This window comes from Moschus berezovskii, chromosome 10, assembly GCF_049115385.1.
Source record: "Moschus berezovskii isolate FMDL1 chromosome 10, NW_MosBer_1.0, whole genome shotgun sequence".
NCBI classification, from domain to species: Eukaryota; Metazoa; Chordata; class Mammalia; order Artiodactyla; family Moschidae; genus Moschus; species Moschus berezovskii.
In genome coordinates, this window is record NC_142469.1 from 93,107,007 (window position 1) to 93,683,722 (window position 576,716).

At 42.5% G+C, this 576,716-nt stretch overlaps 1 protein-coding gene and 1 long non-coding RNA gene across 2 annotated transcripts; one reads left to right on the top strand and one right to left on the bottom strand.

Annotated features, from left to right (window-relative positions):
- The first annotated feature begins 72,541 nt into the window (after window positions 1-72,541).
- UST (uronyl 2-sulfotransferase) lies at window positions 72,542-388,617 on the top strand. Its single transcript, XM_055433861.2, has 8 exons — window positions 72,542-73,007; window positions 209,288-209,331; window positions 268,948-269,103; window positions 282,138-282,217; window positions 292,115-292,268; window positions 334,006-334,103; window positions 336,151-336,308; window positions 385,636-388,617. Exons 1-8 carry the CDS (start codon window positions 72,755-72,757, stop codon window positions 385,917-385,919), a joined length of 1,227 nt encoding a protein of 408 aa, XP_055289836.2. The 5' UTR covers window positions 72,542-72,754; the 3' UTR covers window positions 385,920-388,617.
- Window positions 388,618-458,306: 69,689 nt separating this feature from the next.
- On the bottom strand, window positions 458,307-536,454 carry LOC148776357 (uncharacterized). Its single transcript, XR_016038502.1, has 4 exons — window positions 536,363-536,454; window positions 535,918-536,034; window positions 458,856-459,118; window positions 458,307-458,627 (listed from the first exon to the last, which is right to left on the bottom strand). It is a non-coding gene; the product is annotated as an uncharacterized LOC148776357 (long non-coding RNA).
- Between the last annotated feature and the right edge of the window lie 40,262 nt (window positions 536,455-576,716).

The window sequence follows — 576,716 nt, forward strand, 5'->3', positions numbered from 1 at the left end:
GGCAACCCACTCCAGTGTTCTTGCCTGGAGAATCCCAGGGACGGGGGAGCCTGATGGGCTGCCGTCTATGGGGTCGCACAGAGTCGGACACGACTGAAGTGACTTAGCAGCAACAACAGCAGAGTAGGTTTATGTTTTTAAGAAGCTGACAGTCTTCTGATGATATTTCATTTTACACTCCCACATGCAGTGTATGATAATTCCAATTGTACCTCCTCTTTGACACTTGGTATGATCAGTCTTTTAAATCTGACCCATTTTAATAGGTGTATAGTGATATCTCATTGTGGTTTTGATTTGAATTTCCTTAATGACTAAGGAGGTAGAGCAATTTTTCATGTGCTTATTGGCCATCTATATATCTTATTTTGTAAAATATCTGTTCAAATCTTTTGCCCATTTTCTTTTGGGCTTTATGTCTTATTATTGTATTGTGTGAGTTATTTATACATTATGAATACAAATTGTTGATTAGAAAATAATTGAAAATATTTTTTACGAGGCTGTGGCTTGCCTTTTAACTTCCTTAAGTATCTTTTGAAGACTGAGAGTTTTTAACTCTTATGAAATCCAATTTATCTGTTTTTTTATAGTTGTGATTTTGGTGTCCGATTAAGAAAACATTTCCTAAGCCAAGGTTACTGTGATTTTCTCCTGTTTTCTTCTAAAAGTTTTATAGCTGTAGCTCTTCCTTTTAGGTTTATAATCATTTTGAATTAATTTTTGTAGAAGATTTGAGGTGAGTAACAGGGTAAATTTTTTTGCATGTGGACAGCCAGTTGTTTTAGCATGATTTGTTAAAAAGATTATCCTCCCCACCCCCGCATCAAATTTCCTTGATACCTTTGCCAAAAACCAAATCAGTTGACTGGGTGGGGAGTCAACATTTTCAGAATGCAGAATTGAGAAGTGGGGTTGTCCTTTCTCTCTGCATAGCAGTCACTTTACTGGAGAAAACTATACTTAAAAACAATCATTTGAGGTTTCTGAGAATTGTCCTAAGGGTATACTGCAAACGGAAAAAGGATTCTTTCAAGAGAATCCACTGAATCTTGATAAGAGCCTGTGGCATCTGAGCCATGACCTGCTCCTCCCCCAGCCAAACCCCCCTTGCCCTCTCCCACCATACCCCTCCCCCTTCCCCTCCCCCCACCATACCCCTCCCCCCCACCCCACACCCCACCCCCGCCAAGCTACATCTTATGGAAACTCTGCTTTGGATTCTCTACTTCAGGCAGCTGAGGCAGAGAACCACACAGGGATCCACTCTCCCTCCTGTGTCCCAGAACAGGGCTACAGCTTCACCCTGGGAGGGGCAGGCTGCTGGCATTTCTTATCTCCCCCAGCCCTCTGCTGCAGAAGCTCCGTTCCTATCATGTGTGTCTTAGAGGGCTGACTGGAGAAAGGCACGGCAACCCACTCCAGTATTCTTGCCCAGAGAATCCCGTAGACTGAGGTTCCCTTCCTAGACTCTACTCATAGGATGGAAACACTCATTTCAGGACCAGCATCTGAGAACCCTGGAGCCCCTTTCACCTCCTCTCCTCTCCAGCTCGCTCATCAGGCAAATTCCACAAGGAAGAAGCCAGAGGAAAAAGCCAGAGGTTACCACCTACCCCTTCCAGCATCCATTAGTAGGGCAAGGGTGTCACTCCAGGATAAGGAGGCCATTAACTGCACCCCAGCTCCTGTGCAGTGGTGCAGAGCTTCTGCCCAAAGGGAGAGGCAGGTCTCAGGAACAACTGTATGGCAACAAATTAGGTAACTTAGATGAAACCAATAAGCTAGAAACACAAACTACGGAATTCTGATTCTAGAAAAAAACTCAAAATTAGAACAGACTTCTAAGTAGAGTTTGATGTAATAATTTAAAACTTTCCCATAAAGTAAAGCCCAGTCTCAGATAGCTTCACTGTGAATTCTTCCAAACCTTTAAAGAACGAATACCACTCCTTCATAAACCCTTCTAAAAAATAAAAGAGGTGCAAATTTTTTTAAAATTTATTTTATTGGAGGCAAATTACCTTACATTAATATATTAGTTGGTTTTGCGATACATTGACACGAATCCGCCCCGGGTGTACATGTGTTCCCTTTCTTGAACCCCCCTCCCACCTCCCTCTTCCCCATATCCTCCCTCCAGGTCATCCCTGTGCACCAGCCCCAAGCATCCTGTATCATGCATCGAACCTGGACTGGTCACATATGATAATATACATGCTACAATGCCGTTCTCCCCAATCATCCCACCTTTACCCTCTCCCACAGAGTCCCAAAGACTGTTCTATATACCTATGTCTCTTTTGCAGTCTCGTATACAGGGTTAAGGTTACCATCTTTCTAAATTCCATATATATGCGTTAGTATACTGTATTGATGTTTTTCTTTCTGGCTTACTTCACTCTGTATAATTGGCTCCAATTTCATCCATCTCATTAAAACTGATTCAAATGCATTCTTTTTGATGGCTGAAAAATACTCCATTGTGTATATGTACCAAAGCTTTCTTATCCATTCATCTGCAGATGGACATCTAGGTTGTTTCCATGTCCTGGCTATTATAAACAGTGCTGCAATGAACACTGGAGTACATGTGTCTCTTTCAATTCTGGTTTCCTTGGTGTGTATGCCCAGGAGTGCGATTGCTGGATCATATGGCAGTTCTATTTCCAGTTTTTTGAGGAATCTCCACACTGTTCTCCATAGTGACTGTACTAGTTTGCATTCCCACCAACAGTGTAAGAGGGCTCCCTTCTCTCCACACCCTCTCCAGCATTTATTGCATGTAGACTTTTGGATAGCAGCCATTCTGACTGGTGTGAAATGGTATCTCATTGTGGTTTTGATTTGCATTTCTCTGATTATGAGGGATGTTGAGCATTTTTTCATGTGTTTGTTAGCCATCTTTATGTCTTCTTTGGAGAAAAGTCTGTTTAGTTCTTTGGCCCATAAACACTTCTAAAAAATAAAAGAGGTGCAAATATTTTCCAAATTATTCTATGAGGTCAGTATTACCCTGATATCGAAATCAGATAGAGACATGACAAGAAAACAACGCTACAGATTATTATTCCCTATTAATACAGAGGCAAAAATTCTCAGCAGAATGTCATTAAATAATCTAGCAGCATAGGAAAAGAATTGTGCCCCATTACCAAGTGGGATTTCTTATAGGAATATTAAATTGATCTAATATATGAAAATCAAACATAATATATTGTAATCCTACAATAAAAGGCAAAAACTTCAATTGGCACAGAAATATAGGTATTTTTCAAATGGCCAATAAGCAAATAAAAAAATGCTCATTGCCATTCAGTTCAGTTCAGTTCAGTTCAGTCGCTCAGTCGTGTCCGACTCTGTGACGCCATGAATCGCAGCACTCCAGGCCTTCCTGTCCATCACCAACTCCCGGAGTTCACTCAATCTCATGTCCATCGGGTCGGTGATGCCATCCAGCCATCTCATCCTCTGTCGTCCCCTTCTCCTCCCGCCCCCAATCCCTCCAAGCATCAGAGTCTTTTCCAGTGAGTCAACTCGTCACAGGAGGTGGCCAATGTATTTCAGCTTTAGCATCAGTCCTTCCAATGAACACCCAGGACTGATCTCCTTCAGAATGGACTGGTTGGATCTCCTTGCAGTCCAAGGGACTCTCAAGAGTCTTCTCCAGCACCACAGTTCAAAAGTATCAATTCTTTAGAGATCAGTTTTCTTCGCAGTCCAACTCTCACATCCATACATGACCATGGGAAAAACCATAGCCTTGACTAGATGGACCTTGGTTGGCAAAGTAATGTCTCTGCTTTTTAATATGCTATCTAGGTTGGTCATAACTTTCCTTCCAAGGAGTAAGTGTCTTTTAATTTCATGGCTGAAATCAGCATCCACAGTGATTTTGGAGCCCCCAAAAATAAAGCAAAGCAAATCAAAAACATAATTAAATGTCACTTTGAACCTGCTAGGATGGCCATAATTAGAAAATATATGTTCAGATGTGTTGGTAAAGGTGTGGAGAAATCGGGGCCTTCAGTCATTGTGAGTGTAAAATTGTGCAGCAAACTTTGGAAAATACTTGGAACTTCCTCAGAAATTTAGCACAGTTAGCATACAATGTATCAAATCCATTTGCTTAACCATTTCTCTTTTTTTTTCATTTTCTTTATTTTTTAATTGAAGGATAATTGCTTTACAGAATTTTGTTGTTTCCTGTCAAACATCACATGAACCAACCATAGGTATACATGTGCCCCTCCCTCTTGAACCTCCTTCCCATCTCCTTCCCCATCCCACCTCTCTATGTCTATAGTTCAGTCCAGTTCAGTCGCTCAGTCGTGTCCGACTCTTTGGGACCCCATGGACTGCAGCACTCCAGGCCTCCCTTTCCATCACCAACTCCTGGAGTTTACTCAAACTCATGTCCATCGACTCAGTGATGCCATCCAACCATCTCATCTTCTGTCGTCCCCTTCTCCTCCCACCTTCAATCTTTTCCAGCATCAGGGTCTTTTCAAATGAGTCAACTCTTCACATCAGGTGGCCAAAGTATTGGAGTTTCAGCTTCAGCATCAGTCCTTCCAATGAACACCCAGGACTGATCTCCTTTAGAATGAACTGGTTGGATCTCCTTGCAATCCAAGGGACTCTTAAGAATCTTCTCCAACACCACAGTTCAGAAGCATCAATTCTTCAGCACTCAGCTTGCTTTGTGGTTCAACTCTCGCATCCATACATGATTACTGGAAAAAGCTTAGCCTTGACTAGATGGACCTTTGTTGGCAAAGTAATGTCTCTGCCTTTTAATATGCTGTCTAGGTTAGTCATAGCTTTCCTTACAAGGAACAAGTGTATTTTTTTTAATTTCATGGCTGCAGTCACCATCTGCAGTGGTTTTGGAGCCCCCAAAAATAAAGTCTCTCACTAGGTTGATAAAGAGCCCATGTTTGAGTTCCCTGAGTCATACAACAAATTCCCATTGGCTGTCTATTTTACATATGGTAATGGAAGTTTCCATGTTACTCTCTCCGTACATCTCACCCTCTCCTCCTGCTCTCTCCATGCCCATAAGTCTGTTTCTCTTCTCTAGGTCTGTTTCTCCATTGCTGCCCTGCAGATAAATTCACTGGTACCATCTTTCTACATTCCATATATATGCGTTAGTATATGATATTTATCTTTCTCTTTCTGACATTTCACTCTGTATAATAGGCTCTAGGTTCATCCACCTCATTAGAACTTAGTCAAATGTGTTTCTTTTTGTGGCTGAGTAATATTCCCTTGTGTATATGTACCACAGCTTCTTTATCCATTCATCTGTCAATGGACATCTAGGTTGCTTCCATGTTATTGTAAATAGTGCTACAATGAACACTGGGTATTCATGTATCTTTTTCAGTTTTGGTTTCCTCGGGGTATATGCCTAGGAATGAGATTTCTGGATCATATGGTGGTTTTATTCCTAGCTTTTTAAGGGATCTCCATACCATCTTCCATAGTGGCTGTATCAATTTACATTCTCATCAACAGAGCAAGAAGGTTCCCTTTTATCCATACCCTCTCCAGCATTTACTGTTTGCAGACTTTTTGATGACGGCCATTCTGACCGGTGTGAGGTGATATCTCATTCTTAACCATTGCTTAATACCACACTTATAATGTACAGTCGCTCATTGTATCTGACTTTTTGTGGCCCCATGGACAGTAGCCCTCCAGGTTCCTCTGTCCATGAAATTTTCCAGGCAAGAATACTGGAGTGGGTTGTCATCTCCAACTCCAGGGAATCTTCCTGACCCAGGGATCGAACCTGGTCTCCTGCATCTCCTGCAGTGGCAGGGGGATTCTTTATCACAAGCCACCTGGGAAGCCCTATCAATTCCATTCCTAGGTATAAATCAACTTGAAAATAAAACCTATCTTTACACAAAAATTTGTATGTTGTTGCTGCTGCTGCTAAGTCTCTTCAGTCATGTCCGACTCTGTGTGACCCCACAGACAACAGCCCACCAGGCTCCTCTGTTCCTGGGATTCTCCAGGCAAGAATACTAGAGTGGGTTGCCATTTCCTCCCCCAATGCATGCATGCATGCTAAGTCGCTTCAGTCGTATCTGACTCTGTACGACCCTATGGACAGTAGCCTACCAGGCTCCTCTCTCCACAGGATTCTCTAGGCAAGAATGCTGGAGTGGATCGCCATTTCCTTCTCCAAAATTTGTATGAGAAGGTTCATAGTATTATGAACAATAGCTAAAAGGTGCAAATAACCCAAATTCTCATCAACTGATGAATGAATAAAGAGAATGTGGCATATCCATATAAAGGAATATTATTTAGTAAGAGCGAATAAAGTACTGATACCTATTACAACACGGATGAACTTTGGAAACATTCCTGGGAAGCCCTTGAAAACATTATGCAAATTCAAAGTCAGACACAAATGACCACATAGTGTTTGATTCTACTTATATGAAATGTCAAATCTTTAGAGACAAAAGTAATTTATTAGTTGCCAGGGGCTAAGGGAAGAGAGGAAATGGGAATGAAAACCAACAACGGCATCCACTATAAACTCCAGTTGCTCTACAGCAACGGAGTCGGAACGGAGCAGGATCTGTATGTTCGCCTCATAGACTCAATGACCAAACAGGCCATCGTCTACGAGGGCCAGGACAAGAACCCGGAGATGTGCCGCGTGCTGCTGACCCACGAGATCATGTGCAGCCGGTGCTGCAACAAGAAGAGTTGTGGCAATAGAAATGAGACACCCTCAGACCCTGTGATCATTGACAGGCCTGAGAGGAGCCATCCAGAACGAGACAGACCATGGGCCCTGCCCTCAGACAGCTTGCGGCCAGCCTAGACATTCCAGCCAACAGTTGGAGCTATTTGGTGTCTACCATTTGGGGGCCCAGTTCTTGGGGGTGACAGACTCTTTCTAAAGTTTTTCCTCAAGTGCAATCAGAACTGTTTGAAGAATGCAGGCAACCCCCGGGACATGCGAAGATTCCAGGTTGTCGTGTCCACCACGGTCAACGTGGACGGCCACGTGCTGGCCGTGTCCGACAACATGTTTGTACACAACAACTCCAAGCACGGGCGGCGGGCCCGCCGCCTGGACCCGTCAGAAGCCACTCCGTGCATCAAGGCCATCAGTCCCAGCGAAGGCTGGACCACGGGGGGTGCGACCGTGATCATCATCAGAGACAACTTCTTCGACGGGCTCCAAGTTGTGTTCGGGACGATGTTGGTGTGGAGCGAGCTGATCACGCCCCACGCCATCCGTGTCCAGACCCCACCGAGGCACATTCCTGGCGTCGTTGAAGTCACCTTGTCCTACAAGTCTAAGCAGTTCTGCAAAGGTGCTCCAGGGCGGTTTGTCTACACTGTCCCGGAATGTCCTACCTGAGGAACTCCACTGGCAGAGTGAACAGCCTCACGTTTATAATTTCAACCAGTAGAAAGACATCGAGTTGTTCAGAGCAATAAAAGAAATTATTTTTTAATTAGGAAAAAAAAAACGTATATAAGTTTCTTTTAGGGGTAAAAGAAAAAACTTATTCTAAACATAGGTTCGTAACTTCTAGGTGGTACAGTGGTAAAGAATCTGCCTGCCAATGCATGAAACACAAGAGACACAGGTTTGATCCTTGGATTGGGAAGACCCCGTGGAGAAGGAAATGACAACCTACACCAGTATTTTTACCTGGAAAATTCCATGGGCAGAGTAGCCTGGGGGCTAATTCCATGGGGTCACAAAGAGTTGGATGTGACTGAATGCACACACACACACACACACACGCTTAGAATCACTGAACAATTACTCTATGAATGTATTAAAATCTAGTCAGCCATTATGAAATTTGTTTTTATTCCCCTGATATGATTGATCTCTATGTCTATATTTATAGCAATACCACACTGTATTAATTACTAATTCTTAACAAAGATTTAAATCAGGCAGTGTCAACAGTCCATTTTCATTCTACTTTTGCAAAAAAATATGGCTATTCTAGATCCTGTGTCTTTCCATGCACATTTTAGGATTAGCTTACTAAAATCTCAAAAGTTTGCTGCAATTTTGATTAAGATGCGTTGAAACGATGGATCAGTTTATGGAGAACTGACATCTGAACAGTGTTAAGTCTTCCAGTGTGCATGTGCATGACATCTGTCCCCATATTTTTGTCTTCATTTATTTTTCTCAGTGATGTTTTTCCGTGTACAACTATTGCACGTCTTTTGTCAGCTTTATCCCTAAATATTTTATAAATGATATTTAAAAAATTTTTGATTTCTAATTATTCATTGCTACTATATGAATATATGATTGGCTTTTGCACTTGTTTCTTGCAAACTTGTTAATCTCATAAGTTCTAGTAGGTTTTTAGTTGCTTTTATAGGATTTTCTACATAAGTGACCGTATCTATGGATAAGGACAGCTTACTTCTTTTTCTAGTCTGAGTGCCTTTCTTTTTCTTACCTTATTGCACTATATAGGACCTAAAATACAGTGTTTTCCAGAAACAGCACAGACATCCTCACTTTGCTCCTGATCTTAAGGGTAAAGCTATTTAGTCTTTCACCACCACTAAATCCGAGGAGGTTTTTTGCAGATGCTTTTTATCAGGGTGAGGAAATTCCCTTTTATTCCTAGTTTTTTCTGAGAGTTTGTATCATGAATAGGTGTTGAACCCTGTTAAGTGAACTTTGTGCATCTATTGAGATGATCATATAATTTTTCCTTTTTAGTATGTAATATGGTGAATAACATTGATTGACTTTTAAATATCAAAAACTGACCTTGCATTCCTGAGAAAACCTCACTTGATCATGACACATTTCAGTTTGGCTTAGGGTTGGCCATGTTTATTTTTAGCATTTTGAGCATAAAACAATTTTTTAAAGTCAAGACCAGATATTCTTGTTATGCCCCACAGTAAGAACATCACCTTGAGCACCAAGTTGTGGTAATAAGCCCACTGTGTTAACTCATGATTTTTATTTTTAAACAGAATTTGCTTTAGCAGGTACTTTCCTTTTAGTAGATCTGTTCATCAAGGTCAGTCTATGTGATCTATAGTTGCTGTACTGGCCACCTTGTAAATGGCATGTTCTGTGGTTATTTGTTCTAGACTGATTAAAAATGTGGATGCACTGGGTGGAGCATTCAAGGAGAGACCCAAGGGGGGAAAAAATCTACTGACAAATAGTGACAAGCATGGGTAGAGTATACTATATGATTTTATCTTTAATTCTGCCATTTTTCAAAGTTTATTATCTGTCCTTATTCGATGTGTTCAGAGAAAGTCTGGTTGCAAAGATAAAATAGATACAGTGTCTATTCTAAGCATTTTGCAATTTAGTGGAGAGGGTCTGTTCTTTTGGGTGGGCCCTCAGCTGTTGGGCTGTTCATTCCTCCATCTTTTGGCTTTGATTAGACTCTTGAGAGTCCCTTGGACTACAAGGAGATCCAACCAGTCCATTCTGGAGGAGATCAATCCTGGGTTTTCATTGGAAGGACTGATGCTAAAGCTGAAACTCCAATACTTTGGCCACCTCATGGGACGAGTTGACTCACTGGAAAAGAGTCTGATGCTGGGAAGGATTGGGGGTGGGAGGAGACGGGGATGACAGAGAATGAGATGGCTGGATGGCATCACCGACTTGATGGACATGAGATTGAGTGAACTCCGGGAGTTGGTGATGGACAGGGAGGCCTGGCGTGCTGTGATTCATGGGGTCGCAAAGAGTCGGACACGACTGAGCAACTGAACTGAACTGATGGATGTGATACCCAGTGCTTCAACAGCCGTGTTGTGATAATGAAACAGCAGTCATGAGGACAAGGAGCTAACATACTCAGAATGAGAATGGAAAAGAGTCTTGTTCCCTAATGACAGCACTGGGCAACATCAAGACCTCTGTCCTCTTAAGTAAACAGCAGATTTCATCATGGTTAAGGACAGGTCTTCAGTTACTTACAGCTGAAAGTGTTCCTCATTTTTACAAATGAAACACCAGAGGACAAGAAGTTTTGAGTCTTCTGAAACTACAGTATAAAACTTTACATTAGGTTTAACTTTTTCCAGTGGTAACCTGCAAAGTTTTAAAACATTCCTGCCCAGCTCCTTTGGCACCACTTTTGCTATAGAATGTTTCTTTTTCATTTGGGCACATTATCTCCATAAAGCTACTGAGCCTGGTGCTTTCCCTGTGATGAGTAAGTTAGACATTTCAGTAAGGGTAAAACAATTCTAGGCAGAAGGCAAGGTTGGAGACTTTTCCTTCTGCCACGAGGTAGGTTGATGTATTTTCAGCACTATCCTTAAAATTATTTAATTAAAAGAATATGCTAAATGTTCTCAAGGCTTGTTCTGAAATGACTCCTTCAATTAGAGGTTCTTTACTTTTGGCTTCTTTATGTCTTTTTTTCTGCACTTAAATCAAGGAGATTTTACATTTTTCTGGACCTTCGGGTTATTCTTCTTCTGTAACTGCCACTTGAAGGGCAGAAGAGAGACAGATCAAGGTTTAAAATTTTAATTTCTCTCTTTTTAGTTTTCAAATTAATGAGAAGTATACAAATATGTGGGCTTCCCAGGTGGCTCAATGGTAAGCAATCTGCCTGCAGTGCAGGAGATGCAGGTTTTATCCCTGGGTCAGGAAGATACTCTTGAGTAGGAAATGGTAACCCACTCCAATATTTTTGCCTGGAAAATCCCTGGACAGAGGAGCCTAGTGAGCTACGGATCATGGGATTGCAAGAGTCAGACACGACTTAGAGACTAAACAACAATAACAAATACAAATATGTGGGTGGGAAAGTGGGCCCAGTGACCAGTATTTTGGCCACCTGATGCAAAAAGCTGACTTATTGGAAAAGTCCCTGCTGCTGGGAAAGATTGAGGGCAGGAGGAGAAGAGGGCATCAGAGGATGAGATGGCATCAGAGGATGGATGAGATGGGTGGAATCACCGATGCAATGGACATGAACTTGGGCAAACTTTGGGAGATGGTGAGGGACAGGGAGGCCTGGAGTGCTGCAGTTCATGGGATCGCGAAGAGTCGGACACTCTTGTGTGACTGAACAACAAGTGGGCCCAGGTTAGTGTCTCCCTTCACTGTGCAGTCCCTCATTCTTACCCGTGTCATCCAGCAGGCTGAGACCTGCATCGTTTTATTTTCCATTAATGATTCAGCCTGGCCCATGTGAACTTCACCTCCTATCCACATCTATATTGGCTTCTGCCTGGCAAGGCTTTGCGTTTTCTTCATGACTGGAGACCATAGTGGGCACTATGAATAAAATATCTGTAGGAAAATGAAGTAATGGGCCTGCTAATATGCTTAATGGCCTTAATAGCTTTGAAAACAAATGTGCTTAATGCTCCTTTCATTCATAGCTGCCCTTGGCATTATGGATGGCACGACCATGCATTATGCTGAGACAAAACGGCCCAAATGTCACTGTAAGTGTAAAGAAGAATGAAAGAGAAATATTATAGCAGCGTTATAAAATTTCAACTCAAATCTATCTTCATTGGAAAGAATTACATTATATGAGGCAGCCAGCCGCTACCTTTCAATCCTGGAAAGGCTGTGCTGAGTGATCCTGTGAGCAAGACCAATAATATGGGAAGAAGAGACATTTCTGAGAAATGTTGTTGTTGTTGTTTAGTTGCTAAGTCATGTCTGACTCTTTTGCAACTCCATGGACTGTAGCTCGCCAGGATCCTCGGTCTATGGGAATTTCCAGGCAAGAATACTGGAGTGGGCTGCCATTTCCTTCTCCAGGGGATCTTTGAGAAATAGGAGATTTTTAATTGGGGAGGTCACCCTTTCCTTTCATGATTACAGGATTTTCTTCTCATAGGATGGGCTGTGTTCTACATCTTCCCAGACCTCCCCTTCTTGGTTCTGCATCACATTGGGCACTATTTATTAGAAGGAGCTGGATGAATGAATCCAGATCATTACCTCATATAGCCCTCCAGGAGAAGATATCTCGTATGAGATTCTCTGCAGAAAGGCCTTAAGGATTATGGATGTTTAGGACACTTGGCAGTGCCCTCAGACCATGTAGGCAAGCTTTTGCCAATTCCATAGGGGCATAGGGATGGCCCTAGGGAGACAATTAGCAATAATGTTCCAAACTCTAAAGATAAAATTCATAACAACTCTGGGGTTTCGAAATTGGTCTTCCAGGTGGTGCAGTGGTAAAGAATCTGCTGCCAAGCAGGAGATACAGGTTCAGTCCTTGGGTTGGGAAGATCCCCTGGAGAAGCAAATGTTTACCCACTTCAGTATTCTTGCCTGGAGAATTCCATGGACAGAAGAGTCTGGCAGGCTACAGTCTATGGGGTTGCAGAGAGTCAGACATGACTGAACATGCCCGTATGCACTGGGCACCCTTTTGTGGATTCTGCTCCCTCAGCTCTCAAAGAATTCTGGAGAAGGATAATGTTGCCATCTTCCTCAGGGATGCAAACAGTGCTAGAGGCCTAGACATGATAGAGGCTAATGAAGAGAAACAAGAAATCCTCAGAAGATGAAACCACCATGTCAAAGAGACATTTGCACTTCCCTATTCACTGCAGCATTGCACACAATAGTTAAGACATAGAAATAACATGCGTCCATCAGTGCACAGATGGACAAAGAAAATGCCACACACATACACACACTGGAATATTGTTCAGATATTAAAAAAGAAAGAAATTCTGCCATTTGCAACAACATAGATGGATTTTGAGGGCATTATGCTAAGAGATAATTCAGAGAAAGACAAATATGGCATGTTCTCACTTATGTGTGGAACCTAAAAAGTTAAACTCTTAGAAACAGAGTAGAATGGTGTTTGCAGGGAATGGGGGACGGGGAAGCTAGGGAGATGTTGGTCAAAGGGTACAAACTCCTGTATAAGGTGAGTAAGTTCTGAGAATCTAATCTATACCGTGGTAACTATAATAAACAATACTGTATTATATTCTTGAAGGTTGTTAAGAGAGTAGGTCTTGAATGTTATCATCACACACACAAAAATGAAAATTATATGAGATACAGAGATGTTAACTAGCCTTATTGTGGTAGTCACTTCGCAAAATATACATGTATAAGTTAGCACCTCATACACCTTAAAGGTGGGGATTCCTCGGTAGCTCAGCCGGTAAAAAATCCACCTGCAATGAAGGAAATCCCAGTTTGATTCCTGGGTCAGGAAGATCCCCCAGAGAAGGGTAGGCAGACCCACTCCAGGAGTTGTGGGCTTCCCTGGTGACTCAGTCAGTAAAGAATTCACCTGTAATGCGGGAGACCTAGGTTTGATCCCTGGGTTGGGAAGATCCCCTGGAGGAAGGCATGGCAACCCACTTCAGTATTCCTGCCTGGAGAATCCCATGGATAGAGGAGCCTGGTGGGCTACAGTCCATGGGGTCACAAAGAGTTGGACACAACTGAGCGACAAAGCACAGTATACCTTAAACTTACATGTCATATATGTTACTACTATCTCAGTGAAGCTGAAAAAATGTTTGATTTGATCTAATATGGTAGGAAGGATTATCTAAAGGTGAATAATTTTCATATAATATTGGATAGTTCTTTTCTACTTTGATAAAGTTAAACTATAACTATCAATTTGAAAAATCCTCAGAGTTACAGAAACAAACTGTGGACATGAAGAAACTTTTTAGTTACTGAGAACAGGTATCATGTAGAGACACTGCCAGAGGTTGGATCTAGAGATAAACAGGGCTGGCCAAGCACTAGCATCGAACATGGCTGCTACACTGCTCCTGACCCAGATCTGCAGGGCTCCTGTCTCTTTTTGGTAAGATTGCTGAATGACTTTTCCCATCAACTCAAGCACGAGGTTGTAACAATTTCTGGAAAGGAGAACTTTAAAATTTTTCTCTCTTTAGAATAAATACTAGCAGTGTAACTCTTGGGATTTGTGTGAAGTTTGGGTTTCAGTTGAGGCATGTATATGACAAAGTCATGATGGTTCATTTCTCTCAGTTTTCTTCACAGTTTTAATTTAGCCAAAGCATCTTTGACTGCACTAAGCATTTGTGTTCACTTGCAGCTGCTTACTCCCAGGTCTTAAGAAAAACATTCTCTATTGGTTAGTTTTTGAGGACCCCTAGGACTTTGGTGTTCATTGGAAGGACTGATGCTAAAGCTGAAACTCCAATACTTTGGCCACCTCATGCAAAGAGTTGACTCACTGGAAAAGACTCAGTGATGCTGGGAGGGATTGGGGGCAGGAGGAGAAGGGGAAGACAGAGAATGAGATGGCCAGATGGCATCACCGACTCGATGGAGGTGAGTTTGAGTGAACTCTGGGAGTTGGTGATGGACAGGAAGACCTGGCGTGCTGTGATTCATGGTGTCGCAAAGAGTCAGACACAACTGAGCAACTGAACTGAACTGAACTGAACTGAAGGACTTTACTTGGGCTTCCCTGGTGACTCAGATGTTGAAGAATCTGCCTGCAATGCAACAGATCCCTGTGTTGGGAAGATCCCCTGGAGAAGGGAATGGTTACCCACTCCAGTATTCTTGCCTGGAGAATTCCAAGGACAGAGGAGCCTGGTGGGCTGCAGTCCATGGGGTCGCAAAGAGCTGGACACGACTGAGCAACTAACATTTTCACTTTTGGGACTTTGTTTGCATGTGTGTATTCAGTGTCTCAGTCGTGTCCAACTCTTTGTGACCCCATGGGCTTAGCCTGCCAGGCTCTTCTGTCCATGGGATTTAGCAGGCAAGAATACTGAAATGAGTTGCCATTTCCTACTCCAGGGAATATTCCTGACCCAGGGATCGAACCCATGTCTCCTGTGTTGCAGGCAGATTCTTCACCACTGAACCACCAGGGAAGCCCAAGACTCTATTTGGAACTTTACTTGGTGACAGGCAATTCAAATATCATATATTAATGCATAAATGTGAAGTCTTAAAAAAGAGAACAGATTAACCTGTTTGCAGAGCAGGAATAGAGATGCAGACATAAAGAATGGACCTGCAAACACCTGGTGGGGAGGGGACAGTGCGATGAATTGGGAGAGTTATATTGACAAGTAGGCAGTGCCTAGTGGGAAGCTGCTGTATAGCACGGGGGCTCAGCTCGGTGCTCTGTGGTGAAGGGCAGGACGAGGGGAGTGTGGGAGGGAGGTCTGAGAAAGTGAGGATGTATGTGTGCATATAGATGACCACTTTGTTGTACAGCAGGAAGTAACACAGCATTGGAAAGCAGTTATACTCCAATTAAAAAAAAAAAACCCAGAGAAATGATAAAAATTAAGGAATAAAGCAGATGAGAAACAGTGTGTCTTCTTAATCTGAAGAGAGTCCAGTTACCGAAGCTCCTTAAAGCTCAGAGATAGTTCATTTATTGCCCCACCCCACCTAAATAATTGATTTCACAACTGACACTTGATTTCATCATATTTGAGTTTTTCCCTTGGAATGAGTTTATAAAGTGAACTTTCCCAGATGAGGATAAAATTTTGTTTCTTGACTTTATATTCTAAATGGCTGATTGATGTTCTTTATTCGTCAGTCAATTTTGAGAACACATTTAAAGGGGTGAGATAAATATAAATTAAAATGCCAGTATTATTCTTTTTTTGCCATCAACTACCAAGAGAAATTTCATTTTTTTATATGTTGGAAAAGTCATCCTCAAATTCAGTAATGCTTTTTTTTTTTCTCTTGAAATAAAGGAGCAGCTGAAACTTGGCTTTAATATTCTCTGCTTTCTGACACCTATAGTTACTAATCCAGATGTTTGGAGTTGTATTTGCATAGATCAAAATTTTGGAGAGGGTTTTTTTTTCATGACCAAAAATATGTATTTAATGAAAGGCAGCTAAGCCATGTTAAGAACAGCAATTCTTTATTTAGGTATCAGATACAAGTATAGTGTTTTAAAATGCCATAATTAAGCATGGAAAGTTAAAGTAGAAAGATGAATACTAGGTTTCTTTTATATTTTGAAAAATATGTGGAAGCACTATGTGTCCAGTATTTTAGTGTGTTATCATATTTAGCTCTCTCAGTATGAAATAGGCAGTATGAATTTGTTCTTACAGACACGAAAAGCAAGGCTCAGAGAGTTTGAGGAACCTTCTAAAAGTCATAGAGTCAGGAACGGTAGGGCTGGGACCCCAAATTAAACTCACTATCTTCCTGCTACACTATATTCCCATCCTTTGAAACAGCCATATAAAAATCAACCAAGTCAACTATCTCTTTGTCATGAATGTGGTATTTAATAGAGGGCAGAAAAATATTGGTAGTGTCTACCGAGAAGAAAATCTGCTTTGCCTGATCTGTTCTTCATCTTTAAACTTCTATGCTCTCTCCTACCTGCCCATCACCACATAAGGCATGTGACTGTGGGCTCATGCTGGTGTCAGAAGGCAGTGTCCTCAACTGAAGAAATTAACCCTAAATATTAACAATGATTGTGTTTGGACTAGGAAAAATTTATTCCTTTTTCTACATTTCTATATTTTACAATGAAAATAACACTTAAAAATAAGATTTAAATGCATATTTCTATTTTTTTAATTAAAAATATGTCTTTAGCAGGGAAAATCAGAGGAGTAGATAATTTATTGAATTTGGGTGGAAAGTCCACTGGCTATAAAAACCCAACTTGTAAACCTACCAAAATGTCAGAAATAATTTAGCTGTTATCACTTACTTGATTTAATTTCCCCCACGGTCTTTGGATATACTTCCATGTGTCTTATGGGGACATGTGATGATGCTCGGCTGTCATTCTCTGGGTTTCAAGGGTTCTTCTTGCTTAATCTTGTTGGCTTTAATCTTCCTGCCCTGCCCAGTCCTTCATCTGCCTCCAAGGTTTTCCCAGGACAGTGGTGGATTCACTTTGCTTTTTCCTCTTTTCAGTATTAGATCAGATTATGCTCTGATGCTCCAGAGCACACTCTTTCTTTAAACACACATTTTTTAATCTGTTGCAAAAGTAATGTTTTAGAAACCTTAGGAAAAAAAGCCACATATAATTTAATTACCCAGAGATGCTTTTATATATTTCCTTTGTCTATTCATGTGTGTGTAAAATCCCAATTTAAAATAGAATGATTCAGTCTTGATGTAAAATGAAAATAAGATTTTGTTTTATTATGCCATGATTGCTTTAAAGATACCTCTCTATAGCTTTTGCCAGCTCTCCAGTAGTTTATATAAAATACCAAAAGCTAAGTTTGCCTCTTAGCTTTAATTATCTGTCTAGCAGGAAGGCACTTTTCTCCACTTGAACTCACTTTCATGTATAAAATAAGAGCCTCCTCCCTTTCCACCAATATGTCCACCATCTCCAGGACGAACTGAACAGGAAGCTTCAGAATTCTTTCCACCTGTTCACCAGCCCCCACCCACCCCCCCAGTTTGGAAGAAGCAGTGACTTCCTTGCCTGGAGAGATGGGAGAGCCCAACAGGCTGTGAATTGAGCCAATGCAGAAATAGAAGTCGGCATCAGCAAACAGGCCAGAGCCTCTTTCCTCTCCATTCCATCTTCCCCTGTGGTGAGCACATCAGGAAGGGCACCTCCTGTCTGAGGTTCTCCAGCTGCACTGCCTGCTGGCTGCCAGGGCAATCCAGGTTCAGTTCACCCTCCTGACTCTGCTGCACCCTGGGTCCTCTCAACTATTGCCTCTGTGTGTGTGTGTCAAATTGGTTAGAACCCAGAAGAAAGAAAGAGCACGATTAGTCAGCATCCCAGTCCCGGTAACAGTCTCTGTAGAATACACTCTATAGTTTACAATGTGTAAAGTATATGTGTAAGTATATGTTATTTCTCAGAATTTGAATCGTAAGTAGATGTTTGTCAGTTGCAGAGAGACGTTTAGATTTCCTTTAGGGCTCCATAATTACACTTCCTAGAATAGCTCAGAAAACAATTTTGCAATTATGTCAAAGCTAACCTATAACTTAAGTATAAAATTAAGGAAAATATACGTTAAGTAAAGTGCCATTCACGTATACTCTGAAACCACCAACCCATGCTCACTTAGTTGAGAACCACAGAGCAAATTTAATACACTTATAGTTGAGTCAAATTTAATACACTTATAATTGAGTTGTTCTTTTAGCTTAGGGGCTGGCTAAGGTACCTTTATTCCATCCCTTCCTCATGTCTCAGGGTCTCTGAACACCATGAGGTACCTCCTGTGCGAAACTGACCAGAAGCACGTCATTGCATTTTGTGAAGGTGATTTTATGTGTCAGCTTGACTGGATTGTGGCATGTGCAGACATATGGCTAAACGTTATTTCTGGGTGTGACTGTGTGTCACCAGATGAAATTGGCATTTATATCAACGGACTTAGTAAGGCATTTGCCTTCCCCAGTGTGGGTGGGTATCACCCAATCCATGAGAGCCTGAGTAGAACAAAGAGGTGGGGGAAGGAGGAATTTGGCCCTTCCTGCCTGGCTGACAGAGCTGTAGCCAAACTGCCAGAGATTCAGACAGGAAAGAGGGATAAGAAGAGAAAGGGGAAATACTCAGAATTAAAGAAACAAAATAGGGATACCAGGCTTCTCCTATGCCCCAAGCATCAATGTGTATAGATGGGAGATGCTCTGAAAGCTGACCAAATATTATTCTAAGCACATGTGGAACACACGTGGGGATTCTCCAAGTAAAGCTTTGCATAGCTGGGGACCCACAGTAGCAGGTAGACATTTGTTCTGTAAAACAAAATTATACCTGAAGCTGTACAACCTGAAAATGGCAACATAAGCCCCAGTAGAAAAGGTAGAGATCAGAGAGATATGGGGTGGGGGTTGGGGGTGGGGAGAGTGAGAAATTATCAAGGGTTAACTGATACTTGCAACCTCAAATCACATTTTATTGCAGAGCCTGGTGGGATATTTGCCGATTCATTTAATTTAGAGTGTTCTGTTCAACTAGGATTTTCTAGGTTGGGCAGAGGTAAGGTAGGACATTGATATTCATTGCTGCACGGGATCTTCTGAAATAGTGGGAATTAATCTGTGTTCATCCCCTCTGAAGAAATCCTATTTTCCTAGAAGAGCCCTCAATTCATCCCAGGGTGCATCTTAGATAAGATTGAGGTGTATGTGCTCGGAATAGACTAAGAATGACAGCTACAGCATTAAAAGGAATTGTTTGGTCTTACTTTGTTTTTCTGCCAGAAATAAAGTGACGTATAAAAACTCCAGGTACCCTTAGCACTAGTTGCATTAATCTTAAGCATTACTCAGTTGTGTATCGGAGAAGGCAATAGCACCCTACTCCAGTACTCTTGCCTGGAAAATCCCATGGATGGAGGAGCCTGGTGGGCTACAGTCCATGGGGTCGCTAAGAGTCAGACACGACTGAGCGATTTCACTTTCACTTTTCACCTTCATGCACTGGAGAAAGAATTGGCAGCCCACTCCAGTGTTCTTGCCTAAAGAATCCCAGGGACGGGGGAGCCTGGTGGGCTGCCGTCTATGTGGTCGCACAAAGTCGGACACGACTGAAGTGACTTAGCAGCAGCAGCAGCAGCAGCAGTTGTGTATAAATAAATCACATTACTTTTACAGAAAGTGATTTAAGGCCCTTAACTATCAGTATGATATGTGCGTGTTCAGTCGTGTCTGACTCTTTGTGACCCCATGGACTATAGCCTGCCAGACTCCTCTGTCCATGGAATTTTCCAGGCAAGAACACTTGAGTGAATTGCCATTTCCTTTTCCAGGGGATCTTCCTGACCCAGGAATCAAACCTGTGTCTTCTGCATTGGCAGGTGAATTTCTTACCAGCTGAGCCACTGGAAACAGATTTGGTCACATTAACCTATAATTCTTGCTATAGTGAAGACCCCTTCCCGTGCTGAGTCACTTCAGTGGTGTCTGACTCTTTCCGACCCCATGGACCGTAGCCCACCAGACTCCTCTGTCCATGGGATTCTCCAGGCAAGAATACTAGAGTGAGTTGCCATTTCATTCTCCAGGGGATCTTCCCCACCCAGAGATTGAACCTGCATCTCTTAACTTCTCCTGCATTAGCAGGCAGGTTCTTTACCACTAGCACCACCTGGGAAGCCCACTGTGAAGACCCCACCTGTAGTGCTTGCATTAGAGGGAATCTGGAGATCTTTTGATTAAAAAGGATAAATTCATTGTCTTAAAAATGAATAATATATTCTATAACTAGCATATATTATGAAAAATACATTTTCTTAATTTTTTTCTGAAATTTTACTTAGAGATTAAGGGCACAGAATTTAACTTCATGCTATCAGCTTAATGTTTTTATCTTGGGGTTACTTAGAGTAAATGTCTTTCCTTCTTAATTATTAGAGAAAGCTAGATCCCAGGTGGATATTGTGGAATCTGGTTGTTGAAGGCTAGTCAAAATGCTGAGGATAATTTCTCATTTTCATTTTTTCTTTAAACTCTCTCTTCTTCCTATATCCTCCTTTTTCCCGTTCAACTTTGGCTCTTATTTTCTTTTCTTTACTTCTTTTTCCATTCTTCCACCTTATTTTTGGCTGATCTAAATAGGCCAGTTTAAAATGTAGTGAAATCACAAACTTTAAAAAAGGTCTGACCAAACTTTCAGGAAAGCTATTTCATAATACCATCAAAAGCGTCATGAAAATTCAGTCTTTAAACTAGCAGTTCTGCCTCTAAGAGATTTACCTTAAGGAAATAATCAGAATAATAGTATCCGTTCATTCATTCATTTACTGTTTACAACAGCCTATGATATTTCATCTCTATTTTGCACAGGAGGAAACAGAAGAGCAGAGAGATTGTGGTTGCCAGGATCTAGGGGATTGGGGGAAATAGGGAGATGTTGAGGAAAGGGTGCAAACTCCCAGGTGCAAGATGAATACGTTTTGGGAGTCTCATGTAAGGCATGGTGACTAGACTAAAAAAGGTTTATTATATACTTGAAAGTTGCTAAGAGAATTGATCTTAAATGTTCTCTATACACACACGGTAATTATATGAGGTATTAAATGACCATCTGTGGTAATCACTTTGCAATGCATATCTGTATCAAATCATCACAGTGTACATCTTAAACTTTCTTACAATGTTATATGTCGATTATTGTTGTTTAGTCACTAAGGCATGTCCGCCTCTTGCGACCCCATGGACTGTAGCCTACTAGGCTCCTCTATCCATGGAATTTCCCAGACAAGAATACTGGAGTGGGTTGCCATTTCCTTCTCCAGGATATGTCAATTATACCTCAGTAAGGCTGGGAGATTTTTTTTTTTAAGTTGAAAAGGCCCTGAAAATGGATTTACATCATCATGAAATTTCAAAACACTGAGGACAAAGAGAGGATCTTAAAGTTTCCAGAGGGATCATGTCATACATAAATCATCTGAAATCAGAATGAGTTTGTAATCTTTAAAATAGCAACACTGGAGACTAGAAAATAGTGGATCAATGCCTTCGAAATTCTGAAAAAAAAAAAAAAAAAAGAGATAATTTCAGAACGAGACCTCCACACTCAGTTGTTATTAGCAGAATTGTGCCCCCTCAAGTCCAATATGACTTGTCTTTGTAAGACTTACCTTTATAAGACTTGTCTTTATAAGAACGGGAGCTCAGGAAACTCAGAGATGGAAAGCCGTGTGAACATGGAGGGAGATGACTATCTACAGCCAAGGAGAGAGGTCTTAAAGGAAACCAGCCCACCCGAAACCTTGATCTAGGCCTGCCAGCTTCACCACGAGAAGCTTCTGTTGTTTGAGAAACGGAAGTGGGGCACAGCGAAGTCTAGTAACTTGTCCAAGATCACACAACTGGTAAAAGGCAGATCTGAGACTCAGACTCAGACAGTGACTCTAGCATCCATTCCGTTAACCTCTGCACTCAGTATGTCAACGAGTCCTTCTAAATGAACAATGAACTCCCAAAGATGTTACCAAGCCAGAAGCCATCTTTTCTCTCTAAAAGCACATGTCAAAGAGAACAGTTGACCTCCAATAATCCTTTGCAGTTTCACATTTATACATTTTTAATTATGTATACTAATTATTATATATAATTATGTATAACTATGTATTTTAACTATTTCTTTCAGTGTTCTTAAAATTTATGAGGTAATGCTACTTCAAGTAAAATAGCTGCAACCGGGAATGTCAGCAGAGTATGCTATAAGAAAATAAAACTGTCAGTGTCATTCAAAGAATATTCAAATGTGTTTTGTCGTTGCACAGATGGTCTCTTTCCATGGCAACACAGAAAAGAGGTTCCTTTCCATCCTATTGATAATAATGTGAGAATAGAAAGAAAAGATCAAGGTTTTTCCATTGCTTTTTAAGAGAGGGGTTAAACATTATGTTTTGTTGATTTTTTTTTTTTTTGAAACTGTTAACCATTGGCTCTGGGTCCTTTCCCTTGCAGCCACACTGCTCTCAGCTTCTGGTTGTATAGGGTATCTAAACGTTCATTACTGAATCCCTCATGTTTTGAGGTTCAAAACATGACACAACCTGGACTTTTTAACAAAAAATTGACCACATTTATAAAAGAATTCCTACTCAAACAGTTTCAAAGCATGTTTCACAGCCTTTGGTTAATCTGAATATTGATGATGATTCGATTTTATGAGCATGTGCTGTGCTCAGTTGCTTTAGCCGTAGCCGACTCTTTGCAACCCCATGGACTGTAGCCCGCCATGCTCCTCTGTCCACGGAATTTTCCAAGTAAGAACACTGGAGTGGGTTGCCATTTCCTCCTCCTGGGGATCTTCCCAACCCAGGGATTGAACCTGAGTCTCCTGCCCTTCTGCATTGCCAGAAGAATCTTTACTGCTAAGTTATCTGGGAAGTCCACAAGGCAAATTCACTCAAAAGAAAAATGGTGATTCTTGCCATTTGGAGAATTTCATAAAGTCATGGAAATGAATGCTAAAGAATGGCTCTTCTCGCTCACAAAGTCACTTCTGCATAGTTAGAAGACCTGACAACTGAAGAGGAGACATTTCACAAGGGATGATGATTCTTTGAAAAGGAATGACTTGCATATCAAAGGAGTAAGAAAAGACCTTGTAAAATACGAGGGAATTATTGAATGTATTTGCTTCAAAAATAATGACTGCCTTTCTAGTTTGCAGTGAAAGTCAAATGTGAAGAACGTCAAACTGTGCTATCAGATAATTTTTCAGGGAAAAAAAAATACCCCCAACAAAGCAAACCATACTTAATTCTTCCTTTGTCCTAAGAATTATCACATCCATGCAATGACAGCCTAACATTTGGGCTTCCCTGGTGGCTCAGATGGTAAAGAATCTGCCTGCAATGCAGGAAACCCAAGTTCGATACCTGAGTTGGGAAGATGCCCTGGAGGAAGGCATGGCAACCCACTCCAGTATTCTTGCCTGGAGAAACCCCATGAACAGAGGAGCCTGGCAGGCTACAGTCCATGGGGTGGCAAAGAATCGGATATAAATGAGCAACTAAGCACAAAAATTTTTAAGGTAATATAAAACTAATTTCAATAATTTTAGCTTCATTTTCAGGATAAGAGCCTAATTAAGCTTTCTTTTCTGTTTTCTGTTTACAGTTAAGTGTTGGTTCCCATTTTGTGCAGATTTACTGTTAAGTGGCTCTTTTCTGGTACCAATTATTCTCAGATAATGAGGACTTTCTGTACTTTATGCTGACAGAGCAGAGGCTAAATGGGGTTAGCGAGACTAGATGGACTGCTCATCTTCAACTTCACTTCATAAAAAAAATTCTTCTAAAGACCCACAGTGTCTGGAACACAATGAATGGAATCACTTTTTTTTTCTTTCATCTTTCTTCACAAACAAAGTTTATCTCCTCATGGCTAGGTTGGATGAAGTCTTTGTAGCCCTGCAGAAGCAGGTCCATGCTGACAGTCCCAGGTTTAGCAGAGACTCAGTTAAGACCCAGGTTTCCTTGGCTGCTCAGATGGTAAAGAATCTGCCTGCAATGCCAGAGACCTGGGTTGGATCCCTGGGTCAGGAAGATCCCCTGAAGAAGGGACTGGCTACCTACTCCAGTATTCTTGCCTGGAGAATTTCATGGACAGAGGAGCCTGGCAGGCTACAGTCCATGGGAGTTGCAAAGAGTTACACAGCTGAGCGACTAACACTTCAGTGAAGACCTAGCTGTCCAGAGTAACCCTGGCTGCCCAAAGTCGGGGGTCCTCAGTTAGAAAGGCCTTTACCTCAGAAAATGCTGACTGAAGAGTTCACTTTGCCATGCACAGAGAGGTATTCATTAAGCTAGTGCTTGGAAAAACCTGTTTTTATTTGACCCAGCAATTCACCTTTTAAGTTCTTACACATTGTGGATATTGCTGAAAGGGTAGATGAAATGATTTTTTGGCATGAATCAGTTTGTTCACTATGGATTCATCATGGTGTTAGTTTTGCAAATAATTTAATAACAAACAATTATTTAAAAAAAAATCTGTCTCAGAAGTTATTACAAACACATTCAGCCACTAAGAACTCTCTCTCTCAAAAACTAAATCTTCCTCTAAATTCTGTAACCATTTTTCTCCTGTACAGTAATCTCAAGGTGATGAGTAAGTATAAGGAAAGTGACCATTGGCTAAAGATTAATCTTCAATTGGATACTGTTTTACTTGGGGAGATTCCATTGAAACTGAGCAAATATCTCTAATAAAGAATAAAAAGTATATTTAGATATTTAGCATACTAATATGAAAGTGGCAGTCTTTCATAAGGGCATGGCAGCTTGCTTCTTTTTTAAATTATTTATTTATTTAATTTTGACTGTGCTGGGTCTTTGCTGTGCCCGGGATTTCTCTAGTTGCAGCGAGTAGGGTTACTGTTTAGTTGCAGTATGCTGGCCTCTCAGTGTGGTGGCTTTTCTTGTTGCAGAGCACCAACTCTAGGACCCAGGCTAGTAGTTGTGGCACATGAGTTTAGTTGCCCTGCAGGCATGTGGGCTCTTCCTGGACCAGGGATTGAACCTGTGTCCCTTGCACTGCAGGCAGATTCTTTACCACTGGACCACCAGGGAAGTCCTGTGGCTTGCTTCTTAGTCAGTTTGTTTCCCCTCTTGGCTGCCAAAGTGAAATGTGACTAGTATATCCATAACACCTTTCCTAAAAGGTTATAACAAAAATATAGTCTTTGTTTTTGTGAAACATGAACTGTTTGAGTTTATTGATGACAAGCCATGCTATGTTTCAGTTCATTCCAGTCGCTCAGTCGTGTCCGACTCTCCGTGACCCCATGAATCACAGCACGCCAGGCCTCCCTGTCCATCACCAACTCCCGGAGCTCACTCAAACTCATGTCCACAGAATCGGTGATGCCATCCAGCCATCTCATTCTCTGTCGTCCCCTTCTCCTCCCGCCCCCAATCCCTCCCAGCATCAGACTCTTTTCCAGTGAGTCAGCTCATCGCATGAGGTGGCCAAAGTATTGGAGTTTCAGCTTTAGCATCAGTCCTTCCAATGAACACCCAGTATTGATCTCCTTTAGGATGGACTGGTTGGATCTCCTTGCAGTCCAAGGGACTCTCAAGAGTCTTCTCCAGCACCACAGTTCAAAAGCATCAATTCTTCGGCACTCAGCTTTCTTCACTGTCCAACTCTCACATCCATACATGACCATGGGAAAAACCATAGCCTTGACTAGACGGACCTTTGTTGGCAGTGGTTAAGAGGCTGAGCTTCCACTGCAGGGGATATGGGTTCAATTCCTGGTCAGGGAACTAAGACCCTGCATGCTAGGTTTACCTCTATTCAAAAGAGCCAAATTGCCATTCTTCTTTATTCCATGTTAAAGAAAAGTTATACTAGAGGGCTTTGTGCCACTAGTACTTAAAATAACAATTTTAACAGATCTTTAATTCAGAAAAAAATTTTTTAAAAATATTTGGAGATTGACCTATGGCTAAATTCTCATTAGTCCCTATTGGAATACAAATAGTTCTAGCAGTAATACATCTTAATGTTAACCTTCTGTTAATATTTTAGACGTTGGTTTGCTAATGGGTCAATTGTCTTGTTCTGTTGCTAGTCTGTTTCACTCTTGACTTCCCTCCTTTCTAAACACATAGTTCTAGAAGGAGGATAGAATAAGACCTAAAATTTGAGTTCATTAATTTCAAGCGTTGTTTGGACCCCTAAATCAAAGAGCTGATTTTAAAAAGTTAATAGATTCGGGACTGTGTTTTATGCTCTTCAATTATTTGTTCCATTCCTGATGAATCTTCTTCTTGCATGACAGATGTCTACCTTCCTGTACCAAGTGTTAAGACTTGAAATATATCATTCATTTTATTTTTTCAAAAACCAAATGAAATCTAAGTATGAGGGGAAAGTTAATAGCAATCATTATTCAGGCTTGATTCTCAATTTCCCACCGTACACCCTGCCAGCCAGGACTTTGTGAGTTCTTCTGAGATCTTACAGCAAAGTTGAACATTCGAGAAACTCCACTGCTCTGTGGCCTGTAAGTAGTTGATATTACAGATGTCTGTGACTTCATAGACCTTGGAAATCGTTTTAGTGCCACCCTTGGAAATGGGACTCGGTGCCTAGGAACCAGCTGCCAGAGGTAATTCCTCACTCAAGGTCCTCTGAGGTTCTTTACCCTCCCTCAGTCCTAAAAGTTAAAGTCTAATTGCTGTTCCCTTCTTATATTAATCTTTCTCTTGTCCCTTATCGTCTCCCTCACTCCCAAAGTGGATCCCTGTCTCTTTTTCCCCTATCAAAATCTCTTAATTTTTTAATTTTCAAAAACAAAAGCCGAAAGAGAGATTGTCTTCCGGCAACTTTCACCTGACTTTGAAACATGAACTTCTCTGGGAAGGAAAATCCCAAAGTTCATCTCATTTCTTGGGAAAAGATTTAGAAAAATAATAAACAGGAAGAGCCAAATAGATCTCAATAATTATCATTTATGATGTGGTTTGTAATTAGATTAGAAAATAAGAAACATAAAAATGCAAAGTAAATGCCGTAAGATGATGAATGAAGGGTATAAAATAGATGTGGAGAAGAGTTGTTGGCAGTCATTAAAAACTAAATTGTTTTGGTTTAACTTGACCTTGCTAACAAAGGTTGCCTGTGTTAACATGACTGCTGGATTTACCCGTCCCCCCCCCCCATTCAAAGAACAGTCTCCAGCTTTGATATGTAACTTTTGACTTCAAAACACAATTCCAGCAACATGCAGTGTTCCTCCACAGGTGGGCACACAGAGCAAACGTCTTGTCAGAATCACCAAGTGGGACTCTTGGACCCTCTCCAAGACCACTGTTTCTGCAATTGTTGTTGTTAAGACACTAAGTTGTGTCCAACCCTTTGTGACCCCATGGACTGCAACCCGCCAGGCTCCTGCAAAACTGATTACTTTTAGTGATTGGAACGGTCCACATGTTCTGGAGCAACACATGAAAGAGTCAAAGATGAATACTCTTTCAGTCACTGGCCAGTTGAAAATTTCCATCCCAGGACTTTCATCTACTGCTCAAGGCTATGACATGTCCCTCTTTCTGCCTCTCCTAATTTCAAAGCACTTGCTTGGGTCCATCCCTAGGCAGAAGTGGCAAGGGCCATACAAGTCTCTTCCCTGGTTAGTCCCGGCTCACTGAGGGTTGCCTTATATCAACTCTGGTTATTGCCACAAGCATTTCTCTGTCATATTCATCTCATGGTAAGTTTTTGTACCCTGGAACACAGTCAAAACAAAAGAGTTATAGACTTCTTATCTTTAAATACATAGTCTATTTTTAAAATTGGAGTATAGCTTTCTTACAATTTGTATTAGTTTCTCCTGTACAACAAAGTGAATCAGCTATATGTATACATATATGTGCTCCCTCTTGGATACCCTCCCCATCCTACCCATCTTGGTCACCACAGAGCATGAGGTGAACTTCCTGTGCTACACTGACTGTTTGCTTTTTGAACTCACCTTGGGCTTGGTGCTAGGTGACCCTCTTCTCCAGCACCTCATCAGGAGATACCACAGCTCTTCATTTTCAACACTTCTCTTGCTCCTGAGAGTTCACCTCTAATCTGCACCCCATTTCTCAATGGCTCAGCTCCATGTTGATATTTAGGGTTATTTGTTATTTTGTGGTGTAAACCTGTGTAACAACTCTTGAGTGGGTTATGACTAGGGTACCCTTGCAAGTCCAAATTGGAACCCTGTTGAGAGTGAAAAGGATGCTATCATAACTCTGGGACCAGAGTCCAGACCAACCACACAATGATCATCTAAGTGACAGCGGACACTCTGAGAAGTGCCACAGTGCCAGTTTTTCTTTCTTCTTCCTTTTCTTAATGATTAATTTCAATTTTCTCTTAAGCCTCTAATTCTGCTAACAGTTGCAAACACTTGACTTTGGCATTTAAGAAGAACTTAAGTCCAATTTAAAAGTTAACCCAGTCTCTCCAGAGGCAAGTGTTCAGGCTCTCAGGGACTTGCCCATCTCTCCTCCTTTCCTTCTCCTGGTAACATCTGGGTGTTGGGGAAGTTTCCTGAAGGCTGTGCATTTAAGCGAGGGGCTATTCTGCAGTCCTTCAGTCCTGGTGGGCTTTGGGTTGATGAGCAGCTCAACCTTCTAGGTCATTAGGCGTGAGATCTCTCCTCATTGTATCTGCTACCCAAATGGCTGCATGGAGTGCCTCCCAGTTTGTTTTCAGCATTCTCAAGGCCTGGAGTCACCTTCCCTGCTATCTTGGTCCCATCATCCTGGCTCCCACACTGCTACAGTCTCTCTGAATTCTGCCTCTATTTAGAATCAGGCCAGCTCGAGTGGGTTCACCTCCCAACCTTGTTTTCAGGGTCTCTTGATTTCTTCTGGAGCACTTCCAGGCAGACCTACCCCCCCAGTTAAGTCTGCATACTCTGCCAGGGCATGGATGGTGTCTGGACCCCTGAGACACCACTCATAGACTCAGGCTAGAAGGGGGTAGGTAGAGGGGGAGTTGCTTCTTCAGTTATTAAATCCATGATACACTACCTAGTGCACTATTTTAAGCCATTTACCTATTTTTAACTCTTTAATCTCCACAGCAAATGCTAGTGTAGGTAGCATTAATTGGAGAAGGCATTGGCACCCCACTCCAGTACTCTTGCCTGGAATATCCCATGGACAGAGGAGCCTGGTAGACTGCAGTCCTTGGGGTCGCTAACAGTCGGACATGACTGAACAACTTCCCTTTCACTTTTCATTTTCATGCATTGGAGAAGGAAATGGCAACCCACTCCAGTGTTCTTGCCTGGAGACTCCCAGGGACGGGGGAGCCTGGTGGGCTGCCATCTATGGGGTCACACAGAGTCGGACACGACTGAAGCGACTTAGCAGCAGCAGGGTTACAGATGAAGAAGCAGGAACAAAGAATAAGTAATTTGCCTGAGGTCACCCAGCAAATAAGGGACAGAGCCAGGATTTGGGTCCAGGCAGCCTGGTACCAGGATCTGTAATCTGAACCACTATGCTGGGAGAAGTTTAGGGATTAGGCTGCTAAAATGTTATTATTTAACAAGAAGTTTCCCCTAAATAAATTAGTTGTGTGTGTGTTAGTCGCTCAGTTGTGTCTGACTCTTTGTGACCCCATGGACTGTAGCCAACCAAGCATCTCCATCCATGGGGTTCTCCAGGCAAGAGTACTGGAGTGGGCCACCATTCCCCTCTCCAAAATAAATTATTTAGGTGTTAAAAATTCTTCTGACATGAACAGGTACTCTGACTCCATATTTTGGAGAACTATTTTGGAAGTCAACTCTTTTTCTCCATTAATTTAGCTCTTTGTTAAAAAGCAGCGTCTCCTACCATTGGAACTCATAATTAAAATAACTTGATTGATTTGCTACTTATAAACCCCAAAGATATGATAGTTTTATAAATCAACGTTATTTCTTCAGAACTAGGAGTGCTGATCTCACAAGTCTCCTCTTGTATGTGAGTGTGTCTTAGTCACTTAGTCATGTCTGACTCTTTGTGACCCCATGAACTGTAGCCCGACAGGCTCCTCTGTCTATGGAATTCTCCAGGCAAGAATTCTGGAGTGGATAGCCATTTCCTTCTCCAGGGGGTCTTCCCAACTGAGGGACTGAATCCAGGTCTCCTGTATTTGCAGGCAGATTCTTTACCATCTGAGCCATCAGGGAAGACCCTCTTAGGACTTTAATTAATTGGATGCCAGTAAATATTGGAATAGTTTTTAGTGCTTTAAGTATTTTTAAAAATGAAACATCTTTTTGAATATTGAGGTTTTTTGTTTTCTTTCCTTAACAAAGCAAATAGTTATTTCAGACACAGAGAAATTACTCTGTCCGAGATGTTTCTTTATCATTACATCTCTAATTTAGTCTTGTACCAATTCCAAAGAACAATTGTGTAATTTCTGGATCTTCTAAAATATGTCCCATTCATTTCCTGAAGCCTTGGAAACTTTCTGCATAACGTTCTCCTCCCCAAGGCTTTATTCATTTTTAAATTCTTTTTGACCAAAAGTTTGCACTTCTCCCAAACCTCTCTATTTTTTAAAAATCTTCGTCTTGTTTTTCAGCTACTGAGTAAATTTCTACCATTTTTCTCTGGCTTATTTTCCCTGGATTGTTTTGGTGATTCAATTTCTGGGCTTCAGCTGTATAATTGCTACATTTTTACTGCTATTGACCATAAAATTCTGCTCAGTCACTAGGCTGTGAAAAAGTAGAGGCAAAATTGCTCCTATTGCCTGATGTTTGGCTATGTGGTACTGGCTCCAGAGTCCAAGAAAGCATCCTTTTATTCCCTGTATCTTTTAGAGTCTTGGCTTACCTGGTGGCTCAGATGGTAAAGAATCTACCTACAGTACAGGAGACCTGGGCTCAATCTCTGGGTCAGAAAGATCCCATGGAGAAGGGAATGACAACCCACTCCAGTGTTCTTGTCTGGAGAATCCCATGGATAGAGGAGCCTGGCAGGCTTCAGTCCCTGGTGTTGCAAAGAGTCAGACATGACTGAACAACTAACACTTAACTATCTCTTAGAATCAGGAGCCCGTTCAATATATCATCAATGGGACCAGCCAAGTAACTGCATATTGATAACCACCTAGAACCTCTTAGTTGTTTAAAATAAAGTTAGTTTCACTTTCATTTTACTTCAGCTTCCATGTAAAGAATATTATTTATCTTTTGCCATTGGTATTTAAATAATTATTATCCTAACCCTACAGGTTCAGTGAAGCGATATTGGTATTGATATTTCAGGTCCATGGAAGTGCCCTCCCTTTGAAAATAAGCAGTGTTGGCTTGCCGAAACTTGGCTGCAATTCGAAGAGTCAGAACTTGGGCTGAGGACAGACGCAGCAGTCCATGAAAAACGGAGAGATAAGAGGCAGCATCCTATAGAGGAAAACAAAACAAAAGTCATCCATCTTGTCCAATCGGGTTAATGATCCAAATGAGCTGAGCAGAGAATCGATTTGGTTGACATTGGAGTAAAAAGCAGAAAACATTAACAGCTAATATATTAATTCATGTTTCCATTTGATTCTCAAAGTCTCGAAGCCAGAAGGGTCAGAGCTGGAATCTGACCCACGTGGTGGACCAGAGAGCTTGCACACATCATGTATCAGACGTATGCTTGTCCACCTTCTGGTTTCCAGTCTTTGAGAGGTCATTGCCTGCCCTATGTCAACCACAGATACTGGGGATCCAGCCTTGCCCCATTCTCTGGCTGACTCCAGAGCCCTTGAATACTCTACTGTGATCAGGACAGGGACCCAGAGAACATCCCCTGACCTGGAAAGGAGCTGCTGCAGTTGACTCTTATAGGACATCTGTAGACTGGTTGGAGCAACTTGTGCACATAGTGAGCAACTCAGTGAGGATGATTTGGGGGCGTTACTGGTGCTTTTGCTTATATTACCACCCTTTGGTTGCTTGGTTTAGTTGCAAAGTCGTGTCCAACTCTTGCAATCCCCCTGCTAGGCTCCTCTGCCCATGGGATTCTCCAGGCAAGAATACTGGATTGGGTTGCCATTTCCTTCTCCAATTACCACCCTTTAGAATGCTCCTTTTATTGCCTTGTGGTTATGTTTCTTTCTATTTTGAGTAGATACATTATGTTCTTTATGGCTGCTTATTTTCCTACCATTTTTGTTTTTGATCTCAGTTCAGTTCAGTTCAGTTCAGTCGCTCATTCAGTCCGACTCTTTGCGACCCCATGAATCACAGCACGCCAGGCCTCCCTGTCCATCACCAACTCCTGGAGTTCACTCAGACTCATGTCCATCGAGTCGGTGATGCCATCCAGCCATCTCATCCTCTGTTGTCCCCTTCTCCTCCTGCCCCCAATCCCTCCCAGCATCAGTCTTTTCCAGTGAGTCAACTCTTCGCATGAGGTGGCCAAAGTATTGGAGCTTCAGCTTCAGCATCAGTCCTTCCAATGAACACCCAGGACTGATCTCCTTTAGAATGGACTGGTTGGATCTCCTTGCAGTCCAAGGGACTTTCAAGAGTCTTCTCCAGCACCACAGTTCAAAAGCATCAATTCTTCGGTGATCAGCTTTCTTCACAGTCCAACTCTCACATCCATACATGATCTAGTTTACCACAAAATATAGATGTTCCCAGTAACTTTTTTGGTGTATCTTTTTGTGGCTTGATAGTTTATTTCTTTTTATTGCTAAGTAATTTTGCATTGTATGGATGCACTACACTTTATTCACCTATTGAAGGCTATCTTGGTTACTTGAAAGGTTTGGCTATTAAGAATAAAGCTGCTGTAAACATTCACATACTGATTTTTTTTGTGTGGACATAAGTTTTCATTTCATTCGGGTGAATATCAAGGAGCATGATTGTGAGATCATATGGTAAGAGTATGTTTAGTTTTGTAAGAAACTATAAACTATCTTCCAAAGCGGATATACCAGTTTGCACGTATTAACAATGTGCCAACATTGATGTACCAACAATGAGTGAGAGTTCAATTCCTGATGTTGCACATTCTCACCAGCATTTGGTAGTGTCCGTTTTGTGGATTTCAACCATTCTAATAGGTGTGTAGAGACAGCCCACTGCTGTTCTCATTTGCAGTTCTCTAAGGAAAAGAGTCTGATGCTAGGAAGGATTGGGGGTGTGAGGAGACGGGGACGACAGAGAATGAGATGGCTGGATGGCATCACCGACTTGATGGACATGGTGAACTCCGGGAGTTGGTGATGGACAGGGAGGCCTGGCGTGCTGTGATTCATGGAGTCGCAAAGGGTTGGACATGACTGAGCAACTGAACTGAACTGAACTGAAGGACATATGATGGAGAAGAAAATGGCACCCCACTCCAGTACTCTTGCCTGGAAAATCCCATGGATGGAGTAGCCTGGTATGCTGCAGTCCATGGGGTTGCTGAGTCAGACACGACTGAGCGAATTCACTTTCACTTTTCACTTTCATGCATTGGAGAAGGAAATGGCAATCCACTCCAGTGTTCTTGCCTGGAGAATCCCAGGGACGGGGGAGCCTGGTGGGCTGCCGTCTATGGGGTCGCACAGAGTCGGACACGACTGAAGTGACTTAGCAGCAGCAGCAGCAATGACATATGATGTTGTGCATCTTTTCATACGCTTATTTGCCATCTATTTTTCTTCTTTGGTAAGGTGTCTGCTTGGATCTTTTACCCATTTTTTAAATTGAATTTTTTTTTGTTTTTTCTACTGTTAAATTTTAAGAGTTCTTTGTTTTGAATACCAGTGCCTTTTCGGATACGTGTTTTATAAATGTTTTCTCCCAGTGTGTGTCTTGTCTTTTTCATTCTCTTAACAATGCTTTTCACAGAGTAGAAGTTTTAAACTTTAATGAAATCTCACATCAGTTTTTTTCTTTCATGGATCATGCTTTTGTTGTTGTATCTAAAAAGACTTTGTTAAGCGCAAGATCATCTATGTGTTTTCTCCTATGTTACTTTCTAGATGTCTTACCATTTTGCATTTTACTGTGATCTGTTTTGAGTTTATTTTTGTGAAAGGAGTAAGGTCTGTGTCTAGAGTAATTTTTTGCATGTGGATGTCCAGTTGTTCCAGCACCAACTGTTGAAAAGACTATTTTGTCTCCATTGAACTGCCTTTGCTCCTTTGTTAAAGTTCAGTTTACTTCACTTGTGTGGGTCTATTTCTGGGCACTCTGTTCTGTTTCATTGTTCTATTCATTTATTCTTTTGCCAACCCCAACTGTCTTGATTACTATAGCTTTAGAGTAAGTCTTGAATTTGGGTAGTGTCAGTCCTGTGACTGTGTTCTTTTCCTTCAATATTGTGTTGGCTATTCTGGGTCTTTTGTCTTTCCATAAAAGGTTTAGAACCAGTTTGTCCATATTAAAAAATTAATAATAACTTGCTGAGATTTTAACTGGGAGTGCACTGATATACATAAAGTTGGAAGAGCTGACATCTTGACAGTATTGAGCTTTGTATATTCAGTAAATGGAATATCTCTCCATTTATCTTTTTTGATTTCATCAGAGGATTTTCATTGGCTCTTGTAGATCTTATACCTATTTCATGATTTATACCTTAGGATTTCATTTTGGGGTGCTGATGTACATGACATTATGTTTTTAATTTCATATTCAAATTGTTTGTTGCTGGTAGATGAGAAAGCAATTAACTTTTGTATATTAACCTTGTATCCTGCGATCTTGCTGTAATTTCTTATTAGTTCCAGGAGGGTTTTGCTGTCATTACTGATTTTTTGGGATTTTCTACATAGACAACCGTGTTATTTGTGAATAAAGACAGCTTTATTTCTTCCTTCCCAATCTGGATACCTTTTATTTCTTTTCCTTGTCTTATTGTGTTCATTTAGGACTTTTGGTATGACATTGATTACAAGTGGTGAGAGTGGTTATGCTTGCTTTGTTCCTGATATTGGAAAGAAAGCATCTACTTTCTCACCATTAAGTGATGTTAGTTGTAGGGTTTTTGTACATGTTCTTTATCAATTTAAGGAAATTCCCCCTCTGTTCCTAATTTGATGAGTTTTTAAAATCATAAAGGGATATTGGATTTTGTCAATAGTGCTTGTTCTACATATATTGATATGATCATATGATTTTTCTCCTTGTTGTTATGATTGCATTAATTGATTTTTCAAATGTTGAGTCAGCCTTCCATACTGGAAAAAATTCCAGTTGGTCATGGTTCATAAGTCATTTTATGTGTGTGCATGTGTTCAGTTTGTCAGTCGCGTCCGACTCTTTGTGACCCTATGGACTGTAGCCCACTTGGCTCCTCTGTCCATGGGATTTTTATACATTGTTGGATTTAATTTGCTAACATTTTGTACAGGATTTGTGCACCTGTGTTCATAAGAAATAGTGGTCTGGTTTTCTTTCTTATAATGTAGTTTTCTTTCTTACAATGTCTTGGTCTGGTTTTGGTGTTAGGATTATGTTGACCTCATAGAATTACTTAGGAGGTATCTCCTGTTTCTGTTTCCTCTTTATCCATGTTTACTTCTAGACTTATTCATAAGCCCCAAGAGTCAATAATCCTAAGCTCTCATCATCAGCACAGGCCTGTCTCATTTCATATATTGCATCATATGTAAGAGAACAGGGACAGCTATTAGCTTCTAATCATCATGTGGCCTTAGGCTTCAACACTTAGTAAAACTCCCATTCAAGCCAGAAATATCTTATTATCAACATTAGCATAAAGACAAAAGTTTCTGCAAGTCATCCTTGCCCTGGCAATAGTACCAAGATTAACTGTCAATAAATGCCTGTCTATTTGTTTGGCATCATTGTAAATTAAGCAGAATAGCTTTCAGAAAATTTCCCTCCATAGGGACAATGCTAGACTGAGCGATATATACTCAGAAAATAAGCAGCCTTTTGTAAGGAAAATTCCTCTGAATAAAACTGCCTTCAAAATACTTTGCAGCAACAATGAAAAAACAGCTTCTGCAGGAAAAATAAAAAACAAAACCCTGAGTCTAATTCCAAGGCCAATGACACCACACTGTATATAATACAGTTTCTTTTGTGCAAAAGTAAGAGCATGAGTACAAAGGGAACATTTATGAGAGCCAGCATGATCAATTGGAAGAAAATAGTGGCCAGAAACTGCAATCCAATTTTTTTTTTCCTGTCTAGAAAATCAATGAACCACAAGCATCTAATAAATCGGTCAATTATACTCAGATGCTAGGCTCTACAAAAGATGTGATATTAGGTTTTGCAAATCATTACTGTCTTACAGAGATTTTATGACAGTAAGTTCCACTGATTAAAATGCCAGTATGAAACATAGCCTTTCATTGCAATAGCTAGGACAGACTCATCCTCTGTAATGATGCAATGTAATAATTAGATGGTGGGCAAAACCCACATGCTAGCAAACAACAACAACAACAAAATCACACTGCACACAGAAAATGAAAGAGCTGCTGAGACACAACTGAGGTGGCTTCAGGCTTAGAGCCCCAGTGAATGTGCACAGAGCAACACCCCCATCTCTCAGACAGCAGTTGCCGGGCATGTTTCCATAACAACTCCAAGGGCTTGGCTGAGGACTTATCACTGGGAGTGCAGAGTTAGATTTCTCTGAAAGGGAAATTTTAAATTATTTTAATTAAAAAAATTAAAAATATTATTCTTAATTTCTAAAATGGAGATCATTTCTAAAGCCTTTGAGTTCTTTCTCAGCCCCTCTGCCTTGGGTACCATTGCCTGGCATGACAAATTCCCCCTTTGTATTCTGTAGTCAGATCTTTTAGGATAAACAAGGCCAGAGGCTTCCTGACTTTACAGCAGGGCTGGTTTAGTTTCCATCACCAGCCACATGGCCCTAAGAAGGACTCTGGGCCTGAATGAAAATTCTCTTTTGGGTGGAAGGATGCTCCTAGCAATGATGGAACAGATAAAAATCATTACTTAGGTCTTGCCCTGGCTCTTCCTTTTGTGCTCGCTGCTCCTATTTTCCTCAGCCTTGACTACCCAGGAAATGGAACTCTGTCTCCGATCTCTTTCTTCTAAGATAAAGCTCTACTGAAAATATACAATATTATTCAATCATGAGAGATGCTGTGTTAAATGCTTGACTCCAGATTGTGAGTGACCCTCTGTCTCAGGCTTGTCTGGACAATGGCTGTTAGGGACTGAATGTTTGCATCCCCCTCAAAATTCATGTATTGAAGCCCTAATCTGCAGTGTGTCTGTTCTTGGAGATGTGGTCTCTAAGGGAGTAATCACAACCAAATGAGCTCATAAGGCTGGGGCCCTGATTTGATAGGATTACTTTCCTTTGTGGCTCAGCAATAAAGATATTAAGAAGAGGTGGCAAGAATACACAGAACAACTGTACAAAAATGATCTTCACGACTGAAATAATCACGATGGTGTGATCACTCACCTAGAGCCAGACATCCTGGAATGTGAAGTCAAGTGGGCCTTAGGAAGCATCATTACGAACAAAGCTAGTGGAGGTGATGGAATTCCAGTTGAGCTATTTCAAATCCTGAAAGACGATGCTGTGAAAGTGCTGCACTCAATATGCCAGCAAATTTGGAAAACTCAGCAGTGGCCACAGGGCTAGAAAAGGTCAGTTTTCATTCCAGTCCCAAAGAAAGACAATGCCAAAAAATGCTCAAACTACGGACTGCAAGGAGATCCAAACAGTCCATTCTAAAGGAGATCAATCCTGGGTGTTCATTGGAAGGACTGATGCTAACGCTGACACTCCAATACTTTGGCCACCTCATGTGACGAGTTGACTCACTGGAAAAGACTCTGATGCTGGGAAGGATTAGGGGTGGGAGGAGAAGGGGACGACAGAGAATGAGATGGCTGGATGGCATCACCGACTTGATGGACATGGGTTTGTGTGGCCTCCGGAAGTTGGTGATGGACAGGGAGGCCTGGCGTGCTGTGATTCATGGGGTCGCAAAGAGTTGGACACGACTGAGCGACTGAACTGAACTGAATAAAGAATCCACTTGCAACATAGGAGACAAGTTCTATCCCTTGGTAGGGAAGATCCCTGGGAGAAGGAAATGGCAACCTGCTCCAGTATTCTTGCTGGATAATCCCGTGGACAGAGGAGCCTGGCGGACTACAGTCCATGGGGTCACAAAGAGTCGGACATGACTGAGCAACTGAATACACCGGAAGACAGGGACTTTCCTGGTGGCCCAGTGGTTAGGACTTCACCTTCCAATGCAGAAGTGTAGGTTCAATCCGTGGTCAGAAACTAAGATCCCATGTGCCTCTTGGCCAGAAAACCAAAACAGAAGACAGAAACAGTATTGTAACAAATACAGTAAAGACTTTAAAAACTGTTCACATCAAAAAAAATAAAGAAGAAGAAGAGGAGACACAGGAAAACTCTTTCTCTCTCTTCCTCTCCCCCTCCCCCATCTCTTCACACACATGAGAACAAAACAAGAAGGCAGCTGTCTGAGTGCCAGGAAGAAAGCTGTCTCACCAGAAACCAAAGCGGTCAGAAAAATTATCTCTATGGTTTAAGCCACCCAGTCTATGGGGTTTTGTTATGGCAGCCCCAGCAGACTAATATTCCTTGAGAGATGGAGACAGTCATTACCTAAGATTCTGTCCATCAGACGCAGATGGTGTCAGCCTTGGCAGTCCTGGAAGCCTGTAATAAAAAACATCACATCACTGACCTTCACGTTTGGCGTCTTCTCCCATACATGCAAATGTGTCTGGCAATCTTAAGGTGAGACAGCATTTTTAGTGTGACTTCTAGGTAATGACTGCCCTGGTGTCTGCTTAGTTTATGGTATGGGGGCTGCTGAAACTCACGACACAACTATCGAACACATTGAGCATTGTCATAATTTCTTACAGATGGACACAGACGGTCCAGAACTTTCACTAAGACTGAGCAACCTGTGAGTGATCAGGAAAGAAACCACGAGGGACTGGAAATTGGACTCAGCCGCTCTGCTTGATCCTTGGGTACCTCTCTTGGTGGCACAGTGGAGAATTTGTTTGGACATCTGTATCCCATCAAAGTCTGTTTCTCCCTGACACTCTTGCCACCTCATCTGTTCACTTGCTCCCTTGCTAAGGTTGTGACTGAATGGCACCTTCTCATTAGGAACAACGCAGGGGGAGAGTGTACGCAGGCTATGTGTGGGGAGAGAGGCTTGCATGCATGGAACTGATTGTGATTTGTTCCTTTCTTACAGTAATCAGTGACATCTTGGTTGATTCCTTCTTGTTTTCATCGTTACTGCCTACTGCAAATATTCTTTTCTTCCAGTTTCGTCTCTTAACTACTTTTTTATCCTCCAAATGAACATGCTCAAAGAAATCTTTGACCCTGAATTGATTAATATCTTAGCTTATCGTTTATGAACTACCACACGTTGAAATACAATTACTTCTACTGTTTCTAGTTTCTCATTTTAAGATAAATTCCCAAGGAGTTTTAGACTCCTCCTCCTCTATGACTTTTCAAATATTAAGTGAATAAACGCAATAGGGATTCTGGTTCGGAATCCAGTTCTGCTTGATGGAAACACTATGTGTGAAGCCCCTCCGCCAGTTCTGTGGGTGGTACCTCTACCTAATGGGTCAATGTTTAACAGTGGGTGCTCTGGAGGTCTTTGTGAATACCTGGGGGTATAAACCACTCCCCCATCACATATTCAGGCCACCAACATCGTGTCACTAATGTGGCATTTGGAAGAGATCCATACAGTAGTCTTTCAGGCTCCTGCTTGGTATGGGTAGCAGGTCTAATTATGTCACAGAAAGAGATATTTAAACCTCTGTACCAGCTCTTTGATTAGGGCCCTGCTCTTAGAGGTTCCTTGTGCCTTGAAACCAGACTTTGTTAACTTACTCTGCATCTCTGCTGCGTTCACTAGTTTCTCAAACACGATGGAGAAAATATAACAAGGCTTTAAAAATGTAGCAGAACTGACTATCTTCCTGTACCCTTCCTCCCCAAGGCCACATCCCTCACCTCTCTAGTTCAAAAGCAATATTTCACCATAAAGAACCACTTCCACTCCATCTATGTGCTGTGCTGTGCTCAGTCGCATCCAACTCTTTGTGATCCCATGGATTATATCCCACTAGCCTCCTCTGTCCATGTGGATTCTCCAGGCAAGAATACTGGAGTGGATTGCCATGGCTTCCTCCAGGGGATCTTCCCAACCAAGGGATAGAACCTTAAACCTTCAGTGCAGGCAGATTCTTTATTGTCTGAGCCACCAGGGAAGCCCGTGAATACTAGAGTGCATAGTCTATCCCTTCTCCAGATGATCTTCCTGACTCAGGAATCGAACCGGGGTCTCCTGCATTGCAGGCACATTCTTTACCAGCTGAGCTACCAGGGAAGCCCCCACTACGTCTATATGATCCTGTTTATTCAAGAACCATTGATAAGTACAATTTTCTGCTTCAGTGAAAGTTGGAATGACATGGTGAGATCATGATACATAGTTAATTTGATTTATACAAAATAAAAACAAGAGCAAGTGAGACTTCTAATTATCTGCTCATGTCAAAGATAATGAAAATACTTATTGCACCTGTCCTATGGCACATCCAGTGGTCAGTTGTAGTGGTAGGAACAATGGTTTACTCACCAGGGCATCTCTGTCTTGCAGTTTCAAGAGTTATTCCTGGCTCTCCAGCCTCAAACCTACTTCTCCAGCATTCCCCAAAGTTTTGTGGGCTGCCCTCTATCCTTTGGATAAACTGCTTTTCTGCTAAGTTGAACCGAGTTGGCTTTTGCTTACAACTAAGAGTTGACGCTCTGAAGCTAGACAGCTTTGGGTCAACTCCCAGATGCCAGACCTACTAGCTTGTGTCCTTAAGCATAGTTCTCTATGACTCAGGTCCCTCAACTGTAAAAGTGGGGTAATACTTCTAGTTATCGTGAGGCTTAAATGAGTTAATACATATAAAGTTCACTCTTACAGCAGTGCTTGGCACATTGTAAGCCCTCAATAAGTGTTAGCTATTATCATCATGCTGAGTACAGTTTAGCAAAAATTGGTTGACGTCAACCAACTCCAGATACAAAGGAGAAACAAACAGCCATTAAACCATTGCTTTTTATGGCACATACTTTACATTTTCTCAAACATAAAAAACCGCTTCATAGTATAATAGCTTCGAATTTGATACAGAACAGAGAATATGTATTTAGTTTTTCCGTGGAAATCAGCAGTTTAGAAGTTGATCACTCTTTAAATCCAGCATCTGTTAATGTTTAAAGCAATTCATAGTTTTCCTCAGAGCACATGAGTTTAGACAAAGACAACAACAAACAAAAGTGCCAAAATGGACTCACTAGCTGGTTTGCATAAAATGAAATGATTTGAATAAAATCTCTATATGAACTGTGTATGTGCTTATTCAGTTCCGTATGAACAAAGCCTCTTATTATCCTCAAAAATTCCTCTGATACTTGCCTTTTCAAATTCTGGAATGGATATGCAAATTTTAATGTCACATTCTTGTTTCCTTCTTGGCAAAATTCATTTTGCTTTAGTGTTCTTTTTTTAATGTTTCCAATATTTCTAACACATGGGCATCTTTTAAAACTCAGACCTTTTACTTTTTTTTCTTGATTCAGAAAAATAGGAAGAAGGGGAACCCCTTGGTTTTCCAAAGTATATTTTACAATGATCAAGTTGGCTACTGCCTTTACTAGAGATGATTCATTTATTCATTCAACAAATAGACACAGAGTTCCTATCTGGAGCAGGACTGGGATAGAAGCCAGGGATGTCCTGGTGAACAAGGCATAAATAACCCCATCCTTAAAAAGTTTACAGTTTACTAGGGAGAGAGACGGTGAAACTGGCAGTTCTAATGATCTTCCCAACTCGAATCCAGGTCTCCTGCACTGCAGGCAGATTCTTTACCATCTGAGCCACCAGGGAAGCCTAACATCTCTTCACCGCAGGTAAATTCATTGTGTGATGGGAACACAACAGAGGGGCTAACCAGCCCAAACTCAGGGGGTCATTTCCCATAGGAAATGACATTTAGCTGAGACTGGTACAATAAATAAGAATTAGTCTAGTGAAGAACAATGTTTTTCTTTAATATGCTCATGTAAGGATATATAATTAAATTGTATAATGCTACAAATATCTTCTATGAATCTTTTCTTTTAAAAAAGATGATCACAATTTTTAATGTCCTGTAAACATTTCATTTCTTTTGAGAAGCAAGATGGAAATATAGTAGTTTCCCAAACTGAGAATTTTACCCCTGTTTGCAGCTCAAGTTAGACTCCTGATTTTTAAAATACTTTAGAAACTTGTCTTAGTCAACTTGGGTTGCTATGGCAAATACCATAGACCAAGTGGCTTAAACAATAAATGTATATTTCTTGCATTTGTTCCGGAGGCTGAAAGTTTGAGATCAGGGAGTGAACAGCATTGTTAGTCCTTGGTGAGGACCCTCTTCCTGGCTTGGAGATGGTTCCTTCTAGCTGTATCCTCACATAACAGAGAGAGTGAGCTCTGGCCTCTTCATCCCCTTTTAAAGGCATCAATCTCATCTTTGATTTGATTGCTCATGACCTTGCCTAACCCTAATTCCCTGGTGACTCAGTGGTAAAGAATCTGCCTGCAAAGCAGGAGACCCAGGTTCAATCCCTGAATCAGGAAGATCCCTGGGAGAAGGAAATGGCAACCCTCTCTAGTATTCCTGGCTGGAGAATTCCATGGACAGAGGAGCCTGGCGGGTTACAGTCCATGGGGTTGCAAAGAGTCAGACACAACCTAGCAACTAAACAACAACAACAAACCTAATTACCTCCCAAAGGCCCTATCTCCAGATACCATTACATCAGGGACTAGGGCTTCAGCCTATCAATTTTGGGAGGACACAAACATTCAATCAATCACAATACTCTGTAGTTATTCTTAAATTTTATTTTCCTTCTGCAAGAAAGTTCATTTTCATCACGTTTCCCTAGAAATAAATCACATTCATTAAGGATGAAACAGTGAATGATTAAGCCCAATAAACATAATAAATTGCAAATTGGTTTCTTTAATTCACATTGAAAATTCATACAAAATTGAAGTAGATTGTTTTATAATGACAAATTAGAAGGAACAAAATTATTTTGGTCAAGACATCAATACTTCTACAATGTCTTGTATTTGTTTTGAAATGTTACATTGCCTTTTTCAATTCTAACATGGTGAAACGTGACCTATCAAATTGTCAGCTCTCATCAGCCTTGCCTCTCTCTCCTTGCTCTTGTTTACAGGACTTCACTGGCTAAGCCCCAACCTTGGTCAATCCACTTACCTGCATATGGTTGAAAATATCCTTTCTACAAGGTTGATGATCAACACTTTATTCATAACCACAAACCTCCAGAAGCACTCAGTACTGCTCAGTAACCCCAAGTTTCGCCAGTAGGTTTATTATTCCCCTCATGTGAGTTAAGATGCTAACACATGAATTGTCCAAAGAATATAGGAAAAGGAGGCAAGCTGGTTCAAACAACTTTGTATTAATAGAATATTGTTAAATTATAATGTGACTGTACCTTCATAAAGAAGTGCTGCATAAGATTTCTTCAAAATCTTTTTTACTCTGTCTATTCTTTAATCTTTGCTCCTGTTGCAAACAGGCGTCATGGCTTAAAGGGAATGATGAGGACAGCTTCTTAGGATATCAGTCTTTGTCTCTCTGTCTCGCTGAGTCTCACTCTTTAATTTCTTGAAAACAATTGCGAAGAGAAATTGAAATATTGAGAAAACCAGATTTGGTAATAATTCATCAAAATACAGCCGGGCTTCCCAGGTGGCTCAGTGGTAAAGAATCCACCTCCCAGTGCAGGAGACACAGAGGCAAGGTTCAACCCCAGAGTCAGGAAGATCCCTTGGAGGACGGCATGGCAACCCATTCCAGTATTCTTGCTGGGAAAATCCCGTGGACAGAGGAGCCTGGTGAGCTACAGTCCATGGGGTTACAAAGAGTTGAGCACAACTGAGAGACTAAGCGCGCACACACACACACACATATTAAAATACAACTTATAAGCCCTTTAAATAGGTTTGTGCTTAGAAAAAAATGAGAAAAGACATAGGGAAACTTGAAACTATTTTGTACCAACCAAAGTACTCAACACCCTAGCAATCACTTTTAATTTTCAACCCCCTGCTTATGTCAGTGGGAATTAAATTAGTCTGCTTTTCAATAATTGAAACATCTTTCATCAGAATGCCAATTTGTAAGATTTAGTTCACACCCAAAGAGAAATCCATTTTATAAGCAATTTGCTTTAAATGCTGGATGTGTAATCTGCATTTTGGGGAGCCTAAACTTGGAAGACTTTTTTTGGATTAAGTTTCAAATTTGAAATCACAAAATTAAATTATGTCAAAAACTTCAGAAAATGTCTTCTGTTTCTTTTAATAGCATTCTAAATATTTATTTGAAAACAGACTCTCCCAATATATTCAAACCAGTTACATAATACTATTTAGAGTCATGAGTCTTGGACACATATGCAACTAGAATCCAAACTATGTGCCCAGAAGGTGTAGATTCACACGTTTTCACAAATTCCCAGGCATGTGTAAAGGGCTGTGAGGAGTAGTGCTTTTAGAAAGGTATTGGAATGAAGAACCAAGGCACACAGTGTGTGAAGGGAAAAGAGATCAGTGCTCAGTGGACCAAGACTTCTGAGACTCCTGGGACTCCTGGGAAGCCAAGGACATCCTTTTATCTTGTATGTAAAATCCTGGGAGGCAGGACTGGGGCGGGAAAGGCCTCATCCAGAAGAAAGAAATAGTATGGGGGTAATGTTCAGGGTTGCTGAGGAGGAGGGCATGTTGAGTATGTTTTGATGTGATACCACTGACAGTTCTATTCCTTTTCAGACCAAGCCAGAGTCCTAGATAGACTGTGGTGCAGTGACCTTAACAAAGGCACCCCAGTTTCTCAGTGAAATGGAAGGACAGGGGACGTAAGTGCTTACAGCTTAACAGAACCATACAACCACTAAGGAAAAAGGGAGCAGGAACATCTGTCTGTTCAAAGCTATGGTGAAGACAACACTCAAAGGTAGAAGCAGGCTCCTGACACGTTTGGAGCACTGGGCACTGCCAGCCATAACCACCTTGGGAAGTCACGAAGGCAGATGGGAATCTGGTGGAAGACAGCAATTTATGAGATACTGATGAGAAGGAATTTGAAAGAACTGGGTCCCAGTAAGGCCACCAACGTTCTGGGAAAGATGTAGAAAAATGGAGACAGGTCAGAATCCTTCAGTTCAGTTCAGTCGCTCAGTCATGTCCGACTCTTTGCGACCCCATGAATCACAGCACACCAGGCCTCCCTGTCCATCACCAACTCCCGGAGTTCACTCAAACTCACATCATCGAGTCAGTGATGCCATCCAGCCATCTCATTCTCTGTCGTCCCCAACTCCTCCTACCCCCAATCCCTCCGAGCATCAGACTCTTCCAGTGAGTCAACTCGTCACATGAGGCGGCCAAAGTATTGCAGTTTCAGCTTTAGCATCAGTCCTTCCAATGAACACCCAGGATTGATCTCCTTTAGAATGGACTGGTTGGATTTCCTTGCAGTCCAAGGGACTCTCAAGAGTCTTCTCCAACACCACAGTTCAAAAGCATCAATTATTCGGTGATCAGCTTTCTTCACAGTCCAACTCTCACATCCATACATGACCACGGGAAAAACCATTGCCTTGACTAGACGGACCTTGGTTGGCAAAGTAATGTCTCTGCTTTTTAATATGCTATCTAGGCTGGTCATAACTTTCCTTCCAAGGAGTAAGCGTCTTTTCATTTCATGGCTGCAATCAGCATCCGCAGTGATTTTGGAGCCCCCAAAAATAAAGTCTGACACTGTTTCCACTGTTTCCCCATCTATTTCCCATGAAGTGATGGGACCAGATGCCGTGATCTTTGTTTTCTGAATGTTGAGCTTCAAGCCAACCTTTTCACTCTCCTCTTTCACTTTCATCAAGAGGCCTTTGAGTTCCTCTTCACTTTCTGCCATAAGGGTGGTGTCATCTGCATATCTGAGGTTATTGATATTTCTCCCGGCAATCTTGATTCCAGCTTGTGCTTCTTCCAGCCCAGCGTTCCTCATGATGTGCTCTGCATATAAGTTAAATAAGCAGGGTGACAATATACAGCCTTGAGTACTCCTTTTCCTATTTGGAACCAGTCTGTTGTTCCATGTCCAGTTCTGACGGTTGCTTCCTGACCTGCATACAGGTTTCTCAAGAGGCAGGTCAGGTGGTCTGGTATTCCCATCTCTTTCAGAATTTTCCACAGTTTATTGTGATCCACACAGTCAAAGGCTTTGGCATAGTCAATGAAGCAGAAATAGATGTTTTTCTGGAACTCTCTTGCTTTTTCGATGATCCAGCGGATGTTGGCAATTTGATCTCTGGTTCCTCTGCCTTTTCTAAAACCAGCTTGAACATCTGGAAGTTCACGGTTCACATATTGCTGAAGCCTGGCTTGGAGAATTTTGAGCATGACTTTACTAGCGTGTGAGATGAGTGCAATTGTGCAGTAGTTTGAGCATTCTTTGGATTCCCTTTCTTTGGGATTGGAATGAAGACTGACCTTTTCTAGTCCTGTGGCCATTGATGAGTTTTCCAAATTTGCTGGCATATTGAGTGCAGCAGCATCATCACAGCATCATCTTTCAGGATTTGAAATAGCTCAATTGGAATTCCATCACCTCCACTAGCTTTGTTCGTAGTGATGCTCTCTAAGGCCCATTTGACTTCACATTCCAAGATGTCTGACTCCAGGTGAGTGATCACGCCATCGTGATTATCTTCGTCGTGAAGATCTTTTTTGTACAGTTCTTCTGTGTATTCTTGCCACCTCTTCTTAATATCTTCTGCTTCTATTAGGTCCATACCATTTCTGTCCTTTATCGAGCCCATCTTTGCATGAAATGTTCCCTTGATATCTCTAATTTTCTTGAAAAGATCTCTTGTTTTTCCTATTCTGTTGTTTTCTTCTATTTCTTTGCATTGATCACTGAGGAAGGCTTTCTTATCTCTCCTTGCTATTCTTTAGAACTCTGCATTCAGATGCTTATATCTTTCCTTTCCTCCTTTGCTTTTTGCTTCTCTTCTTTTCACAGCTATTTGTAAGACCTCCTCAGACAGCCATTTTGCTTTTTTGCATTTCTTTTCCATGGGGAATCAGAATCCTTGATCATGTACAATTCTCCACTGATCTTGTCATTTTTTAAACATTTTTAGAGTATAGTTGATTTATGATGTTGTGTTAGTTTCAGGTGGACAGCAAAGTGAACCAGTTATATATATATATATATGCATTTCTATTCTTTTCTTTAGATTCTTTCCCCATATAGACCATTACAGAGTATTGAGTAGACTTTCCTATGCTATACAGTAGGTCTTTATTAGTTATCTATTTTATGTATAGTAGTGTGTATATGTCAATCACAATTTCCCAATTTATCCCTCCCTGCTTATACCTGGGAACCATAAATATGTTTTCTACATCCATGACTCTACTGTTTTGTAAATAAGTTCATTGGTGCCCTTTTTTTTGATTCCACATGGAAACAATATCATATGATATTTGTCTCTCTGAGTCTGACTTACTTCATTCAGCATGACAGTCTCTAGGTGCATCCATGTTGCTGCAAATGGCATTATTTTGTTCCTTTTTATGGCAGAGTAATAGTCCACTATATATATAGGTACATGTAGGTTGCTTCCATGTCCTGGCTATTGTAAATAACTCATTGGTCTTGTCTTGATGTCTAATCTATAAGGTTTCTTAGCATGGCCTCTGGACCACCTGTGTTAGAATAACCAGGGACATCTGTTTAAGTTGCAAATTCCCAAGTTCTACTCTTCTTTTTTTTAATTTCTCTTTTACTGTGGTAATATATATATATAACATTTTTATTGGTTGGATGGCATCACTGACTCAATGGACATGAGTTTGAGCAAGCTCCGGGAGTTGGTGATGGACAGGGAAGCCTGGCATGCTGCAGTCCATGGGGTTGCAGAGTCAGACGTGACTGAGCGACTGAACTGAAGTGAACCGATATATAACATAAAAGTTATCATTGTAATCATTTTTAAATGTTCAATTCAGTGGTATTAAGTACAGTCACAGTGTCGTAAAACCATCACCCTTATTCAATCCAGAACTTTCTCATCATCCCAAAGTGAAATTCTATACCCGTTAAACAACTCCTCAGTCCCTTTTCCCTCACACCCTGGTAACTTCTAATCTACTTTCTGTCTCGGGATTTGCTTAGGCCCACTCTTGAGTGGGGAGTGGCGTAATTGATGAGGGAATCTGCATTTTAAAAATACATTTCCCAGGATATTCAGGTATATTAGACACTTAAAAAACGCCCTGTAAACGGTCACCTTACAAATTCATTACTCTAGATTCTGATGATTTTTTAAGTTTGCACTTAAATATTTTTGAGATGAAAATACCATTATTATCAAATAGTGAAATGAGACCCAAAGAGAAAGCCAGGTATGGAGAGGGAAGCTTGACTGTATGAACACTGACTGCTCATCCAACCAGTGGGTTGTCACGCTACTAGAAAATGCCCACGCAGCCAATTCTTCATGATAAAGAATAATAAAGAGAAGAGCTTAGGACCAGAGGGAAGCTGAACAGCACAGACCAACAGAACTTGGATGAATCATTAAAGCAGATTCAAGTTTGCTCCAGTGTTTTCTGAGATCAAAGCTCCCACATCTGTGGCCTCAGAGACTTTCATTCTGAGCAATCCAGGAAGTCTTCTGACTTCACTCTTTCTCCAGTGCTTTTCTTTTTTTTTTTTTTAGGTAATTAATTTATTTTTTATTGGAGGCAAATTATTTTACAATATTATATTGGTTGGTTTTGCCATACATTGGTATGAATTTGCCCCGGGTTTACATAAGTTCCCCCTCCTGAACCCCCCTCCCACCTCCCTCCTCCCTTTATCCTCCCTCTGGGTCATCCCCACATGCCAGCCCCGAGCATCCTATAACATGCATTGACCCTGAACTAGTGATTCGTTTCACATATGACAACATACGTGTTTCAATGCCATTCTCCCAAATCATCCCACCCTCACCCTCTCCCATAGAGTCCCAAAGACTGTTCTATACATCTGTGTCTCTTTTGCTGTCTCGTATACAGGGTTATCATTTGTCTCCAGTGCTTTTCTTCCCCAGCTCCAACTTTCCTGGAAAGCTAGACTACTTTTTCCTTACAGAACACATGTGATATGTATATATGTGTGTGTGTATACACATATATACATATGTGTATGTACATATATATATTAATATATAGGGAAGCAGGCCAAAAAAGTTAACCCCAAAATAACTCATGTAGTGAAGAAATAAGATAACTCTATTTGATAGTCTTACACAGCTCCCAATCACTGGCCAGCAGTAAGAAATGAATAGAATGCCCAATACAGTTTGAAGCTTATTCCTATCCAATATTTTGTATTTGTGCCCTATTAAATCTTATAGTTCTGTCTGTCAGATAGATCTCCCTCCCCTAAGATAACATCAGTGTACAAGCCGAGAAGGGGGATTCCATGTCCCTGAGTAAGCTGTCCTCTGGTCCCTTGAGCAGTGTCCTGTCCCCTCGATTGCTGGGCACCCTGCTCGTCTGCAAGGCTGAGGTCTGCAGTTGTTGAACTCATGATCCATCCTTTTGGCGCAGTCTCTGCTCCCAGCAGCATCGCCCACGCTGACTCAGCTTCACCTTGGCTCCTGCTGACTGCATACCCCGAAGCCTTTGCCAGGGTCTCCAGCCAGCCAGCTCTATTGGCTGTTCACTCCCAATCTTTATTGAGGGGTCACCTTGCTCGTGACTGGCCCATCAGCTCTCAGTATCTGCCTTTCTCAATCATGCCACAATGTTCCATAATTATTCAAAAGTATGCATTCTATAATATGCCGTTACCCACAAAATTAGCAATTATTTAAATGTATACTTTTATATCAATATCTAGGGCTAGTAATATAGTCCTTCCTTATCCTCAGACTCTTAGAGTGCTTTCCCCTTTGCCCCTCTTTTGACTGACCATCCCCAACAACATATCTGGAGAAGACTCTTGAGAGTCCCTTGGACAGCAAGGAGATCAAACCAGTCAATCCTAAAGGAAATCAACCCTGAATATTCACTGTAAGGACTGATGCTGAAGCTCCAATGCTTTGGCCACCTGATGCAAAGAGCCAACTCCTTGGAAAAGACCCTGATGCTGGGAAAGATTGAAGGTAGGAGGAGAGGGGGCGACAGAGATTATATGGCATCATCAACTCAATGGACATGAATTGGAGCAAACTCCAGGAGATAGTGAAGGACAGGGAAGCCTGGCGTGCTGCAGGCAGTGGGGTCACAAAGAGTCGGACATGACGTAGTGACTGAACAAGAACAACAAGATATCAGGTCCACTAGCCTGTTCTGATTTGGGTTATACCAGATCCAAGAGCACCACACTCTAGCATCCTCAAGTGTTCACCAACCCGGAAGCTCTCAGAACCCTGCTGTTTGGGGTTTTCACAGAGGTTTCACTACACATGACTGAGTCGTTGGCCACTGGCAGTCTGTACATCCTCTAGCCCCTCTCTGCTCAGGGGAGGGGAGAAAGGGAAGGGTAGAGGAGGGACTGAAAGTTCCAGCCTATCAATCACAAAATTGGGTCACCCGACAGCCAGCCCCCCAGCTTTAAACAACCTAGGTGCTTTCCCCTCCTCAAGTCACCTCATTACCATAACAAAAGACACTTGCTTCTTTTCCTCACTTGGGAAATTCCAAAGACTTTAGAACTCTGCTCCAACTGGGAGGAATGAAATTTGTGTTTCTTATTAAAAATGGCAATATTACAACCACAATAAAGCTGTTAAAATAGCAAATTTTATGTTATACGTGTAATTTACCACAATAAAAAAATTAAGTACAAAACCAAGATGAACAAAATACTACTACGTGCAACAACATAGGTGAATCTCAACTTCTGACTGAAAGGAACAAGAGAAAAGAGTGCACTCTGTGGTTTCATTTGTTTGTTTACAGAAGCACAGCAGTGCTGGGGTAGGGCAGCCGTAGTCCCATCTCAGGGCTGATGGGATTGGTCTAAGGCATGATTGTAATGATGGGTTGCAGGACTATATAAGTTTATTAAATCTGATCAAAACGTCCAACTAAAATGGTGAATTTTATGCTGTGTGAATTATACCTCAATTATACTGAGAAAAATTCCTCGGCTTCCCACCTATTTTATTAGCACTGCAAACAGGCATTAAGTCAGTTTTTAAACTCTATGACTTCCTCAAAATAGTTTTTGATTCTAAGCAACATCATTCCAAGAGGATCCCACATTATGAGGAATTTTGTGAGGATGGAATATATCCATTTTCTGGTGGATAATTTCTAGTTACAAGGATGCTTTCTCTTGTATTTGGGCATAAGCTTCAGTTTCTATTATCTAGGGTTTCTACAGGTGCTAATTTGTCTTTTATTCCAAATAATAGAAAAAATACATTACTTAAATAATGCTTCATCTTATGAGACTGATTCACATTTTCAGACTGAAAAATTTTCCCTGAAATTCCCAATTAAGAAGTAGTTTCACTTCCCAATTAGCTAATAGGAGAATATTATAAGGTAAAGGTTTACATTTAGACTTAGCTTGAATTTAAGCGTGATTTGTTTTCTGCTTTCTTTGATACCCTCTTTCTACCTCATTGCTCTTGGCTTCCGAGACTGTGCATCAGCATGGAGTCCTACCAACTTGTTTCCTCTCATATCTGTTCACACCCAAAGTAGCTTGATATAAACTGACTTAAGAAACTAAACCAGGTTAATGTAACTGTTCCAGATAAAATAGCTATATTTTCCAGATACATGCCTAGGAGTTGGATTGCTGGTGTTTTTAAGGAACCTGTTCTCCATAGTGACCGCACAAATTTGTATTCCCAACAACAGTGTAGGAAGGTTCCCTTTTCTCCACACCCTCTCCAGCATTTATTTTTTGTAGACTTCTTAATGATTCCAGGAAAGACAAAAACTCTTAATTTGAAAAGTGCATCTTGGTGTTCATAACAGCACTATTTACAACAGCCAGGACATGGAAACAACCTAAATGTCCTTCAATGTATGAATGGATAAAGAGGATGTGGTATATATATCCAATGGAAAATTACTCAGCCATAAAAAGGAATGAAATAGTACCATCTGCATCAACGTGGGTGGACCTAGAGATTATCACATTAAGTGAAGTCAGTCAGAGAAAGACGAACATCATGTAGTATCATTTATATGTGGAGTCTTAAAAAATGATACAAATGAACTTATTTACAAAACAGAAACAGACTCGTAGACTTAGAAAACACATTTATGGTTACCAAAGGAGAAAGGTGGGGTGGGGGGGATAAATTAGGAATTTGGGATCAAGAAATAAATGCTATTATATATAACATAGATAAACAGCAAGGACTTACTGTGTAGCACATGGAACTATATTCAGTATCTTCTAATAACTTTCAATGGAAAAGAATCTGAAAAGGAATATATGTGTGTGTGTGTATATATATATATGTATCAGTTCAGTTCAGTTCAGTTCAGTCGCTCAGTCATGTCCGACTCTCTGCGACCCCATGAATCACAGCACGCCAGGCCTCCCTGTCCATCACCAACTCCCGGAGTACACTCAAACTCATGTCCACAGAGTCGGTGATGCCATCCAGCCATCTCATTCTCCGTCGTCCCCTTCTCCTCCCACCCCCAACCTTTCCCAGCATCAGAGTCTTTTCCAGTGAGTCAACTCGTCGCATGAGGTGGCCAAAGTATTGCAGTTTCAGCTTTAGCATCAGTCCCTTCAATGAACATCCAGGATTGATCTCCTTTAGAATGGACTGGTTGGATCTCCTTGCAGTATAAGGGACTCTCAAGAGTCTTCTCCAACACCACAGTTCAAAAGCATCGATTCTTCGGCGATCAGCCTTCTTCACAGTCCAACTCTTACATCCATACATGACCACGGGAAAAACCATTGCCTTGACTAGACGGACCTTGGTTGGCAAAGTAATGTCTCTGCTTTTTAATATACTATCAAGGTTGGTCATAACTTTCCTTCCAAGGAGCAAGCGTCTTTTAATTTCATGGCTGCAATCAGCATCTGCAGTGATTTTGGAGCCCAAAAAAACAAAGTCTGACACTGTTTCCACTGTTTTTCCATCTATTTCCCATGAAGTGATGGGACCAGATGCCATGATCTTTGTTTTCTGAATGTTGATATATATGTATACACGTACATAAACATGGGTGCCAAGTCACTACAGTCATGTCTGACTCTTTGCAACCCCATGGACTGTAGCCCCCAGGCTCCTCTGTCCATAGGATTTTCCAGGCAAGAATACTGGAGTGGGTTGCCATTTCCTCCTCCAGGGGGTCTTCCCAACCCAGGGACTGAACCCATGTCTCTTAAGTCTCCTTCATTGGCAGGCAGATTCTTTACATTAACACTCCTTGGGAAGCCCACATAAACATATACACAAATATATACATACATGTATATTTCTGTATGCATATTTGTACAGCTGAATCGCTTTGCTGTATACCTGAACCTACACAACATTGTAAATCAACTATACTTCACTAAAACAAAACAAACAGCCTCCTGGAAGAACTTAAGGGAATATTCTAGTGAAGAGAGTTTCAAGTAGATCTGTGATGCAGACATTTCTGAAGAGGCTGGTTTTCAATGGCAGAAAGCAAGATGGAGTGGATGTTGGGGTCCTTCCAGTAAGGCAGGCCCTGCAAAGGGATTGAGTTATAGCTTTGACATCACCAGCAATAACCACTATATGGGGCTGTTCATCTTTTGAGAAATTGGATTCATCCATGTATTGGATTCTGGCAGGTTGCAGAGTGTTAGTACAGTTTTCTTTTCCCAGGCATTTCTCTTCTCATTTGTATCCTCACACGGACCCTGAAGAGGGAACTCCAAGCCCACAGTGAAGCAGAAGCCATGTCTCAAAGGAACTGTTGGCCCAAATGTGAGCCCCAGACATTCGGATTTAAGCTTTTCCAGTCCATCCTGACCACCCTACCCCCCTCCACTCTTCACTACAACCCCAGGGCAGTTCCAGGGCAGAAGGGACAGAAGGGTAAGGGACAACTCAGAAAGCAGAAGAAGCTGTGGTAGACTGGATTTCTCAGGAAGGAAACTAATCTTTTAAATGTCATCATTACCTCTGAGCTCTCAATCCAAGCCAGAGGCAGATTTATGAAGACTGTTTTAAGCCTTTCCCTAGAACTGTGCATTGCAAGGCCTGGAAGGGACTCAGCAGGGTTTTCATGTCAGATTATTTTTGTGGCGAACATAGTCTTGGAGTGACTTTTGTACCATTCTACATGTCTTAAACTATAACAAGCAAGAGTTCTTTTTTAAAAATTCATTTATTTTTAATTAGAGGATAATTGCTTTACCATATTTGTTTGTTTCTGCCATACATCAACATGAGTCAGTCATAGGTAGACATCTGTCCCCTCCTTCTTGAACCTCCCACCTCCCACCCAAAGCAAAAGTTTTCATATTAATAATGCTTAAAAATCAAATGGGAAAATGACAGTCACTTTAAGAGGAAAATAGGCAAAGGACAGAAGCTGAGACCCTTGAATAGAAACTGTTAGATATTTAACACAACCAATTAAGAATGCTCAATTTCTTTCACAATTTCTTCCATTCTGTCACACTTCCCTGAAGTAAGACAGTGTCAAAGTGGTGGTGGGCAGTTTTAGGACAATTAAGAGAAAGTTTTGTTAGGACAATCTAAATGGTTTAGTTGGGATAGAAGGTTCATAGTCACCTGTGAGGATAGGCTTGTAGTCATGTGCTGTTAGTGTAGCAACAGCTTTAAGATTCCCCCTACTGCCTGCTACATTGTCTCCCCTTATGTCAAGACATGAAATTGCAGGACAAGGGATCAGATTGCTACCTGACCTTTTGCTGTGAAAGTGAAGTCGCTCAGTCATGTCCGACTCTTTGCAACCCCATGGACTGTACAGTCCATGGAATTCTCCAGGCCAAGAATTCTGGAGTGGGTAGCCTTTCCCTTCTCCAGGGGATCTTCCCAACCCAGGGCTTGAACCCATGTCTCCCACATTGCAGACAGATTCTTTACCAGCTGAGCCACAAGGGAAGCCCAAGAATACTGGAGTGGGTAGTCTATCCCTTCTCCAACAGATCTTCCAGACCCAGGAATCGAACCGGGGTCTTCTGCATTGCAGGCGGATTCTTTACCAACTGACCTTTTGCTGTAGGTAATGGAAAAGAGTTAAAAACGGTAGGGTGTGGACTTCCCCGGTGGTCCAGTGGCTAAGACTCCACAGTCCCAATGCAGGGGGCCTGGGTTCGACCCTGGTCAGAGAACTAGCTCCCACAGACAGCAATTGAGAGTTTGCCTGCTGCAACTAAAGATCCTGCATGCTGCAACTAAGACCCAGCACAGCCAAATAAATAAAAATAAAAATTTAAAAAATGTAGGCAAGAATATGTCAACCCCGGTCTCCCAGTTTATCCCTTTCCCCTTTAGCCCCCTGGTAATCATTAAGTTTATTTGCTATATCTGTGACTGTATTTCTGTTTTGTAAAGAGTTCATTCATATCATTTTTTCAAATTCCACATATTAGTGCTATCATATGATATTTATCTTACTTTAAGGACAGGGAACGGTAATGTCTATAAGGTCTGTAATGATCTATATGGGGAAAGAATCTAAAAAGACAGTGGATATATGTGTATGTAGTCTTCCCAGGTGGCTCCAATGGTAAAGAATCTGCCTGTCAATGCAGGAGGTGTGGAAGATAGAGATTCGATCCCTGGGTCAGGAAGATTCCCTGGAGGAGGAAATGGCAACTCACTCCAATATTCTTGCCTGGGAACTGGCAAATCCCATGGACAGAGGAGCCTGGAGGGCTACCGTCCATGAAGTTGCAAAGAGTTGGACTTGACTGAGCACACATATGTTATGAACATTTGATTCACTTTGCTCTACACTTGAAACCAATACAACTTTGTAAATTAACTATACTCCAGTAAAAATTAAACAAGCAAATGAAAGGTGTAGTCTTGTAAAACTGTGTAAGTGATGCTTTTAGTTCTCACCAATGCCCAGTGAAAATAGAAGCTCTCTTGTTATGAATATCTGAAACTGCAATACTTTGGCCACCTCATGCGACGAGTTGACTCACTGGAAAAGACTCTGATGCTGGGAAAGGTTGGGGGCGGGAGGAGAAGGGGACGACCAAGAATGAGATGGCTGGATGGCATCATCGACTCTGTGGACATGAGTTTGAGTGAACTCCGGGAGTTGGTGATGGACAGGGAGGCCTGGCGTGCTGTGATTCATGGGGTCGCGGAGAGTCGGACACGACTGAGCAACTGAACTGAACTGAACTGAACATTTAAAAAGTGCCTTTGCAAATTGTTTACTCTTATGACAGGAACTATGTAAGATAGAATTTATCAAAATTCCTATAGCAGTAGGGCAGAAACCTGTAGTTACATTACATAGAGCAAGTGTATCTGTGTGTGATGTTACATGTTTATAGCCTGCTGCTGTTGCTGCTAAGTCACTTCAGTCGTGTCTGACCCTGTGCGACCCCATAGACGGCAGCCCACCAGGCTCCCCTGTCCCTGGGATTCTCCAGGCAAGAACACTGGAGTGGGTTGACATTTCCTTCTCCAATGTGTGAGAGTGAAAAGTGAAAGTGAATTCGCTCAGTCATGTCTGACTCTTCGCGACCCCACGGACTGCAGCCCACCAGGCTTCTCCGTCCATGGGATTTTCCAGGCAAGAGTACTGGAGTGGGGTGCCATTGCCTTCTCCGTTGATAGCCTAGATATCAATAAATAGTTTTCAGTCAACCATGCTAGAGAGAGAACTAAATTATCTTTCTGTTTTCTGTATTAAAAAATTATGGCAAAATGGTTCTCACATGAAGAGGTGATCAAAGGTTATATAACTCAAATAGATAAGGAAAATGATATAATAGTTACATAATAATTTTCATGCAGTTAATAAATAAAAACATCCTATAATTCCTCTGGACTTTGTTATGTTAATGACATATATCACTGTATTAGTCAAAATTCTCCAGAGAAACAGCACCAGTGGAATATATGTAGGTATATGTATGTGAGAAGAGATTTATTGTAGAAACTGACTCTTACAGTTATGGAAGCTAATTAAGTCTCATGATCTGTGAACGCAGGCTATGGATCCAGGAAATCTGGTGGTATAATTCAGCCTGAGTTCAAAAGTCTAAGAACTGGGAGAGAGTGATGCGTATATCCATACAGCATCCAGAAGCATGAAAACCAGGAATGCCTGCCTCCAGGGCAGGAGACCAATGTCTCAGCTCAAGCAGAGAGAGCATGCATTCACCCTTTCTCCATGCTTTTGTTCTGCTCCGGCTCTCAGTGGGTGGAATGATGCCCACCCACATCGGGAGGGCTGTCTGCTTTACACAGTTCAACAATTCAAATGCTAATCTCTTCTGGAAATAACCTCCAAGTCACACCCAGAAATAATATTTTACCAGCTATCTGAGATTACCTTAGCCAGTCAAGTTGGCGAATAAAATTAACCATTACCATCAACTTTATAATATCTTCATAACTTCTTATAATTATTCTTGTCATCCTAAACAAATAACTCCTATGCCTAATTCTGTACTTATAATTTTGTATTCTTCTCTTCAAGCAGGCCTTCCAAGCTGTATTAATTTGGGCCCCCCCAAAATCTGCATTGTTGGTCTCTTCAATTATTTTTCTTCTCAGTTTAGATCCAACGTTCAGCCTCCTACTTCTCCTTTGCAAATACTTAAAACCACTGCCTCCTCTCCATTTGCCTAGTAAAACTCCAGCCTAGGTAAAGCACGGCTGAACACCTACTCAGTGCCTGTACACAAGTAACTGAACTGGGCAACAGGAAAATCCAGCACTGGTGCTGACTAGGCTCACTGTAGATTCAGGACCACACATTTAAGATGCGCTCAGTACCACTCATCAGTCCTGGACTTCAGGTGTGTTTCTCACTCTCTGACACACTTTCTCTTTCCTCAAACCTGCTACATTCTCTGACTCAAGCACATTCTCTTGCCCACGTCTTCACACTCACTTACCTCATACTCTACTGATAAAACAGATGCCGCCACCCAAGAATTTCTCTATTCCCATGCCAGTAAATTTCTAACACACGCCTTTTTCTTTTCAATGGATAAAGTGTCTGCTCCTGTTAAAGACCAAACCTTTCACTTAATTCTGGATCCAGCCTTCTCCTGCAAATATCACCTGTCTTTCCGAGGTTATCAGTTGACTCCTTTCCGCCAGATCATTCCTATCACCACACTAACTCGGACATTTCCTGCCTTTGAAAAAGAGAGAGGGGAAAAGAGACAGTGACAGAAAGAATCAGAGACAGAATCAGACACCGGAGAGACAGAGGGACTTCTAAACCCCTGTAAACTTTTCAGCTGCTGTCCCAGTTCCTGCTCGCCCTCACAGCAAGCAGATCATCTCAAAGATGCGTCTATACACACTTGATAGTCAATCCCAGCGCACACACACGCTCCAAATCAGACCATGTCTCACTACCTCCACCACGGTTATTCAAGTCCAAGGCACCATCATCTCTTAACTCCTACATCCAGCTCTTCAAAGAGCAACAAGATCAATATATAAAAATGCCAGACCTGGTTAAAACCTCTGTGATTACTCCAGTAACTTCCTATCCTATCTACAATGAAATACAAAACTGCTTCCCTGGTAGCTCAGCTGGTAAAGAATCTGTCTGCAATGTGGGAGACCTGGGTTCCATCACTGGGTAGGGAAGATGCCCTGCAGAAGGGCATGGCAACCCATTCCAGTATTCTTGCCTGGAGAATCCTTGTGGACAGAGGAGCCTGGCAGGCCACAGTCCATGGGATTGCAAAGAGTTGGACATGACTGAGCGACTAAGCACATACACACATACCTGAAACTAACACAACGTTGTAAATCAACTATAGTGCAATAAGATTTTTTAAAAAATGGAAACCCTTTGTCCTGGTTTACAAGCACATCCGCAATCTGACACTTTTCTTTTTCTCTAATTTCATCTGTTGCTGCTTTCTGTCTCATTTACTATGCTCTATAGCACATCAGATTGCTTGTAACAAGTGAATTCCTGATTGGGGGCCTGGGTAGTTTCTGTTCCCTCTGCTTGGGGTACTATTTTTTAAGATTTTCATATAGCTCGTCCCTTAATTCCCATTTGCTTGTTGTTCAGTCGCTAAGTCGTGTCCGACTCTCTGAAGCCCCGTGATGGACTGCAGCGTGCCAGGCTTCCCTGTCCTTCACTGTCTCCCAGAATTTGCTCAAACTCATGTCCATTGAATCAGTGATACTCACTACCTGGTCTTCATTATTTGTTACCTGTTTTTATGTTTACTCTTTGTCTCCTCCTCTAGAATACAAATTCCACGAAGGCAGAGCATTATATCTTTCGTTCTTTGCTACATCCCAGGACCTAGGACAGTGCATCACACATAGTAAAAACTCAATAAATGTTCTGAGTGAATGTAGGAGTGAATGCATAGATTAGTTCTTTAATTTATCCTGTCAGGTTTTAGTCCCAACGATACCTCTGAAATCTTCAAAGTCACTATGCTGTTCCATGTTGCACTCTGCCATTTTCTTGACATGTGGGTAGGTTATGGTACAGGCGACAAGTAAGTACAAATGTTAGTCGCTTAGCTGTGTCTCACTCTTTGTGACCCCATGGACTGTAGCCTGCCAGGCTCCTCTGTCCATGGAATTCTCCAGGCAAGAAGACTGGAGTGGGTAGCCATTCCCTTCTACAGGGAATCTTCCTGACCCAGGGATCAAACCTGGGTCTCCTGCATTGCAGGGGGGATTCTATACCATCTGAGCCACTAGGGAAGCCACATGGTATATGCTAAGTTGCTAAAATAGAGACCTCAAAGTAGAGTGGTTCTAGAGAGAAGTTAATTTCTTTTAAATGGAGTCCAGAGGAAAGTGGGCAATCAGCAGCAGATTGGCAGCTCTGCTCCACAAGAGCACTCAGGAATCCAGGTTCCCTTCCTCAGTTTCCCTGATATTCCAGATATTGTCCTCATGCGCATGATTGAAGCTGAGTCACTTCCATGTCTGCATTTCAGCTTATAGGAACCAGGAAATGAGGGCCTCTGCTATCACCTCTAAGGAGCATTTGCACAGTTCTTCATTCTCTTTTTCTGGAAATACTTTTGTTTTTTGGCTTCGGTGACACAGCACTCTTCATTTCTTTCTACCTCTCTGTTGACTTTCTAGTTTCTTTTGCTGGCTCTAGTTCTTCTGGTCGACCATGAAGTATTGGACTTCTCCAAAGCCATGTCCCGTGCCATCGTCTAGTCTTTCTATTCGCCAAAAAGTTCATTTGGGTATGGTATTACAGAAAATCCCAAAAGGACTTTTTGGCCAACCCAATATTTGCATGCTTCTCTAGTTCATCTTTGGAGAAGGAAATGGCAACCCACTCCAGTATTCTTGCCTAGAGAATCCCATGGACAAAGGAGCCTGGTGGGCTACCGTCCATGGGATTGCAAAGAGTCAGACGTTACTTAGCAACTAAACAACTAGTTAATCTTAAGCAATTGTTTGATTTTATATACCATCAAGATAGGACTAACTCTGAGTTTATGTCTTTAACCTGGACCTCTCACTGGAGCTCTAATATCACATATCTACCTGCAGACTTAACAGAGCAGATCTTAACTCCAGTTTGCTTGTCTCACTTTCACTGCCCCCTCAAGCCTGCTCCTTCTCCAGCTCCGGTCTGCGGCCCCCCAAGAAATACCGTCACCATGAATCCAGGTGCTCTGGCCAAACCCTAGGTGTGGGCCTTAGGTTTACTTTTTTTCACCTCCTCACATCCAGTCTGTTGGCCAGGCCTATACTCTCAACCTCCAGAAATCATTCCAAATTTGTTACCTTTTCTCTGTCTTCGTCATTACCATCCCTTTCCTGGACTACTCATGTTCTTTTTTTTAAACTCCTGCCCCTCCAAACTCGTTCCCACACAGCAGCCCGAGTGATCTTTTATAATGTGAATCAGATGTCACTGACCTCGCCTCTCCAGCGTTTCCCATCTCCTGTAGAATAAAAGCCACACTCTTTAGGCTGGTCTACAAGGCCCTAAGGGACTGGCACCACCCACCTCTCCAGGCTCGTCTCCTGCCACTTGCCCTCTGCATGAGCCCACTGCCGGCACAGCAGCACATACCCAGTCCATTCCCATTTGGAGGTTTTGTATGAGGTGTTTCCTGTGCATGAAATATCTGGGTCTGAGATCTTCCCCAGTTACTTTTCCTCCTCTCAGTTACATCTCAAATGCCAACTCCCCAGAGAAGTCTTCCTTGTCCATGCAGTGTTCAGTAGACCCTCCTTCCCAACCCATCGTTCTTTGTCACATCACCCTGTCTTATACCCAGTGTGACATGATTTTGTTTATTGTCCATCTCCGCTAATGGGGAATATAAATTCCATGAGAGCAAGCTCTGTCTTGGGCCCCATTGTTGCTCCGGGGTCCTTGGGAAGGATTTGCTGAATAAATGTCTGAATATGGCTCAGATTTTGGAATATCCTCAGCATCTAAGGAGTGCTTTAAAATCATGAGAGTCTGAAGAAAGCTTTTTTTATTTCTTGCATCAGTTAAAGACCTTCTATACCACTTTAGTACCATAAAATCTATCCTTTTCTTCTGACATAAGGACAAAAATGATCTTCTCATTTGGCAAATACACCCAGAAGTATTTAGGGAAGCCCACAGTCTGGAGTACAGGGATTCTTAATCTGGGTCTAAGGCCCCCTGGGAGGTCCGTGGATATCTGAAATTATATGCAAAAATTATATGCCTTTCTCTGAGAGGTGGGTTTAATAGATTTGGCAGATTCTCAGAGGAGTTTGTGGCCCAAATGAAGTTCACTTTATTGTAGAAAAAGTGTTCAAGATGGAGTCACAAGATCTGTACTTGTGTTCTGGTTCTGTTGTTACAAATAATGTAACTTTATGCAGATTATGCAATCTATTTGGATTCTAGTTTCCTCATCTCTAAAAATAACCTTTTGTATTTTTTTTTTAAATTGTTTTTGACAGCTCGCACCCATGGCTTTTGCTTGCGTCATTTTTATTAACACAGTAGAAGACCCAGTCCATCTGTACGTCCAAATCCAGCAGGAGGAAGGGGCTGGGTAAGGGAGAAAGCTGAGGCAGAACTCTCCCCTATCTCTCGACTTGGAAGACTTGTGGGAGGAAAAGGGTCTGTGCAAGTCTGTTGCTAAAGGTGAAAAGGAAAGGGAGAACCTTTTGTATTCTCACCTACATGTAGCTGGTACTGTAAAAATGTATTTAATTCCATCACTGAATGCTAGATGTTTTACTGCATCTCATGGATAATGACATTGAGGCTCAGAGCACACTTGGATTACTTGCTCAAGACCATTTTCACCCCCAGGGAGGGTCTAGACCAAGACTCATGCTTTTTTATCCTCTGATTGCCTGCTTTTTAGAAAGAATGTGTGGGACTTCCCTGGTAGTACAGTGGATAAGACTGCACACTTCCGATGTAGGGGGCCCGGCTTTGATTTCTGCTCAGGGAACTAGATCTCACATGCTGCAACTAAGACAAATTTATTACAGCCAAATAGATAAAATAAGCAAATGTTTTTTAAAAATAAATAAAAAGTTTGCACTATCATACATTCTGCTGGCCAATTTTCCTGAGTAGGATAATTTCTTGGATACTTCACTGCAGGTACCCTAGGAAAACAGCTCACTAGTGATGTGCTTCTTCTACAGGTAAGTCTCATCCTGAACTAGACAAGAGCTATGAGCTCAGGAGTGTAGACCTTATTATCCATTTCCTTATAGAAGTGAAAACTGAGATACAAAGAGGTTAAATAATTGATCTTAGGTCAGAAAACTAGTAATTTTCAAAGCTGGGAGACTATACTTCAATCTCTAATATTTTCCTAAGTTTTCTATTAAGATGACCTTGGGCATCTTTATTCAACTAATATTTTTGACTTAGAGAGCTGACTCCTCATCTTCATAGTTCATTTTTTTGGCTGTTCTTCAAAAAAAATTGTTTGCAGGTACTTTGCAAACTTGAGCAATATTTTTCTCTAAGAGAACAGAAAGGTATGTGACATGCCCACTGAGCAGGGACTAATGACACTGTTAAGAAGGGAGCGAAAATAATACCACTTCTATATCGAGCTCAGCTCTTACACATCAACATCAGACAATGACCTCTAAGATGAGGAAAGCACCAGCTTAACATTGCGAAGATCTTGCAAATGAGGAATTAAGGGGGCTAGAGATTCAATTCTACAGGTACATGACTGGGTAAGAGGCAGCTTCAAATAGCACAAAAGCAACTAATGAACACTTGACTTAAACTTGTCCCCTTTCTCGCTGTCTGTACCAGTGTCAATGACACTTTGTAAGAAGTAGAGAACAGACTAAGACAATTGGTCAGTCCCAAGAAACATCTGTGCAGTATGATGTGTGATCTTAAATACATTTGTCCTAAACTGTAAGTTCAAAGCTTAGTCTTTAAAAGTTTGTGTCATTGTATAGGAGCTTAAATGTAAGCAACAGTCTGTTAGTAACTGTTTGGCTTTTACTGTCCTCTCATCCAAATGTGCCTCTAAACCAGTAGACTTCCTAGAGAATGTTCAGGAACAGGGCAGGAGCTACAAGCCCCTGACTGTTTTCAGTGCATTTCTGCCCCATATACCTGGGCATCTCTATCATTTTTTTTCCTTTTGCTTCCCTTTCCTCTTTTTTTTTTTTTTAAATTAATGCCTTAGCCTATTGACCAAATAGCTCATCCATTTTAATCAACAGATTTGCCTTGGAATAGTTTTGACCATTTTTAAAAATCAAATAAGTCTTCAAAGGATGAAAATAAACTTCCCTTCAAGGAACTGCTGATACCAAAGGAAATTTAAAAATAAAAGACCCAAAGGTGCATAATGAAGATGGTATGGTTTAAATTATCTCTCTGAATCATTTTTTTTTTTTTGTCTTCTAGTTTCTTTCCCTGAAGCTCTTTCATTAATATTGACGAGGAGAGCACTTCAGATCTGTGGGGGCTGAGAAGGAGGATAGAGAACAGGAAAAGAGAGAGAGTAAAGCAAGTGATGAGAAACCGGTCTAGCTGTCCCAGTCCAGGGCCAGATCTTGCTCAGGGAAGGTGGAAAACCAGATAGTTTGGGGTTGATACACACTGAATGTTTGTGTTCTGGAAGCCCTAATCCCCAGTTGATGGCATTTGGTGGTGGAGCTTTTGGAAGATCATTAGGTCAACCCCATGAAGGAGATCAGTGCCCTTATAAGGAGACTAAGGCACTCCCCACTTGCTGCCATGTGAAGGCACAAGTCAGGACGTAGAATCTGTTGGCACCTAGACTTTGGACTTTGCAGCCTCCAGAATGGAGAAATAATTCAATATTTGTGGTGTAAGTCATCGAGTGTAAGGTATTTTGTTAGAGAACCTGCACCGACTAAGACAGGTGCATTTGCTGAAGGGGGGTTTCTTCGTACTTCCTTGGAACAGCTGTGGGATATATAAAGCCTCTTGGAGGATCACTAGGTTAACATAACGCCAACTAGGGGCCTTCCTGGTAGCTCAGCTGGTAAAGAGTCCACGTGCAATGCAGGAGACCCCAGTTCAATCCCTGGGTTGGGAAGATTCCCCTGGAGAAAGGATAAGCTACCCTCTCCCGTATTCTTGGGCTTCCCTTGTGGCTCAGGCGGTAAAGAATCCGCCTGCAGTGTGGGAGACCTGGGTCTGATCCCTGGGTTGGGAAGATCCCCTGGAGGAGAGCATGGCAACCCACTCCAGTATTCTTGCCTGGAGAACCCCCATGGACAGAGGAGCCTAGTGGGCTATAGTCCACGGGGTCTCAAAGGGTCAAACATGACTGAGTAACTAAACACAGCACAGCACAGGGCCAACAGAGGTCAGAAGTGGTTGAGGAAGGATTCTAAGCAGAGATGACTTGATGGCCCCTCAAGTCTGCCTTGGATGCCCTGGGATCCAAAAAAGTTCCTGGAGTGCCTCAAGGTGGGGAAGCGGGTAGAGAAGGGTCAGAGCTGGTGGTCACTTCATGTGGGGTGAGACTCTGCGGCACAGGCTGTTGAGCAGATGACCCTAAACTAGGAGCCACGCCAGTGAGGAGCACTAAGAGTCAGGAGACCTGGGAGCGAGGAGCACTAGGGGTGAGGAGCACTGAGAGTGAGGAGCACCGTAGATGAGGAGCACCGGGAGTGAGGAGCACTGAAGGTGAGGAGCACTAGGGGTGTGGAGCACTAGGGGTGTGGAGCACTGGGGGTGAGGAGCACCGGGAGCGAGGAGCACTAAGAGTGTGGAGCACTAGGAGCGAGGAGTCCTGGGGGTGAGGAGCACTAGGGGTGAGGATCACCGGGGGTGAGGAGCACCGAGGGTGAGGAGCACTGGGAGCGAGGAGCACTGGGGCTAAGGAGCACCAAGGGTGAGGAGCACTGGGAGCAAGGAGCACTCGGAGAGAGGAGCACTAGGGGTGAGGAGCACTGAGGGTGAGGAGACCTGGGGGTGAGGAGCAGTGGGAGTGAGGAGCACTAAGAGTGAGGAGCACTAGGAGCGAGGAGTAGAGGCATAAACAGCGCCCTGCTGTGGCCATGAGCCCAGCGCCACGCTGCTGTCTGTGAAGCACTACTGAAGGAAGCCATCTTGGCCAGGAAGAGTGGGTCACAATAGGTCGGACATTAGGTCACAATAAAGTCAGACATGACTGAGAGACTAAACAACAACAAGATGTGATCAATTACAGGAAATTTGTTGTTGCTGTTTAGTCATCAAGTCAAGTCCAACTCTCTGCGACCCCTTGGACTGCAGCACACCAGGCTTCCCTGTCCTTCACTATCTCCCAGAGTTTGCTCAGAGCCATGTTCATTGAGTGGGTGATGCCATCCAGCTCTCTCGTCCTCTGTCGTCCCCTTCTCCTCCTGCCCTCAGTCTTTTCCAGCATCAGGGTATTTTCCAGTGAGTCAGCTCTTCACACCAGGTGGCCAAAGTATTGGAGCTTCAGCTTCAGCATCAGTCCTTCCAATGAATATTCAGGGTTGATTTCCTTTGGGATTGACTGGTTTGATCTCCTCGCATTCCAAGGGACTCTAAAGAGTTTTCTTCAGCACTGCAATTCAAAGGCATCTATTCTTCAGCACTCAGCCTTCTTTATGGTCTAGCTCTAAAGTGTCATATTTTTATATTTAAGCAATGGTATTGAGACTTAAACACATTTCCACACTATTTGTGACAACACTCATTTGGATTAATAAATTAAAAAAATCCCATTACATTATTTTCATGCCTTTTAAACAAGACAGATGAGTAAATGAAATCACTGATCTAACTAATTAAAGGCAAAAATATGTTGTGATAAATATTTTGGAATTCATATTGGTACTCACCTAGCAGCATGGAAAGCACCAGGCATATTTCATAATAAACCAATAACCTTACTTTACATAAAGTTCATCTGAAAAAGTCATTCAACTAGTTATTGGAAAGAATGTCTTTAGAGGCTATATGTAATTTCCCACTTTCCCAGGCTTTTCTTGCCCCCTGCAGACTCCTTGATCTTTCTGGCCTGACATCTGACTTCCTCCCCACTGATAATCTGCATCAGATACATTCAATGTAGAAGCTGCACAAAGAAATCAAAACCCTGAGTTCAGAGTCACAGCACTCTTGGACCAAATATAATCACCAGTTCGATCATCTACTTTATATTTCTTATTTGCTTATAAATAACTCTCAAACCTAAAAATCACTTCTTTGCTGAAAGGATCAAGGTTTATAAGACAATTTTAAAAATCAAAGAAAAATTATTCCTTTTGGAAATAAATTGAATATTGGGCTTCTCTAAAGATTTGAATGACTTTGCTATTTACAATGTGTAACATGCAATTTATCACTTAATTACAGGCTGCCTTGCATTATTGTCAAATTTCTTCACAACATAATCCTATCTTCCTGAAAAGATTGCAAATTCTTTCAAGGCTGAACAACTGGTCTTACACTTTTCTGTTTTGCTGTCTGACAATCAGAAGAGTGGTAGGCACAAGATAGTGCTAAATGTATATTTATTGGATGATTGAAACTAATATATTGATTTTATACTGTATTAATATAGATTACACCTGGTCAAGAACTTCTATTAAAATAATAAGCAAAAAGAGATGAATGTAGTTTAGAACCTCTTTTGAACACTGTGAAAGATAAACAGCCAGACCATCCATTCTAAAGTTAGTGTAATAATTTGTACTGCCAAAATCTAAAAATATGGTCCAAACAGCAATCTGCGCTGATACAGTGATAGAAGTCTTACTTTAAGGTGAGACAGTCAATACTTGGACCTACTAAGGAGGTTCTGCTTTTTCCAGTAATTGTAAACAAATTTAATTTTTTAAGCTTTTTATGTAAACAAAGATGCAAAGAAAATTCACCATAGAAGAAAATAGCCATTGTGGGCCCACCCTTTTCTCAGATTGGGAGCTCTCACCAAATGACAACAATTAGGCTTGCACTGTGCTGTGTTAGGACTAGGAAACAGTGTCTGGACTTAACAGTACATTTTTGGATAAGTGGTTTCTTTCTGCAAACATCTAACCCATGTCTGTTTTTATGTACTTGATATACTAACACTGTTTTCTCTGCAGGATCCATTTAATTAAAATAGAATCAAACATTTCTGCTGAACACTTGCCTGAGAGGTAAGAGCTTCTTTTAAAGTAGTGTTTAAAAAATGCTATGGGACAGCAAGTTTTGTTGGTCTGATGAACAACAATGAGGAAAACGAATAGGGAAAAGTGACAGGAGGTGAGGTCAGAGAGACAATGGGACCAAAGTGAATAGGGCCTTGAAGGGCACTAGAAGAACTTTGGCTGTGACTCTTGAGTGTGTTGAGAGCCACTGGCAAGTTTTGTGCAGTGGAGTTACCTTCTGGCTGCTGTGAAGGAGGTTAAAATAGAGTGAAAGCCTGGGATCAAGAAGGAAGAATGGCAGGGACCGCTGATTGCCACTTAATATTCACCTGTCCTTTCATACTTTAGTAATAGGACCTGATATTGTGGGGGCAGTAGTGTGCTCAGCTGAAATCTCTATTTTCTTGCCCCTCCTTACAGCTGGACATAGTCCTGGGATTATATTCTGGCCAAAAAACTAAGAGGATGATTCATTGCATTTTTGAGCATTTCTGTAAAAGAACCTACTCCATTTGGAGGAAGAGTTTTTTCTTTTTCTTTTTTTTTTGCTTCTTCCTGTTGCCAGCCTGGAAGATAAACATAAGGGCTGGTGCTCCAGTGGCCATCTTGAATCATAAGTTTACCTTTAAAATGAAGCCACATGCTGAGGATGGTGAAAGCTCTGATGGGTCCCTGATGAGCGCATGGAGATGCCTCACCAACTCTACACTGCCTGTTTCTGGATTTGTTTCACATGAGAGGGAAATACATTTTTTTTTTTTTAAGCCATTCAGTTCAGTTCAGGTGCTCAGCCATGTCTGACTCTTTATGACCTCGTGGACTGCAGCATGTCGGGCTTCTTTGTCCATCACCAACTCCCGAAGCTTGCTCAAACTCATGTTCAACGAGTCGGTGACGCCGTCTAACCATCTCATCCTCTGTCATCTCCTTCTCCTCCTGCCTTAAATCTTTCCCAGCATCAGGGTCTTTTCCAATGAGTCAGCTCTTCGAATCAAGTGGCCAAAGTACTAGAGCTTCAGCTTCAGCATCAGTCCTTCCAATGAATATTCAGGACTGATTTCCTTGAGGATTGACTGGTTTGATCTCCTTGCAGTCCAAGGGACTCTCAAGAGTCTTCTCCAACACCAGTTCAAAAGCCATCAGTTCTTTGGTGCTCAGCTTTCTTTATGGTCCAACTCTTACATCCATACAGGACTACTGGAAAAACCATAGCTTTGACTATATGGACCTTTGTCGATAAAGTAACATCTCTGCTATTAAGCCATTACTATTTGGGGTTTTTGGTTACACAAAACTCAACTGAAATATAAGTCTTTCCAGGTGGCTCAATGGTAAAGAACCAGCCTGCCAATGAAGGAGACATGGGTTCAATCCCTGGCTCAAGAAGATCCCCCAAAGAAGGAAATGGCAACCCACTCTAGTATTCTTGCCTGCGAAATCCCATGAACAGAGGAGCCTGATGGGTTATAGTCCATGAGGTCACAAAACAGTTGGACATGACTTAGCGGCTACACCAACAACAAACTTAAACATAACTAATACAGGAGGCACTGCGTTAAACCAGGTGAGAGAAGGTGATGACTTGGACCAGAGTGGTGGCAAGGAAGTCGGATGCTGGATATTTTTTTGAAAGTAGGGCTTATAGGAATTTCTGATAGGTTACATTCAGGGGTGAGAGAAGGAGAAAGACTAAGGAAGACCTCTGGGTTTTGTCCCTGAGTGATTTGATAGTGCCATCATTTACAGACAAAATTAAAAGATACTTGCTCCCTAGAAGAATAGCTATGACAAACCTAGACAGTGGATTAAAAAGCAGAGACAACACTTTGCTGACAAAGGTCCATATAGTCAAAGCTATGGTTTTTTCCAGTAATCATGTATGAATGTGAGAATTGGACCATAAAGAAGGCTGAGCGCCAAAGAACTGATACTTTCAAACTGTGTGCTACAAAGACTCTTGAGAATCCTTTGGACAGCAAGGGGATCAAACCAGTCAATCCTAAGGGAAATCAATCTTGAATATTCATTGGTGAGACTGGTGTTGAAGCTGAAGCTCCAATACTTTGGCCACCTGATGCGAAAAGCCGACTCACTGGAAAAGATCCTGATTCTGGGAAGGACTGATGGCAAGAGGAGAAGGTAGAGACAGAGGAGGAGATGGTTGGAGGGCATCACAGACACAATGGATAAGAGTTTGAGCAAGCTCCGGGAGACAGTGAAGGACAGGGAACCTGGTGTGCTGCAGTCCACGGGGTCGCAAAGAGGCGGACATAACTGAGCGACTGAATGACAACAATTTGCAGAGATGCAGAAGCCTGGGGGAGATGCAGAAGCTTGGGTGTGGGGCTGGGATTGGGTGGATTCAAGAGTCTGGGGCAGTGACAGGCTGGCCTTGCTAGAAGCAGAGAGGGGCACGGTAAAACAGAAGGGAGGGTATGGACTTAGATTGGTGGGTCAAGGATCAAACTCAGGTCTTCCCCACTGCAGGCAGATTCTTTACCTTCTGAGCCACCAGGGAAGCCCCATCATTAACTGAACAATTATTAACTGGGAACCTATTCTGGGCTATTCAGTGTGCTGATTAAAGTAATTCACACTAATGGGCAGTGAGTGATTGGCTTAATTCGCTCAGGGGCATTCACATTTCTAGAATGTGCATATTAATCCCAATAAATCTCTGATTCGTGGAATAAATGTGAAACAAACCATTAACACTCTTTTATGATTTTCTGTGACAAAACACAGAGATGTCCCTTTTCTTCCTATCCTTGAGAAACTGGGCTAGGAAGACAAAAAACTGGGAAGTAGACTGTGTGTGTGAAACCACTCCCCTCACCCACCGTTGTCTCCTATTTATGATCTACTTGTCTTCTTCACCATTCAAACCGGGAACCAAGATACTCATGTCTGGAGGATGGTTATACCATATTATTCTTAAATTGTAAACTCTTGATCTCAGGATCCTATTCCCTGATTTTCCATGGAAACTTCCTCAGATATCCAACTTATAAAATTTTTCAAGAAAACATCCTTAGAATCATAGAGGTCCCTGGCCCCCCAATTCTTTCTTTAATCGGGTGTCAGTCACCAAAATGTACAGAGTGGGTAGGGGACCAGAGAGGAGAAGCAGAAGAAACCGGAAGTTCTCCTTTCCTCTTCCCAAGATGGTCTGGGCTAAATGTGTTATATCCTATCTTCCAGTCACCAGGCAAATTATTAGGAAAAGCACGCTGACTTGGAGATAGTACCTCGCAGTGGTTATTACCCTGGGCTTGAGTGTCAGACAGATTTGAGTGCCACTCCCAGTCTGACTCCTGGTAGATCCTTGACCTAGGGCCAGTCACTGAAGCCCCAGGTGGCACGGCTTCTCCATCTAGCAGTCAGTCCTTCTTACCTAGTGTGTGGCTGATGACAGCAGTCCTTTCCGAGCCTCTCAGCCCCGCGCACCCCACCCCCACCCCCCATCCGCAGCGGATGTGTATTTGATGCAGCTTTTCTGCCGGGAAGGTGCTCTTTCAGGTCCCGAAACCTCCCTTGGAAGACATGGGAAACTGAGTCGCTCAGTCGTGTCCGATTCTTTGTGACCCCCATGGACTGTTGCCCGCCAGGCTCCTCTGTCCTTGGGATTCTCCAGGCAAGAATACTGGAGTGGGTTGCCATGACCTGCTCCAGGGGATCTTCCTGACCCAGGGATCGAACTTGGGCTTCCTGCATTGCAGGCAGATTTTTTTCTTACCGTCTGAGCCACCAGGGAAGCCCATGGGAAGACCTGGGAGGCAGCGATGAAATAGGTCAGGGCTCTTTCCCTGAACATCTGCCAGAGGAACCACTCGGGTCCGCTCTGGAACACTCCCCACCCGCCTTGCCCCTCTGGTCCCTCCGTCGTAGAGGAGCAGCTGCAGCGTGAAGGCGAGACTGCTTCTTCTGTTTCCCCTCCTGGACCTGGGGCGACGAACCTGGCCCTATGGGCATGTTTAATTATAACATCCACCACTTGTTCTTTTACCATCTCAGCAGAGGCTTGAACCCATCTCCAAGTACCTTTTATCCGCCTTTAGTAAGCAGCTTGGGATACAGAGGGAGAGTCAAGTTTCTTAAATAAGAAAAAAGACGAGAACCAAAAAAACCACACACACACAAACACATCGTACTAAAAGAAGTCGTGCCTCTTCCTGCCAGGGACTGTGTAGGAGAGGGAAGTCAGCGGGGGCCCCCAAGAGGTCGCTGGTGGCGCAAGAACCGAGGCCAGATTGGAGAGAAGGGAGGAAGGGGGAAACACACACACACACCCAGAAACTTTCTTCCATGTTGCGAATTATCGCCGCCCCCCCGCCCCCCTCCAGGGAGAGGCAGTAACGTGACACCCGAGAGAAACCCGGAGACCCGAGCAGAGGGAGGGAGGGAAGGAGGGAGGAGAGCGCCGCGGAGAGCCGGAGGGAGAAAGGGGAGGAGAAGGAGGAAAACCCCTGTCAAGGAGGTGGAGCGAGGGGGTGGTGTCCGCCTCCCGTTCCTCCCTGCAGTTTTTGTGGAGGAGCCTGAGCCGGGACAAAACACGCCGAGACCGACAGCCACAAAGCCGGGGGCGGGGGGGTCCACGCTGGCGCTGGAGGCGAGCCCCGGCGGCCGCGAGCGAGCCCGAGGCGCTGCGGGGCGCGGGGCGCGGGGGCGCTAGCGGGCCGGGCGCGGGCCGCGCCGCCGAGCCGGGGACGGGCGCCTCGGCCGCTCGGGCCGCGGCGGCGGGGACCATGCCGAGGAAAGTCTCCTGAGCCCGGCAACTTCGGCCCCCTCCCCGCCCCCCACCCGGGCTGCCCTCGGCGCGGCCCTGCCCATGTGCAGCCGGCCGGCAGGGCTCTCCTCCTCGGATGGGCAGGCGGATGGGTGACCTCTTCCTGGCACGGGCAGGCTGTGCGCGGCGGCGGAGCCGGCGATGAAGAAGAAGCAGCAGCAGCAGCATCCCGGCGGCGGCGCGGATCCCTGGCCCCATGGGGCCCCTCTGGGGGGCGCCCCTCCGGGCCTGGGCAGCTGGAAGCGCCGGGTCTCCCTGCTGCCCTTCCTGCGCTTCTCCCTCCGGGACTACGGTTTCTGCATGGCCACCCTGCTGGTCTTCTGCCTGGGCTCCCTCTTCTATCAGCTCGGCGGGGGACCCCCGCGCTTCCTGCTCGACCTGCGGCAGTATTTGGGTAAGGAAGGAAGGCGGGAGCGAGGGCGGCGCGAAGTTGTGCCGGGGCGGGGGTGGAGTGGGGAGCCGAGCGCGCGGGATACTTTGGCGCTGCCCCCGCCGCCGCCTCATCGAGGATCCCCAGGTGGGACTCCCGCGAGCATCCGTGCGGCGGCCCTGAGCGCCTGCTGCCTCCCGGGCGTCCGTCTGTCTGTCTGCGCAGAGGCGGGGTGGCGGTGGGGAGGCGCCGCGGGGTTGACTTGCCCGGCAGGTACCCCGGGGCGGGGCGCTGCTTACCTTCCCCCCTTCCTCGGCCACCCCGTCTGGGGTGGAGTGCTGGCGTGTGAGTTAGAGAGTGTGTACGAGAGAGAGTGTGTGTGTGTGTGTGTGTACTCGGGCCTGGCAGAGCGGGGAGAGGCGAGGGGCAGCGACGGCCCGTCCATGGCATTGTTAGCGACCACAGTCCCGTCCCGTCCAGCGCTCCGCGTCGCGGGGGTGGGATTAGTTCCTCCCCGGGGCCCGTTCTGCGAATTCTGTCCCGCAAGATCTCCTCCTGTCCCCTGGCCTAGGTGGCCCAGGGGCAGTCTGCGGGCTCCCGCGCTGTCTGTGAGCTGGTTTGTGCTTGGGACACCCCCTGCCCGCCTAGCTGTCCGTAGCGGGGATTGACCTGCTTCGACTGAACGATCCATAGCGCTGCGTGTCCCAAGTCTGAACTTTTGGGGGAGGTTGTGCCTGGTTTAATAGGAGCAAGGCTGCCTATGTTTTTGGAGAGGTGAGGGGAAGGAGCTTGAGAAAAGAGCGGCTCCAGAGAGAGGATGTGACCTGCGGCTCGGTGGTCAGTGCACGGGCAGAGGGGGTGCCAGGGCCCAGCGAGCGTACCCCAGGTCCCCGGTGCGCGCCTGGCTAAGGGAGGATGCTCCTCTCTCACAAGTCCGTGGCCAAGCAGGTCTCGACGGTGCGGGGTGGAGGTGGAAGAGGAGGTCATCGCACAAGTCCAAGAGGATGAACTAAAGCCCCCGGGGAACTTCCGGCATCTGTAGGACCCGAGCCAGCGGGCAAAGAGAAGCCCCCGGAGCGCTGGAACCACGAGCCACTCCGGCGGCTGGAGGCTGCCAACCTCACCCACAAAAATCCCTTCGTCGCCGAAGCCACAGGTCTAGATAGCAGATCGTTTCCGAAGGAAGAAAACCACTTCGGCAAAGTGACAGATGTGTTAGAGCGTTTTGAAATGTACATGCAGATAAAACAATGTTTTGTTTTCCCGCGTAGAGAAGCTCAGATTTTAAAAGTTACACTTCTCTTTCAGTAGAAACTTTGGGGGAACTACGGTTTTTGTAAGATGCTTTAGAGAAAATTAGAGGAAAATATTGCCCAAGTGGATTTTCAAAGAATAATCCTCAGCATCTGGTTTCCTAGGGGATTTGGGGTAATATGTACTTTTGCTAAATAATCAGCTCTTTTCTCTGGAGTTCTGTGTTTGGAAGTCTCACAGCCCCATTGGCTCTCAGATTCCTGCTCCTACCACACAGGTTGCTATTATTACCAACAGTTGCTGCTATAATAACTGGCGCAGGGAGGGGAGTGATTGAGAAGCTTAGGGGTCTTTCTCCATTAACTCTGATAAGGAATTCTTTGTTGGGGTTCTTTTCAAGCAAAATACAGAGGCCAGTGAGGTAGGGAAAGTACAGTGGGGAGGGAAGGAAGACACCTGTGATGTCCTTTGGAGCACTTGGCTTTGGGCAGGGCATTTTCCATAGGTAAGATTCCAGCCTGGACCAGACTGCCTGTAACACATCCACCCAGCTCTTAAAATGTCATGCTGATACCCTCCATGGGCTGGGAAACTTTGGGAGGAGGAAGGATCAAAGGCATGTAGTGAGGCTAAAATCAAGAAATTGCAGTATCTGGCCTGTTAACTGCTTGAAAATTCAGTCAGATATGCGTGGTATCCACAATTTTATACGCTTTCATTATGTACTCCAGGAAATGAAGCCTGATAAATTTGGGTGCTCGGTTGGCGAAAGGGTGAATTCACAAGCATTCATTCAGGGAACCAGAAAGAACTGAAGGATGGAATATCGCTCCTATTACTAACTCATCATTGAATTTCTGACTGATGCAATGGGTTGAAAATGACATCATTGCGAACTGAAAATAAGATAACCCTTGGCCAAATTTGTTCCCTGTTGTTTTGTTATGTAAACATAATGATTTTCAGGAAAAGTGGGCTTGTGGTCTTTAAGAGGGTCTAAAATATACCCTTAATAATATGAGGCCAAGGTATCTGCAGAATTATGCTCCTCTTGTTTCCTCCATTCTACTATTTTAGTGTCTGTGAAAACAAAATTGTGGTTAGTAAACACATCCTCTCAATTTTCCTAGGTAGCCAATTTTGGAGGCAAGTATTTTTCTTAAATATAAGTTCATATAAAGTCAAAATTTTCCAAATAAAAATATTATTTTTAGCAATATTTTTCTTGACAGAGTATTATGTTTTAATAAACTTCTATAATATTACATCTGACACATAGTAGCTACTAAATAAACATCTGTGGAAGTGACACTTGTACCTATTGTATCAAATAGGTAGTGTGATATGTAACATACTGAACACTGAATATTCTCACAGGGAAGAAATAGGACCATTTATGACAAAAGCTAACATTTACTGTGTATGTGGCAGTCAATGCACATGCAGAATGAAATTGTATTAGCACAGAAATATCATAGATTAGGTACAGCTGTTATCCCTATTTTTGATATGGGAGAAAGGAGGGCAAAGAAGTTCACTGACTTGTTGAAGGACACAGAGTAAGTAAGGCAAGACTTGAACCCACATCTGGTTGAATCAAGTGCCCACTGCATTAACACTACAAGCAGTTTAAGAGAAAAAGAAAATAGAGCCAAGATGGGAGTAGGGTGCTAAAGAACCGGCTGGTCAAAAAATGATCATTTTTATTTCTATAATTTCCTTTTCTTGATACTTTGAGTATCTTGAGGGGCCAGCAGGGAAGGAAAACCATGCAAGCAGCAGGTCTGCTCTTAACTCCACCTTCCTGTTATTCATCCCCAAGATGCCACCTCCATGAACTAGGTGACTGAACTCTCCCAGAGTCCCACAGTTGGAGGTGAGGTGAATTGGAATCGTAAATTTTTAATTTCTCTCTTTCTTTAGCATTCATTCTCTATTTAAGCTGTGTGTGCATGCTCAGTTGCTCAGCTGTGTCCAGCTCTTTGAGATGCCATGGACTGTTGCCTGCCAGGCTCCTCTGTCCATGGAATTTTCCACGCAAGACTACTGGAGTGGGCTGCCATTTCCAACTTTAGCAGATCTTCCCGACCAAGGGATTGAACCACATCTCCTGCATCTCCTGTATTGGCAAGCAGATTCTTTACCACTGTGCCACCTGAGAAGCCCCTGTCTAGGCCAGTAGTTCTCAGCGTGTGGTTCCTGGACCTACAGCATCGGCATCACCTGGTCACTTGTTACAAGTACAGGTTCTCAGGTCTCATCTCAGACCTACTGAATGAAACAGTGGGACCCCAGACTCTGTTTTAGTAAGTCTTCCAGGCAATTCTGATGCCGGTCTCAGTTCGTGAACATTGTTCTAGAGTCAGACTTGCTTTTGGGAAGTTCCCTATGTATTTGAGAGAAAGAGAAGTGATGAGAGTGAGAGAAGCGATTTATAAAATATTTCAAAAGCGACGGACATGGTTTCATTTTTAAACTTCAACTTTTAAAAATGCCTCTACTCTGCTGCACGTGCCCCATTGTTTCAAGAGGAAGAGCAGCCGACAGCTGCAGCCCCAGCTGGCTTTTGACTGTCTCAGGTTAGGAGATGCATGGAATGAGGTGAAGGGGAAAGCCTGGTGTGGAGGAAAAAGGGGGAGTCGGTAAAGATGCTTCCTCTTCGCAAAGGAACTGGGGTCAAGCAGCTTCTTTTTTCCTAGGCAGTTTGGGGAAGGGCAAAGTCTGTTCTTTTTTAAAAATGCTTTTTGCTGCAGCGGATTTATAAATAAAAAGGAAAGTGTGTGAGGGGGAGGAAAGTTATGCAGAGAGAACTCTTGTCTTGCTTCTTTACCTCCTTGAAATGGGTGGAGGAAGGAGAGCATAAGCACACAGTGGGGTCAGTAGACATGAACAGAGCAAATTGCTGTACTTAAACTTGGAGACCGTGGTGTGTGCAGTTCATTGAAATTATTTCATTTTGAAGTGGCATTCAGACGTTGACTTGCTGTAGAAAACTAACCAAAATCAAATGAAATCTCCCATAGAAATTAGATTATGATGCAGCCTCTGCCAGTAGACTCATTACTTATGAGCTGTGGAAATATCAAAAACTTGGAATAACACTCGTTACATAGATGTAAACTGAATAAGCCAGATGGCTTACTACTGATCCTGTACAACCGGCAAACTCTGATGATTTATCGTCAAGACTTGGATATGTGATTTAGCCTTTATGGGAACTAAATCTATGGGAACTAAATCTGTTGGATTGATCTCAAGTTGATAGGCTTTCCTTTCCATTTTTAACTTACACTATTTTAAACGGAGATATACTACTTTAGTTTTCAGAATTGCCAGTCTTGATATGTAGATTACATATGAGTGTGGCAATCTTGAGTCAAAAATGAAAGAAAAAGATGTAACTTTATTGACTTGAAAGTATCTAAGTTTAAATGAATTTAAAGGAAAATGTGAAAATTGAGGTCCAGACTTGTTGCAAAATAGTTTCTCTAAACCTTAAAAGTCAAATTAAGTTTCCTCTGCACATCATATATAGTTTAAATATAATACCCCAGCTCCCAGACAGTAATCTAGGAAGTGAATGCATAAAATATGATGTTATCAATAGAAACTGTTGACATAAAAAGAAAATAACATTCTTGTTCATAGCTGCAAGTTTATCTTCTAGGGTTGGTTGGGGACACAGTAGCACTGCTTTAGAGGAAGATAGAAAATGGAATTCAGCTATGGCAGACTGTTCTGTAAACACACAGCATGAATAGTGAAAAGCATTCTGTCTTGTAAACTATTTTTAATGTGGACTCATCTCAGTATGAGTTGTTTTAAACTACAGATAAATATGTATTATCTGGATACTGTCTTTCTTCAAATTCCCTGTCATTGATCCAACTTTAAAACACTAGTTGGTTTTGTGTTTGAGAAACTAGAATGAAAGTGCTCAAGATGTTTGAGTCCCCAAAGAAATAGTATCTTTTGCTTCCCTAGAGGGAAACAGCAGGAGCAGAAACTGTAGCTTTCCCTGCAGCTGCAGTGAACAGGACAGTGAAAAGGCATCTTATCTGACAAACTGTGGCTACTAGAATGATTAGAAATGGTCACTTGTTGTTTTTTTATTTTTTAGAAAGAAGTTAAGTCTTGACCACAAATAAGTTTTGTCCTACCTATGTTTATTTTTATTATAGAAACAACTTTAAGGGAACAGTGATATATATAAACCCTTTTATTTATCAGTAATGGAGAGAGAACACTGGAATTTCACCAAATTCTTGTTGCAGAAGTCAAAACGATGTAATAATATTGTGCAAGAAATTTCCAAATGAAGCACACTTCAGTATATGCTATTGATTTTTAATTCACTCACTTAAAATGTAATAGCTTTTAATTGTTTTTAGAATATTCCTAGATAAGTGAAACCATTGCTAGAGTCACTTCTAGAACATTTGCATCACCAAAAAGAAAATCCTCATTCGCTTTAATTATCACCTCACTATTCCTCCATTTCCCCAAGCCCTTGGGAACTATTTTCAGTCTTTATAGATTTGCCTCTTCTGGACATTTCATAGAAATGAAATCATATAATGTGTGATCTTTTGTGATTGGCTTCTTTTACTTAGAACATTGCTGTCAAGGTTCATTCATATTGTAGCCTGTATCAGTACTGATTCATTTTTATGACTGAATAATATTCCATTGTATGGATATACCACATTTTGTTTATCCACTCATCAATTTCTCAACATTTCAGTTGTTTCTTTTGGCTATTGTCCATATGGCTGCTGTGAACTTTTGTGTATAAGTTTTTGTATGAACCTCTATTTTCCAGTTCAGTTCAGTTGCTTAGTTGTGTCTGACTCTTTGTGACCCCATGGACTGCAGCTCACCAGGCTTCCCTGTCCATCACCAACTCCCAGAGCTTACTCAAACTCATGTCCATTGAGTTCATGATGCCATCCAACCATCTCATCCTGTCATCCCCTTCTCCCACCTTCAGTCTTTCCCAGCATCAGGGTCTTTTCCAGTTCTTTGCATCAGATGGCCAAAGTATTGGAGTTTCAGCTTCAGCATCAGCGCTTCCAATGAATACTCAGGACAGATTTCCTTTACAATTGACTGGTTTGATCTCTTTGCAGTCCAAGGGACTCTCAAGAGTCTTCTCCAACACCACACTTCAAAAGTATCAATTCTCCGGCGCTCAGCTTTCTTTACAGTCCAACTCTCACATCCATATATGGCTACTAGAAAAACCATAGCTTTGACTAGATGGACCTTTGTTGGCAAAGTCATGTCTCTGCTTTTTAATATGCTGTGTAGGTTGGTCATAGCTTTTCTTCCAAGGAGCAAGCATCTTTTAATTTCGTGGCTGCAGTCACCATCTGCAGTGATTCTGGAGCCCCCCAAAATAAAGTCTCTAACTATTTCCATTGTTTCCCCATCTATTTGCCATGAAGTGATGGGATCGGATGCCATGATCTTAGTTTTCTGAATGTTGCACTTTAAGCCAACTTTTTCACTCTCCTCTTTGACTTTCATCAAGAGGCTGTTTAGTTCTTCACTTTCTGCCCTAAGTATACACATCGGAGTGAATTGCTAGGTCATATGATAATTCTATGTTTAATTTATTGAGGAACTGCCAAGTTATTTTCCACAGTGGCTGCACCATTGTATATCCCCACCCACAGTTTATGAGTTCCAGTTTCTCTACAGCTTTACCAACACTTGTTATTTTCCATTATTTTGATTGTAGACATCCTAATGGGTATGAAGTGGTATCTTATTGTGACTTTTTTTTTTTGGTGTCTTCTTAATGATTAGTGATGTAGGACATCTTTTCCTGTGCTTTTTGGCCATATGTATATCTTTCTTGGAAAAATGTCTATACACACTCTTTGCCCATTTTTTACCTGAGTTGGTTTTTTTGTTTTGAGTTTTAAGTACAGTGTCTGGGTATAGAGTAAAACCTAAATAAATTTCTAGCGACTGAACACAAAGCCCTCTTTGAAAGAATCTTGGGGGTCTTGTTTTACAGTTATGGATGACTGAATAGTAAACACTTTACATTTAGTTCTACTGTATGAAAATTCTTAAATAGGTAACACAACTATTTTACAGGTGTCACAAAGATTATTGTGACTTATATTTGGAGTATGAGTGTTGCCAATCTTGAAGAGCAGATTATAGTACAATGGCGTGAGAATTCTTTCTTTGTGCTTATTCAGTAGAATGGAGTCAATGAGTTCAGCAGGGGAAAACATTTGTGTACATTATGTTCCTTATCCTATGTACTATGAGGCTACCAAGGAAATCTAGAGCATTCTTACAAAATTAGGATTCATGTGCAATTCCTTTTTATTCACATTGTGGTATAATACACAGAACAAATATATAGTCCTTTAGTAAAGTAGTAAAATAAATTAGAAATTTAACTTTTGTAAAATAAATTAAGATTTTAGGAAGAAATATTTCCTTCAAAGTGTTAGAAATTTTTAGTGGGTTTTAAAATTATATATTATCAAAATAAGAAGCTTTAAAATAAGTACAGTCAATTCCATGCTGCCTGATAAGAGATTCAATTTGAATAGTTTGTAACACTCTTATACTGAAAATTATCAGGGAGCAAGATAGCAGTTTAGTTTCCAGGGTATGCTTCACTTCTCAGTCTATCTCAGATTTTGTAGCAATTGCCTGTAATTTCCCAAAGACAGCCACTGGCTCATCTTTCTTGTCTCCCCACCCACCTGCCTTGGCTTCTGCTATTGCCCCTTTGCTGATGGCTAGTGATTCATGGGGTCGCAAAGAGTCAGACACGACTGAGTGACTGAACTGAGCTGAACTGAACTGAAGGAAGCTCAAAACCCAAGGATGATCTCTGCACTCCTTAGTACTTATTTCATAATCACTTTTGAAGTTTTGACACTCCACTGTGTATTGCCATAATCTGTAGGCAGGCTCCTTGGCAGGAGGAAGCTTGCTCAATACTTTGCATCTCTCCTGTGACACCTCTCCTGGGTGCTCCACATGAACCTGTAGGAAGTATCTGTTGATTCAAAATATTTGCTAAGCAGACTGTTCTCTACTAGGGCTTCAGTTCTGCTTTGCTTTGTCCCTATTTTAAGTAGAGAATGTGGGGAGGGGTTCCAGGAAAGACTCTAGCCAACGGTTGATTCTTCAACCCATCTCTTTCTGGCTGTTTGAAGCATATGCTCCAAAGATGTTAAAACCACTATGACATACAGTTCCATAAACGTTTCCTTCTGTGATGTTGTCTACCTCTTACCTGTTGGGATTTAGAATTGCATCGACAGAGCTTTCATTGTAATTAAGACTGCCTGAGGTCAATCTAGAGATCCGAGTGCATACTAGAATGCAAAAACTTCTTGTTTCTTGTCATTTTCCTGAACCCTAAACCAGTTGTTTTGGGAATTTGCAGAATAGCAGTTTGTCTCTTGTTCTAGGTCAATGTCTTAAGTAGCAATTTGTATTAAATTAGCTGGTACATTTCAAGCGTGACTGTAAGGAGATGAGACCATAAGATGATGAGGTTTTTGAAATAGAGACTGAATGGATTTTAACCTAGAATGGCAGAATAATAGATTATAAAATTAAGGCTCAGTGCATAAACCCATTGACCTTGTTTACTGAAAGACATGGAAATAACCTTAAGTTATGGCCTTGATTAAGTAATTCTGATTTCATTCATTGATAGATGATTTAAATAACCACTTGCATTAAACTGTAATACATTTCTGGAAACATCATTGATTTCTTTTTTCTAGTTCAGTGAGTATGACTTTCAGAGTCTTATGAAAAAAAAATGAAAGTATTTTGAAACATATAAATTTCTTTGTTCAGTCATTCAGCAGATATTCACTGAAAGCTTTCTGTGGGTCGGAAGCATCAGATACTAGAAAAAGTACAAGCTTTCGAGCAGGGATCTGGGTATGAATGACTGTTTCCACTTCTCAGCTGGAACGCGGGCAATGCTCTTATCTTCTCAAAACTGTTGTTTGTTGTTTAGTCACTAAGTCCTATCCAACTCTTTTGTGGCTCCATGGACTATGTAGCCTGCCTAGCTTCTCTGTCCATGGGATCTTCCAGGCAAGAATATTGGAGTGGGTTGCCATTTCTTTCTCCAGGGGATCTTCCCAACCCAGGGATCGAACCTGCATCTCCTGCATTGGAAGGCAGATCCTTTACCACTGTACCACCAGGGAAGCCCCATATGATGGGATTACTCTGGTGACTCAGATGGTAAAGAATCCGCCTGCAGTGAGGAAGACCTGGGTTGGGAAGATCCCCTGGAGGAGGGCATGGCAACCCACTCCAGTCTTCTTGTCTGGAGAATCGCCATGGGCAGAGGAGCCTGGCGGGCTACAGTCCATGGGATTGCAAAGAGTCGGATGTGACTGAGTGACTAAGCACAACATTTTATAAAGTACTTGTCTAACTCAAGGCCTGGCATTTGATTTCAGCAAATGCCAATTTTCTCGCCTTATTCTTTGCTTCTCTCAGATCCCCTTTTCTTTTGGCACACACATACCGGTAGAATATGCAGATTCATTCATGGCTTGCTTCTATTTGAATGAACCATTCTACCCAAGAAGTGTGAAATTACTGATGCGGTATTTTTGTGGCTTATCTTGTCACCCTCACCTTCAAACTGATGAGGGCTCGTCAGCAGCTCACATTCTCCAGTCATTTGTCCTGCTAACTATACACACACACATCTTTCTGCTTCTTAACCTCTCTTCTGCTTCCTGGAAACCATCTGAAAAAGACATTCTTTGCCCAGCCTGCTTTTCTCTGTTTTGAATTTATCCACGTTCCTCCCCACCCCAGACGCACACACCTTGCATTCACAAAACGAACATAGTTGTAAGAGAAGGAGTATGGCACAGCTCCCTGTCTGGGATCGCCAGCTGGTCTAGGACTGGACTGTGATCCACATCAGTCTACCCTTTCAAATGATCACAGAGCCAGGCATACACTGGGTCTGCTGCCAGAGCCTCTCACCCTTGTGATGGGACTACCGTGCCCAGTAGTCTAGCCACGGATTTGTCTCTGGGTCTCACTTCCCTTCCATTGGAGGTCAGGGCAGGGACAGTGAACCAAAGTAGCGGGTCATGTCTTTGTCAAAAGGCTGGTGAACTTGCTTCTGTTTTCCATTCTCTACTTCTTCATGTTGCCTCGACCGGTCCAGCCTCTGATGGGTGTTGGGGCAAGCCAGAGCCACCAGGGCCATTACTCTCCAGGGTGGCTGGTCACCCAGTCCCTTGAGAAGCTGAAAGCAAGTGGGATTTTACATTACTTAATGGAAAGTTAAATTTTGTCAAGGTAAACCATGACCTTGCAACTCTGGCACAGAGCTTCCTTTGACACGTAGACTATTTGACACAAATGCCTTCTCACTGCGTAAGTGCAACAGTCAGGCAAGGCCGTGTGGGTTGCTGGAAGGGACAGGGGACCTGGGTCTGGAGGGAGTCTCCAAAAGTTCAGTGGTCAGTACTGTTGAGTCACGTGAACTTCCTAGGCTTACATTTCTTCACCTCCCAAATGACGATATTTAGTTAGGTCGGTGATCCTCAGTTGTTTTCCTTTCCTAGGACCCTCATTAGCAGCAGTGTTTCCATGTGGTCTTGATGGTCTGTCTGGGAATATGTCCCAGTGGCCAGGAAAGGGAAAATGGAGATAGTTCTGGAGCTTTCCAGATGACGGTGCCTCATTTTTTTTAGAATGGCTGAATGAGGTACTCTCTAAGGTCCCACCTGGAGCTTCCCAGTGGCTCAGTGGTCAAGGGTTGGCGTGCAGTGCAGGAGCCGCAGGTAGATGCAGGTTCGATCCCTGGGTCGGGAAGATCCCCTGGAGCAGGGAATGGCAACTCACTCCAGTATTCTTGCCTGGGAAATCCCATGGACAGAGGAGCCTGGCAGGCTATAGTCTATGAGGTCACAAAGAGTCGGACATAACTGAGTGGCTAACAGTTTCACTTTGTGGAGAGGAGTTACTATCAGAAGGGACTCTCTTCTCAACTGTTTTCTTTTGTTGACTGTGCTACAACAACTATCAGAAGGGACTATCAGTTACTATCAGAAGGGACTCTCTTCTCAACAGTTTTCTTTTCTTGACTGTGCTACAACAACCCTTGCCTGTAGTTACAGGCAGGTGAGTGGAGCTGGGGTGAGGGGAGGGGAGGCACACCTCTCTGGAGCTCTGTCTCAGGTCCTAAATACAAGTCTTGCTGAGTTCTCGGTGCCACATTTGTGTTGGACGGTCTGCCCGCTGAGATACCCTTCTCCACACTAAGAAGCACAGCCAGCAAACCACTCCCAGTTCACAGCAAATAGCACGTGCCTCCTGCCCTGCTTCCCTCCACCCCTGAGACTTTGCTGAGTCTGTAAGAAGCGGAGGACAGAAGGAACTAATGTGGTGCTTAGAATGCATCATCTTCCCTGAAAGTATTTTCGTAATATTCCTGAAAGCAAGGGAACTCACTCATCTGGTTGGAGTTTTCGCAGAAACGTAATTGCAGATTTTTTTGCAACTTCATTCTGCTTTAGTGTCAAAATGCAACCAGCGATGTGCCAAAAAATGTGTGTTAAATCACACGCAGATTTAGACACTTCAAGAGGAAGTTATTTTTACCATAGTGGGGAAGAAAACAGAAAGTGACGATTAGCAGGGAAGCCAAGGCGGGGCTGAGTCAGGAGGGGAAGGCACGCCTGCCTCTCCTGTTTTGCCAGGCTGGCCTGGGGATTGTGGTGTGGTCGCCTCTTAGCAGGTAGAGCAAGGAGTTCCGGTGTGGAAGACCTGTCCCGAGGAGGATGTTGACATAACCTCCATGTGTGTTGCCCGTTTGAACCGTGTGGAGTTCGCGTTGGTCCCTGCTGAAAACATAGCCCCTCCTAGAAACTGCTCTCTAACTAGCAGCTGAGTAGGATCTGGAGGTGAAAATGGAGGACAGCATTCTGGAAAGCTCCATAAATATGAAAACCAAATGGCGCGGTGTCTTTAGTTTTCTTTAGCAGATGACAGGATTGAGGTTGTATTATTTTCTTTGCTCATGCTTTTCTCAGCTCAGAAGGCTGCTCTTGTTTGCTTGCCCAGCGGAGATCCAGGGCCTTACGGAGTCTGAAATGTTTGTTGTTATGTTCTTCTAGCCCTGCTGTGAGATGAAGAGGTTCCTAGAAATGAAAGGGAGGGAGGAAGAAATGTTTGTTAGCATCCACAACCTCTGTCTTTTTATGGCTCTTTACACCCAGCCGAAGGATATCTGCTCTACCATGTAGTGATAAGATTTCAAGTCTCTTGAGTTTGAAGCTTGATGGTGAACTTTTCAAATGCGTTTGGATGAGGCTTTATTCAGGCCTTCTTGTGTCTGGCCCTCCTGTTCCTTACTTGGAGAGGTGTGCAGGTCCCGTGCCAGTGTGTGTTGAAACAGTTACAATGGTGCCACTCTGCTTGTGACCTGAGCTCTGGCATCAAAAGTGTGGATGTGGGCACACTGTTAGGCGTGTTCCCTAGCTTGGATGGGGAGGACCTATTGGAAAATACGTTGGCTATTCTGTGGGCTCCTACTTTTGTGTTTTGTTTCTTTCATGACATAATGAATTTGCTGTTTCAAAACCTAGTTGCTTTTCACCAGATTTTTCCTGGCCACCTTGTTGGAATGATAGGTGAGTTTTGTCAGTTTCAGAGTAAGTCTTCCCCACAGGCTTACGTTCCATGGAAGCTTCATCTGCATGAGACAAAGGATCAGAAAACATGTGTTTTCCTATTGCTTTCAGATGCCCGCCCTCCTTCCCATGTGGCTTGGCAGCCATCCTCTGTCATCTCTTCCATCTATTCAAGTTCATTCCTTCAACAAGTGTTCATCAAGCTCCAGTTATGCACTGGGTGCTGGAGGTAGTGTGACTAATGACACTGTCCCTGCCCTGGGTGCGGGGAGGGGACTGGATTCTACTGGGAGGGGCAGAGAATGACTTAGAATAAATGTAAAGTGATAAATAGGGGGTTTCTGGGAAGCTAAAGGAGGAGAATAGAAGCAGGGATTAGATCTGCCTGGCTGTGATTAGGTTAATGATCTCCTTGGTTAAGATCCTGTTTATGCCAGGAGCTCGGGGCTTCTCAAATCTGGCTGCATAATAGAATAACCTGGAGAACTTTGGAAAATACTGATTTTCATTAATTTGGTCAGAGGTAGGGCCTGGGCATCTGTATTTGTTTAAAACTCCCCATACAATTCTGATGTGCAACCAAACTGGAGAACCTCTGTAGTTCATAGATGGCCAGGTAGCTTTGGGTGTGCACTTCATCCTTTTGTGGTATTATTTAGAGATGTTTCGCTTAGCCTGGAGTCTTTTATTTGGCTGTGACTTTTAACACTTTAGCTTTCAGCTTCTCTGTACAAGCTCTTCTCAAACTTAAATGTGCATTCAAATCACCGAGGAATTTGTTAAATTCAGGGCTAATAGTTGGGGGTTGGAGTCTGAGATTCAGCATTCCCCCAAAGCTCCCAGTGTCACCAGTGCCCTAGTCAGAGGACCACATTTTGAGTAATAAGTGTCTATACTGTAGTATTTTGGGAATGTGATTTATTCTTGTAAACAGACAAATGAGTGAGGGTTCATCCTAGCCACCATCTGTACTATTAAATGTTTCATTAATTTCTTTTAATTGGATTCTCATTCGCCAGTTTGATTGTTCTCATTTAAGAACATTCTATGGTCTCTAGGGGTCACACAGAGTCGGACACGACTGAAGTGACTTAGCAGCAGCATGGTCTCTAGGTGCATGCCTGCGTGCTCAGTCATGTCTCTTCACCACCTCATGGACTGTAGCCCACCTGGCTCCTCTGTTCATGGAATTTGCCAGGCAAGAATACTAGAGTGGATTACTGTTTCCTACTTCAAGGGATCTTCCTGACCCAGGGATCAAACTCTTGAGTCTCCTGCATTGGCCGGAGGATTCTTTACGTGTGCCACCTGGAAAGCCCCTTAATAACATTAGCTTTTTCTTAAGAATCACACACTTGCCTGATTAAAGTTTGAAAATGTCTGCTTTTATTAATTTCTGTAATCCATAGTATTGAAATACAGGCTGTTTGGAGATTTGTGAACATACAGATGCGACCTGTTGTCAAGTTTATTACTAAGCACAGGAGGTTAAACAATTGGTCTTGGATATAAAGTTTTTTCAAATAGTTACTACAGATTCTTGCACTGTTTTTAATCTTAATAATGTTGGAATTCATTGCCAAGAGTCCTATTTTCCAAATATTCCAGGTAACTTTTTTTTTTTCATGGTCAGAGCAAATAATGGGGTGTAAATAAAGCAAATAATTGGAATGACTCAGTGTAATACTTTGAAAACACAATTTTAATAAATAATTAAAACTCTTACATGCTCCTTGTAGAAAACTGGGAAATAGAAAAGCACAAAGAAGAAAGTAAAATGTGTGTTAATTCTTGTATTGAGAAGTACTTTGGTTTGGTTGTATGCTTCCAAGCAGTATAACAAATGTCATTTTGTGTCTTTACATGGTGTTCAACAACATTGGTTTTCATGGCGGCAGAGTTTTTTTTGAATGTATAATAATTCCTCTAGCAAGGACTTTTGATATTTAGCCTATTTCCAGCTTTTCATGATTCTACATAAAGTTGTGATGAATAGTATTAAATTTTTGCACACTTCTCTACTACCCTGGAAGAAATTCCTAGACTTGAAATTGCTGGGTTAAAGTGTGCACCCATTAAAAAAAATCACTTTTAGTACGAATTGCCATATGCTTTGGTTTCTTTCACCAGCAGCCTGTTTTGGTCATATTTTGCAAGCACTGGATATAATCTTATAAAACTCCTCACCCATTCAGTTGGTGAAAAATGATATTTTAAACTCTAATTCACATTTGTTTGAATATTGATGAAACGGAACAATTTGACTATCTTTTGGGAATTATGTTTTTTTTCCTGCTTTTCCTCTATAGATATGTTCTTTTTTTTGCTAATTTTAAGAATTCTTAAGAGATGAGGGGTATTAGCCCTTCACCATACATTTAAATATGTTTTTAAATTGTCCTTTAATTTTAAAAATCAGTTTCTTTTTTCTTTATTCTAATTAACTTTTTTCCATTTATTATTTTTGCTTTACTTTAATGCTTAGGAAGGTCTCATATCCTGTATTTTCCCTATATTTTCTTCTAGTTCATCTGTTGTTTCACATTTTCATTTACTTTTTACATTCTTTCAGCATTTATTTTGGTGTGAATTGATCCAATGGCTTTGCAAGTCTAGTTGTAGACAGAGTCATACTTGAGTGATGTCATTCTTTAACGTTAAATTCAATTTTCAAACCTTGAAATTGATTTCAAGCCTAACTCTCCTTAGAAGATTTGAACCCCGCATTTGCCATTTAATTTCTGAACTTTTGGGGACAAGGTCCCCCAGCTTCCAGCCCATGGCGCTTGTTTCTGGAGAGAACTTTTGTGTGTCAGTAGATTGTAGAGTCTCTGGCAAGTCTAGGCAGACACGACTACTCTCCTTGCCCACTCGGCCTGGGTTGCCTGAGTAAGTGCAGGACTAGGCAAGTTTTTAAGTCTTAGCCTCTTGGATCCCTTTTGAGTCTCTGGAGCAAAAAATAAGCACCCCATCCCCAGACACATGCTTCCTTTTCAGCTGAGCTAGAACCCTTAGGGGGCAGTGATAGATGAGCTCCTCATGGACAGCCTGTCTCAGCCAGCCCTCAGCCCTTTGTAGTTTCTTGTAATGAGGACAGCCCTCTTTTAAACACTGTTTTCTAAGCAGCTAGATGACAATAAGTTGTTTAGCTCCTGTGTGCTGTTATTCTTTTGAATGTTTATAAAATTCAAGGGACCACAATTTGATGACAGAGACATCTGAAGGCCAACCATATGGTCTAATAGAACTACAACTCCTTTTTTTTTGGAAATCACATTTCTTCTGTGAATTTGCCCCGAACAGGATGCTTACTATCACAGGAGGCAGTGTTGTATAAAAGAGCAGTGGCTTCAAATCAGAAGTCCTCTGTGTGAGTCCTGGCATTGCCAGCGTGCAGCTGTGCAACCTTGGGCATTTCATGTACACTTTCTGAGTTTCCACTGGAAACTTTAGAGGGACTCTTTCTGCTCCGGAACAACAACTACTAGATTATGAAGAGAATGCTGTCTGCTACTCTGCTGACTGGAATACTGTGAAAATTTGCATTTTTAATATCTGCTAATGCACACCTTCATTTTAATTATCCAGGCAGAAGCCTAGCCAGAGCAGGTGGCACTCCAGAGTTTAGGAGCCAGAGAGATGTTACTTACTGTGCGATGTGTGTGTCTTGTGTCAACAAGCAAACAAACACATCCATCAAAATTCTGTCTCTAGGCATTCACAAACAGTGCTTATTGTTGTGTGTATTCCTACCCTTTCTGAACTCTGTGGTTTTCGTGCAGGAAGAAGACCTCCAGAGACTGTGTAAATTACATTTTTGTCCAGTAAATGTTTTTATTTGTTGAAAGAATATTCTTGCAAAGAATAGTTTGATGATTGAAAGTTCTAAAACGTTTATCCTTGATATTACAAAAATTACTTGATTTTAATTTTTCAAATTTTTTTTTCAAAATCGAATGTGCCAAAGACGCAAAGATTTTTCTAAAGAGCTGCTAGCCTAGTTGTCTCTGATACAGATGTATGTATTGATAACTTTCATATGTGTATTTATGGTAGAAGAGATTCATTCACATGCCTTGGGGAGCATGGGGGATGGGAAATAGGGAGAAGGAGAGGGCTTCATGGAAGAAGTTACGTGAGCTGGGTATTGAAGCATAAATAGGAGTTTGCCCGACAGAGATGTGGCAAAAGGACATTCCAGAAAGAAAGAGCAGCCCTGGAGAAGGCTAAGGGAAAGAAAGTGAAAGTGTCAGTTGCTCAGTTATGTCTGACTCTTTGCAACCCCATGGACTGTAGCTCTCTAGGCTCCTCTGTCCATGGAATTTTCCACGCAAGAATACTGGAGTGGGTTGCCATTCCCTTTTCCAGGGGATCTTTCCGACCCAGGGATCGAACATGGGTCTCCTGCATTGCATCCAGATTCTTTATGGTCTGAGCCACCAGGGAAGAGAATTGTCGCCCCTTTGAGCCCTTTGAGCAATATGCATGGTTGCTTGGAGACTGTAACAGGACAGAGGAACGGGGGTTGCTACAAGGAAGGCTCTAGGGAAAGGGGTAGATTTTAGAGGATCTTGTACATTACACTAATTGGCACACCATAGGAAGCCACTGAGCATTTTCAGACCACAGTGTGTTAGCAGACTTGTTATTCATGAATTTAGCTCTGGAAACAGAAAGTCACAGCAGAGCTGAAGTAGGTATCTGAAACGGTTCTCAGATTGAAAGTGAGTCACTCAGTAGTGTTCAATCTTTGTGACCCCATGGACTGTAACCCGTCAGGCTTCTCTGTCTATGGGATTCTCCAGGCAAGAATACTGGAGTGGGTTGCCAATTTCCTTCTCCAGGGGATCTTCCCGACCCAGGGATCGAACTCAGATCTCCCACATTGCAGGCAGATTCTTTACTGTCTGAGCCATCAGGGAATCGCTCAAACTGAATGGTGCTTTAAAGATCAAAAAGTTCTTGCACGCAGGTTATCAAACGTGTTTCTTTACTTTTTCTAATAGTGGGTGTTAAGCTTGCTGTGCATATGAGGAACCTGAGCCCAGAGATGTTTGAAGGGCCCTGAGCGTTCTGTGGGTGAGGTGGGGAGGAATTTTGCATCCAGTTTGAGTCTGCTTGGGCTCCAGGGATCTCTTCCATTTCACCCCGTGCCATGTAGAGGCATATTTCAGCAAAAGTACTCAAGTACTTTCTGACTCTTTTAGTTTGAACTTTCAAAATAGTTTTAATATTGATAAAGAAAACTTGACAGGAAAACCAACTTAACTCTTCTCCTGCAGGTGTTTATTTAGTGTAATATAGTCATGTAGAGTTACCTCTTTGCTGACGTTTTCCTGTTATGACAGCGTGCTACAAGCTGATGGTTTGTTTTCTCTGATTAGCTGAAATGGGAAGAAAAATCCTCACTGTATTTTTATTAGGAGAGGTTATAACATATCTTGATTTCACATTTCATTTATTTAGGTAACTGAGATCATGCCATTTTGTCATATATTAAGTTGACATTTAGGCTATAATTTCTTGCTGTTTTAGAAATGACTTTTTGCTGTGTATAGGAGGTTTATTTTCTCTGCTGCTTTATTGAAGACTCTTTAGAAGTGACTCCATTTGTGTCTTAACTGAAGTTCCGTATTCTGGGGCTGTCTATCCTGCATTCTGACTAAAGCTTTTTGTAAAGCATTTCAGCTCCTCAAACTGCTGTTGGAAGACATCCTGCCCTACCTGTGCTGCCACCTGCTCTATGACATTTAAAGCAAAATAGTCTAATTGTTTTGTCTTTAAAAAAAAAACAAAAAACAGAAACAGGTTTCTAAATCTCTGATTTTGCTAAAGCACAATTGGAGGAGAGGTGTTCAGATCACAAAAACATTGAATTATGCTAAGATTGTGATGGGTGGGTAGATAGTCCTTGAAATGACTTTTTGATCTCTTGAATTTCAGGACATCTTTTTAGAGAAGAGGTGAAGGGAAATTGCCCAAAGGGATGCTCCATGCCCTGAGTGAGCCTACGTGAACTTGCCCTGGGTCTGGCGTTTATTGAGTGATAATGTTTATTATGGTAATGTTAATGTTTATTATGGTATGATGTCCCTTGGACTGCAAGGAGATCCAACCAGTCCATTCTAAAGGAGATCAATCCTGGGTGTTCATTGGAAGGACTGATACTAAAGCTGAAACTCCAATACTTTGGTCACCTCATGCGACGAGTTGACTTGCTGGAAAAGACTCTGATGCTGGGAAGGATTGGGGGCGGGAGGAGAAGGGGACGACAGAGAATGAGATGGCTGGATGGCATCACTGACTCGATGGACATGAGTTTGAGTGAACTCCGGGAGTTGGTGATGGACAGGGAGGCCTGGCGTGCTGCGATTCATGGGGTCGCAAAGAGTCGGACACGACTGAGCGACTGAACTGAACTGAACTGAACTGAACTGAATGTTTATATGGTAACTAGAACATGAACCTGGAATGAGAGTTTTTGTAGCTGAATGTTAAATTTTGTTATTGTTGTTTAGTCACTCAGTTGTGTCCAATTCTTTTGCGACCCCATTGACTGTAGGTCGCCAGGATCTTCTGTCCATGAGATTTCCCAGGCAACAATACTGGAGTGGGTTGCCAATTCCTTCCCCAGGGGCTCTTTCAAACCCAGGGATCAAATCTACATCTCCTGCATTGCAGGGGAATTCTTTACCACTGACTCACCTAAGAAGCTCAGCATTGACTGGATAAACATGAAAAAAAAATCTAATCTAAATTGTTATCTATAGGGGAAAAATGATATGGACGATTGAATAACCCATATAGGGAGATACTGCACCGTCAGTTCAGTCGCTCAGTCATGTCCGCCTCTGCGAACCCATGGACTGCAGCATGCCGGGCTTCCCTGTCTATCACCAACTCCTGGAGCTTGCTCAAACTCATATCCATCGAGTTGGTGATATCATCCAACCATCTCATCTTCTGCTGTTCCCCTCTCCTGCCTTCAGTCTTTCCCAGCATCAGGGTCATTTCCAATGAGTCAGTTCTTTGCATCAGGTGGCCAGAGTATTGGAGTTTCACCTTCAGCATCAGTCCTTCCAATGAATATTCAGGACTGATTTCATTTAGGATGGACTGGTTGGATCTTCTTGCAGTCCAAGGGACTCTCAAGAGTCTTCTCCAACACCACAGTTCAAAGGCATCACTTCTTCAGCACTCAGCTTTCTTTATAGTCCAACTCTCATATCCATACATGACTACTGGAAAAAACATAGCTTTGACAAGACAGACCTTTGCTGGCCAAGTAATGTCTGCTTTTTAGTATGCTGTCTAGGTTGGTCATAGCTTTTCTTCCAAAGAGCAAGCATCTTTTAATTTCATGGCTGCAGTCACCATTTGCAGTGATTTTGGAGCCCCCCAAAATAAAGTCTCTCATTGTTTCCTCATCTATTTGCCATGAAGTAACGGGACCAGATGCCATGATCTTAGTTTTCTGAATGTTGAATTTTAAGGCAACTTTTTCACTCTTCTCTTTCACTTTCATCAAGAGGCTCTTTAGTTCTTCTTTACTTTCTGCCATAAGGGTGGTATCATCTGTGTATCTGAGGTTATTGATATTTCTCCTGGCAATCTTGATTCCAGCTTGAGCTTCATCCAGCCTGGCATTTCACATGATGTATTCTGCATATAAGTTAAACAGAGTGACAACATACAGCCTTGACATACTCTTTTCCTGATTTGGAACCAGTCTGTTCTTCCATGTCCAGTTCTAACTGTTGCTTCTTGATCTGCATACAGATTTCTCAGGAGGCAGGTCAGGTGATCTGGTATTCCCATCTCTTGAAGGATTTTCCACAGTTTGTTGTGATCCACACAGTCAAAGGAGCTTTGGCATAGTCTAAAGCAGAAATAGAAGTTTTTCTGGAATGCTCTTGCTTTTTTGATAATCCAGTGGATGTTGGCAATTTTATCTCTGACTCCTCTGCCCTTTCTAAATCCAGCTTGAAAATCTGAAAGTTCATGGTTCACGTATTGTTGAAGCCTGGCTTGAAGAATTTTGAGCATTCCTTTGCTAGCGTGTGAGATGAGTACAACTGTGTGGTAGTTTGAACATTCTTTGGCATTGCCTTTCTTTGGGATTGGAATGAAGACTGACCTTTTCCAGTCCTGTGGCCACTGCTGAGTTTTCCAAATTTGCTGACATATTGAGTGCAGCACTTTCACAGTATCATCTTTTAGGATTTGAAATAGCTCAATTGGAATTCCATCACCTCCACTAGCTTTGTTCATAGTGATGCTTCCTAAGGCCCAGTTGACTTCACATTCCAAGATGTCTGGCTCTAGGTGAGTGATCACACTATCGTGATTATCTGAGTCGTGAAGATCTTTTTGTATAGTTCTGTGTATTCTTGCCACCTCTTCTGCTTCTGTTAGGTCCATATCATTTCTGTCCTTTATTGAGCCCATCTTTGCATGAAATGTTTCCTTGGTATCTCTAATTTTCTTGGAGAAATCTCCAGTCTTTCCCATTCTGTTGTTTTCTTCTATTTCTTTATATTGATCACTGAGGAAAGCTTTCTTATCTCTCTTTGCTATTCTTTGGAACTCCACACTCAAATGGTTATATCTTTCCTTTACTCCTTTGCCTTTAGCTTTAGTACAGCAGTATAGTAAAGTGAAAATGTTAGTCGCTCAATCCCGTCCAGCTCTTTGTGACCCCACGGACAGTAGCCTGCCAGGCTCCTTTCTCCATGGCATTTCCCAGGCAAGAATACTGGAGTGGGTTGCCATTTTCTTTTCCAGAGGATCTTCCCAACCCGGGGATCAAACCTGCATCTCCTGCATTGGCAGCCAGGTTCTTTATTGCTGAAAACATTAAATACATGTATCTGAATTTTCTGGACTCCAGCACAAAGAGGAATGAAGTGTGTCACGCCGTCATGATCTAATGTAAGAAGCATAGGCTGTTCATTGGGAAATGGTGGTCTCTCTTTTCCTACCTTGAACTTACATGAGAAACTGATTTGATCTCAGAGTATTAGAATAGACAATATCTTCTACAATGTTTTTTTTTTTCCCCAGAAAGTGACATGTTCTCCTTGTGACTGTGCCAGACACTAGCCCTTTATAAACAGTGAAAAGTGAGCTATAAAATCTCTCATCAGCAATGGCTTTGCCCTGGGGAATGAGCTGTCACAGTTTAGGTGTCTTTCTTTTCAATGGGTTTAGGTGTTTAGAAAATGGGTATTGAACCTGGCCCTGATTGTTTCTCTCAAGTATCAGTTTCTTTGGGCTTCAGTTTGGCAGGAAGAGGAGAGCAGTCTGTCGAGTGATGTGCTGGAGTACAGGACTTCAGTGTGGCTGTGTGAGTCTGCCTCTCTAGTTGGTGGGGATTAGATTGCAGGGGCAGCTTTCTGGTTCACTCATGCTCTCTTGGACTGAGCAGGCAACTGGGGATCCCCTGGGCCCAGTGGAGGCCTGTTGCCTGCCGGGGGCCCAGTATCGATTGTGGAACCCCCCCCCTCCCGGATTCCCAGCATTATTCCTGATCCATAGGAATCAAGCCCTGGCACTGAGATCTGGGCCAGGATCTTTCTCAGTGGGAGAAGTTCTGAATAAGCATATTTTGAATGCCTTAATGCCTGATCTCTTGAAGGCCTTTGAAAAAAAAAACAGTACTAGCATACTTCCAATTGTCAATGAGAGAATGAATTCATTTTACTGGTGTTTCTTATATAATTTTAATAATGATACTAACTTTTATTGTTATTGAGGATCCCCCTTTTTCCAACTGAGCAAACGTTTATTAGTCTTGCTGTGGTTTAGACCCTCCTGGGTACATAATCTCACAAAGAGGTCTGTGGGATTTTGAAAAAAAATCACAGAAAATAAAGGATATTGGGAAATCAACTACACGGTAGGTTAGAATTTGGGACCTAAGTTTCTTTCAGTATCTTTTAATTTCATCTAAATTTATATGAATTAGCAAATGGTCATTTTTTCATGTTGAGGATAAGATGGCATGCATATTAGAAGTCTAATTTATTTTTCAAGTGTACATGAAGTAAATGCAAACACCAGAAGACTGGCTTAATGCATACACAGGCACACATATTTTTTTGTATACTGGAGAAGCTGAATATTCAAGTCTTTTCGATCAGGTGACATTTTGTTTAAACAGTTTTGCAGGACATTCCTACGTTCTATTTTTACCTTTTGAAAGGGACAGTGTAAAGGACAGCTGTAAGAGGCGATTTGTGAATTTGCAGCAAAGGCCAGGTGTAAGCATGTATGACATCTCAAAATAGGGTTTCATATGCCTTTGGGCACCCTGCACACAAGGACTTTGCCGGAGGTACTGAGCAGGGATTGTCTGAGAGAATCAAATTCTCAGTTGTCAGCTGCCCAGTTGTTCTTCTCTGAAACTGGTCTCCCTGAGAACCTGACGCGCAAGGTCTCCCTGTACTTTCCCACAAGCTTCCCCTTGATGCCCTCCCCCGCTTTGCGTGAGTCTTGCTGTGCTGGGTGCCAAACTCCACCCAGTGCTAATGGAAGAAGTCTAAGGCTGGTGTTAAGGAAATGAATGACTAGTGAAATTAAACCATTTTCCAAGTCAGAGGGTTTCAGTTCTTTGTTTTCAACCAAAGTGAACGAGTTCAAGTCATCCAGGAATCAAGTTATTCGAGGAATCAGGTTATCTTTTCAAGTAGATGGTCCACAGATCACGAGGTGCTTTTGCTGTTTAGCTGCTAAGTCACGACCGACTCTCTTGGGTTTTAGAAAGACATTAAAGAAGTGAGTGACATGGCAATAATATTACTCCTCCCTTTCCTATTTACTAATCTATGTGAGCAAGGTTTCTCAGTGTTCATTTTTATGGCAGTGAAAAATAGAAATAAAAATTAAATAAGTAAATTCAGTGATGGATATATTAACTAGTTAAATACCATAGCTCTGTTCGTCTCAATAGATGCATTTTCAATCAAACTTTATTTCTGCTTTTTAGTCATTATTTGTGAAGTTTGTAAGATCTTTATGTAGTTTTGATCAATTGTGAAACAATGGTAATTTTAACAATAACTCAATTCAATTCGTCCCTCCTCCCCGTCCTTCCTTCATAATGGATTTACCTCTAACGAGATTTCCCAATACTGAGGATAACTTAACTATACCTGCATTATCCTCTCCTACTCTCTCCTGGTCTCCCAGAAGTCTTGAGCTAACTAGTATTCTCAACCATCTATTTACTGTTCTTTGCTAGGTTTTGTGGTACTTGAATTACCAAATTTAAGAGTTTAAAATGCCCAACCAGCACGATGCCACCCAATCCAAGCTGTATGAGGAAATGGAATTTGGAGAAGAGAGTGGTCTTAACCCATTGCAGTTACGTAGCTTACTACTGCAGAGTTTACAAATTCACGTGACCTAGTGAGTTTATTGCTAGTAAGTTTACTTATGCAAGTAAGGTAAAGAATCTGCCTGCAGTACAGGAGACCTGGGTTCGATCCCTGGATTGGGAAGATCCTCTGGAGAAGGGAAAGGCTACCCACTCCAGCCGGAGAAGGCAATGGCAAGCCACTCCAGTACTATTGCCTAGAAAATCCCATGGATGGAGGAGCCTGGTGGGCTGTAGTCCATGGGGTCGCTAAGGGTCGGACACGACTGAGCGACTTCACTTTCACTTTTCACTTTCGCACATTGGAGAAGGAAATGGCAACCCACTCCAGTGTTGTTGCCTGGAGAATCCCAGGGACGGGGGAGCCTGGTGGGCTTCCGTCTATGGGGTCACACAGAGTCGGACACGACTGAAGTGACTTAGCAGCAGCAGCAGCAACCCACTCCAGCATTCTGGCCTAGAGACTTCTGTGGACTGTGTAGTCCATGGGATTGCAAAGAGTTGGACACAACTGAGCAACTTTCACTCACTCACGCAAGGGCTTCTGAGGCTTAAGCTTCAGAAATCTCACTGTGAATCTACCTCTGTATATGAGTGTGCATTCTGTTGGATATATGTACAAAATGATGTAATTGTTGTATTTTAAAATGTTGATATATATCATGCTGGCAGTCCACATCTCTTGCAGCTTTTTCAACATACGATGAAAAATTCTTAATGTTAACTTAAAATGTGCAAGGGCATGTGAGTTTTTCAAAATTCTTTTGGGGTTATGTGAGCACAAAAGTTTGAAGACCATCAGGGTAGAGGGTAATTGATGCTGTTCTAATGCTTAGAATTCTGCTGTTGAGACAGTGCATACCTCCCCACCATGGGTGGAAATGAATCCCATAGTGTGTTAGAAGGTTTCTGAATGGAGGAAACATGGCTGGACACCAGAAGCTGTTGCGAAGTCTTGGTACTTGAGAGCACGGCTGCACATTGTGCTATGTCCTGTCCTCACATCTGCTTGCCAGGGAGGCACAAAAAACCCCATTCCTTCATCCATCTTCCTCTTCCTCCCCTCCCTGCTTCTCTACTCATCTCTACCTCCCCAAGCCTGTCATTGATCTGAGTTACACCCTGGATTAACAGCAAAGAAACATTTCTATTTGCAAGGTTGTTAGATCTCATTTGGAGCATTTACCCCCAAGTCTTCCACACTTCATATTTAAAGTTGTTATAAAGTATTAGTCAAATTCCCTGTGCTGTGCAATATATTCTTGTTTATTTTGTACCTGATAGTTTGTACATCTTTTAATCCCCTCCCCCTATCTTGCCCCTCCCCCTCCCCCCCTCCACTAATTTGTGGTCTGTATCTGTGAGTCTGTTTCTGTTTTGCTATATTCATTCATTCATTTTGTTGTTTTTTTTTTAGAGTCCACGTATAGGTGATAACATACAGTGTTTGTCTTTCTCTGGACAGATCTTATGTTTAAATCCCAGCACGATGCTCTTCTGGGCCAGGGCAATTGTGACACTGACTTCAGATCTCTGGTCCTGCTTTCCAGCAGAGATGTGCTCTCTGGTCGTTCAGGCATTTAGTGAATCTTCTTACAAATTAAAAAAAAAAAAAATGACCATTAGCTTTTCCAATGTGTTCAACCCTTTTCTCAGCAAAAGTGTTTGTGGTGGATTTTTGAGGGTGGGAGTGTGGTCAGTGACGTAATTTCTGGAACTTGGAACTAGAGCTGCTTTGTTGTGATGACCAGTTTTAGCAGAGTCATCTCATTCTTCTCTGCACGTGGTTAGTTGTAAAGTGAAACAAAGTTTAATGAGCCTCAGGAGTTGGAATTGAGCATTTTGTAAAGACATACTTGAAATCAAAAGTAGGGTAAAACCTTCATTATCTGAAATGCCAGGATAGAAGAGGTGACAGTGTTTTCTGAAATGTGATGGTTTGCATCTTGAACCATCACACTGCTTCTATTCTTTAACTGTATTAATGGAAATCTCTCTAAGATATATTACACATTCTTTTCTTCTCACATGGAACTGTTATTCACTGTTTGATTTTTTTTTTTTTTAATGTCTCACAGTCATTGCTAAGGTCTCGAGTATGAAAAGCAGCTGGGACTCAGCTGTGCTGTCTGGATCTGTCAAGGCTGGTGGGATTGGCTGTCCTCGCCACAACTACCCTTGGTCTGCTTAGCTTTGTGAACTCTTGTAGTTTTGTTGTCTCCTGCATTGTCAGGCCTTGGTGTTTGGCCTTGCTTGCAGGTGGCTGCCAGTAGCAGCTCTTTGCCCACTGTTAACTTGCTGTGTCTAATAGGCAGCGGCTTTGGACAACAACAGAACTAAGTGGAGTTGTTTGTAAAACAAGGGGGGCTAGCTCTCAATAGAACTCTAAATGCACCTTGATGTCTTCTTCCCTGCAGGCAGGAACCATGTCTGGTTTTGTTGTCATTTCATCCGCACACAGTGCCCTGGCTCAATTACCAGCACTTAATGAAGACTGTATTTAATGAACAAATGAGGATTATTCATGATTTTTAATTCCCTAGGCTTTAGGCCATTAGCTCATCAGAAGCCCTTTTTGTTTATTTATTTAGCTCCTGTTTTCAGCTGTGTTTTAGATGCCAGAGCCTGATGGATAACCCTGATTAAATAGATAAAATTTGATTGAATTATGTGATTATGATAGGTTTGGGCTTCCCAGGTGGCTCAGATGTTAAAGAAGCTGCCTGCAATGCAGGAGACCCAGGGTTCAGTCCCTGGGTCAGGAAGATCCCCTGGAGAAGAGAATGGCTTCTGTAGCACCCTACTTTTCTTTTTAAATGAAAGTGTTAGTCGCTCAGTCTTGTCCGACTCTGCAACTCCTTGGACTGCAGTTCTCTGGTCTCCTCTGTCCATGGAATTGACAGAGGAATTGTCCAGGAAAGAATACTGGAGTGCATAACCGTTCCTTTCTCCAGGGGATCTTCCTGACCTAGCGATGGAACCCATGTCTCCTGAATTGTAGGCGGATGGATAGACTGTGCTTTCATGAAGAAGGATCCACTTGGGACTAATTCTAAAAGGGTGCCACTCCTCAAGGAGGAGGCAGGTACCACTGCTTGATGAATGGAACCTGGGCTTTCTTTCAGCCCTAGCCCCTCCTCCCAGACCACCTTGTCCAGAGTGTGGACCATGGTCCTGCAAGAATCCCAATTCCATGGTGGGAGCCTAGGAGGAGGATCGTCCTGGGGTCACAGGTCACAGGTCTGAGTCCTAACCAGTCCTTTCCAGGTCCATCCAGCATACCCATGGTCCGCAGGCACAGGAGATATCATCACTGATACTGACTTGACTTAAGGATCAAAGCTCAGATGCTTGGGGCAACTTAGGAGGATTAGAAAGCTGATCATGCTGGGGTGTGGCCTGGAGCCAGAGATCTGGTCCTCTCTGGCATTGCCCATGGCTAGTCTGCTCCGTCCTATCCAGAATGCCCTGGCTGCAGCTTGTCTTCCACTTCCTTCTCTCTGTTCTCCATGTGGTGGGCACAGAAACCCAGCCCCTCTCCCCTGTTCTGTAAGTCCTGGCCCCAGCCCCCAGGCCCACAGGGTGGCCGTCCTCACCAGTGCCCATGTGGACTTCTTTCTTTTTCTGCTGAGTGACTAAGCTTTGACTTCACCAAAGAATGTTTTTTGTGGAACTTTTTTTTTTTTCCCCTTCAACCAAAAGTACTACCTAAAACCTCTTGGAAAATTCCTTATTATTTCAGAAATATCATGCTGAAACTTGGACTTCCATTGACTCAGCATTTCTGTCCTCATTTTCAAGTGTGGATTTCACACACTCACCATTTCATCAAGGGAGTGAAATAGACATAAGGAGAAATATTATGTAATATTCAATTATCATTCCAACTCTTTCAGACTATACTTTTAGACTTTTCAAGTGTTTTCAAGAAAATCTCCTTAACATTAGTTTCCCCTGTAAGTTCCTCACTGGATGTTTTGAAGGAAGTCTCCAACACTGTAGAGGAGAGTAGGTGTAATCCTCACTGGAAATATAAATATGTCTTTGAGATAAAAGAGGATCTTTGGTTAAATAAGTTTAGGAAACAGTGAATTATTCTCTTTGCTGATTCACAGTGAATTTTAATACATTAAAGGCCTCCCTAAGCCCTCCGGGAAAGAGGCCCTATTTCATTCTATTTACCTTTAGTCTTTCTCCAATATTTTTTCCTCCTGCTCTGTCCTTTTAGATTCTGTCACTAGGGCCAGTGGATTAACCTGGCAACAGATTAACAGGCGTACAAATTTTAATGTTTTTATGTGCCTGGGGGCTTCGTCGAAGAGAAGTCAAAACCCCAAAGAGGTGATTAGACTTGGGACTTCTGTGCTGCTTTAACAAAGGGTGAGAAATTGAAAAGAAGTGAGCAGACAGAGGAAATGGGGATTTGGGCTTCCAAGGGAGAGGTGATTCGAAAATGCAGGTATGATAATAGTTGTTCAGTAAGGTTCGTTATGGAGACTCAGTCATCTCTGGTAGTAAGAGCTGTCTTCAGAGACATTCTCCTCTTCCTGGTACAAGAGACGGGGACACCTTTTAAAGTGAAACTTTGTGTCACCTTGACAAAGGGAAATTTGTGCCCTTCTTTTAGACCGAGAGCTGGAGGGCAGAGCGCGCCTCTGACATCTGCTGCTTTTCAGCTGCCTTCAGCTCAGAAAGAATTCTTCGTGCAAAGTGGCATATTTTGCTATATTCTGATCCCCTTCACTCCTATCTTGTTAGCTGCCTCTTTGAGCCACTGTTGCGTGGAGTTCTTGGAGGGGATATGAACTCTGGGAGGAAGACTTTATGATATTTATTTTGGCAACTTTATTACTGATTCTCTGGTTTATTTCAGATATGAGAAGTCTCCAGACACGGAGTTATGCATCAGTGAGTTACTGTTATGTTTATGGTACATGGTACATATGCAAATACATGTGTATATGTATATATATGTACATATGTATATACTTACACATACATATATGCATATACACACATGTCTCTTAAGTAGGAGTGTTTTGTTGGTATTTTAGCAGTAACATATGTACAATTAGAGCTTCTTAGAGTTCTAGAGCTGACTGTCAGTTCAGTTCACTCACTCAGTCATGTCCAACTCTTTGTGACCCCATGGACTGCAGCATGCCAGGCTTCCCTGTCCATCACCAACTTCCGGAGTTTACTCAAACTCATGTCCATTGAGTTGGTGATGCCATCCAACCATCTCATGCTGTGTTGTCCCCTTCTCCTCCTGCCTCCAATCTTGCCCAGCGTCAGTATCTTTTCCAGTGAGTCAGTTCTTCACATCAGGTGGCCAAAGGATTGGAGTTTCAACTTCAGCATCAGTCCTTCCAATGAATTTTCAGCACTGATTTCCTTTAGGATGGACTGGTTGGGTTTCCTTGCTGTCCAAGGGACTCTCAAGAGTCTTTTCCAACACCACAGTTGAAAACCATCAATTCTTCGATGCTCAGCTTTCTTTATAGTCCAACTCTCACATCCATACATGACTAGTGGAAAAACCATAGCTTTGACTAGATGGACCTTTGTTGGCAAAGTCATGTCTTTGCATTTTAATATGCTGTTTAGGTTGGTCATGGGCTTCCCTTGTGGCTCAGCTGGCTTTTTTTTTTTTAAAGCTATAGCTTTGACTAGATGGAAAAACCATGGCTTTGACTAGACAGACCTTTATTGGCAAAGTAATGTCTCTGCTTTTTAATATGCTGTCTAGTTTGGTCATGGGCTTCCCTTGTGGCTCAGTTGATTTTTTGTTTTTTTTAAAAAGCTATGGTTTTTCCCCTTGTCATGTATGTATGTGAGAGGTGGACTATAAAGAAAGCTGAGTGCCAAAAACTTTGGCCACCTGATGCAAAGAACTGACTCATTTGAAAAGACACTGATGCTGGGAAAGATTGAGGGCAGGAGGAGAAGGGGACAACAGAGGATGAGATGGTTGGATGGCATCACCGACTCAATGGATGTGATTTTGAGGAAACTCCAGAAGTTTGGTGATGGACAGGGAGGCCTGGAGTGCTGCAGTCCATGGGGTCACAAAGAGTCAGACATGACTGAGCAACTGAACAGAATTGAACTGAGGTTGGTCATAGCTTTTCTTCCAAGGAGCAAGCATCTTTTACTTTCGTGGCTGTAGTCACCATCTGCAGTGATTTTGGACCCAAAAAAATAAAGTCTGTCACTGTTTCCACTGAGTCCTTAGTGATTGTCTTGTCCTGTGACTCTCAACTCCCAAGCATGTTCTTAGCATGACAAAGAGCATGTACTTGGGAGTGGAAGCTTGGAGAACTTTGAAAAAGCCCACATTTCTTTTTAATCTTCCAGTAACTACTCTGCCATCATTGTAGCAATGCAGACTTACCCTGCCCAACAGGAGCCTATTATACGTGTAGGGGATTGGGGACAGAAACATTGCATTATAGATCCATTTCAACTTCACATTTACCGATGAAGGTGATGAGGCTGCCAGGTTCAATAACTAGTTCAGAGGCACACAACTTGGCCTAGAGCTTGACTACTGTTGATCAACCCACTGCTCTCCCCACCTACCCCACCTCCCACCATGAGTTTTTCCCAAATGTCAGCAAATTTTGAGCCACTTTTATAATTCATGTGACATCAAGTACCCCCACCCACCATTAAGACTGACTTCTATATGTAAATAATTTGTAAAAGAAACTTTATCTCACATTCTGTGTGGAAAATATAACAATCAGTTAGTTCCACTTGCTGTGAAAAAAAAAAAGTAACACTAAAAATAATGCAGTGAAAAGATTCTAATTTTAATTGGATACCCTTAGTTACCTGTTCAAGGTTCTGAGCCTGAACCTGTCTTTCTGCTAAAAAGGAGACTATCCGGTAGAGATGTTACTTATTCTAGCCCCAAACTATGCCTTTCTTGTGCAATCAGAAAAGTTGAAAGAGAATTGTGAAAATAATAACATCCTTCCTATTTAAAGTCTAGGTAATGTTTGCCCACCCATATATCGTCTAAAATCCACTCAGATTCCACTAATGAATGATCTGTGTTGTATATGAGGTGCTGACTCCCAAAATGCAGAGCCATGTCTAGCAAATCCTAGCTTAGTTTGTATCCAGACCAGTCAGAAGATCATAGACTTAGCTGCAGTCAGAATATGCCTTTGGAAAGAAGAGCAAGTGAGAGATTGGATAGATATTGGCTGTTTATGTTGTGTGTATAGCCACTGAACCACTGGAAAAACTCAAAACACAGTGCTTGCTATATAGTAGACACCCAGTAAATATATGTTGAATGAATGAATGGAACATGATAGTGCATCAAGTCAGGTAGAATCAACAAACTGTGGTACTAGCAAGTTGTATTTTATCCAAAGTTACCTTAAAATATCTTGGCAGTGGACATGAAATAAGGAAGACACAGCAGAACATGGCCTTGGACTATTTATCTGTGAAGAGCACGCAGGCATTCACGCATTAAGAAGACTTGGGCTTCCCAGGTGGCTCAGTGGTAAAGAATCTGCCTACATATGCAGGACATACAGGTTTGATCCCTGGGTTGGTAAGATCCCCTGGAGGAGGAAATGGCCACCCATTCCAGTATTCTTGCCTGGAAAATCCCATGGACAGAGGAACCTGGCAGGCTACAGTCTGACGGACCATGGGGTTATTCTGAGTCAGACGTGACTTACCAACAACAGTTAGAAAACTTAGACCTTTATCTTTTACAGTCTGTGTCACACTTCCCTTTATGTTAGTTCAGAGGAAGTACATCTTGAGAAGAGCAGTGAAGATCTAGCTTTGAATCTTGATTTTACTACCCACTAGATGTTCAGGCTGATTTTAGAAAAGGCAGACGAACCAGAGATCAAATTGCCAACATCCGCTGGATCATGGAAAAAGCAAGAGAGTTCCAGAAAAACATCTGTTTCTGCTTTATTGACTATGCCAAAGCCTTTGACTGTGTGGATCACAATAAACTGGAAAAATTCTGAAAGAGATGGGAATACCAGACCACCTGACCTGCCTCTTGAGAAACCTGTATGCAGGTCAGGAAGCAACAGTTAGAACTGGCCATGGAACAAACAGACTGGTTCTAAATAGGAAAAGGAGTACATCAAGGCTGTATATTGTCACCCTGCTTATTTAACTTCTATGCAGAGCACATCATGAGGAACACTGGGCTGGAAGAAGCACAAGCTGGAATCAAGATTGCCGGGAGAAATATCAATAACTTCAGGTATGCAGATGATACCACCCTTATGGCAGAAAGTGAAGAGGAACTCAAAGGCCTCTTGATGAAAGTGAAAGAGGAGAGTGAAAAAGTTGGCTTAAAGCTCAACATTCAAAAACTAAGATCATGGCCCCTGGTCCCATCACTTCATGGGAAATAGATGGGGAAACAGTGGAAACAGTGTCAGACTTTATTTTTGGGGGCTCCAAAACCACTGTAGATGCTAATTGCAGCCATGAAATTAAAAGACACTTACTCCTTGGAAGGAAAGTTATGACCAACCTAGAGAGCATATTGAAAAGCAGAAACATTACTTTGCCAACCAAGGTCCGTCTAGTCAAGGCTATGGTTTTTCCCGTGGTCATGTATGGATGTGAGAGTTGGACTGTGAAGAAAGCTGATCGCCGAAGAATTGATGCTTTTGAACTGTGGTGCTGGAGAAGACTCTTGAGAGTCCCTTGGACTGCAAGGAGATCCAACCAGTCCATTCTAAAGGAGATCAGTCCTGGGTATTCATTGGAAGGACTGATGCTAAAGCTGAAGCTCCAGTACTTTGGCCACCTCTTGCGAAGAGTTGACTCACTGGAAAAGACTCTGATGCTGGGAAGGATTGGGGGCGGGAGGAGAAGGGGACGACAGAGAATGAGATGGCTGGATGGCATCACCGACTCTGTGGACATGAGTTTGAGTGAAGTCCGGGAGTTGGTGATGGACAGGGAGGCCTGGCGTGCTGTGATTCATGAGGTCGGAAAGAGTTGGACACGATTGAGCGACTGAACTGAACTCAACTGAGCTAGGTGATTTGAGAACTACATGTTCTCTTTATGGGACCCTTAGGATCTAAAAGTGAGGTTATTATACTGCTCACTTGAAAGGTTATTTTGGGGATTTAGTAAAGCAGTGTATATGAAAATAATTTTTCAGATTTAAGTATACTCATTTGTCTTTATTGAAATTATATACCATTAAAATGACCAATAAACTTCAATTTATTCAGAAAGGTCAAAGAACATGGAATTCTTATAATTTGAATATTCTGGATAATAGAGGTATTGTAAATATATTTATGGTTAAAAGAATTACAATAAAAAATCCTCAATATCAAAGCAGTATTGAACATAATTAATCCTTTGGATGAGAATTCCAGATATTGCTGTATATCTCATGACCAGCAGCACATAAACACTGGAAAGGGTTGCAGAAAAATTCAGGAAGATGACCGACTCTAACTGGATGTCCCAAAGCATACACTTTTTTAGCAGTAGTTTATAAAACACACGTTACTTATTCTCTATACTGAGTATTAAAAAAAAAAGTATACGAATTGAGGAACTGATGTGGGATGTAGGAAAGTAGAATTATAGAATTCCCTTTTCATGAGAATTTTTGGGAAATAGAATTCAATAAGAATTATTTTATTTTGCACTATTCAGACCAAAAAAATATGCCATAATATGTCTAGAACATAATAATTTTTTCCATAATATGTCTAGAACCCAATCTTAAGATTTTTTTTGCTTAGATAAGTTCTGCCATCACAAATCTTGGTAATTTACGTAGTGATAATGCTATTAAAAATTATAATCAAAATCGCTAACATTACATGGTAAATCTTTTTGAGTAATTTCTTCTCATCAGGTCATATTTTAATAGTTTAACCTTCTTGAGTTTTAGTTAAGTTTTAATAATAGATGTTTAAACTAAAATATACATTTGTATATGTATTTACTTTTATTAATTAATCAAGACAAATGTCAGTGACTATGTAAATAATAGAGATATGAGTCACTTTGAAAAATAGTTATTATATGAAAAGATAACTAAAATATATTGGCGATAGTGGTTTAGTTGCTAAGTCATATCCGACTCTTGCAACCAGGCTCCTCTGTTCTTGGGATTCTCCAGGCAAGAATACTAGAGTTGGTTGCCATTTCCTTCTCCAGGGGATCTTCCCGACCCAGTAATTGAACCTAGATCTCCTGCATTGCAGGCAGATTCTTTACTAACTGAGCTACAAGGGAAGCCCAACTAAAATACATTAGGATTTTCTTTTTAAAATGCTGTTATTATGCTATTTTTCTTTTCATGTCCATAAAATTGGACCATTCCCAAAGATCACTCCTCATCCTCATATAATAATTTTCTGATGCATCCAATCTGGAGGACTGTGATAAAAAATATGATCCAAGATGTTGATTTATAACATGTCTTACGATCTCTTTAAAAAATGATAAGATTCTTGAATGATGCCAGGCCTTAGAATAAAACTGTCAAGAGAAGCTCAACTCCTTTTGGCCTTAACATCCTTTGTTTAATTTTAGGACCAACTCTCACTCCTTTTTAAAAAATGTTTCATAACTATCTCATCGACATGATGTCTGTAAGAAAATGATTTTCACTTAAGGGCTAAGCTGTGACATCTGAAGGCAAGAGTTGTGAATGCCAGTTCAGTTCAGGGAAGTGCTGTGGTTCAGGGCTAGCCCATTTTCACATGGAGTAATATTATTCAAGTCTTGTTTTGTGGTATTTATATTGTAAATAATATATTCAAAGTCAGTGTAACTACCTGAACCCACCAGCAAATGGTGTCAGTCTACACTGTCTTAGATCCAGTGTTTAAATTGAGAGGAAATATCTCTGGTTTGCTGAAAGTTTTAATTACAGTTCACTTTGCTGCTAACACAGCAGAATTTAAGCTACTAGATTCTTGGCACAGTATTGTTTCCACATTCCTTTTTCTTTCTAGGATGCTCAGTTATTTCTTCACCTGAACTTTAATAGTCATTTGAGCTGAATGATCTAGAAACTTGCTCCTCAATATGTAGTCTGCAAATCAGCAGCATGAGCTCACCTATGAGCTTATTAGAAATTCAGACTTTCAAGCCCACGCCAAATGCATTGAATTAGAATCTGCATTTAAAAGAATGTACTATTGGACCATACTTTTTTTTTTTTTGACAGCACAATATTAACTTTATTGTATTGCATGGTTTCACAGTTTCCCCCTTCTAATGATAATATGTATAAAAATATTTTTGGGGGGCTCAGTTTGAATAGACATTTTTTTCCCCTTTAGAGTTAGCAGCTTGAAAATTTTGACAAATAATATCCAGGGTGACTATCAATGAAGTGTTATTGAATCTAACAGCTGTGTGTGTATGTTTTTCTAAAAGTAATGTTTCCTAGGAGCATAAACACTTCAGTTTTACACTCTTCGGTTATTCCTTTATCAACATCACCACCCAAAATAGCTAATCAGTTTCCGAATAAGAAAGAGATTATATGTTTCCTTTATTGATGGGAGGCACTTAGCCTGAGAGACTAGTACATGGAAATTTTCAGTTGCGTTGGAGTTTGGGCTAAAGCCTCACAGCAAAATTGGGTGATGCACACGTACATATTAGAAAAAATGTCAGCATATTTATGCAGAACTTCAGAGCCCCACCCTGCACCCTGGTAGTTCAGATGGTAAAGAATCTGCCTGCAATGCAAGAGATCCAAGTTCGATCCCTGCGTCAGGAATATCCCCTGGAGAAGGAAATGGCAACCCACTCCAGTATCTTGCCTGGGAAATCCGATGGACAGAGGAATCCAGTGACTACAGTCTGTGGTGTCAGACTCTAAGGAGTCAGACACAACTGAGCAACTCACACTTTTCAGAGCCTAGTGCCTTCCCTTCCCTTTTGGACCATACATTTGAGTAGCAAGGATCTAGATCTCTTTTACAGATCACGCACACATGTGCACTGTTTTAAAAAAAAAAGAGATGAATTTTTTGATCATTGAATTAATAGAAGATAATGTAACACTGAAAATATTTTGATATGAAAATTCATAAAATAAAGATCACACAAGAGAGCTAAACGCCAAACGTTATTTTTTCTTACTTATCACGATTTCAGGGTATTTTTCAATTTTCAGCTCCCATTGTTTTTCTCTGGAGAAGCTGATTCTTTTAGCACTTTTCTTTCTCTGGAAACAATAAATGCATATTATTGTCACATTTTTCCTTAAAGTGATTTCAGACGTTAGCTGCTTATAGTGATTTGTTCACTGTTCCTTTGGCTGCAGCCTCTCCGGGCAGATTTGGCAATTGTTTTAGGTCACTTTATTGGTGCTAATCTCACTCGTTGTCCTTCTGTACCTTTCTGCTAGAATGACGGCTCCTGGTGAGTGGAGATTATTTTGTTTCCTACTCTGTGTCTACAGGGTTCCCACGTGGCACAGTGGTAAAGAAACCACCTACCAATGCAGGAGGTGCAAAAGATGCAGGTGGGATCCCTGGGCTGGGAAGACCCCCTGGAATAGGAGATGGCAGCCTGCTCCAGTACTTTTGCCTGGAAAATTCCTTGGACAGTGGAGCCTGGCAGGCTACTGTCCATGGGGTCACAAAGACTCGAGCATGAACACGATTGAACGACTAAGCATGCATATGTGCTGTGTATCTCTAGTACCTAACAATGAATGGTATAGAGTTATCCGTCACTATCTGACCGACGGCAGTGGTGGAGACCATAGGATTTGAAAAAGAGACCAGTGATTTATATGGACATAGGTCAGCATGCCCATGGGGAACTGGGGTCTCTGGCTCTCTAATCTGCTTCTGAGGCCCCTACTCTTACTCCCCTCCATGTATGTGTTCATACCTGGTGAATCTCTCCCGTGTTTTGGACACTGTAGTGAAGCTGGGGTGTGCCTCCCAGAGCTGCCACCCCTCAGTGCTGTGGGCTGCTGATGGCTCACAGCCAGGTCCCTGTTTCAGCCTGGCCTTGTGCTGAAGGCAACCTCCTCGCCCAAGGTTCTGTCTGTCTTCCTGGGGGGCAGCACACATCCAATGCCTTGTTGGCATGGGGATGTAAAGGCCTGATCCCCTGGCCTCAATTTGGCGCAGCTCTGAAGAGCCATCCCAGTTCTGGAGCCCCCCATGGGGCTGCCTCGCTGAGGTCTCTGTTGCAGCTGTGTTGTAGCTGACCTTCTTCCTGCACCCTTATGTCTCATAGGTTGTGCCTGAAAGCACGTAGATCTCTGCCTCAGAGTCAGCAAAAACAGATGTTTTAACTGAACCTCTGTAACCAGGTTCTACAGTCAACTAGCTGCTCAGTCTAGACTGAAGCCTGGCTCAATTGAATACTCTTTCAGTTCCAGCGTTCTGACTTACTCCAAGGCAGTGGTTCTCAACAGCAGTGATTTTATTCCCTAGGAGACATTTGGCAATGGCTGGACATTGCGACCCCATGGACTGCAGCACTCCAGGCCTCCCTATTCATTGTCAACTCCTAGAGCTTACTCAAACTCATGTCCATTGAATCAGTGATGCCATCCAATCATCTCATCCTCTGTCATCCCCTTCTCCTCCCGCCTTCAATCTTTCCCAGCATCAGGGTCTTTTCCAGTGAGTCAGTTCTTTGCATCAGGTGGCCACAGGATTGGAGTTTCAGCTTCAGCATCAGTCCTTCCAATGAATATTCAGTACTGGTTTCCTTTAGCATTGACTGGTTAGATCTCCTCGCAGTCCAAGAGACTCTCTAGAGTCTTCTCCAGCACCACGGTTCAAAAGCATCAATTCTGTGTAGGGTTATAGAAATGCCACTTGAAGTCAATGTTTCCACTCCTCTGCTCCCTGTGTTTGTGTGTTGGGAGGGGACCGGGCCTACTCTGTACTCCCAAGGATGGCAGCAGTTCTGATCTTAAAGCCTGAGGAGAAACACATTTAAATACAACGCTCCTGTTGTCCTGGGTCTTATGACTACTTGTCCTAGATTTTCTATTTTTCTTGGGATGGAAATAGTATATCTTTCCTCTTGCTTCTGTCTTAAGTGATACTAAAGGGAAATGTGAACCCAGGAATTCCATATCAAGATCCTGGAGTCTGGGTTTCCTTTTTCTTTTTCTTGACAGTCTCATGTGTTAGATGACACTTGTATTCATTAGCACAAAGCTTGAGAAAAGATTATTAAGCAAATGAATAAGTCAACACTGAAGATTCATATGATAGGATGTATGATGCAGTGGCTAAGCTTATAGGGTACTTCGGACATTCAAATGGGAACACCTTTGGATTTCCCTGGTGATCCAGTGGTTAAGACTCCGCACTCACAATTCAGGAGTTGTGAGTTTGATTGATCCCTGGTCAGAGAACTGAGATGCTACATGTGGAGTGGACAAAAAACAAAACAAATGAGAACACCATCCTCTAATAGTTAATCTAATGAACTCCGATACTGGAAAGCAGCATGCAAGAGGAACTAGTTTGCACTGTCCTTCAAGTAAGTGGGTAGATGATGTCTGGGAAGAAGGGCAGCGGGCAGAAGGGTCACCAGATGGCTCAAAAGAGAAGATGCAGGCTCTCCTCCGCGCCATTCAAATACTGTAAAATTTCAGGACATTGGGATTAATTGCAGAAGATGAACTGGAGAATAATCTGTTTCCTCTTAGTGGGATTTAAAAAATATTTTCTCTGCTTCAGTTACTGCACCTGGGCACTCTGCAGACCAAAATAGATTCAAGTTGTATTGAGTTTCTTAAACTGAAAAAAGCCAGAGACTGTCACTCAGTCCAGAGCTGATCCCGTGCTGGAGGTGACGGCTCACAGGCCTTCCTGCTAACTACAGGACCTGAGCTTCTGTGTCCAACAAGACTCAGGAGTCCCCTGGGCCTAGGGTGTGGAAACTGCTTGGTCTCCCAACCGGTTCTGATTGAAGGATCAAGACAGCTTTGGAAAATCCTCCAAAAGGGACCGTGTGAGGCCATCTGGATGTCAACTGCCTCATGTCTCTCCCCTTTCTGCTGTCAGCCTGTGTCTCAGTTACTGTCCAAAACTGCCTGAGCTCATACTTGAGACGAAGACCCATTTAAGTCTTGTGTAGCTGGTGTTTTCAGTTTTGTGGGAAATTTTATGGCTTAATTTCTTTCTACATTTTTTAAGATCTATTGTTAAAATAGGTGAGGGGGAAAAAAGTCTAGTATTTGACGCAGCATTGCTTTAACTATCTTTTGCTTTAATTAGCTCTTAATTCAAAAATTAATGTCATCTAAGTAGGAACACTTAAACATAGCTGTTTGGAAAGTAAATTCACAAAACTCCTTCCTGGGGGTAAATTTTTATATACCCTTTGATCCAGATATCCTTTAGGGAATTTGTCTTAAGGAAACAATTGTAGATGTGGTTAAAGATCTAGCTACAGATATGTTTATTATAGTATCAACTGTAATAATGATTAATTACAAACAACCATCAAATGGGTTGTTTGATGCTGTCTTAATGGAAATAATTTCACATCTATTATGATTGCAACTATACTTTGAATATCAAATAAATGCTGTTCTAAAATACTCTGAAGCATTGTCTACATTTTTAAGAATCTTCTCTTGACTCTGAATAGCTTTAAGTTTCTTATATATCTTGTGCTTGAAGAACAGGTGACAAAGTTTTTCTTCTAATAGCTGTATTATTTGAATTGCAAGAGTATCATACTCTTCCATCCCCTTTGACAAAATTTTACTTATAAGGAAGTTGCGTTTTTTTCTTTTTTAAAATGTATTTGTTTTTAATAGAAGGATAATTGCTTTACAGGATTGTGTTGATTTCCACACCAACTCGAATCAGCCATAGGTTTCCCCATGTTCCCTCCCAGCTCCCTCCCCATTCCACCCCTCTAGGTTGTTACTGAGCCCCAGGTTGAGTTCCCTGAGTCATACAGCAAAGGAAGTTGCTTTTTTTTTTTTTTTGAGTTAAAAAATTCTGGAGTGGTATGGCCAGAGGTACAGAATCCTCTTATAAGTTATTGTCAGTCTTGTATTAGGAGCCAAAGATTTGATGATCGTACAGACAACACTTTTTCAAAGTCAGTGTTCCCCCACTTCTAAGCAGAAATACTGATAAACTGCTGGGAGGCCAGCAAGACCCAGTGGCTGAAGGTTCAATTCACATAATGATTGCTCTGGATGCAGAGCCAAAGCATTACCCCGCTCTGGCTGGACCCGGAAAGAACTGGCTGCTGGTGCCGTGTTCAGAGCATCTGATGAATCCACAGAAACTTTGTGTGGAAAGGGGTTCCTTTGAGGCCCATGAATACCTGGAAGAATTAATAAAGCGTGGAGATCAGGGGCCCTTATTTCATCTGTTTTTACCATTTTCTCTACATTGCCATGGGCATCCTTGGTCCTTTATAAACTTCCTTCTGGGCTTGTCCCTGAGTGCTCAGACCCACAGTTCTCTTTGCAGGCTGCTTGGTCTTTGCCACATCTTTAGGAAAAGCTGTCAGCCTTCCTAAATACTGACTCCTGTTGCTTTTAAGTATTATAGGGCACTTGTTGTTGATGCAGAGCACAGTGAATCTGGAATTTTTTGATTTCTGTTTCTGGTCAAATTGCAATGAATCATTTCTCTAATTTTTTGTAATGCAGATTATAATACTTTTTTTTAATGGAATAAAGAAATCTCAAAGCATTACAAAGGTGTCATAGGAAATATTTGAGAGTGTCAGAGCTGGGTTGGAGGTGTGAGCCAAGTGGGGGAGTGCTATGATAAAAGGATGTCACTGGCTCCTGGCATAAATGGTGTACCTTCATTGTGAGCTCACGGACGAGGCAGTGAGGCTTCCTTGCTGGTTACCTTTGAAGGGTGCCTTGCTCAGAAGAGCACACATGGCATGGATGTCCTGATCTGTGACACAAAATGCCTCTTCATTGGACTTCTTGATCTCAGTGTGAACATGTTTTCTTAAAGGTTAGGTTTTAGGCAGGGCTCAAAACTCTGTGGAGAAGGAAATGGTAACCTTGCCTAGAAAATCCCATGGACAGAGGAGCCTGGTGGGCTACAATCCACAATCTACAATCGAAAAAGAGCAGAACATGACTTAGCAACTAAATATTAACAACAAAATTCTGTAGTTTGGCTTAAGAAGTTCTTTTCTTTACCATATATGAAAAAGATTCATCACAATACCTGCTATATTTTACCCAGATATTAAAAAAATGATTTAAGTGGAATAGTTTCTTCAGGTGGGGTTGGGGAATAGTGGGAGGGATCTCGGTAGGTCTGTAGTCTGTGTTTGGCTTTGCTCTAAAATATTCCTTCTTTGCTCAGGTTATGTATTTTTGCATTCTAATAGAGCTATAAAACCATGCCATGGGCTTGATCTGTATAACTGTTATGTCAGGTGGGATAAATGTTTATATAATAATATTGATTCACTCATTCATTGTGGGCTGGTTAACGTGATCTGCAGCCATTGACTTTGTTTTACTTTCAGAGGTAGTTTATTATAAGCAAAACAAAAGGCTGGCTCATAAGTACACCTGCATATAGTATCACCAGGAAAATATTTATGGTTCAGCTAATCTTGTTTAGGCCTAAAGGAACTGTGGTTTAATCGGCAAACAAGATAGAGCAGCATAGGAAATGATCTCATTAACCCTGCTGCTGCTGCTAAGTCGCTTCAGTCGTGTCTGACTCTGTGCGACCCCATAGACGGCAGCCCACCAGGCTCCGCCGTCCCTGGGATTCTCCAGGCAAGAACACTGGAGTGGGTTGCCATTTCCTTCTCCAATGCATGAAAGTGAAAAGTGAAAGTGAAGTCTCTCAGTCGTGTCCGACTAGCAGCGACCCCAAGGACTGTAGCCTACCAGGCTCCTCTGTCCATGGGATTTTCCAGGCAAGAGTACTGGAGTGGCTTGCCATTGCCTTCTCCGTCATTAACCCTAACCCAACCCTAAAGCTAACCCACAGAGATGCGTGGGTCGAGTGCCCCCCTTGTAACTTTCAGGGCCCAGGAAAGGGAAGGGTGATTTTGAATCCTTATTCAGGATGAGGTTTGAGGTAAGGATCCACAAGGACTTTGCTCTTTTCCTCAGCACATGCATACACACGTGGAGAAGGGATGTAGGGTTTTTGCTTTAAAAACACACATTTCTTTCTTTTTATCCCCCCTAAATTTTATTGCTTTGGCTCCTTGCCATTTTTATTTATCCTTGTGGTTTGACCTGTTATTTTTGTTGTTGTTGAAGTACAGTTGATTTACAATATTTTATTAGTTTTAGGTGTACAACATAGTGATTCAGTATTTTTATAGATTATACTCCATTTAAAGTTGTTATAAAATATTGGCTGTATATTCTTGTAGTTCGTTTCTTTTATCCATGGTAGTTTGTATCTCTTAATCCCTTACCGTTATCCTGCCTCTCTGCCCTCCCCTCTTCCCACTTGTAACCACTCATCTGTTCTCTGTGTATGAAAGTGTATTTTTGTTTTGTTATATTAATTCATTTTTTTTGAAGACACAAACATTTCTTGATACTTGTCTATAAGTTGAAGCTTTGTAAATCAAATCAAAATAGTTTAAGAGCAGAAAAGAGAGAGTGAGGCATACTAAGGTTAAATCATGTGCTCCTAGGCCTCAAAGTGAAACCCAGGGACACTTGCCTCCAAAGTAAGGGTTCCTTGAACCACACAGTATTGCTCCTATTATCTGTGATAATTTAAGAGAGGTTAAAACCTGTGAACTTCCAGATGTTCAAGCTGGATTTAGAAAAGGCAGAGGAACCGGAGATCAAATTGCCAACATCCGTTGGATCATCGAAAAAGCAAGAGAGTTCCAGGGAAACATCTACTTCTGTTTTATTGACTATGCCAAAGTCTTTGACTATGTAGATCACAACAAACTGTGGAAAATACCAGATCACCTGGCCTGCCTCCTGAGAAATCTGTATGCAGGTCAAGAAGCAACAGTTAGAATAGACTGGTTTCAAATTGGGAAAGGAGTACATGAAGGCTGTATATTGTTACCCTACTTATTTAACTTATATGCAGAGTACATCACATAAAATGCCAGGTTGGATGAAGCCTGAGTTGAAATCAAGATTGCCGGGAGAAATATCAATAACCTCAGATATGCAGATGATATCACCCTTATGGCAGAAAGCGAAGAACTAAAGAGCCTTTTGATGAAAGTGTAAGAGGTGGGTAAAGAAGCTGGCTTAAAACTCAATATTCAGAAAACTAAGATCATGGCATCCGGTCCCATCACTTCATGGCAAATAGATGGAGAAACAATGGAAACAGTGAGAGATTATTTTTTGGGGCTTCAAAGTCATTGCAAATGGTGACTGCAGCCATGAAATTAAAAGATGCTTGCTCCTTGAAAGAAAAGCTATGACCAACCTAGACAGCATATTAAAAAGAGACATTACTTTGCTGACAAAGGTCCGTCTAGTCAAAGCTATGGTTTTTCCAGTGGTCATGTATGGATGTGAGAGTTGGACTATAAAGAAAGCGGAGCACCAAAGAACTGATGCTTTTGAACAGTGGTATTGGAGAATACTCTTGAGAGTCCCTTGGACTGCAAGGAGACCCAACCAGTCAGTCCTAAAAGTAGTCAGTCCTGAATATTCATTGGAAGGACTGACGCTGAAGCTGAAACTCCAATCCTTTGGCCACCTCATGTGAAGAACTGACTCACTGGAAAATAACCTGATGCTGGGAAAGACTGGAGGAGAAGGGAACGACAGGATGAGATGGTTGGATGGCATCACCGACTCGATGGACATGAGTTTGAGCAAGCTCCGGGAATTGCTGATGGACAGGGAAGCCTGGCGTGCTGCAGTACATGGGTTCGCAAAGGGTTGGACACAACTGAGTTACTGAACTGAACTGAAAAAGCACTATCTTATAAATTGCTTTATTTTAGTCCTCACAAATTAACCCCAAAGTTCCGTTCCGTCGCTCAGTCGTGTCCGACTCTTTGCGACCCTGTGGACTGTAGCCTACTAGGCTTCTCCATCCATGGGATTCTCCAGGCAAGAATACTGGAGTGGGTTACCGTTTCCTTCTCCAGGGGATCTTCCTGACCCCTGGATCGAACCCACGTCTCCCGCATTGGAGGCAGATGCTTTAACCTCTGAGCCACCAGGGAAGCCCAAAGTTAGTATATTGAAAACATAAAGAATTATGTTAAGAAACCTTCCTAATATTTTATTTCATTTATTCAAGAAACTTATTGAACACCTAGTATGTGCTAGGCCTTTTGACATGTATTGGGAATACAATATCTAAAAAGAATCAACCCCTGCCTCAAAGGGAAGGCAGGGGGATAAATGAATGCTCAGAGTACAGGGTGATAAAATATATGTTGGAAATTGTACTCATAGGATGCCGTGGGAGCACTGAAGAGCAGTGGGGATTTGTGGAAGGAGTAAGCAGAGAGGTCTTCCCAGGAGAGTTGGTACTTATATTGAGTTTTGAAGGATGAGGAGGGGTTGCTCAGATGAAGGAGGGAAGGAAGCCTAGCAGACAGAAGGAACATGCACATGAAGGCCAGTGTGATGATCTTTGAGGATTGTCCATCACTCAGTGTTTCCAGAGCTTAGTGGATAAGGAGATGGGTTAGGGAGGGTAGGAATGGTGGCAAGTGATGAAACTAGGTAGATGAGAAGTACACAGTTCATAATGGAGCACACCAGTGTACTCCTTTGAGAAGTTAGGAGTTTGCCATCATCCTGAAAGGTGGCAAATTATATTACATAGGTAGGCAACAAGGTCAGATTTGAGTTTTGGAGTGTTCACTATGAGCCCAAGGTGGGGAAGGTGTGAAAGAGGCTGATCCAGAGACTAGGAACAGGTGTAGGAGTGATCCAGATGAGAGAAGGAAACAGCCTGAACCCAGGCAGGCTGGTGAAGAACGGAACGGGATATTAGAGAAGTAGAATCTGTGGGTGTGGTAGATTGAATGTGGACTGGGGGTATGTCTCTGCTACACAACTTAGCTTTGAGCTTGTCTCAGAGCCAAGGTGAGAGAGCAGTGGCTATTTTTAGAATGAATGGATTTTGTTTGTTTCTCTATCTTAGCAAGTCAGAAAAACAAATAAAATCCATCCTTTCTAAAAACTCAAAACCCCAAGAGGAATACCAGAACTTTCTGAACCCAAAAGAGGAAGATCCTTCATAAACTTTTGATTTGAAGATGGACTTTATGAGTAGAGGTTAGAAAATTCTGGACTTTGGAGGCAGGAAGTCCCAGCAGAGCTCTGACACTTAGTGGCCCTGTGGCCCTGGGCAATTACTGACCCTAACTGAGCCCAGGATCTTTAACCTGTAAGTCAGTTCAGAAGCCGGTCTCATAAGGATTTTGTGAGTACTCAGTGACATAATAACTGTAAGTTACCGAACACAGTTCCCTGTCTTCCCTGAATCTACATTTTTACTTCAACTTTCATCCTCTTCCATCCTTTGCCCTTAATTAGAACAAAATGCTGAACATCAATCAAATAATAATTTTATGCAGAGAAAGAACTCCTTTTCCTCGATTTATTTAAGGATCTGGCTTTGAATGTGATTTGGAGAGTCCTTGCCTCATGGTATGAGGCTTGGGTAATTGTCTGTGTCTTGCATTAACAGTAATGAGGAAAGATTATGTATTTGTTTACAACAGATTACTCTGGATTTCTTCAAGGGATATTTGTATCATCTCTGATTCACAATGAGTGATGTTGCCAAATACAAAAGAACTGGGTTTTTTCTAGTGTAGTTGCTGTTTTGGTTGGTAAACAGTGCAACCTGCTTACCCACCCTCTTTTTTGCTCATAGCCAATGATTGCATAATATTTTTAGATTAAATCTTCCTTTGGGCAACTGATTAAGATACGTGGCTCTAGAGGAGTCTCCCAGAAGCCTAAGACTCTAAGGGAATTCAAGAAGACTGTTCTACCTGCTTTGCTCCAGCTAGGCCTATATTTAAATTAAAGAGATCCGTAAGTCCTTCTGTTTTTAAGAAATAGAAGGCTATGTCCACTTTTTCCTTGGCACTCAATTCAAAGAGAAATTGTTTTGAATAACTGAACAGATCTTTTGAATTAATAAAAATAGTAGTGCATGGCTTGCATTTCCATGAATAGTGTGTTTCTAGAGTGAAGCTGGAACAACAGACTGGTTCCAAATAGGAAAAGGAGTACGTCAAGGTTGTATATTGTCACCCTGCTTATTTAACTTATATGCAGAGTATATCATGAGGAACGCTGGGCTGGAAGAAGCACAAGCTGGAATCAAGATTGCCGGGAGAAATATCAATAACCTCAGATATGCAGATGACACCACCGTTATGGCAGAAAGTGAAGAGGAACTCAAAAGCCTCTTGATGAAAGTGAAAGAGGAGAGTGAAAAGTTTGGCTTGAAGCTCAACATTCAGAAAACAAAGATCATGGCATCTGGTCCCATCACTTCATGGGAAATAGATGGGGAAACAGTGGAAACAGTGTCAGACTTTATTTTTGGGGGCTCCAAAATCACTGCAGATGCTGATTGCAGCCATGAAATGAAAAGACACTTACTCCTTGGAAGGAAAGTTATGACCAACCTTGATAACATATTAAAAAGCAGAGACATTACTTTGCCAACAAAGGTCCGTCTGGTCAAGGCTATGGTTTTTCCTGTGGTCTTGTATGGATGTGAGAGGTGGACTGTGAAGAAAACTGATCGCCAAAGAATTGATGCTTTTGAACTGTGGTGCTGGAGAAGACTCTTGAGAGTCCCTTGGACTGCAAGGAGATCCAACCAGTCCATTCTAAAGGAGATTGGTCTTGGGTGTTCATTGGAAGGACTGATGCTAAAGCTGAAACTGCAATACTTTGGCCACCTCATGCGTCAAGTTGACTCACTGGAAAAGACTCTGATGCTAGGAAGGATTGGGGGTGGGAGGAGTCGGGGACAACAGAGAATGAGATGGCTGGATGGCATAACCGACTCGATGGACATGAGTTTGAGTGAACTCCAGGAGTTGGTGATGGACAGGGAGTCCTGGCATGCTGTGATTCATGGGGTTGCAAGGAGTCGGACACGACTGAGCGACTGAACTGAACTGAACTGAACTGAGAGTGAAGCTGTCTTAACAACTCGGTCTTTGGGAAGTCAAATGATAGGAAGAATATTTGCATTTGAAAGTATGAGGATCTAGTTTTGCTGTTTATTGTGTCTACTGATGTGAGTAGTTATGTGTGTCTAGTCATGGGAGATTGCTCCCTGCTTGGATATTTTGTAGTTTTGATTTGTGGGATCATTTTCAGAGCACTGTATCTGTGGGATTGTGTGGGGTCTGGCTAAGGCTATTTCTATATAGAGAAGTGTTATGTTTACTAAGGGCATCTGAGGTGGTGCAGTGGTAAAGAATCCACCTGCCAATGTAGGAGATGTGGGTTCGATCCCTGGGTCAAGAAGAGCCCTTGGAGGAGGAAATGGGCAACTCACTCCAGTATTCTTGCCTGGGAAATCCCATGGACAGAGGAGCCTGGAGGGCTACAGTCCATGGGGTCACAAAGAGTTGGACACAACTGTATGACTGAGCACGCAAGCATGTTACATTTACTGTTGACTGGTGCTCCAGGCTGTTTCTGACCTGAGACCAATCTCTTATTCCAGGGATTCCTAAATCACCTCCCAATAATTCTCAGGGAGACGTTTCCTTTTTTCATTCCCCTCACTGAAACAACCATCCTTGCATTCTCATTGTGGGTGGACTTTGTTTCTGGTTCATCCTTTCATTGTAGACCTGTGAAGTTCTCAGCTTCACGTGGCGTTCTGTTCTTATTCTACCTCACTTTGGGGTCCAAGATCAAACTCTGACCCTCTGTGGTCGTTAAAATCCACACTTCTGGGTCCCTCCTCACCCCTGGGCTGCCTCAGCAGCAGCACATCCTTCCTACTCAGTATCCTCTTTCCTTCTGGCCTCTGGACAGATCCTGTTCTCTCCCTGAGCTCAACCAAGCTTGTAAAATGTTTATTATGTTTTATCCAACATTTGTAGGTTTTTTATGCTGGGAAAGTTTTCAGGTTGTCAGCTTGAATAAATGGAGGTTGAAGTTTGAAGATTTGGCTTAAATTTCCAGTCCTGCTAATTGATTCTCTAGCTTTGTAGGACTAATTCCACTTCTCTGAATTTCAGTTTCCTCCTCGTAAAGGGAGAGGGGCACAGTAACCTCATGGGCACTCCACATACAGAGAAATTTTAGAAGAAAGCAAGCTCACATTGGGAGAATGGCCTGTAGTGCATGCCGTGGGTTCCCTGCCCAGGTCCCTCTCTGGGCTGATGTCCCTGGTCCCCAGCTTCTGTGAATGTAGACTACTAAGGCTTGCAGCTGCTTCTTCTCTGGAGAATTGCATTTGAAATCCTATCTCAGATTCTGCTTCTAGGGAACTTAAACTGTCATTGTGTTTGTTCTTTTTTAAGAAAGCAATTAAACTTTTTTAGTGTTGAAATAGAGTTTAATCAACTTGTGAATCAAGAATGAGCCACTGTCATATTTTTGAAATTATCTATTTATTTTACCATCTTATCACTTATGAGCATACAGTGTACATGTAACTTTATTTGAGGTTTTGGTGGGTCTGGGCATAAAAATATGGGTGCCTGTGTGCATGCTCCATCGTATCTGACTCTCTGTGACCCCATGGACTGTAGCCCGCCAGGTTCTTCTGTCCATGAGATTCTCCAGACAAGAATACTGGAGTGGCTTGCCATGCCCTCCTCCAGGGCATCTTCCTGACACAAGGATTGAACCCTTGTCTCCTGCATCTCCTGCATTGCAGGCAGATTCTTTACCACTGAGCCACCTGGGAAACCCAAAAGTATGGGTATGAAAGATCATCTGGACCAACCCAATTCTGAATTAAAGACTAAGGGCTTTAGAGATCATGTTAATTTCACCGTTTAAGAAACATATTAATTTCTTTTTATCTCTAACTCTATCTCTGTTATTTACATATTAATGAGAATTTTATAGACACTCTTTTGACTCTAAACTATGATCAAATTTGAAAGTGTATTGAGGGCCATGGTGGGAGAAAGTGCTGACGTGTTGTCCCAGATTCAGTGCTTGGAAAGCACCCAGAAATTCCAAGAGATCAAAATCTATTCAGGAGTGAATGGATTTCTCTACTCAAATAAACAAGAAGATTAGAGCTGAAATTGTGAAAGGAATCATCAAGTTCTGAGCAACTTAGTGGACGTGGAAGGAGGTTGTTTCAGACCTTTACCAGGACAGATTGTGATTCAATATCTCTGAGCTTCATTTGTCTCATCCGTTTATTTCTAATCTTTTTGTAAGGATTAAAGACTCCTGTTCCACTGCCGGCTACAAGGCTCTCAGTAAATGGTAATTCCTTTTTATTATTGATGATCTTGATAGAATGAAAAGCTTCATTATCATTGTCATTTCCATCATTAGAGCCTGTCTTCACGATAATTTGTACTGTATCATCTGGAGCTCTGATTTTTGAAATCTGCAGAATAAGGGGATGTTGTTGCAATTGCTGGCTTTTCTGATAATAGGATTTTAAGCAAAGGAAGCCTGGTACTTTATAGATTCATGGGCAAGAATAATTCTCCCACCCATCCCATCCTCTCCCTTCTTAATCCATTTCCCTCCTAGAAAGGGAAGAATGATGTCAAACTGAATGCAGGATCCTGGCTCCTAATTCTTATCATTACACTGATGTTGAGGTACTGCAGTTATTCTTCTTCTCCATATATTGGCCAGAGTTCAGTTCATGTTTGAAAATCATCTCTAACAAAATTTATACACATTCTTGTGGATTTTACATCCTAAATACTTCTGGGAGTGTTATGACTTCTGCCCAACTCTATTACTGACATCATAATATAAACCACAATATTCTTTCCCCCAGTCTGCTGTCTAGTCTTCTAACTATTTTACTATATCCATTCAGATTCCACGCCAAATGTTCTCCACTCTGCTGCCAGGGTGAATTTTTCACAATGTAAATCAGTTAAAGCCTCCCATCCCCCATGGTTTTCCCAGCCTGCCAATACACCTCTGTGGCTTCCTGTGACTCTCAGAGGTCCTTCAACACAGAGAAAGGGGCCCTGGCAGGACCAGCTCTGCCTGCCTCTCCTGCTTCTACACATTACTCCTTACTTTGATGTCCTGACTCTGGCCAACTGGTCGTCTTGATTTTGCCCTGCTCCATCCTCCCACAGAGCTCTTGCAGTTGTGGTACCCAGGGCAGGAAGTTCCCATTACACTACTTAACCCTGCCTTATCCTTCAGATCCCAGGAGAGCCTTCCCTAAATCCTTGTCTGGATCAAGTTACTCTATAAACTGCTTTCCTTGCTCCTCATCATCTCCCCTACTTTATTAGATGTGCCATAAGGCCAGAGAAGATGTCTGGCTTTGGTCTTCAGTGTATCTTTGGGACCTACAATGGCCTGGCACATAAGATTTAATAAATATTTGTTGAATGAATAAACTAAAGGAAATGAGGGAAACTCAGAGAATAAGTAACAGGGGAAATGGCCTGCTCATGGGCACTCCTCCTGCAGCTCTAGAGATGACTTCTGTGAATCTCTGAATCATCCTCACATCAGGAGGGTCAGATGGAGTTTTGTAAGCAATCATGCAGAGATGGAGGGACTGGAAATGCTCCTTCTTATCATGTGGAGGAAACACTATTTGATTGTGCTTATAAATCCTTCCCTGAAAGATCATCCCTTCTAAATATTCCCTCTTCACCACTTAGTTCTGTGTTCAGTACAGTTGAAATGTATGTGAGTTCATATTATTTTGAAGCCTGCGCTCAGGCTCATAAAACAGATATTTAGTAGGAAATATGTGAAATTGAATTCTGATGCGTTTTTCAGTGTTTTTCAGTGCTACATATCTGTGATTCATAAAATGAAACATTTTTTTGAATATCTGTAAAATGAGAATATACTTGAAATATATGAAATTATAATTTTTAAATATAGAATTTTTCTAGTGCTGTATGTGTGTGTATATATTCGTTTTGGGGAATTCCACATGACTAAAATTCTCCATTAGAGACTAGGTGTAAACATGTGCACAAAATGGCCATCTTATGTAGCTAAGGGCTTCAAATTGTTCTCCTAAATATTTATTTCCTATTTCACTTTTGAAGGACTTTCTTCAGTACCCCAAAGTAGTCATATAATTCGATTGTTTATGTAAATGTCTTCAAAGGATTCTGCAGAAGAGTTATTGCACTGTTTGTTATGTTGTTGAGAAATGTTCATAAATCACGTAAATTGGAAAAGAATAGGAAATGAATAATCTGCCTGCAGATCTGATTCCATGATTAGCCATCCAAGGTCAACTGGAAAAAGCCCAAGATACTGGAAAATTAGTGGAGGTTTTTTGTTTTGTTTTTCTTCTAACAGGTATGTAGAAAAGACATGAGAAAAGTGGGAGAAATGAGTTTCTTAAAAACACAGTGTCCTCAAAGTCATTTGTAAGTGAAAGTAATAATAAAACAGTAGGGATTTCTAGAATAAGTTTTCCAGAAAAGGGAGTACATCTCTTTTTAGGGCTAGTCACATTTGGAGAGGAAATTGAAAGTTGATGTAATTTTCCAAAACCATTCCAGAATTCAGGCTTTAAAGTTTCATTTTGTTAAATGTTTCATTTCCTTAAAATCAGTTGACACTTCAGAAATTTTAATTTTACCCCGGTTATATCCTGAGAAGTAGTGACTATCCAGAGGACTCCGATTATGAAGGCTGTTAGTGCACGTGTTTTATATCTTCAAATCATTTTTACATTCTTATCTCTACAAGAAAACTGTGTGGAACCAATAAATGGAGATGTAACTGAATGATTCTGTGTTAGGTCCTCTGAGCACCTATTGTTTTGTTTCTTCTCTTTACAGATGTACTAGAGTTTGTTCAAGTCTATAGGAACCAGGAACTGTTTCCTAGCTGGCCTAAATACACATTTTAAGAAATCAAAGGGCCAGGGTTTTTCTCTCATCGCTGTTTACAGTGCAATTGCTGCTTTGTTTGAAAGCAGCGATACTTCACTGCTTATAATCTGAACCAAGTTTATCCAGATTGAATTTTGAGAAGAATCTTGAATTTGGTTAAGCTTTTTGCTACTGTAGACTCATCCTTAATCAGGCTAATTTTTAAAAATTTAGATATGATTAGCGTGTAACATTATATTAGTTGTAGAGGTACAACATAATGATTCAATGTTTGTATATATTATGAAAGTCTAGTTAACACCCCCATCATGCATTGTTACAGATATTTTTTTCTTCTGACTTTTTAATTTTTTTAAGGTCTGCTCTCTTAACAAGGAGACTTCCCAGGTGGCTCAGCAGAAAAGAATCCACCTGCAATGCAGGAGATGGGAGTTTGATCCCTGGGTTGGGAAGAGCCCCCAGAGAAGGAAATGTCAACCCACTCCAGTATTCTTGCTGGAGAGTCCCATGGACAGAGGAGCCTGGCAGGCTGCAGTCCATAGGGGTCACAAAGAGTGAGACACGACTTAGTGACTAAACAACAACAACAACTCTTAACTAGGCTAATCTTTAGGCATTTACCCAGTGATTATATGATTTTAAAAGTTATTTCTGTCCAAGCTTGTTCTTAAAATTAAAAAGGAAAACAATTTAATTTCTCAATACCTCTAATTCATTTCCTTTCTCCTTTGTTAATCTCCGCATATTGAAAGTTGGGCAGTATTAGAGTTTTGAGGGTGGGAAGGAGAGGAGCAATTGGAAGTCTTCCAAAATGAGGAAGAGATACTTTGGCTAAGCCTGGAAACCTCCTCTCTTGTGGGTCTGGTCTGGACCTTCACAAGCTGCCCAGAGCGGGTGATGGCTAATGTGTGGATGTAGGTGACTCTGGCAGGTGTTTGGAAGAAATGTCAGATGGACATTTACCTGCACAGGAAATACTAGCTTCCTTCTCTTTTCTAGAGGTAATCAGGTCAGGAGTGGGAAGACAGGGCTGGACCAGGAAGATGGATCTGTGCCCAGGGAAACTCAGGGTAAGATATTATGTGAGATATTTACAGAAGTAGCTGTAGGTTTCTTTAGTTTGAGTGTCTGAGTGGGTTGGGCACAAAGAAGCCATATTTTCAAATTGAGAAATAGTGATAGGGTGGCCTGAAACCACAATGTGACCTGTGTTGTATGTCTGTAAGAGACCACGGGGCACTCTGGATGCTTGTTGTATCAGGAGAGATGCCAGGTGTGAATGTCAATGTCACACTTAAAGATGGGGCAGGAATGTAAATAGGCCCTCTGAACCCACTTTTCTGACTGAAAAGAAACCAGCCAGCAAAGAGGAGCAAGATGCTGCTTGAATTCAGAGCACCATGCTACGGGGCCTGGTAGATGAATACTTCCTCATGAGCAGTAAGCAGCAGGAGTTGGTGGGGAAGGCTGGATGGCAGGCAGAGCTGGGCTGGCATGGGGTCCAAGACATCAGGGCCAGGACGGGGAATTCCAAAGATCAGGCACCTTGTTATTGAGGGGACTGGAATTCCCTTGAGTGTTCTAGGGAGATTGGTGTAAGTAGCGTTCGTGCTTAAATCCTGAGTGTCAGCTCACAGGGGTTGCAGGCAGGCCTTGAGGGAACCAAGGGTCTGCGAGCGGGCGGGGTCTCCTTGAGGACACTAAGTCTTCTTATCCTTTGGGGAAATGTGAGCAACAGGGACTCTACTCTTCCACCCTGGTGGGTCAATGTTGTGCTGCCTTTTCTTTCTTGTCTGTTCTGTTCCCATGCAGGATCCCCAAGTTCAGTTCAGTTCAGTTCAGTCGCTCAGTCGTGTCCGACTCTTCGCGACCCCATGAATCACAGCACGCCAGGCCTCCCTGTCCATCACCAACTCCCTGAGTTCACTCAAACTCATGTCCACAGAGTCGATGATACCATCCAGCCATCTCATTCTCGGTCGCCCCCTTCTCCTCACGCCCCCAACCTTTCACAGCATCAGAGTCTTTGCCAGTGAGTCAACTCGTCGCATGAGGTGGCCAAAGTATTGCAGTTTCAGCTTTAGCATCAGTCCTTCCAATGAACACCCAGGATCGATCTCCCTTAGAATGGACTGGTTGGATCTCCTTGCGGTCCAAGGGACTCTCAAGAATCTTCTCCAGCACCACAGTTCAAAAGCATCAATTCTTCGGCGATCAGCTTTCTTCACAGTCCAACTCTCACATCCATACATGACCACGGGAAAAACCATAGCCTTGACTAGACGGACCTTGGTTGGCAAAGTAATGTCTCTGCTTTTTAATATACTATCAAGGTTGCTCATAACTTTCCTTCCAAGGAGTAAGCGTCTTTTAATTTCATGGCTGCAATCAGCATCTGCAGTGATTTTGGAGCCCAAAAAAAATAAAGTCTGACACTGTTTCCCCATCTATTTCCCATGAAGTGATGGGACCAGATGCCGTGATCTTTATTTTCTGAATGTTGAGCTTCAAGCCAACCTTTCACTCTTCTCTTTCACTTTCATCAAGAGGCTTTTGAGTTCCTCTTCACTTTCTGCCATAAGGGTAGTGTCATCTGCATATCTGAGATTTTTGATATTTCTCCCAGCAATCTTGATTCCAGCTTGTGCTTCTTCCAGCCCAGTGTTCCTCATGATGTACTCTGCATATAAGTTAAATAAGCAAGGTGACAATATACAGCCTTGACGTACTCCTTTCCCTATTTGGAACCAGTCGGTTGTTCCATGTCCAGTTCTGACGGTTGCTTCCTGACCTGCATACAGGTTTCTCAAGAGGCAGGTCAGGTGGTCTGGTGTTCCCATCTCTTTCAGAATTTTCCACAGTTTATTGTGATCCACACAGTCAAAGGCTTTGGCATAGTCAATGAAGCAGAAATAGATGTTTTTCTGGAACTCTCTTGCTTTCTCCATGATCCAGCGGATGTTGGCAATTTGATCTCTGGTGCCTCTGCCTTTTCTAAAACCTGCTTGAACATCTGGAAGTTCACGGTTTACATACTGCTGAAGCCTGGCTTGGAGAATTTTGAGCATGACTTTACTAGTGTGTGAGATGAGTGCAATTGTGCGGTAGTTTGAGCATTCTTTGGCATTGCCTTTCTTTGGGATTGGAATGAAGACTGACCTCTTCCAGTCCTGTGGCCACTGCTGAGTTTTCCAAATCTGCTGGCATATTGAGTGTAGCACTTTCACAGCATCATCTTTCAAGACTTGAAATAGCTCAACTTGAATTCCATCACCACCACTAGCTTTGTTCGTAGTGATGCTTTCTAAGGCCCACTTGACCTCACATTGCAAGATGTCTGGCTCTAGGTCAGTGATCACGTTATCGTGACTATCTTGCTCGTGAAGATCTTTTTTGTACAGTTCTTCTGTGTATTCTTGCCACCTCTTCTTAATATCTTCTGCTTCTGTTAGGTCCCTACCATTTCTGTCCTTTATCGAGCCCATCTTTGCATGAAATGTTCCCTTGGAATCTCTAATTTTCTTGAAGAGATCTCTTGTTTTTCCTATTCTGTTGTTTTCCTCTATATCTTTGCATTGATCACTGAGTAAGGCTTTCTTATCTCTCCTTGCTATTCTTTGGAACTCTGCATTCAGATGCTTATATCTTTCTTTTTCTCCTTTGCTTTTCGCTTCTCTTCTTTTCACAGCTATTTGTAAGGCCTCCTCACACAGCCATTTTGCTCCTTTGCATTTCTTTTCCATGGGGATGGTCTTGGTCCCTGTCTCCTGTATAATGTCACGAACCTCCGTCCAGAGTTCATCAGACACTCTATCTATCAGATCTAGTCCCTTAAATCCATTTCTCACTTCCACTGTATAATCATAAGGGATTTGATTTAGGTCATATCTGAATGGTCTAGTGGTTTTCCCTACTTTCTTCAATTTAAGTCTGAATTTGGCAATAAGGAGTTCATGATCTGAGCCACAGTCAGCTCCTGGTCTTGTTTTTGCTAACTGTATAGAGCTTCTCCATCTTTGGCTGCAAAGAATATAATCAATCTGATTTCGGTGTTGACCATCTGGTGATGTCCATGTGTAGAGTCTTCTCTTGTGTTGTTGGAAGAGGGTGTTTGCTATGACCAGTGCGTTCTCTTGACAAAACTCTATTAGCCTTTGCCCTGCTTCATTCCGTGCTCCGAGGCCAAATTTGCCAGTTACTCCAGGTGTTTCTTGACTTCCTACTTTTGCATTCCAGTCCCCTATAATGAAAAGGACATCTTTTTTGGGTGTTAGTTCTAAAACGTCTTGTAGGTCTTCATAGAACCGTTCAACTTTGGCTTCTTCAGTGTTACTGGTTGGGGCATAGGCTTGGATTACTGTAATATTGAATGGTTTGCCTTGGAAACGAACAGAAATCATTCTGTCGTTTTTAAGATTGCATCCAAGTACTGCATTTCGGACTCTTTTGTTGACCATGATGGCTACTCCATTTCTTCTAAGGGATTCCTGCCCACAGTAGTAGATACAATGGTCATCTGAGTTAAATTCACCCATTCCAGTCCATTTTAATTCATTGATTCCTAGAATGTCTACGTTCACTCTTGCCATCTCCTGGTTGACCATTTCCAATTTGCCTTGATTCATGGACCTAACATTCCAGGTTCCTATGCAATATTGCTCTTTACAGCACCGGACCTTGCTTCTATCACTGGTCACATCCACAACTGGGTATTGGTTTTGCTTTTGCTCCATCCCTTTATTCCTTCTAGAGTTACTTCTCCACTGGTCTCCAGTAGCATCTTGGGCACCTACCGACCTGGGGAATTCCTCATTCAGTATCCTATCATTTTGCCCTTTGATACTGTTCATGGGGTTCTCAAGGCAAGTATACTGAAGTGGTTTGCCATCCCCTTCTCCAGTGGACCACGTTCAGCTGTGGTCCATGTGATCAGATCAACTAGTTTCTGTGATTATGATTTCAGTGTGTCTGCCCTTTGATGCCCCCTCGCAATACCTACTGTCTTATTTGGATTTCTCTTACCTTGGTTGTGGAAAATCTCTTCACAGCCGCTCCAGCAAAGTGCAGCCGCTGTACCTTACCTTGGATGAGGGGTATCTCCTCAAGGCCGCCCCTTCTGACCTTGAACGTGGAGTGGATCCTCTCGGCCCTCCTGCGCCCGCGCAGCCACCCCCGTTGGACGTGGGGCAGCTCCTCTCGGCCGCTGGGCCTGGCCTCAGGCGTGGGGTAGATCCAATTGGCTGCGCCTCTTTGCCTGGTCGGTTGCGCCAGGGGAGATGGTTTTTGCTCAGTTCCAGTGATAGGAGAGACTTTCCACCCCTCCCCTTCCCCCAGGCAGGAGAGAATTTCCACCCCTCTCCTTTCCTGGGTTGGTGATGGCAGGGGCAGGAGGGTTTCCTTCCCCTTTCCTGGTGGCAGGCTGCTTTCGCCTCCTCTCACAGGAGGGTTGGGTCTGCAGTGTGGGCAGGTTCTTGCCCCTCCAGATGACTTTTGCTTGCTACTAGACAAGGGAAGAACTGACTCATTTGAAAAGACCCTGATACTGGAAAGATTGAGGGCGGGAGGAGAAGGGGACAACAGAGGGTGAGATGGTTGGATGGCATCACCGACTCGATGGACATGAGTTTGAGTAAACTCTGCAGTTGGTGATGGACAGGGAAGCCTGGTGTGCTGCAGTCCATGGCGTCGCAAAGAGTCGGATACGACTGAGTGACTGAACTGAGACAAGGGTTGGGACGCCAGCAGGTTTTGTGCTTGTGTTATGGATGGAATATTTGTATCCCAGCCCCCCTTCACCCCAGACAGATTCACATGTTGAAGCCCCAACCCCACTAGGATGGCACTGAGGTGGGCCCTTTAGGAATTAATCAAGTTTAGATGAGATCATGAGGGTAGAGCCCCCATGATGGGACTAGTGTCCTTATAAGAAAAAGGGGGGCTTCCCTGGTGGCTCAGTGGTAAAGAAACTACCTGCCATTACAGGAGATGTGGGCTCAATCCCTGGGTCTCGAAGAACCCTTGGAAAAGGAAATGACAACCCACTCCAGTATTCTTGCCTGGAGAATTCCATGGACAGAGGAGCCTGGCAGGCTGTATAGTCCATGGGGCTGCAAAGAGTCAGACACGACTTAGTGACCAAACAACAACAAGAGACATCAGAGTGCTTCCTCTCCAGCCTGTGAGAACACAGCAAGGTGGAGACCAGGAAGCAGACCCTCGCCAAGAACTGGATCTGCTGGCTCCTTGCTTTTGGACTTTCCAGACTCTGGAAGTGTGAGAAGAAAATGCCAGTTGTCTGTGCCGCCCCATCTCTGGTATTCTTGAAGGCAGCGCAGGCTGACTGAGACGCAGCCCCTCATGGACAACTGCTCACCACCTTGTATTCACGTCAGGCCCAAGGCATTCATGGGCTCCTCGACCTCCCCGACTCCCCTTCTCAAAACTCAGCAACTCTAAGCACTAAGGGGGGCTTCTCAGATCATGGCTCTCTCCCCAGAGTTGCTCATGGGCATTCAGTAGAGGCCTGTGGAACAAGAGTTAGCAACTGGGGGCCAAACTCCACTTATAGGGGTCCAAGGGCCCTAAATTCTCACCTCATTTACACAGAATTTGCTCGATCTGAGTTGTTTGCTTCTCACCTGCTTTTCTGGCTGCTGCCTCTCTCTCAGGTTTTCATCAAACATGAGGCAGTTGATGTATCCTTTCTCCCCCAGAGGCACTGGCTACCCTTTGGGGCTCAGCTCACCTAGTTGCCTTTGACCTCAACATTCTAATGGGCTCCAAAAATGTTGCTTCATGGGTTGTCTTTCTTTTTTCTTATTGTGAGGATGGGAACGATAGACTCTTTCTTGCCGTTGTCTATATCTCAGGTGGACATAGAACCGGGAAACAGTGTTTAGAAATCAAAAGCTAAGACCTAGGCATGCTGAGATCTACTGCGGCAGCATTGTTTCTAGAAAGCCTTCCTTTCCTTGACTATCTCAGTCCAATACAAGTTTCCTTTGCTTCAAAACTGTTTTCCCGTTCATGTGAATATTCATTAGTGACTCTCAGGATTGGAAGAGCCTATAAATATCACATTGTCCATCCTGCATTTTTTTGCTCAAACTCACATTCTGCCTGGAGAAGGCAATGGCAACCCACTCCAGTACTCTTGCCTGGAGAATCCCATGGATGGAGGAGCCTGGTGGGCTGCCTCCTGTGGGATCGCTAAGAGTCGGACATAACTGAGTGACTTCACTTTCACTTTTTATTTTCATGCATTGGAGAAGGAAATGGCAACCCACTCCAGTGTTCCTTCCTGGAGAATCCCAGGGACAGGGGAGCCTGGTGGGCTGCCATCAATGGGGTCGCACAGAGTTGGACATGACTGAAGCGACTTAGCAGCAACAGCAGCACATTCTGCCCTGTGGCATCTTTTCAGTGGTTGTCTTGACCTTTTTTTTTTAAATCTTATATTGTTCAGCCCAGTATGTATATATGTCTTCCCAGGTGGCTCAGTGGTAAAGAATCCGCCTGCCAATGCAGGACACGTGGCTTTGATCCCTGAGTTGGGAAGATCCCCTGGAGGAGAAAATAGCTACCTACTCCAGTATTCTTGCCTGGGAAATATCATGGACAGAAGAACTTGGCGAGCTACAGTCTATGGGGCCACTGAGAGACTGAGCAACTGAGCACACACACACCACGCCCTGTTCGGCCCATGTGTATACATGTCTAGCTTGAGCCCAGCTCTGTCATTGTACGTCAGTTAATGTCCACAACAATATCATGAACAGAAAACGTGCTATCACTTTGATCGGGAAGGAATGTTCTCTGCTGGAGGACAAGGGAGCAGACAGCAGAATGTGTGTTTTTACCACACTTTTTAATGCATTGCCAGAGTCAATTTTAGGATGCAATTGAGATAAATTAGTAGCTTGAAGAGAAAAGTCAGTAGCCAGAAGTAAACTGAACATTAAAACTTTTGAACTTTGACCATAATACTGAACTGACCACAGTATTGAACTGACCATTTTGGGGTTAAAAGGTTAGAAAGAGAGCACACGGAATAGCAATGTATTTTTAGTCTGCTTAGAACTATAGCTGCTTTTGGAAATTTTTGGTAAGGTGTCATGTATCAGGATTAGAACAGAGGCCATGAATACGGTTCAAAAAATATCCTCGACATGTCGTTATATGGTTTGCTATTGGCTTTCATGGCAGTGCATTATCTGAATTGATGTAAATAGTGTTTGTTTGTCTTTTCATATGAGTAATAAGTATCATATGTAGAAATTTCCGTTTCTATTGCTTAAATACATTGCCACAGTAGTTTGGTACAAAGCTGCCATGCACATAATTACTGCATGGCTATTATTAGGAAAATTGTGTGGGTAAAATCAACCCTGCTATTTGGTTATGTCTGGACCTTACTGCCTATCTGCTAAGTAAAATGGGGTCAAAATAAGTACCAGGCTAGTTCTGATGTTAGCCTTTCTGGAGATGGGTTCAACTCTTCTCTCTGCAGTCTTAAAATACTACAAAACTACCATATGAGGTGTCACCAGAGAAGAAAAGCAATTAAAAAATGCCCAAATCCACTAAATTATTACTCCCAGTACTGTATTCTGCCAGTGAAACTTACTCTGGGGTTAGTCTACTTCTTTTAAACCAATGCTCCTTCATTTACATTATTATGACTCACAGATCATCAGTTAAGCTACAAAATATTTCTTTTTTAATTAAATTTATTTATTTTTAATTGAAGGCTAATTGCTTTACAGTATTGTGTTGGTTTCTGCCAAAGATCAACATACAAAATATTTCTTAAAAAAAAGTTGGGAATGTTGTTTACCAGTTAGTATACATTAAGTAGGAGGGACAAAATCATGTTTAGAATCAAACCCCATGCCGGCCAGAGATGCTCAGAGGGCTCAAACAAACCTTGTGTGCACACGGACCCAAAGATCCCACAGAGACTGAGACAGAACTGTGTTTGAGTATCTTCTGAAGAGGTGCGGGTCAGCAGTGGCCTGCTGCAGGGGCAGGGGCTCTGGGTGCAGTAGACCTGGGTATGGCATAAGGCCTCTTGGAGGAGGTCGCCATTAACCCCACCATAGAGCCACCAGAACTTACACAGGACTGGGGAAACAGACTCTTGGAGGACGCAAAGAAAACCTTGTGTGCACCAGGATACAGGAGAAAGCAGCAGTGGCCCCACAGGAGACTGACCCAGACTTGCCTGTGAGTGTCCAGGAGTCTCTGGCAGAGGCGTGGGTCGGCAGAGGCTCGCTGCAGGGTTGGGGCACTGAGTGCAGCAGTGGGTGAATGGGACCTTCTGAAGGAGGTCGCCATTGTCTCATCACCTCCACCGTAGTTTGGCCTCAGGTACATAACAGGGAGGGAACACAGCCCATCAACAGAAAACTGGATTAAAGATTTACTGAGCATGGCCCCGCCCATCAGAACAAGACCCAGTTTCCCCCTCAGTCAGTCTCTCCCATCTGGAAGCTTCCATAGCCTCTTATCCTTCTCCATCACGGGGCAGACAGGAGGAAAAACACAATCACAGGAAACTAACCAATCTGATCACATGGACCACAGCCTTGTCTAACTCAATAGAACTATGAGCCATGCTATGTAGGGCCACCCAAGACGGATGGGTCATGGTGGAGAGTTCTGACAAAATGTGGCCCACTGGAGAAGGGAATGGCAAACCACTTCAGTATTCTTGCCTTGAGAACCCCATGAACAGTATGAAAAGGCCAAAAGATAGGGCACTGAAAGATGAACTCCCCAGGTCGGTAGGTGCCCAATATGCTACTGGATATCAGTGGAGAAATAACTCCAGAAAGAATGAAGGGATGGAGCCAAAGCAAAAACAACACCCAGCTGTGGATGTGACTGGTGATGGAAGTAAAATCTGATGCTGTAAAGAGCAATATTGCATAGGAACCTGGAATGTTAAGTCCATGAATCAAGGCAAATTGGAAGTGGTCAACCAGGAGATGGCAAGAGTGAATGTCGACATTTTAGGAATCAGCGAACTAAAATGGGCTGGAATGGGTGAATTTAACTCAGATAACCATTATATCTACTATTGTGGGCAAGAAGCCCTTAGAAGAAGTGGAGTAGCCATCATGGTCAACAAAATAGTCCAAAATGCAGTACTTGGATGCAATCTCAAAAACAACAGAATGATCTGTGTTCGTTTCCAAGGCAAATCATTCAGTATCATGGTAATCCAAGTCTTTGCCCTGACCAGTTATCCTGAAGAAGCTGAAGTTGAACATACAAGACCTTCTAGAACTAACACCCAAAAAAGATGTCCTTTTCATTATAGGGGACTGGAATGCAAAAGTAGGAAGTCTAGAAACACCTGGAGTGACAGGCAAATTTGGCCTTGGAGTACATAATGAAGGAGGGCAAAGGCTAATAGAGTTTTGCTAAGAGAACACACTGGTCATATCAATCACCCTCTTTCAACAACACAAGAGAAGACTCTACACATGGACATCACCAGATGGTCAACACTGAAATCAGATTGATTATATTTTTTGCAGCCAAAGATGGAGAAGCTCTATACAGTCAGCAAAAACAAGACTGAGATCTGACTGTGGCTCAGATCATGAACTCCTTATTTATTGCCAAATTCAGAATTAAATTGAAGAAGGTAGGGAGAACCATTAGACCATTCAGATACGACCTAAATCAAATCCCTTATGATTATACAGTGGAAGTGAGAAATAGATTTAAGGGACTAGATCGGATAGGTAGAGTGCCTGATGAACTACAGACAGAGGTTCGTGACATTGTACAGGAGACAGGGATCAAGACCATCCCCAAGAAAAAGAAATGCAAAAAAGCAAAATGGCTATCTGAGGAGACCTTACAAATAGCTGTGAAAAGAAGAGAAACCAAAAGGAGAAAAGGAAAGATATACCCATTTGAATGCAGAGTTCCCAAGAATAGCAAGGAGAGATAAGAAAGCCTTCCTCGGTGATCTGTATAAAGAAATAGAGGAAATGGGAATGACTAGAGATCCCTTCAAGAAAATTAGAGATACCAAGGGAATATTTCATGCAAAGATGGGCTCGATAAAGGACAGAAATGGTGTGGACCTAACAGAAGCAGAAGATGTTAAGAAGAGGCTGCAAGAATACACAGAAGAACTGTACAAAAAAGATCTTCATGACCCAGATAATCATGATGATGTGCTCACTCCTCTAGAGCCAGACATTCTGGAATTTGAAGTCAAGTGGGGCTTAGGAAGCATCACTACGAACAAAGCTAGTGGAGGTGATGGAATTCCAGTTGAGTTACTTCAAATCCTAAAAGAGGATGCTGTGAAAGTGCTGCACTCAATATGCCAGCAAATTTGGAAAACTCAGCAGTGGCCACAGGACTGGAAAAGGTCAGTTTTCATTCCAATCCCAAAGAAAGGCAGTGCCAAAGAATGCTCAAACTACCACACAATTGTACTCATCTCACATGCTAGCAAAGTAATACTCAAAATTCTCCAAGTCAGGCTTTGACAGTACATGAACTGTGAACTTCCAGATGTTCAAGCAGGATTTGGAAAAGGCAGAGGAACCAGAGATCAAATTGCCAATATCCACTGGATTATCGAAAAAGCAAGAGAGTTCCAGAAAAACATCTACTTCTGCTTTATTGACTATGCTAAAGCCTTTGACTGTGTGGATCACAACAAACTGGAAAATTCTTAAAGAGATGGGAATACCAGGCCACCTTACCCGCCTGCTGAGAAATCTGTATGCAGGTCAAGAAGCAGCAGTTAGAACTGGACATAGAACAACAGATTGGTTCCAAATCGGTAAAGGAGTACGTCAAGGCTGTATATTGTCATCTGCTTATTTAACTTATATGCAGAGTACATCATGAGAAATGTTGGACTGGATGAAGCACAAGCTGGAATCAAGATTTTCTGGAGAAATATCAATAACTTCGGATATGCAGATGACATCACCGTTATGGCAGAAATTGAAGAAGAACTAAAGAGCCTCTTGATGAAAGAGGAGAGTGAAAAAGTTGGCTTAAAACTCAACATTCAGAAAACTAAGATCATGGCATCTGGTCCCATCACTTCATGGGAAATAGATGGGGAAACAATGGAAATGGTGACAGACTTTATTTTTTGGGGCTCCAAAATCACTGCAGATAGTGATTGCAGCCATGAAATAATAAGACGCTTGCTCCCTGGAAGAAAAGTTATGACCAACCTAGACAGCATATTAAAATACAGAGGCATTACTTTGCCAGCAAAGGTCCATCTAGTGTATTGTTTTTCCAGTGGTCATGTATGTATGTGAGAGTTGTACTATAAAGAAAGCTGATCGCCGAAGAATTGATGCTTTTGAACTGTGGTGTTGGAGAAGACTCTTGAGAGTCCCTTGGTCTGCAAGAAGATCCAACCAGTCCATCCTAAAGGAAGTCAGTCCTGAATATTCATTGGAAGGAATGATGCTGAAGCTAAAACTCCGATAATTTGGCTACCCGATGCAAAGAACTGACTCATTTGAAAAGACAGTGATGGTAGGAATGATTGAAGGCAGGAGGAGACGGGGACAACAGAGGATGAGATGTTTGGATGGCATCACTGACTCAATGGACATGAGTTTGAGTAAGCTCTGGGAGTTGGTAATGGACAGAGAAGCCTGGTGTGCTGCAGTCCATGGGGTCGCAAAGATCTGGACACAACTGAGTGAACTGAACTGAACCGAAGTCATGAAACAAATTTTGACATATATAATACAGCATCAGACTTCCCAGGTGGCTCAGTGGTAAAGAAGTTGCCTGCCAATACAGGAGGCGCAGGTTCAATCCCTGGGTCAGGAAGATCCCCTGGTAGAGAAAATGGCAACCCCCTCCAGTATTCTTGCCAGGAAAATCCCATGAACAGGAGCCTTGCAGTCCATGGGGTTGCAAAAGCATTGGTTACAACCCAGCAACTGAAAAAACAACAGTATAAGCATTACTGAGCTTTTTCAAGTTGTATAAATGTACATTAGTTTATCAAAGACATTGCATTGATACGATTGTTGTATCAGTTATCTATTGCCACAATAATGCTGTGAAACAGACAATCAGAAAAAGCTCACTGACATATAAAAAGATACATTCTGAGTGCTGTTGATCAGCTGGGCAGTTTTTCTGGTCTAGTGTTAAAAGACGCACTTGTGTTTGTGGTCAGGTGGTGGGTCAGCTGGAAGCTGGTTGGTCTGGGAGCACCTGGGACCACTGGGTTCACTTCTATAAGGACTTTCATCTTCCAGTTGTTCTTCTAGCAGTAGCAGGGTTGAGAATGTAGAAGGGCAGAAGGCCATTTGAGGCTGAAGCTTGGAACCAGAACACTGTTATTTCTGCTGTATTCTGTTGGCCAAAGCAAGCCACAAGTCAAGCCCAGGTTCAAAGCTGGGGAAAGAGATTCCACCTCTTTGTGTCTTGTAGAAAATAGTATGCAGGAGGGGACTGGTGAGAATTGGCACCAAAGTGACAACTTGTCCTGGTCACTACTGCTGCTGCACATTTTCTAAAACTTTATGATATAAAACATTATCTGATTCTGCTCACAATTTTGTGGTTCAGGCATTCAGGAAGGGCTTAGCTTGGGAGCTGTTATTTGGGAGTCACTATGGCTGGCTCTGAAGTCATCCAAAGAGATGCATCCTGGATGGCTCTCTCACATGGCGAGCGGTTGATGCTTATATATGGCATTTCCAACACGAGCTGGAGTTCTCAGGTGACAGTGACTTCCCTTAGAGTGGTGTTCCAAGTGAACAAGTTGGAAGCTGAATGGCCTTGTCGGATATAGCCTGGAGAGCCACATGTTTTCACTTTCAGCACCTTCTATCAATAACAACAAGCCACTGATATCAGCCCATTTTCAAGGGGAGATGAAACAGACCCTACCTCTCGATGGAAAAAGTATTGGGGAATTTACAGACATGTTTAAAAATCTCCGTAAATCTATCGCAGTTATTCATGGAGAGAAATCATTTCCCTCATTCTGTGATGTTAAATCATGGTACTATGACCTTTACACCTTTAGCACTCACCATTCCCATTAAATAGTGCACTCACTATTTCTATATTCTGATTTCTTATTTCCTGTAGTTCTGTGTATCATAAAATAACCCAAGAAATGATTAAGGGTAGTCATTTATTATCCAGGATCACTGCGGATGGTGACTGCAGCCATGAAGTTAGGAGACACTTGCTCCTTGGAAGAAAAGTCATCACCAACCTAGTTCAGTTCAGTTCAGTCGTTCAGTCGCGTCCGACTCTCCGCAACCCCATGAATCACAGCACGCCAGGCCTCCCTGTCCATCACCAACTCCCGGAGTACACTCAAACTCATGTCCACAGAGTCGGTGATGCCATCCAGCCATCTCATTCTCTGTCGTCCCCTTATCCTCCCGTCCCCAACCTTTCCTAGTATCAGACTCTTTTCCAGTGAGTCAACTCGTCGCATGAGGTGGCCAAAGTATTGGAGTTTCAGCTTTAGCATCAGTCCTTCCAATGAACACCCAGGATTGATCTCCTTTAGAATGGACTGGTTGGATCTCCTTACAGTCCAGGGGACTCTCAAGAGTCTTCTCCAGCACCACAGTTCAAAAGCATCAATTCTTCGGCGATCAGCTTTCTTCACAGTCCAACTCTCACATCCATACATGACCACTGGAAAAACCATAGCCTTGACTAGACGAACCTTTCTTGGCAAAGTAATATTTCTGCTTTTTAATATACTATCAAGGTTGCTCATAACTTTCCTTCCAAGGAGTAAGCGTCTTTTAATTTCATGGCTGCAATCAGCATCTGCAGTGATTTTGGAGCCCAAAAAAATAAAGTCTGACACTGTTTCCACTGTTTTTCCATCTATTTCCCATGAAGTGATGGGACCAGATGCCATGATCTTAGTTTTCTGAATGTTGAGCTTCAAGCCAACCTTTTCACTCTCCTCTTTCACTTTCATCAATAGGCTTTTGAGTTCCTCTTCACTTTCTGCCATAAGGGTGGTGTCATCTGCATATCTGAGGTTATTGATATTTCTCCCAGCAATCTTGATTCCAGCTTATGCTTCTTCCAGCCCAGCGTTCCTCATGATGTACTCTGCATATAAGTTAAATAAGCAGGAGCATATTAAAAAGCAGAGACATTACTTTGCCAACAGAGGTCCGCCTAGTCAAGGCTATGGTTTTTCCAGTAGTCATGTATGGATGTGAGAGTTGGACTATGAAGAAGGCTGAGCACTGAAGAATTGACGCTTTTGAACTGTGGTGCTGGAGAAGACTCTTGAGAGTCCTTTGGATTGCAAGGAGATCCAACCAGTCCATCCTAAAGGAAATCAGTCCTGAATATTCATTGGAAGGACTGATGTTGAAGCTGAAACTCCAATACTTTGGCCACCTGATGCGAAGAGCTGACTCATTGGAAAAGACCTTGATGCTGGGAAAGATTGAGGGCGGGCGGAGAAGGGGATGACAGAGGATGAGATGGTTGGATGGCATCACTGACTCAATGGGCATGAGTTTGAGTAAGCTCTGGGAGTTGGTGATGGACAGGGAGGCCTGGCATGCTGCAGTCCATGGGGTCGCAAAGAGTTGGACACAAGTGAGCAACTGAACTGAACTGAACTGAGTCATTTATTTCATTCCGAATCCTCAATGATCTTTGAGAAAATGCATACATATGTACTTTCTACGTAGTTTTATTTCATAGACCGAAAAATGTTTGTAATTTTTATTTTAATTGTCTAGGAATTCATTAAGCTAATACTATCATAATTAGCTTAGCAGTTTCCCAGTTTAGGTTGCTCAGTTATTTACAATTACACTAAATTGATGGCACTCCACATTTGGACATCTGTTGCAATGTAACGAATTACCCACCCCCGCTCCCCGCTGCAAACTCAGCTACTTGAAACAATAACCATTATTACCTCCTGCAGTTTCTGTGGGTCAGGAACCCAGGTATGGCTTGGCCCCTCATGAAATCTCTGATGAGGTTGCCATCAAGCTGTTGTCTGGGGTTGCAGTCTCATCTGAGGACTTCGCCGGGGCTGAGATTCTGCTTCCCCCTTCACTCATGTGGCGGCTGTCAGGAGGCTTCCATTTCTGGACACTTGGCTCTCTTCATAGGTTTCCCCAAGTGAGTGATGAGAGGGAAAAGGAGAGAGAAAGGGAGCGAGAGATTCTGCCCAAATGGAAGCTGAGGTTTTTTTCCTTTATAACCTGGTCTTGAACATTATATACCTTCACTTCCATCATACTCTGTTGATCACAAGACCAGTCTTGGTTATGTGTGGAGGGAAGTGCACATAGGTGTGAATGTCAGGTGATGGGGACCGTTGATGGGGTCATTTTGGTATAAACATTGCTATAAACATCTTTGCTCAAGTTGCTGTTTATTGATGGTTGGAAAAAGGACATTTACTTGTCTGGTGTTGAATTATGAGCTCATGTTATTGTTCAGTCTCTATGTTGTGTCCAGCTCTCTGTGACCCCACGGACTGCAGCAAGCCAGACCCCTCTGTCCACTCTCTCCCGGAGTTTGCCCAAACTCATGTCCATTGAGTCAGTGATGCTATCTAGCTGTCTCATCCTCTGCTGACCCCTTCTCCTTTTGCCTTCAATCTTTCCCAGGACCAGAGTCTTTTCCAATGAGTCAGCTCTTCACATCAGGTGGCCAAAGTATTGGAGCTTCAGCTTCAGCAACAGACCATCCAATGAATATTCAGGGTTTATTTCCTTTAGGGTTGACTGGTGTGAGCTCTTTGCAGTCCAATACCAGATCATAAGGATCAACAATTCAATGGCATCATTTTAAAAAGTTGTTAATTATTCTTACAAATATTTTTGTGCCATAAGATAGTCTTATATTTAATTGCATTGCAATGATTCTTATATTTTAAATGTCTACCCAAAATGCTTCAGAGCATTTTGCAAAGCATGTAGCTGCTGGAGCCCTCAGTCAGTTTTGGTTTGAGAAAAAGAGAAACAGAGAACTGCTGGATCCCCAGAACCTTTAAAAAAAATTAATTCCTGGTTTCCATAAACTAGTCTGTAGTCCTATGGCTCAGATGGTAAAGATCTGCCTGCAATGCAGGAGCCCTGGGTTCAATCCTTGGGTTGGGAAGATCCCCTGGAGAAGGGGCTGGCAACCCACTTCAGTATTCTTGCCTGCAGAATCCCATGGACAGAGGAGCCTGGTGGGCTACAGTTCAGGGGGTTGTAAAGAGTTGGACACAACTGAGCGACTAACTTTCTTTCACTTTTCATAAACTAGGCTATACCGCCCCCAACCTAATATAAGCCATTGCCATTAATAGTTCCTTTAATGGAAGAAATCTTAATTGGCAAGAAATGTGACCATTACAAAACAGAACATGTTCTTCACCATTTATGCTACGTAACCCTCCTGCTCTCTTGACCAGTTTTGAGGCAGCATGAAGGAAATGTGCTCCAGACCAGGGTACTGAAAGGGCTGTTCTATGTCAGGTGAGTTTTAAAGCTTTTATTACAATCTGTGAACTAATTTAATATGTTATAAATGAATACTCCTACGTTTTGTGAGTTCACACCCCTCCCTTTACCATTTATAGGAGATAAAATATAACTGATTCATTTTCATGTCTGTAAAAATCTTTCCAGCTTTTGCAGAAATACATCTGGATTCATTTACATGATGCACTTTCAATCATTTCAAAATTTAATAAATTTTACAGCACCTTCCATGTTGTGGGCTCTCAATAAATTGCCACGACCATGTTAAATGATGGGGTAATAAGGACAGGACTCTGGTCGTTTGTACTAATGACAAGGTTTGCATTTATAATGAAGTCCGGGCCACCGAGGGGCCAGGCAGAGCACCTGTAAGAGGCGTAGGTGAGGAAGGGCTGCCTTTTAAAGTGTGCCGTGAGGATTATGCTGTGCGAATGAACCGAGCTGTGTGTGGGTGGTCCTCGCTCTGCCCCCTTCTGCTTTTAAAGACTTAGAAGAGCTGCCAAAGTACCTATAGAAGGTGTTTGATTTAAAAGGTTTCAAAGGAAACACTCCAGTTTGCCTTCTTGTAGGGGCTTGCGAGCCAGCAGAGTTTGCAGCTGCGTGGAGGGATAAAGAGAAACTCTGAGCATTTAACAGAAGTCTAAAAAATCATGCCAAGAGGGCCTTTGAGCAAGAAACTCTGATAGATTTATGACACCTGGTGCCTGAACTTCATCTGTGACAGCAGGGTTATAGGTCTGCAAGCCCTTAGCACTGCAGCTGATCTGGTCAGCTTCTGGCTGCACTGGGCCCTGATGCAGTTAGCTGCAGTTGTTTGTAGACGTCGGGAAAATGAGATGATCATTTGCAGATTTCCAGGATCTCTACTAGATTTCTTTACTCTTCCTTTCTCACAAGGAAACCTTCCAGGATACATAGCACACCAGTGTCTGAATGGCCGGGCGTTCTGGCATATCTGTTCAGGGGTGTTAGGGGCTTCCCCGGAGTGGAGAGGTCAAGGTCAGCCCATGCTGTTGCTGCTTTTATGGGAGACTTTTATGCTGCTTTTATTGGAGACTGCCTGTATATGCAAAGACTAAACCAAACCAAGTCACCCAAATAAGGATGGCTTTATGTATCGGAATGTTCATGTGTGTGTGAATTATAAGATACATGTTAATCAGTCAGTTCAGTTCAGTCGCTCAGTCTTGTCTGACTCTAGTTTATAGTAAAAAAAAGATTGAAAACAACATAACCATCCATGAGAAGCACTTATTCTATAAGTTATGGTAGATTGGCAGAGTGGAATACTATACAACTACAGACAAGCACACCCATATTGGGTAAACAGACTCATCAAGTATGAATGAAAAGTGAAAGTTAGTTGCACAGTCATGTCCGACTCTTTGAGATTCCGTGGATTGCAGCCTGTCCTGCTCCTCTGTCTATGGAATTCTCCAGGCAAGAGTACTGGAGTGGGTTGCCAGTCCCTTCTCCAGGGTATCTTCCTGACCCGGGGATCAAACCCAGGTCTCCTGCATTGCAGGCAGATTCTTTACCAACTGAGCCACTGGGGAAGCCCTAGCAAGGTGCAATACAGAGCATATAAATGATGTATTTATGGTACTTAAAGAAAAGGAAAGTGAAAGTGAAGTCACTCAGTCATGTCCAACTCTTTGCGACCCCAGGGACTGCAGCCTACTTCTCCGCCCATGGGATTTTCCAGACAAGAGTACTGGAGTGGGTTGCCATTTCCTTCTCCAGGGGATCTTCCCGACCCAGGGATCAAACCCAGGTCTCCCACATTGCAGGCAGATGCTTTATTCTCTGAGCCACCAGGGAAGTAGAAAGAAAACGAAAGGATGAGTGTATACTTGTTTGCTTGAGAAGTATAACGTTTATTAGGAGGCTATATATGAAATATTGGTTGCTTCTAGGCAATATTGGTTGAAATATTGGTTGTCTCTCGGGAGGAAACTGAGTAGCTAGAAAACAGAAGTATGAGGGGTACATTCATTGTATAGCCTTTTGTGCCTTTTGAATCTTACCTGGTAAATAAGATGAAAACAAATATTGAAAGAAAACAGTGTTGGAACTTCCCTCCTTTCTCCTTCTCTCCTTGTCTGGCACTTCACTGCTCATGAGTGGTGGCCCTGATGGGCTTCCCACCAGGAAGCAGACTCTTTAAGGGGACCTGACTATAACCTCTGGAGAGGGCTTGACTGTGACCTACTAGGTGCCATGATGCTGTCGTGCAGGGCACTGCTGGGTGCCTTGAGATAGGCTAACCTGGCTGTAAATGGAGGGATCGAAATTGCATGTTGTGTTGTGTTCACCCAGAGTCACACATTTGAGTTAAAATTATTAGAAGATGCAAAGAAAAGTAAGCCAATGACTTGTCATGTTTCACAGTCCCCGATTGGTACCAAACAGTGAATCCCACCTATGTGATCACTGTATGGGAAGAATGAATAACACCCGATACCAGCATAACATTTCAGGTGCAAAGTGAGTGACATCAGAGACAGACAATCAGATGGTGGATAAAGGGGACCCTTGTGCTCCCGTGAGAGAAGTTCTCAGTCTGGAAGAAGAAGATAATTAAATTCCAAACTGAGCATGTGTTACTGAAGGAAGAGATAGGGTAGAAAGGAAATATCCTTTGTGACCCCCGCTAGGGGCTTTTGTACAAACTCAAATGTGTAAAGGGAGTTGATCGAGTTCTATGTAACTGTCTGTGCATATTATATAGCCAATTCCAGTTGAAGTAAAAGTTTTCTTGAGATATCAAAACCAAACCAAAACAAAAGAGCAATGCTATCAAGAATATAAACAGGGATGTATGAAAAACGGGTGGTAAAATATTAAGCAGTTAAGATTTACATCAAGTTATTTACATATAAGAAAACAAATTAAATGGCTTTGATATAGGAGAAACAGAGCATGGGATAATGGAATATTTAGTTTTTGTTGTATTTTATTTTTTTCGTAAACAAACCACAAAATATTACCCATCTGTGGGGTAATAAATGGTCCTTGAGATGAGAGTGAATCTCTTTTGGGTTTAAGATTTGGGTAATAGAGTTTTCTCTGTTATTCTCAAACCATCACCCCCTAGTAGAAGCAGAATTTTTTAGGCTATCTTACTTTGAGGTAAGAACTTTAAGATCTTACATCTGGTGCTCTAAGAGTTAACCGGGAAGCTGATAAACATGTAGGTTCCTGGGCCGACTCCTGGGGATTCTGATTCAGTAAATTGGGATTGGAGCCCAAGAATATGAATGTTCTTCAAATATGCTAGGAAATTTGGATGCAAGTGGTGTATGGGGCTATTCTTTTAGAAACCCTGTTCCTGTGTTTCTGTTGTTTTCTTGTTGTTATTTTTCTTTATAAAGGCTGAGTTTTGCTAGAATAAAGCCGTGAAATAGTAAAGCTGGGGTTGGCAACCTACATCGCATGGACCAAATCTAACCTTCTTCCTATTTGTGTAAATATAGTCTTATTGGCACACTGCCATGCCTATTTGTTTACGTATTGTCTGTGACTGCTTTTGAACTACAGGGTCAGAGATGAGTGGTTGTGACAGGGACCAAATGGGTTGCAAAACCTAAGATATTGCTCTCCGGCCCCTTACAGAAAATTTTGCCAACCACAATGTTAAAGGAACAGTCCGTACCTTATCTATTACATACGTTTCCCTAGAAACAAATAAGACCTCCACCAGCAGACCATGATACTTAGTGAGTACGTCAGGAGTCTGTTTCCATCAGTCAGGAAAATCAAAAAGACTCAGAATGGAGTAAATTCAAAATAGAAGATGAAAGTGATGAAGAACCTGAAGGAGAGGATATGCCTCGAGCCTCTGAAATAAATGACTTATTTCATCTATCAAAGCGTGGCTTGGGGTGAGGGACATTCCTGGCCCTCTGCTGGGTGTGTATTTACATGAAACTGTGTTCTAAACTCACTTTTCACTGGAAGTAGACAGGTGCCTCACCTAACCTAGAGAAGGAGGTAGCACAGAGGTCTTCATTTTTCCATTGACAGAGAACGCTGTCATTAATTCAGTTAGTGGGAAATGGATTTCTTGGCTTTGATAATTAAGCTGGCAAAGCAGATTTGGTTCCAACATTTTAATGAGCGCATGTGGGTGGCCAACAAATTGCAGGTTCAGACATAAATGTTTCAAACGTGGGTGGCTAGCTTTTAACCCCAGGGCAAATTCTGTGATTGTAAGGACGTTTTAGGCTGGTAGCCAAGTTCAAAGAGTATTTGCTAAATATTAAGAAAAATGTGAACTACTCTAAGGAATATTATATTGAGGACAGGGTTATGTTGTTCGTTGAGTGTGGTTAGGATGCTAAGTTAACATCATTTGCGTCCACTCAAGTTATATATTTGTGAACATTCATATGTGTGTATTTTGCTTGTATTTCATACACAGGAGATAATCTCAAAGGACAGAGAAAAATGAGAAGGGAAAGAAGTGGGTTCATTACTCCTTTCTTGTCTTCTGGTGCCTTAGTTCAGTTCTGTTCAGTCGCTCAGTCGTGTCCGACTCTTTGTGACCCCATGGACTGCAGCACGCCAGGCTTCCCTGTCCATCACCAACTCCCGGAGCTTGCTCAAACTCATGTCCATCGAGTCGGTGATGCCATCCAACCATCTCATCCTCTGTCATCCCCTTCTCCTCCTGCCTTCAATCTTTCCCAGCAGCAGGGTCTTTTCCAATGAGTCAGCTCTTCACATCAGGTGGCCAAAGTACTGCAGCTTCAGCTACAGTATTAGTGTCTAACTGTTAGGTATCCAGACCTGTATAGTACTTTATATCCAATCTTTGTTTTCTATTTGGGGGGTGATCAAAATCTGGGCTCTTATGTAATATAAGATCACTTGGATCATTAAGCTCATTACAAAATGAGTTTGGACCCAAGAAAAGAAGGGTTAATACTTTCATTGAATTTTCACTTCCTTAGGGAGGCTACAGTTGAGGCAAAATCCAGCTGGGTTCTGTGAAGAAAGAGAGGGCAGATTTGCAAATATAAGTAATAGATTTCAATTTAGGTTGCTTTTCAGCCTGAAAAAGAGTCTGCATTCAATCACTGATCCTGTTAGTCAAGATAGTAACAAAATGCAAAGCAAATACAGCTTAAATTTAAAGGATATTGGAGAATATAACTTTGGCTTCTTGATTTACTCTCTCCCATTACTTAGTAAAACAAAATATGATTTGACATATTGTTCATTGTGTAGTTATGTTGGGCTCAGAAAACTAAGCCCTGTTACTTCATACTTCTTACATTTGCAAAAGTAATCAAGACTGTGACTCGAATTGGACTGGAAAACCTGTTGACTTAGAGATAGAAAGATACTGGAATCTTTTACATTCCTTTCTCATATTTACCTACTGACAGCTTATACAGGCTTTGTACATTTTCTGATCAAAGGATATCCAGATGGATAGTAATGTATTTTATGCTCTTAAAGACATCAAGATTGGACTTGTGGATTTTGCCTGTTGTTTTTAAATGTCAGTGTGGTTGTTAAAAAGCATTATTTTGTATTTCTGTTGTAATCAAGCTATTGCCGCAGAATCATATCCCTGCCCCGTTACTCTTATCTAAGTTTCAGGTGGAAGCTGCAAAGAAAAAAAAAAGAAAGAACTGGTTAGAACCATCTGTGTCCAAGATGGCGCAAGATTTGACTTCCAGCAGAGCTTGCGCCTCATTATACACCCATGGCAATTCACCAGCATGCTAAATGACACACCCACCTGTGCCTTAACCTTGACAGTTGCTATGACAACAACTGGAAAAGCCCAAACAAGTGCTGAAAAGGAGTGTTACATCACCTCTGAGTCCGAGAAGCATACTCCTGTTCTCAGATGGTAGTGGTGGTTTAGAGAACTCATGAATATTCCTCCCACACTTTCCAGTTTCCGCACATTTCCCTCGACTCTCCTAAGTATTTGATGTCTCTGCCCAAAGTGGGTTGAGAAATTGATTTGCAAACTAGATTCCAGTTCTTCATTCTCTGGTCATTGAATCAAGCTTGTCCTGTTTCAATCTAAGCATTGGTTTTGTTATTGACTGTGTGAATACGATTGGGAAAAAATTCTCTGGCTGATAAAAGGAGTCTCAGCCCAGGCTCGGACCCCAATGTGGGTCCAGTCAACCAATTCAATAATAGTATTAGTAGCAACTTGGGTTTTCCCTGGTGGCTCAGTGGTAAAGAAGCTGCCTGCCAATGCAGGAGATGAGGATTCGATCCCCAGATCAGGAAGATTCCCTGGGGAAAGTAATGGCAACCCACTCCAGTATTCTTGCCTAGGAAGTCCCATGGACAGAGGAGCCTGGAAGGCTATAGTCTATTAGGTTGCAAAGAGTCAGACACGACTTAGTGAATAAACAACAAAAATGGCATCTGCCAGATTTTTATATATAAATTTAAGAGACAAGTCATATATTTGTTAACTAATAAGTACTTAATGAATATTTTATGAGGAGACATTGAAAACTATGTAAATATTCTGTTTTTCATCAGTTTCTTACGTGTTTATTTTAACATCCATTGATGATTCTCAACAGAATCAGTTATTACTTAATGTATTGAGTTATTACCAGGTTGTTGCCAATGGTAATTTTCTACATTCTCATTTTTTCTACCTTTATTGCTTAACCCTCCACTATAAGATAGAATTTTCTCTTCTTATCTATTTATTTAAACATAGATTCATGAAGTCTTACTTGATGCAATGGATTATAACCCTTTTGGGCTTTTTTTTTTGAAGTTCAAAATTTCCCAAATTTGGCCAACAAGGGCTCCACCAAGTTGTCTCCTATATCCTTTGACATATTCCAGTCATTCATTAAGCACTTCCTTTTTTATGGTCCAATAAGATTTTACAGACTTACCTTGTACTTTCCCTGCTCTGGAGTCAGCGATTTCTCCAATATCTGGTTCTTTTTAGTGGAGAATAGTATTTAGAAACCCCGATCTGGGTGCTCGGTATGTACTTTGCTACTGGAAGGTCATTGCTTTTAGGTAGGCCCTGTCAGTGAGCAAGCTAGAAAATGTGTGACTGCATGCACACACATTCACATTCCATACCTGTTTCTTTACCTGCCTATTTATTAAAGCCTTGTGCGTACACTGATACTTCAATTCCAGTGTAACACCCTGGGTTTATTCTAGTAGAAAGGATAATGCCTTTTCCATATTTATAACCTCCCTGTGACTGAGAAGAAACTGACCCCAATTATTGTCAGTATATGCCTTATTTGCTCAAGTCCTGTGAACAACCACACCTGACTCCTGGGGGATGCCTCTTTGTTTCTAGCTTCAATGGCCTTGACCCCACATTAGAAAAGAATTCCCTTAAGCAGCAAGATCCGTGGAACAAGTGATAGAGAGAGACTGAGAGAATATAGTAATGCACACAGTCCATAAAATCAAGCCTGACAGATAGTCTAAAGTCAGGCTTTTGATACACAGAGGCTAAGTAACCATGACCCATGGAACACCTCTGGGGGGAATGTAAGTAATTTGCTATTAAATGATATGAGCAAAACTGATTTTTCCTTCCTTGGGGAGGGGATCTGTAATCTCAGAGGTGAGAAAAAGTATATAAGCCTAAAAACATTGTTTGTGTCGAAAGTCAAAATCTTACTGGAAGAACTTTTAAAGTTTGAAAGCAAACTTATATATTGTGGTTAGTGGAAAGCAGTTTTTTTTTTGAAAGCGCAAATAAGATTTTGTTTTCATTAATTAGCTAATTAAATAAGCTCACCATTAAAAAGAGCTGATGTAATGTATTCGTGGCTCTTATAAGACTCATGGGTATTTGTATTTGTGCGTGTGGGGGTGGGGGAGTGACCCTGCACGTGCGTGTACACATGGAGAAAATGTGTTTCCTCTTATCTTCTCACATCACAAGAGGTATAGCTAATTTCCTTCAGTTTTAGAAGAGATGGTTGCCAGAAACCATCCTTTTAGTTGAAAAATGTGAAATATGACATGAAATGCTGATTTTTGAGACTTTTTCTTATATAATTGAATGCTTTTCTGGACTGTATAAAATTTTACGATAAAAACCATAGCATGATTTAGAAAGTTAAAAAAAAAAAACCTAGATATAGCAAACTGAAAAAAAAGGAGTTTATCACTGACAGAAACTTACCCTTGGGAAAAAAGGTAACCTATAAATCAATCTGCAGTCCTTTGCTCTAAGAATGCCTGTAATATCTCCAGCTAACATCAGGTATTTTTGAAATCAATAGCAATCTAATTGCCCACAGAGAACAGTTGCCCTCCTGTGCTTTAAGCCAAAGAGGAATTGTGTACTTTTGTGATAAACATAATTTAGAGGAGGATTATATATTCTTCCTTAATTTATTAGCTACTGGTGCTGCCTTATCCTGTTACCCATGTTTCCTTTTCATTATTTAATGGATAGTGCAGAAAAAGAAATGTGATATTAAAACTGGTAGCAGTACAACTTAATTTTGAAGGGTGGGAAATAAAGACTTTCTTAAAAATTGCCTCCTTAAGTAGCAAGATTAACTGGTGTGTTTAGAGTTTAAGTTAACACTGCTCTCTGATAGGCTGTATACTGTGTACTGTCAACTAGGGTGAGGTGTATTTTTACAGAATTTTAGATCAGAATGGAGTCTTGTAACCAAAATGGCAGAGTAGGAGACCCCAGCTCTGTCCCCTGACAAAGATCAACAATGAGATGATTATCTACAAATAAAACCAACTCTGGAAGAGCTCTGTAGCTCACTTAAGAAACTTGAGCAACACAGTGGGACGAAACACTTGAGAATAGCCACAGAAATGGGAAGGAAGAATGGGTTCATTTTGCCAGCATCATTTCATCCCCTAAGCTGGCATTGCTCAGTCTGAAGAGTGAACTCCCTAGCTAGAAGGAGTTCGCTTTGCTGGGAAAGGGTGAGCAACCAGCTCCCTTCATTTTGGGGGGCACCATATGGAGGCCCTGCTTTGGTTACACCTCCAATAACCTTTGCAATCTCTGTGGATCACTCATAACGCACACCAGTGACCACACAGTTATAGACGCTGTGACCACTAGTGGCCTGACGTGATGAGCACCATGTACCCCTGGGCTTGGAGCCACCACACTCCCCCACACTCAATGCCCTGCACCACCATATTCAGGGTGACAGCGTACTCTAGCATATCCCCACCCACAGGTGAAGGTCTTTCCTTACCAAAATCAGTCCATAAAGTCTGGAAGAGGTGACCGCTTCTTCAGTTGTTCAAACATCTGTATAAGGCTACAGGGATCATGAAGAGTGAGGGGAACAAGACTCCACCCAAGAAGCACAGCAAACCTCCAGTAGCTGACCTAAAGAAATGGACATATAGAAATTACACGACAAAAAATTCAAAATAATTATCCAAAAGATGTTCAGAGAACAGGAGTTCTCTGGTGGTCCAGTGGTTAGGACTCTGCACTGCCATTGCTGTGGCCTGGGGTTCAGTCCCTGTTTGGAGAACTAAGATCCCCACAAGCCACATGGCATAGCCAAAAATAAAGAAATAAATGTAAAACAAATAAAGATGCTCAGAGAACTACAATATAACACAGATAATAAATAGTGCAATGAAATTAAGAAAGCAATACGAGAACACAATAAAAAGTTCAACAAAAAGATTAAAAAAATTAATAAAAGAACCAAACAAATTTTGGAGCTGAAAAATATAGTGACTGAGCAGAAGAATTCAGTAGAAAGATTCAGCATTAGACTGGACCAAGCATAAGAATGAATCAGTGAGCTTGAAGACAAATCATTTGAAACTATTCTGTCCGAGGAGCAAAAAGAAAAAAGATTGAAAAGGAAGAAGGGAGCCTACAAGAGAAAAGAAACAATCTATGCATAATTGGAGTCATAGAGGAGAGGAGGGCAGAAAGGATTAAAAACTTATTTAAAGAAATAATGACTGAGAACTTCCCAAACCTGGGGAGAGATTTGGATATCCAAGTTCAGGAAGCTAATAAGTCACACCAAAATTTTCAGTCCAAAACTATCTTCTCCAAGACACATTGCAATAAAACTGTCTAAACTCAAAGAAAGAAATTTAAAAGCAGTGAGAGAAAGCAAGATTTTCCCATACAAAGGCTATAATTAGATTTCTTAGAAGAAACCTTGCAGGCCAGAGCAGGATGATGCATTCAAAATGCTGAAAGGAAAGAACTGCTAATAAGAATATAGTTGACACTGGAAACAGCACAGGTTTGAACTGCATGGGTCCAGTTATCCACAGTTTTTATTTCTTCATTTACAGCTGTGCTGGGTTTTTGTTGCTACGTGGGCTTTTCTCTAGTTGTGGCAAGCGGCGGGGCAACTCTTGAGTTGTGGTGCACGGACCTTTCATTGCAGTTCTTCTCTTGTTGCAAAGCACGAGCTCTAGGGCATTCAGGCTTCAGCAGTTGTGGCTCCTAGGCCCTAGAAAACAGGCTCAATAGTTGTGGCACACAGGCATTGTTGCCCTGAGGCATGTGGGATCTTCCCAGATCAGGGCCCAGTTCCTTGTCTCCTGCGTTGGCAGGCAGATTCTTCACCACTGAGCCACCAGGAAAGTCCCCACAGTGTGTTTCTTTGTTTTCAATAGTAAATACTACAGTGCTCCATAATCGCAGTTGGTTGTATCTGAGGATGTGAAACCATGAATACGGAGGGCCAGTGGATACAGAGGGTCCATGTATACAGAGGGCCAGCTGTAAGTTGTACGTGGCTTATTGATGGTGAGTATTAATACCCCCTAGCCCCCGAGTTGTTCAAGGGTGACCTTCATTTTATCCAGAAATGATGGTTTTCCCTAAGAAGTAAGAGCTGAGGGAGTTCATTATCACTAAACCCACCTTACAGGAAATGCTGAAAGGAATTCTCCAAACTGAAACACGAAAGAATGATAACTAGCAACATGAAAACATATAACATGCCGGTAAAGATAAGTATATAGTCAGATTCAGAATACTCGGAAGATGATGCTTTGAAAGTGCTGCACTCAATATGCCAGCAAATTTGGAAAACTCAGCAGTAGCCACAGGACTGGAAAAGGTCAGTTTTCATTCCAATCCCGAAGAAAGACAACGCCAAAGAATGCTCAAACTACCGCACAGTTGCACTCATCTCACATGCTAGTAAAGTAATGCTCAAAATTCTCCAAGCCAGGCTTCAGCAATGCGTGAACCATGAACTTCCAGATGTTCAAGGTGGTTTTAGAAAAGGCAGAGGAACCAGAGATCAAATTGCCAACATCCGCTGGATCATCGAAAAAGCAAGAGAGTTCCAGAAAAACATCTATTTCTGCTTTATTGACTATGCCAAAGTCTTTGACTGTGTGGATCACAATAAACTGTGGAAAATTCTGAAAGACATGGGCATACCAGACCACCTGACCTGCCTCTTGAGAAACCTATATGCAGGTCAGGAAGCAACAGTTAGAACTGGATATGGAACAACAGACTGGTTCCAAATAGGCAAAGGAGTCCATTAAGCCTGTATATTGTCACCCTGCTTATTTAACTTATATGCAGAGTACATCATGAGAAACACTGGGCTGGAAGAAGCACAAGCTAGAATCAAGATTGCGGGGAGAAATATCAATAACCTCAGATATGCAAATGACACCACCCTTATGGCAGAAAGTGAAGAAGAACTAAAGAGCCTGTTAATGAACGTGAAAGAGGAGAGTGAAAAAGTTGGCTTAAAGCTCAACATTCAGAAAATTAAGATCATGGCGTCTGGTCCCATCACTTCATGCAAATAGATGGGGAAACAGTGGAAACAATGGCTGACTTTATTTTTCTGGGCTCCAAAATCACTGCAGATGGTGACTGCAGCCATGAAATTAAAAGATGCTTACTCCTTGGAAGGAAAGTTATGACCAACCTAGACAGCATATTAAAAAACAGAGACATTACTTTGCCAACAAAGGTCCGTCTAGTCAAGGCTCTGGTTTTTCCAGTGGTCATGTATGGATGTGAGAGTTGAACTGTGAAGAAAGCTGATCGCCGAAGAATTGATGCTTTTGAACTGTGGTGCTGGAGAAGACTCTTGAGAATCCCTTGGACTGCAAGGAGATCCAACCAGTCCAACATAAAGGAGATCAGTCCTGGGTGTTCACTGGAAGGACTGATGTTGAAGCTGAAATTCCAGTACTTTGGCCACCTGATGCTAAGAGCTGACTCATTGGAAAAGACCCTGATGCTGGGAAAGATTGAGGGGAGGAGAAGGGGACGACAGAGGATGAGATGGTTGGATGGCATCACCGACTCAATGGACATGGGTTTGGGTGAACTCTGGGAGTTGGTGATGGACAGGGAGGCCTGGTGTGCTGCGGTTCATGGGGTCGCAAAGAGTCGGACACGACTGAGCGACTGAACTGAACTGAATGCTGTAATTAGGTGGTGTGTTAACCACTTAAACTCTAGAGTAAACATTAAAGGACAAAAGTATGAAAATACCTATAGTTAAAATAATTTGTTAGTCGATGCACAATATAAAAAGATAGAAATTGTGGCATCAGAAACAAAATGTGGGGAGGGGAGTAAAAGAGTAGAATTTTTGTATGAAATGGGAGTTTTGTTATTAGCTTAAAACAGACTGTTATATCTGTAAGCTATTTCAAGTAAGCCTCAGTGACCACAAAACAAAAGTACACACGAGATAAACAGAAGGGACTCAAAAATAGAACCTTTTAGGGTCACAATCGTCAATTTACAAAGGAAAAGGAAGCTAGCAAAGAGGAGCACAGGAGCTACAAGGCAGCCAGAGAACAATCAACAAGACGACAATGGTAAGAACTACCTAACAATAAGCACTTTAAATGTCAATAGATTAAATTATCCAATCAAACGGCTCAGAGTGGCTGAATGGATAAAAAAATGAGACCCAGCCATATGCTGCCTATGAGAGATTCCTTCAACTTCAAAGGCACATGTAGGTTCAAAGTGAAGGTACAGAAAAAGGTATTCCACGCAATTGGAAAGCAAAAGGAAGCAGGGGGAACTGCACTCACATCGGACAAAATATACGGATGAAAGTAGGTGATGATTAGCTCACGTCTGATGTTTTTACTCCTCAAGATAGATTTCTAGTCTTTCACTACCTGTCTGTAGCGGTTTTCCTATCACTTATAAATGATCCCCAAAAAGAACTCATATTAGGTTTAAAGAAAGGATTTAGAAGTCTGAGAAATGGTTTTATGGATACAAAGAGATAACAAAAAGAAGTTAAAATTCAAGGAGGAAATGAGAATGAAGGACCAGTAACACCAGGAAAATCTAAAGATATACTTATTGTTCTGAGTAGTTTTCCCCTACAGCTTTAATCTTTGGCCTGTTGGGAGCATCTGAACTCATTTAGCTTCATGAACTTCAGATCATATTTCTGGAGCTCTAAGTTCAAGTCATGTTGATGAAGTGTGCTCAGATGGTCCAAAGAAGTTAGGTTTTGGGGGCTGAATCACAAGAATGTGTTGGATACATCTGGCTGTTTTCTAGCTCTGGAAGGAAGATGAATTGGGCCGAGGTCTCTGCTTACAGCTACTGGGTGATTGTGCAAGCACAGATATAGTACAAGGCTATTCTTGGCCTCCTGCTTGACAACTCAGGGCCAACATACTCTACTTGACACAAAACACAAGCCTTCTTTGAAGGCTTATATTGTGCAATATAATACCAACAGAGAACTTTCAAGATAAACGGCTGCTGGATGGGTGTGGCGGGTACTGTTTGAAAACATAGTCACCATCACAATATAGAACATTGGTACTATGAAGGGCTCATGGACCATGGAGAGATGGTTTTTTGCGAGAAGGTACTTTTCTCATTTATTTTCACTATCTCTGGGTCAAACCTGATGGGGATTGATAATATTTTCTTAGCACCAGAATCTGGTCAGTACATTGCCTGGGTTACTTGAACCATTGCAAAATGCCATGGGGGAGGGGGTGTCGTGCGATGTCCCCCTTTCTAGACTTAACAGGCAACTGGCAGACTGAAAGTGGGAGAGATGGGGGCTGGCAGGTTGGTCTGACTAATATGTCTCCCCTAATGGTCGGCCAGCATATCCTGCTATCCTAGTTGGAGGCTGAAGTCATCTTATAGGCCGGGTGGTCTTGAAATCACTTGTTTGGCTACAATCATGGTACATGACATGAGGCCACATATCTAATGTGCATCCCTTTTGGATGAACACATTGTTAATTAAGCAGCAGGTGCTTACTTATCCCAAATAGAGCTGAAATTAAATCCAAAACATTTTTCTCTAACCTAGGACTTGAGCCATTCAGGCACTTAAGGCAGAAGATTATAGCCTTGTCATGACTGGTAAAATCTTTATCATTTATTCTCTTCACTTTCCTGAGTCTCATGAGTCTCTTGGAGCTCAGAAGCCATCTTAAATTATCCCAAAATGGGTTTCAGTCATGTATTGTGGGACCATCCATCTTTCCATTGACCTGCTAGTATCCAAATTCACTGATATGCAAGAGGACAAGGCTTTGGCATAACACTGCCCTGAGCTTAGCAGAAGCTGATTCAGTCAACCTTTGTGCCCCAGGGAGGAGTCCTCCACCTAAGAGATGCTGAGGAGACTTTTTTCTGTTTCTCCTTGAAAAGAGGAGGGTTCTATAGAGTAAACCAACATCTGGGAAGAAAGAAAAACCAGGGAAGCACAGGCTCAGGATTACCATAAGGGGAAAATATCTCCTTAATTTGAGTTATGAGAAGCAGAGTTATAGGTAGGATATTTGACATTGGGACAAGGGCAAATGAAGCTCTTAAGAGGTGTCACCAAGAGACACTGGGAATTGCTAGGATGGCCTGAGAGACCTCATACATGGACCAAATCAAGACTAAACCTGGGAATGAGAGACAAGAGTACTGACTGTAAGGAAATAAGTTGAGCTCTGCCCTAGAGCACTTATCTTGAATTAATCCAGTTTTTAAATGAATTACCTACAGAGACTGTAGCAGTGTTTGCTTCACTGCAGATAGCAAAAAGGATTTTTAAAAAAAGGCTTTTTCATTGGATTTGCTACGATTTCACTCTTTTTTGAACGGTATGAAATTCTTGGCCACAAACTTAATCTTCAACTTTATGTACCTGTATTCATTTTCTATGTCAGTGTAACAAATTATATCATAAGTTTACTAACACAAGTTTCTGGTCTTAGCAATTCTGGACCTCAGACATTCAAGGAAGGTCTTGTGCTCATGCTCAGTCACTAAGTCATGACCCCATGGACTGCAGCCAAACAGGCTCCTCTGTCCATGCAATTTCCCAGGCAAGAATACTGGAGTGGGTTGCCATTTCCTTCTCCAGAGGATCTTCCCGACCCAGGGAGCAAACCCACATCTCCTGCATTGGCAGGCAGGTTCTTTACCACTGAGCTACCAGGGAAGCCCCAGTGAAGGTCTCACTGGGGTAAAATTACAGAGTCTGCCATCTTGGATGCCTCTCTGAAAGCTCCGGGGAGAATCTTATTTCCTTGCTTTACCCAGCTTCCCGGGACCACCTGTACTCGTGGGCTTTTGCTTGCATCCCCATTCCTCCAGCTTCCAACCAGCAATGTCAGGTTGTGTTCTTCTCATATTGTATCCCTCTGACCTTGCTGTGGAAGCCACAACTCCTTCTTTGACTTTCTCTTCTACTTCTGTGATTACATCAGGACCGCCTAGATAATCCTGTGTAATCTCTCCACCTTGAGGTCTTCAACTTAATCACACCTGCAAGGCCCCTTTTGCCATGTGAGGTAACATGTTCATGGGTTCTGGGCATTGGGACGTGGATAGCATTGACAGTGTTAGTCCACCTACCAGAAAATACCAGAAAATAAGGGTATTGCTGATAATGGCTAAATGCAGATAAGCATGGTTTTTCTACAGTGTGAGCAATTTATAGGACATATGAACAGGCCAGAATCAAGATTGCGGAGAGAAATATAAATAACCTCAGATATGCGGATGACACCAGCTTTATGGAAGAAAGTGAAGAGCCTTGATCAAAAGAGCCTCTTGATGAAGGTGAAAGAGGAGAGTGGAAAAAGCTGGCTTAAAACTCAACATTCAAAAAACTAAGATCATGGTATCTGGTACCATTACTTCATGGCAAAAATGGGGAAACAATGGAAACAGTGACAGATTTTATTTTCTTGGGCTCAAAAATCACTGTAGATGGTGATTGCAGCCATGAAATTAAAAGATGCTTGTTCCTTGTAAGAAAAGCTATGACAAGCCTACACAGCATATTAAAAAGCAGAGACACTACTTTGGCAGCAAAGGTCCGTCTAGTCAAAGCTACGGTTTTTCCAGTAGTCATGTATGGATGTGACAGTTGAACCATAAAGAAGGCTGAGCGCCAAAGAATTGATGCTTTTGAACTGTAGTGTTGGAGAGGACTCTTGAGAGTCCCTTGGACTGCAAGGAGATCAAACGAGTCACTTGTAAAGGAAATCAATCCTGACTATTCACTGGAAATACTGATGCTGAAACTGAAGCTCCAGTAATTTGGCCACCCAATGCCAAGAACTGACTCATTAGAGAAGACCCTGATGCTGGAAAAGATTGAAGCCAGGAGGAGAAGGGGACAACAGAAGAGTTGTTTGGGTGGCATCACCGACTCGATGGCCATGAGTTTGAGTAAGCTCTGGGAGTTGATGAAGGACAGGGAAGCCTGGTGTGCTGCAGTCCAAGGGGTCGCAAAAAATCGGACACGACTAAGCAACTGTACAACAACAACAGAGCTGGCAAATGGTTTACTGGCAAATGGACTTTTGGACATTCCAATTATCATCAAAATAGACCCAACTTATATTCTACATATAGAGTAGAACAGATTCTGAATAAGAGTCTGTACTTCAAGTGAGATAATCTCGAGATTATTCATCATGATTCTGGTCATCGTGCCATGCTCTCAGTTTTTAAATTATTCTAGTTTGTCAAAACAAATGTCATTGTTAATTAAAGAGCTTGCTCTCTACTCATTGAAATAGTAATATTTTAGTGATATTTAAAAGAACATATTGTGGCTTTCTAAAACATACAATAGGAAAATTTTACCCTCAAGCATATTTTTTTTTAAGTGTTTTAAAATATTTTTGAAAAGATTGGATTAAGGAGAGTGGGAGAGTCTATAACAGTCCATTTTCATTTGTTATTCTGAAAGATAAAATTTTTTTTCATAGAGGTTGTCAGTTATTTCCATGCATTTACAAATGAGTTTGAGCTATTCAATTTCTGGATTTGGGGTAACCCTACAGGGTTTTGACTTCTGTCAAATTATCTGCTTAACAGGTGTGACAGGTTGATGTTCTCAAATACTTTGTTGCTGCTGCTGCTGCTAAGTCACTTCAGTCGTGTCCAACTCTGTGTGACCCCATAGACGGAAGCCCACCAGGCTCCCCCGTCCCTGGGATTCTTCAGGCAAGAACACTGGAGTGGGTTGCCATTTCCTTCTCCAATGTGTGAAAGTGAAAAGTGAAAGTGAAGTTGCTCAGTCGTGTCCGACCCTTAGCGACCCCACGGACTGCAGCCTACCAGGCTCCTCCATCCATGGGATTTTCCAGGCAAGAGTACTGGAGTGGCTTGCCATTGCCTTCTCCACAAATACTTTGTTAGTCTATATATATTTTTTTAAACAAGTACTTTAACTGTGTTTGTTTAGAAGTCTGATTCATATTTTGCTACTAGATTTGAGTCAAGAATTATATTGAAAAAGAGCTCAGAAAGAGCAATATCATATGGTACTAATGCCATTATATTATTGTTGGAAAAATTAATTTTGCAGAGTTATTGGAATATAATATTTGATAGTACATCTTAATGATCATATACTCCTTAAAATAAAAAAAAATCATTTCCTTACGAGGGGCAGGATAATGTGATATTAAAAGCACAGACTATACAGCCAGTCCATCTGGGTTGGAATCCTTGACTCTGCCACTTGCTAGATATGTATCCTTGGGCAGGTCACTTTACCATCACTTGGCTTCATTTTGCTCATCTGTAAAATGGAGGAGAAAACTAAACAAATTTATGTACATAAAGCACTTGGAGAAATGCCTGATGCATAGTTGGTAAATCTAAGTATTTGCTATGAGATGATTATGGTAGTGATAATGATGATTATTATACATAAACTTTACAGCCAAAATATGCATTAAGTAATCATTATTATGCACTTTTCAAGGCTTAAAAAACTCCTTAAACTAATCAGATCGACAGTAGAAACAATGTAATGTTACAATGACTTTTCATAACCAGTAGTACATTGCGGTTACTTTTTTATTAGTACTCCATTTGAATAGGCCAACTAAAACCAGATTTTCCTCTTTCTTAAAAGTTAGAAAGCAGATGCTATTTGCAAGGGAATAAGCAGAAATTACTGAAAATATACATTATCTACTGTAAACATGATGCCACCAATTCCTTGAAATAAGAAGTGGAAAATTCATTTAAGACGTATGTCCCTGATCTATTGGAGGGTGCCCAGGGACAAAGTGAATATTTCAAGTTATACTATGGGATTTTTTTTTTTTTTAGTTATTAAATTTAAGACCACACATATTTAAGAGTGGTAGGGAAAATAGATGCCTACTTAGGCTTTTGTATAGGCTTCCCAGGTGGTATTAGTGGTAAAGAACCCGCCTGCAGGAGACATAAGAGACATGGGTTTGATCCCTGAGTTAGGAAGATCTCCTAGAGGAGTGAATGGCAATTCACTTCATTATTATTGCCTTGAGAATTCCATGGGCAGAGGAGCTTGGTGGCCTCAGTCCATAGTTGATAGGCCTTTATACGTATTTGTAGCCTCTGCTCCCAAATTCCTTTTTAACCGTGAATGCAGGTTGCCTGGTTCTGCCCCTTCCACCCAACCATTGGAACAGGGCACTGTGCGCTAATGATCATCTCCATTTCCAGTTCCCAACCTGGGAAATGTGGAAATTGTCAGCCACGTCCTGGCATCGTAGTGAAGCTGGTGACACATGGAATAACAGTGCACTGTGTGAAAGGCCAGGGCTTCCCAGGTGGCACTAGTGGTAAAGAATCCGCCTGCCAATGCAAGAGATGCTGCAGACGTGGGCTCAATCCCTGTGTTGGGAAGATTCTCAGGAGGAGGAAATGCAACCTACTCCTGTATGCTTGCCTGGAGGATTCCATGGATAGAGGAGCCTGGCGGGCTATAGTCCATGGGGCCGCATAGAGTCAAACACAACTGAATGTGCCTGCACTGAAAATGTGAAAGAAAAATGCAAATATTATTAAATACACTCTGTTCAGTTCACTTCTAGGATCCATCTTGAATCTTTCCTTTTCTCTCCGTCTCCATCTGCTCTGTTCTGTCCATCATTTCTTTTCTGGGCTCTGCCCCAGCCTTTCCCTCACGGTCTCCTGTGTTCCCTCTGTCTTCACTAGTTATTTTCACCCATCCCCCAGTTATTTTAAATTTGAGGGCACTGATTTTTTATAAATTCAAAAATATATATTTTAAGACATTTTCTTCTTCTTCTCTGTATTCCTCTTCTAATAGTTACTAGTAACTTCAGTTCCAAAAATGAAATGATTTTACCACACCCATCGTTAGGTATGTCTCTACTTACTTTAGTATGACCTAAAGGAATATTATTTTGGAAGCTGTTGTTTTTATTTTTAGTCATTTTTCAGCTTGGTGACTTCAAGTGCAAGGACGTCCTAGAATTAGTAGCATGGGCCAAGACTTGCCTATCATCTCCAAAACTTTAAAAAACCACTGGGTAGTACACTTAGAATATGTGTGATTAGCCACTGTATACAGGCCTGCACATTTCCAAAGCACCCTGTCTGTGAATCTGGGTGGTGACTCAAGAAGTGTGAATGCAAAACAAGAAGCCTTGAGATCTATAATTATAAATCTAGAACTTGATAATTTATAAAATCTATAATTTTAATAATTATTAAAATACCTATAATATTTTAGGCAGGAACCAATGCCTCCTTAAAATACTTCCCTTAATAAAGTGACTTGCTGAATTGTTGAGGGTCAGACATGGGGAGGTGCCTTGTAGAATTAGTTGGAAGCTGGACCAAACCATCAATCTCCTCCCAGCTTGTGGCAAATAGGCCAGGTTTTGTTGGCAACATGAGGTATATGTTTAAAAATAGTATTTTCCATCATCCCTTCATTTTTATATTTATAACTAGTTTGGAGCATGAAAGAAAGACGGCAATTAATAAGGGAAGTGATATACTCAGCGTAAGTTCAGTCCAATTCTGCCCCCTGCAGAGGCCACTGAGCAGCAGCCGCAGGGTCCTGGCACATTATTTCAGGCTTATTGAGCATTCATTGTAATGTGCAATGCAATGAAAATGTGACCACTGCCATTGATCGTAGTACTGTGGAGTATTTGTGCAAGATGAGAAGTTGAAGATTTTCTAGTTCAGTGGTCCCCAGGCTTTTGGATGAGGACCTGGTAAGAATGTTACTTGGAGACTGCCAAGTAAGAACATTAAAAAAAAGTCTGACCTTGAAGATATATGTTAGTGAAATAACCCAAACAAAACAGGACAAATACTATAGGATATCACTTAGTGGAGGTACCTAGAGCAGTCAAATTCATCGAGACAGAAAGTTTGGGATGGTGAAGAAGTTCTAGATACAGATGGTAGATGGTTACACAACACCATGAATATACTTAATGCCACTGAACCGCACAAGTAAAATGGATAAGTTTTATGTTATAGATACACAAAGCTAAATGTTATCACAGTTAAAATAATCTACTACCTAGTTTCATCATTCTTGAATAAGAGAGAAGATTGTTGCTGTTTAGTCAGTAAGTCGTGGCTGACTCTTTGCACCCGGGTGGACTGTAGCCTGCAAGGCTCCTCTGTCCGTGGGACTTCCTAGGCAAGAATACTGGAGTGGGTTGCCATGTCTTACTCCAGGGGATCTTCCTGACCCAGGAATGGAAACCGTATCTCCTGCAGTGGTGGGCGGATTCTTTACCACTGAGCCACCTGGGAAGTCCAAAAGAAAGGATGTTTTCACATATAAAAGAAAGGAAGAAAGAAAAAGAAAGAGAAGAATTAAAGAATGAAAAGAAGGGAGGAAGGGAAGGAGAGGAATGATCTTAGATTAAAGAATATTCTTTTAAAATTATTAAATGTAACTTTATGGAAGAAATTGATTCATTGTCCTTTGGTTTCTCCTTTTGTCACAGATGGTCAGCACTGACTGATTCACAGCACACACAGACAACATTTAGAAATTAACATAGTGTAGTTCTCTCATTTGCAGATTAAAACTTCAGATTCAGAGGGAGGAAGTATCTTATCCAAACATGACAGGGACAGTCATTTCAGTCCCTTAGTTTTCATTTTCAGTCTCTTAATTTTAATGTGTTTTAAAGAGATCATTTAAATGTAGGCATTTAAATTATTTTAAAAAATGACTCATGAACAGTGTTCTTTCTATTATGTAATGCCTGTTACTATAGGAAATTGGCTTTATAGTTTTAGTGTTGTTTTATTAAGGTTGTCCTGCTATTAGTTTCAGATTTAGTTCATTTATTGAATCCCTTCTAGTGCTAGGCATTGTAAATGAATATTTCTATTTTCATTTAGCAGACATTTATATAGTATTTATTAAGAGCAAGGCATTGTTCTAACTGCCTGACAAATAATAACTCTTATAACTCTTACAATAATGCTGAGATAGGTATAATTATTGCCCTCATTTAAAAAATAAGGACACTAAGGCCCAGACTGCTTAAGTACTTGCTGGAAGTCATCGAGCTAGTAAGTGGCGGACTGCAGTTCCACTTTGAATCATTACAATTAAATTCAATTCGGGCTTCCCTGGTGGCTCAGATGGTAGAGAATCTGCCTGCAGTGTGGGAGACCTGGGTTCGATCTTTGGGTCAGGAAGATCCCCTGGAGGAGGCCATGGCAACCCACTCCAGTATTCCTGCCTGGAGAATCCGATGGACAGAGGAGCCTGGCGGGCAAAGAATCAGATGCAACTGAGCATGCACATGCACGCAGACATCATAAAATGCATGGTTTTTTAAAAACTCAAGAATGTGTCTGTGTAAGGATGCTGCTAGATCTCTATTGAACTCAGCTATAATTAGATGCCATTATTTGGTGTGTCTTTTACTCAGCTTCACGGCTGCTCCAGCAAAGCGCAGCCACTGCTCCTTACCTTGGACGAGGGGTATCTGCTCCAGGCCGCCCCTCCTGACCTTGAATGTGGAGTAGCTCCTCTAGGCCCTCCTGTGCCTGTGCAGCCACCGCCACTTGGACGTAGGGTAGCTCCTCTCGGCCGCTGGCCCTGACCTCGGGCAAGGGGTACCTCCTCTTGGCCGCTGTCCCTGGCCTCCTTAAGATTTTAATATATGCTGTTAAGAGCTGGACTTACAAAGACGGTGAGGCCTGACTCTCTCCAGGCACAAGGGGACCAGTGAGGGAGATCAGCACGAAGAGAAACCCAAGTAAGACAGCAGGTATTGTGAGAGGGCATCAGAGGGCAAGCACACTGAAATCATAATCACAGAAAACTAGTCGGTCTGATCACATGGACCATAGCCTTGTCTAACTAAATGAAACTAAGCCATGCTGTGTGGTGCCACCCAAGACGGGCGGGTCATGGTGGAGAGGTCTGCAGAATGTGGTCCACTGGAGAAAGGAATGGCAAACCACTTCAGTATACTTGCCTTGAGAACCCCATGAACAGTATGAAAAGGCAAAAAGATAGGATACTGAATGAGGAATTCCCCAGGTCGGTAGGTACCCAAGATGCTACTGGGGATCAGTGGAGAAATAACTCCAGAAATAATGAAGGGATGGAGCCAAAGCAAAACCAATACCCAGTTGTGGATGTGACTGGTGATGGAAGTAAAATCCGATGCTGTAAAGGGCAATATTGCATAGGAACCTGGAATGTTAGGTCCATGAATCAAGGCAAATTTGAAGTGGTCAACCAGGAGATGGCAAGAGTAAATGTCGACATTCTAGGAATCAGTGAACTAAAATGGACTGGAATGGGTGAATTTAACTCAGATGACCATTATATCTACTACTGTGGGCAGGATTCCCTTAGAAGAAATGGAGTAGCTATCATGGTCAACAAGAGTCCGAAATGCAGTACTTGGATGCAATCTCAAAAATAACAGAATGATCTCTGTTCGTTTCCAATGCAAACCATTCAATATGACAGTAATCCAAGCCTATGCTCCAACCAGTAACGCTGAAGAAGCTGAAGTTGAATGGTTCTATGAAGACCTACAAGACCTTTTACAACTAACACCCCAGAAAGATGTCCTTTTCATTATAGGGGACTGGAATGCAAAAGTAGGAAGTCAAGAAACACCTGGAGTGACAGGCAAATTTGGCCTTGGAGCATGGAACGAAGCAGGACAAAAGCTAATAGAGTTTTGCCAAGAGAACGCACTGGTAATAGCAAACACCCTCTTCCAACAACACAAGAGAAGACTCTACACATGGACATCACCAGATGGTCAACACCGAAATCAGATTGATTATATTCTTTGCAGGCAAAGATGGAGAAGCTCTATACAGTCAGCAAAAACAAGACCAGGAGCTGACTGAGGCTCAGATCATGAACTCCTTATTGCCAAATTCAGACTTAAATTGAAGAAAGTAGGGAAACCCACTAGACCATTCAGATATGACCTAAATCAAATCCCTTATGATTACTCCTTGGAAGGAAAGTTATGACCAACCTAGATAGCATATTAAAAAGCAGAGACATTACTTTGCCAACAAAGGTCCATCTGTCAAGGCTATGGTTTTTCCCGTGGTCATGTATGGATGTGAGAGTTGGACTGTGAAGAAAGCTGATCGCCAAAGAATTGATGCTTTTGAACTGTGGTGCTGGAGAAGACTCTTGAGAGTCCCTTGGACTGCAAGGAGATCCAACCAGTCCTTTCTAAAGGAGATCAGTCCTGGGTGTTCATTGGAAGGACTAATGCTGAAACTGAAGCTCCAATATTTTGGCCACCTCATGCGACGAGTTGACTCACTGGATGCTGTGATGCTGGGAGGGATTGGGGCCGGGAGGAGACGGGGACGACAGAGAATGAGATGGCTGGATGGCATCACCGACTCGATGGACATGAGTTTGAGTGAACTCCGGAGTTGGTGATGGACAGGGAGGCCTGGCGTGCTGTGATTCATGGGGTCACAAAGAGTCGGACATGACTGAGCGACTGAACTGAACTGAACTGAACTATGATTATACAGTGGAAGTGAGAAATAGATTTAAGGGACTAGATCTGATAGATAGAGAGCCCTGATGAACTATGGACAGAGGTTTATGCCATTGTACAGGAGACAGGGATCAAGACCATCCCCATGGAAAAGAAATGCAAAAAAGCAAAATGGCTGTCTGAGGAGGCCTTACAAATAGCTATGAAAAGAAGAGAAGCGAAAAGCAAAGGAGGAAAGGAAAGATATAAGCATCTGAATGCAGAGTTCCCAAGAATAGCAAGGAGAGATAAGAAAGCCTTCCTCAGCAATCAATGCAAAGAAATAGAGGAAAACAACAGAATAAGAAAGACTAGAGATCTCTTCAAGAAAATGAGAGATACCAAGGGAACATTTCATGCAAAGATGGGCTCGATAAAGGACAGACATGGTATGGACCTAACAGAAGCAGAAGATATTAAGAAGAGGTGGCAAGAATACACAGAAGAACTGTACAAAAAAGATCTTCATGACCAAAATAATCACAATGGTGTGATCACTGACCTAGAGCCAGACATCTTGGAATGTGAAGTCAAGTGGTCCTTAGAAATCATCACTACGAACAAAGCTAGTGGAGGTGATGGAATTCCAGTAGAGCTATTTCAAATCCTGAAAGATGATGCTGTGAAAGTGCTACACTCAATATGCCAGCAAATATGGAAAACTCAGCAGTGGCCACAGGACTGGAAAAGGTCAGTCTTCATTCCAATCCCAAAGAAAGGCAATGCCAAAGAATGCTCAAACTACTGCACAATTGCACTCATCTCACATGCTAGTCGGAGAAGGCAATGGCAAGCCACTCCAGTATTCTTGCCTAGAAAATCCCATGGATGGAGGAGCCTGGTGGGTTGCAGTCCATGGGGTCGCTAAGGGCAGGATACAACTGAGCAACTTCACTTTCACTTTTCACTTTCACACATTGGAGAAGGAGGTGGCAACCCACTCCAGTGTTCTTGCCTGGAGAATCCCAGGGATGGGGGAGCCTGGTGGGCTTCCGTCTATGGGGTCACACAGAGTCGGACACGACTGAAGTGACTTAGCAGCAGCAGCAGCACACGCTAGTACAGTCAGGCTCAAAATTCTCCAAGCCAGGCTTCAGCAATGCATGAACCGTGAACTTCCAGATGTTCAAGCTGGTTTTAGAAAAGGCAGAGAAACAAGAGATCAAATTGCCAACATGTGCTGGATCATGGAAAAAGCAAAAGAGTTCCAGAAAAACATCTATTTCTGCTTTATTGACTATGCCAAAGCCTTTGACTGTTTGTATCACAATAAACTGTGGAAAATTCTGAAAGAGATGGGACTCCCAGACCACCTGACCTGCCTCTTGAGAAACCTGTATGCAGGTCAGGAAGCAACAGTTAGACCTGGACATGGAACAACAGACTGTTTCCAAATAGGAAAAGGAGTGCGTCAAGGCTGTATATTGTCACCTTGCTTATTTAACTTATTTGCAGAGTACATAATGAAGAACGCTGGGCTGGAAGAAGCACAAGCTGGAATCAAGATTGTGGGGAGAAATAATAACCTCAGATATGCAGATGACACCACCCTTATGGTAGAAAGTGAAGAGGAACTCAAAAGCTTCCTGATGAAAGTGAAAGAGGAGAGCGAAAAAGTTGGCTTGAAGCTCAACATTCAGAAAACTAAGATCATGGCATCTGGTCCCATCACTTCATGGGAAGTAGATGGGGAAACAGTGGAAACAGTGTCAGACTTTTATTTTTTTGGCTCCAAAATCACTGCAGATGCTGATTGCAGCCATGAAATGAAAAGACGCTTACTCCTTGGAAGGAAAGTTATGACCAATCTAGATAGCATATTAAAAAGTAGAGACATTACTTTGCCAACATAGGTCCATCTAGTCAAGGCTCTTGTTTTTCCATTGGTCATGTATGGATGTGAGAGTTGGACTATGAAGAAAGCTGATTGTCGAAGAATTGATGCTTTTGAACTGTGGTGTTGGAGAAGACTCTTGAGAGTCCCTTCGACTCTCCAAGCAGTCCATTCTAAAGGATATCAGTCCTGGGTGTTCATTGGTAGGACTGATGCTAAAGCTGAAACTCCAATACTTTGGCCACCTCATGCGAAGAGCTGACTCACTGGAAAAGACTCTGATGCTGGGAGGGATTGGGGGCAGGAGGAGACGGGGATGGCAGAGAATGAGATGGCTGGATTGCATCACTGACTCGATGGACATAAGTTTGAGTGAACTCTGGGAGTTGGTGATGGACAGGGAGGCCTGACGTGCTGTGATTTATGGGGTCGCAGAGAGTCGGACACGACTGAGTGAGTGAACTGAACTGATCTGCTAAAGGCCCCACTTCCATATACCCTTACATTGGAGGTTAGGGCTTCAACTTATTTTGAGGAATATAAGCATTCAGCCCACAACATCAGTGTGCTTATTAATTTTCTTTAGTCCGTAAGAAATGTATAAACTGAGCACATTGCTATGGATGTAATTTGCATATCTTAGGATAAGGCCCTTAGGATTTGCAGTTCAGTTCAGTTGCTCAGTCATGTCCAACTCTTTGTGTTCCATGGATTGTAGCATGCCAGGCTTCCCCATCCATCATCAACTCAAACTCATGTCCATCAAGTCGGTGATGTCATCCAACCATCTCATCTTCTGTCGTCCCCTTCTCTTCCTGCCCTCAATCTTTCCCAGCATCAGGGTCTTTTCTAATGAATCAACTCTGCATCAGGTGGCCAACGTTCAGCATCAGTGCTTCCAATGAATATTAAGGATTGATTTCCTTTTGGATTGACTGGTTTGATCTCCTTGCAGGCCAAGAGTCTTTTCCAACATCACAGTTCAAAATCATCAGTTCTTTGGTGCTCAGCCTTCTTTATGGTCCAACTCTCACAACCATACATGACTACTAGAAAAACCATAGCTTTGTCTATACAGAACTTTGTTGGCAAAGTAATGTTTCTGCTTATACTCTGCTGTCTAGGTTTGTCATAGCTTTCCTTCCAAAGAGCAAGCATCTTTTAATTTCATGGCTGCAGTCACCATCTGCAAAGATTTTGGAGCCCAAGAAAATAGTACAGTGCAAATTAATTTAAAGGTATATATTGATTTAAAAGTATGTATTAGGGTCCTGCTGCTGCTGCTGCTAAGTCGCTTCAGTCGTGTCTGACTCTGTGCGACCCCATAGACGGCAGCCCACCAGGCTCCCCCGTCCCTGGGATTCTCCAGGCAAGAACACTGGAGTGGGTTGCCATTTCCTTCTCCAGTGCATGAAAGTGAAAAGTGAAAGTGAAGTCGCTCAGTCATGTCCAACTGTTAGTGACCCTGTGGACTGCAGCCTACAAGGCTCCTCCATCCATGGGATTTTCCAGGCAAGAGTACTGGAGTGGGTTGCCATTGCCTAGTACAGTGCAAATTAATTTAAAGGTGTAGCTGAGGGAGGCCTAAAAACTAACCAGCATCTCACAGAGGGAAGAACAACGCATAGCACCTCCCCAGGTCTGCACTGCCCTGTTACAGTAATGTGATAGGGAGAGGAAGGTAAGACCATTGCATGTTGCATTAGTGATAATCTTTATGGTGATGTAGTAGTTTTGAGAAACATTTTCAGGAGGAAAGTCAAGGTAATCTTGTACAGGAAAGAGAATCAGAAAACCCAAATCCAATTACATCAGCAGAACTCTATATAAGTACCTTCTTAGAGTTGAGATACCTAGTGGAGAAATATAGTCAATTTATATTGGGACCCTTGGCAGATCAATTTTATTTGATGTGTAAGCAAGAATTCAAAACTTCTGAACTATTTATATTCCTTGATTTTTAAAAACTTGCTTCTTATAACTAGCAAGCCGTGTCAAGTCAATATTGTATTTCTGCCTTTTCATTGTCATAACTGTCAGAACAAATAGTCGGTAGAAAAGGATGAGAAAAAACTTTCATCTTGACATGTTAGTAAGAAAAAAAGGTTTCGGACCTCCCTTCTCCAACATCATTTAATGGAGTCATTCTTGACCCTTTTGTCCTCCAAAAGCACCAACCTATTGGAGACCTTCTCACACTGCTACATTTAGTTCTGGGAAGACATTATTGGTAGGGCAATACACAACAATGATTTACAATGATAGGAAAACACCAATATGTTTTTTAAAATTGTGGAGCCTAGGGGCTTCTCTGATGACTCAGTGGTAAAGATTCCGCCTGTCAATGCAGGGGACATGGGTTTGATCCCTGGTCTAGGAATATCCCATGTTCTGCTGAGCAACTAAGCCCGTGAGCCACAACTATTGAGCCTGTGCTCTGGAGCGCTGGAGCCGGGACTACTAAAGCCTGTGCTCCACAGCAAGGGAAACCACCGCGATGAGAGGCACGCGAAGCTAGAGAGCAGCCCCCGCTTGCAACCCGAGAAAGAAACCCTCACAGCAGTGAAGACCCAGCACAGCCAAAAATAAATAAACAAATAAGATTTCAAAATTATCTTTTAAAATGAGAACCAGAAAGTTCCCAGTGGAAACAGCGTGTCCAAGATGAAAAGGATACCTTGTGGTCCAGGAAATTTAAGAGAAAGACAAATAGGTTATAGATGCTCTAACCTTGCTGGAAATATTGTCACCTTTCCAGCGAGCCACCCACCTATAAACTCACAGAGTCTACTGTATAGATCTCCAGCTGTTAAGAAATGGAGTGATTGAAATTCAACATGCACACACCTGAATATTAATTTTTAAAAACATACCTTTGAAACCAGCAATTTCATCCAAAAGGTTAAAGGAAAAAACATTTTTCCAGATTTAAGTACAGTCTTAAGGGTCTGCATAAATCATGATGGTTAAAAAGCAAAGTCTTTTTCTTATCAATGTAAGTGTTCTGTGAAATGACTGATTTTGAGAGAAGCACTAGCCACCCTAGGCTTTTCCTCATCTTATTTTTTTGTTCAGAAATTGGTGCTGTTATTGAAACAATATGGGTGAACATCTCTCTCAAACATGTAATTTTTTCCACCTATTGTCTCCATGTTTTTACGTTGTTTAACAGGTTTTAAAGGGACTTCAACAGAATAGCACTGATATGCACAAGAGAAAAAATATCACATAGACTTATAAGATTCATTTCATTTTAATCTTGCATACATTTAAGCAAAAGAAGAAATACCCAATGTCAAAATAAAACACTTCTTTGATTAACTTAAAAAAAATTATTATCATTTAGTCACTTCTTGCAGGAAAACCTTTTTAGTAGGGAGCCTTAGATTTTTCTAGGTGAAAATAAACCATTTTTAGAAAGCATTATTTTTGCTGAAGCAGCATTATTTCCAATAAATAAGCCATTCATTCATTTGGTTCTTATTTATTAAAGAGTTACTGAGGGAGTACTATGAGCTAGGGGCTGTGCTCTGTATGGGGATAAATAAAACACAGATCCTGCTATCAAATAATTCACACTGTTTAAAGGTAAATTTCATCTGAAGATTGCCAGTAGAAAATTGCCATTTAACAAGACCTTGTTGTTTAATCACTCAGTCGTGTCCAACTCTTTTGTAACTCCGTAAACTGTACCCCGACAGGCACCTCTGTCTATGCGATTTCCCAGGCAAGAATATCGGAGTGGGTTGCCATTTCCTTCTCCAGGGGATCTTCCCAACCCAGGGAGTGAACTGTTGTCTCCTGCATTGGCAAGTGGATTCTTTACCACTGAGCCACCAGGGAAGCCCAAGACCTATCAATAAATGTCATAAATAATGTAAGTAAATAAATAAATGTAATAAATACCCAAGGTAAACAGAATAATAGTCAATCTTTAAGATAGTATATTGCTATAATTCTGAATTCCATTCCAGGAAACAAATGTTTTTATTGAATTAAAAATGAATACAAAACACTTTAAGATCCCTGTACAATATAAAGGAAAGTGGTTAGTGGCCTGTTTTTCAGCTGGGAGAATGGTAATAAGGTTTCTCAAAGAGATTCTGTTTTAATCAAGCCTATCCCTGGCTAGCTATCGTCAGGACTTGATCGATGTATTGATGAAGGGTCCTTTCATGAAGGGCTCAAGGACCATCATTTTCTGAGTCTCTAGTCTATCTTTTGACTTGTTGTGAAACAGGCATCCCGTATGCACCGAGTGTGACAGCTCACTGGCGCCCAGAGTGCTGGTTTAGTCGGGAGCCTCTAGGGTTTTCCAAGATGACGCCTTGTTGATTCATTTCTGAATCTCGACCATTGACATTTGTGTAAAAATATGGGAGTGTGTAGGGCAGGAAGTTCAGTGCAATCAGCTTTTCTTGGAAAATATTTTTCCTTTTCAATTTCATGGCTATTTTTAAAAAGGGATGTTAGGAACTTGAGTTAGTTTAAAGATGAGTATGTGTTTTCCTTTCATAATGACACATAATTATTTTCAGTAAAGACTAAAAGAAACCATCCTTTTCTGTTGTCTGGCCAATAACTGACTAAAATGAGCAGTGCTGATTTACAGGTCTGGGTTGTGGTGGCTGAGAGCAGAACTTTGGGGAGTTTCATTTTTTTTCTTTGATTTGAGCTATCTGAGTTCATGTTCGGTGGAGAAGCAGCAGCAGTCCCAGGCACACTCAGGCACTCATCAGCTTGATAGCCTTCTACATCCCCTAGCTCCGTGTGCTCAAATACGTTCTTGCCAAAAGCCAATGCTAATTTAATGTGTATGGAAATTATGTATTCTGAGTCATTAGTTACTTTTCTTAACTATAGTTGTTATTAATTTGGCAACATTTCATCATTTTTTTTTCTTTATGTTTGGCTCATGTTAGCTTGTATTAACTTCATCTCACAAAAACCCAAACAAACATAAATTTCATAGGACCTACTTGGCATCTGGCAGTGTTTCACGTAACTGCCTAGTTTATTTATTGATATTCGTAGTAAAGATGGCTCATCATGAATTGACACAGTGTTCAGGCCTTACCACCCTCTGGCTGAGTCACCTTGGGTGAATCACTTAACCTCTCTGAGCAGTCTTGATACTGGGATTGGATTAGAAAATCTCCAAATTCTATCTAGTTCTGAAGGAATTTAGAAATTTGGGATTTGTGTGTAAAATTGCTCCTAGGATGGACTTGCAGTCCTCTGAGACGTGTCACTGTTTTTGGATTTCATTGTAAACACTGAGAGGCCCTGTGAGAAGATGGACACTGGATCTCCCAACTTTCCAGGATGAGAGGTTAGGCAGTCTGGAGGGTGAACAACAGACGCCCCTGGGGAGCAAGAAGCTCCCCCCAAGGTGGATGAGAAAGCAGAACACTTCCCAGGAGAAACAGCTTAGCTCTACAGACCTAAACTTTCCCTAGACACTGGGATCTTGGAGACTGGATTACTACACTGTGAAGAAGAGATTAACAGTTTTCTTCAGAAGTAATAGGAAACCACTTGAGTCAGAATCATTTTTTCAGCTGATGACTCATGAAGACATAAGTTGGAGGAGAAAACAGAATTGTAGCTGGTTTCATGGGTATTTGAGTAAAATATTTAGCTCTCGAAAATTACTCATTTATATTGATAGGAATTATCAGTGTACCTGGCATGAGTTGTAATATGTGTTAGTATTTCAGGTGGCTGAATAAATAATACTGCTTTAGTCCTCTTCTGAATTTTGGACCAATTCTCAACCACTGGAAACTGGCAATTCAAGATCAAAATGGCTTTAGATTTGCATCCCATGGGCTTGCTAGAGCTCCTCTAAATTGAAGATATCCTCCTGTCCATGTACTACGTTCATTCCCTCACTGGGACAAAGCCCACGCCATTAAGAGAATGGAGTGGCAGAGGCGATCATAATTAGGGAGACAGACTGGTTTCAAAAGCCAGAAATATTCAGTTTCTTTCTCCAAAACTCATCCATCAAACAAGTCACAAAATAAGGTGGGAGAGGTCAGACCAGGAATGTTCTCTGGCTGAAACTCCTTCACTTGGATCCCAAAACATGTAAAAGGACACTCCTAAGAGTTAGCATCAAGCTCATTATTGTACTGGGAACTGAGTTTGAAAGATATGAGAGAAGTATATATTCAACCAGTATTTACTAACAAGTAGCAAATGGCAACCCACTCCAGTGTTCTTGCCTGGAAAATCCCAGGGATGGGGGAGCCTGGTGGGCTGCCGTCTATGGGGTCGCACAGAGTCGGACACGACTGAAGCGACTTAGCAGCAGCAGCGAGCACTTTTCTAGGCTCTGAGATATATAGGAGAACAAGACATCCAAGGTGCCTCTTCTTTAGGGAACTTATATTCCTGAGGGAGGAGGCAATAATAAACATATAAGTAATTTCAAATACTCATAAGAAATTAAAACAGGATAATATGACACAGCACTATTAAGAATAGGGTGAGGGAAAGGGGACTTATGACAGGGTGGACAAGCAAGGCCACTCTCAGGAGGTGACAGATAACCTGAGGGCCTGGGGATGAGGGTTCAAGGGAACAGCCTGTTCTAAACCCTGAGGCAGGACTGGGCTTGATAAGTTCAAGGAGCAGAAGGAAGGCCGAGGAGAAGAAGGAAGTGTATATGAGCACAGTGAACACGGCTGGCAGCACTGGGATGCCAAGCTGGAAAGGAAGACGGGCCAGATCGTTTGGGAGTCTGAGATTCCGCCTGTGTAACAGAAAGCCACTGGAGTATTCTAGAAGATGCATTTGAATCACCTGGGGAGCTTGTTAAACTGAAGACTTTGGATCATTAGGCCTGAGATGGCTGCATGTCTACCAGCTTGCTGGTGGTCCATGACCCAAGTTTGAGTACTAAGATTCTCATTCATATTTTAAATGATCACTTGGCCCTGTGGAGGGCAGAGAATGAACTGCAAGGACTAAGAGTAGAAGTGGGGAGATCAGTGTGAAGCTATTGCAGTCCATACAAGGGCACGGACTCTCAGGATTGTGTGACTGAGGTCTGATATTTAAGAATAGAGGTTCCAATAGGTTCCACTCAAGAGTGCTGCACAGGTATGTGACACAATATACAGCAGGCCAATATTCAATTTCAATAAATATTCATTCCGTTTCAATAATGTTCAATAATATTCACCTCCTGTTGTTTTTCAGTCGCTAAGTTATGTCCGACTCTTTGCGACCCCATGGACTGCAGGACGCCAGGCCTGTCCTCCACTATCTCCCAGGGTTTGCTCAAGTTCACATCCATTGAGTCAGTGACGCCATCTAACCATCTCGTCCTCTGCCACCCACTTCTCCTTTAGCCTTCAATCTTCCCCAGCATAAAGGTCTTTTCCAGTGAGTCAGCTCTTCACTTCAGGTGGCCAAAGTAGTGGAGCTTCAGCTTCAGCATTGATTTCCTTTAGAATTGACTGGTTTGATCTCCTTGCAGTCCAGGGGACTCTCAAGAGTCTTCTCCAGCACCACAGTTCAAAAGCATCAATTCTTCAGCGCTACCACTGTTCACTGAGTAGCTACTATATTACAGATCAGTGTTCCTCAAGCTGTAACATACGTAGGAATCACTTGGGGATCTTGTAAATTATGGATTCTGGTTTATTAGGTCTGAGGTGAGGCTTAATCATCTGCTTTTTTCTTAATTTACTTATTTTTAATTGAAGGATAATTGCTTTACAATATTATGTTGGTTTCTGGCATACATCAACAAGAATCAGCCATAGGTAATATGGCACATAGCACATAACACATAGCAGTCTGCTTTTTTAACATATAGCTTGATAATGCTAGTCTGCAGAGCATACTCAGCTCTATCCCAGTGCTATGAGAATCAGTCACCCGGGAAATTTTAAAACTACCAATGTTATACCACACTTGAAATGAATTTTCTAACTCTCTGGGGAAGGAGCCCAGATGTATATATTTTTTAAAGATGTCCCTCAGGGGAGGCTATTGTATTGTTAGGGCTGAGACCCTCAGAGCTAGAAGTGTTCACGCAGTTTCCCTGGGGAGGTGGCTAATACTCTAGTTCCCATGATACAGAGGAGGTAAATAGGGTCTAATGAACTTGCCCAAGGTCACATTAATTGCCCAAGTTCTGGTTAAATGCTAGAACAGAGATTTTGATTTAGTTCTTCTGACTCCAAATGTCATGCTTTTTCCATAATACCATACTAATTCTCTACTTCCTATTTTAGGCAAAACTCCCTGTGCTAGGAATTGAGGGGAACATGGTAGAAGGCAGGGTCCAATGAGGAAACAGAAATTCAGGTATCTCAAAGAGAGTGAATCTAATACAGGACATTGGCTCCAACGGCTCTGAGAGGGCTAGAGCGGGAAAAGGAAGGGACAGTTGCAGAAGGAACAGATAGGAAGAAACGGTTGTTGCAGAAGGCAAAAAGGAAGAAACAGTTGTAGAAGAGACAAAAGGAAGTGCATGTGTGCTGTCGCTTCGATCACGTCTGACTCTTTGCAACCCTATGGACCATAGCCTGCCTGCCCATGGGATTCTCCAATCAAGAATACTGGAGTGGATTGCCGTGTCCTCCTCCAGAGGATCTTCCCAACCCAGGGATTGCACCCACATCTCCCACATTGTCAGGCATGTTCTTTACCACCAGTGCCACCTCGGAAGCCCCTGACATAAGGAAGGGATATTCACAAAGATCAGGAAACTGCTGTGGTCCTGGGCTGGAAACTATGAACTGGCACCTGGCACTCCACTGTCAGAGATACTGCGGTCGGCGGTCATGGGACCCATGCTTCCCCCAAACCCTAACCCCGCTTGAATCTAAGCCCTGTTTACTGTCTGTGGGAAAATGGGGCTTGACTTATGCATTCTGCTTGCAGGCTGTATTTGCTAGAATCCTCCTCTTCTGTATGCAAAAGAATATGATAGAAGCGCTGAACACTGAAACTTTTAGCTGCTGGTCATGTCTTAGTGGTCCCCATCAAGAGGAAGCAGATGCCATTCTTTAGTAATTTGGAGCTTGACCCTCTTCTGTTTTGAGCCCTCCCCCTGTGAAGCATTCCTACTTGCTGAGTCCTGGTGAGTCCAGAGTCCCCTGCTCCCCTCTGCTCACCATCTCGTCCCCTTGGTTAGTGTTACCCTCTCTATGCAGTGCGTGTACTTACCACGCTGTTCTTGCTGGTGTTCATTACTGAAAACTCGTCCTTGTGCTTGACTTCTGAAGCTTGACTGAGCTTCTTCAGTGACCAAGAAACTTTCGCAAAGAAAAAAAAAAAACTAGAATTATAGTGGGCTTTCTGGATATTTTGATAGATTTTTAAAAATAAAAACAAGTTAAGGTTTAAAAATAGAATAAAGTATCTTTCTCATAACTTACAAAAAATGTTTTGAAAAAGCAGAGAAAGATCACCTCTTATTAAGTGGTACATTAAAAAGTGAAGTTAGAATATTTCTTATGGTATCAGCAGTTAATTTGTATCCATAAAACAAATGCCCGTATCTGCATTTATTTACATAATTTCCTCTCTTATGATTAATTGAATACTTACAAAGAGAAAAAATTATTGAAAAAAAATTTTTCAGCCAGAATTGCACCCTGTCCCAATTTCCATATGTAAGAAAGATTTTTGTGTCTTTGGAACTAGGAAGAGAGAAAATTGCGATAAATTAATAGATTTTTTTGTTGTTGTTATTTTATGTTCCACTTTGACTGAGTTTGTTGTTGTTATTTAGTTGCTAAGTTGTGTCCAACTCTTCTGTGACCCCCTGGAGTGTAGCCCCCCATTCTCCTCTGTCCATGGGATTTCCCAGGCCAGAAAACTGGAGTGGGTTGCCATTCCCTTCTCCAGGGGACCTTCCAAACCCAGGGATCAAACCTGAGTCTCCTGCATTGGCAGGTGGATTCTTTACCACCAAGTCACCTGGGAAGCCTCTTGACTGAATTACTATTTGGTAATTGAAAGTGAAAGTCGCTCAGTTGTGTCCAACTCTTTGCTACCCCACAGACCAAACAGTCCATGGAATTCTCCAGGTCAGAATACTGGAGTGGGTTGCCTTTTCCTTCTCCAGGGGAATCTTCCCAACCCAGGGATTGAACACAGTCTCCCGCATTGTAGGCGGATTCCTTACCAGCTGAGCCACCAGGGAAGCCACTAGGGAAGTAATTTGGTAATTACTGTGTGGTAATTTCAAATGAGAAGACCAAGAAAGAGATATATATTCTGATCACTAGGGCTTGTGGAGGCCATTGGCTTTATTTGTTAAGGAGAGTGTTGTGCAGACTTTCAGAAGGGGAGTAAGAAGTGTCTTGTTCCTTGAAAGGTCTCAGTGGCCTGAAAAAAGTTATGGGGATTTGCTTCGCACATGCACGTCCATCCCTTCTTCTGTGGTTATCCTAACAAAGTGAGAATATTATTTAAACCAGGTACTTTATTTTGCTGGCTTATTTGATATGTTTAAAAAGTGTAAGACCATTTCCTCAGTAAGCATATGCTTGCACTTAGCCTTAATTCATACCCTCAGAGGCAGCAAATACAGCGGGGCCCTATTCCGTGTATTTTAAGAGGTTTTTTAGAACAGGCCTGGTCTGTTGGCGATACTGCTGAGTGGCACTTAGAGGGTTTACAGACCACTCAGTGGTGATGACATACCCAGTGTGGTTCTGGAAGCTAAATAAAACACAGGAAAGATGCTCAATAAAATAAAGAACACGGCTATGTAATTATCGCCAGAAATGAAATGTTGAAACCCTAAATTTGAATGTGGTTTAGGCACCTGAAGATTCTGTAGATAAACATAATTTCCCAGGTTAAAATTTCAGGAAAGAATATCTCTCTCAAGTGTCTTATTTAGATCAAATATTTTGAAAACGTTTTGACTGATCCTAGGAGAAACAGGGAGCAGATTGTTGAGTGTGACAGGTGCCCGCAAAAGAAACATTCCCTCCTTAGTCACTGCATTTACTGTTAAGTAAGCCAGCAGAGCACCCCATCCAGGCCAAGATCACTTATTTTCCACTAGGAGATTTTTGGCTAGCTCAAAAGCTGTAGGCCATTACTGTGGAATTGTTTTGTGATTAAAAATGCAGAGTTAAAACTAAGTTTTTCTTTTAGTAGGAATTCTTTGAAAAAGTTTTTAATGACAGTGGTCCAATTAATACTGTCACCATTTGAGGTTAAGAGACTCCCTTCTCCTGTGAATAAATTCTAATGCAAGTCTTTGAATTTCTTGGTAGCCATTCTCATGGGAAGTCGGCTAATGTCTTTCAAACCTTGGCTATACTAATTATTCCATTGTCCCAGACGTTTTCACTCAGGCTTTTTCATTTAATCTCCAAGATACTTCCTTAGGTATTTTTGCAAGTTAAAAAAAAAGCAAAAAACAAAACTGAGACTCTAAGAGGTGAGGTCATTTTCCAAAGGCCACAGGGTAAGTAGATGTCCAATTCCATATTCCAACCCCAGCTCATCTGCCTAAAACCATATTCATGATTTTCATGAATATTTCATGTCATATTCATGACAGTCATGATTCAAAGCAACATGGACAGGTTCAAATACATTGGTAATGTGTCTGAGTTTTCCATTTACCTGAAGTTAATCATACTTCCAGTATAATCCAGGTATTTATGGTTTATTTCTGTTTTATTATTTCTCCCATTTATAGGACCTAGCATGATGTGCTCTATATAGCACATAATTAATGAATACTTGCTGAACCAAGTATTTCTTGCTCAATCCATTTTCTTGGATCTTGAGCCATATGAAAAAGCTGCTTCACTTACAGAGGTCAGAGCAATCTTGGTTAGAAAATGTACAGACATGGATTATCTCCATCCTTTTATCCACCCGATAAAATCCTATATCAAAGGCTAGTTCATATTATCATCTCATTTATATAGCTTTCTCTGACCCATTTTGTTGCTGAGGCAGAATTACTTCTCCTTCTGTGTATAACTTAGTACTTTATGTATAATTTCATGTAGATTTTTTTTTAAAGAATGATCATGATAATTTCTATTTATTGTGCACTATGGGCTTCCCAGGTGGCTCTAGTGGTAAAGAACTTTCCTGACAATGCAGGAGACATAGGAGGTATAAGTAGGGAGGATCCCCTGGGGGAGGGCATGGCAACCTACTCCACTATTCTTGTCTGGGAAATCTCATGGACAGAGGAGCCTGGTGGGCTACAGTCCATGGGGTCACAAAGAGCTGGACACGACTGAAGGGACTTAACATGCGCATTGTGTGCTATGCCAGGCATTAAACTAAATACTCTACAAATGATATCTCTTTTTAATCTTCAGAGCAATCCTGGAGGATGACAAACCTTAGGCATCATTATTCTATATTTGTTGTTGTTATGTAATCACTAAGTCATGTCCAACTCTGCCATCCCATGGACTGCAGCCTTCCAGGCTTCTCTGTCCATGGGATTTCCCAAGAATACTGGAGTGGGTTACCATTTCCTTCTCCAAGGTATCTTCCCAACCCAAGGATTAAATCTAGGTCTCCTGCATTGGCAGGTGGATTCTTTACCACTGAGCCACCCGAGAAGCCCACATCCTATATTACAGATGAGGAAACTGAACCTCAGAGGAATTGAATCACGTACCCCCCAGGCACAGTGAGTGCATTTCAGAGATGCAGTAGGAATCCAGATCCAACCAATTCCAAAAGCCTGTGCTTTCAATTTATTCTTTTATTTTTAATTGAGGCAAAATTTACACATAGTGAAGTGCACATAACTGAAGTGTACAGTGTGGTGATTTTGATAAGTATACACATCTGTGTAACTGTCTACCCATCAAAATACAAAACATTTTCACTGCCAGGAGAATTCTTTCATTCCCCTTCTCTGTCAGTTTCTGCCACTCAAGATTAAGGCTGCTTGAATGTCACAGAAATTAAGAGAGTGAGTATGTATTATTTTGACCTGTCACTGTTTTCACCCAATATAATATTTTTGAGAGTCATCCATGTTGTAGCGGGTAATGATATCCACCATATCAATGATTCCCTCCTTTTAATTGCTGAATGGTAGTCCATATTATGGATATACCACAATCTGTTGATCCATTCTCCTGTTGTTGGCATTTGGATCTTTCCAGGTTTTGGCTATTGTGAAGAAAAACTACTATAAACACTTCATAAATAAAAGCTATTGTAAATAACTCTTGTAAATGAAGACATATGTTTTCACCCCTCTGGGGTTAACACCTAAGTGTGGAATTGCTGAGTCATAAAGTGGAAGCATGGTTAACTTTATAAGGAATTAGCAGTTTTCCATAGTGGCTGTACTATTTTACACTGTCATCAGCAATGTCTAAGAGTTCTAGTTCTCCATTTCTTCTCCAATATTTGGTGCTGTTGATCTTTTTACATTTTTCACTCCCTTTAAAAATGCCCTCTTTCCCCCTTAACTGTAGGCCTTTCAAGGTCAGAAAATAGGTGCCATTTATTTCTGCATCCAAGTTTAACTCAGTGTCTGGCACAAATCTGATGCATGTGAAACTAATTTTGAGGATCACAAAAATGGTTGTCAAGGTCCTTTCTACCAATGAAAATCTGTAATTCTAACCTGATGCCATGTGGTTGGCAGATAGTCTTAAACTGAAAGGGCTTTGGACAGTTCTCTTCAGGGTAGCACCGTTTTCAAAGGGACGTGATCCCTACTGAGAAAGTGAGCAACCAGCCAGACATCCGTTGTCCTGAGTGAGGTGGCCTCTAAGTCTGTGCTTCTGCACTAGGCCCGTGTGACATGGGAGGTCCTTTGGACATCACTGAAAGCATGAGTGATGACTTCTGATCTGTAGTCTTTTAGGACTACAGCTGCATAATAATATGAAAACCAACTTAAAATAGCTTAAAACAGGATTCTGTGGATCAGGAGTCTAGTCATGGCTTACCTGCATCTTCTGCATCGAGGCTGCAGTCAAGGTATGGGCTGGGGCTTTGCTTTCAGGCTCACTTGACCTCTGACAGGATTCAGGTCCTTATGGGTTGGTGGACTGAGGGCTTCAGCTTCTTGATAGTTTTTGACCCATCAGTTCAGTTCAGTTCAGTCGCTCAGTCATTTCCAACTCTTTGCGACCCCATGAGTCTAGCCGCCCATAATTCCTTGCTATATGGGCTTTGCCAACATGGCCACTGGCTTCACCAAAGCCAGCAAGGGAGCAACTCCTAGGAAGATGGATGTTTGCATTTTATGCAATAAAATTGTGAAAATGGCATCCTGTCCCCCTGGCAACATTTTATCGGTAAAAAGCAAGTCACAGATCCTGCCCACTTACAAGGAAAGAGGGTCACACAAGGACATGAATATTGAGAGGTGAGGCTCATGGGAGGCCATCTTAATATCTGTCTACCACAGAAGGTCAATTAAATTCTTTATAAAAAGTGAAAAATAGAGATCTTGTGAAGAATATAGCTGTTTTGACCCAAAGAGGGTATTAATTTTTTTTTTTTTTTACTGTTCTGATGAATAGTTTCAGAGGCTCCAACATTACCCCAACACAGAGACCCTGTTCTGGATAAATTATCTGCACTTAATATCCACTGATACATTGATTGATAGGAAAGCATGAAGTGCTTTATGGATAAATATTTCTGAGTGGGTTCATTCAGGGTAGATGAATTGAGTCTTTTCTATGACCTGCTACTGGACAGAGCTTCTGCTCTGAAATTCGTCATGGATTAAAGAAATAGAGAGATTGGCAGACAGACGCCTGTAACCCACGTGTGGGAAGCCAAACATTTTGCCAGTGAATTTGCAATGACTGTCCGAGACCAAACACAGAAAACAACTAAATTGTCCATACTCTGAGATAGAGTACTTTAATTAAAAATGTAAGTCACACATATAAAGAGCAGTGAAAACAAAATACTTTACTTGTTAGAAGGTACCTGGCAGATGTTCAAGCTTTCACCCTTAGCTTTGGAGAGTTTAGACAGTCAAGGAAGACAGGAGAGCCTTGTCCAGCCTTGACCGTGTGGTATTTATTCTGCCTATCCTTGATCACTAAGGATTTTGAATGCCCTAAATGTTTTTCTAAATTTAAATCAAGCACAAAGGTTCATTTCCAGACTTTCGGGAAACATTATTGTAGCCCATTCTTCAAAAGGCTTTGGAAACCGAAGGGCCAAATAGCTGGACTTGAAAAAAAGTTTGTTTCAAAGTTCATCTCCTCCATAAACTGCATAAGTTCATCTTCTCCATAAACTTCCTCAAGTATAGGGATTAATCATTTCAACAAAATGTAAAGCAGTGTATTTATCTGTGTTAGTTTGAAAAGAGAGACAGTATTAGTAGACATTTAGAAACTCCTTTTTGGCACATTCTAGACATTTTACATTGAAAGCCAAAAAAAAAAAAAAATCTCTTTTGATGGATACATATTGAAAGAGCAATTTTATTTTAGTTACAAAATAATAATAATGGTGACAGATATATAGAGCTTATTAAGGAAATGGCAACCCACTCCAGTATTCTTGCCTGGAAGATCCCATAAATGGAGGAGCCTGGTAGGCTACAGTCCATGGGGTCTAAAAGATTCGGACACGACTGAGCAACTTTACTTACTTACTTACTTATATGCTAGATACAGTTCTACTCAGCATAGATTATATAGTATATACACACATACACATATATATCTATGTAAAAAATACATATGTATATTTACTGATTTAATTCTTCATAGCCACCTGTTTAAAAAAGTCTAAAATATATGTGTACTGCCCCTACCTATTCTCTTTTACATCTGTGCTCTTATCCTGCTGGTTCCCTTGGTAATGAGTGAAATAAAAATTTGATTCATGCCCACTTTATATTTACTTGAGAATGGTATTTTAACTTTTTCAAAATTGTTGTTGTTTAGGAGCTAGGCCATGTCTGACTATGCTTTAGTAAATCCTATAATGTGAATACTATTGTTCACATTGGAGAAAGCACAGGCTGGAATCAAGATTGCTGGGAGAAATATCAATAACCTCAGATATGCAGATGATAACACCCTTATGGCAGAAAGTGAAGAAAAACTAAAGAGCCTCTTGGTGAAGGTAAAAGAGGAAAGTGAAAAAAGTTGGCTTAAAGCTTAACATTCAGAAAACTAAGATCATGGCATCCGGTCCCATCACTTCATGCAAATAGATGGGGAAACAGTGGAAACAGTGGCTGACTTTATTTTGGGGGCTCCAAAATCACTGCAGATGGTGATTGCATCCATGAAATTAAAAGACGCTTACTTCTTGGAAGGAAAGTTATGACTAACCTAGACAGCATATTGAAAAGCAGAGACATTACTTTGCCAACAAAGGTCCGTCTAGTCAAGGCTATGGTTTTTCCAGTGGTCATGTATGAATGTGAGAGTTGGACTATAAAGCAAGTTGAGCGCCGAAGAATTGATGCTTTTGAACTGTGGTGTTGGAGAAGACTCTTGAGAGTCCCTTGGACTGCAAGGAGATCCAACCAGTCCATCCTAAAGGAGATCAGTCCTGAATATTCATTAGAAGGGCTGATGCTGAAGCTGAAACTCCAAATCTTTGGCCACCTGATGTGAAAAGCTGACTCATTGGAAAAGACCCTGATGCTGGGAAAGATTGAGGGCAGGAGGAGAAGGGGACGACAGAGGATGAGATGGTTGGATGGCATCACTGACTCAAAGGACATGGGTTTGGGTGAACTCCGGGAGTTGGTGATGGACAGGGAGGCCTGGGGTGCTGTGGTTCATGGGTTGGCAAAGAATCAGACACGACTGAGAGACTGAACTGAACCGTATAAGTAAGGCAAAAGAGGCACAAAGAGGTTGGGCAGCTGGCCTGGGGCTTCACAGCCCGTCCACAGTGGAACCAGCACTCAGACCCCAGCAGCCTGAACTAGACAGAGTCTCTGCTCTTAACTGTCTCACTGTCCCCCGAGTTCAGGAATTTGTTTTCACACCTCGGCCACCCTTACCAACAGTGAAGAAGGAGAATCAAAGAAAGAGTTCAAGACAAACTTGTGCATTCCAGCTTAAGAAAAATAAACTAAAAAAGCACACTGCCTCCAAGCTTCTGGTTTAGGACAAGCAGTCCGAGAAAAAAACGCACACTTCACTATTTAAAAAAATAAACACCTGACGATAATGGTCTAATTGTGATTTTGAAGGGCAACATAAAATGCTTCCCAAAAGGATTAAAAAAACAACTCCCAAAGTTGCAGGAATAGTTGGAACTCTCTGAAAAGTTTCAATGGGCATCTGGAAGTGTGGTCTCCAGGTTAACATAAGGATTACAGAGCAGCCAAACTGAGCAAACTCCAGGAGATAGTGAAGGACAGGGAAACCTGGTGTGCTGCAGTTCATGAGGTTGCAAAGAGTCAGACATGACTGAGCAACTGAACAACAATGGTAAATAAATGTGTTATTATACATATAAATAAATATATAAACATAGATATACATATGTACATATTTATGGTTGTATAAATATATAATATATGTGCAAAACCATATAGTTTTTATATACACATATTTATAGTTTTTACTGACAGTAAACTGCATAAACAATTCAAACATCACAGAAATCTGGAAAGAAAATAGGCAAAAATCTCCTTAAACCTAGTAATTCACAGAAATTGCTTTATTTACTAAAAAATGAATACCAACATTTTAAATACCCTTTCATGCAACCTCTATTCATATCTAGCTATGTAATACTCATACAGTTGTATGAAGATTTATCCATCCTAAGAAGGCAGTGGTTAACCTTTTCTACTCAGAAGGTCTGTGGAGGTCTTTCATGGTCAATATACGGTGGAGTTTTTTGTTTGCTTGTTGGTTTTTTTTTTTCCTGTGGCCACATCATGCTCCTGATCTTAGTTCCCTGACCAGGAATCAAACCCGGGCCCACAGCAGTGAAAGTACCAAGTCCTAACCACTGCAGGAAATTCCCATGGTCAATATATGGTTTGCTGATCCAAACCATCAATATAGTCAATAGAAATTAGAGGAATGTTGAAACTAGGTTTTCTTAAGGTGAAGAGACAACTGGGAATAGAATCATCAGAACTGGTCAAGTGCAGATTTTCTTAAATCTTTGAAAACTTCATGGAGACAAGGGATGAGAAAGCACGAGGAAGGGCATGAGTGAACAAGGAGACCTCCAACTCTCTGGCTGTTCGCTTGGGGTCCATCAGGGAAGAGACAGAGGGGTTGATGTTCATGAGCATTCCGTTCCCTGTGCTGTTGACCCTGGAGCTGACTCTGACAGGGTCACAGCACTAGCTGTGTGGGGCTGGGAAACATTTCAAATGACGACTTTTTAACTCTTGTTGCTACAAGATGCAAGGAATCCTAGAACGTTGGCTGGTGCTGCTTTAAATAGCAGCAAAAACAATCAAGTGCAACAACTAGTAGATTCTTTCATCTCTCTCCAGAAAGGGCATTTCTACCTGTATTCATGTTTTGAATCTGTGATAAATGCCAGGGCTGTAATTAAGAAAAGACCTAAGGCTAAGCAGAGGAAGGGCCATTGTGTTCAAAATGTTTAGAAGCCAACGTGGACAAAGACCGCTGATTTTTCCTTTGGGAAAAAGTGACAGTCCGCGTACATAGATAAATTATACTCAATCTATTAAAAACACATGTTGTGTTTGGTTAAATGCTAATCTCTTGTTTACCCTCCTGCTGTCAAGGCCTGTGTTGCTCGTCCTGGATCTGAATGTATGTTTGAATTATTGCAGCACAGGAAAAGAATCACTGTGTTTATGTTCCGCTGGGGCTCCTAGACTCAAATTTATTGATTTTCAACCCGGGGAGTCTACTGCAATAGACATTACTGTGTGTCCCTATGTAAACCAAATCCATTTTTTTCTTCAGCCATTTGTATGAAGAAATATCATATTCAAGGACTTTGGAAGCATGAGAAATTGCTTCCAGGGCAAGTAAGGTGGGGGTTGCCCACAGAATCCTGTTCTCTCTGTTGGAGGGCTCCTTCATATTCACTCATGCCCTTCCTGTACTTCCTCATCCCATGTCTCCATGAAGTTTTCAAAGATTTAAGAAAATCTGCACGTGAACAGTTCTGATCATTTTATTCCCAGTTGTCTCTTCACCTTAAGAAAACCTAGTTACAACATACCTCTAATTTCTATTGACTATATTGATGGTTTGGATCAGCATATATTGACCATGGGGATTTCCTGCAGTGGTTAGGACTTGGTACTTTCACTGCTGTGGACTCTTGCTTCTCTCTCACCCACCAGTCCTGATATCTTAACTTTTATTTACCTTTCTCATTGGATTGCAGATAGCATTTTCCCAGATGGCTTTCACTGAGCCTTCCAAACCTGAGTTGGTTATTTCTCCTCTGTATTCCTCCATTCTTCCACCTCTCACACCTGATTCTGGTTGCCTGCAACCCCTGTTCCACTCCTCACCTCTGGATGGTTGGGTTGGAAGCACATCACCTGAGATGGTATCTGCCCGAAGATTTTAGGAAACATCTGCTGAGTGAATGAGGATGCCGGTCTTCTCCAAAGGTTTTGTCCTTTAGTGAGGGGACTGCTGTACACCACTAATCCTTCCTACTCCCAGGGCCACCTCCTTCTCTCCTGCAATCCTGAAACCTTGGTGTGCAACTTTTATATCAAATAACAGACTCTTTTCTTTATTCCCTAACAATATCATACATGATTGAATCTGATACATCCTGGCAGGTAACTGATCAAAAAAAGAATGAAAAAATTCTTAGACAAAAGTGAACCTCAGGATCCTGTGGTCCTTGGGATCAGATCACTTTGACTGAATTACAGAACTAGGACTTGGAAACATTGCAGTGAGTATTCCAAGCACAGTCCCTCTACCACCTTCCGGCCTGGAGCCTGGTCCCAGCTCCATGTGATTGTAAATGTGTGATTGGGGAGGAACACACCCAGTCTATTTTGAGACCATTCTGTTTCCTCCAAAAGCTCTTGCCCACGCTTTCTCATCTCTTCTTGCAGAACTGAGAATTAAAATTTGTCTAAATGTGCTTTTCTTCATAGTCACACTCTCAGCACCGTGCTATATCATCTAACATGTTAGTAAGGAGACTGGTTTTGTCCTGGCATTTCATTTCAGGAAAAGATTATTCACTGAGGACCCAATCTTTGTATATTACCATGCTTGAGGAGCCTTTTCCTACTGTTCATGGGATTCAACCCTGAATATTCATTGGAAGGACATGCTGAAGCTGAAACTCCAGTACTTTGGCCACCTGATGCGAAGAGCCAGTTCATTGGAGAGGACTCTGATGCTATGAAAGATTGAGGGCAGGAGGAAAAGGGAGTGACAGAGGATGAGGACGAGATGGTTGGATGGCACCACCGAATTAATGGACATGTGTTTGAGCAAACTCCAGGAGCTAGTGAAGAACAGGGAAGCCTGGCGTGCTGCAGTTCATGGGGTCGAAAAGAGTCAGACAGAACTTAGCAACTGAACAACAACAAATGCTTGGGGAGCAGTCAGTGTGATAAAGTTGTAGGAAGATACTGCATAGAATAGAAATATTAGGAAGGACAAGGAGCAAGGGTGGGATAGAAAGGTTCTGTCTCCTGATTAATGAGGTTGGTATTATGGATGGTATGGATCACAGTGTAATGGCAACACTTGGGTGGAGAGGGTAGACATGAAAAGTAGAAAAATACTTCAGTAGCCTCTGTTGTTGAAACATTTTGATGTTGTGATTGACATCAGTCATTCAGTGATGAACTTCCAGTTTTTTTCAGTGTGCTCAGAGGAGTCTGTCTCTTACAGCCTACAATGAAGTTGATTCCCATATTCTCTCACTGCTCCAACAATTCCCTTGGAGTCCCAGACTCAAAAATTCATGCCCAGAAAGCAGCAAAACACCATCCTAACCAGAAAGATACCATTTCTTGTGAAGGTTCCCTGGGGAAAGCTACTGGGGACAGGCAGGAGAGAAGGAACATGTCACCTTCTGAGAGTATCTCTGCTCACATGCAGGGACTCTCTTTGGAGTCTGAGAGCCAGGTAACTAAGGAAACTGACAGTGCCATCCAGAGTGAAGAGGAATCTGAGGCAGGTGGGCACGTGTGTCTGGAAACAGTTTTGGGGGAGGACAATTTCCTCTTTTAGTGCACGTGCACGTAGGTAGAAATCGGTTTGTTGTTGTTGTTGTTGTCTTTTCCACCTCAGTTTTGCTCACTAATGATCATATTACTACAGGAGAAAAGATGAGTTGTAGGGACAGTGAGATTAGCTGGAAAACTGAGCCGGGTGTGTGCTCCTGGGGAGTATCCATAGGCTGCACAGCAGATGCTGGGCAATCCAAGTTGTGTTGTGTGAATTGTGTGAGCTTGAACTGGTAGCAACCAGGGCAGCACTTGGACTTGACCAAAGTCAAATGACAAATGAGACACTTCTTCTTTTGTATTTAGGGAAGAAACTCCAAAATTCCTTTGTATTTAGGGAAAAAAATTTCCTTTGTATGTAGGGAAAAAATATCCCCCCAAAATATTGTTTGATTCATATCCTTTAAGGTAGTATGGTAAACATTCACAGAAGTGATTCATGCTAAGAAAATAAACAAAACCAAAATCAGACCCATAGCATAACATTGTGCAATCAAGTTATGTATAAACTAAGTGCTATTCATAGGAAGCAGATAGACCTGAGACGTACATGCAGGCATGCCATCTATAGAAAGGTCCTTAACAGTTGTTTTTTTTTTTCCTTTAATCATATAAACACCAAAGACTAAGGCACAGAGAGCTACCTCCTTAAGAGGTGGGATGAGAGTCGGGGTGTGGGCTTCCCCGTGTAATCTCTTGTATAATGTCAGAGATGATCTGGTCAAGTATACTACGTAAATCAAGTGTTTATGCACAAGCTGTTTGACTTGGTCAGGAGGGCTGCCCTGGAGCTTGTGAAGGAATGAAGTGTATGAACTTGCCCTAAGTTGCATTTCAGGTTGGTCTTCATACCAGCCTGACTGAGGATTGGGATCTATACTGTGTTACTGCGGTCAGACCCCTGACTTTCTCCTTTTCCTCCTTTTTTGACCCCCAGAAATAACATTTTATAACGAATAATTTTTTTACAATTGGATTATTAGAGAAACACTGGCAATGAGAACTTTGTGCTACATATATATGTGTGTATATAAGCTTTTTTATATTTGAAGGTGGGGATGGAGGTGCAGAGGTGTGTCATGTTAGGTTTAGGGGGTTCTTGGATCATTTTGGGATCTTCCCCAGTGGATCAGAGGGTGAAGAATCCACCTGCAATGCAGGAGACCCGGGTTCAGTCCCTGGGTAGGAAAGATCCCCTGGAGAAGGGAATGGCAACCCACTCCAGTATTCTTGTCTGGAAGATTCCATGGACAGAGGAGCCTGGTGTCTACAGTTCATGGGGTTGCAAAGAGTCAGACATGACTGAACGACTGACAAAGGTCCTTTAAAGATCCTGGATCATTTTTATGAGGAGCTCAGTTAAGAACATCTTGAAATTGGCAAACACATTCAGTGAACAAAACTTGGCTTCAAGTGTAAATTTTCACCTACAAGGTCCGTGACAAATTGTAAAAATGGTCAAAGACGAGCTGCAAGTACTTTCTTGTTCATCTTTCCTTTCAGTTTTATCTCCCTCTGTGTGCTGACTGTCCCCCCAGCACATACGGGCCAAGGTGAGCTGCCCACCATTATGATCCCTTATGCTGCTCCCCTGGGGTGCATACCCTTGCTTTCATCCCACCTGAGTTGAATCACGTCCACAGTTTCAGGCGCAGCTCAACTGTTACTTCCACTCTGAGATGGAACACAGAGGCCAGCATAGACCTCTAGTCCTTCCTCTCAGTTTGCAGCCAGTCACTCCATAATCACAGCTTGATAAGTATAATTAGAGGGCTGTGGGCAGGTGAAGTCCAAAGCTCATAGCACAGAGTATTCACATCATGATTTTAGATGCTCCTATGTATTCACCTTAACCCCAGTTTTACCTGAGGCAAGTCAGACTCAGTGAAGCCAAGCAACTTGACTGATATTATTAAAATGAAATGAACGTTGCTCAGTCATGTCCGACTCTTTGCAAACCCCGTGGAATGTCACCCGCCAGGCTCCTCTGTCCATGGAATTCTCCAGGCAAGAGTAACAGAGTGGGTTGCCATTCCCTTCTCCAGGGAATCTTCCTGACCCAGGGATTGAACATGAGTCTCCTACATTGCAGGCAGATTCTTTACTGTTTGAGTTACCAAAGAAGCCGACTGATATTTTACACCCTGTTAACAGTGAAGCCAGGATCCAGATTCCAGGTGTCCTTGAAGAGGCCCTTACCTCTTATAAAAGCTCCCAGATGTTTTAAGAGGAAGAAGCATCGCAAACCTTCTCCACATTTGTTTGTTTTTTCTGTCTGATCCAGGCCTGGGTGGCTAGTGGTTGAGAAACCACAGCTAGTTTCTTCTGTCAGTGGACAAGGATGCTCAGCAGACAAGAATCCTGAGCCCAGATAAAGATGGGAAAATCTGAGTGTATGTTGATTGCAAGAGCAGTGTTTATTTACTTGTGGCAGCATTATGGAATGATACTTGTGTAAAACAGACTCACTCACTGATTTTTGAGACCATAAAAACACTATAAGAATTGGATGGGAGTGTTACGTATTGATATAAGAATTAGGCCTTATCCTTATCTGTTTCTAAAAATGTTCTGATCAATAGTCATAGTGAAGGAAAGAACTCTCACTTGACAAAACAGGATACTCTAGAGCCCAGTTTACTGGACAGTGAAATAGATCAGGAGTCTTCCTTCAAGTTCCTCCTGTTTTTCCTTCAGCACACAGTGCTTCTCCATGCAAAGCCAAGAGGTTCCGAAAGGCTGATGGTATTTTGTCTCTAAGTGCTAATAAAATTGGTTTGTGTTATGTGTGTTATGTGTATATAATAAAAAATTGGTTTGCGTTATGTGTGTAGTTTTATTCATAAAAGATTTAAAATCTAGGTAAGCTAAATCAAAAATGCTGCTTTGCATTCTGCAGTATTTAGGCCTAGATGTTGTCATGACAGTGAATATTATATTGGCTTTCAAACCTTTAAAAATTAATGTGACCTCCACTGCAAATATCATTTGGATGTCTTGACAAAGTATAGGTGATACACATATAAAGTACTTCAATGATTCTGTGTGGGGTGACTCATATAAGCATGATTGCCATTAAAGGAATTTGGCTCCAAATACAGGGCTCTCTGCTGGTACTTCGGTGATTTTTCTAACACAAGTGATTGATCCCTTGAGTGGAACAAAAGGGACCCACTTGTGAAATTGCCTTTTAAGTGCCCTTAAGGGCATGGGGTCATGGTATTTAAAGCTTTGGAATGATTCCTCGTCAATATGAATCAAGCATTGAATTTTCAGTGTGGTGTTTAATTCTCTGATCAGAGGTACAGCAGGGAAAAGTTGGTTATGTTTTAAAATTCCTTGGCTTTTTAGGGAAAGTCACTTACTTTTTATTTATTTTTAGTATGGAAATGTAAAAAGAAAAAAAACACTTGGTTTTGGGACCAGCTGAATCCATGCCAAAGTGAAGTGAAACATGCAGCAGTCAAATTTGATTACTCTCCAGGACTTGTGTAGACCCTTCTCTCCTTGCTGGAGGGAGGAGGAACATGTGTGTGTGTGTGTGTGTATCCCTACACCCACCCCAATAATGGAAATTCAGATAAGAGACAAATGAGTGTAGCTGAAGTCCGTTTTAAAAAATAGGTAATGAAAAATGTTACGTGGGGCTTGTGTGGCTAAAATTTGGATGCATAAAAAGTGGTGCTAAAACAATTTCCATTATTGGGGTGGGAGTAGGAGGACAAAGGATGAGATGGGTGGATGGCACCACCAACTCCACGGACGTGAGTGTGAGCAAGCGCTTTGAGTCGGTGATGGACAGGGACTGCTGGAGCGGCAGTCCACGGGTTCGCAAAGAGTTGGACACGACTGAGCGACTGAACTCTACTGATCCTATGCAGCCCTCTCCGTTTTAATTTTATTTTTGGCTGTGCTGGGTCTTAGTTGCTGCCAGAAGGCTTCCTCTGACTGTGGTGAGCGGGGGCTACTCTCTGGTTGTGGTGGACAGGCTTCTCACTGTGGTGGCGTCTCTTGCTGCAGAGCACGAACTCTCGGCACGCATGCTTCCATAGGTGTGGCCCATGAGCTTAGTTGCCCCTGCAGCACGTGGGATCTTCCCAGACCAAGGATCGAACCAGTGCCCCCTGCATTGACAAGGCAGATTCCTATCCACTGTGCCACCAGGGAAGTCCTGTATGTAAACTTGACTTAAAGGTTTTGTAAACTTGACTTGAATGTTTTAGGAAACATGCATGGAACTTACTTAAAAATAGAATATGTCTTTTCAATTGAGCCAGATATCTTCCTGAGACAAATATCTCTTACATATATGTGTAGCTTTGTGCGACATCATTTATAGAACTTTAGCATATATAAGTGGTATATATAAAAACAAAGAGTTTTAAAATTTTTTCCTACTTTGTTCCATGACAACTTTAGTTATTTTATGTAAGTAACTATAAAATAACATTTTTGAAAAGCTATGATGGGCCCCCAAACCTTACTTCTCTCACCAATTTGAAAGATTTTATAAAATCCCTCATTTTATTAAATTACGGGTGTTATGCAGGCAGACTCCAGTATTCTTGCTTGGAAAATCCCATGGGCAGAGGAGCCTGGCAGGCTACAGTCCATGGGGTCGCAAAGAGCCGGGCAGGATTTAGCAACTAAGCCACTGCCAACACCACCATGCAGGCAGAAGAGCCAACAGTGTGTGGTGGGTCTGAGTGTAAAGAGAAGTCTTCCGAAGGCTCTGGAAGTGGACGGGTCCAGCTCCACGCTGGCCCCACGCTGTTTAACTGCCCCCTCTCCGGAAGGTTTCATGACCTCTCTGAGGGTTTGTTTCCTCACCTACAAGATGAGAAAACAGTGTCTACCTGCAGATGAAAGGGCAGAGCTATATGTAATGATTTGCCTAATGCACAATCCTTGATTGGCACATAATAAATATTCATACCTTTCTCTACCTCAGGAAAGGATCAAGTCTCTGCTACCTAAAAATCCATTTTCCACTGTTTTATATTTCTATTAAGCTAGTATCATCTAACTCTCTATTTCTAACCTTTATCATCAGGATTTCATTAGCATATTCAATTTTTCCTGTTATTTATAACCATACCTTATTATTCTTATAATCCTTACAAAGTTATTTTTGCTCCACTGCCTCTTCATACTGTCAAGAAATATATTTTCTCCATTGCTGAGTGATTTCTTCAATTATTCTCACTTATGTGTAAAGCATTCACATACCTTCTTATGATTTATCTTTTTATGGTCCCCACAGAGCATTAATTGTTTTTTAGGTTTGTAATGGCTTTGCTCACTGAGTCTGAAGTGTTCAAGGCCTCTAGACCAACCACAGTCTGGTTCTTATTGTTGCCTGGACTAGGACTTCTCTTGTAAAACCTTAGCTACAAAATCCTTAACAGGAACCCTTCAGTTCTCCTGTGTGCTCTGCTTGTGCTTAGTCACTCAGTCATGTCTGACTCTTTGCAAACACATGGACTGTAGCCCACCAGGCTCCTCTGTCCGTGGAGATTCTCCAGGCAAGAATATTGGAGTGGGTTGCCATGCCCTTCTCTAGGGGATCTTCCTACCGAGGGATTGAAACCAGGTCTCCTACATTGCAGGTGGATTCTTTACCATCTGAACCACCAGGGAAGCCCAAGAATATTGGAGTGCATAACCTTTCCCTTCCCCCGGGGACCTTCCCAACTCAGGGATCGAACTGGGGTCTCCTGAACTTCAGGTGGATTCTTTACCAGCTGAGCTACCAGGGAAGCCCTTAGTTCTATACAGAACTCCAATTTCAATCCTTTGCCTTGAAAGTAGACTATCGCATCCTTATATACAGCCCCAGTTCCTACCACTTCAGTGGGCTTGAATCAGGACATGTGTGCTTGGCATTCACAACAGAGAAAAATCTATGGTGCTTATGTCATTCGCTTGGCATAAAGTGGTTCTGAAAAGAAAAACACATTATGCATTAATCAGTTTTCCCCATTCCTACCTTTCTTTCAGGCAGGGTTGAAGCTATACATGTATTTTTTTTTAAAGTAATTTTATGAATTAATTCTGTGCTTTCTAGAAAGAGTTGTGTCCATGTTAAAATGACTTCTTGATATCATCAGTATATCTGTTCTTAATATTATTCCCACTTCCTCAAATGATTGAAATCTACATGATAAAGAAAATGAATTTTGAAAGATGAGCCGTTTCATTTGCTCATTGTGTGAGGGGTCTTCAAGGGCTTACTAGGGGGTTCAGTGGTAAAGAATCCGCCAGCCAATGCTAGAGATGCCAGATATGCATATTTGATGCCTGGGTCCAGAAGATCCCCTGGAGGAGGGGATGGCAACCCACTCAAGTATTCTTGCCTAGAAAATCCCATGAACAGTGGAGCCTGGCGGGCTGCAGTCCATGGGGTCACAAAGAGTTGGACCCGACTGAGTGACTGAGCAGGCATGCACATAAGGGGTCTTCAGGGAATCTGAGAGTTGGAAGGAAGATTGAGAGGTCACCATGCATCTCCCTCACCCAGCGAAGGCATCTTGCCCATCATGGCTTCAGCCCTGCCTCTGGGAGGATGCTGCCCTGAGGCCCCATTCTGCTTTCAACAACTCCTTAGCCTGGAAGTTCTGTCTTGATCAGCTGAGTCTCCCTTTGTACCATGACAATTAAGTTACTTTGGGTGGGCTTGGATTCATTTGACTCATGTTTTGTGCTGTTGGGGAAAACTTTTTTATTAAGAAGTATTCTCCAATAAGCAAATTGATATTAAGCAGGCTTGTGTATATTTCAAATTCATGAGCATGAAAACCAGGAAACAGGTGTTTGTTTTGCTATAAAGATGAGCTCCAGTTTTCTTCCAGGAGAACTCATGCTGGTCTTTGCTCCCAAGTTCTACATCAGCCTCAACCCTCAGACTCAATCCTTCAATGGTTCAGAAAAGCAAGTGACTCACTGTAATTTTGAAAGATTATTCATATTTCTAGATCTACGATGAATTCAAGGCAAACAGGCTTTTTAAGAAAGACTCCTTTTTCCGGGTGTAAGAAAGCACTCTTCCCCAACTCATTTTATTGAAAGACAGGATTAACTTTATTAGGAAAGAAACCGATCTACTATGTGCTAGAGAGTATTTATGACCTCCAGAACACTATCTTTCAGAATAATAATACAAGCATACGAATAGCCAAATTCTGCCAGGTTTTTTAAAATTACATTTTGTTCATGTCCAGGTATAACCTCCCATCATAAATCCTGGGAATTGTGGAGGAAGACAGCGACAGGCCATCCCAGCGCATAATGAGAGATGCGTATTTCAGTGCTGGACTGATGTTTATGGATGTGATTACCTACATACATAACGGTTCTATTTAACACATCACATCTTGAAATTGACTCTGTTTTAAATGTAATCCTGGTGCTACTCTTTATTGTATGCATGCCAGGCAGTTTATAAATGTAACTCTGATCTCCTTAGTCATATGAGATGAGGTTTATTCTTCCTGCTTTTCCTGTGGAGAAAGTAAAACCCAGAAACTTAAAAACTTAGCTCAAGGTCACATTCAGGAAGTAGATTGCCACCTCGGATTGATGCGCTTCAAAAACCCACATTCTTTCTCCTGTATTCTGTTCTTTGGCTCATCTTTGGCAAACAATATCTTATTTTTAGGCAATTATATGTTTTTGTGGGGAGGGGTGTTTATATGGGCCTACAGAGTAATATATAGAGGTATGCGAATCCCTTTTTATCTTCCAATATTATAGTTTCATGAACCACAAAATCTCGCCTAAATCCTATTAAATCTGATACAAAATAGAACTAGAGAGATGATAGAAAAGGGAGCGATGCTGAATTTATTGAAACTCACCCTTTTAAAATAGAGACTGCTAGGCTCCATGTGTTTGATTGCTAGTTAATTTTGTGAGGATTACTCTGAATGACTTCAGTGGTTCCTGCTGCTCTATTCAAAATCCTGTTTTACATTTGAAGACCTAATAAACAGGAAACTATGATCTCTTCCTTGTGTTACTTGAAAGTTGATATGAAAGTATAATCCCAGATGGGATAGTTCAGTCTGCACTACAGCATCTGTGTAAGACCGATGTCCCCATGAAAGCCATTCCATCCACATGCTTTCTAAATCAGCATCAGCATTTACGAGCACCCTTCGACTCTCTCGTTTGTGTGCATTTCATTGTAGTGTGGTTTATTTGAAACACCCTGTAGAGTGCTCTTTCGTACTCATTTCCCTACAGCATGAAAAGAATTGGCAAGTGACAAGTAATTCTCTGTCAAACATATGACTGTTCCATTTGGAATATAGAGGACACAGATGCTCATTTACCAGTGGCCTCAGGCCATGGCCCAGGAGCCCATCAAGCGGAAGACAAACTAGCAATGAATTTTTTTAATCCATTAAAAATATGTATGTGTTGACACCAACCTCTAACAAAGGAGTGGTTCGTCACTCAGCAAGTTATTCGTAGGACGTCACCAAGGCCCACTGATGGCTTTCCATGGTGTTTCCCTGCCTAGTCTTCACAGAGTTCTTCCCTCTCGATTCTGGGTTCCACCTTTCTACAGGCTCACACTGCTGCCATTTTTGCACACACAGCAGTCGCAGAAAACTCTCCCACCTGCCCACTGTCCCACTACATAGAGCCCTAAGGTAGTATGGACTGGAATTCCTTTGAGCGTGAACCTAACTTCAAGTCCAGCTCTGACACCTCTATACATGTGACCTTGGGCTCAGGTCTTCTCTGTGGAAAGGGACCCTCACCCTGTCCTGCTGACCTTGTAGGGTTGATGGGGGTGGGAGCTGCTGAAAAAGAAGGTCTCTTCTGGTGTGCCCCAAAGCCCTTGGAATCTTTGCACAAAGTTCCTTCTGCTTCTTAAATGAGACTTTGTCTTCTGATCTTTATTTCAAGGTCGCAGAACATCCTTAACTTAGACTCATCACCCTCTTTGACTGCACGCCTTCTCTTCCTTGAGTTAAGGAAACTCTGTTGTTCCTTCTCATTTTGCCCTGTACTTCACCCCTTACAAGAGTCATCACAAACAACTGAAGACTTATTTTGTAATCATTTGTTTAATGTTTGTCATTCATTTTTATTGTAGACTTCAGAGGGCCAGTGCTATGGACTGTTTATATACTCCTATACATATTGAAGCCCTATACATTTATATACTCCTATACATATTATATACAAATTGAAGCCCTGCCCCTAATTTGATGGCTTTTGGAGGTGGGGATTTCATGTGGTAATCAGGTTTAGATGAGGTCATGAAGATGGGGCCCCCATGATGGGAGTAGTACCCTAATTTGAAGAGGGAGAGACCAGGGCCCTATCTCTCCACCACATGAGGCCACAGCAGGAAACACAGCCATCTGCAAGTCAGGAGCAACCCTGGACCACGATGGACCCTGATCTTGAACTTCTAGCCTCCAGAACTGTCAGAGATAAATGTTTGTTGTTTAAGCCACCTGGTCTGTAGTAATTTACTATAGCAGGCCTGAACTAAGACATGCAGGGTTCATATCTTTTTACTCAGGCCTGTATCACTATGCATAGTGCCTGGCATAAAGTAAGCACTTGATAAGTGTTCGATGGATGAATTTGTGAGTGTCCTGCCTGCATGTTGCTCGGAAACATGAGCAACTCCATCCTCTCCAGTCCACTCCAAACCTGAGAAGCCCAAGACTCATCAGCCTGAGATGCCCTGAGAGCTAACAGGCCAGTATTTCAAAGTACCTGTGTCTCCCAGACTGGAATCTCTGGGTCAGGTAGGGAGTGTGTGGTGAGCAAAAGAGCTTCAGAATCAGGCGGCTGGACTCAGACCCAGGACCGCCTGCTTGCTGATGAGTTGTTCCAGGTGGTGCAGGTCACTTCACCTCCCCCGTCTCAGTGTTCTCTGCTGTAAAATGGGCATGACGGTAGTTCTTGCCTCAGAGGTTGTCATAGGAACAGAGTGGTATGAGGTCTTTCGAGTGCTGAGCACAGACCCCAGGTCAGCATTGATGTGAACCATCCATGATGATATGAAAGGCACAGATTTTTTTGGCCTTGTTCTGTTTCTCCCAGGATAGTTTCTTAGTTATCTTTGTCCTGCTCATCTTCCACTACTTTCTTTAGGGGTTCTTCATGCAGTAAGCGTATGATGGAAAGTGTCCATCCTCATGGTGGCTAGGTCCTGGAAGATTATCTGACTCTGATTAGAGCCTTGGAGTATGCAGGGCTGGGCTGCTCTCCCACTGGGCGTGTTAATAGTCACAGAGGTGGAATCAGCTGACTGTAATAATTACTTTGGGAGGAAAATCTGATGGAATGAAACAGAAACCTAAATGATTCCATCTCTCTTTTATACCTTATTCCTGCCTGCATAAGATCATATAATACAATTATGATGAACCCCTGAGCTAATTCAGCAATAATTCTTATTTATATTTAGGTAGTTATTATCACAATATTACACTGATCATTTGATTGCAAAAGTAATTTCCTTCTACAGAGGTACCCTTGACATCCTGTAATGTGTATTAAGATTTAATGGGGGGATAAACAAGGCAGTAGATTTGATGTGTAAAAAACAAGGCAGTGATTTTGAGCCTGAAATACACAGAGGAAAGCATTCATTTGCTTTTAAAATTAATTAGAAATGAAAGCCACTTTCTAAATCATAACTGATAACAATTTGTATTTTTTTTCAGGGTCTGGAATGCTCATTTTTATCATTTAAGCTTAAGAAGGCATTTGTAGGATTTTTTTTTTTTTGCTTTGTTAACTGGTTGGGGTGAACATTCAGGATTTTTTTAAAAGGTATTTAATATTTTTGTAAATGTATTTAAGTATTCTTAGTTAATAAAGCCATTTGTTTTAATTTAGTGGAAAATAATTTTATTAGAGCTTAAATAAAGTTGTGCAAGCAATGCTCCTCCGTTACAGGGTCTTTGGGACTGTGTTAATTATAAGAAATGGAGCTATTGGAGACTAATCCTGAGCACACAAACTCCTCATTGTTAACCATGGCTGGTGCGTGCTGACAGCTGCCTCTTAGGGAAATGTAACCCATGGTTAATGGTGGAAAGTGTGGCATTAGCATAATTTTTTGGCAAGGACTGAGCTGGGGCTGCAGCACCGCCTTCCACCTCGACTCTTTCATTACTGTATCTTATCAGAGCCCAGACTCTAGGGGGGAGATGAAGCCATGTGATTGTGCTACAGGTAACCAAAACCCTGTGTGAAATGCCCATGTCTAAATAAAAGAAGAAAGGATTTCGATTGCTTATGATAATGATTTTAAAAGGGTCCCTAGAAGAAAGACTCTGAAAAGAATCGCTGGTGTTTGAACAAAATTGACACCATGTAGAGGTGGCTGTTTTTGACATTGACACTAATGCATGTTATGGTTTCTATAAGAGGAATTAGACTTTAAACAGTTTTATTCTTCAGGGACCAATTCAGACAAAAATAGATCTGCTAATGCAAGACTTAGAGTCAAGAATAAATTATATCCCCTGAAGGTTCTCTAAGTTCATTTGCACATTACTAAAGGTACTTCAAACAGTTGGGAATGCATTTTTGTATATTTCAGAGAACATATCAAGCCAGTGTTGGAAAGTAATAGAAAATATCAAATAATAACTAGTGGTAAAAAAAAAAGCTACCTGCCAATTCAGGAGATGCAAGAGACACAGGTTCGATCCCTGGGTTGGGAAAATCAGCTGGAGGAGGAAAATGGCAACCCACTCCAGTATTCTTGCCTGAAAAATTCTATGGACAAGAGGAGCCTGGTGGGCTATAGTTGAAGACAAAAGAGTCGGACACAACTGAGCACACATTTTATAATAATGTTCGTTCTTGATAGGATAAATGATTCTCTTGGCCAAGGATTCTCTTTGCTTTTGTCAATAATGAATAAATTATAAGCTTGAATATGAATGATCCAATTGGTTAATAGAAGATAAGGAAGTGGCTACTGTTCACTGAACACTTACTGTGTGCCAGGCAGGCACTATACTCAATGCTTTATACACATCTTGTTTCTCTATTGTAAAACCCTATTCAGTTCAGTTCAGTTCAGTCGCTCAGTCCTGTCCGACTCTTTGCGACCCCATGAATCACAGCACGCCAGGCCTCCCTCCTCCCTGTCCATCACCAACTCCTGGAGTTCACTCAAACTCATGTCCATCGAGTTGGTGATGCCATCCATCCATCTCATTCTCTGTCGTCCCCTTCCCCTCCCACCCCCAATCCCTCCCAGCATCAGAGTCTTTTCCAGTGAGTTAACTCATCGCATGAGGTGGCCAAAGTATTGGAGTTTCAGTTTTAGCATCAGTCCTTCCAATGAACACCCAGGATTGATCTCCCCTAGAATGTACTGGTTGGATCTCCTTGCAGTCCAAGGGACTCTCAAGAGTCTTCTCCAGCACCACAGTTCAAAAGCTGCTATTCTGTCCTCAGTTGCAAATGGGGACATTAATCCTCAGGGAAATTGAGTGTTATTTCCAAGGTCACTCTGTCAGTAAGGGGTAGGACTTGACATTTGAACCCAGGTCTATGAGTTCTGGCGCCTGCAGGACTTCCTTGGCCACCTGTGGGCTTCCGTTCCTGATACCAGTGACAGTCGCTTCTATTAGCAGTGTCTTCCTGAATCTATTAAGCAATTCCCCTGAGGCTCCTTTCCATTCTACCTCTTACATAGGAGCGACTGTTGCTATTTAAAGCAGAGGGCACGTTGACAATTCTGTTCAATAGTCCTTCAGTGTAGGTGCTTCTGGCAGTTTCTCTGTCTGGCTGTGTTGGTCTCTGTTGGGTTCACGTGGATGTGGCAGGGACCTGTCAGCCAGGTCCACCCTCACCTCCGCTCCACTCCAGGACCCCAGCCTGGAAAGACAGGTAGCCTCGATGGGACCAGTGTCTTTGCTTCAGATTTTCCAGAGGCATTTTCCTTCCAGATCTTTGTGGGCCCTTAAAGCGTGTGTAGGGATCAAGCATCAGTGTCTCTAGGACTGATGAAACAGCCCTGTTGGTTTAAGTCGAGTGCAGTCTGGGGATGCTCTGTGCAGAAAGAGGATTATGCATTTATCTCCTTTTCTACTGTGAAACAGGAGGGTCAGCAAAATGATACAGATGAATAGGAACATATCTGTTCAGGAACGAATATATTCTGAAAGTATAAGCTCAGAAGATTATTCTTTGGAAGATTTGTGGAGTCCCAGAAAGGTCTGGGGGCAACCCATGTGGTTTAAAGGGTAATCTCTATGTAGCCCGTAATCTCACCTGGGCCCCTGGAGCTGAAGCTAACTGGAACTCCCTGGTTGGCCCTCCTGTGATCATCTGCCCTCCCTCTGGGTTCTTCTTTGGTGTGAAATTCCTGTTTTATGGTGCTTCCCAGGTGGCTCTGGTAAAGAATCCACCTGCCAATGCAGGAGACTCAGGTTCAATCCCTGGGTCAGGAAGATCCCCTGAAGAAGGAAATGCCAACCCACTCCACTATTCTTATTGGGAGAATTCCATGCATAGTGAAGCCTGGTGGGCTACAATCCATGGGGTCGCAAAGAGTCAGACATGACTGAGCGACTGAGCATGCGTGCATGTTGTAGAATCTCTCCCCAGAAATGATAGAGGGGACCCATGATTAAGATCTCCCTGAATAAGATCTTTGATCTCTTATTTCTGAAAATGAGATTCAGCCTGAATTAAGAACTCTAATCTCTGTTTTGTAGCTCAGTGATTCTCAATCCTAGCCCAGATATTAGAATTATGTGACGAACTTGAAAATACCCATTGCCAAATGACTTGTCCCCAAATAATTAAATTGGACTAGTTAAGGATGGTGCCTGGCATCAATATTCCTTAAAAATTAGTGCAGCAGAATGTGCACTGGGGGTTGAAGGCTTCTGAGTGGGAGGATGGGGAGGCAGTGAGGGGTCTGCTGCTGCTGCCACTCAGGACAGCTTGTACTGCTGCCGCTTACTAGGCGCTTAGTATGTACAAGTTTTGTTCTAGGCATTTTCACAGAATGAGATTACCCTCATGTACTCCTTACAGTGAACTGTAAGCTTATTTTGTTTTCTATAGATGTGTATATGGAAAACTTTGAGGCGGTAAAGCAGTTTATTCAGAGTGGAATGACACTTTTTGAAGATATTCTTGATTATGAAAGTGAAACTTAACCTGCTCATCTAGGTGCACTGTATCTGGTTTTTCATAACATTGTTCTAGCAAGTGCATGAACAGTAACTCCCAGGTATTTGGACTTAACACCTTTGCACATAATACACGTGGTCTTTCATTTATATTAACAATATCAGCACTCTTGCTGGGAGGTCTCCACCAGGAAAAGCTCGGTAGCAGGATAGATGTAGAATGTGTTCTCACTTAGCTGGTCCGAAAGTCTGAGATCACTTGTTCTAGTGAGGGCATTTCTAAAACCATGAAACCACCAGTAGTTGTTGTCAGTGGTTTAGGTATATAGCTAGATCAGTTTTAACCCACACATAGAGCCGCAAAACCACTACCAACATCAGGACTGATGTTGTTGTTCAGTTGCTAAGTCACGCCCCACTTTTTGCGACCCCATGGACTGCAGCGTGCCAGGCCTCCCTGTCCTTCACTATCTCCTGAATTTGCTCAAATTCATGTCTGTTGAATTACCGATGCTATCTATCCATTTCATCCTCTGCTACCTCCTTCTCCTTTTACCTTGAGTCTTTCCCAGCATCAGGGTCTTTTCCAGTGAGTTGGCTCTTCACATCAAGTGGCCAGAGTATTGGAGTTTCAGCTTCAACATCAGTCCTTCCAATGAATATTCAAGGTTGACTTCCTTTAGGATTGACTGGTTTGATCTCCTTACTGTCCAAGGAATGCTCAAGAGTCTTCTCCAACACCACAGTTCAAAAGCATCAATTCCTCAGCACTCAGCCATCTTTATGGACATAGACCAGCAAATAGAGTTCAGAGGACTGAAGTGCTGCTTCCTATCAGTATCCACCCTGCTTGTTCCACCCACCTGAGCAGACTCCACAAGCTTGACTTTCTGTAACAGATGTATCTCCACGCCAGCCTGAGTATGCGATTTCTTGGCAGTTTGGAGATAGATCCTTCTGAAAGTTTGACTGATGATAGGAGTGGAACCATGTGGGGTGTATACCTTTCTTTCTTTCCCTAACTTGACCACATACTGTAATCCTTGATCCCCAAAGGAAGGACTTGAGACCCAAAAAGGAGGCTGAAATCAGAGCTCTGAAAGTGTGGGTTAGTTTCTGGGAAGAAATGAAATGAGACACCCCACAGGACCCCAAAGATTACACGGACTGGAGACTGGGATATCAACAGTGGGCATTCACAGGGCCGTGGAGGTGGGTGACACGTAACCTTTTGTCCTCTGTCCTGGCCCCAGACCCTCGTCTGCCTTGCTCACCTTTTCTTTTGATTTGTATTCTGAGCTCTGAGGCCCCGGAGCTGGGCTCTGCCCTCCCTTCTCCACCACTTGACACCCTCCATAGAATCCTCTCTAAGACAGAACAGCAAGAAGCCTCTTTGATGCCTGGGAGCCTTTCAGGGAAGCTCGTTTTAGTAACAGCCCTCATCCTTTGATCTCCACAGCCCACAAGTTACCAACTTCAGGTTTGAAAATCCTGACAATCTCGTTTATTTTGCACTCTGAAAGCGTAAGATCCTAGGATGAAAAGCTCTACCTTAAACACAAAAAAATAATAACGCTTATACACTAGGAGGATAAAAACTTGGTGTCTCCAGCTAAAGAGATGTTTTTTTATTCGTGTAGCTTTTCATTTCCTTTTCCATACCTGTTACAAGTACATGGCCCTTGGAACCTCTGTGTTCTAATAAAGCACAGGAACGTAGGTGTAGATGGAAGCTCGGGAGGCTCTGGTGACAGGAACAATGAGGTCCATGGTTCAGTGCTAGCCCTGGTCAGCCCTGGCCATTTCTTTATGTAGAAAGAAGTGATGACTTACGATGAGGGAGGGAGGGAAAGAAGAAGGAGCTGACAAAGCAGGGACATTTGACCTGAGCCTGAGCAAAGTGGGTGGACAAGAGCTTTTTCTGGTAGAAGAAAGAGCCAGTTCAAAAGGTCCCTAGCTGACAACAGATTCCTGCATCCTGGAGCAGAGAAAAGGCTGTTGTGCTGGTGGCAAGTGTGGCAGGAGACGGCCTGAGTCATGTAGGGTTAGAAACCATGGTACGGAATTGATTATTTTGTTCTTAGAGAAATAGATTTTAAGCAGAGGGCTAACATGGCCAGATTAATAAGGTTAAAAGATCCCTCTGGTTGCTGTGTGGTAGGGGAGAAAATTGACAATCAATGAAGAGAAGACTCGTCCCTCTCTGGTGGCCCAGAGGGGTTGGTGAGAAATGGTCTGACTTAAGTAACAGGGCTTGCAAATGGGTTGGTATGGATGGGAGAAGGGAAAGAGATGGATCAGAGCTGACAAAGGCTTTGAAGCCTGTCTTGGAAGGAATGTGTTGTGTAGCCCGATATAGAAGACAGGAGAAATAGCAATTTGGGGGACATAATAGAAGCAAATAAAGAGCTCTATTGGGACTTCCCTGGTGATTCAGTGGTTAAGAATCCACCTTGCAATGCAGGGACTTGGGTTTGAACCCTGATCAGAGAACTAAGATCTCACATGCAGGTATCTAAGCCCAAGCGCTACAACCACTGAGCCCCGTAACAAAAGATCCCACATGAGGCAAGGGAGTCTGCGAACCACAACTGAGACCTGACCCAGCCAAATAAACAAATGATTAATTAACTTAATTAATTAATAAAAAGAGTTTTGTTGGAAAGGTGAGATGTGAGATGCCCATAGAGATCCAGGCTGAGGTGCTAAAGAATCAGTGGATATACATGTCTGGAATCCAAGGTAGTAGTCAGGCATTGAAATCATTTCATTTCAGGAGTTCCTGGGCACTTTGGTTTTTACAGAGACTTTCCATATTTTAGAAGTGTTTAGCGGTTGGGCTCCCTTTGATTCCTGGGATGAACACCTGGAGAAGATGCTGGAACGTGTTGGGATTCCTCACATTCCTCCTGGGGAAAACACGTTTACATGATGAGCAGACAGGACCCTGTGTGGCCGTCCTGACCACTTATGGTGGAGTCCCTCTGAGTATGTTGCTAGACTTAGGCAACCATTTTTCTGTACTCTTTTCTGCACATCTTCTTTTCCTAAGTCATAAATATATATATATATAGATCAAATTCCTATTCAAGTATGTTCCCCGTGGAGTGCTGCACAGTAATTAAGATCCAGCAAATTAAGAATCCTGTTCACATTTCAAAGTTTCCTGAAAGTAACCCAGTCACAAGCATTCCTGGTGTTTGTGTGTGTGAGTGTCATATACATGAAAATTTGACCCGACTGTCCTTATACAAACAGCCAGTTAGATTACATTATACAAACAGCCAGTTAGATTACATTCATTGTACACATCACGTAGATAGTAAATCAGAAGACTAGGAAGAAACAGGGGTTGGATAATGCCTCAGAAAGGGAAAAAAAATGTTCTATAAGCCAAACAGCACTTATTTATTATGTTCAGTTAAGTTTCCCCACTTGAACTGTCCCTAGCTTAAACTCTGCTTCCCCTTTTTATTCTTACTTTTTAAGTTCCTTTTGCTGTCTCCTGAAAAAAGCACCTTTTATTGACCTTCTTCCCTAATCTACTGTCTTCTGTAAGTCTCCTGGCATTTTGAATATTTCCTACATTTTGCTCTGTTAGAAAGTCTGGTCATCTTCACTTTGCCGCTAAACTCACCACATCACCAGCTCCCCTACACAATTAAACATGGTGCCAGCTGGTAACACTGGTGGTGCCCAGGCTGTGCAAAAGCAGGAGACAGCAACACTCCAGGTGGGCTTTTCAGATGAGTAGATGCCAAGCACATTCTGGAAAAACCAGTCTCCCTTCCTATCTGCAGCTTAACAGCTGTGGGTCTGTGAGCAAGTTACTGGGTTTCTCCAGGCCTCTGTTCTCTTCTCGGTAAATGGGGATCATTCTAACTCACCTCTGATATTTGAATTAAGTGAATGAATACCTTTAAAACACTTAGGAGAGTACTTGCTACCCAGAAGGAATTCAGTAAGCTTTAGTTCCTATCAGAAACCCCGTGAGTCTTTATCCCTCAGGAAACAATAACCACACACTCTGAAAACACACACATACCACTAAGTGGCTATTCAGTTCAGTTCAGTTCAGTTCAGTCGCTCAGTCGTGTCCGACTCTCCGCGACCCCATGAATCGCAGCACGCCAGGCCTCCCTGTCCATCACCAACTCCCGGAGTACACTCAAACTCATGTCCACAGAGTCGGTGATGGCATCCAGCCATCTCATTCTCTGTCGTCCCCTTCTCCTCCCACCCCCAACCTTTCCCAGCATCAGAGTCTTTTCCAGTGAGTCAACTCGTCGCATGAGGTGGCCAAAGTATTGCAGTTTCAGCTTTAGCATCAGTCCCTCCAATGAACACCCAGGATTGATCTCCTTTAGAATGGACTGGTTGGATCTCCTTGCAGTATAAGGGACTCTCAAGAGTCTTCTCCAACACCACTATTAGCGAAGAACAAATCAAGCTTCCGAAGCAAGCTAGACTGAAAAGATGAAAGTAAATTGATAATCAAGACAAAGTAGAGAAACAATGCAGCGGTTCTCCAAGTGTGGTTTCTGGACCCGCAGCATCACTTGGGAGCTTGGTAGAAATGCAGATTCTCAGACCTACTGTGGTGCTAGTGGTAAAGAACCTGCCTGCTAATGCAGGAGACATAAGAGACATGGGTTTGATCCCTCGGTTGGGAAGATCGCCTGGAGGCTACCCACTCCAGTATTCTTGGCTGGAGAATCCCATGGACAGAGGAGCCTGGCAGGCTAGAGTCCATAGGGTCACAAAGAGTTGGACATGACTAAAGCGACTTAGATTCGCTCAGGCACTGAATCAGAACTCTGAGAGTGGGGTCAGGCAATCTGAGTGTTAGCAACCTCTGCAGGTAATTCTGATGCGTGTTGAAGCTGGAGAACCACTGGCCTAAAGTAAACCTACCAGATATTGGGTGGGGAATAATAGTCCATGTCTGTGTCTGTGGTTGGTAGAATGTTTGTAGCTGCTGAAGCTATTAACCAAGCCTGGTAGTATCAGCAAAATCTCACCAAATTGGAGATTAATTACCCATTTTCCTTTGGTACTGTTGTCTGAATAGAAATATAACTAAAATACTTATTTTCCACGACTTTGCACTCAATTCATTTGGGGTTGAAAACTATTAAGTCATCAACTTTTTCTTTTTTTTCTAGGAAATTCCACTTACTTGGATGACCATGGACCACCTCCTAGTAAGGTAAGATCTTTGCTTATGCTATAAATCCCCTTTTCCTTTTCTCAATACCTACAACCTCCAACAACCCCAACCACATCCCTCCTGGCCCAGAATTGTTCATAAGAAGATAGTAGGTATGGGCGTCAAGTTCATCTTTGATTAATAGTGAGGAGAAAAAGGAAGCATGCAAAGAATATAAAAATGGGTAAAAATAATGTTGGTATGCTAACATCTTTTCACCCATGTTTCTTACACTAGCAGGATAGAAATGAATCCCAGAATTGATGAGGCCAGGGTTCCAGATAAAGGTCCCTTGAGTGTCCCCTGAGGGAGCAGGAGGCAATGTTTATTTCATCAATAGCTGTAGCTGTCCCAGGCAGGTGAACTTCAGGGCTGAGTTCAGACTTCTGGCTGCTTCTCCTGTTTGCTGCCTCCTTTGCCTCTGTATCCTTACTGGCCAATGATGTGGTGTCCACAACCCAGCTCCCTCATGCCTTCAGGCCTTGGGCCAGACTCATGTCTGCCCCTTCTTCCTTGGCCTGCCTTACCTGGGCTACTCCACTCAGGGTTCAGTCCCCTGGAACCAGCCTTCTCTGCCAGTGTCCTTTCAAGGCTGGCCTGGCCTGGCTGGCACAACCACTTCTGCTCTTAGAAGCAATATTGGCATGATTTGTAAGGGTCAGAACTATCCAGTGAAGTGTAGTTCCCCAAAACTATCTACTTAACCTCAGTGAAAACCAAATATTAATCTACTGAACAAGGAGAAAAATATAGATGCTCTTTGACCACTTAAGGTGATGTCACCAAAGTGCAGTTGTAAATACATAGTGAGAAAATAATCAAGGACTCACCTTAGAGGCTGGAAATGTACCATAAAACTGTTTTTTTAAATTTATGGGTTCTGAAGAAGAACTCTACCATGTGTAAGACCACAAGCTTTGGAATAAGGTATTTCTGGGTTCATTTTTAGTTCTACTGCTATCAGCATATGACATTGAACAGATGACTTGACATGTCAAGCCTCAATTTTTTTGATGTGCAAAATGGGTTAAAAATATGACCCACAGTAAGGGCATCTAAAAGGATTGAACGAGTTGATATATGACAAGCCCTCAGCACCTAGCATGTGATAAGTGTTAAATAAACGGTAGCCAGTGTTAACTAGACTGGAATAGCATTAAGATTATTGATGAATGGTTCAGTGATATTTATCATAGTGGTGAATGGTTTATCACTTGGTCCACTGCATGTATACTGAATACCTGTGATGCTGCAGGCTCTAGGAATACAGATATGAAACAAAATAAGAACAATGACAAGGCAGTTCCTACCCTGGAGAAACAAAGGAATATAGAGGATTAAACACCATCTGAGGATAAGGAGTGCATCTAGCTCATCTCAGTACCCTCACATCCTTGTGTTTAGCTTCGATGCACAGAGAGGCACATCCTGACTATTCATTTTCACTGAACTGGACCATGGGATCCAGAGCTGGAATCTGAATTAGGTCTCCTGGCTCTCATCCCAGGTTCTTTCCACTCAGCCAGTATTCGCAAACTTTAGCTTGCATCAGGATTTCCTGGAGGCTTGTTAAAACACGGATTTCCAGACCCAGACCTCTAAGTGTCTGATACAGTAGGTCCAGGGTGGGATGTGAGAATTTGCATCTTTAACCAGCTCCTGAGCGCTGGTGAATACTGCACGTATGGGGACCACATTTGAGATCCACTGCTCTAAAACCATGAATATGAAGAAAATCGGTTCCCTGGACACTTTCTGTGTTGTTTTTACTGCCAATAGCCTAGAGAGAGTGGCATGGCTTCTGGCATAAAGGTTATTAATTAATAATGATGACTCACCATTGTAACCTTTCTTGTGGTGAAAACATTTTCTTTGGTCAATGACCTATCCCGGAGTGAAAATAAGTGGGAGTGGGGAAGGATGGTGTGGACAGCCTGCTAGGTTCCTTTACCCCTTAACTGTGTTTCTTTCCTAAGTTGGGCCAAGTGAACCATCCCCACCCCCAACTCCCTCTGCTCTACAGGGAAAGGGGCTAGGTGAATCAGCATGTGGGGTCTATTAGCTGTTAGTGGTATGTCAAGCCATTACTCTGGGTTCCAGGTCTGATAAACAGGATTTTACTTGGTCAGAAGACCCAGGCCCACTTCCCATAAACTTACCTTCTGGAGCTCAATCCTTGGTGACTCACCTGGAACTATTCCTTTAGCCTGTCTAGGGGCCTTGCTCTTGCCAAGTTGGCCATCTTGCCTACTTCTTTGCTAGTCTGGTGGTGCCTGGATTCTGTATTTGCTGGGCTCTCACCCCTTGATCCCATAGGGCTTTCCCTGGCTCTGCATTCTCCACTTCTACTAATCTTCACCCCTCTCTCTTCTGCCACTCCCAACTAAGACTTAACCATAATGCACAGGTCATATCAGACCATTTTAGGTCATTTTCAGAATAAATCCAGTTTTATAAATTCCATTCAAGTTTTAAAGTTGTGAGTATGATCTCTTTCAGCCAGCAGAGATTATAGGTAATACAGCAGAGATTATATAATACAGATTCTTTCACTATAACTGTATTTTCATTATCTAGGAGTGGAGTAGCCAAAACCCTCTTCACTTTCTAAGCAGTAGCCGAAATAATAAAAATGAGTAAAAATAATATTGATACATTAACATCTTTTCATCCATGCTTATTACCTCTGGCAGTGTGGAAATGAACCCCAGAAGTGATGAGGTCAGAGTTTCAGATAAGGGTCCCTTGAGTGTCCCCCGAGGTAGGCCTTGGTTATTTAAGTCTGCAGGCCACTGCTGTATTCAGGGACATGGTGGTATAAGGGAATAAGGACTCAAATACGTGTGGCCTCTGCAGTGAACCCCCAGTCTGGCAGTAGGAAGCGCAACTGAGTCCAGATCCACAGTTCTCATATTTGTTCAGCACTCAGAAATAACTTTTTGATGCCAAGACTAAAAGAGCTGTGATCTAGATAAAATAGGATTTTGAAACCCTGAAAATGGACTGAGGTTTACAGGCAAGTTCTCATTTTATTGCAAGTTCAGTTCCACAAGTTTCGCATTCCACAAGTAATTACCATTGAGGAATTGGGGTGTGTGCCACATGGCTCATCCAGGGCCCAGGGCTTCATTCTCTCCAGTTTTTTCATAAAAAAGAACCAAATGCCTCTGACTTTTACTTGTTTTTCAAATCCACTTTAACCTCCCAGTTTTTGATCTAAGTCATTATTCAATGGCAGACGTTAATGTTTTCTTTTGTCGACTGCTTTTTACGACTGCTTTGTGTGCACACAGAGTTCAGTGGTTGAAGGTTAGAGCCCTACTGAGACTGAACATGGAGGTTTCTGTTGAATGAACTAGAAAGATACTTTTGAGTACAAAAACAGGTGTGACACAACAGCGTAGTGTGATCCCACATCTTCAAACTTGTATGCACACGTCTGTGTGTACACAGAGAGAAGAATAAAGATGTTTAGTCTGGATGGTGAGATTTTTAGGAGGTTTTTTTAAACTCATTTCCTTATTTTTTGTATAAATTTGAGTTCACTGAAGTGATGCTTGCTCAGTCTAAATATTGGGTGGGGCTGGGGAAATGCCACCACCTCCAGCCCACCAACCCCACCAAAGGTGTTGTGAGCTGCTGACATTGGCAATGATAAATTCTGGGGGTAGCAAATAGGACACAGATATTATTTCACATATGTTGGGTTCCCAAATCGGATAGATAAGGAGAGCTGTCCTAAGCAACTCAAGAAAAATAAAATCTCTATCCATCACTGATGTCTATCATTTCTTATGTGCCAAGCACTCTGCTAAGCACTTTGCATGGAAGTTTAGTCTCTATAAAACTTACAGGCTTCCCTGGTGGCTCCATGGTAAAGAATTCACCTGCCAATGCAGGAGATACAGGTTTGATCCCTGGGTTGGGAAGATCCCATATGCTGTGGAGCAGCTAAGCCTATGTGCCACAACTACTGAGCCTGTGCTCTAGAGCCCGGAACCACAACTCCCGAGCCCACGTGCCACAACTACCACAGCCTGTGTGTCCTAGAGCCCATGCTCTGCAACAAGAGAAGCCATGGCAATGGGAAGCCCTCATACTGTACCTAGAGAGTAGTGCCTACTGGCCACAACTAGAATAAACCTTACAGCAAAGAGACTCAGCACAACCAAGAATAAATAAATAAATAAAATATTACAAATTAGAAAGAAATCTATAGAGGGGACTCCCCTGGTGGTTCGCTGGTTAAGACTTCACCTTCCAATGCGGGGGTTGCGGGTTCGTTCCCTGACTGGGAGCTAAGATTCCACTTGCCTTGTTGCCACAAAACTAAAGCATAAAACAGAACCAATATTGTAACAAATTCAAGAAAAGACTTAAATAGTCCACATTAGAAAAAAAATCTTTAAAAAGCTCTGAGGAAGAAGTAGTTATTTAATCCTTATTTTGCACATGAGGGAACTGGATCTTAGGGAGGCTGAAAAACTTGCCAGAGGGACGCACTAAGTATTGGACTTGTGACTTCAGCCCAGGACTGTATCTGTAGCTCCAGGGTTCACTTTTAACCATTCCAAGATGACTAATTTAATATAAAGACAGTAATTTTTTTTACTTTATTTCTGAATGTTTACCCTTTTATTATATATAAGTTCTCTGGCATTTTAACTAAAACAATAAACAAGCTTTAACTCTCAGTATACCAGAAAAATAAATAGTCATTACCATTTACTATTGGGTCCAATAGAACTTTAAAAAATATCAATCCAGTGAATATTTTTCTTCTTTTTCCTTCCAATCAGCTTTGTATACATAGCCACCATCAGCATTTGTTCATTTACATACTGTATATAGAGTAAATTTTGATACACAGACATTATAAAAGGTGAAAAAAGACTGTCCCATGTTCATTTAGTGAAATGGGATGGTCTAGGGTTTTTTTTAAGTCTTTTATTTTGTATTGGGGTATAGTTGATTAACAATGTTGTGGTAATTTCAGGTGAATAGCAAAGGGACTCAGCCATACATATACTTGTATCCATTCTCCCCCAAACTCCTCTCAGGATGGCCCAGGTTCTTATTGCAAAATATCGTTTGTGTATGTTAGTTGCTTAGTCATGTCTGACTCTTTGCAACCCCATGGGCTGTAGCCCACCAGGCTCTTCTGTCCATGGAATTCTCCAGGCAAGAATAGTAGAGTGGGTTGCCATTCCCTTCTCTGGGGGATCTTCCCGACCCAGGGGTTAAACCTGGGCCTCCTGCATTGCAGGCAGATTTGTTACCATCTGACCAGGAAAGCCCAAGTATTGTTTGATGAAGTCCTTACTCTTGATGACCAAGTGCATAGGAATGCCATATTTTCTTTCTGTCCTTAGAAATATGTTGTTCCCTCATAGACATTTTAGCTTGAAAGAATTAATGTAGGATATCATCATCTGAAGACTCATGGTCTGAGGTTTCACTTTCATGATCAATTGAATTTCATCAGCATCTTCAGGGTCTTGAGTGCTGAGCTCTGACTCTGAGCATCCTTTTCTGATTTTTCTAATACCTGGGATACCTCTCCAACCATCGATTTTCTTCTCTTTGTCATCAGAGGGGAGAGTGAAACGTTCCGAATTCTCCACTCGATTCAATGAATATTAAAAACAAACCACAAAGATGGTGTTTCCAGTCTTCTGCTAAACCTTTTGTAAAGATGATGCAACACTTTAGGCGGCACAATAAAATATGAAAAGTGATGCAGTAGTGACAAGTTATTTTCTTTAATGAATCATTCTAAGCCTGCACTCTTCAGTCCAGGAGCTCTTAGGTTCATATAGCTATTTAAATTAATTAAAATTCAAAAAAATAAACATTCATTTCTTCAGTTGCCTTAGCACATATCACATTCTTTGTAGCCACGTGCAGCTAGTGCTACTGTAGTGAACAACACAGAATAAAACATTTCAATCATCACTGAACAGCAGTGTAGTTCTAAGCTATTCCATCATCTTCCATTTCTTTCTATTACTTTAGTCTTTTTAAAGCATACTTGGGAATAATTAACACATAATTGGTCGGTAATTGTTTTAGGATGATGAACTAGCAAAATGTTTCAAGATAAAGGGAGAGAAATCATTTGAGACCCCATAATGGGTCTTAAATTTTTAAAAGAGGCTAGCAGATCCTATTATATGGTAATTACATTATATTCCATACTATATATTATTATTATCTAATTATAATTACATTATATGGAACTATTATATAATAATTGCAAGGTAGAGTGAGTTTTATTCTCTTTATTTTTTTAAGAAAAAGTATATTTTCTTTGGAACATCTCTAAGAAAGAATTAAAATCAAGAAATATTAATCCATACAAGTAGTTAGAACTGCTCAAAAAAAAAAAAAATCCCCAAACCTAAAACACTAAAACTGATTCCAGGGAATCCTGATGGTTTATTGAGACTTAAGATATATTACTGACACCTGCATTTGTATACAAAAGTATTCTGATATATAATGCATATATGGTATTTTGTATGTAAAGTAATATGCTAGCTAATTTAGTATTTGAGATTCTGTTTTTAAATGGCTTCATTAAAAAGGGTTTACAATTTGTTATGCTGTAAAATCTCCAAATGAATGAGAAGGGGTAGTATTAATCGAGGTGACATTTATATGCACTTAGCAGCATCTGGCAATGAACTATTGCTGAGTGAAGGTTAGTTCTTCTTACCTTCCCCACCAGAAGCTAATTTCCCTTTATGTGCTCAGTCACCTAGTCATGTCCAACTCTTTGTGACCCTATGGACTGTACCTCCAGGCTCCTCTGTCCATAGAATCTTCCAGGCAAGAGTACTGGAGTGGGTTGCCACTTCCTACTCTGGGGGAGCTTCCCGACCCAGGGATCAAACTCACATCTCTTGCGTCTCCTGCACTGGCAGGCAGATTCTTTACCACCTGGGAAGCCCTGATTTCCCCTTTGTTGTGGTTGTGCAGTTGTGCAGCCATGTCTGAGTCTGTGACCTCATGGGTTGCAGCACGCCAGGCTTCCCTGTCCTTCACTATCTTCTGAAGTTTGTGCAAACGCATGTCCATTGAGTCAGCGATGCCATCCAACCATCTCGTCCTCTGTCACCCCCTTTACCTCCTGCCTTTAATCTCTCCCAGCATCAGGGTTTCCCTTTAGTATCAATTTATTAATGAGTGACTACTTTGTGCTGGGAATCAGGAAGACATGATAAAAACTGAAGATAATCCCCTGCCATATTATATGTTGTTAATATAATCTAGTTGTGTCTTAATATTTCAAGGAACTGAAGACTATGAGAGCACATGGTTCTGTGGTGGATGTATTTGTTAGTCTAAACGATCCTGTGCAGACAACCATTCATTCATTCAGGCATGTACTGTGCACTAGATTTGTGTTGGACTCTGTGCTAGGTACTGAGGCCGTAAGGCACAGTCCCTGCCCTCAAGGAGTTTAGACTCTAGTGGGAAAGACAGGCTAGCCCACAGACCCAATCTAATACATTAAGTAGGTGGCTACCCACTCCAGTGTTCATGCCTGGAGAATCCCAGGGAAGGGGGAGCCTGGTGGGCTTCTGTCTATGGGGTCACACAGAGTCGGACACAACTGAAGTGACTTAGCAGCAGCAGCAGCAGCAGGTGGCTAGGTGCTATGATAAGGATGAATCCAGAAGGTTTTGCCTGACCTTCCCTCCAAGTGGGAGCCCTGAAAATGGAGTAGGGAGAACAAACCAAGTCAAAGAGTCTGGTACGGACAGGGTGAGGGGGAGTGGGCCTCGCTACTGGGATTTGAGGAGTGGTGTGTGGAAAACTGAGTTATGAACTGCTTTGAGGAGCTTGGCTTTAACAGGAAGGAGTGAAAAAATGACAACCAAGGAGATGGAGACCACATTGGCATAATTGTGTTGTAAAAAATGTTATCTAGGAGGAAAAGAGTGAAGAATGACAAATTCAGTTCTGAATGGTATTAGGAATTGACCTGTGTCCCTCAAAAGACATGGTGTAGTCCAAATCACAGGAATCTGGGAATTCAGTCTTCTTTGGAAATAGTCTCTTTGCAGATGTCATAACATTAAGATGAGGTCATACTGGGCCCTAAAAGCTGTGACAAACCTAGACAGTGTATTAAAAAGCTGAGACATCACTTTGCTGACAAAGGTCCATATAGTCAAAGCTATGGTTTTTCAAGTAGTCATGTATGGGTATGAGAGTTGGACTGTAAAGAAAGCTGAGAGTCAAAGAACTGATGTTTTTAAACTGTGGTGCTGGAGAGGACAGCAAGGGGATCAAACCAGTCAATCCTAAAGGAAATCAACCCTGAATATTAACTGATGCTGAAGCTGAAACTCCAGTTCTTTGGCCACCTGATGCGAAGAGCTGACTCATTGGAAAAGACCCTGATTTTGGGAATGATTGAGGGCAGGAGGAGAAGGGGGTGACAGAAGATGATATAGTTGGGGATGACATCATTGACTCAATGGCCATGAGTCTGAGCAAACTCCAGGAGATAGTGAAGGACAGGAAGCCTGGTGGGCTGCGGTCCATGGGGTTGCAAACAGTTGGACACGACTGAGCAAATGAACAACAAATCCATATGCCTGATGTCCTTATGATAAGAAGGAAATTTGGACACAGAGACAGAGACCAACAGGAAGAAGGCCATGTGATTTTGGAGGCAAAGATTGGAGTCAAGTAACACCAAGGGTTGCTGGCAACCACCAGAATCCAGAACAGAGACATGGAACACGTTCCCCTCTGAGCCCTCAAAAAGAAGTTAGCCCTACTGACACCTTGATTTCCAACTTCTGGCTTCCTGAACTGTGAGAGAATAAACTTCTTTTGCATTAAGCTACCCAATTTGTGATACTCTGTTATGGCAGTCCTAGAAGGTAATTCAAATGGACTGAGTTTTATACCTTCAATTACCAGGATAGCATTGTATTATATACCCTGTTAGGCATTATTTGATTTGAGTTAATAAGCATTGAAACTATCCTTAGAAATCTATCATTGGGATAATTTAAGTGCACTTTCCAATTTTTTTCAGCATTCACTTTCCCCCTAACTATCTGGCTTCATTTTTCTTGGTAATTTCTTTTTCTTTATAATTCTTCTGTCTTTTGCTATTTTATTATCCCCAATATTCTTCACAATTTCTTTCATTTGAAATTTGTATCTCTTGTTCAAATTGTGTTTTTTAATACTCAAAAATCATTTTATACTTTTTATACATTTTATATTTTTCTCTGAAAAGGACATCAGCAACAATCCAATTAGGAAGATAGACTGCATATTTGTTTTGGTTTGGTTTTTCCCTTTCAATATCTCCTTTAAAATTAGAGATATATTTGCTGAAAAAAGGTGTTTTCATGTTCCCTAGTTATGTTTTCCATTCCTTGCTTGGAGCCTATGAAGGAAAGCCCACATATTTAGTAATCATAGTAGGTGAGCAACTTCCGGAAGATACTTAGAATACAGTTACTTGCAGGTGTCTTGGCCAAGCATCCATCAACTTAGAGAGGGTTTCTGCATCCAAAACTCCCCTTTTCCCTGAGGGCAGGATTACTAACCTTGATGTTCATGTATGTTTGGTCACAGTCAATTTTTACTTGAAAGAGTAGAGCTAAGATACAAGAGGAAAAGTAATTTCTTGTTTCTTTCCTCTAAAACCTCAAACCTGTTATTTTAGGATGTAGGCATGGCCATCCACCTTGTTTTCCTCTGTCTGTGATGTCTGCAAGAAGCACACACCTCTCTGGCACAAAACTGGGCTGTGTGCTGGGCCTGCCTTGTATGCCTGCTTCTGTGTCCACAGTTCCTGAAGCTATAGCTCTTGAGAAGAGGCCCCCATTTCATCCTGCTGTAGTGTCAGATGTGATCAAAGACCCATATTATCTGGATTTCAATCAGGAAAAAAAAAATGGCATTCTCCCAGAAGCTTATATCTTTTTATTATTATCTAAGGCAGTTGGACTGTGAAGAAAATTGATCGCCGAAGAATTGATACTTTTGAACTGTGGTGCTGGAGAAGACTCTTGAGAATCCCTTGGACTGCAAGGAGATCCAACCAGTCCATTCTAAAGGAGATCAATCCTGGGTGTTCATTGGAAGGACTGATGCTAAAGCTGAAACTCCAATACTTTGGCCACCTCATGCGACGAGTTGACTCACTGGAAAAGACTCTGATGCTGGGAAAGGTTGGGGGCGGGAGGAGAAGGGGACAACAGAGAATGAGATGGCTGGATGGCATCACCGACTCTGTGGACATGAGTTTGAGTGAACTCCGGGAGTTGGTGATGGACAGGGAGGCCTGGCATGCTGTGATTCATGGGGTCGCGGAGAGTCAGACACGACTGAGCGACTGAACTGAACTGAAGGCAAGAACAATGAAGTATCTAGAGAGTCATTCTTATGAAATATTCCAAACAAACACAAAAAATTAGAAAGACAAATACATCCATGCCCAATATACCCAAGGTACCCACCCTGTGTATTCAAAACACATTACTATTTCAACTTGCCAGTCCTCATTCTGACTTTCATATTCACTCTTGGTGGGTAGGAGGAGGAACATGGATTTTGCCACTGGACCTCGGTTCAAATTCTGGCTGTGTAACTAGTTACCCTACAGGAAGTACTGCACTTCTTTAAACTTCAGTTTTCTATTTCTAAAAGAAAATAGTTGTACTATGTCCACCTCTTTGAACTGTGAGGCTTAAATGTGGCAAATGGAAAGCACTCAGCATGATGCCAGACACAGGAAAGCTGCCAGTACTGCGTCCTCAGTACTATCGGTCTTTCCTTTATACAGCCTTTCACAAATTCTGGTTGCTCACTTTGCTGTAAGGTAGAGTAAGCCTCGCTCCCAACCCCCAACTCTGTTTTCTTTGGATTTTTGAAAGCAGTTAATTAAATGTCAGGTGACATACCAGATGCCATCTCCTAACTTGAAAAAATTTCCGGTCCTGTTGTTATCCCTTCTTTTATTCCCTGGGCTAGTTCAGCACTCCAAGCAAAGCCTTCCACCATCCCCTGGCCATTTAACTTTTCCTAAAGCCCTTATCGTTCTCTGTGTTCACACCTGACTTTACCCAATGTCCTTTTAATAAACGACAAAAGCGAAGCTGCTTTTCATTTTATGGAAGAACCAATTGCACTGGGTAATGGATTTGTGTTTAATGATTCATGATAAATATATTAGGTTTAGAGAAAGAGAGAACTAGCAGGACAGGATGAGGCAGGGAGTTAGAAATCAGTTTCACTCTGATGAGCATGACCTTGAAGGTGTCCCTTCCACCCTCTCTTTTCGTTGATCACTGCAAACGATAGGAAAATTAATGACTTGAATATTTTTGAATAAGTCTGGGTGTCTGAGCTCAGTGTGTGCTATAAAGAACTTTATGCTTTGGTATTTGGTTTGAGATGAGTAATCAATAGCTTAGAAGGTTAAAAAAAAATCAGCCTTACATAATCTTATCCTGAAGTCACCTGTATTCTGGCTTCACTCTTCCTTTGGGCTCATCCCAGCTCTCAACCATCAGCATAGAAGTTTTGGCACAGCTAGTGGCCTCTTGGGATTTCAGCCTTCCACAGAGATCTGTATACAAGTTCAGAGACAGTACTTCTAAGTTTATCAATTTTATGAGCATGTAGTTTATTCTGTCTTTCCCAAGAAGAACATAATGAATCCATTTCTTCTTCAACAAATATTTAGCACTAATAAATACATCTTCCACTTTTTTTTTAGTTCAAATTTTTTTTGTAAAGCCATGGCTTAAAAAATATGTGATTTATGTAATTGTTCTTTTAGCATCTGCCCCATCCCACTCTCCAAGGTCCAAGGGCTAGTTATCACTGATAAGATGTTCTCCAAACTTTATCCAAAGCAGCACCAGTTATGATCATAGACTTCACATGCTGTTGGGTTTGGGCTGCCTTTAACAAAAATGAAGGGCGTTACATGAAGCATGAAATTTTAAAACTGCATTGTTGTTGGAAAGCATATTTAATCTAGAAATTGCTTTAGTAAATTAGGAAAACCCATGCCACCTTTCTTTGACTGGGTTAACAACTGGCCTCGGGGTTTTCAAAGTTGTAGTAACTTAATCATTTTAACAGTTCCCAATATAGTTACCTAATTCTTTCTGCTTGTTTTATTTCCTCCTTGACCATCTGATCAGTTTTTTTTGTTGTTGTTGTTGTTTTAAAAATTATACATGCTCCTATTCTGTTGTGATTTGGGAAGTACAGAAAATTATAGGGTAGCAGGAAAACTTAATCACCCATAGGGCCACCACTCAGAGGCAAACTGTAATGAAGGTTTTTCACAGTTTTTTCCAGGCTTTAGATTATATTAAGAATATTAAAGTCTTACGTACCTCTCTTTGCCAGTCCTTGTGACTTTATGTACATACCTAATGAAGAGTTTGAAGCACCAAATACCTCGTTAGCTTATTGTGAAAAAGTAAACCCTGACTACACCCTTCCCCATCATTTTCTGCTCTTGAGAATAAGTACTTTAAACTCCTTTGAGTCTTTAGTGCTAGTGTTCTTATTTCTGAATAATCTGCTTATGTTACTTCTTGCTTTTCCCTGGCTTCAGGCATTGTCCACTGACATCCTTCTGTGAACAGAAGGATTTATCTCTTTCACCAGAGCCCACCTGCCACCACCACACAACACGCTTCTCATCCCCCATCCTCTGAACTGGGTATATTTTATTTGGGCTAAATCAGTACCCATTGCTTTTATTACTGACACTAGGAAACAATAAAACGGCCACTAAGACATTACGATAAGGTTTCCATTACTGTTCATCTTTGTGTTTTCTCTGTAACAAGTAATTGTCCTGCTTTGTACATTCATTTTCATGCTTTCCTATGATCCCCAATTTATCCTCAAACTCTTCTCCAGTTGTATAAATATCCTCTCAGTGTCTGGAGACATGTTAGACTTTTTCCGTGTCGAGTTGTGGAAGTCTCTGCTGGGCCTACTCACCTGTTCCCACTGGGCTGGTTACACTCAGCCCCCTACTTGGATATGCCTTGGGAGTTCCTTCACTCTCTTCTGTTTACTCCCATTTCCTGCACCTATGTTGTGTTAGTTTCCCCTTGCTGCTATGACAACTTAACTACAATCTTAGTGACTTAAATGTATTACCTTATAGTTCTGGAAGTCGGAAGTCTGAGATGAGTCTCACTGAGCTAAAACCAAGGAGTTGGCACGGCTCTTCTGGAAGAGAATCCATTTCCTTGCCTTTTCTAGCATCTAGAGACTACCTGCATTCTTTGGCTCATGGCTCCTTTCTCCATCTTCAAAGCCAGCATTATAGCATCTTCAGACCTCCGAGATCTTTCTCTTCCACTCAGGGGGACCCTCGTGATTAAACTGGGTCCACTTGATTAACCCAGGATAATCTTCCCATCAAAAGTTCTCTCTCATTTTTTTTGGTGAGGTAACAAACCATATTCACAGATTCTGGATGTTGGGACTTGGACATCCTTAGTGGAGGCGGGGGACGTTATTCTGCTTTCCATGGGTATCTTTCTCTTCCCTCAGCCTACTGAGAAAAGCTGCATGGGATGGAAATTTTCTGAAATATTGTATTTCTGAAAATGGTCTTTATTCTATCCTTGATTAATTGTTTGATGGAATGAAATTCTTGACTGGGAATCTGTATTACCGAGGATAGGCTAGGGTGATGCAGAATCTCAGTTGGTACTCATGTAAGTTTATATCTTGCTTATATAAGACCCTTAGTGAGTCCAGTGGGTCCACTGGTTCTCAGGGGAGCTCATTTCAGGAGCTCATTCCATCTTATGGCCATCCAACCAGCTCATACCATCTCAGCTTGGACCTTCATGTCACTCTGGCAGAGGAGAGAGGAGCTGGGAATGTGTGAAGACTTCTCATGCCTTCATCCTGGAAATGACTCATGTTACTTCTGTGAGTAGTCAGTTGGCCAGAACTGCTCAGCTGCAATGGGACTGGGAACATCAAAATCATTTCTCCTCTAAATGCTAATGGGCCTTTCCCACCTTATTCTAGCTTCTGGTATTTCTGTTGAGAAGACTAACTCTTCACCCTTCATATGAAAATCTCATCTGTCCATATGGAAGCTTCTTATTCCTAGTATTCTAAAATTTTATGATTTTGTGCCTAGTATGGGTCAGTTTTCAGGTACTATTGTCAATACTCGGTGGACATTTTGATCGGGAAACTGATTCCGTTCTGGGATCTTTGCTTGACTTTTTTTCACTGATGATTTTTCCTCTGTATTCTCTCTTTTTGTCTTTCTGAATCTCCTCTCATTTGGATGTTGAACCTCCAGGACTAATTGGTTATATTTCTTATCTGTGTTATTTTTATTTTTATTTTCTTTGTATTTTTGCTCTATGATCTGGAAGAGTTTCTCACCTGGGATTTCCAACTTTTCTATTGTTTCCTCCTCATTGTTCTCATATTTTTAATGGGCAAGAACTTTGTTGGTGCTGTTATTCTTCTCTGAATGTTCTTAATTATAACATTCCTCAGTTTCATAAAAAGCTTTTGCATTTCTTACAAAAGATTATTCCAAGATATTTTACCTATTTTTTGGTTGTTATTTTGAATGGAATTTTTTTTTCACTGTATTTTACATTAACTTTGTAATACTTAAAAATTTTTGATTTTGTGCATTATATATACTCACATATCTGAACTTTTTAATACTTTTTCCATTCTTTTTCTTAATAGAGATTCACCAAACAGAGGAACACTATTCATTTTATCTCTTCCTTTCTAATTCTGCTTCAGATTTTATAACATTATCCAGAATAATACTAAATAACATAAAGTTCATGATGGGGCACTGGATATTAATCATCATCATGTCATCCACATTTATAACATGTACCTGGCATATTGTGTTGTTGTTCAGTCGCTCAGTAATGTCTGAACAATGTCTTTATGACCCATAGACTGCAGCACATCAGGCTTCCCTGTCCTTCACTATCTCCTCAAACTCGTGTCCATTGAGTCACTGATGCCATCCAACCATCTCATCTTCTGTCTTCCTCTCCTCCTCCTGCCCTCAAACTTTCCCAACATCAGAGTCTTTTCCGGTGAGTTGACTCTTTGCATCAGGTGGCCAAATTACTAGGGCTTCAGCTTCAGCAACAGTCCTTCCAATGAATACTCAGGATTGATTTCCTTTAGGATTGACTGGTTTGATCTCCTTGCAGTCCAGTGACTCTTAAGAGTCTTCTCCAGCTCTGCAGTTTGAAAGATTCGGTTCTTCCATGCTCAGCCTTCTTTATGGTCCAATTCTCACATCTGTACATGACTACTGGAAAAACCATAGCTTTGACTAGATGGACCTTTGTCAGCAAATTCCTGGCACATAGTAGCACTCAATATTTGTCAAATCAATGAATAGTGGTTATAAAAACATCTTTTGTATTGTTTGAAATTTTAATGATAATGTTACAAATGTTTTATTAGTAAGTATAATTTTAGTTGACATTTCGTTGAAGATAGATATTCTTTATCAAGTTAATGAAATATCTTTAGTTTCCTGGTTACTTATGAGAATCATGTTCCCTGAGTGACTTGGTATTTTGCACGTAGAAACGTGTTGAACTGAATTAATTCACTTTTACTTTAATGGAGGAGAGAGAGAGACATTTGCATGTATAAACAGGCACTTTTTATCGATATTTGATTTGTCTTATCTTTACTGGTAACCTGGAAGAAGAAATGCTAAGAAAAATCTCTGAGTTTGCAGGTACCCCTGGTCTTTTGGCAGGATGAGGGTTGAGGGCTAGCACTAAACCACAGGAGTATCTACTAGGCCCAGTGTCCTTGTCAGCTGCCACCTAGTATAGTACTGCATCCCGAAGAGGCTATCAAAATGTTGGCAATCCTCCAACAGAGATCATATCTGTGCCATGTGCAAGCTATGATTTATCTATACCTGGAAGATTATATGCAGTTTTAGTCAACAAAGAGTGAAAGGCATAATTGAGCTGGAGAACATCCAGAGAGTAACAACTAGAATGATCTTGGAAGATGGAAGAAAAGACTAAACGGATTACGATTCTTTTCTGCAAAGACATCAGCTCAGAAAAATGATCAAAATCTATAAAGCCAGAAGGAATATATGTTTGAGGTGAACACAAAACTGTTCATCAAGGCCTCAAACACATCTCTGATCTGAAATAAATAGATACAATGTCCTTCAAATCTTAAATAAAAGTATAAAAACTGAAGGAAAATTCTGCTTCTTATGGAGGATAATGAACCCCTGGATTTCATTTGCCCAATTGACAGTGCAGGCCAAAACTATAAATCAGTCCTCATAGAAGTTTCAGCTGGATTTGTGAGAATAAACTTCAACAGAGTAGATTAGTTACCGTGTGTTTATTGTGCCAATGTGGATTGTAATTTACCAAAGAGAAGTACATAATTTGCCTGGTCTTACAGAAAAGTTCCCTTGAAAGGAAAACCCTCTTTCAAATAAATAAAACTTACCAAAAAAAAAAAAGAAGTTTATATAATTCATGGATGACAAATACATAATGGATTAGGAGAAGAACAAGGTTGCTTAAAGGCACAGCCTAATGTTTCAGAGTTTGTGTTCTCGAATCCACGAAGAGCAGTCTTATTTTATATATAATAGAAAAGGAACATTCTTCTGTCCCCAGTCAGAGCATCATTTAGTAATTATTGACTCTCATTGATATTTGAGTCATTATTGATGCTTATTTTTAAATCATTCACTGGATTGCTGCTGTTTAGACTACCCATATCGCGGGGCTCTAATTAAATCCTTCACCTTCAGTAGCTGCCGATTCTGTTGTGTAACCACTTTAGAACAAGGAGTTTGAAGGTCCCAGTAGAAGCCCTTACTAGTTCTTAGAACTGACAAAAGTCAACTATTCACTCTGAGTTTTGTTTTTCTCATTTATAAGATGGAAGTAGTGATTTTGCATTCACGTTTTTGTGAAAGGAAATATTGCTTGTGAAAGTGCTTTGGAAGCTGTATGGTGCTGGCTGTGTCACTGATCGGTGGAGATGGGGATGGCCTGTTTCTCGAAGCTGTAGGTCCTCAGGGAACTGCCACTCTCTTCCCAGGTTCCTGAGAGGACCCCCCTCAACAAGTGAACCCCACTGGGGCCTGCTGCTCTGGTGAGTTGGCCTGACCCTGTGGAGGTACAGGGTTTTGCTTTTGCTCCTGAAACCTAAAGCCTAGTGAAGGGCAGAATGAGCGACAGCCTGACAGCTCTCTTCCGGGTTCACAGTCTCATCTTGACCTTGAGCTTTTAGCACCTGGGGGTGACCTCTTAGCATGTCCCTTATGTGACGGTGAGAAGACATAGAAAGGGAATGATAGCCATTTTCTCGAGACCGGGAGCAGAGCAGAACCAGCTGGACTCTTCCCCATAGCCTTTCCCTGAAGCCATAGACAGGCTCCCTCTTGGCCTTTTTTTCCCTCAATAAGGGAAATTGGGAACCATTTACTTATTGCATTAGCTATATGGAACGTTGGAGAAAAAGAGCAACGTGAAGCAGGCCAACAACAGGAAGAGGCCAAGATAGATAGCCAAGTGGAAAATGGCTTTAAAAGCATTTATACAGTACCTTGAGAGCTTTATTCCTTACCACCATGGCCTAATTTTCTCCTTGAGAAGTGCATGACCTTAAGGATTCCTCCTCCTCCATGAAGGTAGCCTTGAGCTCCTGTTAGAGATCAGAGTGTACCCAACTATAAACCACCACAATGTTAATTATGGTTTTATAATACTCTCCTATTCCAGTGGATAGCATATACCATGATAACCATAATTATACACTGTAACTGTCACCTGTGTGTATATGTTTTTATCTCCCCAACTATATACTAATTCCTTAAGGGCATGGAACATGTTTTATACATCCTTTTTGGCTTAAAGGATATGTACTGATTATGCATACCTAGAGGAATCCTTTCATCTGGCCGTTTCAGAGGTATGCAGCAGGCCTGCCAGTGATGTAAGCTGAATCCAGCATGATTCCACGATGCAGTGCTGGCTTAGTGTGGTGCTATAGAGCATTCATAATCAGAGGTAGGCTGGAAAGGGGGACCCTTCTTGTGTGGACTCATTTCTTTCTCCAACTTTTATTCTCATGCCTTTCCCATTTTTTTCTCTCTTCTTCAAAACCAGATGTTCCCCTTGCCTTGGGCAAGAAAAATATCCCGTTGGAGATATATGTCTAGGCATTAAGGGAAATAGGCAGACTGTAGTTGTATGAGGATTTCAGGTTCCTGTATTTAGAATTATTTAGAATTTGATTCTGTGCTAAAGTTTAACTGCATCCTGGGTAAAAATATCAGAAGAGGAAAAAAACAATAAACTGATCTGGGCCTGCCATTTGTCTACTTAACAGACAAGTTATAGGGATTATCCAGTACATGTGTGCTAAGTTGCTTCAGTCATATCCGACTCTTTGTGTCCATATGGACTATAGCTTTCCAGGCTTCTCTGTCCGTGTGATTCCCCAGGCAAGAATACTGGAATGGGGTTCCGTACCCTCCTCAGAGGATCTCCCTGACCTTGGGATCAAACCCGTATCTCTTACATCTCCTGCATTGGCAGGCCGGGTTTTACCACTAGCACCACCTGGGGAGCCCTGGATTATCCAGTAGATGTTTCTAAACTTTCAAAATTTGTTGAGATAACAGATAATCACTGAGGGATGATGTTGCTAGCGTGATTGCCATTGTAACACAGTGAATGAGAGATCAGCTTCTAGAGCTTGGTAAGCCTGCCTGCAAATTTAGACTTTGCCTCTTACTGTGTCATTTGGGTCAGATTTCTGAATGTCTATTATTCTCAGTTTCCTCATCTATATAATAGAGACAAAAGTCTCTATTTGATAGAGTTGTTAAAAGGATTGATTGAAAGAAACCATATAAAATTCTTAGCACGGTCCTAGTGCAAATTGCATTATCTAAGTTATATTCCCTAATGCCACTAATTGATGAATTGTGTTTTACCGGGTCCTGATCTGAATTGCTAAATATTTATAAATATTATTTTAACAACTGTCCATTTGTCATATCTGTTGAAACCTTTCAGGATAAATGTTTTAAATGAACTTGATTATATATGTTTTGTGGCATTTGGTTCAAGACAGATCAATTTGTTTTAGCCAGGTTTTTTTCCCCCCTATCAAAAGTGCTTTTTGTTACTGAGCGTTTTTAATAGGTTTACCTAATGTATTTTTAATCAGTGACATAGTGGGATACTTTTATAGATTATGATTTTATCCAATCAGAAAGGTAAAGAGCTATTTAATTATTGGTATGTACTGATATCCAATTAGTACTCTAGTGAAATGTCCCAGAGAAGAATAATTTCATTTCAATATCCTGGACTTTCGAGGGTGTATTTTTTATCTTGGTATGTGTGAAAGTCAACTAGTGTTATCCAAAATAATAAAAGCTACTATTTTGCTTATTGAATTTGATTGTTTTACTTATCTTTTAATATTTTGAGTGTGTATTCACAGATTTATAATTTTATATTTTAATTATAAATGTCAAATTTCTATTGACTTTGAACAGTAATTTGAATGAGTTATACAGACAATAGATTTTCAGCCACATTTAATTAAAACTACAAATGAAAGATTAATTTTCTCTTATTTTAATTACCAAATTATTTTGTAATAATTCATAATATAATATTTGAAAAGAAAAATTTTTTACAGCATTACAAAAAGGCTACTGATGGAAACGCTGAATCATCCTTTTATACAGTGTCTAAGAACTTAGATTATTTCATTGGTTCACGTGAATTTCATTCATTAACCTTAGCAAAACTATTTTCAATAGCTTACTCTTAATCTAATTATTTACAATTGATGTTATGGTAGTATGATCACTGAATACTTGAGTTAAGGCTCAAAGCCATGATTCCTTTAAAGTTGAGGATGTTTATTCATGCATTTTTGGACATATTCTGCATTTCACTATTTTAAAAGTAGAATTATCTTTTTATCATACGTTCTTCAAATGTTATGTAAATATAGTGTTTCTAATATTATTTTATGGAAATTATATTTATCTTATAATGTTCTTTTTGAGAGTAAATATATTTTAGTGAAACTTGTTCTCTGTTTTGTCAGAAACTCAAATGCCATGGAGAGAAATTCAACTTTTCCATATTTAAGAAGCTCTGATTATAGTGAATGCTAATATATGTAAACGAATAGTGTTCTGTCCTTTTGGCCTTCAGTAGTCTCAGCGACAGTGTTCCAAACAATCCTCCAACAGCATAGATTAAATTGCTCTTCCTACTTCTCAGAAATCACCCTGTAAAACTTAGAGAACGAAATGGTTTCCTGATAATTGTGCTAATGGCACTAAAAATAGATGGTTGGATTTTAAATATATGATTTAATATTCTTCCATATATATGTATATATAAAAAGATTGAAAAATTCCATCTCACTCTAAAAAGATCCTACTAGTATTTCATTCCAGGTGTCTAAAGGAACTTTGGGCAAGCAGTTTTCGTTGTTTTGTTTTTTCTTTTTCTTCTTTTGTGGAGCCTGTCGGTAGGTACCTAGGTACTGAGACTCTCTCAGAACATGTATTATTCATGCAGTGTTGTTTAGCATTGCCGCCCTTGGGACACACATTAGAAGAGGGGACAGGGGACGTGTGCTGGCAGTCCACCTCCATTCTCACTTAGGAAATTGCCAGCCTCTGCTCTTGCTTTCTAAAGTGATTACTTTGCTATGGTCGAAGTACCTGGCAAGAAGATAAATCTCTCGCTAGACAGAAATTCCTCAAGTACTTTTCCCCCATCAAACATGATGGCAGACGTGTTGGGTTCGGATGTTCAAATAGGCAAGTTCCATTTTCACAGAATCAATAGTGCATCCCATTTTAAGAATTATTGTCTTACTTATGCAAATGTAGAAAGAACTAACCAACCTTAGTGGGGAAAAGCAACAGACTGCTGTTCTGCTTTATTTAGGGGGAGGGATGTTATCTTCTACTTATTTAATGATTTAGAAGTTTGTTTTCTGTAAATGGAGCCTAGAGGTAATTTGATTTTGTTGAAAAATGCAGATGAGTTTCATAATCAAAATATTGGTTGGCCAAGAATGTTTATTCGGGTTTTTCTCTAAGATGTGATGGAAAAACGTGAACGAACTTTTTGGCCAATCCAAAACATTCTTTAAATATCTTAGGCAGTCGAGGACAAGTGTGCGTGCACGCTCAGTCCCTCAGCCCTCTCTCACTTTTTGCAACCCTCATGGACTGAGCCTGCCAGGCTCCTCTGTCCATGGGATTGCATCTTCTAAGGTAACCCTGAATGCGTTTTGGACTCTCCTTCATCCCTAGTCCCCTTCTCCTTCTTCCAGAACTCTGTTCCAGGTGTGAAGGAAAATCCATTTCCCTCCTCAGTCCTACTTTGTTGTTTAGTCGCTAAGTCATGTCTGACTTTTTTGTGACCCCATGGGCTGTAGCCTGCCAGACTCCTCTGTCCATGGGATTTTCCAGGCAAGAATACTGGAGTGGGTTGCCATCCATTCTCCAGGGGATCTTCCCAGCCCAGGGACTGAACCCACATCTCCTGCTTTGGCAGGCAAGTTCTTTATCATTGAGCCATTAGGAAAGCCTCTTCAGTCTTACTACAGCCCATCTATTCTTTAAGCCACAACCACAGGCTCATAACCTTAAAGAAAGTTAATGAAATTAACTCAGAACTCTTAGATGGGCCCCTTTCTCCCACTCCCTCCATCATCAGAGTTAGTTCAGCTCTCTAGTAAATGTAGGTACGTATATCTGTATACTATACATACTTGTAAAAGGCATAAGGCTGGGTGTGCACAAGCGTAACATTTCCTCTTCCCTTTCCTTTCCTCCCTTCTCCTTGTGGCCAGTCAGGTTCCCTGAGGTTTTGTGTGGCCTCAGGGCAGTAGCACCTTGCCCTGATGCTGTCTTCTCTTTGGGATCGTCCCAAGTCATCTTTGTTGCTTCCATCTGAGTCAGATGACCCTGGCTCACCAGTGCCTCTGATCAACAAGCCCATGCATGCTACATCCTCCTTGTCCTGACCCCAGGTCCCTCTGGCCCTGTTTCATAGCTTCAGAAAAACTCCAGAAGACTTCTCATAGTGACCTACCCTCAGGACTATGTATCTGAGTAGCTTCCTCAGTCATTACCCCCTTAAATCTCAAGCTTTAGTCAGGAGCAAGGCCTCCTGATACAGCCTAGAGCCTCTAAAGACACATCTGTGAGGCCAGCCCCTTGTCCTCTGGGATTCCCGCAAATGATCCGCGGTTTCTATCAACCTGACTCTCCCCAAACCACTTGGTCAGGGCCCAGACCTTTTCCCAGGGACCCAGACAGCTTCTAAGAACTAGTCCTGACCCTCTTCATCCTTATCACAGTGGCCAACTAAACCTTTATTGCCTTTGGGGAAGTAACTAGCTCTTGCTGTGTTCTTTCACCAGTCTTTGATTTTGTTGATAAACTTGATGTCTTCTACCTTCAGTCCTTGCCTTTTAGAACTCTTCTCTCAATCACTTAAGGTTGAAAAAATTTGGCTTTCAAAGCAAATAGCTTTCTTAGTAAGTCACAACTGAAACCTTAGAAGTTCAAAAGAGAAACATAAAATAAAAAGAAATTCTCAGGAAAAATAATCAGGTCTGACACTGAAATTGACTTCTTTTTCTATATTGTCTCCTTTCCTTTTTAAGAAAAAAATGTGTTGTTTTTTGTTCTTGTGTTAGTTGCTTTATTGATTCTGTGTTTTGGGTGGGGGGGCAGTTAAGAAGATAGAGGTCAACAGCCTCAAAAAAATTTTAGCAGCAAAGAGATGATAATTTAAAACTAGATTCAAATGCCCTATCTATGGGTCTTTTTTGTAGCAACTTGTGTGCATTTCTTGATTTCATTTAATTCACTGGAAAATATGTCAGTGAAAATTTCAGTTCATGAGTTGTTTCTTTTTGTCTCAAGATTGCTTATCAGATGACATAAAACAACATGTAATCATAACTGAAGAAAAGGACAGAGAGTGAGCAGGCTGATATCACTGCATCGGTTCTGGGCTGTTTTATTAAATTCTGTACTTCGGCGAATTTCAGGCCTTGCTGTCGTTCATCAGTAACTCTAACCCTGTGGTGTATAATTTAAGAGAAAGCAGGATCAAGGAGAAGCAACTCTTATCTCCCTTGCCTGTGCTTGTAATGGCTGCCATCATTTATCCACAGGGAGAAACGAGCAATTGGAAACATTCCTCTTTGGCCGGCCAGAACCTGTTCGTAGTTTGTTTGGCAAGAAATGAAGATAAAGAGTTATCAGGTGTGGTAGATTATCCCTGAGAGTCTGTGTCTTATTTTTATCTTTCCATGAATCACCCTCTGATAAGCACAGGGGATGACACTTAGAAAAGAAAATCTCTTTGGAGAATAGGAATTTAATTCTGCTGTAGAATGCCAACGAGATGATCATTTCACAATGAACTGTTCACTGCACATTATGACAGAGCAGATGGGAGCATCTAGGTAGTTTTCTGAAAGATCAGTTATCAAATGATAATATGCATTTGAATCTAGGGGAATCCTGTTAAAGCGCAGAAGATCTGGAGTGGGACCCAAGACTGCATTTTCTGACAAGTTCCCAGGTTACGTTACTGTTACTGGTGCCTGGTTCTCACTTTACACAGCAAAGTTTTAACTTAGGTGTTTCAAATAGCTTTGTGCAGAAATTTCATATTGAATTGGTAGAGCTAGTAGGGATTTGCAATGCCAGGGTTTTTTACGGGTCCCTCAGCTTGCCATCATTAAAATAATTGTCTGACTGGAAACCAAGAGTTTAAGCAAGGGTCATCTGTCAATGCTCCACTCTGGCCACATCAGCACCTCTGCAAATGTCCATCTTGAATTTGCTCTGAGGTTCTGACCCACCTGTTGGAAGGGTTACTTGAAGAATGCCTTTATTCTAGACTCCCTCCACCTGCAGGACTCCCTACCAGAACTATAATACATAAAACCCGGTGTTTACATGAGCAAGCATTTCTGCAGCTGTGCAATCTTATAGGGATCAAAAATCTTCTATGAGGACTGAGGTGACCCAAGAAGCCAACTAGAAAAGATTTGATGTAATTATGCTAATTCATCAAAAGATAATTTCATTTTCAGTGATGAATGGCCCTAAAGTTTTGGACCTTGATAAGAAGGATTTTCAGAGGAAAACCATGAGCAGTGAGTAGTTGATTCTTCTCCTGGGATTTTGATTTCTTAACTTGAAATCCTTGTTCCAATGCTTTGACTTTCTTATGCCAGTTCAAATAAGCTTCTGATTCTAACTCTTGTTTCTACGGAGAAGAATCTGCCATATTGAAAGTTGTTTCAGCCCTCATATCCCAGCCACACCAATTACTAGCACACAAGAGCCTGTGGACTGAATGTTTGTGTCCCCTCAAAATTCATACATGAAACTCTAGTCCCCAGTGTGGTGGTATTTGGAGGTGGGGCCTTTAGGAGATAATTAGGTAATAAGGGTGAAATGCTCAGGAATGAGATCAGTGTGCCCTTATAAAGAAGAGATATGACAGAAAGGACATCTCTCTCTGCTGTGTGAGGATATAGCAAGGAGGCAGCCATCTGCAAAGCAGAAAGCGAGTTCTCACAAGGAACCCAGTCAGAGTGTGCCTTGGTCTTGGACTTCTCAGCCTCCATAACTATGAGAAATAAATTTCTGTTCTTTAAGCCACCCCATCTATGGTATTTTTGTTATGCAGCCCCAACTGATTGAGACACATGGTCTAGTCATGTCCAACTCTTTGCAACCTAATGGACTGTAGCCCGCCAGGCTCCTCTGTCCATGGGATTCTCCAGGCAAGAATACTGGAATGGATAGCCATTCCCTTCTCCAGGGGATCTTTCTGACCCAGGGATCAAATCTGCACCTCTTACATCTCATGCATTGACAGGTGGGTTCTTTACCACCAGCACCACCTGGGAAGCCCCATTTTATTTCATATATATGCTCAAATCCTGTACCTCATCCTTGGACTGTTTCGTATCAGATCTCACATATCTTGTCCTTTCATCTATAAATATATCAGTATGTATTCCTACAAATATGTATATAAGAACCTTAAAAATATAATTGCAATACTATTATTTCAGTTTTTAAAATTAACAGTAATACTTTAAGATCATCAGAAATCCATATGGAATTTGTGTTTCCCTGATAGCATCAAAATGTTTTCAGTTGGGTTTGTTCAAGTCAGTTTCCAAGGATATTTCTACATATATTATATTTGTTGATATGTCTCAAATCTCTTTTAATGTGTCCATTCTTTTTCTTCTCCCCAAGCACACTTTGAAATTTATTTTGAAGAAACAGAGCCATTTGTCTGGCCAGAGTTTCCTACATTACAGATTTTGATGATTGCATTCCTGTGGTATTGTAGAACATATTACTCTGCTTTCTGTAGTTCCTGTAAATTGGTGATTAAATGCAGAGGCTTACTCAGATTCCACAGTGTTTTAGTAAGAATACATCATAGGTGATGCTGAATGCTTCTTGTTGCATCTCATTAGGAGATACACTGGTTTTCTCTCTCTTTTTGCAATATTGTTAAACATGGTCTTATCTATCGTATAAGAGTTCAGAAATCTGGATCAAAGCTGATGGCATCTTTGATAAGTAAAATATAGTATATAGGACTAAATATATAATTATATGTATAATATGGATAATATAAAATATATGAGATTAAGTTTGGCTACATATAATAAAGCAGACAAAATAAAAGTAGTTTATTCAAAATAGAAGTTGATTTTTCTTATTTATAAAATAAGTCCAGAGATAGAGAATACTAGACTGGCATCAGATCAGAGTCATCATAGTCATATTTTTGTTCATTGTTTATATACTTAAGATGGCCTCATGGTCCAAAATGACTGCTGACACTCTGACATCGTATGTGTCTCTAAGGCTGGTAGCAGGGATGGAGGTGAGGGGGTTGGAAAAAAGTCTAATCTCCCAGCTAAGTCAATCTATTTTAAGAAGCTGTCCCAGAATCCTAACCAAGGTATTCTGGATATTTCTAAATAGTCACCCATAACTTCAAAGGAAGCAAAAAAAATTGTTTATACTGTGGAAATCTGTCGTAATATTGATTAAGTGTTCAAAAGATTTCAGGTGGCCATACATAAAAAATGTCCATTGTATGAAAGCCTGGCTGAAGTGGGAACTGAAGTAAAATTTGTCTGAGGAAAGGAAAGATACTTCCAATTTGAAGAGTGAAGTGAAGGATGGTTTCCTGGAATGAGTACAAGAGGGCTGGTGTGGAGGGAATGGGCACTTAAGCCAGTAAGTGGAGAGGCCCACTGACGCAGTGCAACACAGCTAGCTTCTCCAGGAACCGTATCTGACAGACTGTCATTCTCTAAACAGGATGTGCCTTTAAACTGTGTCTCTTATAGAAATAAAAGTAAAAGTAAACAAATGGAATCTAATCAAACTTATAAGCTTTTGCACAGCAAAGGAAATCATTAACAAAACAAAAAGATAATCTATGGACTGGGAGGAAATATTTGTAAACTATATGGCTGACAAGGGCTTAATTTCCAAAATATACAGACAGCACATACAACTCAATATTAAAAAAGCTAGTAACCCAGTTGAAAATAGTCAGAATACCTAAATAGACATTTCTCCAAAGAACACATACAGATGGCCAATAGTCACATGAAAAGATGTTCAACATTGCTAATTATTAAAGAGATGCAAAACGAAACTACAGTATGGTATCACCTCACACCAGTCAGATGGCCATCATGAAAAAGTCTATAAACAATAAATGGTGGAGAAAGTGTGGAGAAAAGGGAACGAACCATCTTATACTGTTTGTGGGAATGTAAATTGGTGCAGCCACTAAGGAGAATGGTAGGGAGGTTCCTTAAAAAACTAAAAATGGAGTTACCATGCAATAACAATCCCACTCCTGGGCTTGTTCTCTTTTCTCCCACTCTTGGAGAAAACTCTAATTTGAAATGATATGCACATCTTGATGTTCATAGCAGCACTATTTACAGTAGCTAAGATATGGGAGCAACCTCATGTCCATTGACTTATGACAGATGAGTGGACCAAGAAGATGCGGTATATACATACAATGGAGTGAAAGTGAAAGTGTTAGTCGCTCAATCCTGTCTTTGCGATTTCATGGACTATAGCCCACCAGGCTCCTCTGTCCATGGAATTCTCCAGGCACGAATACTGGAGTGGGAGGCCATGCCCTCCTCCAGGTGATCTTCCCAACGAGGGATCGAACTTGGGTCTACACTGTGGGCAGTTTCTTTACCATCTGAGCCACCAGGGAAGGCTATACGATGGAATACTACTCAGCTATTTTTAAAAAAAGGAAAGAAATAATGCCATTTGCAGCAACATGGATGGACCTAAAGATTATCATACTAAGTAAAGTAAGTCAGACAGAGATATGATTTCACTTATATATGGAATCTAAAATATGATACAGAGGGAATTTCCTGGCAGTCCAAAGGTTAGGACTTGAAGCTTTCACTACTAGGGCCTGGGTTTGATCCCTGGTAAAAGCACTGGAAAAGACTCTGATGCTGGGAAAGTTTGGGGGTGGGAAGAGAAGGGGACGACAGAGAATGAAATGGCTGGATGGCATCACCAACTCTGTGGACTTGAGTTTGAGTGAACTCCGGGAGTTGGTGATGGACAGGGAGGCCCGGTGTGCTGTGATTCATGGGGTCGCAGAGAGTCGAACACGACTGAGCGACTGAACTGAACTGAACTGAAAAGATATGATACAAATGAATTTTTTCACAAAACCGACTCAAAGACATAGAAAACAAACTTATGGTTGCCAAAAATGAAGGCAGGGGAAGGATAAATTAGGAGTTGAGATTAACAAATACAAATTACTATATAAAAAGTAAACAATAAGGTCCACTTTATAGCACAAGGAACTATATTCAATATCTTATAATCAACTATGATGAAAAGATAAAATAATAAACAAGGATGTGCCCAGAATGCTCCATGACATCCTGTGATTTTGTGTTCAGTCCTATCCAACTCTTTGTGACCCTTTGGGCTGTAGCCCCATAGGTTCCTCTGTTCATGGGATTTCTCAGGCAAGAATACTGGAGTAGGTTGCCATTTCCTCCTCCAGGGGATCTTCTCAACCCAGGGATCGAACCCATGTCTCCTCCATCACAGGCAGATGCTTTACTGCTGAGCCATCAGGGAAACCTCACCCGGAAAGTTCATGCACTTATATTTTCCAAGTAAATGGCCTATTCAGCTGTTCTGTTTTGTTAGGAACTTTTGCAATGGAAAGATTAATAGCTAAGGTGTTTGGGGTGCTTACCGTGTGCTCACTGTTTGGGGTCGTTTATGTTTAAACCTCATAGCCAATGAAATTGGTTCTATCATCAACCCATTTTACAAATGGAGGAAGTGAGACCCAAAAAGGTTAAGTAATTTGCCTACTGTCACATTGCTGGTAAGAGGTAGGCTGGGATTTGAACCCTGGCACCATGGAAATCAGTTCTGAATATTCATTGGAAGGACTGATGCTGAAGCTGAAGCTCCAACACTTTGGCTACCTGATGCAAAGAACTGACTCATTGAAAAAGACCCTGATGCTGGGTAAGATTGAAGGCAAGAGGAGAAGGTGATGACAGAGGATGAGATGGTTGGATGGCATCACCGACTCTATGGAGATGACTTTGAGCAAGCTCCAGGAATTGGTGGTGGACAGGGAAGGCTGGCATGCGGCAGTCCTTGGGGTCTCAGAGTTGGACAGGACTGAGCGACTGAACTGAACTGACCACACTATAGAGGCTTCCCTGGTGGCTCAGATGGTAAAGAATCTGCCTGCGATGCAGGAGACGTACGTTTGATCCCTGGGTCAGGAAGATCCCCTGGAGAAGGGAATGGCTGCCCATGCCAATATTCTTGCCTGGAGAATCCCATGGAGAGAGGAGCTTGGTGGGCCACAGTCCATGGGGTCACAAAGAGTCAGACATGACTGAGCGATGAACACTTTCACCATGTTGTCTTGTAATAGATCAATGAGGGACAGGGAAGCCTGGCATGCTGCCATGGGGTTGCAAAGAGTCGGACATGACTGGGCAACCAAACAACAACAGTACATAGTTGCCTTGAGTATTTTTTTGTGAATTGTTAGAGGAAGCAAAAGGATGGAGATGGGGTATTGGTATTAACTCTGTTTCATCATAAGTAGTGAAACGGATGAGAGATGGTCTGGGTTTTACAGTTGAGTACCAACATGGTTCTGGGCCCAGGATGTCCCATCACCCACGCTGGGAGGAGGGCATGCACTGGCAGCTCTCAGGTCAGGACATTAATAGGAGCTCTTGGACCCCAGAACTTGGGTCATCCTTCTGAGCCACCTCCCTCCCTTCTTCTTTTCCTCCACCTCTGGGGGGTTTTGAAAGGGGTGCTGTGGCCCTTCCCTGAGGCTGACCTCACACATACCCCAAGCACCTTGCACCGGCGTGCAGCACTTCTTAGATTTGCAGGCCTCAGATGTTCAGTACAATGTTATTATTTGTATTTGGCCTCTGGTTTGCCATAGGCCATTTGCCATAAAACTCCCTGATAAATAATCCTAATTTAGCTATTTAGCAGCACACGATCTTGGCAGAAAATACAGACTGGAGCAGAGGAAATGGTTTCCTGCCTTGCTCATCATGTTGTACAGTTGGGGTTAGTCCCTCAAGTCCTCCCTCCTCTCCTCCCTCCCCAACTCCCCCAACATCCTGGTTCCTTTGCTCCTCTGATCTGTCCCAGGAACATGGCCCAGCCTCACGTACAGCGTGTGGAGAACAGAGGGGAGTTGGGGGGGGGCGCTGCTGGCGAGGAGGAGAGGGATCCTGTAGGGGCTCTCAGCCAGCATCTGTCACCCTGTGGGCTCCAAATTGGAGAACTGGCTTTTGGAGGAAGGCTGGCTTATGACTCGAAGCCAGCAGCTCCTCACAGGTTCTTCTGCCCCAGCTTTTGGCTCAGTTTTCTGGAAAATCTGCTTTTCTCTCCTCTGCCGTCCTGTGTGCCCTCCTGTGAGAGTTGGGACTGTCTTATTCACCTTAATACCTGCATTTACCCCAGTGCTAGGCCACAGAGGAGGCTTCACTGGTGGCTCCATGGTAAAAAAATCTGCCTGCAATGCAGGAGACACAGGTTCGATCCCTGGGTCAGAAGACTCCCTGGAGGAGGAAACAACAACCCACTCCAGTATTCTTGCCTGGGAAATCCCATGGACAGAGGAGCCTAGTGGGCTACAGTCCGTGGGGCAGCAAAAGAGTCTAACGTAACTTAGCAACTGAACAATAGCAACAAGTCCACAGAGGCTTACACAAGGCAGGCACTCAGTAAATATTTAATGAGTAAAATCCACTATTTATTATCATAGCCCTTGAACTCATAAAGCTGAAGTCATGTAGTGTCTGGATATAAACACACTGAATTATGTAAAAACCCACGCTTTGCTTAGGATGCTCCACAGCAGCAGTGCTGGGATATCGGTGGGTTTAGCAGGTATCTGGGAGTTTGTAAAAAATACAGGTTCTCAGCTTCCATCTGAGAGAGCCTGGCTCAGGGACAAGCAGAGTGGAGCATGGGGATCTGAATTTGTAACGTGATTCTAAAGCAGGGAAACCATGGAGCTCGCCTTGAGATGCAGCCTGAACGGTCTTTCTCCATCTTTCTGATAACTGGTGCTCACTCTGTAACTGACAACTGTGACTTCCTGGTGGCCACAAGCCACATGTGCATATACCAGAGGGGACCCCTTTGTGTCTGAGGCCCCCCATCCTTAAGAATGGAGTCTGAGTCCTTATGCGGCAGAAAGCGAAGAAGAACTGAAGAGCCTCTTGTTGAAAGTGAAAGAGGAGAGTAAAAGAGCTGGCTTAAAACTCAACATTCAGAAAACTAAGATCATGGCGTCCGGTCCCGTCACCTCATGGCAAATAGATGGGGAAACAATGAAAACAGTGACCGACTTCATTTTCTTGGGCTCTGAAATCACTGCAGACGGTGACTGCAGCCATGAAATTAAAAGATGCTTGCTCCTTGGAAGAAAAGCTATAATCAACCTAGACAGCATATTAAAAAGCAAGACACTACTTTGTCAACAAAGGTCCATCTAGTCAAGGCTATGGTTTTTCCAGTAGTCATGTATGGATGTGAGAGTTGGACTATAAAGAAAGCTGAGCACCGGTGAATTGATGCTTTTGAAGTGTGGTGTTGGAGAAGACTCTTGAGAGTCTCTTGGACTGCAAAGAGATCCAACCAATCCATCCTAAGGGAAATCAGTCTTGAATATTCATTGGAAAGACTGATGCTGAAGCTGAAACTCCAATATTTTGGCCACCTGATGTGAAGAACTGACTCTTGGGAAAGACCCTGATGCTAGGAAAGATTGAAGGTGGGAGGAGAAGGGGACGACAGAGGATGAGATGGTTGGATGGCATCACCGACTCGATGGACATGAGTTTGCCTAAGCTCTGGGAGTTGGTGATGGATGGGGAAGGCTGGTGCACTGCATGGGGTCACAGGGTAGGACATGATTGAGTGACTTAACTGAACTGATGTGGTTAAAATTCCCAAAGAGCTTATTGCATGCTTTCTAAGTTGCTTCAGTTGTGTCCAAGTCTTGTGACCCCATGGACTATAGCCCACCAGACTCCGCTGTCCGTGGGATTCTCCAGGCAAGAATACTGGAGTGGGTTGCTGTGCCCTCCTCCAGGGGATCTTCCCAACCCAGGGATGGAACCCTCATCCTGCATTGGCAGTTGGGTTCTTTACCACTAGCACCACCTAGGAAGCCCTAGAAAAGCTTAGAGTTTGCTCGGGCAACCCACTGAAGTACTCTTGCCTGGGAAATCCCATGGACCGAGGAGCCTGGTAGGCAACAGTCCATGGGGTTGCGAAGAGTCGGACACGACTGAGCGACTTCACTTTCACTTTTCACTTTCATGCACTGGAGAATAAAATGGCAACCCACTCCAGTGTTCTTGCCTGGAGAATCCCAGGGACGGGAGCCTGGTGGGCTGTCTATGGGGTTGCACAGAGTTGGACACGACTGATATGACTTAGCAGCAGCAGCAGCAGCAGCAGCAGAATAACCTGAAGGAGGAAAAAAAAAAAAAAGGTCTATTATTGAATAATATCCTGGAACTACTCCCAAATCAATGTAACTTTGATTTCCTATTCAGAATCTTCACTGAATGCCATTAAGTGAGTTTTAAGATACCATTTCCATGTAAGAAGTATATAAAGACTTGTTTTTTTAAGAGTGTGCTTGGAAAAGAAACATTTTTATATGTATTACATATGTTATCAGAACTAATAGGTTTTTTCCTACCTTTCTCTGCTATTTTCAGCTATTGAATAGCCATTTGATTTAATATAGCGTCTCATGACACCCCCATTCTTCAGTGGTTCTTAATCAACCAGCACCTGAATTTGTCTGCTGAGTGCTTTTTAAAAATTGGCCTACGCGGTGCTTTTGATATAAATTTTATAGGGCCATCTTCTTCAGATTTTTCTTTGTCAAACAAATTACTCTCTTTTTTTTATTATTCTTACTTGCTCTCATATGATGATTAAAGTATCACAGGAAATGTGTGACTGAGTTCATATTTCCTAACTGTATTTTATGATTAGGCTCAGACAGATGGTTCCTGTCACATCTAATAGAATACTAGAAATCAATCAATGGCCTCTTTATGGTATACATTTTAGGTGTAACTCCCAGTACCACATTAGATCCTAAGCCTTGTACTCTTTTTCTTTAATTTGTTTTCCCTGCTGCTGCTGCTGCTTAGTCACTTCAATCGTGTCCAACTCTGTGTGACCCCATAGATGGCAGCCCACCAGGCTCCTCCATCCCTGGGATTCTCCAGGCAAGAATACTGGAGTGGGCTGCCATTTCCTTCTCCATTGTTTTCCCTATTAATTTAAAAATATTTAGTCCTATTTTTAACTTGTGCTTCATTGCTATGTGGAAGATATCTTTATGAGCTACTTACTCTCTATCCTTTCTGGAACAAACTAGGATGTGTGAAGTGAATATCCTTAATAAGCAAGAATGGAGAAAACTAAGATACTCATCTCTAGTCACCCAACTTTTGGTTCATTTTGATTCACAGCATTATTTTTGCATGGACATTGCTATGGAACTGTGGGCCCTCCAAAGCACTCTAATATCGCCCAGAAAAATTAACTCGAGCCCCCTTACAAACATCACAGATATCCCCTGCATACAAATAAATGCGTCCCTCCACCCAGTCAGCATGTGTCTTTCTTCTCCCAGCACCACGGGGCACCCCGTTTCTCTGTCTGGGATCCACTGCCTCCTCACAGCAGCTGGGTATCTTCTAATATGGCTGCCACTGCCTGTGATCTTGCCAGCTTATCACTGCACTAGTTCTTGCTGCCCTAGACCTGTTCCAGCCCAGCAAAGGGAACTGTTAGGTCACCTTGGAGTAGGGTGAGCCTATCTTTCTCTCCAGTGTTCTCTGTGTAGGAGTGGAGTGTGTGTGTGTGTGTGTAAGGGCACTTCTGGTGGTAGGTGCTGCAGACAGATGACAACGAATACCTGCTTCTATTACCATGGTGAGCTCACAATCTAATAGGGAAGAAGGTTTATATAAGGTCTTTCTGTATATGAAAGACTATTATCCCGCAAGTGTTATGGGGTTATGGCAACATACAGGACCCATACATTTTCAGAATAGTTTGTTTTCTGAAGACAGTTTCTCAGTGCCAGTTTTTTCCTGGGATTTTCTTTTAAACATTCCATCATCATTGATAGAAGCAAGTAATCGTCATAATGGCCATTATTTTTTACACGTATCTCAGTTTTTATGACTTTGATGTAAGTTAAGCGTTTCAGAATTTCTACAGTGTCCCTAGGTGGTTTCTGACCAGTGCTGTCTATGGAAATAGTTTAGATTGAGTTTGAGGTCTAGAGTCAGGCAGACAGAAGTTTACAGACCACCAATGTGAATCTGGTAACTTACTGACCTCTCCAGAGCTTCCTCACCCATAAATTGAGGGTGACAGTAGCCCCGTCTCATAGGGCTGGTGCGAGGAGTGAATGAGGTCAGGCCCATGGGCACAGAGCGCAGTCTGGCCATGTGCCCGGTGAAAGGCCACTGAGGCCTTGCACCCACCCTGAGAGATCCTGCAGAGACTCCCCGAAAAGCTTCTGACCATCTCACACATCATCTTGGGGGAAGATTTTTTTTAATTGGAACATAATTGCTTTGGGCTTCCCTGGTGGCTCAGTGGTAAAAAAATCTGCCTTCCAATGCAGGAGACACTGGTTTGATACCTGGGTGGGGAAGATCCCCTCAAGAAGGAAACGGCAACCCCCTCCAGTATTCTTGCCTGGGAAAATCCCATGGACAGAGAAGCCTGATGGGCTATAGTCCAAGGGGTCGCAAAGGGTTGGACTTGACTGAGCGGCTAAATAACAACAACAGCATTGTTGCTTTACAACGTGTTAGTTTCTGCTGTACAGCAAATTGAATCAGCTATATGTATACATATATCCCCTCTCTCTTTAGCCTCCCTCCCCCCACACCTATCCCATTCATCTAGGTCATCACAGAGCAGGAAGTTTTATCTCACATGCTGAAGGGAAAGCAACGCCAGGTGCTTAAATAGAAGTGCTTAAATATAGGTAGACTTTGTTTCATTTTTAGGGGTTTCATGCTCTCCCTTGATCTTAGAGGACATGTTAGTACTATTTTGAGAGAGAGCTCACACACATTGGCTGAAGCTGTCCTCCCCCCCAGTCTTTTCTCCATCCTCTGGGCAGTGTGGTTTCTATAGGCCCAGCTGTGCTCCGGCATCTCTGCCTCAGCCTCTTCTGACCCCGCCTTGGACACACCTGAAGACGGGAGTGGGGATGTGTAGGGCCTGGGCCTCCTCTCCCTTTCCTCTCTCTCCACTCTGGGTAGGTTTGGGGTCTGTTTGCTTTTATTTTTAATAGCACACTCTGATTTCCTGCCTGCTCTTTTTTAAAAAAGTGAGACTGTGATATTTAAGAGACGGTGATTGGAGACTTGTCTGGGTTATTTTTATCAAGTCTCTGTTTGCACTTTGGCCGTGTTCCTATCAGGTGTGTCAAATGGACAAATGGCAGCCACGTGATCCCATGCCAGGGAGGGATGAGGGGCTACATGCCAGTTGGGAAGCTTTCCTCATTAGGCCTGCTGGCACTTAAAATAGATGACTTGAGAGTTAATAAATAGAGTTAATTAGATGCAGTTCCTTGCAGAAATCTCCGATGCATTTTCTTGATCGTACACAAGACAAGTCTATTAATTATTTCTAACGAGGAAGGTTTAAATAACATCAGGTAATGGCCAATTGCTGGTGGCAATCAGCAGGCAGAGTGAGGCGCCCCAGGGTGAGCATCACTCTCTTCCCTGAGAGGGAAAAAGATCTATGAAGGCAGAGCTACTGTTTCTGGGAGCCTGGAACCTGCTGGGGAGGACTAAATACAAGTAGATGAGAGATGGAATAACTCAGTGCTTGTGATCGTCAGGACAGTGGGTGAACAGGAAGTCCCCAAGAGCTGGAGATGTGAGTGTTGGGTCCAGCACAATCACAGGTTGCTTTTCCTAGTGATTGCATGGTGTGTAGTACAGACAGTGTTTCGTACTTACAGTGTTTTGTACAGACAGTGTTTTATGGGTCTCTTGTGAAAAAGCACTCACCTTGATGGTGTATCTAGGCTGGCATCCCACTAGAAAAGTTTCTCCCTCTCCAGGGGCCTTTGGTACCTGGTGCTTGGCCATGAACAAGGTATTATGTTAGAGTGAAACACTGTTCTCTTTCGGGTCCTCTTTAGGAACTGCACACCTCTGGGAGGAGGGACCTTGCCAAGCCTTCAGCACTGCGGGGTGGACTCTTAGATCAGAAGCTTCTTGGGCAGGAGGGACTGAAGCAGCTTGTAGCTGATGAAAACTCAGAAGGGAAAGAAGACCTCCAGCATCGAGGCCAGTCAGGGAGCCCCTTCCTCCCACACCGTGGTCTAGAGCCCCGATTCCCTCTAGCTTTCTGTCCCCACCATCCCCACCCAAGGCCCACTCTCTACTCTTCAGACATGTGGGGTTAATTATGCTTCTTAGGGCTGCTGCAACCCCTTCCCAGAGCATGGCCCCAGTGCCATCCCCTCTCCTCCTACACCTAGGTGATCAGAGCCCAGGCCAGTGACTTGAAACCTGACAACCTCAGATTACTGACGGCATGAAGGGGAGAGGGAAGAGTGGGCTGGAAGGCCTCGTGGTATAGGGGTAATAGAGAGAAAATAGACTATTTTTTAAATTGAGATATTATTATTTACCATAAAATTCTCTATTTTAGAGTGTACAATTTGACTTGGTGGTAAAGAATTTTCCTGCCAATGCAGGAGCCACAGGAGATGTGGGTACGATCCCATGAAAAGATGCTTGACATCACTAATTATCAGAGAAATGCAAATCAAAACTACACTGAGGTATCATCTCACATCAGTCAGAATGACCATCATCCAAAAAGACAAACAATAGATGCTGGGGAGGATGTGGAGCAGAGGGGTCTCTCCTGCACTGTTGATGGGAATGTAAATTGGTGCAACCACCATGGAAAACAGCATGTGTGCTGTGGGCTCAGTCGCTTCAGTCGTGTCCAACTCTTTACAACCTATGGACTGTTGCCTGCCAGGCTCCTCTGTCCATGGGATTCTCCAGGCAAGAATGCTGGAGTGGGTTGCCATGCCCTCCTCCAGGGGATCTTCCCAACCCAGGAATCAAACCCATATCTCCAGCATCTCCTGCATTGCAGGCAAGTTCTTTATCCACTGAGCCCCTTGGGAAGCCCTGGAAAACAGTATGGAATTTCCTTAAAAAAGGAAGAACTACCATACAATCCATCAATTCCATTCCTGGGCTTATATCCAGAGAAAATCATACTTTGACATCATACTTTGACAATATACATGCACCCCAATGTTCATAGCAGCACTAGTTACAATAGCCAGGACATGGAAGCAACCTAAATGTCCAACAGCAGATGAATGCATAAGAAAGATGTGGTATGATCTTACTCGGCTATAAAAAGATTGAAATAATGCCATTTGCAGCAACATGGATGGACCTAGTGATTATCATACTAAGTGAAGTCTGAGAAAGACATATATCATATGTTATCATTCATATGTGGAATCTAATTTTTAAAAAATGATATATATATATAAATGAACTTATTTACAACACAGAAACAGGCTCACAGACTTTGAAAACAAACATGTTTACCAAAGGGGAAATGTGGGGAGGAGGGATAAATTAGGAGCTTAGGATTAACATATACACACTTCTATGTATAAAATAGATAACCAACAAAGGTCTATTGTCAAGCTCAGGGAATTCAACTCAATATTCTCTAATAACCTTTATGGGAAAAGAATCTGAAGAAGAATAGATTTATGTATGTATAACTAAATCACTTTGCTCTACACCTGAAGCTAACACAACATTGTAAATCAACTATACGCCAATAAAATTTTTAGAAAAAAAAAAGCTCTTTTCCCAGCATCAGTTACTTCCCGTTTTCCCCCATCTCCAGCCTCTGACAGCCACTAGTCTGCTTTTTTGCTTCTATGGCTTTTCCTATTCTGGACGTTTCATATTAACAGAATTGTACTACGTGCAGGCTCTTATATCTGACTTCGCCTACTTTGTATATATTTTCCAGGTATCTTTATCCATGTATCAGGACTTCAGTCCTTTACAGAGCAGAGTACTATTGACTATATTGTATACCACGTTGGGTTTATGTGGTCATCATTTCATGGGCATTTGCGTTGCTTCTACTTTTTTGGTGTTTTGAACAGTGCGGCTATACACACTCATGTACCACATTTTATGGGACATACCTTGGGTATATACCTAGGAGTGGATTTTTGGGACGACTGAGCAACTCTGTGCTTAACTTTTTTTTGAGCAAAGGCCAAACTGTTCTCCAAAGTGACCATACCATTTAACAATCCACCACCAATGTAGGAGCGTTCCAGTTTCTTCATACCCTTGCCAATTATTTGTTATTGTCCATCTTATTGATTGTAGCTATCTTCAGTTCTGTTCAGTTCAGCTGCTCAGCTGTTTCCAGCTCTTTGTGACCCCATGGACTGCAATACACCAGGCTTCCCTGTCCATCCCCAACTTCCTGAGCTGGTTCAAACTCACGTCCATTGAGTCAGTGATGCCATCCAACTATCTCATCCTCTCGTCCCCTTCTCCTCCTGCCTTCAATCTTTCCCAGCATCAGGGTCTTTTCCAGTGAGTCAGTTCTTCACGGAGAAGACAATGGCACCCCACTCCAGTACTCTTGCCTGGGAAATCCCATGGATGAAGGAGCATGGTAGGCTGCAGCCCATGGGGTTGCTGAGTCAGACACGACTGAGCGACTTCACTTTCACTTTTCACTTTCATGCATTGGAGAAGGAAATGGCAACCCACTCCAGTGTTCTTGCCTGGAGAATCCCAGGGACGGAGGAGCCTGGTGGGCTGCCGTCTATGGGGTCGCACTGAGTCGGACATGACTGCAGCAACTTAGCAGCAGCAGCAGCAGTTCTTTGCATCAAATGGCCAAAGTACTGGAGCTTCAGCTTTAGCATCAGTCCTTCCAATGAATATTCAGGACTGATTTCCTTTAAGATTGACTGGTTTGATCTCCTTGCCATCCAAGGGACTCTCAAGAGTCTTCTCCAACACCATCAATTCTTTGGCACTCAGCTTTCCTTATAGTCCAACTCTCACATCTGTACATGACTACTGGAAAAACCTTAGCTTTGACTAGATGGACCTTTGTTGGCAAAGGTACCATCCTAGTGGATGTACAGTGGTATCTCATGTTTACACAAAGTTTTTAAATCATTATTTAAAGTATTAGTGTGTTCTATAGTGCAGGGATCTAGGAAAAGTCCTAGGCTTCCTCTCAATTTTTCCTAGTTATGGTTCTAAAAATGATAGTCTTTCGACCATTTAGAAACAGACACACCCCTGCCGCCCAGTGCCTGTAGCACAGCCTTATATATGCACAGTTTGGTGAGTAAGTGACACCTCTGTGCAAAGACATGGTCTTCTTCCCCTTTCTCAGGCTGGACACAGCTCCTCATCCAGACTAATGGTTTGGCTAGTGGGGAGTGGGCTGCATTTCAGTCCCCCATCATTATCACGTGTGTGCCTTTGTCCAAGGCATGACCTACTAAGTATACATGGCCTACACTTGGCTGCTTTGAAGCCAAGTAGACCTAGGTTCCACTCTCAGATGAACCCCAGGGGTGTGACTTTGGGCAAATGATTTAAGGTCCCAGGGGCCTGTTTCCTCATTGGTGAACAATTACAATAGTATTACCCTCTTATAGTATCGTGATACTTAAATGAAATGAACTTCATAAAGCAACCGGTCCAGAACCTGACAAATCAAAGTGCTTTGTCAACAGTTAATTTTATGTCTCGTTGCTGCCATTTGCAGCATTTTAGGTCTTGTCCTTAGGGATTCAGTGCAGCACTGCTTCTTCTGGAAAACTAGAAAACACCACGGCCCAGGGGCCAAGTCAGCCTTACATTATACTTCCCGCTGGCCAAGAGCGGTTATTATATTTTTAAGACAAAGAAGAAAATGCAGCATAGGAAATATATCCTCTATGGCCTAAAATATTTCCTCCAATCATTGCTATCTGGCCCCTTACAGTAGAAGTTTGCCAGCCGTTGCTCTGGACCTTTTCCGGACAGCCCCTTCCCCCGAGCCCATCCACCCCGACTCCAGGGCCAGATGTTCAGGCTCACGGCCCCAGTCACCTTGGACCTGACTCCATCATGGCCTCTCACACAGAATGCCCGGTGAGACCGCCAGCGCCTTCTTCATCCCTGCATCTCTGGGCACGCAGTAGGAAGTTAATAGACATTAGTTCAGGGAAAGAAAGGGGAGCTGCAGGGCGGACACCAAAGAGCAGGTTTGCCAGCTTCATAATTTTGCTAAGTCCTGATGTGAAGAGACTGGCCCTTTAAGCTGGCTGTCCTCCTAGGCATTGCATTTTAGCTGAGCAACACCTTTGGCCCAAGTATAGGGAAACCATCCAGTAGTTTAGTTGGAAAGACATTCTGAATTCCCCCTCGGCTAATGTGCATGGGGTGGACTTCCCAGGAACACATTTCTCTGTGATTCACAGCTCCCCTCCGGAAAAGAAGGTTGGCCTATAGGGAGTGGGCCTTGGTCCAACAGCCCTGTGGCCACTCCCAGGGAGAAGGGACCGTGGCTTTCTTTCAGCGAGGCTGCATGAATACAGGATTTGCATCCTCTTGGACAAGCCTGGACTGAAAGAAGGTGTAAGAGTGTTTTTGAGAGTCTAAACGAGAGAAGCAGGCATGACTCTGCCTGCTCGACTGTATTACTTTGGGGCATTTTAAAAGAATTCTTTAAGCCTCTACTTATTTTTCTAATATTCATGCTTATGTTGAATTCCTCTTGCAGAAAAAGATGCTTCATGTTTACCCTAGAACTTTCACTGCAGTTTTATGGAATCAGCCATTCTAACTATGTTGACATGACATGCCTACATTGTTTGGTATCTTATGTTCTAAGCATGATTTTTGGGAGATTTATTTTTAAGAACTTGAGCTTTGTGTATACGAGAGAGAGAGAGTAAGGGAAAGAGATTGATTTGTGCCCTGACCACTTGTCCCCTGAAGAAAGTCCAGAGGGTCTGAGATGAAAAGACATCAGATATGAGCAGGATAGCACATGTTCAAGGAGCAGATATTCAAGGTGCTTTCAGGAATCTGAGCTGAGCAGTTTATAACTTCTGGCAAAAATGAGCATTGACATTTACAATGGATATGGAAAAAAATTTTTAAAGGAAACTGACAAACTCATGTGAAGGATTTACAAGTTATAATGATTTATTAATTTTCTACCTAAAAAGAAAAGATAATAACAGCAAAGAAAAGAAATCATTATAGTTGATAGCATATTTTTTCCTAATATTTCCAACATATATGTTGTTTGCAAACATACTGACCAGTGGAAGGTGTAGGAAAAGATTTTCAAGCCACAATTCTAAACAGTTTATATCTAAGCTTACCAAATATTGATATTATTCCCCTGAAACTTCAAAGGAAGTGTTTATAAATTCTTGAAAAATAAAGCTGCATTTTCGTCCTTGGAGGCAAGTGATCCTCTGGGTGAGAACACTCCCTGTGACGGATTTGAGAACATGGTTTGGCCTTGAGAACAACTCACAGAAGTAGGTCAAAAGTTGTTTATTGACCACATAAGTTTCCAGGTGCAGAGTGTATCCTGAATGCTCTTACACTGCAGTTGCAGAGAGGAGACGTTAGTTAGGGCTGAAGGACTCTAGCTATGTTTCTGAGCAGAGAGAGACAGTGTGTGTGTGTGGTAAGTAACCCTTATACATCTTCAGGAGGGAGTCTTTACCATAACAGATTAAAAACACACCAGTGAGTTACATTTGACAGGCTCCTGGTGCAGATGCATGCTGGGAACAAACAGGCCTCCTCATTCAGCTACCTTTGACTCCTAACCATAAATATTTTACAAACTACCAAGGAAAGAGAGAGCACCCTGTTATGTGAAGGGCTTATAAAGTTAAAACACTTGAAGAAAGAAAGCAGCCATACTTTGTGAGAACCTCTCAGGGGACATATTTTGATCATAGATGTAAAATCTTTAAGCTGATCATTCTGCTACTGCAGTATCAGTGAACTGCAGTCTCAGAAGCTGTGATTACACCTGGAGATCTTTTCAACATGATTACTCTTGATCGTCTCAGAGGATAGCAAAACCTGGGGCTTTTTATTATAAAATTCATAAAATCATCCAAAAATTAAAAAGGGGAAGGTCTGCATCAGTTAGAAACACATTTGGCAAAAAAACCCCTAACTACAGTGGCCTAAACAAGCAAAGAAGCTTATTTATTTTATGCAATAAGCCATCCAGGGCTGGTACAATAGCACAGTGATGTCATTGGGGACCTATCTTCTCTTCTTCCACTGTCCTTATTAGTCTATGGATCTTAGCTTTGGGGTTATCCTTATGCTTGTTTCCTCATTATCACAAGATGGCTGCTGCCCCTCAGTTGGCTTTGTGTCTATGTTTCGGGAAGGAAGAAGGAATTGAAAGTCAAGCAAAGGACTGAAGAAGGATGCTAGATCAGTCTGCCCATTATTAAAAGATTTCTCAAAAGGCCAACTATTGATAAACATTTATATCTCATTCATTTGTTGAATGAATGACCAGAATTCAATAACTCAGTCATTCTCCAGGTTCAAATGAATCTAAGAAGGTGAATATTTTTAGCTGGCTATATTGTTACCTATAATGAAACCACAATTCTATTAAAATGAGAGGAAGAATAGATATTAGGCAGGCAACAGGGAGAATCTTCCATAGGGCGAGCAGTCATTTCAAAGTATTTTATGTGGTTGATAATAGGTAAAGCTAATTATCCATATTAAAGGTGAGCAGACTGTGAGGATAAGAGAAATCACCTAACAATACAAAAATAGTATAACATTTTTACAGAAAATAGTCACTGACAACATTAATGCTGTTTGGTAATTGACCAATCAGTAGTTATTGTATTCCTGTTTTGTGCTGGGCTAAGTGTTTGGGAAAAGAGGGAGAGAGAGAGAAGAAAAGAGAAGGGAAGGAAAGGGAGTGAGGGAAGGGGAAGAAAAATTATAGCAATATCTTGAGGTCTCAGCCTTCCCAAAACCTTACAGCCTACTGAGTAGATGAGGCTGGCACAAGACTGATTAGAGAGTTATATAAATCATCATGTGCTTAACTAAAGGATGAGTAACTCTGTCTAGACTCAGTGTAAATCTTAGTTCAGAGTTGAGGAGGAGATCAGTGTGGCCCAGAAGAGTTAGAGAGGGCTTCATGGAAGAAGTTGGCTTTCTTACAGACTTGTTCACCAGTATCTCAGAATACTACTTAGATCTCCAGGTTATAACTTATGAAAACCCAACTGAGACTGTATAAACAAACACAATACTGTCAATGTGTGTATGTATATGTGTATATGCCCATTTCTGGGGCTATCTTTCAGAAGAGAAGTGATATATTTAGTCATATAACTAAAGTATCTCAATCAGGTACGACTTGATCCAGGGACTCAATCTGTACCATTAGCCCTGGTCTATTCTTAACCTCCCCAGAGAAGGCAATGGCACCCCACTCCCATACTCTTGCCTGGAAAATCCCATGGATGGAGGAGCCTGGTAGGCTACAGTCCATGGGGTCGCGAAGAGTCAGACACAACTGAGCGACTTCACTTTCACTTTTCACTTTCATGCATTGGAGAAGGACATGGCAACCCACTCCAGTGTTCTTGCCTGGAGAATCCCAGGGACAGGGGAGCCCGGTGGGCTTCTGTCTATGGGGTCGCACAGAGTCGGACACGACTGAAGCGACTTAGCAGCAGCAGCAGCATTCTTACCTCCCAGGCTTCCCTGGTGGCTCAGACGATAAAGCATCTGCCTGCAATGTGGGAGACCCAGGTTCAATCCCTGGGTCAGGAAGATCCCCTGGAGAAGGAAATGGCAACCCATTCTAGTACTCTTTCCTGTAAAATCCCATGGATGGAGGAGCCTGGTAGGCTACAGTCCATGGAGTCCCAAAGAGTCGGACACGACTGAGCGACTTCACTTCCATTCTTACCTCCCAGTTGAGCAGCCTAACAACTCTTGGATATATTCTCTCTTTTGGTAGTTAAGTGGATGCCAGCAGGCCCAGGCCTGCACCCAACTCACAAATTACAGAAGAAAAAAGAGCTTAACTTTCAACAGACCTCCAAAATCCTGAGCTCGAGTCTCACTGAACACATTTGGATCAGGTGTCCATCTCTTAACTGGTTTCTTTGTTCAGTGGATGGATGTGCTGGTTGAGCATGCTTGATTCAAACACCCTCCCCTGAAGCAGGAGTTGGCAGCCCTCCAAAATCCCATGGACTGCAAGGGAGGGAGTGATGCTCCCGACAAAAATGGAGGTATTGTTGCTAAAGGACGGAGGAGCAACTAAAATGGCTAATTTTAATAAACTACGGTGAACCTACTCAAGTTTGCATTTAGTCCACCATGAGATTATGGATGTGACTGTAGGCAAAGAAAGATAAATCATAAGCTGATGTTTCAACAAAATAATGGAAATGCATTTTGTTTGCTGGTAGATTTATTTAATTCTTTGCTTATCCTTCAAATAATTTGAGATATATAGAAAATGTAAAACAATGATAAAATATAAGCAAAAACATATCAGGGACATGGTAAATATAATTTGAAATTAAAACTGTATGGAGACTGTAAATTCAAAAAATTTCTGTAATTGAACAGTTGTGACTCTGAATTTCCTAGTAGCTACAGGAAAAATGAGGCTGTGAATAGTAACACGGTTCTTATTATCTGTGCAGCAGAAATATACTAGTTTTTCAGATAGTGTAATGGAGTAGAGACCATGAATTGGGGGTTGAATACCAAAGCTCTGTGGTTGACCTTGGGCAAATACTAATCCTTCTAATTCTCATTTTTCTCATCTTTTATATGGGAGTACTTGTACTCACTGGAAAAAACTCTGATGCTGGGAAAGGTTGGGGGCGGGAGGAGAAGGGGACGACGGAGAATGAGATGGCTGGATGGCATCACCGACTCTGTGGACATGAGTTTGAGTGAACTCCGGGAGTTGGTGATGGACAGGGAGGCCTGGCGTGCTGTGATTCATGGGGTCGCGGAGAGTCGGACACGACTGAGCAACTGAAGTGAACTGAACTGAACTGAACTGAACTTGTACTCATAGTTTTGGGTCGTTTCACAAGAAGCTGATTACGTACACAATCAGTTCACTCTGTCCAACACTTTGCAACCCCATGGACGCAGCACGCCAGGCCTCCCTCTCCATCACCAACTCCCAGAGCTTGCTCAAACTCACGTCCATATAAGGTACCAACAAACAAGAGCCTTGAGATGAGAAAAAAAATGTGAAAATTAGGAGACACAGTGGTTGATTCCATCCCAGTCACTAACATAGAAGTGAATTGTGTGATGCTGTATCTTGTGGCGTTGCTCGATGACCACAAAGAACATGATGACAAAATAATATTTGATCAAAGAAGCTCATAACGGGGCCAAGAAATTATGTTCCGAAAGACAGCCTTGTGATGTCCTAACTTGGTCCAAGGCTAAAAATCCACAGTGTACAGAGAAATTAGGATTCTGTCCTTCAAACAGTCTTCCTAATGTATTATGTCCATCAGCCAACCTTTTGATAAACAGAGAGCCAATCAAAGACATAGTCCCTGATGGGGGCCTGGAGTGGAGGTATTAGTGAATGATGGACTCCTGTGTGTCAGTGATGTAGGTTGGACATCAGGCCTCGCTAAGACTCTGGTCCAGGATAAAGCTCCTCCTGTTGGCAAGAACTGGATTTTACCCCAGTGCTCCAGGGAAGCACCAGTCAGAGACCCAGCAATGGACCCTTAAAACCCATGTCTTTTCCCCTCTGTTCATTCTTCAGCTTCCTTTATTTTACCACATTTGTCTGTCTTCACATAAACTCCCCTAACAAGGATTTTCTTATTGCTTATTCAGATCAACTCCTTGACAGCTACAGGGGAAACCAGGAATTTTATATCTGATGGGGACTCTCTAGCTGTTAAGACAGTTGTTGGTCTGTAAATTGTCTTCCTTTTCTTTCTATTAGATAGTAAAGTCTTGAAGGATGGCAAATAAAAAATATTTTGGAGAATAATGATTTTTTTACTTAATAATGTTTGATAGCCTAAATGTAATAATAGCTCTCTTCCCCTGTGACTCAAGAGTAAAGAATCTACCTGTAATGCAGGAGATGCAGGTTTGATCCCTGGGTTGGAAAGATCCCCTGGAGGAGGACATGGCAACCACTCCGGTATTCTTGCCTGGAGAATCGCATGGACGAGAGGAGCCTGGGGGACTATAGTCCATAGGGTCGCAAACAGTCAGAGACGACTGAAGGGACTGAGCACACATGCATGCATAGTTAATGGGATGCCTCATCTATCTTGGTGGGAATTTCTGAAAAAATCTGTTTACCCAGCACCAAGTAAGAAATGAAAACAAGAACCAGCCTACAGATACTATGGAAGTGGACTCTCCATGGTCAGATCCATGCTGGTGGATTGGGTCTATATTCCATGCCACACTTGTTCAAAATTAATTCATTTATGAAAAAGTCATACTTGTAAAAAGCCTGCAATATGTAGGCAGTATGACATTTGTTCATCTGAGAGCAATTTTTTTAATCTTATTATCATCTCTCGCTAAAAATACCTTATGAATCCTAGATTCTTGTGTGGAGTTAATCTTCCAGCTCAAGTTCACCTTGTTGCTAATTCTCCATCTCATTTCAGTGTGTGGGGGTTGATGTCATTTCATGTGGAAGGGGAATGTAGTTCATCTGTCCGCTTCTCCAGCTGTCAGCAAACGTGTGCCTGGGAGAAAGCTGCAGGGGTGTATTTGGGCCACAACCAGCAAGTAGAGCCTTGTCATTGTTTGGAAATGGCCTCTGTGTCTGCCACTCTAACTCCCTCTTCTGCAGCTGAGGAATGGGGTTTCATGAATGGGTGTCTGAAGAATCAAGAACAATGGGGCCTTTGAGTACTTGGGTATAGCAGGCCCTATTTGTTGCTTACCCTACGTCCATCTCCCCACAGTCTCGTCTTCTTTAGCAGAAATCTGATTTTACTCAAATTTTACTCTGTGGGGAAGGTAAGCCGATCCCCACATCAAAGGTGAATCATGAGTAATTTAAGCCTATAGTGGTTGTCTCATTTAGTTTGCTAATTGTTAGTTGAGATGTGGGCTAGTGGCTTAGATCTGACTAAGGAAACATGAGGCAAAATTTTCTTAGGACTGTCTAGTAACACTTTCATATCTCATAGGAAGCACTTGAGAAAGATTATTTCTTCTTCTTCCTCTGGAGTTTGACGTTCTTCATGTGATGGCTGGAATTCCAGCAGCCATCATGCAATATGAGGAGAGCTAATCTCAGGACTCACTGGAAAAGACTCTGATGCTGGGAAGGGGCGGGAGGAGAAGGGGACGACAGAGAATGAGATGGCTGGATGGCATCACCGACTCGATGGACATGAGTTTGAGTGAACTCCGGGAGTTGGTGATGGACAGGGAGGCCTGGCGTGCTGTGATTCATGGGTTCACATAGAGTCGGACACGACTGAGCGACTGAACTGAATCTCAGGACAATACTGACATACTAGGAGAGCAGAGCAAAATGGAACAAAAATAAGGAATGAATTCTACAGTCTCCATGCCCAAGGACTTCTGTTTTGAAAGAGAATATGTTTTCATTTTATTTATTTATTTCTAAGAGAATACAGGGATATTGCAGGCTTCGTTTCAGACCACTGCAGTAAAGTGAGTGAAGCAATAAAGTGAATCACATTAATGTTTTGGTTTCCGAATGAGTATCAAAGTTATGTTTACCACACGGAGTGTAGTACATGTACAATAGCTGTGTCTTTAAAAACAAAGTCCAATTCAGCAGTCACTCAGTTGTGTCCAACTCTGTGACCCAATGGACTGCAGCACACCAGGCCTCCCTGTCCATCACCAACTCCCAGAGCTTACTCAAATTCATGTCCATTGAGTCAGTGATGCCATCCAATCATCTCATCCTCTGTCATCCCCCTCTCCTCCCACCTTCAATCTTTCCCAGCATCAGGGTCTTTTCCAATGAGTCAGTTCTTCGAATCACGTGGCCAAAGTATTGGAGTTTCAGCTTCAGCATCAGTCCTTCCAATGAATATTCAGGACTGATTTCCTTTAGGATGGACTGGTTGGATCTCCTTGCTGTCCAAGGGACTCTCAAGAATCTTCTTCAACACCAGAGTTCAAAAGCATCAATTCTTCAGCACACAGCTTTCTTTATAGTCCAACTCTCACATCCATATATGACTACCGGAAAAACCATAGCTTTGACTAGACAGACGTTTGTTGGCAAAATAATGTCTCTGCTTTTTTATACGCTGTTTAGGTTGGTCATAACTTTTCTTCCAAGGAGCAAGCGTCTTTTAATTTCATGGTTGCAGTCACCATCTGAGGTGATTTTGGAGCCCAAAAAAATAAAGAATATTTTCTTGGCATTTGTCAATTTGAAATTTGAAAATGTTCATAGGTTCGTAGTATTGATAGCATTCACCCAAGGTCACCTGAAATTTGAGTTTTCAGTTGAACTGGAAGTCATTTTTTTCTGAAGCATACTTTAAAGTTCAGCTATGATGGTTCAATCATCACTTTCAAAAATTAATTCTGGATCCTTGGGGGAAATTGCTTCTTTGTATGGGATGTCATTACAGTGTGCAGAGTATTACATTCCTAGAAATAGTGTAATGATGTTGTCCATGATGGAGATGAGGACACTAGGTAGACGAGTAGAGTATTTGGGGCACAGGATGCCATTTAAATAACCTTTGGAGCATCAGTAGGTATTGTATATCCCTGCCTTAACATCATGGGAAGTGAACAGAAGGAACCTTGAGATCACTGGGTTCAGTACCTCCAGTTTCTCCGTGAGGAAAGTTTGGCCTAGAGATGTTGGTCAAGGTCCCATGTTCAGAGTCACTCAACTAGTTTGGCCAAGGGGAAAATCAGTTTTCTGACTTTCAGTCCAGGGGACTTTCTTCACTTTGCCATACTTTTTCTTACGTAATACAGCAAATAAAAGTGCTTCAGGGAATTCCCTGGTAGTCCAGTGGTTAGGACTCTGCATTTCCAATGCTAGGGGACTGGGTTTGATCCTTGGTTGAGGAACTAAGATCTTGCAAGCCACAGAGTGTGGCCTAAAAAACAAAAGAATGTTTCAAAATATGAGTGTAAAGAAAAAAATTAATAAATTTCCCTTACAGTTTTAGGGAGCAACCAAAATAGCATCCTCTAAATGATAAAAATGATTAAATGGGCTTCCTTAGAGGCTCAGATGGTAAAGAATCCACTTGCATTGTGGGAGACCCAAGTTCAGTCTTTGGTTTGGGAAGATCCCCTAGAGGAGGGCATGGCAATCCACTCCAGTATTCTTGCCTGGAGAATCCCCATGGACAGAGGAACCTGGTGGGCTACAGTCCATGGGGTTGCAAAGAGTCAGACATGACTGAGCGACTAAGCACAAATGATAAAAATGACAATATTGGTTCTAAAACAACATTTTACAGTATTTTCATCGCAACAGTTTGTGTATTTGATAGACAGATATTTATTAATTATCCACATGCACAAACCAGGTAGACCCAGTCTAGAGGAATAAAACAGATGGATTTGTAAAAATGGATTTGTACAGCTATATTTGTCTTTCTGTAGATAGCACTAGACATGGAACAATCTCAAGTAGGAGCAGGGGGAAAGGAGAAAGCATGAAGGTCAGATTTGGCAAGGTTTCTGGAAGAAGATGGGTTATGAATAATTAGATGATACAAAGATGTGATTTGAGAGTTGGGGGTAGAAAGAGTTTTCCATGCAAAAGGCAGCAATGAGGGAAAAGAGAGTTCTTTTATGGGTCCTGTATGTAATTGGAGAGTCAATGGTGATTAGAAAACAGATGCATCTGTTAGAAGACCTAGAATGACTTGATGGGCAAAAGCCAGTGAGAATCACTGCTGAGTTCTGGACAACACTAATGGAAGGCTGAGCCATGAACCGACTTTGGTGTTTGGTGATGGTCTTAAAAAACAAAAAACAACAACAGAGCACTTGAAATGGTTAAAACTGTAGAAGGGAGAAGAAAACATAAGAAGAGCATAAAGGAAGATTTATTACATGACAAGCCCAAATAAGAATGGGACATACACAGAAATGCCAGAGGTTCCAAAAGAGAACTGTGAGTGCCCATAGAGCTGGAATCCATGGGCAGCACAAATTACTGGAACTTTTTTCCCTATTTCTTTGATGAATATATATGATAAACTGCTGCTGTGCTGTGCTCAGTCACTCACTCATGTCCAACTCTTTGCAACCCAGGGACTGTAGCCCTCTAGGCTCCTCTGTCCAAGGGATTCTCCAGGCAAGAATGCTGGAGTGAGTTGCTATGTCCTCCTCCAGGAGATCTTCCTAATCCAAGGATCGAACCCATGTCGTTTTCATCCCCTGCATTGGCAGGCAGGTTCTTTGTTACCACTAGCGCCATCTGGGAAACCCCATATTTGACAAGGAAAAATGTTAAGAGCTTGTGTTAATTTCTAAGTCATTTTCAAGTGCTATCTTGATTACAATATGGATTGAAATTGATCATTTAGTAACTTCAGACGAGAGTATCATTTACTGGATTATAACCCAGCCCTAACCCTGGATATTCATTGGAAGGACTGATGCTGAAGCTGAAGGTCCAATACTTTGGCCACCTGATGCAAAGAAAAGACCCTGATGCTGGGCAAGATTGAAGGCAGGAGGAGAAGGGGACAGCAGAGGATGAGATTGTTGGATGGCATCACTGGCTCAACGGACATGAGTTTGAGCAAGCTCCAGGAAATAGTGAAGGACAGGGAAGCCTGCCTCACTGCCGTCCATGGGGTTGCAAAGAGTGGCATCACTGGCTCAACGGACATGAGTTTGAGCAAGCTCCAGGAAATAGTGAAGGACAGGGAAGCCTGCCTCACTGCCGTCCATGGGGTTGCAAAGAGTCAGACACAACTGAGTGACTGAACAACAAGGGCAAAACCCCTCTTACAGATGAAGACACCGAGGCTTCAAGATGCAAGGGGACTGGTTCCTGGCACCGCAGTGTCCCAGGAAATTTGCAGGTGGGGATTCACAGAATGGACTTGAACTGCTCAAACCCTATGGACAGTGAACACCACACCTGTTGCTGAGATCTAGCCTCAAAAAACCATGGCTGTGGCTCTTTCCCTCACTGGAACCATGGAATGGAGATGCTGAAAAATCACAAAGTGACTTTTATTCCTCAAAGAAAATCACTTCATCTTTAGCATAATATGGATACTAAGGGTCTAATGCTTTGATGGTGTATAGTGTGAATTTCAGTCAACCTACACATTCAGTTGGGCTTCCCTGGTAGCTCAGTGGTAAAGAATCTACCTGCAATGCAGGAGACCCAGGTTCGATCCCGTAGGTCAGCATGATCCCCTGGAGGAAGAATGGCAATGCACTCCAGTATTTGTGCCTGGGAAATCCTGTGGACAGAGGAGCCTGACGGGCTACTGTCCACAGGGTCACAAGGAGTCAGACGTGACTTAACGACTAAGCACCTATGCACGCACATTCAGTTAACCAGCACGTGCGTGCTTGCTTGCATGCTCAGTTGCTAAAATCGTATCTGACTCTGCAACGCTATGGACTGTAGCCTGCCAGGCTCATGGGATTCTCTAGTCAGCAATACTGGAGTGTGTTGCCATGCCCTCCTCCAGGGGATCTTCCCATTCCAGGGATCGAACTCACATCTCTTAAGTCTCCTGCATTGGCAGGCAAACTCTTTATCTTCAGCACCACTTGGGAAGCCCATTAACCAGCACATTTGTCCTCGAATCATTCTAGGGGGTGGGCCCGTACTGTAGTGTAAGCATATCTGTCTGACTTTGAACTATGGATGAATGCAGCACTCCAGGGGTTCCATGACACTGCCTTTCACCCAGACTCTTCTCCAGGATCGTGCAGACAACCTTCTCCCCCACCATAACCCCTCATAATGCTGTTTGGAACCAGCCAACAGCGTAACATGGAAGGCTAGGAGTCTACTACAATAGTGGTTCTTCTAAATGGACCTAGAGGTAGCAGGGCCCCAGAGAACCTGTCTAGAGCCAGCCGCCCAACCTTCATCATCCTAGACTTTCTGTTTCAGTTAGTCTCAGAGTGGGGTCCAGAAATCCGGAGTTTTAGAAGTTTCATAGGTAATTCAAATATATAGCCATTCAGGAACTACAGCTTGTAACATACTATATTAAATATCGTTTTGCAAAGACTTGAAAGCAGGATTGATGTTCATTCTTCCGACAAGACCAGTCCCCAGAGAGACCTATAATCATGGACTATGAAAAATCTAGGTCCAGACGAAGTTTGCTTTTTACCTAGAAAGGCTTCTTTCTCCACCCTGTTTCAAACCTGGGGGAAGCTTGAATTGTGGCTGTCATCTGGTGGTAGTTACTGTTGTGTTCAGGATTTTTGGAAAGACTTCTGTTTATTTGGCACGCTCCACACAAGCCTGTCAGGCCCTGGGGATTTGTGGCATTTGCAGAACTTACAAGGCAGGCAACATAAAAATATATAAGCCACCGAGTGAAATATTTGGGAGCTCCCTTCACTTTTACAAATTGGCCATAAAATAGAAACCACAGACATAACATTCGTATAACCATGGTTGCCAAGAATGAAGAATCACTTGGGGTGCGGGTGGGAGAGGGAGGGTTTTCGTTGTGTGCTTCTTTGTAGGAGACACAGAGAGAGAATAAGTATTGAAAATTTGTGTGCAAATGATAACAGGGACATTAAAGTTGAAAGGCCTAACGATTGGCAAATATCTGTTGAGGAAAAATGGGGATTTTGATCTAAAGAGGGCTTTAGACATCTTTTCACAGTCGTTAAGTTTACCATTTGAGGGTATTTGCTTGTCTTGATAGACATTTTAAGTGCATTTAGGATTTTATATACATTTTACTGTGATGTATTGCTTCCTGTTTTTTTTCCTTTCCTAGTGAAGTGGGTCACAATATCTGAGGCAGCTGTGACTGCTTACAATAGATTAGGGGAAGGAATACAGGGAAAACTACATCCTTCTCTTCCCCTCCCATTAGCTGTTCTGACACTCCAGACTTACATTAGCTTATAAAATGCATCCTGAGGAAGGAGCAAGAGAGGCCAGTCGACTCCTGTCAGTTCCAGCTGAGCATCTGGGGACATAGGTAATGGATGAGTAATGCCCAATGATTCTGGTTGTGAGAGTACACTGTTGAACAATAGCATTTAATGAGATTGGACACATTCAAGACATGACAAAAAGTAATAGCATCTCTGTTGCAGAAGCCAAACTAAAGGTCATTTTCACCTTTTGATGTTTTATTATATTAAATAGAGTGTCATTTTGGGGTCAGGTTAGCTGTGAGCTGGGCTTTACTCGTTATGTGGTACTTTTTTAGCTTTGTGACCTTGAACATACCAAATGATCTCTCCAGCCTTGGTTACTCACCTAAAAATAGTCCTAATATCCATCTCACAGGGTACTTTAGGGGATGAAAAGACAAGATAAAGCTCTAGTCAAGTCAAACACAGATTGGGCTGTGGGTGGGGATGAAAGAGACCTGTGGAACAGGGTGGGGAGGGAGTTGGAATGGGATGGATTAATCCACATTGTCTCTCGACCTCAAACTCTGTCATTCTGTGAATCTGTGATCTATGGGAAAGAGGAGGGCACACAGGAGAATCACTTAGGTACTATTAATGGTGCTTGAATTATTTGAGAATTTAAATTCCTAGAGAAATATACACTAGAGTGAAGATAGTTATGCTATTTGATTCATGATTGTTAACAAAGATTAAAAAAATTTACATGGCACAGAGCCTGCACAGGGGGTCAGGGTCAGCCCTCCATAAAAGTCTGTCCTATTTTTTACCACCATTTCAGAAAGTACACATTACAGAAAAGATGACAAAGTTGGTAAAACAGATTTCAGAAGCAAATTTATAGTTCTACTAAAAACAAGGATGAGCAGCAACTCATTGCCATTCTTAATTTTAACGCCTATCCCAAACCCCCAAATCAGCTCATTGATCTGCCCTGACTAAATTTGCCAGTTTCCAGTGAATTCCACAGGATTTTAGAAAGGATTTAAAAGCCTCACCCTAAATTTGAGAAAGGTCATTATTTGTGATGGTGTATTGTATGATGTGGCTCAGATGGTAAAGAATCTGCCTGTAATGCAGGATACCCAGGTTTGTTCAATCCCTGGGAGGGGAAGATCCTCTGGAGGAGGGCATGCCAATCCACTCCAATATTCTTGCCTGGAGAATTCCATGGACAGAGGAGTCTGGCAGGCTATGGTCCATAGGGTCAAAAAGAATTGGATACAACTGAAGTGACTTAGCACACACTCACTGTGTTGATTAACCAAGAAATTCAGGAGAAATTATTTCTACCTCAGGTTTCTAAGTGCCTCTGTTCTTCATCTAAATCTTCTAAGATACATTTTGCACTCTTAGAATAAAGTACTTATTAATACGTGTAACTCACACCTTCTAGGTCACCAATTTAGTCATAACAAATTTTGACTAAATTGCTGTTCTATGCTGTGCTAGGAGACAAGGAAAAATGTATTCATCCAATTCTTGAAGAGTTTCATTCCCCAAAGAAATTGAAAGTTGTGTTTATTTTGGCAGCTTTGTCACAAGCACAGTCTATCTCCCAGCCTGGTTATTACAGAAAATCCAACTTACAAACACTAGTAGTGCAATTCCACTAAATGTGAAGCCCAGTTCAAACTCCCTGGGTCATAACCTCATGAATAAGAAATAAATGATTCGTCCAAATATCTGAACTTCTACAATTATTTCCAGAGAACAGACTTTTGAGGCACTCACTGATTGAACCATAAATGAAAGGACCTATTATATTGATGGTCTTTTTTACCCTGATGACTTTATTAGCATTTGGTCAAAAAGATCAGCTGTATTGGAAGATTATCCTGGTCTCACAGTTTAGTGGAATCATTGTGTTAGTGTTAAACAGTACATTAAGTCCTTTAGAACTGCAAAGAACCAATCGACGTCTATTGAGACCCTATGTATCCAAGGCATTTTCTAGGCACCATGCTGCTGCTGCTGCTGCTGCTAAGTCACTTCAGTCGTGTCCGACTCTGTGTGACCCCATAGACAGAAGCCCACCAGGCTCCCCCGTCCCTGGGATTCTCCAGGCAAGAACACTGGAGTGGGTTGCCATTTCCTTCTCCAATGTGTGAAAGTGGAAAGTGAAAAGTGAAAGTGAAGTCACTCAGTCGTGTCCGACCCCTAGCGACCCCACGGACTGCAGCCTACCAGGCTCCTCCATCCATGGGATTTTCTAGGCAATAGTACTGGAGTGGCTTGCCATTGCCTTCTCCGTCTAGGCACCATGAGGACACATAATAGAAGATATATGACTGACCCTAAGGAAACAAAGTATTGCTCATTTTAAAAATACATACGTGAAGAATTATATCAAAATGGTATATGACTGGTTGCTAAGTAGGTGATATTAGTATTATATTTTACTCCAATGACAATTAGCCTTGAAGTTCCAAATTTACAAAATGCTGCTCTGCCTATAAAACATTTTAAGAAAATTAAACCTATAATTACAAACACAAAAATTCAAATTGCATACCATAGCCAAGTTTGGGGTATATTTAGATATGTCGTACTATACTCTTTAACTTTGGGCCTTTTATGGCCTTCTGTTATGGATATGTGCTGAATGATGGAATCTTTTGGTTATTTTGTTTGTCAATTACTGTTGAATGCCCAATATTCAATATGGAAATAATGTCTTTATTGGGGATTTAACTATTTAATCATATACTTTTTATAATTGCTTCTTAGTCTATCAGAATTTTTATAACTTGGCAATTAGAAAACAAAAAGAAATAAACGGCATCCAAACTGCAAGGGAAGAAGTAAAACTATCTCTGTTTGCAGATGACATGATCAAATATATTGAAAATCCTAAAGAATCCACACAAAGAAATTATTAAAGCTAATAAAATGAGTTCAGCAGGGTTGGAGGATACAAGACCAATATACAAAAATCAGTTGTATTTTTACCAGTGACAGCCAATCCAAAAATTAAATTAAAAAGCAATTCCATTTATAATGGTGGTTTAGTCACTAAGTCGTGTCCAACTCTTGTGCTCCCATGGATTATGGCCCGCCAGGCTCCTCTGTCCATGGGATTTTTCAGGCAAGAATACTGGAGTGGCCTTGCTAAAAACTAGCAACAGGGCATTCTTTCAGTCCCTTCTGATGTCTATGTCAGAAGCTTTCTCTATCTCTTTTACAAAACTTTATTACACACACACAAACACACACACACACACACACACACACACACATACAAAGAATACTGCAGTGGGTTGTCATTTCCTTCTCCAGGGAATCTTTCTGACCCAGGGATCAAACCCAGATCTCCTGCACTTCAGGCAGATTATTTACCACTAATGCAGCCATGAAATTAAAAGATGCTTACTCCTTGGAAGGAAAGTTATGACCAACCTAGATAGAATATTAAAAAGCAGAGACATTACTTTGCCAATAAAGGTCCATCTAGTCAAGGCTATGGTTTTTCAGTGGTCATGTATGGATGTGAGAGTTGGACTGTGAAGAAAGCTGATCGCCGAAGAATTGATGCTTTTGAACTGTGGTGTTGGAGAAGACTCTTAAGAGTCCCTTGGACTGCAAAGAGATCCAACCAGTCCATTCTAAAGGAGATCAGTCCTGGGTGCTTGTTGGAAGGACTGATGCTAAAGCTGAAACTGCAATATTTTGGCCACCTCATGCGACGAGTTGACTCACTGGAAAAGACTCTGATGCTGGGAAAGGTTGGGGGCAGGAGGAGAAGGCGACGACAGAGAATGAGATGGCTGGATGGCATCACCGACTCGATGGACATGAGTTTGAGTGAACTCTGGGAGTTGGTGATGGACAGGGAGGCCTCGCATGCTGTGATTCATGGGGTCGCGGAGAGTTGGACACGACTGAGCAACTGAACAGAACTGAACTGAAGCTACCAGGAAAGACCATTTAAAATAGCATCAAAAAATAAGTAAAAGAATTATAGGACTTGTACACTGAAAATTGAAAAACATCAATGAAACAAATTAAAGGAAAATCCAGTAAGTGGGAAGACTTCTATGTTCATGGATTGGAAGACTTAATATTATTAAAATGGCAGTAGTCTCTATATTGATCTATTGATTCAACACAGTCCCTGTCAAAATCTCGATTGCCTTTTTTGCAGAAATTGACAAGCTGATCCTAAAGTTCATAAGGAAATGCAAGGGATCCAGAATAGCCAAAACAATCTTGGTAAAGAACACAGTTGCAGGGATTCACCCTTCCTGATTTTAAAACTTAGAACAAAGAAATAGTAACCTAGATTCTGAGGTACTGGCATAGGATAAACATACAGATCAGTTGAATAGGACTGGCAGTCAGAAATAAAAGTGTAGTTTTATGGTTAGTGGGTTTTCAGTAAGGGTGCCAAACAATTAAATAGAGGGGAAAAAAGTCTTTTCAAAAAAATGCTGCTGAGGCAGATGGATATTCACAAGCAAAGGAATGAAGTTAGATCACTAGCTCACACCATACACAGAATTAAATGAATCAAAGACCTAAATATTAGCACTAAAACTATGAAACTTCTAAGAGAAAACACAGGTGTATATCTTTGTGACTTTGGATTAGACAATGGTTTCTTAGATATGGTACCGAAAGTGCAAGCAACCAAAGAAAAACTAGATAAATTGGATTCCATTAAGATTGCAATATTATGCTTTGACATTTCAAGAAAGTGAAAAGATAATCCATAGAATGGGAGAATATATTTGCAGATCATATATTTGCAAATCCAGAAAAAATATAGAACTTTTAAAACTCAGTGGATAGTGAACAGGATCCTACTGTGCTGCACAGGGAACTCTGCTCAGTGTTATGTGGCAGCCTGGATGAGAAAGGGAGTTTGGGGGAGAATGGATACCTGTATATGTTTGGCTGAGTCCCTTTGATGTCCACCTGAAACTACCACAACATTGTTAACAGGTTATACTCCAATATAAAATAAAACATTAAAAAGAAATCTGAAAAAAACAACAGTGAAAAGACAAATAACCAGTTTTAAAATGGGCAGTGTTTGAATAGAAATTTGTCCAAAGAAAATATACAAATGGCCAATAAATACATGAAATATGCTCAACATCATTAGTCAACAGGGAAATGCAAATCAAAACCACAGTGAGATACCACTTCACACCCATTAGGATGGCTATAATAATAAGAAAAATAAAAACAGGCAATAACAAGTGTTGCAAGGATGTGGAGAAATTGAAACTCTCATGCTTTGCTGGTGGGAATATAAAATGGTGCAGCTGTATTAAAAACAGTTTGGCAGTTCTTCAAAAAATTAAGCATAGAGTTACCATATGATCCAGCGTTTCTACTCTGAGGATTTACCCAAAATGAATCAAAAACAGATGTATACATAAAGACACATAGACAGATGTTCACAGCATCATTACTCATAGTAGGCAAAAAGTGGAAACAATCCAGTGTCCATCAAGTGATAAATATATAAACAAAATATGGCATATCCATACAAGGTAATACTATTTGGCCATATAAAGAGATGAAATACCAATTCATACTAGAACACTGATGAACCTTGAAAACATTATGCTCAGTGAAAGAAGCCAGACACAAAAGGCCACGTGTCCTGTGATTCCGTTTATGTGAGATTTTTGGAAAGCTATAGGCAAAACCACAGAGACAGGGAGTAGATAGTTTCAGTGAATCCAGATAATGAGGTAAATGGAACTGATTGCTAATGGGCATGGAGTTTCTTTGGGGAGTTTCTTTTCCAGTGCTCTGGAATTAAGCAGTGGTGATGGTTGGAGAAGACTCTTGAGAGTCCCTTGTACCGCAAGGAGATCCAACCAGTCCATTCTAAAGGAGATCAGTCCTGGGTGTTCATTGGAAGGACTGATGCTGAAGCTGAAACTGCAATACTTTGGCCACCTCATGCGACGAGTTGACTCACTGGAAAAGACTCTGATGCTGGGAGGGATTGGGGGCAGGAGAAGGGGATGACAGAGGATAAGATGGCTGGATGGCATCACCAACTCTGTGGACATGAGTTTGAGTGAACTCTGGGAGTTGGTGATGGACAGGGAGGCCTGGCGTGCTGTGATTCATGGGGTCGCGGAGAGTCGGACACGACTGAGCGACTGAACTGAACTGATGGTTCACAACTCTATGAATATACTGAAACTCACTGAATTGTACACGTTAAAGGGTGAATTTTATTGCTTTTAAATTACATCTCAGTTTTTGAAATGACTATTATTTCTCCCAAGCACGCTACAGATTTTTCTAATAAAATATAACTTGCAAAAGAATATTTTCATTAAAGCACATATTTATATATTTTGTTCTGAAGAAAAAGACAACGGTGACTTCACAATCACTATTCTAGACGGCATGAAATTCTTACCAGTTTTAAGTATCAGCGCAGATGGAGGAGTCCAGCGTTTCTCTCCTGTTATGCTGTGGAGAAGAATCCTGGTTCATCGTTTCCATTTGCGTTAGCTTTGCGTGGGCCCGACTCAGTTGTTGCCCTTCAGGTGCTGAGCCATGTCTGCATCTTGGCCAGTTTGATCAGCTGTTTCTTATTCTGAAGTTGAGGGAGGGGCCCTGAGTATTTCAATCCCAGTCGCTCATGTGCTGCCTGTTCGTCCCCAGGTGCTCCCCTTCCCGAGCCAGGTGGTGTACAACAGAGTGGGCAAGTGCGGGAGTCGGACCGTCGTCCTGCTTCTGAGAATCTTGTCAGAGAAGCACGGATTCAATCTGGTCACATCAGACATTCACAACAAAACCAGGCTTACGAAGAACGAACAAGTAAGTTGTCTTTGCTTCATTCACACAATGAGTGGGTGCCTTCCGGAGCACCCTTTCACCCCTGACAAATGAATACCAGAGTTACAATATCATACTGTATTTTTGCCAGTGTGTGGAAGGAAATTTAAGTTGAGGGTTCTGACAGAAGTCTGTAAACCAGGAAGTTTCCCTGAAGGGATACTTGTATTAAGACCAATGAAGGACAGAGTACATGGTCATTGTCTGTTTGGCTAAAATTAGCAACGCTTAAATCTCACAGAGTTACACCACTGAGCTATAGGTAACGCTGACATCTTGGGAACAAAAACAAGAAAACTTGCTTTTAATATTTCTTCCTTTGCCTTTTCTCACAAATGTCCTAAGTTTTTATGGTTATGATAAAGAGAAAACCCTCGTTGGGCCAGGAATCTGGTTGGTTGATGGGGGCACGAGCTTCCTATTATGGTAAGTTCAGGGGGTCTTGAGGCACCAAAACAGTTCTTGGCCTATTCAGTGGTAGCAAAAGAATTACTCCACCTCCTGGGAACAAATCTGCCCTAAGACGCTGACCCATATGAGGGACATGCAGGTGGTAGAGCATGAGTGCTGGGTTCTGCCAGGAAGCTGGGAAGACAGATTCTACTTTGTAAGCTGACACCAAAATAAGGTTGATAGTCTCCATTGAGATGCTTTGTTAGTGTAGACAAGTTAGGCCTAGTGCTCTCATAATCATTTTACAGGGTTAAGTTTGTTAGCTTGGTCTCAAAAAGTTGCTTTGGTCCTCGTAGGTATTTAGAATGGGTGAATAGCCACCAGTATAAGTCAGGGCAGGCTTTCCTGGTGGCTCAGTGGTAAAAAAAAGTCTGCCTACAATGGCGGAGACCTGGGTTCAATCCCTGGATTGGGAAGATCCCCTGGAGGAGGGCATGGCAACCCATTCCAATATTCTTGCCTGGAGAATCCCCCTGGACAGAGGTGCCCAGTGGGCTGCAGTCCATTGGGTCCCACAGAGTTGGACACGACTGAAGCAATTAAACAGCAGCAGCATAAATCAGGGCTTTTCAGAGAACAGTACCAGTAGGATGGACATATATCTATTAAAAGATAAATAGATATCGATGGATAGATGAACAGACAAGAATGGAGATGTACTATGAGGAATTGGCATATGCAATGATGGAGGCTGAGAAGTCCCACGCTCTGCCATCTGCAAGTTGAAGGCCCAGCAAAGCCATTGGTGAAACTGAGCTCGAGCCTGAGTGTGAGAGCCTGAGAAGCAGGCGAGCCCATGATGTAAGTCCCATGATGTAAGGGCAGGAGAATATCATATGAGATGTCTCAGCTTAGTCAATGAAGCAGGAAAAAAATCACTTCCTCCTTCTTCCACGTTTTGCTCTACTCAGGCCTTCAAGGGATTGGATGAGGCCCACCCACACTGGGGAGGGAAATCTACTGAGTCCACTGATTCAAATGCTCATCTCATCCAGAAGCACTCTTACATACAGGCCGGGAAATATTGCTTAATCTGGGCATCCCTTGGCCAGTCAAATTGACACATGAAATTTAACCACCGCACCACTCAGTGACTAGGTAAATTTAGGGAATAAACAAGGTGCATGGTTTACTAGAGTGAGACCCTAACAGTATGTCTACTTCTTTCCTACACGATCTTCATCTTTCAGGCATTTAAAACCTCACACACGCAGGGAATATGCAATAGCCTTCCTATCTCTCTTGTCGCAGGGAATGGTAGGACTGTTTTGAGAGTATAACGCTGCCAGCAGTACTTGCTATAATGTCCGTATGTTTACTGTCTTCCACAGTATAGAGATCAAAATGCCCATTTCTTTGAAAACTTCCATCAAAGGGTCGCTGAGTAACAAGTCTAAATAGTCATAAGCAATAAGCAAAAAAAAGTTTTGAGATTAGATAGCTCAGTTGGTAAAGAATCTGCCTGCAATGCAGGAGACTCCAGTTTGATTTCTGGGTCAGGAAGATCCGCTGGAGAAGGGATAGGCTACCTACCCACTCTAGTATTCTTGGGCTTCCCTTGTGACTCAGCTGGTAAAGAATCCACCTGCAATGTGGGTGACCTGGGTTTGATCCCTGGGTTGGGAAGATCCCTTGGAGAAGGGAACTCCAGTATCCTAGCCTGGAGAATCCCATGTGCTATACAGTCCGTGGGGTCACAAAGAGTCAGACACGACGGAGTAACTTTCACTTTCACTTTTTCACTTAAAGTTCTGTGGTAGGTGCTCAATAGAAAAATTATATTTGGTGACATTTTAAGATATCACATTTTATCAGTAATTTTCATGGGGTAGGTTCTCTGATTTCCTTATCTGATTGAAGAACAAATATAATTAGGGCTGGTTTTGCCCTTTTTACTCCCTAAAAGAAAGCAACTATATTTAATAGCCTATGCTATTGCAATGTTATTATAAAAAATTTTGGTTTTGTTTTGAGTCTTTCAGTCAGCTATCAGATTAGACTCAAGTGTTCCTATGTATGGAAATCATGCTCAGTTCTTAAAGCCTAACAAAGTATAGTATCTGGACTTCAGCTCCCACTGCAGAAAAGTGTAAAAACCCAGAGGGAGCAATGTAATGAAAATATTAGACCCTAAGATGTTCAGGAAGGCCCTAGAAAAGCAAGCACAAAATATGATATTTGAATATACTCTGGAATTTTAAACAAATCAACCTACTTCATTTCCTAGGATGAGCTGTAAAGGAAAGGACTTAGATTAAAAATGAAGAATAATTTACTCATGGTACACAAATTGTTAAGTCTTTTAGAAAGGGTTAAAGCCAGTCATCCTTTCCTCTAAAACAGAGGTTAGTTCTCATCTGTTTGGAATGATTGGCTTGTCTGGAAGCCAGGGAATAGACTAGACAATCTTTTAAGGTTCTTTCCAGCCCTGTGATTCTGTGATATATTTATACAACTTCTGCCATGATCTGTGTATAATTAGTTGAAACATTTGTGATTCCTGTGGTCAGTGTGACCTAGAATATACTTCATTACTTAGTTATTGCAGATTCCTATTAAATTAGAAGGCAAGATTTAAAAAACTTAAAGGAAAGGTATAGATACGGTAGAAAAAGCAAACAAACAATTTTGATGTAAAAACAAGCATAAGGATAGTGACAGTTGCCTCTCTGTAGCTAGCTGACTGGGCTGTGACATACAAGGGGAGCCAGGAAACACCAGGACAAGAAACCAAGTTTGAAGTCTTTCAAGGAATACTTGAAACCAAGTCTCAAGAATGTTTAAAGAAACTCTTTCTTTGTTACATGCATCCTTTTTCTAAAAGTTCAAAGTGCATGAAACAAGTAGAGAAAAATTTTTATTTTAACCTAATATATTCAAGAAATAATCTGTGGTGTGACTAGCTCCTTTTTCTTGGTAATTTATTAAAGGAAAGGGGAGTATGTGATTTAGGAGATGAGTTAAAATTTTATAGTCAGTGGTTCTTAACATGAAAGAGTAGAACTCTGAAAATGTAGTTCCCATGGCAACATTGTTCTCTGGAGTTAATGACAAGTCTGCTTTGGTGCAGTACGAGTTAAATGGACTCTTGTGGGCTAGCCCAGGACTCTCCACCATGTCGAACATTTCTTTTATGAGAAAATGTGTTCCAAGTTCCAAACTACTGACTTACAAATGAACTTTGGAAAAGTAACCGCTTATGAGACTGGAGACTGGAATTGTCTGTGTCATTGCATCCATACACAATGGCATCTTTCTGGGCTAGAGTCAAATTCACACGTACATTTCTCCCTGGAGGGTAGTTGTCATCTCACACATACACACACGTACACACACAAACCCATTGAGTACTAGACTTTAAAAAATCTATTTCATGGAATAAGACACTGAAGGGATTATTAAAAAGGAAAGAGAGCATGAAGACAGCAAATGTTACAACATCAATAAAAATCCCATTACATCTGCCCTTATAAGAAATAGAAATGCCTTTGAAGTTAATATTTTAGAAAACTCTGCCTCCACAGAAGAACATGGACAGCTGGTGCTGGCCAAATGTTGGACCTTTTACAGGGCATATAATGGGAACTCAGGATGACATCATTTGATTTATGCTCTAAAACCAGATTTAAATCACTTGGGCTAGTTTAGATACTTTCTTGGAAAACAGAGATCATGTACAACATAAAAGATAAAGAACCATTTTCCAGAAGGCAGGAGGTGTGATTTCCAAAAGACTCATACCCATCTTTGTTAATGGTCTGACCCTATCTTTCAGAATGCTGCTCTGAGGGTAAAAAGCCAATATGTCAGAGGCATATCACAGACATAAGAATTCAAAATGATTTCATTCCTGTTGGAGAAGGGCAAAAACTGTTGACATATGAACCTAAAAGATGGAGAAAGCAAATACATTTCCTATTTTTATTTATACTGAAGTTGTGTGTGTTCAGTCACTCTAGTCATGTCTGACTCTTTGCCACCCCATGGACTGTAGCCCCCCAGTCTCCTCTGTTCATGGGATTCTCCAGGTAAGAAGGAAAATGAAAAACGAACCTGCATCTTCTGCGTCTCCTGCTTTGCAGGTGGATTCTTTACCGCTGAGCCACCAGGGAGTCCCCTGGTGATTATGTAGTTGCTGTGGCCCTTCTCCTGGAGATTCTGGGAGAAAAGTTTTTATCTTTTATTTTTTTCATCAAGCAACACAGGAGTTTCAGAGTTAAGGTTGTTGTTGTTGTTTAGTTGCTAAGTCATGTCTGACTGTTTTGTGACCCCATGGGTTGTAGCTGCCAGGCTCTTGTCTGTGGGAGTTTTCAGGCAAGAATACTGGAGTGGGTTGCCATTTCCTCCTCCAGGGGGTCTTCCTGATCCAGGGATTGAACTTGTGTCTCCTGCATTGGCAGGTGGATTCTTTACTAGTGAGCCACCAGGGTTAAGGATCCTTGTCAAAACCGTCATATCAGCATTTCCCTTAGTGTGTTCCTGAGAAATTTAGTCTCCTAAGACATTGGGGAAAAAAATGAAAATATCATGACTTAAAAAGTTTGGGAAATGCTGTCTCCTTGTCCCCCTCTAGGAAAGTCACAATAGTCACATTTTAAAGACTCTGAGAATTATTTTAATTAAAAACAAAACAAAAAAGTCTGTTTAATCAGCTTTCACCTAGAGTGTCCCAGTCTGAGTTGGCCAGGAGACTCTTTATGAGTGTTTGTGGCTCTCAATTGCATCCCACAGAACTCTGAGTCACAGTTCAGAGCTGGTGGACCAGCCTACACACTTCCATCAGTCATACCAGTAAAGGCTACTCTTTCACTATAACCTTCACATCTGCAGTGACTATTCACTAGCCATTCAAATGACTAAAAGCTTGAAAAGCATTCAAAGAACAGTGGACACAGCCCCTAGGTCAGTGTGTTCTAGAGTGCCGTACCCTCTTTGTCAGAAACAGAATTTCTTTTTGGTGTTTAAATTTCTCTTCCCCACTGCTCTCACCCACTGCACCGTCCGTGTCTGAATGTGACTACAAAGGATTGCAGCTCTAGAAGAGAAAACCCACCAAAAGAAACCACAGTAGACTTGGAAACCATCTTGGGGCCACTGGGATTCCTCCCAGGGTTCCCTAAGGCAGAGTCAACTGGCCTGTGTTAAAAGGCAAAGGCTGACTCATTCATTTTTGAGGCCGGTCCCACCGCTGTTTATTTGTTGTGATGAATCTTCATTGAGATTACTGTTACTGCTGTATATTGAGCATCAGACAGCATACTAGATGTTTGCGCATCTCATTTTAATCCTTTAAGCAACATTATTAGGAAAGTATTATCATCCCCTTAAAAAGGAAAAAAACCAAATGCTCAAGAAGATGTGGGAGAAAAATAATTGAAAATGAACTCGGATCCAATCCCAAAGAACCTTGAATGTTAGGCCAAGGAGATAAAACATTATTCATGGGCAGTGGGAGGTCAGTAAAAAATGGTCCTTAACCATCATGGGCATCAGAATATTCTCAGGAGCTTTTCACGCATGTTTCTAGGTCCTACTATGAAATACTGAGTTATACTCTTAATGGTGGTGCCCAGGTATTTGTATCTTGTGGGGGAGCAGGAAACTCCCCAGGAGATGCTCAGGCACAATTCTAGTGAAGAATCATTGCAGGAAAGGCTATAATTATTAGAAAATTTTCCTTTAATTAAAGGGAATCCTTCACCAAACAATAAAAATTCCTCTTTGACCTGAGAATCCCTTAAACTTCTGAAGACATTGTGTCAGAAGCCTGCACATTTATCCCAGAAGCCTAACTGTTGCTTGAGATGTTTTGGAAAAGTCTCCTTAGAATGACCCTCAGAGTTCCCTGACCTGAGAGGAGGAGGGATGTGTCCACAGGCACCAGAGCTGCTCCAACCGGCCTTTGGAGTCAAACCAAAATTAACTGAGCCCATCTCCACGCCACAGGGCTAAGTTCACCCAATTCTGCAAACAAGGTCTTATCTTGGAGTTCTATAGACAAAAATCTGAGTCTGCTAGTGAAAACTCAGTGCAGAGAAAAGAAGGGAAAAGGAAGAAGCCACAAACTCTGAAAAATTGAAGTGTTTTCTCCTCTGGTTCTAGTTGTAGACACGAAACTGATTTTCTCTGTTCTGATGCAGCCTCTTTGCCTTGGTCGCATCATTGCTCCCCCTGGTGGTCGTATTCTTCATTGCAGGCATGTGTTGTACTGATTCCTTAGCGGCGAGCTGAAGGATCATCCTACCTCCTTCAAGGGGGGCTTTCTTCATGCAGGAGGAAGAGGGAAAGGTAACCAAAGCCCACAGCCATCCTCTGAAGTTAAAGGGCCAAGAAGTTCTCTCTGAGCTACTCCTTATTTGGCTTTGATGTGTAAAAGTGTGTCTTTTCTTTCATTTAAGATGTTGTGCAAAATTATGGGCCATCTAGTTGTTTACGAGTGACACAAGAACTCAGATCGGAGTAGGGTCAATGCTCTGTCGGTTACTGCTGACAAGCATCTCCCAAGGAAGTCTTTTGCTAACTAGCTGTGTTTACAGAACTGCAGGTAAAGGTTTTCTGCTCTGTCATCTCAGCCAGTTAGGTTGAAAGCAAAAGATTAAAAGCTGCTGCCTGGCACATCCTCTGCATTATAAATTCTGTTTGATTCTTGCCTCTTTTTTTTTTTTTAAACTTCAGTTCTATCTCATTCTCAGATGTGCTGTGATTCAACTTCTTATTTTGGATCCATTCCATTACAGAGTTATTTTTCATTCTTTTTAGTTGTACTCTTTTAAATTCATTCCTGGCTTGTTATACCATTTTCCCACTGAGAACTTTAAAAAATATTCTGTCTGATATTTTGATGCTTTTACTTTTATTACTTTTAATGCTTTTCCATCTGTTAGAACTTTCGATTTTCAACCAATCACATAGAAGATAGAAAATTCATATCTTCATAAACCCTCTTTAGTTTCCAGAGTTATTTTGCTAACTGACCCCTTCCTCCCATTTTAACAGGTTATATACAGATCAAAAAGCAGTGGGAATGTTGAGGAGATTGCAGTTTAGTGATAAGCAGCAGGATTTTGGGTGTCAGGTAGACTTGGGTTTAAATCCTGGCTCCACCTTTTTGAGGTGGTGAGATCATAAGCAATCTATGCAGCTTTTCTGTACCTCAGTTTCTTAACCCATAAACCCTGGATGATATTTAACTCATGGAGTCATTGGAAGATGAAATATCAGTATGTACATAAAGAGCATCTTGATTCAGTGATAGCTTGGAAAACACTCAGAAAAATGATTGTTTTGTGTTGTTGCGTCCTAGATGATGAAATAGTAAAACTGTTAGCTCCACGTGACACCACGGTAATGAATGCACAAATCTGTCCCAGAAAGCCTAAATTCACAACCTCGGTGATAATTCTGTCTTCAGTGAACTGTATATTTCTTAGCTCCAAAAATGTTTTTGTAGAGGGGGTCTGTGTGTGCATGCTAAGACACTTCTGTCATGTCCAACTCTTTGGAACCCTGTGGACTATAGCCCTCCAGGCGCCTCTGTCCATGGGATTCTCCAAGCAAGATTACTGGAGTGAGGTGCCGTGCCCTCCTCCGAGGGATCTTCCCCACCCAGAGATCGAACCCACGTCTCTTGCGTCTCCTGCGTTGGCAGGTGGGTTCTTTACCACTAACGCCACTCGGGAAGCCCCCCCCAAAAAGGGGTACTTTGTTGCATAAACAGTTACGGGTATGTATTCTATGTAGGCACCTGGGCTTGGCTTTCTGGGGGATAAATAAAACCTGGCCACCACCCTCAAGGAGCTTTCGATCTGGTTCAAAGCCAGGACACAAACCCAGCTATAATGTAACGTAAACAGAGCATCGGAGAAGACAATGGCAAGCCACTCCAGTACTATTGCCTAGAAAATCCCATGGATGGAGGAGCCTGGTTGGCTGTAGTCCGTGGGGTCACTAAGGGTCGGACACGACTGAGCGACTTCACTTTCACTTTTCACTTTCACACATTGGAGAAGGAAATGGCAACCCACTCCAGTGTTCTTGCCTGGAGAATCCCAGGGACAGGGGAGCCTGGTGGGCTTCCGTCTATGGGGTCACACAGAGTCGAACACGACTGAAGTGACTTAGCAGCAGCAGCAGCAAACAGAGCATGTCCTGGGAAATTCTCGGGGTGCTGCAGGAAGTTAAAGAAGACAGTGTCATCTCTAGCCAATGATGTTCAAAACCAAACCCACTTCCCCTCCCTTCCGGAGGCAGATTGCTTCCTCCTGCAATGTTTCCCATCTCCACGAATGGGTACCACCACATGTTCAGACCCCAGCCAGGACTAAGAAGGAAGCTCCATTGGCCATGCCCTCTCCTTCCCTTACGCTGCCAGCTGCTACAAGTCTCAGCACATTCTCCCTCCTTAATGTACCCAAATCTCTCCATCTGTTTTCACTTCCGTGAACTTCGTTCCTTGTTTCTGAAACTGTTGAGCCTTGGACATGCTTGTTAAAACACAGATTGATGGGCCCCACCTCCAGAGTTTCTTCTAATTCCAAAGGTTTGGAGTGAGGGCTGAGAATTTGTGTTCTTATTAAACACATGTCCTGGGCTTCCCTGGAGTCTCAGTGGTAAGAGTCTCCTTGTCAGTGCAGAAGACACGAGTTCGATCCCTGGGTCAGGAAGATTCTCTGGGGAAGGAATGGCAACCTACTCCAGTATTCTTGCCTGGGAAAGCACATGGACAGAGGAGCCAGGCGGGCCACAGTCCATAGGGTCAGAAAGGACTAAACAACATAAGCAGGTGTCCAGGTGATACTGATGTAGCTGGTGTGGGAACCACACTGAGAAGTGATGAGTCCATGACCTCATCATTTCCTGTTGAGGTTATTTTTGTCTTCCTCACTAAACTTTCTGCTTCTCATCCTTCAGTTCAGTTCAGTTCAGTCGCTCAGTCGTGTCCGACTCTTTGCAACCCCATGAAGCACAGCACGCCAGGCCTTCCTGTCCATCACCAACTCCCGGAGTTCACTCAAACTCATGTCCATCGAGTCGGTGATGCCATCCAGCCATCTCATTCTCTGTCGTCCCCTTCTCCTCCCGCCCCCAACCTTTCCCAGCATCTTACTCTCTTCCTAACATTCTTCACCTGACCTTGGATCTGAGAGAAGAAAAAAAAATCCCACAGGATAAATGTCGAAATCCTTCATGAGACCAGCAAGACCCTCAGTCACCCAGTTCCTACCTTCCTATCTAGTCTTGTCTACTGCCTTGCTGATTCCGTGCCTGCCCGCCTGGCAGTTTTAATAGTCAAGTCATCTTTGTGGTTTGTCCTTTGCATCTGCTGCAAAGGACAGGTTTGTCACTCTGTCTGTCGTGCTGTGAGTCCCTTTCTTCTCTTATTGACTCCTGTGTATTCTTGGAAACCGCTGAGAAACACCTTCTTACAGAAGCATTACCTCTCCATCTTCAGGTCGGGACAGGCATCCCACCTCCCTGCTTTCTACCCCATGATCGTTATCACATGATGATACCTGCCTGCTCATCCACCTCTCCCACAAGTTTCTGAGCTTCCTGAGAGCAAGAACCAAATCTTTTATCTTTAAAGCCACAATCCAGAGTGGCACATGACCTGACACAGTTGAAAATCAATGGTTGTTGAATGAAAGAACTTCAGGAAGGCTGCCTGGAGGAGGCAAGCATTTTAGCTAGTTGTAAAGAATGATTAGAATTTGGACATGCAGAGAGAAGAGGAACAACATTCTAGAAGAAGAATCTTGAACCTGAGTGTGGACATGGTCAGTCTTGGATGTGGTGTATGAAAGGAATATGGAGGAGTCTAGTTTGGCTGGCTGTAGGATGTGGGATCTTGAGAGTCAATTGAGGGAGATAGTAAAGATAAAATTAACTTGACTCAGCAAGGGATTGAATATGGGAGTCCAGGAAAGACCCAAATCAAATGTGAGGCTATGGAGAGAACCATTAACCGGAAAGGAGGGAAGATGGACGAGGATCCAGGGTGTGGTTTTGGCCAGGGTGGATTTGGGGGTAACATTAGGACACATTCCACTGTCCTGTCTTTCTGTGTCTTCCCATTGATTTTATTCAGGTTTTGACCTCCAGGGCTTGGTAAGCACCCAATATAAATGCTGAGTGAATGAATGAATTCAGTGTAATCAAAATAAAGGCTAGCAGTGGTCCTGCATGAGCCAAGGCAAAGGAGAGTTAGCTTCTGTGATCAGTATCTTTGCCGCTCATGCAGATAAGACTCAGGTGAGAGAAAGGCAGGCTGCTGGCAGCAGTGGGAAAACCAAGCGGGAACTCAGGCGATGGCCAGCAGGGCTCAGGAGACGGTTGCTTGTCACTTGAAGTGGGGAAGGTTGGCATTTGTGAGGGCTTCCCGGGGGCACTAGTGGTAAAGAACCCACCGGTCAATGCAGGAGATCTAAGAGACGTGGGTCTGATCCCTGGGTCGGGAGGATCCCCTGGAGGAAGGCATGGCAACCCATCGCAGCATTTTTGCCTGGAGAATCCCGTGGCCAGAGGAGCCTAGCGAGCTACAGTCCATAGCGTCGTCAAGAGTCAGACACGACTGAAGCGACTTAGCATGCACAGCGTTTGTGCAGATGGTCAAATGACACCACCTTCACAAAACGTGAACACGACGCCGTGGACTGAAGGTTGTGGTACTTCGTGTGGATTTTTTTATTTCGTGTGCAGGACAAAATTCATGAGAGCTGAGATGTACAGTCTGACTACCCTATATTAACGCGATAAACGCAAGCATTATTAACTTTTATTCTCTATTTAAAGAGATGTCTAGAAAGAGTTATGCATTGTCATCACTAATCCATTTTTCCTCATGAAATAGACAGCTTTATGACTATTATGACACTGTTAGCAAAATCTAACCACTACTGTTCTTCCCTTAAATTTAACACATTGGCACGTGTTTAGAGAATGTAATATAATGTTGAATATGTGAAGGAAACAGGTTTTCCCCTGACCCATTTTTCCAGTCTTGTGTAATCCTAGGGGGCTTTCTCATATTACTCTTATGTGTACTGAGAAATAGCTGAAGAAAAATAATCTAAAGATTAAGGCATTAAATGGTCAGTATTTTAAACATACACACAGTTACGCTTCTAAGCAGACAACCTCAGCAATCGGTTACCTTCGGCTGTGCTCCCAAATCAGTAATTCTGCTGACAGATCTATCAAAAATCAAAATTCATAATGTGAAGGAAGCTGGAAGTTTTATTAACCAAAAACAAGCGTTGGGGCATGCAGGGGGGTTGTAAAGGATAAACAGAAGATCAAGAGGCAGGATTCAATTTCCTTTTACATGCAGGCTTGGGGACAGGCAGACCATTATTCACCCATGCCTGCCACTGACGAACAGAAGCCCTGGGTTATGAACTGCAAGTCATCTGCTTTTAAAATTCAATTTCATTTCTTCAAACAGTCGTTGTGAGCACGAATACCTAATGAAAGGGTTTAGGCCATGACGTCCTAGTGTAACCATCTGTAAGTCATGGACTCGTTGGAATTAATTCATTTAACAAATATTTATGGAGCATTTCCGTGTGTGTCAGCTCTGAGCTAGACAGGAGGGAACGAGGCAGACCAGGTTTCCGTCACGCTTGAGACAAACGTAGAGTTCCAGACTCTGATTTTATTGTTGTTGCTACTATAGTTAACACATGAATGACCATTTTTGTTTCCAGTTTTCAACTTGAGCTATTTCATAAAATATGAAGTACTGCCTTTCTGATGTCTGTCCAAAGTAGCAATTTTCAATGTGCTTCTTAAAAATTCCAGAGTGTCAGCTTTGATGGGGCAAATAAGAAAATCTAAGGAAAGTGGAATTCAGGAAGTCAGGGAGTCATAAGAATGCTTGGAATTTCTAACAGATTTTACTAAACGTTTTCTGTATCATGACATGTTCCAGAAGACTGTAAATGTTAGTTTATAAAAATTAAAACTACTTTTTACCTTGCTGATAACTGCAAATAAATAATTCAGATGACCACCCACCAAAACCCGAGAACATTTTTTTGGGGAGTGGGGGGCTGTTACGCGTTCCCTCTGAAATACTTGCTTTGTAAATTTTATAATCAAAGGGAAAAATAATGAGATAGTGCCTCGTTTTATTTCTACTTTTCAATTCTGCAGAACTAGTTTCAAATGCTTCTGTATTTCTCAGTAAGATCATTTTAGAAATGTAAACTAATCATTAACCTTTGTCTTGATTTGACTGTAAAGGAGAGGATTAAAGGCATTTTTTTACTTGCATTTCAGGATAGCAACACACTGGCTTCTCCAGTTAAAATTACTTAAACTGTCACTTTGTTTTCATGATGGCAGTTAACTAAATTAAATTCAGGACTACACACTGCAAGAGCTTCTTTATTTAGTAAGGAGCCTTATGTAAAGTTCATAAATGTTGCACAAAACATAGCTGTTTAGCCCTGGTTCAAGAAGTTGTAAGTGAGGAAAAAAAGAGTTGTGGAGAAAACCTTTAGCTTAATATAGCTTGGTAAATTAATTCCTATATATGCTAATTTTGTACTTTTTTTTAATAGATGGAACTGATTAAAAATATAAGTACTGCCGAACAGCCCTATTTATTCACCCGACATGTTCATTTCCTCAACTTCTCAAGGTAAGATATTTTCCAGTTTAATGGTTCTTTCATTTATTTGGGGTACTTAGTCTCCTTCTAACAAACAGTTACTTTAAAATCTACCTTCCTTACCAAGGTAGTGTAATTGCCCTTCAAAAGACATTTTTAATCCATTTATTTTTTTCAGTAGAGGGATCAAAATTTGAAATATTTGGTCAAAAGCTTAATTTCTTTCCAAAAATACTACTCTTAAGTCTTGTGAAAACTTGAAATTATTTTTAATGAGAAGTCACTTGACCTTATAGTTCTCTAAAAAAAAATATTTTGTATTGGAACAAAATAGACAAGAGATGGATATTTTAGCAGATATATTTCATTGCATATTTTTATACAACCTGCACCCACACAGGACTGTGGAAATAACTTAGAGGTGGAATTATGTGTATTTTGTGTGTGCTGTGCATATGTTTAGCTGCTAAGTCGTGTCTGACTCTTTACGACCCTATGGAATGTAGCCTGCCAGACTCCTCTGTCCATGGGAATTTTCAGGCAAGCATACTAGGTTACCATTTCCTCCTCCAAGGGATCTTCCTGACTCTCGGATTGAGCCCATGTCTCCTGTGTCTCCTGCATTGCAGGCAGATTCTCTACCTGCTGAGCCATCACGATACTAGGCCCAGCCTCTTTCTCTACCTTTTTAACACTCCATTTCATTTCTCTAAACCTTGCAAGTTTGATGTTGGTGGGTATTTTAGAAATCTGTGCTTTTTTCTTCTTCACCTCCAAGGACCTTCTGATAGTAATGCAAACCTCAAATTTATGTGTTTAGATCCTCTGTTAAATTGCTAACTGCATGTTCTGGGCATCCTCTTCCCCAGGGGTCCCCTTAGCACAGTTTGTCTTGTCACTGTACTTTTCTGTAGCTCTCAGATTCCTCCTCTAAGGTGGGCTTGTCTGAGCTCACAGTTGAGAGTGACAGAGCACTAGGTCCTAGGGCCAATCTGCTGACTAGCCCTGGACCCTGGGCCTCCCCCATCAGCCCTCTGACCAGCCCTTTCCTCACTGCTTTTCCCATGGGGATAACGGGACCTCACAGGCTCACAGGAGAATCCTATCTGTGCTGACCTCGTGGCCTTGAGGGGCTAGCAACGAGGGAGGCCTGAGTTTGCCCTGGGCAGCACTTTGGCTGCCCTGCCCCAGGAAGCCTAACAGTCTGCAGGGCTGGGAGAAGAGTTTAGCCTTCAAAGAACTTTCCTGCTGTGCAGCGAGCCTTGTGCAAATAAGTGTAGAGACTGAGATTCAGCAAAACAAGTTACTAAGCAGCAAAGAGGAGCTGCTGCCTTATCTCTGCAAGCAAGTCTCCCCTGAAGTTCCCCAGCCTCTCTGATAGCCAGAGTTCTCTGGACTTGAACAGGTGAGGGGGAGGACACCTGCGGATTATCCTGGATTATCCTCAGTGGCTGGAATGGGGGGTGGGGGCGTGTGTACCTCGTCCACAAGAGCTGTGTCTCCAACCACGTTTCTAAAGTGCCTTGTCCCTGCACTGTCTGGGATATGTGCCTGTCTCCCACTTCCCTGGGGCCAAGAACATATAATTAGACATAATTAGATAAGGAGGACTGGGTAGCTATTTTGGGCCATGTGTTTTACGACTTGTAGACAGCAGAGCACGGCCCCTCTGACCCCTTGATCCTCTCATGCACTTCCTTCCTTCCTTCTTTCTGCGTCACCCCTGACGTCCTCAAACCTCATTCATTGTTCTTTCTTCCTCTTTTTAAAATTTTTATTGGACTATAGTTGATTCACAGTGCTGTATTAATTTCTGCTGGACAGCAAAGTGAATCAGTTACACATATACCCACTCTTTTTAGATTCTTTTCCCATGTAGGCCATGACAGAGTATTGAGTAGAATTTCCTGTGCTCTGAGTCCTTATTAGTTAGGTCCTTATTAGTTATCTATTTTATATATACTAGTGTGCATATGTCAATCCCAGTCACCCAGTTTCTCCCCCCCATAATCCATTAACCATAGGTTTGTCAAACCTTATTCATTTACTCCTCTTGCTTCCAGGGCAAATCTTTACAACCAAAACAAATTGCAATGCAACAAGTTTTAATAGATAACTCAGGATATTATAGCATTCTAATTAATACACCAACACCAGTACCTTAATTGGATCAGCAGAGCTGGGCACAGTATGGTTGACCGTATTTTATCTTGGCCTCCACTATCAAATACAAGCCCAAGAGTTTATTTTTGATTGATTGAGTTCTGAAAGAAAAGAGAAAAATGATAAACGCCTTTTAGAGGACACCACATCCCAGGGTAAGTGTCGGCTTGGCTGTCAGGATCTCTGGATGTCAGACCTTCCCACTGACCTTAGTCTCTCTGGTGGGAAGGGGGAATCTCCATGTTCCCATCTACCGGGTAGGGACAGTTCCCGCCCACCCCTGGTTTGTTGGGATGCACAAAACCTGTGACGGGAAGCCCTTCAAGTTCTTGGAGAGAAGGGTATCATGTGTATTCAAAGTGACATTTAAGAACATTTCTGTAGAAGCCCCAGTCTGAACCTCCAGTTTGGCTCCTGTCCAGATGCAGCCTCGTGCTCAGCTGTGTCCAACCCTTTACGACACCGTAGACTGTAGGCCACCAGACTCCTCTGTCCGTGGGATTCTCTAGGCAAGAATAGAATGGGCTGCCATTTCCTGCTCCAGGGGATCTTCCTGAACCGGGGATCGAACCCACGTCTCTTGTGTCTTCCCGCATTGGCAGGTGGATTCTTTGCCACTGAGCCGCTGGACGCAGCCTTACCGAGTCTCTGCTGTAACACTTTCAGGTCAGGGCCCTGCTCTGGCTGATTTCTCCTCCCTCCATCCCATTGTGTTCAATTAAATACATACATGTTGGGGACCCTGCACTAGAACAGGGGCTTCTTCAGGGAACAAGAAATGTTGTCCTTGGGACTTCCCTGATGGTCCAGTGGCTGAGACTCCACACTCCCAATGCAGGGAGCCCGGCTTCAATCTCTGATCAGGGCACACGATCCCACGTGCTGCAACGAAGAGTTCCTTAGTGGTTTAGTCGCTAGGTTATGTCCGACTCTGCGAGCCCATGGATTGTAGCTAGCCAGGCTCCTCTGTCCATGGAATTCTCCAGGCAAGAATACTGGAGTGGGTTGCCATTTCCTTCCAGGGGATCTTCCTGACCCAGGGATTGAACTTGCGTCTCCTGCATTGGCAGGCAGATTCTTTACTGCGGAGCCACCAGGGAAGCCCCAAGAGTTCGCATGCAGCAACTAAGACCCAGCACAACCAGATAGATAAATAAATATTAAAAATATAGAGAAGAAAAGGAATGTTGTCCTTGCCTTCAGGGAACTGCACGCTCTTCTTCCATTAAGGAAGGAGTGGCGTGAAGTATGGCGCTTTAGGGGAAAGGATCACCCGGTGTTCCCAGGGGAAGTGGGAGGAGCAGGAGCCCCCGCCTGCTCAATCAGGAGAGGCGTTGGCAGCCCAGGACCAGCACAAGCTAAAAGTGGACAAAGAGAAAGCTGGGAAGGAAGCCCGTAAGTGGGAGTCTCGAGCATAGGCGCAGCAGAAACGGAATGGCAGTGATGAGCTGGGAGCAGGAAAAAGCAGAGACCAGTCTGATCAGCTGGAATAAACTCATACTGACCGTGGGCTCAATCTCAGCCTCTCTTCCCACCCCACATGCGCAAGGCCCACGGCCTCAGCTACAAGACCTCCATAAACATCCAGAGAAGGACGAGCTGAACTTGAGTACATTACAGGACTATTCCATTCACTAAACGTGGGGATTTATAAGCATCAGCCTTTCTTTTTCAAGGGAACGGTTTTATTTCAGGAAAATTTCTTGGGTATAAACGGTGAATCGTGGGCATGCAAGGAAAGTCCCTAATTATACAATTAACAGAGAAAAGCATCTGTGTTGGGACTCATTAAGAGGGCTTTCTTATGCTTTTAAAACTGAGTTCTGTATTTTGAATTATAAGACATAGAGACAAGCTGCTCTTAAGACATCTACCTTGATTGCTGCTGACGGGCATTGTTTCAAGAGAAACATTGTTTTAAGAGGTTATTAAGAGAAGAATTGATGCTGCAGCCTAATATTCTTATTTGATGTTTTATTTCTAATCTTCCTTACATTGTTGACATGCAGCAAAACACTTGTGTGGGAGCAGAATGGTTCCAAACACTTTCTTTTGTACACTTATGTTCTGAACTCATGAAGTGTATGGCATTATACCAAAATGAATCTCCCTTTATTTCTTCTTTTCCAGTAAATACGGTATTCTTATCTTGGAATTTAGATACTCCGGGTGATGTAAAATGCTGTCCTGTGAGTTTCTGACAATTCAATAAATTTCATTTATTCATTGTCTAGGCATCTTGTCGTGTTCCATCTTTTCCTCCCTTTTTTAGACCTAAAATAAAGGTAAAGGTGCATGCACTGTCGTGTCCGACTCTTTGCGACCCCTTGGACTGTAGCCCACCAGGCTTCTCTGTCCATGGGATTTCCCAGGCAAGAGTACTGGAGTGGGTTACCATTTCCTTCCCCAGGGGATCTTCCCGGCTCAGGGATTGAACTCGAGTCTCTGGCATCTCCTGCATTGGCAGGCGGATTCTTTACAGCTGAGCTTCCTGGCACCTAGATGGAACGGTTTCACCATATCCATTTTTATCAATTCAACTATGGAAAACAATACTGTCAGACCAAACTGGTACTTTTGTGGTTGCCTCAGGGAAGACTTCCTGCCAGAGGAGATAAACAGTACAATGTCAGCAGAAACCTCAGATTGGTTTGTGTTCCTGAAGATTTTCACCACTCTTGCAGTTTTTGAGCCATCTGAAAGTTCAGGCCAGACAAATGGTTTTCACCTGGTCTGCCTAGAGAACTGAATCAAAATTACTTTGGCCGCTGCAGTCCATGGGGTCACTGAGTCAGGCACGACTGAGTGACTTCGCTTTCACTTTTCACCTTCATGCATTGGAGAAGGAAATGGCAACCCACTCCAGTGTTCTTGCCTGGAGAATCCCAGGGACAGAGGAGCCTGGTGGGCTGCTGTCTGTGATGTTGCACAGAGTCAGACACGACTGAAGTGACTTAGCAGCAGCAGCAGCAGCAAAAGATGCTGTTTTGTTGTGATGTTTTAAGTACATCACTTAATATTTGTGGCCTCTGGTTTCATGAACCTGTTTGCAGTTGTCAAAGTCAACTAAAGAATTAGAATTTTTGAAAAAGTTCAACTTCCCAAGACCATCTCTTCAAGTATGTCTTAGATCATCAAGACTGTGACAGACAATTCATCTTCTCTGCTCCTGCCCCCACATTTCGTTTGTTTTCTAAGATTTTTTATTTTGGTGGGGGAAGTAATTCTTTTTCCAGTCTACAGTTTCCCTTGACAGGGGAAACACTGTGAAGGCTTGTGTCAGAGTGCAATGCTATGAAAATAGTCCAAGTGAATGGTGAGATTATCTGACCTCAAACTACCACTTCTCTTAACCCTGTTTTTTGTCTCTTCTTTTCTCACCCATGACCCCCTCACCCTTCTTTGCATCTGTTTGTCTCTGATGGTGGCTCCAACGCCAGCACTAACTTGAGAAAGCAAAACATTTAAAAATCAATCGATCGCTAGAGAAGCAGGCAGGGTGCATCTAAGGACACCATGTGAGTTTTGGACACGTTCTTCCCTTGAAGGGAGGTCCTGGTTCCAGTGTGAACAAGATCTGCTCCCTTATGGCATCATTTAACAAAACAAATCTGATCTTGCTAATTCCATAATTCAAATGGGTTTCCACATTTTATTTCTAAATGTTGACTCCGCTTTCATTCTCATTAGCAAAGTCATCCCTTTTAATTGTGTCCTGCAAAGCTTTTGTGATGGTGACAGGTGCCTCCAGCTTTGAAGAGGGCATCAGACAGAACCCATGTTAGCGCTTACTGAATACTGTCTTTACCCACTTAAACATAGCCTGAAAGGTCGATTTTCAGAATGAGAGTGTTCTGTGAGTTTCTCCTGTGTCGACACGGCTGGGCTCATCTGAAACGCGTGGTCCCCCTTTTCTCTTTTCCCTCCACAGGGAGTGGGCTCTCTGTGGGCCCCATGAGCCCACACGCCTGGCCGGCCCAGCAAGGACTCATATAATCTGGACTTGCCCTGAGCCCACCTCACTGTCCCCTTGAAGGGCCCTCCTCCTTGTCATCTGCTTGCCTCCTGCCTCACCAGGTCATCTCTCCTTTCCCAGCAGGAAGCTGACCTCAGGTGCCCCACCGCCACCCACTTGTCTCCACCCCCGACGACTTGCCGAAGCTCCCGCCTCTCTTACCTCAGGACACTCAGGGAGTGCTGAGCGGCTCAGCCTCTGCTTGCATTGTATGGTGGCAGGTTCTGTCATGGACACCAAGGACCTCAGTGTCCCCTGAATGAGGTTGTGAGGATGGAGGGAGACCCTTCCACTTGTTCCCACAAAGGGCCATTAACTAACTACCTCCCCCTCCTCCTCCTGCAGGCAGCCCCTCACCCTGCCCCCCAAACAACCACAACCTTTTCCATGATGGCCTTTCTCTCACTTCAAAGCGTCTCCTTACTCACTCACCGACAGGGATCAAATCCTGAGCCACTAGCCTCGGATACTCTTCATTTTTTGATGAAGTTAACAGCCCAGGAATAGCCTCCACTTTTTTTTTGGCTGTGCTGGGTCTTCAGCACATGGGCTTTTGCTAGTTGCAGAGCTTAGGCCTAGCTACCCTGTGGTGTGTGGGATCCTAGTTCCCTGAGCAGGGATTGAACCCACGTCCCCTGCACTAGAAGGTGATGCTTAACCACTGGACCACCAGGGAAGTCCCAAGGACTAACTTCTACTTTTAGGTCAGAGATGAAAAAGAAGATATACTTTTGGTAGAATGGATCTTGCCAGCAGTGGGGAGGAAGCAGGGAGACGGGATTTATTGTTTAATGGGCACAAAATTTCAGTTTGGGCTGATGAGAAAGCTCTGGAGGTGGGTGATGGGTTCTGGGGATGGCTGCTCTACAGTGTAAATGTACTTAATGCCCCTGAAATGCACCCTTACAAGTAGTGGAAAAGGTAAACTTTGCCTGTGTGTTTTACCACAACTAAAAAAAAAAAAATATATATATATATATACACACTTTCAAAAGCTGTTTGCAGTCATGAAACTACTGGAGGAGGACGTGCATGCGTGCTAAGTCACTTCAGTCTGTCTGACTCTTTGTGACCCTAAGGACCCTTTGGTGGACCGCCCTGCATGGATTCATAGGACCCAGCTTTTATGCTAATTAGCATAGTCATTCTTTACAAGACCAAGGAAATACAGTTGAGGTTTTTAAAAGCACGTTGCAGTTTGAGGGTTGAATTGCAGTCACCATCTGCATGCTTTGTCTTTCTAATCCCTAACCCTACTACTCTGGTTGCTGTTTATCATGGATATGAAGCCCAGTTTAATTAAAAAGAGACTGATACATCCAGGGTGTTTGTGGTTATCCAAGGTTAGCACAGCCAACTTCTGGAACTAGTTGGTTGTTCATGCAGCTGTGTGAATGTCACCTTGTGTACGTCTGGAAGCTGACAAGAGTTGTCTTGGCCTGGCTAACCGTGCTCCTGAACACTGTTTTCCAGTGTCTAGAATGGCATTCACATGCCTGGTGCCTGAAATGACACCATCAGAGTCATTCCTTTGTGTGACTCTGGATTTTCTCTCTGAAGATTTTCTTTAAAAATGCAAACACACACACACACACACAAAGAGAACGGCATTCTGTAAATTAATACACAAAATAAACAGGATCCGTGACTCATATCTACTTTCCTTTACCACGTGCATGTGTGTGCATGTGCCAACTCTCTTTATTCGTGTCCAACTCTGCAACCCCATGGACCATAGCCCACCAGGCTCCTCTGTCCATGGGATTCTCTAGGCAAGAATACGGAAGTGGGTTGTCATGCCCTCCTCTGGGGGATCTTCCCGATGTAGGGATTGAACCAGCATCTCTTATGTCTCCTGCGCTGATAGACGAGTTCTTTACCACTAGCACTGCCAGAGCACTGTAATAGTGGCTGACATTTATGAACTGAGACACATCCACCCTGGTTTGCATGTCTTCATTGGTTGAGCACCACGCTGAGTCTAAGGACATTGTTCTTGGCTTCTGGAGTCACAAGTCTGATGGGAGAGGCAGACCCGGACACACAGTGCTGGAAAGAGCACTTGAAGCCAGAGAAGGAAGGGACCGACAGGAGGATGGGAGTTCCCTGGGGAAGGATGTGGTGGTGATCCTGGGCTGCGTTTTGAAAGGTGAAGAGTCTGCCAGCTGGAAAGGTGGGAGCAGGGTCACGTCAGTTTTTCTCTGAGCTCTTTCTGACCCTGACAGAATGTCTGGGTGTCCTCATCAGAAGGTCATGGGGTGAGAGAAGCCTGTGGGCCCCTCAGGAGGTCCCCAGAGTGAGACCTCTGCCCAGAGCTCTGAGTGTTCTCCCAGTCTCTTCAGGGTCATTGCTTCCAGGCAGTTCAAAGAGAAGGGGGAGGAATTTTTAAGACAAATTTAGCCAACCTGATCCTTTTGCCTGGGGAAGGCCTCGCTCTTAGACCAGCTTTCAGTGCGTTTGTCTAACCCCTTTGTGAAAGGAATTAAAATGCAACACCTAGACATTGGCTTTTTTTTCATCTGAAAGCCCTCGCCATCACTGAGGACAGTTATATTGATTTTTGTTGTGTTCACATTATTGTTTTCGTTGTTACTTGCCTCAACTCTGGAATCTTCTTTCCACGGTTCAGAGCACAGATTCTGGAGCCAGACTGCCTGGGTTCATATCCTGGCTCAGCCACAAGTTAAGCGCTCTCTGCCTCCGTTTCCCCAGTATAAATGGGGATAATTATGATTTCTACACCACTGAGGTTTTTGTGGGGGCTTCCCAGATGCCGCTGGTGGTAAAAAACCAACCTGCCAATGCAGGAGACATAAGAGACGCAATCCCTGGGTCAGGTCAGGAAGATCCCCTTGGAGGAGGGCACAGCAACCCACTCCAGTATTCTTGCCTGGAGAACCCCATGGAGAAGAGCCTGGTGGGCTATAGTCCATAAGGTCACAAACAGCTGGACACAACTGAAGTGACTTAGCAGGCACACACGAGGTGTTATAAGACTTCAGTGAGTTGGTTACAAAATATTTAGAGCAAGGTGAATGGGAGCATTTAATACATTTGGCTGTTATTCTCCACTTCCTGCAGAGCCCCTAACCTGAGACTGTTCTAATTAGAATGTAGAAAAAGTACCATATCCTCCAGTGAGGTGTTCAGAATTTACCAGGCAGCCAAAACATTCCATGAGGGTCAATGGGTCAGTTCCAGACCCTGGTAATAGATACAAAACCCAGTTCAGTGTGACCCCTCCCTGGGGACCTCCAGCCTTGTGAGAAAACGAGACTGTATCTATATCTATTCCTTCAGGGTGACAATTACTGCATTTTGCGCAATGCTGACTCCCAAACAGTCTTCACAGCCTCTCAGTACGTTCCTGGAATATCCCACAGGATAACAAGCGTTTCCATCAGGGAACACTGCCTGCTGGTTTGATTGTTCACTGGTACCTGTGCAGTGGCTTCCCTGGTGGCGCAGTGATAAAGAATCCGCCTGCCAGTGCAGGAGATGCTGGTTCAATCCCTGGGTCAGGAAGATCCCCTGGAGGAGGAAGTGGCAACCCACTCCAGTATTCTTGCCTGGATTATCCTGTGGGCAGAGGCTGCAGTTCATGGGGTTGCAAAGAGCTGGACATGACTGAGCGACAGGATCCTCTGGTGATGATGTGTTTACCTGCAGGGGAACCAGTGTGTGTGTGGGCTTGGTTTTCCTCCAGAAGGGATGGTTTGTAACCAGCTCCATGTCTGTGTGCATCTTAGGTTTGGAGGAGACCAGCCTGTCTACATCAACATCATCAGAGATCCCGTCAACCGGTTTTTGTCTAACTATTTTTTTCGTCGGTTTGGAGACTGGCGAGGAGAACAGAATCACATGATTCGCACCCCCAGCATGAGGCAGGAGGAGCGCTACTTGGTGAGTCCTGTCCCTGCAGATATGTAGTCCCCACCCCCCCACCCCAGGGCCATCTGGTCCTCGGGCTCCATGTGATGAGGGCACCGCTTCAGGAAGCAAGCTTTTGCCAGTGAAAAATTAATTTTCCAGATCATTCAGATCCAAACAAACATTTTCTCAAATGACTTTCTAATCTTGTTTTCCTCAGTTTTTCTTTAGTGTTGATTTCAGGTCCTAGAGAAAAAAGTCTTTTCCAGGGAATCCTGACCAGCACTATTGTTTTGGCGCATTGGGGGATTTCTCTTAAAAGGTCACAGAGTGCTTACTCACACCTCATCCCATTCAATTTCCATGACAACCCCATCAGGGAGGGGTACTTTGAGATGAGGACCCTAAGATTCCAAAAGAAAATGTGAACACAGCCGTGACTGACTGTTTCTAGGTCCTCTTACTCAAGTCCAAGGTTCTTTCCACCGAGGTGCACAAGAATCCGGCATCTCAGTGAAATTTGTTGGTTTTTCCGGACCTTATTTTGGGACCCTCAATGTCACAGGGATGTTGATTTTTATCCCAAGAGTTGTTTCAACAGCTCGGAGTTGGTAACAGATGAAAGTAGTTGCATCTTATTATCAACTCCAGAATAAAAGATGCGTTTCCCACTAGTTTGTGACCTAGATTGACAAACGCTGGCTGAGCCTAGTGTTAAAGAGGCTGAAACCCTGGCCTCTGTATCTGCAGGAGCCTGTTGGATTCACCCAGATCATCCTGGGATCTCAGGCCCAGAAGCGAGAGAAGAATGTATGGAAGGCTCAGTGCAAAGCTGCCTCCACTGCTGGCATGCGACACAGAGGCCATGCCCACCACTGCTGTGTGCACAGAAGCGTCCTTCAGCTAGAGAAGAGTAGTGTTAGTTAAAGTTCCAGCACAAGTTCTCTCTCCTCATTCGATTTTAAAAAGCATAATAACAGTATGCATTTGGAGGATGGCGCATTTTTCAACAGCATCACTTTCATGTCTTAAAATCCACAATTAGAGTTGAGAAAATTGAGATGCACAGAAGTATCTTATCCAGTGCTACACAGCTAGTTATAGATGGGCCAAGACTAGAAACAAAGGCTTTTCACTGGCCGTTCAGCATTTGTTCAACTACCTAATCTTTCTGGGAAGTATTATGATGATATGTTTTTAAAGTGCCTTTTACTTTTTTTCTCTTTCCATTATGATGGCAAAAAGTCTTATCTTTTCCTTTATATGTTATGAATATAGCTCTGTATTTTTTATTATGACAAGCACATATTTTTTTATAATGACAAGTACGTATTCAAAGTACAGAATCACTTACTAGAGGAATAATGTCTTTATTGTTTGTATTGGACCTGATTAGCCTGTTATGTTTTTTGAAAACATAGAGCATATTCCATGTAATCAAAATATCTTGCAGAGTTTCTGTTCAAAATTTCAGTTCAATCCTTTACTAGTGAGAACCAAGTTACAGCAGAGGATGCCAAAAAACCAGAGATTTGAAAACAAGTTTTATGAATCCTACTCTTCAAATATTAATGTAGGTAATAAGTAAATTCATAGTCTACCAGAAGGTGAAAAGTGATCAGGGAAAGTGAAGGGGCTGTCCCAGGGATCTGTCCTGTGGGCAAGGGGTGGTGGCGGGAAGGGGACTGGCTGCAATGTTAATAAGCAGATCAGGGAAGGCGTTGGATCTGACATATCAGCAATGATTAGAATGAGAGATAGAGTTGATCACGTAGTTGGCTGGGAGCATGCCGCCCCAAGTAGAGAGGGGAACTGGAGCGAAGGCCTGAAGTGGGCACTTGAGCGTGTCATTCAGAAACCAGCAGGGAAAAGGCGGTGGCTGGTATAGAGTGAGGGGTGGGGGCAGGAGGGTGGCAGGTGAACTTGCAGAGGTAAGTCTTGGAGACCACGCACCATATCAGGCCCTGTGAGTTGCTGTAATAACTTCGAATTGAGAAATAAAATGAATAGCCCCCAATCATACACACCTTTATTTTTTTTTGAAGTATAATTGATTCACAGTGTCATGTTAATTTCTGCTATATAGCAAAGTGATTCATTACACACACATATATATACATTCTTTTTCTGATATTCTATTCCCCTGTGGTTTATCACTGGATACTGAATATAGTTCTCTGTACTATACAGTAGGACCTTGTTATTTATCCTCTCTCTATAGAATAGCTTACATCCCCTGACCTCCCATTCCATCCTCCCCCACCACCTTCCATTCTGGCAACTACCAGTTTGTTCTCTGTGTCTGTGGGTCTGTTTCTCTTTCACAGATAGGTTCGTTTGTGTCAAATTTTAAATAACACGTAAGTGGTTATCCTATGGTATTTGTCTTTCTCTTTCCGACTTACTTCACTTAGTTTGATAATCTCTCGTGCTAGCCATGTTGCAGCAAATGGCATTATTTCATTCTCTTTATGGCTGAGTAGCATGCCATTGTCTGCATGGACCACATCTTCTTTATTCATTTCTCTGTCGATGGACATTCAGGTTGTATCCATGTTTTGGCTGTTGTGAATAGTGCTGCTATGAACATAGGGGTGCATGTATCTTTTTGGATTAGAGTTTTATCTGGATATATGCTCAGGAGTGGGATTGATGAATCATATGGTAATACTATTTTTAGTTTTCTGAGGAACCTCCCTGGTGTTTTCCACTGTGGATGCACTAACTTACCAACCAACATTCCCACTAGAACTGTTCCCTTTTCTCCACACCCGCTCCAGCATTTGATATTTGCCATTCTGACTGATATGACGTGGTACCTCACTGTAGTTTTCATTTGCAATTCTCTAATAATTAGCGATTCCTTAGTGGGTCAGTCAGTAAAGAATCCACCTGCAATGCATGAGACCTGGTTTTGATCCCTGGGTTGAGAAGATCTCTTGGAGAAGGAAATGGCAACCCACTCCAGTGTTCTTTCCTGGGAAATCCCAGGGACAGAGGAGCCTGGCGGGCTATAGTCCATGGAATCACAAAGAGTTGGACTCAACTTAGCAACTAAACCACCACCCCCCAATAATTATTAATATTGTGCGTCTTATCATGTGCCTATTGGCCTTTTGTATTTCTTCTGTGGAGAAATGTCTATTTAGGTCTTCTGCTCGTTTTTCAATTCGGTTGGTTGTTTTTCTGTTCTTGAATTGTGTGAGGTGTTTGTATATTTTGGAGATTAAGCCCTGTCACAAACTGTACACATCTTAATCAGTCATTCTTTCTCCTGAATCTCTTCTAGAAAGCTGAGCCTGCCCCCCAGCAGGAGATGCATCATCTCACAAGCCCACAGACACCCTCAGCAATTCTCTCCCTTTTTCCTGGGAGTCAGGACTCCTCCCTCCTGCTCCAGACTTATATCTGTCCAAAGCCTCGGTTCTTGTTCTGAAGTCTCACAAGCCTCCTCACACTCAAAGTTTCCAGGGGATCTGATTGAAAATAGGGTCTGGGGGAGAGAGACCTTAAAGTTGTGCAGTGCACAACCTACCCAACTGTACGTGGATGTTCCAACATTCTTCAGTGCTCCCACCAACTGCTGGCTGGCTATGTCATTTCTCTGGGTGCTATAATGTCTTCACATTTGTCCTTTTCTCCCAACAGTCAGTAAGGTCTTTGAGAACAAGATAAGGTCAGAGTTCCATCTCTGTCCCTGGTATTCAGAACAGTGGCTGAATTCGCTGTTGTTGTTCAGTCGCTCAGTTGTATCTGGCTCTTTGTGACCCCATGGACTGCAGCACACCAGTCTTCCCTGTCCACTATTTCCCGGAGTTTGTTAAAACTTATGTCCATTGAGTCAGTGGTGCCATCCAACTATGTCATCCCCTGTTGCCCCCTTCTCCCCCTGCCTTCAATGTTTCCCAGCATCAGGATCTTTTCCAATGAGTCAGCTCTTTACATCAGGTGGCCAAAGTATTGGAGCTTCAGCTTTTTTTTAAAACCCGTAAAATGTTGTAAGCTGGTAATGGAGACAAGTCTTGCATTTTTGGAGAGCCTTTATGATATGAGAGATTCTGGGGAAATTCCCTGCCTGGAATTCTACCCTCAGAGATTTGTAGGAGCCCTCATTCCACACTTAAATCACTGTGTCCAGAGAAGGTTCCATGTCAGATGAGCTCGGCTCATTTCTTGGCTGGGCCCCAGCAGGAGAGCCCTGGGCTCCCCCAAAACAGCAGAGGGAGAATCGGGGAGCAAAGAGCAGGGAGGGCCCCAGAGACACATGACTCCTTCAGATCCAGCTCCAGTCTGACCCCGTTAGGAGAGTGTTCTCTTGTTCAAAGGATGGTTTGTTTATTTGGAAGAAGCCTGTGTATTGCCGTTTTTTTTTTAATAGCTGAAACTTTTTATTCCCTCTCCTCAATCCCATTAGACCCTTGGAATAAAACTACCCCCTTTCAGAGCCTGTCCTCATTTTGGCAAGCCTGGGTGGTCAGTTGTTTCACTCAAAAGAGGGTGTTGTTTGTGTCTCACTGGGGTGCAGGGCAGCTGTGAGGAGACCAGGTCCCCTCAGTGAGGCCCTGCCTGGGGGTGAGGGTCCGAGAGAGGAGGCAGGTGAGCCCAAGTGGGCAGGCAGGGCGACCACCCCCTCGGGGACTGAGCAGCAAGGCCTCACTGCTCACACACAGAGTCACGGGCGCTGGCCCAAGACGGGTCCACTGGTGTCCCCACTTGATTCCAGACCCCAGCGCTCCAAAGCCCTTTGCTTTATCCAGTTGCCAAAAATAAGGCAGTTCTGCTCCTGGCTGTGGGCCTTGCAGAGCTGCTTAGCATACAGCTGAGAGAGGGCGGGGTTTGGGGGCTGAAACATCATCATCTGTGATGCCAGGTGGTTGGGAAGAAACTGGAGATAGGCACAGGGATCGTAGGGTTCCTGAAGGTCAGTCATGAGGAGCCTCTCTTCTCTTGGATTCCAGGAATGGGGCCTGGGTCTAGTGATGGGATGGGGTCCAGCCCAGCATAGAATCCAGGCCTCCTGACTCCATACCTGTCTTGTTGGATCACTTGGACCTTATGTTTTACTTCCTGGATGGCAAAAGGAGAAGAGGAGTGGGCCAAGTCCTATGGTTTTTGAGCAAAATCATTAAATCTGATGCATCTTTACAAAGACATAGCTGTTATAACAATTTTTTTTTCAAATACTCAAACATCTTAGAGCTATTTTCCATATTTTCTGAAAACAGATTTTCTTAAAGCTTCTACTTCTCTCCAAAAAAACTTCACTTATTTATCAGAAAATGATTTTACAATAAATTATTGCTAGAATGTGTACAATTCAGCGTATAGCAGCCATGCTATGAAAAGGCAGTTCTCTGGGGCTCGTTTCCCTCTGTCCAGAGCCAGGCACTCAACTCACCATTACAGAGGTGGCTGCGTCCTTTCTTGGTTTTAGACTCAGGAGGTGGGGTGGGTGGATCTGAGTACAGGCACACGTGGACACGTGCCAGGGCTTAAGACTTTTGTCCAGCCGGAGTCCAGGCTGCTTTATTTCCAGGTGCAAGGAAATACCTGGCACCCAGAATGCTGTTAAGGAGAATGAATGTCTGCTAATGAAGATCTACTGTTGAGATTTACAAGCGAGGGAGAGCATCTTGTTCCCTAGAAGCCACTCCCTTCTCCAGTCCCCAAATTTCCCTGAAAACAGCTGCCATTTCCACTCTGTCAGTTATATGTGTGTGATTTTTTTCTTTTTTGGCTTGTTGTTTGCCTAAAACAACAAGGTTCATGGTGAACACTTCTGCAGAGATACCACTTGGCATTTTCAGACAACAACAAAAATGTCCAACTGAACTCTTTACCCAAATTTCCTGCAACTTCACCAGGTGACCCTTCCCTAGGTTATCCGCCATTTGTAGAGCAGAAAGAGAAGGAAAGACATTTTCCCAGGGAGAGAACTGCCTCTGTGATGCTGTTTATTCGTCTTGGCTGTAAAGCGTGGAAAGTAACGCATGTTTAAAAGAAAAGATGTGTAATTTACAGCTTCTTAATTCATAAAGAATTCAGTGAATCATGTTGGATTCTGGAGAAGCCTGAACATGGGCCAGCATCAGCAAAGGTTTTCAGAAAGCTATGCGTTTTAATCCGCTTGAAAGCTTTGGACTCTGAGCACCCTTAGCTTTGGAAGTGTATCTATGAAACTTCTGGAAATTTCCACTCAGTCCTGACTGGCTGAGGCTGTCCTGGGAATGAAACCTCAGGCTGTCCCTTCATCCCTCAAGCATCATTCTTCTTAAAGGAAGAAAATGAATAAGGGATTTGGATCATCTGCTTTTTACGTATTTCAGTAAATATCTGTATTTTCCAAAGCTTCGAAGGTAAGAAAGTCATGCTTTTTGTCTCCATCTAGTTTAGATTTGGCCTATGACTGCAGGCTGAGCAAGCAGCCCAGGACATGGTGTACTTAGCTTCTGTTCTCTGCTGCCCCAGCTGGCTCTTCTCATCTGTACAATGGGAACATACTACCTTGTCTGTTTCGCAGGCTTCCCAGGAAAATGAACATTCTACACAGAAGTGTCCTGAGAGCTAAAACTTTCCAAAACACATTTTGGAATTAATGCTTTCACACCCCTGGCTCTGTCAGTGGCTCCCAGAGACCACTCATTTCCTATAAATCAGGGCAAATGGGGGTGTTTATCTCCTCTGGGAAGCCAGTGGCTGCTGCTGTTCTCCTGTGGCTCAGGGTACCCTGGGCCGTGTCCTGAACCATCAGGTCCGCTTCTGCTGAGCTCTCAGATGGCCCTACTAGACCCCTTCTCCTGGGAATCTGTTTCTAAGGAAACTGCTTCTCTGTGTTCCCAACAGCTGGAGGCATGTTTTGATCCCAGCCTGCTGGCACCCATTTGTCCCACGTTTATTTACTTGGAAATCTAAGCTGGTGTAGGCAAGTGCTTGTAAAGTCCCCAAAGCGGTGCATTCTCACCCTGGAGGGTGGGGAGGAGAGGTGTGCGGGGCCACAGGCTCCGACACCCTGAGCCACACGGAGGACAAAGGTGCTACCCCGGAGAGAGATGTCTCTGACATCCATTCCTCCAGAGGTGTGTTGAAAGCAGGGGTCGGAGGCGTTTAGAGAACCAAAGACCGGCTCTGTGGTTTAGCAATACCTGGAGTATCCCTGAGACTCATCCCACCACCGGTTTCTTGGAAGATGGAAAAAGAGGATCATGGTTTAAGGAGCAAAGATGCCTTTAGAGAATGAGAATAGCACACATCTGACCAGCAGCAAGGCAATGGGATCAGTCTACACCCACAGGATTCTCTCAACCACCCAAATGAACAAGGAAATGAGTCTTCCTCTCAAGCCTCCAAAAAGAAATCAGCTTTGCCAACACCTTGAGCTTAGCCCAGTGGGACCTGTGTCCAGACTTCTGATCTACAGAACTGGAAGATCAGAAATGTTGGTTCACATTTCTCCCCCTTCTTTTCCTATCTCATTTCTCTAACACACCTGAGAAGGGTTCTCCATTTTTAAGGACTTTTGTGAATCCATTGGGCTCATCCAGACAGTCTAGAATCTTCTCCCCATCTCAAGGATTGTAACCTTAATCACATCTGCAGAATCATTTTTTGCTGTATAAGGTGCGGTATTCACAGGTCCCAGGGATTCAGGTGTGGACATCGTTGGGGTCTATTATTCTGCCCACCACAGTGTCAGTGTGACTGTGGGAACTGAAGAAACGGTGGAGGGGTTGTGGGCATGACAGGCATTTTGAAACTTGGCTTGTCCCGGCCACCGGTGGGACATCTGCTCTCCACTTTGGCGTGCTGCCACGCAGTGACGCCAAGCTAGGGCTTCCCTGTCTCTGGTCTGCAGAACCAAGGGGCCGGTCATACATTTTATTTTTACTTCTCCTCGTGACTCATCCATCCATCCATCCACTCATTCATCCTTCATTCACTTATTAATGATTTAGTGCTTTCTCTATGACGAGCATAATAATCAGAACTGGAAATAAAATGCTGAGCAAAAATAGACCCCATGTCTGTCCTCATAGAGCTCAGAGTCCTCCAAGGGAGGCAGGCGTTAATTCCCAAACCACACAAATTCATGTGAAATGCAACTGGCTCACATTTGACAACACAGAGAAATGTGCCACTGTCTGGGCATAGTTGGCAAGTCTAGAGGTCAGAGGAGTGATGATTGAACTAATATGTGAAGGGAAAGAGAAGGAGGAACATCTGGGCATCGGGAACAGCACATGCAAAGGGCCTGTGGCGGAAGGGAACAAAGTGAACACAGGGGAAAAACCAGGGAGGCTAGAGCAGGGTGAACTGAGGGAGAAAGGAAAGAGCTGAATCCTGCAATGTGGGCAGGCAGAGGTTGGACCCCACGGAACTTCCCAGGGCCTGTTCAAGAGGCCTGGGGAGACTCTAAAGGATTTAAAGCAGGCCTGGGGGGTGGGAGGGCATGTTTACATGGGATCCTAAGATTTACATTTTGGAAAAAAAGTGACTTTAACTTCAATATACAGTGTACAGAAGGGCTCCAGTTAATCTGAGGCTGCTGCAGTGATCAAGTGGGAGATAAACAGTCAAGGAGCAAGTACTTACAGAGCGAGATCCATCATAAGGAGCGGCTCTAGGGTAGGGACAGGGATGGTGATAGGGTAGCATTTACGGCGGGAGCACCTCACTGTCTTTGCTGACTGCCTGGTTGGCAACAGAAGACCCAAACTTGAGGAACTGTCGTTCGTTGGGGGCATGATTAATTAGCAAAACAATGCTGCAGACACTTCAGCCTGAGAATTCAGGGGAGGAAAGAAATCAGCGAGAGCTGGGCTCACTGGGGGAAGCTTCCTAGACAACGTGGGAGCTCAGATTTGGGGACAGATTCAGATTCAGGCAGGGGTAAGGGTCAGGAGGACTGCAGGAGCAGAGCGTCTGTGCCAAAGCCCGAGAGCCTGAGGCTTGCGCTGTGGTCAGCCGCCCATTTTGGCTGGAGCAGAGGGTTTTGAGTTTAGGGTTTAGCTTTGGGACTGAGAAGCGATTCACCAGATGTCCCTGAGGAGGCTGCCAAATCAAGTTTGCCTGACCTGCTTGCTCAATGGAAGCTCCCATCAGGAGCACCAAACGTGAACTACCAGAGCACAGCCAGGTGCATCCCACTGGCCACCTGTCAACTGAGCTCATCTGCTCCAGATCCCTGCCCCTCACTGAGTCAGCCACCAGCTGCAGCTGCCCCTCACTGGGGGCTCAGGCCTGCACCCCTGCTGGGACAGATGGCTTAGATTTATGAAGGTGGTGGCTCTCAGCCTGACCGATCACTGGAATCATCTGGGAGGCTTTTAAAACTCCTGTTGCCTGGGTGCCACACCCAAAGATTCTGGTTTAATCGGTCAAGGATGCAGGCTGGGCTCTGGGATTTTTCAAAAGCCCCGGAAGTGATGCAACATGTAGCTAAGGCTGAAAAATAATTACTGAGAAATAACAGCACATCCATTCTTGGCTGTATTAGCAGAAGTTAGTTTTACTGACAGATGCACCTCCTGAATATTTTCTAGAAGCTTACTTTCTGTATCCGCTGTATATTTAGAAAAAGCTCTATTCACCTTCCCCTCAGGAATTTTTTTATTTGTTGGACTTTTAATTGGTATGTGCAAATATATGACACTAAAGGAGTTTGATGGCATAGTGTTGCTGCTGCTGCTGCTAAGTCACTTCAGTCGTGTCCGACTCTGTGTGACCCCATAGACGGAAGCCCACCAGGCTCCCCCGTCCCTGGGATTCTCCAGGCAAGATCACTGGAGTGGGTTGCCATTTCCTTCTCCAATGTGTGAAAGTGGAAAGTGAAAAGTGAAAGTGAATTCGCTCAGTCGTGTCCGACCCTTAGCGACCCCACGGACTGCAGCCTACCAGGCTCCTCCATCCATGGGATTTTCTAGGCAATAGTACTGGAGTGGCTTGCCATTGCCTTCTCCATAGTGTTAGATATGTTGTATTTATGTATACTCTGTATGGGTCTTAAGTCACACTTTCTTTTAAATTGAAGTAAATAACATTTATTATATAGAAACCACAGAGTATATTATACTGTACATTTAAGATCTTACTTCAGGAAGCATGCTTTAAGTAATAAAACAGAGAATAAGTACTTTGATGAACAAAATATTTTAACATGAGAACATCATTTTGTTTGGTCAGTGGAGTCATTTGGAATCCATTACCATTTTTCTAAAGAGATATGTGTCACACTTCAAATGAGGCCAGTTTGTACAAATACATATACATATTAAATTTAACGATGTGGGTGAATAGGGCTACACTTTAAATGCAGTCAGGAAATGTTCTTTAAAATGCAGCCAGGGAGCTTACTACTCAAAGAAGTTATGGGGTGAAGGTTTATATAAAGTGAAAAACTAATGACAGTTTAGCAGTGTTAGAATTTTGAATTTCATACCGTAATACTTGTTTTTCAGAACCTGGCAAACCTTTGTAGTTGTCCTCAATTTGCTTTGCCAAATTGTAATATTTTTTCCTACCAAACTGTTTTACATACACAGCATAAATTCTCCAAAGGCAGAATGACCTCTAAATGTATTCTTAAAAATATTTTGCAAGATCTGAAGACAGACAGGAAAAGTAAGTGTAAAACATCTAAGAGATTTATTGGAATCGCAGCTTGAATTCTAATTGCAAGTACTTATGTAAATGTCAATATTAACATGAAATAGCTGGCAGTTTTTCTAAAAAATGTAAATTGAATTAGATAGTGTGTAATTGGAGAAACGCTTGCTTCACTCAGGCTCTCTCAAAACAAGTCTTAAAATCGGTTAGCTGCAGCAGCCTTGCCCTCTAATGGCTGGAAATTGAAGGACAAAGCTAAATACTTCTGACTGCCTGGAGGATAGAAACTAAGCAGAGGGAATGGCAGACTATATGGCACCATGTTGGAAGACTGTTCCCAAAGCGAGGGACACGATATAGATGTCAGGACCAGCATAGGCTTACAAAGAAACAACTGAATGGGTGCTGAGGGAAGGGAAGACAAAGCATGCTAAGTGCCTTGGAGCTTCTGTGCCATCTTCAATAGAAATGGCACTATAGATGCCCGATGTCCTGAAATGCAACTGAGAGGTCAAACTCACCTCATAATATTAAAACATTGAGAAGCCTGAAAAAGTTACAGAGTCAATAGTCAAGCCTGGAAATTGTGATGGTCTTGGCTTAATAAGTTTTGCAGAGCACTTAACAATCCGCTTTAGTTCCCTTTTGTGATTGATTAATCAGTGTCTCAGGCAGGGTAGAAATGACATCAGTATGTGTGGTTTGTCAGGAGTATAATAGGAAGTTTGATTTTATCCCATGTGACTTTTCCATTATCTAGGAAGACAGCCAGGAATGAATGAGCCAGGTGGGGGATCCACTGGCTGTAATGTCATGCAACCTCTAGGCACAGACCACTTTTTCTCTGACCCTAAATGCAGATATTCCTGAATAAATGAAAAAATTTTAACCAAATCCTGCTTGGTTTTGAGACAAAGCTTTTTGAAAAGTGGCTCCCACTCCATGTTTCACATTACAAGGAAAAAAATACAGTGGAATTGTATCAACATTCAGCTAGATGTTTCTCTACTCATTTTTTTTTTTTTTGCACTGAAGAGGGAGGTTATACCAGTGTGACTTTTTAATGATACCGCTGCCCCTTCACCACTCTGCAGAGTTTTAAATACTCACTATAGTTTTTAAAATAAACTAACCTTTTGGATGAGACTTATTAAGAAAACCAGTAGATGTATAAAAGAAATTATCAAGTTCAATAAAAGGTGATGGAAACTTTGCTGACAATGAAATCTCACTATGATTATGGCATTCCATATATGACCCACTGCTAATGAGTAAAAACCTGTGAGATTAAGAAAAGTGATCTAAACAGAGCAATAAGGAGTTCCCTGGTGGCCTCGTGGTTAGGATGTCTGGACTTTCTCTTCCGTGACGCAGGTTCAGACCCTGGTTGGGAAACTGAGATCCCTCAAGCCACCTGGCGTGGCCAAAAAAAAGCCAAAACAAAACATAAGATTAGCCTCAGTCAGCCCTGATTACTGCTAATCTTTATTTCTCCAGGAAATTATTACTCGGTGTGAATTATATTTATTTTTCACTTGCTAATATAAATAGTATATTTTACCTGCTAATATATATTGCTTCTAAAGCCTTCAAATTATTTCATATTTGTATATATCTTATATGTTTAACTAAAATGTAATTCTCGTAGATGGCATGATGTGATCTCCTCTTTTAATCTCAGCACCCTTCACAGCAACCTGGCAGACATCCAGCCCAACTTTCAGTATATACTTAATAACAGATCCAAATGCGGACAGAGCACCAGTGTTTATCTCTCCTCTCCACTTGCATGTGCAACTTAAATATATATTGAACACCTACAAGGTATGAGGCCCCGTGATAGGAATAGCCGTGGCAAGATGAACATCCACTCCTACTTTCTGCCTCTACCACATACACAGAAATCCATCTCCTCTTATATTCTCTTACTAGTGAGTGATACCCCTCTGGGTTCAAGAAACTCAGGCGTCATCCCTGCCTGCTTTCTCTCCCCAAACCCCTCAACCCATATGCAGTTAGCCACCAACTTAACCTGGAATCCTCCTGAAAGCAGAGCCTGAGACAAGGGTTTGGGTGAAGGTTGTTAGAATTCAGACAGGGATCCCAGCAAATTCCGGGAGACAGGGGAGGCCAGAGTCTAAGTCTTAGCAGAGTCTAAGTTTGCTAAGCAGATTCTAAGTCTGCTAAGACTGTCAGTTCTTCCTCCTTGACTTCACTCAGATCATTTCCCATCATTAACAAAGTCCTCCTCGTGTTCTACCCAAATATCTACAATGGCCTCATAGCTGGGCAACCCGGCTTCCGGTCATCAGCCAACCCACAGTCACATCTGACATCAAGCTTCCCTGCTTAAAACTCTCTGGTGTCTTTCTTCTCCCTAGGCATAATGTTAGCCATTGATATCATTGTATTATCATAATTATTTAGTTGAAAAGCATCATGTCTACTTGTAAATCTACAATTATCTCAATAAAAAAACTTCAATGAAAAAAAGCATCACAAACCAAGAGACAAAGGACAGGTTAACCAATGAATAACACAGGAAAAATGGAAGTGAGAATGAGCCAGTTTTGGAAACAGGACGTGAGAAGCATGGTTTTATTACCATTTGTTTCATTTAGGAAACCAATAAGACTGGGAGGATGGGGTCAAATTATTCAAAGTTTTGAAAACTGCAGAAAGGACTTGAGAATTCATCATAGAAGGCAGGACTCACCAAGCTTCTTGAGCCAGGAATTAAATGACATGATGCAAAATGCTGCTTCTAAGTTGTGTGTTAAACTTAGAAAGATCTTCTTCTCTTTGAAGCTATTAAAAGAATTCTCCATGGTGTCTTCCAGGGTTTTGGTTGTAATTCTTATTGTTTAATTTAAAATCTTTGGCCAATCCCAAATTTATCCTGCTATCAAGTGTAACATATCAGTTCAAAATCTCTTTTTGCCCAGATAGTTAATAGATTATCTCAATGACATTTATATAATAATTCATTTTTTCACACTAGCCTAAAGTGACACGTTTACAATATATAATAAATTTTTATTTTAGGACAGATCAATATTTTGACTTTTTATTTTGTTCCATTGGTCTCTGTCTTTAAGCACAGTAACACACAATTACATACTGTATGTGTGTTTATCTGCTTGTATGTAAACTAGCATGTAATTGTATAATATACAAAAATATGACTAATATAATTAATGTTATATAAAATAACTATTATATGATAAATATTTTATTATTTGATAACATCAAATCGCTTCTCATTAACCTTTTCCCCAAATGTCCTAGCTCGTTTGTATCTGTTGATTTGTCTATAGAAACTTTAAAATCAGCTTGTTCAGCTCCCTTCTCCCCACATATATCCTCAGAAAACCTTACCATCATTTATCAGGTTTACATTAAGTTTTAGACTAACATAGGGAAAATTCACATCTTTATGTTGAGTCTTATTATGTGAGGATGTATTTTGCCTTTTCTGTTTGTTCAAACATCTGTTATATCCCTTGAGAGTGCTTTAAAGTCTCTTCATTTAGATCTTGCACAGTTCTTAGGTTTCTTTTTTGTTGTTGTTGCTACTGTTGCATGTTATCATTACTGTTATTAAAGTCTATGTATTATTTTAAACTCCACCAACTTGTTCAGTTCTGTTACTGTTGGTAGATTATCAGGAAATTCTTTCCAGTTTACCAGCTAACATTATATCCCCAACTAACAATGATCATGTTTTCTTTCTTTTTTTCAATTTTAAAAAGTCTTATCCAATTGTTTTTGTTAGTGTGTCTAGAGTACTATTAAATATAATGGTGATAGGAATCAGTTTCTTATGGGAACCAAACAACTAAAGTAAAATTAAATCTACTTTTATTTATTTTTGTGTTTTTTCTACTAGGCCATAATTTTTAAGATCCAGACTTTTGGGGATTTCATTTCAGGCAGAATATAAGGAGCAGAAATCTCAATGTCTAGTGACAAAAAACTCAAGGAAAAAAGACAGAATATTTCCTTAATCCGCCACCATTGCCTGCATTGTAACTTAGATCCCACTATTAACTTACCAACCCCTGAGTGACTGCCTTCTCAACAACCTGTTTCACCCAGATTTGTGAAAGAAAGCCTCATACTCATGGTAAATTAAGTGTTGGAGTCCTTTCTGGAGGTCTCTGGGCTGGATATGATCTTGTTTCTTTCCCAACGGGTGTAGTTTTCCTGGCAGTCAGCTTCTCCGTGACCATATTTAATAAATTATAGTAAATGCAGAAAGATTTCATCCTTCACAAGTTTGCAATACAAAAGAACGATGAAAAACAAGTAGAGGCTGAAAGTAGTTCTAGGTTCACATTTTACTTTGCTTTAAGATGTGAACAAATGTGAAACTGAATGTTGCCAGGTTAAAATCAGCTTGGGCTGAGTCTGGCCCATATCTGTCAACAAGGCCACATGTCAGTCAGTCTTTTTTGACTTCCTGTGGGAATGCTACTAGAGGACCAGAAAGGCTTTTGAAAGGCCCCTGACCACACCTGACAGTAGGAAGGTGAGGCATCTTTGCCTGGGATCCTCTACTTTGAGCAGTTTCCAATTATCCATTTAAATATAAATGTGGAAACAAATAAGCCAGGATCCTTGAGAGGAGCCTTGACTGTGGACACTGGGATGGATGATGCTTCTTGCTGAAGTTTTGAACTTGAGAAGCGCTGTGTCTCCTGCCGTGCTCACTCCTATCCTCGTGTGATCAGCAGGTTTGCTGATGAATTGTTGTGTCTCTTTCACTTTGGGAAATTAAGTTGAAGTCAGCAAATAAATCCCTCACTTGAATTGTTTTGACTTAAATATGCACATGAGACTTTGACTTTGTCATTTCCAGCTGCCCCCCTCATTAAATTCAGATCACGAATATCATACATTGAAAGTGAAAGTTATTAGTTGCTCAGTCGGGTCCGACTCCTCACGACCCCATGGACTGTAGCCCGCCAGGCTCCTCTGTCCATGGAATTCTCCAGGCAAGAATACTGCAGTGGGTTGCCATTCCCTTCTCCAGGGGATCTTCCTGACCCAGGAATCAAACCCGGATCTCCTGCACTGCAGGCATATTCTTTACTGTCTGAGCCACCAGAGAAGCTCTAATATCATACATGAGGATATGCCTTTTATCTTTGTGTGCAGACCCCAGATGTGACAACCTGAGTAACAAGTCTTTTGTCACTCTCTACGTGTTTCCTCTGTCCTTTCCAAGCCTGACTGTCCAGTATCCTGGCTCCTGATGGGCACATATCATCTTCCCTGCCTTGTATACATTCCACTTTTTGCTTCCCTGGAGGGCATCATGTAGGAAGGATTTAATCAAATTTACTGCATATGGGCAGGAACCTAGCTGTCTTCTCTCCAACATGTCTTCAGCACCTAAAAAGAAAGTTTTTCTTTGATTAAAAAGAACAGGGTCTGGCACGTAGTGAGTGCTCAAAGATTATTTGTTGAATAAGTGACTAAATGAGTATCTGATTGATTCACAGTTTGGTAAATATATGATCATGTCAGTGTATTGGTTTTCCAGGTGGCACTAGTGGTAAAGAATCTGCCTGTCAGTGCAGGAGATGCAAGAGACATGGAGTCGATCCCTGGGTAGGGAAAATCCCCTGGAGTAGAAAATGGCAACTCACTTCTTCGCAAGTTTTTCCCTTCATATAAATGTGCACATTATGTTCAGTCCTTCAGTTGCCTCCAGGCCACAACTGATGATTACCATGGTTTTTTTCCCTAGATAAAATGGATGCTTACTTGTTATCAACTGAGGATCTAAGGACAATTCCCAGGGCACAGCAGATCTTGGAGTTCACCTCCCTATTATAGCTGATAAAACTAAGTCACACCAGTTTAATTAAACTAATATTTTACTATCAGCTGCAAAAAGAAACACTTCTGCTCAATTTAGCTACTTTAACAAATAGTACTTTTAAACTTGAAGTGTATAGCACTTGCTGATTGATAAGTAAATAAAAATATTATCAATAATCCAGCAAAATTTAATTTTCAGAAGTGTTTCTTCCTCGTGAGAAAGCTCTTCTAAACTGGGGAAAGGCCTTATTTGTTTCATACCCTACGCCTGAAGACTACTTGGGTTTCCACTTTTCATCTGGTGTCAGTTTTGGCATTTCAGCTAAGATACCTCAAACAATGCTCTCTAAGTGTTATTCATGGAAGTCAGACTTCTGCCAGAGCAAAATCTGTATTTATTTACAAAACTACATTTTGCATGGAGAATTTTAAAATCCAGTCAAAATGAATGATTTCACATCAAGGGCTGAATTAACACCAAGTTTTCAAAAGGCTTTTCTTTTGAGAAATTCAAAGCTTCTCATTAAGTCTTTAGTCTTCCAAAACTGTGCCGTTTTCTAAAATAGCCTTATTAGTCTCATTTTGCAAATGCCAAGATTGTGCAAAGAAGCAATTAAATATCTTCCAGGGTACTTGACTTAGGAACAAACCATCACTGGTTAATTAGAAGAAGAGGCTACAAACAAAGCAAAAAGAAAAAGAAAACACATAGCAAGGAGGAAGCTAAATGTAAGAACAGGATTTGTCCTCAGGGCCCTTTAACATGGGGTTCCAGGGAGTTGAGAAAAGAGAGGGAAAAATAAAAGCAGACTTTAATTAATCATTGCACTTCAGAAAAGAAGGCTATCTCATCTCATCCACTCATTTAAGTAGTTAGGACTGGAGCATTAAGGTTGGAAGCACCCCATGGAGTTATGACGCTGTAAAGGCTAAACCATATTGGATATTTATCAGAGAAAGTTAATTTAGGAAATAGAATGTCACGAATGGGCTTCCCAGGTGGCTCAGTGATAAAGAATCCTCCTGCCAAGGCAGGAGATGAGAATTTGATCCTTGGGTCAGGAAGATCCCCTGGAGCAGAAAAAGGCAACCCACTCCAATATTCTTGCCTGGGAAATCCCATGGACAGAGGAACCTGACGGGCTACAGTCCATGGGGTTGCAAAAAAAGTTGGAAACCACTTAGCAACTAAACAACATAATAACAACAGCAATCGTGAACAATGCAATACAGGAAAGTCTGGAAAGTAGCACAGTGCAGTGCTAACTGACTTCAATTGTGTCAGATTCTTTGCAACACTATGAATTGTAGCCCACCAGGCTCCTCTATGCACAGGGTTTTTCAGGCAAGAATACTGGAGTGGGTTTCCATTTCCTTCTCCAGAGGATCTTCCTGACACAGGAATCGAACCCACATCTCTTATGTCTCCTGCATTGGCAGGTGGGTTATTTACCACTAACACCACCTGGGAAGTAAGGGTGTACATTAAGTTCTGGAGCAAAATTAGAAAGCTTGGAAGTGATGGTCATCTCCTAAACTTTTCCAATCCATTGCTCACCAGCTACTTATTATGACATCCTAGTTCAATTTCATGCTTGTCCAGAAAGGGAGGACACACATGAATTATCTCATCTTTCCAGCATCCCTCTAAGATAATTATTATGCCCATTTCACAGATGAGATGCTAAGAACTACAGAAGTTAAGTAGCTGGCTTAAGTTTACACAACTAGTAACAGGCAGAGCCTGGGTTTCAACCGGTGGCATGCTGGAGCTGTGTTGGCCTGGCTCTGAGCAACTCTTACATTTTCAGGAAATTTTCAACTAATTGCTATTTCAATTGACATCAAGATGGTGGCTTGAATTTGGCCATGGTAGGAATATTCACACCATGGAAATCTGCAGATGCTATAAATCAGGTCTTTGTTTTTTGGGAAAGGGTAGTTATTATGAATTTACTGACATATCACTGATTAGAATCCAGGTCATCTGACTCCAGAGTCGCCCCTTAAACTTCTATGCTACATCAAGGCATATAATGATTTTCTGATGCATTTTGACTCCAAAAATTCCTTAAGCCACCTTGTTTCCGCTGAATGCCTATACAAGGGTTGTCATGCCCTATGTTTTGCCCCTCTCTGCATTCCACCATCACCACTGTGTGTCCTGCTCCCTTCCTACACAGAAAGTTTCTCCAGGATAAGAAGGTAAATTATCTTATACTTGCTTGTATTCCAGCCCCTGCACACCAGCCCACTGTTGAGTAGTATTTACTGTGGAAGGTAACACTGATATATGTACTCACCTCTATTGATGATTAGGGTTTAGCAGCATCTATGGAATAATGTAGAAAGGTGTCCCATATAGTTGTATCTGTCACCACTCCTATGAATTCCTGCGTCTTTCATTTATAAAGGCAGATACTACTGCAAAGTGTGTTTCAACCTCAGGATGACCTTTCAATTGAACTGTAACATCCATTACAGTGATGTGGTTCATATGCTTCCTGCCTACTCCCACCCACAAACCGGGGGATATATTAATTACCTGCCTGCCTGGCCACTGGCAGCTTATTGTGAAACTGTGTATCCTCCCAGCTCTGCTCTCTCCAGCCTGGGAAATAAAATATGCCTGCTGCAATGGAAGCAGGGAGGCACATACGAGCTTTCAGAGTTCAGGACTCCTCTCTCCTTGTGTCATGTGCTCCAGCTTCTGAGAGTACAGCATCTGTAGAGACCAACCCAAGAATGGTTAAGATGCAAAGAAGCCCAGGAACTCTGGACACTGTAGAAAGTGATGTGCCCTACATGGCCCTGAGATGTCAGAAGACTTGGGCTTCAGGGTCACTTCAAACTGCTTAATATGTGAGCTACTAAAAATATTTCTAGTGCACATGAACCAGCTAAGGAAGCTGATGCCACGAAATCTGTTTCCGTATGAAAAAATGGGTCTCTCATAAGAGCAACCTTTACCCTCAAGCAAAGATCTTGGAAATCTTTTGACATTGCAAAAAAAATCTGTAAATCACCACTTTTGAACCACTTCCAGAAATATTTCTTCCTTATTAATTTAAAAGCACTTTTTTTTTTTTTTGGAGTGCCTGTTATGAGATGGATCCTTTTCTCAGCACTCAGGAACCATTGGGGAATAGAACAAAAATTGCTGTTGTTGTGGAGCTCACGTTCAAGTTTTATTCGTTGCTTCATTGGGGAGGTGTGTTCATTTATCAATCATGTCTCATTCAGCCAAACAGGTGATGAGCCATGTGTAATGGTGGGAGCAACAACCAATGGGAAACAACATAGACTGTGCTGTCAGGAATACAGTCTAAGCGGAGAGGCAGGCACATGGCCCTTGGGTTCTAGTGCCTGTGAACATCAGTGGACTGCTCTGGAAGTCATGTGCATGAGGCTTCCTGGAGGAGGTGACACTTGAGTCTTGCTGGATAAGTAGAAGGCAGCCAGGCAGAGAGGGCATAACTTGAAGCAGCTTGCAGCACAGGATGAACTGACGGTCATGAAGATTGCTGGGGCCGAAAGGATGACGCGGGAACTGGAACCCAAGGTTGGACAGATAGGCAGAGCCTGCATCATCATGTTTCATTAATTTCATTTATTTAAAAGACAGTTCCCTCAGGTTCATTTCTGCTGGTGTTCTCCTTTGAAAGACAGGCAGGAAGCCAGAGGAGACCGTTTCCTTGGTCTCTAACCTGCAGGTGTAGACCTACAAAGTGATCACGCTGTCCCACGCTCCCTGCCTCCTCCCAGCCTCACTCCAGTCCACTTCAAAGAAGACTTCTGTCTGTTCCCAAGGATGCAGCTAGCTCCCTCCTCTTCCACATTGCCCTGCTTCTGGGTAATTCACCGGTAGTTCACCAGCCCATCGACAGCCACTTAGAGGCCACACTCTCCCACCCACATTCTAACATCCCTTTACCACCAGGGAGTGAACCAAGAGTGAGCTTTCACCTCTGTGCCTCTGGAATGGCCCTTCTGGAAAAGTGGGACCTTCACCAGTCCTCCATCAGCCATTAAAAATGGGATGATAGATGTCCAAAGTCTTTGAAAATGCAAGAAACACATAATTCACAGTGCTCTTGTTATTATTTGACGCCTGTAGACTTCTAAAGAAGCAGTAAATGACTTTGTGGGCTGTTCATGAAGGTGAGGTTCTTTGGCCTCACTGAATGCCCCCAAATAAAAACCTTGGTTAAAAAGTTAAAAGACCTCAAAAGGATTTAGGCCAAAGAATTGAGGCGGAATATTGAAGCCAGAAATTTCAGGCCTTCCCGCTTTGAAGGAGTAGCTAAGCCACAGCAAAAGTCACCTGGTCTCTGTTACTTTTTACTAACTTCATTAACATTTTATGACCCTTATAGACTGGTTTGAAAGAAGGCTAGGGCTCAGATATGGAGATGACACCACCCTTATGGCAGAAAGTGAAGAAGAACTAAAGAGCCTCTTGATGAAAGTGAAAGAGGAGAGTGAAAAAGTTGGCTTAAAGCTCAACATTCAGAAAACTAAGATCATGGCATCTGGTCCCATCACTTCATCGCAAATAGATGGGGAAACCATGGAAACAGTGAAAGACTTTATTTTCTTGGGCTCCAAAATCACTACTGATGGTGATTGCAACCATGAAATTAAAAGACACTTACTCCTTGGAAGGAAAGTTATGACCAACCTAGATAGCATATTAAAAAGCAGAGACATTACTTTGCCAGTAAAGGTCTGTCTAGTCAAGGCTATGGTTTTTCCCATGGTCATGTATGGATGTGAGAGTTGGACTGTGAAGAAAGCTGAGCGCCGAAGAATTGATGCTTTTGAACTGTGGTGTTGGAGAAGACTCTTGAGAGTTCCTTGGACTACAAGGAGATCCAACCAGTCCATCCTAAAGGAGATCAGTCCTGGGTGTTCATTGGAAGGACTGATGTTGAAGCTGAAACTCCAATACTTTGGCCAGCTGATGCGAAGACCTGACTCATTTGAAAGGATCCTGATGCTGGGAATGATTGAGGGCAGGAGGAGAAGGGGATGACAGAAGATGAGATGGTTGGATGGTGTCACTGACTCGATGGACATGGGTTTGGGTGGACTCCAGGAGTTGGTGATGGACAGGGAGGCCTGGCGTGCTGCGGTTCATGGGGTCGCAAAGAGTCGGACACAATTGAGTGACAACTGAACTGAACTCGGGCTTCCCTGACAGCTCGGTTGGTAAAGAATCTGCCTGCAATGCAGGAGACCCTGGTTCAATTCCTGGGTCAGGAAGATCCACTGGAGACGGGATAGGCTTCCCACTCCAGTATTCTTGGATTCCCTTGTGGCTCAGCTGGTAAAGAATCCACCTGCAACGTGGGAGACCTGGATTCAATCCCTGGATTGGAAAGATCCCCTAGAGAAGGGAAAGGCTACCCACTCCAGTATTCTGGCCTGGAGAATTCCATGGACTGTATAGTCTATGGGGGTCACAAAGAGTCGGACATGACAGAGTGACTTTCACTTTCACTTAGGGCATTAAGGGGCCTCCCAGGTGGCTCAGACATTGCAGTCCCCCCTGCAATGCGGGGGACCCCAGTTCTATCCCTGGGTCGGGAAGATCCCCTAGAGAATGGAATGACTGCCACTCCAGTATTCGTGCCTGGAGAATCCCCATAGGCAGAGGAGCCTGGCGGGCTACAGTCCATGGGGTTGCAAAGAGTCAGACATGACTGAGCAACTAACACTTTCATTTTCAGGGCATTAAGCAGGGGAAAAAGTAACCCATAAGACCCTTACCAAAATAATGGAAGACAAAAGTGATTGGTCGTTATACTTGTTCGGATAAACTGAAAACAAGTTAGATTGCATTAATAGAAGCATCAGTTGTACTGAGAGCAAATGCACAAAAGGAGATAACATGTCACGTGCCTTTCCAGATGAGAAGATAACTAAATCAAGGCAGCCACATTCCCTTTTCCAAAAAGGAGACGTGTAAAGCTGAAACATCAAACCCTGTCCAGGGCCATTAACCATTCTCATCTGAGAGGTGAAGTCTCCGTCTAATCTTCTAATCTTCCTCAAATGTAAGAGTTAATAAGAAGTTGCCAGTTCATATGGTGAATAAAAACCTTTCCTGAGCTCTCGGTTGTCGATGAGTTTTTACTTTATTCATTCTTGTTGCTGTATAGTCACTAAATCGTGTCCAACTCTTGCAACCCCGTGGACTGTTCATTCTAGTCTTTTCCATGTGTAATTTAGATGGAGGTACATTTAAGTCAATGAAAATCCAACTGAAGAAACAATGACCCCTTTGTGAAAAAAATTTAACATTAAAAAAAAATTAGTGTAGGAGGGTAGGAAAGTTCAAAGACTTTTGCCTCCTTTGTTCTTTTTAATATTTTATTTGGAGTTTGGCACTCGAGTCAGGACAACCCATGGTAACAAAAAAGAATTTCATATAAAAATAACAAAAAAGTGCTATATACCAAAATAGTTTTTCTTTTTAATCTATTATATTTTAATTCCTTCTATCTTTTATTTAAAAATATTTATATCCATGTGGCAGATTTATGATTATATTTTCATTTTTTATTTAACCATATATTCTATAATAAGCACAGGTTAACTTTGCAATAAAAATATCAGAGGAGTAAGACTAAAGTTTGACACCAAGGAGATCTTTCTTGCTTTTGAATTCAAAATAGTCAAATTAGTAAGATTGAGAAGCCAAGGAAAACATTCAGGCACAAGTTAACTGGATGCTAGTTCTCCAGTTAGCCATTTTCCTTGTTCACACTGATGCCAGGGTGTTCTCACGGATAAAATTATAATCCCAGATATTCAGACTTTCAGATTCATATTTTCCATCTCAACCCACAGAAGTTTTATGTGGGGGATTTTCCAGAAAGTTCTCCTATGTTTCAGTCACTTGACTTTTCTCTGTGACAGCCAGTAGGGAACAGTGGTAGAGGATGACCATCCCCAGGCCCTTGGGAAACAGTGCTAGAAGGCTCTGTATTCATTGATTAAGAAGTTCTGTTAAAGCACCAACTTCTTTCTAAAACAATTTGGATCAAACAAGACTAGTTACAAACCACAGTATGTGTAAGAGGTGTCAATTTGAAATCTGCAGTGGTGTACTTTTAGGAGTCTAAAATAAAAAATGGCAGGAGGCGAGAGGGTGCCAAGTCGACTCAGTAGGGCGTGGAAGCTGATGGTTCTTCCTCATTCATTCGACAAATACTGGCGGAACACCTGCCCTCGGCCAGGCACCTTCTAAGCCCTGGGACTTATGTGAACAAGATAGAGTCCTACCTCTCTTGAAGCTGATACCTTAATGAGACAAAACAGATAGTAAACAGACAGACAAATAGTCAAACACATGCTCCTTGGAAGAAAAGCTATGATGAAACTAGACAGTGTAGTAAAAAACAGAGATAACACTTTGCCAGCAAAGATCTGTATAGTCAAAGCTGTGGTTTTTCCAGTAGTTGGGTACAGATGTAAGAACTGGATCATAAAGAAGGCTGAGCACTAAAGAACTGATACTTTCGAACTGTGATGCTGGAGAAGACTCTTGAGAGTCCCTTGGACTGCAAGGAGATCAAACCAGTCAACCTTAAAGGAAATCAACCCTGAATATTCATGTGAAGATTGTTACTGAAGCTGAAGCTACAATACTTTGGCCACCTGATGTGAAGAGCCAACTCACTGGAAAAGACCTTGATGCTGGGAAGGATTGAGGACAGGAGGAGAAAGGGGGGACAGAGGATGAGATGGTCAGGTAGCTTCACCTGACTCAATCAACATGAGTTTGAGCCAACTCCACGGGATAGTGAAGGATGGGGAAGCCTGGTGTGCTACAATCTATGAGGCCGCTAAGAGTCAGACTCAAATTAGCAGCTGAACAACAACAGTGGTAAAGAATCCACCTGCCAGTGCAGGAGACGCCAGAGACTCAGGTTCAGTTCCTGGGTAGGGAAGATCCCCTGGAGTAGGAAGCGACAACCCATTCCAGTATTCTTGCCGGAAAAATTCCGTGGACAGAGGAGCCTGGTGGGCCACAGTCCATGGGGTCACAAAGAGTGGGACACAACTGAGCAACTGAGCACATAGTATTAGACCCACTAAATATTTAATATTAGGTATTAGAGAAATTGTGTTATTTAATAAACAAGCACATATGTTACTATGAGGTTTTAGTATTTTAATAAATATTTCAATGTATTTGGTTTCCTTCCTACTCTTATGTGTTTTATTTTATACATTTAAGCACACTGATCTGAGAAGTGGGTCCTAGACTCCAGCAGACTGCTAGAGGTCACCAGGAGGGCTTCATGTGCACTTCCCCTATCTCTTCACAAAGCTTAAAGGGCTGAAATTTACTGCAACGAATAGTTTTCACTGCTCCTTCAAAGACCTTCTTAAGTTAAAAAAAAATTCTTTTGAAGTGTGTGTAGGTGAAGAGTACCGTGATGGCCAGTCAAGACTGGTCCACTATCTTGATTCATGCTAATGAGCCAACCACTTAACCACCATAGTTTTGCACATTAGCACAAATGTTGACACCATCAAAAGGACAACACCTTAGTAAGATTCTGAAGATAGTTTTGATTTTGGTATCCCTAAAAGGATCTCAAGTCCCGCCAGCAATCTGTGGACTTCACTTTGAGAACCACCAGGCTAGATTAAGTGTCAAGTACAGAAATTCTTTTAAGCACTTAAAACCACCCCAGGGACCCTATTTGCATAAAAATGTTGGTGGTGGTGGTTGTAGTTTTCTATCCAACTCTTTGAAATAGAAGTTTTACCCAAGTTTGCAAGGGGGAATTTTTTTCAATCTCAGTCAAAAATAATCTGTTGACATTTTTGAGTGGGCCAGCGCTGAAATACTAGTCAGGAAATATCTCTTACAACGAGACAGATGGCCCTGTCAGTATCCGGTACAGAGGGGTCTTCACCTCCTTTGTGTCATGAACCCTTTTAGCAGTCCAGTGAAGCCTACAGACCTCTTCTCAGAATAATGTTTTGAAATGCATAAAATAAAATACTTAGATTACAAAGAAAACAAATCATATTGAAATACAGTTATAGCCAGAGCCCGCTTTGCGAGGGTGGGGGCATCTCTGTATTCCAAGTTAACAGACACGTCCTTCCCTCAGTCTTAACTGACAAGGAGAAACAGCTAGGGATGACTTTTTTTTTTTTTTTTTAATGCACTTGTTTCCATGTTAGTTAACATCTTAAATCTCCAAATTCTGACTCTCAGTGAGATACATTTAGACCTAACAAGTCCAAAGAAGAATGTGGAATAAGAAGTTTCTTCTCCACCTTCTATAAGACTGAGCAGTACATGATTCCTGCTAAATACAGACTCTTTTTTATATATATATTATTTTTTAATTGGAGGATAATTGCTTTACAATGTTGTGTTAGTTTCTGCTGTACCACAAAGTAAATCAGCTGTGAATACACATATTTCCTCTCACTTTGGAGCCTCCTTCCCACCCCCACAACCCCGAGAATGGTCCTGAGCTGTAGGTAGGAAGATCTTGCTTACTGCCTCCCTAATAGTCTAGGACTATCAAGAATTCTCTGCTAGAACTCTCTAAAATTTTAATTAGTTAGTCGCTCAGTCATGTCCAAATTTTGCATCCCATGGACTGTTCTCCACCAGGCTCCTCTGTCCATGGAATTCTCCAGGCAAGAATAGTGGAGTGGGTAGCCATTCCCTTCTCCAAGGGATCTTCCAACCCAGGGCTTGAACCAGCATCTCCTGCTTCAGGCAGATTCTTTCATGTTTGAGCCACCAGGGGAACCTCTTTTTTAAAAAAAGAATTGTTTCACATCAATAACTCCCTTCTTTTTCTCTGCTCCTTAAATCAAAGCAACATCCTTAGGCTTACTGTATTTTGAGAAACTACCTAACCTATAGTGCTAAAAGTGGAGAAGCAAAGAATTTACAGTATGGTTACCTTAAGAGTAAAATCAACCATAACCCCATGGTGAAATTTTCCACTCTTCTGGTGAAAGGTTTGTGAATTATTAAAAATAACCCATTTATCCCCCTTCATAGAAGAGAATGTTGGTGCTGATAATTGAAAACAGCTGATAATCCAGAAATCCATTATAGTTAATTTTGGAATTAATAACAGTATTCTTGCATCGTGGTCTCCTCTGATTGTGTTTTTCTTGGGCTAAGGTTGAAATGAATTCCCATTCTTTGACTTAAGGGTGGAGAGGTAAGTTGGTGGTTTGAAAATATCCCAAGAGTAGGAAGCCAGCCTGCGATTTTAAATTTGCCACAAATAATCCTCCAGGTGGATAATCACTGCTTCTTTAGTCAAGGGTTTCATTGTGGTCCTAGTAAGTTTTTTCATGAAGGAAATCATGCAACCTATAAACCACAGCTCCCCTCTGGGCCCCACCACTAGACTCTTTTAGTTTTCACCCCACTTTCCTTACATTTCTCACTGCATAGTTTTCCTGTTAGGAGTGAGCAGAACCATCGAGTCTTACATTTCCGCAACTGCTTTATCCAATGTTGCTGAATCCTTGAGAGTCCTTAATCAGTGCATTCAAATCTCAAGCCATGTATTCACTCTGGGGTTCTTTCTGTAGTTTACAAAGCATTTTGAAATGCACTTTCTTTAATCCCCACAGCCATCCTATGAAAGAGGTGCTACTATCCTTTGAACTTGTGGGTTCAGCAGTTGCAGTGCATGGGCTTGTTTGGGCCGTGGCCTGTAGGCTGTTAGTTCCTGGACCAGGGATCAAACCCATGTCCCCAGCATTGGAAGGGAAATTCTTAATCACTGGACCACCAGAGAAGTCCCACTAACCTTATTTTATAGACAAGGAAACCGATGCTCACAAAGGTGAAGCATCTCGCCCACTGTGATCCAACTAGTAAATAAAAGACCAGGACTCAAACTTAGAGCATCTGATGACAAATTCAGCTTTCCTTCTCTGTCCCACAGCTCTGTCCCATAACTGGTCTAGTATCATTAAAATCCAGCTGTCCTTTACCTACCAACGTTATTCTTGTCAGACAAAGGATAGCAAACCATAAGATCCTATATTTTTTCAGGGAGTACTCAAATTTGAAACGGTGATGGCTAAGCCAGTGGGACGTAAGCTGGTCAACTGTGAGTCCTGTTGACCTGCAGACATGATTGCTTCACTCACAATTTTTGTTTTATGAGCAAAATTAGGAGATTTCACGCAAAAATTCAAATTTCCTGCTCTACTTGGAAAATCAGATGATTGGGTGATCCCTGGCACAAAATCCATGCGGCAGTGACAGGCTTGAGCAGAGTAGCACCCGCCCCCCTCAAGACAGTAGGTGTGCTTTCCCAGTTTGCTCCAGGCTTTTCCACTCAGACAGCGTGGACGGGTGCAGGGCCCGACTCGTGCATCCATGCAATCAGACAGCACTAGTGGGCAGTGGGGTTTGCCACCCCTGCTCTAGAACATTCCTTCCTGGGATGCATTCCTGCTCCCAGTATATATTGGAAGCCCAGTAAGGACAGTGTTGAATGGGGGCTATGGATCTTGTAACGGTAGTTAAACCATACACCTTGAGAGCTGAAAATGTTTATCCTGGTCATTACAAAGAATTGGTTCTAACCACCTAAGTCATTACAGTTGATTGTGCCTTCATCAATTGTTCATGGTGAGAGAGAAATAACCCTTCCTTCCAAATATGTTTAATCAGTTTTTCACCAGGAATACTCTGCCTTTCTTCCTTCACATTCTTCCATGTGTATGTCTAAATGATAAACAAACGTTTAGTCTGTGGAAATGATCTCTGCGTCTTTGGCGTGACTCATATGTTTTAAATTGAGGTGATAAAATATTTGCTTTTCTTTGCCTTTGGTTCTCAGTTTTAGAGACTTGGAGGAAAAAGTATCTGGGAAACTTTGATACTTTAAAACTTTAATAGTCCTTCATTTCAATAAATGTTTTACTTATATGGGTAGATAAGTATACCCACTTATAGTGATTTGAAAATTTTCATTCTCTATAGAGCGTTAGTCTATCCAGGGACAGATAATACATCGAAAAAGAGGAAGAAGATCAATAATTGAAAGGAAAAGGGAGTAAAAGAAAAACTATCATAACACAGCCCTTAAAAAATAAGAGTTAGGGTTTACATTGATTTGCTAAATGTCATCACTTAGATGCAGCTGCATATGATAAAAATATGAGAGAATTTTTTTACAAGAAGCTGTGAGAAAGATCCCAATAACCAGTGTGAAAAAAGGGACTTATCTTGTAGCTTTTTTTCTTGAATTCTATGTAGTTACATTTCATTCTGGAGCAGAAATAATCCAGGGAGCAGGGGCAATGATAGGATCAGAAACGAGGCCTCCAGACAATCTTGGATGGAACATTACAAAGGTGAAAGTCTGAAGATTCATAAAGGTCTCTTACCCACCAGGAAGCAGTCCAAGAGGCCTTAAAGACGTAAGAGAAAGAATGTGAATGAAGGAACAAACAAACTACAAAAACATAAAGCTCAGGGCAAAATAAGGCAGTAGGAAAAAAAGTCATTCAACTGAGGTGGAACTATTCTTATAGTAATTTTTCTGGGTTTTTTTTGTTTGTTTGTTTACTCTTCACTACACATTATGGAAAATTTCAAATATTCATACAAAAGAGACTAGTCCAGTGATCCTCCATCACCCAGTCAACTCTTGGTCACTCATGATTACAGAGTCTCAAGAAACTGAAATTTCCAGTGCATCTAAAATAATCGTTCTGACTATTTAGTTTCAATTTCTCTTTTTTAAATCTGTTGTGGATTCTTTATGACCTTCTGAGCTAGGACTGTGGGGCCACAGAAAGGAGAGGCTGAAAGCCTAAAAAAAAATCCACAAACATGTTGTTTATGCCCTGGATAACCAGAAGTTGAAAGTGTGACTTTTGCGGTTTGTTTTGGCCTCATAGGCCAAAACTATTAGACTATTGGATGTGAAAGAAAGAAAAGGGAATGCTGAACCTTTTTAGCTGGGAAGGCAAAATCATCAAAATCCTATGAGGTTAAGACAGTTGCTGTGGCTTTTAGAAACTTGTGTGGCCCAAAGGAATCATAAATCATTTTTATGGTATAAAACCCTTGAAGAACATACTTGGTTTCTCAGGAATGCCTGCCATTCTTACAATCACAAAAGGCTCATGTCCCTCAAAAAGCTCGGTTAGAACCTGATTGGTCTGCTCAGCATTGCAGACCAATCAGGTTCTAACCGAGCTTTTTGAGGGACATTGGGAAATACTGAACTTTGTAGGGACTTAGCCCATCTCTGAGGCTTCTTTTAACAGGTGAAATGAACAGATATGAGCTAAATGATGCATTTCTTTCCAGTTCATAATTCAACTTTAAAGTAAAATCTGCAGTGGCCCTTCTGGTCCCTGGCCTAAGTTTTAATAGCATCTTTTCCTTCTGGGGTTACATGGAAAGCAGTCAAGAGTTAAAATGTATTTCCATGGTCTTGTTAAGATCCAGAGTGGGAAAGCTATAGATCCTTAAGATCCCCTGGCCATCCGTTCAAATGATACTGTACTACCACCCCTACAGAAAGCCCACAGAATGGTGACCTGTCTGTTTCCTATGTGACTCGGTAGGAGAGAGAGGGGGTAGATGTCTCCATAAACCCAACTTCCTGCTTATTTTAAGTGTTTGATCCGCATCTCAACATTAGTCATATCAGAAGGTCAGAGAGCCCCATTGACTGTGTGCTTCCAAATAGAATCAACATAGCCCCTTTCTGCAGGGACTGCTGCCATCCCTATGCTGGGCTGAATGCTCAGGGCAGAACAGTTGGCCTGGGATCAGGGGGCTGGTTAACCATGACAGCACTTTCAGAGCTCACGGCAGAGCTGCCAGTGGCAGAGGTCCACCACGTGCATCTTTCTGGGCCTTGGAGACTAGAATCACAAAATCCCAAAGTCGTCATTCCTCTAAGCAGAGCGCACATCTGGAAAGTACCTTTTCTAGAAGGGAATAGGATAGAGGTCATTTAATGACATTTCAGTCCTCCAGATGTCTACTAAAAAAAAGTATCCATAATGGTATATCAGTATCCACAATATTATTTAAAGACTTTTTGATTAAAACGCAACAGTGGTTGCTTTCTGGGTTTCACTTTACTGCTGAATTTTTTATGATGTTGTTTATTGAAAAGCAGCACTGTCTTCTGAAAGCTTTTACCAGATTCCCATGGTGATTTGCTAGGCATAGCACAATTCAAATTAAAATTTCATCATCTTCAAAGGCTACTTTTATGAGCTATAAAAGAGCACCTGCCTGGCCCCACATGGGTACTGTAATACAGAGGAGAGGCATGAAGCTTTTCTTCCAAAAGTTTAGAGCCTGTATCATGCTAATAAAGAAAATGTAGAGGGAAGATTACACCATTTTCATGTTTGTGGTTTACTTCAAATATTGGAACTTTTGGCAACACTTGAAGCAATTAAAAGACTCAAAGCAATGCCATTATAATAGAATCATTGCTATGATATATTAATGTCTTTCAGGATCTGTAAGAAAAATCCTCAGAACTCACACTGTTTGAGGTCTGGCTTAAACTGTGCTCCGGCCCGGTGCCTCTGACATCCTTATGAAGCAGAAATGATCACATTTCAATAAACATGTGACCTTGCTTTGGCATGGCCTTGACATTTTACCAAGCTTCTTTCCTCTGACTCAGCAAGATGCACTCTCTGTATCCATCCCCCGCACTTCTACACTCAGGATTCCTCGCAGTAGAACTTCCTGCAGGAACCAAAAAAAACCATGAACAGCCTATGCAGGACCCCAAGCAAGATGATATACTGATTTTATGCTCCCTTGACCCTCAAACACATAACAATGATAGATAGAGTATTTAAAAAGGAAATACAAAGAGTGTGCCCAAGGCTGGAAGAGTATCAGAGGAATGAGCAGCAGTGGAATCACAGGCCGGCTGATCTCTGGTCCAGAATCAGGTTGTGGCAGCCGTGCACTGGGCTCCCTGTCAAGATGGAGGCAGCTTGGGCTCCATGCCACAGCCTGAGGTGGACAGCCATTCTTCCCTCACTCTCTAGCAAAGAAAGCCAAACAAAATGGCCCCTGCCCTGTCACTGGAACTATGGCTTTTAAAGGATAAACCTAGAGAGGGAGTAAAACAGAATCATGGCCTCATAAGTAGGAAGTGAACCAAATTCTTCCTTCTTGGTAACCAGATCTGTTATTCCCATTATTCCCATCAGAGAACTAATAGCCTTCTCTACCTCTTTTTCCTAAGTCTTCCTTCAACTAGTCACTGAAGTCAGTTCTCATGATTTATGATTCTATAAAAATGTATGCCTGAAAAGATTTTCAAAATGGACTTTCACTCCCTAAGAGAATATTCCCATTATTCTCATAGGATTGGAACTTCAAATGAGACCTGGTTCTGGTCTAGTGCCAGGAGTCCTGACAGGAGTAACTGCAGAGCCACTAGGGAAGGACAGGGGCTGGAAGGAAGAAGAGAGGGTGAGAGTGAAAATGAATCTGCCACTCCCTTATGGCAGAGAGTGAGGGGGACCCAAGAGCCTCTTGAGGAAAGTGAAAGAGCAGAGTGAAAGGTTGGCTTGAAGCTCAACATTCAGAAAACGAAGATCATGGCATCTGGTCCCATCACTTCATGGGAAATAGATGGGGAAACAGTGGAAACAGTGTCAGACTTTATTCTTTTGGGCTCCAAAATCACTGCGGATGCTGATTGCAGCCATGAAATTAAAAGACACTTACTCCTTGGAAGGAAAGTTATGACCAACCTAGACAGTATATTAAAAAGCAGAGACATTACTTTGCCAACCAAGGTCCATCTAGTCAAAGCTATGGTTTTTCCAGTGGTCATGTATGGATGTGAGAGTTGGACTGTGAAGGAAGCTGATCGCCGAAGAATTGATGCTTTTGAACTGTGGTGCTGGAGAAGACTCTTGAGAGTCCCTTGGACTGCAAGGAGATCCAACCAGTTCATCCTAAAGGAGATCAATCCTGGGTGTTCATTGGAAGGACTGATGCTAAAGCTGAAGCTCCAATACTTTGGCCACCTCATGCGAAGAGTTGACTCACTGGAAAAGACTCTGATGCTGGGAGGGATTGGGGGCGGGAGGAGAAGGGGACAACAGAGAATGAGATGGATGGATGTCATCACCGACTTGATAGACATGAGTTTGAGTGAACTCCAGGAGTTGGTGATGGACAGGGAGGCCTGGCGTGCTGTGATTCATGGAGTCGCAAAGAGTCAGACACGACTGAGCGACTGAACTGAACTGAACTGAACTCAAAATGAACCTATAGGGCAAATAATCTAAGCAAGCACATGAAAAAAACTCTAATACAAGGAAAAGCAACAAAATCTACTATTGAGATAGAAATTCATTCCAGTTATCTTTACAGAACAATCTGGCAAAGACTTTAAAATAAGTATGCCTAGGATGTTGAAAAGATAAAAGTGTGAATAACTTCCTTTAAGAGTAGGAAATTATATGATAAACACTGGAAACAAGAACATTATGATATTAATAATTAATAATAAATCTTGAAAATGAAAAATATGGTAATTGAAATAAAAACTTGATGGTCGTGGAAATAAAAGCTTAAGAAATGGAATAAACTTTTAACTGAGTAGAGTGAAAGAGGAACTTTATGAATTAGAAAGTAGGCATGAAGAATTGATCAAAACTCAATTCAGAAATGTCAAGAGGGAGAGAGAAAGAAATAGACAGAAGGAGCAGTTAAAAGATGCGGGAAAGGTGATAAATTTCCAACAGTCAGTCAATAGGAGTTTCACAAAAAGAGAATGGTGACATGGTAGGGAAGCAGTATTTGAAGCTATTGAAAGATAAAATAGTCTAAAATCGAAGGTGTGATTCTTCAGACTGAAAGCATACATAAGAACTGAAGAGAATAAACAAAGTTAAATTTACACTCAAATATTTTGAAATAAAGCTGCAGGATATCAAGGAAAAGGAAGAAAAGCAGATGACTAGTGAAAGAAGCATAATTAGGCTGATAATCAGATTTCCCATCAGCGACAGTAGATACCAGATGACAGTTGAATAATATCTTCAGAGTGCTGAGGAAAATAATTGTCAACCTAGGATTTTATAGGGGCTTCCCAGGTGATGCTGGTGGTAAAGAACCCACCTGCCAATGCAAGAGACAAAGAAACATGGGTTCTATCCCTGGGTCAGGAAGATCCCCTGAAGTAGGAAATGGCAACCCTGGAGAATCCCATGGACAGAGGAGCCTGAAGGGCTATGGTCCATAGGGTCGCAAAGAGTCAGACACGACTAAAGCAACTTAGCACGCACACACACAAAATCAGATTGCTTTAGACTATATCAGGGGATCATAGATGTAAACTTTATAAGAAAATTCTGGCTGAACGTTTAAAATCAGAATCCCAGGTAAAGTTTATCTTGTGTTTCATTTCTAATCAACAGCATCAAAGAATTAATAGCCCTCTCTACCTCTTTAGGGGCTTCGCTGGTGGCTCAGACGGTAAAGCGTCTCCCTGCAATGCGGGAGACCTGGGTTCGATCCCTGGCTTGGGAAGATCCCCTGGAGAAGGAAATGGCAACCCACTCCAGTACTCTTGCCTGGAAAATTCCATGGACAGAGGAGCCTTGTAGGCTACAGTCCATGGGGTCGCAAAGAGTCGGACACGACTGAGCGACTTCACTTCTACCTCTTATTCCTGAGTATTCCTCCCACTAGTCGCTGAATTCAGTTCTCATGATTCATTATTCTATAAAAATTTATGCCTGAAAAATTTTTCAAGATGGACTTCCATAAAATGTCCCACTTGTATAAAATTTAAGGTATCCAAAGATTTCATAAATCCACTGGGCCTAACCTCTGCTTAAAGACATTCTTGGTGCAGATATTCCAGACGTTATATGTAGAAGGAAGGGAAACGATTATTAGCCAAAAAAAATTGTAATTATGAAAAGGAGTGACTGATAATGAATTCCACTTTTACTTTTGAAAATGTTTGTACAAAACTGGGTTAGGCCCAGTGTTTTTACACTAGAATCTGTAGACATTTATTTGCCTAATAAAATAACCACCCAGCCTGGCAAAACTCTGCATATTTGGCAGTCCCTTCTGCCCAGGAGCCTGGAACAGCATTGGCCCGGCAGGTGTGGCTTTCAAAAGGTTCAGAGAGTTGAATTCGGGAAGTCTGCCCAGCACTCCACCTGTGTGCAGTGTGCCTTCCCGAAGGCCGGGTTCATTCCCAGCTTTTCTAAGGTTCAAAAGACCTCTATTCATTCACAATTGATAATGAAAACTAAAATAACCAAGGGATTGACACTATACACCAAAATTATAACATTTCTTTTCAATAAAAGAGGGCCTGTATTTTTAAAATTAATTTATTTATTTTAATTGGAGGCTGCTGCTGCTGCTGCTGCGTCACTTCAGTCGTGTCCGACTCTGTGTGACCCCATAGACGGCAGCCAACTAGGCTTCCCTGTCCCTGGGATTCTCCAGGCAAGAACATTGGAGGCTAATTACTTTATAATATTGTAGTGGTTTTGCCATACATTGACACGAATCAGTCATGGGTGTACATGTGTTCCACATCCTGAACCTCCCTCTCACATCCCTCCCCATCCCATCCCTCAGGGTCATCCCAGAACACCAGCCCTGAGCACCCTTTCTCATGCTTTGAACCTGGACTGGCGATCTGTTTCACATATGGTAATATACGTTTCAATATGTTCTCTCAAATCATCCCACCCTCGCCTGCTCCCACAGAGTCCAAAAGTCTGTTCTTTACATCTGTGTCTCTTTTGCTGCCTCGCATTTAGGGTCATCGTTACCATCTATTTTTGACCTGTAGAATATAGATACTCTGTAGTGTTTAACACTATTGTATACATATGAAACCTATTCTTCTGCTTGCTGGCATGGGTTTGGTAGCCCTCTTTCCTTAAAGGGTGAGGTGGTGGTGGTGGTTTAGTCACTAAGTCATATCCAATTCTTGTGACCCCATGGACCGTAGCCCACCAGGCTTCTCTCTCCATGAGATTCTCCAGGCAAGAATACTAGAGTGGGTTGCCACTTCCTTCTCCAAGGGAATCTTCCCGACCCAGGAATCAAGCCTGAGTCTCCTGCATTGCAGGAAGGTTCTTTCCCAACTGAGCTATAAGGGAAGCTCAAAGGGTGAGGTAGGGGGAAGAACAGAACTCTCAACATCTTGGGCCTTAGGAAGAAAAGGAAGAAGAAAAATTATTTTCCTAGACTGGTGATTTTTTTCACAAGGTGCTCTTTGATCATAGGACCCAGTCATGACCCAGCTAGTAAGATCTGACTTCTTGGGCCCTAGGATTGGAATCACCTGCTTATGTAGGGCAATGGGAAGGGTGGGGTGTTGGGGGACTCTTGCTAGCTGTTCCAATATCTTGAGCCTCTGTATGCTGGTCTGAAATAATGATTTTCAGATTTAAAACCTTTGTATCAACTGAAATCTTATAAAAAGCCCAATACATAAACCCAGGCAAAGCACAGCTCTTCCAGTTTGGATAGGGCTGGGGGACCTGGAGTCCTGTCCATCTGGGTACAGCTCCCCCACCATGGACCATGTATACCTCAACTTTTCTTTTTTTATGAAACTTCTTGGATCCTTCCTTTCTGGGCCCAGGTTAGCCATAGGATTGGAGAGGGCTTGATACGAAAGATCATGGAATGAATGAGAAACGTACTAGAGACTCCACTTATTTTGTCTTACTAAATGAGCAAAGTCCCAGGACTACTGGTAAGGGGCGGGGAGATTTTTTTGACTGGGGACCAAGGATGCTGAGAATGCTGCAAACCACACTATGTAAGTTACATGTGCTTTGTCTACTCAGAGGGTTCACCAGGAGTTACCTTGAAACTGCTGTCAGGTCCTGAATTCTTCCCCAGCTTCTGGAGCCTTTCTTTCTCTACAAGTGGACTGGAGTATGCTAACTCTCATTCTCCCTGGACTGCCGCCAAAACCTGGGCCTCCAATGGAACCAGGGGAGAAGGAAATTGCAGACAAGGGAGACGGAAGAGCCAGGCATGGAATTCCCTACTGGCACAATGTTGCTGCTCATGAACAGTAACCAGCTTTTCATTTAAAATGGAGGTTTCTAGCCTGGTCCCCAGAGAACCCATTTACATCAAGCACTCTGGAGGGCCTGTCTGGGAATTAACATTTTTTAACAGGTGCCCTGCCTGATGGCAACCCACTCCAGTATTCTTGCCTGGAAAATCCCGTGGACGGAGGAGCCTGGTAGGCTGCAGTCCATGGGGTCGCTAAGAGTCAGACACGACTGACCGACTTCACTTTCACTTTTCACTTTCATGCATTGGAGAAGGAAATGGCAACCCACTCCAGTGTTCTTGCCTGGAGAATCCCAGGGACGGGGGAGCCCAGTGGGCTGCCATCTATGGGGTCGCACAGAGTCGGACACGACTGAAGCAACAGCAGCAGTAGCAGCTGCCTGATTGTCATTTCCACTGCATTGTCAGTAAGAATTCTTCAAAGTTTTTGAACAGGGGCCTGATGTGGATGAATTTGTATTTCAGCTGAGTTAGTGCAGCAACTCTGTGCAGAGTGCATTTGGGCAGAAGAAATGGAAGCGATACTACCTAGCGGCGGATGACTTAAGTGGGAATTGAGGGGTGGAATGGGTGGGAGAACGAAGATTAAGAAACCTTTCAGGGGTCAAGTTGCAGGGTGGGGCCGTTAAGTGACGTGGAGAATGACGGTGAGAGAGGAATCAGGGAGGACGCCCAGGGATCCCGCTGTAGTGACTGGGGTTTCCACTGGGTGCTGTGGGGCCTTTGGCACTTAGTGTTATTCATCACAGTCCAGCCAGTGGAAATGTTACAGGAGCAAACCAACAGATGATTTTGCTAAAAGATCAAAGTGAAGGAAGATGAACCCACGAAGAAAACCTAGAGGGTGTAAGTGTACACTTTCAAAAATAGCATAGTTTAGAATAAATTTCAACCAAAACTGGTCCTTTTTATTGTAGCTTTGGCAGTTAAATGGACTCAGTTATCTGGAAAGTGTGTTTATACAAGATATCTCATTTCCCTAACAAATTGAGAATATGGTCAGAGTGGGGTCTTATGTTTATACCCAATCTTAAAAGTGAGCTAGATGGGCAGGAGAGTGTTTCGTGGGTTGCCGTGGTAGATACCAAGATCCAAGGACCAGATAAGAAAATCGTAGATCAAGCACTGGCAAGGGGTCCAGTTTGGCTAAAGTCATCACCATGATGATGACCTTAGAACAGATTTTAAAATAAATATTAAGGTTTTCATTTAAAGCAACCTTACCCTAGAAGTACTGCATGGGAAGAAAAAAATTAAATTGCATAATCATTTTAAACTGTGTATGTACGAAGAGAACAAAGGTGATTGTAAAACAACAGAAGATAGTAAAGCCTAACACTAAAGATAAAATGATTAACTCTAGTGGAAAACCAAATGGCCCCGGGGGGACTGGACAGTGCCCATCAGAGCAGGATACCGGAGGAGCAGCCGTGTTGACACTTGTCACAGTTGGTGGCCCAGGACACTGAAAGGTCACTTGCTGAAGATCTGGGTTCCAGTAAGTGTGGCCCATGTGAGTGACCAAGACCAGCCTCCTGAGGCCACAAGTTCTTGAGCTGCCGGGAAGCAACACCACTGGGCGCTGTGGCTAAGCCGCAGGCAGCTAAGTGCGTGGGTCTTCACAGCTCATTTCCGGCTTCCGCTTGGCCTTACACCTGAGTCATCTTTTATTTATGCCCTCCTATAGCATTTCCATAAGCTGGTTGTGGCCAACACCATTCATCAACCTAATGGGCTCAAATGGAACTCTTTGAAATCTCCCGGGACATGTCTTGCTCTAAGAAAGAAAGGTTGACAGTGATTCTTGAACTCGGAATTTATGTCTTCCCATAAATTGACCTCCGGAGGTTATTTGTGGATTCCAATAGAGGAAAGTCCTTCCGAGGTCCCTGCAGTTCTCAGCCCTCCCCGCCCCCACCAGCCGATGTCCTCTGCCCGCTCCTGTGAGCTCCTGGGCCAGGATCTCTGGGGACGGTGTGGCAGTTGTATGTCTTGGCTTATTCCCTCTGCCATTTGCCCATTCATTCACTGAGTATTTATTGCAGCCCTGCTTTTTCCAGGCAGGGTGCTAAGCGCTGGAGACGCAGTGAACAGACATCTGTGCTCTCCTGGACTCACCACCTAAACAAACAATTACACAAGTTCTTATTAAAAGGCAACTGGAAAGTGAGCTCGGAGGAGCGCAGGTGCTGTGAGAGTTTCTGTGGGAGGCTTTGGTGGACTCTCTTACCCCACCCCTGGTGCTAATGCAGGTCTCTGGGGGGCTGACTGTGTATGGGCAGGGTCTCTGGACACCCCCTAAATCACCATCGCATTATTCAGCCGTTTACTGTGAAGTCTCAACCTCAGAGGACAGACCCTCTGTCTCTGACGATGACGGCCCTCACTGGAGTGTCCTGTGCCCTGCTTCTCACCCGGCTCCAGGCTCCCTCCCTTTGACCCCAGCCCAGTTACTGGGCACTCTGACCTGAGGCTGAGGTCCCTGGGGGATGCCAGCTGCTGGAGGATCCCTGGAGGGTGAGCATCCTCAAAGCAAAGCCCAGTCACTTGCCTACACGAGTTTTAGTTTGTTTACCAATGTGTTTGTTGTTGTTTAGTCACTAAGTCGTGTCTGACTCTTTGTGATCCCGTGTGGTATAGCCCAGCAGGTTTCTCTGTCCATGGGATTTCCCAGGCAAGAATACCAGACTGGGTTGCCATTTCCTCCTCCAGGGAATCTTCCCAACCCAGGGATCGCACCCTAGTCTCTTAGATCTCCTGCATTGGCAGGCAGATTCTTTACCACTAAACAACCAGGGAAGCCCTTTACAATGTGTAGCTTTCAAACTTTTCTGATGATAAAACTAAAATACATACGTTACAATAAAAGCTAACATTTCAAAAATGAATCAAAGTAAAAGTTCAATATATTGTCACCTTCCATTACATCTACCACCATAAATAACTTCTTTGAACAGTTTGGTGTTTATCCTTCCAGATATTTGTGTCCTTTTGTAAACACATAAGTTTATTTTTATGTTGTCCTACATGTTCATATTGTCCTATAATCGACTTTGTTTCATCTGCAAACATCAGGAAAAGTTTTCAGGACAGTGTATGTAGATCCTCCTTCTCCTTTCTGGGTGCCCCGTATGTGTTTCCTGGTGGGAATGCACCAGAACTGCTCTGTGAATCAATCCCCCGTTAATGAACTGTGAGCTCGGCTGTATTTTGTTGTCATAAATCTTATAGCAATGAATAGTCTTATACATACATCTCTCTGTGTCGAATTCTTCCTAGAAAGGTATTTTGGGTCTGACATCCTGCATTTTTAATGGGCTTTCATACACAATGAGGTGCTCTTAACCATCCTTCACGTCATGCATGGCTGGATGTGCTGACGTTCACTGTTCACTGTTTGCTTCTACTATATTCCTGCCTGGGAACTACACACCTCTGCTTCCCACGATAGGCCCAAGTGTTTAACTACAGTCCTTTTTTTGCTGAATCTCTTTATTCCAGTTGAATTGTGTAATTTATTTAATTGTTATATAAACCAAAGGAGCATGAAGGAGAAAAGAAAGGTTGTTCTAAAAAAAAAAAGATGTTTAAGTTTTGTTTTTCTAACCACCAACTTGAACTAAAAAAAAATTTTAAATAACTAACCATTTACACAAATCATATCAGATTCAGTGGCTTCAACTGACTTATAAACTCCACTTACTGTGGGACCATGTTTGCTGAATCTCTTTCTTCCAGTTGAATTCGTTATTGTAATTGTGTAATTTATTTAATTATTACATAAACTAAAGAAGCATGAGGGAGAAAAGAAAAGGTTGTCCTAAAGGAAAAAAGACATTTAAGTTACGGTTTTCCAACTACAAGCTTGAACTAAAAAAAAATTTTTTAATAACTAACCACTTACACAAATCATATCAGATTCAGTGGTTTCAACTGACTTATAAACTCCTTTGGCCATGGGACCACTCTTAATCCGCCTTGCCAGTAATATTTCTGAAAAGCATCCCACAGCTCTTTGGTTTGTTTGTAAATTGGGTTATCTTTTCTCCTTAGAAATACCTAAGAACCAGACATATCTTTTTTTTTTCACTCAGTCATGTCCAACTCTTTGTGACCCCATGGACTGTAGCCTACCAGGTTCCTCCATCCATGGGATTTTCCAAGCAAGAATACTGGAGTGGGTTGCCATTTCCTTCTCCACAGACATGTCTTATCTGGGGTATTCAATGTAATCTGCCTTAATGAAAGTGGATTTTTAGCCTTCTTTTTCATCTCCCATCAAGCCACTGTAAGCTCCAGTAATGCTGAAAAAGACCCCACATGCAGCCTCATAGAAAAGAAATCTTCTGTCCGGAAATTACAAATTTGCTATCTGGAAATCACAACTGTTGCCTTTGAAAGTGAGAGAATGTGAATAGGCAAACAATCCGGCTACTTTCTAACCTAATATAACATTAGAAATGGTTTTACAGCCCCTCCAAAATTTACAAACCCTTTATGTAACTATGTTCAGTACTTAAGTATTTGTTATGTGCTTCCCATGTGGCTCAGTGGTAAAGAATCCTCTTGCCAAGCAGGAGATATAGATTCAATCTCTGGGTGGGAAAGATCCCCTGGAGAAGGAAATGGCAACCCACTCCAGTATTCTTGTCTGGGAAATTCCGTGGACAGAGGAGCCTGGTGGGCTACAATCCATGGGGTCAGGGGTTGCAAAGAGTCAGACACGACTCAGCAACTGAATGACAAGTATTTTTTGGACATGTGGATACACAGGGAAACGCATTTCTATAGGGTTGTCTGTATAGGGATCTCTGATGAAGTCTGGATGAACTAAGAATTAAATCATACTGAATCCATTCAACAAATATTTGTTAAATGCCCACTATATACTTTCCAGTTTCTCATAACTGCTGGGGCCACAACTAGCCACAGCCAGCAGGACTGCTCCAAGATGCTTGTGATCCAGGCAGAGACTTCAGGCCATGGGGAAACACAAAAATTCAGTTAATTCAACAGAATAAACATTCTCTGAAATGCTGGGACCGTGTGTGCACCTTGCCCAGTGGAGCAGGCTGGTGCGAGGCAAAAAAGAAAATCTCATGAACTCCATCAGTTTTCTACATCTTCTCAAAGCATTTCCATGTCACTTAAGTATCAATTTTGCTTACCCTCTTGACGCTTGGCAGAGCCCTGCAGAGCCCACCAGCCATCTCACTGCTGTGTTTTCTCTTCTAGGACATCAATGAGTGTATTCTTGAAAACTACCCTGAGTGTTCCAACCCCAGGTTATTTTACATCATTCCGTATTTCTGTGGACAGCATCCCAGATGCAGGTAAAGACTAAAACAGGCTCATGACATGCTTACGTGGACAACAATGGTAGGAAACCTACCAGCTGGCACTGCTCAGGCACCTTCTGTGTCCCCAGCCTCCCTACCTTCTGGAATTCCATTAATATTTATTGCTAATCTCTCAAGATCATGTTTGAGACACTGAATGTCTTATAAATAAGGAAATTAACAAAGCAAGGTCTGGAGAGGGCCTTGGGGACCACCCCTAAAGCTGTGTAACTGAAATGCCAATCAAACTCTTCTTCATTCTTAACATACACCTGTCATTACCCAGCTCATGAGATAGTAAAACCCAGGGGGATGCACCCAGCCTGCTCCTCTGCAGTGACAGCTTCATTGATGGGTGTCCTTGCAGGTGTGGTGTATCTAACTGGGTCGAAACAGGGATGCTCACTTGGAAAATTCCAGAGTGTCTCTCTCCTGAGACACTTAGAAAGAGAAGAAGAAAGTACTTTTAGTGAGCACTTCTCAGCCTTATTTGGATGCCAGACCCTTCTCTATAAGGTGACTTATTCAGACACTTTATGTGGTCCACCCACCTCCTCTGCATCCCTGGGGAACTTCTTAGGAATCCCCACCTAATCCCAGTCTCTGAGGTGGGGTCCAGGCTACTATGACCCCCTCCCCAGGTAGTTCTGATCCAGCTACACTGGAAACTCACTATACACTAGACATGTGTAGCCTCCAGAAGAAATGGTGGTAATGATGAATATTATCTTTGCTTGGTGGAAAATAAACCCAATGCCAGAAGTGACATTTCCCTCCAAAGGAGAGGTTGATTAGAAGGTCCAAAGAGACCGGGGGTTGGGAGCAGGGGACACACAGCTGTATCAAGTTACACTTTATTTATTCATTGTACTTTTTGCTGACACTGTGATTGCTGCTTAGTTATTACTGACGTTTTGCTGAATTTACCACTTTGTTTATGGTCAGAATTCTGGGGCTAGATGTGTCAGCTTCATCATAAACTCCTGAGTTCAGGAGGCCTCCCTCACCCACCTGCCCCTCTGTAATACATGCCTTCTGCTTCAGGGTCAGGGCTTCAGATCCTGGGAAGATTTGGGGCCTGATGGCTCCCTTTCTGACACAATGAACGTATATATTCCGAGAAACATGATTCTAACTCCTTAAAGTACATTTTAAATTGTATATTTCCCAGTCTTGGGGCGAGGACTTATGCTTTACCTTGGTCCATGCGTGATGATCGTCAGAACACTTTCAAAATGTCGCCTTCTCCCACCTTGACAACAATTATTTGAGCTAAATAAGGATTACTTAAAATTTTTCAAAAAATAATCCTGGCTTTCCAAATACCCCTAGATGGTAAAAACCAGCCAGGCCTGGAGCCTAGTTCCTGAGATTCATAGGCTGGGCTCCTTATAGTGTTGTCAGCACAGAGATCTGCCTTACAAATACAAATTAGGCTGTTTCCCTCTGTAATAATAATTTTAAAAGTTTGTCTTTAAATTTCTCAAAAGAGTAAGATGATTAGCAGTCATGACCTGACACCTATTTTGATTTCTACAGAAATCAATATCAGTAAGTTTCCTATGCCTGAACTTCTCACTTTATGGATTTGGTTTGATCCTTCTATTAAGAAGTCATTCTAGGGACTTCCCTGGTGGTTCAGTGGTTAAGACTGTGCAGGGGGCGTGGGTTCTATCCCTGGTGAGGGAACTAAGATCCCACATGCTTTGCAGTGTGGCCAATAAATAAATAAGTCATTCTAATCAGCGTTTGTTGATATCTAGCTGCCTGGGCCCATATAACAAACATTTATTTGGGGCTCACTAAGCTCAGGAGCCCAGGCCTGGCACTATGCAGGGGCGATGATGCTGGAGGAGAGATGGTAGGGCAGGGGCCAGTTGGACCATGGCTGGAGATGCTGCATTTATGCTGGTCCCTGAAGGAAGTGGGATTTGGACTTTTGTGAATGGGGACAGGTAGGAGAAGGGAGAAACTTTCAGCATGTTGTTGCTGCATTTGAAAACCAACCTTTGATTTAAAAATCATTTTTCTATCCATAAAGGGAGCCTGGTGAGTGGGCCCTTGAAAGAGCAAAGCTGAACGTGAATGAAAACTTCCTGCTTGTGGGGATTCTCGAAGAGTTGGAAGACGTGCTGCTTTTACTGGAAAGATTTTTACCTCATTACTTCAAGGGAGTGCTCAGTATCTACAAAGACCCAGGTAACTCTGTCTGTAAGCATTTCTTCTCTGTTCTGAGGGTTACTCACTTTGAAAAGGAAACTCAGGAAATAAAGACATGGAATCCCCTCCTCTGTTAGTGAAGGGAGGTTCCCCTGGCTTCAAAGCAAGGTTAGAATCACGAGATACAGATCCCGAAGCCTTGAGCATCAGGGCCAAACATAAACTGACAACGTTTTAAAGGCCTGATGCTTCCATTTCTCCCTCTGGAAGATGAAATTGGCAACATTCCCATCAACGTTGTCCTGAACGTGTTGCTGGGGCGTCCTTGGAAGGAAAGGTGGGCAAATGGGAGGGAGCCATCATCTGAGGTGCTGTCTCTGGCTCTGTGTCCATTTAACAAAAGTGAATCCTGGCACACAGAACAGATAAAGCGGCACACTGAGAACACAGGCATGATTTTCCTCTAACAAATGCAGTCGTTTCCAAATAGAAGCGGGAAGCAGAATTCAGCAGAGTGATTAGAAGGGTTGCCCACGGTGTCGCTGTAAATGTGATTACTTTGAGAAACCCATTGTGCATTTCTCTTGTTATAATTTTATCTCAAGAAAAAGACAAACAGCATTGTTTCTGCCCTGTTCTTCTTAATCTACTGCTGCCACAACACTGCCTAGTCTCTAATGTAATTATTGTTTGGTTGTTCTGAAATGGGAGGTGTTATTCTGCCTTGTGGAAATAAGGCCCAGGGGAAGGGCTCCCCCAGTACAGCCTCTGCCCCACACGCCAGACAGCCAGGCCGAGACCACGCACTACATCATGACGCCCGGGTGAACTGGTCTAGTCTACAGGGTCCCTGACTTCTGTTTCATGGTAGTTCGGTGGTAGGCGGCCCTACCACCACCAGGGACTGGTTGGCGGAAGGTGACTGCCTTGGTCTCCCGACTGTCTTATTCAGAGAACAACTCCCACGTACTTACATGACCAAGGACCTCAAGGTGTGCTCTGCACGTGTGTCTCCGAAGCAGGAAGTATGGTTGGAAGAGCTAAAAGTGTAACAAGCTCTGAATGGTCAGTTGTTTAAATAGGGCCCTCCTTTGCCCTTTCAACACTTTCCCTGGGTTTTGTGTTCTCCTTGGGCACCTTCTGTGAGGTTTATCTATGGTAAGACTGAAGGCCAAGCAGCTCCACAGTTGCCGTGTCCTGAAGAGTGACCACGTCCCCAGAGGGAGGGGACAGGAGATGAGCATCCGTGCCCTCCAGCTTCTAATACATTTTAGCCTCTGCAAGGAGGAAACTCCTGCATTGTCTTCTCACGGCCACAAATCAGCGAGCTGGTGTGAGATAGGTTAACGGAGGTCACTTGATCATTCACACCAGAACCAGTTCACCTGGGCCTTTACAGTCTAAACTCACAGATGGTGGCACACTAAAATCACTGCTCTTGCCCTTTTTACAAGAATTTTATAACTGAGTAGACTAGGGGATAGAGAACAGAAACACTGAAGTCTGAGACCCTTAAAACCCTGTAGATTAAACTGACTGTGAAGTTGGATTAAGATGCAAACACTCCACTGGCCATTTTTCTTTGGTGCTTGTCTAATTTTATTTAAAAATTCAGGTATGTATAGACTTTGTAATCCTCTTCCAGCAAGATGAAGAATATTTAGGCCAGTCTCACTGCTGACGGAAAAGCACTAATAACAATCATTGAGGAGCTAGTAAAAATAATGTCTGCTAGTCAAATGGGCCATCACTTATTCTAGATTGGAAAGATAGTCATTCAGTTCAGTCGCTCAGTCGTGTCCGACTCTTTGCGACCCCATGAATCACAGCACGCCAGGCCTCCCTGTCCGTCACAAACTCCCGGAGTTCACTCAAACTCATGTCCATCGAGTCGGTGATGCCATCCAGCCATCTCATTCTCTGTCGTCCCTATCTCCTCGCACCCCCAATCCTTCCTAGCATCAGACTCTTTTCCAGTGAGTCAACTCGTCGCATAAGGTGGCCAAAGTATTGCAGTTTCAGCTTTAGCATCAGTCCTTCCAATGAACACCCAGGATTGATCTCCTTTAGAATGGACTGGTTGGATCTCCTTGCAGTCCAAGGGACTCTCAAGAGTCTTCTCCAACACCACAGTTCAAAAGCATCAATTCTTTGGTGATCAGCTTTCTTCACAGTCCAACTCTCACATCCATACATGACCATGGGAAAAACCATAGCCTTGACTAGACAGGCCTTCGTTGGCAAAGTAATGGCTCTGCTTTTTAATATGCTATCAAGGTTGGTCATAACTTTCCTTCCAAGGAGTAAGCATCTTTTAATTTCCTGGCTGCAATCGGCATCTGCAGTGATTTTGGAGCCCAAAAAAAGAAAGTCTGACACTGTTTCCACTGTTTCCCCATCTATTTCCCATGAAGTGATGGGACCAGATGCCATGATCTTTGTTTTCTGAATGTTGAGCTTCAAGCCAAACTTTTCACTCTCCTCTTTCACTTTCATCAAGAGGCTTTTGTGTTCCTCTTCACTTTCTGCCATAAGGGTAGTGTCATCTGCATATCTGAGGTTATTGATATTTCTCCCGGCAATCTTGATTCCAGCTTGTGCTTCTTCCAGCCCAGCATTCCTCATGATGTACTCTGCATATAAATTAAATAAGCAGGGTGACAATATACAACCTTGACGTACTCCTTTTCCTATTTGGAACCAGTCTGTTGTTCCAGTTCCTTCCGATCAGTACTAAGGGTTCCAATCACCCACCATTTAGAGAAGCTAAGAACTTCCCTGAATAATATCTCAACTGTTCGTGCATCCCACCCATTCATCTCCCCTGAGAAGTTATGCTGATGAGTAAATTTGTCCCCTACCAAAAATTCAGTCTTTGAGAAATTTAGTCTTCATAAAGTTTTAATAGAATACATTTGATATTAATGTTTGCATTCTGTGGAGACACAATTAAGCATATCTCAGAAGAACTTGATGATGCTAAGTACTCAAGATGGAATAAAAATGAAAGTTTTTGCCTGATGGGTAAGCCAGAGTACCTGCTCAGGTATTTCTTACCAGCCCAAGGGCATTTGTGAGGCGGAGACAGTACCTTGGAGCAAGGACTCAGTAAACTCTGCCCAACCTGGATGTAAATTTGAATTGGGGGAACCGAAGCCAAAATAGAGTTACGGGGTAAGAGCAACTTCCCGTCATTAAATTATACAGTCTCATTTTTTATTGATCAATTTCAATTACATTTGCTCATTCCTTACCTTTCAAAACTGAGAGACTTGGAGCCAGCTCAAAGAACTGAAGAGACAAAGATTCATGGTCATACCGAAATGTGAGCAGAAGGGCCACCGTTTACACTTCCTGAGCCAGAAGGGTTAACTGGTCATGAATGGTTTTCCCCCTTAGCTCTTAAAAACGGACGTGCTGTGAGCTATCAATATTTTTCCTAGTCATAGTTCCTTTAGGAGGTCAAATCACAGTGGTGTTAAAGGCCAAAGTAAATAAGTAAAATAATTAAAGGCAGGAAATAAGTGAATATCTGTGATAAGAACAGTTCTTTTATTAGCATCCCTCATAGATGTCCTTGACCTGGTTAGTAACCCAGCTGTTCCACTTTGGTAGCCCGGTCTAGCATCCAGACATGAAACTGTAGGACCTGACTTTAACTCACAACCTTCCTCCTCCCTGAGGACTTAGGGAGGAGGTGTCCAGTCCTTCTCTCTTGTATTTTAAATACTTTCCTTTACTAGCATTACATTAGTATTCATCTTCAACTTGCTTCCATTACGAATGTAAACATTGGGGCCACAGTAGAGAATCCCTAGATTTTTGTGGACTGTCCTTGTGAATCTGGCCACCATATGTGCGATTCCAAACAAATGGCTTCCTTACTAACTTTAAGTTCATTCATAAATCAAGTGCTTTGTCTTGTTTCTAAAAAAAAAGACTGTTTACACTTGAATATTTTTATAAACGATGATGATTTGCTGTGCTAAGTCGCTTCAGTTATGTCCGACTGTTTGCAACCACATGGACTGTAGCCCTCCAGGCTTCTCTGTCCTTGGGATTCTCCAGGCAAGAATACTGGAGTGGGTTGCCATGCTCTCCTCCAGGGGATCTGGCCAACCCAGGGATTGAACCCCCATCTCTTATGTCTCCTGCATTGGCCGGTGGGTTCTTTTACCACTAGCACCACCTGGGAAGCCCAATGATGATGATAAATAGAAGTAAAAATTTAAATATTTTTTAACTAGGTATGAATGATAGACTCCTATTAAGAGTATAGCAATGTAAGGTTGGAGTTTTTTGGCTTTGCAGTATTCAAATCTGAGGGTATGAACATACAAAATTAAAACTGGCCAGTTTTAAAAAAACAGTTATTCTTTAAGGAAAGAACACTGAGTTGGGAGTTCTCTTTATGCAGTGGTTCTGCCCTTGCAGTAGGCTTCCCTTGTGGCTCAGCTGGTAAAGAATCCACCGGCAGTGCAGGAGACCTGGGTTCCATCCCTGGGTTGGGAAGATCCCCTGGAGAAGGGAAAGGCTACCCACTCCAGTATTCTGGCCTGGAGAGTTCCATGGGCTGTATAGTCCCCGGGGTCGCAAAAAGTCAGACATGACTGAGCAACTTTTCACTTCACATATGCCCATAGGACCCAGAGCAAATGCAACTTTGGGTGGTTGATCGCTAGGATCTATTGGATCTATTATTGTGATACTAAAGTATTACATAGAATGTTTTAAGGCACCTCTTTCTACCTTCTGTTGGTTAACACAATTATAGAGTGAAAAATTCACAAATTAAGCCACAAGGGAAGTCCAAGAATACTGGAGTGGATAGCCTATTCCTTGTCCAGTCAATCTTCCTGACCCAGGAATCAACCTGGGTCTCCTTCATTGCAGGCAGATTCTTTACCCATTGAGCTATCAGGGAGTGCTTTTCACCTTAAAAAAACACACCATCCTAGGCAGTTTCACTGCCTCCTAAATTCCCAGGTTTAGTTGTGGGGGCTGTCGCCACCTAGAGGACGTGGCAAGCCCAGGCTTCAGAGTTGTTCATTCAGAATCCATCCTTCCCTAAGACAGGGATTCCAGCTCACTCTCCAGTCATGCTGTCCACCCCTCTCTTTCACACCATATGCATTTCTGTCAGGGAGACAGGCTATCACAACGATCAGACCACAGGCTCTAGAGTAGACAGCCTGGCTGTTAAAAGTCCATCCTCCACCTAACCAGGCAACCAGAGGTAAGGTGTGACTCCTCTACCGCTCAGTTTCCCCATCTGTTTAAGACCCGTAAACAATACTGTCTACGTCAGAAGGCTGTGGTGAGATGTCCCTGATCAGATCCACGTAAAGCCCTTAGCCCAGAGCTTAACATACGATAGTGTGAGTCCTCAGTTGCGACCAGCTCTTTGCGATCCCATGGACTGTAGCCCACCAGGTTCCTCTGTCCATGCAAGAATACTGGAGTGGGTTGCCATTCCCTTCTCCAGGCGATCTTTCCAACCCAGGGATTGAACCCGGGTCTCCCACATTGCAGGCAGATTCTTTACCATCTGAACCACCAGGGAAACCCCAACATATGATAAGCGTTCAAAACTTAACTCTTAGCCTGCCAACCACATTACAGGAGAGAGACAGGGCCTCTGTCTGGGAGGAACTAGGGCTTCCACTCTGTTTCTGTAACTTCGCTGTGAAAGAAAGAAATAGGAGAGACAGGAGGAGGGAGGAAGGAAGAAAAAAAACATGATGGCCCTTCACTTATGTCATCAGTGACAGCTGACCTTTAACTATAAAAGCACATGCCTTTAGGAACTGAGTATTTTTGACACTGAAGGAGAGGAACAATTATATTCTGGCCAATACCTTATTCTTAAATAATCATAGGGGAATAAGTTTAATAGAAATATTACTACAGTGACATGCTCAGGGACTGAAAAACTTATACTATTCAAGTCACTGGGTATTTTTAAAAAATAATCTATTTTTATGCCTGAACGCTTATCAGAAATATCAGGACAATAAAATTTCAACTTTAAATGAAACCCACTGTTGGGATGTGACCAGAGCATTAACTTGAGCTGGATGTAGAATCTTTCAGACTGTTCTGTATCATGTTATTTAGTAGATATAAGATAGGTGTTCAATGATTTAATTGTGAATGGTGTTTTCATTTTAACTAGGACCCTAAGATTCAGTTCTTGAAAAACCTTTATTTTCATACACAGAATTACATAATCAGAACGCTATGACAAACTTTGTCCAGCAGATGGCAGGGTCTCTCCATTTTTTTCAAGGAAGTGCCTGTGGTTTCCCAAGAGTTTCCATCTGCAGAGAGGCCTTTACAGAATGCTTGGAGGCAGATGTACAATTATGCCCAATTTGGGGCCTAAAAATGGGATCATATCAAATGGATTCCAAGTACAATTGATTGCAGTAGTCCAAAGTGCATTATATGACAGCTGATGGGCTCAGGAAGTGGGAGGTGGTTTACAGTCAAATAAGTTTGTGTGGGTTAAAAACATTTATTGTTTGTTGTTAGTCTCGAAGTCCTGTCTGATTCTTTGTGACCCCATGGACTGCAGCACACCAGGCTTCCCTGGCCTTCACTCTGTCCTGGAGTTTACTCAGATTCATGCCATTGGGTTGGTGATGCTATCTAACCATCTCATCCTCTGCCACCCTCTTCTCCTTTTGCTTCAGTCTTTCCCAGCATCGGGGTCTTTTCTAGTGAGTCAGCTCTTCGCATCAGGTGGCCAAAGTATTGGAACTTCAGCTTCAGCATCAGTTCTTCCAGGGTTGACTTCCTTTAGGATTGACTGTCAACCCGGGTGTTATAAAAGTCATTCATCATTCTATAATAATTGGATTAAACATGCTGTTTTTCATCTTTTATTTCCTACTTCTTATTTCTTTTGCTGTTGTTGTGCAGTTGCTCAGTTGTTTCTGACTCTTTTGCAGCCCCGTGGACTGCAGCCCGGTCAGGCTCCTCTGTCCATGGGATTTCCCAGGAAAGAACACTGGAGTGGGTTGCCATTTCCTTTCTTTGGGGGATCCTCTCAACCCAGAAGGTGAACCCGAATTTCCTGCACTGCAGGTGGACTTTTTACCGCTGAACCATATTCCATTTACTCTACGACAAAACCCCAAAACATTCTGGAACCTCACAGAACGGTTGAGAGAAATTCCAACTGCCTACAGGCACCAATGAAGTTGTTTTAAAAACTCAATTATTATTCATAAAAATAGGACCCTACTCTGTTATTGGTTCATCTACCATCAGCGTTCTCCATAAAGATCTGTTTTTCACCAGTCATGTCCAAGGCTCATACTCTAATCATGTTGGTACCACATTGTGTGTGTGTGTGTGTCTGTGTGTGTACATCAATTCATGTTCAAACTGCTAAATCACTTATTAAGCAGCAGTGGTATTTGAGTGACTAATCTTGCATCAGAACATCAGCAACAGTTCCTAAACAATAGTGATTTGCATATCAAATTGCCATTTATAAAGCACTTCCATACAGATGATCTCACTCGATTCTTACACGAATCCTCTGAAGCTGAGAAAGACTTTCTAAACAAGGAAGCTGACAGTGGAGGAGTAGAATAGTTTGCCCACAGTTATCAAGTCCCAAGTGACCAAAGACACTTAAGCTTCTGTCCCCAGAACCACCACCAACTCCATGAAGCTATGACTCTCCAAAGATGCTTCAAATTCAATCACTAATGCAGAGCATTAAGCACCATTATGTCGTCAGCATAATACAGAGTATTAAGCACCGTTATCCTGAAGGAAGGCCTGGAATTCCACTCCAGTATTCTTGTCTGGAGAATCTCATGGACAGTGGAGACTGACAGGCTGCAGTCCATGGGGTTGCACAGAGTTGGACACGACTAAAGCAACTTAGTGTGCATGCATGCAAGCACCCTTATGTATTGCACTTGAAGGTAAAAGCTTGGTAATAAAATCTGTAGATTATCTTTATTCAATATATGGTCTGATTTTATAGTAATTTAACTTTCCCCCAATAGTCCTTCTCTGTGAAGGATAATATTTAAATATCAGGTATAATCTGAAAATACTAGAAAAATTCAGCACTTTCAGCAAATGTTTAAGTGTCTGTAATGCATTCCAGTCCTGGGGAACAGCTGTGTAAAGATAAAGAAAACCACATCTGGACTGAGCATCATCACAAACAGGGCTGGAGGGACACCTCCTGTTGAAGATATTTGTGCCTGGCCTTGAAGGGTGCATAGCTGTTCACCTGGCGGACGTGGAAGGAGGCAAGTTATGAAGAAAAAATGTGAGTGCGGGTGTGAAGGCATAGGAGCCCCAAGCGCGGGAGCATGAGGGGCATTCCAGGCCTCCTCCGTGCTTGCCTACTGACCTTACCTCTCGGATCTGAGTCCTCCGTTCTTCACAGCTCAGTCACCCTGATGCTAAGTCAGTCCTGCCCGAGGCAGGAAAAGTGCTGGCGGCCTTAGACCTCTATGCAGTACAACCTGGAGCTGAGTCACTCACACCAATCCCAGAACCAGTGGCCAAGCCACAGTTAACAGAGGCCGATGTGTCACCCCCACCCCCAGCCCCGCAGTTTCCATGCCCTGTGCCACGTCTGACTACCTCCCAAGGATCCCTCACTTTCTTTTTTTTTTTTTTTTGTCACACCATACTTAGCATTTTATTTATTTATTTTTTCGTGTGATATATTTTTTTTTTATTTTTATTGGAGGCTAATTATTTTACAGTATTATATTGGTTGGTTTTGCCATACATTGACATGAATCCGCCCCGGGTGTACATGAGTTCCCCTTCCTGAACCCCCCTCCCACCTCCCTCCTCCCCTTATCCTCCCTCTGGGTCATCCCCACATACCAGCCCTGAGCATCCTGTAACATGCATCGACTCTGAACTGGCGATTCATTTCACATATGATAATATACATGTTTCAATGCCATTCTCCCAAACCATCCCACCCTCACCCTCTCCCACAGAGTCCTAAAGACTGTTCTATACATCTGTATCTCTTTTGCTGTCTTGTATACAGGGTTATCATTTCCATCTTTCTAAATTCCATATATATGCGTTAGTATATTGTATTGGTGTTTTTCTTTCTGGCTTACTTCACTCTGTATAATAGGCTCTAGTTTCATCCACCTCATTAGAACTGGTTCAAATGCATTCTTTTTAATGGCTGAGTAATACCCCATTGTGTATATGTACCAAAGCTTTCTTATCCATTCGTCTACAGATGGACATCTAGGTTGCTTCCATGTCCTGGCTATTATAAACAGTGCTGCAATGAACACTGGAGTACATGTGTCTCTTTCAATTCTGGTTTCCTCGGTGTGTATGCCCAGGAGTGCGATTGCTGGATCATATGGCAGTTCTATTTCCAGTTTTTTGAGGAATCTCCACACTGTTCTCCATAGTGGCTGTGCTAGTTTGCATTCCCACGAACAGTGTAAGAGGGTTCTCTTCTCTCCACACCCTCTCCAGCATTTATTGCATGTAGACTTTTGGATAGCAGCCATTCTGACTGGTGTGAAATGGTATCTCATTGTGGTTTTGATTTGGGTTTCTCTGATTATGAGGGATGTTGAGCATTTGATCCCTCACTTTCTAACAGGATACTGCCAGGTTCCCAGGTCCCTGCTGCTGCTGCTGCTGCTAAGTTACTTCAGTCGTGTCCGACTCTGTGTGACCCCATAGACAGAAGCCCACCAGGCTCCCCCTTCCCTGGGATTCTCCAGGCAAGAATACTGGAGTGGGTTGCCATTTCCCAGGCCCCTAGGGCCGGGTTATTCCTCTTGGCTTTATTTCTGGTTTCCACACCTAAGACCTAGCCACTGTCTAGGCCTAGGATACCCACTGGCTTCAGTCAGCCCTGCACTGTTCCACGGGGGGGTCCCACAAACTCTCCAGATGCAACCTACTGTCCTCTCTGACCCCTAAGTTCCCCTCTCTGCCTACCAGCATGGACTCACCTCCTGTTGGCAACCAGTCTCTGACTCAAGGGTGAGCTGGCTGTGTCCCCTGATGATACCTCTGGCCTTCCTCTCTGGGAGCTCTTGGGATCATCCCTTCAGAATTTTCCCCTAGTCTCCACCTCCCACCCCATGCACCCTGGGAAATCGATCCTTTCTAGGTCCCAACCTCATCCTCTGGAGAACCCCGGATGCCCCCCACAGTGTGGCCAGGCCTGGGGTGTGCAGTTTGTGCAGTTTTCTCTCTTATGATTCATTTCCCCGGATGAAAAGCTGGCTAATAATATCTGAGTCTGTGGTGGAGGTACCAGCATTCTGTGTTTAGAAGTGAATTTCTTCTTCTTGCGAATTTAATCATTTCTACTTTGAGCAGTTTTGAGTTGACAGTACTATGCTTTGCATTGAATAAGAATGCTACTGAGGGTGGAATTAGTCACCACAAATTTCAACTTTTGGACTTTCCTGGTAACTCAGCAAAGCTGAGATCCTCCTAGAGCCTGGGCCAAGAAGATTAGAGACCTGACCCCAGAGGGTGGAAGTTGATCTTTTTATGAAAGACCCTGTGAGCGAAGTGCTTTTGTGCCCAAACTTCCAAGATCCATACCTGCCCTGGTGCCTAACATGGTGATGTAGAAAGAAAGAGCCTTAGACAGAAACTTCCAGAACTGTCTTTGTGCCCCCGAGTCATGATCTTGCCTTGCTGACAGTCTGCATATAATATGTACCCCCACACACACTGAGCGAAGTTCAATCCTTACCCGTTTAGCATGACTCAACACTTTACAATGGCAACTTCTATTTTTGTTCAACTAATCTTGTTCAGATAAAAATATTATTTCCTAATCTGTATTTTTTTAATATCTCAGACATTTTTATCAACATATAATATCCTAACTTTTCACATCTTGTAAATGGTGTTGGACTTTGAAAAGAACACATTGAAAAACTGCAAGTGTACCTGTGTACAGAACACTGTAGTTTTTAGTGGTTTCTTGTGAGCTATATTAAGCACATTTATTTAACTGTCCACAAGCCCACAGAGAAATCTAATTTCCCACTAATGAGAGTAGGGACGTTTTGCTTGCTGAGTGGGCGCTTCAGATGCTCTGAAGTATCGCTTCTCCAGTTTTTACAGTATGCTTCTAAGTACTTCTCTTGGCTTGTCATAGCCAGACACTACTGGAGCTACTTTTCAAAACATGTTTTCCTAGAATTTTACCTCCCTGTTTTTTAGCTATACTTGATATATTAAAGCAGTGTGTGCACACTCAGCTGCTTCAGTCATGTCCTACTGAAAGAATACTCCAGGCAAGAATACTGGAGTGGGTTGCCATTTCCTCCTTCAGGGGATCTTCCCAATCCAGGGATCGAACTCACGTCTCTTATGTCTCCTGCATTGGCAGGCAGAGTCTCTCTTATGTCTCCTGCATTGGCAGGCAGAGTCTTTACCCACTAAGCCACCTGGGAAGCCCCATATTAAAGTAGTACATGCATACAGTTAAAAATCCAATAGTACTCAAGGATATATAATGAAAAGCAGTTGTTTCCTGTTTCAACCCTTTTCACTGCAAAGTCTGGTTTTGAAGAGGTAAACACGTTCAGCACAAGTAGCTGTTTTTTCTGATAACCGCCACACTTATAACTAGCATGCACAGGCTTCTTTTATTTTTGTTGTTTTATTGTCTTGATTTATTTATTTGTGACTTTATTTAGTTCTCTTATTCCACCACACTTAGCTCTACTTCCTTCCCCCAGTATGTTCATAATATGGCTATATCCACATTTCACATACATATTCCTTATTTACATTACTATGACTGAATATATTTGTTGGACACTGATCCGAGTAGTACACAATCATCTCAATTCATTTCTTGCATGACTTGTTGTTTTCCTTAGAATTGATTATTGCCTTGGATTTTTTATCTGCTTAGGTTTATTTATACCTATCAAAGTTTGCGTGTGTGCTGTTAGATCTGTTGTATCCATATTACTTTAGATTTTTTTCAGTATTATTTCAGATAAGTACATCCATTCCATTCCTGCTCCCCCATCCCAGGACCACTCCCCTCTTTCCCACCCAGAGGTCTGACTTTCTGCTTTGATCTGGGCTGATGACTCAGAAGCTTCCTGCACAGCTCTCCTGCAACTTCCCTTTACCATTTTACAGAATGTATTGTATCCCTGGTCTCCCGAATCCCTGAAATTCTATTTGTTGATTTAATAACTCCACTTATTCCAAGATATTCCCAAGTTGGTTCCTGAGAAAAGAGGCGTGGGAAGTGGTAAACTCTTTGAGTCCCTGCGCATCTGAAGAGCGCAGTGTCTTAGTATATTGTTTGATTGCCAGTTTGGTTTGCCATGGGTTCCTTCATATATGCACTCCATTTCCCGAGTCTGTCCGTCACTTTCTCATTCTCTCTGTCTCTCTGGACTGTTATTTTATTCCTTTCGTGAAAACTGACAACAGTGTGCCTCAGTGTGCTGAGTAGTCAACAAACACATTTAAGCTTAAAACGCATATTTTTTTCATTTCCGGGAATTTTTCTTGTTTTACTTCTGCATTACTTACTGCATAATTTTATCAGCACTATTTTCTGTATTTCAGCTTTGGAATGCTGTTTGTCAGATACTGGATCCTCTAGATGTATCCTCTTCATGTGCTTTATTATATTTTCCTCTTTTAATTTCCATCTCATCAACTTTTTCTCTCTGGATGAGTTCCTCAATTTGTATTCCAGTCATTCTGTTAAATTTTCTCTTTTTCAAGAACTCTTTGTTAATCTTCTTTTCTTCTTTTTGCATACTATCTTGTTCTTGTTTACCGAATACAATGCCACCTTAAATCTCTGAAAATTACAGAAATTTCAAAGTGTTTTCATCACTTTCTTTCATCATCTCTATTTGCTCCTTTACTGTTTTGGTTGGTTGCATGCTTGCTAAGTCACTTCACTCATGTCTGATTTTTTGTTACCCTACAGACTGTAGCAGAGAAGGAAATGGCAACCCACTCCAGTATTCTTGCCTGGAGAATTCCATGGACGAAGGAGCCTGGTGGGCCACAGTCCATGGGGTCACAAAGAGTCAGAGATGACTGAGCGACTAACACACACACACAGACTGTAGCCCATCAGGCTCCTCTATCCATGAGATTCTCCAAGCGAGAACACTGGAGTGGGTTGCCATTTCCTTCTCCAGGGGACCTTCCCAGGGATCTTCCCAGGGATCGAACCCACATGTCTCTCATGTCTCCTGCATTGGTAGGTGGGTTCTTTACAAATAGTGCCACCTGGGAAGCCCTTGGTTGGTTTGGGCATCTCTTTTTCAGTCCAGAGTCTTTCCCCTGGTGGTCTTTTCCAGAATTCAAATTTGACGGTGAGACACAAGAGCTCATTGAAAGTGAGCTGAGCAATAGGGGAGAGTTGTCAACTAATGGATCCACTTGGGATGATCAAGCAGCCGTCAGGTTTTGCTGGGAAACATTTGTTAGTGATTCTAGGTCTTTTTTTCTCTGGAGTTTATTCAGTTTCCCTACTGTAGCATTCCCCAAACATCCACTTGGGGGATGGGAGGTGAGGTGGGATTAGGAGGCCAGGACATATGTCTGGTTGCTGGTATGGGAACAGGGGCTGACGGTCCATGTTCAGGCACCATTCGCTTCACTGTTCTCATTTTAGTCCACGCTCTCCTCTCTCCCCTCTGGGTTAGCAAATAAGTCTGGAGCCTCTCCCCAAATTCTTTGGTGACTAATTCTAAGACTGCCTGTTCACAGGCAATGGAGAATGGGGGAAGACCCACAGTGAGATACCTGACTGCGTGTAGGTGTGGAAGGAATTTAGGGCCCAGCTCCTGCATAGGCAGAGTATACACCTCATCCTCAGTTTTTCCATCCGGGCTGCCTGGTGCTACCTCTCTGTCTCTTTGGGGTTGTGCAGGGTGAGTTGACCCTCTTGATGTATGTCTCCCCTCTGCCAACACTCCAGAGCATTTACTCTGCTCTGCTACATCCAATGCATTCCTCCAACCACTGTCCATCTTTCAGAAGTTGGTTAAGGGCTGTCTCCCATTGAAACCCTTCTCCAGTTCTTTGTCCTTGTGATCCAGCAATCTTTTTCTAAAATTAGTATCCTTTACTGTCACTTGGGTGAAGATTTTCAGAGGAGAGGCATTGAAGGCCTGTAGTCAGCCTACTGCATTTAGCTGGGCATGTGCTAATTACCTGAACTTTAAGATTCTAATACCAGCTTTGTGTTTAGAGCTTGTAGCTAGATCTGTTATACCTGTTACTTTCATGTGACATCTGCATAGCTGTGATGTGACTCAGGCTACCATAGCACTGCCTTCGTCATCAGTACCCTGGGATTATAGTCCTGGCGGAATTCCAAAAACAAAACAAACAAACAAAAACAAGATCCCTTAATGGTAGCTTACTAGTTAAACCCCTCTCATTTTTTTTTTTAACTGAATGATATTTGCTATGATGAGGTTCCAAAATACTATATATTTTTTACAAAATCACCTGGAAGACAGATCAGAGCCATCCATATTGGAAATTTATTTAATGGGAGAGAATGTAAATTATAAGAGTTGATAAAAAAAAAGACGCTCTCCTGATCAGAGGCAGTACTCAACCATCCAAAGATACCAATCCAATGTAACTTGACAGAAACACATGCCACCATTTCGTGTGCTGTCATGTGTCATTTCCCTAACTTAATGCAGGGATCGCAGCAAAGGTATCGTAAGCCTCGGGAGTCCAGGGCCCTGGTCCATGAACGCTGACAGTCAGCCCACGTCCAGGAGAAAAAGCAGCCATTGAGAGGCTTTCTCGGCAGCAGCTGCTTTAGTAGCAGTAGCAGCAGCTCATATAACAAATGTTTCATGACGAATGCAAACAAAAGCCAGCTCTGAAATTCCAGCCACGCCATGTCCAAGCCAGTTCAACATCGTATAACCACTCCGTTCGAGTTTTTTTCCTTCTCTAAATGCATTCCATATGAGCCATGGTGTGGGGACTGCTGGGATCTCCTGCATTCACTCAGAAGGCTGTTTTTAAAGCCCAGACTGAAAGGAAAGTAAGTCAGTGAGAAAACAAACTCAAAGAAAACACTGAGACTCAGGTGTGGGGGGTGTGTTTGTTCTCCCCAGCCAGCCATGACCCCCGGAATGGGGCTGGAGGCTAGGAATCCTTTAACCCCCCTGTGCCGCGCCGCTCCCCCCCACCAACTGCTTCTTGGAGGCCTGGGAGAAAGACTTTGCTGCAGTGGGGCCCCCAAGTCTTCACTGGCCCTGGATAAGCACTGCTTCTCAAAGTGTGGTCCCAGGACTGATGCCAGCTCATAAGCTGCTTGCTACTAGTCCATGAGGGGATAAGGCAGAGACTGAGAGTAAGACTTTAGAAACTTTGGTGGTAATTTCGCCTGGTTCTGATTCTTTAATTAATTTGTTTGTTTTATTTATTTGATTTTTGGTTGTGCTGAGTCTTCGCTGTTGTGTGTGGTCTTTCTCTAGTTGCAATGAGGGGGACTGCACTGTAGTTTGGGGGCACAGGCTTCTCATTGCAGTGGTGTCTCTTGTTGCAGAGCACAGGCTCTAGGATACATGGACTCAGTAGCTGTGGCACACAGGCTTAGTTGTGGTATCTTCCCAGACCAGGGATAGAATCTTTGTCCACTGTGTTGGCAGGTGAATTCTTTACCACTGAACCACCTGGAAAGTCCCTGGTTATTTTTTAAACAACTCATTTTTATTGTAGTTGACAAAAGCATCAATCTGAGATGGACAGCAGTGGGAAGAATTAAGAGATCTTTTGAGAAGCAAGGTTGTGAAGAATTAAGAGATCTTTTGAGAAGCAAGGTTGTGGATTCTCCCACCAGCTTGGACTGCCCAGGTTAGCCAGTTGAAAGGTCATCCGATTGACAAGCTCAGTCTTAAGGCATTTGGGGCTTATGAGGCCCCATGATTCTTGCATGTGACTTTGCCTTCTTGACTTCAAAGCTCAAACTGGTGTTCCACAGCAATGACCAAACACCCAAACTCAAGGAAGTGTGATACGTTGAGACTCTGCCTTCCTAAAACTGGTGCCTTGACCCAAAACCTTGAAAAAAAAAAGTCACGATTCATACTACATGCATGCTTAGTCATGTCTGACTCTTTGCCACCCCCACAGACTAGCCTGCCAAGGCTCCTCTGTCTGTGGGATTCTCCAGACAAGAATACTGGAGTGGGTTGCATTTCCTCCTCCAGGGGACCTTCCTGACTGAGGCATCCAACCTGCCTCTCCTGTGTCTCCTGCATGACAGGCAGATTCTTTACCACTGAGCCACCGGGAGATCCACACTAGGATAGCACTTTTCCAGTAAGCAGAATACTCAGACTTATGTTGACTCACCTATTTCTCATAACCTGGTTAGGTAGAGTTGTAGGTTGAATTGTGTCCCCTGAAAATACGTTAGGTCCTAAACCTGTGTATCTGAATGTGACCTCATTTGGGAAATAGGGTCTTTGCAGATATAATCACATTCAGATGAGGTCACATTGGACTAGAATGCATCCTCAATCCATTGACTGGTTTTATTATAAGGAGAGAAAGATTCAGAGACACAGGGAAGAAGGCCTTTTGAAGACAGAGGTAGAGAGTGGAATTATGTTGCCACAAGTCATAAATGCCAAAGATTGTCAGCAAAGATAATCAGAAATTAGAAGGAGGGAAACTTCTTCCCTCGAATCGTCCGAGGATTAGCAGTTTATGGTAACTTTATGACAGTCCGAGGAAACTAATACAAATAGAAATCTCCATCCCATTTCCAGATGAAGATCGGGAGACTCATTGATAATAAGATCTGTCCATGTTCAAAGCAACCAGCAAGTACCAAGATCTGGATTTGAACAAAGACAAGCTACCCAGTGGGCTTCCCCAGTGGCACTAGTGGTAAAGAACCTGCCTACCAATGCAGGAGACATAAGAGATGCAAGTTCGATCCCTGGGTTGAAAAGAGCCCCTGAAGGAGGAAATGGCAACCCACTCCAGTATTCTTGCCTGGAGAATCCCATGGACAGAGGACCCTGGAGGGCTACAGTCCATGGGGTCGCAGAGTCAAACACAATGGAAATGACTTAACACACACAGGCACACATCCAATACACCAGATTGTTTCTCTTGGTTGGGTGAAGGAATTGGGAGAAAAAGAATTATCTAACATTTGGAGAAAGTTAAATAAGTGACTTTACAATAATGCAATGACAGATGATGAGGCTATTGGAATTTTATTTTGAATAAATATTCATTCTGAACAATGAGTGAAAAATGAGTTGCACTATTGTATTTATGTTGTACAATATGAGTCTTTAGTACACATGCAACATGCTTAGAGGAACAAACTTGAAGGAAAACAAAACAAAAAAATAGCAATTGTTAATTGTGTGTGTGTAGTTTTGGTAGTTTCCATTTGTTTCCCCAGACTTTCCTGTCTTGTCCCCTTTGCTGTAACACGCACGTACCACAGATGCCACAGAGCAGCACGTCCCAACACTGCTCTGTGCTCTCTGTGTATCTTCCTAATCATCACAGACGGGCAGCACACTTGATAATATTATCCAAATCCTCCAGAGGAGAAAACGCACCCCTAAGGACTCTATCTGAGGTCTCCCAGCTGGGGAGAGGCAGAGCTTGTCTGACTCCAAAACTTGTGTGCTTCCACCATGCTTTGTGGCCACTTCCACTTTCATGATCAGTAAAAAAAAAGAGGACTGTGGGAAGGGGGATAATGAGCAGAGGTGAAACAAGAAGAAGCTGTCCAAAAGGGAGTGAATAGGTGGATATGTGTGGCTGATTCGTTCTGCTGTATAGTAGAAACTAGCTCAACACTGTAAAGCAACTAAATTCCAATAAAAATTAATACATTTTTTAAAAAGAAGAAACTATCACCATGGCCCCTTCAGACAGGGCTTGCTTATCCTTGGTCATTTGCATTATATTGCATTGTATGAAATAGAGTCATTATCCTTTGGGCATTAACTCTGCAGAGGCTTCTTGAAGACTGGCACATGGCTGCTATCTTTCTGAACCCCCACAGCACCCGCTGTGGAACGCTATCATAGGGGATGCCTGGCTCTCCTCCCACCCTTCCCTCCTTTCCAAAGTCCCCCATCCCTCCTCCCCTGCAGAGTTTTGGGAACACCAGATAAAGCAGTTACTGAGTGCTTCTGGGACAGATATCTGAGAGTGCCTAGCCTTGGTGGCCAGATGTTATATTTCTTTAATCCCCAAATCTGAAGGCTAGATGGAGCAAGAGCAAAATGTTGCCACTGTTCTCTTTTTCATGTGGCCCTGAACCTTTCCAATTTGAGTAATTCAAACATTAGCTATTAAAAAAAAAAAAAAAAACAAGTTGCTTTAAAATTTTTATGTATTTATTTCTGACTATACTGGTTCTTCATTGCTGTGCAGGCTTTTCTCTAACTGCAGCAAGCAGAGGTTACTCCCTAATTGCAGTGCTTGGGCTTCTCATTGAGATGGCTTCTCTTGTCGAGTTTGGGCTCTAGGGCATGCGGACTTCAGTAGTTGTGGCTTCCAGGCTCTAGAGCACAGGCTCAATAGTTGTGGCACACGAGCTTAGTTACTCTGAGGAATGTGGGATCTTCCTGGACCAGGGATTGAACCCATGCATTGGCAGGCAGATTCTGTACCTCTGAGCCACTAGCGAAGCTCTTGAGTTTTCACACACCATGGTCGGAATGCCTCAGTATCATTCTCTCACCTAACCAGAGGCTGGGTTCCTCTCTCACTCCTGCTTCCCGGCAAAAGGACTGGACCCTCCTCATTGTGAGCAAAGGACTTTGGTCCCGCATTTTTCTAGACAGATTCTCCTGCTCTGTGCCTGCCTGCAGCCTCCCCTGTATGCCGTCCCTGTACCCTCATGCCCTCTCCGTGCTAATGGCCCTTGGCACCTGAACCACGCTCTGTCACAATTTAGCTGTCTTGTGGCCCACTCCCTCAGAGCCCTGATAAATAACTCTAGAAATACGAAGGAATTAACAGCTGACAATAACAGTTTATGCTGCCCAGGGGAATTTCTAACAATAATGATAATAATAATAAGCCCTAGAATGCCTTGCACACTGTGGGTAATCAGCAAAAAGTTATTGAACTAATATTCAATTAGTTGAATTGAATTTTACGTGGAATTTCTAATTTAAATCTCAGAACAATCCAATGACATAGGTACTTTCATTATTCCCATTTTACAGATGAGTAAGCTGAAGTTTAAAGAGATATAGGTAACATCACTGTTTTATTAAGAGATTCCTTAGGGGGGAAAATCATTTTAAAAAGATTTTGTTTTATATCGGAGTATAGTTGCCACTCCAGTACTCTTGCCTAGAAAATCCCATGGATGGAGGAGCCTGGTAGGCTGCAGTCCGTGGGGTCGCTAAGGGTCGGACACGACTGAGCGACTTCACTTTCACTTTTCACTTTCACACATTGGAGAAGGAAATGGCAACCCACTCCAGTGATCTTACCTGGAGAATCCCAGGGACGGGGGAGCCTGGTGGGCTTCCGTCTATGGGGTCGCACAGAGTCGGACACGACTGAAGTGACTTAGCAGTAGCATAGTTAATGAACAATGTTGTGTTAGTTTCAGGTATAAAGCAAAGGGATTGAGTTATATAGAGACATGTTTCTATTCTCTCTCAAATGAAAAAGGATCATTTTAGATACATTTTATTTTTATTTTTAAAATATTTATTTTTTTATTTGGCTGTGCTGGGTCTTAGCTTCAGCAGGCAGGATCTATTTCCCTGACCAGGGATGGAACCTGGGCTCCTTGCATTGGGAACGTGGAGTCTTAGCCTCTGGACAACAAGGGAAGTTCCATAGATATATTTTATTATACATGAGCTAGGTATGATTTTAAGGAGTTCTTTAAGAGGAAAAATGTTGCTTTATTCATCTAAATCTAGTGCACTAGAAATATAGGGAGGGGATGTGAACTTCAGTTGACCGTTAAGCTGATTTATTTTCTGTCTTTGGTACTTCCTTCCACTTATCGCACCATCATCTAGAACAGAGGGTGAACTTGGTCGCCCTGGGGTATGGTAACATACTCCCCATTGCAACAGGTCCATAGCCCAGGATTTGGACGTCGCCACTGCACATCCAGCCTCCTGTTGTTTAAGATGCTCTTCCTGAGGTTGCCTGTCTCCTTCAAAGGGAGAAATCATTCGTGGTAGAAATACAGACTTGCGCCTTGCAGCTAAGAAAAAGTTTCCTATAGAAGCACGGACTTTCATTAGCACCAGAAAACCATACCATTTATAGGACAATCTGTTCTGCCCGCAGCAAATGTTCTTAACCTGAAGCTCCACCACATGGTTTTCAGGGAATCCTTACATTGCCTCATCCCATCCATTTAATATGAACATACTTTGAGGACCTGCTCTTTCGGGGAAGCAAAGCATTTTCAGACTGGCAACGGACGTTCCCAACCCCTCGAACAGTAAGAATCACAGTCTGTATGTCAGCCAGCCCTGCAGGACACTCAGTCTCCGTTTCACACCTCCCTTTCCAATGGCTGGTCTCTGGGAAGCCCTGCCTGCTTGACAACATGCCCATCCAGCTGAACCAGGCGCCCTACCGCAGCAGAGGGAGCCCCATGGCTGTGAGCTTTGACACAGGCCGCATTAATGGAGGACTATTGGACTGGCCTGATGGACTGACGTGGGCCATCTTTTTTGGAGCCAGAATATCAAGCTGACGCTCCAAAAGGTGATGGAGCCTTGTGTTTGTTCAGGGTGTATTTTTGGCTCGGCCGCCCTTGCAGACTTCCATGTTATAGCATAGGGTATTGTTTGCCTAAGCAAAATAGGGTATGTGAGTTGGTTCCTGGCTTCGACCATGGAAGATTAGCTTGCTTTCACCAACCCAGAGTCAGTCCCCATGGCTATCGAGAAAGACCACACAACTCCCAGAGTGTCTATAAGTAGATACCAAACTGCATGTGTTATTATTCTTGATCTTAGACCATATTATTATTAACTTTGCTTTGGTTGAAAGTGGCCCCATCAAATAGTTAAAAGAGAGTTTCACAGCCTTTAAGTGACTAGGGTACGTCACTTTTAAAGATGTTTTTCCAGAAGAAAATGTTAAATCCCAAATACATTTTTGGCTGAGTAGTTTGTTTTAATGGTCCAGAGTCAAAAACTGTAACTTAATTCCTTGTAAAACTTAAATCAATTTCTTGAGGGTTCCGCTACACAGTTCCCTCTGTTAAGCCTGAGATTTCTACTAGTCCCTAACTCTTTCAGTTCAGTTCAGTTCAGTCGCTCAGTCGTGTCTGACTCTCCGCGTCCCCATGAATCACAGCACGCCAGGCCTCCCTGTCCATCACCAACTCCCGGAGTACACTCAAACTCATGTCCACAGAGTCGGTGATGCCATCCAGCCATCTCATTCTCGGTCGTCCCCTTCTCCTCCCGCCCCCAACCTTTCCCAGCATCAGAGTCTTTTCCAGTGAGTCAACTCGTCGCATGAGGTGGCCAAAGTATTGCAGTTTCAGCTTTAGCATCAGTCCCTCCAATGAACATCCAGGATTGATCTCCCTTAGAATGGACTGGTTGGATCTCCTTGCAGTATAAGGGACTCTCAAGAGTCTTCTCCAGCACCACAGTTCAAAAGCATCGATTCTTCGGCGATCAGCCTTCTTCACAGTCCAACTCTCACATCCATACATGACCACAGGTTAGCATATTCCTTTAGAATGCCAGTGTTTTTTCCATTTTGAAAAGTTCTATTGTTGGTTTCTGATTTCTATGGACATACAGTAGCTTACTTGTGGCCTCAGCTGTGGTATTGTGGTTATAGTTTCCCCTTTTCTTTCATTCCCTTTTTCCTTAGTATCATTGAGGAAACATGTGGCCAAATATGATCTCCATCCAGTTTTCTACATCTCTGCGTTTTGCTTTCTGAAGGCGATGAGGGTGGATGGGAGTGTTATTCAGAATTCTGCATCTAAAGATCAAACTTCCTATTAAGTATGACTGGTGCCTTCCATGTCTCATTCAACCATGGGGTTTAGTGTAACCTGGCATCAGCACCATGCCTGCGGCTCCAGCTTAATACCACCAGAGACAAGAACACCGGGCCCCGCTCAAAGGCAGTAACGCAGCTGGAGAGATCCTCTGAAAGATCCAAGTGGTTTTCAAGTTTGCCTCATAACGTGCTCAGCATTCTGATGTTTTGAACACAAATAGCTGAAACTTCTTCCAGTAACACGTGCTTTGGATATCAGATTAATATGGAGCAGGAAACACTTGCAAAAAGGAATCCACCCAAAAGAAAAGGCCAATATGCCAGCATCAAAGGCTTAGAGTTTTGTTTTACAAAATGGAAAAGAATATTACCCCGTACTGAGCACACATTGCTGAAATAATCAATGTCCAATCAACGATGTGTCCATTTCAGTCAGTTGCTTACTATCATTCTTTATGAGGGGGTAAACTAATCTGGGACTGTTTTCAGATTCAGAGAGATTTAGGAGTTCTGAGGCTAAGTCGCAGGACAAAGTCTTTATCTAAAATGTTGGCGTGTGAGCAGGCTTTTCTGCTTCTTAAAAGCTATCATTATTTATTTAGGGCTCAGAAACCTTTGTATTTGAAGTTCATCTTTTTTTTATGAAGCTGGTCTCTCTTGTGGGACACTTTTATGTCACTTGTTTTCCCATAGGTTTCCCTTCATTTTTTTAGTAAATTTCCTTCTTTTCCTTTTTTAATAAAGATGCAGTGCTATAGAGGGATAAGGAAAAAGGATTTATTTGGTTCACAAATGCAACTCGGTGTCACAAGCTGTGTTTTTGAGCATCTTTCACATGCCTGAACTTTCTGGGCTCAGGAAGAACTCTTAGGAAATGACTTCTTGGTGGGATAAGGGTGTCCAAAGGACTCCTCCCCATGAGGGCCATGCTGACTCTCTTGTCCACCCAGGGACAAGGTGCCAGGAGGTACCAGCCTGGGAAGTCCCCGATGATTCCAGTGCAGTGTAGCCACCTCACACTCTGGGCAACTCTCTCCTGGGGCTGAAAGACTGAACTTGAAGTCAACCAGATTCTCTGAGAGAAAGCAGCAGTGTCTTCAGGAGCAGGGCAACCTCTTCTGTTTCATGTTTTATTTATTTAAAGGAAGACAGATTATCCTACAGCATCACCATTTTGCCACCCAAGGCCTTAAAGTTCTCCTTTGAGGCTCCCCAGGTGGTGCTATGGGTAAAGAACCTGCCTGCCAATGCAGGAGACATAAGAGACACAGGTTCAATCCCTGGATTGGGAAGATCCCCTGGAAGAGGGCATGGTGACCCACTCCAGGATTCTTGTCTAGAGAATCCCATGGATAGAGGAGCCTGGTGGGCAACAGCCCGTAAGGTCACAAAGAGTCGAACACAACTGAGTGACTAAGCATGCACACGAGTTTGGAAGTTTAAAGTCATTTCAGTTATAACTAGAGAGAACCATGCCCCAGAAAATCTGCTTGGGAGCATTATGGAAATTTTCCCAGCTCACCATGGAGAGCACAGATGCCAGATTTCTGGGCGCCAGACATGTGTCTTTCAATTGCTATTGTTCCTACAGACGACAGTCAAGAAATATTCAATAGAGAACTGGAAGGAGATTTTCCTCTTAAATTCACATAGGGCTTTAACACACTTAGGATGTACGTGTGCTTGGATTCATCATTGCAACCCTAGCAATGGAGTCTGGGATTTTGCTTGGTGGGCAGCCTCTACCAGTGGGCAGCAATGGCTTCAGTCCTACTCTGCAAACTGAACGGAAGAAGGCTCAGAGGCTTTTGGTTAGGTTGTGCAGGCCACTTGTGGTGAGTGTTACACATTGAACCCTCAGCCAGTCTGCTGACGAGGACTGAGGCCTCCACTGCCGCATAGCGGGTCGAGGGGTTAGCTGGGTCTCTGAGAGCCTGGTTCACTTCATCTTGTCCTCTGCAGTCTGTTAGGAAGCTAACAACCGCTCTTCACAGAAGGCTTCTTTTATGAATGTATATACATAAAAGTGAAAGTGTTAGGCGCTCAGTCGTGTCCAACTCTTTGTGACCCCATGGACTGTAGCCCACCAGTCTCCTCTGTCCATGGGATTCTCCAGGCAAGAATCTTCATATATATATATATATATAAAAGCTGTGTGGCGTGGCCAATACACCATATATATATGGGTGTGTATATATACATATATATATATACACACATATATTGGAGAAGGAAATGGCAACCCATTCCAGTATTCTTGCCAGGAAAATCCCATGGACCGAGGAGCCTGATGGGCTATAGTCCATGGGGTCTCAAAGAGTTGGACACAGCTGAAGCGACTGAGCACGAATATACATGTATGTTTTGGTCATCTGATGCAAACAGCTGACTCACTGGTAAAGTCCCTAATACCAGGCAAGACTGAGGGCAGAAGAAGAAGGCATTAGAGGATGAGATGGCTGGATGGCATCACCGATGCAATGGACATGAACGTGGGCAAACTTCAGGAGATGGTGAGAGACAGAGAGGCCTGGCGAGCTGCAGTCCATGGGGTCGCAGAGTCGGACATGACTGGACGACTGAACAACAATATATGTATATGTGTGTGCATGTCCACTAAGTTTCTTCAGTCATGTCCGCCTCTGTGACCTTCTGGACTGTAACCCATCAGGCTCCTCTCTCCATGGGGCTCTCCAGGCAGGAATACTGGAGTGGGTTGCCATGCCCTCCTCCAGGGGATCTTCCCGACCCAGGGACTGAACCCAGGTGTCTTATGTCTCCTGCATTGGCAGGTGGGTTCTTTACCACTAGCACCACTTGAAAAGTCCATATATATATATATAGGCCATGCCACGCAGCTTATGGGATCTTTGTCCCCTGGCTAGGGATTGAACCCAGGCCCTCGGCAGTGAAAACGCTGAGTCCTAACCACTGGGCCATTAGAGAACTCCCAGGGCTTCTGTTAGCAAGGTTTCCTTCTCCTTTCCTGAGTTGAGAAAGAAGTATAGACACAGGTCACAGTCATCATCAGCTTTGAGCCGATAGACTTGGGCTTGAAATCAGCTCTGAGTCAGAGCAGCTGTTTAACCCCGGACAAGCCTCTTAACCTCTCTGAGCTTCAGTTTCCTCGCCTGAAAGAAGAGGATGGTACCCGCACCAAGCTGTTTGGAAGATTAGTGGAGCCAGTATACTTCTGCGCAAACGTAGTTTCCAGGGCACGTTTCAAACAATCTCATGTGATTCCTCACTTTCAGTCTCTCACAGGGCAAGGTTTTCAACAAGTGCTCACGCTAGCCCCGTCTTTGAGTTTCAAAGGCGAGACCAGCATAGTGGTTCCAAAGTCTATTTGTCATAATGCTGAGTTCCGGTGTTCGCTGGCATGCTCCATGGTGGTGTGTGGCCTGAGTCCTCTGTGGGATTCAGCTTTTCCTGTCATAGTAGAACTGCCCATTTAGTGCCTGCTGCTCTGGGCGGCTTGATTTTAAGGCAGTATCTCTTGTCGGGAATTAAGGAGGGATTGTTTTCCTTCTGCATGATTTTGAAAATCACCTTTGAAATCAATAGAGTTGTTTTCTTATGCAGCTGTTGAGGGCACATGAAGTCGACCGACCACATCCTGCAGCACATTCCCACTTGTTCTTCTCGTTTATTTGTAATATAAACCAAGAGAAAGTACAAACACACCCCATCTCAGATGCAAATTGAAGCCAGGCTGTGTTTCCACATATCTTGTAAAATGGAGTAAATAACCTAGTGGAAAAAAGAATGGTGCAAATACTTAGGCACATTTTACTAGTAGTTGCTAATGCCAAATTAATAGTTTTTAAGAGTCAAGGAATTGTTACAGAATGGTACTTTGATTAGAGCCCTTATTTCTTCAGTGTGCTAGAATTAGGATTTTATATATACCAGGCTTCACTAGTCACAGTCAGGGAAATGTGTGTGTGTGTGTGTTGTGTGTGTATTGGTCACTCAGTCATGTCCAACTCTTTGCAACCCCATGGACTGTGGCCCACCAGGCTCCTCTGGCCATGGAATTCTCCAGGCAAGAATACTTGAATGGGTTGCCATTCCCTCCTCCAGGGGATCTTACCAACCCAGGGATCGACCCCAGGTCTTCCTCTTTGCAGGCAGATTCTTTATCGTCTGAGCCACCAGGGAAGTCCAGAGAAACAGAATTCCATAAATTTGTGGAGTGTTTCAAAACATAAAAATCCTCTTGGCTTGGTGAAATTTAATCCCTTGTGTCTCCCACCCCTTGCCATTTATGTGTAGTGTGCTTTACATAAGCTCAGAATTTTTCCTCAATAGTTCTAGCCCTCGAGAGACCCCAGAATTTCTACTTGAAATGTGAGCAACAAACTTTACTTAAGGAACGACCACCACCACAGAAACGTACAACAGGAAGATAATCCATGTTCGTGCCTGAAGATGTAGAATATTGTAAATATGTCATTTTTCTCAAATTAGCGTATAATTTCTTTTCTTTCTTTTTTGGGGGAGAGGTGGGGCTTCTGGGATCTTAGTTCCCCAACCAGGGATGGAACCCATGCCCCCTGCATCTTAATCCCTGGACTGCCAGGGAAGTCCCTTCGCACATAATTGGAAGAAAAAAAATTTAAACTTAAAGTGATTCTCAAGCTTATCTAGAAAAATAGACATGTGAGTTAGTGATTTTTTTTTAAAGAAATGAGGGGAAATTTGCCCTACAAGATTCTGAAATGTTAGAAAGTTGCTGGGTTTAGTGTGATGATGCAAAGGCACAAGGTCAGACAGACAAGTCAATGGAACAGAAACAGATGCTGGTGTAAAAAGTGCTGTGGTGCAATTTAGAGATCATTACAAAGAAAGAGTAAATAAAGGTGTCATAGAGTTGGCTAAATTTTCAGAGAAAAAAATGGAGTCTCATGTTATATTATGGGGCTTAATAAATTCCAGATGGTTCTAAAGAGTAGTTTTTGTTTTTGTTTTTAATGGAAACAATAGAAATAGGAGAAAACTAGATGGCTATTTTTGTGATGATGGAGTATTGTGATGGATTTACTAAGCATAGAAGCAACAAAACACATGCATACGTACAAAGAGAATAAAGAATATATACATTTAATTAAAAGTTTAAAGTGAATATGTCTAACACACTTAGCAAAATGATAAGATTTTTGCAGCAATGATAAGATTTCATATTGTTAACATCTTATCATTAATATTAATAAAGAATTTTTATAAATCCATAAGGAAAACATCAATAGAAAAACATGGAAAAATACAAGTGGCCAGTAAATATTTTAAGAAATAAGCCCACCCTTACTAATAAGCTAGGAAATGCACGTTAAAAAGGACACCTTGTTTTCTATTAAAACATCTGTTACAGGGACAAATGCTGGCAGAATGAGAGAGTCTCTAATGATGAGGATTTCACAGAGAAATAGCATTTTAGGAGACCGCTAGAGGTTAGGACAAATTACTACAAGCTGGGGTTAAAAATAATTTAATAATAAATATTCAGAGTAATTTATTTATTTATTTATTTATTTTTTACAGACCATTCACTTATGAATGTGTAAAACTCAAAAAAGTCCACATCACTCCTGCACCATGTAGAAAGTGCCTCAGAATTCACACAATACCAACTTTCTCATGGTTCTGGTTAAATTACATATACCAGTTTATAACAAATGGCAAACTCTGTAACTCTGTTCAAAGTTTTAAAAAATTACTTAAAAATAATTTCTTGTATTTCTATGCCACCTTTATAGTTCTGGTTTCTCATTTCTTAATTAGTAAATTCAGCGTGCAGGTTCTATCCCAGGCTAATTTATACACTTCCGGAAGAAACGGCCTCTTAAATCCACAGAGTGTTGAGGTGGGGAGCCCACAACCACATCAGATTCGTTTCACATATGATAATATTCATGTTTCAGAGTAATTTAATATTACATATTAAAAATCTTCAGAATGTCATAGCTGGAGGAATGATCGAAATATCCTGTCTCTCGATTGTGGCAGTGGTTTCACATGTATCTATAACTATCAAAACTCATAGAATTGAGTACTTTAAGTGTGTGAGTATGTTGGTCACTCAGTTATGTCTGACTCTCAACCCCATGGACTATAGCCTGCCAGGTTCCTCTGTTCATGGGGATTCTCCAGGCAAGAATACTGGAGTGGGTAGCCATTCTTTTCTCCAGGGGATCTTTCTGATCCAGGGATTGAACCTAGATCTCCTGCATTGCAGGTGGATTCTTTGCTATGAGTCAGCATACTCTCAAATACATTTAATGGCATAGGTGATTTCTCCAAATGTGATTGGACATGAAGTTCAAGAGAAAAAACAATGGTGTTTAAAATATGGCACCAACTTTATTCGAGAAACTAGATATACTCAGGAATAGAATTAAATTGGAATATCTCAAAGATTTCAAGGTTGTTATTCTATCTCTGGGTGATAGGAATCCTAGTGACTTTTTCCTTTATTTCCCAACTAATACATAGTGAGCTTCCCTGGTGGCTAAGATGGTAAAGCATCTGCCTACAACGCGGGAGACCCGGGTTCAATCGCTGGGTCAGGAAGATCTCCTGGAAAAGGAAATGGCAACCCACTCCAGTATTCTTGCCTTGAAAATTCCATGGACTGAGGAGCCTGGTGGGCTACAGTCCATGGGGTCGCAAGAGTCGGACACGACTGAGTGACTTTCACTTTCAATACATAGTGAGCATGTAAGTAGAATTTTAATTTTTGGAAAAGGATGATTAATTTTAGGAAAATAATTGAATGGTCACATACAACTTATATGTGAAAGAGGGAAGTAGAAGCAGTGCCCACTGGACCTCTCTGGCATTGCTAGTATTGAGCAGACTTTCTTCCCTTCTCTCCTCCATGTTCTTTTCTGCACATGCAGCCACATGGAGCAGGAAGGGACAAATAAGGAACATCATTTCCTGGGGGGCAGCACAGATACCCGCAGATGGAATCCAAGGCCCAATTTTTTGTCACTTCACCAGCCCCACTCCTAAAGATGTCCGATCTACCATCAGCAACTCTCCCTTGGAATTCTTTGAATTGTCAACCAAATTCTAGCCAATGAACCCAACTTTGGATACACACACACTGACATACACAGCTCTTTCTGAATATTGGAGTTCTGAAACGGTGTAAGGGTTTCTAACCCTGAAATAGTAAAATTCTATAACTCTGTACTTAACTTCTCAAATAGCCTCGAGATTTTTATCTTGCTGTATCAACTACAGTGTAAACACCAAAAGGGCAGGAATTAGCTTCCTAGGGCTGAATCCTTGACCTTTTGGGGCAGTCATATAGATATTAAGATGGTTTAATTACAGGAGGTTAGCTCATAGACCTTTTCTATTGCAGCATGACCATCCTTAGTCTGAAGAAAACAAATTGACTTTACTTTGCAGTAGCTGACTCACTTTCTGCCCCACAAGTCATCATCGTATGAAGATTAAACGTCAGTATCAGGGTTAGCCAAACGAGATGTGAAATGTGCAATTATTTTCGTGTCAGGGAGTGAAGTTTAAATATGCATCCTTCATTTGTTTTTAACTGAGTGATTACAGATGGCACCTAATAAAGTCTTCATGCTATGATATCTTGAGGTCATTGATTTATGAGTTTTGCTAGGTGTAGACACTCCAAATTCTGGTCAACCCCCCTGGCATTCCATAGCACGATTATAAAGGAATGTTAAAATGACATTTGTCTGTTTACTTTTTCTCTTGACTGATGAGGATCCTTTCTGAGAGGTGAACGCTAGTGCTGTTCAGGAGTGAAGTTTAGACTTTATTGATACTTTTCAATCAAGTAGATTTTCAAAACTGCTTCAAAAAGTGGCAGAAATTAAAAGCCATGGACTTTTCCTTGGATGCATATTAGCCATAATCATCATATAAATTGATTCTGAGTTTTTACAAAAGTAATGATCAATTGTACAAAAAAAAAAAACAAGAAACTTGAGGGACTTCCCTGGTGGTCCAGTGGTTAAGACTCTGCACTTCACAGCAGGGGGCGAGGGTTCAATTCCTGATTGGGGAACTAAGATCCTGCATACCTCACGGTATGGCCAAAATAAAATAAACCATAATCCCACCATTTAAAAAAATAAATGTCAAGAGTCAGGAGATGCAGGGAAATGGAATGTGAAGGTGAACTGTTATGCCTCTTCTCCCATTTGACTTGGACTACTGAGTGATCATTTGATTGTCTCTAGTTCTTTTCCACTTGTTTAGAGTGTTTGTAAAGGCCCATAGGTCAAGGCACCGGAGTCAGGGCAACACCTGGGCAGGTGGTTCAGCCAAGCTAGAACACAAGCTTGTGTGGCTGGGACAGAAGGCACAAGCAACTCAAACACTGGACACATCGGGTGGCTGCAATCGGGAGACAGATCAGGAAGGCAGCCCAAGAAAAGATGACAACAGTGTTGGGGGTGGGTGGTAAAAGTGAAGGCCACAGCCCAACAAACCCAGAAGACTCAGGGTGGAGTATGGATGCCATAAGCTGAGACTGAGCCTCCAGAAAACTTGTTTAGTCATCAGTGAAATCTCAGTTTCACAAGGAGATATAGGTTTTACACAGCCATGTTTATGGGGAAACACCTACATTCACGAGTAGAAAACTCCAGAACTGCCCTCAGCAGTCCTTGGTCAGCCCTGTGAAATCCAACTGGCCGGAAAAGACCTAGCGAGTGAGGCAGCCCGTTTGCATTTCTTGGGGGCCTCCACCAGGTAGTGGTTATTATTTTCTAGGAGAAAAAAAAACGAGGGACTTCCCTTGGTGGTCCAGTGGTTAAGACACTATTCTTCCACTGCAGGGGGTGCAGGTTCGAACCCTGGTTGAAGAACTAAGATCCCACATGCCACATGGTGAATGTGGTCAAAAAAAGGAGAAAGCCAGCACAGAAAAGGAAAAACCTTGGGACTAGGTTTCTCAAGAGGCAGGTCAGGTGGTCTGGTATTCCCGTGTCTTTCAGAATTTTCCACAGTTTATTGTGATCCACACAGTCAAAGGCTTTGGCATAGTCAATGAAACAGAAATAGATGTTTTTCTGGAACTCTCTTGCTTTTTCGATGATCCAGCAGATGTTGGCAATTTGATCTCTGGTTCCTCTGCCTTTTCTAAAACCAGCTTGAACATCTGGAAGTTCACGGTTCACGTATTGCTGAAGCCTGGCTTGGAGAATTTTGAGCACGACTTTACTAGCGTGTGAGATGAGTGCTATTGTGCAGTAGTTTGAGCATTCTTTGGCATTGCCTTTCTTTGAGATTGGAATGAAAACTGACCTTTTCCAGTCCTGTGGCCGCTGCTGAGTTTTCCAAATTTGCTGACATATTGAGTGCGGTACTTTCACAGTATCATCTTTCAGGATTTGAAATAGCTCAACTGGAATTCCATCACCTCCACTAGCTTTGTTTGTAGTGATGCTTTTTAAGGCCCACTTGACTTCACATTCCAGGATGTCTGGCTCTAGGTGGGTGATCACACCATCGTGATTATCTTGGTCGTGAAGATCTTTTTTGTACAGTTCTTCTGTGTATTCTTGCCACCTCTTCTTCATATCTTCTGCTTCTGTTAGGTCCATACCATTTCTGTCCTTTATCGAGCCCATCTTTGCATGAAATGTTCCCTTGGAGTCTCTAATTTTCTTGAAGAGATCTCTAGTATTCCCCATTCTCTTGTTTTCCTCTATTTCCTTGCCTTGATCACTGAGGAAGGCTTTATTATCCTTATAGATTTAAGGATCTACAGATTTAAGGCACTAGATCTGATAGAGTGCCTGATGAACTATGGACGGAGGTTCGTGACATTGTACAGGAGACAGGGACCAAGACCATCCCCATGGAAAAGAAATGTAAAAAAGCAAAATGGCTGTCTGAGGAGGCCTTACAAATAGCTGTGAAAAGAAGAGAAGCAAAAAGCAAAGGAGAAAAGGAAAGATATTCCCATTTGAATGCAGCGTTCCAAAGAATAGCAAGGAGAGATAAGAAAGCCTTCCTTAGCGATCAATGCAGGGAAAATTAAGCCCTTTAGATGTATCGTTTCATTTAATCCTAATAACATCCCTATGAGATAGACACTATTATTATCTCCATTTTACAGGTCAGTGTAAAATGTCTAGTCTCAGCAGAGCCAGATTTCAGATTCAGGCCTGGGTTTTCAATACCCTCTGCTCTTGGTTCTACTGCCTTTCCATGTAAAGAGCAAAACTGAAAACATGAAGCTCTGAGGAGATAGGTTAGTTAATAAAAGTTATGATTCTGGGAATTTTTTTTTTTCTGTTAAATTCTTAGAATCCAGTGTTTCTGGAAAGCTTGGAAATTCTGTTGAGATGATGTTCATTTATATGCTAGATATGTTCCTTTGTTCTGTTTTTTTCTGGGAGAAATACATTATTAGTTGAAATAAGCTGACTGCTTTAATAAAGTGCTTGCAAAGCCTCAGTCTGGTGAACAGTAAAGTCATTTGTATCAATCATGCAGCAGTTTTGCTTTTCAGAAGGATTTTAATGAATCGGGGAATGGAATTTAAGAAAGCAAACAATCCAAGGAAAATCGCTTATTTTTCTAAAATAGCAAAGCAAAAATTGGAATTGTTTCCAGTCTAGTTGCTGCAAATGTCTGCTGGAGTCTTAAAAATTCTTAGAGTACATGATTTATCATATAGAACAGAAAGGTGATTAATGAGCACTTCTTTAAGATCTTTTTTATGATCCTATCATCATTATGCTAGTTGTTTAGATAGGCAAATATTCCATGATGTATTCACTGTTAAAATTATAGCAAGTTGACCTTCATTTTTATTTTTAAAGGTATTTATCAAAATATACAATCTACAGAAATAAATATGATTACTAAGTAGTGAAATCAATTTTTTTTAAAGTATAGTTGATTTACAATGTTGTGTTAGTTTCCGGTATACAGCAAAGTGATTCAGTTATATATATTTATATTTAATATATATCTTTCTCAGGCTCTTTTTCATTATAGGTTGTCACAAGATATTAAATATATCGGTAGTTCCCTGTGTTATACAGTAGAACCTTGTGTTATTTTATGTATAATATTGTATCTACTAATCTCAAACTCCTAATTTATCTTTCCTCCCCACCCTTTCCTCTTTGGTCACCATAAGTTTGTTTTTATTTCTGTTTTGTAAGCAAGTTCATTTGTATCATATTTTAGATTCACATAAAAGTGGTAACATACGATGCTTGTCATTTTCTTTCTGACTTACTTCACTTAGATAATCTCTAGGTCCATCCATATTGCTGCAAATAACATTATTTCATTCTTATGACAGAGTAGTTTTCCATTGTATATATACACCACGTTTTCTTTATCCACTCATCTGTCATATGTCAATGGAAGTTTAGGTTGCTTTCATGTCATGGCTATTATAAATAGTGCTGCTATGAACACTGGGGTGCATGCCTCTTTTCTAATTAGAGTTTTCTCTGGATATATATCCAGGAGTGGGATTGTTGGATCATATGGTAACTTTGGTTTTTTAAGGAACCTCTGTCCTGTTTTCCATAGGGGCTGTACCAATCTACATTCCCACCAACAGTGTACGAGGGCTCCCTTTTTTCCACACCCTCTCCAGCATTTATTGCTTATGGACTTTTTTTTTCATTTTTGCTTATGGACTTTTTAATGATGACCATTCTGACCAGTGTGAGGTGGTGATACCTCATTGCGGTTTTGAGTTGCATTTCTCTAATAAATAACAACGTTAATATTTCTTCATGTGCCTATTGGCCATCTGTCTTCTTTGGAGAAATGTCTATTTCAACCTTCTGCCCATTTTTTGATTGGGTTATTGATTTCCTTAATATTGAGCTGTTTGCATATTTTTTAAATTAAACCCTTGTCTGTTGCATCATTTGCAAATATTTTCTCCCAATCCATAAGTTGTCTTTTCATTTTGTTTATGGTTTCCTTTGCTGTGCAAAAGTTTATAAGTTCGATTGGGTCCTATTTGTTTATTTCTGCTTCTATTTCTTTTGCCTTGGAATACTAACCTAAGAAAACATTGCTATGATTTATGTCAGAGAATGTTTTGCCTATGTTCTCGTCTAGGAGTTTTATGGTGTTCTGTCTTATGTTTAAGTCTTCGAGCCATTTAGAATTTATTTTTGTGTATAGTGAGAGGGTGTGTTCTAACTTTATTGATTTACATGCAGCTCTCCAACTTTCCCAGCACTACTTGCTGAAGAGACTGCCTTTTCTCCATTGTATAGTCTCTCCTTCTTTGTTGAAGGTTACTTGACCAATAGTGTGTAGGTTCATTTCTGGGCTCACTATTCTGTTCTGTTGATCCATATGTCTGTTTCTGTGCCAATACCACGCTGTTTTGAAGACTGGGAGGGTTATGCCTTCAGCTTTGTTCTTTTTCCTAAGTCAATTTAATATTAATTTGATTTTGTTAGCCTGTTAAAAAATTATTGGCTGTCAAATATTTTTACAAAGCCCTTTGTTACTTAGGAAGATCACTGGCATGATATGATTAAAGGCTATGAATATCAATAAGCTTGAAAACATTCCATGTTAATGTTCAGGGTCATATTTCATCCATTTAAAATTGTGGCATTTTTTACTATCTGCTGTGTTCATTTTTATGTCTAAAGACCTATCCCATATGTGAAGTAGGGATTTCCATGACAGTTATGAAAATGACCTTATTCACCACCTGCTGCCATAAGGCACAAGCTTGAGTATCAACTGTTTTCAGCTATTTGACAGTGTATGCCAATGTATTTATCATACATTAGGAAAAATCAGTCACTCATATATCTATCTAACCAGGGGATGAGCTAACGGTGTTGTTATTGTTCAGTTGCTCAGTCATGCCAGACTCTTTGCAACCCCTTAGATTGCCTTACACCAGGCTTCCCTGTCCTTCACTATCTCCCAGAGTTTGCTCAGACTCATGTCCATCGAGTCAGTGATGCCATTAATGGTGTTATATGGACCTAGAAACTGATTCCCTCATAAACATTCTAAGTAGATATAAAGAATCATGTGTGCAGTTGCAGCCATTAGCTAATCAAACAGTCAGATCTGAATACCTCAGGGAAGGCACAGAACTCATGAGGATCTAAAAGCCTTCAGTGATCCTCAGGGTACTGTCTTTTCAGTCCAGAATTGCTAGAATTGGGGCTTACGTCTACTGCCAGTTTTGGACCGTCAGGCATGGTGACCAGAAACACAGGTATGAGGATCATTGGGCTGAGCCTGGCCATGATCACTGCTGGGGGTTTGAGAGAGAGAATGGTCGATCGTATGCCACTACCTATCACTCCTGCCAGAGCACCAGCAAAACTTGGGGGCAGGAGTAACTCCCTGCCCAAATACCACCCCATTCCACCATGCCCAGTGGCTCTCTACCTCCTGCTGCTTTGGACTTGGTGGGATAAAAAAAAGAAGGGGAGAAACAGAAGTTCTTATGGTCCAGAGGGTTCTGCAATGCTCAGAAAAGAAGAGTGAGATTAAATCTACCCGAAGAAGAGCCAAAGCTCTTTTCTTCAACTTCGTTTCCAGCAAACCAAGCCTTCATTTCTTCAGTTCAGTTTAGTTCAGTCACTCAGTGGTGTCCAACTCTTTGTGACTGCATGGACTGCAGCATGCCAGGCTTCCCTGTCTATCACCAATACCCAGAACTTGCTCAAATTCATGTCCATCGAGTCAGTGATACCATCCAACCATCTCATCCTCTTTTGTCCCCTCCTCCTCCTGCCTTCATTCTTTCCCAGCATCAGGGTTTTATTCCAAGGAGTCAGTTCTTTGCATCAGATGGCCAAAGTATTGGAGTTTCAGCTTCAGCATCAGTCCTTCCAATGAAGAATGGACTGATTTCCTTTAAGATGGACTGGTTGGCTCTCCTTGCAGTCTAACGGACTCACAAGAGTCTTCTCCAACACCACAGTTCAAAAGCATTAGTTCTTCGGCTCTTCTTCTTCATTTCTTATCTCAAGTAAAACCCAAAAACTAATGATTGAGTTAAGTAGTATTATTAAATAAGAATCCTTTTTTGGTAGAAATGGTACAGTTTTCATGGAGTACATGCTAATTCTTGTTAGCATGTTCTACGACTTTGATCTTCAACCGCATCATCTTCATGAGCTCATAGCTAAGGGAGGTTATAGACATACTAGCACTGTCTTCACAGTCTCTGGCAATTCCAGATGCTGCTGGGGCCAAAAGTGACCCCAATGCTTAATGGGAAAGCTAATGAATCTATACAGGTTTTATTTTTAAAACCTGCTATTTTAGGTGAATTTTAGTAGATTTATCTGGTAATGTAAAAGGGAGTAAGGCAGTAAAGAGAAATGTGAATCAGAACCATGGAACTCACAAAGACTTGAAATACTCAGCCTTTTGCAAAGCTACAGAAACTTTGCTACTTTATAACATTTGATGGGTCAGAAAGTGTCAGTGGTTTTCCTCTCTTCTCCAAAGAGAAAGGCTAGGGAAAGCAGGACATTTTAAAACTGATCCGGGGACTCCTAGTTTCTCTTCTTGAGAACCCTCAGCCTGCACAGAAACTCACAAGACATCTTAATGAAGAAACTCGGGACCTTAGACTCTGAGCTGTGAGGGCTGCAAGCAGTACAGCCAGGAGGTTACCTCAGCTCGGACCAAGTAAATAAATCATTTGGTAAAAGTCATTAAAGGGAAAGGTTACTGGAAAGTCATAAATGAACCAGCCTGTCTATGGCTGGTTTTGCTAGAATGTAGAAACCATTTGAAATTTTTTAAATGTTTCTCTGGGTATGATTTAAGAAGATGACCATGACATAACTAACCAGTTTCCATTATTATATCAAAATGAGGTAAAAAATAATATGGTATGGATTCAATGCTAATTCATTTATTCAATTTTATGCTGTTAGGTTGTTGTTTTTAGAACATCATGAAACTTCATTTCATGCCCCAAGAAAACTAAAATGTAATGGGTTACAGCTTTTCCGTTTGTTGATTTTTCTCCTTCAAGCATCTTTGATTTTCCATCCTTTGATTAGATATTTTTTCCATGTCTTACATGTCATTCAAATTATTCTTTTTTCCTGTCTCCCACTTCACCTGTCTCTAAGACAGTTTCTAAAGTGAACCAGGACTGACAGAACTTAATGATTCCTATGAACACTTTTTGGAAACATTAGCATCCCTTTCTTGGCTGCTTCTAATGCACCAGCATGGTCTCTCCAGCATTGCGTGCATGTCTGCTCTATCGTGTCCGACTCTTTGCAACCCCATGGACTGTAGCCCGCCAGGTTCCTCTGCCCATGGAATTTTCTAAGCAAGAATACCGGAGTGGGTTGTCATTTCCTCCTCCAGGGGATCTTCCCAACCCAGGGATCCAACCTGCGTCTCTTACATCTCCTGCATTGGCAGGTGGGTTCTTTACTGGCTGAGTTACTAGGATTGTTTTTAGTTATCCCTTTGCCTCCCATCTTACCAAAGAGGAAATCTGGAGCTCAACAACACAATTTCAGGCTCATATCACATCCAAACCGGCAGCTTGTCTTCTGAACATCCTTCTGCTGATGTCCCTTCCGCTGAACATCACAGGTTTCTGCAGCTTCTCACAGCCATTAGCCAGGGAAGTTTGCATCCCCACTGATCATCTTCGTTTATAAGCCACTAACTGTCAACGCCTGTTATTGTTCCTCCTCTTCTCTTTCATAAGTCAGAAGAAAGAACTTAATTTTTCTCATCAGAAGACGTTAACATTTCTATTCTACTTCAATAGATATGCTTCTCCCCCACTATCTGTTTCTAATAGCAGTTTCTGCCCAAAAGCAATTAATCATTTAAATATCTTCTCTTGGAAACTTGCAACTACTGTAGCCCACCATTTTTTCCACCATTGGAAAAGAGCCTGATGCTGGGAAAGATTGAAGGCAAAAAGAGAAAGGGTGGCAGAGGATGAGATGGTTAGACAGCATCACCAACGCAATGGGCATAAATCTGAGCGAACTTTGGGAGATGGTAGAGGATGGAGGAGTCCGGTGTGCTGCAGCCCAGGAGGTCACAAAGAGTTAGACACAACTTAGCGATTGAGAAACAACAATCATCTTTCATAGGCAAGTTCTAGTTACAAAGACAAATTCCTATCACAATCAAACCTTTCAAAAAGATACTGTGAGAAATGTATTGTTTTATTCTCAGATTACATTTGTAAATTTTAACCTCTGTAACATTCTTACAGTATTCAAATGTTCACAGCAAATATTTACCACTGTTCTTCAAAGTAACAGCCATGGTACCCAGGCATTTTCCCTGAAGGTGGTCTTATACCTACTGGTATTAGCTTGTCAATTTCAGACCTTCCTCAAGTAAACAAATGGATCTCCTCCATAAAAATGGACAGTGGCAATGTGTATGGAGGAGATCTGCAAAGCAGTTTGGGCCTTTTAGATATTCATGCTGTCTTACAGAGCATGCAGTTGAAAATTTGATCTCAGGAGGAGGAGACAAAGCTGTTAATTCACATCCTTCTAAGACCTGGTACTACCAGTGTGCTATCAGTCACCCAGATAAAGTAATTTTAAAGTAACATTGTAAATTCTCTCCGTGGAATTAACGGCATCCTTGGAACTTCACTTCAGGCTTTCCTGACTTGGATATGGTTATTTTGAGTAGCACCTCTTATTAACCGAACTTTTTAGTGCCTGAGCAAGAGGTTAAATATCTTGCTTATCGACATGCTTGTCTTCCATGTAACAGCTACTTCCTTCAAAGCCCTTCAAGCGTTTATCAAACTCTCACCATGTTTAACATTCCAGAGAGAACATCCAAGTTGCTTGTTCCTGGGACTCACCTTAAGTTCACTTAAGACTGATCACTGTGATAGATATAACGCTAAAACAACAGCAATGAGAGTGAATTAGACCATACTGTGCTGAGAAAATCTTATCCAGAATGAATGATAAAGCAAAAGCTAGATTCTGAATATCTAGTTCATAGAGTTCAAGAACAAGGAACTACTCATCATACGGTAAAATTTACTAAGAATTTTTGTGCACTAAACCATAGCACTCCCAAATTAAGTGCTATGCTTAAGGACTTTCTATTGTCACAGATACTAGGTACAAGATCTTCAAAAAGTTCTATGCAGTTTAGGTCTTAAGTTATAAAAAAATTGGGTTGACACTGTAAAGTTAAAGAAAATGCCTTAAAATTTAGGAAAACTACATTATACAAATTTCAGGGTCTTTGACAAAAGAGCTGTCAGAATTGAAGATCTTATCAGCTATCAGAAGAAGATTCACTACTCAATATCTAAAGCTATTATTTGTTTTAGAGAGATATGCAAAAAGGCACATGATCACTTATGAATATAACTTTATGTCATATTATTCAGTCACAGAAACTGTAAAACAACTCAGTTATGTAACAATAGCAAACTAGCACGTGACATCTAAGGCATCCATAAAATGGAGCACATAAAAACACATTGCAGGGAATTCCCTGGATGTCAGTAGTTAGGACTCAGCACTTTCACTGCTAAAAGCTCAAGTTCACTCCCTGGTCAGGGAACTAAGATCCTTCAAAGCCATGCAGTGCAGCCAAAATATATACATATATATATTGCAAAGTATGACTTGGAATAATTAATACTGTAGGTGAATCCTTGTCATCAGTTAAGTTTTAAAAAACTGTAAAACTAAATGAACAGTATAGCAGAGATCTATTTTACAACTCATATACATAAATAAGAAAAAGACCAGAAGGATATATATTACTACAATAAATGTGATGATATAAAATCACTTTATCTACTTAATCTTTTTCCAAAATCTATATATCTGCATATGTGTGTGTGTGTGTATATATATATATATATGTTAGTATGTATACATATGGTTTGTATATGCTGTGTACATCATAACCAGAAAAATGAATTCTTAAGCTGTAAAAGACTTTTCCAAAAATTGATATTTAAAGCTAAAGGCTTATAAACTGCACAAGGACTTTATTTTGATCCTGTACATAAGCAGATAGGTGGCTTGATCTACATGAAGCCCTAGAAAAGAAAATAACAGAGAGATAGACAAATGACACAAAGAAGGATCCTGTGGGTGTGTCACCATCTGTAGTGTGGCAGAGTGACTGTGGGTGTCAGCAGTTGTCTTTAACACCATCAGAGCTAGACTTCGACGAAGCAATGTGTTTGCAGGGGAGGGCCTCTTCCCTGGCAAATGAGGCGCGCATGTGTGTGAGTCTGTGTGTGTGTAGAAGTCAGGTAGCCTAAGCTTGCTAACAATATACAGACTGCGAGGAAGAGAAAGAAGAAGAAACGCATAGAAAGTCAAAGCAGAACTAGCGAGATTGTCAGATGTCAGGACGTTCGGACAGAACTACTGGGTCAGTGTTTCTCTTCATCCATTTTGTTCGGATAAATCCATTTGGTTAAGATGCCCTCATCAGTCTTTGATAAGGGCTTCCACAATATTGATCCAGATAAAGTAGAAAAGCTAACAAAAATGCATTTCTCAATAAAGGTTTCAAACAGAAAGTCTATTTCAAACATTTTCTTAATATTGCCACAGTAAGTCTTCCAATAATTTTTTTTCAGAAATGTGCTTTCAAGCAGAAATGTTCAGTTCAATTGTTGCAGTGAAAATAAATCCTTCTGTTATTGCCATTCTCACGCTCAAGCCCATATTTTAATGGCAAAATGCTGTGTTGGGGAAAGCATGCGTGTCTAATTGGGTGGGATATCCTTTCAAAGAAATATAGCAGCTTTTTTATGATCTGGGTCATGAGGCCAAAGTTGGGGAGAAAAGAAGCAGGAACAAGTGCCCTCCACCCGGTGAACAAGGGAAGCAGGAGAGACTGGGGAACTGGGCCAGCTGACCCAGTGGGCACCGGGGAGCCCCTCACCCCCATGACTCGGAGCTCATGAGTGTGGGAACAGGAGAGCAGGGATGTCTCTTCCAGCCCTGACACATTTCATTCTAAGCTTTGCGATCTGAGTGGGCTTGGACAGCCACCACATCAGAATCGGCTGGGGTGCTAATTGGAAATAACTGCATTGTCCAGCCAGGTGTTCACTTGGTCGCACAGAGGGACTCAAAGGTATCCCTCAGCACCCACCCCTCAGCGGTGCCCCCACGTCTCATCTCTCCTCTGATGCTCCCCTCCGACGGAGCCCTCTCCGGGCCTACAGTAAAGCGAGGATTCTCAGATCTCTTGGGAAGTTGTTGGGTGAATTATACACTCGTTTCTCTCTTTATTGTTTACTTTTCCTCCTCTAGCTGAGAGTCTGTGGTTTCAGCTTTTAGTGGTTCTTATTTCCTGGACTCATTTTTTGTGCTTAGTAGATACTTAATGCAGAGGCGACAAATGATCAAACAGAGGCCAGGCAAGAAAATCCTCCACCACCCACCCCCAGCAACTGAGGGTAAGCGTTGTTGAATTGGCTTCCCCAGACCAAGAACCTGGGAGCCCCTCCAGTGGGCAGCCCTTACCTCAAGAGTCCATGGTGTTAGGACACTGCCTGAACAATGTCTCTAGAAACGCGTGTTTCCTTGCAGGGCTGCCTGCCTGCTGTCCTCTCAATGGGCCCTCGTGACCCACAAGCCAATTGCTTTTGCTTCCAAAATTCAAAGCAAATTGGAGACATTATAACAAGTCTTGGGACTTCCGTGGTGGTCCAGTGGTTAAGACTCCAAGCTCCCAAGGAAGGGGGCTTGGGTTCCATCCCTAGCTGGGGAACTAAGATCCCATATGCGCAAGCTGTGACCAGAAAAAATAAAACAAGAATCTTTTTTCTCGTCCATCAAGGGAGCCCAGCACTTTCAGCCATTAAAAAGAAAAAGGAAAAAAGGAGTAAATCATGTAACTTTCACTTGGCTACATAGAATCAAGGTGTTCTTGAAATTCAAAGTGAGCTCAATTTATTTTTTAATTATTGGTATTTCCAGATCTGAAAAGAAGATTGCAAAAAAAAAAAAATCCCTCTGTTGATTTTACCAACCCCAGGCTCCTAGTCAGCCATGAAGCGCTTTTTGTTCTTTTCTCCCCTAATTGCCTTACCTCCAAGAAGCTGGTCTTAACATGCCATCCATCATCCCAGTGGCAAATCAAACGTGGCCGTTTCAGCCAACACACTGCTGCGAGCCACAGTGACACACATTCATTTCCGGTGCAGGCAGCTGCAGGGGAGCCGCCTGTGTTTGAACTGTGTGGCCTCCCTGTGTAATTCAGGAAATGAGTTGACTCTATCTGTGGCGAGCATCATGTTCACTCAGTTTTGGGAGCAGCCGGCAGGGCGTGGGGCTTGGCAGCACTCCCTCATGCTGGTTAATGCCCCAGCCCCACTCCACCTGACCTTGACTTTCATCACACCTGCCACCCAGAAAAGTACACCTCTTCCCTTGGGTGCTGGAAATGCCTAGATGTACTCTGAGATGTGTAACCCCCAGTTCAGTTTTTAAAAGAGCAGGGCTTCTTGGTGAATCACCTCTCAGCTCCCCTGAAGCTGAAGAATTGATGCCTGCCTTTCGATAATGCGCCCCCCCCCTCCCGGTGGTAAAATGTGGCCGCACATCTGGTTGTTATTCAATTTGTATTCATTGCTTTTGCCCATCATCTCTGCTGGACCAGGTTCAGACAAACGCAGATTGTTGGGGTGAGGGGGCGTTCGTAGGTGTGTGTTTACTTCAGTCGAGGGAGGGGATGCCAGAACCAGCCCAGGATCAGTAAAGATGGCAAGTCTGCGGTGAGGTTTTGTTATTTTGCATATGGTGAACCATCTCGGAGGTCATAAAGCAAGGCCTCTGTCCTCTGGTGCAGCAGCTGGGTTTACACAGTATTTCCAGATTGTTTATTTTGGCCCAGAGCCAGGGCGACATCGTTTTTCCATTATGCTTCTTTGACAGATGAAGAGGAGTGGGGAGGGAGACTTCGCGGGGCAGGTCTGTGATTTCCTTGTTATTTACGTTAGAGGAACTTCTAAGAGTTCTGAAGATTACGAACCAGTCCAAATATAAAGTCAGTATGGCAAAGCTAGAAAGAGCCACTGCTTTTGCAAAAATCTACATCATGGGCAGTAAAGTAATATCCATGGATGACCTCAGCTTGTGGCCCTCTTGGGTGCATGGTTTGTCACTGTTCAATCTTGCCTACAGACAGGTTGCCCGTAAATGATATTTAGCATTATATTTAAAAAGTTAAGGGCTTTCCTAGTCGCTCAGATGGTAAAGAATCCACCTGCCAATGCAGAAGACCTGGGTTCTACCTCTGTGTTGGGAAGAGTCCCTGGAAAAGAAAATGGCTACCCACTCCAATATTCTTGCCTGGAGAATTCCACGGATAGAGGAGCCTGGCCGGCTACAGTCCATGGGGTCACACAGAGTCAAACATGACTGAGCGACTAACACACACACACATACAAAAAAGTTAAGTTCTCAGTGTTTGCTTGGCAGTGCCCTGGGAGAACAATGAGGAAACCTAGCCTGCTTGCCTTCGACTGGCAGGCATCCTATGCAGACAGGAGCACTTGGTGCTGAATGGAGCCTTTCCAAGATCATTGTGGAAGTTGTCCTTTGCAGTCCTTTCCCTGAGGATACTCCCAATGGGCTGGTCTGAAGTTCTTCCCCCAGGGACCGTGCAAGACTAGCCAAAGAGCCACAGTTTAAATTATGTTCACAGCAAGCCCTTTGCACTTGGGTCAAGTGCATGTGATCTGAATGAATGTTTTTCTTCTAAATGAAACATTTTCTTTTGCTGTTGGAGAACTAGCAATTAAAAAGTACCCCAAATGATGACAAATTAAGTAATTTAACAACATTAGTATAGAAAAATTAGGTCACAAAGATGTTTTATTGCCCCAACAGTGTTTAGATTTTTTTTAATGAATGACTGTAAATAATACATGTGACATAAAGTCATTAGCCACAAGGTCATGGTGTGTATTATATGTTTCTGCATAGGTATTAATGTTTGTAGCAAAAGTCCCTTATTGGAACATTTCTTATTCAGTCGCTAAGTCGTGTCTGACTCTTTCAACCCCATGGACTGTAGCATGCCAGGCTTCCCTGTCCTTCACTATCTCCCAGAGTTTGCTCAGATTCATGTCCACTGAGTTGGTGATACCATCCAATCATCTCATCCTCTGTCATCCCCTTCTCCTGCCTTCAATCTTGAGATGACATCCAACCATCTCATCCTCTGTCATCCTCTTCTCTTCCTATCTTCAATCTTTCTTCACATCAGGTGGCCAAAGTATTGGAGCTGCAGCTTCAGCATCAGTCTGTCCAATGATATTCAGGGTTGATTTCCTTTAGGATTGACTGGTTTGATCTCCTTGCTATCCAAGTATCTGAGCAAACTCTTAGAGACAGTGAAGGACAGAAAGGCCTGGCATGCTGCAGTACATGGTGTCACAGAGTTGGACACGATTTAGCAACTGACCACAAACAATGAAATGATCTGTCACCATAACACAGCGTTCTCCAATGGAGTGGCTCAGAAAAGCAAATAATGCTGCCTTTCCTGAAGGACCTGTGAGCGTAACCTCCCCTATCTCCCTACCCTAAAGAAATTTGACTTCTAGACATGGAAAGTTTGCTCAGGCAGGACCTTCCACTAAGGAAAGAATTTAGCAAAAAAAAAAAAAAAAAACATATGTACAGTCAACACCAAAAGTTGCCCTTCGCGTTAATCCAATCTTACAGATGGATTTAACATACAGGTTTCAAATCAACAAACCTTTATTGAGTGTCGTTATGTGCCAGGCGTGGAGCTGGGCACTGGGGATCTAAAAATGAAAAAGACACAGTCTCTTTCAGTCTGAAAACATTTTTGCTGGCTTGCAGGTTTTTCACCAGATCCTCCCAGGCTTACCAAAGCAGTCCCCTTGACTTAGAACACTCAAGCCCTTCTTTTCAGTGTCCTTAATGCCAGAATACACACAGGGCAAGGAGAAGTGGGTGGTTATAGATTTCCACTCAATTTGGAAATTAGCAGCCAGTGATGAAGCAAAAAGGTGCTAGACTGGGAATCAGAAAGCTCGATTTCTAGTTTCAGGACAGTCACTCATGCAACCTCGAACCAGTCCTGTGATCTCTTGTGTCTTCAGGTTAAATGGGTTGTTGTGAGGATAGTGAAAACATGCTAATCCCCAGAGCTCCATGCAAATGAAGGGATGCTATTTTGATGGGTTGGGGAAAGAATGCAGGGGAAGGCTAGTTATTGAGCTGTTTATGCTACTTTTTATAAAGCTTTAATAATGCAGAAAGCTAACCAACTCAGCAGTCTTCCAACCGACCTTATTGTATAGTCTGGGTTTTTTTGTCTTTGCCAGCATTGGATGACCAACCGCAGAATTTTCTATTATTGGGGGTTGGCAGTGTAGAAAGGGGTCCCCATTCAGAGTCATTTCTCAGTGAGAAGCCAGAACTTGGGAGCCTGGAAGAGTTTGTCCTCACATAGTCCTGACTCTATGGCTGACTTTGGACATGTCTGTAAGGAAAAAACCACCCTTCTTTTGCTATTTAAATAAAGAGATCAGAAGTTGTTTTCTGTTTGCTTGTTTATTTGCCCTTCTGATCATTTCACAGCTCAAAGCCAGTGCCTACTTTGAGGAAATTTTCAGCAATTATTATGATTTAATGGGTCTTCTTTGGCCAGTCCCTCAAGGTAAATAAGAAAAGTGAAAAAATGAAAAACCTCCTGAAACCACAGCTTTCCTTTGCCAAAATGTATTTATTAATTAAAGGACAGGGGCAGAAAAACATGACATAGCCAGCACTGTCATTCCCAAGGGGCAACTGAACCACAAAGCTAAGCACTGGAATTTATAGACTCCAGTGGGAGCTGAAAAATCCCAGATGTGAGGGTAGACCCAGCATTCATGGGTCTCTTGGGGATTTTCTAAGAAGCACGCTCAGATACTGCCTTTGTCTCCACTTGGCTGTGTCTGCACCTCACAGACACAGGTCTGACTCCACCCTCTTCCTTCTGCTGGTTTCTTGCTTTCACTCCACAAGCATGAGTGGAGGGCGCTGTTTCCCCTGGTGCCGAGCTGTAAAAGCACAAGCATAGAGGGGGTACCAGCCCTCTCCAGACATTCTCAGCATAACAGGCTCCAGTGGAAGCGCAGCTAGGTGGGACTGGGGGAAGACAGCAAACCCAGGGGAATTTCTTTTCAAAGTCTCAAGGTGGCTCATCGGCCTCCTAAAAGGTTTCCATCTTTTGGAAACATACACACACACACGCACGCAGAGATGTACCCTATACATTTAGGCTGGCACACATAGCAGATCGACATGATCGAATAGTTATAGTAGTTATAAAAGACCCAACTCAGGACTTCCCTGGTGGTCCAGTGGTTAAGACTCTGCGATTCCACTGCAGGGGATGAAAGTTCGATCCTTGGCCTGGGAAACTAAGATCCTGCATACTGCATGGCATGGCCAAAAAATTTTAAATAAAAACTTAAAAAACAAAACCAAAGTCACTGCACTTGAAAAAGATTGCTTCTTTAAGAAAAAAAAAAGACCCAACTCCATGTGTAGTACTTAAGACAAGCTCACTGGGCTTGGTCCCTCTGCTAGGGGGTTCTGAACAAGGTGAGGAAACAATGATGCCATGAAACCAACCAGAGGGAAATGCCCTGTCTGCCCCTATGGTGAGCAGGCCCACGAGCTTATACTGTGAGCTCCGTCGAACCATAAGAAACATGAAGAGTTAAGAGTTTGGGCTCAGTAGTCAGACTGTCTCAGACCCAACTTGTGGCTTCTCCACTTACCAGCTGTGTGACCTTAAGCCAAGGTACCAAATTCCAAAGTCACATCTGTAAAATGGTGATAATAAGAGAGCCTGCCTCACTTTGGAAAGATTAAATGCATGCTAGATAACTTAACAGTCCTTGCACTGAAAAAGCACTCAGAAATGACTAAAGATGATAATGATGATAAAGTCACATTCACCACTGGTAACTCCTATGCCTGGTACAGAAAGCTCATTCCATAAATGCAGAAAGGAAGGCGCCAGGGTGACATAATACACAAATGAGGAGAGGACACACAAATGAGCTCAAACTAGAGCCTTAATCTGGACACAAAGCACTTGCTTCCTAGGTTTCTGTAACTCAGAATTCAAAACCTTTTCATTAGAAGCCTAAAATTCAAATTTCTATAGCAGCCAGGCAGGTAACATAAAACAATGAACTGACATTTAGAGTCTGAGACAAAATGGAGAGCTGTGACCTCCAGCAGTGAGGGGTAGCCCTGCTCCGCTCCAGAAGAATATCACCTCTCTTTGAGAGAAGCCAGAAATCCAGACTTCCTTGTGAAATAGACCAAATCTTAAAACAACTAAGTCAATTTCTTAAAAAAAAAAAAAATTACCCTCAGGTCAAATAACACATAGCCCGCCAGTCAGATCTCAGACTGCCCGCTTGCCTCCCCTGCCTTAATGGAAGCTGCTCTGTGTTTGAGTCTTCTTTTGAAATGTTCGCCAGGGGACCCATGAGACGTGAGCTCCTCAACGTCATCTCTGGGGTCCTGCTTCTCAAAAGATCCACGTGGAGTTAGTTCTCCACTTCTTGATGGTTATGCTCAACAGTATATACCTACCTAACGAGGGCTGCCTCACTCCCCAAAGGATGCTGATAATAAGTATGGATTTTTAAAGCATGATTGTTTTCTAGCTGAAATAACAACAGTCTCCAAAAATTCCTAACAACTTCCTCTAGTACTGTTATTACGGCAATCTGGAGAGAGGCTGATTCCATAGTTCACGTAGCTTTGTTTTGTTTGGAGGGAAAGTCTGGCATTTTACAAAAATGTAGAACACTTAGCACTGGAATGACTTTTCCATAGTGCTGATTATTGGAGAGCAAGACACTTAACCATATGTCTTCGAAATGTGATTTTAAAAATTCTCTGCTAACCATAAAAGGCAAACTGCCCTCTAGTCTTTCCATATGAAGGTGATAATTTTCTGCAGGCTCACAAAAGCTGCATGGGTTACAGCCCAGTACTTAGGGGAAACCTCATCACAAATGAAAGACCTGGGCTCCAATTTAGCTCTGTCGCTTACTCACTAGCCATGACCTTGGGCAAGTCATTTAATTTTCAAGAGCTTCTATTTCCCCATCTGCAAGATAGGGGCCATGACACCCCACAGGCTGATTGGGAATATTAAATAAAATAGCACACATATGGGCATAATCCAAACCCATAATAGATATTTGCCGTCAGTGTCGATTGCATCTGAATCCCTGCTTCTCCTGCCACAAAATAGCACTCCTGCTTTTTTATTTATTTTTTTAGCACTCCTATTTCTGACCATGAAATAACCCCCTGGCAATGTCATTTACCTTCCTATTATTTGGCAGCTCTGTGGAAAACAAAAGGACTGAGAAGCTATAACTGTTTCATATAAACTTTAGGTTTTGTGTCCACAGTGGTATGAAAACTAGAGGGTGGAGGGCTGAAGGAAACTGGTCAGAGAGGAAGAAAAGGAGTAGGGAAGAGGCAGGACTGGAGAACTGGGAGCACTACCATGCAAGGGACAGACAGGGGATGAGCCCAGGGCCTGGAGCACCAAAGGAGGAGGCCAGGACCACCAGGGAAACGCTCCTGTGAACGCCACAGGAAGGCAGTTCCAAGATGGCGTGTGTGGCCATTGGTTCTGTGAGGTCATGCTAAGAAGTCATAGAAGGCCTGAAAGATGCCACTGAGTTATCAACAAGGAAGCAAGAGGGCAATTTGTCTGGACTGGAGCACTGAGGATACAGAAACCAGGTTTTGATGAGTCCTGTCATGTGTACATGTTGAAAATCTGGTGAAGACAAATGTAGACGACTGACCTTCCCTGGCGGCTCAGCTGGTAAAGAATCTGCCTGCAACAGGAGACCTGGGTTTGATCCTTGGATCAGGAAGATCCCCGGGATGTCCATATTTTCAAATTAAAAAACCCAAGGTGATTAGAAAGTGGTGAAACAGCCTTTTTCTGTGCTTTCTTCTGAAAGTAACAGGAAGTAAAAGATGAAAAGCAGGTACATCTTGCTGCTCAAAAGACTGTATCACTTGCAGTTAGCACTGAATCCTGATCAAGTTCCATCAGTTCACATCTCGCGAAAGGGATGTTAGCTAGTTGAGGTGTAGTCACCTTGTGTTGACATTAACACCTGGAATACGATGAAATCTTTCCTAGCGTTGCTGGGCAGCCACTTTTCCCTTCTAGTCCTGGTGTGTTGGTTGAGTTTCTTCCCTTGGGATCTGCCAGGGTCACCAGGTAGCTCAGGAGCTCACCACCATCCTCTCTAAGCTGGGACATCGCAGACTATGGCTCATGTGCAACCCTGCTTCTTTTCCAGAGCATAGAAAACTTGGAAACATGACTGTGACCGTGAAGAAGACCGTCCCCTCTCCTGAGGCTGTGCAGATTCTCTACCAGCGAATGAGATACGAGTACGCGTTCTACCACTACGTCAAGGAGCAGTTCCATCTGCTGAAGCGCAAGTTTGGACTCAAGTCTCGCATCAGCCACCCGCCGTTGAGACCCCAGTTCTTCATTCCGACCCCACTGGAAACCGAGGAGCCGATCGATGACGAGGAACAGGATGATGAGAAGTGGCTCGAAGATATTTATAAGAGGTGATGCCAGCGCTGTGTTGCCTCCAGTGGCTTAATCTCCCTTTCCAGAAAGTTTGTGTGTGTGTGTGTGTGTGTGTGTGTGTTGGGGGAAGAAAAAAATCCTTAAGGGACGAAATTAATGCTTCACAGCGTTAAAAAGAACGAACGTTCCCACAGGTTGGGGTCATTGGGAGATGCCCGGTTTTGCGGGTTTTATTTGTTTTAATTTTATTCTGTGTTTTTCTGGCTCCTTGGGTCCTTCCCAGGTACATTAGATGGCATCATCACAAGCCATCTTGTCATAAAATAGCTTTTCTTCCCCTAGTATAAATGAGAGAAGAGGGAGAAATAGAGCCTACAGCCCAGTAACTCATCATTTGTCACCTGTAAAAGTGTTACCTCAGTGGTTGAAAATGTCCAGACTTGTATATTTCAGTAAAAACACAAAACCACTGCAGAGACCAGGAAGCCTACTCTAGAAGGCACTAAGAGGAAACGGTGAGACAGATAAGGACATCAGGAGGATGTCCCTGGATAAGTGATTTCTGCCCACACGGGTAGAATTCTGCCCCTGGTCCATCTCGGGGGACACTTTCATGCAGAGCAGCACATGTATTGTCTCTGAAACAGCAAGTCGGCTTCTGCCACACCCTTGATCAGTCCAGAGCCTTGAGTACCTCTCGAGGTCAAAGTGCGTGGCAAGCTCCATTGAGACATTCTGTTCACAAGCTCCATTCTGTCAGACTTCAAAGCAGCATAGCCAGGAAAAGAGTTTGTTGGCTGTGTAAGGAAGAGCATAGGCAAGACAGATCGACTCTGAAGGACATGTGGTCTCGAAAAATGGCATGACTGTGTCCTTTCTCCCTGGTACAAAACATCTCTCATCAGCATTGTTTTACCTGGAAATCCAGGAACTGATTGTAGCTCTAACGCTTGACTCCTGTGGCCTAAGTTCTAAGCCTGACCACAGACAGGGCATGATCTATCAGGCACATGTTTTGGAGGGAAAGTGATACTGAGCTCTGTGCAAGCAGCAGTCAAACTGAAGCCCACTTATTATGGAAGCAGCTCCCTCCTGAGAAACCCTTCCTAGGAGGTCAGTAAGAAAAGCAGGAGTTTCTAGGTAAGAGACTGCTTGGCCAGCTTCATAAGTAAGTGTCCGTCCCCAAAGTGATCTGAGTAGAAGCTGGGCAGGCCCATTCCTCCAAAATATCTCCTCCCCAGCCCATTCCCATCACCTGCCCCCTCTCCGTGATGCCTTGGTTCAATCATCAGCAATCTGTTTCTTTGGATTTTGAAATGTCTTCATTTGTGACCATCCCCTTCCAAAAACACGTATACTTCTGGGAAGATAATACATAGTCGGCCTGGATGCAGCAGTGCAGATGGTGGTGGTAGGCAGGATACTAGGGACAAATTTTGTCTCCTTCAGGTTTTTTCCCCTGGAGCCAGCCCTTCAGGAGACTAGCAAAGTGTGAGTTGGAAATACTTCACAGTAAATAAGACTCAGACTTTACACAAGCTACACATTTTCTACTTTTCAGAAACCAACAAGTCTCTCTAGAATTTTTTCTTCGTTCACTAAAATTGGACGGTAGCCAAGATATAAAGCAAGTCATTTGGAACCTGTCAAGTGTGCAGTAAAGCTACTTTATCATGAGATGTATTGAGAAGGCTCCACCCCGCAGGAGTCCAGTGAAGGCTGGGACCACAGAGGCACAGAGTCTAGCAGTTGGCCACTTGTGAGACTCCTTTCTGTCTCAGAGAACTGGGGCAGGAAAGTGATGCAGGGAAATGTGCTTAGAAGAGGAAATATCCTTTGTCCTGTTTAGAAAGACCAGGGCCCTATTGTTAGGCTTACTTTAAAAATCAACCCAGAGAACAGCTATCACAGTCAACATACGAACAAGAGCTGTTGCCTGGTACATTGTGAGTCACTTTGAAATCGCCTGTAAAGAACAATCCTTAGTTTACACACTGTGCAATCCCATTATCTGAAAACACGGTCCGCTGAGTGTTCTCTGCTGTTGTCAGAACATCAGGACAATTGGTCATCTTTAAAAAATGCATCCTCTTAATGCAAGTGCATGTGAGCACTTCTACCTGTGTGTTCAAAAGCAATTATTGTCAGCAGTGATCACTGTAACATCAGAGGCTGACTGATTTACTTGCCAGGACTTGATGTAATTTTGCCCCAACAAACAGCCTCTGGGCCCTAGAAGTCAAGGCACTTCATCAGTTTATTTGGCACACACGACAACATTTCTTTGGCCCTGAGCCCAACACAGTTTGTACTTCATGAAATATATTGTACATTTTACATAGTTTAATTTAAAAAATACATTTTAAGCTGGTTGATCTTTGACTGCCTTATTTATTATAACCTTTCAGCACATTCCAAGGTTTTAGTTACTCAGGAAGGAGTTAATTCAAATGATTTTATTTTGGTCTGATGGATGTTTTTTAAAAGGAAAATTATTATTATGAACCTTCAGCCTACTTTCCTTGAGTGCCCTAAAAGTGCTTGTAAATCATTTTGTTTTTGGTTGTTTTTTTTTTTTCCAAGAAGAAAGAAAAAATGCTATTTGACATTGATGGAAATTCAGAAGTATATATGGAACTGAAACATTAGCTTAGCTAAAATAAAAGCAATCTGTGTTTGAGATGAAGTGTTCCTTAACTTATTCATTACCCATGTAAATAAATGAATATAAATAAGTTGACATTTTTTCCCATTCTGTGGATAGCTGGAAATAAAAGTGCCTGCAGATTCTCACTGCCCCCTCAGCCTGCTTAATGGGCCAAAGCTTCTTCCTTAAGATGTGATTTGGGGAAAGATGCATTGTTAAAAATCTGGAAACACTCCTGTAATTGACGACACTAAGTGACTGCTGCTTGTGTTGTTATGTGCACTGGTTGGTTGGGTGTCAGCGTGCTTGGTTGGAATCCTCAGCCTTGACAGGAGGGATCCACGCTGCCGCCTGTGGTCACGTGGGAAGAGAAGGCTTGCCACCTCAGGTAGTTTGGTGTGTGTTCTGATCTCTTTCCCAAGACGTGTAGTGCTTCCACAGCTGAGTGACTCCCACCTCCTGAGATGAGCAGCTTCTGATCCAGAAATGCTCTCCCTGAAAAGTTTCTCTGGGACTTACAGAGAGACAGGGAATCTCCATGCTTTCTAGACACTGGACACTCCAGTCCAACTCCACGGGACTGTTTTGTAAAAGAAAAGAATCAGAATTTTGGTACTAAATGAAAGCAGAATCTGTTAGGGTAAAAGATAACATGCTTTACTTCAAGTAAGAATCTGAGAGTCGTAAACAGCAAAGTGATAAGTGGTTACCTTTCTTTCTCACTTAATTTGTCTATAACCTGGTCATGGGCTGTTTGAGTGCACTTTAAAGGCAAAAGGACTAAACAAAACTAAGATTCTGTCCCACCCTGGAGCTGCTTGTGTGGTCTGAAGTTCTTTATAAATGGGCTGTTACCTGCAGGCCTATCCAATAAGCTATTTGGCCTCAAATGAATTTTATAGGTAATGGTAGTATTTCTTTTTTTTATTTTAATTTATTTATTTTAATTGGAGGCTAATTACTTTACATTATTGTATTGGTTTTGCCGTACACTGACATGAATCTGCCCCGGGTGTACATGTGTTCCCCATCTTGAACCCTCCTCCCACCTCCCTCCCCATCCCATCCCTCTGGGTCATCCCAGTGCATCAGCCCCGAGCATCTTGTATCATGCATCGAACCTGGACTGGCGATTCATTTCACATATGATAATATACATGTTTCAATGCCATTCTCCCAAATCATCCCACCTTCACCCTCTCCCACAGAGTCCAAAAAGACTGTTCTATACATCTGTGTCTCTTTTGCTGTCTCGTATACAGGGTTATCATTACCATCTTTCTAAATTCCATATATATGCGTTAATATACTGTATTGGTGTTTTTCTTTCTGGCTTACTTCACTTTGTATAATAGGCTCCAGTTTCATCCACCTCATTAGAACTGATTCAAATGTATTCTTTTTAATGGCTGAGTAATACTCCATTGTGTAAATGTACCACAGCTTTCCTATCCATTCGTCTGCAGATGGACATCTAGGTTGCTTCCATGTCCTGGCTATTATAAACAGTGCTGCGATGAACAAGGTAATGGCAATATTTCTTAAAAGGCAAAATGATGATCCATAGCCATTCAGGAAAAAGATTCATGTCAAAATGGTGAAAGCCCCTTCATAAAAATAAAGATTTATTTTACTTCCATCTGGTAACAAAAAAAAAAAAAAAAAGATTTTTTAAAGTATTTTGAATATCCTGCAAAAGAAAAGGCAAGTTTAAGCTAACACCAGGTTTAAGAATCTGTTTAAAACACACACACACATGGAGCTTCTTTCACAGCTCAGAAAGCTCACTGTGGTGTAAACCAGTGTATTCGTTTGCTAGAGCTGTCATAACAGAGTTCCACAGGATGGCTTAAACAACAGAAGTTTATTTTCTCACAATTCTAGAGGCTGGAAATCTGAGCTCAAGATGTTGGCAGGATTGGTTTCTTCTGAGGCCTCGCTCCTTGGCTTACACATGGCCATCTATTCCCTGTCTTCAGTTGGCCTTCACTCCATGTTCCTTCGTGTCTATATCCAAATATCCTCTTTTTATAAGGACCCCACTCATACTGGATTAAGGCCCACCCTGAAAAGGCCCACCTTGTTTTTAATTTGATCCCTTCTATAAAGACCCTGTCTCCAAATATTAATCACATTCTGAGGTACTGTGGACTAGGGGTCCACATATGAATTTCATGGGGACACCATTCAGCCCACAGCACTCAGATTACAGCAGAAAAGTTAGAGCAGATGAGAGATGCAAGCCTAAAAAAAATCACAGAACCCTGCCCCCCTCCACCAGAGCTGCAAAAGGATCCAGCAGTCATCAGGTTCCTCATTTCGCAGATGAGGAAACCAAGATCCAGATGGAAGATGTAAACACATCACAGGCTAATTTTTCCACTCATATTAAATAGTTTGATTAACTTCTGAGTATCTAACTCTAAAATGGTGAGAGAGCCGGAGTCCATCTACTGACCTAGCATCAGTAGAAATAAGGCACATTTAGCCCCACTCAGTGCCACCTGCCACCTGAAGTCAGCACAGCGAGGTGCCCTCTGTGGCTCTGCTAGGAGTTGGTGCTGTAAGATCCTCTTCTTCAGATGGAGGCCCTGTTGGTTTCCAAACACTTCAGTCCTCAGAGACTGGTGTCAAAATAAATATTTGAAATCTTTCTCTCTACTTGAGGGACCTGCTGTGCGTGCTAATTTAATTCAGTTGCGTCATGTCCATGTCCACCAGAGTCCTCTGTCCATGGGGTTCTCCAGGCAAAAATACTGGAGTGGGTCACCATGCTCTCCTCCAGGGACTCTTCCCGACAAAGGGATCGAACCCCCAAGTCTCTTACATCTCCTGCATTTGCTGGCTGTTCTTTACCACTAGTGCCACCTGGGAAGTCCACTCAAAGGACACAGTGGTTCCTGTTTCTGGATAAACAGAGTTGGACCACGTTTGCCCATCTCAAATTATAGTTTTATTTTTCTTAAGGGCAAAATGAAAAGTAGTGTTCTGCTTCCTGTAAGATGTTTCAGGTGGACCCATGTCAAAAAATAAAGTCAAATGCGGCTCATAAAACAAGTTGAAGCTGAGTGCAGACATGCCCCTGGAAAACCAGAACTAGAAGACAACAAGGCCCTGATCGCTCGCAGGCCTCCTCGCTCCCTGACTGTTCCACTCACCCAAGAATTCCTTTCTGGCTAGAGCAGGATTGGCTCACAGCTCGGGCACTGCCAATTCCCAGGGAGCACCCAGGCCCACAGATGTTCATGGGTCACAGAATTGTGAACTGACCACTTGTGCATTTTGGATTTCAACTTGTAAACAGAGGGATTCCCTCCTTTAAAAAAGAAAGAAAAAGGAAAAAAAGGAAGGGGAAGAAAAATCATCACGCAAAGGAAAAGCGTGAGCTAAGATTTTCCTTTTCCCATCTTGGCGTGTGGGTGTAGCTATCTTCAATCTGACTCTCGCCAGACACTGTATGCTTTGAGCAGGCATGGAGCAATTTGCCTGACGCTGCACTGCCAGAACATTGAGACTTGACCTGTAACATGCCTCTTCTTCCAGTTCTGAGTGGGGACAGCTGGGAGGACGGGCTGCACCAGATACAGCCCGCTGGTTGCTGGGTACAGTTCAGAGAAGAGGCAGAAAGCAGGAAGCAGAATGTTGACTGACCAGGGCAAGCAGCAAATCCCCGAGTTCAAGTCCCAGCTGGTCGATTCCACTGGGTGTTTGAGTAAATCACTTGACCTCCCCAGGCCTGAAGTCAACCCAGCTGGAAAGCATTAAGAAGAAAACAGGACGTCCCTTGACAACCAAGAGCTGCTTCTGGGATGAACCTTGTCCCACCCTCCACCCCCATATGCTAAGAGACTAAGAATCACAGTCCCTCTGGGGCTGACCAAGGTTTTCTGCCCTAAACACTATGTCCCCAGCAAAAGAGAATAGAATTACACGTAAGTCCAGGTCTGAAATCCCCTCAGTCCCTCATGTCTTAAGTGCCGCTGCCCAGCATACCAATGAGTTGATGGAAAGCAGCACTTCTGAGGAGAAGGCAATGGCAAGCCACTCCAGTACTCTTGCCTAGAAAATCCCATGGATGGAGCAGCCTGGTAGGCTGCAGTCCGTGGGGTCGCTAAGGGTCGGACACGACTGAGCGACTTCACTTTCACTTTTCACTTTCACACATTGGAGAAGGAAATGGCAACCCACTCCAGTGTTCTTGCCTGGAGAATCCCAGGGACGGGGGAACCTGGTGGGCTTCCGTCTATGGGGTCACACAGAGTTGGACACGACTGAAGTGACTTAGCAGCAGCAGCACTTCTGAGATGTGAATGAAGCCAAAAGGAAGATGCTCATTCTACTGGACATACATCAGTGTTATTAACCAAGGCAAACCACTCTGTGGATTTCCATTTTTTCAACACTCTCTTTGGGAATTTATCTAGCTGTGAGTTATAGAATTCCTCTTTAAGTCACAGTTTCTACTAAATACAGGTTTCCTCTAATTCCTTTAGAGTACCTTGTATTTCTGATCCTGTTAATAAGAAGCTTAAAACCATCCTTGTGTATTAGTACAAGGTTGTGTATGAGGAAGGGAAAGATGTAGCCCTGAATACAGAGTTCCAGAGAATAGCAAGAAGAGATAAGAAGGCCTTAGAAGAAGTAGAGGAAAACAATAGAATGGGAAAGACTAGAGATCGTTTCAAGAAAATTGGAGATATCAAGGGAATATTTCATGCAAGGATTGGCATGATAAAGGACAGAAATGGTAAGGACCTAACAGAGGCAGAAGAGATTAAGAAGAGGTGGCAAGAATACACAGAAGAACTATACAAAAAAGGTCTTAATGACCCAGATAACCACGAACCAGATAATTCACTCACCTAGAGCCTGACATCCTGGAGTGTGAAGTCAAGTGTGCCTTAGAAAGCATTACTACAAACAAAGCTAGTGGAGACGATGGAATTCCAGCTGACCTATTTCAAATCCTAAAATACGATGCTGTTAAAGTGCTGCACTCAATACACCAGCAAATTTGGAAAATTCAGCCGTGGCCACAGGACTGGAAAAGGTCAGTTTTCATTCCAATCCCAAAGAAAGGCAATGCCAAAGAATGTTCCAACTACCAAACAATTGTGCTTATTTTGGATGCTAGTGAGGTTATGCTCATAGTCCTTCAAGCTAGACTTCAGCAGGTTATACTCACAATCCTTCAAGCTAGACTTCAGCAGAACAGAGAACTTCCAGATGGGTTTAGAAAAGGCATAGGAACCAGAGATCAAATTGTCAACATTTGTGGATCATAGAGAAAGCAAGGGAATTCCAGAAAAACATGTACTTCTGATTCATTGGATATGCTAAAGTCTTTGACTGTGTAGATCACAACAAACTATGGAAAATTCTTAAAGAGATAGGAGAACCAGACCACCTTACCTGTCTCCTGAGAAACCTGTAGGTCTAGAGGTAACAGTTAGAACCTTACATGGAACAACGGACTAGTTTAAAATTGGGAAATGAGTACAACAAGGCTGTATGTTGTCACCCTGCTTACTTAACTTCTATGCAGAATATATCATGTGAAATTCCAGGCTGGATGAATCCCAAGCTGGAATCAAGATTGCCAGGAGAAATATCAACAACCTCAGATATGCAGATCATACCACCCTAATGACAGAAAGTGAAGTGGAACTAAAGAGCCTCTTGATGAGGGTGAAAGAGGAGAGTGAAAAAGCTGGCTTAAAACTCAACATTCAAAAAACTCAGATCATGGCATCCAGTCCCATCACTTCATGGCAAATAGAAGGGGGAAAAGTGGCAGATTTTATTTTCTTGGGCTCCAAGGAAAAGTTTCAATAAAAGCTGAAAACCTGATAGGATGGGGTACTGTACTTTTTAGAGTCTTGTTTCTTGTTCTCAGAAGTGGCATCACTGCTCTGATGTTGTGGGAGGAATCTGGGAATGATCTTGTGGGCTGGTGATGTGTTCAGCATGGCAAATCTTTCTGAGGATCTTCTTTCCACTACAGAACCGCCACGGGTGGAGACTGTAATATGTTGTGTTACTAATGTTTCACAGGCAAAGGAGAGCTATGACACTGACCACAGACTTCCTTACAGCCATTGTTTTTGCCACTTGTGTCTAATGTTCTGCTTTCATTCCTCCTGTGGCACACTCTCCTATTTGTTCTCTGTCTTTGACTGAAAGTTAATGAAATTCTAGTCCAGTGCATGTTCCCAAAGGATAATTCACAAGCCAGGTGTGTGAGATGTACATGGAAGAAAAGCCCTGTGTTAATTTGTTGACATGCCAAAGTTCAAAGACTTTCATCACACAGCACAGTAACATTTTCAGAGCATGCCAAGAGCCTAAAGGAATATTGCAGCTAAAAGAATCTGTTTATCAAATCCTTCATTTCTCAAAACTAGTTGCTGTGAAACTCTTACTGAGTAAGACTCGGTGGCCTGTGGAACTAGTATTCTGGAGATGATGCTCTGAGAAGTACTGTTTTAATGTAAGTCATTTTTTTCCTCATTGGAAGAGTCTCTTTCCCTGTGCTAAGGTTCACTTTTTGGTCTTCCAGTGGTCCATGAATATTCATTGGAAGGACTGATGCTGAAGCGCCAATACTTTGGCCACCTGATGCAAAGAGCCGACTCATTGGAAAAGACCCTGATGCTGGGAAAGATTGAGGCCAGGGGGAGATGGGGATGACAGAGGGTGAGATGATTGGATGGCATCACTGACTCAATGGACATGAGTTTTAGCAAACTCTCAGAGACAGTGAAGGATAGGGAAGCCTGGCGTGCTGCAGTCCATGGGGTTGCAAAGAGTCGGACACGGCTTAGCGACTGAAAAACACGACAGTGGTCCATGTGTCCTGCTTGAGGAAAACGTATTTACCAATGATTAACGTTTTGACAAACAGAAGATGAAGGCAAATAACATCAAATAATTAACAAGGGATCATCTTTTAATTTTGCTTATTCTCCCTGATTTCATTTCCCTCCCTCCTGAGAAAATCTTTTTAAATTGTCTGTGCTTTTTAATTTGATTTGGGTCCCTCAAATCAGTTCAGTACTTCCATGATAACGGTGCTCAAATCAAATCGTGTGCAAGACATCTGCCCCTCGTCTTCCCTGGTCTGTGGTTTGTTAAACAGTAGGAAGAAAAACAGTGGCAAGAGAGAGATCTCAAGTTGTTCAGATAAGGTTGGTGTTTGGAGATAAGAACACTCAGCTCTTGAACTTGAGCTCAGCTTCTGCACACTGGGGTACCTGTGTTGCTCAGTACACTAGGGGGAGCCGTATCCATAACGAATTACTCAAGAAATCCCAAGGTCTTTCCAAACCTAATTTTTCTCCCATACCTGCTTATTTTCCTTCAAGGCTTTAGACTAGTATGGGCCAGAAGCAAGTGTTGGTTAAGATATTCAAAGCACAGCATACACACTGTCAGTCGATCAATAGGCCATTATTTCTCCCAGGCTGTGTAACCTACTTTAGTTTTTAAATGACTACAGTCTTTTTCAGTCTTTATCAGATGATCTTTCCTGAGTGTGTTGTATAATTATAACAAGATTGAAGCTCTGATTCGATGATCAAGAGGTGACTCATGTGATGACTCAGTGATCATGGTAACCCTTATTAAGCAATCCCACCATTGCAGCTATAAAGGTAAGTAAAAAGTAATACAAAGACGAAACAGAGACACAGAGGTACAGAGCAAAGGTATGGACACCAAGGAAGAAAAGGGGAGAGGGTTGGATGAATTGGGAAATTGAGATTGACACACATATACTGATACTATGTATAAAACAGATAAACAAGGAGAACCCATTGTGTTACATAGGCAGCTCTGCTCAGTGCTCTGCGGTGATCTAACAAATGGGAAGGAGATCCAAAAAAGAGGAGATATACGTATGGCTGATTCACTTTGCTGTACAGCAGAAAACAACACAACATTGTAAAGCAACTACATTCCAATAAGAATCTTTTAAAAAGAAAATGAAGTGGTACAGTAACTCAAGGATGTCAGAAGTCAAGAATACCATAATGCCTGTCATCATAGCAGCCCAAACTTAAAAATTCTTGACTTCTCAATTCAATTTGAATTGAATTCTCAATTCAAATTCTTCTGACATACAAAAACTCACTGGCACACAGAGGGGCTCAACGTGGAGGAGGTGAGAAATCAGTGAAGACCTGATCAAAAAGAAGGTTTCAGGCGGGGTTTGTGCTCCGGCCACAGTGGAACTTGCAGAAAATAGCAGAGCAGATCTAAAGCACAGAGATCAGGCTGCCCTTTCAGCAGATCTGCAGGAAAGGTCTTGTTCCCTGTGTGTATAACAGGAAATAAAGGTCCCGTGATGTTAAATAATGAGCTAGTGGTAGCACAGTTAAGTGTCAGGGTCAGGATGCATATCCAAAAAGGCAAGCTAGGACTGAGGCTGACTGCTGAGGATTTTGGAAGAACTTTGTATTTTACTCTAAGGGCAATGAGAAGCTCCCTCGGGCATTTCAGAAAAGGAAAGTAACATGAGGAAATCATTTCTTTCTCAATTAATTAGCAAGTGAGCTGATTCTTCTCCCTTTGCCCTCCTCCCCCACAATTCACCGCCCTTCTTCGCAGACTCCATCTTCTGAGATGCTGATCCCTGTGAATTGAGCTCCCTGGGCTCCCTGCCTGCTGCCTCTGTGATAGATTTGGCCGATGGGTGGCGTGCAGGAAATGGGGAACATCTGAATGGAATTCTGCCGCTGACTGTATAATAGCAGAAGAAATGCAAGGCAAAACTCTTGTTAGTCATCCCGCGTGTGCCTGGGGGATGGGTTGGGGTGTTGGCCATGAGACTGGAGAAGAAGGACAGAAGCCAAAACTTTAAGTTGGTTCCATGACTGATTTCAATCAGTGGAAAACAGTGCTCTGCACAGTAAATATTTGCTGAGTTGAATGCACCAAAAGGAGCTAAGGAAAAATACAGCATTAACTCAAATATTTCCAATGCGGGTAGAGATGTAAGTCATAGAAATGAGATGATGGGGTGAAAGAGCTGACTTAGGGGTAGAGAGGGCCAGCTGGAATGTGTGGATGTGTTTAGATTAGCCTGCTTGCTGAGGCAGAGTTCCCAGTAGATGCCCTCAGCTCTCCATGAGGCCACAAGCAGTGGGACTGGGCCCCCAACTCCCTCCAGTCAACACCAGAGTGCTACACAAATCTAACCATTTCTAGATGTGCCATGATGTGAAAGAAAGGTGGGAAACCTAGTTCTCATTTACTCTACCCCAAATACACACTGTTCTTTTATTTGTTTTCTTAACACAAGTCTTTTCTTCCCAGGTCCTGTGATCCCTTCTCTTTTATACTAATCATTATTTGACCTCCACGTAAGCATGGGTAGACACCAGAGCACTGATTCACCATCAATAAGGGAACCTGTTTAATTTTTCTAGCAAAGATGATGGATCAGAAACCTGTCCATCTTAGACTGTTTCAGGCCAGTTTGAGAACACGGCAACACTAACTGTCATAAAAGCAAATCTTTGAACTCAGCCTCATGAGCACCAGCATGAATGGACTGGCCATCCATATATCCCAAGAAAAACAGGAATCAGACATTTATTACCATTCTCATTCCGAAAATAATTAACCTGTGCATCTAGAGTCTCCCTCTCACTAAATGATTACAAGGTAAAAAGTTTCCATAATTATAAATGGTATTTATTAACAGCATTGGTCAGCTAAACTGTGATTAATATCCAGTATTGATATTCCTCTTCAAAGAGGATTTTATATATATTACTTGGCATTCAAATATATACATGCTAAAATTAAAATAGTTTTAAATTAATATTTTTGAATTTGCAAATTAAAACTGCAAACAGTGGTTTATTTGACTGGATAGTTTAGGAGTCAGAGGTAAATTTTTTATTTCAGTTGAACATAACCTGTGCTGCACATTTTAATAGTTTCATATAATGTCAAAAAATGCTTTCATATATGCTACATTAGCTCTCTGTATAGATAGCTACATGGATAGGAATATATACAGGAAACTGAAATTCAAAGAGGCAAATTGATTTAGATGAGGTCACAGAGTAGCTGAACTGATTCTAGAAATTTCTGATTTCTTGTCAGTTGCTCCCTTTTCTAAATTATGCCTCCACAGCCAACATATAGGAAATAATACTCTTTTTTCCTCATTCATTAGATATGCTTATTACATCATAACTTTGGGGTTCCCTTGGGAGACAATGGGAGTGCAACATTTGAACTCTTGGCCTAAGAGTTTGATTAAACATAATAGAAACAGCTGCTCCTCATTTAGGGCTTTTCTTTTTTTTTTTAAACTCTTATTCTAGACACAAGCCTTTCGTAGGGAGATTCTATTGAAACAAGACCTATATTTTACCTGGTTTGAGCTTTACTGTGTCCTACCTATTCGTGTAAATTTAGTTTCAAGGAAATAAAGAGAAAAACTGCCGTGTGTTCGGATTGAGTGGAAGTCTAAAAATGCCCCCTTTTCCCATTCCTGATACACTAGTGTCCATGGCTTGGTGGCAGGTCATAAGAAAGGGAAAGGTGCATGTGCGGGCAGAAGGAATCAGGCTTCCCAGCCTCCCCACACTTAAACTCCTGCCCCAAAAGGCTCCCCGTCATTTCATCCCTGGATTTCCAGGCCCTTAATCCCTGCGATGGTCAGGTGAGATAGGAGAGATTCCTGTTTTAGTTGTAACTTGCGCTGGGGCTGTTGTGAGCAAATCCAGGCCTCCAGCTATTTTCCTGGCTGTGGTCAGAACACCAGGTTGAAACCCTGGAGCACCACGAGGGCACAGGCAAGTCTCTGCCAGCTTCCTCTTCTACCCAGAGACTCAGATCCAGCCAACAGGCTCGAATCTCAGGGCTACGGATATTTGCCCTTCTATTACGCCCTCTTTTCTCGTCTTCTCTTTTCTTTCTTTTTAAAAACAGCATAAATAAAAAATACTGTTCAATATCACTTATATGTGGAATCTTTAAAAATGATATAAATGAACTTATTTACAAAACAGAAATAGAGTCAGAGACATAGAAAACAAATTTACATTTACCAAAGGGGAAGAGGGAGAAGGATAAATGGGAATTTGGGATTAAGAGATACACACTGTATTTAAAATAGATAAGCAATGAGGATCTCCTGTATAGCATAGGAAACTATATTCAATATCTTATAATAACCCATAATAGGAAAGAATCTGAAAAAGAATATACATATATAACTGAATCTCTTTGCTCTACACCTAAAACTGACACAACTTTGTACAATTTTACAAAAATAAATAAATGAAAATGATTTTGCTTTATGACCCCAAATAGGCCTCCATGCTCCAATGAATAGATAAGATTTATATTATCTTGTGCAAGTAGAATCTGATTTGAGGGTAAGGAAGGACTTTAAAGATAAACTCAGTGGGAGAAGTCACAAAGAAAAAAGTGTTCCACTCTCTGAGGTAAAAAAAAAAAAAAAAAAAGATCATAATTTAAAAGTAAATAACAAATGGGGGAAATATTTGCAGCAGAAATGGCAGTAAAAGATTTAAATTGCTACATGAAGAATTTACATATATCAATAAAGAAAAGTAAAACATGTGCAAAAAATATGTTAGTTCTCAGAACTTAGCTCTACCAAAAGCTAAAAACAGGAAAAAATTTTAATCCTCATAAATAACCAAAGAAATTGAATTGAATCAATGTGACATCACTGTTGACACTTTCGTGACAAACAAAACATGAAAACATAAGACATAAAAGTGGGCTAATGTCCAGCAGAGAGTATAGTGAAACTTTTACTCTGCTGATAGGAATAAAATCGGTGCATTTCTGAAAAGTAATTAAGTAATTCATACAAAAACCCACAATAAAGTAAACACTGAGATTCTAACTAGTTTGGAAGACTAGTTGAAAATACTGATTTCATAGCTATAAATCCAGAATCATCTAAAGATATCAGGCAAATGGCTCAAAGTCTTGGTTTAAAATATTGTGATAAGAAATATCTCTCAACCTTCAAGAAATGTGAGCATAGTTTTTACTTAGAGTATGCAGGCTATAGTATACTGAATTTTAAAAATTTAAATTGGTCTCATTATGTTATAGTCAGTCTGGGTATAAACTCTCCCCTTGACTGTGCCACCCTAACCAGCCTCCAGAGGTGGAACTGACTTCATCATGGCCTACCTACAATATTGTCCTTGCCAGACCATTTCTAAACTCAATAGAAATACACATTTGCCCATGGAAAAAATAGTTTTCCACACTTTCAGTAGGGATTTGGATAAGACTGGATTTGAAGAAGCTTTTGCTTGGATGAATTATATTTTCATTTTAAAAAGTTGTTCTAAAATTTCACAGTGTGAAGTATTCCTAAGACAATTAAGCCATGTCTCAGTATTTTTTCACTACTTTCATCACAACTAAAGATGTACTGAAAAGGAACTGGATATTCTATGGAGAGCACAAACTCACATGTACAGTGATTATTCTTGCAGAGTATCTCTATCAATTTGCAGAGATTTTTCTCTTTAGCAGACCTCATATATCTTCAGGTTGCCAAATGCAGGGATTAATTTCTAGCTCATTGAGTTGGGAAATATATTTATCTTTCATTCACTTGTAAATTTGTTATCCTGAGCATCACGATCATAAATGAGAGAAGAGACTTGTAATTTTTATGGTTATAACCAGGGTTTGAACAATCCTGTTATTGTCTGTTTCTACACAGAGCCAAGAAGACAAGTTCTACCTCCTAAAAGAACAGAACGATCTAAGGACCTGAGCCAATCATGCTGGTTTGTTTCTGATCTTTGAACCTCCTCTTTCCTGCACAGAGCCAGGCACCCTAAGCCAGCCACTTTCTGTGTCAAGAAATATTGTTGATTTCATTTCTTTCACAGCTTGGGGCAAATTTATAAATATATAAGTATACATATATGTTAATATATAACATACATTATATATTATATATAATAATATATAATATAATACTTCTGCTAATTGTGTCGACTTGGCTTCAGGTGCCTGAAACCCAACTCTAACTAGTTCAGACAAAAAGGAAATCTGTTGTAAGTGTCAAAAGTATACAATCAAAGGAAGAATTGAAAAAACAAAATGCAAGAAGGAGTGGGGAGCAGCTGGGCTCCAGGAACTATCGGTGTCTCTCTGTCTCTCTCTCTCATTTACAGGCCAGCAGGTAATATGGCCCCCTCCCAGCTTCAAAACCCCCAGACCTCATTCACAGCTTCTGCACCACAGAGAAACTGGCTCCTTGCTAGAATTCAGCAAAACCTTGGAGGAAACACACTGATTGGTTTAGCTGAGTCAAGCCCCTCCCCTCCCTGAACCAGTCAGAAGGTCAGAAGAAGGTTCTCATGGTGTGGCTCACATAAGGCCAGAGACGCCTAAATACTGTGAATGAAGCAGTCATCAAAAAGGAGTGTCTACTAGAGTGTCTTTTTAGATTTGCTTCCCTGGTGGCTCAGAAGGTAAAGAATCTGTTTATAATGCAGGAGACCAGTTTTGAGCCCTGGATTGGGAAAATCCCCTGGAGAAGGAAATGGCAATCTACTCCAGTATTCTTGCTGGGAGAATTCCATGAACAGAGGAGCCTGGCAGGCTACAGTCCATGGGGTCGCACAGAGTCTGACACGACTGAATTGACTCAGTGCATCTGAAAGCTCTGTTCAGTATTTCTATAATGTCACAAGAAACAGCTATTTTTGTGCAAATTAACTAGTGAAAATGTTTCTAAATTAGGAAAACAAAATTCCAGGAAGAAAATAAAAACCAACCACAATCTCATCACCCAAATATTTACATTTTAATGCATATCTTTTCAGGCTTTTCTATATACATGTATTCTTTCCTGTGTATAGTACATCACTGAAATGGTGTTAAATGTACAAATCTACATTGTGATGTTCACTTAAATGTAAACAGATACTTTAATAACATACTTATAAATCCCTTTAGATAAGGGAATTTGTAGTACATCAGAAGACGTGTGAACTTGACATTATATGCAAAACATCGTAAGCGTAATTGGGTGTGTATTTCTCTTGAAAATGGGTCCAAATTTTCACCAGAAATTCAGAGTGGTCTGTGACCAAGAAAAAGGTGAAAAGCTATGGCATTCAAATTTTCACAGCACTTCTACATAAATTACAATAGACTCAGAACTGCTGAATATTTAATATTTTATTTCCAACTAGTCTCAGGTGACATAAAGATTCATGGCATTCGGCAGGCACACTATAACTTGTGAATGAATGAATTTGAATCACAAATGTTCAAGCCAGACCCTTAGCTTGTGGTGAGCTGAACTGGTGTCCAGCATCTCAGCTCAGTCAAGCACCCTATCCTTCCGTTCAGTTCAGTTCAGTCGCTCAGTCGTGTCCGACTCTTTGCAACCCCATGAATCACATTATGACTAATGCTTATGAATGTTACAATAGTTTGTTTCTGTAAGCTGTGAAGGCTAACCTTTGAAGGAAGCTGGCAGGGTGCAAGGAGGAGAGCAGTGTGCTATGGAGATAAGATTGTGAGAGAACACAGGATCTGAGGGGCTTGTGTTTTGGGTGCTGCTAGTAAATTAGAGCGGAGAAGGAAATGGCAACCCACTCCAGTGTTCTTGCCTGGAGAATCCCAGGGACGGGGGAGCCTGGTGGGCTGCCGTCTATGGGGTCGCACAGAGTCGGACACGACTGAAGTGACTTAGCAGTAGCAGTAAATTAGAGAGACATGGAGAGACCTGGCCTGAACCACCTTAGTTTAAAGCTATTTCACTGCCTTTGAGAAAGAAATGGCAACTTACTCCAGTATTCTTGCCTGGAGAATCCCATGGACAAAGGAGCCTGGTGGGCTACAGTCCATGGGGTCGCAGAGAGTCGGACACGACTGAGCGACTAACACACACACACACACACACACACACACACACACACACACTTTTACTGCCTGGACTACCAGGGCTCCTGGGCACTTATAGAATATGGAACAGTGACTGCAGGGCAAGATCATTCAGATAATTCAAAGCCAAAAGCAGTGTTTTTAGGCAAGATTATATAAATTTAATAGCCAAGTATTGTTGTAGTCTCCCGTTCAGGGTGAATTGTATACAGCTTCAGTGGATTTATCCCTCTTTGATTCTGCTCTGGTTAAGCTATTTGATAGTGGCAAACTTTCCTTTTCACCCAGTGCAACATCCTCTTTACTGATAGAAGTCATATAGTCTGTTCCTTTTTGTTGTTCAGTTGCTCAGTCATGTCCAGCTCTTTGAGACCCCATGGACTGCAGCATGCCAGGCTTCCCTGTCCTTCACCATCTCTGGGAGCTTGCTCAAACTCATGTTCATTGAGTTGGTGATGCCATCCAACCATCTCATCCTTTGTCAACCTCTTCTCCTTGTGCCTTCAATTTTTCCCAGCATCAGGGTTTTTTCTAATGAGTCGGCTGTTCGAATCAGGTGGTCAAAGTATTGGAGCTTCAGCTTCAGCATCAGTCCTTCAATGAATATTCAGGACTGATTTCCTTTAGGATTGACTGATTTGATCTCCTTGGGGTCCAAGGGACTCTCAAACTCTTCTCCAACACAATTCAAAAGCATCGATTCTTTGGCAGTCAGCCTTCTTTATGTTCCAACTCTCACATCCATATGTGACTACTGGAAAAACCTTAGTTTCGACTAACAGACATTTGTTGGCAAAGTAACTCTCTGCTTTCTAATATGCTGTCTAGGTTTGTCATTCCTAGGCACACACTTTTATCTTAATCTTTGTTTGCAAACTCAAATTGTGGTACTTCACTGGGATACTCTTCCACTTTCAACTCGAACCACTTACATACTTAAACTTGCCTTGGGTCTCCATTCTCCAAGGGAGCCTATGTCAAGCCTAAACAGCTCCAAGCTGCCACTTTGATGGTGTATTCTCAAGTAGAGTCAGGTCTCCACCTGCTTTGTGACATCATGGCTGCTACTTAAAACGCCTCTGTCACCCTCAAAAATAAAATAGCCAGTTATTTAACCAGCAAAACCCAGTTTAATCAAGAACAGCCAGAAGAACTGCAATTCAGGATATGCCAGTTACAGCAGGGCATAGGCAGTCCAGAGAACAAGGAAGAGATATTTGTTTTTAATAGGAAAAGGAGGGACTTGGGAAGAGCTGAAATAACCAGAGTCCATTGGAGGAGGCTGAGAATCCAAAGTATGGAGGCTTCTTATTGGCTGGACTGCTAGTCTCTGATTGGCTATCATCTGGCAGACAAAACTTTTCTTCTTCCCACTGGATAGTGAAGTAAGCAACACCTTCCTGCAGGAGAGGTAAGGTAGGCATTAATAGCTTCCTTTTTAGAGTAATTGAAGACGCTTGGTTGGGGAGTGAGAGCTCCCTCTCCAGGCCTGTTCCAACTCTAATTTTAGCTGAAGTGAAGTGAAAGTCGCTCAGTCCTGTCTCTTTGTGACCTCAGTCCATGAGGTTTAATCAATTCCACATCTCGTTCAATGTCTCCGTTCATTCAAATTCGTTCTCTCATTGCCAAATCCAAATCCATTGCTCTGTTGGTAGGTATTCATCACAGTCATTTTCCTCAGAAACGTCAGGATCCAGTTCTACTCACAGTCTCTCACTGTTGGATTCCCATTCTGCTCTTGTGAAGCAGAATTTAGAGTTTATTTTGATGAGTGAAAAAAATGTACTGGCTAAATAGACTCTTTACTACACAGAAAGCAACTGGACCCAACAACTGAGAACATCCAGCAGAGTCAGCTGGGAGTTGTAGTCAGCATCGTCACTCACTCCCCAGTGCTAGGGGCTCAGGCTTCAGCCTAGGGAAAACCTTCTGGAAGCCCCATCTGACTCCCTGGCACTCACCACTCTGCATTGTAAATGCCCATGTAACGATGACCTTACCCTCTGGGCCACCCACACCCTCTGAGAGGGCAAGGACCTTGCCTGTCTTGTTCACTGCTGGGTCTGTGCCACCTGACAGAGCACTTGGAATGAAAGAGCGAACAAATGGCAAGCAATGAATGAGTCAGTGAATCAGTGCACTCTTCCTTTCTCTCCGATCAAAGGGAGGTGGGGAGGAGGGCAGTGAGACAGAGGCAGGGGCGAAAAACAGGAGAGGTGGAGGAGAAAGCAAGTAACCATAACTTGTTATCCCTTGGAAACCCTCACGAGGGTCTGACAGGACTAGAATATCCCTGTCTGCTTCTAAGGGGTACTCCATGGGTATTTTATTTAAACATTTAAACTTATAAAAAGAAAAAACGTGAAGAGAGAAAATCATTCAGTATGGGACTCTCACTCTGCAAGCACCAAGCAGGTAGGTCTAATAAATCAAGGCTTTCCTCTGCTCCATGGTGTGTAGAATGATTTAGTACACCCATAAAGCAAACTAAAGGACTTGGAGCTGAGAGACACTCCAGAGGCCTGGAGCTGGGATTGTGCACACAGGGCTGTGTTTGAAGGCATGGCTCTGAGGCTTGCATTTGCCCTCAGTCCATGGGAGGACAGAGTTCCAAAGAGGAGCAGTGTCAGCAGCAGCTCTGTCCATGGCTGATCAACATGATGGAATGGAAGGTCAGCAAGGGAGGTGGGGGGTGCCGATTAAGCTGCAGATTTTCTCAGCCGGTCCCCAATTTGCTGTGCTTCGTTCACATGTAAGGGGGCCATCATGCCTAATACAGCCTGATACAGTTTCATACTGTTTGTAAAAATCATTCAGTTCAGTTCAGTTCAGTTCAGTTGCTCAGTCGTGTCCGAGAAAATAATACACTCAGGTTTTACTACACAAAGAAAACAACTGTGTATAAAACAAAAATAAGCATGGTCTCAGCAAGAAATTAATTGATTTGCACATGCTGTCAGTTCAAGAAGCCAGAGAATCTAGGAAGGAAAAATTGGAAATTTTAAAGGAACAAGGGGGCTTCTAAGGTGTCTCAAGTGATAAAGAATCTGCCTGCAATGCAGGAGCTGCCGGAGCCACAGTTTCAGTCCCTGGGTCAGGAAGATCCCCTGGAGGAGGAAATGGCAACCCACTCCAGGATTCTTGCCTGGAGGAGAATCCCACGGACAGAGGAGCCTGTCGGGGTGCAGTGCATGGGGTCACAAAGCATCGGACATGACTGAAGTGAATTAGCCCAAAGAAACAAGAGGCTGCAGCTTAGAAAAGAGATGCCCTCTCACTAAAATGTCCCTAGGAGTCCTAGCTATGGTTTATCATCAAACTTGAACCAAATGTTCTCTGTCAGCAAATCCTAAATCAAATTTTCCTAGGCTATGGATGTAGCCCTGGGTTCCAGAGCTATGACAGTCTTAAACTACAAAGAGTGCCTTCATATAAAGTAGAGGTCCCAGCCTTTTGAAATTTATGGAACAAGAAAAAAAATAGTTAACAGAAACATGACCTAAAATAGTATTGTCAGGGGTTTGTTTTGGTGTGGGTATTTTTTGGTCAAGTTAAAACAAAGAGGATGGCGGAAAAAGAGAAGAAGGACTAGAGGAGGAGGAGGAGGGGGAAAGAAGTAGAGGGAAGCAGAGAGAATGATTATCTCCCATCAGCATGATTTTGAGAAAAGACTGAACAGTTACATGCACACAGAAAGCTAAGAACATAGTCTCCAAATTAAGAAGATGTGAATTCTTATTTATGGAAAAAGTCACCCACTTGTATTTTCTCATAGGCAGACTTTGGGGAATGAACTGATGGCATAGTGCAGAATATGGGCTTTGAAGCCATATAGGTTCAAATCCCGACTCGACCACCTACGAACTAACTAGGGCCAGTTGTTTCCAGCTCCCCAGACAAAGCTCTCTCTTCTGTGAGGCAGGGACACTCACTTAAGGTCAATTGTGAGAGGGAAACGAATCCGGCACATTAGGGCTTAAGAAATAGTACCTGCTGTTATTATGGGGTGTGTCCCGCTGGCCCTCCTTATCTCTAAGTGTGAGTATAGGTAAGTGTGGGGGGTGGGGCCAAGGGTAGAAAGGAAAGGTCACTCTTTAAAAAAAAAAATTATTATTAACTATTATTGGCCAAGCCCTGTGGCATGCAGGATCTTAGTTCTCTGACCAGGGATGGAACCTGCGTTCCCTGACATGAAAGCGCAGTCTTAACCACTGGACTGTCAGGGAAGTCCTGGAAAAAGTCACTGTTTATCCTCCTGCCCCCCAAGGTGAAGCTGTGCCTCTTTTGAACCCCAAACCATTCCCAACTCCCACCCCACCTCCAGCCCCTCTGAGGCCGAAGCTCTGTGGGGTATTGTTCTCTTCCCTGCTAGGGAATCCAGTTCAACTTATCTCATCTGACTAAAGATGGCACCCGAAGTGACAAACTAGGTGTGAGAGGCTTCTGGGTCTGGCCCAACCCGAGATCATTCTGGGCCAGCCCTGGAAGCCCTGTAGGGCTGCTCGGAAACCCATCATTTTGATTTAAAATACAGTTGATTTGTTTGTTGATCATAAAGACAGAAGGAGTACATGTTGCCAAAAAATAGAGGACTTGGCCGTAACTGGTTCTTACATTCCGTCGACCTTTTTAGCTACAAGATTTATCTCGGAGTAGAAGATGTGGCTGTAAAACAAATGAGAGTTAAGTGTGATTGCACTCCTCCCTAATTCCCTTCTGCAGACAAATGACAGGCAGATTTTAAAGGAAAGAGCTAAGGCTCTGGATTAGAGCTGTTCCGGACAAAATGATTTCACCTCTTCACTGGGGTACTCTGAAGTACTGCTTGAAACGTTGATTTGCTGAGATTAGAACTGAACGCTGTAGCTACCTTATTTGAGAGGAAACTGGAGCCCTACGATGAACCAAGTCCCTTCCCAGGTAACCTTTGAGGTGAGCTGCTAGCCTGGCTAGCTGGATATCTGCCCCAAGCTGAGTCTTTATTGTGCATCTCCATGAGCCTCAATTTCCCAGCAGGAATATAAAACATACCAGGCAATTCTCTCTGACAAGCCTGGGATAAAGTCAACGAACACTGTAAATTTGGAAAAAATTCACACTAGTGCAATATGGTATAAAATTGTGATTTTGGTAACTTACCGGCATTTCAGCTCCTTTCTTTCTTGAAAGGCCCAAAATTTAAAATTAAGACATATTAAATAAAATAAAGTGCTTCTCTGGTGGCTCAGACAGTAAAGAATCTGCCTCCAATGCAGAAGACCCGGGTTTGATCACTGGGTCGAGATGATCCCCTGGAGAAGGAAATGGCAACCTGCTCCAGTATTCTTGCCTGGGAAGTCCCATAGACAGAGGAGCCTGGAATAAATGCTTGTCGCAGTCCCACAGGACCTCATGGAAACTTGGCTTTCGGCCGTGGCATAATCCAGATGCTCTCAAGGGTCTCCTCCTCTTGAAACGCCAGGCAATAGGAGTTTCAGCACCATGAGTTCCAGCTCTGCAGCCAGTGGGGCCTCTGGACCCTCTTAGGGCCCTTGTTTTTCCCAGAGAGCCTTATCTTCTCTCCTGGGTCCCTGCCTCTTTGTGTTGAGGATTTGAGGAGGGTGCATGGGGCAGAGGAAAGCTACAAAGGCAGGTTTTACAGCACACAGGACAAAGGCCTTCAAAGGAGCAGTTGGCCCCACACCTCACCTACTTCCTGCCTTCCTCTCAGCCTCTCCATCCATCTCCCCTTTCCCTTCAGGAGCAAACCCCACAAATTCCTCACTTTGTCTCCTGAGAAGTCACTTCCACTTCCTGATATCTTGGGGCTGGCTGACAGCCAATGGGTCTCACTCCATCCAAGCAGGCTCATCAAGGCATTATTTTTGCAGCAGAGGTTGATCCTTCCTGAAGAGGTCAGATGCCAGCTATTAAAATAACAACACCTGGGTAAAAAAGTGCTGTCATTAGCTGCTACAAGAACAAACCAGGCCTCCCGAGGTGGTTCTCTCCACCAACCGCATCCTCATCACCCGGCAGCTTGTTAGAAATCCAAATTGGACTCTGTAGGAGAAGTCTAGGGTGGGATGATTTGAGAGAACAGCATTGAAACATGTACATTATCATATGTGAAACAGATCGCCAGCCCAGGTTCGATGCATGAGACAGGGTGCTCAGGGCTGGTGCACTGGGACGACCCTGAGGGATGAGATGGGAAGGGAGGTGGGAAGGGGGTTCCGGATGGGGAACACATGTACACCCATGGTTGATTCATGTCAATGTATGGCAAAAAACACTACAATATTGTAAAGTAATTAGCCTCCAATTAAAATAAATTCATTAATTAAAATTTAAAAAAAGCATTAAAAGAAAAGAAATACAAATGTGGGGGTGAAGAACTATTAGGGCAGAAATTCTGAAAGTGCAGCTCCAGGATGTTTTAAGAGCCTTTGGGAGAGCATGAGGACCATGGAATTCTCTAAAGATGCTCAGATCCTCTGTCTCCCTTACCAGTGATACAGCATCCAGCATAGTGCCTGGTATACAGGAGAATTTCAATAAATGCTCATCACATTAATGAGTAGACAAAGTACTGCATGCCCAGCTCCCGGTTGCCATGTGAAGAAGAAGAAGAAACAGAACATAAAGCATAGTTTCTGCCCCTGTGACTTGAAACCAGCAACAGTGAGAAAGCAGGGCATGAGCTTGAAGTCACAGAGCAACTGGTCAACTTAGAGATATGCAGTCCATGTTTCTAATGATGCAAATGAGAAAACAGAGACCACACAAATGGACCGAGCTGTGAGGGAGCAGAGTCAGCCCAGGACCCGGCTGTCCGGGTGTCCTGGCCCCTGGGGCCCTGGGATTTACTGACTGCACAGCCCCTCTGTGGTAAGAGGATGATTAACGGCTGGATTTCATGATTCAGGCCTTGTGTCTGTAGGGGCGCAAAGGGAGAACTCAGTGTGGGCTGGAGGAGTTGGAGACGGACGTGAGGTTGATAGGGAGCTTGACTGGGCTTCTTTTCAGAGCAAGAGAGGTCTGGATGAGCAGAGATTTACGGGGTTTTCTTTTCCGGTTTTGGTAACATTCCAGGGTGTGAAGAGAAAACATGCAGGGAGCTTTTTTTCAGTGGACATAAATTGTATTTGCCCAAAGAAGGAACCTAGATCCAGCCAAGCAAAGATGCAGGCCAGGCCCCCAGGCCTCGCAGGAAACCGTGGTCGGGCTCTCAGGCCCTCAAGGGGGCCTGTCTCCTCCAGCCCCAACTCGCCCCTCAAGGTTGTGGGAGCTGAGGCTCATTCGTTTCTCTCCACCTTGATGCTTCTCTTGGCTTTTTCACTTCCCTCTTCTTGGTCACATCTGCCCTGCTGCTCCATCCCTTCTTGGTAAGTTCGGGGGCAACAACAAAGTCTGAGGATTTCTCTGAATTCAAGATTCCCCCACCCACATGTCTGTGTCACTGCCAGCAAAAGATCCTCTGAGGAGTGGTGACCTGGGAGGACTTGTGGTGTGGATGAAGGTGAGTGGGTGGTGTGACCAAGCTGAGTGAACCCTTGACAGTTTTGCTTCAAAGAAGTAGGCTAGAGTGCAGGGGCGGTACCAAGAAGAGAATGCTGAATTCACTAATTTTGAAAAGAATGACTAACTTCAACCTACCACATATTGAAAGCACTAGAGCCTGTAAGTGACATTTATCACGAAGCCTCCAGCAATGATATCTGACACAACATATACATGAAGGAATGAGTGAATAAAAAGAGGAAAAGAAGGTAGTTTTTCAAGAACTTGAAGTGTAAAACACCCATGCATGAGTCGAAAGTTGTCTTTCAAAAGTCTTATAGGTTGGTTAACTCTAGGAAACCTACATAATGGTTAATAAGCTTGAATGGCTTTGTTAGAATCTTTGTTAAGCTAAAGGTAAAAACAGCATGTTTAGCTCCTGAGATGATAAACTATTCTGCAAAAGAAAGGCTACCTGAAATTAGGATGAACTACAAATCATCTAGAATCTCAGTTAATCTTATTTGTTAAGAACATCAGCTGCTTCATCACAGGTTTACATGTCGAGGGAAGTGGTAGATGAGATGAAGAAATAGCACGTGAAGCATAAGATCAATAACTCGTTAACAGCTTCAAAGGCCAAAAGAACAAAACAAACAAACAAATAAAAACTTTCCGTGTTATACCACAAAACAAGAACAAGCAATGGTGCTGGTCACATAGCAAGGAAATACCTGTGGATTTCAACTGTTGTGAGTAATACATTATCACTGTCTACTGGGGTAAAAGCATACTTCCGAAGGTCACCAAGCATTTTATGACTGGAAATCTAAATGTTCTTAATAGTTAAGCAGCAATGTACTTAGATGGAAAAGCACTATCTATTTCTTTCATTTAATTTTTTAAAAGTCGAGTCGCTTCATCTTTTCGTGTACTTTTCAAGTTATGCCTGGAAAGAGGCAACATCTAGTAATGTAACTGCCATGGGGCTGGCAGGCAGACAGGGGGTCTTGACTCAGGTGATCTGGAGCAAACCTCAACGTTACCCAGAGTTCAGGAAGCCTAATTCCCAATCTGAAAAAATGAATAGAAGTTATACATTTCTCTCCTTTGAGATCTTAGGAACTATGCAGGTTAACTGGGAGATTGAGACTGACGTATGTGCCCTGCCATGTGTGAAACAGATAGCTAGTGGGAAGCTGCTATATAACACAGTGAGCTCAGCTCCGTCCTCTGTGGTGAGTGGGGTGAGGGAGAGGTGGGAGGGAGGTCCAAGAGGGAGGGGCTACATGTGTACAGACAGCTCATGCACTTTGTTGTACAACATTGTAAAGCAGCTGTGCGTGTGTACTCAGTTGTGTCCGACTCTTTGAGACCCCATGGACTGTAGCCCACCAGGCTCCTCTGTCCTTGGGATTCTCCAGGCAAGAATACTGGAGGGGGTTGCCATTTCCTCCTCCAGGGATCTTCCCAACCCAGGGACTGAACCCATGTCTCCTCCATCTCCTGCATTGGCAGGCAGATTCTTTATCACTGAGCCACCTGGGAAGCCCTGTAAAGCAACTATACCCCAATAGAAAATAAATTTAAGGAGAAAGTAGCTTCGACACATATACACTACCATGTGTAAAACAGATAGCTGGTGAGAAGCTGGTTTATAACGCAGGGAGCCCAGCCTGGTACTCTGTGATGACCTAGACGGGTAGGATCGGGGGACGGGAGGGAAGCTCAAGAGGGAGGTGATATATGTATGATTATGGCTGATTTGCACTGTTGTACGGCAGAAACCAATACAACATGGTAAAGCAATTCTTCCCAGTTAGAAATAAATTTAAAACAAAGAAAAATAATACAGAAAAATTTTAAATAAATTAAAAAATGGAAGTTCAAAAGAGAGTCTTGGGATTTCTGACCACTGCATACATAGCTATGTGCTTTTTAACTGAGGATCTCAATGATCTGGGAGTCTTTGCCACCTTCGGTGTGAAGAGTTCAAGGATCACAAATAATAAATTAACTCCCATTGATCCCTAGTGGTTGAAGAAAGAAGCAGACCAGCTCAGCATCTATTCATTTCATCAGCTCTGTGACTCTTGCTGTCATGATTCGGGCTCATGTCTGGCTCCTCCAAACAGCCTATGAGCCCCTGGAGAGTGCATTTCCTCATGACTCTTTCCAGTGGGGACTCTGTGCCTGACATTAAGAGACATTCAATTAAATGTGTACTAAAATGTCATTTTTAACATTTTTCCATGCATTGCAACAGTGCAATTCATGTTTAAAATTTTCAAAATATTATTTCATCTTTGTATAGTCGTTATTCCAAGATATTAAACTTTCTCTGTATAGTTAATCATACATTGAAAAGTGTCTATTCTATGTCAGTCATTTGTTTTGGGTGCCAGTAAGTTTTTGAAAAGCAATAAGACTCAAGAGCTCTGAATCTAGATGTGTTAATAACTAGCATTTTCTGATCATAGACTAGCACATATATATGGAATCTGGGGGGGGAAAAGCTGGTATAGACAATCTTATTTACAAAGCAGGATAGAGACACAGAAATAGAGAACAAACATGGATACCAAGGGGGAAAGGAGGAGGGTATAAACTGGGAGATCGGGACGACGCATACGCGCTGACGGTACTACGTGTGCTAAGTCGCTTCAGTCGCGGAGTCAGACACTATAATCCTCCAGGCTCCTCTGTCCTTGGGATTCTCCAGGCAAGAATCCTGGAGTGGGTTGCCTTCCTCCAGGGGATCTTCCCAACCCAGCCGTGTTTCTTATATCTCCTGCATTAGCAGGCAGGTTCTTTACCACTAACACCGCCTGGGAAGCCCATCCCATCTAACCCATTTTATAGCACAGGAAGCTACTAGTACTCTGTGGTGACCTAAGTGGGAAAGAAATCCACAAAAGAGGATATATGTATATATATTGGCTTCCCAGGTGGCACTAGTGTTAAAGAATCCGCCTGCCAACACAGGAAACATAAGAGACACGGGTTCAATCCCTGGATTGGGAAGATCCCCTGGAGCAGGGCATGGCAACCCACTCCAGGATTCTTGCCTGGAGAACCTCATGGACAGAGGAGCCTGGTGGTCAACAGTCCATGGGGTCGCAAAGAGTTGGACACGACTGACGCGACTTAATGTGCACATGTATCCATATAGCTGATTCACAAGCTGAACTGAACTGAAAAACTAACACAACGTTGTAAAGCAGCTACACTCAAATAAAAATTGCAAAACGAAACGAACAAACAAACCACAAATGTAGACTCTAAAGGGCTCAGAAAACAAAAACAAAGAAACAAACCAAAGCACCACATTGCGGAAGCTGCTTTCTAACAGTCAGTGCCACACAGGGACACGTCCACTCGCTGCTTCTCCCCCTGCTCTCCCAGTTTCTCCTCTTCCCACCCCTCCTCCCCTCCCCTCTCCAGGAGCCTCCTCCATCTACACAATCTTCTACACATCAGCAGACCACGGAGGGGGAACTTTGTATCTCACTGTAACGGTTACTTAGATTCCCGAGAAATGGAAATTTTCTAGGGAAAGCAACACTGAAACACACTCATTGTCAAGTGTCATCACAGAATTTGCAATGATTTTTTAAAAAACTGTATTAATGACCTGAACATACACTTGACAAAGTGACTTTCTATCATTTTATAAGACAGCATTGAATTGGGGCAGCATTCTTGATGTTGGTCCCCTCTTGTCAACCAAGCTACAGAGGTTGGTGGAGGGAAGGCAAGACTGGGCTTGCGGCTCGGGGCTCCCTGGACTCTCACCCCGGAGGACACATTCTTGAGTTTCTCCTTCCACCCACAAATGCTCTTCTTGAATGTGAGTTAAACTTCTCTGACCGTATCTACCTGGCCCTGAAAGGTTTGGTACTCCGTTACTTGAAAGGAAATGCTTATTATTATTATTATTACTATTCTCAGATTGGTCCCCATGAAAGAGAAATAATGGTTCCTGAGCCAAATGTTTATTCATCTGAAAGGGAGAAAATTCAAGTGGCAGAAGGGAGAGACCTTGTTATTGCCAAGGGTATAGGTGGTGGCTACAAAGAATAAGATGTTGCAATGCTTATATCACAGATTAAAGTATAATCCTTTAATTTCCCAAACTCCACTCTGAGCTGCCATTAATATAATCTTAGCTAATCTATCCAATGGATCTTGTTCTGCATTTTATACCTCTGGCAGTAAAGTTGTGGTTAAGTGAACGTCAAAGACAAGCTCATCCACAATAGCCATGATACTTAGAGAAGAGGTGGGGATATATACACACAGGGTTATCTCTAGTTCTCTTTGACGAAAATGTTTTTTGTAGGCAGCTCAACACAGGCCCTGTTAGTTTCCTGCCTGACACCTAAAAGCCCATTCTACATGGGAAATAGGAGACACAGGAAAATTAAAAATCCACTGGTCTCTGCTCCCAAGAAACTAATGAATAGGTTGGGAAAGCAAGATCTGAACAGGAGAAAAAAATCAGATAGCAATATAATCGGGCAGACCATGAGAAAGCCAGCAAAGTGAAAAATGACCCAGACCCATAAGTTCAGAAATGGGAGGAAAGACCATAACATTTAAAAAAAAATTATGACAATATTAGCAATTTTAAGATCTGTCATGTGACTGTAGCCCTCCAGCCTCCTCCATCCATAGGATTTCCCAGGCAAGAATACTGGAGTGGGTTACCATTTCCTTCTCCAGGGAATCTTCCCAACCCAGGAATCAAACCTACATCTCCCTCATCTGAACCACTAGGGAATCCCCCAGTCATGTAGCTCACCCCTGTTCAAAAAGAACATAGGATTATGATAAAGGGTCATAACAACAAGTGTATTGTTGGTCTGGTGTGACACCCAAGCTTTAGCATTGATCCACTGAGCTATTCTAGATTTTGAGGATATTGTTTTACTGCTGCTACTGATCATGGAAACGGCTAAATTCAATACCTGATCCATCTTAATTCCAAGCCAATGTCACAGTAAGACAAGAGACAATTGTTTTTTGGTTTTTTTCATTTGAGCACATTCCTTGTTTCTATGTCATTAAAAAAAAATGGAAAAATTTGTCTTGTGTCTTGTTTTAGTGGCAGAAGGTAAAAGAGGCAGTTTCCATGTGTTGGTTCAAGGTCACAGCACCTTATGGTTCCTGTGAGGGCAGGTCCTGCCCCAGTGCTGGCATTGGAGGAGGGGGGCATTCATCCTTACAGCTGTGATGGTATCAACTCTGTCAGCTGCTTCCAGGACTAGAACTCAGGCTTCAAATGCTGCAGGTTCCTGCCCTACTCTCCTCACCCAGACCATCCCGAGTCTCCTGTGGTTTAGAGACAACGAATGAATATTGTTGTCTTTACTTTTAAGACTAGGAGACCAAACCTGAAATATGACTGGCTGCCCTTATAAAGCAGAAGGGGCTTCCCAGGTGGCACTAGTGGTAACAAACACACCTGCCAATGCAGGAGACAAAGGAGACACAGGTTCAATCCCTGGGTCTGGAAGATCCCCTGGAGGAGGGCAACCCACTCCAGTATCCTTGCCGGAAAAATGCTATGGACAGAGGGGCCTGACTGTCTACAGTCCATAGGGTCGCACAGAGTCGGACACGACTGAAGTGACTTAGTATGCATACATACATGCATAAAGCAGAAATTTGGCCCAAAGCGGGCCTATCCAGAGATGAATGCGTGAGTTACAATAGCTGAAAAAATATACAGTTGGTGGTGAATGATAACACATTAGGATGTTTTCAAATAACTTAAAGACCTTTCACTGGTGGAAGACTGACTACCTTGGCTATTTATTGGATCCAATTGAAAGTAGAAACTACTCTTGAAAAAAAGAAAAAAAGCATCTGTCTCTCGTCCAAAACCATGGAAACCAGCTCCCTCTCCAAACAATGAGCCTGCTTCCAGCCAAGGCAGGGAGAGATTCTCATTTCTCAAGATTTTCTTCCAAATCCCAAACAGCAAATGCCTTTGAAATGCACAAAAGAGCAAGGAGCCTACTGAATTGGCAATTATTCCCGTTCTTCTTTAGTAAAGGAAGGGAAAGATGTGTGGAAAGGAAAAGCATAGAAAGATCTGTGTTTTGCTCCTTCGGGGTTCCAAAGACAAGAGGGCCTTTAGGACAAGTTAACCCTCCCCGTACAGCACTGCTCAGAGCTGCAGAGGGAGAGTGTTTTTGCATTTTCGAGGCCAAGGTATGTTTTCTTTTCAGCAGAGGCTTTGTTCCAGGGGGAAACCGAAATGTACTCGTTCCAGAATGAACCCCGTAGAAACCACACTGCTTTTCAGCCTGGTTATAGTCAGCACATAGTTTGCCAGTTATAAACCACCCTCCCCCTCCTTCTCCAGAGCAGAGAGTCCTCAGTCTGCTTCCCAAACACTCTCTTGCAGCAAAGAGTGATAGCTCATATAAGCTGGAATTTTAGATATGCACCAAAATGCAGGTCGTGTAATCAGAGCCATCCTATGAGGCCCGATCTATTCACCCAGTGGCTGACCCAAACAAAACTATGAGACAGCTGAGGCCTGACGCTGGTGGAGTCTGACCACCTCTCTACCTCCTCATGCCTGTGCCCGCAGACTCAATGCAGCATCCTCTTTGACCAGGACTCTTCGTCCGTGTAGTAGAGCTGCAGATACACATCTGTGCAGGGTGTTAGCAGCCCAGGCTGGTTTGTTCTCCCCTAAGAACTTCAAAGCCGCTTACTCCTTGGAAGGAAAGTTATGACCAACCTAGATAGCATATTAAAAAGCAGAAACATTACTTTGCCAACCAAGGTCCGTCTAGACAAGGCTATGGTTTTTCCAGTGGTCATGTATGGATATGAGAGTTGGACTGTGAAGAAAGCTGAGCACCGAAGAATTGATGCTTTTGAACTGTGGTGTTGGAGAAGATCTTGAGAGTCCCTTGGACTACAAGGAGATCCAACCAGTCCATTCTAAAGAAGATCAGTCCTGGGTGTTCTTTGGAAGGACTGATGCTAAAGCTGAAACTCCTATACTTAGGCCACCTCATGCAAAGAGATGACTCACTGGAAAAGACCCTGATCCTGGGAGGGATTGGGGGCAGGAGGAGAAGGGGACGACAGAGAATGAGGTGGCTGGATGGCATCACCGACTCGATGGACATGAGTTTGAGTGAACTCCGGGAGTTGGTGATGGACAGGGAGGCCTGGCATGCTGTGATTCATGGGATTCAGTCACTGCGTGACTGAACTGAACAGAAGAACTTCTCTGCTCCATGGATCAGATTGCCCCTTGATTCCCAGAAGATCCTGTGCTTCTGCTGTCTTGACACCCTCTCGCTTCTCCAGCCCACGTCGTCCACAGGACTGGGAGTTCTGCTCCACCCATGGCTGTGTCCTAGTCCCAGTAAACTTTTCCCAAATACTGTTGAAAAAATGATTCTCACAGAGACTCATGCTAACTCTTCAGCCATCCAAAATGAATGTCTACCTGTGAGATTGCAGTGAAAGTTATCTCAATGAGAGGTGTTTTGAGCAAAGACATCTTGCGAAAACTCATTAAATAAGATACTATTTACTTATCAGGCATTCCCTGTGCAAAATCTGTAACCTTTGTAGTATCCTGGAGTGTTTTGAGAATATGATTAAATCTATATACCCTCTCGGGCATCCCTGGTGGTTCATTGGTTAAAGTAAAGAATCCACTTGCCAATGCAGGAGACGCAGGTTCTATCCCTGGTCCAGGAAGATCCCCTGGAGAAGAAAATGGCAACCCACTCTAGTAGTATTCTTGCAGGAGAATTCCATGGACAGAGGAGCCTGGTGGGCTATAGTCCATGGGGTAGCAAAGAGTCAGACATGACTTAGCAACTGGACAACAACAACGAAAATATACCCTCTAGCCAGAAAAAAATTGTGTGAGAACACACACACACAGAGATATAGGCAGTCTTATCTGCAATGTTAGGAGATTAAAGGATCCACTGAAACGCATTCCTGTATCCCAAACTAAGAACTTCTGCTCCATCTTAATTGGGTACTTTTCTCCATTTTTACATCAGGCTCCTCCTCCCTAAGGGAAGGAGGAAGGCACGGCTGGCCCTGTGTCTGCCTTGCACTTAGCGGAAACTCAATAAGTTGTCAGTGATAAAATGCACACATGCTAAGAAAGGGTGACCCACTGACCTATAGTTCCTGTGCTTTCTTCCCACCTGTCCAGACCCGCCCCCAAAGAAATGGAGCATTGCTGCAACTAGCAGAGTGGGGAGTCAGGGTCCTGCTGACCTTTATGCAGAGTCTGTGCTCTGCTGTCTGTGGTGAGGCGGGAGGTGACAAAACTGCTTCAGGGGATGATTTAAAAACTTACAGCCAAGTAACTTCCCTGATGGTCCAGGGGTTAAGAATCGGTCCTGAAATGCAGGGAAAGCAGGTTAGACCCTTGGTCAGGGAACCAAGAGCTCACATGCGTGGAGCAAGTAAGCCTGTGTGCCACAACTAGAGAGTCCGTGTGCCATAATGAACAGATCTCACAAGACACACCAAAGATCCCACACACCGCAACTAAGACTTGCTGCAGCCAAGTAAATAAGCAAGTAAACACGACCCAAGGACCATAGCCCACCAGGTTCCTCCATCCATGGGATTCTCCAGGCAAGAATACTGGAGTGGATTGCCATTCCCTTCTCCAGGGGATCTTCCTGACCCAGAGATCAAACCCGTGACTCTTGTGTCGCCTGCACTGGCAGGCAGATTCTTGACCAGCCAAGCCAAAAACAGGGTTTACTTCTTTTTTAAAAAATGTAGGAGGGTACTTTTTGGTTGCCACAAGTATTAGAGATGTCAATCAGTGTTTATTGGGAAGGACTCCAGACATTTTGCAACATGCAATCCTACATAACAAGAATTGTTCAAAGTCCCCCATGACCTCCACGTGTGCCATCAGATACTCATGTAGGTGAAAGCAGGGTTTCTTTTTATAATTTTTAAAATTCTATGGTCTTCAATGTCAGCTCTGGGTTACATACAGCAAAGTAATCTTTTGCATCATTTGAATGCACACTGAATTTTCCAAGAATGAGGCTACCACGTAAGTCACTGTAAGATTGTACATTGTTTGGTTTGGGGCTTCATCAAGCTCATTCACCTGAAAAATCTCAATAGCAGTATCAACACCTCTGATGAGATTTGAGTCACCAGCATAGCACACCAGGATGCATGTGAGAGCTATCTCTTTCATGGCAATTCTACACAGACCTAAAAGCTTAATTAAAGAAAAGAAAAAAGAATACATGCAATTACACAAAACTTGCTGCACATGTAGGATAATTTTTATCCAACAGCATCGATCCCAAAGAATAGTTAAGGAGCTTCACTGTAAGTTTATAAACCAAATTACACATCTAGTGGTGATTTGAAATGGAAAAAGCATCTGCATAATTGAATTGAAATTTTGCAATGTAGCTTTCAAATTCAATCTAGAGACCTAACAGGCTATATTACTATATTGAGAATATGACCTTTTTGAAAAAATGCAGATCTAGAGCAAAAAGGAATCATTACAGACTAAAGATTCAGTAAGATAACAAGAGAACAATCTGTCCTGTTTCAGTCCCATTGATAAGAGTCTGATCTAGTATACAGTCAGGCACTAGAGTCATGAACAGAGAAGGCGGGATGCTGTTATTTCCAACTGCTACCTGGTAAGTATTTAAATGTTCTTCTGGGATGTTCAGCATCATTAACTATTCAGTTCAGTTCAGTCGCTCAGTCATGTCCGACGCTTTGCGATCCCATGAATCACAGCACGCCAGGCACCCCTGTCCATCACCAGCTCCCGGAGTTCACTCAAACTCATGTCCATCGAGTTGGTGATGCCATCCAGCCATCTCATTCTCTGTTGTCCCCTTCTCCTCCCGCCCGCAGTCCCTCCCAGCATCAGTCTTTTCCAGTGAGTCAACTAGTCGCATGAGGTGGCCAAAGTATTGAAGTTTCAGCTTTAGTATCAGTCCTTCCGATGAATACCCAGGACTGATTTCCTTTAGAATGCACTGGTTGGATCTCCTTGCAGTCTAAGGGACTCTCAAGAGTCTTCTCCAGCACCACAGTTCAGAAGTATCAATTCTTCGGTGATCAGCTTTCTTCACACTCCAACTCTCACATCCATACATGACCACGGGAAAAACCATAGTCTTGACTAGACGGACCTTGGTTGGCAAAGTAATGTCTCTGCTTTTTAATATACTATCTAGGTTGGTCATAACTTTCCTTCCAAGGAGTAAGCGTCCTTTAATTTCATGGCTGCAATCAGCATCTGCAGTGATTCTGGAGCCCCAAAAAATAAAGTCAGCCACTGTTTCCACTGTTTCCCCATTTCCCATGAAGTGATGGGACCAGATGGCATGATCTTAGTTTTCTGAATGTTGAGCTTCAAGCCAACCTTTTCACTCTCCTCTTTCACTTTCATCAAGAGGCTTTTTAGTTCCTCTTCACTTTCTGCCATAAGGGTGGTGTCATCTGCATATCTGAGGTTATTGATTCATTATAGGGGACTGGAATGCAAAAGTAGGAAGTCAAGAAACACCTGGAGTAACAGGCAAATTTGGCCTTGGAGCACGGAATGAAGCAGGGCAAAGGTTAATAGAGTTTTGCCAAGAGAACGCACTGGTCATAGCAAACACCCTCTTCCAACAACACAAGAGAAGACTATATATGGACATCACCAGATGGTCAACACCGAAATCAGATTGATTATATTCTTTGCAGCGAAAGATGGAGAAGCTCTATACAGTTAGCAAAAACAAGACCAGGAGCTGACTGTGGCTCAGATCATGAACTCCTTATTGCGAAATTCAGACTTAAATTGAAGAAAGTAGGGAAAACCACTAGACCATTCAGATATGACCTAAATCAAATCCCTTATGATTATACAGTGGAAGTGAGGAATAGATTTAAGGGACTAGATCTGATAGATAGAGTGCCTGATGAACTATGGACGGAGGTTCATGACATTGTACAGGAGACAGGGACCAAGACCATCCCCATGGAAAAGAAATGCAAAAAAGCAAAATGGCTGTCTGAGGAGGTCTTACAAGTAGCTGTGAAAAGAAGAGAAGCGAAAAGCAAAGGAGAAAAGGAAAGATACAAGCATCTGAATGCAGAGTTCCAAAGAATAGCAAGGAGAGATAAGAAAGCCTTCCTCAGCAATCAATGCAAAGAAATAGAGGAAAACAACAGAATAGGAAAACAAGAGATCTCTTCAAGAAAATTAGAGACACCAAGGGAACATTTCATGCAAAGATGGGCTTGATAAAGGACAGAAATGGTATGGACCTAACAGAAGCAGAAGATATGAAGAAGAGGTGGCAAGAATACACAGAAGAACTGTACAAAAAAAGATCTTCATGACCAAGATAATCACAATGGTGTGATCACTGACCGAAAGCCAGACATCTTGGAATGTGAAGTCAAGTGGGCCTTAGAGAGCATCACTACGAACAAAGCTAGTGGAGGTGATGGAATTCCAGTTGAGCTATTTCAAATCCTAAAAGATGATGCTGTGAAAGTGCTGCACTCAATATGCCAACAAATTTGGAAAACTCAGCAGTGGCCACAGGACTGGAAAAGGTCAGTCTTCTTTCCAATCCCAAAGAAAGGCAATGCCAAAGAATGCTCAAACTACTGCACAACTGCATTAACTATTAAGGAAATGCTAATCAAAACCCAATGGGATATCACCTCATGCCTGTTTGATTGGCTATAATCAAAGAGACAAGAAATCAAAAGCATTAGCAAGAATATGGACCAATGGAACCTTCATACACTGTTGATGGGAATGTAAATTGGTGCAACCAGTATGGAAAACAGTATGGGGAGTCCTCAAAAAATTAAGAACAGAACTATCATACAATTCAGCTATCCCATTTTTGGGTGTTTATCCAAAGACTAAAAAAACACAAACTTGAAAAGATATTAATATATGCACCCCCATTTTCATCACAGTGACATGTATAGTAGCAAAGATTTGGGAACAACCTTGGGCTTCCCTGGTGGCTCAGTGGTAAAGAATCTGCCTGCAATGCAGGAGATCTGGGTTCAGTACCTGGGTATGGAAGATCCCCTGGAAAGGACACAGCAACGCACTCCAGTACTTTTGCCTAGAGAATCCCAAGGACAGAGGAGCCTGGCAGGCTGCAGTCCATAGGGTCAGCCCACCAGACTCTTTAGTCCAGAGTCAGACATGACTGAAGCAAATAAACAGCAACAGGGAACAACATATGTGCCCACAGTGGTGGAATGGTTAAAGAAGATATGTATACACACACACACAGAGGAATTCTACCTAGCCATGAAAAGGCGAAATCTTGTCATTTGTGACAATGAAGATGGACCTTGAGGGTATCATGTGAAGTGAAAGAAGTCAGATGGTGAAAGACAAATACCATATGATATAATTCATATGTGTAATGTAATATTTGCAGGGCAGCAGTGGAGATGCAGACACAGAGAACAGACTTGTGGACAGAGTGTGAGAAGGAGAGGGTGGGGCAAATTGAAAGAGTAGTGTGGACGCATACACGTTACCATATGTGAAGTAGTGGGAATTTGCCGTGTGCTCAGGGAGCTCAACCCAGTGCTCTGGACAACCTAGAGGGTGGGATGGGGTGGGAGGCGAGGTTCAGGAGGGAGGGGACATATGTATACCTGTGGCTGATTCATGTTGATGTATGGCAAAAACCATCACATTATTATAAAGCAATTATCTTCCAATAAAAAAAATTTTTTTAAACCTAATAAGCAAATAAAAAACAAAATAAATGAACACGCCAAACCAAACAAAAATAAACACATAGATACAAAAAAACACAGTGATGATTACCAGAGAGGAAGGGGTAGTGTCGAGAGAAAGCAAAATGGGGATCAACTGTACAGTGATGGATGGAAACTAAATTTTGGTGGTGAACACACTGTAAGAGTATATAGCAGGGGAAACACAATGTCACACACATGAAACTTAAATAAGATTATAGATCAATGTTACCACAATAAAAATAATTTTTAAAAAATATAAAATAAATGCACTTTTGGTGCTGTGCAATGCAGCCAAAGTTCAACCAGTGGTGATCATGTGTCTGGACTGGTTCGGGTAACAAATGATAAATGGTCACTTCACTAACTTATTTAAAATTTCTAGATTATAAACATGTTCTCATTCCCAAACTTCTAGCTTTAGGGCTGGTGAAGGACAAGCTAAGAGAAGGAGAAAGTTGTAGGATTGGGTAGTTGGAACAGAAGAGGGTTGGGCAGGGGTAAAAAAAAAAAAATAGACAATTTAAAAAACAAAAACATGCCTGTATTGCTATGAACCTTCCTCTTCAGTTCAGTTCAGTTCAGTTCAGTTGCTCAGTCGTGTCTGACTCTTTGTGACCCCATGTCCCACAGGTTTTGGGTTGTTGTGTTTTGGTTTTCCTTCATTTCTATGCATATTTTGATTTCTTCTGTGATTTGTTGGTTATTCAGCAGCGTGTTCTTCAGCCTCCATATGTTGGAAATTGTAATAGTTTTTCTCCTATAATTGAGATCTAATCTTACTGCATTGTGGTCAGAAAAGATTCTTGGAATGATTTCAATTTTTTGAATTTACCAAGGCTAGATTTATGGCCCAGGATGTGGTCTATCATGGAGAAGGTTCCATGTGCACTTGAGAAAAAGGTGAAATTCATTGTTTTGGAGTGAAATGTCCTATAGATATCAATTAGGTCTAACTGGTCTATTGTATCATTTAAATTTTGTGTTTCCTTGTTAATTTTCTGTTTAGTTGCTCTATCCATAGGTGTGAGTGGGGTATTAAAGTCTCCCACTATTATTGTGTTATTGTTAATTTCCCCTTTCATACTTGTTAGTATTTGTCTTACATATTGCAGTGCTCCTATATTGGGTGCATATATATTTATAGTTGTTATATCTTCTTCTTGAGATTGATCCTTTGATTATTATGTAGTGTCCTTCTTTGTCTCTTTTCATAGCCTTTGTTTTAAATCTATTTTATCTGATATGAGTATTGCTACTCCTGCTTTCTTTTGGTCTCTATTTGCATGGAATATCTTTTTCCAGCCCTTCACTTTCAGTCTATATGTGTGCTTTGTTTTGAGGTGGGTCTCTTGTAGACAGCATATATAGGGATGCAAGGATTCCTCAATATCCACAAATCAATCACCACACTAACAAATTGAAAAATAAAAGCCATATGATTATCTCAATCCTGGGTGTTCATTGGAAGGACTGGTGCTAAAGCTGAAACTCCATACTTTGGCCACCTCATGTGACGAGTTGACTCACTGGAAAAAACTCTGATGCTGGGAGTGATTGGGGGTGGGAGGAGATGGGGATGATAAAGAATGAGATGGCTGGATGGCATCACCAACTCGATGGACATGAGTTGAGTGAACTCTGGGAGTTGATGATGGACAGGGAGGCCTGGCGTGCTGTGATTCATGGGGTCCCAAAGAGTCAGACACGACTGAGCAACTGAACTGAACTGATGATTATCTCAATATATTCAGAGAATGCCTTTGACAAAATTCAACATCCATTTATGATAAAAACCTTCCAGAAAGCAGGAATAGAAGGAACATATCTCAACATAATAAAAGCTATATATGACAAACCCACAGCAAACATTATCCTCAATGGTAAAAAATTGAAAGCATTTCCCCTAAAGTCAGGAACAAGACAAGGGTGCCCACTCTCACCACTACTATCCAACATAGTTTTGGAAGTTTTGGCCACAGCAATCAGAGCAGAAAAAGAAATAAAAGGAATCTAAATTGGTAAAGAAGAAGTAAAACTCTCACTGTTTGCAGATGACATGATCCTCTTCATAGAAAACCCTAAGGACTCCACCAGAAAATTACTAGAGCTAATCAATGAATACAATAAAATTGCAGGATATAAAATCAACACACAGAAATCCTTTGCATTCCTATACACTAATAATGAGAAAATAGAGAAATTAAGGAAACAATTCCATTCACCATTGCAATGAAAAGAATAAAATACTTAGAAATATATCTACCTAAGAAACAAAAAACCTATATATAAAAAACTATAAAACACTGGTGAAAGAAATCAAAGAGGACACTAATAGATGGAGAAATATACCGTGTTCATGGATCGGAAGAATCAATATAGTGAAAATGAGTATACCACCCAAAGTAATCTATAGATTCAATGCAATCCCTATCAAGTTACCAACAGTGTTTTTCACAGAGCTAGAACAAATAATTTCACAATTTGTATGGAAATACAAAAAACCTTGAATAGCCAAAGCAATCTTGAGAAAGAAGAATGGAACTGGAGGAATCAACCTGTCTGACTCTACTACAAAGCCACAGTCATCAAGACAGTATGGCACTGGCACAAAGACAGAAATATAGATCAATGGAACAAAATAGAAAGCCCAGAGAAAAATCCACACACCTATGGACACCTTATCTTTGACAAAGGAGGCAAGAATATACAATGGAGAAAAGACAATCTCTTTAGCAAGTGGTGCTGGGAAAACTGGTTAACCACTTGTAAAAGAATGAAACTAGAACACTTCCTAACACCATACACCAAAATAAACTCAAAATGGATTAAAGATCTAAATGTAAGACCAGAAACTATAAAACTCCTAGAGGAGAACATAGGCAAAACACTCTCGGACATAAATCACAGCAGGATCCTCTATGATCCACCTCCCAGAATATTGGAAATAAAAGCAAAAATAAACAAATGGGACCTAAATAAAATTAAAAGCTTCTGCACAATGAAGGAAACTATAAGCAAGGTGAAAAGACAGCCTTCAGAATGGGAGAAAATAATAACAAATGAATCAACTGACAAAGAATTAATCTCAAAAATATACAAGCAACACTTGCAGCTCAATTCCAGAAAAATAAACGACCCAATCAAAAAATGGGCCAAAGAATTAAACAGACTTTTCTCCAAAGAAGACATACAGATGGCTAACAAAGACATGAAAAGACACTCAACATCACTCATTATCAGAGAAATGCAAATCTAAACCACAATGAGGTACCATTTCATGCCAGTCAGAATGGCTGCTGTCCAAAAGTCTACAAGCAATAAATGCTGTTGGTGGGAATGCAAACTAGTACAGACACTATGGTGAACACTGTGGAGATTCCTTAAAAAGCTGGACATAGAACTGCCATACGACCCAGCAATCCCACTTCTGAGCATACACACCGAGGAAACTAGAATTGAAAGAGACACGTGTACCCCAATGTTCATCGCAGTGCTGTGTATAATAGCCAAGACATGGAAGCAACCTAGATGTCCATTGGCAGACAAATGGATAAGAAAGCTGTGGTACATATACACAATGGAGTATTACTCAGCCATTAAAAAGAAAACATTTGAATCAGTTCTAATGAGGTGGATGAAACTGGAGCCTATTATACAGAATGAAGTAAGCCAGAGAGCAAAACACCAACACAGTATAATAATGCATATATATGGAATTTAGAAAGATGGTAACAATAACCCTGTATGCGAGACAGCAAAAGAGACACAGATGTATAGAACAGTCTTTTGGACTCTGTGGCAGAGGGTGAGGGTGGGATGATTTGGGACAATGGCATTGAAACGTATATTATCAAATGTGAAACGAATCGCTAGTCCAGGTTCGATGCATGATACAGGATGCTCGGGGCTGGTGTAATGGGATGACCCAGAGGGATGGTATGGGGAGGGAGGTGGGAGGGGGGTTCAAGATGGGGAACACATGTACACCCAGGGTAGATTCATGTCAATGTATCACAAAACCAATACAATAATGTAAAGTAATTAGCCTCCAATTAAAATAAATAAATCTATATTTAAAACAAAAAACAAATCTCTCAATAGAAAAAAAATAATAATCCAGAAGTCATTCCTCCAAATATTCTCCTCCTTGGCTTGGAGGGCCAGTGCAGAGGGAAAATCTCACAAGGGCCCAATGAATAGATGGTTTGTCTCCCTCCAAAGAGACTTAAGCTGGGCACCAGTAGTCCAAATAACCATTCTGTTTCTCAGGCAGCCTTTCAAGCTGCCTTTCAGCCGAGTGTTACAAGCCCTTCATAGAGCAATGCATTTTAAAGGTGAGTTGAAACTATTTTAACATCCCTCTAGGGCAGCAGATGGACAGAATGACAGATGGCTACTATGGTGTAGCTGTTTTCATTCCTGGCCCAACTATGCACATAGCACTGTGGGTTCATAACTAGTGTGGTCTGTGCTCTCTGCAAGTAAAATGCATTCTATGAAATATGCAACGAAGGGAGGGTGGGAGCCAGTCTAAATAAAATAGTTCTTCTAAATAAAATACAGAAATATTGACTAGGCCATAATACGACTAGGCCAGCTGATGTGGAACTCTGAGATCCAACTGAGAGAGAGGGAAGTGACAGATAGTGGAACTCTCCTTTCAGGAGTTTCATTCAACATATCAAAACTGAGAGTTCTTCGGATTGGATCAATGTCACTGAATTCTTTGGCCAAAACAATAATAAATGTTAATGTAGGTCAATAGTTAAGCATTCCAGTTCTGGATCAAAGTGCCTAAATTCAAACCCCAGCTTCACCAGTTACCAGTAACTTGAGGCAAGTTTCTTGGCCTCTTTGCATCTCAGTCTCCACATCTATAAAACAGAGATAATTATATTACTGACCTCATAAGGTTGTTGAGAAGAGTTGATGAGTGAAATGCTTAGAATAGTGCCCGGCACATAGTGGTGTTTATTAGTCTCAATTGTGGCTCATTGACACCATTAAAAAGTATAATTGCAAGATTTCATTGTAATCTCTTAAATGTACAACTTGCTATGCTCAGCTTGATGAGTCAGAGCAAATTGTTTTCTTCAGAGATAATTCAGAGTAATATTTTGATAAATGTCCTAGCTTCCTTCCCTTAAGCAGGCTGGGAAGAGAAGTTTTGTGAACCAACAAAGCTATTATAAAATATCATTACAGGGTGATACAGATCTATGGGGCTTCTATGCTGCCCTCATTACAAAACACTGAGAGAAGAAAGTCATGAGCAATTGACAGAAATTAGTGAGAGCTTTTCCAAAAGCTGGGGAGTTAGGACTGGACTGTTTTCACTCCACAAATGTCATCTAAGCATTTGCCTGAGCACAGCATAGAACTCTTCAGTGCTGCAAAAACGTATGTAATGCTAAAAGAGTTCACCATTCACCATTTATTCCACAAATTTGTGGTTGTTAATGTTATGGTGGGTTTCTCTAGTGACTTTAACAGTAAAGAATCTGCCTACAAGGCAAGAGACCCAGGTTCGATCTCTGGACAGGAAGAGCCCATAAGGGAGGCCATGGCAACCCACTCCAATCCTCTTGCCTGGAGAATCGCATGGACAGAGGAACCTGGCAGACTATAGTCCATAGGGTTGCACAGAATCAGACATGACTGAAATGATGAATGCACACACACCCACATTAATATTATACACCACAAACTGTTCTAGGGGCTGGGGATAGAATAACAAATACAACAGGGTCCTAAGCTCAGAATATGGGGATGCTGACCAATAACAATCCTCTGATGTGGGCTAGAAAAGCAATAGCAGGGGGGAGCTTGGGGAGCACAGAAAAAGTGTGCCAAACTCAGCCTCTTGACACTTGAGAAGTCAATCTTGGGCACAGACAGGGACTGCATGTGGAAGAGGTTCAAAGTGGGTAATTCCTGACTTTATATTAGACTGGGACCAATAGGAAAAGCTCAGTCAATTTGAGATGAGCAGTTAAGGGAGAGGGGGCCTTGGGCAAGCAGGTCAAATGTAGCACATACCAGCTCTGTGCTCAAAATCCAGTGAGGTCGGGGTTACTGCTGTCTTTTGACAGATGAGGAACCAGCTTTTAGTAGTAGATTTGGGTGAAGCAGGTGGGAGTGGCTCCTTGGCTTTCCCACTGTCAAAGAGGGGCTCAGTTTCAGAAAGACTAACGGAGCTCAGCCAGGACATTGTGGAAGAAAACCAAGAGCATATAGTTACATTCAGAGTGAAAAGTGACATTGCTAGGTGTCCTTAGGTATGATCAAGCTGGATGAAGAATCAGACCAATCAATTCATGGCCTGATAAACTCATAGATAAGTGTTCATTCACTCTAGGGAATAGAACTGCCCAGTCAATCAGACTATTTATAACCTTTCTGTACCTGAACTGCCCATATGGCCCCAGGACTTAAGCAAATAAGCTTTGAATGTTCTCAAAAATCTGTCTTCCCTAATGCAGACCATCCTAGTTCCTTCTCTCCCAATCCAAATCTCCTCTTTCATCTCCCTAGGTTCTTTGATTGCTTTTGCTCTCCCATTTCTAGGACCTCCATCCTGGGTCAGTTAGAGTTTATGTTCAACTCCAAGGAACAGCAAACTTGACTGACCAATGCTTCATCAATTCAGGAGGTTTCATTTTTCTTATTGGCCATCAGAGCTGATGGAGAGGTTGGTGGAGGAGTGGGGGAGGTAAGGCTGAGATAGCTGCCAATTGTTGCTGCAATCTTGTTATCATAACCATATTCTAAGCAGAAAGAGCAAGGCACCAATGAGGAATGGGCAAGGTCTGTGTTTGAAAAGCAAAACTTGTCTAGATATCTCCAACAGACTTCTCCTAAGTCTCATTGGTCAAAGCTGAGTTTCAGCCCACCCCAGCCAAGAAGGAGGCTGAAAAGTGCAGTTTTTTTAACCTAGCATATAGTCACCTCACACACCCTGATGCTGGGAAAGATTGAAGGCAGGAGAAGGGGACAACAGAGGATGAGATGGTTGGATGGCATCACTGACTCAGTGGACATGAGTTTGGGTATACTCTGGGAGTTGATGATGGACAGGGATGCCTGGCATGCTGTGGTCCTTGGGGTCGCAAAGAGTCGGACACGACTGAGCAACTAGACTGAACTGAACTGAACCTCACACAAATCAGTAAGGAAGACCTTCATAGGCAAGAACATCAAGTCAAGACAGCTATACAAAGACCACTAACAAGATCACAAGTGAGTGTCATCCTGTGAGAGCACAAGCTCCCTCATAGAGTGCTGGAGTTTCCCTTCCAGTTATGGGTCATGTCGCAATGTCTTCCACGTGCCAGGTGCTGTGTAAGACTCAGGGCAGAAGTGATGAGCAGCTTATGGGCTGGCTGTGGGGAGATGCACACAAACACATGAAATGACGGATGCCTGGCGTCTGATTTGCAGTGTGATGGTTTGGGACTCCATAGATGTGTTCAGTTCCTCATCTGAGGTGGTTTCACATGACACAGAGCAACTAAATCCACGTGCCCCAACTAGAACGCCTGTGCTCTAGAGTCGGAGAGCCTCAGTGCCTGAAGCCCAAGCACCCTAGAGCCAATGCTCCACCATGAGAGAAGCCACCGCAAGAAGAAATCCATGCACCGCAATTAGAGAGTAGCCCTTGCTCACCAGCTAGAGAAAGCCAGCATGAAAAGAACGAAGACTCAGCATAGCCATAAATAAATAAATAGAATTTAAAAATAAGAAATTAGCAAAGAACTTGCGATATGTTTTAGGAAGTTGAAGAGCGTCGGTGGCCCACGTGATTACCACGTCATCCAGCACGGAAAACAAAGCATTTACGGAAAATACGAGGATGGTGGAATATTTATAAAATAAAGGGTCAGAACTCACAAACAGTGTCCGATCACATCAGGGATCATCCTTCAACCACTAGCTGTGGGTCTCCATAGCTGGAATGTTTATAGGGAAGGTTCGGTGCTTTTCCAAACTCAGCACTTTTACCTAGGTAGCAGGCTTTCATGGGGTGAACCATGTTGCGTGGTCTGTGCCATGATCTCTTTGCCTTTTTCAGAGCAACTGAAAACTGTTACTCATTCTACTCAGGATGGTTTTTCACTGCTTCTTAATCTGGTAGCCCCTGTGCAATATTCGTTGGCATTTTCTGGTTATACATTTACTCAGAAGTGGAAAAACTCTCAAGAAATTTGCACTTACAGTGCATAGACCCAGACTCATGATCTGGCCAGTGACAATGTCACCAGAGGCCCTGGAATTGGGTCCAGGCTGGGAGGTTGCCCTGCCCCGCTGATAAGAGTCTCTCTCTCCAAAGCTGCTTGGTCATCCTACACCTGGCCACCAGTAAGAGACCATCAAGCCTTCACCAGGTGATTTAAATCATGTGGCCCTTAAGTGGTGTGTGTGTGTGTGTGTGTACCTATGTGTATCTATTTGAAATTTTTGCTTTTAAAATATTTTATTCTGAAAGGAAGCTTGTCCACCTACCTGCCAAATCACTTCAGTCGTGTCTGACTCTTTGCAACCCTCTGGACAAGAGCCCACCAAGCTCCTCTGTCCATGGGATTCTCCATGGGGTGGTTGTCATGCCCTCCACCAGAGTATCTTCCCAACCCAGGGACTGAACCCTCATCTCCTGAATTGCAAGCAGATTCTTTACCACTGAGCCACCAAGGAAGCCGGGAAAGGAAGCATAGGGTATGATATTTCCATAGGGATAAACAGGGCATAGGAACCCAAAGGAGGGACATTCAGTTTGAGGGGGTCAAGTTAGGTTCCTCAGGGAACGTGACAGCTGACACTTGAGGGATTTTTAACTCCCTGACTAGGACCCCTACCCAAACCTATCTCTGGAACCCCGTCCTAGACACTGCAGCTGAGCCTTCTTGATGGAGAATGTCCTTCTTGGGAAAACGCCAGCATCACAGGTCAAAAACCTTCTATCAGGACAGATTTATTCCACTTTGTGTTGATTGTTGCGGCCTAAAATTCAGAAGGTGACTTCCAGTGCCTTCCCACGGCCAGGGCTTCCTGTGCAGACAGGAATAATGAGACGCTCCACATCTCCACCCAACATGCTAGGATTTTTTCCTTAGATATGGGAACAGCCTCAACTCATTATCAAGATTTCCAAGACAGCCTTTAAATATCATTTTTGTGAGTTTTGATCCAAAACATTTGAACACAATTTTCTGTTTGGCTTATCTACCATGATTTAAACATGGAGTTTGGTGTTTTTATTGTTTTCGACTGTGTTAACTTTGGAAGGACTCAGGGCTGGTTTCTTTGCACGTTATCCTAAGTATGTCAAAAGGCTTTCATATAGACCCGAGCTACATTCTAAGAAGTGACTGAAAAGCAAACACAGTCCTGGTGCCAGCACTCAAACTACCACCTTAGCCAGAAACCAAGGCCCTGACATGGCCTTGCCCCAGCCCAGGAACAGAAGAGGGAGGTTAAGACAGGAGGGGGTCTGAGAAGGTCCCATGGAAGCATTAGCAGAACCAGAAGGCCAGGCTATGACCACAGCAAGCAGGCTGTGGGGTTCCACCACATGTTCAGAATTACAAAGAGTAAAAGGATTCTTCGAGGATCTCCTAAGCCCTCATAATCACATCCTTGCTAATGAATTCCCTTGGAATCCTTAGCTAAGTATTCCCTTGCTAACGAATCCCTCCCCCCAGCCTCTCCCTGTTTGCTACCAGCAGCTCCGGTCCTAGGTCCATTGTCTGTCCATAATGAAAAGGGATGATTGTGCTCATCACCAAAGAGCCTTGGGTCCCCTGGTGTACTTTCTTATTGATGTGCTGGTGTGGTCCTATGACTCATTGGTTATGTTGTAGTTTAAAATTTCTTACTTTGATGATTAACCTGAAAGATTGAAAAACTGTAGTATTATCCAAATGTTAGGCTACTCCATCCTAAAGGAAATCAGTCCTGAATATTCATTGGAAGGACAGATGCTAAAGCTGAAACTCCAACACTTTGGCCACCTGATGTGAAAAACTGACTCATTGGAAAAGACCCTGATGCTGGGAAAGATTGAGGGCAGGAGGAGAAGGGGATGACAGGAGATGAGATGGATGACATCACTGACTCAGTGGATATGAGTCTGAGTAAACTCCGGGAGTTGGTGATGGACAGGGAGGCCTGGCGTGCTACAGTCCATGGGGTCTTAAAGAGTTGGACACGAATGAACTGAACTGAACTGAACTGAACTGAACTGAGGCTACTCAAGTGATCATTTTCAAGGAGCTGGAAGGATTTTGAACTGAAAATGTTGATCGCATCAAGAAACAACAAATTGCTTCCGTGAATGGGAGGGTGCTTAATGTGCCCTGGGTCTCTAGATGAATGTCACTCTCCTGGAGGGCGCTATTAGTTTCATGACAGCTGTTGACTTTCTCCGGTCACTGTGTTCCCCCAGCCCTCCCAGCCTCTGGATTCAGGCTGCTCCATTCTGGGGCCTCCCTGGAAGTGGTTCCACTTGCCAGTGGTTCAGGAGGTGAGTTCTGAGTCAGTTCTGAGCCACCGTTGGTTTCAAGGAGCTTGAGTAAAGTCCTAACACCTTTCTTGTTCTCCCTTCTCCTCGCTCCCCAGGTTCTGCCAAGAACACAAGCAAACTGTGATGTGGGAAAGTGAAAGTGAAAGTCACTCAGTCGAGTCCAATTCTTTGTGACCCCATGGATGATACAGTTCTCTAGGCCAGAATACTGTAGTGGTAGCCTTTCCCTTCTCCAGGGGATCTTCCCAACCCAGCGATCGAACTCAGGATTCTCACGTTGCAGGTGGATTCTTTACCAACTGAGCTATGAGGGAAGTGTGACGTTATTGCAAACCCATGATGTGGCCATCTCTTTGCTAAGCATTCTAGACACAGTTTCTCTTCAAAGCTTCAGAAAAGCCTAGGAAACAGACCATAATATAATTCCCATTTGGGAGATGAGGAATCAGGTTCAGAAAAGGTAACAAGTTGCATGACTTGGAAAGGTCAGTCTGGTTCCAAAACCTTTAACCTTTCCAGTCACATCTGAGTCCTGAAAGTTCCATATTGTCCTAAATTCCTGCACTACTCCCATTGTGTGTGAGCAGGGGTGGAGAGGGGAAGACAGAAAAGTTGCCATATCCTAGGGCACCTGAGATAAATCCAGGACACCAGGGTCTGGGCTACTGAAAGTTTCCTGAGGGCTGTTATTGGCCCAGACAAGGATCAGTAGTGGTTACACAACTGCTATGGTCCTCCTAGAGGGTTAGTATCCACAATGACAATAGTGGGGGAATCCCTGAGCTCCTTTAGATATTCGATAAGAACTGAGAGAAATCATATCTGGGTCTGCACTAAGGTCAGATAAGGTGAGAATGCTGAGCTCCTTTGCTGCTGGCAGAAACCGCGTCGACTCCAGGTGCCTGCGCGATTATCTCTTCCTCATCAGAACTGTCGCTGGCAGCTCTCTGTCTCTCTCCCTCTTTCTCTCTTTCCCCAAATGACTTCTGTCTACTCATAGGAAGCAAATGAAACGGAGCATTTACAACAGACAAGAGAACACATCCTTGCCTTTTGCAAAGGGCCCCGGGGCAGAGAAGGTCTTCAGCCTGTCCCCTAACTGATCCCCTCCAAGCAAAGATGCCCACAGTGGCCCTCGTGGTCTGTCTCAAGGGGAGCTGGTATCTGCCTGCCCGTCCTGTGGGCTCGGTTCTCCAGGTCCTCATTCACTCCAGACCAGCATTAGAAGGCCCCCCTGTGACCTCTCTGGTCATGACCCGGGGCAATGTCATCTACGTGCAGAACAGGACTGCTGTGTCCACAGCGGTCTTTGTAACTTCTCAACCAATGGCTACCAAATTGTGTCACATCCTCCAGGGCAGCTGTCCAACCAGACCTCACAGTTCTCTTCGGGAGGTTCGCCCTAAGGGAGGTAAGCAGAGGGCAATCTCTACTATACCTGTTTACAAAAATGATTTGACGTGGGTTGCTGTAGAGAAGAAGAAGACAAAATAGAAGGGAAGACTGAGTGCATTAAGCCTTTGAAAAGGAGGGTCGATGAAATCTAAGCTCTTCCAACACGTTTTTTTGGGGGGCAGGGGAGTCTGTGCTGGGTGTTCATTGCTGCCCATGGGCTTGCGGCAAGCTCTTGTTGGGGCCTACTCTTCACTGCTGTGCATTGCTGTGCACCGGCTTCTCATCATAGTGACTTCTCTTGTTGCAGAGCATGGGCTCTAGGGCTCGAGGACTTCAGTAGCTGAGGCTTCTGGGCTCTAGAGCACGGCCTCAATAGTTGCGGCACATGGGCTGCTTGGCAGCATGTGGGATCTTCCCAGATCAGGGATCGAATCCATCTTGCCTGCATTGGCAGATGGATTCTTTTACCACTGACCCACCAGGGAAGACCTCCAACAGAGTTTGGGGGTGAGTTCCATGACTTACCAACGATGTTTCTGCCCAGTTTCAAACCAGGGACCTTTTGCATATTAGGTGAATATGAGGAGGACTTCCCTGGTGGCTCAGACAGTAAAGAATCTGCCTACAATGCAGGAGACCCAGGTTTGATCCCTGGGTCAGGAAGATCCCCTGGAGAAGGGAATGGCTACCCACTCCAGTATTCTTGCCTGAAGAATTCCGTGGACAAAGGCAGGCTACAGTCCATGGGGTCACAAAGAGTCAAACATGACTGAGCAACGAACATACATGGGCATATTTTCACAATCAATTTTACTTTCAAATAAATTTGTGATATAACTCACTATGACAAAGATATGTGACATCCCTAACTGAGGTCCACTGACCCACTACTAAAAACAACCTAACAAAAGAACAAAGCTGACCTATACCCACTTATAAAAATTTAATTTAATAAGTGGTTTTGATATGACCCAGCAATCCTCCTTCTAGGTTTATATACCCAAGAGCTGTTCACACATAGATCTGCCAAAAGGCATATACAAGGATGTTCTAAGCAGCTTTATTCATAACAACTCCAAACTGGAAACAACCCACATGTCCAGAGAACAGATAAGTAAACTGTGCTGTATCCATCCAGTCTCTCTCCTGCTCCCCCTAACCCCTCAGCCAATATAAGAAAACAGCCATCTGCAGCCCTGAAGACAGTCACAGTCCACATTGGAATCCACATGGGAACCAGCCATGCTGGCACCCTGATCTCTGACTTCTGGCCTCCAGAACTCAGCCCCGTTTTGTGAAGATGACGCACAGGAGCCCAAGACCAAATGCTGGGGTGGCTGAATGGTGCAGCTAGAAAGGAACAAGAATTGGTTTCCCAAGCCCGGCTCTTCCTTCTGAGGAGAGGGTGGCTGGAACAGACAAGATCTTGTAACTTGCAGGCCTATCAGCAGGGCTCCCTCTGACCTGATGCCCAAGGTAAATGGATTCCTATGTGCTCTTCCCAATTGGGGTCTCTGCTCTGACCAGAATCACCTCCTCCCTGTACCAGCGGTGTATTCCCTCTAGCCTTCCCTTGGAAGCCTTCCCCAAGGCCAAAAAAGAACAGATGTAACTTCAGCACTTTCTACATTTTCTTTAGTTAAAATACCTATGATCCTATATGGTAACCATTTATCCCTTAATCATTGCTCTTATGTATACTATAAACACACTAAAGAAAAGTTTCCTACAAAAAAAAAAAGATTGTGCTATATCCATATGGTTGGTGGTGGTGGTTTAGTCGCTAAGTCGTGTCCGACTCTTGCAACCCCATGGATGGTAGTCTGCCATGCTCCTCTGTCCATGGGATTTTCCAGGCAAGAATACTGGAGTGGGTTGCCATCCATATAATGGGATATAATTCAGCAAGAAAGGCTACAAACCACTCCCAACAACACAGATGAATTCCACAGATGTTATGTTGAAAAACAGACACAAAAGAGTGTGTATCGTATGATTTCACTGTGTAACATTCAAGGACAGGTGTCCAGAATGGTTTCTCCAGGTGGAGAACCAAAGGTTGACTGGAAGAATAAGGAACTTTCGAGATGCTTGTCCTAGACACATGTTATGTCTTGATCTGAGTGGTGGGGACAAAGGTGTACACATATTTAAATATGGAGCAGCACACTTCAGATCGGCACATGTTACGCTCTTCACTATTTGTATGTCGTATCTTAATAAAAAAGAAAAGTAGATTTTACATCCATTCAGTGCCTAGGAAAATTCCCCTAGTGACCTACGTTTCCCTTCCATTAACAAAAGAGAAGTTGTAACAGGCAAGGCCAGGACCTCCTGGGAGAGAAGCAGAGATTGAGCATCACATCAGGCTCAGCTGGGAAAACCAGTGAGTGAAATCAGCAGAGGCTTCCTCTGTGGATCTGCCCCCTCCTGAAGTCTCAACAAGGGGCTCAGTCTACCCTTTCTGCTTTCCACTTTCACATTTTCCTCTCTGCAGCTTGTGACAGAATGAATTATATCTCCAAAATTCATACATTGTAACCCTTGTTCCCCAATATGAATGGATTTGGAGATAGTCTTTAAAGAGATAGTTAAGGTTAAATGAGGTTATTGAGGTAGAGTTTGAGTTAATCAGATTGGCATTCTTCTCCCCTCTCTCCCTAACTGCACTGAGCAGCAATCTTAGTTCCCTGACCAGGGATGGAAACTGCCCCTGCACTGGAAGTGCGGAGAAGGCAATGGCAAGCCACTCCAGTACTCTTGCCTAGAAAATCCCATGGATGGAGGAGCCTGGTAGGCTGCAGTCCGTGGGGTCGCTAAGGGTCGGACACGATTGAGTAACTTCACTTTCACTTTTCACTTTCACACATTGGAGAAGGAAATGGCAACCCACTCCAGTGTTCTTGCCTGGAGAATCCCAGGGACAGGGGAGCCTGGTGGGCTTCCGTCTATGGGGTCATACAGAGTCGGACACGACTGAAGTGACTTAGCAGCAGCAGCAGCACTGGAAGTGAGCAGGCTTAACCACTCGACTGCCAGGGAAGTCCCCTAACTGGTCTTCTTATAGGAGGAGATTAGGACACAGATACACAGGACAGGGCGCGTGAAGACGCAGGGAGAAGACGGCCAATGGAAGCCAAGGAGAGAGACCTGAGAAGAAATTAACCCTGCCAACACCTTGATCTCAGACATCTAGTCTACAGAATGTAAGAAAATGAAATTTCTGCTGTTTAAGGCACACAATCAGTGGTGCTTTGTTTTGGCACCCAAGCAAATGACTAGACATTCTTCCCCTGCTTGAGACAACTCACATCCCCACTTCTTACTTCCTGCCGGCTGTGGTGGCTTCACCTCAGCAGCCTTAACTTTATTCCTAACCTGTGTCCAGACCTCAGTGCCATAGGGTGCTTGGCATGCTGGACCCAGGACACACTCCAAGGACAAACCATGGTAGACAAACCCTGGAAGCCCAAGCCCCAATTTCTGAGAGAGGAATAAAGAAAATGTGGAGAGAGGGATGGAGTCTAACAGCCCACAGTAACTCATGCAATATCTCAGTGTTCTTAGCTTCAAGCTTCTCCCCAAAGGAAGTGACTGCTTTGTCTAATTTGGACATTTTTTCTTTAAATAAAGAAAGAAGTGGGAGACAGAGCAGATGAGGTCCAGAGCATCAAGGAGCTGTGTTTCTAAAAATTTTTGCTGTTTAAAATTTTATTGTATTTAAGTCTCAAAAAACCATGTGGTTTTTTTTTTAATTTATTTTTGTTGTTCGTTTTGTTTTATGTCAGCATTGTTAAAACCATGAGAGACTAGTGTGTACTTCCAGGGAGATAGGGTAGATACAGTCTATTCCTTTTGTTAATACAACTAGAAAGCCTGGATGTTTCGTATAAAAACCATGAAGGATGGAAAGAAGAGGGCAGATCAGCTGAGACCTGGGGATGTAAAGAATGATACGGTGGTGAGCTCCTGGGTTTTCTTTTTGCTTCACGTATCCCAGACGTGAGCTGAAGAAGCAGGCAGCTGGGAAATACCAAGGGGCACAGATAAGAGAAAGAAGGGGACGACAGAGAATGAGATGGCTGGATGGCATCACTGACTCGATGGACATGAGTTTGAGTGAACTCTGGGAGTTGGTGATGGACAGGGAGGCCTGGCGTGCTGTGATTCATGCTGTGATAACACAAAGTTGCTTCCCTTGTGGCTCAGCTGGTAAAGAATCTGCCAGAAAATCTCCAAGCACTTGGAAATTAAATAGTGGGTTACTATGTTTTCTCAGGGGATTGGCCCTTTAACGATTATATAATCCCTTTTGTCTGTCTCTGATAATTTTCCTTGCTTTGAAGTCTCCTTTATCTGATATTAATACAACCACTCCTACTTTCCTTTGAGTAATGTTTGCATGATATATCTTTTTTTCCATCTTTCTGCTTCCGACCTACTTATATGGTTATCTCTGAAGTGGATTTCTTGTAGATAGCATATATTTGGATCATATATTTTAGTTTACTCTGCCAATCTCTCTTTTAATTGGTGTATTTAGACCATTACAAGCACTGAATATTTTCCACATATGACTGGGAACAGGGAAGATTGTCCACACCCACTGCTCTAATTCAACATAGCGCTATGAGTACTAGCTGTGCAGTAGACAAGATTTTTAAGGAAATAAAAGACAAACGCATCAGAAAGGGAGAAATGAAACTGTCCCACTTTGTAGATGGTATGATTTTCCACACAGGAAATCCCAAGTACATACCTCAAAGCCCCTAGAATTAGTGAACTGTGTAGATCACAGGATATAAAATAAGCATACAAAAACCAATTGACACTAAAGTTAAAAATATGCTACCATTGATAGTCACTTAAAAAATGAAATGCTTGGGTATAAATCTAGCAAACCATGCATAGGAGCTGTATGCTGAAAACAGAATGCTGATGAGAGCCATCTCATGGGTAAGAAGACTCAAATACCAAAGATATCAATTCTTCCCAAGTTGATATACAGGTTTAAAGCAATTGATATTAAAATCCCAGCAAGAGTTTTTTGTAGATACAGCAAAATATTATTCCAAAATGTATATGAAGTAGAATAGCTTTAAAAAATTTAAGAAGAGTAAAGTGAAAAAAGTCTGTCTATATGATTCTAGGACTTATTATGAAATATGTAATATTACATAATAAGTAATCAAAACTGTATGGTATTGACAGGGGGAAAGATACATACATCAATGGGATAGAACAGAGAACCCAGAAATAGACTTACAGAAATATGCTCAACTGGCTTTTGACAATGATGCAAAACCAATTCAGTGGAATAAAGATAGCCATCTTTAACAAATGTGCTAAAGCACATCCATCCATAGGCAAAAAAAAAAATATGTATATATATCTAAACCCTGGTCTCACAGCTTATACAAAGAATAACTCAAAATTGACCACAGACTCAAATGTAAAAATATAAAACTTTTAGGAAAAAAATAAGAGAAAATGTTTGCAATTTAGAGCTAGGCAAAGACTTCTTAGATGACATCAAAAGCACAATCTATAAAAGAAAAATGGATGAATTTGGACTTTGTCAAAATTTAAAACTTTTGCATTGCTAAAGGCTATGTTAAGAGAATGAAAAGACAAGTCACAGATAGTGAGAAGATATTTGAAAACCATATATCCAACCAAGGACTAGCATCTAGAATATATAAAGTACTCTCAAAATTCAACAGTTAAAAAAATTTGATTAGAAAATGAGCAAAAGACATGAAGAAATATTTCACAAAGAGATACAAAGATGACAGATAAGCACATGAGAAGATGTTCCACATCTTTGGCCACTGGGCAAGTAAAAATTAAAACCACCCTGAGCTATCACATCTATCAGGATGCCAAGGATGCAGACATATTGGTGAGAATACTTGTGGGAATATAAAGTGGTACCGCCACTTTGAAAAACAGTTTGTCAGTTTCTTAAAAAAAAATAAACCTGTAGCTACCATGACTCAGCAACTGCACTCCTGGGGATTTGTCCCGGAGAAATGAAACTTATGTTCACATGAAAAACCTGGCCACAAACTTTTATAGCAGCTTTATTCATAATAGCCACGAACTGGAAACAACCTAGATGTCCTTTAGTGAGCAAATTGTTGAACAAACTCTGATACCTTCTTGCCATGGACTACTTCTCAGTAATAAAAAAAGAACTAAGCTTAATATACACAGCAACCTAGTTGAATCATTAAAGAATTAAGCTGAGTGAAAAAAGACAATCCTATATTTCATATATATATATATATATAACACTGGGGCTTCCTAAGAGGCGCTAGTGGTAAAGAACTTGTCTGCGAATGCAAGAGACATAAGAGATGTGGGTTTGATCCTTGGGTCAGGAAGATCTCCTGGAAGAGGGCGTGGCAACCCACTCCAACATGGACAGAGGAGCCTGGTAGGCTACAGTCCCTGGGGTCACAAAGATTCAGACATGACTGAAGCGACTTAACACTCACTGATATATAACGTAACTAAAATGACAAAAGTGTAGAATGGAAAACAGAGTAATGGTTTACAATGGCTCAGGAGGGAGGGAAGTGAATTCGGACATGAAACATCAACTAATGATGGAACTATTCTATACCTCGACTGTGCCAATATCAATGTCCTGGCTGTGATACTCTTACTATAGTTTCATAGAATGTAACCACTGGGGGAAACTGGGTGCAAGGTACACTGGATCACTTTGTGTTGCTTCTTTCTTTCTTTTCTTTTCAGCCACACTGTGCTGGGGGATGGGGGCATGTGGCATTGGTCTTAGTTTCCTGACCAGGGATCAATCCTTGCCCTGGGAGCCTGGAGTCTTAATCACTAGAATACCAGGGAAGTCCCTCTGTATTGTTTCTTACAGCTACATGTGATTCTGCAGTTATTTCAACACAAAAAATTTAATTTAAAAAAATGAGAAAGAAAGAAGTCAGTACAAGGAAAATAATTCTCAATATAGACTCTGGTTCAGCTTATTATTTATGATGCTGGTGTATTTTATGACCACAGTCTTTCTAAGAGTTTAGTTTGTACAGATTCAACATGGAAAGGAAAGGGATAAAACATCAACATAAGGAGTAAGACATCAGCAGAGGGAATCTGTTTCCCTAATGTAAACTTGCTGCTCACCAGCAGCTGACCCTTCAATGAGAAATGGAGCGTAACTCTTGTTGGTACTCAAAGTCTATCCAGATGAGGTCCTCCCAGCTGCGTGTTGGCTTCTCTTTGTAAACATTCAATGAAGGAGAAGCTGACAAGTGTCCTGTCTTTGTGAGCCCTGTGCATCTGATTCCCAGAAAGAAGGGGAGTGTGGCATGAACGGTTTCAAGATTTGAAAAGACTGTCCTTTAGTCAAACATCGGATACATCTTTGCTTCTTTAAATGATGGAAGATCATCTTTGATTTCTGCCTAGCTTCATGGCACCTTCAGTCCACAGATGGGATGGAGGGAGATGAGCACACAGGCAGAATGGCTCCTTCTTTCTGCCCAGAGGCAGAGGAAGTGCAGCCCCCCTAGCGTGGGGCATCAGAGGAACACGACACTTGGAAGGGCACAGGGGGTGACTGGCGCAGCCCGTACTTCTGTGATGCTGGTTCCAATTATGGAGGTGCTCCCTTCTCACCCTGCAAGGTTGGGCATGACCTACCTCTTTCCCATTGCTACTTTTCACACTGCCAAGAGGGAAGAAGGTGGACAAGACAGTGAAAGTGTTAGTTGCTCAGCCATGTCCAACTCTGTTGTGACCTCATGGACTGTAGCCCACCAGGCTCCTATGTCCATGGGGATTCTCCAGGCAAGAAGACTGGAGTGGATTGCCATTCCCTTCTCTAAAGTGGGAGAGATTCTGCTATCAGCACCCAGATCTGACCCCTGACCTCTAGCTTCAGTGCAGGATACCTGAAACCAGGCGTAGATAAGTCACACGTAATACCTCTTAAATGTTTCCCCAAATTGCATGCCCCAGACATGGAGGAGAGGAAGTACAAACCCCTAGGTGATCCTAGGCTGCAGCCTGAGACAATCCACAATATGCTAAAAATTTCCTTGAGGTTTCATGTTTGCATAAAACTCCATACCATACCTGCTTTTATCATTGTAAAAAAAAAATGATGTGTTGAATTACTCACCATCCAGCAACCTGAACTTTCAGAGACTTGGTCATACTCAACTCTTAGCTTTGGACGTAGAGGTTATGTTGTGCTGGAGCTGAGGGTCTGCATTCAGGAACCAGACTGCCTGGAGGCGAGTCCAGCCTCCGCCTCTGGCAAACTGGATGACCTTGGGCAAGTCCCTGATCTTTCTGTGTCTCAGTTCTCTTATGGGAATTACAGCAATGCTACTTCATGGCTTATTGAGAAGATTAAGAGTTAATATGCATTGGGACCTTCCTGGGGTTCTAGTGGTTAAGACGCCATGCTTCCAATGCAGAGGGCATGAGTTCATTCCATCCCTGGTTGGGGAACGAAGATCTCACATGCCGCATGGCAAAAAAAAAAAAAAAATTGATGTTAATTAAAACATATAGAAAGAGAAGAGTTAATATGCATCAAACACTTGGGGTGTGTGTGTGTGTGTGTGTGTTTGTTGTCTGTTGGTTGCTCAGTTGTGTCCGTGACCCTATGGAATGAGCCTGTCAGGGTGTTCTGTCTATGGAATTCTCCAGGCAAGAATACTGGAGTGGGTAGCCATTCCCTTCTCCAGGGGATCTTCACAACCCAGGGATCAAACTCAAGTCTCCTGTACTGCAGGCAGATTCTTAAGCATCTGAGCCACCAGGGAAGCTTGGTACACATGCTCAATAAATGTTAGATGGTATCCTTGTGAGTTACTATCTGGCATTTCACATCAGTTCACAGATCCCACTTAAAAGCAGTTTATAGCACAGCAGAGATAAAAGGTAAAAAAACTGCAAGGTAAAAAATCTGAAAAATTATTCCTACTTCAGGATAGTGAATTTAGACACAAAGCAATATGTTTTTGTGGTGTTGGCAGGAATGTCTGGGCATAGACTGGTCCTATAGTCACTTTAAAGTGAGGGTTCTGAATCCATTCGGTAATCAAACCTGCCTCCCTCTTTTCACCAAGCTGCCGAAGGCTCTGTGCTCCGTGAAACACTGAATAGTATAAATGAGACCACTCCGAGCTCAGGCCCTGCAGTTCTGCGCGTCAACACTCTGCATACTCCCCTTTTTAATAAATGGGTGAATTCTACATTTCAACAACGGTGACACTATCCATGTCCTCCACGGCGGCTACTTAGTTGGCTGCGCTCAGGAAGTCTGAAAGGCTGTGGAGAACGTTAACAGGCCTCCAGTGAGGCCTTTCGTGGCAGCTCTTAGTCAAATGTGGGGCAGCGAGAAGCTTCTGAAGCTGGCCCAAGCTAAACACAGGATTTGTCACATGCATGGCAATGACATAAAACGTGTGTGACGGTGCCCCTGGTTTTCCTGAAATGCGAGACTCCAGTCCAACCCTGAGTACTGGGGGTGGTTGCCCTGGCTGGTTACCTTTTCATCAAAGATCCTTAGAAGCCAGAATCCTTTGTGCTGCGCAAGAACAGTCACCAGCTGTTTTCTGTTTCCACCGAGGGCGGGACAGGAGGAAATAAAATGGATCAAACAGTACAGACAGGATTTAGCTTAGACACAAGAGAAAACATCCTGACTGGGAGAACCCCTGAAAAGTCAGGGAGAGCTATGGGGAAAGCATAGAGTCCTCTTCTCTGAATATCCTTTTTAAAAAACCGCAACGTGGACCAAGGGGGAGAAGACACTCTCTGAAGTATCAGTGACCAGCAGCCAATGTTCCTAAAAGCGGGGGATAATTTTTTACCAACTCTTCATTTTCTGAAATACTGATGGAGAATGAAAGGCCCTCTGGACTAAATAGTGTACAAAACACTCCTGTAATTGTGGCTAATGGCCTTCTATCTTAAAGGGCTGTTGTTTAGTCACTCAGTCACATCTGACTCTGCAACCCCATGGACTGTAGCCCACCAGGCGCCTCTGTCCATGGAATTCTCCAGGCAAGAATACTGGAGTGGGTTGCCATTCCCTTCTCCAGGGGAATCTTCCTGACCTGGGGAATCAAAGCAGGGTCTTCTGCATTGCAGGCAGATTTTTTACCATCTGAGCTACCAGGAACCATGCTGAGAATTCCTAGTGTGAAAATTAGAAGATGGTCAAGATTCCCTCTACACTTATCATTCTCCGATCCTGGGATGCCTTTATCTCCCCAAAAGTCACACACTCTGTCTTCAAGAGAAGCTCAGAGAGTCCTCAAGGTGAGGCGTCATGACACGGTTAAACTTGTAATGAAGTCACTGAGGGATACAAGCGTTGAAACACCAGGGGGGGTCGAACAGTTACTAGGAACATGAACAAAACATATATAATTTCAAAACAATAGCTAAAATTTATGGAGAATTTCTCATTTGATCACCACAACAATGCTTCAATATCCCCATTCTGGGAAGCCACGTGCAGAAACCGTTTGGGCCCTTGGGATCTTACCCCAAGAGCCTAGGAACCCTCACACCTCCCAGCTGATAAGGGGGGCAGCTGGGTGTGCAGTCAGTGTGACCCCTGGGGCTGTGCTCCGCAAGTCTCTGTTTTTACTTGAGTCACCCCTCCCTTGGTTCTCTTGTGGCTTGTCTCTTGCACTGAGCTTGTGGCATGAGCCTGTTTAACAGTCATGACTGGGAGGGACCAAAGGAGCCCCAGGGATGAGAGGAAGGAGGGAGAGGCTTAGATTAGCTCAGTTCTGAAAACTGGGAGAGAAGGCAGTTGAAAGAGTAAGATCCCAAGGGCCAAAACTCTTGCTGCCTCTCCTGGTTCCCACACCCACCCCGGACTACTACCCTCTCGCTGATTCAGGAAAAAACCTTTTAGTCTTTGTCAACATAACGCTCTAGGCAGTGGGACCAGAACTGGCAGTGAACATGAAACCTTTGTGCTCTACATACCTGAGACAGAGCTGGTTTTCTTTTAAAACATCTCAAACCCATTTATACCTCAGACATAACATTTATCATAGCAGAACCACCCAATTGGTAAATTAAAATGACAATAGCAAAGGCATAACCAGCTGACCACACACAGCCCTGCTGAACCACCCACCACTTCCTTGGGACTTAGTGCAATCTTTGATAATGCTCTGAAGCGTTCTTCTAAGTGCACCCCTTTTGCTGCCTGGCCAATTCATGATAGAGGTAGAAGTAAACACCTGTGAAAGAGAAGAGGGTGCTGGAGAGGGCCCCAGGGTCCTGGCCTCAACCCGGGAGTACTGGGTGCTACACCCAACACAGGCTGGGAAGGGAGTGGAGCCCTTGAATGGAGCCTTCACTCCTGGCTTGCATACCAGCCAGAGAGAGAATGTCTGGGATGCTGCTCCAGGGGTCTGTCCCAGCTTTTCAGACATGGCAATAGATGGAGAAACAGTGGAAACAGTGTCAGATTTTGTTTTTTTGGGCTCCAAAATCACTGCAGATGCTGATCGCAGCCATGAAATTAAAAGACGCTTGCTCCTTGGAAAGAAAGTTATGACCAACGTTGATAGTATATTAAAAAGCAGAGACATTACTTTGCCAACCAAGGTCCGTCTAGTCAAGGCAATGGTTTTTCCCGTGGTCATGTATGGATGTGAGAGTTGGACTATGAAGAAGGCTGATCGCCGAAGAATCGATGCTTTTGAACTGTGGTGTTGGAGAAGACTCTTGAGAGTCCCTTAAACTGCAAGGAGATCCAACCAGTGCATTCTAAAGGAGATCAATCCTGGATGTTTTTTGGAAGGACTGATGCTAAAGCTGAAACTGCAATACTTTGGCCACCTCATGCGACGAGTTGACTCACTGGAAAAGACTCTGATGCTGGGAAAGGTTGGGGGCGGGAGGAGAAGGGGACGATGGAGAATGAGGTGGCTGGATGGCATCACCGACTCTGTGGACATGAGTTTGGGTGTACTCCGGGAGTTGGTGATGGACAGGGAGGCCTGGCGTGCTGTGATTCATGGGGTCGCGGGGAGTCGGACATGATTGAGCGAAAGAACTGAACTGTCCACCTTTTCAATTAAAGAACCTTCAGCCCCAGTGAGACCACAGTCCAGACACCTTTTCCCTCCCCAGCTCAAGGAAGAAAAAAGAAGTCTGAAGAACCAAAGAAAGCCTACCCACAGGAAATATCTGCATATCAGAAGCACTTGAAATTGGTGTGCAGAATGAGTTTTCAGAAGTAACTGAGAAGTTCTAGACATTGAAGAGGAAATGTTTCTGAAGAATGAAGGGTCCAGAGGGAGAGAATGCAGAAGACAAAGAAGCGGCTTGGTGACGACCTTTGGTCACAGCAGGTGGAACAGGAGTCCCTCTTAACTGATGTGACCTGGATGCTAATACCATTTCTTAAGGGGACAAAGCAGGACAGTTGTGTTCACTGTTTGCCTTTCAACTATTTCTCCTCAAGGAAAGAGGCTAATAAAGCTGTTGTGGGTAGGTTTGAGTTTTTCTTTTTCTCTTTTGAAGTGGCTAGTGAGCTATCCTTGCTCCATGTAGGGATTTAATTCCAAGTTCACCTTCTCAGATGAAGTCTAGAATGGTAACAATACAGCTTTTCAGGAAAAGAAACTTTTATTTCACCCTGAGGATATGTTTAAATAGATCTGCAGAAAAAGAAGATGATGTGGAAAGAGAAGAGCTGCCATGACTCTTACAAAATACTAAAAATAAGGGGGGGAAAAAGAGAGAGAGAGACTTGAGAAAGACAGAGGTGCAAGAACCCACAAAAAGACCATGAAAGATCATGAAAGAAGAAAGAAAATGAACAGAATCATGGAGAATGCCTGAACATCAGGACCCACCATCTGTTTATTCCATCTTTTATCTCTCCCATTTGGCAAGGCTGAATCTAAGAGAATTCAGGTAATAAAATGGTCAAACACTCTTGCTTCACTACACAGCAGAAGCTGTCATATCATCATCATCAACATTGTCAGTTATATTCAGGTGCCAACTTGCTAATATGGCCCACACTTTCTGCCATGATAACATCGAGAGATGAGAAAAAGGAAAAATCCCCAGAGAAATTACAGGAGATGCTGCTGGGCTAGTTCTTGCCTGACTCTGTTGAAAGTCAGTGATGGTGAAACTAAGTCTCCCTTAAAATGAGCTCCCTTGCTGAGTTTATGACTAACTACTCTATTAAAAACTGTATTTCCATTCTTGTCTTGCCCCTGTTCCCCTCAGAATTGCATAGTATCCAAAAAAAGGCAGGGGGGAGGCAGTGTAAAACTGAACAGGACCCTGTGGGGCCCTCCCAGGTACAAAAGACCCTCCATGTCTCCTGTTTGTTTGTTTGTTTGTTTGTTTTTTTGTAGAAAAAGGCTATAGTCTTCTATTCCTTCCTTGAGTTCCAAAGAGCAGACTTAAGCAGTTACTATTTAGGGAAGTGAGAGAATGAAGAAACAAGGGAAAGCAGTCAAGCAAGAAAAGTGATGACAGTTTAACCGATGGTTCAGTGATAAAACAAGAGAAGCTCCAATACTTTGGCCACCTCATGTGATGAGTTGACTCACTGAAAAAGACTCTGATGCTGGGAGGGATTGGGGGCAGAAGGAGACGGGGATGACAGAGAATGAGATGACTGGATGGCATCACCAGCTCAATGGACATGAGTTTAAGTGAACTCCGGGAGTTGGTGATGGACAGGGAGGCCTGGCATGCTGTGATTCATGGGGTCGCAAAGAGTCGGACACGACTGAGCGACTGAACTGAACTGAACTGAAATAAATATACATAACAATCTGACACATATCTCTGAGTTATTCTGAACAAACTAAGATCTCCCACCCTCCAACCCAGGTGAAAAATTGTTGCTATCACCTGCTGCCCACAAGCACACAAACCCTAGACTTGTTGGAACCAAAAGCTTGATGATTAAGATTTCCAAGATATCATGCTCTTACCTCACAACCAACCAATCAGAAGAAAGTCCAAGAACTGTAATCCTCACCCAAAACGTTGCCTTTAAAAACCCTTCCCTGACATCTGTTAGGAAGTTAGGGTCTTTTGAGCATGAGCTGCCCATTCCCCTTATTTGGCACCCTGCAATAAATGCTGTACTTTCCTTCACCGCCACCCAGTGTCAGTAGATTGGCTTTGCTGCACAGCAGGCAAGCAGATCCAAGTTTGGTTCAGTAACAGTTTAATGGAGAAATACCTAGAGTTTAGGGAGAGACTCAAAGATAGCTCCAAATCTCAAGAGAAAATCACCCTTTGGTACCATCTCGGTGACTTGTAAGTAGGCTTCTATTTTGAAGCACTGGATTTTCAGATAAGTAAAATGTTACTTGCAAAAGTAGTCTGACCACCTATCAAGCAACATTCATGGGTTCAGTAGGAGTTCATTAGGAGAAGAAAGCCAGTAAAGAGGGTCTTGACATGGTCTGGGGATTCCAAGAATGTAAAAAGATCTATATTCTAAGTAATGCTTGGCTCCTGAGTGAAAGAAGGAACAGTCGGAGGGTTCTGGGGAAAAGAGAGAACACCGACAGGCAATAAACCTGAGTTTCTGACGTTTACACAGGAGGCTTTTACATCCTTCATGTATACAAAGATTCTGAAGAAAGATGTTGAGTTTTCCACTGTTAATTTATTACCCCATCTATAACAAATAATTAATGAGAAAGAAAACCAGCATAACCAAAATTTCTTTTAAACTAACCCATTAAAGAGAGAACTGTACATTTAATTGCTGCACACTAACAAAATAATATACATTAAAGGGAAAGATAAGGGGGGGAAAAGGAGGGAGAGGGAGAGATTCTAGATAAAGAGCCATGTTTCCCACCAAAAGAAGTATGCAAACAAAATAGACGGGGCAAAAGACACTAAAGGGAAAGAGAAGGAAGCTAAACAATGACTTTATTGATTTAAGACATGTGGGTTTCATTAGAAAAGCTGAATGCATAAAAATGGGTTGTGATATCTGAACCGAGGCAAGGAGCAAAATTAGGTCACAGAGCTCCTCGGACAAAAGGAATGATGAATCTTTATTAGGTAATTGGACTCAGAGGTAGGAGGAAAAAAATAACTCTTTTCCTCCCTAACCCCACTTTGGATAGTTTTTAAGCCTTCAAAGGTAAATCTACATGTTGAACTAAAATGGCAAATCCCAGAGCCCCACTTTTTGATACAGCATCTGTGCTGCCAAAGAATCTCTGAGCCAGAAACTGGAGATTCCTGGGGAAAAACACTCATGCTGATATGGAAATAAATAATGTAGAGATCAAAGTAACACTTGTAAGATGCCCCAGTGGCCCCAATGCAAAGCTTCAGCTGAATTTGAAAGTAATAAAGTAGCAATAATAATATTTTTTCACTTGGATAGACATTTTCCTCTGAAGAGCTCATAACCCATGGTAGCTTATATAAAGTTGATATGGTATTCATATGGGAGCCTCATTGTAATAATAGTGGACAAGAAACAACAAACACCAAATGGTTTAAATAAGAAATTGTGTACTTCAATAAATATTTACATAGAGAGTAGGATGGGAACCTTTTTTTGTAAACCTCTTAATTTAATTTTGACCCTTTGACTTGGCAGGCCAAGCTAAGGCAAAAGTTTTAATTATGAGAAATGGTTTTTTAAACTCTTATAGCTTTCTTTCTGTTCTCTTCCTTCCTACATTCCTTTTCCTAGAAAAGTCTCACTTTTATCTTGTGACCTTGCTGCCTCTTCCTGCTTCCCATCAAGAAGTAGGATCCCATAAGGTGATCCTTCCCTAGAACCCTTGTATATTTGATCTCTTCAGGATCTTGTTCCCTTGTGACAGGCCCCAGGGAAGGGCTCCTCCCATCAACCCACATAGGAAGGAGTTATTGGCCAAGTGTTTAATCCCTATCAGATAATGTGCTGTGCTATACTGTCCTAAGTCACTTCAGTTCAGTTCAGTCACTCAGTCGGGTCCAACTCTTTGTGACCCCATGAATCACAGCACGCCAGGCCTCCCTGTCCATCACCAACTCCCAGAGTTCACTCAAACTCATGTCCACCGAGTCAGTGATGCCATCCAACCATCTCATCCTCTGTCGTCGCCTTCTCCTCCTGCCCCCAATCCCTCCCAGCATCAGAGTCTTTTCCAGTGAGTCAACTCATCGCATGAGGTGGCCAAAGTATTGCAGTTTCAGCTTTAGCATCAGTCCTTCCAATGAACACCCAGAACTGATCTCCTTTAGAATGGACTGGTTGGATCTCCTTGCAGTCCAAGGGACTCTCAAGATCTTCTCCAACACCACAGTTCAAAAGCATCAATTCTTCGGCGCTCAGCTTTCTTCACAGTCCAACTCTCACATCCATACATGACCACGGGAAAAACCATAGCTTTGACTAGACAGACCTTGGTTGGCAAAGTAATGTCTCTGCTTTTTAATATGCTGTCTAGGTTGGTCATAACTTTCCTTCCAAGGAGTAAGCGTCCTTCAATTTCATGGCTGCAATCAGCATCCGCAGTGATTTTGGAGCCCCCAAAAATAAAGTCTGACACAGTTTCCACTGTTTCCCCATCTATTTCCCATGAAGTGATGGGACCAGATGCCATGGTCTTAGTTTTCTGAATGTTGAGCTTCAAGCCAACTTTTTCACTCTTCTCTTTCACTTTCATCAAGAGGCTTTTTAGTTCCTCTTCACTTTCTGCCATAAGGGTGGTGTCATCTGCATATCTGAGTTTATTGATATTTCTCTCAGGAATCTTGATTCCAGCCTGTGCTTCTTCCAGCCCAGCATTCCTCATGATGTACTCTGCATAGAAGTTAAATAAGCAGGGTGACAAAATACAACCTTGACAAACTCCCTTTCCTATTTGGAACCAGTCTGTTGTTCCATGTCCAGTTCTAACTGTTGCTTCCTGACCTGCATACAGGTTTCTCAAGAGGCAGGTCAGGTGGTCTGGTATTCCCATCTTTCAGAATTTTCCAGTTTATTGTGATCCACACAGTCAAAGGCTTTGGGGGTAGTCAATGAAGCAGAAATAGATGTTTTTCTAGAACTCTCTTGCTTTCTCCATGATCCAGCAGATGTTGGCAATTTGATCTCTGGTTCCTCTGCCTTTTCTAAAACCAGCTTGAACATCTGGAAGTTCACAGTTCACGTATTGCTGAAGCCTGGCTTGGAGAATTTTGAGCATGACTTTACTAGCTGGTGAGATGAGTGCAATTGTGCGGTAGTTTGAGCATTCTTTGGCATTGCATTTCTTTGGGATTGGAATGAAGACTGACATTTTCCAGTCCTGTGGCCACTGCTGAGTTTTCCAAATTTGCTGGCATATTGAGTGCAGTACTTTCACAGCATCATCTTTCAGGATTTGAAATAGCTCAACTGGAATTCCATCACCTCCACTAGCTTTGTTCATAGTGATTCTTTCCAAGGCCCACTTGACTTCACATTCCAGGATGTCTGGCTCTAGGTGAGTGATCACACCATCATGATTATCTTGGTCATGAAGATCTTTTTTGTACAATTCTTCTGTGTATTCTTGCCACCTCTTCTTAATATCTTTTGCTTCTGTTAGGACCATACCATTTCTGTCCTTTATCGAGCCCATCTTTGCATGAAATGTTCCCTTGGAATCTCTAATTTTCTTGAAGAGATCTCTAGTTTTTCCTATTCCGTTGTTTTCCTCTATTTCTTTGCATTGATTGCTGAGGAAGACTTTCTTATCTCTCCTTGCTATTCTTTGGAAGTCTGCATTCAGATGCTTATATCTATCCTTTTCTCTTTTGCCTTTCGCTTTTCTTCTTTTCACAGCTATTTGTAAGGCCTCCTCAGACAGCCATTTTGCTTTTTTGCATTTCTTTTCCATGGGGATGGTCTTGATCCCTGTCTCCTGTACAATGTCACTTCAGTCATGTACAGTTCTTTGCAAACCCACGGACTGTAGCTGATCAGGCTCCTCTTTCCATGGAATTCTCCATGAAAGAATATTGGAGTGGGTAGTCATTCCTTTCTCTAGTGGATCTTCCCAACCTGGAGATCAAACCCATGTTTCCTGTGTTGCAGGTAGATTCTTTACCATCTGATCCACCAGGGAATCAGATAGTACTTACACTTAAATAATTGCCCTAGATGCATTTCAATATACAAAACTATAAGTTGAGCTAAATAACTATGGATGAATTTATTGTCTCAAAAAAAATTAATAGCCTCATATTTTAGAGGAGTCAATGGGTATTTAGAACATCTGATCCTGCCAAATTCTTTGAAACACCACCAACAAATACAACATGTAACCAGCCTGTTCCCAAGGATTCAAGACTTACTGAGGCAAGTGTAACTTGCATTGTGAGGCTGCTGTGTGGTGTGAGGGAGGGACACAGACACTTGGAGCTGGAAGAGTTCCTCCCTGTGTAGGGACCTGGGGACAGACACACAGAATAATGCCTTTGACTATGTTTTGAAGAAGGGTCAGATTTCAGTAGGTGGGTTGGGAGGGATAAAGGCACACAAAAAAAGGTTGAGCAAAGCTAAGAAGAGTCCTAACAGGAGCTTATTGCTCAGACAGTCCTCAGGGCTGTGTCAGAGCTACAGGCCTGGATGGTGTAGACAAGGAAAGGGGACTCCTGGCATCAGGTCAGCCCCCCACCCCCACCCCTCACAGCCTCCCTGCTGGCTAGCGTGGTCCAGACTGTCACTCAAAGGGTTCCTGAGAGAGGACTGGGAAAAGAAGGGGCTGGAAAAGCATGTTGGGATTCCCATGTGACAGAGCCCAGATGCCAAGCCAAAGAGTTTGGACTTAATTCCAAGGATATTCAGTTCAGTTCAGTTCAGTCGCTCAGTCGTGTCCGACTCTCCGCGACCCCATGAGGATCCTCAGAAGCACAGTAAGTAAACTTTTCAGACTCACCTGTGTAAATGTGTGTGACTAGGTGGGTATACATCTGTGCCCAGGTGTGAGTGTGAGTATATGTATGTATGTGGGACTCTGTGTGTGTCTGTGGATGTGTATGGGTGTGTGTGAATATGTCTACCTATGTCTGTGTGTGTGTGTGCATATGCCTAGATGTGTGGGTGTGTGAGAGCAATATGTCTGGATGTATGTGTAAATGTGTGAGTATGAATGTTGTGTGGGTATGTGTAGGAGTGTGTGAAGGCGGTCGGGGAGAACTGTGACCCTGATGGGCTACTCAGAGTGGAGGAAGTGCTGAGCTTCACGCAGGAGGCACTTGATGGGCTCTGATATGAACCAATCACTCCCCCTGAGGCTGGACAGAGCCCAGCTTGGGGAATGAGGGCTGCGAGCCCCAGAGGCCTCTGCTGCCCTGGTCAGGAGCTAAGTCCTGGCATGATCCTCTGTGACGTCACCAGCCCATCAGTGAGGGATAGTGGTCAGTGAAGGATCAGAGCCTCCTGCTGTGTGCTCATCCCCTAGTGGAATGCATGTCTTCACTTCCTCATCCTTTTCTCTTCTTCATGCCCTGTTTTTTAAAAAATTTCATATGTGTGTGTGTGTGTGTATACACGTATATAACTTTAAAAACATAGATTCCAAGGGGAGAGATGTGCTGTAGGCTTTTATTTGGATCCTCTTCTTCAAGCTGTCTGTCGCTCATTAACAATGTGACCTTGAACAAGTGACATCACTCATTCCTTCATTCTACAAATGTCTTCCTAATATATACCTGGCACTGTGCTCCTTTACTAAAGTGACTTTTACAAACAAAACAACGGTGGGGCTTCCTGTCTAGCAGGGGAGCTAGACGTTAAAAAAAAAATCATACAAATCTGTAACTATCAGTTCAGTTCAATTCAGTCGCTCAGTCGTGTCCGACTCTCCGCGACCCCATGAATCACAGCACGCCAGGCCTCCCTGTCCATCACCAACTCCCGGAGTACACTCAAACTCATGTCCACAGAGTCGGTGATGCCATCCAGCCATCTCATTCTCTGTCGTCCCCTTCTCCTCCCGCCCCCAACCTTTCCCAGCATCAGAGTCTTTTCCAGTGAGTCAACTCATCGCATGAGGTGGCCAAAGTATTGCAGTTTCAGCTTTAGCATCAGTCCTTCCAATGAACACCCAGGATTGATCTCCTTTAGAATGGACTGGTTGGATCTCCTTGCAGTCTAAGGGACTCTCAAGAGTCTTCTCCAGCACCACAGTTCAAAAGCATCAATTCTTCGGTGATCAGCTTTCTTCACAGTCCAACTCTTACATCCATACACACCATGGGAAAACCCATAGCCTTGACTAGACAGACCTTGGTTGGCAAAGTAATGTCTCTGCTTTTTAATATACTATCAAGGTTGGTCATGACTTTCCTTCCAAGGAGCAAGCGTCTTTTAATTTCATGGCTGCAATCAGCATCTGCAGTGATTTTGGAGCCACTGAGAAAAATGTGGAATAAAACGGAGAGAATGCTATGAGAGGGTGTATTGGGGGCCTTATTTTCTTCCAGAGAAATAGGAGGATGCTTCCTAATGTTAATCGAAGGTATTGGCACTGAGCCAGTGGGGTTGCTGTGAAGATTAAACAGGTTTGTGTGTGTACCACAGTGCCAGATAAGACAGTGCTTCTTATTATATCAGGTTGGCCAAAAATGTTCCTTTGGGTTTTTCGTAAGCTCTTACAGAAAAACCCAAACAAACTTTTTGACGAACCCAATATTATTGCGGTGGAGGCAGAACATTTAAAAAGTGTCCTCTTGGCTCAGGTTATGGACAGGGAGGAAGGACATTGCCTGCCAATGGCTTCTCCCCCGAACAGAAGGAAGGTTGACCCCAGCAGGGCTGGCCAAGGTGACTGAGCTGTGGCACACACAGGGCCACAGAACCATCGCTCAGAAGGAGAGCTGATCCTGGGGAGAGGCTCAAGGGCAAACCAATTACTGGCCCCCAGTGTCAGGAGGGAGCTGTCACCGCACAGTCTTCTGGTTTCCAGGCCATACCCTGCTCCAATCTCCCTTTCCCACCAATACGCAGCACCATCTTTAAGCACAGAGGTGAAATGTGTGTGACCAAATCTGATCCAAGCAAACTGTTCCAAATTAGAAATATTTCTCAGGTCAGTCCTCAACTTCTGACTTGTTCAAAGAATTTGAACCCAACTTTCCCATGAGTAACCAACTAGTAACAAGTCGATACTCTGTATTCAAGAAATCACAGAGATTACTATTAAAGAGAATCCTAGGAAAGTTTTGTTTGTTGTTGTTGTTTTGATATTTTTTAATTGTGATAAAATATACATAACATAAAATTGAACATTTTGAACCATTTTCGGAGTACAGTTCAATGCCTGTAAGTGCATTCACACTGTTGAGCAACCATCGCCACCCTCTATCACTAGAACTCCTTTCACCTTGCAGAACTGATGCTTTGCACCCATTAAACAACATCACTGACTCGATGGACATGAGTTTGAGCAAGCTCCAGGAGTTGGTGATGGACAGGGAAGCCTGGCAAGCTGCAGTCCCTGGGGTGATGTTGAAGCTGAAACTCCAATATTTTGGCCACCTGATGGGAAGAGCTGACTCATTTGAAAAGACGCTGATGTTGGTAAAGATTGAAGGCAGGAGAAGGGGACGACAGAGGATGAGATGGTTGGATGGCATCACCGACTCAGTGGACATGGGTTTGGGTGGACTCTGGGAATTGGTGATGGACAGGGAGGCCTGGCATGTTGTGGTTCATGAGGTCGCAAAGAGTCGGACACAACTGAGCGACTGAACTGAACTATTTCTTAGCTCCCCTCCCCACCCCCATCTAATTTCTGCCTTTTGAACTTGATCCTCTAGGCACCTCATGTAACTGGACTCAGGCAGTATGTGTCTGGCTTGCTTGACTTAACATAAGGTCTTCATGGTTTTTAGCAGCTTACATGTCTCTGAGCCTAGGAAACAGGTTAAATTGGGAGTATATCTGGCCAGAGAGGTATCACTGCCAACGTGATGAGTGGGCAACCGAGGCAGACTGCCTGGTGTGAAGCCTGGATCCAACATTATGAAGCTGTATGATTTGAGGGTGAGTCATTTATACTCTGTGTCCCCTGGGTTTCCTTAAATATAAAATGGAAATAATGACCGTGCACATTCATGGGGCTACTGTGAGGATCAAAAAAGTAATGAAAGTAAAGCACAACAATGCCTGGCATAGCGTCTGCTCTGGACAAATGTTAATACAGTTTAAAATAAAGGACATACATGGACATATGTCTAAATGTAGAATTATAAAGTTTATATTCTCATGAAACATGTAATTTGAACTAATTATTACAAAGAAAGTAAAAAAAAGTCAGCTCTCAAAAAGAATGTCTTATATTCATTTGGATATTAAACATGAATTTTCTATTTGAGACACAGAAAAATTTGTTAAATATAGCAGCCCCCAGTCATAAGAAAAAATGAGATCTAAAAGGATATTGGAAAGGTTTATAAAAGATATGCCCCAAACCGCAACCTGACAGACACCACAACCAAAAGGGTGAACATTCAAGAAGTAGAAAGTAAAACTTAAAACACTAAGTGATGAAGCAAAATAACCCACTATTGCTAATGTTTAGAGGTTGAGTGAACTCTCAAAGGGAGGGGGAGAAAAACACTATTGTTGCATGTATTTATGAAAGAAATTTCCCCTTTATTGAGTGAAGAAGTGGCTGTTTATCTTTGAAAAGCTCATTTTACAGATTCTAAAAAACCAAAAGCTCTTTTTGAGTGTAGATATTGCAAATGAAGTTTCTTCCTTCTCGACCGAGTTTTTGTCTTCTCATCAGAGGTCATCCCTGTGGCTTGTGGCTTAACGATGCAAACACACCTTCTAGAGTCCTGTCATCTGCTCTCCTAGGACTTTTGATGCTGCCCCATTGGTAGGATGGTGGCTTGCTGATATCATAACTGGGGAGGTTTGCATCATCTCCTCAAATGGTCACAGACTGGCTTTTCTCCCCCATCCCTTTTATTCATTTGGCACGCGATGAACCTTGGGATAGAGCAGAAAATGATGTGGTTTACTGTGGAAACGTGAAGAGAGCCATTTGAGTCACGTCATGGGCTTAAACGTGGGACAGCCAGAGATCAGGTCCATCCCAGGTCGGAAATCAAGTGGTTCTTCACTTACAGCAGGGCTATAAGGACGAGGAATTAAATTGCTTTGACCCTACAGTGCCCATTTCAGAAATACAGCTTTCTTTTAAGAGAGTATACTTACAATTCTCTTAAGTTTTTATTTGGTTCTTTTTTTGTGCTGTGCTGGCCCAGTTAGAGTCTTAAAGCGTTTTTCTGAAGTTTCCTCAGGAAACACATGGAATGCACTCTGACAAGGAAGCCCACATTCCCACTATTTACTGGGGCTCTTTGTTTTCACCTATCAAGTATCTCAGGCCTTTACACAAACGCTTTATTTGCCAGTGAAGACTCAAGACTTCATACTCGGGGAAAGGAAAGTGGAACCAGTGGAAATTAGTGGAATCCCTGTAAAAGAGAAGATGTTTAATTAATTTTATTTTTAAAAGCAGTTTTCAAGGGCCCTAGAAAATTCCCCTAGAGTTGTTTCAATAGAAAGAAAACACAGTACGTGTCAGGGTGTGAAAACAGGAAAGGGGTGTGAGAGTAGCCGCTGTTTGATCATCTCAATCAAGGGGAAATTTGTCTGAGGTAAACAGTTCTCAGAAATAGCAATCATTTCATGAACTTGATTTTTAAAATGGTTGTGGTATCCTCTCAGTCAGGCCTGGACTGAAAGTCCACGCTGTTCAGAGACATGAAAGCCAATGTAAATCAGCGGATTATTTTAGGACTGGGAAGAATTAACTTGGGACCCAAAGTGGTGATGATTTTACTGCTTAGAGACAATAAGGTCTAATTTGTGGAGATCAGAAACTCAAACAAAACAGAATTAAATATCTGACAATACTAGAATGGAAATTGAGAAGTTTTTATAGGTAAGACATCTGGACACACTTGGATTATTCAAAAGGATAAAATTTTAACATTAGAGTCGTTAATTAGAAATTCATGACAAAATTTCTAGTAGAGCCATCAAAAGACTAGAAATAGAGGGGATAATTTCCAAACTAGTAAAGGGGGGGACAGTAATACACAGAAGGAAACTTACCTCATAAACTAGTATAACCACTATATTGCTTACGGTAAAGAAATTACTGAACTAAGCATTTGATTTAAGAAGTTAACTATGAGAAACATAGCACAATCCATCCAAAGAGAGTAGGGAAAAGAAAATAATAAAGATATGAGTAGAAATTCATAAAACAGGAAAAGTAAAAATAGAGTAGATCAAAATGCCAGAAACTGGATCTTTAAAAACACAAATAAAAACATTTTCAGCAAAACTGATCAAGGAAAAAGGTCGATGGTATTAAGACTAAATACAGGAAAGGACTAAACCAAGAGTCTGCCTGTGGTGCAGGAGACCTGGATTCAATCCCTGAGTCGGGAAGATCCCCTGGAGAAGGACATGGTTACCCACCCTCTCCAGTATTTTTGCCTGGAGAATTCCATGGGCAGAGGAGCCTGGTGGGCTACAGTCCATGGGGTCTCAAAGAGTTGGACACAATTGAGCTACAAAAATTTCAAACCACAGATATAGCAGAGATTACAAAGATAAAGAAGAATATTATAAACAAGTTTGTAAAAATAAATTCAACACTTGGGCGAAGTGGACAAATTCCCAGAAAAATGTAAATGACCAAAAATGAATCAAGCACTAATAGAGAATCTGAATGGTTTGATAACTACAAGATTAAATCAATAGTTTAAAATCTTCCCACAATAAAACTCCAAGCCTGGATGGTTTTACAGGTGAGTTCTCCCAAAATTCAGGAACAGATACTTTCAAGCTTACCAAACTCTTTCAAACAGCAGAAAAAGAGGAAATACTACCTCAACTTATTTTGTAAATTTAGTATAATTCTTTTAAAAAAAAGAAAAAAAAACTGACACATGAAAATAGAGGCAAAAATTCTAAAAAAAAAAAAAGGTAAACTAAATCCAATATATTTTACATTATAATCAAGTAAGGTTTATTTTAGGAATGCAAGATTAGTTCAGATTCAGAAAATCTATCAACATAATTGACATAACAGATTAAAGGAAGGAGGGTCTGTGATCATAGATTATATAGATTTTTCCTAATAGATTCAGAAAATGCATTCAGTGAAATTCAGTATGCAACATACTAAGAATAAAAAAAGACTGGCCTCAATTCAAACTAAAGTACCCATAGAAAATTCCAGTAACTGGTTTTTTTTTTTTTTAATATTGAGGTATTAGAGACTATTGCCTTTGAAATCAAGAATGATTCAAGAACACCCATTCTCACTTCTATTCAGTGTTGTTCTACCAGTTGTAGTCATCCTAGACAATAAAAAAATGAAAGATATAAAAAATTGGAAAGTAAGAAATAAAATTATTACTATACACATATGATTATCTACATAGAAAACAAACAAACAAAAATTTACAAATCAGTAACATTCCAGCAAGGTTACTAGACATAATCCCAATCTGTGTTTTCAATAACAATAACAAACAGAGTTTTAAATTTTAAAAAGATACCATTTACAATATCAAGAATATATATATAAAATATCAATTAGTCATAAATCTAAAAAATGCATGCAATATCTTTCTATAAGCAAAGGTCTATACATGTGTATTTAAAAAGACAGTTTAAAATATCTAAATAACTGTAGATACATTACTAACTTCATAGAGCAGAAGGCTCAGTTTTGCAAGGACATCAGTTCTCACAAAACTGATTTATAGATTTAATTAAACTGCAATCAAGAATCCCAAATGATTTTTCTTGGAAGTTGAAAAACTAATTCTAATATTTATATGAAAGGTCAAAGAGCTTATGGTTGTCAAGAAGATAAAGAAGGTAGAGGAATTTTCTCAATCTGACAGCAAGGCTCACTACAATACTATAGAAGTTACTATAGTGTGGTCAATCTTAATAGAATGGACAAACAGACCAATGGGATAAACTAACCAGCCCAGAGCCACGCACATGTAAAAATTTGATATTTGTTGGAGGTGTCATTACAGAGGAAAGCCTGGACTCTTCTCATATAGAGTGGGACTATCAGTTAACTGTATAAAAAGCCATATTTTTTATCTCTACCTCATAACTTACTCAGAAATTAATTTCTGAGGGATCAAGGATTTAAGTGGGGAATGCAAATTTTTAAAACTTTTAAAAGACTATCCCTAGTTTTAAGAAATATACACTGAAGTATTTATGGGGAAGGGATCATGATTTATTTACCCTATCTTTAAATGTATCAAGAGAGGAAGAGAGAAAAAAAGTGAGGTGAGAGGGAACGCAAAAGAAAATGGAGGCAAAAATGCAACAATATGTGAATCTGGGTATAAAGCATACTACTGTCCTTTGCATATTTTTATCCTTTCATCTTATCTGCAAGCTTGAAACTATTTCAAAAATAAAGTTTTGTTTTTCCAAAACTCTTTTGGAAGAAAATATAGGAGAACATCTTTATCAGTTGGTTTCAAGCCAAGTCATTCTTAAATGCAACTCAAAGCATGAAACTCATAAAATATTGACAAAATAAGATAGATTAAGATAATTTCTATTCATTGAAAGAGGCCATATAGAGAATGAAAACTACATGCCATCAACTGGGAGAAGACATTTGCCGCATACAAACCTGAAAAAGGGATTAAATTCATAAATATTTAAAGAATTTCTATGATATGAGTACAGTTTATATATTCAAAACACATGTATATTTATACATCTTCCTATGTGCTAAGCTCTATTAAAAATATTAATGGAGTGGAAAAATAGGCAAAATATGAACACATAGAACACACAATGGGGGAAAACCAAATAGTAACAAACACTTGAAGATGCTCAGTGCATTTGTACTCAAAAACAGAAACTAAAACCTTAATAAGACATAATTTCAGACTGCAACGATTGGCAAGTTTTCAAAATCTTGCCAATATCAAGTGTTCATAAAGACATTTAGCAAGAGGATGTCTTACATGCTGCAGCACAGTAGAAATCAGAGCATTACCTATTAAAACTGACCCATCAAATCCATTCTTACATACTCATGCATGCATGCATGCTAAGTCGCTTCAGTCGTGTTTGACTCTGTGTGACCCTATGGACAGCATCCCACCAGGCTCCTCTGTCCACGGGATTCTCCAAGCAAGAATACTGGAGTGGTTTGCCATTTCCTTCTCCCCTACATACTCATCTGTTCAGTTCAGTTCAGTCGCTCAGTTGTGTCCGACTCTCTGCGACCCCATGAATCACAGCACGCCAGGCCTCCCTGTCCATCACCAGCTCCCAGAGTTCACTCAAACTCATGTCCATCGAGTTGGTGATGCCATCCAGCCATCTCATTCTCTGTCGTCCCCTTCTCCTCCCGCCCCCAATCCTTCCCAGCATCAGAGTCTTTTCCAGTGAGTCAACTCGTCACATGAGGTGGCCAAAGTATTGGAGTTTCAGCTTTAGCATCAACATCATTCCTTCCAATAGACACTAGCAAATGTCTTGTGCAAACACACCAGGAGATGAGTATACAATTATTTATAACAGCATTATTTGTAATAAATAGACTGAAAACAACATGAAATTTCCACTGACAGTGAGATGAATAAATAAAATGTAATATAGCCATTGAATGGACTACCAAATAGCTGTGGACAACAGCATAAATAAGTCTCAGAATGTTTGGGGCTGGGATGGGGGCAAATTAAGTCCCTGAAAAAATTATTCAAGCAGTCAGGAAAAGATGCAGTTTCAAAAATGGAGGAGTAAGTTAGACAAAGAGAAGAAAGGACACTGTAGTCATAGAGAAAAGGAACGGTGAGACCTATTTAGGAGCTACAGATACATAATGCCTCTCTCATTGCACGTGTCCCTAGTTCAGACTTCTGGTATACTTGAATTCACGGCTGAATACCTTTTTTTGAACCATAAGGACTTCTGTAAGTGAATTAATTGCTTGTTGGGAATTGTTGCAGAAAAGTGAAGTTGGAAAACCAATGAAAGAGATAATGCCATTAGAAAAGGAATAGAGACATTTACAATTAATTTCTCTCCAGGAAACCAGATGGGGGAAATTAAATCTTGTGGCCATGGATGGACCCAGAGAATGTCATTCAGAGTGAAGTAGCTCAGAAAAAGAAAAACAAATATCGTATATTAAGGCATATATGTGGAATCTATAAAAATGGTATCAGTTCAGTTCAGTCACTCAGTCGTGTCCGACTCTCTGCGACCCCATGAATCACAGCACACCAGGCCTCCCTGTCCATCACCAACTCCCAGAGTTCACTCAAACTCATGTCCACAGAGTCGGTGATGCCATCCAGCCATCTCATTCTCCGTCGTCCCCTTCTCCTCCCGCCCCCACCCTTTCTCAGCATCAGAGTCTTTTCCAGTGAGTCAACTCGTCGCATGAGGTGGCCAAAGTATTGCAGTTTCAGCTTTAGCATCAGTCCTTCCAGTGAACACCCAGGATTGATCTCCTTTAGAATGGACTGGTTGGATCTCCTTGCAGTCCAAGGGACTCTCAATGATCATATTTGCAAAGCAGAAAGACAGACACAGCCAGAGAGGGCAAAAGTATGGATCCCAAGAGGGGAAAGGTGGAGTGGGATGAACTGGGAGACTGGGATTGGCGTATATGCACTAATGATACTATGTATAAAATAAATAACTAAAGAGAACCTTCTATATAGCACAAGAAAGGAACTCTGCTCAGTGCTCTTTGGTGACCTAAATGGGAAGGAAATCCAAATAAAGAGGGCATATACGTCAACACGCAGCTGATTCACTCTGCTGTAAAGTAGAAACTAACACAGCATTGGAAAGCAACTATGTGTGTGTGCAAAAGCAACTATACTCCAATAAAAATTAATTAAATACAAAAAAAGTATAGTGTTTCTGTCTGCCCTCCAGTGGCATTGCCAAGGAGGAAAGGAGCAAAGATCAATATCAGTAATGCTTTGGGGTCAAGATCGCCAAGACTAAAGGATGCAACGTTGGCCTGGAGACTGGAGAGGGATTTTAAAAGTTAGAGACAGCTAACTTAAGATTTTCTCTGAGCGTTTTCCATCTCAAGCACTTAAGTTACTGTATCTCTGAGATCACAATGGGAATGATCAATGGATTTTTTACAACTTTTAAAAGAGAATTTTTGTATCTAGTAGGAAAAGTTTACTGTAGCAGAATTTAAAATTAGTATTGAATTTATTAAACCTATAAATCAAGAATCTCAGTTTTTAATGAATGTTTAAATTCAGCCTGTGAACTTTTTTTTAGAAAAATAGAAGTTGTCCCAAAATAAGAAAAGTTGTTTTTATGTTTCTTAATATTTAAATTAACTCATAAATTAAAGGATTAATTTCTCCTCTCTTAAATTACTAATGAAATTTCCTTAGACATTTCACACTGCAGTTATATATTTAGCACATCTATAATTAGTGGAACTGTCAAATGCCTGTCATGTAAATTTAACAAATTTAATAAGTACATTTTTTACTAACATCAAATCAACTATTATGACTCAAACCTTAAAATATAGGAAACCATTAACTCTAATTCACTTATTTTTAAGTCAGATAAAATATATTTAAAGTAGCATAGTAATGACAACACATTATGTTCATATAATCTCCACAAATATATATCTTACATATCAATATCCATATTACGTTAATCTCTTTATCCTGGATTTATGACCTTATTCAGAAAAGACTTGCATTAGTACTTCTGGCTGGTGGCACCAATGGGCCATTGAGCTCTCAGGGAAAAATACATCAAGCCACAGGCCGACATGAGGACTCTTGGTTTAACCTTAGGCTATGTCAGTACGTCAAGGTTGTATATTGTCACCCTGCTTATTTAACTTATATGCACAGTACATCATGAGGAACGCTGGGCTGGAAGAAGCACAAGCTGGAATCAAGATTCCTGAGAGAAATATCAATTAACCTCAGATATGCAGATGACACCACCCTTATGGCAGAAAGTGAAGAGGAACTAAAAAGCCTCTTGGTGAAAGTGAAAAAGGAGAGTGAAAAGGCTGGCTTGAAGCTCAACATTCAGAAAACAAAGATCATGGCATCTGGTCCCATCATTTCATGGGAAATAGATGGGGAAACAGTAGAAACAGTGTCAGACTTTATTTTGGGGGGCTCCAAAATCACTGCGGATGCTGATTGCAGCCATGAAATTAAAGGATGCTTACTCCTTGGAAGGAAAGTTATGACCAACCTTGATAGTATATTAAAAAGCAGAGACATTACTTTGCCAACCAAGGTCCGTCTACTCAAGGCTATGGTTTTTCGAGTGGTCATGTATGGATGTGAGAGTTGGACTGTGAAGAAAGCTGAGTGCCGAAGAATTGATGCTTTTGAACTGTGGTGCTGGTGAAGACTCTTGAGAGTCCCTTGTACCGCAAGGAGATCCAACCAGTCCATTCTAAAGGAGATCAATCCTGGGTGTTCATTGGAAGGACTGATGCTAAAGCTGAAACTCCAATATTTTGGCCACCTCATGAGACAAGTTGACTCACTGGAAAAGACTCTGATGCTGGGAGGGATTGGGGGCGGGAGGAGAAGGGGACGATAGAGAATGAGATGTCTGGATGGCATCACCGACTTGATGGACGTGTGTTTGAGTGAACTCCGGGAGTTGGTGATGGACAGGGAGGCCTGGTGTGTTGTGATTCATGGGGTGGCAAAGAGTCGGACGTGACTGAGAGACTGAACTGAACTGAACTGATGTCAGTTTACTCAATCATTTACTGCAATACTTTCATAATATCTTTCTGCTTACCCACACTCCCCTCCAATTCCCTGCCCCACCCAGATTGCAGCATTTTTTTTTTTTTAACCCAACGGGAGGTTTTTCTCAGATCAGTTTATAAAGAACTTCCTTAGTCTTTTTAATAGCTGTATTGGTTTTCATGGCATGAATAAATGTACCACAATTTAGTTAAGTACTCATCCACTAATAAATACTTATTCAATATATTTTGCAGCAGGGGAAGAAGAGGGTGGGACAAATTGAGAGAATAGCATTGACATATATACACTGCTGCTGCTGCTGCTAAGTCACTTCAGTCATGTCCGACTCTGTGTGACCCCATAGACAGAAGCCCACCAGGCTCCCCCGTGCCTGGGATTCTCCAGGCAAGAACACTGGAGTGGGTTGCCATTTCCTTCTCCAATGTGTGAAAGTGAAAAGTGAAAGTGAAGTCGCTCAGTCGTGTCCGACCCTTAGCGACCCCATGGACTGCAGCCTACCAGGCTCCTCCATCCATGGGATTTTCCAGGCAAGAGTACTGGAGCGGCTTGCCTCCTGTGTTAAATAGACAGCTAGTGGGAAGCTGCTGTATAACCCAGGGAGCTCAACTCCGTGCTCTGGGATGACTTGGAGGGTGGGATGGAGGAGTGGGAGGGAGGATCAAGAGGGAAGAGATCTATGTGTACTTACAGCTGACTCGCATTGCTGTCCAGCAGAAACTAACAACATTGTAAAGCAATTATCCTCTAATTTACAAAAGTTTTTAAATATATACTGTGTTGATTCTTTTATTAATATAATCAATGATTATATTATGTATAATATAAAACTCTATACATATGCACCTTTTTTTGTTTGGTTTGGTTTTTTGACTTTACTAAAGTATGATTAAAACTCATAATTTAATGAGTTTTAATTATGATAATTATAATTTTAACTAATTAATAATGAGCTATAATTCAAATTCAAAAATGAGGCTTAAAACCCAACATTCAGAAAACTAAGATCATGGCATCTGGTCTCATCAGTTCATGGCAAGTAGATGGGGAAACAGAGGAAACAGTGAGAGACTTTCTTTTCTTTGGCTCCAAAATCAATGCAGATGGTGACTGCAGCCATGAAATTAAAAGACACTCGCTCCTTGGAAGAAAAGCTATGATCAACCTAGACAGCATATTAAAAAGTAGAGACATTACTTTATCAACAAAGATCCATCTAGTCAAAGCTATGGTTTTTCCAGTAGTCATGTATGGATGTGAGAGCTGGACTATAAAGCAAGCTGAGTGCCAAAGAAATTGATGCTTTTGAACTGTGGTGTTGGAGAAGACTCTTGAGAGTCCTTTGGACAGCAAAGAGATCAAACCAGTCAGTCCTAAAGGAAATCAGTCCTGAATATTCATTGGAAGGACTGATGCTGAAGCTGAAACTCCAATACTTGGCCACCTGATGTGAAGAACTGACTCATTGGAAAAGACCCTGATGCTGGGAAAGATTGAAGGTGGGAGGAGAAGGAGACAACAGAGGATGAGATGGTTGGATGGCATCACTGACTCGATGGACATGATTTTGAGTAAGCTCTGGGAATTGGTGATTGACAGGGAAGCTTGGTGTGCTGTGGCCCATGGGGTCGCAAAGAGTCAGACACGACTGAGCGACTGAACTGAACTGAACTGAGGTATGATTGACAAATAAAAATTGTATATATTTAAGTTATATAACATGATGTTTTGGTATACATATATGTTGTGAAATGATTACCACAATCTAGCTAATTACCAGATCCATTACCCCACATAGTTACATTTTGTGTGTGGGGGAGTGGGAGAACATTTGAGATTTTCTTTCTTAGCAGATTTCCAGTATACACTATATCACTAATTACATTCACCATGCTATGGCCTGCTGTGATTCATGGGGTCACAAAGAGTCAGACACAACTGAGCGACTGAACTGAACTGAACTGATGCTATACATTAGATCTCCAGAACATATTATCTTACAACTGAAAGTTTGTACTCTTTGGCTAACATCAGACTGCAACATTTTTATGTCTTTTCATTTGTGAAATTCTGTATATTCTTAATAGTTCTCTTGTCATATGTTTCATCATTTCTATAATTCTTAATTTACCCAAGGCAAACCCAGAGAGGGGAAATTAATGCTCCAAATTATGAATTCAGCAAGGCATTGGACACTCTGTTAGAAAATGAGCCAAAAGTTATTCTTAGAATATGAAGTATCTACAGTAAATAAAAAATTTACAAACCTCTTGAAACTATGGGGGTGAGGGAATTTCCTAATTGTTTCTGACAAGCAAGGGTTGATAAATAAAATTACTTCGGTGCCAATGTCCTAGTTTGGGCTGCTATACAAGATGATGTAGACTAAGCTGTTTAAACAACAGAATTTTATTCCTCACGGTTCTAGGGTGGGAAGTCATAGATGAAGGTATCACTAGGGCTGCTGTCTGGTGAAGGCGGGCTTCCTGGCTTGTAGACAGTCACCTTCTTACTGTGTCCTCCCTGGCCAAGACAGCCATCATCTCTCTGTGTCTCTTCTTATAGGGCATTTAACTCTAGCATGAGGACTCCATCCCCATGACCTAATTACCTCCCAGAGCCCCCACCTTCAAACACCATCACACTGGGGATTAGGCTTCAACATCTGAATCATAGGGGACATATTCAGTTGATAACAGATAATTATGATTAGCCTAAGATGTGCAAAATATCACTGCTGTTATCTCTCTCCTATGCTAATCTCACTGGATGGACACAGATGCTGTTCCAATAATAGCAGTAATCTAAATGTAATCAGTTGTTGCCCCTACCTGCTAATGGAAGACCTTGTGTGTGCATGCTAAGTCATTTCAGTCATGTCTGACTCTGCAATCCTGTCCGTGGGATTCTCTGAGCAAGAATACTGGAGTGGGTTGCCATGCCCTCCTCCAGGAGCTATCTCTTCCTGACCCAGGGATCGAACCTGCATTGGCAGGTGAGTTCTTTACCACTAGTGCCACTTGGAAGCCCAGTGTAAGACTTTCAGTTCAGTTCAGTCGCTCAGTCATGTCCGACTCTTTGCGACCCCATGAATCTCAGCACGCCAGGCCTCCCTGTCCATCACCAACTCCCGGAGTTCACCCAAACTCATGTCCATCGAGTCGGTGATGCCATCCAGCCATCTCATCCTCTGTCTCCCCTTCTCCTCCTGCCCCCAATACCTCCCAGCATCAGAGTCTTTCCCAGTGAGTCAACTCTTCACATGAGGTGGCCAAAGTATTGGAGTTTCAGCTTCAGCATCAGTCCTTCCAATGAACACCCAGAACTGGTCTCCTTTAGGATGGACTGGTTGGATCTCCTTGCAGTCCAAGGGACTTGCAAGAGTCTTCTCCAGCACCACAGTTCAAAAGCATCAATTCTTCGGCACTCAGCTTTCTTCACAGTCCAACTCTCACATCCATACATGACCACGGGAAAAACCATAGCCTTGACTGGATGGACCTTTGTTGGCATTTGGGTGCCCCTAAATTCCACCCCAATGTTTTTGGTTCAGTTCAGTTCAGTTCAGTCCCTCAGTCGCTCAGTCGTGTCTGACTCTTTGCGACCCCATGAATCACAGCACCCCAGGCCTCCCTGCCCACCACCAACTCCCGGAGTTCACACAAACTCATGCCCATCGAGTTGGTGATGCCATCCAGCCATCTCATTCTCTGTCATCCCCAGCATCAGAGTCTTTTCCAGTGAGTCAACTCTTTGCATGAGGTGGCCGAAGTATTGGAGTTACAGCTTTAGCATCAGTCCTTCCAGTGAACACCCAGGATTGATCTCCTTTAGAATGGACTGGTTGGATCTCCTTGCAGTCCAAGGGACTCTCAAGAGTCTTCTCCAGCACCACAGTTCAAAAGCATCAATCCTTCGGCGCTAAGCTTTCTTCACAAATATCTGATATATTTTCATCAATAAGTTTGTCTCAGCTCATGCAGCCGAGTATAAGTATATGCAGCAGTATAAGTATTTTTAAATGAATGGTTTGTTCAAGACCCCAAAGCTATAGTGTTCAGCTGTGTTTCACATGCATGCAGACAGTCGTGGGTGACGTCCTACAAGAAGGCTCTGGCAGGACACAGCTGGAATTCCTCTTGGCATAGAGTTTGGAGAAATAGTGCAATGGTTCTTTCAGCTTTTCTAAGAGGCTTTCCCAAGAAACCAGATCTAAGACACGACAGTAATTAAAAATTTTGAAGAAGACAGAGAAGAAGCAGCCGCTTCTCCTTGTATCCTCACCCGGCCCCTGAACAATCACATCGTCCTCTCTTCACTCACACTTTGCAATTCCAAAATAAAAGCAAAAACCCAAACCAACCAAAGACCTACCAGTCTCCACAGAGCCTTGTCTTAAGTCCAGTATACACATTATCCTGGGAGAGGGGGTGAGGAGACGGGACTGGCACACATCAAAAATGTGTAAGTGTGTCTCAGCTGCCTATACCCAGGTTCACAGTCTTCAATTCACAGAGATCTTCTCGGGAAGAAACGTGAATAGAAGAGAACGTGGCTCTTATGATTTCAACCATGAACTATGTAAGAAGTATTTTTCAGTCTCCTACCGGGATAAAGCTCAAACCAACCCAGACAATATCCAGTTTATTACAACTCTATTCCCACTGGGGTAGCAGAAACAGCGAATATTATTGTTTTAAATATATCGAAGCCAAGTTTGGGGGGTAATTTTTTGTTAGCACAAGCCAATAAGACAGACTAGCTCCTTTTTTATTCTCCAGAACAATTGGAAGGCGTTTAGGGTTTTTTGGATTTTTTTGTTGCTGTTGCTTTAAATCTCAATGGACTCATTTGGTAGAAATAAATTTAAGTGTCGGCATGTGTTCTGACCAATATTGACTTATCCATAGAAAATAATCCATAACATTTTCAAATTACGGTTTATCCAGCAGTTATACACTTGTGCTTTAATTTTTCCTTATTCCCCAATGCTGTTGGGAAATGGTGTTGATAGACTTACTTGAGGTAAGGTTGCCACAAATGTTCAATTTGTAAAAAACACAATACCTGAGACGAGCAATAAAGCAAAAAGCAGTAAAACAAAGTGCGGCTGTTCAGTCACTCAGTCATGTCCAACTCTTTGCAGCCCCAAGGACAGCAGCACACCAGGCTTCCCTGTCCATCACCATCTCCTGGAGCTTGCTCAGACTTGTGTCCATTCAGTCAGGGATGCCATCCAGCCATCTCATCTTCCGTCGTCCCCTTCTCCTCCTGCCTTCAATCTTTCCCAGAATCAGGGTCTTTTCTAATAAACTGGCTCTTCACATCAGGTGGCTGAAGTATTGGACTTTCAGTTCAGCACCAGTCCTTCCAATGAATATTCAGGACTGATATCCTTTAGGATGGACTGGTTGGATCTCCTTGCAGTCCAAGGGACTCTCAAGAGTCTTCTCCAACACCACAGTTCAAAAGCATCAATTATTCAGCGTTCAGCCTTCTTTATTTGGTCCAACTTTCACATCCATACATGACTAATGAAAAAACCATAGCTTTGACTATACAGACCTTTGTTGGCAAAATGATGGTATGGCTGCACATATTCTAATGGCTTTGCTCCTGAAATTTCTGATAAGTTACTTTAGCTCTCTACCTTACAACATGCATGGAACACTAAGTCTCTTCAGTTGTGTTCGACTCTTTGCAACCCTATGGAGTGTAGCCTGCCAGTCTCCTCTGTCCATGGAGCTTCTCTAGGCAAGAATACTGCAGTGGGTTGCCATGCCCTCCTCCAGGGTCTTTTCCTGACCTAGGGATCAAACACATGTCTCCTGTGGCAGGGGGATTCTTTACCACTGAGTCACTGGGGAACTCCATCTTACAACAGTGGGTTCAATAAAATGAATACTATAGGGGGAAAGAAAGAGAAGAAACTACTAGTGAACTACCATGAGACAAGATTAGAGTTTGCTTTTATTTTCGCTTATCTTTTGTTCTTGTGGGAATGATTCAAGAAACCAGCAGTTTCCATGGAACTGCCATCTGACAGTAGCTGTTTATTTTCTTTCACTTCATTAATGACCTACAAAGACCCCAACCTAGCATTTATGATCAGATAGAGTGCCTGATGAACTCTGGACGGAGGTTTGTGACATTGTACAGGAGACAGGGACCAAGACCATCCCCATGGAAAAGAAATGCAAAAAAGGAAAATGGCTGTCTGAGGAGGCCTTACAAATAGCTGTGAAAAGAAGAGAAGAGAAAAGCAAAGGAGAAAAAGAAAGATATAAGCATCTGAATGCAGAGTTCCAAAGAATAGCAAGGAGAGATAAGAAAGCCTTCCTCAGTGATCAATGCAAAGAAATAGAGGAAAACAACAGAATAGGAAACACAAGAGATCTTTTCAGAAAATTAGAGATTCCAAGGGAACATTTCATGCAAAGATGGGCTCGATAAAGGACAGAAATTGTATGGAGCTAACAGAAGCAGAAGATATTAAGAAGAGGTGGCAAGAATACACAGAAGAACTGTACAAAAAAGATCTTCACGACGAAGATAATCACGATGGCGTGATCACTCACCTGGAACCAGACATCTTGGAATGTGAAGTCCAGTGGGCCTTAGAGAGCACCACGATGAACAAAGCTAGTGGAGGTGATGGAATTCCAATTGAGCTATTTCAAATCCTGAAAGATGATGCTGTGAAAGTGCTGCACTCTATATGTCAGCAAATTTGGAAAACTCAGCAGTGGCCACAGGACTGGAAAAGGTCAGTCTTCATTCCAATCCCAAAGAAAGGCAATGCCAAAGAATGCTCAAACTACCGCACAATTGCACTCATCTCACATGCTAGGAAAGTCATGCTCAAAATTCTCCAAGCCAGGCTGCAGCAATATGTGAATCGTGAACTCCCAGATGTTCAAGCATGCTTTAGGAAAGGCAGAGGCACCAGAGATCAAATTGCCAACATCCGCTGGATCATGGAGAAAGCAAGAGAGTTCCAGAAAAACATCTATTTCTGCTTCATTGACTATGCCAAGGCCTTTGACTGTGTGGATCACAATAATCTGTGGAAAATTCTGAAAGAGATGGGAATACCAGACCACCTGACCTGCCTCTTGAGAAACCTGTATGCAGGTCAGGGAGCAACAGTTAGAACTGGAGATGGAACAACAGACTGGTTCCAAATAGGAAAAGGAGTAGGTCAAGGTTGTATATTGTCACCTTGCTTATTTAACTTATATGCAGAGCACATCATGAGGAACGCTGGGCTGGAAGAAGCACAGGCTGGAATCAAGATTGCTGGGAGAAATATCAATAGCCTCAGATATGCAGATGACACCACCCTTATGGCAGAAAGTGAAGAGGAACTCAAAGGCCTCTTGATGAAAGTGAAAGAGGAGAGTGAAAAGGTTGGCTTGAAGCTCAACATCCAGAAAACGAAGATCATGGCATCTGGGCCCATCACTTCTTGGGAAATAGATGTGGAAACCGTGTCAGACTTTATTTTTTTGGGCTCCAAAATCACTGTGGATGCTGATTGCAGCCATGAAATTAAAAGACGCTTACTCCTTGGAAGGAAAGTTATGACCAGCCTAGATAGCATATTAAAAAGCAGAGACATTACTTTGCCAACCAAGGTCCATATAGTCAAGGCTATGGTTTTTCCCATGGTCATGTATGGATGTGAGAGTTGGACTGTGAAGAAAGCTGATCGCCGAAGAATTGATGCTTTTGAACTGTGGTGTTGGAGAAGACTCTTGAGAGTCCCTTGGACTGCAAGGAGATCCAACCAGTCCATTCTAGAGGAGATCAATCCTGGGTGTTCATTGGAAGGACTGATGCTAAAGCTGAAACTCCAATACTTTGGCCACCTCATGCGACAAGTTGACTCACTGGAAAAGACTCTGATGCTGGGAGCGATTGGGGGTAGGAGGAGACGGGGATGACAGAGAATGAGATGGCTGGATGGCATCACCGACTCGATGGACATGAGTTTGACTGAACTCCGGGAGTTGGTGATGGACAGGGAGGCCTGGTTTGCTGTGGTTCATGGGGTTGCTAAGAGTCGGACACGACTGAGCGACTGAACTGAACTGAACTGAACTGAATGGTCAATTGTGCATTTCTGCTCCACTGATATATAAGGAGGCCAGTAGGGTTTGTGAAAATGGTCACTCCCATCTTTTTTTTTTTAAGCAAATGTTAAGTTTGTTATTAGAGTGTTGACAAGCTTGGCAGAGTCTAAAAATATAGTTCCTTTTTGAAACAAAATATTCAGCATTTTGACAGGCTGAGGATTTATTTGGCAATAATTTCTTGGTTAAAATTTCCTGAGGTTTGTTTGTATGGCTATTTTTGTTCTTTGTTTTAAGTATATCAGCATTTTCCCTCAGGTTCAACCTATTCTCTCTCAGCAGGTAGGAAGTTAACAGGTAGCCCAGAAGCTCATTAATTCCAGCAAAAACACAGCTGGCTAAAGAAGCATGGGTCCTAGTGCTATTCTTTCTGCTATCCTGAAAGACCAAGGAAGATGACCACAAACTCAGCCTCATCAGAGCAATCGGGACCACTGGTCCTGGTGATGAGAAAGAGGGCTTGGCCATGGTCAGTTCCAAATAATCAATAGTCACTGTCTGTAGATATGAAATAAGAATCACCTGGACTTCGGTTTTCCTAATGTGACAAAACTTCAAAAGATCTTTTAAAGAAACATAACAGGGATATATTTTTATTTAAGGTGGTTGCCCACCTAGATTTTACATTTATTCCAGTGGTACCACCATTCTTCAAAACATCTATGAAATTCCTATTTGGAGCTGCTCTCAGATATATTTTATGGAATGCATTGGAAAATCAGTCTGGTTAGTTTCTAATCACATATGAATGAGATTAAAAAGTTAAATTACTAAACTTACTTACCAGACTGGGCTCCAGATGCATTTTGCATTTTCTGAATAGCAGATCTTCTCACAAAACCAAAGTTTGCCACCAATAAATCCTTCAAAAACCACATGCCTTGGTCTAAGACAGGAATTCCAATAAGAGAATTCCAAAAGGGATTAGAATAATGGCAGAATCACTGGAATAAGTGTACAGCCTTCCAACCTAACAACTCTGAACAGGGCATTTGGATCTGTAAGATCAGGTACACTTCAATTAAAAAAGAACAGCACCCTTGCCTTCTTTCATTCAACTAGTGGAGGGTGAGTGCCAGGCTTTATTCCAGGGCATGCAGTAGCATACACATAAGATTTAGCCTTTGTTCTGTGCCTATAGAAATCCTGAAAGAACCAATTTTAAGTGATCTAAAATGATATTATAGAGTTATGCTAATCTGAGCTGTTTCAAGAAAGCTGTGCATAGAATAGGGTGCCTGGAAAGTTGGAAAGAAGTAAACTGTTGAAGTCCTTCTGTTTTTGCTCTTTGGCTTTTGCTTTCGTTGTTTGTTTGTTTTTTCATTTTTGTATAGGTCTTCGGGGCCGGGAAGGGAAGTACCTTTGCATCCAGCTGGATTTAATTTGAATGCCTAGATAGCCTCTAAGAATTTGGGAGGCTATTCAATCTGGAATATGCCACTGAAACGACCTCCCTAATTCACAGCAGCTACTGTAAGATAAAGGACTAAAATCTTAAAAACGTTCTTTAGATGCTGACTGAGCGACTTCACTTTCACTTTTCACTTTCACACATTGGAGAAAGAAATGGCAACCCACTCCAGTGTTCTTGCCTGGAGAATCCCAGGGACGGGGGAGCCTGGTGGGCTTCCGTCTATGGGGTCACACAGAGTCGGACACGACTGAAGTGACTTAGCAGCAGCAGCAGCAGCAGCTGTCTGCTTTGGCACTCCTGGCCTCCTGCTCCCCTTGCCCCCAAATCTCTTTGATGAGCAAGCACTAAAATTGTGGGTCCTGAATCTCAGACAAAGGAAAATTATTTATCCAACTCAGGGATTCTGTCTTTGTTAGAAAGTTTTAATCAATCATTCCCAACTCTGAAAATATTAACCAGTTATACCTAGCTATCTAAAAATCCATTCCTAAAATTTCACTAATTCAAATTAGTTTCTCCTAACTACCTTGAAAAATGAAGTTTTCCACCCTCTGGAATTATAAGTTCCTTTCAACACACAAGCCTGTGAATATGTTAGTATGTATAAATTACATACAAATTCTCCATTTTAGTCACCATTATATAGATGAGTAATGAGTGTGACTGAAATTTAGGGATATGATTGACACTGTCTATTCTGTTTATTAAATTAATTTGATACAAGAAATATACATGTAGTAGAATTAAATTACTGAGATTAATGGTTCAAGGTGGGTAAAAATTCAAATAATTTCTTCTCATATAGGGACATTTTGTGAACAAAAAGTGAAAATTGAAACTGACCCAAGCCACTAGCTTTTTCTGTGATTTATTAATGTCCCAAAAAGCTTTAGGAATATATTTTTAAGTCATGAAAATTTGTACTGCCTTTGACATTCCAGTCACCTCAGTGGCCAGAAATTTAGATAATAAATGATTGAAATGGAAATTGCCTTCAAATTTTGTTCAGATCTAAAGATGGTGATGTAAATTTTTTTCTTCATCACCCAGCAGTACCCTGCTATATCTTGTCTGTTAACATCCTACTACACACCTTCTTTGAATCTATGCATGCTGCTGCTGCTAAGACACTTCAGTCGTGTCCGACTCTGTGCGACCCCATAGACGGAAGCCCACCAGGCTCCCCCGTCCCTGGGATTCTCCAGGCAAGAACACTGGAGTGGGTTGCCATTTCCTTCTCCAATGTGTGAAAGTGAAAAGTGAAAGTGAAGTCGCTCAGTCATGTCCGACCCTTAGCGACTCCACGGACTGCAGCCTACCGGCTCCTCCATCCATGGGATTTTCTAGGCAAGAGTACTGGAGTGGCTTGCCATTGCCTTCTCCGGAATCTATGCATAGTGAATGCTATATTCACTCTTTCAAAGTATCTTGTAACTGCATGATCAGAATATAGGTTGACTTCAGTCTTTGGTTTATACACTCATTCTTTAGACATTATATGGTGAGTAATATATGCCAGGAGTAATATATGCACTGGACTTTGAAAATATGTGAATATACAGCCTCAGAGAACTTAAAGTCTATCTGGGAAAACAGATGAATAGATTATTAACTAGACAGAATGTGATGAAAACATTAATGAAAAATGGACAAAGTGCTTTGGAGGCTGAAAAGAGGCAGTGAATAATTTATTCTTTAAAAATTCAGGATTAATCAAAGTTACTTCTGCCGCCTATGGACTAGGTTGAAAGAGCAGCTGTAAAGTGGATGAATCATGAACACACACACTCTCACACACACACTCACCTGTAAAAGTACAAGTTCCGATTTCAGCATGAAATTGTATCGTGTACCTATTTAGTTGAGGCAATGGAGACATGCACTTTTCTGGAGTCTTGGTCCGTTTCAGCGCTGTCCGGACTGACCCTGGCATTGTCTGGAATGTTTATTGATTTTCTCTACTTTGTTTGCTAGAGAATATTGTGCAACAGCAGACCTTCGTGATTTCCAAGCATTCAGAAAAATGCTGTTTGACCACTGAACAAATTCTTCATGATTGCTTTGGATTAAGAATTGCTACTCTGCTGAAATTAAGCCAAAGCAGCATTCAGGAAGCAAGGTATTTTGTTTGAATGGAACACAAATCAGAGCTGGACCTGGGGGCTGCTTGTGCTCCCTATTCTGAAGCCCTCTTGAGTCTGTGAATCCCATTGCCAAATCTTTGCTTCCAGACCTCAGGAACACGGTTTCACAGATGTGCCCGTTCCAAACTCACACTTCCCATTGCTTTCATTCTGTGGCTTCTAGGCCTGTTTCAAGAATGCAATTCAAAATCATAATTTCATGGGATATTGTGCAATTTTTTCTAACGGAAGGCCACTTAAATTATCAAATTTCATTGATTATCAAGCCATGCAGATGACTGACCAATCAATGGTTACAATTTGAATGGTCCATGAAAGGAAAAATAAGTGGAATGATTCCAAAGTAAATATGGGCTCTATCATGGCCCTTGTTGGGATCTTTCCCCTTGGGACAGAGATGCAAAGAACAGAATGATGACTGAGGAACGAGAACCATTATAACCTTTGTGCTGTGTCTCTCTGATGAACACACCCCCCACCGCCCAGAGATGACAGTGGTCAATTAGGCCTTAAGGCTGTGCTTACTCACTGTGCTAATTATTAATTGTTAACGTTATCTCCAATATTTTTATTTTATTAAAAGATACAGAAAGGTTGAAAAGATTGTGATGAAAAAGAATGTAGTATAGACCAAATAAAGATGCAATAAATTTTAATATTCATATATAATGAATTAATCAAATAGTAATAGAGAAAACAATTTAAGGTAAAAGAAATCACAAGGTATATTTCTTGGGCAAAGATGGATTATTTTAAAAGGGTGCTATCTCAAAAAAAAAAAAAAGGGTGCTATCTCATGACACAGAGAATACTAAAGTTGGAGGACTACTTCACCAATCTCACTAAATCTAAATCTCATTAAAAATATAAATGTGAAAATAAAGGTATAAAGCAAATAGAAAAAAGTAGTGGAGGATTTTTGAGAAAGTCTCCAAAAGCATAAACCATAAAAAAGGAAAAATTATTGGATTTGATGTTATCAAAATTAAAGATTTCAAGTTTCAAACGTCTGTAGCTTACACGAAAGGATATGCAAGAAAGCACTGCAAAGTGGCAGGAGAACGAAAAGGACAGCCTGCACAGAAGTGGGCAAAGGATGTGTGTGCTAAGTCTGTTCAGTCGTGTCTAGCTGTACAACCGCATGGATTATAGCCTGCCTGGCTCCTCTGTCCATGGGATTCTCCAGGCAAGATTACTGAAGTGTGTTGCCATGCCCTCCTCCAGAGGATCTTAGCAACCCAGGAGTCGAAACTGTGTCTCTTATGTCTCCTTCACTGGCAGGTTCTTTACCACTAGTGCCACCTGGGAAACCCGGGCAAAGGATATACATAGACAATTCACAGAAGAAAAAGCCCAAGTAGCTAGCTAGCCTGAGAACAAACATCCAGCCTAACTGGTAATTTTTAAAAATTCATATCCTTCAAAACATTGGCTTCACTGGCCTTGCTCTAGGACCTCCCCTCTTGTCTGCTGAAGAAGTCATGAATGAGTGAGTGAATATACCTTGAACAGGAAGAACACTAAAGAGTTTCCCTGGTGGTGCAGATGGTAAAGAATCTGCCTGCAATGCAGGAGACCTGGGTTCAGACCCTGGGTTGGGAAAAATCCCCTGGAGAAGGGAATGGCAACTCACTCCAGTATTCTTACCTGGAAAATCCCATGGATAGAGGAGCCTGGTGGGCGACAGTCCAAGGGGTTACAAAGAGTCAGACATGACTGAATGGCTTTTATTTCACAGGAAGAACACTGTCTACCTGTGCACGTCTTCCAGTCTCAAGCAAGAGGCATTGCTGGATCTCAGGCCCCACTTTGTACCTGATTGCTGCTGCTGCTGCTGCTAAGTCACTTCAGTCGTGTCCGACTCTGTGTGACCCCATAGACAGAAGCCCACCAGGCTCCCCCGTCCCTGGGATTCTCCAGGCAAGAACACTGGAGTGGGTTGCCATTTCCTTCTCCATTGTACCTGATTACCTCCCACCATAACACCTACAGTTGGATGTGATTCTGTTTTCTTCTGACCTCCCTAGCTTATCTGCTTGTAATCTTTCCCCTGCACTAGCCATGTGCTGTCTTCCATTGCAGTTCTTCATGGATTTATCCTACAACTTACCTGCCATGCGCAGGAACTCTTACTCATCTAGAATCCTCTACAGCATGAGCACAATATTTTGTATATTACAGGAGTCCAATAAGTATTTACCTATCTGAATTAGGTGAAAGTGTGGTATGTCAAACTCCCAGCTAGCAGTCAGGAAAACATACAAACTTTGAAAATGAATGAAAACCAAGGGGAGAAAGGACAAAGTTAAACTAGATCAGCAATTTCCAAATGCTCCAGGGAACACAAATCCTATAAAATACTACCCGAAGAAAGGATCCTGGGTCAAATAATTTTGGAGGGTACCACGTGATAGACACCCACCCAGTCCCTTCGGGGATCACAAGCAGTGATGTGCTGGGGCCAGTTTGTCCCCACTTGCAAAAGTCAATTGCTGAACTTTCAGGAATTTTTTGAGCCAAATGTTACACATGGCTATTATTAACAATTAAATGATATAATTTAAAACAAATGAATTGAATTAAAAACCAAGGTAATACTTACTCAAAGCAATGCTTCCTAAGTATTTACTGCATCTTGTTTTCATTATGCTATTGAGGTTGTATGCGCCTGCTGTATGTTGCATAGAGTATCGGACACACATACCACTCTGTGCATCTCTCTCCAGCTTCACGTGCATTGATGCTGTGTTGGTGGCTGGAAATGGACCTTAGTGGGAGTATTTACCCCACAGAAATCAGACACAGAAATCACCTGCAAAGCAGAGATTTATCTCGGTAGAATTGGTTGTTAAACATTTAACATGTGATCGTCTGATCACAAACGTATCAGTCAGTTAAAATCCTGATAGTCTTCGGTAAACACACCTGCTTCATCATCTAAATCACTGTTTTGAACTTTATTTTCTCATGAAATTTCTTTCATTTTTGTATGAAATTCTTTTAATGCATTATGTCTATTAACATCCTGAGACACGTCCTTTGGGAAAAACTGGACTAGATGATAGGTAAGGCTTTTTCTAGTTTTTATAGTAAGTCTTCACGTAAAAGCTTACTGTACCCACTTCTTAGCTTTCAACTTATTGATGGAGAATGTGGATAAAGTTAATCAATGCTATCTTTAAAAGTAAAGTCAAAATAATTTAAAAGGAATCCTACTTCCTACTTATAATTCCTCAATTCAAAGCAATTTGGTTAAGGGCAGAGTATCTTTAATGCCTCTAAATCTCATTTTGTTCATCTGTAAAATGGGGTACTTCGTGGAATTTTTAAGAAAGGAGAGAAGGTTACATATGAAGATGACATGGAAAGCTATGCAGTTATTATATATGAAAGGAAGTATGAATTGAGAGCTTCCTTCTGAAAGTGGTGAGATGAATGTAGCTCATGAACCATCTTCAGCTGAGTTTGTCAGATCTCAGAAGCCTTCTCCCAAATGCCCATAGCAAAGGGGTGAGATCCTTGGCTCAAACTCCAGAGTATCCTTTCCTGCTCCAAGCAACAGCTCAAATGTGACTAAGATGCCTCCTGGATTCATGGTTGAGCTCACAGAAAACTGGAGCTATGTTTTCAAAAGATCTAATCGAAGCCAACAGTATCCAGACTGGTAGTAAAGGTGAAGGGCCCAGGTGGTCTCGACACAGATGGAATTTGTGGTGGGGGGTTTTTAAGAAGTTACCCTTATGATGAATTGTGAGCTGTATTACTTTGCCAACAAAGGTCCGTCTAGTCAAGACTATGGTTTTTCCAGTGGTCGTGTATGGATGTGAGAGTTGGACTGTGAAGAAAGCTGATCGCCGAAGAATTGATGCTTTTGAACTGTGGTGCTGGAGACGACTCTTGAGAGTCCCTTGGACTGCAAGGAGACCCAACCAGTCCATTCTAAAGGAGATCAATCCTGGGTATTCATTGGAAGGACTTATGCTAAAGCTGAAACTCCAATACTTTGGCCACCTCATGCGACGAGTTGACTCACTGGAAAAGACTCTGATGCTGGGAAGGATTGGGGGCAGGAGGAGATGGGGATGACAGAGAATGAGATGGCTGGATGGCATCACCGACTCGATGGACATGAGTTTGAGTGAACTCCGGGAGTTGGTGATGGACAGGGAGGCCTGGCATGCTGTGATTCATAGGGTCACAAAGAGTCGGACACGACTGAGCGACTGAACTGAACTGAACAGTTCAGAGAAGCCACATGAGGTTAGACTTAAGCCCAGAGAAAGGTGATTTTATCTCTCAGGTCAGTCTAGTATAGCACAGATCTGCTTTGGAACAATATTTTCATAAGTATGGACATTTTCATTTTTTCCTTAGGGTCTAAAATGTTAACTTATCCCTAGGAGGTTGCTTTCAAATGTGAGGAGAGGGGAGGAGGGAAAGGAGGGAGCAGCAGCTAGCTCTCTTTATCTCTTTGATCCCAGCAGGTAAAAGGATGGCAAAATGCCCAGCACATGTTTCCACCTTGACTGGCCCCTACCCAAGGATAGGGACTCTTCATCAGAGGGCCACAGGGCAGCCCTTCTTCTGCTTTTGTCTGCAGTGGTGACCTGCTAGATGGCTAGCAACCAGAGCAGCCTGGGCATAGACTGGCTGGAATGGACACCAGCTGCGTTGCTGTGAGCCTCATCCTGGAGGCCCAACCTGTGTGCTTGGAGTGATTGGAGCCATGGTTGGAAGAAGGCCCAGGGAAGCAGCTCAGCACCCACCCAAGTGGATATAGTTCCCATTTGAACAACTGCTCTGAATATACCAGAGCATGCTGGCTGAACGTTAGCCCTGCCTGCCTATACCTCTCCTCAGAAGTAAGACTTTTCTACCAATACATTTTCCCGTTTCTCAGTTCTACCCATGTGGGATAATTCAGATATGAGCAGCTACAGAATCACTGGTGTGTAAGTACTAATACAATGACCAGCTATGACTTTTAAAAAAATACTTATTTGGCTGCACCTGCTCTTAGTTGCAATGTGTGGGGTCTTTATTTGCAGCTTACTCCTTGGAAGGAAAGTTATGACCAACCTAGATAGCATATTAAAAAGCAGAGACATTACTTTGCCAACCAAGGTCCATCTAGTCAAGGCTATGGTTTTTCCCGTGGTCATGTATGGATGTGAGAGTCGGACTGTGAAGAAAGCTGATCACCGAAGAATTGATGCTTTTGAACTGTGGTGTTGGAGAAGACTCTTGAGAATCCCTTGGACTGCAAGGAGATCCAGCCAGTCCATCCTAAAGGAAATCAGTCCTGAATGTTCATTGGAAGGACTCATGCTGAAGCTGAAACTCCAATACTTTGGCCACCTCATGCAACGAGTTGACTCACTGGAAAAGAGTCTGATGCTGGGAAGGATTGGGGGCAGGAGGAGAAGGGGACAACCGAGAATGAGATGGCTGGATGGCATCACCAACTCGATGGACATGAGTTTGAGTGAACTCCGGGAGTTGGTGATGGACAGGGAGGCCTGGCATGCTGTAATTCATAGGGTCGCAAAGAGTCAGACACGACTGAGCGACTGAACTGAACTGCATGTGGGATCTAGTTCCCTGACCGGGGATTGAACCTAGATCCCCTGCATTGGGAACCCAGAGTCTTAGCTACGGGACCACCAGGGAAGTCCCTAGCTATGTCTTGCTTAGGAAAAAAGAGAGTCACCGCCACTTCTTCACGTACCAGAGTGTTCAGGGCTTTCATTTCATGATTATCATCTTATTTTATCCTCAGAAAAGCCCTATTGGATAAATACTATCACCTTTATTTTATAGATGAACCCTTAGATCATAGCTGGTCAAATTACTAGCAAAGTCACACAACTAATAATTTGATAGAGTTAAATTTACATGCAGGTCTGTCTCTGTCCCACAAAGGGGCTCTTCCACTGTACTAGACAAGAACGTGGTTGAAGGGGACCCTGGATCGGTTGGTTTGTATTGGAAACGTGCACTTGTGGGTAAGTTGTTGATTGTCTCTAGGACTGACCAGCCCTGGGAGAGTCAGGCCTTCTAGAGTCAGCAAGGCCACGATGTCAAAGCATCAGAAGACAGAAAACGAGAGCTGGTTAGTATACCGAGCCGTGGGGCACCGGTGGCAGACAGAGGGAAGAACGCAGAGGGGGAGGAAGACAAGCCAGCCTCCCCAGAAGCACCTGTGCAGGTGCACTCAGCCTGTCTTTCTCCCCTCCCTCATCACTGCCACCTCCATGGGGCTCGAGCACTTCCTACTTCAGTTCAGTTCAATTCAGTTCAGTCGCTCAGTCGTATCCTACTCTTTCGACCCCATGGACTGCAGCACACCAGGCCTCCCTGTCCATCAGCAACTCCCGGAGTTTACTCAGACTCATGTCCATTGAGTCGGTGATGCCATCCAACCATCTCATCTTCTGTCATCCCCTCTCCTCCCGCCTTCAATCTTTCCCAGCATCAGGGTCTATTCAAATGAGTCTGCTCTTTGCATCTGGTGGCCAAAGTATTGGAGTTTCAGCTTCAGCATGAGTCTTTCCAATGAATATTCAGGACTGATTTCCTTTAGGATGGACTGGTTGGAGCCCCTTACAGTCCAAGGGATTCTCAAGTGTCTTCGCCAGCACCACTTAGCCAAGATCCTACTTAGCCAGCCTTTTCCTGTCCCCCGATCTGTGTCGTGCTGTTCCTGCCCACCTCACCCCATCCTCCTCCACAAACACCTGGCTGTCAAGGCTCCCCTGGCTGGCCCTGGAAAGCCTGGCTTCCACATCCTTGCTTCACCGATGGCAGCAACTCTGTCACACTTCAGTCCTTTCAATTAACGTATACAAACCGCCCTTTTACTGGATACCCACGGGCGGCAAATACACTCACAGACTCACAATGCAGTGCATTCATCAGTCAAATATGAACTTCTGGGTCTGGGCTTACATTTCAATGGCCTTTGTGGAACAAACTCTGTGCCCTCTTAGAGGGGCAGGGCCAGGGCAGAGCTCTGAAGCTGGCCAGGCTCAGCGTTTGGGCAAATAGCTTAAATGCCTCCTGGGTAGAGTTGAAGCCCCCTGAGTCATCCCTGTGCTGTACCAGGGTGGGCAGAAGCACCGAGAGATACCGAGGAGGCGCCCCAGAGGTGCTCTTTGTATTCCGCACTTCATGATGCTGGCAAACTCAACGTGAATCATTTGCAAAGTTAGTTGGGAGAAGGACAGTAATTTAGGGTCAGGATGGCCAGCAGTTTCCATGGGTTCTGGGGCCATCCTGAGGTCTGCCTGCTCGAAGCCAGTTTAACTTGGATGAGAAACAGGCAGCCAAGCTTCCTTCCCTCCAGCTGACCTTTTGTAAACCAAAGTCCTAGATCTAAAACCATCGTGATTTCTATCTCTTTGTTAAACTTCTCATTTTGTTTGTGTATTGTATTCCTGATTTTTTAAAATTGTTTTTCTGTGTTTTCTTGTAGTCCACTGAGCTGAAAGTGTAAGAATTGTGCTTGTAAAAATTTGAATATACCTTAATCAGAAAAGAATAATATAGTTAATTAAAAATAAAATTATTCTTAATGTTTAAAGTATTTTCTTCTAAAATGTTCAAAAATTTCTATTAAACTTAATAGGAAGTATGGTTATTATAATTTAGAAATTTTAAATTTTAATAAAATTAATTGTATGAAGTAAAAAATAAATAAAATAAAACCATCCATTTTCCTAACCTATGGTAAGATTCTGATGTTCTGCCTTAGGACTGGGGAGTTTCCCTCAGTTAAAAGCTTTACTTCTAATAAATTAAAGTGCACAGAAGGGAGGAAAACATGAGCATAATTACATAACTGTTTTCTCACTGCGAAACCTTTCCATGTGAGATATTTCAGACCACTTTGGACAAAGCAACATTTCAGTCTAAAATTTTAAAAAAAGACCTGACACAAAGAAACCTATCACAGAAAACATATAAGCATTGGCCTTTTAAATTCTGTTTTTTTGTTGTATTTTATATCTCAGAATGGCTGTATACAATATTGTAAATACAGTTTTACAATAAAATGTGTGTTTAAGCTCTTCTGCGGTAAACAAGCCCAGATGATCAGTAGTTATTACAAAATCTAGACTTTGTGGAAAAGATTTCTTTTTTCTCCAGTTTTTCTCAGCATATTTGTAAAATTTGTAAAACGTGAAGTTCAAATGCCTGAGCTTTTCCCAGCATCTCTACACAGTTTCTGCTTCTCCTGACCATATCTTTCAATCTCCCCTCTTTGCCCTCTGCCCACTTCACTCTGCCCACATAGAAAAAGCCCCATCCTTTCATCTGTGAACCACTTATTCATGCCTGTGGTCAAGTCCTACTTCCTTTCTGGCCATGGTTCCGTCTTTCCAATGCAGAACAACGGCAACTGATAGGAAACCTTGAAATTGTTCACCCATTGCTCTATTGTAAATGGTTAAACACTTTGTATGCGTAGTCGCTCAACTGTGTCTGACTCTTTTCAACTCCATGGACTGTAGCCCATCACGCTCCCCTGTCCATGGGATTCTCCAGGAAGGAATACTGGAGTGGGTAGCCATCCCCTTCTCCAGGGGATCTTCCTGACCCAGGGATCAATCTTGGGTCTCCTGCACTGCAGGCAGATTCTTTACCATCTGAGCAACCAGGGAAGTCCGGTCACACACTTTAATGTTGTTTAACTTTTCCCTGAGTTACAACACATCTCGTCTCCCCACCTGGACTGTAAGTCCCCAGAGGGCCAGCACTTCTAGCTCTTGTATCCCTAAGAGAGCCCAGCAGAGCAGTCCTAGGAGGTACTTTAACTGCTGTGAGGTCTTATTTTTGCCATTTAACCCCTTATTGACTATGTTCTGTGAGTTCACTTAAACATTTATGACATGCCATGTGTTTTACTTCTTTCTGGTAATCTGAAACTTTTAGTTCTGTTTGTTTTGGAACCTGGAACACATGCAAACTGTTCTGTGAAGAATTTTCTTTCAAATGGGAAGATTAGAAGAATTGAATAAATACGTTCTTTCCCATCAATGACTTTTAAAGATTTATAGACCAATATAAGTTATAGCCCACTCAATGTTACTTCATAAGTATGCCTAACTTATGTTTCCGGATTCTGTCGTAATCAAGCTTTCTCGTGCAGCAAGACAAGCCAAAACATTTCCAGAGCTGTGATTAAATCAAGGCAAGCAAGATGCCAGTGAGCTGGTAAGGCTGCATTACCACTATTTACTTCAGCTCCAGAACTATCAGAGGGTTCAGCTAACTGCACTGACTTGAAATATACCAGGGAGGCCCAATCTATGAAATGGTGAGAAAGATTTTGTTTTTATTGCCAGACTTGAAACCAGACCTGAGTGGTACTTAAAATCTCAATTACGTGAGCAAAGGGGCTTCTTTACACTTGAGGAGCGGGCTCACATCTCCAAGCTGGAATAGGTTCAACAAACTGGGCCTATGAGCCATATGTTGGCTGCCTCTACTCATCATGAAATAGAGTGCCTGGTTCAGCAGCTTAAAAAACAAAAGAAGGGACTCCCCTAGCAGCCCACGCTAACACTCCACGCTTCCACCTCAGGGGGTGCAGGTTGGATCTCTGGTTGGGTCAGGCCTGGGATGTTGACTCAGTGTGCTCATCTTCCCTGATCCTGTGGTTGTGTATGCACACGTGTGCATGTGTGTTTGTGTTTGTGTCGCATTTTAGTAGAAGATGGTGGTCTAACCCTTTGGTTAAGGTCTAAGATTGGGGAACTAAGATTCCACATGCCGTGCAGTGCAGTCAAATGCACAAACCATGATATATCCACAGACCTGGCTCTCACGCTTCAGGACAGAGCCACACTGAGAGTCCTGTGTCCGTTAGTCCTCTTTTCCTCCATAGACGCAGGATTCCTGCCTTGCCGGAGGCATGAGCATCTGCCCCAGCACAGACAAGCCAACTTAAATTGCCAGCATTGCCTGTAAGGGTGCTGAGAACCCTGAGTCATTTAGTCTCTAACCTGATGGGAGCCAGGAGAACCAGAGACAGCCTCAGCACTGTGTTTTGAGAAACCTTGGGGTGTCTCAGTGGCCTACAGACAAGCTTCGGATACCACCATTGCAGAGGGTTAGACCACCATCTCCTACTAAAATGCGACACAAACACAGATGCACACATGTGTATACACAACTGCAGGACCAGGGAAGATGAACACACTGAGTCAACACCCCAGGCCTGACTCTCACAAGGTCTGACCCTCACAAGACCTGCCCTGGAGACTGCATCACTCAGAATCACTCCACAAGGCCAATGTCTCAGCCAGTTCAGGCTGCCGTAACAAAATACTATAGATGGGACAGCCTAAACAACAGACATTTGTTTGTCACAGTTCTGGACTCTGAGAAGTCCAAGATTAAGGTTCTGGCAGATTTGGTTCCTAGTTAGAGCCCTCCTCCTGCCTTGCAGACAGCCACCCCTTCGCTGCATCCTCACGTGGCAGAGAGTAGGAGAGAGACAGGGAGGGAGTGCATTCTGGTGTCTCTTCCTCTTCTTATAAGGGCAGTAATCCCATAGCAGGGGGCCCCATCCGCCTGATCTCATCTAAACCTAAGTATAGGCAGACGTCAGAGATACTGTAGGGTCAGTTCCAGACCACTGCAATAAAGCTGATATTGCGATAGAGCAGGTCATGTGAACTTTTTGGTATCCTGGTACATATAAAATTTTATGTTATATGATTCTATCAAGTGTGTTATATGTCTTTAAGAAAACACTGTACATAATTAATGAATACTTTATTGTTAAAAAATACTAACCAATGTCTGAGTCGTCAGTGAGTCATAGGAGTAACATCAAAGATCACTAATTGCAAATGATCGTATCAAGCATAATAATCATGAAAATGTTTGAAACACTGTGCGGGCGAGCATGCTCAGTCATGTCTGGGTCTTTGCAACCATATAGACGGTAGCCCACCAGGCTCCTCTGTCCATAGAATTTTCCAGGAAAAAACAATGGAATGGACTGTCATTTCCTGCTCTAAGGGATCTTCCCGACCCAGGGATCAAACCTGCATCTCCTACGTTGGCAGGAAGATTCTTTCCGATTGTGCCACCTTGGGAAGCCCCTTTGAAATACTATAAGATTTACCAAAATGTGACACACAGATATGAAGTGAGAAAATACAATTGGAAAACTGGCACTGATAGACTTGCTTGACACAGGGTTGCCTCAAACCTTCAATTTGTAGAAGCACAATGTCTGCCCTAAAGTGAAGCACAATTAAACGAGGAATGTCTGTAAGGCCCCACTTCCAAATATCATCACATTCAGGGTTGGGACTTCAACACAGACATTTCAGGGGACGCAAACACACAGTCCGAAATGCATGAGAACTGAGAAACATGGTATGAATGCATCAGTTCATGGTGCACCATGTAGCTGAAAGGTCATGAAGCAAATTCAGGCCTGGAAAAGCCAAATCAGACACAAGCTGCATTTAGGGTGGGAAGCAAAATCAACGAGAAGAGACTGGAAATCACTCTTGTCAAGAGAAAGGAAAAAAAGCAACGCTGGAGTCCAGCTGAAGTATACTAATTGCAGAGCACAAGAATGGATTTCCATGCCTCAGGGCCTCCCCAAAGCAAGAATTTCCTCCTTCTAGCTCCAGGAGCAGTCCTGTAGACTCTTGTTCCAGGGTGCTATCTATGACTCCTGTTTACTGTTTACTCCTACAGTAAACCTGAGTTAGTCTGAATCAAGCTTGACTGGAGCAGCCACTGAGATCAAGTACTGTCTCAAAAGCTGAGTGAACTGAGAGCTAACCCATGTGGAAATATGGCTGCCATGGGTTAAATTGTGTCCCCAAAAAGATATGCTGAAGTCCTAGTCCTGAGAAGCTAAGAATATGAATTTACCTTGGCAGATATAGCCAAAATGTATCTTAAGATGAGGTCATACTGGAAAAGGGTGGGCTTACTGGAAAAGGAGAAAAAAGACACAAACAGACACCCACACAGGATGCCGTGTGAAGACTGAGGCAGAGACTGGAGTCCTGCCACCAAAGAACACGGAGGATTGCCAGCATCACCAGAGAGTGGGAGAAAGGAATGGAACAGACTCCTGATGCCCTCATTCAGAGAGAGCCCGGCCTTGCTGACACCTCGGTTTCAGACTTCTAGCCTGAAAGCGTGAATTCCTGTTATATTCAGCCAGGCTTTGTACTTTGTCACACTTTTGTTGTTGCTGTTGTTCAGTTGCTAAGTCAAGTCAGATTCTTTGTGACCCGGTGGACTGCAGCTTGCCAGGCTCCTCTGTCTTCTAATTTGTTACACAAGTCCTAGGAAATCAAAGGGAATTAACACAGGTGCCCTAAGTTCCAGTCCTGAGTTTGCCCAAAAAGGGCAGGGGTGAACAGGTGATAGACCAGGAGACTTTGCATGGAGGGGTATTATAAAGATGCTGCCTGGGACTTCTCTGGTGGCCCAGTGATTAAGATTCCATGCTCCCAATGCAGGGGACATGGGTTCAATCCTAGGTCAGGGAACTACGGTCCAGTAGTTGCACAGCACAGCTAAATAAAACTTTAAAATTTTTTAAAAGATGCTGCCTGCCTGCCTGGGGTGGGGCAAGGAAAAGAGGAGATGAGATGGAGGAGGCAAAGTGGGGTCCATATGACATTACTGCCACTCACACTCTGAATTCTCTTGGAAAACATCAGAGTGTCCAATGAGTAAACACTGGCTATAAGCAAAAAGGGAGGAGGAGGGGAGATTAGGGAGGAAGAGGAGAAGAAGAAAAGAATGAGAGGGAGGGAGAGGAAGAGGGGAGGGGGAAGGGAGGGAGGAGGGAAAGGGGAGGGAGGAAGTGGACCTTTGCCATCTCAGGTAGTGTATGCACTGGTCTCTGGGATGAGAACTTGGATATCTTTGGGGAACTATTATCCAACCTACCGCTGGGTCTTTAGGTCATGCATGTTTACACAGGTACAAAAACATGCCTTTCTCTGCTGCAATTCAGAAAAGAATTGATTCCGTTGACCTGCCTTTCAATTGGAGAGATGATAAACTAGAACTTTCCACATTGATTCTACTCTTTTTCCTTTAACCTCTTATACAGTACCTTGGAAGAAGAAACCTGATAACCTCCGTGGTAGAAACACACCTTCATCTCCAACTTCAGGAAATGTTTTCTGAGCCAGCATCACGGTCTAGCAGATTCTCTTTGCTCCACACAGGGAACTGCAGAATGCTGTAGTCAGTACAACAGTCCGTGTTACCTTAAGCTGGCAGTTTCCACCACAGTGTTGGGTAACAAAACAAAAGGTCAATTCAGAAGGGAAAAAAATCAGTCACATTTTTTGTTTGATTTTCACGTAGGCAAAACAACCATTTGATTGATGGACTCTTTCATTTTTCATAGTTATTTTAGCACCTTATAACTACAAGCTAACAGTGTCATTTATGTAACGGTACAGTAGTCTATTTACGAGGTTATCAAATGTTTTAATTCATCTATGAAACCAACATTAACCACTCCCAACACTTATATTTGCTTACGGCGTACCCAATCCTCACCAACCCCCACTCACCACCTCCATTTTCCCCTTTAACCCAAAGCAGAGTTTTTCATTCAATTGGGTCACTATTTTTTTTAATATTTTACTCAACAAATATTCCCTGAATGTCTGTGATGTGCCAGGCACTGAGCTGGATCCAAAGGCAAAAATTGTAGCAGAGATCACATCATGCAGATTGAACATCTTTTAGCAAGAGACTCTTAGCAGTCTCCTTGCAGTCTGTGTAAATTCAATTTGTGGAGGCTTTCCAGAGTTCAGGGAGGAGTCACTGGCATGCTCCACCAATGTAAGGTGAAGGAAAAGAAGTGAAAGTGTTAGTTGTTCAGTCATGTCCATCTCTTTGCAACCCCATGGACTGTAGCCTGCCAGGCTTCTCTGTTTAAGGGATTTTCCAGGCAAGAATACTGAAGTAGATTGCTATTCCCTTCTCCAGGGGATCTTCCTGATTCAGGAATTGAACCAAAGTAGCCTACATTTCAGGAGGATTCTTTACTGTCTGAGCCACCTAAATCTTACTCTGCTTTGATCAAATGGCACCTCAAAGTTTGCAAATGGGTAAATTTACAAAAGTGTCCTGAGTGTCCACAGGGTAGAAAGTGTGGCACTACAATCTCTGAAGTTCCAGATCCAGGAACTAGTTCTTGCTGTAGTGTTTTCAAACTTGGAAAAGGAGCTGTGCTCAAACGCCAAGTCATGGCCAACTCTCTGTGACTCCAAGGACTGTAGGCCACAAGGCTCCTTTATCCATGAGATTTCCCAGGCAAGAATACTGGAGTGGGTTGCCATTTCCTCTTCCAGGGGGATCTTCCAGACCCAGGAATCGAACCCATGTCTCCTGCATTGGCAAGCACATTCTCTAGCACTGAGTCACCTGGAAAAGGTACAGCTCTGAGATAAAACAGGAAACTCTAGCTACACAGTCTGAGAAGAAAGCCCAAAGCACCAATCAGAAATAAGATTCTATTGTACATAAAGATACATGAATATGTACTAGGAGACAAAAATTCAATCAGAATTTTCAATCTGCCATCCTAACATGACTGCAGTGGTTTAAGCCTAACTCATGGAATCGGTTGTCCTAAAGGAATTCATTCACCTCAGTGATAGTTGAAGGACAATAAGTTATTATATCAGCATGGCCCACACAAACATATATATGTGACAATTCTGTATTTCATTACCCCTCCTCTTTTGTAAAAGATGTTGTTTGATCTTTAAAATAATTTTAAAAATCGGTGTATCTATGAAAGTCACTTCAATATCCAGCTACCATCCAGTGCTTTTGTCATATACAACAAAGCAGGACACATAACGGAGACGGCAATGGCAAGCCACTCCAGTACTCTTGTCTAGAAAATCCCATGGACGGAAGAGCCTGGTAGGCTGCAGTCCATGGGGTCGCTACAAGTCAGACATGACTGAGCGACTTCACTTTCACTTTTCACTTTCACATGTTGGAGAAGGAAATGGCAACCCACTCCGGTGTTCTTGCCTGGAGAATCCCAGGGACAGGGGAGCCTGGTGGGCTGCCGTCTATGGGGTCGCACAGAGTCGGACACGACTGAAGTGACTTAGCAGCAGCAGCAGCAGGACATATAAAAGAATGGCTCTACAATTCCAAGACCTTCTCCGATTGTCCTTCAGGCAAAGTACCAGATGAGGCTTTCGTTGATTATTTCATGATATTACTAAAGTAGTATATTCAGTTCAGTTCAGTCACTCAGTCATGTCCAACTCTTTGAGACCCCATGGACTGCAGCACGCCAGGCCTCCCTGTCCATCACCAGCTCCTGGAGCTTACTCAAATTCATATCCATGGAGTCAGTGTTGCCATCCAACCATCTCATCCTCTGTTACCCCCATCTCCTCTTGCCTTCACTCTTTCCCAGCATCAGGGTCTTTTCAAATGAGTCAGCTCTTCACAACAGGTGGCCAAAGTATTGGAGTTTCAGCTTCAACATCAGTCCTTTCAATGAACACCCAGGACTGATTTCCTTTAGGATGAACTGGTTGGATCTCCTTATAGTCCAAGGGACTCTCAAGAGTCTTCTCCAACACCACAGTTCAAAAGCATCAATTCTTTGGTGCTCAGCTTTCTTTTCAGTCCAACTCTCACATCCATACATGACTATTAGAAAAACCATAGCTTTGACAAGATGGACCTTTGTTGTCAAAGTAATGTCTCTGCTTTTTAATATGCTGTCTAGGTTGGTCATAACTTTTCTTACAAGGAGCAAGTGTCTTTTAATTTCATGGCTGCAGTTACCACCTGCAGTGATTTTGGAGCCCCCTCAAAATAAAATGTGTCACTGTTTACATTGTTTCCCCCATCTATTTGCCAGGAGGTGATGGGACCAGATGTCATGATCTTAGTTTTCTGAATGTTGAGTTTCAAGCCAACTTTTTCATTATCCTCTTTCACTTTCATCAAGAGGCTCTTTAGTTCTTTGCTTTCTGCTGTAAGGGTGGTGTCAACTGCATATCTGAGGTTATTGATATTTCTCCCAACGATTTTGATTCCAGCTTGTGCTTCATCCAGTCCAGCATTTCTCATGATGTACTCTGCATATAAGTTAAATAAGGACAGTGACAATATACAGCATTGATGTACTCCTTTCCTGATTTGGAATAAGTTTGTTGTTCCATGTCCAGTTCTAACTGTTGCTTCCTGACCTGCATACAGATTTCTCAGGAAGCAGGTCAGGTGATCTGGTATTCCCATCTCTTTAAGAATTTTCCACAGTTTGTCATGACCCATACAATCAGACTTTGGCACAGTCAATAAAGCAGAAGTAGATGCTTTTCTGGAACTTTCTTGCTTTTTTGATGATCCAACAGATGTTGGCAATTTGATCTCTGGTTCCTCTGCCTTTTCTAAATCCAGCTTGAACATCTGGAAGTTCACAGTTCATGTACTGTTGAAGCCTAGCTTGGAGAATTTTGACCGTGATCTTACTAGCGTGTGAGATGAGTGCAATTGTGCAGTAGTTTGAGCATTCTTTGGCATTGCCTTTCTTTGGGATTGAAATGAAGACTGACCTTTTCCAGTCCTGTGGCGACTGCTGAGTTTTCCAAATTTGATGGCATATTGAGTGCAGCACTTTCATAGCATCATCTTTTAGGATTTGAAATAGCTCAACTGAAATTCCATCACCTCCACTAGCTTTGTTCATTTTGATGCTTCCTAAGGCTCTCTTGACTTTGCATTCCAGGATGAACATTGACATTTTAAAAATCAGTGAACTAAAATAGACTGGAATGGGTGAATTTAACTCAGATGACCATTATATCTACTACTATAGGCAAGAATCCCTTAGAAGAAATGGAGTATCCATCATAGTCAACAAAAGAGTCTGAAATTCAGTACTTGAATGCAATCTCAAAAACAACAGAATGATCTCTGTTTCCAAGGCAAACCACTCAATATCACAGTAATCCAAGTCTATGCCTCAACCAGTAATGCTCAAGAAGCTGAAATTGAATGGCTCTATGAAGACCTACAAGACTTTCTAGAACTAGCACCCCAAAAAAGATGTCCTTTTCATTATAGGGGACTGGAAAACAAAAGTAGTAAGTCAAGAAATACCTGGAGTAACAGGCAAATTTGGCCTTGGAGTACAGAACGAAGCAGGGCAAAGGCTAATAGAGTTTTGCCAAGAGAACGCACTGGTCATAGCAAACTCCCTCTTCCAGCAACACAAGAGAATACTCTACACATGGACATCACCAGATGGTCAATATCAAAATCAGACTAATTATATTCTTTGCAGCCAAAGATGGAGAAGCTCTATACAGTCAGCAAAAACAAGACCAGGAGCTGACAGTGGCTCAGATCAGGAACTTCTTATTGCCAAATTCAGACCTAAATTGGAGAAAGGAGGGAAAACCACTAGACCATTCAGGTATGACCTAAAGCAAATTCCTTATGATTATACAGTGGAAGTGAGAAATAGATTCAAGGGATTAGACCTGATAGAGTGCCTGAAGAACTATGGAAGGAAGTTCATGACACTGTACAGGAGGCAGTGATCACGACCATCCCCAAGAAAAAGAAGTGCAAAAAGGCAAAATGTCTATCTGAGGAGGCTTTACAAATAGCTGTGAAAAGAAGAGAATCAAAACGCAAAGGAGAAAAGGAAAGATATACCCATTTGGATGCAGTTCCAAAGAATAGCAAGGGGGAGATAAGAAAGCCTTCATCAGTGATCAATACAAACAATAGAATAGGAAAGACTAGAGATCTCTTCAAGAAAATTAGAGATACTAAGGAAAACATTTCATGCAAAGATGGGCACAATAAAGGACAGAAATGGTATGGACCTAACAGAAGCAGAAGATATTTAGAAGAGGTGGCAAGAATACACAGAAGAACTATACAAAAAAGACCTTCATGACCCGGATAATCACGATGGTATGATCACTCACCGAGAGCCAGACATCCTGGAATACCAAGTCAAAGTAGTATATTAGTGTCGTGCTAAGACTGGAGAGTTCGGTCCCAGTTCTCTTATTGACCTGCTGCTCTATTTGGAGCCCTTGCTTTAATTTCTTTCTGCTTCTTCTCTGAAATAAAGGGTTTAGACTGAGTCCTTATAAGTTCACAGATTTTGTGGCTCTCTTCACTACCAAGTAAACAGCCTTTCTGAGGTTCCATTTTATGGAGAAGTGATCTAATAAGTTGGAAGCCTCTTGCTGTTGTTGTTGTCCAGTGGCCCAGTTGTGTCTGACTTTTCATGACCCCATGGACGGCAGCACGTCAGGCTTCCCTGTCCGTCACCTTCTCCCAGAGTTTGCCTAAGTTCATGTTCATTGCATCAGTGATGCCATTCAGCCATCTCATCCTCTGACGCCCTCCTCTCCTTCTACCCTCGGTCTTTCCCAGCATCAGGGTCTTTTCTACTGAGTTGGCTATCAGCATCAGGTGACCAAAATATTGGAGCTTCAGCTTCAGCATCAGTCCTTCCAGTGAGTATTCAGGGTTGATTTTCTTTAAGATTGACCGATTTTATTTCCTTGCTGTCCAAGGGACTCTCAAGAGTCTTCTTCAGAACCACAGTTAGAAGGCATGAATTCTTTGGTGCTCTGCTGAGGTCTATTGGCAGGAGAGAAGCTCCTAAGAATCCAAAGGGGACACCCCCGGGGAGAAATGGGGAGTTTGGACTGATAATCCAGGCTCAACTCCAGCACCAGGTAGATGGGGAAAGGACAGTGGAGGGTACAGAGATGACAGAGGCTGTAACTCCTCCAGACACAGCCCTTCTTGCACAAAGATTGCACTCTGGGGTCATTTGGTTGAGCATGTCAGTGTAAACTTAAAAAAAAAAAATGGTACCTTCAATACGGAGCAGATCTAGCTGAGAAGGGGCATCCTTGAAGCATTGGACAAGGACACATTTGAATATTCAGGTCTATTTTCAGCAGTGAAGCCACTGGAGGGCTGAAAATGAATCATGGCAACCAAAAACTAGGACCTATAAGCAGACTAAACAGACATTTCAATTCTTTACCTATTGACCCTTTGAACTGAACAAGTTCTCAGATGATTAAGGAATTGTGTGAGTGGGGGTAGGTGAGCTCAAGAGCCAGAAATATCAACTTCCTGCAACAGAAGGGAAGTGGTGGCTCCAGTGCATCACTGGAGAAATTAAGTGAAAGACAGGTGGCTCTGTTTGAATCTCAAGACCTTGACGAGGGTAAAGCATCTCTAGTTGTGAATATCCAAAGCTGAGTGACAATAGTCACGGTGACTGCTAGTGCTCCAGAATGTCTCCAGGCCAGGAAAGAGAGTGCCCTGTGTAGGAAAGAGATCCGAGTTCAGGAGGGGAGACCTGTGGAGGATGGGCAGGGGCAATGAAGCTGGAGACAGCAGGGCCACAGCAGAAACACCTTCTAGGCTCCAGATTGGCAGGATCCTCTCTTTCATGCCATAAAGAGGGCCTGAAAGTGCTGCTGGGCCAGAGCTGTGAATTATACCCAGTATCTGTTAATGCACCTGGTCTCTCGTGTGTGATTTGCCCTTCTACAGAGCTCCAGATAGACTGATCATCAGCTCAAATTCCCCATACTAGAAAAGTCACCCAAGTGCTTTTCCTTTTGATCCTCAATTTACTAAAGAACTGCAATATCAAATTTCTTTTGTATAAAACTCCAGCAGCACAGTCAGTTAAAGGTCAGCTAAAGTAAACTCTTAAAATGGAGACCAAAATTTCACACTAAATAGAAAAACTGTTTGATGGAAACTTACTCTTGAATAATAAAACTAAAACTTATAAAAGATAAATTTATTTTACACTTAACAAAATTACACTAAATTGCATTTATGCCTTAATTTTTTAAAAAAAAGATAAACTGCATGAGGTTTTTCTTGAGGGTGAGATTATCATTTTTCAAACAAATTGCATGATAAATGTAGTTCACTTGATATTTACATTTGGCTCTTTCAGTATGGCCATAAAGAAAGTTATTTTAAAAAATATCTAGGCCATCATTAATTTTCCCACGCTTTTCTCTTAATCCTTTGATAATCAAATCAGTTTCTGCCTAAGGATATATCCTGGCCTTACTTGTATTAGATTTCCCTTCTTCAAGTGTTCATTAACTCTGTCAAACTCCCATTGTTTAAAATTACAAGAATCCAGCAATTTTCCCCCTGGTTGCTCAGACTATAAAGAATCCGCCTGCAGTGCAAAAAACCTGGGTTCAGTCCCTTGTCAGGAAGATCCCCTGGAGAAGAGAATGGCTACCCACTCCAGTATTCTTGCCTGGAGAATTCCATAGCCAGAGGAACCTGGCGAACTACATACAGTCCATGGGGTCTCAAAGAATCAGACACGTCTGAGCAACTAATAGTTTTCATCTTTTTTTTTTTTTTACTTACATTAGATTTCCCTCCTTCAAGTGTTCATTAACTGTGTCAAAGACCCATTGTTTAAAATTTTGAGTGTGATTTCAGCAATTTACCACTGTTACTGTATGAGTTCCTGAATCTTTTGAATATGTTTTACTGTTGTTATGTTAATATTTGACCATCAACAAGAGACAGGCCATGAAAGGCCTTGACATAGGAGAGAAATACTCTAGTGTTAACCTGGGACAGTCGTTTGCCTAAGAACCAATTTCCTAAGCCTTCCAAGCACTAGTGACACTTTCAGGCCTTGATGGGTTTTGCTTGCCATGACTTGGCTCCCTTATGCATCCTTACAACTGTAGAGATTCTTTTAACGAATAAGAGGATAACAAGGACCTCCCTATAGTTTGAAATTCATATCATCTCAGACACTAAGCTCCCCATCCAACACCAAAGCCAATGTAGCCCCTAACATATGCAGACTGCTGCTGCTGCTGCTGCTGCTAAGTCTCTTCAGTCGTGTCCGACTCTGTGCGACCCCATAGACAGCAGTCCACCAGGCTCCCCCGTCCCTGGGATTCTCCAGGCAAGAACACTGGAGTGGGTTGCCATTTCCTTCTCCAAATATGCAGACTGGAGTAGGATAATCTGTCCACAACTGTACTCAGCTTCATTGTGAATAATTTTTATGAAAAAATCTCCCAGTCCTGCTACCCTTAGTGCTCCAATATGTTGTCATGAAGGCACACTGCAATAAATCTCCTGTATGCAGATCTGTCTTCTACTCTGATTCCCAGGTAACCTGACCTACAGCAATCAGTAAATGTGAAGGGACTCACCTGTGTCTGGTATGATCTCTCTGTGCCCAAGTGAAAAATAAATATACCTACAATCACTAGCTTTCTTGATTACCATAAATAACCAGTGGTACAATATAATGAAAAAAATCTCAATCACAATAGCAAAAAATACACAGAGAAAATAACTAGGAATCATCACAACAAGACAAGCATAAGACATATATTAATAAAACTCTACCAGAAGTCATTCCCTGGTGGCTCAGATGGTAAAGAATCTACTTGCAATGTGGGAGACCTGGTTTGATCCCTGGGTTGAGAAGAGCTCTTGGAGGACGGCTTGGCAACCCACTCCAGTATTCTTGCCTGGGGAATCCCACGGACAGAGGAGCTTAGTAGACTACAGTCCTTGGGGTCGCAAAGATTCAGACACGACTGAGCAACTAAGCACATAAGTCATTTTAAAAGACGTGAACAAATGAACAAAAATATATTGTTCATAAAACTCAGTCCTGATCCAGTGAATCTCTGTAAATCAATCTATAAATTCAATGCAGTCCAAATTTGAAATTTGATTAAAAAAATAATAGAAAATTCATAGAAGAATAATCATAAAAAATCAGGGGGGGAAGTTTAAAGAACAGGAGTGGGGGAACCAGAGAGGGTGAGCCTTAGGCTGTCAAATATTACAATATAAAGCCACACTCACTTTCACCAGGATTCTTGCTGCTTTGCAGGACCCCAACCAGAAGCTGAATGCACCCTCTGCTATGCATCTCCATGCCCGCCTCTTTCCTACTGTATAGCAATTGCCTGTTTATTTTGTCTCTCCTGTTCTGCTATAATCTCTCAAGGAAGCAATCTGTGCTTTTCCAGACTTGTCTTCAGCACCCAGCCCAGTGCCTGCAGAAAGTGACCAACAAGTAAGTAAGTGATGACGTAAAGAGACAATAAAGCAAGCACAAAACTGGCTACAGGGGGGCTTAGTTCACTACTTCTAGAGATATCTAGGAGCCACTGTCATTATAATCTAAGCTGATCCTAATGCCATTAAGAAGTAAACACTAATTTCCTGTGGATATGCCCAATTTCCTCTCTGCCTAAATTTACATTTAGGGACTTCCTTGGCTATCCAGTGGTTAAGACTCCATCTTTTCAATCCAGGGGCCATGGTTTCCATTCCTGGTCATGGAGCAAAGATCCCACATGCCACAAGGAGGCTAACTTTTTTAAAAATGCGTACATCACAAGGAATATAGCCAGTATTTTATAGTAACTATAAATGGAGCATGCTGCTGCTGCTAAGTCACTTCAGTCGTGTCCGACTCTGTGTGACCCCATAGACGGAAGCCCACCAGGCTCCCCCGTCCCTGGGATTCTCCAGGCAAGAACACTGGAGTGGGTTGCCATTTCCTTCTCCAATGTGTGAAAGTGAAAAGTGAATGTGAAGTCGCTCACTCATGTCCGACTCAAAGCGATCCCATGGACTGCAGCCTACCAGGCTCCTCCATCCATGGGATTTTCTAGGCAAGAGTGCTGGAGTGGCTTGCCATTGCCTTCTCTAAGCATAGTCTATAAAATTGTGAATCACTATGTTGTGTTCAGTTCAGTTCAGTCACTCAGTTGTGTCCAACTCTTTGTGACCCCATGAACCGCAACACCAGAAACTAATATAAAATTGTAAAGCAACTATACTTCGGGGAGGAGAGGGTGAGATATATGGAGAGAGTAACAAAGAAACTTACATTACCATATGTAAAATAGATAGCCAAAGGGAATTTGCTGTATGGCTCAGGAAACTCAAACAGGGGCTCTGCATCAACCTAGAGGGGTGGGATGGGGAGGGAGGTTCAAAAGGGAGGGGATATATGTATACCTATGATTGATTCATGTTGAGGTTTGACAGAAAACAACAAAATTCTGTAAAGCAATTATTTTTCAATAAAAAAAATAAAAAGAAAAAATTAAAATTCAATTAATTAAAAATTTTAACTTAGAAACTAAATAAAAGGCTTCCCTGGTGACTCAGTGGTAAAGAATCCACCTGCCAGTGCAGGAGACACAAGTTCGATCCCTGATCTGGGAAAATCCAACATGCCGTGGAGCAACTAAGTCAGTGAGCCACAATTAATGAAGCCCGGGCTCCCTAGAACCCATGCTCCACAAGGAGGAGCCCAGCACTAAAACAAAATAGCCCCCACCAGGCACGCTTCGTGCTGGAGAAGACTCTTGAGAGTCCCTTGGACTGCAAAGAGATCAAACTAGTCCATCCTAAAGGAAATCAGTCCTGAATGTTCATTGGAAGGACTGATGCTGAGCTGAGGCTCCAATACTTTGGCCACCTGATGCGAAGATATGACTCACTGGAAAAGACCCTGATGCTGGGAAAGATGAAGGCAGGAGGAGAAGGGGCGGCAGAGAATGAGATGGTTGGATGGCATCACTGACTCAATGGACATGAGTTTGAGCAAACTCCGGGAGCTGGTGATGGACAAAGGAGCCTGGCAGGCTACAGTCTATGGAGTCGCAAAAAGTTGGACATGACTGAGCGACTGAACTGAACTGAACTGATGCATGCTTAGTCACTCAGATATGTCTGACTCTTTGACTATAGCCTGTCAGGCTCCTCTGTCCATGGGATTCTCCAGGCAAGAATAGTGTAGTGGGCTGCCATTTCGTCCTTCAGGGGATCTTCCTGACACAGGGATCGAAACCATGTCTCCTGCAGCTCCTTCATTGCAGGGGATTCTTTACTGCTGAGCCACTCCAGTTATACACAACTAGAAAAAAGCCCACAAATAGCAACAAAGTCCCATATAGCCAAAAATAAATAAATAAACTTTTTTAAAATAATTAAATAAAATAATGCTTGCCTTTGTAAACATCTTCATGTTAAAACAATTCAACTGCATATCAGATTATGTTCCTAAGACTGCCTGACGATGGAAACCTTTAAAGGCCAATATCTCACCCCCTTTATGAGAGAAGATGCTTTAGATGTTGAGAAATAAAAGCCGATGTCCTGAGATCTGTTTTTCCCTTGGGAAAGTCAAGGAAGGACACAGCATTTACACCAGGACATGCTGACAACGCCTAACTATGTCAAATTTTATCTACACAATAAATCCCCTCACCCATTGGGCTGGTAAGAGGGCAGGCTTGCTCCACCAGTATTCCCAGCCAAGTTTTTAGCCCTTCCACTACCTAACAGACTTCATTTCAGGACAGAGGTGATAACGTGCCCAAATAGTACATTCCAAGCCCCAAGGAATTTTAACAACAATGACTACCTTTGCAAAGCAGGAGGACAAATATGCTGTCCCACAGTAAACTTCCTGTAGATCCCAGTCATCTGACTATCTGCGTCCATACCCGTTACCGCAGGGCAGGATTCACCTGGGTAATGAAAGGTTGAAACTGGACTTAAGGTTACACACACCCCAAAATGCATTTCACTTTGAGTTGTGCAATACAGCCACAGTCTACCAACAGTTGACTGAGTAGATTTTAAATTTCAGCTTTTATCAGCATGTCACTAAGAACTACAGAATTTCCAACTAGGTCATTGATTTAATGAAAGCAGAAAATATAGAAGCTCTAATATGACTATAAATCTGATGAAAGAAAATTTAGTTTAAACAATTTGTATTTTAGAGTGTCACTGAAAACATAATAAAAGCTCTTCCCAAGTTAGAGGCTTGCCCTTTTGGGTCTTTCACTGTGTAACCTTTACAAAATCTGTACAACTTTAAGGTGGGCAGGCGGGCACCTCTCCTACAGGTGATCCAGGCCAGACTTGATTCAAGTCTTGGATCCATTCAGATTCAAGACTTGATCTGAATGCTGTAATAAGGGTTCAGTCCATGGTCCTAGAACTTAGAACTAGACTCCCCAAAGTCTGAATCTTCTAAGGAAAACAGCCTTGTTGATGTTCAATTATTTCCTTTGTTGCTTTTAGCCCCAATTATCTCATAACAGGACCTGAAAAACATATATAAAATATGCATAAAAAACATGCAAAACATGCATAAAAGACCTTGAAAAGCATGTACATGGAAGAACATGCATAGAATTTACACCAGGCTGATGCCTTTTTTATCTTCATATCACCTCTAAGGTAGGAGTTGTTATCACAGCAAATTGTTATAACAGCCCCAAGATTCAAAAAGAGGATACTTAGGGCCAAAGGGGTTGCTGACTTACTCTAGAGAAGGAAAAGTTAAAAGTTTTCTGATTTCCAAGGAAAGGGAGAAATGTGTCTCCTTTCCCAGAAATCTCTTTGTGTCAGAGATGCCTGGAAATAGCTGTTTCAGGGAAAGCAATAGGCCGAATCAAAAGTAACACACTAATCCTAAATCCTGGCAATTACAGATTGAGAGCTTGCCTAGATATTCTAGGTGCCACTGTGTCGCTGATAGCTCCATGCCTATCTAGGAAAAGACACACTCTCAGTGGGCACCTCTTATAGCCACGTTATCCAACTGAAGTGTGATTCTGGAATACATTCAGCCTACCCCACTGAGGCAAGTCTCCACAGAACACCAGGCCAGCCTGGGTGGACCTGACCAGCAGAGCATGAAGGACGAGGGAAGCAGGAAAGTTATACCTATCTGGTGAGTTTTCAAGCATGACTAATACTAAAATGACACATGAAGTTCCAGCATCCCATGGCATCCAATGGAAACAAAGGCAGTCACCTGACTCAGGAGGGCTGACAGTGATCTGAATTGAGGCTCATTTTAAGCAGAAGCCATGTGGGCTTCAATGCCACAGTGTTAAATCATGAATATAGAATGATCCTGGCTAACAGGAAGTCATCAACCCACAGACAGTGTTCACAACCCCAGAATGACAGCAACAAATATTCACAGATTGCCTGTTCCTCTCAGCCCCAGACAAGACACATGACAAGTTCCAACGTCATCCTGATCTGGATGAAGCATGTCCAGCTACAGAAGCAAGAGTAACACTCATAAAATCAGAAGAAGTATGTTTAAATTGGCTAGCCCAAATAGTAAGTGATGTACCAGTTCTGAGGACACAGAAATCCTTAAGGGTGACCTGGACACCCAACGGTGACTGGAGAAAAGAATGGCAACCCACTCCAGTGTTCTTGCCTGGAGAGCCCCATGGACAGAGGAGCCTGGAAGGTTGCAGTCCATGGGGTTGCAAAGAGTCGGACACAGCTGAGAACTGGACCCCGACGGGTGCGAGATTTTCATTGGTAGGGAGGCAAGCATCCCACAGAAAGGAAGGAACATAAGCAGGGACATGTAAGAAGAAAAGAAAGGGTTGGACATGGAAAATACTAGGAAAATCAAACTGTGTGGTAAAGACTGGACCCCCAAACAGAAGATTCACTATTGATGATTGCTAGCAGTCCTGAGCACGCAGGCATACAACGGTCACTTAGGGGAGGTTGACCACCCCTCTCTTCCACTTTGGGAAGGAGTGCTGGGGCAGTAGTTTGAAAAGTTACTTCTTTATTTTTCCCATTAATTGCACTTAGGGACCTCTTTCTAGATCCCTCTCCTTAAAGGTCTCTCAGCTGTTTATAACCGATAACTGGACAGTTTTAAGGACTATTTGTGATTCAAAGATGGCTACACACAAAAGGAGGAGCCACAATTTCCAGTCTATGCTGTCATTGGGGATTGGACCCTAGGTCTCCAGTCTGACTGATCAATATCTAAACATGGACAGAGATAAGTTAGTACATTGTGCCCGTGTCAATCCTTCTATTTCAAACTCTGTTACTCTAACTTGTTCAACCACCAGCATTATTTTCTTGGAAACTGCTGATGAATCAAAATACAGGGCTTTGTGGAGCCTTTGTTGAGTGCTGATATCAGCCTAGGAGAGGCTGGGGAAACCCTGAGAAGTGCCCTCCCCATCCACCAACAAAGGGATAAGCTGTTAAAATCAAATGGCACATTTGTTGTTGTTCAGTCACTGAGTCGTGTCCAGCTCTTTTCCACCCCATGGACTGCAGCATACCAGGCTTTCCTGTCCTTCACTATTTTCTGGAGTTTGTGCAAATTCATGTGCATTGAGTCAGCGATTCCATCCAATCATCTCATCCTCTGTCACCCCCTTCTCCTCTTGCCCTCAATCTTTCCTAGCATCAGGATCTTTTCCTATAAGTTGGCTCTTTGCATCAGGTGGCCAAAGTATTGGAGCTTCAGCTTCAGCATCTTGGAATCTCCATTTTTTATCAAGTCATTTAAAGTTCATCAGTGAAGTAGATTATAGGGTTACATTAAAAATCCCACAGTTTCCAAATTCATTTAAATGGAGTTCTACTTATTACCAATACCTAACTTTAAGGACGGAGAAGGCAATGGCAAGCCACTCCAGTACTCTTGCCTAGAAAATCCCATGGATGGAGGAGCCTGGTAGGCTGCAGTCCGTGGGGTCGCTAAGGGTCGGACACGACTGAGCGACTTCACTTTCACTTTTCACTTTCACACATTGGAGAAGGAAATGGCAACCCACTCCAGTGTTCTTGCCTGGAGAATCCCAGGGATGGGGGAGCCTGGTGGGCTTCCGTCTATGGGGTCACACAGAGTCGGACACGACTGAAGTGACTTAGCAGCAGCAGCAGCAACTTTAAGGAGGTACTTATTTATTCTTATTAATGAGGAAAAATAGACTAAAATGAGTGCTGAATCAGTCTGACTTTAGTGGAGAGTTCTTAGAGTTCATGTTTCTGCTTTAATCAAACTTCATTCCAAATGATGCAGATAAGGACCTGGTTCAAACGATTCCCCCTAAAATGCACTTGGTACTGTTGTTGTCAGGGCTGCTGAGCAGAGAAACTCTAAGGGAATGAAATTTCCTCCTTCCCACTGATCTGTTGTCTTTCAAAACAGCAGAACTGCCAAGATCAGCAGTTGGAAAGTCTCCTTTGAGGTGTTCCTCATGCCTCTTTCACTGGCTTGAGAAAAACAAGCCTTTGAACCATGTTCAGTCCCCAAGGGGACACTCAGAAGACGACACAACCAGAACAGCATAAAGCCCAGCACACAGTGAAGGCAGAGCAGCCGCGGACTGCCAGGGAGAGATCCTGAAACTCAGAAACACAGGCTTAAGTCACTATAAATACCTTTGAAAAAGTGACCGGGGTGGGAGAGAGCAGGAACAGGTGGTCAGGGGCCCCTGTAGGCACATTACCAGCCTAGAACAATCGCTCTGGGACATGATCCCTGTGTTCAGTATTCCAAGTCCACATTTACCCAAAGACAGGGTAACCTGATGCACCTCTCCCTCATGCTAAGCATTGGTTTATATCTTACCAAATATCTTGCATGAATTTTTTATACTATATCATGTGGGCGCGTGTGTTAGTTGCTCACTCGCGTCCAACTCTTTGTGACCCCATGGACTGTAGCCTTCCAAGCTCCTCTGTCTATGAGATTCTCCAGGCAAGAATACTGGAGTGGGTTGCCAGTCCCTTCTCCAGGGAATCTTCCCAACCCAGGGATCACACCCACAATTTACAATCTTGAAGGGGGAAGGGAACCCTATCTCTATCCCAAATATGACAGAAAATCTTTCTGGGCACAATTAGGGAAGAAAAGAATTTCTCAAGTCTTCTAAGGAATATACAAAAAGATAGTGGAGAAATAAAAGAAGATCAACCAAGGGAGAACAGGCAAAAACTATGTATGCAGAGCTGCTGTAACAAGGCAGTCAGCCAAAGTCATTTACGTTTCAACAGACTCAAAGGCAGTGGCTCAGAGAAACTTCCTTAGCGGCTCAGACGGTAAAGAATCTGCCTGCAATGCAGGAGACTTGGTTTTGATCCCTGAGTCGGGAAGATCTCCTGGAGAAGGAAATGGCAACCCACTCCAGTATTCTTGCCTGGAGAATCCCACGGACAAATGAGTCTGGCAGGTTACAGTTCATGGGGTTGCAAAGAGTCAGACATGACTGAGCAACTAATGCGCACACAAAGGCAGGCAGAGTAGTGGGAATTTTTTAGTGGAAAAGGAGAGGGCTTCAGATATGCCCTCATTGGAGGCTATTGACCAGGAAAGCTGGGGGTGAGCTAACTAAAAGTGGGGTTTAGCTTTCCCTGGCTGATCCTAAGTTTGAAGCAACAACAAAAATTACAGAAGTTGGAAGCTATTAATCAAGTCCTGGTGACTCAGGGCCAATTGTCATAGAAGTTATTCTTTAGCTTTCTGGATTGTTACTAGAGATAGCAATCCACAAATCTGACTTACAGCAGGCTGCCTGCCTGGATTGTTTATTGTAGATAAAGGGCTTGGTTTCCTGAGCATGTTGTAGATCTTTTTATATAGGCTCTGGCCATTGTCCATTTGCCTATACAGTCTCTCTGGATTTTCCGAAACAGGGAGATCATCAGGTAGGAAGAGCAGCTTATGAGTCAAGCCATGTCATCTCCCTATGAAAGAAACCATAACTGGGAATTCATGAGGCTGGGTTAAAGTCAAGATGTGGTTGCTTTTTTTTTTCCCTGTATTTTATAACTCTTCCAAGTATTTGGTTTACTTGATCATGTGGCAGAAGCCAATGGTCCAAGTTCTCCCATTGCTTCATGAAGGAGGGCAACATTCTGCTGAGTCAGGAGGGTGGGGAGGAGGCTGTTTCTTTATCCTCCCCCAGAATTTGGGCTCCAGACATTCTTTCCTTGAAGACAAAGCAACCTTGATTTGGTAGGAATTTGGAAACTGCATTCTTAAAAAATAATCTTTACTTCAATTGAAAGAACCCTTAGCATCCATATATAGAAGGAGAGTTTGATGCTGGATGTTGCATTAATCTGCTCAGGCTATCATAAAAAATTATTATCACAGACTGGGGCCGTAAACAACAAACATTTACTTTATCGCAGTTTCGGAAGCTAGAAGTCAAAGATCAAGTTGCCGGCTAGTTTGATTTCGTATTAAGGCCTCTCTTCTCAGCTAACAGGCAGCCATGATCTCACTGTGTGTTCATGTAGCCTTTCTTCTGTGTGAGCACTGAGAAAGAGGCAAGCTCTCTAATGTCTCTTCTTGTAAGGACACAAATCCTATAGGCTCAGGACCTCACCCTACGGCCTCATTTAACTTTAATTACTTCCACAAAGGCCCTATCTCCAAATACAGTCATGCTGGGGTTAGAACTTCAGCATATTAATTTGGAGGGGACACAAGCATTCGGTCCATAATAGTTGTGGAAGGTGGACACATCTCTCTGAAAGTGGAATCCTATTTGCCTGTAGGTATGCTGTAAGAACCAGTGAGATGACCCTCAACTGTTCTTAGCTGAATAACAACACCAAACTCCCTACAAATGAGGATACAGAAAATTCAAGTTGTTGGGAATTCCCTGCTGGTCCAGTGGTTAGGACTCTGTGCTTCCATTGATGGGGGTCCAGGTTCAATCCCTGAACAGAAACTAAGACCCCACAAGCTTTGTGGTGTAGCCAAAAAATTCAAATTGTAGGTTTTTTTCTGTTTTTAGACTAAATATGCTTTTAATTCTGTTCTGTTCTGTTCAGTCACTCAGTCGTGTCCGACTCTTTGCGACCCCATGGACTGTAGCCTACCAGGCTTCTCCGTCCATGGGATTCTCCAGGCAAGAATACTGGAGTGGGTTACCATTTCCTTCTCCAGGGGATCTTCCCGACCCAGGGATCGAACCCGGGTCTCCCGCTTTGGAGGCAGACGCTTTAACCTCTGAGCCACCTTATGAGACAAAAATTTCCACCTGAAGTCAGATGTGGATTGATAGAATAATCACAATCTGACTATGTCACAATGACTTTTTAAGTTTGATTGGGTTTAAGACATAAGATATTGAGATAAAAATACATAAATATAAATATGGCATTTAGGGAATCACGGGTCCCGAAAAGTTAAACAAAGTGTAGTCACTCAGTCATGTCTGACTCTTTGTGACCCTATGGACTGTAGCCCGCCAGGCTCCTCTGTCCATGGAATTCTCCAAGCAAGAATACTGGAGTGGGCTGCCAATCCCTTCTCCAGGGGATCTTCCTGACCCAGGGATCGAACCTAGGTCTCCCTCATTGCAGGCAGATTCTTTACAATCTAAGCCATTGAGGGGTCTGAAAGAGAGGTCAATTTTCATTAAACACCACCTCTTCCATATTACTCTTCTGCTGCCAAATTCTCCTTTGTTTTCCAATCCTTATAGATTAATGTCTAATCCATCTAACCCCAGGTTATTTTTCTGAAAGTCTCTCCTACTTTTTTTCTTCACCAATAACAGTAATAACAATGGTTATCACTTGTTGTGTGCTGAACCCTCTGCTAAATGTTTTATATGTTTTGTTGTTAGTTGTTAGTGCTGTATGCTAAGTCTCTTCAGTCGTGTCTGACTCTGCGACTGTAGCCTGCCAGGCTCCCCTGTCTTTGGGATTCTCCAGGCAAGAATACTGGAGTGGGTTGCCATGCCCTCCTCCAGGGGCTCTTACTGACCCAGAAATCAAACCTGTGTCTCTTAACGTCTCCTGTACTGGCCGGCAGGTTCTTTGCCACTGAGCCACCAGGGAAGCCTCCCTTACCCATAGACTGGCTTGTTTTTCTACAAATATGCCTTTGCAACTCTCATTCTCTTAAAGACTGGTATGTCTCACATTACAGGCCCCCAAAGAATATGCTACTAAAATGTTGAACCAAGTTCAGAAAACAAACTCCTTGAAGTGGGCAGAATTTCCTAAACAAGAAAGTCATAAAGGAAAAGAAAGACATATTTGCTTATATAAACTTTTTAAAAACTGTTTGTCTTTTTCCATTCAAAAGACATATCCATTCCGTCGCTCAGTCGTGTCTGACTCTTTGCGACCCCGTGGACTGTAGCCTACCAGGCTTCTCCGTCCATGGGATTCTCCAGGCAAGAATACTGGAGTGGGTTACCGTTTCCTTCTCCAGGGGATCTTCCCGACCCAGGGATCGAACCCGGGTCTTCCTCATTGGAGGCAGACGCTTTAACCTCTGAGCCACCAGGGACATATAGTAGACTGAAAAAAATATTTGCTATACGTATGGTAGGCATAGGATTATATCTCTAACATGCAGAAAAGTGTCTATAAGTTGACAAATAAAAGACCAAACAAGCCTTTAGAAAAATGGGCAAAGGACATAAACAGGAAATTCACAGATGAGGGTATAATGGCTAATAAATCTATGATGAACAGTTTCATTAGGATTCAGGGACATTAAAATTAAAGCAACATTATTATCTATTTTCATTCATCAAATTGGCAAAATTTGAAAGCAGAAATAACCCCAGTGCTGATACAGATGCAGTGAAATAAGCACATTTATATATAGCTACTGAGAATTGGGACCTCTTTATTTTTTTAAAAACTGTCAATATCTTTTGAAATTTAAATACATATATATTTTTACCAAGTAATATAGCATTTGGGACTCTAACCTAAATGAAATAAAAGCACCAATACATAGAATACATGAAAAGAAATGTTTATTGCAGCATTGTTGTATCGGGAAAAATAAGAAATAACAACTATCATTCACTTGGGGAATGGTTGGATGAGTATAGTACATACACACTATGAAATGTCATGCAAACATTAAAAATAATGAGTTAGCTATAGCTCTGACTTGGAAGGAAGAGCAAAGATGCTGGCCCTGTTACAACTCTTATCTCAATCAAACTGTGTCACACATGGCCACTGTCAGCTGCAAAAGAGGCAGAGGAAGCAAATATTTAGTTTTTCCAGTATTTGAAGTGGAGGCAGACAAGGGAAAAGGGATTGAGAATGGGTTATGGATCAGCCAGTCAAGTGCCTGCATAGGACCCATGTCATGTATTTGTTGGTCATTCGTGCTGTGCTTTAGCGAAGGGCACCACACAAGGTAAGCATTCTGCACATTTTTATTGAGCAAATGATTAAGGAAGCTTTGGAGCAAAAGGTGAGACACCTTGAGCATCTTGTCATGGAAGGTTATGAAAAAGTACCGTAGGGAAACTGAGTCTGGAGCTCTAGGCTCAGGAGAAACAGTATCAGTTAGGGAGAATCTGAATTCAAAGTCTCAGGACTCCATACACTAGTGCCCAGGTGACTGCCCCTGACATTTACACTGGGAAGTGGGGAGAACCTGGAACTCTGCCTGGAGGGATATTACTTCTCCAGGAAGCTGAATTACTGTGTTCTGGCAGGTACCATGAGCTGTGAGATAGCTGTGAGAACATTAGGATCATACTGTTGGGAACTGAGTCTCAGCTCTTCCAGGAACTAGAACATGACCTTGGCGTCACATATACACTGTGGAAGCCAGACAATAATTCCCATTCCTATGGAACACACAGTGTCATAAAGATCACAACTTTCCAGGGAAGTCAACAAATTTAGCCAACTTAACCCTTAAAAACAGTAGCGGGTCTTTTTGTTTGTTTGTTTTTTGTTTTTTCTATCACCAAACTCAATCCATTGATGTGTGAAGCCAGAAAAAATGAGCAAGTATGTGCAGAACCCTCTGGGGTTGCAATATAAAAGTAATCCTTGTTAAGAGGATTCCTAAGACCAGGTCACCCCTTTCTCTTTCCCCCATACTCAAAAAAAAAAAGTAAGATGTAGGTTCTTAAGGAGTGTTTCCACTGGAAATCACTTTACTACCATGGAGGTGGAGAAAAATAATTTAAAGCAGCTAAAAGGTTGGATCCGGATAGCTTTTTTTCTTATCTTTTAGATCTTAAAAATCATGCCCTTTAATACCATGAATCCGTGTAAGAACGTCTTTCAAAATAATGGTTTTATATTTTCTAAATCTTTAGTATTAGTCATTTTTAGGGAATATCATGTGTCACAAGGCTGTTTTTACTTTTTTCCTATCAGACAAGAATACCCTAAGCAATTACTAAACAGCTTATTCAGTGCTCATGTTAAGAACATACGGGAGTTCTAGAAGCTGTGTGGTTCCATGGTCCCTTTAAACCTGAGGGGTCTGTAGGCATATAACTAGTAATTTTTCTCAGAGCCAGTGGTCAGTCATGTCTCAGGCTGTTGGTACCACATGGAGTTTGTACATATTGTTATTGCTCTTTGCTTTTTAAGGACTTTGAGAAATTTTAGAAGCATAGAATTTGATTTAGCCAGAGGAGCAGAACATATTATCCAAACTGTTTTTTTCATCAGAGACATTAAATAACATTGTTCTCAAAAACACTAACCATAAATTAATCACCTAAACATTAAGGAAAGGCATAGCAGTTCTTTTTCTAGATAAGATAGATATTTTCATAACTAAGTTCCAGCATCCTAATTATTTTGACAAGTTATATCTACCAGTGATCTAAAATTCAAAGCTTCCATCTTCTATAAATGGAGTATTGTTGTTGTTCAGTCACGAAGTCACGTCCGACTCTTTGTGACCCCATGGACTGTAGCCTGGCAGGCTGCTCTGTTCATGGGATTTTACAGGCAAAAATACATGGATTTTACCATTTTCTTCTCCAGGGGATCTTCCCAACCCAGGATTTGAACCCATGCCTCCTACATTGCAGGCAGATTCTTTACCACTGAGCCACCGGGGAAGCTCCAAAATGGGGTATGTGCAAGTGTGCTCAGCCACTTCAGTCTTGCCAGGTTCTTTATGACCCTATGGACTGTAGCCTGCCCCAGGCTCCTCAGTCCATGGAATTATTCTCCAGGCAAGAGTACTAGAGTGGGTTGCCATGCCCTCCTGCAGGGTAAATGGGGTATAGTGATTTCTTTTATGTAAAACCTTGTTTTATATTTGATACACCGTGTATTCACTGTATGTGTAATTAGAAGACCTCATCCCTGGATAGGAGGAAGTGACGATGCCCTAAACGTTGAACCTGGCCCATGTTGGGTGGAGTGCTCTGCTTTAGGATAGCAGACTTGCTCTCATTCATGGAATTCCATTGAAATGACAGAGTATCATAAAGCCATAAGAGTCCTGAGTACGATGGACCAGGTATTTTGACATATTTTTGAAAACCAAGAAGTACATGAGATTGTACTGATATAAAGTCATTGCTGAGGAAGCTGTAGCCCAGAATACACATGGAAGAAGTGTGAGCACTCTTCTCAGAAGAACCCTGTGCCTATCTGTAACAAAGTATCCCAAAGTTAGATACTTAGATCAAAACAAAATTATTCTCTCACACGTCTGGAATTGCCAAGTCCGAAATCTAGATGTTGGCAGGGGTGGTTCCTTTGGAGGGTTGTGCGGGAGAATCCATGCCATGCCTGTACCCTAGCTTCTGTGACAACCAGTGGCCCTGGTGTTGTCTGCCTTCTAGATGCATCACTCTGGTCTCTGCCTCTGCTGTACCATGGGACTTTCCCTCTGCATCTCTGTGTCATTCATCTTCTTATAAGTACATCAGTCATATTAGATGAAAGGCCCACCCTACTCCAGTATGACCATATCTTAACCTAACTAATCACATCATCAATGATCCTATTTCCAAATAAGTTCCCATTCTGCGGTACTGGGGCTTAGAACTTCAACATGTCTTTTCAGGGTTAGCGGTAGGGTTCAATTCAACCCATTATACCTCATCTACGTGTTTGCTCTCAGATTCTCTTCCTACTCTTTCTGTCTCTCTGGTTATTGACCCCTCCAATCTACATTTTCCAGACTCCCTTGACAAACTGGTTTCCGGCCAGTTTCAACCGATGGGAGGCATTGGTGAGGGATGGGCAATGGGAGGAGGGAAGAAATTTGGGTGTTTCTTCCCCTTCTTTCTTGGCTTTGAGCAAAGCCTCCATCAGTAGTTCCATCTACTCCATGATCCCAGTTCCTACCTGGAGACCTGACTCCAGCTCTGTGACCTACACTGGAGTTCCAGGGCCCAGTGAGGGGAATGAACTCTCATCCCCCAGCCCGTGTCTGCTTCCTAATTCTGAGCTGCTTCATCCTCCTTTTTGCTCTGTCAGCTCTTCCAAAGCCTTTATAATTAATCCCACTAATTAAATTCTTTCTATTGAACTATCTGGCACAAGTCCTGTTTTCCTGATGAGACCCTGGATTGACACAAGTTTCAAGAAATGCCAAACTCTGAGTCAACCAGCCCAGAACAGGAGTGAACCAGGGGGCAGACATCAGGGTAACTGTTGAAAGGACTGCCAATGAGACAGATGGGCAGAGATCAGCTTTCTCTCCTCCCTCCTCAGAAAATACAGCACAATTGTCAGGAGGAGGGCACATGGGAATTAATAGTCATAAGTATGAAAAATCCTTCCTCTTTCTTAGATACTAATCAAAGTTGAGAAATTAAGAAAAAGAGGTATAAGCATATTTCTTGTTGTTGTTTGGTCATTAAGTCATGTCCAACTCTTTTGCGACCCCCATGGACTGTAGCCCTCCAGGCTCCTCTGTTCATGGAATTTCCCAGGCAAGAATACTGGAGTGGGTTGCCATTTCCTTCTCAGAGGGGATCTTCCTGACCCAGGGGTCAGACTTGAGTCTCCTGCATTGAAGGCGGGTTCTTGAGCCACTGGGGAAGCCTTAAGCATATTTCTAGTAGTTCCCAAAATAATTTAGACATTGATAAATAAAAATAGTTATCTTTCAGTCTTAGACTTCAAATTGGGGTGGAATAGGCTTATTTTTATCTCCTCTATGCTGTTTGCATTTTGTAATTCTAGAAGACTCTTGAGAGTCCCTTGTACTGCAAGGAGATCCAACCAGTCCATTCTAAAGGAGATCAATCCTGGATGTTCATTGGAGGGACTGATGCTAAAGCTGAAACTGCAGTACTTTGGCCACCTCATGCGACGAGTTGACTCACTGGAAAAGACTCTGATGCTGGAAAAGGTTGGGGGTGGGAGGAGAAGGGGACGACGGAGAATGAGATAGCTGGATGGCATCACCGACTCTGTGGACGTGAGTTTGAGTGTACTCCAGGAGTTGGTGATGGACAGGGAGGCCTGGCGTGCTGTGATTCATGGGGTCGAGGAGAGTCAGACACGACTGAGCGACTGAACTGAACTGATGCATCTATTACTTAGTAATTTTTTAGGTAATAATTTCAAAGTTTGACTAGGTCTTTTTAAAAGTTTCATTTTATTTACTTATTTTGCGGGGAACTTAGTTCCCCAACCAGGGATTGAACCCGCACTCCTTGCACTGGAAATGTGGAGTCTTAACCACTAGACAGCTAGGGAAGTCCCCTGACTGCATCTTAGAATAGCTAAGGACCAAATGACGGTCTTTTTCAGTCCAAATTCTTATTTTCTGAATGGAGCAGGGGAAGGTGAAGAGTGAAAAAAAGTAAGAAAGTTTGAAAGCAGGCACATGAAAATAGAAGCTAATGACACTACTCATTAATTAAATGAGTGAATTGCTTTAAATTATTTTACATATTACAATGTGGATGAGGGAAACACATGAAAGTATGTTTCAAGTTGGGAAAAATATCTCTCTTAATACGGATGATACTGAGAATTACTGTTTGTTCTTGGGAGATGTATCCAGTATACTCAATCTAGTTTGTTTGTTTGTTTGTTTGTTTGTTTTTAATCCACACTTCTACTTCTGCTGTCCAAAATCAGGAAAAATGAGAGGTAGGGACCATGGAAGTTACCAGAGCTAAAGGGGCTCAAACCTATTCTGGACTTTTATAGTGAGCCCCAGAGTTGTTGCATAGGCTAGATAAATAGTACTGGATGATTAGAAACTTGCCTCCACAATAGCTCACTATGGCTTTTTTTTTTTAAAAAGAAGAAGACATAAGCTTTGGACAGAGGCAGGCTTGCATTTTAATCTCAGGGTTACCCTCTATGACCTCGGGCAATTTACTTGGATTCTCTGAACTTCAATTTCCATTTCTGGCAAATGGAGAAACAACATTTAGTCCATATGCTTGTCATAAAGATAATGAGATAATATATGCAAGGAGTTTTATAGAATGCTTTGCATGTAGGAGGACCTCTAAAATGCATCCGTTGCTGACAAAGAAAGAGGTCAAGTAAGACTCTGCATCTTCGCTGGACATGTACGAAAACTCCACTGAGTGGGATTCTTAGGGATCAGTGGGTTTCCCAAAGCACTAGCTTGTTTATTAATCCCTGCAAAGTGTACTTACTGACTGTTGTACCAAGGTTTTTGAGTAAGATGACAACAACAGGAATGATCCCAAGCCAGCCAGCCTTCTCAGGCCAACTTGTTGTTAGCTGTGGTTCCAGGAATCAGATTTAGATGAGGCATTCCCTGGTGGCTCAGATGGTAAAAAAAATCTGCCTGCAATATAGGAGACCTGAGTTCAATCCCCGGGTCCAGAAGATCCCCTGGAGAAGGGAATGGCTACCTACTCCAGTATTCTTGCCTGGAGAATTCCATGGACAGAGGAGCCCAGTGGGCTATAGTGCATGGGGTCACAAACAGTTGGACATGACTTAGTGACTAAAAAACAACAACAATTATAGGTGTAGTGGGAAACTCATCATAGCCCTGTAAGTACTGATAGAGTCTATGGAAAACTGGTGAGGTGGACCCAATAGAAGTCTCCTGTGTAATATTTACTCTAGGGGTTAAGCAAATCAGACGAACTTGACTTGGTGATTGAAGGGGAAGGTGACTCTGACTATCCAGCATTGTGTCTTCATAAGAATTATCTACTGCCTATGCCTCCCAATAACAGAAATGATGCCCAAGTACAGACGGTCCCTCAGATGTATGTAGCACTGGCACCATCCACGGTAAGCAGGAAAGAACACCTGGCAGAGAGGGTTATACCTGATGGAGGAGCCTGGCACAAAAGAGAAGATGGAACATGCCATTGATAGCTAGAGATAACTCAACTTGTTCAGTGGGAGCTATCCTCTAGGGACCCCCTCCCCACCCCCCAAGGAACACTTGCAGAGATTTTCACAGGCTGTATAACAGAGGGCAGCCAAAAGAGACAGTGAAACATGGGAGGTTACTCTGATCCCAGCTACAGCTTACTCATGGGTTAGTGTGGCTTAGGGAGATTCCAGCACACGAGTAAATTACACAGAAATAGTCATTCTTTGACTGCCACTACGTTGTCACCTTAAAGGAAAACAACCTTCGTTTCCTGTCAGAAGCCTATTGTTGCAGCTTATGGTCCACAATAAGAACTCAATGTAAAGCCCTCTGGAAATTTCTACAGCTATGTAGACTATGATCTTAAAGTTAAGACAGAGCTTTGCAGACAGCTCTGAGATGGGAAAACCCTGCTGTCTCATTTCAAGACCTGTGATCTCTAAGGACTTGTAGAAGATCTTGTATTTCCTGATAAAGTGCTATCAATTAATTTGTGTATTAGTGAGGTTAGGCATTGCTACAATAATAGGAAAACCCAGAAAACTCAATGCCTTAACACAACAGAAGTTTATTTCTTGATCACATAATGCCTGATATGGATTGGGTGGCCCTCTTCCATCTTCAATGCATGCCAACCAGAACACATGGCCTCCTTGGTCATCATAGAAGTGGGAAAAGACCGAGAGACTCCTGTGGGGTGGTTTTAAGTGCCAGGCCTAGTAATGGCTGAGACCACGTCTGTCCATCTCCCTGTTGGTCAGTTAGTCCATGAGGCCATGTGGTCCGTGTGAGCCGGGAAATGCACAGCAGCCCCCCAACCCTCAGGTGAACACTAAGAATCTCACCACAGCATTTCTATAAACAAATTATTAATCAAATTAATCAGCTCATTTAAATTGCCTTTATTAACTAAGTTTATCTGTGTCTCTTTCAGGAACCAAATTAGTCAAGAAAAGAGAAATTTATCAAATCATCACTTTAAATACATTTCAATTTTATTTGTCAGTTCTACCTAGATAAAGCGGAGAAAAAGAACATAAAGTAAGAAAGGACAGAATCAAAAACTGGTACCAATGCCTCTTCTGAGCCATTGCAGTGTGATTTATCTAGTAATGAGTTAAACGCCTGCCGTATATTTACCACAGAGAAAGACAGAGCAGCCTTTATATCCTCACAACAGCTCAGAAGGCTGCCAACATTAGAACCTATTTGTTTTATTGAGAAGAGGGATTGTTGGCTTGAGCACAAGGGCTCCCCATTATTCTTTCTGGAAAAAGCAATGGGAACTTTTAACTTTCCTCTGGACGGCGACCAACATCTATCAGGAGAAACACGAGTTTAACATCTCTTTCTGAAGAGCCACACTTAGAATTCCTAACAGGCCTCCCCAGCCTCTACCGGTGTCAGCAATGGCTCAAAGGTCCCAAATTCAAGCTCTTTTGTGTCTAATGAAAGCACAAAAGCAAATCAACTCGGCAAACTGTGAACAGCCAACTGGCCTGACCTAGAATACTCAATGAAACTGAAGTCTGATGGAACCGGCTAAACGGCCAGGGCCAAGGCTACCCTCACAGGATCAATTCTGAGTTCTGACAGATACTTATTCCATGACCCGGGGTAGAAGAGTTCACGACTCGGTTAACTCGAGTTCCAACTGAGTCTCTTGGGCATAGAGGTTTTTCCTTGAAGGACAATTCTAAGGGTCAGGATAAGATTGAAATGAATGGTATAGTCTTCTGTTTTCTCAAAGCTGACTTTTTCAAACTGCCTGTCTCTCAAATTGGCCCCTGATCTTCCTCTTCCACGTCGCTGCCCTCAGCTTCAAGACATCATCTGCCTGTTCGCAATTCACAGAGAAAACAGCAACTTGGGGGAGAAACCTCTCAATCCTCTGTCCGCACTGCCCGCAGATTTTCAGCTGGGTATTTTCCACTCCCTAGCCCCATCCTAAGTATTTGTCCCGCCACTCTTTTTCTTTTTTCATTTCAGCAGCATCACAATGTGTCTGGTTACCCCCTAGTCCGCCTAGATTTCCCCCACTCCATTGTGTGCACCCATCACGTCTGACTCTGTGACCCCATGAACTGTAGCCCACCAGGCTCCTCGGTCCATGGGATTCTCCAGGCAAGAATGCTGGAGTGGGTTACCATTCCCTTCTCCAGTGGATCTTCCCAACCCAGGGATCGAACCCAAGTCTCCTGCACTGCAGGCAAATTCTTTACCACCGAGTCTCCAGGGAAGCCTGCCTCCACCCACTGTGATCAACCCTTTCCTAAGTGTTTGTCTGTCTACCCACCACCACCTGACATTCACACCTTCACCACCACCTCTGGCTGATGCTACTGCCAAAGCCCTGATCCAGTGGACACTTGTAAGGCCTCATCTCCTTTGGCCTTACCTTGACATCCAGTACTGCCTTTGACCATTCCTTCACTTTCTTTTTTTTTTTTTTAACATTTATTTGTTTGGCTGCATCAAGTCTCAGTTGCAGCACATGGGATCTTTGTTGCATCACATGAGATCTTCCGTTGCAGTGTATGGACTCTCTAGTTGTGGCGAGGGCCCAGTAGTTGCTGGGTGCAGACTTAGTTGCTCTGCGGCACATGGGATCTTAATTCCCCAACCAGGGATCGAAGCTGAGTCCTCTTAAGTGCAAGGCAGATTCTTAACCACTAGACCACCAGGGAAGTCCCCATTCCTTCACTTTCTACTCTGCTGGTTTTCTGGATCTTCTGATTTCTTGTTTTCCTGCCACCTACCAAGGGTCCTAATGTCTACCTCTAAACTGTTCCCTGGGGGCTCACCTGGTAAAGAATCACCTGCAAGGCGGTAGACCTGGGTTTGATCCCTGGGTTGGGAAGACCCCCTGGAGAAGGGAATGGCTACCCACTCCAGTATTCTGGCCTGGAGAATTCCATGGACTGAATAGTTCATGGGATCGCAAAGAGTCAGACACAACTGAGCAACTTTTACTTTCACTAAAATGTTGACGTTCCCCCAGATTCTGCCTTTGCCTCTCTGTAATCCATTCAACAAGGCTTCCTTGAGTAAGGAAGCGTATCATGGAAAAGCCAAAGCAAATCAGCTCCTCAGACTGAAAAGGGACCCTGAGGTTGGCCCTGGAAACAAAGAATCAGATCAGATCTACCCCACTGTCAAGGGGGCTGTCTGGCTCTTGTTTAATGGCTCTGACATCTACCCAGGCCTCCAGGTTATGCAACTGACTCAGTGAGGACCCCTTACTCTCACAGTCAAAAATTCCCCAAGTATAGTCGAATCTACCTTTTGAAAATCTTTTGAATCTGCCTCCTTCTCTTCTTCCAGGGAGTCGCTGGCTGAGTTTCAGGTTTCATTATCTGTCACCTGGACTACTGCAAATAAATCTTCATTGTTCACCCTGAATCCAGTCTCACTCCCCTCCTGTCTTCCGCGCTTGATGCTTTCAGAGTTATCTTTGAAAAATTCAATGTGGTCACATCATTCTCCTTCCAAATCTCTTGGAGATTTCCCATTGTCTGCTTCCAGGGCCTTCTGTGGGCTGACTCCTGCCTTCTCCTTTACATCTCCTACTCCTCTTCTGCACAAGTCTTAGCTCCCAATATCAGTAATCACCTTGGATGTTCAGTCCTTATCACACTTCCAGAACAATAGCCTGAAGAAATCCTTCCTCATCTTCTGACTATGGTATTCTGTATGCTATGTGAGACTTGGACCTTGGACAGCAAGGAGATCAAATCGGTCAATCTTAGGGGAAATCAACCCTGAATGTTTATTGGAGGAACTGATGCTGAAGCTCCAGTACTTTAGCCACCTGATGGGAAGAGCTGACTCACTAGAAAAGAACCCTGATGCTGGGAAAGACTGACAGCAAAAGGAGAAGAGGGTAACAGAGGATGAGATGGTTGTACAGCATCACCAGCTCAACAGACATGAACTTGAGCAAATTCTGGGAGATAGTGGGAAACAGGGAAGCCTGGCATGCTGCAGCCCATGGAATCCAAAGAATCAGACATGACTTAGTGCCTGAATAACGTGTGTATATTTCACCTTGAATACCATTGGCCTTGCATGTAAAAATATATTGACTTAAATGCCCAACAGGCATCTCAGTCTTAACCTGTCCAAAATAGAATTTCATGTAAGACCTGCTTTTTCCCAGTCTTCTCCATTTCCTCTGCTCAGGCCAAAAACCTAGGAGGTAAACATGATTCCTCTCCATTTCCAACATGTTGAAGCGATCTGTCAACTCCATATGCCAAATAGGTGCCCAAGCAATCCAGTTTCTTCCATGTCACTAAGCTCCAGATTACTGTAAACACTCCTCAGCAAGCGTCCTGTATCCAGTGCCCCTCAGAATTCACTCTCCACAGTGCAACCAGCGTGAACTTTTAACAACATCAATCAAATCATGTCACTCCCCTGTTTAAAACCCTCCAATGGCTTCCTTGAAATTCACAGTGAAATTCAAACCCTTTCAAAGCCCCATGTGAATCAGCCACGTCCCCCCTCCAACCTCCTGTGTACCCTTGCCTCCCCCTCACCTCCCCCTCACCTCCGTGCTCCAGTCACATGTTAGTTGCTCAGCCATGTCCAAGTTTGTGTGACCCCGTGGACTCTCGCCTGCCAGGCTCCTCTGTCCATGTGATCCTCCAGGCAAGAATACTGGAGTGGGTTGCCATTCCCTTCTCCAGTTCTCTAGCCACACTGGGCTTTTTTTCATTCCCCAAACACACCAGGCTCATCCCAGTCCTTCTCTCAGAGCCTGGCTCCTTCCTGACACTTGCTCCCAGTTTTTCAGAAATGCCTTTCCCAATCACCATGCCTAAAGTAGCCTCCACTGCACCATCCATCTGTTGTTGCTTCTGCTGCTTTTTAATCCAAGTTTGCATTTCATCTCTATTGACATTCATTCAATCAAAAGTTAAATATCTTAATACGGTAATCTAAGTACAAGACAAAAATCAGGAAAGGTGTCACCCCCATGGCATCACCCTGTTTTATTTGCTTTATGGCTTTTTCTACTGTGTGACTTCTTTATTAGTTGATTTTCTTTGCCCCATGGACTCTCTCTTCTCATGAAAATATAAGTTCCACAAGGGCAAGAAATTGTTTATGTATTCAGTGGTACTATTCAAGTTAATTAAAACAGGTAGAGCATAGTCTCCAATGCATCAGAAAGGACATGGATCTCAATGCACTGACTGAATATCAGCCTTCTTATTCTTATTCCCAGCATCCCAACAGAGGCTTGCTCTAAACAGTTGTCGCCAGAGGTGTGAATGAATAAATCAACAAATGTCCCTGGTTAGTTTCATTGCTCCATCATGAGTACAGGTCTACGTTAATTTGCTGACCCTTTGTGACCCCATGGACTATAGCCCGCCAGGTTCCTCTGTCCAGGGGATTTTCCAGGCAGGATTACTGGAGCAGGTTGCAGTGTCTGACTCCAGGGGATCTTCCTGACCCAGGGATCAAACCCACATCTCTCGTGTCTCTTGCATTGGCAGGCAGATTCTTTATAACTGTGCCACCTGGGAAGCCCCATGGGTCTATATTAATAAAGAAGAGTTTGGTGGCTTAGTAGGTAAAGAATCTGCCTGCAGTGCAGGAGACTCGGGTTCAATCCCTGGGCTGGGGAGATCCCCTGGAGAAGGAAATGGCTACCCACTCCAGTATTCTTGCCTGGGAAATCACATGGACAGAGGAGCCTGATAGCCTACAGTCCATGGGATCGCAAGAAGTGAACACAACTTAGCAACTAAACCTCTACCACATTAGATGCCCATCATATGTCCAGGCCTGATTTGTACCTCTTATGAGGCCCTTGGTTTTCTTCCACTGGTTTATTCCTTTCAAGGACTGCTACCACTGCTTTTCTGTTATTTTGACTAGTACCTCTGGTGTTTGGGTAAAATCTGTTGTCTTCAGAGGACATACAGTACACACTGTATACACTCTGAAGGACCCCACAGTTGAAAAATAGTAAGAGGGGCAGTGAATTCAAGTTCCAGCAGTATAGAATATGTGTTGAGAGTTGTCAAGGAAATTATCTCCTCTGACTCCACTTCACCCTCTGTAAAATGGGCCCATGATAATACCTGCTTCCTAGGAAGACTGAGTTCACGTCAAAGTACCCAGGCAATCACACAAATAACATCCAAGGTCAATGTGCGTTAGTTTTATTCTGTTTAACCCTTCCCTTTAGAGTTTTTATGAAGATTAAATGAGATAAGGCATATACAAGCAATCTGAAAATCATATATATATTGTTCAGAGTATTGATATTACATCAATAATAAGCTTCCCCATTTTTAGACATCTTTTTCTCTATTGTATTTTTTCCAATTTTATTGAGATATAATCAGCATATAGTGAAGTGAAGTCTCTCAGTCGTGTCCGACTCTTTGTGACCCCATGGACTGTAGCCCACCAGGTTCCTCTGTCCATGGCATTTTCTAGGCAAGAGTACTGGAGTGGGTTGCCATTTCCTTCTCCAGGGGATCTTCCCAACCTGGGGATCGAACCCGAGTCTCCCGCATTGCAGGCAGATGCTTTGACCTCTGAGCCACCAGGGAATCCCTATATAATCAGCATATAACATTGTATCAATTTATGGTGTACAAAGTAATGATTTAATACACATCATAAGCTGTGAATTAACCACCACAATAAGTTTAGTTAACAACCATCACCTTACATAGTTATACATTTTTTCTAGTGGTTAAAACTTTTAAGATCTACCCTCTTATCAAGTTTCAAATATACAATGCAATATGATTAACTATGGGGGCTTCCCTTGTGGCTCAGTGGTAAAGAATCCACCTGCCAATGCAGGAGACTCTGGTTTGATCACTGGATCAGGAAGATCCCCTGGAAGAGGAAATGGCAACCCACTCCAGGATTCTTGCCTGGGAAATCCCATGGACAGAGGAACCTGGTGGGCTACAGTCCACAGGGTTGCAAAGAGTCAGACACGACTTAGCTACTAAAACAGCAATGACATTATTAACTATAGCCATCACACTGTACATCACATCCCCAGGACTTATTTATCTTATAACTGGAAGTTTGTATCTTTTGACTTTCTTCACTCGTTTCCCCCACCCACCCACTGCCCACACCCCAGTCTCTGGCAACCTCCAGTGTGTTCTCTATTACTCTGAGTTCAGTTTTTAGATTCCACCTATGAGTGAGATCGTATAGTTATTTGTCTTTTTCTGTGTGACTTCTTTCACTTAGCATAATGCCCTGAAGGTCAATTCATGTTGTCACAAATGACAGGATTTCTTAATAAATTATCCCTGATTTGAGAACTCGGGTGTCTTTCCAGGAGTCATAAAGGAACTGGAAAGGAGCTCTGGCCCTGAAGCAGCTGAGCATTGCTCCAGCAGAGGAGGCCCGGGCTTTGCTGAGCTGAGCAGCTCTCCCGGGAGACAACATCGTTCCAGGGAAATCTGTTTACACATCACACAAAGCCACTAGACGCTGGAAAGTGACTTGCTGTTTCCTCTAGAGAAAAAAGGCTCTCGGCTGGGTTCAAGCATTTCCCCCAAAGCGACCACTGTCTCCTTTGCCTCTCCTCCCACCGAAATATTTGAAAGAAACCTCACCTGGGCTCTGACCTCCAGTGACATGGGAGGAAGTTTCCGTTTTATTTCTCCGACTCAACCAAGCTTTTCTTAGCCTCTGAGACCCTGTCTCTTTCCACCCTCACTTAACCCTGGGACCACCTCAGACAGTGATGCAGAAGTGAACTGCACAGCCCCACAGGGCCACATACCCCTCGCTGTCACGCGGTAGCATTTGGCCTTCCCAACGAACTCACACACCTCTGTGCAAGTAGGCCCTCCCACCAAGAGCCCCAGCAATGTGTATATAGCAAGTTATCCTGATCCAAAGAAATTAGGATGCCCAGGAGAACACTTAAAGCAGCTCCTAAACCAACAATGTAATCCGTGATGTGGCTCACAACAGGTTTCCTTACCAACCGTCTCTATGTAAAAGCTTCTTCCCATTTTAACTACGCTTGCTAATGATGTGCTAAGCTTTTAAACTCATTATCTAAGTCTTGTGTGCCCTCTAAATTTACTGCCTTGGTGCAAATCCCTGGTTGCCTGACTCTGGTTACCCTCTTGGTCCAGCCTTCTGGGGGGAGCCGGGGAGAGTGGGCCGCAAAGTCAACGACCCCAACCAAAGCCCATCTGTCACTTAGCAGCTGTGTGACCTTGAGCAAATCACGTAACTTCTCTGAGCCTCAGTCTTCTCATAGATAAAACTGATGATGATGAAGAAGAGACCTGTTTCATAGAGTTTTTGCAGGAATAGTTTAGAAAATGCCTTCTAGGTGCTCAGCACAGAGCCTAACACATACACAGTAAATGGATAATAAATATTATTTTTAGTATTAGTATCACTGCTTATTTAACCCAGGGTGAAAGAAACTAATGCCAAATCCAACCACACACATTTACATCTTGTCTATGTGTACTTTCACTACAGTAGAAGAACGGAGTAATTGCAACAGAAACAGTATGGCTGCAGAGCCTAAAATATTTGCTATCTGGCCCTTGACAGTTCACCAAAGTTTAGCCCATGGCACCACTCCCTGCATGATGAGATTAACGTGAAAACTATAGGTGGCAGAAGCTGCTCCTTGCCTTCTTCTCCTAGAGTAATATAATCCATGTTTAGCTTGCACATGATTGCCTGGAATAAAAACTGCATTTTCCACATTCTCTTCTACTAGATGGAGCCATGTGCTTAAGTCCTGGCCAATGGGGTGTAATGTGAAGTGCTTTATGCCACGGGTCCGCAGATTCCGGGATCTAATGCCTATAGTGGTCTGAGGTGGAGCTGATGTAATAATAATAGAAATAAAGTGGATGATAAATGTTATGCCCTTGAATCATTCTGAAACCATCCCCCAACCCATCTGTGGAAAACTGTCTTCCACGAAACCAGTCCCTGTTGCCAAAAAGGTTGGGGACCGCTGCTTTATACAATTTCTAGAAAGAACCCTTATAGGCCTTCCCTCTCCTCCCTCCTGATCCCTAAGAATGTGACATGAGGGCCAAAGTCACAGCTGGAAGGATGGCCTTACACCATGACGTGACCTTGAGAATGGAGGCCACTCATGACAGAGCCACCGAAAGAGCAGCCCGCGTCCCTGTCACTGCAGACCTGCATCCTAACCCAGGAGCATTCCCAGATCCCTATTTGGAATTGTCTGTGCTTAGCCATCGGAGAAGGCAATGGCACCCCACTCCCAGTACTTTTGCCTAGAAAACCCAATGGATGGAGGAGCCTGGTAGGCTGCGGTCCATGGGGTCGCTAAGAGTCGGACATGACTGAGCGACTTCACTTTCACTTTCATGCACTGGAGAAGGCAATGGCAACTCACTCCAGTGTTCTTGCCTGGAGAATCCAGGGCCGGGGGAGCCTGGTGGGCTGCCATCTTTGGTGTCGCACAGAGTCGGACACGACTGAAGTGACTTAGCAGCAGCAGCAGCAGCACTTAACCATTAGCCTAATCCTAATAAACAAACTAGCCGAACCCACCTGGAAGAACAGAAAGCTTATCGTTAGTTCTCAAGGGCTCCTATTTCACATATGACCCCAAAAAATTCTTTGTAGTAAATTTGGTACTTGAATAAATTGGTTCTTGGCCACACAGACCACTTCTTGCAGAATGCCAAAAGAACATTGCATGTGTTCTATACTTATTCAGGAAAAAAGATTAATGTTCATTTGGGAGAAAAAGATTTATTAAAATGTTTATGCAGGAAAGAAAGATTAATTTGGAATAAAGGTTTAGAAGGACATTTAAAGAGAGGGAGAGTGACAGAATTCAAATCCCATGCATACAGCAATTCAAGCTGGGTCTCTGGTCCTCTCAGCCAAAGAGGCTAAAACAGGCCCTAGCTCCCAGAAGGGGCTTTCCCCTTAAAAGCAAGGGCTCTGAGCTAGCAGGGCGAAAAATAAAGATAAAAAGACCCTGCTTTCGTTGTCTTACGGATGAGAAGTCTGAGGCTCAGAGAAACCAACTCATCAGGGGTTACACAGCTGGTGAAGAGTGAACCCCACCTTTCTGCCTCCAGGGCATCCCCCTTCACCCCACTCTCCTGGGCCAGGAGGATCTGAGACTGAGCTTGCTTCTCCAGAGCAAGCCAACCAAGAATACAGCAACAGCCAATGATTCTGGGAAAAGAGTCTTCTGTGATCTTGAGTTCTCAGTCAGCTGAGCTTCAGTGGTGAGGCCTGGGAAATCTACTAATGAGCACAGAAGGGAACTCTCAGACTTTGTAAAATGTCATTAAAATCCCTGACTGCAAAGAAAAGAGACTGCTGGTATACTGCCAGCATAAACCAGATTTGGGAAAGCAAGAGCTGTGTCCAGGAAACTCGTGAACTCTTTTTGTTCACTCATCTTTTCTCTATAAACTTTCTTTTATTGTCACTTGCTCAGTTACTCATTACAATAGTCTCTGGGGAGGGTTTGGGGAGGAGGGGGTTGTCAGTGACGGTCAGATGGATAAAGGAGCCCACCGACCCGTGTCTCAGAACTCAAAACCAGAGAGTCCAGAAGCTTCACAGTTAGAAAAAATCTCTGTCTAGATGAGGAAGGGCCACCATTTGCTATAGTCATGCCACATTTATTTCCAAAATTAACTCTTGTTTTCCTAGATGTTTCGTATTCTGGCCTTTCTCTCTGTATGTGCATGTGTGTGTGTGTTGCTAACATCTATTAAGCACTTACCATGTGCAAGGCACTGAGTTGGGCACGTAAGAATGGAGTGCCACACTTTAGACCCGATAACTTTTGATGCTACTGTCCCATTTTACAGATAAGGTAAACACTAAGATCTGTTCAAATTACACAGCTAGTGAAGTGGCCCTGCTGAGATTCCAACCAAGTTTCTGTTCATTTAAAACCTGCTTTTTTAATTGCAATTCTCTTTTTAAACAAAGAGGTAGAAAAGGTTTTAGGACTAATTAAGGGAAGTTCTTGCCTGGAGAATCCCAGGGACGGGGGAGCCTGGTGGGCTGCCGTCTATGGGGTCACACAGAGTCAGACACGACTGAAGCGACTTAGCAGCAGCAGCAGCAGCAGCAGCAAGGGAAGGGCAGCCTGTTACTGCTACTTTTATGTTGCCTTTATTTTCAATCAGCAACCTGATTCACCCATGAATCAGGCTTTTACGTGCTATCCTAGAAACAGTTCACCCTTGCTTCTAAGAAACTCTTCCCCATTTCCTGGGCTCTAAGCTCTTCAGTGACTTTGGATAGTTTCCCAGTATATTTCTAATGGATCTGAGAACCCCAGAGAACATTACTGTAACCTGTAGAAGAGCACTTATAAAATTTTTTTTAAATCTCAGGACTCTTTTTCACTTTTAAAAATTACTGAAGACCTCAAAGAGTTTTTGTTGATGTGGGTTCCGTGTGTGCTAAGTCACTTGTAGTGTCCAACTTTGTGCGACCTTACGGACCAAAGTCCACCAGACTCCTCTGTTCATGGGATTCTCCAGGCAAGAATACTGGAGTGGGTTGCCATGCCCTCCTCCAGGGGATCTTCCAGACCCAGGGACTGAACTCACATCTCTGCATTGGCAGGTGGGTTCTTTACCACTAGGAAACCTTATGTAGGTTATAGCTATTGATACTTAACCATTTTAGAATCTTCAACTGGGAAAATTTTAAGCTATTGATTGATTCATTTAAAAATAATAACACCATTGCATGTTTATATAAGCAACATTTTCATGAAAAGTAGCCATGATCTGAAGAAATTAGTGTGAGATGTATATTTTTACAAATCTCTTTAATGACTGTCCAGGGTCTTATATCTTCTACATTGTTGTGATATATTGTTTTCATTGAAAGAAAATTCAGCTCTGTACAGATGTGTGTTTGAAAAAGGGAGGACTATTTTCATAACCTTTGGATATTCCTCTTTGATGCCATACCGAAACTCACCGAGTGGGAGTTTCTCTTCAAAAGGTCAGCTGCACGTGGAGTCTGAATCCATTGTCATTGAAAGTTTCTCACTCTGTATTGGGCTGTATCCCCTATGAACCCACGTGTGATTTTGTAACATCCTGCACGGGTCATTTGGAAACTCAGCGAGTTATTCGAGTCTTCCAAATGTTGATGCATTTCATTATATAATATCCTTTTAAAAACGTATGGTCAATATGACCACAAATCTCGTTAGAAAAATACTGGAGTTTGGGGAAATTATCAAACCCACAGTGGAAAGCACAGGTATTTTACACATCTAATCTTCACTTAAAAACTTGGATTTTATCATTAGCAACAATTACTGTGGGTTCTTTTCCTTGAAATAACAATTTGCTTAATTCATTTTCAAGATTACATCTGCCAGGGTATTTCCTGGTGGTCCAGTGGTTAGGACTCCATATGTCCACTGAAGGGCCCAGGTTCAATCCCTGGTCAGGGAACTAAGATCCCACAAGCCATATGGTGCAGCAAAGGAAAAAAAAAAAAGGAATACATCTGTCATATAGGCAAGTCAGAATAACCATGGTTTGCCGGTCAGTTATTCTTTCAAGAAAAAACAGTATCCCATGAAAAAAGCAACTGGTTAAACTCAGGACTCAAGAAAAAGTACCACAGTGATGGTACTTTTGTATGCAGCAAAGTGCTTTTTTAAAAAATTATTTATTTTTAATTGGAGGATAATTGCTTTACAATGTTGTACTGGTTTCTGCCATATAGGAACATGAATCAGTCATAGGTATACGTATGTCTCCTCCCTTTTGAACCTCCCTCCCACCACCCCACTTCACCCCTCTAGGTTGTCACGGAGCACTGGGTTGAGTTTCCTGTGTCATACAGCAAATTCTCACTATCTATTTTACATATGGTAACGTATATGCTTCAAAGCTACACAGCAAAGTGCTTATGTGTGCTTCCCATGTTGTCAAAATATTAAAAAATGATCTGTAAACTGAGAATCAAGATGAATGAAATTAGTACTTTTAACTGCTTATAAGGGCACTCTTAAGTGGAATTAACATACTTCACAAGCAAGCGCAGGGACAGTGAAGTTTGCAATGAACTGCTGTGACAGGTTGATATCACCAGCTTGACTCTGGGCTTCGGCAGCTTTACCCACCATTGCTGTTGCATCATCAATGCCAAAGCCAACAAGTGAAAAAGGTAAACAAATTCTCAGTGGTTTGACCTCATAAATCTCCTATAAAGGGCTTGGGGATCCCCAGGAATCCACAGATCACACTTGGAGAAAGAACCAAAGCCACCCTGAACCTAGGGAGAACCCTCAGAGGCCAGATGCTGTCTGTCCCTGCCACTCCCCACCCCCCTGACAATGAAACAATTAATATACTCTCTAATTGCAGCATTTAACCAACTGGGTAAAAGTCTGTTTATTCTAGGGAGGAGGAGGTAAAAAATTTCTTTATAAACTTTAGGTAGAATAGGTTCTGGAGAAGGAAATGGCAACCCACTTCAGTATTCTTGCCTGGAGAATTCCATGGACTGTATAATCCAAGGTGTCGCAAAGAGTCAGACATGATTGAGTGACTAACACACACAGAATAGGTGCTGCTAGGTAATCAATCCTGGAATAAAGGCAGAAATGATTTCCTGATTAGCTGAGTCCAAGTCTGATGTTCAGAAATGCTAGGATTCCAAATTCTGATTTCCACTTCCACTACCAAACTTGGAACATTACTCATCCTTTCTTGACCACACGAATGTATGTAACAAATTACTCCCTTTGAAAATAAGGAACTCATGGATGATTGAAAGTATTATCCGCACTTTTCTTGCTGATGCCCAGCCACACAGGCAGCTGTATAATACTGCCTCTCTCTCTCTCTCACACACACACACATACATCTCAGATTCTGTACAGTTAGAAAAGCTATTTTGCTGGAATCATTTTTCGCAAGTAATCTATATCCCCCCTGTTAGGAATTACTGATTAGTAAGCAAAGTTAACACAAAATCAGCAGTATTATAAATTCATCTTCCTGTTAGGTGGTAACCACTACCTTCCTTCTACCCATTATATTCTCCGTCTGCCTCGTTTTCTGAATCAAGATCAAGTCAAAAAAGAACAACTTTTCTTCTTTGCAGAGTAACAATGATTATGCAATGAATTATCAACTCAAAAAACTATCTTACTAATGTCAAAAGGAACATTTCATCACCAAAGGCTTTGGGGTGAGGATGTGGAACTTCATCATCTCTGTCTTAGTGCAAACAGTAGAGCTGTTCTGTGTTCTTCCTGTGACGTGTTCTCAGAACTCTCTGATCTTTCAATGAGGACAACAGCTCAGATGATCTCTTCCTGCACTTCCTTTCCTTTGTTTTGGCTTGCAGAATCGTTGCAACTGGAGAGAAATTAAAACAGTTCATCTCTAGGACTCATCCAACTCTGACATGTAATCATTCTAGAACCCTCATTAGCTTCCAAATTGGAGCCTGTGTTGCTTGCTGTTCATTGTCTTGCCATTTCACAAAGAATGGTCCAGATTCTCTGCGCCATCCCAATCCACTGGAAAATGCTTTCAACTTGTAATGCAAACTTTGTGGTCGTTCAGTCGCTCAGTCATGTCTGACTTTGCGATCCCATGGACTGCAGCACGCCAGGCTTCCCTGTCCTTCAGTGTCTCTCAGAGCTTACTCAAGTTCACGTCCATTGAGTCGGTAATGCCATCCAACCATCTCATCCTCTGTTGTCCCCTTCTCCTCCAGTGCAAACTTCAGTTCAGTTCAGTTGCTCAGTCGTGTCCGACTCTTTGCGACCCCATGAATCACAGCACGCCAGGCCTCCCTGTCCACCACCAACTCCTGGAGTTCACTCAAACTCATGTCCATCGAGTCAGTGATGCCATCCAGCCATCTCATTCTCTGTCGTCCCCGTCTCCTCCCGCCCCCAATCCCTCCCAGCATCAGAGTCTTTTCCAGTGAGTTAACTCGTCGCATGAGGTAGCCAAACTATTGGAGTTTCAGCTTTAGCATCAGTCCTTCCAATGAACACCCAGGATCAATCTCCTTTAGAATGGACTGGTTGGATCTCCTTGCAGTCCAACTTAGATGGTTATAAATGACAATTCTCTCAACTCAAATCTCCATCATCCAGGTTTTCTGTGGCTTCGGTGACCAAATGCCTGCTTTGGAGTGATTGACTCTATTGTTCTAGAGAGTTCTTTTGTTGTTTCAGCTGCTTAGGTTAAAATAAAAAGTTACACTCTGTGATTATTTGAGAATTTGATTTAGTGATGTTTTTGATAAATGCTTTCCATTTTTTTAAACACTTCATTCAATTTCTTATGTACCATACCTAGTTTAAACCTTCCAGCCCATACTTTAAAGGCATCAGTAGCTGAGACTGCATGCAAATATGCCTTCAATCTGACTGAGACGACACATCTCCCCCATTAGGAGAAAAAAAACTGGAGGGACTGTCATAAATAATTTTACTTAAGTGAATGCTGAAATTAGGCCTCGCATTTCCTGGCTCCTAGTAACCTATTTGCAGCCAGATATGTCAAGTACCCACTAGCCAAAGCCTCGCCTTTTCAGAAATGAGGAACAGGAAAAACAATACGATCATCTTTTAAAGTGGCATGTTGGACCCATCCCCAAAGTTAAATATACCTAGACAGTCCTTGGTGGGGGAACTACAGCTGACCTTGGAAGAAAATGATGGTTATAGCAGCCCATGAGCTGGGAAAGGTGATAATGAATGAGATGTAGTCATGTATTTCTGGCACACCCTTTGCATACTACAAGGAGCTAATTGCATTTAAGTATTATCTTACAATATGGTGACCCAATCATTTTGGAAGATAACCAAAGTCTCCCCTTTTGGAAGAGATGCTCTATTTTTAGCAAATATGCATTCATGTTGCACTCTGAAACTCCAAAAACTCCTTCCTGGATCAGGTCAAATCACATGGATTTTTTTCCCCATAAATCTTCCTATCTGTACTGTCAAATGCTGACATGTGTGTCAGTGGTTCCCAGGCTGAACTCTGAAATGATGGATCCTGTTTTCCTTCTGCTCCTGGTAATCCTTGGTTTAGTGTAACTTGCAGCACCGCTTACTGGGGTTCTCACTCAGATTAAATGAAGGGAACATTCGTCCTGCTGGCCCGGTGCCCGTGCAGGGGAGCATGCCAGCCAAAGGTGCCACAGAGGGGAGGGCGAACGTGAATGTCTCATAGAACAAAAGAGCAACAGGAAGAACTAGTCCTTCAAATGGCAGGGGAAGAATATTCTTTGCTTTGCCTTTTTAAATCATAGACAGGTTGATACACAGATTAATGTTGCCCTACAAACCTTTATGGAGGAGTTGAGCAGACTCTTGAAAAGTAAAAGGAGAACTGACAAAAGAATTAAGGTATTTTCCCCTACATACATGCTTTTTCAGAATGTGTCAAGTGTAACTGATAGCGTACAAGGCTCTTGGGCCATTTTTCATTTATATTTAGATACAGGATGTTGGGATTAATTGTCTCTTTCTGGAATTTGTGTCTTGGTCAAGCGCCTGTGACTTCTATTGAGATTTTTTTAAGCTAGTATTTTTTCAGTTAAAGTGTATTTAAACCTCAGTGTGCTAGGCATGTTAAAGCCAAACAGAAAACAACAAATGGACTCTCTCTCTGCTTTCCGGTGTGTGCATGCTACATGACAGAAATGGAGAATTTGTAATTATTTGTAAAAGGAAGCAACAGGGACACAAATCTCTTGAAAAATCAGAAGTAACAACAGGAAGAGTTGTTTCTAGGCCTTCAACATCCATCCAGGTTTTAAAGATTTACCATCATGAAATTCAAATTGTACATCAGAAAATTCAGAGAGGAAAGAATATGGATCTATTAATAAAAAGAAAAAGTGGAGCTCAATGGTTCAGGGAAATTTTTAGAATTTTCCAGATGCCAAATGTGGCCCAAAGTTTTTTTGACATGACCCAGGGGACACCAGGCAGAGTGGAAGACGAGATAAACATCTTCTTGCAGTTTCGGGCAGGATCAGAGCTGGGCCACAGGGTAGCTGGGTGCTTTTGTTAGGACTTCTCCCCTCTCATGGATCAATCACTCTGTTAGAAGAGCAATGGGGGGACTTTCCTGGTGGTACAGTGGATAAGAGTCCACCTGCCAGTACAAGGGACATGGGTTTGACCCCTGGTCCAGGAAGATTCCTCATGCCTCCGAGCAACTAAAGCCCATGCTCCGCAACTACTAAGCCAGTGCTCTAGGGCCTGCCAGCCATAACTGCTGAGTCCGCATGCCACAGCTACTGAAGCCCAAGTTCCTAGAACCTGTGCTCTGAAACAAGAAAATCCACCAAGATGAGAAGCCCATGCGCTGCAACAAAGAGTAGACCCCACTCGCTGCAAGGAGAGAAAGCCCGAGAGCAGTGACGAAGTCCCTGTGCATCCAAAAACAAATAAATGAATAAAAAAAGATTTTTTTAAAAAGAAGAGTAATGGGAATTTTATTTGTCCCAAAGCTGGGGACAATTTTAAACTGAAGGGCCTTCCTTATCACCCCCCACGGAGTCAACTTTATCCACCATTACAGTCACCAGGCAGTCAGCAAAAAGAGGACTTTCTCTCTGTTGGAGCCTGTGAATGAACAAGTATGTGTTGGTGTTAGGTCGTTCCAGTGTTTAAGAATTGGGAGAAAATAGAGCGTAGCATTTCAAACATTCCCAAAACAAGCAGAATTTGAGAAGCAGAATATTAACAGCTAAGAAGCCAAGATCAAAGCATTAGAAGTTCAAGGAGATAAACAAGGAAAATAGGCAGGCACCCGGCCCAGGGTGCTGAAGTGAAAAGGACTCAAGTCCTGCTGACGCTGCTCCCCTCAGACCCTCCAAAGGCAGAACTGGGGGAGTGGGGGAGTCTTTGTTGGGGGTGGCGGGTCAAGCAAACAAAGTACAAAAAGCCCTTGACAAAAGCACAGGAGAGCAGCCACCAGGAGCAGACGTCATTTTAGTTAGATCAGGCAGAGACACAGGAAGAATGTCCCGAGTTCTAGAAATGCAAGTTTGCAACTGTTGTTGGTACAGCGGGGGACTTGCCTTTAGAGTCAGTCACTTGTCACGAGCTCTTGACACGAGAACCCAGGAAACACCTTCAGTTAAGGCAGGGCTATGGCTGAGGGTGAATCCAAAAGAAGGATGTGAAGGGAGGTGTGAGGGCCCATATCTGCTTCCATTCTTTAGTGACTGCAAAGAATATGATCCTACGAGCCGTCGGCTACGTGTGTGTGTGTGTGTGTGTGTGTGCACGCTAACACTCATGCACAAGCCTGTGTCTGCGCGTGTAGAGGCACCCTACCTGACACCTGTGGACCTTTTCAGCCCCTGGACCTGCATCCAGTCCCCACTGCCTCAGATCCCTGCCCTGTAATTTTTTACCATTTCAGGGTGGCTTGGAAGTAAAGAACCTCCCTGCAGTACAGGAGACCTGGGTTTCATTCCTAGGTCAGGAAGATCCCCTGGAGGAGGGAATGGCAACCCATTCCACTATTCTTGCCTGGAGAATTCCGTGGACAGAGGAGCCTGGTGGGCTACAGTCCACGGGGCCACAAAGAGTCAGACATGACTGAGCGACTAACACATTCACATTCAACACTTACTCAGGATAAAATGCTAATTTAGAAAAATAGACATTTGCTCACTTTCCCTGGAAACACTTTCTTGATGGAGCCTCCTCTGGAACAAGCCAGAAAGCAGAGATAGATGGAGACACGCAGACCTCTGACCCTTCAGTCTCCCACACCCGGCTATGTCTTTTCACTCACCAGTGCCTGTATGACAGTGAGAGTGAAAGCAAATATAAGGCCTTCGAGTTTTCTGAATACTGATGTGCTTTTATCTCATGAGATTTATATTAGTTACTCCGGTCAATGAGGCCACTGCTGAGAGAAAAAAAAAGGCCAGTTAGATAATGTTGTATGCACTCAAACCCAAATTTACAAATTGTACAAGTTCACAAAGTAACTAGAGCTCAAAAGTGATGGGTGAATGGATGGATGAAGGGGGTGTTTATTCAGTTTTTAAAAGAATCCTTTGCTTTTCAAGTAGATTTATTTCAAAATCCCTGTGGAGGATTCCAGATTCAACAGAAATTGCTAAGCACTCCCCTCCACCAGAAACCAAGCAAAATACTGTATACATTGCTTTTCACATACACACATATATATATTATATAATAAGAATATATATATTACAGAAAGTAAGGCTTACCTCTTGTAACGAAGTTTAATATTAGAATTACAGAGGGTTTTTTTCTGCCATGTTATCCGAATTATAAGAATTTAGAAATGATAACAAATCCTTCAGCCTTTTCCTGTACATGACTAAGTATTATGTCCAGGGACACTATCTTGAAATGACACTCTTTTCTTGGCTCCAGTAAACTTTCATCATCCTAACCACAATGCTAATTGTCTGCTTTGTACTGAAAATATGAAAGGTGAGTGAAAGGTTGCTTGCGAAAAGTCTAGCTCCTCCACGTCCCAACCATCAGCGTGTATGAGAGACTTAAAAAACTTGATATGGGCTCAAAGAGAAAGAGAGTCATGTTACCACCAACAAGCAGACAAGGCAGATTCCCGTGATGCCAGGCCTCGGCCGGGGGAGCGGGGGGAGGGACTTCAGGGCATTCCTTCAAGGGATTGGTTTCCTAGGTGATGTCACTGGGGGTGAGGCCAGGTTGCAACTTGCCCTCCACTCCCATGAAACTACAGCTGCCCTGAAGCACATCAACCATGGGTCTTTACTGGACCTTGAGTACAATATGGTCCATATAGACCTTCCTTCCTAAAAGTCAAGAAGAGTTGCTCTCATGCTAATATGTACTGAATGAAACAGAGGAAATGGCTTTTTAATGTGAGATTGCTTTAAAGTAATCTATGGGGATAAAAGGGGATGTCTTGATAGTATTAAAATCGGAACATGGACCCCTGGGGGTTCATTATACTATTGTCTTTACATTTTGTGTATGGTTGAATCTCTTCCTAATAAAAGGGTTTGCTTTTTTAAAATCTGCTAACATAGTTGGGGCAGGAAGCAAGCACGGCTGCAGAGCGGGAACAGATAGAATGTCTATGCGAACTTTATTTCTCAGAATGAAGAAAGCAAATCGGTACCTGTTGTTGGGTGAAATACCCCCACAGTTAAGCACTGTCCTATTCAATCAACACTGGCAAAGCCATTCAGTCCAGCCCCAATTCCAATCAAACAGCTGCAAAAATAGAGGCTGCTCCAACCCTGAAACCTAGGGAAAATAATAATTTAAATGTTTTTAATCTCTGAAATGAATCCATTTCCTTCGCATTTACAATAACAACTTTCCACTTGAATTATGCATCACCGTGACCATTTCAATTACTAATGTATGAATTATTCATTATCTGCAATGTGGCTGAATGTTTGGGGGCCGTACGTTGAAAGCCAGTACTGAGCTTGCCCAGGATCTCGCTGGGCCAGGGCAGAGTGGCATCCGGGGACTCTAGCAGTCACGTGGCCCATCAGAATCCTCGGCCACTGGGGTGGAAGAATGGAAGGGCCCCTTATACTGTATGCAGTTGTCAACTTTGACCTCTTTGTACCATAAAACGTCCCCACTGTCTCCTGGCTGCCCAGCCTGTAACAGCTGCTACCCACTGGCACCACCTACATTTTAAACCAGCTGGAGACAGAGTTCTACGTGATAAGCCTGTTATATTTGCAGAGAAAGCAGGAACACCTAATGGCTTGGCCCCCTAACGATCCCGGGCCCGGCCTCTGACAGGCTACAGCAGTGCGTGCTGGCAAAGCAGAGGAAAAAATAATTAAAAGAGCCTTTGTCAAAGTTCTCTCTAAATCAGCCTTTTAAACCTGCTCAGTTTAAGAGTCCCGAAGTGCCAATTCAATCACACTGACCCTGAAAAACCACAGAAACCCCCAGGATAGCCATGGCCAATTAGTTAACAAGAGGGAGTGTGAGTGTGTGTGTGCATTCAGAGAATCAACAGAGATGCTGAAAGAGCCCCCTGAAGAGAGGGCAGAGTAACCCCCAGACAGAACTGAACGGTTCCTGTTCTGCTTGAGAGGCTGAAACAAAGGGGAAAGAACAGTTAGAAAGATGGTAGTAAAGACTCTCTCTGATAATAAAATTAGGCGGAAAGTTAGCACACAGGGGACTTTTAAAGGAGTGGACCTAAAACTAGTATTCTTTTTTTAAAGCTTTTTATTTTATATTGGAATGTATCTAATTAACAATGTTGTGATAGTTTCAGGTGGAAAGCAAAGGGACTCAGCTATACACATATATGTATCCCTTCTCCCCTAAAGCCCCCTCCCATCCAGACTGCCACATGCTTTGCTCATATTTCTAATGAAACCTAGTATTCTTAACATAATGCACAAAGAAGGCAAACCAGCCAGCCAGCCACAACTGGAGTGGATGAGGCAGGGGAGCTGGAGAGACAGATAAAGAGGAAAACACAAGAGATGCCAAAACCAAGAGGGAAGAAAAAAAAAAAAAAAACGTGGTGTCAGAAACCAAACACAAGAGCCAGGATGAAATTGACAATGATGCAAAGTAAAACACTGAACCAGCCCTGTGCTTTTGCTAACAAAGAAAACGTGCGCTTTTGTGGACAGCCCGGTAAACATGAAGAAAGGCTTGCGTATATATTTTTTAAAGGGGCGGCAGCAACAATGGACAGCCTTCACCACCACCTTGGCACTTGGTTTTTCCTCCTGAGAACTGCAGACCCACCCCGTCTGCTGGAGGCAGGCCGCCGGTACCCAGAGGTGTTGTTTGGTTGCCGGGGATGCCGAGAGTCACATCAATGCTGCATGGGCATCGTTCCATGGGGGAAACTGGAGCCTGCACACTCAGCTATGCACAGAAGGGAGGCCTGGCAATGGGTGGCTTCCCAGAGGAGCAGTGATCTGGGACTCAGTGGGTGTTGTGGACAATCAGACCTGCCATCTCCTGCTCTGCTGGCTTAGTAAGACTCCTGTCTAAAGCCTTGCAAGTTCTGATCTTCAGCTTCTTGTTGCATTGCTGGGGGCCTACAGAGTCAGCCTCGACTCCAGCAGAGCCCTGGTCAGTTAAGCTTTCAAACCATTGCTGTTGTGTTGGTTTATTTGTTCTTTTACTTGTCATGTTATCATTTGGACCCAAGTTTCAATTCCCCTGATTCTAATTGCAGTTTGCTCAGAACATTGGTTAGTTTCAAGTTCTGGAAATGTGTTTGAGTACCTCTCCCAGAAGTGGGTAAGAAGTTAAAATAACGGAAAGGCTTGGCTCCAAGTTCAGTGGAATGTCAAAAAGCCCATGTTTGGCTGAATGGCCTTTGTGTAATGAAATCCCAGCTTCCCTCTCTGCTCTTCCAGGCCAAATATAGTGGATGAAACTGATGAAATTCGGCAAAGCAAGAGGCTTTGGAGTATTAATTGCAGTAGTCTACTGATGAGGAATATTTACTGAAATAGGCTATCGACAAGTAATAATGGCTAGCTCTTCTGTTTCATCTTGCATGAACATGGGCAATCATTTACGAATTCATCTGCTCATGTATTCGATGACTAAGCCCCTCCCAGATGCTAGTCATGACAGGGAGAGTGATGAACCCTTTATCAGGGATGACCTTCCCTCCCCCCTCTTCTCAGAAGTGCCAACCTGTGGAAAACCCCAAGTCTCTGCAAGCCTGAGAAGTTGTGCTATTCTTCCCAGACCTGGAGGGCCAGCTGTTTCTCAGGTTCCTTCTCCCTGATGCGTTGTTCTATAAAAGGGACTAATAATAAATCGGTCTCTGGTGCAGCCTAGATCCATAATGTGCTGTGTGTGCTCAGTCACTAAGTCACGTCCAACTCTCTGCAACCCCATAGACTATAACCTGCCACGCTCCCCTGTCCATGGAATTTTCCAGGCAAGAATCCTGGAGTGGGTTGCCATTTCCTCCCCTAGGGGATCTTCTCGACCCAGGGATCCAACCCATTTCCCCTGCATCTCCTCATTGGCAGGTGGGTTCTTTACCACTGTACCACCTGGGAAGCCCAGATTGCTAAAGTCTGATCACCACCAGATCAATAATACTTTTTCCCTGTCAAGTGCATGGAGCAAGGAATAGAGTTTAAAAATAAATGTATCAAGTTCTCTAGCTAGGGATCAAAGCCAAGCTCATTGATCCATGCAATGGCCAACTCCATTTCCTTGATGATAAGCTAATGGATGACTTAAGCTAGCCATAATCCATAGAGCACAAGGAAATCTGTAAACTGAATCAGCTGGGCCACCTCACCAGCCCACAAACAAGCTGACTTTGATGGAAACCTCTTTGCCCTACAAGACCGTAAAGAAGAGCTGTTCAGTGAACTGAAAGGTCTATTTTCGTCCTAGGAATTTGACCCCACTTTTGACACACTGGCATTCACAATAAAGGTTAGGTAATTATATTAAGTGTTTTTCTACGGTCAGGTTGGTATTCTGGCAGCTTAGGGGAACTGAAAACAGACCACTTAGCTCCCTGGAGCTTTTTTTGTATTCACAGTCTGTGGTTTTGCTGCAGGAGAGGGAGGTGCTGTGGAATAGAAACCAGGCCAGCTCACCAACTGGGCAAGTCAGCCCACTTCTGACTAGGGCTCACAGCAAAAAGGCCTTCAGCAAGAAAGAGAAGATAGGTCTCTCTGCCTTCAGAACACTTCTATTCTAGTGCGAGGTTGCCACGCTGAGCTCAGACCCTGACCTTAGAGATCAGTTCTTGCACTTCTGAACTTTGACATCAGTATTTGGAGAACATTAGGAAAGAGGGATGAAATGTAGACAATGTGATTCCCTTTTATCACATATGTAAAAAGGACAATGGAGACAATGATGAACAACCACATGCTCTGCAAACTTGAAGAGTCACTGCTTTAATACCAAGGACTTTATTCTCTGTTCCACAGAAAAAACTGGAAAAAGTATGAGAAAACAGACATGCATCTGTGGCTATATACTGATGCGCTTAGAAGTTTAATTGCATTCTGTAAATCGCATGTATCTAGGGAGTTAAAGCTTGTTTACCCATGTTTGGTGGTGTTTTCTTCTGATTTTTCTACAAATTAAATTTTAAACCTGATTTGGGGATTATATTCAAAATAAGTTTACTATGCTTTAAATATCTTTTCTATATAATATTGATAATCTGAGAAAAAGCACTTAAATATCTCTCTGTATGTAATACATAAATGAATTTACTTTCCCTTGAAAAAAAAATTTAACTAAGCTTAGTTAAAGCTCTTGCATTAACATAATTAAAATAAAAGTATTTTTTTTAAATGAGTGTAGAATTCTCTTTTGAAAAGTTGACAATCAGGAAGAACTCTAGACTGTATCTCTAGGCCTTGGTAGAGATGCTCAGCATCTGAGAATATAGGAGGCATTTACATTTCCTCTCCCAGATGAAGTGTCACAATCTTGGAAAAAGAAAAAAATGAGGAGTGAACAGGTAGATTTTACATGGTGTCCAAGAGCAGGGTTTGGGTTTCTGGAGCAGGGCCCATCGCACTGAGAAATGAGAGGGCAAAGGACAGCTAACGTGTCTACAAACGCTAGGAAGAATGTCAGCAAGAAACTTGCTGATCCAACCAGGAGGACCAAAAATGGAAGTTTGAGGGAGAAAACTGCCCAAACAGAACTGTGAGCTTTATAGGAAAGGAACAAGAAATGTGCCAGAGAGAGAGAGGAGAGGGTGGTTGAGGCTGGGGCCCATTAAAGATGACCCAAGGAAGCCAAGCAGACCACTGGCCAAATGTTGGCCACCCATCTTCACCTAACCCTGAGCTAACCCACTGTTATCTTCTATGTACTGGGGTTTTCCTTAAGGTTTTGTTTGGAGGACTTGGTGAAATTATGAAGAAGAAGGTAGAAAATCAACCTCCTCGTTTCAGAGATGCCCCCTGCCCTCTACATGCATACACTATATATGGTGTTTTCAGCCAGACATCCCACCATGCCACTCATCACTCTCTTAAGGAAAAGCAAGACGGGAAAATCTAGTGTCGTGAGGTTGGATCCTCAGCAAGCAATACACTGTGACCAGACTATTAATGAACTGATTTCCACCTACAGGGAGGTCTCCGGTGCTTTACCATTGAACTGAGAAGCACTTCCCCCAATGATCTGAAGGAAACATCAAAGACATGTTTACCAAATGAGTAGGTAATAAAAAGATGTGGGAACTATTAATATTAGAAAGTGTCAAAAAAGTTTAATGACATTGGCGTAAGAATAGAGCAAAACCAATAGGCACAACATTTAACAAAAATAAATGCTAAATCCCATTTTTAAGTTTTCAAAATCAATTGCAAATATGCAGAATGGGAGACCTGACACCAGCAGTTCTTATGAAAAAGCCTGGAGGTTTATTATTAATAATAACCTCAGCCTTTTAAATGCCTGCTATGTGACACTCAATCCGAGTCGAGTGTTACATAAAAACTAATAAAATCTCCTGCAAGTTCTGTTTGCAATCATATAAATAGAGTATGGAGGTTAAGGAGAGAAAAGTCTCACCGTAATCTGAACTGATCAAAGTACCAGATGGTGATCATAGTCTCAATCCAAGATGACACACTGTAAGAGGGACCTTGATAATGGCTTGTATACCGAATAAAACAGTGAAGGCTCCATAAACCATAAGGTGAGGAAGTGTTTAAGGAAATGAGGATGTTCATTTGAGAAAGAGAAATCTAGGAGGGACATGATGAATGTCTTTAAAACTTTCAGAGGCCATATTGAAAGGGGAGTCAGATGTACTTCATGTAGCAGCAGAGACTAGAACTAGGATCAGGACTAGCATCCTAGGATCCTAGGATCCAGGATCAGGAAGTTCTAGAACTAGGATGAGGGCTAGTTCTAGGATCTAGTCCTAGAAGAAACAAGAAGTATACGAGAGAGTGAGAGGAGAAGGGTGATTGAGGATGGGGACCCTTACAGGTGACCCAAGAAAGCCAAGCAGACCACTGGCCAAATATTGTCCACCCGCCTTCCCTTAACCCTGAGCTAACCCACGGTTATCTTCTACATATGGGGGTTTTGCTTAAGGTTTGTTTGGAGAACATGGTGAAATTATTAAAAAGAAGATAGAAAATCAACCTCCTCATTTCAGAGATGCCCCCTACCCTCTACATGTATACACCTCATATGGTATTTTCAACCAGACACCCCACCATGGACCAGAGCTAGGATCAGTACGGTAGTTTGAGCAGCAGATGTCAGTTGGCATTCTGAGCAATCAAAATCACCCAAGATTCCCCAGGCACTGGAAAAACTGAGAAACCAGACTTGGAGCCAATAAGAAAGAGATGGCTCTAAAAGATCTTGACATCAGAAACCTCTTGACAGTTCTGCCTGGCACTGCCTCCAGATTAAAAGAATTCCCACCATTTCCTTGGTGTTTCTATCTCTTCATATTAAGTCCCAGAAGCATGAGTTTCACTAGACATGCTTAGGTCGCATGCCTGCCCCTTGACTGTCCCAGGGAAATAACAGAAAGAGTTTGGCGGAAGGAACCACCAGAGATTTCTTTGACTTCACAGCAGAAGACATTGAGAATTGGTTGTCCGAGGCAGGATGCTCCAATGCAAAGCAGGTTATGCCCCCGAAGAAAATCATGGTACTCTTAGAAAGTGGGAAATGGATTTGAGGCATCTAAAAATTGAAAAATGACCACTAGATAGAGTCCGAGATGAGGAAATAGTTTCTAAATGTTAAAATGGTCATTCAAGATGTGGCACATATATAAATGGAATATTACCCAACCATAAAAAATGCACTTGCAGCAACATGGGTGGACCTCAAGGTTGCCATACTGAGTGAAGTGAGTTAGACAGAAAAAGACAAATGTCATATGTTAGAGCTTATATGTGGAATGAAAAAATAATGTACAAATGAACTTATCTGCAAAACAGTTAACCATAAGTTAACTGGGTTACTAGGGGATAAGGGAGGGAGAGATAAATTGGGAGATTAGGATTGATATGTACACAGTACTATTAATATATACAAAACAGATAACTAATAAGGATCTACTGAATAACACAGGAGGGGCTTCAAAGGTGGTGCTGGTGGTAAAGAACTTGCCATCCAATGCAGGACGTGTGAGAGATACAGGTTTGATCCTTGGGTCGGGAAGATTCCCTGGAGGAGGAACTGGCAGACCACTCCAATATTCTTGCCTGGAGAATCCCATAGATAGAGGAGCCTGGTGAGCCACAGTCCATGGGATCACAAAGAGTCAGACACGACTGAAGTAATTTAGCACATGTGCATGAGTGTATAGCACAGGGAACTCTACTCAATACTGTGTGCTGGCCTATATATGGAAAAAGAATCTAAAAAAGAGTAAAGAGTGGGAACAACAGACTCCAAACTCCTGGAACAACAGGTTCCAAATAGGAAAAGGAGTTACGTCAAGGCTGTATATTGTCACCCTGCTTATTTAACTTATATGCAGAGTACCTCATGAGAAACGCTGGGCTGGAGGAAGCACAAGCTGGAATCAAGATTGCCGGGAGAAATATCAATAACCTCAGATATGCAGATGATACCACCCTTATGGCAGAAAGCAAAGAACTAAACAGCCTTTTGATGAAAGTGAAAGAGGAGAGTGAAAAGGTTGGCTTGAAGCTCAACATTCAGAAAACGAAGATCATGGCATTTTGTTCCATCACTTCATGGCAAATAAATGGGGAAACAGTGGAAACAATGGATGACTTTATTTTTCTGGGCTCCAAAATCACTGCAGATGGTGATTGCAGTCATGAAATTAAAAAACGCTTACTCCTCGGAAGGAAAATTATGACCAACCTAGACAGCATATTAAAGAGCAGAGACATTACTTTGCCAACCAAGGTCCGTCTAGTCAAGGCTATGGTTTTTCCGGTGGTCATGTATGGATGTGAGAGTTTGACTATAAAGAAAGCTGAGCGCTGAAGAATTGATGCTTTTGAATTGTGGTGTTGGAAAAGACTCTTGAGAGTCCCTTGGACTGCAAGGAGATCCAACCAGTCAATCCTAAGGGAAATCAGTCCTGAATATTCATTGGAAGGACTGATGCTGAAGCTGAAGCTCCATTCTTTGGCCACCTGATGCAAAGAGCTGACTCATTTGAAAAGACCCTGATGCTGGGAAAGATTGAGGGCAGGAGAAGGGGATGATAGAGGATGAGATGGCTGGATGGAATCACAGACTCGATGGACATGGGTTTGGGTAGACTCCGGGAGTTGGTGATGGACAGGGAGGCTTGGCGTGCTGCAGTTCATGGTGTCACAAAGAGTCAGACATGACTGAACAACTAACTGAACTGAACTGAACTGATGTATATATATAAACTGTACATTTTGCCGTACAGCAGAAACTACACAACATTGCAAATCAACTCTACTTCAATAAAAAAAAATTTTTTAAATAAATAAAATAAATTGTCTTTCAGGTTATTCAAGCTAGATCATGGATCCAACAGGGGAATTCAGATCTGAAGTAGGAGGCACTGTTGGCTAAACTTAGAGATCCCTTAAATTCTAAGATTCAGCAACTACGGAGTGTTCAACCTGGGGACATGTCAGAATCATGGGAGGAGGTTTTCAAATATTCCTGAACCTGGCTCTCCTCCCTGTCCCCAGAGGTTATAATGCCCCCTGCCCATCCCTCATCTCCAATCTCTAGTTGAGAACCAAGAACCACATCACCACCTCACCTCTGAGGTCTGTACTGCTCTGTCAATACCTGGTGCTGGTGAAATAGCCTGGAAAAGGAGACAGGACGCTAATCAAATGGGAAAATTCTTTTTTTATTTAAAAATCTTTTTAAGCACTTGGAATGTCTAATGTGCAGAGTTCAGCAGTGTAAGAAATATCTGTGAAAAATAAAAAGGGACTTGGTTGAGGAAAATTAATAGTTGGAGTTATCTAACAATGCTGCAAATGTTGGCTTCCTTCTGCTACTGCTATTTTGTTTGGAATGGGTCCAGTTTTCCCCTTGCATAAAAGGAGACAGAATCTGTTTGAAGCCATTAACAGCACCAATAGGAGGGACATTTGAATTAATAACCAGGGGGCCAGTCAGCCAGGAGCAATTTTGAACATAATCTTTTCCTTTGACTTTTTTTGTAAGACTGACGTTTTGAGTATTATACTTGGTCCAACGTGCCACTGCTGAGCCAAATAATTTATCTTTCCGACCCTCTTTACTTTTAAATTGACCTAAGTAAAATATTTTAATTTATTTGTATGGAGGTCCCTTCTGTGGATTGTGTTAGGTGCTATGAAGCATTATTCTTGAGCGTAAAGAATTCTTTGGAATTTAGCAAGAAATAACAATACATCTAAGGGCATGAGCAGATGCTCTTGAAATAATGTTAAGTGAACAGCATAAGGTAAAAAACCATGCACGATCTTCAATTTGTTTCTTTGAAAGTAAATTTTTTTATTTTTATTTTATATTGGAATATAAGTGACTAATAACGTTGTGCTAGTTTCAGGTGTACCACCGAGTGATTCAGTTATACATATATATTTATACAAAAAAAATTCTTACTCTATTTTACTCACCCCTACTTACACACTCCTGGAGAAGGGAAAGGCTCCCCACGCCAGTATTCTTGCCTGGAGACCTCCATAGACTGTATAGTCTATGGGGTCGCAAAGAGTCGAACATGACTGAGTGACTTTCACTTCACTTATTTTGCAAAGTTTTCTTATTATGTGTTTCTGGAGGCCTTGGGGGACTGTCATATGCTCTCAGAAGCTGGTCCCCAAAGATGCCAAGTGGCCCTCTTTGCCATTTTCTTCTCCAGCTCCAGCCTCCTTCCACCAAGAAACACAGCGTCTGCCCTGCACACCTCCTGCTTCTCCAGAGACAGACAGTCCCCTAGACAGCACCTTCCTGGGACCACCAGGCACATCTCTGACACAATGGAACTACCAAGGTGCCAAATCTGGGCCAAGTTCTGCGGTTGGGGTGGGAAAGCCTTCTCCCACCTCTCCTTGGGCTACTCACTGTTACCTCCTCCCGCAGTCTATATAATGCCCCAGGCTGATTTTCCTGAAATTCACATTGGAATCCAGGTCTCTCTGCTTACAAAGCCTTCAATGGCTTCCAAAGACCTACATCATGAAGCTAAAACCCTTAGCCTCACTATACAACATTCAGGGTCTGGGAGGGACTCTTTCCTAGAACTCATCCTCTCCTCTTGGGAACACCTAAGGGCCTCCCACGTGATAGCCAGTCACCTGGCACGATTCTGATTCCCCTGGGCTTGAGCTGCTCTTCTGCCTCAGATGTCACCCCTCATCAAACCCACTCGCCTGACAAACATCCACTTCTTTAACACTTGGCTCTGACACTTCCTCCCTGTGAAGCTTTCCTGGGCCGTCTTACCTGGGGACTATGTACAACCCACTCAGTATCCCCACAGTGCCTGGCTCTCCTTTTCCCTCTACTTCTCTTAGCCTTTGACCGGGCTTCTATTTGCACGTACTGACATCTGCTCATCTACATCCTTCACTAACTAGGAGGTTCCTCATCACTGCTGTGTCCCCAACACCAAGGACAGTGCCTAACACAGGTCACACATCCAAGGCCCAGCGAGAAAGAACCTAACAACAAGCAGCTCTACACTGAAACCTCGGAATTTCCAGCACCCCCTCGTGTCCCTAAAATCCATGTTTCTTTCCTCTTATCTCTGAGGGCCCTGGTCGTTCTGTGTTCCTTCTCTCCATCCAAGAGGGGAGTCCTAAGACATGCTGAATTTCTGGCCCATGCTCTTCCAGGATGCAACACCTGGGAGCAAGTACACAAGGGAGAGTGGACAGACTAGGTTCAACTCACCGATGAAGGCTGACACTACATGACCTAACCTGGTTCAACTGACCGCTTTAGATTGATGCTATGTGATCTGGTCTGGTGACCCTGTGCTAAGCATGGGGTCAATGCCCACCACTTGGGCCCTGGCCTAGCAGGGTGACTCCCCCTTCAAGGGCAATACACAGTCTATTATGCTATCCAGCAGTTCCCACCCAACCCTGTCAATAAGAGTAATTCTCCTTAACACACACTGGAAACAAAACCATGGTTACCGAAGGGGAAAGGGAAGCAGGGGAGAGAGGAATTAAGAGTATGAGATTAGGTTGTTTATATATATTGAGCTTCATGAGCTATTTGTTTATTTGGGAGATGAATCCCTTGTCAAGTGCTTCGCTTGCAAATATTTTCGCCCGTTCTGAGGACTGTCTTTTCATCTACTGTGACATAAGTGGGAAGGAAATTCAAAAAAGAGCGATCTATATGTAAACATTTAGCTGATTCACTTTGTTGCACAGCAGAAACTAACATCACATTGTAAAGCAACTATATTTCAATAAAAAATAATTTTAAAAGTATGAGATTAACAGATACACACTACTATACATAAAACAAAGAGGCAACAAGGGTTTACCACATAGCAGAGGGAACTATTTTCAATATCTTATAATAACCCATAATGGAAAACGATCTGAAATATATGTATAACTGAATCATTTTGCTATCCACCTAAAACTAATACAATATTGTAATAGGTCCCCTATACTTCGGTTAAAAAAAATAGCAATTCCCCTGTGAGAAGAGGATCTGAAAGACACAAACCTGCATAGTCTGGAAGCTTCCTCTGTCTTTGCACTTCATGTAGGCTTTGTGAACACAGCCATGTTTCCTGTTCAAAGGAAGCCTCTTGACTTACCCATGGAGGCAATCACATTTTAGATGACACAGCCAAGACTTGCCTTCCTTTCACTTCTTTAACGTGCATGTTCAAAACACCTCACTTCACAGGGCGAGGGCTGACGGAATAGCTAATCTTAGCAGTAAAACTCGAATTTATCATATTCGGATGACCAGTTTAGAAGAGAAGACAGCAGCAGTGGAAACATCTCCAGGACCTCCGCAAGGGATTAACTCAACTGACCGTGGAATGCCGGTGCCTCACCAACTGATACCCAGCTCTGAGCGTGTTCCTCTGTCTGAAATGCAAGTGACTCTTAGAAAGGGATCATGGCAGATATATCACACATGCCGGGCACTTGTGTTCCCAGTAAGCCTGGCAGGTCTGACTGTTATCGACAGAGATGTCACAGGATCGCCCAGTAGACAAGCCCAAACTCATGCAGGACCTAGCCTTGTGGTCACCGTTCCTTTAAACCTTGCCCAAGGTTGTCAGGGCCAGGGCTTACTGGGATTATGTAGTGAGGTCACCTGAGCCAGCAGGCAAGCCAGGAAGCAAGGGCTAAGCCGGGTTTGATGGGCAGGCCCGGCTCCAGCTATAAAATCACCGTCAAAACAATGTCATGGGCAAGCCTAGAATTTGTGGTGATCAAACAAGGTGCTCAAAGCCTGCTAAGGCCTTTCTGCAATCCTAGGCTTTTGATTAGAAAGGCATATGTAAATGTTTTGACATCGTGTTAGGACATTTCAGTTAAATTTAGTGAGCTCTAGGTACCGGCAAGAAAAATCAGACTGTATTTTACTCAAGCAGCTTCTGCAGAATTCTTTTTTGTTGCTGTGAAAGTAGAACTGATGTGCAATATTATGTAAGCTACCAGTGTACAATGCAGTGATTCACAATTTTTAAAGATTATACTTCATTTACAGTTATTATAAAATGTTGACCATATTCCCCGTGTTGTACTCTGTATCCCTGTAGCTTATTTTGCACATAATAGTTTGTACCTCTTACTCCACTACCCCATGTTGTCCCTGGTAACCACTAGTTTATTCTCTGCATCTGTGAGCCTGCTTTTTTTTTGTTCAGTTCAGTTCAGTCGCTCAGTCATGTCCGACTCTCCGCGACCCCATGAATCACAGCACGCCAGGCCTCGCTGTCCATCACCAACCCCCGGAGTTTTTTTGTTACATTGACTAATTTGTTATATAACACACTAGTTATACACATGTAAATGATATCATGCAAATACACATATAAATGATATCATACAGATGTTTGCCTTTCTCTGACTAATTTCTCTTGGCATAATGCCCTCCAAGTCCATCCAGATTGCCATATACCTGCTATATTGCTTCAGTCATGTCTGATTCTTTGCAACACCATGGACTATATCCAACCAGTTCCTCTGTCCATGGAATTCTCCAGTCAAGAAAACTGGAGTGGGTTGCCATGCCCTCCTCTAGGGGATCTTCCTGACCCAGGAGTCAAACCCGAGTCTCCTAAGTCTCCTGCATTGACAGGTGGGTTCTTTACCACTCAGTCAGCCAGTCAGTTCAGTCGCTCAGTCTTGTCCGACTCTGCGACCCCATGAATCACAGCCCGCCAGGCCTCCCTGTCCATCAACAACCTCCGGAGTTCACCCAAACTCATGTCCATCGAGTTGGTGATGCCATCCAGCCATCTCATTCCCTGTCGTCCCCTTCTCCTCCTGCCCCCAATCCCTCCCATCATCTGAGTCTTTTCCAGTGAGTCAACTCTTCGCATGAGGTGGTCAAAGTATTAGAGTTTCAGCTTTAGCATCAGTCCTTCCAATGAACACCCAGAACTGATCTCCTTTAGAATGGACTGGTTGGATCTCCTTGCAGTCCAAGGGGCTCTCAAGAGTCTTCTCCAGCACCACAGTTCAAAAGCATCAATTCTTCGGCGATCAGCTTTCTTCACAGTCCAACTCTCACATCCATACATGACCACGAGAAAAACCATAGCCTTGACTAGCACCACTGCAAATGGCAAAATTTTATTCTTTTTTGTGGCTAAGGAGTATTCCATTTTACAGGTTTCTTTATTTTGTTCTCTTCTTATGTTAATAAGGGGTGGATTTTCTATTGGGATGGGTACTCAGTTACTTCCCAGGACTCAGAATATCAGTGTGAGTGCTTGTCTGACAAAGACTTGTTGGGCACCGTTTATGTACCAGGCACTGAACAAATCACCCAATACAAGGCCGAACATGACAGAGACACCGCCTGTCCTCACAGGGGTGACATTCTATTGGACAGTATGTCCTGGAGGTGACCCCAGCCTACCGTCAGGCTTTTCTGTACAGGGTCAAAGTGGCCTATTCAAATCCTCAGCCCAGGAAGGGTTGCAGCCCCCAAATTGTAAAAGGGCCCCTATGACCACAATCAGCTCAGCTGCGGGCATCTGTAGGCTGAAAGTGATGGGAAGCAGAAGGAGCTGCAGGCCTGAAATGGCCACACTGATCTTGCTGTGCTTTTACTATTATTATTAATTTCTACTACACTTTACTGAAGATTCTCTAGGGCCCCCGCCCTTGGCAAAGAGCTATACTCTTACAGCCTGTTTCCTCTGTCCTACAGGGCTCTTCCAGCTGAGCTTGGGAGGAGGAGAAGAATCTGAGAATTCAGTCTTACTATCCCTTTTGCCAGAAAAGTCATCCAGCTTGCTACCTCCTGCTGTGGTGGCAGGATTTCTCTGGGCTCTGAAACAGTGGGGGACACTCCCTGCATCCCCAGGGAGACAGTTCCTCTCTGCTGGAAACCTACCTCCACTCAAAAGACATGGACACTCTGAACGTTTTGAAGTCCCAATGTAAGGTCAGGTGGATCACAAGGTTTTGTAAACTGTAAAGTGCTATAAAACTCTTTTTTAGTTTTATAAAAACTGTATTTTTAGAACTACATTTTATATAAAAATACAAAAAACTATATTTTATAAAAACAGTTTTTTTAAAACTCTATTTTTAAATATACGTTAAATAGCATATCACTATTACTGTTATTAAAGGAGAGTGGTAACATCACATCTCTGGCTTGCCAACCAGAGAAATTCAAATCAAGAACCATCACAACTTTATTTTTCTACTCTTCTCATCATCTTTTTATTCTTTCTTTAGTCCAGTGTATTTTGTCTGCAATACAATGAACAGATTTTAAGTATAATATGCGCCAAGTTTTGCTTACTACTTTTGGACTAAAAAAGTCAAGCAGTTATGTTTTAACATAAAGTACAAAGTCAACTTGTAATATTTTAATTAATATAAATATTTAGAGCTACACATTTAATTACAATATGTGTTACAGACTAAATGTTTGTGGCCTCTCCCCCAAAATTCATTTACTGAAGTCCCATCTCCCACTGTGGATACATTTGGAGATAAGGCTTATGAGACGGTGATGAAGGTTAACGAGGTCATATGGGTAGGGGCCTAGTCCCATAGAGGAGGAGCCCTTATCAGAAGAGAAAGAACCACTGGGGCTGTCTCCTGGCTACACAAAGAAGAGACTATGTGAGGACACAGCAAGATGGCAGCCACCCACAAAGACAGACAAGAGGCTTCAGAATGAAACCTCCTGTGTCAATACCTTGATTATGGAATTCTAGCCCCAGAACTGTGAGAGAATACATTTCTATTGGTTAAGCCACCCAACCTATAGTATTTTGTTATGGCAACTGGAGCAGACTAAAATAATACATATGGGCTTAAGTTTAATATGTACAGTTGATCATACATGTAGGCAATCACTCTTCCCTCTTTTTGTTCTCAAAAGGTGATTTTTTAAATTTTCAAATGGTGACTTTTTGCCTAAATTCTCTTAATCAATAAGATGCTGGTTCTGTGTACTATAAATAATCTCGATGTTTTTAAATTGCCATTGCAAGTAATTATACTTGCTATATTTGTTCTGTCAGACACCAATCCAATAAATGTCTGAAAAGCTCGAATACAAAGGTATTTTAGTTTGAACACACAAATTAATTCTGTTCACAAGCCACTGATTCAACACTATGGGTAAAGAAGAGAACGCAAATGAGATAACTTGAAAGGAAGGCCAGGCTGACTGCAATCTTCTTCAAGAGAACACATGAGACTCCAGACAAATATTACCAGAAATGAATTTCACACTCTGCTATCTGGAGTGATTTACAAGTAAAATTGTGATTTCTATCGTGATTCAAGCCACAGATTTAGACTTTGATTGCATCCCAACATAGCCATCACATCAGACTTCAGGATAGCCTCCCTGAACAGATAAGTACAAATAAGATGCAGGAAGAATTGGGAACAAGCAAACATGACCCGAAGCTGACCCTGCCTTCTCTCCCCACTGCTCGGAAGGAGAGCTCTAGGAGGCCCCGAGGTCTTCCTCGGGTACCACATCCTCTGCTGCCTTCCCCAGCCTCCTGACCTTTCCTTAATCACCCTCCCCACCAAAGCTTATCTGCTTTCTGCCATCAACCTCCACTCTCTGTTAGGAAACAGATAAATTGATCTCTATGTAATCCCGGCCAGTTAAATGAAGCTGTATTCAAATAACCTTCTTTCAGAGATCATGCTTAAACTTGTACAATCATTTTGAGGATGCCAACTCATCTTTGGTCTCTGGTGGTACTCATTTTACAGACCCAATATTCATCTTTATTAACTTTGGCTAATTTTTTTTCTTCATAGGAATATAATATCACAAGAATCTCTTAGGGTTTGAGATAACTCAAATATTACCCTTGGGCTCATTAATGCTAGTGTCAATTAGAAGCAATTTTAAAACATATATCAAAACCAATTAGCACTTTGAAATCTAAATAAATCTTTTTTTCTATTTATTGTATGGTCTTCTTGTCAGTTTGGGCTGCCATAACAAAAAGCCATAGACTGTGTTGCTTAAACAGTAAACATTTATTTCTCAGGTTCTGGAAGTGGGAAAGTCCAAGATCAAGGTGCCTGCAGATTCATGTTTGATGAGAACCACTTTCTGGCTTGCTGTGTCCTTACATATTGGTGGTGGGGGCACTCTAGTCTCTTCCCCTTCATGTGAGAATACTAATCCCATCATTGGGATTTAGGGCTTCAACATAAGAATTTCAGAGGGACACAAACATTCAGTCTGTAGCAGTTAGTGTGTGTTATCAAAAGGTGCATAAAGTTGTCTTTGAGTAAAATAAGAAATGGATTTCTCCCAGTGAAACGTAAATGAAGATTTAATAACTAGTTCACAATACCCCAAAGAAGACACTTCCTCCAGGACAGAGCTGCCAACAAAATCGGAGTGTCCCACAAGGTGTGGTTTAAAAGAATTTCTGATCTGAAACAAGCCATAGCTTTCTTGGGGAGCAAGTAAACCTTCTCTTCGGACAGTCCTCTGTGAACCCAAAGCAGCTTCTCATTCTGGACTGTTTTGTGGCAGAGAAAGGGATCTTACATAAGGATGGCCTTTCTCCTCTCCAGGGAACTGTTAGACTTGTCCCCACGTGGCCATTGAATCCTTGGACAAACCACCCAAGGATCACAAGGTTGGTCAAGTCTCTTCTTCATGGGAATAACCAGCTATACACCCTGGGAAAGCAACCGTTTCATCACTTTGTTATAAACTAGAATTCCTAGAAATTAGAATCTGAGTCTGAAATTCCAATAGGATCTCCCCATGTGCCTGAAATCTAAAGAGAAGAAACCCACTATGCCTGCTGTTGGTCTCAGCATCTGAAAGAGTTCCTTGCTGATTCATAATGTAAACACAGGAGTTAATTCCCTCTTTTGAGAAATCTTCTTGTATGCACCCAAAATTATTATTATCTGTGTTCAACCATGCAAGCATGACGAGCTGAGTGGCTGCCAGCATGGCCCTCTGCCTACCCCAATTTAAATAAATAGATCTGGCTCTGGGCAGGCTTTCCAGACCGACATGTACTCTAGACATGAATGTTATTATATTAAGATATATAGTGACATTAAAATATTTGTATAATCAGTATATCTTATTCAGCTTTAGAATCTAGGACAGGGTTTTCAAGTAATCTCACTTTCCCAGATTGAGTTGACTAGTCAGAAGCAATGATGAATTTTGGAGGAGACATGGTGCTTATTTATAACAGATTGATATTATATCTAGTTTCTGGTACTAGGAAACGGAAAGCGTTTCGTGCAAACCGCCCCCCCCCCGCCCCCATAACCTAAAAAACAAGAGACACTTCATCTGAGACCTTTTACCATATCATGTAATATTTTATCTTTAAATGAAATAGGGATGGTATGCATTTCCACCTTACAAACTGAATTCAAACTTTTGGCTTGGCCAAAAGGATTTCATGACTGACTAAAGGGATATTTGAAATGAATCCCTTCCTAACAAGGTCCCTTTTAAGTAGCCTATCTTTCCGAATTGTTTTCACTTCAGTACCCCATCAAAGGGGAGGAGTTGATGAAAAGAAATGAAACTGACACGTGGACCTGGATCAAGCTGACTGAAAGTTCTTCATTTATTTATTTTTTTTAGAATATACAATGTGTTTATATCATTCACTGAGTACATGGCATTTAAAAACAACATCGTTACAGAAAGATAACAAAAATACAAAGTCTTAAAACCTACCGGATATGGAAAACATTATACACTGAGGCCTTAAATGTAGTAGACTTTACATAAAAAGGAAAAGCAAAGAGCATACCAGTATACAGCCAATTCAAGAAGTCAGCAAGATAAACAGAATAATCATAAAGAAAAGAAAGCACTCAACACATACCAGATATCAATGCAACACAAACAAAGATAAAATCGAGAGGCTCAACAGAGTCAAAGCTGCCTTAAAAAGCTTCTCTAAAAAGGGAAGCATCAGGTAACAATAATCAACAAGAAAAATCTTGCAAATAAACAATATTCAAAATGGGAATTATTCATAGAAGCATTAAGAATATAACTAATAGAAATAACTTTATGCTTATATATTCGAAGATTAGTTGTCTCATACACAGGGTTATTGTTACCATCTTTCTAAATTCCATATATATGCGTTAATATACTGTATTGGTGTTTTTCTTTCTGGCTTACTTCACTCTGTATAATGGGCTCCAGTTTCATCCACCTCATTAGAACTGATTCAAATGTATTCTTTTCAATTGCTGAGTAATACTCCATTGTGTATATGTACCACAACTTTCTTATCCATTCATCTGCAGATGGACATCTAGGTTGCTTCCATGTCCTGGCTATTATAAACAGTGCTGCGATGAACATTGGAGTACATGTGTCTCTTTCAATTCTGGTTTCCTCGGTGTGTATGTCCAGGAGTGCGATTGCTGGATCATATGGCAGTTCTATTTCCAGTTTTTTGAGGAATCTCCACACTGTTCTCTACAGTGGCTGTACTAGTTTGCATTCCCACCAACAGTGTAAGAGGGTTCCCTTTTCTGCACACCCTCTCCAGCATTTATTGCATGTAGACTTTTGGATAGCAGCCATTCTGACTGGCATGAAATGGTACCTCATTGTGGTTTTGATTTGCACTTCTCTGATTATGAGTGATGTTGAGCATTTTTTCATGTGTTTGTTAGCCATCTGTATGTCTTCTTTGGGTAAATGTCTGTTTAGTTCTTTGGCCCATTTTTTGATTGGGTCATTTATTTTTCTGGAATTGAGTTCCAGAAGTTGCTTGTACATTTTTGAGATTAATCCTTTGTCAATTGCTTCATTTGCTATTATTTTCTCCCATTCTGAAGGCTGTCTTTTCACCTTGCTTATAGTTTCCTTTGCTATGCAGAAGCTTTTAATTTAATTAGGTCCCATTTGTTTATTTTTGCATTTATTTCCAATATTCTGGGAGGTGGGTCATGGAGGATCCTGCTGTGATTTATGTCAGAGAGTGTTTTGCTTATGTTCTCCTCTAGAAGTTTTATAGTTTCTGGTCTTACATTTAGATCTTTAATCCATTTTGAGTTTATCTTTGTGTATGGTGTTAGGGGGAGAAGGCAATGGCACCCCACTCCAGTACTCTTGCCTGGAAAACCCCATGGACAGAGGAGCCTGGTGGGCTTCAATCCATGGGGTCGCTAAGAGTCAGACACGACTGAGTGCCTTCACTTTCACTTTTCATTTTAATGCATTGGAGAAGGAAATGGCAACCCACTCCAGTGTTCTTGCCTGGAGAATTCCAGGGACGGGGGAGCCTGGTGGGCTGCAGTCTATGGGGTCACACAGAGTCGGACACGACTGAAGTGACTTAGCAGCAGCAGCAGCAGCATGGTGTTAGGGAGTGTTCTAGTTTCATTCTTTTACAAGTGGTTGACCAGTTTTCCCAGCACCACTTGTTAAAGAGATTGTCTTTTCTCCATTGAATATTCTTGCCTCCTTTGTCAAAGATAAGGAGTCCATAGGTGTGTGGATTTATCTCTGGGCTTTCTATTTTGTTCCATTGATCTATATTTCTGTCTTTATGTCTGTTCTTCATTTAAGGAGTTGGTTCCTTTTCTCTCATTATATTGTGGAATCTGAAAACACCCCTCGAGATTCTGGTCACTGTCATTAGGACACCCCAAGAAAGCCACCTCCATGCTTCTTCCCTCCTAAAGGCTACCATCCCAGTTCAGTTCAGTTCAGTTGTTCAGTCGTGTCCGACTCTTTGCGACCCCATGGATTGCAGCACACCAGGCTTCCCTGTCCATCACCAACTCCCATACTTGCTCAAACTCATGTCCATCAAGTCAGTGATGCCATCCAACCATCTCAACCTCTGTCATCCCTGTCTCCTCCTGCCTTCAACCTTTCCCAACATCAGGGTCTTTTCCAGTGAGTTAGTTCTTCGCATCAGGTGACTAAAGTATTGGAGTTTCAACTTCAGTCCTTCCAATGAATATTCAGGATGATTTCCTTTAGAATTGACTGGTTTGATCTCCTTGCAGTCCAAGGGACTCTCAAGAGTCTTCTCCAACACCACAGTTCAAAAGCATCAATTCTTCAGTGCTCAGCTTTCTTTATAATCCAACTCTCATGTTGATACATGACCACTGGAAAAACCATAGCTTTGACTAGATGGACCTTTGTTGGCAAAGTAATGTCTCTGCTTTTTAATATGCTGTCTGGGTTGGTCATAGCTTTTCTTCCAAGGAGCAAGCGTCTTTTAATTTCATGGCTGCGGTCACTATCTGTAGTGATTTTGGATCCCCCCAAAATAAAATCTGTCACTGTTTCCATTGTTTCCCCTTCTATTTGCCATGAAGTGATGGGACGAAATGCCATGATCTTAGTTTTCTGAATGTTGAGTTTTAAGCCAGTTTTTTCACTCTCCTCTTTCACTTTCATCAAGAGGCTCTTTAGTGCTTCTTTGCTTTTTGCCATAAGGGTGGTATCATCTGTGTATCTGCTGCTGCTGCTGCTGCTAAGTCACTTCAATTGTGTCCAACTCTGTGCGACCGCATAGACAGCAGCCCACCAGGCTCCTCTGTCCATGGGACTCTCCAGGCAAGAATGCTGGAGTGGGTTGCCATTTCCTTCTCCAATGCATACATGCGTGCTAAGGCGCTTCAGTCGTGTCCAACTCTGTGCAACCCCATGGACAGCAGCCCACCAGGCTCCTCTGTCCACGGGATTTTCTGGGTAAGAATACTGGAATGGGTTGCCATTTCCTTCTCCCTGTGTATCTGAGGTTATTGATATTTCTCCCGGCAATCTTGATTCCAGCTATGCTTCATCCAGCCTGGCATTTCGCATAATGTACTCTGCAAATAAGTTAAATAAGCAGGGTGACAATACACAGCCTTGACCTACTCCTTTCCCAATTTGGAACCAGTCTGTTGTTCCATGTCCAGTTCTAACTGTTGCTTCCTGATCTGCATACAGATTTCTCAGAAGGCAGGTCAGGTGGTCTGGTATTCCCATCTTTTTAAGAATTTTCCACAATTTATTGTGATCCACACAGTCAAAGGCTTTGGCGCTCTACCATCCCACTTGGCAAAAAATAGTCAGGCTCGGACTCTCCTAGTGGGCAACTGAAAAACACACCAAACAAAGTAAATATACACCAAGAACCAAGAAACAGACAATTCAAGTTGGAACATGACTGTCCAAAGATACGTTAGATGACTTACACTCATAATAGGTAAGTGGGAACAGGTGTATCCACGTGCACACACAGCACCGTGGGTCCCTGAAGGATTTGGAAGCAGCCTAAATACAGGTCCGTGGGACAGATTTATCCGTCCACTATTGCTTCCATCCTTTCGTTATCAATTTAGCCTCTACTCCATGCTGGGAGCTGTGCCAAATGCTGGCCACTCAGAGATGAAGGAATCTTGAGTCCTGCCCTCTAATTACTCAAAGCCCAAGAGTAAGGGGTAAGGGTGGACAATTTGCTAGAGATAACCATGGGACAAAACGTACCCAGGACACTGGGCAGGCTGCTGAGGGAACAAGAGGGAAGAGTCAAAAAGCTGGAGAGACATGATGTGTCCTGGAGAGACATGATGCCCAGAACGACTCTGGAGAGATGAATGGAAATTAAGAGAAGCAATGTCTGTAACAATACATGGCAGACGCTGCTCTAAGCCTCTTTTAATGTATTAATATTGTGGGTATTATTCACTCAGTCACGTCCGACTCTTTATGATCCCATGGACAGTAGCCCTCCAGGCTCCTCTGTTCATGGGATTCTCCAGGCAATAGTACTGGAGTGGGTTGCCATTTCCTTCTCCAGGGGATCTTCCCAACCCAGGGATCAAACCCGCTCTGTTGTACTGCAGACAGACTCTTTACCAACTGAGCCACCAGGGAAGCCCAATGTATTAATATTAACTGTATTAATATTAACTTGTTTCATTCTCATAAGACTCTGAGTGAAGAACCAGTACAACCTCTATTTCATGAAGTACAGAGAGATCAACCAACGGGCCAACTCAAGCAGCTTCCACATGACAGAGCTGGGGGTTCAGCTCAGACCTCCAGTTGCAGGAGCCACACTCTTAACCAAGAAACTGGGAGTTTGTCAGACAGGCATGAAGCGACATTTTTTAGAAGAGGGTTAAGGTCACAGATTTTGTGAAGTGGCAGAGGGAGAGCATGACAGTGTTAAAGATCCAATATTTGGCAGGTGTATGGTGCTCTAGATGGAGTTGGCCTTTGACTTCTCAAACTGCACTAAGTGCATTCTTGGGTGCATGCAGACAGGCCAGAGGACCCACAGCCGTTATTCTTTAATGCCCCCAAAGATTCACGAGAAAGAGAGAGCTTTAGTGCTTTTATCTCACAGCCCATCACTTTAAAATGTATCACAAAGATCTTTTTCTTTGTTTCTTCTTCCTTTTGCCAACTGATTCAAATTGTTCTCTTAATGTATTTAAAAAGTCAGATTTTTATAGAAAGAATTCATACTTATTAAACTCATGGGGCTCCCCTGGTGACTCAGAGGTTAACGCGTCTGCCCGCAACGCGGGAGACCTGGGTTCGATCCCTGGGTCAGGAATATCCCCTGGAGAAGGAAATGACAACCCACTCCAGTATTCTTGCCCGGAGAATCCCATGGACAGAGGATCCTGGTGGGCTACAGTCCAATGGGTCACAAAGAGTCAGACAGAACTGAGCGAGCGACTTGACTTAACTAGCTCATACTTATTTAACATACTTATAAAAGAGCCCATGGTCACATAAATTATTTCTCTCTTCCTGACACTCTTTCCTGGTGGCTCAAATGGTAAAGAATCTGCCTGCACTGTGGGAGACCTGGGTTTGATCCCTGGGTTGGAAAGATCCCCTGGAGAAAGGAATAGCAACCCACTCCAGTATTCTTGCCTGGAAAATCCCATGGACAGAGGAGCCTAGAGGGCTACAGTCCATGGGGTCGCAAAGAGCTGGACATGCCTGAGGGACTGACACAATACCCTTCCAGACTTACTTTCCTGGTGTAATACCTCTATCCCTGCTTGTATAACATGATAATAACACACATGCACAAAATCAAGCTGTTTTGTAGTTTCTTTAGATGAATGTGGAAGCAGTGCACCTTTACTGCACAGGTGCTGTGCCCACTTAAGTATACGTCCTGGACCACCGTCTAGAACAGCATCCCCATCAGTGCTGCATCCACTCCCCTGCTGGTGGATAGCTTCCAGCTTCATATCTCTCCAAGCTATGCTGAAACAAGTATCTCTGTTTATCCACCCCTTCTTCTTGTGCTTTTCAAGTTTAAAAAATTCACAGTGGCCACTAGACCTTTTATCAAAAATGTACTCCTACCTCAAAGGGAAATGGCTGCCAAACAGCTAGTCCAGGCCTAAAAATTCAACCACGTTCAGCAGTCTACTTCTTCTAGAACACAGTTTCCCTGGCATGTTTTGGGAAACAATTTTCAACAACTGTGAACTCCCATTTAAGATGATTTCCTTGATTTGTGTGCCTAACTTCCACAAAGCTTTTTATAAAAAGCGCTACTTGGAAGTGTTTCTGTTTTCTGCTTGACAACACCTTTTCCCTCTATTTTTATTTGCTTCCAGTTTTTGGCTGCACCATGCAGCATGTGGGATCTTGGTTCCTAAGGAGTCAAACCTATGCCCCCTGCAGTGGAAGTAAGGTGTCTTAACCATGAAACCTCCAGGGAAGTCCTGATAACACCTTTTTAAAATAAAAATGGAAATGTCAGAGAAATCCCAAGTGCAAAGCAGGTGCTCCTGGACAGACCATGAGACATGGCCGGTTTGACAAGGGAAGGACGGCCAGGAAGCCAGGAGTCAGAGGGCTCAGGGTGAGGCCTTGCTCTTCTCTGCAAGAGCTAGTGCTCTTTCGATTTCCCTCTCCAATACTTAGGTTGTTTCCATCTCAACTTTATTCTTAATGGCCCAAAAGACTAAAATGAAACACAAAGGGCACAAGTTCTGCTTTCTCTAAGTTATTTGCTCTGCTGTCCATGCCCCACAGTCATGGTCCCCTTTCGGTTCCTTACCCCACTCAGCAGGAGGCCCCCTCTACTCCTCTGCCCTCTCACCCCCTCTCCCCTTCTCAGTGTAAATGTCCCTTCCTCATATAAGCACCCCCCTCTCCCCGACACCCCCGGCCACAGCCAGTCACACTCTCATGGTAGCCTGTGCTTCTCCCTCGTGAACGGAAGCTTCAGGAGGCTGAGGATTGCATCTGTCTGGTTCAGATGGCACCATGTCCTTGGTGCCACGTCCCTGGTGCCTTTAAGGACACAGGTGGCCTCGGGCACTAGTAGATGCCTCCCCACATGGGCCAGCAACTGTTCCAAGTGTTTAATACACAGTATTTTGTGTAATTCTCTAAACAACCCTATGGGATAGGTACTGTGCTGTGCTAAGTTGCTTCAGTCGTGTCCGACTCTTTGCGACCCCATCTACCAGGTTCCTCTATCCACGGGGATTCTCCAGGCAAGAATACTGGAGTGGATTGCCATGCCCTCCTCCAGGGGATCTTCAGGACCCAGAGATTGAACCCGTGTCACTTATATCTCTTGCATTGGCCGGTGGGTTCTTTACCACTGGTGCCACGTGGGGTAGATGCTACTGGTGGAAGGCAGGAGCCCATGCTCTTAACCACTGGGCTTTCTTGTCACCCAAACTCTTACCATGAACTTCTGACTTAATGTGACTCTCCAGTCTTCAGCCCCTGTCGCAGGACTCAGCTCTTTTGTGTGTTTGGCATTTCTGACACTATTCTTAAGGTTGCAAGTCCCTTCTATCTTGACTATATGCTTCTCTTCCCAGTTTTTGCACCTGCCCCTTTAGACATAAGGTTCAGTAGACAGCTCCTAGAGCAGCTGCTCTGTTTGGAGTACGAGGGGGCTGCCTTTTATTTTTTATAATATCAGGGGTCATGACACAGCCTGAGTCCCAGATGTGAGCTCACTGGGTCTTCTTGAGCCTCCCCCTGTTCCAAACTCCTGGGCCATGGAATCATGTCCATCTTTCCCCTGAATTTTAAGCAATCACCATTCCACCAATTTAGAGTTCATAAAAACTGTATGTGTCTGAATTTCCCTCACCAGCTATCTCAGACTTTCTCCCAAGGTGCCCATAAGTAGCACTGCATGAACTGGAATGCTGCCTTGTTCATTAAAATTTATCGAAGGGAGTGGCTTCCTTAGTTCCTCCTGTTCCCTCTGGGAAATGAAATGATCAACAAGCTAAGTCAGGAATGTTTCTGGAGCTCTGCTACAAAAAGAATGAGATGGCCAGGGGACTGTGCCCTCACTGCTCTTCCTTGGCTCCTGACCCGAATCTGGGGGCATCGGCCGTGTCTTTCTGTCTTCCTTACCTCATGAGCAGTTCTATCCCCACTCTCAGTCACAACCGTTTCTATACACTTTGTCATAGGACACAAGGCAACTCTCTCCCTGCTCCTTACCCATCCTCCCAAACACACACACACACACACACACGCACACACACAGAGGCCAAATTACACAGAAGACAAAGCTAGGTGGACACAGCCATACTTGGAGATTCCTTCCAATATTTTCTTTAATTTTCTCTTTTCTCAACTACTTTAAACTTTACTATGCTACAGCCTCTTCTCTCTACTCCCCGCTCCCCTAGACACACACACACACATATACACAAACATATACACATGCACAAGCGAACACACACACATATATATGCACACATATACACACACGCAGAAGCGAACACACACATATACACATGCACAAGCAAACACACACACACATATATATACACACACATATACACATGCACAAGAGAACACACACACATATACACATGCACAAGCGAACACACACACACATATATATACACACACATATACATATGCAAAAGTGAACACACACACATATACACACGCACAAGTGAACACACACACATATATACACACATATACACATGCACAAACACACACACATATACACACGCACAAGTGAACACACACACATACACACACATAAACACACGCACAAGCAAACACACACACACATATACACATATACAAGCGAACACACACATATACACACACACATATACACATGCACAAGCGAACACACATACAACACTTGCACAAGCAAACACACACACACATATATACACACATATACACATGCACAAACACACACACATATACACACGCACAAGTGAACACACACACACATACACACACACATAAACACACGCACAAGCGAACACACACATATATACACACGCACAAGCGAACACACATACACTTGCACAAGCAAACACACACACATATACACACACAAGCAAACACACACACACATATATACACACATAAACACACACACAAGTGAACACACACACATATACACATGCACAAGTGAACACACACACACATAAACACACGCACAAGCGAACACACACACATATACACACATACAAGCGAACACACACATATACACACGCACAAGCAAACACACATACACTTGCACAAGCAAACACACACATATACACACGCACAAGCAAACACACATATATATACACACATATACACACACACAAGTGAACACACACACATATACACACGCACAAGCGAACACACACACATATATATACACACATATACACACACACAAGTGAACACACACACATATACACACGCACAAGCGAACACACACACATATATATACACACATATACACACACACAAGTGAACACACACACATATACACACGCACAAGCGAACACATACGTGTGCACACACTCACACTTAGGCATTTACTTTTCTAGCACAATTCCTTGTCACATCTCCCCAGAGCTTGGCGCAGTGCCTGGCGCCCTCTTTGCTCTGCTCCCGTGCTCACTCCAGGCCCTCACTCACAGGTTCTCACCTTCTCACGTGCAGACGTACATCTCCTTCACTCTTCTTACCTCATTTCCTTGTGGTCAGTTATTGCCTACTCTGTTTCAGGCCATCACTTGCCACTGGTTTTACAAACCAGTTCAAGAGATAGATAATCAACTAATAGTAGGAATAAAAGTCTTATATTTGAAATATTAACTACCGAGCTATTTGGTGACAGAAAAGAGGGCAATTGTTTCTACTTGTGGTGGAAGGCTAAAGAGAAGAGCTAAGTGCAGACTGGATCTTGAAGGATGAGTAGGAGTTCTTGGGCAAACGATAAGAAGGGTATGAGACAGGCTCAGCAAGAGGATAGCTGGAGGCTACCATAGGAAGCATGGGAAACGGGTGGTTTTTACTTTGCCTTCTTTTTAACCCGTGTATACAGATCCTGAAATAGTACCCAGTAGGCCCTCATTAAATATTCATTAGAGATTTTTAATGAAGTGGAATAAAGCCTGATTTTAAAGAGAACTTTATGTCATTCAGGAAGTCTACAAACAAAGTTTAGTTTGTAGATGGCAAATATTAACTTAATTAGCTTAATTAATTAGCTAAGTTAAGCTTAACTTAGCTAATTAATGAAGTGCTACTGACAGGGAGGCCTGGCGTGCTGTGATTCATGGGATCGCAAAGAGTCGGACACAACTGAGCGACTGAACTGAACTGAACTTAGCAACAAACTTTTACATATGTATGCAGCATGCCAATTATTTATGGAGCGTTCTCTGCTTCAGACTTGATTATACCACCCACGGTTGTCACTGTAGACTCTCAGCTCTCTATATTTGCTAGTGGTTTTATTTTACAGGTAAGTATTCTAACTTTTTGTGTGTGTGGCTGTGCCACGCAGCTGTACAGGATCTTAGTTCCCTGACGAGGGATCAAATCCAGGCCACAGCAGTGAAAGCTTCGAGTCCTAACCACTGGACTGCCAGGGAGCGCCTCAACAGACTTTTTAAATCAAGGAAATGTCATCATTACATCTGGCTTTTTTTTTAAGAAATAACTCAAGATTGTATATAAAATAGATTTCAAAGGGGAAATTTAGAGGGGAAATATAGCATCATGCTAAGTAACTATTTTTAATGGTTGTGTTGATTTTGATTAGACTTATCCTTTCATTTGCTATATTTGCTCCGAATCTTATTATTTAGAAATCACATTTACCACCCCATATTTTAAATTCTCTTTGTACTGATGTTAGTCTGTCGCCATAGAGGCCTCTGAAGTTCTCAACTTTGCTTCTGCCTCTCCAAATACTTTTCTTCAAAAACCTCACACGCTGCTTGCTACCTTCCACCAGTTTTCACCAGCTTTTCAAGGATTTATGCTCTCTCTCTCTCTGTCTCCACTGAACATCCCCCTAGATGCACAGCTCTGTGCATTAACCCACATGTTAGTACCTACCTGAGTTAATTTCTGTGTTGCCTTTTGACTCACTTCTAGGAGACTGAGTGCCTTAATTACTTATGAATGACTATCAAGGTGAATACCTTCAGCTCCTTGTCAGACCATCACAGGAAATATTTTGAGGCTAATGGATCACTTCACATTGGTCAGTTCTCATCACATAACAAGATTCCTATTTGTCCTTGGTTTGGCTCCAGCCCTGCCCGAATCCAACCCCTCCTCTCTCTAAGTCTTTGGGTGCAGCTGGATTGCAGATGTCTGATGAGGTGGAAAGGTGAGTGTCACCCCATATGACCCAGCGTATGAGTCCCACTGGGACAAATTTAGGGAAAATAAGTCGTATCTCTAGCTCTTCAAGCTAAATTTCTGGATCCAATAATTTTTCCTTCCAGTTTCTTTGAAAATTATTCCCCGTGTGATAATTCCCATGGCATAATTATTCCCATGCCAGGCCATGGACCATGGCAGTTCCACGCGAGTTCACAGGATGAGTCCTATGAACTTGAACTTGGGAAGTTGTTTCTTTCGGACAACCCTCAGTGCTGGGACCAGTACGTCAGTCACCACACAAGATGGGAGCAAGGCCTCCTCACTCTAACACAAGGTCTCCCCACACTAACACATGCTCTTGAATTCCTGAGCCAATCTCATTTATAAAAAGTTAAGCACCCATGGCGTAACTTGTGATTGAGCCAAAAAGACTTTCACTGTACTTTGTCAAGACATGTACCGTATTTAAAAACCTAGAAATATTATGAAATTCGGTCTCTAGAGAACATTGTTTCACTCTAATTTTAAATTTTATGGAATTATATAAATTCTTAACTAGCAAACAAGAAATGGATTAATATACAAGAACCATTGGATGGAACTCCATTTTTTTTCCTGTTTTGTTTTCGTTTTTACCAATGAAGACTCAAGAAATATTTTATACTTCAGGATATTTTTTTGGAAATCATTCCTATTAAATTTCTTAGAGACATCCAGGAAAACCAGATACTGAAGCTACAGACCTAGAAGGAAGCAGGCAGCAAACCTCAAGAGAGAAGAGTTATTTTTAAGGCTCCTTAGACTGGGGCATGAGAGTCCTATAACTGGAACATTGTGGTTGGTGGTTGATGGTTTGGGGTCCTAATTCTTTACCTTTCCCCATACCAACCCTGTCTCGCTTTAAAATTTTATTAGCTTGTTCGTGATGGATTTTTTTGCATTAATTTTTATTTTTTTAAATGTTTCATCGAAATATAATCAGTCTTAATTAAATATCTTGGTTCCCCTCAACCTTTTTACTGAAGACGAATACTTACTCACTTCCCCCTACTCTTAACTCTGCCCACAGCCTCTGCCTTATGATTTTGAAGTTCCTCCACTAACCAGAGTATATTTCTCCTCTGCTTTAATTTTAGCCATGTGACTCACTTAGGCCAATAAAATGAGGCAGAAGTGATGGTGTGTTACTTCCAAACCAAAGATGTATGAGACCTTGCATGCTGTCACACGTCCTCTCTCACGTCTACTCTTACCATGAGAAAAAATGAGCTTGTGGTCCCGGAGGAGGAGCTGCATGGAGCAGAGACAGAGAGATAAACGAGCAGAGGCAACCCAGCCAAGTCATATCAGCAAGGCCCATCCTAGATCAGATGATTTCCAGCTAACACATAGATATATGAGCTAAATAAATACTCACTGTTGAAGCTTTGTGGTTACTTGTTACACAGAAATGTAGTACACATATTAAAAGTTATTACTCTGGATGTTTAATGTGAGTTAATCCTAATAACCCTTGTCAGTAATTGGCTTCAGAGTGGACATGAATAGGCTCATTGCAGCCAACAAAATATGAGAGCAGTTTGGGGATGTCTTCAGGAGAAATTATTCCTTTCTTTTATAGGACATGCCAAGTCCTCTCTCTTGTTGCCTTCCTTACTCCTCTGTGAACAAGAAAGTATTATAGCTCTGATGCCCAATAGCTGCCATCCAAAGACGCTTAGGGGAACTAGTTTGAGAATATAATCAGTAATAAAGGAGTACAGAGCTGTGGCAACAGCCAAAAAAGAAAATAAAAGGCTTGATCAAACCATGCCTGAAGTCCAGCTTACCTCTGGATTTTCATGATTACAGAACACATCCTTATTGTTTAAATCAGTTTGAATTGGGCTTCTTGCAACTGAAAACATTCTTACTAGCTAATTCAGACTGGATGACTATTTCTGATGTCACATTAGGACTCGCTTTTCACGTTATTTCAGGTTTAATAGGTGAAGTCTCTGAGTGATCTGAAATGAAGTCCAGGCATAAAGTTCATAGTCATTATTCATGTGGGAAGGAGAGAGTGGGACGCACTGAAGAGTAGCATTGAAATATATACATCACCATGTGTAAAATAGATAACTAATGGGAAGTTGCTCTGTAGTGAAGGGAGCTCAGTGCTCTGTGACTACCTAAAGGGGTGGAATGGGGTGGGAGGGGAGGTTCAAGAGGGAGGGGACATATGTATACTTATGGCTCATTCGTGTTGATGTATGGTAGAAACCAACACAACATTGTAAAGCAATTATCACCCAATTAAAATAAATATGTTTTAAAAATTCATAGTCATTATTGAAAGTTCCACACTCCTTCCCTCAGACTTTCTCCATAGAGACCTTCATATAGCTTAACTGCCTTCTTTGCAACTGGTGTCTCTCCCTCCCTCAATGTGGTCATAATTATCAAATGACTTCTCACCTTTCCCCATGCCTTCTACTTTAAAATGGAAAACAGAAGGAACTGATGAAATACACCTCAGTACATTCATATGATAGAATATTACATATTTTAATATCCATTAAAATAATTTGTTAATTCAGCAAAAACACCTAGGGAACATGCTAGGGAAAAATACTTGCTGATGGGGGAAATGTTAAATACAGAAAAAAATCAAGGTATAAAACATACTTACCCTATTGATCTTCAGTACTTGAAAAAAGAGTGTATATAAATGGAAAATTAGACTGGAAAGATAGTCTTTAAATATTAATAAGGTTTCTCTCCAGGTATTGGAATGTGCATGCTAAGTTGCTTCAGTCATGTCCAACTCTTTGTGACCCCATGGACTTTAGCCCACTAGGCTTCACTGTCCTTGGGGTTCTCCAAGCAAGAATACTGGAGTAGGTTGCCATGCACTGCTCCAGGGGATCTTCCCAAACCAGGGAATAGTGAACAATTTATTTCTTCTTTGTGTTTTCCCATGTTTATCACATTTTCTATGATTAATTCCTATTACTTCTGTAAACAGAAAAAAAAAAAAACCCAAGGAAGGAAATTATGCTTGTGTCCTAGATAAGTTTAATAAATCTTGAAGTGTTTATTATCTAGATTCACTAATATTTCTTCTTTTAACGAGCCTCAAAGTTCAATTATATTTACACAAGTTCACTTTTTGCGTGAACTACAAACAGAACACAGGAAAAGGATGTTTTTAAGTAATCAAAAAGTCATATTGACATTTTAGAACCGCCTCTCTTTTTCACGTCCAATTTGAAACTCAGAAAGAGGAAGAAGAGCCAGACGGCTCCTGCTGACCACATTTATTGCTCAGGCCTCAAAAGCCTGGGTTCACATACAAGGGGTCAGGAAAAAGGAGAAACTGAGAGAGCATCATGAGACTCAGGAACTGAGGGTGAAGAGCGAGTGAGACTCACTGCTTCCATCCCAGCTTGCAGGAAGCAGCTGACTACCTTTAACTCTGACCGACTGGCACGGGGAGACTCACATCTGCTGAGATGTTCCCAGGGGCTGGCGGGTTACTATTTAAAAGAAAGCAATTTCCAAAAAGAAAGAGAAATGGAAAGGAGATGAAGCACATTTATGACTTAAATGATAATACTATCATTCACCTTAAATCTGGATCCAGTAACTCCATCTCAAAAAGATGGTGCAACAATTCTAGAGGAATTGGAATAAAGGAAAAGAAATTGGCATGATTAAGGCTGGAATGTTCTTCTGGCCTATAGAATTTAATAGGAAAAACTCTATTCATAAACTGTGTTGTATTATTATAAATGATATTATTCTGTTCTTACACTTTTACAGAAATTCTTTCACATATGCCATTGCATTGGAGTCTCACAATCTCCCTAGGTGGAACCTATGAGAAATATTCTCCCCATTCATGATAGGCTCCCTGTTAATGAGACCCATTGAGACAGAGCTAGGATGTAAGCCCAAGTCTTATACGATCAGGGGTGTCTTCTATTAAATAACTGAAGTTATTCTGCAGGTGAGATCTAGCAAATACGTCATGTGCTTTTTAAAATATGTTTAACTAGAAAAATTGATTACAGTGGATACAACTTTCCACACATGGAAGCACCCAGTACAGTCTATATTCAGTGGATGTTCCAAAAATATAAGATGACTGACATGCGCTTGATCTTAATCACTAACAGACTTCTTCACGAAATTATAGCCTTTATATTAGATTTTTCATTACTCTTCCCTCTACTTGAAACTTGCCTACATGCTACTGAAAGATTGCATCCTGGGGGATAAAAAAAAAATGTCTCAAATATCAAAAGACTTGAGGCCAGAGTCTCTTAAGGTAGTAATTTCTTGCTCTCTCTTTTTTAATCAACTCAGGAGAAATTATTTTGCACCATATTTTTAAAGGAAACCAATCTGGATCTTGAAGAGTTCACGTGTAAAATGAAAAAGAGTAAAGTTAAAAACCACATAACCATCCCCAAATTTTCCTGCCACAGTTCAAATGGTTTGCTGCTAAAAGACAAGTTGGTTTGGTTCTGATAAAGATGGACTCCTCCTCTCAACAGACCGAGTGACTGGGAGATTTATGTCTGCCCGATAAACAGTAAACACATCCATGGAGAGGGAAAATTTTCAATAAACCTTTTCAGTTCAGTTCAGTTCAGTTGCTCAGTCGTGTCCAACTCTTTGTGACCACATGAATCACAGCACACCAGGCCTCCCTGTCCATCACCAACTCCCGGAGTTCACTCAAACACATGTCCATCAAGTCGGTGATGCCATCCAGCCATCTCATTCTCTGTCATCCCCTTCTCCTTCAACCCCCAATCCCTCCCAGCATCAGAGTCTTTTCCAGTGAGTCAACTCATTGCATGAGGTGGCCAAAGTATTGGAGTTTCAGCTTTAGCATCAGCCCTTCCAATGAACACCCAGGATTCATCTCCTTTAGAATGGACTGGTTGGATCTCCTTGCAGTCCAAGGGACTCTCAAGAGTCTTCTCCAGCACCAATTCTTTGGTGATCAGCTTTCTTCACAGTCCAACTCTCACATCCATACGTGACCACGGGAAAAACCATAGCCTTGACTAGACGGACCTTTGTTGGCAAAGTAATGGCTCTGCTTTTTAATATGCTATCTAGGTTGGTCATAACTTTCCTTCCAAGGAGTAAGCGTCTCTTAATTTCATGGCTGCAATCAGCAGCCGCAGTGATTTTGGAGCCCAAAAAAATAAAGTCTGACACTGTTTCCACTGTTTTCCCATCTATTTCCCATGAAGTGATGGGACCAGATGCCATGATCTTTGTTTTCTGAATGTTGAGCTTCAAGCCAACCTTTCACTCTCGTCTTTCACTTTTATCAAGAGGCTTTTTAGTTCCTCTTCACTTTCTGCCATCAGGCTGATGTCATCTGCATATCTGAGGTTATTGATATTTCTCCCAGCAATCTTGATTCCAGCTTGGGCTTCTTCCAGCCCAGCGTTCCTCGTGATGTACTCTGCATAGAAGTTAAATAAGCAGGGTGACAATATACAACCTTGACCTACTCCTTTTCCTATTTGGAACCAGTCTGTTGTTCCATGTCCAGTTTTAACTGTTGCTTCCTGACCTGCATACAGGTTTCTCAAGAGGCAGGTCAGGTGGTCTGGTATTCCCATCTCTTTCAGAATTTTCCACAGTTTATTGTGATCCACACAGTCGAAGGCTTTGGAATAGTCAATGAAGCAGAAATAGATGGTTTCAAATCCTCAGAATATTTAGGCTTATAAGTACCAATCTCAGGAAACATGGGAATTTTTCACATCCCTGGTGGCTCAGAGGTTAAAGCGTCTGAATACAATGCGGGAGACCCGGGTTCGATCCCTGGGTCGGGAAGATCCCCTGGAGAAGGAAATGGCAACCCACTCCAGTATTCTTGCCTGGAGAATCCCATGGACGGAGAAGCCTGGTAGGCTACAGTCCACAGGATCGCAAAGAGTTGGACATGACTGAGCGACTGAACGGAACGGAAAGCTTTCAAAACGTGTCCTTCTCTCTGGAAACCTAGGGGCCTAGCATTCTGTACCCACCTGCACACCTGATATCATAAACTTTGTATGTGGATGGGAAGAAAACTTCCTAAAGTCTAGGAATCTGTTTCTTTAAAATAGCTCAGCTCACTCCCCACGGAGAACCCACAGTGTATGGACAGGATGCAGCTGAAGGAGCTTCCAGCTTTCCAGAAGCTTCCAGGCTGGAGCAGTCAGTGTTCATGAACCTCCTGCCTCAGAGTCCCTTGTCTAGAATGCGGATCCTTGAGTTTCACCCAGACCTTCAGAGCGAGAATCTCTGGGGTCAGCACCTTGGAAACTGCATTTTAATGAGTGCTTGCTGGTAGTTCCCCTGAAGTTTGAACACCAATGACCTCAGAGCTACTGCAGGAGAAGATAAACGCAGAGAGGACGAGAGATGGTGAGTGTAAATGATGGAATGATGACAGGGATTGGATTGGTCAGGCAAACCACCTAAACAAATGCCAGAGAGCGCGCGTTCAAATAGTAGTGAGTAGTGAAGAAGCAACATTTCATCCATGTGAGAGAGAGCTTAGCTCCCCGTCCAGCCCACGACAGCAGCTAGGGCGGTCTGGACCGCATTGGGAGAGCTGCCAGCTGGTCCTGATGGAAAGTGAAACTCACCCGTCTCCAGCTACAGGGCTGGGGATCCCACAGGTGTGGTGTTGCCACAGAGTGTTGCTGCGTGTGTGGACTGAAGGCAGTGAGTCTACCCCGGTGGTGCTAATGGCTAGTGTTTAATAGTCAGGTCTCCAGGAAAAATAAAACCTGGTCTTGTAGCATTCGCCAATTTCCATGGTGTAAATGGTCCCACCATGGCTAATTCTGAGCCATTTAACATGAGATGTCATTGCACGTGGACTTTGGGAAACAGACACCTAATGGCTCACATAAGCTAATATGAGCCAGTTCTACCACACAACTGCCTCAGGACACCCACATACTTCTCACATAAGGACTTTCTTCATCTTTATATCATTTTTTATTTCTCATACTCCTGTGTCTAAAAGAAGAAAAGTGGCCCTTAATTATTCTTTGCTAATAATGTATTTATTAAGATGGCATGTATTTTTATGCAAAAGATGATTTTCCTTAATTAAAAAGTGTGAATCCAAAAAATGTTAATCACAACTAACTTATCTATTTTTGATTGGACTAAGAAAGTACCAAGTACTTGTGTGAATAATGGCACATAAAAGGCAGTATAATGCCTGTCCCTAAGATGTCCTTTAGCTACCTGATGTGAAGAGCTGACCTATTGGAAAAGATTCTGATGCTGGGAAAGACTGAGGGCAGGAGGAGAAGGAGATGACAGAGGATGAGATGGTTGAATGGCATCATCAGCTCAATGGATATGAGTTTGAGCAAACTCCGGGAGACAGGGAAGGACAGGAAAGCCTGGCATGCTGCAGTCCATGGGGTCTCAGAGTTGGAATTGACTGAGTGACTTCACAACAAAAACCAAAATATCCACACCCTAATCCCTAGAGCCTGTATGTTAAGTTACATGGCAAAGGGGAATTAAAGTGGAAGAAGGAATTGAGTTTGCAAATTATCTGATTTTAAGATACATAATCCTATTTATTCAGATGAGCCCAGTGTTACCACAAAAGCCCTTATAAAAAGAGAAAAAGTCCTTAAATGTAGAAGGAAGGCAAGAGTCAGAATCAGAGAGATGTGATTCAAGAAAGATTGCTGGTTTTGAAGATGGAGGAAGAGGCCATGAGCCAAGGAACATGGGCCCCTCTAGACGCTGGGAAAGGCAAGAAAATGAATTCTCCCCTAGAGCTTTCAGAGAAAAACATGTGGCTGCCCTCACCATGAGTTTAGCTCAGAGGCCCATTTTTGGACTTCTGACCTCCAGAATTTATTATTGAAGATAATAAATCTCTGTTATTTCAAGCCACTAAGTTTGTGGTAAGTTTTGGCAGTCACACTAGGAAACTAATAGAGCCTGTTTTTCAGGAAAGAAGCAAAACAAAGCAAGAAAAATGTATAACTGGAAAGCCATAAATGGCCCTGGAAGTGCCGACCACATTTGCCTGTAGAACAGAGCGCTGTCCACAGCACTCCTCCTACACACAAACACACACACACACACATGCACACACAAAAGTCATTTGGATACCCTAGAACAAGACCCTCAGCCTGAAGCTAACACCTGCACAGCAGTCAGGACTGGCACCGGCCACCACGCTCCTTGGCCAAAGGCAGAATATTCAGAAATCTCCAGAGGGATCAGGTAGCCTGTCCTGCAGATGCTTATTCATACAAGTCGGGGGGAACCTTGAGGTATAAAAGACACACTCTGTCCAAGTCTCTAAAAGTCCTCCATGGTGCTAAAAGGCTCATTAGGCAAACATTCACGTTTTGCAAAGGAGGAATAAGACAGATGAAGGGATGGGCTCTAAGTTACCCATTAAATTCATTAGCATCAGAACCAAGACCACAGTATTCCTCTCTGCTCCCTAGGCCTTGGTTTCCCCACTGCAGCCATGACATGGATTTCGTGAAATTGCAGGGGCTTTATTCTATACTCAAGAGTCAAAGACTATCTATTAGTGTTCTGCAAAATAAGTAAATCATATAGGATTACAGAAGATAGGTGGAACTCCCAGCCCCCTACCCCTTTACTTGGCCTCCTTACCTACCCTGTTCCTCAGTCTTCCTCCAAGGAGAGGCAATATTAAAGGTAAGCTGTTAGTCTCTCTGTTGTGTCCAACTCTTTGCAAACCCATGGACTGCAGCCCACCAGGGTCCTCTATCTATGGAATTCTGCAGGCAAGAGTAGGAGTGGGTTGCCATTCCCTTCTCCAGGGGATCTTCCTGACCCAGGGATCGAACCCCCACATCTCCCACATCACAGGCAGATTCTTTACCATCTGAGCCACCACAGAAGCCCAGGAAATATTTAAGTGGCTTTCAAATGCAAACCTTGACCAGACCACATTTGTCCTGAGAAGGAAATCACTGGATTTTAAAATATCATACATGCTTAATGTTGTATTTTCCAAATGAAGGGAAAAGTAAGTAGCCTAGGACCCCTCTCTTCACTGAGATGCACCCCAGCCTCACTCTCCTTTGCCTGAGCGTTCCAGTCATGGTACCACGTGGCTGGCCAGGTGAGTCCACAATAGGAGTCTGACATGGAGGAGAAAGGTGTGAAGGAAGCCTGACTCGCTGTGAGCACTAGTTCAGCCACATCAGTGCTCTGCCTTGGAGCAGGAATGTAGGGTAAATACTTTATAGGTTGCCCACTTGGCTAATTGTTGAGTAATGCTGACTTTTGTTATTTTCTTAATATTGATTTGGCTGTACCAGGTCTTAGAGGCAGCATGAGGATTTTCGATCTTCAGTGCAGTATGTGGGATCTAGTTCCCTGACGATGGTTCCAACCTGGTCTCTCTGCATTGGGAGCGTGGAGTCTTAGCCACTGGACCATCAGGAAGTCCCAGTGCTTGACTTTTGAATAAAATATTGCTACACACACACACACACACGCACACGCACACACACAGACAGACAAATCATCCCACAAGACCTTACGCTGACTTGAAAAAGCCAGACACAAAAGAGCATTTTCTTCATACCTGAAGATCAATAACAGGCAAGACTAACTCATGGTGATTGATGTCAGAATAGCAGTGACCAGGGAAGAAGGTGAAGGATGGGGGTGGTATTGACTAGGAAGCAACACAGGGAGCCTCCTGGGGCACTAAAAATGTGCTCAACCTTGATCCAAGTGGTAGTTACACAGGTGTACACACATGGAAGGCATTTATGGACCTGCGGTTAAGAGTTGTGAACTTTACAATGTGTATGTTATTCCTCATTTAAAACAAAATCCTTGTTTGCTGCATAAAATGCATAATTTCCAGATAGTTCCATAAATGAAGGTGTATTTCTATTTTTAGAGCATTGAAACCCTAAAGATTAGAATCTTACAAGCTATATTTACTCTTGATTAGGTTGAAAAAGATTTCATTTAAGTCATGTTTGATGATAATTCTCAACTTAAATTTTCTTTCTGATTAGAAACATCAATGGAAAGGCCTTGTATCATCCACTCTCTCCAAAAGGGCCCCTTTTTTATTTGAGGAAAAGCAAGGCAAAAATCAGATATTTTAAGAGTTACCACATTTTGGCTCTTCTACATTTTTATCTAAAGAAAGCCAAAATCTTCACCAGCATTTGAGATTTTCTCACAGTGTTCGCTTTACTGCACAAATTTTATGTCGTACATCTCTTCCATATAAAAGGACATGAAAAGATATATAAAGTAGTTTCAGAGAGGCAGCTATTTTGGTATACAAAAAAAAAATTATCTTGTTGA

Bases quoted from the DNA above. Each gene is read 5' to 3' on its own strand.
- UST (XM_055433861.2), top strand. From the start codon at position 72,755: ATGAAGAAGAAGCAGCAGCAGCAGCATCCCGGCGGCGGCGCGGATCCC. The intron at 282,218-292,114 runs GTAAGATATTTT...TGTGCATCTTAG, and splicing joins CATTTCCTCAACTTCTCAAG to GTTTGGAGGAGACCAGCCTG. The intron at 292,269-334,005 runs GTGAGTCCTGTC...TTTCTCTTCTAG, and splicing joins GGCAGGAGGAGCGCTACTTG to GACATCAATGAGTGTATTCT.